At 43.5% G+C, this 478,795-nt stretch overlaps 6 protein-coding genes across 14 annotated transcripts; 3 read left to right on the top strand and 3 right to left on the bottom strand.

Annotated features, from left to right (window-relative positions):
* Positions 1–21,473: 21,473 nt before the first annotated feature.
* IKBKE (inhibitor of nuclear factor kappa B kinase subunit epsilon) lies at positions 21,474–50,842 on the bottom strand. Of its 2 annotated transcripts, XM_036753377.1 has the most exons (22): positions 50,786–50,842; positions 49,816–49,910; positions 47,970–48,086; positions 46,464–46,604; positions 45,082–45,211; positions 43,134–43,315; positions 42,318–42,478; positions 40,657–40,767; positions 39,308–39,487; positions 37,566–37,762; positions 36,618–36,682; positions 36,418–36,509; positions 35,915–36,001; positions 33,551–33,626; positions 33,302–33,414; positions 31,500–31,576; positions 29,235–29,274; positions 27,551–27,652; positions 25,334–25,430; positions 24,087–24,199; positions 23,497–23,568; positions 21,474–22,351 (listed from the first exon to the last, which is right to left on the bottom strand). In XM_036753377.1, exons 3-22 carry the CDS (start codon positions 48,054–48,056, stop codon positions 22,246–22,248), a joined length of 2,229 nt encoding a protein of 742 aa, XP_036609272.1. In that variant the 5' UTR covers positions 48,057–48,086; positions 49,816–49,910; positions 50,786–50,842; the 3' UTR covers positions 21,474–22,245. The 2 variants fall into 2 exon arrangements, with proteins under 2 accessions (XP_036609272.1, XP_036609274.1); XM_036753379.1 differs by lacking the exons at positions 21,474–22,351; positions 23,497–23,568; positions 24,087–24,199 and adding an exon at positions 24,933–25,006.
* Positions 50,843–60,356: 9,514 nt separating this feature from the next.
* Positions 60,357–316,062, bottom strand: SRGAP2 (SLIT-ROBO Rho GTPase activating protein 2). Of its 8 annotated transcripts, none has more exons than XR_005010236.1 (24): positions 315,016–315,121; positions 313,349–314,032; positions 218,993–219,185; positions 181,540–181,702; positions 151,666–151,728; positions 142,693–142,908; positions 141,677–141,805; positions 130,264–130,488; positions 127,871–127,972; positions 126,066–126,263; positions 115,690–115,774; positions 112,703–112,730; positions 110,544–110,571; positions 101,535–101,595; positions 87,809–87,886; positions 86,587–86,721; positions 84,444–84,549; positions 79,891–80,115; positions 75,504–75,583; positions 71,538–71,718; positions 69,846–69,992; positions 65,899–66,226; positions 64,285–64,456; positions 63,866–63,950 (listed from the first exon to the last, which is right to left on the bottom strand). XR_005010236.1 is itself a non-coding variant. In XM_036756771.1 (24 exons), the coding sequence occupies exons 2-23, from the start codon at positions 313,413–313,415 to the stop codon at positions 65,131–65,133; spliced, it is 2,928 nt and encodes a 975-aa protein (XP_036612666.1). In that variant the 5' UTR covers positions 313,416–314,032; positions 315,016–315,121; the 3' UTR covers positions 63,870–63,950; positions 65,126–65,130. The 8 variants fall into 8 exon arrangements, 7 of the variants coding, with proteins under 7 accessions (XP_036612664.1, XP_036612663.1, XP_036612665.1 ...); XM_036756771.1 differs by lacking the exon at positions 64,285–64,456 and adding an exon at positions 65,126–65,220 and having other exon boundaries at positions 63,870–63,950; XM_036756773.1 differs by lacking the exon at positions 63,866–63,950 and adding an exon at positions 65,126–65,220 and having other exon boundaries at positions 64,382–64,456.
* On the top strand, positions 314,634–315,074 carry LOC118846813 (basic salivary proline-rich protein 1-like). Its single transcript, XM_036755532.1, has one exon. The coding sequence runs from the start codon at positions 314,634–314,636 to the stop codon at positions 315,072–315,074; it is 441 nt and encodes a 146-aa protein (XP_036611427.1).
* On the top strand, positions 316,004–333,398 carry FAM72A (family with sequence similarity 72 member A). The gene is made up of 5 exons (XM_036756776.1): positions 316,004–316,295; positions 316,480–319,036; positions 320,488–320,565; positions 324,961–325,085; positions 331,887–333,398. The coding sequence occupies exons 2-5, from the start codon at positions 318,885–318,887 to the stop codon at positions 331,979–331,981; spliced, it is 450 nt and encodes a 149-aa protein (XP_036612671.1). The 5' UTR covers positions 316,004–316,295; positions 316,480–318,884; the 3' UTR covers positions 331,982–333,398.
* A 59,874-nt stretch (positions 333,399–393,272) lies between these two features.
* Positions 393,273–396,928, top strand: AVPR1B (arginine vasopressin receptor 1B). Its single transcript, XM_036758199.1, has 2 exons — positions 393,273–394,218; positions 396,612–396,928. The coding sequence occupies exons 1-2, from the start codon at positions 393,273–393,275 to the stop codon at positions 396,926–396,928; spliced, it is 1,263 nt and encodes a 420-aa protein (XP_036614094.1).
* A 10,852-nt stretch (positions 396,929–407,780) lies between these two features.
* On the bottom strand, positions 407,781–475,044 carry RHEX (regulator of hemoglobinization and erythroid cell expansion). Its single transcript, XM_036755530.1, has 6 exons — positions 475,014–475,044; positions 456,456–456,501; positions 418,404–418,516; positions 416,210–416,368; positions 408,840–408,919; positions 407,781–407,981 (listed from the first exon to the last, which is right to left on the bottom strand). The coding sequence occupies exons 1-6, from the start codon at positions 475,042–475,044 to the stop codon at positions 407,781–407,783; spliced, it is 630 nt and encodes a 209-aa protein (XP_036611425.1).
* Between the last annotated feature and the right edge of the window lie 3,751 nt (positions 475,045–478,795).

Below are 478,795 nucleotides of genomic sequence, written 5' to 3'. Positions count from 1 at the left end.
CCTTGGTCAAATCCCTTAACACCTCGAAACCAAAATGTCCTCAAACGAAGAGATTAGTCTAGAAATCAGAGGTGTCAAACATGGTGGCCCACAGTATTCCTGAACGAAGTTAAAATATAATCGGGAAATATTTAACAAAGTAAATAAAAATATAATAAAATTTTAAAAGTAAGTCAATAGGTGCCCCTCAGGGATCCTTAGTATGGATTAGTGGCCCCTGTTTCTGTTTGAGTTTTACACTATTGGTCTACACAGCCACTTCCAGCTTCAATAAATTTAATTCAATAAACATTTAAGTGCCTACAACGTGCCAAGCACTAGGAATACAATTAAGAAAAAGTTCCTGCCCTCAAGGAGCTTACAATCTAATGGGCTAAATTTCTAAATCTATTACCCTGCTATCTCTGAGCCTCACTATATGGCCTCAGGGTTTGTTTAGAACTCTAAAGTCTAGATTCCTTCGCTTGCCCAGCAGCAGCAAAAGTCAAAGTTCTACAAAAAAGAGGGCATCTGGTTGTGAAAAAAAAAAAAGTGTGTATGGGTTGGGTTGGGGCAGGATGGACACAAACCTTCAGTATGACCCTGGCTACTCTGAACTGTATTTTCCTTTTCTGTAAAGTAGAGGAAAACTCTTCCTGGCTGCTCATTTAGAACTGGTGGGGATAAAGTCAGAAACCAGTTGCAGGGATGTTTTCAGATCTATTGTGGGTGATTATTGAGGGTGGAGAGAAACTGCTGAGACAGTTTTCTTCCTATATTTTTACTACTAAATACATAAAGGGAAAACCTCAGTACGGGGATGGGTTTTGTCATGCTCTCTTTCCCATTTTTCTTGTAAGCATCGCACCTGCGGGGGCCTGCATAACTAATAAATATCTTTGCCCTCATTCAACCCCTGTTATCCATCCATCTCCATGGGCTTGACAAACAGTCATTAGCTGTCTTGATCCTCCCAGGCAGAGAGCATGGAAAGAGATTATTCCCCTCCAGAGAGGCAGGGAGCTCTGATGAGGAAGGAGGTAAGGCATTTATATATAGACAGAGTACCCAACCAGATTAGGACAGGTCCTGTGTCTGATTTACAGGAAAGATTATCCCAAATCCAGCCTGGAGAGACGAGTTGAAGGTTTATTAGAAACAGGAATTCCATCTCCCCATACAGATTGGGGCACCTGTCCTAAAATGTGCCATCCAATCCCGTACCACCTAGCATTATAGGATCAAAGTATGGTAAACAAATTGGATGAAGAACAAGAACAAAATCTGGGGAGGAATTTAATCTAGTGTCCCAGTCCCTGCAGAGGCTGCACCTTATTTTTTTCACATGGTAAATGCTTGAATAACCAAATTTAATTCTGAAATAATCTTTTAATTCAATTTAACAATAAGCATTTCTTCAGTGCTTACTCTTTACAAAGGACTATGCTAGTCACAAGGGTTATAAGTATTTAAAAATGACACAGCCCTTACCCTCAAGAAGCTTATATTCTTTTTTTTTTTCTTTTAAGACTTGGTCTCCTTATCTTGACCAGGATGGAAATACAGTGGCCACTTGTGGACAGATCCCACCACACTGCTGAGTACAGAAGCTTTGACCTGCTCTTTCTCTGACCTAGGCCAGTTAGATGCTCCTTAGGCAATCTGGTGCAATCCTCTCCACTCCCCAATATGTGGTCCCACCATACTGGCACCAGACGGTGCCAATGCCCTATTGGCTTTCACCCCATTGCAGCTCAGTACTCCAGAGCTCAAGCGATCCACCAGCCTCTCAGCCTCCTTAGTAGCAGGGATCACAGATGTGCACAACCACACTGGGCCAAAACACTGACATTCTACTAGGGAAAAGAGGAACAGATGTGGGATGGTAGTTCTAGAGTTAGAGGGCCTGGTTTCAAATCCTGCCACCGATGCTTTCTACCAGTGGCAAATAGGGGCAAACATAATCTCCCCAGGCTACAATTTTTTCTTAAACTGTAAAATGAGGGGGTTGGTTTAGATATGAATTCTGAGGTTCCTTTCAGACCTAAATCTCTGCTTTTATGACGCATGCAGATAAGAATAATGCCAGTCAACATGTGATGGGACTGGAGAAGAAACCCAGACAGAGTGCTGTAGGAAAATGTGAGGCAGGAAGAACATTTCCATCTCTGGGGGATAAGGAAAGGCTTCATGGAAATGGCCTCTGCACTTAAAAGAGAAGAATCCTGAAAGGCAGAGATTCCAAGCATGGGGATGGCTTATACAAGTGCAGGGAAGAAGGAAATGGAACCTCAGCCTCAGGAAAGAGTTTATATTTCACTTTGGCTGGAAGACTGAGTGCATAATGTGAAATAGGTCTGGAATAGTACGTGGGAGGGAGCCAGATTATGGTGGGGAAGGATGAGGAGAGGTTTTTTTTTTTCTCTCTCTACTTTTCTGTAGGTAATGGGAATGGTGGCAGCATGTAAACAGAAGTCAAACCTCAAGGCCAGGAAGAACTGGGTTCCTTGTCTGACACACACTGGCTGTATGTGTCTTTTAATGTATGGACAAGTCATTTAATGTCCCAATGTTCTTGGCAACTCTCTATTTAGAAGGTACTGATCTGTACTGGTAGAGGGAGTTTCCTCGTCTAGGAGTTCCCTATACCAGTGAAATCATGTACAGCCCCTATCCCTCATGGAAACTGAAGGTTTTCCATGGCGGGGATGACAGTCAGACCCTTGCTTCAAGAAGGCCACCTGGTATAAAAGCATGCAAGACTTGGAGGCAGACCTGGATTGAAATCCTGCCTGCCCTTATTAGATGTCTAACACTGAGTAATTCACTTGACCAGCCTCAGTTGTCTTCTCTGTTAAACAGGGATGATAACAGTACCTCCCTCACTGGGATTGTTTTAAGGATTACACGAGATAAAGGATACAAGGGGTTTTGCAAACTTTAAGTCATTGTGATGTGTAAATGTCAGCTAGTATTATTTTGGCTGCTTGGTGAAGGATGGATTAGAGAAGAAGGAGGCCCAGAAAAATCACAGCCACTGCCACAGTTGTTTTCTGTTTTTTCCTTTTCTGAAGCATGCATGTTTGTTTTGTCAATCCAGTGTGATGAACCCCTTGGGGGAAATTGAGGATTGCAGTGTTGTAGGAGCGACAGAGCAAAGTCTCCACCGACCTTGGGAACCAGAGAATCGTGCGACTAATTCAGGCCTTAAAAAGCCCTCCTCCAGTACTCCCCCCAAGCCCACCAGCTGTCTGAATAGATGTCCAAGTCAGGGGTGGCTATGTCGAGCATTTCTGAAGGAAGAGGCTGCTCCTTCTGGAAGGGACTCTTCCCCAAACTCTTCTCCTCCGGAATGGGAATGGAGATGAAAACTGGAGATAAAATAACTCAGTGCAGCAGACTTTAAACATTTATCAAGTTTACTAGCAGGTTATGTGATGTGAGTCAAGATAATGAGGTCTGTAGGATGGAATTGGGAACCATCTACATGACCCTCCTCCCCAGACAGGACCATGACAGGTTCCTCCATTGGGTAGGGCAAGGTAGAGCCCATGGATGCTTTATCCTCCCCCGTACATGAGCACATATTCATAATTAGAGCCAACCTCCAATTTCAGGCCTAAACAAGGGGCATTCTAGGGGTCAAATCCTAAATCCCAAATTCTTTATAGGACTAAGTATTGACCAGGGTAGGGTAGCTAGATGGTGCAGTGGATAGAGCAAGCAGTGCACCTGGGGTCAAGAAGACCCGAATTAAAATCCAGCCACAGACTCTTACTACTTGTGTGACCCTGGGCAAGTCACTTAACCCCATTTCTTCATAAGTAAAATGAGCTGGAGAAAGAAATAGCAAACCACTCCAGTATCCTTGCCAAGAAAACCCCAAAAGGGGTCCTGAAGAATCAGACATGACCGAAATAACTGAATAACAATTGGCTAGGGAAAGGGGGCAAAGTGCTCGTGTCTTTGCTTGGACACTTTGTTTTAGCTAAATTATCCTTTGGCTGTTCAGGCTGTAAGGCTGGGGTTGCTGGCAGCAGTACCCTCAGCTGGGAATTTTTCTCCAAATTGGCAAAACTTCTTGGCTCTAAATCGTAGACTTTTTCTGCCTGTGACTCACACAAAGCACGACCTGCTCATGGCATTATGGAGGTGGGAGGGTAAGGAGATTTTGTCTGTGTGTGTGTGTGTGTCTGTGTCTGTGTCTGTGTCTGTGTCTGTGTGTGTGTGTGTGTGTGTGTGTGTCTGTGTCTGTGTCTGTGTGTGTGTGTGTGTGTGTGTGTATGCTGGGAGGAAATGCATTAGGCTCCTTGAGGTGGGGTGTCATCAGAGAGGGTCAAGGACCCTACATGATAAAGCTGTTGGAGAGATTTTACCCCTCCCCCTCTACTTCCTTCATGATTGAAATGCCGAAGAAGATCATAAGGAAACTCGTTATTGTTGTTCAGCTCTTCACAACCTCCATGGACCATACTGTCCAAGGAGTTTTCTTGGCAAAGATACTGGAGTGGTTTGCCATTTCCTCCTTCTTTAGTGCATTAAAACAAACAGAAGTTAAATGATTTGCTCAGGGTCACATAGCTAGTAAGTTTCTGAGGCCACATTCGAACTCATATCTTCCTGATCCAGGACCAGCATTCTAGCCACTGAGCCACCTAGCTTCCTCCTATAGGGAAACATGGAGGATCATAGTTCTAGAGGTGGAAGGGACCTCCAAGGCCATCTACTCTAACCCCCTTTATTATATGGATGTGGAAACAAGCCCAGTAACTCAGCTCGGGTTATTCATTAAGTAAGAAGCAGAGTGGAAAGGAAGCGACAGATTGTTGCCTTTATTTTATTCTTTTGCGAGGCAATTGGGATTAAGTGACTTGCCTAGGGTCACCCAGCTAGTAAGTGTCAAGAGTCTCAGGTCGCATTTGAACTCAGGTCCTCCTGCTCTATCTACTTCGACACCTAGCTGCCCCAGATTATTGTCCTAAGAGGAGCCTATAGTAAAGAAGAAGTGAGTCATGTTCTGTTTTACTTTCAGGGATTTTTCTGCAGCCTGTGAATCCCCAAGGTCACTGGGGATGCCCCTGTGACTTTGACTCATACCGCTTTTTTTTCAGAAGATCTCTGAGGGTAGAAAGACTGAGGAGGAAGGTTCACCATCAGAACTCAGGGGGCAAACTTTTTAGGAAAACTCCCCTCGTTCTTGCTTAACTGTTAAGTCAACAGTTCTCTAGCAGAAAGCCTGAATCTTTTCCCCCTTCCCCATAGAGAGAAGATTCACTGTGAGTAGCTGAGCCTCAGAAACCCAAGTAACCGAACTCCACCAAGGCTTGCTATGATGCCTCATGTAGGTGTAAAGCTGATCCTGGGCTTTGAAAGGCTATGACTGTGGAGTACAAGCCCTGGCAGGTCTCACTTCACTGGGAAAGCTTTTCAGCCTAGGCCCAGGGACTGAGGGGCCAGCAACTGAGATAAAGGATCATGGAGGACCTTAGAGACCATCTAGCCCATCCCCCTCATTTTATGGCTGAGAAAACAGCCCAGAGAGGTTAAGGGATTTGCCCAGAGTCCCACAGGTTGTAAGGGACAGAGGGAAAATTTGAGCTCATGTCCCCAGCATTCACAGTGCTGTTTCTACTGTCTCTAGATTTAATTCCACAAGCCTTTATTAAGGCGCCTCCTATGGGTTAGGCGCCGGGAGAACAAAGGCAAAAATGAAGCAGCTCCTGACCCCAGTGAGCTACTATTCTACTGGATACAGGCTGGCTAACTTGGCTAGGGAATTGCTCTAGAAAGAGACTTATCACCGCTAACTGGCTGGCCCAATGGGTAATGAATTCTTCTAGCCACTGTAATTTACAAAGAGGGCAGCTAGGTAGCATAGTGGATAGAGTGCTGGGCCTGAGTCAGGAAGACCTGGGCTCAAATCCAACCTTAGGCACTTACTAGCTGTGTGACCCTGGGTGAATCAATTAACCCTGTTTGCCTCAGTTTCCTTATCTGTAAAATGAGCTGGAGAAGGAAATGGCAAACCACTCCAGTATCTTTGCCAAGAAAACCCCAAATGGGGTCATGAAGAGTTGGACACCACTGAAAACGACTGAACTGCATTTTCAAAGACCTATTAAGATTCTATTAAGGAATAGAGTATAAGCTTCTTAAAGACCGGACTATTTTGTTTTTGGATCTCTATTGCCTGATGCAGTGCCTAGACATATGAGAAGCACTTAATAAATGCTCATTTGAATTTAATAGAATTACCAACTTCAATGGTACAAGAAGGGCCACACATATGAAGCATCAAAAAGAACCCAAGTAACTAATCTTTACGAAGTAGCTGGAAAGTGCTGGATATAAAGGAAGGGAAGGTCTTGGATCTCACTCTGTAAATGTTCTCTTTTAAAGTAGCAGAATCTGGAGTAGGTAGGTACACCACCCCCTACCATCACTCAAAGGTTTGTCTTTGGAGCTCCTTCAACCCTGAGGCTCAGGGGATTAGGTGGTCTGGGACTTGAGGTGTACCTACAGAGAGAGGTCAGGGCTTGGTGGGGGCTACCCTAGCAGACAACCAGTCTAGTGGCTTTTGTGCTGCTCTTGGGGATAGTGGGTCTCAAATCACGACTGGCCCTGGAGGAAGTCTTCTATAGCAGAACTCACACTGCCGGTACCAGTTTGACCAAGTAGGCACCCATGACCTAGAGAAAAGAGACTTGCCTTGAGCCTCACTTCATCATTTTACAGAGAAGGTAATTGAGGCCGACAGTGGGGAAATGTCTTGCCCAATGTCACGCAGTGTATCAGTGGTCAGGATTCAAGCCCAGGTCTTCTGACTCCAACTCCAGTTCTCCTTCCACTATGTCATGGGAGGGGAGGGAAGGAAAGAGTTTATTTTTAGGAGTTCAGTGACGCCACCTCTATCCTGGCCTCCATTTTGGAATTGATAATTCTAAGCTACTTCAGCTGGGTTCATGATAAGGATTATTTTTCTTCTTTCTTCTTTCCAACTTGGAAAAAGTCAAATATTCCATCCAGATTTGCATCAGCTTTCCTCTCTTGGCTAGCTAGAGAGGGAGAGTGCCAGGCTGAGGCTCCCCGCATTCCAAATGATCTCCAACCCCACCACAGGAGCAGGAAGCCATGGAATGCAGCAGAGACATAAGAAGGACACCAATAGAAGGGAGCCCGTGAAGACACAGAGGTCTCCCCCGACTCTTTTTATCTTCCTCCCAGTCCTAGGCTGGAGAGGGTGAAGGCTTTGGGGAGAGGGGTAGGGCTGCTGCCTTTGATGAAGAGCCAGGAGCTGGGAGCTAGACCAGAGGCAGGCTGGACCAACTCCAGTCAGGCTGGGCTGCTCCTCCATAGCTTCCAGTTATGGGATGTTTGATCAAGGGCACTTAGGATGATGCAGAGAAAAGAGGTCATACATAAAATAATCTTTAACACTGCTTGGAGATACATGGATCCCCAGACTGACTGCCCTCTAACCACTTTTTCTTGGCTGTCTCTCCTAAACGGGCTATGTAAAATTGAGCAAATCTCTAAACCTCTCTGCTCCCAAGTACCCTCATTTAGAACATGAATTTGGTATCTGTGTCCTCCCCTGTTTCTGAGACACACCTCAAAAAAATGGAAGGGATAGTGATTCTGGGGAGGCAGCTAGGCGGTGCAGTGGTTAGAGAGCTGGTCCCAAAGTCAGGAAGGCCCAGGTTCAAATTCTACCTAAGACACTTACTAGCTGGGCAAGTCACTTAAAGCTGTCTGCCTCAGTTTCCTCATCTGTAAAATGAGCTGGAGAAAGAAAGGGCAAATCATGCCAGTGTCTTTGCCAAGAAAACCCCAAATAGGGTCACAAAGAGTCAGACATGACTGAAATGACTCAACAGCCAAAAAAGCGATTCTAGGTCTTTGAAGAAAAAGACTACTGAGACTCAGGGCATTACTGTTATCAACCTCTCTCCCTGAAGAAGTTCTGTTAGCCTTAGGCTCACTTAGAATATGATTAGTAGGACAGAGAACCTCTTACCCAGCTATAAGCTTTGCTGCTGAGATGTCAGAGGCTTGGCCATTTCACTTATAAAACATCTGTATTTGACTTTCAAAGTCATCCGAACTGTCACTGAGAGTCCTACCTGGTCTCATTGAGACCAAACATGGGATGTCTGGCAATAGTTACAGGTACCCAGGGAGGCCAGTTCAGGGAATTCCCTTCAGGGTCATTGGGGTGACAGCAGCTTCAGCCTGAGATTCAGCTGTGGCAAACCAGACAGCCAGAAGCCACCATATCGCAAAGAACTGGGAGACCAAACAACATGTGCCTCTCCCACTCTCCATGCCCTTACTAGATGTAGCTAGGTTGTGCAAAGGAGAGAACCCTGGAAATGTTGTTCAACTGTTTCAGTTGTTTCCAACTCTTCATGACCCCATTGGAAGTTTTCTTGGCAGAGATACTGGAGTGGTTTGCCATTTCCTTCTCCAGCTCATTTTACAGATGAGGAAACTGAGGCCAACAGTATTAAGTGACTTGCCCAAGGTCACCTAGCTAGCAAGTGTCTGAGGCCAGATCTGAACTTGGGAAGATGAGTCTTCCATGCTCCAGGCCCAGCACTCTATCCATTGTGCCACCTAGCTGCCCCAGGAGTCAGGGATAGTTAAATTCAAATCAGCTCTCAGACACTTAATAGCAGAATGATCCTAGGCAAGTCTTTTAACTTCTCAGCCTCAGTTCCCTCATCTGTAAATGAGGATCATAATAGCGCATACCATATAGGAGTTTTGTGAGGATTAAATGAGATAACCCATGCAAAGTTCTTTATAAACCTTAAAGCAATATCTAAATATGATTGGTGATGATGAGGATGGATGTGGAGGTATCAAGATGGGGTTAGATTCAAGCTGCTTATTCATGGAGTAGTCCAGGCCAGGGTACAAGCTTGGGGAAAACCATTCTCTGGGTATTTAGAAGTTGTATTTCTAATGGAAAAACAAGTAAGCCTCCCCAAAATGGCACACCTCATACCTCAGTCTTACATGGCAATGACCTTGGGTTCTTGAAGGCTTTGCTGGCAGACTCCAAGCTTTGGCATGTCCTACTAAGATGGACACGGGTCCCAGTAACAGACTGCTGATTGTTTGAGAATCAACTTCACCAACCACAGAGAGGCTCATGACCAGAAGTTTGGCCACTCACTAGACGATGAATTGTTTGGCCATGGCAGCTTATGCATCAGCTAAGGATGGGACTTATGATTTCATTGGTATAGGGAACTCCCAAATGAGGAAACTCCCTTGATTTACTTTGATTGGCACTTTCTTTGTATTTTTTAAAATTAAATTTTGTTTCTTTTCGATGAATAAGCATTTTTATTGCCCTCCCATTTAACCACCCCCATTGAGACAAAAAGAAAAAGAAAACCCTTGTAACAAATATGCATTATCAAGAAAAATGAATCCCCACATTGACCATGTACAAAAACGTATCTCATTCTGTGTCTTCCGGTCCCTTACTGTTCTTGCAGGAGGTGGGCAGTATGTTTCCACGATGGTTCTCTGGAATCCATTGGCTGGTTATTGCATTGATTAGAGTTCTATTTTGTTTGAAATTGATAGTCTTAGAGAGTGGCCTAGAACACTGAGGCTGAGTGATTCGCCCAGAGTCTCACAGCTAGTATGTGTCAGAGACTAGACCAGGGGTGGGGAACCTGTGGCCTTCCAGATCCTTAAGTGTGGCCTTTTGACTGAATCCACAGTTTAAAATTTGGACTAGAAGGCCACATGTAAACTTTGGATTCAGTCAAAAGGCCACACTTAAGGATCTGGAAGGCCACATGTGGCCTTAAGGACATAGGCTCCCCGCCCCTAGACTAGACAAACCCAGGTTTTCCATAGATTCTGGCCATTGGTCAACCCCGAGGCCAGATTGCTGTCCATCATCGCACACTACCTCTCATAAGTCAGATAAAAATGCAAAATGTTTCTGTTTTGGGCAGCCCCTTCTTCTTGTATGGTTTCAGTGATGGAGTAGTGGAGAGAGGGGCGAGGGAGCTAAAACTCACACACTTCATAGGCAAGTATTAATTTAATTGCTTGAATTCATAATGCATGATCTTTGTCCAATGATCAAGGAGTGACTGAACCGTGTTCATTTGGCATTCTGATGATAAATGAGACCAGAAGACATAAAGAAACTAGAAATACAAGGATAAAATCATTGCAGCTTATGTGCCATCATAATATTATCTAAGAACTTTCCAATTCTTAGAGACCTCAGGAGATATCTAATTCAATATATAATCAACATTGTGAATCAGCCTATCTGAAGCAGCAACATATCCAGTGGAAGAGACAGGAGGCAGCATGTGCTAACACCATGGCTGCCACCTCCTCTGAGGACTCAGAGCTCAAGAACCCTGGGAATTACTCCCTCCAAATATTGAGGGGAGCAACCTTGTGGATCCCTGAAACTATGAGAGGTGGGAAATCTTCAGTCCAAAGGCCACATGTGACCTTCTAGGTCCTTGGGTGCAGCCTTTTGACTGAGTCCAAGTTTTACAGAATAAATCCTTTTTTTGAAGGGAATTTTTTATGTGAATCTTGGATTCAAAGGGCTGCACTTGAGGACCTAGAGGACCACATGTGGCTTCAAGCCGGCAGGTTCTCCACCCCTGATATGCCAATCACCAACTGCCACAGACAGGCAGGGAAACCCAAGTCCCATGGATTGCTGTGCCCCCATAGCATTTATCCAACTCCCAACCTGGCCTCTACAACCATCATCCAGGGGGGCAAACCCTATTGAGAAGGGGGCCCTCATCTGCACAACCATTACCCCATCACCAATTGTTGAACAACTGCCACCTGTGGGGCAGATGAGCCAGTCCAGCTGAAGGACCAAGGCATCCTGAGGGAGAAACAGCAGATAGCATGGGGTCAACGAGTCAAACCACCATTGGCCAAGCCATCCCAAGACCCTGGTGGAGACAGCCTAGTCTGGCTATACACTGGCTATATTTTTCTCCTTTCCCCATTTTGACTCCTCAATGAACTAGATCAATTCTACACTTCCCTACACTCAAGTCCATTGCCCCCAGAATTGTAGTGTCCTCATGCCACAGGCCAGAATCTGCAGCTATTGCAAGGGGAGCCAACTGCCTTTGCTGATGTTACAGCCTCAGCCTCTTTAGCAGCTGTAGCTACTGAACTCTTCAAAAAGAAAGTTATTTGCATCAAGGACCTTGGAATTACCAAGTGGTTTAACATCAGAAATAGATATTCTTTTCTCACTAGAAATGACATTAAAGGCTCTCCCCTGATGTGAGTTGGGCTCTCTGGCATTCACAGGACACAACATCACCATCTGCCACAAGGTTAGACATTGGGGATAGTGGGGGGAGGGGGCTGAACATCTATCTCCTCCAACAGCCCTCTCTCTAGTCTCTGATCCTCTTCTTGCACTCATTCCTCAACCATTAGCATACTTCCCACTTGTCAAACTCTCCCCATCCAAAGCAATTTGGAACCCCTTGCTATCATCATACTTCATTCCCCATCCCCAAACTACTCATCTCCTTATTCCCATCCCCCTCAACTCTAAGCCCAAAATATCCCACTCCGGATCAACTTGCCCCTTCCACTGTGCTCCCTAGAATGCTTGATCTAGAGTTCACAAATTTGATTTCATCTTAAGGCTTTTCCTTTCCCTCTCCCTTCATATTCCTGCTCTCACTGAGATTTGGCTCCCTCCAGATGATCTGACATCCCTAGAGATCATTTATAGTACTGGTTTCAAATTCACTCATACCCCCAACAAAAGATGCGCTGGTAAATGTTTAACAACTGGCTCTCTGAAAAAAGAAATGTACTCAACAATATACTTTTAGGTTTAATCTGCACTAATACTTTCTCCATCACTTTCTTAAGTCTAGACAATCAGCGAAATAATAAGTCAAGCCCTGATGCCAGTTTTGAAGAGGTAAATGCTCGTACTGAAAATTTAACAATTGGCTCATGAGCAGAGCTGACTCCAGTAGACTCCTGACCCCAACTTAGGAAGGGGAATACTCCTTGCTCCCTATTGTCACTTTCAGACTCTCATGTTGCCACTATCACCGAGGAATTTCTCTTCCTTTGAGGTTTATTCATTACAAATTTATCACCAAATCAGAATTCCAGTGGCTGTAATCTACTCCCTCTGCCCCCGTTCTCCTTCCTTCCTCAATTAGGTTAGTGCCTGGCTCACATTCTTTCTCTCTATTCCAACTCTTGCCTTCTTGGCAACATACACATGAATACTCCCTCAAACTTCCTAACTTCCCAGTTCTAGGTTATTCATTTCCCATGCCTTAGCTACATACAGAAATGGTTGTGCCCTTGACTTCGCCATCACCCACGAATATTCCACTTCAATGTTCATGAACTCCAAAATTCCTTATCCCTTTTATCATTCTATCTTTTCTTCTATCTTCTGTCCCCTCCCCCTGTCACTGTGACCTCCAGTCCTTCCACCCCCGAGTTCTTTCCCAGATCATCACTCCTACTCTGTCTATAATTTTCTCTTTTCCCTATCTTGACCCCTTGATGAACTAGATCGATTCGACACCATTCTCTACACCCAAGTCCATTGTCCCCTTATCCTATTGCTATCATGACTCATCAAGCCTCAACCTTGAATTTCTTCGCTATCCACTGTCTTTGTACTTATTTACAAGCTCCTAAATGGAGCTGGAGAAAATTATGGAACCACTCTGAATAGATCAACTACACATTCATGTTACATAATCTCAACTGGGTTTTCACTGTGGCAAGGCAATCCTTTCACATCTCCCTGCTTAATTCACTATCCTACCATCCACAGCAGTTTTCCCAAACCTCTTCATGTCTTCTCATGTTTCCTATGGCGCCTCTTCCTCCACCCTCTCAGCTGGGGATTTTCCCTCCACATTTCGATGAGGAAATTGAGGCCATTTACCAAGATCTCCTTCTCCACCCCCTCCCCTTATATCACTTGGATGCCTTCTGAATCCCTTCCTATGTCTTCTGTCACATCTGTCCCTCATAAAAGAGGTGCTCCTTCTCCTTGCCAATGTGAATGCCCCTAAGTGCCCAACTGATCCCATTCCATCCCTTTTTCCATCAGATTGCCCTCTCTGTCATTCCTACTCTGCCACTTATTCTTCAATCTCTCCTTATCTACTGACTCTTTTCCTACTATCTAAAAATATTCCCATGTCTCCCCCATCCATAAAAAATACACACACACACACACACACACAATTTTTTTTTTAAAATTCCAACCTAATCCAACCATCTCTGATAGCTATCGTCCTATATCTCTCCTCCTCTTCATGGCCAAATTCCTTTAGAAAGTCATCTACAATTAAGGCTTCCACTCCCTCTCCCCTCACTGGCTTCTTAACTCTTTGCAGTCTGGCTTCAGACTGCATCATTCAACTGCTCTCTCCAAAGTTACCCAGGAACTCTTGATTGTCCAATCTAGTGGTCTTTTCTCTACCTTCTCCTTTGTGACCTCTCTGTAGTTTTTGACACAGTGAGCTACTTTTCCTAGACCTTCTTTCCTCTCTAGATTTTGTGACACTACTCTCTCTGGGGAAGCTAATCAGGAAGATTCATCTTCCTGAGTTCAAATCCAGCTGCAGACATTGGCTGTGTGACCCTGGGCAAGTCACTTAACCCTGTTTGCCTCAGTTTCCTCATCTGTAAAAATGAGCTGGAGAAAAAAATGACAAACTACTCCAGTATCTCTGCCAGGAAAACCCCAAATGGGATCATGAAGACTTGGACACAACTCAAAAATGATTAAAGAAACTCTCTCCTGGTTCTCCTCCTACGTGTCTGACAGTTCCTTCTCAGTCTCCTTTGTTGGTTCTTCATCCAGACCATGCCTACTCATTGTCAGTGTCCCCAAGGCTCTATCCTGAACCTTCTCCTCTTCTTCTTCCATACTAGGGTTCTTAACCTTTTTGTCTGTGTCATAGACCCCTTTGGCAGTATGGTAAACCTATGAACCACTTCTCAGAAAATTTTTTAAATGCATAAAATAAAATACATGGCATTACCAAGGAAATCAATTATATTAAAATACAGTTATGAAAATAATCATTCCTTCATTCACTCACTCATTCATTCCTTCATTCACTCACTGATTTGGTCATTCATTCACTCACTATATCAGTAAAACAAGTGTCACCATATCGATGGTGACCATGAATATGCCTGTATAGTTCTGTATTGCAGAATATAAGAGAGTTTCCATACAGAAGGCAAAAGAAGTAAAACATTTATTCAGACACCAGAGGATCAATCCCAAAACCAATAACTCCAATTCAACATAGCAGCAATTATATCCCCAAACCAGCAAGTCCACTTAATCATAACAGCAAAGAACTTAAAACACAGTATCATAGCAGGGAGCCAAGCCATCCCATAACCTTTTCCTCTGCTGGGGCCTTCCCGTAAACACTCAATCACAAATCCTAGCTGTCTTCTTGCTTGTGTCCTCTCTTCCCACAATTCTGAGAGGGAGCTTAATGACTATGTACATCATCTCTAAATCCATCTTTCTGAAACTTACTACTTATTGCTCCTAATTCTCTCCTCTGGGGCCAAGTAGAATAAATTGAATTCATCTTCTCCATGTGGTATAATGAAAGAAGGATTTGTTCTAAACTCAGAAGGCCTGGGTTCAAATCCTGCCTCTGATACATCTTTCCTGTGTGACCTGGAGGGAGGTATTTAACTTCCTTGGCCCTCAGTTTCTCTATCTGTATCATGAGGGGATTGGATTGGGTGGCTCTTGCAACTTATAGATCATGCTACTTAAAGATAATATTTTAATCCCCTCTCCTCCCCCCCCCCCCAGTCTTCTCTTTTCAGGACTAAAGAATTCCAGTTCCTAGTTCCTTTAATTGATCCTAATGTGGTGCATTCTTTGGTTGTGTCACTGTACCGGATACACCCAAACTTGTCTGTGTCTTTTCTAAAATGTCTAAAATGTGCCCAGAACAAGTCACTTAAAATCTCGCTATGTGCCCACAGTACTTCAGCTATGATCTGACCTAGGGCAGAAAAAATCACATCTTTGTTTTTTGACACTATTCCTCTCTTAATACAGTTGCCTAAGATCCCATTACCTTGATTTATTTGTTTTTTTATTTACTTTCACAGACAGTCACCCAGTTAACTCAGTGAGGCAGCAGTTCAGTAACCCCCCAAATCTTTCTCATAGAAGCAGTTCTCTAGCCACACTGCCCCTCCCCTCCTATATGTGTGATGTTGATTTTTTGAACCCATTTTACAGATTATGAAGTAGAAGAATTCTCTGACTACTCATAGCTCCTGTTTATATAGCATTTTAAGGATTACAGAAATCATAGCTGTTTGCATGTTGTCTATCCATTAGATTCTGAGCTCCTTGAGAGCAGGGGCTGCTTTTTTTACATTTCTTTGTATCCTCAGGGCTTAGCGCAGTGCCTGGCACATAGTAGGTGTTTACTAAATGCTTGCTGACTGACAATAACCCCCTAGAAAAAGTAATGCAAGCATCTTTGTCCCCGTTTCATAGATAAGGAAGCTGGTGCTTAGACACATTAGTTGACTCGTCCATTGACAAATAGCTAATAAGTCTTGGAGTCAGGATTTGAACCTAGGCTTTGTGTCCCAGTCTAATTCTTTCCCTACCATTTCAGCTTGTATCCTGTCGCCTTGTGTGCTGAATGAATGGCCCATTATTTTTCCTTCTCCTTTCCTTGAGATGATGATTATTAAGATTATGATAACAATTATGATTCTCAAACCAGTAAAAACCCACTGGAGGGCAAATGAACCTGGAGAATTTGGTGTGAGCCCAAACATAAAATCTAGAACTGGAAAGGACCTTCCACACTCTCTGGTTCAATGCTAATTTGAGAACTAATCAATCAATTGACAAGGCTTTATTAAGCGCTTATAATGTTCCAGGTACTGTGATAAGCCCTAAAGTCACATAGATGAAAGTGGGAAAGTCCCTGTCCTCAAAATGCTTAAATTCCTTCAGGGGAGACAACATGTACATGGAGAAATGTATATTAAATTTATACAAAATTAATACAAATTAATGTGCATGATACGGCACAGTGCATAGAGCACTGGGCTTGGAACCAGAAGAGTCATCTTCCTGAGTTTAAATCTGATCTCAGGCACTTACTAGCTGTGTGACCCTGGGCAAGTCACTTCACCCTGTTTCCTCAGTTTTCTTATCTGTAAAATGAGCTAGAGAAGGAAATGGCAAAACCACTGCAGTATCCTTGCCAAGCAAAACCCCAAATGAGGTCACGAAGAGTTGGAAATGACTAAACAGCTTACAACTTTACATTTATCCCCATTAAATATCACACTATTGGAACTGCTCCACTATTATAGCATGTTGAAACCTATCTGCCCTGCTTGGTAGCTGCTGTCCCCATTTGCAAATTTGAAAAGCACACTTATCTATAACTTTCATCCAAGTCATTGATTAAAATGTTGAACATCACAGGCCAGAGACAAATCATTTGGACACTCCTTTAGACACCTCCCTCCAGGGAAGATATTCACTCATTAATCACCACTTCTTTGGCCCCATCATCCATCAATTAGATGACATACTAATTGCATGGAGCCCTGGAACACAACAAAGTCTTATCAAAGAAATCCATAGTTGTCCTAAAGAGATAAATGTATAGTGCTCAGATTGAGACACACATATGGACAGGCAGCACACTAAATTAGTTGGTCAGTGTGTATGTGTTTGTAAATATATATAAATAAAATATACATTTACCTAAATATATATATACACACACATATATATGGATGTGTATATATGTATACGCATATATATGTGAATATATATACACATATATACATACATATATATTTATATTCACACACAATCACTGAAGATCAAGAATGAATTGGACTTAGAAATGAATGGGAGGAGCAGTTAGAGCTAGATAGCATTGGGAAAATCACAGATGACTCAAACAACAAATGGAAACTACCCTAGGAAGGAAGAAAACAAACATTTATTAAGTAACAAATTGGGTTAGGCTCTTTAGAAATGTGATCCAATTTGATCCTTTCAACAACCCTGGGAGGTAGGTACTATTATTAAGAAACTGAGGCAGGCAGCAGTTAAGTGACTTGCCCAGGGTCACACGGCTAGCAAGTGGTAGAGGCTAAATTTGAACTCAGGTCTTCCAGACTCCAGGTCCAGAGTTCTATCTACTATGTCACCTAGGAAACCTCTACCCTGTAGACCTCTTCTCCTCATTGCTAACTCTTTCCCTGGGGAACATCAGTTCGGGAAGGATCTCAGCCATACTTCTCACTCTCAGTTTGACTATCTCCAGACTCTACCTCCTCCACTGCATTGAAGGCACATGGAGGTACACTTCCTCCTCTCTCCACTTGCTTTTCTTTTTAAAAAATGTTTTATTTATTTTCAATTTATGGAATAAAACAAGCATTTCCATAACACAGTATAATAAAAAAGATGATTGTACATGAAACTGAACATTTATTATATGCAACTTGCTATTCCTTTTAAAATACAATAAAGCTATCTTGTAAATTTCTTTTAATTTCCTTTTTTTCTTCCCTCCCCTTCTCACCCTAGCAATGGTTAATATTAGAGACAAATATATATATAAATATATATATATATATATATATGTAAAACCATTCTATACATCCTTCTATTTTTCAGCTTTTTCTCTGGATGCAGACAGCATCTTCCTTCATATGCCCTTTGTATTTCATTTAGGTATTTATAATAGTCAAAATTACTTATTTATTCTTCCCCCATCAGAATGTATGCACCTTGAAGATAGGGACAGTCTTGTTTGCTTGTATTTGTATCCCTAGTGCTTAGCATGATGCCTGACATGTAGTATGAACTTAATAAATGGTCCATTATCCATTCATCCATCCATCTGTCCATCTGTCCGTCCATCTATCTATCTCCATTGATCCATCCATCTTTCTATCAGCTTAATTCTCTAAAGTATGGGAAGATACATGATCTGTAGGGGTAGGCTACAGTAGAGGTGTCAAACACAAGGCCTGTGGGCTGCATGAGGCCCAAAGCACCCCCAAGAGCTACCCAAACCAGATTAAAACATAATTAGGAAATACTTAGCAAAATAAATAAAAATACAATAAAACTTGGATGATATCACATTTTAAAACTAAGTCAATATGTGGTCCAGAGGAATCTTTATGTATGGGCTCATGGCCCCCACTCTATCTGAATCTGACACCACTTACCTACAGCATGATGACTTGCTCCAAGAAGCAACAGGTGAAAGATGTTGAACACACCAAGGAGCAGAAAAGGTGGTTGGTTAGTATATTGTAAGTAAGAGTGATGGAGAACAGACATCCTGAGTGTGGCCACCATGCCTCTCCCCCCTCAAATCTCAAAAGAACCAGACAAAGGCCTCTAGTATATTGAGTGGACTCTCTATTCAGAACTTACCTAAAGACCCGGATAAGAATTGCCCTGAGTAAGAAGCTTTGGGGGGCTGTGATTTGTATAGATGGAGAAGACCCCCTTATCCCCATCCCAGTAAGATCACAGAATCATCAATGTCTGGAAGTTAGTGTTTCCAAAGATAAAACAGATGATGAGCAGGTTTGGACATACAACTCAGGCCCCATTATTCCCCAGAGCTGGTTCTGATACTTCTGTTACTCTTTATAGAGAATAGCCAGACATGTCCATTTTGAAGAATGGTCTTGTGAGGTGTTTATTTTGTTTGTTTGTTTGTGGCTTTTATTTGGATGGCCTTGGAACCAGGAAGGCCTTGGATTCAAATGCCATCTTAGACACTTATTAGCCACGTGGTGCTGGGCAAACTCCTTTGAGCTTTGGTTTTCTCATCTATAAAATTGGGCAAATGGCACCCACCAAGAGGATTATTGGGAAGATCAAGTGAAATAATGTATATAAAGTATGTTGGAAACTCTAAAAACTCTCTGTAAATGACAGAGGCTATCATTATTATCAATACTCCTACTATCTGGATTCATATTTTTACCAAGGTACTTTCCTTTCTATTCTAAACATGGAGCATTTTCTCACTTAGGCCTCTAGCTCTCCCAATCAATATACCACTATCTCCCCCCTTCTCATCCCCAACCTTACTTTAGGGGACTCTGCCTAGCAGGGATAATTAGGGCCTGGGTTCTTTTAAGAAAAGGAAGAAATCAACTGGGAAAGAGTAGTTGTTAGCAGAAGACCTTGGCCTGAAGCCAATTTGGATTTCCCCATAAAATCTGGGAATTTCTGGATTTGCAAGAAGCTTATGTCACAAGTTTGAATTGGTTGGACTAGAGAGCCACTGAAATCTCTTCCAACTCCCAAATGTGATTTTATGGATCCCGAACACAAGGGAGCCTGAATACCCCCTTTTTTTTTGAGAGGCAATTGGAATTAACTGACTTGCCCAGGGTTACACAGCTAGTAAGCGTCTGAGGCTGGATTTGAACTCAGGTCTTCCTGACTCCAGGCTGGTGCTCTATCCACTGCACCACCTAGCTGCCCCTAAATACCTCTCTGATAAAATGAAGAAATCCAGACAACTGCTTAAAGTAAAGCATTATTCAACCCCAATATTTAAAATTTGACCTAAATTTAGAAAGACAACTTTTGATGTGATTTTGGTGGTCTGTAGAGGAACCATGTGGGTAGGAAAGAGCAAATCCTTTCTTCCCAAGGTTCCAAACCCCCACCCAGCTGAGAAGGGAAGTGATGCCCTGCTCCTTCTTTCATGGGTGGCAATATGGTGAAAGACAGGGAACTGGAGGAAAAACAGCACTGGACTTGGAGTTTGGACAGGCTCAAGTCCTGAATCTGATGAGCTTTAGCCATGTGACCAAGAGCGATTAAACTAACTCTCTGCGCTTCAAGTTTCTTCTCTTCAAGATAGTGAGAAAAAGTACTTTCACTACCTATCATATAGGTTTGTTATGAGGAAGGTACTTTGAAAACCCCAAGGCACTAGATGTGAGCAGTTATTTTTAGTAGAAATCAAAGTATTTCTGTGACCCTTAGGGGCAAAATTTGAGTCAGATTAAATCATTCTATTTTCTGGATCACAGGAAAAGTTTGGTGGACTCGTACGGTCTATATCCCACAATTCCTATGAAGGCTATCTCTTTCCTTCCCCCACCTGATCAACTTTGGATAGAAGGAGGGTTTTCTAGCCAGCCACATTATCATGAGTGAGCGTGAATTACCAAAAGCTGGCCAGCAATCGGCAGCTTCCTGATTGGCGGAGAGGAAACCTGAGATTGAACTCAGTCCAGGGGGCCCACACTTGTGAGTACTTTGAGATACTTTGGGATGGAAGACTCTCATGTATTTTGGGAGCCCTAGGGAGGCCACAGGCACCAGCAACCAGAAGCTGGACCTAAAGAGGACCATGGAGGTCCGACTAGATCCAGAGACAATTATTCAGCTAAAGTAGTTTAGAAATTCAACTCTCTGTTGGAATCTTTTATATGATCTTCTGTTTACTTTAGCCTGGTATATTTTTTCTACATTGAATAGCCTTTTAAAATTTACAAATAAAAATTTTATGTACAAGATGACCCAAGTAGGGTAAGGGAAAGGAAGGACAGGTACTAGACAGGAAGGGAGAAGGGAAGAGGCAGAAACTTAGGAAAGTTAGGGACACCAGTGGTCTGACTGAGGGAGACATTGTGATATGATGAAAAGGACCCTGTCTCTTGAGTCAAAGGACCTCATTTCAAATCTTGCTGGGTGATACTGGGAAAGGCTGAACCTCGTTAGGCAATTTCCTCATCTGTAAAAGATGAAGGGTGCCAGGGAAGATGAGGGAAGTGGGACTGGAAATTTTTTCCAATTCTCATCTATAGACAAAAAATGCCAAAGGGGTTGGTTCCGTGTCTCAAACCAGTGGTCTGAGATCAGTGAAAGTCTCTTAAATTAGTAAAGGAGAAAGCTCTGGTGCCAGGCACAAGATCCCCCGGATCGGTCCTCAGGGAAAGCCAGAATCCTTGGGAAGCTCATGGAGATCAATGAAGCCTCAGAATCGGAAAGCTCCAGGCTTGAATCTCTCACACACACAGCAGCTTATTGGTAGGATGAACAAAACTAAGCACCTGAGCGGAAGCCATTGACTGAAATAGGAGCTAGGCAGGTATGACAAGGCCTAAGGTTTAGAATGGAATCCTTCAGAGGCTCCCCCTTCAGAGGCTGACCAGTGGGCAGCCAGTCTCCTAAAAGTTTCCTTCTTTGAGGGAATACTCAAAGGAGGAATCATTCTCACTGGGGGTGAGGGATGATGTCAGGGAATGTCCCTTGATATGATTTGTAGGGGCCCCACCCTCATTTCTCATTGCTTCCAACATTGCACCCGTCTCCCCACCCCTACCCCCTCCTCTTTGGCTCATTAGAGACTAGATTCTCGGTCTCCAGAAAACAGAAACACAAGAAAACAGAAAGGTGAAGCCACATTTATTCAGTGGGATTGAAGTCCTTTTCTTGAGGTCTTTCAGGTTCACTTCTCCATCACCTTCATGCTTAGGGCATGTGGGTCCATGCTAGCTGGCAAGGCTATCTTGACAGTATGAATTGGCTAGCTGTGTTTTCCAGGGCAAAGCCTCCCAGAGAGAAGTGTGTGGGAAGCCCAGGGATTCAGTCCTCATTCTATAGGGATAGTTATGTTTTCCCCTACAGCCTGACTCTACTGATCTGGAATTAGGCCAGAAAAGCCAGGAGGCTTGGGTCTTTCTTTTCACCAGAACTCAATGGGCTCAAGAAGAGGACAGAGGAGAGTGACATATTGTGTATCATCAGATACTTTCAGGGTAAGGAATACAGCAGCTTAGCTCAGCATCCACAGAAAACCTTTTGAGGTTTCTTCCCTTCTTCCCTGGATGGCAAACCTCTGAACCTGAAGGGGTAGGGAGAGTCTGTCTCAACCTTCTCTCCCCAGCTTCCCAGTCCCTGGTGGGGGCTGAAGGGCACAAGTCAGAGCTACACAAGGACCAAACCTTGATAACACACAGAGGTCAGTCTTAAGCAGGACACTCTTGGTACATGGAAATCCAGCGTGTCTCACAGCTCCATGAAGAGATGGACCCCTGGGTGCTGTAGGTTCATAGGGTAACTGAAACCCACGGGCAAGACTAGAGAGAGGTAATGCTGGTGCCTGCTGGCCTGGGGGAAGTAGGATGAGGTAAAAGACAGGGCTGGACCTTGCCCTATGATCAGTTCCCTACAGTGTGGATGAGCCCAAGGCCCCTTGAGGTTCGAGATCCCACCGCATCACTCTCAGCTCTCAAAGACCCAGGGGCAGGTGCGGCTCCACTTAACCTGTAAACAAAAGGCATATTTTAGATTTTCTTGTGCAGAAGACAAGCAATTTAGGGACCGTTTCTACTCCCCCAAAGCTTAGGGGAATGGGGGCGGGGGGAGAGGGGCAAGATCATGACCAGCTAGTTGGACAACAATCATTTATTAAGCTCTACTGTATGCAGGGCACCATACCAAGTGCTAAGGATACAAAGAAAGGCAAAGGACAGTTCCTGATCTCAAGAAGCTCACAATCTAGGGGAGGAGACACCATGCAAAGAACTATGCACATACAATATAGACAGAATGTAAGTGGAAAGTAATCTCAAAGGGAAGACATTAAGGGGAAGGGAAGACTGGGAAAGGCCTCCTGCAGAAGGGGAAATTTGAGCTGAGTCCCGAAGGAAGCCAAGGAAGGCCAGGAAATAGAGAAGACAAGGGAGAATTCCAAGTTAAGTGACTTGCCCGTCAAAAGGGGAATTTGAACCCAGGACTTCCTGATCCTAAGCCCAGTACTCTACCACATTATGCGACTCCTAATACGGAGGATGTTATAAAGATGACGATCCCACATAACTGATCCATGGACCACCTGAGGGTCTGTCCCAAGAGCAAAGACAGACTTTGTCCACAGCTTACTGGGAGCTGAGTAGGTCATGACAGCCTGAAGGAAGACTGAGGATAACCTGGCACACGTTCTAAAAATTCAAGTAATTAAAGTAATAATAGCCAGCATCTACATAGCACCTACTATGTGCCAGGTACTGTGCTAAGCACATTTGTAAAACAAATGTCATCTCATTTAATCCTCACAACAGCCCTGGGAGGAAGGTATTCTTACTATTCTCATTTTATGGTTCAGGAAACTAGCAAAACAGGTTAAGTGATCTGCCCAAGGTCACACAGCCAGCAAGTGGCCGAGGCTGGTCTGGAAGTCAAGTGCCAATGAATCATGCCCACAGCTCTGACCTGACTCTGGGATGGTTTCCCAGATTTGAAAGCTCAAATAGAAGGGTCAACAATTCATCGGGGTTAGCGAGATAACCTGGAAACGGCCAAAACTGATATCTGGCAGCTGGGGAAATCGGAGACTGGCCGGCTTTCCCAACTGGGTAGGCGCGGCCCGTGGTTGTGAAAACAAATGCCGTTGGTCTTTATGACCTTACCTCTCAATGATTCGATTATTGTGCTGGAGATCAAAGGCCAGTAACTTCATTTCCTCTCGGAGCTCTTGAATGCTGTTTGAGGAACCAACAAGAAAGATTTAGCTCACAGGCCAGGATCGATACTAGCCAATCCCACAACCAGAAGGACCAGTCCTCCATGTTGTTGCCCTACCTGCCATGAAGGCTCCTTCCAGAGCTGGTCCCAAAGGATCATGGGATTTATATAGATCTAGAGCTGAATGGAACCTAAAAGATCATTAGCTCCAACCCCGTAATGAAAATGAAGCTCCAATGGGGCCCAGGGTCACATAGCTGGTGAATGTCTACTCTGAGTCCAATGTCCTGTCTGCTTTTGCCATGCCACGAGAGATCCCCTATACCCAGACTTAACCTCAGGTAGGACAATGGTATTCCCTTCCTTGCCCTGCCCTCCCAAACTTTTTTTTTTGGAGGCAACTGAGGTTAAGTGACTTGCCCAGGGTCACACAGCTAGTAAGTATCTGAGGCCGCATTTGAACACATATCTTCCCCACTCCAGGCCCAGTGCTCTATTCACTGAGCCACCTAGCTGTTTCCTCTCTCAAACTTACTGGAGAACCAGGTCCTTTGGCAGGGGTCTGGAATAAGCATCAAAAGGCGGGGGAGAACTCTGAGTTGCTTTCATTCTGCCCTGCCAAAGCCGGCGAGATAATCGGTCCAGGGCCTGAAAGGAAAAAAACATTTGCTCAGATCCCTAGCTTGCCAGGCGATCTCTATATCCTAGCTTCCTATCGTAGTAAGCCACTTCAAAAGGCCATCTTGTCCAGTCCTTTGCTTTCATCCTGGAAAGAGGAGCATCCACCCTATATTGGAAGCCTCTGGGGAGGGAGATTCTGTGAGTGGGCAGTGTTTAGTCATCGACCTCTGGGAAGTTCTTCCTTCTACCTAACCTAAATGCTTCTTGCTGCAAACATACACAATCTGCTAGGAAAGCAAGGCAGGGGTATTCGAGAACATATGGGTTGGGAAAATCTCCAGCCTCTCAAACAAGTAGAGTATGTGTGTGCATGTTTGTGGATATATATACTTGTGTCTGCTGGAATAAAGGAAACAAGCATTTATTAAGCACCTACTGTGGGCCAGGCACCGCACTAAATGCTTTATAAATATTATCTCATTTGATTCTCACAAATAGGTGCTTGAGGAAACTGAGGTAGACATATGTTAAGTGACTTGCCCAGGGTCACGCTGCTATTAAGTGCCTGCAGCCCGATTTAAACTGGGGTTTTGCTGACTCCAAGCCCAGCACTCTGGCTGCCTCTGCTGGAGGGTGAGGATGGGAAGGTTCTTGACTGAAGGAACATATCCTTGATCTAGACCTCCACTGGCTCATCAGGCTGTTGTCCTTATTTTGGTCTCATCACTGCGAGCACACGCAATACCAAGCAGCCAGGGAAGGGTGGAAGCCCTTGTAGCTCCTTCCCTGTACATAATGAAGGAATGGGGCTTACTCATCTGAAGTAGAATCCACCTGGATAAGGGAAGCCACAAGGAATCTGTTTGGAAGAGTGACGTGGCATCGGCCCCAGACGGGTCCCACCCTTCCCACCCAGGGATGTCACAGCCTTACAAAAGCAGTCCCAGGAAGCACGAGTCCTCCCCAGTCCCAGCTCAGGTACCACCCATGAGACCGTCTGGAACATCACTTCCCTGGCTTAGATCTGGAAAGTGGCCCCCTAAGCTAAACCCATCTGATCTGAGTGAAGGGCAATTTTGTCCGAGGCAGGAAAATGGATACAATGACTCCAGGAGCCACTGGCTGTCAAGAATCGATCAGCACTGCTGAAGGGCGCCTCACCTTACTGAGCTGCCCCTGGACTTCCTGGGCTTCCGTCTTACAAGCGGTTACTGAGCTGCTGACCAGCTGGAGATGTTTTCTTGTCTCATACACCATCCTAGGGAAGAGGGAATACAAGCCCACGATAAGCCTCAGGGACATGCTGGATGCCTTCTCCCCAGCTGGGTCTAATTCAGCCATCCTTCCCATTGTGTGCTGCTTTGTGGCCAAAAGGATGCCGGGGGAGAGGGGACCCATCATCCCACATCTGTCTCAATGACTCCATACTGGGCCCAGGGGGACTGGCTTCTCCATAATTAGCCATTTACATTCTCCAATGCCTTTGCCCCTCCAGATGTGCACTGTATTCACACAGACCCCAGTGTGATAATGATGATGAATTCTGACTGATATTAGACTCTGCTCCCATAATTATCATATGGTAGGAATTCCATTATGATGGGGATGTCGGGGGAGGGGGATCCTATTTCCCTCATGGGCTTCCTCTTTAGCAGTGACCATGAATTCAGAGGCTAGACTCTAACCTTCAGTTTAAACAAATCTAGGATGGGGATTTGGGTGTGCGTGTGTGTGCGTGTGTGTGTGTGTGTGTGTGAAATGCTTGAGAGCAGAAGACATTCACTATTCCAGCAGATTTTCTTCTTTCCAAAATATTCAAAGCCCATAGCTTTGACCTCACCTCCCACAGGGCAAGAAGACTTGGGCAGACTTGTAAGATCCTTTCCTGATGCCCATTGGTGGCCCCCATTACTATGTGTATGTATGTATGTATTTGTATATATGTGTGTGTATGAGTACGGGTATAAATACACTGTGTATATGTATTTGTGTGTGTACATAGATGTGTATGTGCATGTATATATGCTTATATATAGATATACTGTGTATATGTATATGTGTGTGTGCGTATGTGTGTGTATAGTCTTGCCCATAATAATACAAATTCCAGAGAGGAGGGGATTGTTTCATTTTTGCCTTTGGTTCTCATTTTGTGTCTCCCTCCTATTATTTTATATGTGTATATGTTGTCTCCCCCATAAGGATGTAAGTTCCTTCCAGCCCCAGTGACTAGTACGCTGCCTGGCACCTTGGTGCACATAAGGAGGGGTGTTGGGGGTGGAGGTGGTTGTGGTGGTAGGGACCAAAGTCTAGAAAGGTGAGCAGAGTGTAAGTATTTAAGGCAGAGACTATTTTGTCTTTGTGTTATTGTTGTTGTGTCCAACTCTTCATGACCTCATTGGGGGTTTTCTTGGCAAAGATACTGAAGTGATTTGCCATTTCCTTCTCCAGCTCATTTTATAGATGAGTAAGCTAAGGCAAACAGGGTGAAGTGACTTGCCCAGGGTCACTCAGCTACAAATGTCTGAGGCTGGATTTGAACTCATGAAGAGGAGTCTTCTGATCCCAAGCCTGGCGCTCTATCCAGTGCTTGTATAAAGGATTGATGAGTTGTTGAATTTTCTCGGGGTTGAACAACAAAGCAGAACTGAGGAGTTCTGTCTCCCAGCCCAGGGCTCTCTCTCCAAGCTCATGTTAACTTCTCATTCCACCTAACTACTTGTGTGACCTTGCATAAATCACTTTAGCCTCTCTGGACCTCTGTTTTCTCATCTGTAAAAGGAAAGAGTTTTGCTAGGCAGCCTCTGAGTGCTATATCCTTCCAGCTCTCTGTCCTATTGATTTGTGTTGACTCTTTAATGGGACTATCTCCCGCTATGCACAGTTGAGTCTGAAATCATTCTTGGTCAAAGAAAAAGAAGAGAAGGGGGGTCAGAGTCTAAAAGGCATTGGACAGATACCCAAAGCCCCTCTAGAGCAGAGGATGGCATGTTGTTGTTTGTACTTCGTTCTCAAAGAGCACCGTGACATCATGGAGGTGATACCATGAAGGCATGTTGGGGAGGGCCAGGAAGAACCATGCCTCATCCTCTGACTCCCTTGATACCACCTTTATCAGGAGGCCTTTAACCACCCTGGTCTTCTGACTTGGGGATTCTGAGCTTTGGCCTGAGTGGGAGATTGCCACTCAAGTCCTCTTGGACAAAGGCCCTCATAAGGGTTATGTGGCAGGGGTGGAGGGAGAGGGAAGGGAGTGAATCCCTTGAGAGCACAGGATGGTGTCTGGAGGCCTGGAATGATTTATTCCAGATGTTGGAGCATTGTGATAAGGAAGGGATGCTTTGCGGGAGAGGAAGGAACCCTGGGCTCGCCCATTACCTCATCCTCTTGCCGTGTGTGAGGAGAGCTGCCTGATACTTCTGTACACAGTCCTCCTGAAAAACCAGCAGGAGTCTTTTAGCTAAGTGTCCAAAGTTCACCCTAAAAAATAAAACATGGAAAGCAATGTATAAGTCATCACCAAAAAGAAAGCTGGTCCCTTTCCTAAGCCCCAGAATTTCTAGTCACCACCATCATCACAGCGATGGTGATAATAATAATATATAACAATGACATTAAAATAAATGGAATTGTCAAGGCACATTTATCTAAAACTTTGTCTCTAAATGGGTACCACATTCAAGAGGAAGAAAAGAAGTCTGAAAATCTAAACGGAGAGAAGATGAGTCAGGTTGATATATCTACCTCTACACAGTGACACCAAAAAACAACAAAAGAACATCTGAACAATTTCCTGGGGACAGCTAGTTGGCCCAGTGGATAGAATGAAGGGCCTGGAATCAGGAAGACTCATCTTCCCGGATTCAAAGCTGGCCTTAGATACTTACTAGCTGTGTGACCCTGGGCAAGTCACTTCACCCTGTTTTCCCTTCTGTAAAATGAGTTGGAGAAGGAAACGGCAAACCACTGCAGCATCTTTACCAAAAAAACCCAATGGCCTCACAAAGAATTGGACACAGCTGAACAACAATAAAAGCAATTCCTCCACAATGCTCATGAAAGGGGGGTAAGACAAGTATCACTACCCCCATTTTACAGATGAGGGGACCGAAGCTCACTCAAAGAGGTTAATAAAGCCAACCATCACACAACGAGTTAGCGTCAGAGCCGAGGCTCCTGACTATAGATTCCAACACTACTAAACCAGGTTTCCTAGAGGAAGAGAGTGGACTAGAGCAGGGTTTTATGGAAGGAAGGACAGCAAAGGTCTAGGAGGAGGAATGAACTGGAGATGGGACTTCCTAGCTCTGTGACTTTGAGCAAGCTGAGCCCCTGGACCTACCTCCTGACGGAGGCATCATACAACCACTGGCCCCGGGAGGGACCAAGGGCTTTGTGTGGGTGTGCCAGACTTAAAGCAATAACAACCGTCACCAGGACAAGAATTCCAGAGGAAAAACACTGGACTGGAAGTAAGGAGGCTTGGGTCCTGACTCTGCTCTGCCATTAACTGGGTGTGTGACCTTGAATAAATCACCTGCCTGCTTTGGACTTCAGTTCCCTCACCTGAAAAACAAAGGTATGGGACTAAGCGAGCTTATCCAGATGCTTCCAGCTCTAAAATTCTGAGTTGGTGAAAATATAAGTCACTTCATCTCTCAGCCTGTTTCCTCATCTGCAAAATGGTAGTAGTTCTACCTGGACTACTCACTTCAAAGGGTTATTGTGAGGATCAAATGAAATAATGTATATAAAGTGCTTACAATACTGCTAAGTGCCATACAAATGTCTGCCATTATAACCCCCATAAAAAAGTCCTGCGTTACACCAATGTTGCAAATAGAGTTTCCCAGACACTTTGCTTAACCCCAGACAATCTACCGTTGCACAGATCAGCCCCTTCAGGGTCAGAAAGAGTGACACTGAGGTCCCGTACCACCTCAAGGGGGCGCCAATGGCCAAGGAAGGAAGTAGGGAGGATGGCCCATGTGTGTACATCCCTAATGTTGGGCTCTCTGTTCCCCTCCCAGCCACTCAGCCCACACATAAGGGCATTACTCACTTATCCAGCTTGTGGATCTGCTCCTCATTGTAGCCCAACCCTAAATAAACAAGAGCAAAAGGGGGGATTAGAGTCAGTTCCCATCAAAGTAACTGTCCGGTAGCCCTGGGGCCGAGGCAAAGTGTGTTCATTCAACTAGGACACAGGTGTTCGCCATGATGATCACGTCAGTCCAAAACAGGGGAATAATTCATCTATCAACAAGCATTTAGTGAGCATCTACAAACATGAAATGGTCCATCTTCTCAAAGAGCTTGCCTTTATTTATTTGCTTATTATTCTTGACCCTCCCAGTGGTTTGGCCTGAATACCTCTGCAACCACCGGATCATCTTGGTCATTCCCCTAGGAAATGCTGCCCCCTGCTGGTCTTTTAGGAGAATAGGAGAGTTGATAGGTGACAAGCTTTGGGATTTGCCCACCATCTCCATCTCCCAACCTCCCACTTCCCTGTCCTGTGTCCCGTGCCCTCAGGACCTTGTTCTCTGATAGTTAATACAATCTCCAATATGCGCAAGACAAGCAGCTGGGAGCAAAGGAAAGAGGGCTGAATCTGGAGTCACGAGGATAAGATTTGGAGATAAAAGAGAAAGGAAAGGAAACCAGAATTTATGAAGCACCTACTATGTGCCAGACACTGTAACAGGTCATTGAGTCCAACCTCCAAATTTTACAGCTGACGAAACTGAGGCCCAGAGAATTTCAGTGACTTGCCCAGGGTCTCGCAGCTAGTGTTTATGGCAGGGTTTTAACCAAGGGTGGGGAACCTGCAGCCTTGAAGCACATGTGGCTCTCTTGGTCCTCAAGTGTGGCCTTTTGACTGAGTCCAAGTTTTACAGAACAAATCCTTTTATTAAGGGGACTTGTTCTGTGAAGTTTGGAGGGCCACATGTGACCTCGAGGTCACAGGTTCCCCACCCCTGGACTTTAAACTCAGTCTTTCTGACTCCAGGTCCAAATCTATGCATCAGCTAGCTTAGACTGGGTTCAAATCCCAACTCTGCCACTCATTACCTTTATGTTCTCAGGCTAATAACTTCTTCAGCCTCAGTTTTTTCAATTTTAAAATAAGGGAGATGGCACAGAAGATTTTGAAAAGTTCCTTCTATCTCTAAATCTTTAATCCTACATTGTAAAAACAAAACCCCAAAAACCTGGGCTTAGACTTCCTAACAATTAGAACTATTTCAAAATGGGACAGGTTCCTTATAAGGTGATAAGTTCCCTGTCTCTAGAGGTATTCAAGTCAAGACGGAATGATCATTTGCTGGAAATACTGTTAATGACCTTCTTGTTTTAGGTGGATATTAGACTAGTTAACCTCTAAGATCCTTTTCAGTTTTGAGGTTCAATAATTCTGATTCTGAGAATCGGACTTCTACAAATCAACACTTCACCAGTATCCAACTATCTCTGGGGAGAAGCCTGGCCCAAGTGTCCTAAAGGGTTTTAGGTTAGTGAGGAGGGATGAATTACTGGGAGAGACAGTTAGATTTTAATACATGTGGCACCCCACCCCATCACAATGCCAGAGCTGAAAGGGACCTTAGAGAGTTAGCCAATTTATGCATTTTACAGATGTGGAAATTGAGTCCCAGAATGGCAAAGTGAGCTAGCCAAGGTCATATACGTATTGAGTAGGGAAGCCTGGGCTAGAACGCAAATCTGATTTGAAAACAAATCCAAATCGAGTGCTCTCTCTACTACACCACACTGCCCTTCCCACTCCCACAATATAGTTATAGGGAATAAACTACCATTAAAACCTTATAGCTACATCCCAGGCTCATCTTACTTCCTCCCGGCTGGCCGGACTGACCTACTCATCATAATTGGCTCATATATAGCCCTGCAACACTGGCCTCTGAACATTCTCTGACCATCCCACCTCATTGGCCCTTCCCCAGGCTGCCACCTCTCCCCAAATGCCCTCCTTCCCTATCCACATTCTACTCATCCATCCATCTTTCAAGGCCACCAAGCTTTCACTGGTCTCCAGCCCTTGCTGATCCCCCTGCTCCCCTATACTCACAGCCCTTCATGGCCACATCACTCCTTTCATACTTACGCCTGAGCAACGAGGCCACAACAGGTTGTATGACCTCCCTCCTTGATCCCCTGCCAACTAGACTGTAAGCTCCATGAAGACAAGAGCTTGTAATGCTTCTCTGCAGCCTTTCACCATACTAGGCATGGAAGAGGCCTCAATAACTAGGTGAATGAAGGAAGCTGAAAAGGTCACTTGTCCTGGGCTTCAGCTGCTCACCTGGCCTCATCCTGGCTTTCTTGAATTGCTTGTAGATGATGTTCATCTTGTCTAGACAGCATTGAATCCGATGGGTGCTGGGGGTCAAGAGAAAGGCCCCAATAGGAAAGTCAGGTTGATTTTCCCAGTAGGAAAGGAGGCTGTCTGCCTTAGGGGCCAGAGGAAACCCTCCCCACCTCAGCTTTTCCAAGATACTCAGTCAAGGAGGAGGTGTCATGGAGGGGTGGCCAAGAGTTGTCCCCATACCAGCCTTTTCTGGTATCCTCTATCTGCTCCCACCCCCTTCCCCAGCTCTGGCAAAGGCACAACTATACCAGTCATCACACAGGGGAGACTGAGCAAAGGTTTCCTCTTCCCTGTCTCTCCCAAATGTCATATAGAGCATGAGGCCTTTAGGATTATCAAACTCAAGGGCACTGAGGCATATGAGATAAGAAGAGTGATGACAGAATTGAGGGAGGGAAGAGAGTAGCAAGGCTTTCTTAATTTGCCTCCTCATCTTTTTCCAGGTCCCTTTTGTGCATTGATTATCTTTTCCCATCAGAGTGTAAACTCCTTAATATGTTTTGTATGACTGTATATGCATATCAAATTTCTTGCCTTCTCCATGGCAGAGGGGGTGGGAAAAGGGAGGGAAGGAGGAGAGAATTTGGAACTCAAAAAAAATTTTTAAATGAAAGCTAAAATCTTTTTTACATGTAATTGGGGAAAAATAAAACATTAATTTTTTAAAAAGAATATAAGCTCCTTGAGGGCAGAGACTATCTTGGCCATTTTTATATCCCTGCTGCTCAGCACCATGCTTGGCATATAGTAATTAAATAAATAAATGCCCTTTCTATCTATAGACCCACTTATCTATCAGATCTTCACACAAAGGATAGATTGTATTGAGTATCTTAATGGTGTGTGGAGGCACCTCCTAGAGGCAGGATTACCAGTAGCATGTATCAAGGTTCCTTGACAAAAGCCCTGAGTATTTCGAGATTTTAACTGACCTACCTTCTCCCCATTTTAGACTATTTTTGGTTTTAAGACTCTCTAGGGGTCTCACTCCACCCTCTGAGCTAAGGCCCATTTCCTTCCCATTCCATCCTGCCTATAACTCCAAAGCTGGAACTATTGATGGGGTGGGTTTTGGTTCCACTAGGGTCTGGATTCTAATTCTTGGGGGATTCTGTGTACGCTGATGCCAAAGAGGGATTTGTTAGGGATAGGGAGAAAAGGCTGGTTCGATGGTTTTCTTTTGGGACATCTCTTGTTTGGGGAAAGAGGAATAGCAAGGTTGCTGTTAGAAAAGAATCTTATCTACAATGCAGCCTTAATTCTTGTGATAGACCCATGACCTCTCCTCCCCTCTTCCCTCTCACCTCTCTTCTCTCCCCTTCCCTACTAAGGCTGGACTTAATCTGGGCTCTTCTCATTGGGCTACTCATGATCCTTGGTTCCCCCATCCCAATGTATATCTCCCTAATCCCCTAACACATTACTCTGGCCAGTGGGACAAGACATCACACAGGAAAGGAAGAGAATGGGCTTCAAAAGGCTTTGGGGGCTTTTCAGATTTTTACAGTGTGTTGAACTTGGGGTCAGAGAACCTGGATTCAAAACCTGGCCTCACTACTTTTTTCCTGTGTGACTTTGGGCAAATCACCTAGTTTCTCTGGGCCTCAGTCTGCTCAAATGTAAAATGAGGGAGTTGGATTAGGTGATGTCTAAGGTCCCTTTCTATTGCAGATCTAGGATTCTTTGAATTATGATTCCTCCCAACCCACCCCTCAAAAAAGGAAAATCCCACAGACCTTCTGTCTTCATGTACCTGATCCCAGTTCTTCACCAGCTCAGAGGACAGGCTGCTTAGACTAGTTTGGGTCTCCACAATATTTTGGGAACATCTGGAAAGGATCTCATGAATCTAGGTAGCAGAAAGGAAAGGGTTTGTGCAGTTCTCTTGCTCATCAGAGATGCCCGCTTGGGGGTGGGGCGGGGCGTGGGTAAGTAGGCCTCCCCCAGGTCATTCCAAGTCAAGGATTTGCCCCAGTTGCACTCACAGTCTGTAGTTTGGACCTCAGTTCTGCAGCTTCCTTCAGCTCCGGCACCTCTGACTCCCCAGTCATGGAGGTGAACCTGGAGACAGGGAAGAATATATTCTCCAGATGTATTTTGAATTCTCCCTCCCTGGGCCACGTGGGTGTGGAAGTTGCATGCATCTACTGTTAGCTAGGAGGTTATGGGGCTGGCATTGTGGAGTAAGAAGCAGGGTTGAGACATTCCTGATCAAGGGACTCCTGATCACCTGAATTACCATTCACTTGATGAAATTATAGGCTGCGATGTGCAGTCAACAGAGCTGATGAGAGAGAATCGTTCATTTTTTTTACAAGCTGGGAGTGGGCCACTCCAAGTTTGAAAAGGGTCAGTCTTTACATCTCATTGCCTGTTACCTAGATCTTAGAACTTAAGGTTAAGGGAACTTAGTTGAACAGGAGTCTCCTAAAGGGTAGCCCCCCCCCCCACCATTGCACATATACACATTGTGCTCAGATATTAAGTCCGGAGTCTTGAATTTTAGACTGGAGGCAAGCTGATATAAGGAGAGTGTAGAGGAGTGAGGGGACATGGGGAGGATGATAAGCAGGGAACCTAGGTGAGGGCACAGAGCACAGGAAAGTTGCCTCCTTCTTTCCCTTTTTTTTTTTTTTTTTGGTATAGCAGTACGTGGCACATAGTAGGTACTTAATTAATACTTGCTGGCTGGACTTGAAACAGCTGGAGGGAAGGGGGTGGGGGGAGTTGGGGGAAACCACCAGACACAGAAGCCTTTGTGCATCATCACCTGTGTGCCGAGGGCTTTGGCTTTCCCCAAAAGTCAAAGCCAACTCATTAAAATATCTCAAATTTCACCACTGGAATTGCTGGTGGTTTCAGACTCAGGGAGTGAAGCACAAAGCACCGTGTATGTTCATAAGCAAATGAAATCATGAAATGCTTCGGAGGGGACTATGCAGACCCAGCAGTCAATGCTTTTATTATACAGGTGAGGAAACTGAAGTCCAGAGTGGTTAAGTAAGCTGTTCCAGGTCACAGAAAGCTAGCAGCATAATCCAGGTAGATAATTTACAGCCCTGACCCCATTTGCCTCACAACAAACTGACTTCCTGGTGGCTGGTTTAAATGTTCCTCAGAAAAGGGTGGCGCTGGAGCACAGGCCTCACAGCTGCAGTGACCTCATTTCTTCCAGGCCCTCCCTTTCTTCTCTCCCCCCCCCCCCCCGCCCCCCCACCATGTTAATGCTGATTCTGCCACAGTCCCAGAAGACAGGGAGGTCGGGCAGCAGTGAGTCAGCCCCCTGCAAAGGAAACTCCCGACTCCTCCCTGGGGGCAAGCCGGGCAAGAACGACGTTGCTAGACATGCCTGGCTCCTCTCTAAGTCTCCCGCTGATAGGAAAGGCTGGTCCACCAGGCTTCCCAGCCCCAGACAGAGGCTCAGGACCAAAGGTGAACCCTGACAAAATGTAATGCATTAGGGGAATGAGATGGAAGGGAAACATTGCAGCGGCCTCCTGTCTGAGATCTCCCAGGACTCACCTGCTTGGGTCATCTTACCTTACCCTCTCTTCGCCCCCCCCAGCTTCTCCCCTCCACTATCCTCTGAGCAGCCTGAGATGTAGGCAAGAGCTGTAGGGTTAGGAGACCATGGGCCGAATGTGATGTCAAGGAGGAAGGAGGGGAAGGGCCCCTGAGACTAGTCAGAAGACCTCAGAGGAAGAAGGAGATTACAGGATCATGTATCTGAACCTGGTCATCTAGTTCAACTCTTATTTTACAGATGAAGGGCCTGAAGCTTTGGCTGACTTGTCCAAGGTCACACAAGCTTCAGAGAGAAGGGACTCATATGCTCCAAGTTCAGAGCCAACGATCTTTCCACTCTTCCATGTTGTTGGCTGGTGTGTGTGTGTGTGTGTGTGTGTGTGTGTGTGTGTGTGTGTGTTGGGGAGAGTTGTTGCATGGTGACTCCCAGACCCTCCCTCTCTTAGGCTTACTGAAGCCTGAGCAACACCATCAAGTTCAATTTCAAACTTCCTTTAGACAGAAGACTTTCCTTGAGACACGACAGTGAGGTAGACAGAATTGGGAATCCAACCAGGAAGGGTCAGGGATACCACCTATCCCTTTACCAGAAGACTAACAGGGTTCAGTCATCAAAAGGGTGTTGGATTGAAGAGGAAGCCAGGCTTTCCAGCCATTGCCACCAGGGTTTACATCCTATTCCCACCGTAGCAAAGAAACAGCTAAACCCTAGGGGGCTGCTGGGAAGCCTAGGGCATGGATGCAGGAAGGAGTCAAGGAGAGTCGGGGGCATCATGATGGGTTTTCAAAGAGTTTTCCCCATTCATCTTAGTTCAGACACCTACCCTTCAGTGCCCAGACTGGGGCTCAGGAACAAGAGGGATGTCTGGGTGGTCTCCAGGATCCGTCCACATGTGGCCTTGAGCTCTTCCCTGTATAAGATCCAAGCCCCACCCCACCCCACCAGTGGAGGTTAGAGACTCCTCCATGAGCCAGCACCTGAGCTCAGGGCCTCAAGTCTCCAGGGGACTAGGAAGCCATCTGGTTCTGTGAAGCCCATCTAGAGGATAGTCTGGGTTAGGGTCAGGGGATCAGGTCAGGGCTAGAGATCAAAGAGAGTGGACAAGATGAGGTGACAGGGAGGGACGGCAGAGTCAGGGGAGTAAAAACTCTGTAGTAATTAGGTAAGAGCTTTTCACCTTGGGAGGGTCTAGGGTGAGGGCCCAGAGGAAGGGGAAGGGGCTGGTGGTCTAGCTTCTGCCACTCCTACCCAGCCAAGATGATGGTCCCCTGCCCCATCTGGTCCCTTCTCCCCTTCCCCAGCTCAGTCCCACCCCAAGGTACCTACACCACCCAATGCAGCCCCCGAAGCATCATTTCCTGACCGTCCAGCAGTGCCCGGGAGATCCTCAGCACTTGGTGCCCCACGCTCAGCACACCCTGTGACACAGACAGGTGGGCTCAGGGCCCACCCCTCCCTCCCACCTTTCAGGGAGGTTCCCCCCACCACCACCCCCACTCGGATCATGGAGGGCCCCTTGTCCTTACTTTGGCTGTGTTGTAATCAGCCTGCAGGTCCACCTTGGGCACAAACTTGGGAACATCCAGGGATGCTGGGGACAGATGGAGGGCCTGATTGCAACCACTGAGCAACCCCACCTTCTCACAGTCCCTTTTATTTTCAACTCTATCTGTCGATCACACACACACACACACACACACACACACACACACACACACACACACCATGACCTGTCCCTAGTCTACCCCCCTCCTCCAACCCTTCTGACCTGTCACTCATCCTAGCCTCCTGGGGTCTTCTCAACCTGTCCTTTTCCCCCTTCCGACCAGTCTTACCTTCCTTAAATTCAAATTAATTTTTGGTCTTACATTTGTATTCTAATAGTGACCTCTTATGGTCATTCTGGAGAATAACATGCCTGACTTTTAGATAGTAAGAAAAAAAAAGACAGTTGCCTTCTCTGGGCACTCTGCCACCCTTGCCCCCACTGCATCCAACTGCCACCTGGCACAGAACTTAAATACTCATATGGACTTAGGGGCATGGCCGGGAAAGGTCTCCTCCTAAGGTAGCTATCTATACTGGTATAATATATGTAAAGTGCTTTGCAAATCTTAAAACAGGATAGAAATATTAGCTATTCTTCTGCTTATCCTCCGAGGCTCTGGCCACTGATTCCATGGGAACAAGCAGGTAACACCCAGAAGCCAAGCTAAGCTGCTCCAACCATTCACAGTCTCCTGACACATCTAGATGACAGGTGAACAAGGGGTCAAGGCAGAGGTCACCCAGATACAGAGGCAGAGCCAGGATTATCTCCATGCCTCCTGTGTCTGGGAACCCCCCAGAGTGACTGAGGAAAAGAATTAGCCCACCCCCCAGCTTCTAGCATCTCTGCCTTCCCTAGGAAAAGAGTGAGCAGAGACAGCAGACACATCTCATGAGGCCTTACTCACAGCCAGAGCCCTACTCACGGTCTCTGAAGGCCAGCCCAGGGGGGTTGTCACTCTCTTCACTGAACAGGGTCAGAGGGCTGTCCTCAGTCGTATGGGCCAGGTGTTGGGCGGGGAGGCTGGGCTCCAGGATGCAAGAGTGGCCTTGAAAGAGGTATTCCTGGTGGCTGGGCTCCACGCTGGTCTGTTTATACACAGCCTCCAGGAAGATGCCTATTCTAGATGCAGGAGGGATAGACCACAATTTAGAGCTTCAAGGTTCTGGAGCACTCTCCTCATAAAGGCCTACAGAGGCAGCTAGGACAGGCTTGAAGATTCCCTTTACAAAGAGAAGGGATCAGAAGCTCAGAGAAGTTAAGTGATTTATGCACAGACACACAGCCAGGAAGTGGTAGAGCCCCAGAGTAAACGTCTTGAACCTAGACCTACTAACTCCAAGTCCAATATTCTTTGCCACTTCTCTAAAAGCATGATTGAAGAAAGAAGGCCTAGAAGGAAGAGGCGACAGCCTGAGTTGGGATGGGAGAAGAGGAGCCTAGGGTAGAAGACCCTCCAACCTTCTGCTTATCCAGAGCATTCAGTCCTGACATGTTCTACAGGAAACAAGAGCGATGGGTCTATTTTAGAGAGGGGTAGGCAAATTGAAGCCCAGAGGGATAAAGAGGGGCGCCTCTGGGCACATGAGATGCAGCTAAAAGAAGAACCCAAGCCGGGCATCAAGATGTGGTTTAAAAATAAAACCAAAATAAAACACTGGATTTGAAGTCACAGGGCCTGGGTTTTAGACTTATTACTTGCGTAATCATGGACAATTTATCTGGGTCTCAGTTTCCTTATCTGTAAAATGAGGAGGTTGAATGATACAATCTCTAAAGTCTTTTTCAGCTTTAAAACCTGAAAGCCAGTTCATGGGTCCAGCTATCGTTATCATGATCAACATGCATTTATTGAGCATCTACTATGTGCTAGGCACTGTGCTAAGCACTGGGGGTTAAAAAAAAGACCAAAAAAAATGGCCGAACAAAATATGGTGTATGAATATAATGGGAGACTATTGTGCCATAAGAAATGAGAACTTTAGATTGTGGACTCCTTGAGAGCAGAGAGTCCCATGTCTTTGCCCACGCCTTTCTTTGAATCCCCACTATTTAGCACAGGGCCTGGCACATAGTAGGGACTTCATTGATGCTAGATGAGGGACTGATGAAAGGGACAGGGTCAGAGAAACCTATGAAGATTTGCATGAACTGATGTGGAGTGAAACAAGCAGAACCAGAAGAATTTATACAATAACAATACCATAAAAACAAATAACTTTGAGAGACTTCAGAACTCTGACCACTGTTCCAGAGGACTGGAAACATGAAGCATGCTCTTTTCATCCTGACAAGGAGGTAATCAACTGAGTATTCAGACTGAGAAATCCATTTTTGGATATGACCGATGTGCAAATTGTCTTATTTGTGCATATTTGTTACAAGGGTTTTCTTTTTTACTTTCTCCTTTCTTAATGGTGAGAGGGGAAAAAAAGCTTAATTTAAAATAATTAATTAACCTTCCCTTCCCCCCCCCAAAAAAGAATACATTCCCTTTAAATCCCCAACTTCTATTAATCTTCCTCTGGCACTGAGTTATTTCCTTCCTCTTCTCTCATACCTTCTCTCCCTCCAGTGAGAGAACAGGGTCTCTCTCTTCTATCACTGGAAGAGAAGGGGAGCTCCCTCCCACCCTCCCTTGCATAGTTAAGGTGTGTTCTCACTTACGTGTTGTGGGCATGAATGTAGACATGGTGTAGGACAGCCCGAGACAGAGAAAACACATGGACCACAATCCGCTGAAGGATGTCGCTGGTCTCAGCAAAAAACTGGTCAAACCCCCAACACTTCTCTTGATCCACCTCCAGGATATTGGCCAGGATGGGCACCAGCTGGGCCTGCAGCCCCCTGTCCCAGTGGGGGATATGAACCTTCAGCGGCCAAGCTCCAAGCCTGTTACACCTTAGCCCTGCACTCTTTACCATCCATGCAGGAAATAACAAAAGCTCTCGTTGAGGGTATAGTAAGAGCTTTGGGCCTGCTGCCTTCCCCGGCTTCCTTTGTGACTCACTTCCCATCCTGCTGTAGCAGGATGCCTTCCCTGACCCCTTTTTATTCCTTCCACCATCACCATCGAAATCCTCTTCAATGCCTTCCCTCCTGAGAGTCACATATTTTGTACACACCCGATTATTGGTATATCCTCTCTCCCATTAGATTGCGAGCGCCTTGAGGGCAGGGACTGTTTTGTGCCTTTCTGCCTATATCTACCTCTTCCACTGTTTGGGTGTAAACTTCCTGAAAAGGGGCAGTTCGTTGGCGCAGTGGATGGGGCACCAGGCCTGGAGTCAGGAAAATTTGAGTTCAAATCCAGCCTCAGACGCTCACTCACTGTGTGACTCTGCACAGTCATTTAATATCAGTTTGCCTCAGTTTCCCCATCTGTACAACAGGGATGATAATAACATCTACCTCCCAGAGTCGTTGTGAGGATCAAACGGGACAATATTTGTAAAGTGCTTTAGCACAGTGCCTGGCACATCGTAAGTGCCGTATAAATGTTTATGTTTACTATTATTATAACAACAGAGGTCTCCCCTTTGTTTCTTCTCTGTCTCTTCTTAAACCCTTACAATCTTTCTATTCCCCTGTGCCTTTGTTAATGCCGTGCCCGGCACAGAGTAGGCACTTAATAAACGCTGACTGACTCACAAAGCCCGGGGAGGGGAGAAGGACAAGTATAATCATCTCCATTCTACGAGTGAGGAAGCTTTGAGCATTGCATGGTTAGAAGCGTGAAGCTAGGAGACGGAAAGGTCAGTCTAGGTTTCTTCTGAGTCCGAGGCAAGCACTATGTCTACTACACCATAGGGCTGACCTGGTGAGGGTGGATGGAGGGGTGGAAGGTAGGCCAGGAAGAGCTCTCAGCATTGAACTGACTGAGGAATGAATGGATAAAGCCTACCACGGATCCAGCCAGGACCAGGATGCAGAAGTCTGAGCTCCCAGCTGGAAGAAGGGAACATATAGGACAGAACCAGGCCTCAGCCTTCCTCAGCCCCAGGATCACTACTTACAGGGACAGCCTGCAGGTGATAGGCAGCTTGTAGCTCCACTCCAGGGGCCCATTTTCTCGTTTCTGGGTGCCTGCAATGGCTCCAGTTGGTTTCTCTGTGGTGATCCTGAACCTGGAAGGAAGGGGAACCCAGGGTCAGGAGAAACTCCCAGGCTAAACATGCCATTACAAATTGTAGAAAGTACACACATAGAGAATGTAAGCTTGAGAGACTGCTACTGCTATAATGAGAGAGAGACAGAGAGGCAGAAAGAGGAAAAAAGACAGAGAGAGAGAAAAAGAGAAAGAGAAAAGAGAGAAGAAGAAAAGAGAGACAGAGAGACACAGAGAACAAGAGAAAGAGAGAGAAAAAGAAAAGAGAGAGATCTCAAATGTCTCATTTTATCCTTATAACAGCCGTCGGAGTTGGGTGTTATTGTCATCCTCATCTTACAGATAAGGAAATGGAGGCAGACATAGGCTAAGCACCCAGCCCAGGGTCACACAGGTATTAAGTGTCTGAGGCCAGATTGCACTTGGGTCTTCCTGACTCCAGGGCCAGTACTCTAACCATTGTGCCACCTAGCTGGCACATAATAGGAATGGCAGCTCCAAGAGGGCAAGCACTGTCACCTTTTTTGTCTTTATATCTCCAGACTACTTAAACATCAAGTCTGAAACATAATAGGAGCTTAATACACGCTTATTAATCAAGTGATTGGGAAATTAATACATTTGCATAAAGTCCCCCAGCATCTCAGTGGTGAGGCTGGCAAAGAGGGCTCAGGAGTCCTGGCCCCAGGTGAGCACACTGTCCTGTCTCCATTTGGCCTTCCTATCGTATTCAGGTAAGTTTCCTCCCTCATCCCCAGTCTCTCTGGACCACCAACCACAGCCAGTTCTTCTCAGTCTTTACTGAATACTTCCCCCATCTACAATGTCCTTGCCCTTCCTCTCAGTCCCAAAGGCTGTTCTCTGATCATTCCAGCCCTGACAGTTGGACCGACATAATTTTAGTCCTGAATTCCATTTGGTTTCAGTTGCTCTAATGATTTCACATGTGGCCAAGCTAGGCTAAAAACTGGGTTGGGGAGGGAGGCAGGGTCCTTGTCTCCTCCTCTCCTTTGTGATTTACACAGTCTTCTGCTTGAGTCAGGGACTGGATCACCCACATCATCCTTTATATCCCCAGCACCCAAGATGGTGTCTGACACCTTCTGAACGCTTATTGAATTTAGTTACAGATACTCTACAGACACCTAGCGGACTAACTGCTAAGGGGAGGTCCAGGGCACCTACTTGGGAATTCCTCACCACAAAGGGAGGCAGGGGTGGGAGGGCTAGGAGAGGGAGGGCAGTGGTGAGTAAGGGGAGAGACTATTACTATTTTTTGTTGGATGACTTGTTATGGGGATGGGGGTGGAAGAACCACTGGGATAGAGGGGTTAAAAACCAGCTTCTGTGCTGGAAACAAAACAAAGCAAAACATCGGACTCTAATCAAAGGACCGAGGTTCAAAGCCCACCTCTGACACTTATTCCCTGTGTGACCTGGGAAGTTGGGCCTCAGTCTTCTAATCTGTAAAATGACAGAGTTGGGGTCTTTGGCTTTTGGGGTCCCTTCCCACCCCTACCGGGGCACACTGCTTCCAGTCTTTCTTTGCCTCCCCAGCCCCTGGCATACATGATCTCCTTGTTGCGTCGAGGCCCACCAAAGGGGACAAAGGGGAGGCTGCCCGTGGCTGCGTGGTACAGGGTCACCCCAATGCTCCACAGATCTACTGTCACCCCAAATGCCTTCTGCTGAGGCTTCCGGAGCACTGCCCGCTCATAGACATCTGGGTGCTGTGGAAGGAACAACCAGAGAAGGACCATTGTTGGCAGGCGGGGTGGGAAGGTGTCTATTCTTTGGGGGACACAGATGTTCTTTGCACCTATTGCCTCTATGCCCCCTTCCTCTTCCTCGGTCTAAGACACAACCAGTTTGTAATCCATCTAAGTCACCTCCTCATCTTGAGTGGGATCCGCCCAGCATCACAGCCTCTGACACAATGAGGCAACATGCCAGAGTAGATGACGCATTAGACTTAGAGTCAGAAAGACCTGAGTTCAAATCCTGCCTCAGCCATTTAACAAACTGTGCGGCCCAGGGCAAGTCTTCTCTATGCCTCAGCTCTCTCATTTGTATGATGGATTTGGACTTGATGGTTTCTAAGGTCTCTTCTAGTTCTAAATCTATGATACTATGTATGACACAAAATCGTGACACAGAAACGGTGTCCTTAGGCACCTTCTCTACAGCACAGACTCTCTGGGCCTCAATTTTCTCCTCTGTAAAGGGGCTGGATCTTTCAGCTCTAAATCCCACCATTCCATGAGATGGACGAATCTCACTCTGCCAAGGCCCTTGGCATAACGTCCCACTAAGCTCTGAGGAAGTTCCAAGACAGAGGTTGTAGAAAAGGTCCCCAGTCCAGAGCACTCGACACACACAACTTACCAGGTATTCTTCTGTCCCGTAGACAGAAACAAACTTTTCGTCATCTTCCAGCTCCCTGGCAGCCCCAAAATCTGTCAGCTTATAGATGCTTTGTCCGTCCTCTCCCAAAAGCCTCATGATGTTCCCAGGCTTGATGTCCCTGTGGACGATGCCATTCTCTCGGAGGTGGTTCATGCCAGCCACTGAAAGCGAGGGGAGATGCCTGTGTTTGTGGGGAGGACTCCTCAAGGGGCTGAGCTGGGCAGATTGCAGAGGGGACTGGTGGCATTTGTTGTTGTTGTTTTTCAGTTGTGTCTGACACTGCATGACCTCACTTGGGATGTTCTTGGTAAAGATACTAGAGTGGTTTGACATTTCCTTCTCCAGTTCATTTTACAGATGGGGAAATGGAGGCAAACAGGGTGAAGTGATTTGAATTATTACCCCCATTTTATAGCTGAGGAAACTGAGGCAAATAGCAGTTAAGTGACTTGCCCAGGGCCACACAGCCGGTAAGTATTTCAGAATATATTTGAACTCAGGAGTCCTCTCTGGTGGTCTAGTGGTTAGGATTCAGTGCTCTCACCCCCTCAGCCCAGATTCAATTCCTGGTCAGAGAAGAAACTTTTGGGGCAGGTAGGTGGTGCCATGGATAGAGCCTTAATCCTGGAGTCAGGAAAACCTGAGTTCGAATAGGGCCTTAGACTAGCTGTGTGACCCTGGACAAGTCACTTAAGCCTGTTTGTCTAAGAACAAACCCTGTTTGTTTCTGTTAGATCAATCAATCAACAAATGCCTACTATGTACCACACTAAGCACTGGGGATCCAAAGGAGAAAAACCAGTCCCTGCCCTCAAGGAGTTTACATTCTAATGGAGGACAGAACATATACATATGTGCGCACACACACACACAGATAAGTATGTATATACACACATACATACATACACACATAGATATATATATATATAAACATAGAAGATAAATACAGATTAGAGGGAAGACAACCTGAGAGGGGATGGGGAGGAAGTGGTGGCAAGAAAGCCTTGAATTCAGCCTTAAAGGATTCAGAGCTAAAAGGGACCTCATTGCATGGCTCCGCCTTTGTTCCCAGATGACAAGGTTCCTCAAATCTTAACCCTGGAGCTGGAAGGGGCCTTAGAGACCATCTAGTCTAAGCTTTTAATTTTACTGAGGCCCTGAGAGAATGAGCAATTCGTCCAAGGTCACCCAGGCGGACGGTGCGTTTAGAGTCAGAAAGACCGGAGTTCAAAGCCAGTCTCAGACACTCATTAGCGGTGTGACCCTAAGCAAGTCATTTACCCTCTATTTGTCTCAGGTTCCCCTTCTGTAACATGGGGACAATATTAGCACCTAACTCACGAGAGGAAGGCGCTCACATAGAGGTCAGAAGAAGCGTTACAAGGACACTCTCAAGGTCTCTCTGAAGAACTTTGGAATCGATTGCATGATGTGGGAGATGCTGGCAAAGAACTGTCCGGCATGGAGCGCCCTCATCAAAGAAGGCACTGAGCTCTATGAGCGAAGCAGAGTTGCAGTAGCTCAAAAGAAATGGGAGAGGCACAAATTGAGAGATCTCCACCCTAAATGTTCACATGGACTATTTGTGCCCAACCGCCTTATACTGGTCTGATGAGCCACAGTCGGACACTCTCTACCTTGACCCAACATAGTGACGTCATTTTGATCCTCTTTGAGAACAGAGGACAACAGCCAACTTCACAGGGTTGTTATGTGGCTCAAAGGAGATAACATGTATATGCAAAGTGCTTTGTAAATCTTAAAGAACTCTGTATAGCAGAGTCGAGATTTGAACCCAGGTCTTCTGCCTAGAAATCCATCACTGCCTGACAAGCTCCATTATTGAAGAGAAAGTGGAAGAAGGCTCAAACCCAGGGCTCCACCCAACCATCCACCCAACCCCTGATTATTTCTCCTGGGAACTCACCCACACAGCGCAGGACCACCAGAAACTCAGCCTCTGCTAGTCCGAAGGCATTCTCAGGGTTCTCCAGCACACTGAGCAGGCTACCACTGGAACAGTATTCCATCACCAGCACTTTGTCCTTATCGCTGCCCTGGGGAAAGGATGCCCAGAAAGGCCTCTCCTCAGACCCCTCCCAAAGGGAAGGTGCTCTTAGTGCCTGGCCCCTCCTTTACCCCATCCTACCTGAGGTCTCTAAGTGTGGGATTTGGATCCTCTCAGGGGACGCCACTCACTCTCTACTTCCCGAGCCCTTCTTTCCTGTTCCCATCAGGCTGACCAGTTTTCTATCTTCACCCTCTGCCCACAACTGGCACCCTCCTTGCCCCAAAGGGGACACTCCCCTCTACCTCATAGAACCCTTCTCCACTGGGCTGGAACTCTCCCTACCCAATTTCTAGTCCTATTCTTGCATCCAAACACGTCTCCTCTAGGAAGTCTTCCCTAACTAACACGACTGGTTCTAATTGCTCCTTTACCCCACGTACATAACAGATATATAGTCGTCTTGCTGGTTAGCTAGTTTGTATATCATTTTAAGTCTTTCCTTTTTTGTGTCCTAACTCCACCAGCTAGGGCACTACCTAAAGAGGTCTCCTTCCTTCTCTGCATTTCCCTCTGTCATGCCCCAATACATCAAAAAGCATCTATTAAGTACCTACTATGTCAGTCAATAAACATTTATTAAGTACCTACTATATGCCAGCAACTGTGCTAAGCACTACCAGAGCCCAGTGGAATGCTAGTCACTGGGACTTCAACAGACAGAAATGAAACAATCTCTGCCCTTAAGAATCTTACCTTTTATTGGGAGAATCATGCATATATGTAATTACGTACAAAATAAATACAAAGTAATTTGGGGGGGGGATGTGCTAGCAGCTGGAGTGGATGATCAGGAAAACCTTGACATAGAAAATGGCACCTGAGTGGATCTTTGAGGGAAATTGGAGGTTCTAGGGTGATGAGGGCATGCATTCCAGGTGTGAAGGATGTCCAGGGCAAAAGGGGCAGAGGCAGCCACAAATGAAGAGTAGTCAGAAGGCCAGTCTGGCTGAAATGCACAGCATCAGACTCAAGATGTAGGTTGCAAAGGGCTTAAAAGGCCGGTTTGGCTAAAATATAAAGCATCATGGGACTGGAGATCTAGACTGGTGCCAGGCCGCAAAGGGCTCAAAATGCCAAACACGGGACTTTGTATTTGGTCCAGGAGGCACTAGAGAGCCATTGATGTTTATTGAATAGGAGAGTGTCTTGGTCAGATTCGTACTTTGGGAAAATCACTTTGCAAACAACGTGGAGGCCAGACGTGAGAGGGAGAGCCTTGGCTAATTTACTGAACGTACCATCTCCTCCACAGCGAACAGCTTGACGATGTTTTGATGCTTCAGCTTCCGCAGGACCTCAAACTCCCTCACACGTACTTCTCGGGGGCGCAGGTAGCTGGCGTTGTTGAAGACTTTCACAGCAACGAGCTCCCCAGATTTCTGTGGCAGATGGGGAAGGGTGGCAGGGAAGGTCACACCGAGTCCCACCTTTGCCCTGGGGAGCAGCCATTCGCACCACCCTCTGTCCGCTCTGAGTTAGCACAAGAGCCTGGAAAGGCCCGGACAGGCTCTTTAGAGGATCCCCAAGCTCCCCTGGGAAAGGAGATGCTTCAGCCCTGGGGAATGAGGCACCGTGGACACTCCAAAAGGCCGAGCTGCTGCTGGCCAGGACTGATTGAGGACGATTAGACAAAAGAACTCATCCACTCCTAGAGTGGTCCTTTGGGATCACAGATGTATAGTTGGAAGGGGCCTTAAAAGCCAGGCCCTTCATTTTACAGATGAGGCACAGATTTAAGTGACTTGCCTATGGTCACACAACTTGTATGTGTCCGAGGAGTGGTTTGAATCCAGGTTTTCCTCACTCCACTGTCATCATTTTCTTCCAGGCCCTCAGCATCTCCCACTTACATCACTAAAACAGGGGCGGCTAGGTGGCACAGTGGATAGAGCACCAGCCTTAGAATCAGAAAGAACGGAGTTCAAATATAGCCTCAGACACCTGCTAAATGTATGACCTTGGGCAAGTCACTTAACCCGGATTGCCTTTCAAAAACAAACAACAAAAGAAAAGATTATTAAAATAGCGCCTTCTCTGAGCTTTTGATTTTCCCCCTGCATTGCTGACAGACTAGTTTTCCTCAAATATTTCTTCAATCTGTAATGGTTCTCCATGGCATAGTAACTACAAGTTAATAGGTCATTTTACTGGGTATTTTCAACATGATAAGTCTGTGAGGTAGGTGGTACTGGTATTATCATCATCTCCACTTTATAGATGAGAAAACTGAGGTTTTATAGGGATGAAGTTACTAGACAGCAGTCACATCGCAGAGAGCTGGGCCTTTAACTCAGATCTTCCGACAAAGGCCAGTGCTTCTCTAGCTAGTAGCCTAGCTTCCTCTAGAGAATAAAGCCCAAATCTCTGTGTCTTTCAATCAATCAATATGTATTAGTGCTTACTATGTGCCAGGCACTGTGCTAAATGTCATCCTTTGATGCCCATACCAGACAAAGCACTGGGCTGGACAGTCCAAAGGATCATAGATCTGGAGGTCATTTTGTCCAAGGACTTGATTTTGTAGTTGAGAACACCAGGACCCAGGGAGGTCAAGCAACATGCCCAAAGTCACACAGTTGAATTTGGGACTTAAGTACCAGTCCCTGATTGCAAATGCATCAGTCTTTCCACTGCTTCTCCTCTATGTAAACATTCTAATGCTTTTCACTGAGGTTGAATGAGATGCCTGCTAGGCCACACATGCCTCAGCACTCAGTCTACCAGCCCACCATCCATGCATCTACCTTGTTTCGAGCTCTGTACACGCTGGCAGTGGCCCCCTGGCCCAGGAGATCGTCCATGTGCCAAAGGTAATTGGCTGTACTTTGCATTTCCAACGTCCACAGCAGCCCGGCCCCTTTCTGCCCAAGAGAAGAGAAAGGCCAGGGGCCGTGGAAAGGCATTTAGCAAACCTGTGGGTGCCTCCTCACCAATCTGAGGGTCTCATTTCCCAAGATTATCCCTTATAGCCAACTGGGTTGGTAGTTCCCATTTTTCAGAGGGAGAGAGAAGAAATCTTGATGCACAGATAGGTTCTGACCTCCCGAGGGTCACACAGCCCAGCACCAAGAAAACAAGCATTTGAACCTATCTTCCTAAAATCTGAGCATCTCCTACCATGCACCTGTCTACTAAGAACTTTCTCACCAATGCAGAGAGAAACTTCTTGCCTCGGCGGTCTCTTCCAGGGCCGTAATCATTCTACATTACTGATGTCTGAACTTGGGATCATACCAGGAAGCAGAAACAACGTTGGGGGAAGGGCCCCAGGGTCAGGCAGCCTAGACCACAACACCAAAAATCTCCAAAATTTCAACACGAGCTTGGAGCCCCTCCCCATTGGCTCACCACGGGAACCCACCACTTCCTGCTTCAGCAAACCACCACCTCCCTGGCAGATGACTTGGGAGTTTGCCTAATCACATCCAGAGGAAAAAGGAAAGGCAGGAGACAGATACCCTTTGGCAGCCTCAAAACCAATCCCAGAATCCATTACTATCTTTCAGATAGTAATCCAAAGTCATTACTTTTGGAAAGTCCTTCTGGTAAGTCCAAGGAGAAATCAAGATCAAACCCGGGGCATGTAACACGACTTAAGAAGATTCTCCAAGTAGTGGTTTGACAGAGAGCCAGATAGGGGAATGATGAGGAGGCCTAATATGTCTTTCCCAAAATACTGTGTCTTGAATTTGCTTGATAGCAAATACCCCGGGACTTTAATTCAACATTCAACCATAGTCTGCTAGGTTTAAAGGTCTAGGAATCATTGCTCTTAGAGCTGGAAGGGGCTTCCCCACCTTAAGGAAATTTTTTTTCCCATTTTCTAGGGATGCATCTAGGGTCCGGAGAGGCTGCTGAATTGCTAGGTAATACATTAAGTCTCTAAAATCTAATGTGAATGAATTTACCAGATCTTTTCCACCGAGACTGAGTGGAAATCAGCAGAGAAGCATTGGTTGCCTTGGGGTGGGAAGTGAGGAATCCTCCAAAGATTGGAGGGGAGGTCTGAGGGAGGAAAGATGAAGTTAAACTCTGCCCACTGCCAGTGAAGTAGGTAGGGCCCAGGGACAGGGAAAGGTGACAAAGGGAGTCTGCTAAACAGCCGAAAATGCTCGAGGACCTCAGGCAAGGTGACAGAGGGCTCTGCCCTCTCCTGACCATATTGGACTAAGATTAGAAACTCCATGAGGGCAGAGGCTGTAACCTCCTCCTCTTTTTTCCCCTCAGTGAAGCATATGTCAGGCACTTAGTAAATATTTGCTGAATTCATAATTTAGTGCCTGTACTTTTTACTTCTCAGCTTTAAACTCAGGAATGAACAGATTTAAAAAGTGTTCAAGAAGCCCTATGTGTAAGGCCATGCCTTAGGGTTGGGGATACAAAAACCAACCAAAAAACTGTCCTTGCCCCAGAAAACTTACATTCTAAGGGTGGGGATGGGATGGAGGAATGCAGCATTTACCCAGATAAATAAACGAAAAACACCTCAGCACCTCCCACGTGCCAGGCTCACAGTAGCTGAGCATAGAGGGAGGGGGATTAAATCAGCCAAATGCAGCCCCAGCTGTGGGGGGTCTAGGCCACACTCACCAGACACACTCAGCACCACCTCGACACCTGTCTGTTCTCAACAAGCCAGCAGGATGGCCTTTCTGTCCTCAGGAAGCCCAGAAGCTGAAATGCACCTGAAAGAAGGAAGAGAAGCGTCTCAGTGCCACCTGGCTTGTTGCAGCAAGAGGCTGAACCCACCTCATCCTTCCTTAAAGGCTGCCTTGCCTGCCTCAGCCCTTTAACCCTTTCCTGTTTGTCACCCTCCCCACAGGCTGGGGCCCTCAGGGCCAGGCTGGGGGTTTCCACACCTATTACTCCCCAGAAACTCAAAGCTATTTCCTCCGCTTCGGATCCAGACCAGAGACACAGCATCCACCTGGGAGAGGCAAAGAGACCAGAAACCAGACCAGAGAACAGAAAGCAGAAGGGGCGGAAACCTAGTCTGCCGAGGAGTTTGGGGACAACGGAGGAGAAGAAATGGCAACGTGTAAGCTCCCTGGATTTATCTCTATTGTCTCCTCCTAGGCCCCCCACGACTGTCTTCCCAGGCCCCCCCGGAAGATAAGAGTATCAGGGCTGAAAGGGACCTTCAGGATCCCATTGTGAAAGGAGAAAACGAAGGGAGCTCTCCCAAACCCCTGGAGTACAAAGATCCCCCTTCATCCAAGAAGGGACTTAGATGTGGATGGGTACGGGAGAGATGCAGCTGCTCGGAGAGGAGGCATGGGTCTGAGCACCACCCTCCCCTAAACATGCGTCCTATGCCAAGAATGCTCGTGGTGTCCCAGAGCCAGCCAAGGACCACTGGCATGGGATGATGGTTCCTGTTCTCTCCCCTCCGTCCCTCTCATCTACCCCCCCATCTGGCCCCCTACACCCAAAGCATCGGTGCACAAAACCGCTTCCCCTCCCCCAGCCCTGGGGCTGCAGGGCAACAGCTGCCACAGCTGCATACCAGGGTCTTGCTGTCTAGAAGAAGTGGCGGCACCAGCAAGAGTCCCAGGCTCACCTGAGGCCCCTGCACCAGTGGCGAGGGCCAGGCCAGGCCAGGACAGGCCAAGCCGATTACACTGGAGGAGTCAGGAGCTGGAGACGTTCTTCTCCCGGCCCAGCTCAGCTCAGGACCTTGGTCTCCTTCTCCAGTACTTCCTGATTTTTTTCTCTGTTTCTTAAAGAGACAGGGGCCCTCACTCAGAGGCTGGTCCCCACCCTAAGCAGAAAGAGAAGCTTCTCTGTCCCTGTAGGGAGGAGATGGAGCCAAGTGTGAGCGTGCCAAGGAATCTAGGAAGGCCTGGTTGACCCCGGGTCCCGGATGGAGGAGGTCCTGTAGGCTCTGTGCTCCCTGGAATCAGGGCAGCCCAGGGCTCAGCCTCATTTCACCGAGCCAGACAACTGGCCAGAGTGCTCAGGCAGGTTTGGCAAGTTAACTTGGGCAACTGAAAACACAAGCTGCCTTCAGAAGGCAGATTTCCCAGACCATCTCTGCTCGCCTCACTTTGGCCAGCTTCCAAGGAGACCCCTGAACCCAGAGCATTCCTGAAGGCTGGCTCAGCGGCCTCCTCTCCCTCCTCTGATCGATTCTCCCTGAAGACCTTGGGAGAGAGCCTTGTTGGCATCATACTTTCCTTCTGGCTGATGGGAAATTGAAACCTAGGGCAGGGACTGGCTCACAGTTGTGCAATGACTCTGCTAGGAATCAAATCCAGGTGTCCCAACACCTCAGCCAGGAGCCGTTTCCCAAGTCCCAACTGCTGGCTCCCGCCAGCTCTCCAGGGTTAAAACCAGGAAATTCCATGTTTCTGTAGAGAGGAGCAAGGGACTTTCCCAGGGCCACACCTGATGGTTGCCTCCCTCAGCCCCACCCCTGACACCAAAGTCTGCCTTGTGCTCTGACATAGATCATACAGATCATGTCGGCATTAGGCAGGTCTGCCATTCGGATGCACAAGCGTTCTACCCAAGAGACAGCGATGATAGAGGCCAGTGTTGGTGTCACCCAGCCTGAAACAGGCCTTCCTGCCACTCTCTGGACACCTCCTGGACATGGCCCCATGTTCTTCTCATCCTAATCCTTGTTCCACTGCCACAAAACCTTGGACTCTGCCCTGGAACAAGGGCACTGATAGGTGACCTTTCACCTTTTCCTGATTGGAAAGTAGATCTCCAGGTCACTTCTCAGCTAGCTCCATACCCTGCTATCCTGCCCCCACCCCCACTAGAATGTAAGTTTCTTGAAGGCAGGGACCATTTTATTTGTTTTTATTTGTATCCCTAGAACTTAACACAGCACCTATGGTAACAGTTTAATAAATGTTCTGTCTTCTTTCCTTTGTTCCTTCCTTCCTTCCTTCCTTCCTTCCTTCCTTCCTTCCTTCCTTCCTTCCTTCCTTCATTCTCTCCCTCCTACCTTTTCTCTTTCCTTCCTTTTTTCTTTTCTTTCTTTCCTTATTACATCCTTCTCTCTTCTTCCCTTCCTTCCTTCTTTCTCTTTCTTCATTCCTTCCTTCATTCCTTCCTTCTCACCTTCTCTCCCTCCTACCTCTTTTTTCTTTTCTTTCTTTCCTTCCTTTTCTTTTTTTCTTATTATATCCTTTTTCTCTCTTCTTCCCTTCCTTCCCACTCCTTTCTCTTCTTTCCTTTCTTCCTTCTTTCCTTGCTCCCTTCCTTCCTTTCTTTCTTTTTCTCCTTTCCTTTCTCCCTTCCTTCTCTCCCTCCTACCTTTTCTCTTTCCTTCCTTTTTTTTCTTTTCTTTCTTTCCTTATTACATCCTTCCTCTCTCTTTTTTCTTCCTTCTTTCTCTTTCTTTCTTTCTTTCCTTCCTTCTTTCTTTCCTTCTTTCTTTCTTTCCTTCCTTCTTTCTTTCTTTCCTTCTTCCTTCCTTCCTTCCTTCCTTCTTATCTTCTCCCCTCCTACCTTTTTTCTCTTTTTTCTTTTCTTTCTTTCTTTCCTTTTCTTTTTTTCTTATGTCCTTCTCTCTTCTTCCCTTCCTTCCCTTTCTCCCTCCCTCCTTTCTCTTCCTTCCTTCATTCTTTCCTTCCTCCCTTTCTTTCTTTCTTCTTTCTTTCCTTCCTTCCTTTCCTTCCTTCCTTCCATTCTTTCTTTCTTTCTTTCTTTCTTTCTTTCTTTCTTTCTTTCTTTCTTTCTTTCTTTCTTTCTTTCTTTCTCCCCTTCTTCCTTCCTTTTGTCTCTCCATCTCAGAGATTCTTAACCTTTTCTTCTGTCATAGACAGCTTTGGCAATTAAGTGAAGCCCATGGGTCTCTTCTCAGAATTATTTTTGTTGCCAACATTTATAATCAAAGGAAATGCTCAATTTAAGTTAGAAGTCAATGAAAATAAGTATATAATTTTTTCTCCCCATCCAAGTTCACAGACCCCCTGAAATCTATCCATGGACTCCATGATCTAGAAGGATTGGTGTTGATTTGGGGTTGGAGATCTGAGTTTAAATCCTGACTCTGACACACTTACTTGCCATGTGACCAGAAACCAGTGACTTAACCTCATGGAATACTGGCTGATCTCATCCATAAAATCGGAATAATACCCTCTCTATCTTATAGGGTAGTGTTAGGAAAGTGCTTTGTAAACCTGAGAGCGCTATATAAAAGTGAACTGTGATCATAGTGCCCTCCTTCTGGCCCAGTTTCTCACTTTTAGTACAAAGAGAGAAGTTTCTTTGTTTTTGCCCCATTTAGTGAAAATTCTCCCTGCACCTTCAAATCCTTTTCTTCTTGCTTCCTGAGATCAGGTGGGTAGACCTAACCTGGAAAATCATTAGTCAGAATTCCAAGACCCTCACCTGATTCAAGTGAGTTGTTTGTTCAGTCATGTCTGAGCCCTGGGATTTCTTGGCAAAAATACTGGAGTGGTTTGCCATTTCCTTCTCCAGCTCATTTTACAGATGAAAGAACTGAGGCAAATAGGGTTAAATGGCTGGCCCTGGGTCACAGTTACTAATTGTCTGAGGCCAGATTTGAACTCAGGAAGATTAGTTTTCCTGACTCCAGCTACCACCCAGCTGCCTGGACATTCAGGTGAGAGTCATCTATAAACTCTGTCTGGCTTTTAAAGCTCTTCACAACCTGGTTCCTTCCTACCTTTCCAGTCTGCTTACATATGTTTGACTCTGCAATCCAGTCCAGCCATACTGGTGGTCATTAATTCCTCATATGCTCCATCTGTCATCTTTACATGCCTGGCATGCACTCCATCCTTATGGCTGACTTTTGGAATGCTTGGTTTCTTTGAAAACTGAGCTAAAATGCCAACTTCTGCGTGACACCTTTCTTCCCTCATCCCCTCCAGCTTGCCAGGGTCTGCCCTCAGAAAACAACTTTGTGTTAAGTTTGTCTACATTCTGTATATACTTATGTATCTACATATCTCCCCTCAAGGGCAGGGATTGCTGTCTTTATACAATGTATCCCCAGTGCTTGGGACAATTCTGGCGCATAGCAGGTATCTAATAAATGCTTGAACTGATCTCTCAATCAACAAGTATTTATGAAGCACCTACTATGTATAAGGCACTGTTCTAGGTGCCGGGGATACAAATACAAAGAAATGAAACCATTTCTACCTGAAATCAGCTTATGGTCTTTCTCATGGGGCTGGAAGGTGGGTAGGAAACATCCAGGACAGAGGCAACAAGTACTTATGAAAATATAAGCAGAATAAAGAGTAAAAGGTAATAAATGCAAAAACCATGCAAAGTACTTCAATCCGAGGCAGTTTGAGAGGGAGGGAGCTAGCAATTGCAGTGGTGGGGAACCAGAGAGATTTCATGAAGAAGATGATGTTTGAATTGCATCCTGTGCTGGACAGATTGAGGTGCTTCGGACAGAAACAGGGAAATCTGGAATAGCAGTGTGTTTAGGGGGAAAATGAGGCCACTTTTAGATATATTGAGTTTAAGATGCCAGTTTTAGATATATTGAGATGTCTCCTGGATATCCAGCTCGAAATATACAATAAGTAACTGACCTCCCTGGCTTTCTGTAAGTTCCAACTAAAATCCCACCTTCGACAGGAAGCCTTCCCCAACCCTTTTAATTCTAGTGCCTTTCCTCTGCTAATTCTTTTCTTTCATTTTTTTTTGGAGGGGGGAAGGCAGGGCAGTTGGGGTTAAGTGACTTGACCAAGGTCACATAGATAATAAGTGTGTCAAGTGTCTGAGGCCAGATTTGAACTCAGGTCCTCCTGACTTCAGGGCCGGTGCTCACTCACTGTGCAACCTAGCTGTCCCTCTGCTAATTATTTTCAATTTATCTTGTATATAACTTTTTTTGGTATATATTTGTTTGCAGGTTGTCTCCCCCCTTTAGACTGTAAGCTCCTTGAGGACAGAGACTGTCTTTTACCTCTTTTTGCATCCCCAGTTTTTAGCACAGCGCCTGGCACATAGTAGGCACTTAACAAATATTGATTGCAGGTCTGAAGCTCAGGGGGAGAGATTGGGGCTGTATACATAGATCTAGGAGTCATCTATATAGAAATGATAACTAAACCCATGGGAGCTGATGAGGTTACCAAGAGAGAATATAAAGGGAGAAAGAAGAGAGGGTTCTGGACAGGAAAAAACCTTGGGGAACACTCACAATTAAGGGGGCATGACACACATGATGCAAAGGAGACTGAGCAGGAGTGGTCAAGACAGGGAGGAGGAGAGCCAGAGGAGTGTAGTGTCCCAAAAACCCAGAGAGGAGAGAGTCTTCAAGAGAGCACGGACAACAGTGTCAAATGGAGCAAAGAGGAAATCACGAGGCCTGAGAAAAGGTCATCAGACTGGGCAGTTAAGAGAGCCCTGGCTGCTTTGGAAGGAACTGTCTCAGGTGAGGGAAAGGAAGCCAGACTGCCAAGGACTGAAGAGGCTGAGCAAGAAGAGGAAGGGGAGGCTGCAGAGATAGACACCTTCTTGCTCTTTCTTGAATCACGGATATTTGCGTACCTGTCTTTTATTCCATGAGATTGTGAATTCCTTGAAACTCAGTTGGACACTCAGTTGGTGCTTAAGAAGTGCTCACTGTACCCTTTGGACTGCGCCTTGCCGGATGTAACCTGCTTTATTGAGGCACCCAGTCCCCAATCTGCAGATTGGTGAAAGTCCCATTCGATAGGGTGGGGCAAAAAAAAAAAAAAAGGCATAGAGCCTGACTGTTGGAAGAATAGAAAGCGCGGGTTAAAACCCCAGCCTGAACCCTTACTTTCTGCTCTCTGGCTGAGGGCTGAGGAGCGTATTCAAGTCCCAGAGCCTTTCACTGACCTTTCACTAACCTTTCACTGACTTCCCACCCTTGCCAGTCCAAAGGAGACTCACAGACCCCAGGAGATTAGCTATGTCTTTGCCGGTGCCTTTTCGGCAGCAACAGAAAGCTGTCACATATTTAATGTTTAAAAGAAATTTGGAGGAAGATCAGGGAATGAGAGCAGGGGCTGGGGGGGGGGGGGCAGGAGAGGATGGCGAGGGAGCTTGTTGCAGAGGCAGATACACCGACAGTGGGGTGGGGCGTGGCTGAGTTATTTCTCCCCTTCGCTAAAAATTGACCTTTTTCTTCAGTCCTGCCCATGGGAATCCCTGTTGGCCGCTCCCTTGTGGAGCGAGCTTCTGGACCCCTCGACGTAGCGCAGCAAGGCGGTGGAGAGGGCCCCAGAGGAACAGCACCTAGCCCCCACACATCCAGTTCGCAGAGGAAAGGAAATGGGGGTAGAGTGGAAAGAACGAGTCAGAGGATGTGGGTGCCACCTCTTACCTGTGTGATCTTGGCCAAGTTACCTCATCCCTAAAAGCCTCGGTTCTGTCAGCAGTAAAATGAAGAGGCTGTGCTAAAAGATTTCTAGTCTCTTCCGGCTTGGGATATCAATGACTCTTCAAAGCTGGAGATGGGTGGCATGGGAGGATTCTTCTTTCTCTTGTAGTTGCTTTCCAGTCTTGTCTGATTCTTCATGATCTCGTTGGGGGTGTTCCTGGTAGAGATACAGGAGTGGTTTGCCATTTCCTTCTCCAGCTCATTTTACACATGAGGAAACCGAGACAAACAGGGGTAAATGACTTGCCCAGGGTCACACAGCTAGGAAGTGTCTGAGGCCAGATTTGAACTCTGGAAGATGAGTCTATTTGACTCAAGGCCTGGTGCTATCCATTGCACCATCTAGCTGCCCTTCCTTTCTCTATCTGATGATGACTAGCATTCATGTAGCACTTACTGTGTGCCAGGCACTATATTAAGCACTTTACAAATGTAATGTCATTTGAGCCTCCCAACAACTACTCAGAGGTAGGTGTGATTATCCCGTTTTACAGATGAGGAAACTGAGGCAGAAGTTAAGGGACTTGCCCAGGGTCACACAACTAGTAAGTGTCCGAGGCTGGATTTGAACTCAGGTCTTCCTGACTCCAGGCCCAGCACTCCATCCATTGCTAGTCCCATTATGTTAGGCTTTCATGAGATTCTGTGGGAATTGAGCCAACTTTGAGGGTGCCCATTGCCAACTACTGGTTTATATCAAGTTCTTTCCAGCGTAGTTAAGCTAAATGGAACTAAGGGCAACTCGTCCTATCTCTGTGCCCAGGGCTCTGATGTGCCCAGGTCTCTTCTGCATTCTTCAGCATAGTTTCTACTCCTACTCCCAGGAGGGGCTTGTTTGAGTTGTTCCAACCAAACTTTCCAACTTCCATGGGGAGTCAGAATCTACATGCATCACTCGGGGGCAGCAGGGCTTCAGGTATGAGACCCTTAGGGTCCAGGGCAGATAGAGGTGGGATGGTTCAGTGAAAAGAGCAGCAGCTCTGAAGTAGGAGGGCTTGGGTTCTACCTATGACGTGTGTGACCTTGGATGGGTCATCTGACTTCCTTGGACAAGTTTCTTCATCTGTACTAGATGGCCTCGCTGGTCCCTTTGAGCTTTATAACAATATTTGCTAGCATTTGTACAGAGCTATAAGCTCACAACAACCCTAGAGGTAAGCGCTATTATAGATGAGGCAGATAGAGGCGAGGCCTAGGGTCACACAACTCGTAAGTGTTAGAGGCAGTATGGTCATCTTGACTTTAACACTCTATCCACAGTGTCCCCTAGCTACCAATATCACGCAGCTCCTATGACCCCAAGTGTCCAAGGTTCTCTTAGAGCAAGGAGAAGGAAGAGCTGCTTTAAATAGATGAGGTTAAGCATAATTAAGGGAACGTAGAAAGAGTCAAAACTGATGGGGCTAATCCTGCCTCCCATTGAGAGGTAAGGGTTACTGGGGCCTATTTCTTGTCTTGATCAGGAAATAACTGAAGGACTCAACGAGTCACACCCAAGACGACTTATCTACCTGGAGTAGGGGGTGGGGTAGGCCTCAAACCTAGGCATTGGGAGTTGCATGACGGCATGCTTGCATGGGTTCTGGATAATGGACGATGCTCTCGTGCTTTCCTAGTCACCCGAGAGTGAAGCAGGGCTGTGTGATTGCTGCATGCTTTTTATCATGATGTTTTCAGCCATGCTGTTGGATACCTTCAACGAAGACAAAAATGACATAAAGTCAACTACCACACTGACAGTAAATTATTTAACTTGAAAAGGCTACAAGCCAAGAATAAAGTAGAAGGAGGGTTGTAGCATGATTTTTTGTTGGCAGATGATTGTGCACTCAGTGCATCCTCTGAGGCTGAGATGCAATGGAGCATGGATCAATTCTCTGACGCTGGTGCTAATTTTGGCCTGACAATACCAAGAAAACAGAGCTTCTCCACCAGCCAGACCACACCATCCATACATGGAACCATTGCTTACAGCAAATGGAGAGATTTGAATACCGTGGATAAGTTCACTTACGTAGGCAGTATACTTTCCAGGCATGTCCACATAGATGATGAGGTTGATGCAGGCATTGCCAGAGCTTTGCCAGTGTTTGAGAGGCTCCAAAGGAAAGTGTGGTAGAAAAGAGGTGTTAGACTGCCTACCAAACTGAAGATCTATAGAGCTATGGTGCTGACCTCATTGTTGTATGCCTGTGAAACCTGGACATTCTACCAGCGCCATGCCAGGAAACTGAATCACTTCCATTTGAATTGTCTTAGGAAGATTCTGAAAATCACCTGGCAGAATAAGGTGCCAGACACTGAGGTCCTTTGTTTTTTTTGTCTGTTTGTTTAGTTTAGTTTTGTTTTTTTGCAGAGGGGAAGGCAGGGCAATTGGGGTTAAGTGACTTGCCCAAGGTCACACAGCTAGTAAGTGTGTCAAGTGTCTGCGGCCGCATTTGAACTCAGGTCCTCCTGACTCCAGGGCCAGTGCTCTACTCACTGTACCACCTAGCTGCCCCGAATTGAGTTCCTTTGTCAAGGTCAACTGGCCAAGCATTAAAACTCTGCTTCAGAGTGCATCTCCGATGGGCTGGCCACATTGAATGCTTAAAGTACATTTGCCTAAAAGACTATCTTAGGAGAATTCACACAGGGCAAGTGTTCACATGGTGGTCAGAAGAAGTGATATAAGGACAATCTCAAGGTCTCTCTAAAGAACTTTGGAATTGATTGTGTGACATGGGAGACACTGGCACAGGACCACTCAGCATGGCGTGCCCATATCACAGAAGGTGCTCTTAGCAAAGCAGAATTGCAGTAGCTCAAATGAGATAGGAAGATTTAGTCATCTCCACTCTAAATGTTCGTAGAGTATTTGTGCCCCACCTATGGTAGAGCCTTGTATTGGTCTGATCAGCCACAGTAGGACACACTGTACCTTGACCCTGACATAGTGACGTCATTTTCCTCTTCAAGCACAAAGGACAAGAATTGAAGAATTCAACAAGCCACACGTGAATAGCCCTATCTTTCTGGAGTAGGGCTCAAACACAGGGCATCATACTGTTCTAGGGATCTAAAACGTCCCCTAGACCTCTTCCAAAGGTCCTAGGACGTATCCTGAGCCTCAAAACTTCTTTCTGATGAATTTTGTTCTGGCAAGGGCTCCCCTGGCCCAAGGATAGAATACTGTATTCAGAATAAAACACCTCCCATTCCAGGAGGAATTCCCTTGAACCATACATTGTGACATTACCATATGTGGGTAAAATTAGGTCTGCTGGGGGCAAAGAGGCTGCCAGGGGCCACTCTTAGGGCCCTCATTCAGGGAGAAATGAAAACATGTTAGAAAAGCTCCTGAAATGTTTCACCTGGTTCCCCCCCACCCCAATCTCTTCTCTCCCTGGCATCAAAATGGAGAAGGAAGTGAGGATTTTTTCTACCAATCATACCCAGAGATAAAATCAGTGAGGGAACAGTTGTCAAGGTAACCAGCTATCCAATGCTGAGCTGCCATCTCCTTCTATAGAGCATCTTTGATTCCATAGACAAGAGTAAATGGAGATGTTGACATTCTCCCCTATAGATGCAGCACTCCACGCAGTTGGCTTTGAGTTACAACATGCACCCTTCCCCCATTCTTAACCCATGCTCCCAGGATGTATGCCACCAGCCCAGCCCAGCCCAATCTAATTAACTCCTATCCAGAAAAGACTTCAGGGAACCATGGTTCCCAGGGAGTGGGGAGTGGTGGTGGTGGTGGAGGGGCGGGGCAGGAACTATAGCCTCATAACCTAAAAACGTATTTTATTTCGAAGTTGTGCTTTGGATTCTCCCCAATCCAGCCTTTGTTGAGTGACAGCCTTATGTTCATACAAAGCATTTCCAAGCATACATACATACATTATTCCAGTTATCAACACAATTGTTTTAAAGAATATACCATTTTACACAAACGTTACATACAAGTCATACGCCACAACATTGCATTTCCCTGGAAGATCTAATATCTCTTCTGAATAGGAAGTACATCTATACCAGCCCTTCCAAAGTGGTCTGTTCATCTCTCCGCTGGCATCATCTCATCTCCGCAGGAGGAGCCCTGGCTCCCTGGGGGACAGGGGCTGGGGCCAGCATGCTGTTGGGTGTAGATTCATTGTTCTCTCTTTTCTTTTGGATAGAGTGCAGGCCCTACTGTACAACAACCTCTCTCCCCCAAAGACCAACTCCTGTCCCTCCCCTCCAGAGTTCACAACTCACACCACAGAGGCAGGGTGGGGGTCTCTCAAGTGTGTACCGCTGGTTTGGGCCAGGGTACTCAGCAGAGGGCTATCTCTGCAGGGTCCCTTGGGCTGCTGGCTCCCAGTTTGGTGTAAAAATCACAGTGTGCCACCTCCATTACAGCTGATTGCACTGTGCCCTGCCAAGGTGGGTTCTCTCCCCATTGGCTCCGAGTCCCCTTGGCAGGACCAGATATCTCCACGGTGTCAGGAGCACCAGAGATGGGGAAGACAATTGCACCCCCCACCCTCTAGGGGAGTTGAGGGCTGACTAAGACTTTGAACTGTGGGTTCCCATTCACACACTGCTCAGCTCCTGAAGCTAATCGGCAGATGGATATTGGCTGGGTGGGATGGGGAATGGAGGGGATATAGAGGACCCAAAAAGAAAGAGGTAACAAAACAGATTCAAAGACTTTGTTTTGAGAAAACTTCTCCACCCTTTCCTGGAGCTGGGGAGGGCAGGAGGAAAATGGAAGGTGTAGGTTCCAACTCAGATCATTTGGGTGAAGAGGATCTCCAAGCTGGCACCTAAGGAATGTAGAGTGAAGGATGAGGCTCTCCTTGCCCTGAAGGAAAAGGATCCCCAGGGCTGACAGATCCATTGGAGGCTCAGGGCTTAGAACTGACTTCATCCCTTTTGGGAGCTACTAAACAGAGTGGCTGACTGCTCAACGCCAGTGGCTCTAAGTCACCTCTTCCAGGTTTGGTCGTGTCACTGAAGGAATCCACTGGGTCTCCCCCTCTAACTCTAGGGGCCTTTGCCCTCCATGTTCCAAAGCTTCTTTCTGCTAAGTGCCTCCTCACAAAGCTCATTTCTTTATGCAGGATAAAGGAATGCTACCTCTGATGGATCTGACCCCAAACCATTTTTTAAAAAAAGGTGATAAAGAATACACCCATTGAGCCAAAGATGGGAAAATTTAGGTTTCTCTCCCAAAAGCCAACTACCACGTATCTCTCTCAAATCACAGAAAAGTTATCAGGTAAAGAATATGACTTCAAACCAGAAAACACAGCTCCTGTGGTTTTAAGGTAAGACATGTGGGGTGCAGCCTTAACTCAGTCTCTTTATCTGAGACCTAGGAGTCTTAAGTGGCTTGGCATTTCACCCCAATATTCCTGGTATAGTGTGATATTAGGGGAGAGGTAAATAGTGGGTAGGACTTGGGAGGCTGGGTTAAAGCAGATGGGGAAATCACCTTGACCTTTTGTGTGGGCAGTGGGAGAAGGACCAGAGAGCATCAACAGGAAGGAAACTGTTAGCCCATCAGCCCCTCCCTCATTCACAGGTTCAGTTAACCTACTCAGTTGCTGATAGTGTCTTTAGATTTCAGTCTCAGGGAGACTTTTTGTTTGCGGAGTCAAAATACAACCAAGACAGGGTGTACCTAGATGGTTGTTGATGGATTTGGCAACAAGTGGCTCTCGACAATGGGACAACGTCTCACCAAGCCCTCCCGTCTCTTTCCAGTGAGAGGCACCAGGTGATATCCGAAGCCAGGAGACACAGTCTGAAGGACAGTGAGCCGCCGCTTACAAGCAGGATCTGAGTCACCGTGCTTCTGGGGGCTGATCCTACTTAAAAATTTCACTGGATTTCTTGGAGCTAAAAAGCTTGATTGCCGACTGATTTCAGGATAATAAGTCTGAGTCTTAAGTGCCCAAAAAAGAGTGAGAGAAGAGCAACATGCCACTAGCTAACTTTCCCAAACCTGCCCTGAAGACAACGAAACTCTTTTAAAACAATTGTCAAGGTTCTGGGTACGAAAACCATCTTCAGTGGGATTTCTTCTAGAGTAGAAAATGGAAGTAGGATGCCCTTTCTCCCACCTAATGTGAATGTGTCATCCAGGTAAATCTGACAAGGGACTATTACTTAATGAGGAGTTTGGCTGTAGTTACGGAGGATGAAGGGGGCAAATGTAAACACCAACCAACCAAACCACGTCAGTAAAAAGAGGCCTAAGAGAGAAATCCCCAAGCCCACGTGGAGCTTTGGGGCTGAGTGCCATCCTGATTAAGTTTCGTTTAATATGAGAGATTTCTATGGCTGAGTTCTCCTGTTCCAGACAAAATAGGGTTTGTAACGGAAACAAACAGACCCTGGTGGTCACTGTGTGAACTGCCACAATAACTTACAAAGAGACACACAGCCATGGGTCACGGAACCAGGAGTGTCTACACATGCCAGAGACTATGGTAACCTACAACTGTTGGCGTGTGTGTGTGTGTGTGTGTGTGTGTGTGTGCAATGAAGCAGAGACTATATAATTCATTTTAACCAGTACCCAAACATGGTGCTACTGAGAGGTGGGTGTATTAGCAGCCAACCACTTTGGCAAGGCATCCTCGGTGACTTGAGGAGGACAGAGATTTGAGCCACATCTTTACTGCCTGCCCTGCCAGATTTCACAGTGACCTGATAATGGAAAGATCTATTTCTGGCTACTGCCTAAGACTGGTATATACTGTAGCTGGCTGGATTATGACTGATCGAGGGAAGCTAAGGAAGGGGGACAAGGAATGGGGGCGGGGCAGGGAAAGAGACAGGGAGAGCTTCATTCTCAAGGGTTTGGGCTGCTGGGAAGTCTATTCCTGCAGGAATAACTTAGAATCTAATTTTCAGCTGAAGTTCCCAAGCTAGTTAAATAGGAAGATTTTAATAACAGTCTCTGGTTCCTCAAGTCCCCTTGTCTGGAACAATCAAATGGTGTCCATCAGACTGTACAAGACTTGTCAGTGGGCTGTGGGGATGCTGAAGAGTTGACGCCAGGACTGGTGGCATTGGTTTTGGGGAAGACCACCGGCTTGGGTCGTGTGGCTGGTGGCTTGACCGGGGCGGCCATCTTGACTGACTTGACTGGCCGGAAAGCACATGGGATGTCCCCAGCTGTACTGGCGCTCCGCTGGAAGGCGGGTTCAGGGTCCTTGAGGAGCTGGGTGTGCAGGGGGCTAGAGGGTTCTGAAGTAGGTGCTACCACTGGGGAGGTCTTTAGGGGCTCCAGGGTATCCAGGACCACATCGGGCGTGTGCTTCACATTGCTTTGCCGCTCGAGCTCTCGGAGTTCGTTCAGGGCAGAATTCATTGTTGCCTCAATATCCTGAAAAGCACAGAAGAGAAGATAAGTCTAGTGTTGTGATATGTCACTGAAGATCCCGTTTTACTGCTACAGGTCAAATCTTGCAAGAACCAATTTCAAGGGGGGAGAGTTGGGAGGACTGGGTGGGGAGGGGGTGTCCAGATTTCTGTGCTGAAATTCATGAGTCTATCCGATATTGCTTAGAGTAAGTGCACCATCTGCTGGGGCTCGGAGACATTTCTCTTTCATGTGATTGTAATCATTACAAAATTGGTGCTAATGAGATCTGACCTGCAGGCCCCTGGACCTGGAAGTTACCAAATTCTAACCCTGGTTAAAGAAGGACAGGTCTTACCCATCAGGGATTGAGGAAAGGTCCAATAGCTCTGCTCCCTGCCCACCACCTGGGGACTGGACAACTATGGCAGGAGAGTCCAGCGTTAATCATGCTGTTCTCTTCTATCCATCACTGTCAAGAGGGCACTGTCCAGGAGGGGGAGCCAAAGCCCACTTAGGTGAATTGCCTTCTGTAAGTTACAATGGAAACCAGCTCAGCAAACAAGCAGCATCGCTAGCTTGGGGACTCAAGAGAGAACCAAAGGACCTTTGTTTGCAAGCCAGCTGCCTCCCTAGGAGACCTCCCTGCTCCCCACCTCCCTCCCCTCCGGCAAGCTCGTGTCTGGCCCCCTGCACCATCACAGGAATCCCATCGGGGATTAGGTCTGCATGGACAGGCTGCCTGTTCTGGGCCAGGCCCCGCTAAAGCTTCTCTGTGCTGGAGAGGGAGAAGAGCTTTCTCTTGGCAGTGATTCAACACCACTCAGCCCTACGACGTTCCCAGACTTGAGAACAGACTCCAGAACTCTGGCTCTCCTCCTGGCCCATCTATCCCAGCTGTGACCATGCCCCTCCATTCCTATTAACACCTGTCCAAAGAAGGGAGCTGGGAGGAGTCCCATGGGGAAAGGCAGCTTACAACCGTGACCTTACACACAGAGACAGACAGCTAGAGGCCTAGCAAAGCGAGAGACATGTCAGGCACCCAGCTGGACTGGGTCTGACCAAGAAGACATTTCTGGAGAGCGCACCACAGCCCAGCCAACAGAGACTGCCTCTGTCTTCCTTGGGGGTAGCGGGGATCTTAGCTCTGCTAAAAGCAGGACAGTCAAGGGCAACAGGAAGCCCCTAGTACCCACCTGGACTAATGAAAATTATAGAGCTGAGGGAGACGTCTGAGGACACTGCTTGGAGTGGCCGCGGCAGTCGGATTTTTAAAGATGGGGTTAGCCCTCTAACATTTCATGGAAAACAAAAAGTCAAAAGGATGGACGAGAGATGGAAGGAGGTCCCTTGTTACGGGGAACCGGCCTCTTTTCCTCCTGGGAGACTTATCTGCACCCCAAGGCCTCATCCCCTCTAGGCCCCAGGACCAGATGATCATTGCTAGGTTTCTCTGGGTAGCGTCTGGACAGCAGGGTCAGGGAATGCCCTTGGTATGACAGGGAAAACAGGGAGGGGATGGAATGAAAGGAACACAATCAGCTACAAATCTGAAACCAGAGGTGTCACTGGCATTTAGCTAATCTCAGTGCCTAATTCCCTAGAGTTACAAAACCCCAAAGGGGGACAATATATTGGGCATTCAGTGTGTAGGCACTAGTCTAGAAAAGTGAAAGTTTTGCCGATAGGTAACAGTTGTGCAAATACTTAATCTGCATATATATACAGTTAAGGAGCCTACTTTATCCTGCTCCCATTGTGGCCCTTTGGAGAAGGTATGCTAGCAAATGGTGCTTGTTTGAAAGGTGTGCGGCACCTCCAGATGTGCACTGGTCAGCTGGTCAGAAACATTCCCTAAGTATTCATCGTGCTCCTTGTTCTAAGGTCAGGATGGACTCTGCTTGAAGCTACTGTGAGTGACAAGGGGAAACTCCCAATTCCCTGCTCTCCACCAAACTCCAGGTTTTACCTGTGCAATGACCTCGGGGTCCATGGGCCGATGGTTGTTGAAGCTCTTGGACCTCCCGGCTGTCACCGTCTTCCGGATCTGAGGACTGTCCAGCCGATTCTTCAGAGATGAGTGTCGGCTGATGGAATTGAGACCCCCGTGCCCGCTGGCGGAACACTTATCGGGCCCCTCCTTGGGGAGACTCTGGCTGATAACAGGCTGGGAGGAGGGACGGCAGCTGGCTCCCCCAGGCCCTGGGGAGGAGTCCAGCAGGGGGCTGCTCAGCCCATGGCCCTCGCTCTGCCGGAAGGCTTTCCTGATGTTCCCAGATTCTGGCCGCTTCCTTTGCCTTCAGGCACAAATACAAAGACAAGTGTGAGCAATGGCTGGCTCAGATCCCAGCACACCCATATCCAAGGAGAGGAGGGAAGAGGAAGAGGGATGAGTTCCTGTCATCCAGTATTTTTCCAGGGAGTAGGGAAAGGGCCACAGAGGGGGGTTCTTGCCAAGGCTCTACTGTCCCACGCTTCCTTAATGCCTCCATTACCCCCACCCTCCCTACCCCACCCCCCAAGCTTGGCAAAGGAGAAATGGATACTTACTGGTTGGTGGTGTGCTTTGAGCTCCTGAGATGCAAAATGCTATGCAAAGGGAAAGTCTGATTATGTGAAATCTGGTAATGGGGAGAGACACTAAGACTCCTAGAGATGCCCTTACTGTGGCCTTTCATTTATTTTTTTTATTAAGCTGAGACAAGGTTTGAATGAGGAGACCTTAATGTGTTATCAAGGGGATGTAGAAGGTAAGGTGGAAGAGAATGTTTTCCTCTCAATTTTTCGGGTCCTCCTCCCAAAAATCATCAACACAAGAAGGGTGGAATCATTACAAGTTCTGGCATTACACTTATAATGTGAAGCCAAAAGAAAGAGAATCTCTCAAGGGACTATCATACTGGAGGAGTTAAGGACAGATTTTATGAATTCTGATTTTTTTCTTTTTTACTTCTTGAATCACCAAGGATGAGATTAAACTTTGGCTCATGGTCAATTCATTGTATCAGGCCACTTAAGGCTCTGTGTAAATGCTACAATCAAATTAGATTGTCTGGCAATCTTGTGGTTACTGGGCACTGTTTTAGAACTAGCTAGCGTTCACTGGGACGTGGTTACAAAGGAATCAGATGAGGAAAACAGTTTTATATGGAGCTGTAAGAAAAATCGCTTTCTGGGTCAGAAGGGCAGTTACGCAGCTCTGTTCCCAATTCCACTACTGGACAAGGCAAGGGACAAAACTGAGGATGGACAAGGAGAAGAGGCCCTGCTTTGGGTCCACTGGAGGGGTGCCAGCACTATGGGCCACATCTGTTGGTGAGGAAAAGATCTCCCAAAGACAGCTTGGGGTAATGGGAACAGTTGGGAGAGCTGCATGAGCCTGGGCTTCGGGTCTCTTAGCTGCAAAAAAAGGGGGTGGGGCAGAAGAGGGGTGATGGTGGGGGGAATGGACCAGAAGATCCTTGAGGTCCATTTTATGATTCTCTGGGTTTTCTTTTCCTTTTGTTTTGTTTCGTTCTGACCTGTGATTTCATTGGCATAGGGAACTTCTGGAGAGGTAAATCCATTTTACGAGAACAGATTAGCAACTACTCTACAACTTGTGACCTTAGAGAGTTAGCATCTGGGATGACAAGAGGTCCAGTGACTGGCCCAGGGTCACACAGCCAGTACGTGTCCTGAGCCAAGACTTAGGCCTCGGTTTTTCAGGCTCTGAGTCCAAATGGCTTTCTTTCCACTAGATGAGGCTGCTGCTCCTGGGCTCTGATAGTGGCCCTCAAGTAGATCTGGGTTCTGACTTTGTTGTTTTTGTTCTAACTGCTGCCTTTTGTGCAGTCTGAACAGGATGGCCGGAGTTTGGGTCTAAACTGCCATAAGATTTCCTGCAAAGGCTCGTATGCCACACCCAGTGATTGTTGTGGTGTTTGGGGGTGGGGAGAAAGCCAGGGGCGCAAAGCCGTACAAAGAATGCTGGGCTGGAACTTGGAGACCCTGCACTGGAGGTTCTGCTCCTGGTGTGACCCTGGGCAATCATGTAACCTCTCGGGGCCTAGGTTTTCTAGACATTTGGTGATTGGTTCGGACTAGGTGGTTTAGAAGGTACCTTTCTAGATCTAAATCTATGATATTATGGTGAAGGGAGATAAAACTTGGGGGTCTTCTACCCCCCCAAAATATCTTGGGGCCAAGAAGCCAGTTCCTGAAGGAGGGAACTCAAGTAAACTGCCCAGAGGTTTGGTCTCTGATTTTTCCATTGGTGGCAAACTTGAACTACTGAATTTCTTCTTCCACAAATTCCTTCATATTAAAAGCAACAACAAAGCTGGTGGCTTATAAAATGACACACCTACACAGTCACCGTCCCCCGTTATTGGCTTAATTACAGGCTGGGATTACTGTGATTAGAACCTTATAATTAATACAACCTCATAAATAAAGAACAAAAATAGGATTAGCCCACCATGCTTTTTATTAGTCTGCCTTCTCACCAGGGTAGTGAGTTCAGGATTGCCCTTTGGGTTGGGGAATGAATGAAATCCTCGTTGTTTTTCACTTACTGGCTTAAATTACAAATAGCTCTAAATAAGGAGGTAAATGGATATTTCCAAGGTGGAATTAACATAACTGACTTCCCCAACTTGAAATTCAAGAGAAAACTATGGTAGGGGTGAGCAAGTCCCATGACCATGCCCCTTCTGATGACTAGCTGGAGGAAACAAGCAAAAAAAAGGCAGAAAGACCTAGGCAACCTGATACAGTTTAGAAACAACAAGCAGATTTATTCTCCTTCCAGTTTTAATGTCCAGAGGCTACAGTTAACAGGTTTTCCTTGTGCAAATCATTTCATTCTTCCAAAGCCATACGGGAATAAAAACTACGTGTCATTGCTAGTTCGTATTCACGGAGCATGCCCTAGGGGCCTGCTGCCATCTTACTGGCACCATCCCAAGCTTCAGGATCTAGTAGAAGAGGTGATGGACTGAGGAGTTCACGTCATGCCCCTTGAGGAGGCTGAGATGAGACTGTTGTCCAACACCTGGAATGTCCCCTGGAGAGGCCGAGGGGCATGGACATAAGAGTCAGAGTCAGGGAATCCTGGGTGGGCAAGTGGAAAACCCTAGCTTACTGCCAGTGTGACAATGGAAGTTGGGGATCACAGCCAAAAGCCTGTTTTTGGAAGGAACGAGGAGTCCGCAGTAAGCCTGAATAATGGAGCGGGGTAGATAAGACTAAGGCCGCATGAAAACTGGCACATCTTTTCTTCTGGTGTGAAGGGGCAGAATGATATGGGAGTAGGATATGGAGAGGGTGCCCAGGAAAGAGGCAATAGTGATCTTTTCCTCCATAGGAGTGAATACCAAGAGCAGGGAGCAAAACAGACAAACAATATTCAGTCGAACATGCCCAAAATTAACATCAGCCTAGTACAAAACTCACAAGGCTTTTAACCTTCGGAGAAGAAAGAATCTATTATTAGGTAAGAATTAGGAAAGAGACAGGACCAAAGAAGTCCCCCCTCAGCAGAACAGTTTTGGTCCGTGTTGTCTAGGACAAACTCAGTCACTTGGCCACTGGCCATTCTTGAGCTTTGGATAACAGCTTCAGACCTAGGATTCCCAGGTGGGTTCCTGGTGACAGACACTGTAGGGACACAGAGAAAGAGAGCGCCCCTTTGTAGCGTGACGGTGGCTAGCAGAAAGCCTCGACCTATCACTGAAGCTTGCAGAAGCTTCCTCGTCCCCATCCATCTAGCCAGCAGCAATGAACGCATGCAGATCGTTAGCCTGGGAAAGCTGAGTGTCTTTTAGCAACCTCCCTACGTGCAGCGCAGGAATGGAGGAGGGTTAGGGTTAGACCAGGGGGTGAAGCTTGGTGTTAAGTCGGTCAGGAGAGCAGAAAATGAAAAGCAGCGCTTACTTGTTGATGTTTGCAAGATAAATATCGGCTACATGACCCCCACTGGGACAGCTGGCCCCCGCTCTGGCTGTCACCTTTTCTTCAGGTGGCTCACAAATGACCTCAATCTCAGACTTGGGGCTCGACCTCTCCGCGACACCATCCTCGCTGGGGGAGAAGGGATAGGCAGGCAGGGAGGAGGGAAAACAACAAGAACACAAAAAGCAGTGTTAAATTAGCAAGATGGCCCCCCCAACACACACATACACACTCCCCAGCAGAGCTCCAAGATGGCGGCAGTACCCAGTGGCCCTGGGTGGGCTGGCCCTGTGCAGGGAAAGGAGGGGCAGGAAAGCAGGGAATTAGGAACCTAGGAGCTGATTGGAGTTATTTTAAATAAAATAAATAATCCAGCTGAGTTCTGTAGGCCCTTGGCTCCTCAGGAAAGCATGGCAGGATCCAGCTAGAGGAAATCTGGATCCAAGGCATCTGCCTTTTACCCCAAGGCTGGGCTGGGACAACCTCCCAGAGGAGGAAGAGACACATCCAGGTTGCTGCATATCTGCTCAGGCTTTGGAGATGCTGGCGGTGAAGCAGGAGACCCCACACTCCATCGGAGCCAATCTAGCCTCACTTAGAGCTTCCAAGTTGGTGTCAGGTCTCTCCACTGCTCTCCTGGACCCTCTGGCTAATGGTCATATAGGAAGATGACAAGAAAGCCCCTTCTTCCCCCACAGCTCATCTTCTGCTTGATCTTGTAATGAAGTCAAAGTGCTAAATTTAGGAGGGCTCTGGAGGCATAGATCATCACCAGATTTGCGATGTTATCAACAGAGGGAGGATATGCCCCTGCAGAATAAACTGGAGACAGGCTGGGAGGGTGAAGACTCATTCAGGATATCAACCTTTAAAAAATAATATTAAGGAAAGGACTATCAAGACTGACAGCATGACACCCAAAGGAAGGGCAATGGGAGCTGGGACCAGAGATCCTTCTCAGGCTGGGCTCCAGGTCAGGCAGGACTTGCAGCCAGGGGGCTGGGGTTGGAAGGTATAGGCCAGGGAATCTCTAAACAATGCCATTTCCCTCTAAGCCCATTTCCTTTGCAGCTGGAGCCCATCTGTAAAACTTCCTGGAGGCCAGTCTGATTTCCCCTTCCTTCTTTGCTGCTCCTTGCCCAATCAACCTCACCTGGGTCACTGAACTAAACTGGGTTATTTCAACAAGGTTACTTGTTGAATCCCGGTACTTCCTAGAAAGGCAGGAAGAACGTTTATCACTAATGCTCATGCCTCTGGCTTGGGTTTGTAAGTAGGGAAATACCATAAATAAGATCATCAGATAGGGTTAATGCATACTTGCTAAAAACCAAAACACCTTTCCCCCAGAAAGGGTAAAGACTGTTTAGACCAGAAAGAAAATGCTCTCCCAGTCTAGGAAGGGGCTCCAGGGCATTGTGTGGTGACACCTGCCTTCTTTAGCACTCATTAGGCATACACACGCCAAGTGGCTATTCCAAGGATTAGTTACTGGATTGTTTTGGGGGATGGTGAGTCTGGGGACTTCCAGAACATTGTCCCCAGACTGAGGAGACGGTGGACATCGCATGACTCTCAGTTTCTGGCAACGTTCACTGAGAGTCCATCTCCTAAAGGCCCATCTTGGAAGCAGCACCAGTAACCCCGGCCCTGTGGCCTGAGGGCCCAACCTACGTGTCTTGGACCACGATGTACTGATGAGGGATGAGTCCATCAATGCCATTGTGTCGGCCCTCCCACCAGTCATCAGAGGCCCTATGGTAGAGCAGCAAGGAGGCCCCCTTCTTGAAGGACAGTTCTCGGGCTGTTCGGCCGATGTAGTCAAACTTGGCAATCGCCTCGATGGGCTCACACTCTGAAAAGGAGAAGAAGGAAACAAATAGAATGAACAAAGTTTCAGGGAATCCCTTAATCTGTAGAGATTACTGGTACTTAGCTCCCGACTAGGAAATCCTCTGCAAGGAGTACACTACTAAATGGATCTTTCTTCCATTAGACCAGCATAAAGGGCTACGCATGACAAGAGGTAATCTTGCTCATCCCTCCCTAGCCCCTGAGGGAGAGAGCAGTTTGGAGGACGGGCCTTCAGGGCCCTTTGGCTCATGAATCCATGTGGAGTCACCAAAGAGTGGCCTTAGAGTGAGTGCTCTTACAGGATAGCTGCCCTTTGCTCTCCACTGGCCTTTCTAGAGGATGTCTCTATCTACCCCTCAACAACCCTTCCTCTTTGGTACTTCATGTGGCCTGTGCATACTACCTTCTTCCCATCCTGGCTTCTGTTCTGTACACATCCCGGGGTCTCAATGTTCCATGACCTTAAGCTCCTAGGTCATGGTTTTCCATTCCAGTGCATCCCCATCATCCTTGGTCTTGTGGGAAAAATTATTATACTGTTTCAATCCAATCTTACGTGATTAAAAGTTGTCCACACCCAGAACATTGATTGACTTCATTAACTCTCTAGGAATGCCAGAGATGGCTACAAGGTATTTCTGATTCCCCCAGATGGGAGCCACCCAAAGCATTTTTGTTTTGAGAGACCACACCCAGGAACTTCTGAGGGGTCCAAGCTTCTGTTTTGGGTCACAGTTACTCCCATCTGTCTCAATTTACCCTGCTTTCAGGCTGCCTTCTCAGCAAAATTGCTTAACTGAGTATGTGGGGTTCCTGTGTGGGAAACCTTTGTCAAAATCCTATATAAGGTCAACCTTCCAGAATCTGGGGAGAGTGACCACACCTCCTGTCCAGAGTTCTCTCCTCTACCAAATGACCTAATACATCTCTTTCTATAAGTATTTCAGATTTTTGGGTCTATTCTCACAAACAACACAGATCTTCTATATTCACAGTAACAACCACTCAAACACCCAAAATGCCCCCAATGTCCATGGCGTCCTCCTCTATTTCTTTCTAGCCCTGCCTTACCCTTCACCATCACATGGAATTATGTCACCTCTAGGACTTGGCATTTAGACATTCCCTGTCCAACCATGACCTGCTATGCCACCCCCAACCCATCTGCTTTCTGCTCTCGTTGTGACTTCCAGTCATGTGATTTACCCTCTTCTTTCGCTTTGTCTTTGCTTGTCTCCATACCCAGAATTGACACCCCCTGCCCTGAAAGGTTAATTTAGCATGACTGGCCATTGCTGTTGAGCCCTTTGCTCCTCTGACTTTCCACTGTTCGTGACCTGTTAATCCTGATCCCTAGACAAATCCCACCACCCGAAGGTTGCCACTTCTGGACTACTGGAGCATCGATGGGAAAAGTCTCATAATTGAGCTGACTGGCCTCACTACATGTTGAGGTGCAGAGCCTCAACAGGCCTTTCGTTTTACTTTTGTTGACTAATTTTCCAAAACAACTGTTTCAGATCTCCTCTTCTCTCCTTAAGCCCCTCACTGCCCCCTTGTACAGAGATGGCTTGGCCTCTGGCTTAGGAGATGAGACCATCCTATGGGTGCAACCTTGACTCCCCTCCTCAAAACTTCTTTGTAGCATGACTAAGTCTTCTCCTTCCCTTGTTCACAGAAAAAGAGGTGCTCCCAAACTTCCCTTGACTGTTAAAGGCATTACCTTCATCGTGGTCACCCAGGTTTGAACCTTGGTCTAATCCTCTAGGCCTCACTCATACTCACTCCACTGATCCAATCCTTCATCACATCTTGCTGCTCTTCTACCTTCACAACATGACTCACCCACTTCCCCTTCTCTTCATTCACAGGCCCCGGTTCAGGCCCTCATCACCCTTCCCTGGACTACTGCCTCCAGAGAAGTGTCCCTGCCTAAGTCTCTCCCTGCTCCAATCTCTTCTCCATTCAGCTGCTGATGTGAGCTTCCTAAAGCTCCTCCCCAAACAGAGCCCTACTCAGTATCCTTCAGTGGCTCTCTAGCTCCTCAAGAACAAAACTGAACACCACATTTGGCATTTCAAGCTCTTCTTTTCAGCCTTTCCAAGTTTCTAGCTTGATTTCCCATGCACTGCGGGGCAGCTCTTCTCTACACATGGTGCTCCACCTCCCACCTCCCCAGGGCCTCTACACTGGCCATCTCCTATGGAAGGGGGCGTATTCCCTCTTATTGCATCTGGCTTCCTGAAAGCCTCAGCTCAAACGCAACCCTGCTCTGGAGGCCTTCCCCAGTCCCCTTTCTGTGACCAGTGCCTTTCCTCTATAAATTTGTAAATAATTAAGTATACACCTTCCATCCATGCTGTGTATTTGTGGTATGTACTTAATTACTGACATTCTCTCGCCCCCCTTAGAATGTCAGCTCCTTGAGGGTGGCATTGTCTTTGTCTTACTGTGTAACCCCAGCGCTCTACATATACCCAACACCTAGGAAGCACTCAGTAAAGATGCTTGGTGACCGACTCAGACCAGGGGCCTGTGTTTATGACTCTTCTCTCTGGAGCTCTTTTCAGCCTATGATTACCCTGCTGACTCCCCCTCACCCTCTTTCCTCCCCAAGCTCCTGGGATGCCACATAATTCCTCCTCTATAGCCTTCACTGACACTTCATCTTCTTCCTGACCCTTAGGGTGGGTGTCCCCCAAGGCTCTGACTCAGTATTCTTCTCTGTCTCCCCAGAAAACCTTGCTCCCTTCCTTGGCATCCCTGGGCAGAGGCCTTCCAGGTCTCCATTTCCAGCCCTGACTTCTCTTAGCTCCAGATCCACACATCGAGTTGTCTACAGGACTCTTAAATTCTGGTATGCTGGGTGAAAAGGAAGATGACTACTTATACCTGAGATGGCTTTCTAGGTTCTATTCCTGGATGACAGATGTGTCACCAAACCAGAGGAACCAAAGATTTTATGAGTTCCTTTGCACCCTCCCCTCAACACCGCACTTTGAGCCATCTGCATGGGAGAGCAGAATTCCCAGCAAGGTGGGAGGCCTAGAGAACTCAGCAGAATGTCCTGTTTCCTCCTCACCCCTGGAAAATTTGGAGGCGCCTTCTTGGCTGCTGAGACTTCCAGAGCCTAAGTGAACCAGACAGGGTGTTGGGGGGGAGAGATGATCAACGGCGTGGGGGGCCCTTGTATGCCTGCAACTTTGGAAACGGTTGCTTGTTCCAGGCAGTGGGCTCGAGAGCATGGGCTGATTCATCTGGGCTCCTGCTCCTACTCTGTTTTACTTCTGTTTTGTTCTTGGCATTTAGTGTCTCCATTCCCTGGGATGGTTTTTTTTTGTTCTGTTTTGTTCTTCAGACAAGCTCTACATAGCTTTAGCATCTTGTTACTTGGTGTTGAGTCTGATCAGTGACTGGGAACTAGCTGGAAACCACCAGAAACTTAGGTCAAGGGTGGAGGGATTAGGCAGCTGGTTGGGAGTTGGGAATGGGACGGCCAAAGAATTACAGAGCGGGAAGGAATCGACATAGCTTAGAATTACAGAGCGGGAAGGAATCGACATAGCTTAGACTCTCCATCTGCTCATTTGGACACAAGATTAGAACTTAAACTGTCTTAGAAAAGCAACCTCCCTCCAGAAGATGGAAGTAAAGAAGCTGTTACTCAACACTCTGGCATGTCACAGGTAGCACCAGACCGTGGGAGGAGCTCAGGCCACACAACCAGGCTCCCCCTCCTCCCTAGGGTCCCCGCTGGCTGACCAGGAAGTAGGGCCACATACGTACCATCGTCGCTGGTGTGGTGGTCCACAGTTATATCCTGTGCGGAGTCTTCAGCTGAGGTAGTCTCTCCATGGGGGCTTTCACTGCAGCAGAACCAAATCAAAGTCACCAAAAGTATCACAGAGGAGAAAAATTGCCCAGACAATGGGAGGAATCAGCATTTGGGGAGGACTTGTTGGTTTTCAGGGAAGAGTGGGGACAGGGTCCTTCACACATTCTGTGTCCCATAAAAGCTCAGCACTGTGCTATGTACACAGCAGAAAGGGAACACATCCTCCTAATAAACATTTGACAAGTAGGTTCTAGGTCATCTGAGCCAGCCCATCCCCTCCAGGCAGAACTAGACAAACCAGCTGAGACAACCTGAGCTTCACACCTTTTAACAAAAGAGATCAGGACCGAGGAGGCAAGGGAAACTCTTTTGAGGCTGGTTGAGGAATTTCTTTATGGCAATACATAGGCAGCTCTCGATAAGCCACCACGTGCATTATTCAAGCTCTTCTCACTCTCTTCCTTCCCACCAGGCCTGATGCCCTTCAGTGGCTTTGGGGCACCTCCATGGGTGAGGAGGTGAGACATGGGGGTGGGAGGTAGAGGCAGGATGAAGAGGGAGAGGGGTGAAAGAAAAGAAAAGCTCTTGGCTAACATTGGGCTCTAGACTCTGGATTTTAATTAGCCAAGTCCCTTCTGAGCTTGCCTGGACAGTTACTGGAAACTCTAAGCCCTTTCATCTCAAATCTGATGAATGAGCCACTGAGGGACAGAGGTTCTCAGCACAACCATTGAGTTTCTACAAGATGAGAGCAAAGGAAATCTCGTCCATTTTTAGTGTCTCCTTCTTTATAACAAATCTGGTTTCTTCTGAAAGCAAAGAAAGGGAGGAGGACTTCTGGGTCACCACAAAGCAAAAGCACCACGAGACAAGGTCCTCTTCCTTCTACCTCTGGGTTCAGAAAGATTTTTCCTCCATCATCTCCCCTTAGGGTCCCATGACCCACTTAAATTAGAGAGTTTCTGAAATCTCCCTAGGTATGGAATCATCTGGGTCTGAGGAAGTCTGGAGAGAATCAGAAACCAGAAGGGAGAGACAAAGGGTGCCATAAACCTTCCTCTGGCCTCCTCTGCATCAGAAAGACCTTAGCATGCCAGGTAGTGGGCCCCTTCCAGGGAAGACTCACTTTGTTTTGCTAACAGTGAAGGGCCAGGTTTTTCAGACAGGCTGGGGAATTAAAAACAGAATGGGACTGAGCTCCCTGCTGCCACAGGAATGCAGAGAAGCCTTCGCTCTCTCTATCTCCTCTGGCTACTCTCCAGCATTCTCAGGACCCTAGCCACCCCTTTTGTACTCCCTGCAGTCTCCTCCTGGAAATAAGACACCTCTTGTTTTTAGCTGTGGTGGCTAGTCTCTTTTCTGGAGAAGGCCGAGGAAGGGGTGAGAGATGATGGTCTATGGCCTCTCCCCCTGCCTTTCCCACCTCAAGACAACTGATGCTTGATCCATCAGCCATCCAACAGCCCCACTTTTTGCCGGATGTTGTCAGGGCCCTTCCACCTGTTGCCTAGTTAATCCTATGGTTTCCTCCCAGAGACTGGCTAGTAAAATCTACAAATACAGGGAAATTAGGGAGAACGACCTGGAGAAAACTGAGACAATGTGCTTGCTGGCTCCTCCCTGTTATTGTCCCCTTTCAGAGATCTTGAGCAGAGAGCCACTGTGTACTGCTTTGGTGCTTGAGCCCAGAAGGGTAGAGACCCTTCCCAGCACAAGGGCAAAGAAAGGTTCAGAGTCTAGGGCCCAGGAGTTTATAAAACATGGTAAGGTACGGTATGCCAGGGCACTCTGAGGAGGCATTACTATTGGCCCTTCTCTTAAGGTAGGTGAAACTTCATCTGCCCTATAAACCTATGGGCTAGGGCTGGGGATCTTACCTTGGATTCTGTGAATTTGTTTTGTTAATATTTTAATAAATGTATTTCAATATAATTGCTTTCCTTTGTAATCATATGTATTTTATCTTATGCATTTAAAACCAATATTCTAAGAAGGGGTCCATAGGGTTCAATGGATTGCCAAAAGGGTTACTGACAAAAAAGAAAATTAAGATTCTCTGGTCTAGGACAATGTTCCAAAGTTTTCCAACAACTAGATCTCCCTTCTCCCACAGGGGTGGGGATGAGTGAAGATAATCAGGTCCCTAAGTCCAGAGACAAATATAGCATCTTGATGGCCCAATGGATGAACTGACCAATAATCTTGCCAAACCTCCCTCTCCAACTATTATAGACATTGGCAAAGCTTGTTCCATTTTTCCTTTTACCTGGATGCTTGAGAAAAGTTAACAGTTTATTATATTATATGGCAAGCATGGGAAAGAGCAAAGCCCAGATGAGGAATGTCACTGATACTACACTACAGACATGTGGTCCTTCGGGGTCTCCACCTGTGGGGGTCAGTGTGGTCCCTAGACAAAAAAATCCCCCTGGCCCCCCCCAACCTAGCGGATAACTGGTACTGAATTGGTTCCACATGGATCCCTGGGCTGGGCTAGTTTATGTTTTTAGTGAAGGCTCAAAGACTATTTGAGGAAGGAAGGGAAAGAGGTGAAGGATGGAGAAATGTGAACGTAGCAGAAAGACAGGCTGTCCCTGTCGTGCTTGGCATCAGACGGACGCTCCTGAGGAGTCTTGGGGGAGGCAGCAGTGTGCAAAAGAAAGGACACTGCACTGAGAGGCAGGAGACCAGAGCTCTAGGATAATGATGTCCGGTGAGGGACGGGTCCCAGAAGAACATAGGGACACACATCCAAGATGGGGAGAAGGATATACGAGGCCCATCCTCAAGGATCCAAATGTCTGTTATGTGGAAGGGAGATCAGACTTGTTTTCTGCAGCTCCAATGTGCAGAGTTGGAACCAAGAGCTCTATGTTCTAAGGTTTCTGATTGGGGCACAATATAAAGCTTGGAGCTGGCAGGTTGTAGGATGAACTGTCTGGAGAAGGAGTGAGTTCTCCATCACTCGGGTACTTTAAGCAGAGGCTAGAGAACATGCCAAGAGTGCTATTGAGGGGAAGCATGGGAGATAGAAGGGATCATCAGTGGAGTTCCTCTAACCCTCAAGGATTCTAATGGCTCCCTCTACCACTCAGGAGCTATGTGATCTCCTCCAAGTCATTGAAGCTTTTGAGGCCTCAGCTGTCTTTGCTTTAAAAGGGGGAAGTAATGCCAAAAAGCAGAAGGCTGGCCCATGTGGTCTCCGGAGATTCCCTTCCCATCTCAGATCTAGGATTCCATGTATCCAGTAACATCATATTGGAGTTAGATCCAATTTTAGAAAACAGAATCGAATCTCTAGCCACTCTGAATTCTCCAGAAGTCTGACCCACTGTGTCCAAAGAGGACTGCCTTTAACCAGTCCACCTGGATGGTGACACCCTTCTCTCTACAATCTTCGGAGAGGAGTGTCATGTAACCCTAGGGTGTCTCACAACAACTTCTCTTTGTATGATTCCTCTCCCCAGTGACCCTCCCTCATTAGAACGTAAAGTCTTTGGGAAAGGGCCTCAATGTACAAAACTATTTATGGCACTGAGAGGTGGCCCATCAATTAGGGAATGAATGGCTGAACAAGCTGCGGCATATGAATGGGATGGAACAGCGCTGTGCTAGAGGAAATGATGAAGGAGATGGTTTCAGAGAAGCCTGGGAAGCCTTGTGTGAAGCAGTGCGCAGTCAAGTGAATGGAGCCGGGAGAAGGAAATGATACAATTACAGTAATATTGCAGAGACAAAGAGCCTTGACTTAGGGATTCTGACCAACACAAGGATCACCCACAATTCCAGAGGACTTGTGATGAAACACGCTGCCCACCTCCTTAATAGAGAGGTGATGGACCAGAGGGTGCAGAGTGAGGCTTGCTCTGAGGACAAGGCCAGAGTGACAATTTGCTTTGCTTGACTATATTCCCCTTTGGTCTCTGCCTTCTCAGTGCCTAGCACTTAGCAGGTACTTCTTGCCTGATTGAATGACCTCTTTGATGCATGTCTTGCACTCCTCAGTATCTTCCACAACGTCTACCACTCCACTGGGTAAATGGGAATAATTTAGGAATCAATGTGATTTATCTCAATTACATAAAAAAAGCTTCTGGAGTTCCTATCCCTGGGATCCCTGGGTCTCTGTAAAATGGGGTGTGGCACAAAGCGGCAGCCATTCCTTGGTCCAGGTGAAGGAGGGACAAGCGGGGAGATGAACCAGGTGACCTCGAGACGCAGACAACTTAATCTGAACGCCGAGGGCTCTGTTCACCTCTGCGCCGGGCTTTGCCACGTGCCCTCTTGACAACAGTGTGGAAGACGGCTGCTCCTCGCCTCCCTTCCCTGCCCACCTACCAGTAATCCTCCACGCTTCCTCCTCTGCTGTACACGGGGCCCTCCAGCTCCCTGGGGCTGGGGAAGATATTCTCGTGCTGGATGATGATGGTTTTTATCAGCTCATTCACATGGGCCTGGCAGGAGACCTGGTCATGGCCTTCGGGCACCGACATCAGCGTGGGCCCAAAGCAGATGGCGAGGTTGTAGGGATCCATCATGTTCTCTTCACTGAACTGTGATAAACTGCAGGAGACAAGAGAGGGAGTCGGGATGAGTGGGGAGCAGGGGAGAGCTTGCATGAATGCACGGGGACGGCAATCACAGGAGGCATGGCCAAGAGCGAAAACAGAAGGTCTGCAAATTGCCACCTGCCCCCGTCTGGGCTCTGGGCTCCCCCCGAGCTTCTTCAGCCAAGACAATAAGGTGACACAGATGAGGTCACAATTCGGGAACCTCATCAAATGGCAGATGCCTTTCTTTCCCTATTCCTCAGAAACTGTTCTTCTGCCTCCTAAAGAAAGGAGTACAGCTGGCTCCTTATCCACCCCGAGTCCTTGCACTCTGCCCAGCTCCCCTTCCAAGTTGGCGCTTCCCACTCCCTTCCCAACTCTTAGGAGACCAGTGGTTGAAGGGCTAAGGGGTCTGACAGGCTCAGTGACTCCTCTTTGCAAAGCTCTTCTAAATGCACCCTGCAGAAGGCAGCCTGAGGCATGAGCCGGGATAGCTTCTACAGAGGGCATGCCTTGGGGCTGGTAAGAGTACCCAGGGGCCTCCCAAGGTGCCCTGGTAATTACAGGGACGGAAGACGTGGGTTATCATATAGCTTGCTTTGCATCAAAATGACCACATCATTGGGTTGACTTCTCTCCAAGCCCTGGGCTTATGAAAGGGAAAAGTAGCCAAGTGATTAGCATCCCTGTTGTACCGAGCCGGTGCACTGCTTTCTGGGACAGCTGATGCTACTGTTTTTCATTTTCATAACATCCCCCTCAATTAGTACAGCCAGGATTGACTCAGGAATAGGTCAGTGTGCCGTTCAGCTTTGAAGGAGGTTTCCTCTGGACGGAGCCTGACTTGGTTATTGGGGATGTATTTATCCTCGGAACTCCCTCCCCATCGCGTGTCCCCTTCACCCAACACCTGCTGAAGCCGCATCTCCAACCTGGTCATGGACCCGAATCCCTAAGTGAACCGTCACCGCCTAATGAGCCCTCCCTGCTCCCCGACAGACCGAGGCCAGTTCCAGACACCCCTTTCAGGTCCTGTCTTTAAACTCCCCTTCCTTGTGGGCTGCAGCACTGAGTCCCCAGGGCCTACTTGTGAGCAATACCTGGAAGGGATGAATGACCTTTCTGTACCATGAGGTCTGGAGCCCAGGAGGAGAGGCCTGGGAAGCTCTTCCCAGGGCAGTAGTGTGCCTTACAGGCCTCCCCTATGTCTTCCCTGAGCCACGGTCTGAGGTCTGTGCTGAGATTTTCCCAGAGTGTACCCAAATTCTGAATATTATTGCTTCTCTACTGCGCGCCTGCAATGTCAGTTCTTTCCATGAGTTAATTCTATGAACTGATTTGAATTGACCACTTCTGGGAGGAAGCCAGGTGGTGGAGTAGAAACAGCGCCAGCTCGGAGTCAGGAATACCTGCCTCCAGTCCCTACCATGTGATCCTAGGCACGTCACCTAATGGCCCTCAGCCTCAGTTCCCTGACCTGTGAAATGGGCAGATGGGACTCAATGGCTTCCGAGGCCCCTCCCAGATCTCCATCCAGGGAGCTCTGATCAGAGATAGCTCAGCTCTTGGCTGCTTGGTGTACATCAGACCAACAGACCAGCCTGACTGCGGGATCTGCCGCATTTTTAAAATGTATCATCCTCGAAGTAAAGTTGGGAACAGGAAGGCCGCACTGCTAGCGCTTGGGCGGTGATTTACCAGGTTCCACTAAATTTTTTGTTTCCCTAGGTATTGCGTGGCAAGAAAGATCTGAGTTCAAATCCTGCTTCTGATGCTCATCAGGTAGATGACAACAGCCTCAGTCACTTAACCTCTCTGAGAGAGAAAAATGTTTGTTAATTGAAAAAAAGCAAGGAAAAGAAAAGCTAAAAAAAAAAAAAAAAGGCATTCCAGGGCAGGAGATCTCATGACACGCTTTCATAAATCATGTAAATATCTGATACCTAAAGGGCTCTTCATGTCCCCTCCACTCTGGCCCTGGGACCCTGGCTCAGACCGATGAACTCTGACCAGAAGAGACCAGGCCTTCGTGTAGCCTCGGCCATTGCAAACCACAGCAGCGCTGTGCGTGTATCCTACCGTGCCTAGCTCCCTTCCCTCTCACTGGAGGATCAGGTGTGGGAGCGCTGCCCCACGACCCTGGAAGGGCCCGAGAGTGGAGGCCGGGACCTGAAGGTGCCACTTTCCTTGAGTTCTCGAGGCCCCAGAGCACGAGCTCTGCAGACAGCTGCGGGGCGGCCTATCGAGGCTGTGTCACGGGGATAGGAACGTGTGGGGCGGCAGCTCCCTGAGGGTCACCCGGTGGGTCCGCTCGGCCTCTTTGAGCGGTCTTGGCCAATCAGGTTCTTTTCCACTTCTTAAAAAATGAACAAGCAGTGCAGGCCCCTGAAAGCCAGTCTAAGGCAGTTGGGTGGCACAGCGGACAGAGCCCCGGGCCTGGGGTCAGACAGTGGTTGTTGTTCAGTCATTTCAATCACGTCTGACTCTGTGACTCCATTTTTGGGGTTTTTCTATTGAAGAAACTTGAGTGGCTTGCCATTTTCTTCTCTAGATCATTTTACAGATGAGGAAACTGAGGTCAGCAGGGTTAAGCAACTTGTCCAGGGTCATAATGCTAGTCAGTGTCAGAGGCTGCATTTGAACTTAGGTCTTTCTGACTCTAGGCCCAGGACTCTATCCACTGCACCACCTAGCTGACCAGGAGTCAGGAAGACCTGGGATCAAATCCAGCTTCAGACACTGACCAGCTGTGTGACCCTGGGTAAATCATTTCACCTGTTTGCCTCAGTGTCTTCACCTGTAAAATGGGGAGAATATTGTTGTGAGGATCAGATGACACAGCACATAGCAGGTGTTATATAAATGCTTATTCCCTCCCCCTCTTTTATTGGGATAGATCACACATTAAATTCTCCAGCGAAGGAGAAGAAGGGATCTCAACAGTGTGGCCTCAGGCCAAGTCTCTGCTAGGAGCTGCCGACCGTTGCTACATCTAAGTGGAATGCACACAAAATCCCCTGAGACTCCATGTTCACATGACAAAGGGCCTCTGGATCACCTGCTTTCCATCTGTTATTTTAGGAAACGCCATGGTTACTAACGTTGCTTTGGAATGACCTTCTGAAAAATAAGATACTGAACCTGTATGATCTTCATATCTTCTTGAATAATGGTCACTTATCTAGTACCAGCCAGAGACCTGAGGATCACAGCTGCAGACACGTCTCACAGCTCTGAATCTACACTGCTCACTTCCTCTACAAACCCTCAACACGCAGTCACTCACAGTCACTCACACACACAAACACATACATACATGTACACCCTCATATGCACATATACACACACACACACACAAACACACACACATGTACACTCTCTGTTTCTGTCTCTCTCTCATAAACAGACACACACTGCCCATTTTGAAATTATGGCCAAAGGAAACAGACCATTCTGGTCACGTGCAGCCTGGATCCCCAGAATCCCATCCCCACCCTAGCTCTAGCTGTGGCCCCGAGGGGCTGGAGACACAGGGCAGATCCCACCTCCTGCTTTGGGCTGTGATGTTTTTCTGGAGGAGGGGTGGGGCCAGGATTGGAACACTGATCGGCTGCTGACCAGACTGACTCACTTAAGAGTGATGGACAGAGGTTCCCAGCTCCTCCCTGCCTCCACACTGGGCCATTTGCAAATTTCTGCCACTAATCACCAAGCAAATCCTGGAGCCAGATCAGGGTCAGGACAGTTAAGACAGCAAGGATGGCCACAGTGGGGGCAGGCTTTAGATTGGAACAACTGTTGTGACTCTAAATGCCACTGGGTACCATCAGCAAGCCCACGATCTAGGCCATAAAGAAGAATAAGAAAGTGCCAATAGATGGGAAGAGGGAGAGGGAAAAAAGGAAAGAAAAAAGGAATATTAGCTAGCCTTTAGATAGCACTTCAAGGTTTGCAAAGCTCTATACATTGGGCTTCCCGACATTCCTGGGAGGTAGGTGCTATCATCCTCATTTTATAGGTGAGGAAATTAAGGCCGAGAGCAGTTAAGTGCCTTGCCCAGGCTCACACAGCTAGCAAGTATCTGAGCAGCACTTGAACTCAGGTTTGCAGACTCCAAGTCCTGTGCTCTATCCTGAGTGGCACCTGGAAGGGGACAGGCAGAGAGAGGTACAAAGAGAAAGAAATGAATGAGACAGTGCCAGAGGTGGTGCTGATCTAGCCTCCTTTGAAGGGCAAAGACAGCCAGAGTCTAAATCAGCGGCAGTGACGCGTGTCCTCTCACATCCCCAGGGCCTTCCTCCAAGATCCCCTGCAGGAGCACAGCTCCTGGAAGACACTTACTGACTGAGGAAGGCGAAGAGGTATCTCATGATGACCAGTGTCGTCTGGGGCAGGACAAGGAGGACTTTCCGGATGTGCAGAGCTCTTTCCTGAAGGTTGTCCATACCTGAAAGGAGAACATGATGAGTTCGCTTTCTCCCACAACAAAAAACCAAAAGGTGATCAGTCGGTTTCCCCTCTACCACTTGGAGGTGTAGGGAAGTCAGCAGACCAGGGATGGGCAAAGTCAACCCCAGGGATCTGGTGAAAGCCCCCTGGGGCCTGCTCTGCTTGATGAGGATGGGCAGCTGTGACATGCCCATGGAGACAGGCTGGGCACTCAGGTCCAGGAAGTGGCCTATACGATGCTACCTTGATGGAGGAGTCAGAGAACAGAAAATCTGGCCTGGAGGTCAGGAAGTCAAAGCAGTTTGTGTCTGGGTTTATCCCCCTCTGTGTTTCCCACTAGGTGGCTGTTCAAAGCCCTGGCCTGGGGAGTGAAGACATCCATCAGGATCATGCTATTTAGTTTGAGGTTTATAGAAAGGTGAGTCAGGAAAAAGCCAGAGGGATGACCTTCAGACTCCTCAGGGCAAAGGAAGAGCAGCCAGGTGAAGCAAAAGGTCTCAGGGCAAACAACCTCCTGACTCAAAGACCATCTGTCTTTGGAACGGGAAAAGGCAGCAGTAGCTACCAAGGGGCCGACCTTTGATGTGTGTGCTTGAATCAAACCTAGAAACTCAGAGTGTGAGGAGAAACCCCTCAGGTGCTTTGGGGAGGCATCACCATTTCTGCCCCCAAGAGCTGTCGGTCATTCAGTCAAAGTTCCCTGAAACCTTAGCAATAATGACCCTATCTATCTAACCCCAAACTCCTATGGAAAGCCAATGGGAACAGGTGCCAATGCCACCTGCTACAGATGCTGGCAATGACTATTTGAGCCCAACATTCCTGGGCTGGATAAAACAGTGAATAATGTGCAGCCTAAATAACTGCCCACACAGAGTGGGCATTTAACAGGGGCTCCATGGCATAGAGGGAAGAGCACTGAATCTGGAACCAGGGGACTTGGGTTCAAATCCTGGCTCTGCTTGTTCTGTGTGACCCTGAGAAAGTCACTTACTCTCTGGGCCTCAGATTCCCCACCTGGAGAGCAAGAGGGTCGGTGACCTTCTAAATCTCTTTCAGCTCCAAATCTAGGATCTTATTACACCATAATTCCCTTTTGTTGAACTAAGATTCAATTCAGAATTGGTGTCACTTCTGTGGTCTATACCAGAAGTGTCAAAATCACTACCAGCAAACTTGTCCTCAAAACACTAGAGAACCAGATTAAAATGTAATTGGGAAATATTTAATAAAATTAAATAAAAGTACAATAGAGCATAGGTAAAGTTAATGTTCTAAGTTTTCTAGGTTTGATTTCTAGGTTTTCTAGTCAATATGCAGCTCACAGGGTCCATTTCTATTTGTATCTTCAGTTATCTGTTGCCACTTCTACATACACAGAAGACCTGTGTCCCTAGGTACCATGTTTACATACCTAATAGATACTGTCATGCCATTTTTAGACAAACAGGCAGGAAAAAAGTGGCAAAGTCTGGGCTTTTTCTTTCTCTGTGTCATGGAAGGTACAGACACTATTTTTAAAGCCTCAACTGATAGAAGATGATTACCTTTTATGGAAATATACAAAAAACATTTGGCAAAAAAGACGGTGGAGGCGAGAGCAACAATAAAGTTCAAGATTCAAGCAGTGTCGAGGGAAAAAAGTCAGAATTCCTAAATTCCAGTTCTGGGCTCACAGTTTAAGAGCTAGAAGAGAATTTAGATGAGCAGAGTCAAGAACCAGAGAGTAAGACTTGCCCATGGTCACACAGGTGGGACCTTACTGAGAAAAAAAGGCCTTCGGCCTCTATATTCAGCATCCCCTCCCTTGTGTGTCCTCCCCTAGACTCTTCATGAACAAAAGAGACTGATTGCCCTCTCTTGCCCCTAGACATAGAGGTGGCAGTGAAGAGGGGAAACTTTAACAGAGAAAGGGAAAGCACAGCCTGAAGGAGAAAGGAGAACCCTGTAGGGGGTTTGCTACCTGTGGCAGAAGGCTCATGGAGAGATAACGCTAGCTCTGCCTGGGGGTCAATTTGACAAGTGCATTACTTACTGACGCAGGACATCAGGTCATGGAAGATGTCCTTGGGGAAGAGGGGATGTTCCAGCCCACGGAAATAAAGCTTCAGGACCCCTGCTATGGAATCCATGTCGTGGTCATTCTGGTCTCCAGCCAGCGGGTCCTCTCCTGGGGACAACAAATGTGAAGCAAAGACAGATGTGATATAAAAGCAGTAGGTGGGCTAGGAAGCTGCTCTAAGAAGGCTGTCTCTGAAAGGGGATAGGGTGGGATGTTTTAAAGTCCCCTTTCCTCCACATAGGGTATGCTAAGAGCAGGATTTCCAGAGTGAGTAAAGAAGGCAAGGGAGTTTCCCATAGTGATCCGTTCAAAGATACAAGATATGGGGGTCATCCATTTCTGCCCCTAGCCATACAACCATCTGCCTAGCATGAAGGTCACAGGTGGATACAAACTGGGCATCAGGTGAAAACAAGCCATTCTGCCTCAGAGGACCAGAGGCTAGAAAAGGAGAGTTCATCCATACCAGCTTTTATGGTGCCAATCTGGCACAGGGGCAAAACCCTGCAGGGCAGAGAATAAAGGTGATGGGGATGGAGAATAGGAGAGGCAGTGACACTGTCAACCCCTGCCACTCTTAGGAGCCACAGAGTCAGTCTGGGGATCAAGGCCCTAGGGGACCAAGGAGAAGACAGGGAGGGATCAACTACTCTGAATAGCTCACTCTCCTCACGCTTAGAACAAAGGACACCTACTTAGAGGAGAACAATCGCCCCAGAGTTCCCTATGGAAAATTTCACATCAGATGTAATTAGATTTAATGATAGGACCAACCTCGAATTGAAACTATATATATCCATTACAGTGACGGAAATTACCAAAGCTTGCCCATTACCTTAACAGCCCACAAGATAATAAATGGGCTACGATGAACAGGCGCATTATCTTTGATATTAACTGCCGCCAAGGGTTCCAAATGAAGCCATAAACTGCCCAGATATCCCACCTAACTTCTTGGGTTTCAGTAGATCATCCGCTGTGGAGGATCGACGTGAATGGGGCCGAGGAAGGAAGGTTGAACTGGGACAAGCTCTGGATTCTTGCCTGCCTACAATATAGGGCCAGGCCTTGAAAAATGCCAACTCTCCTGACTGAGGGGCAGTGTGGGTTCTCCTGGTATTTTACTACCCCTAGAGGGTCAACATCTCAATGGCAAGCAGATAGTGCTGTCTCAGCTACCAGATCTTCTCCTTACCTCTCTCAAAGGCATTTTTGATGTCATTCACCTCCACTTGGGATCCAGACACCCGGAATATGCCTTCATGCTGCAGCCCTGGAAAGACACAGGGAAGGGAATGGTCAGGAAAAGGAAGCCGGGTGATAGACACAACTCTTAGGTATAGCCTGGAGCTAGGAGGTGTCCTAGCCTGGAGGAGACTTAGTCTATGCTCTCTCAAGAATTTGAAACATGTCATCCAGTTAGCCAATCAAAAAACTGAAACAAGGAGCTTCACCTTCACGAGTGGAAGGTGAGGTGAATCAAGTGTATTGGATTAAGTCAGAGATCTGACTCAGTGTGCCTCTGAACCTCTGAGACACTGGCGAGTACCTCCTTAGAATCCCACTGAGAAGCGTTACGAGTCTATGGTGAGGCAGACCGGGATCAGCGATAGAGCCTGACTTGGAGTCAGGAGGAGCTGGCTTCAAATACAATCAGAGACATCACCTATGTGAGCTTATTATGCCAAGTCACTTCCCTTCTCCAGGCCACAGGTTGGACTTCATAACCTCTAAGGTTCTTTCTAGCTCTAAAGCCACTCTTGCCTTGGAGTATGCACCTGTAAAGTGGGAGAAGTGATTTCCGATTCTTATCACTGAGAGTTGGGTAGAAACTTGGCGAGGAATCAATAGCTATAACCTCGTGAGGAGTGGAGTATAAATATTATTATTCTCCTTGCATAGACAAAGAAACTGAAAATGATAGAGTTTGAGGATGGCCAAGGCTGATCTTCAGCTGCCTGCTTCTGTGTTTGGGCCACTAGAGGGCCCTGCACTGCACACACGTGTGGCATGAAAATGGGGGTGAAGATCCCCTCCTGCTGCCCCCAGGTTCTGGCACAAAGACAGCTCTAGGATGGCTGTGTCTGTCAGACTTTCTGCGGAGAAGATGGGAACAAATCTCTTATTCTGAATACAAATGGCACCACGTGCCTAGGTACTTGAACAAAAATCCAGGAAGTCCTCACTGAAGCAAGCCTGAGAACCAGCTGGTTTGGTCCTTTACCATAAGGGACTTCCCTTGGTCTCCCCGGCAGTCAGCTGCAAAGTGGTTGGAGTGCTCAACTGTAAAATAGAGGTCATAATAGAACCTATCTTAAAGGGTTGTTGTGGGGGTCAAACGAGGTGATATTTGTAAAATGTGCTTTTAGCACAGTGCCTGGAACATAGTAGGTCCCTCACCTCCTCCCTTCTCTCACTGATCATTTACCAAGCATACAGTATCACAGACTTGGCCTTCTTTCAAAGCCTGTGATCTTCACAAAATCCTGACAACCCAAAGAATGCTAAATTGTTTCATGATGAAAAGGCCATAGAATAACCACACCCTTCACCCCGACTCTGGGGGTTCAAGGCAGCAGGTGCTTTATCCACCCGGCTTCCAGCGGTGGGTAACACAGTCCCCGTGTGGAATTCTGAATCCAACTGAAACAGCAAGAGTGAGTAAGCAGGCAGAATCTAATTACCTGACTTCTAATACGACTTAAGTTGTCTACGCCTCTATGGGAATCTGCAAAATATTCCCCACAGAACACAAGGCAACATTAAAACACCATTAGTATTAATGGAATAGGGCTGTATTAGTTACCAATAGAAGGAAACAGCCAGATAATGTTGTTCAAACAAAGACTGTAAACAGCAGGTGTTCTGACAGAGACAGCCTGGTATCAGGTGACTTACATACATACATACATACACACACACACACACACACACACACACACACTCTAATATAAAGAAATATACTATACACACTATAACATATGTAATATATATATATTTTATATATGCTATATATGTGTGTCATAGTTTAGATATACTATACTATAAGTAATACGCATATCATATTTTATATATGCTATACTATATATGTGTATATTTTATATATGCTAGGCTATAAGCATATATTTTATATATACTATAATATATATGATATGCGTATTATATATATACATGCATATAAATATCATCCACTCTATAATATAAAGAAATGTCATTTCAGAGACCAGACACAACCCCTTGTGTTCTCCTGGTGGGTCCCGCAGTAATCTAAATCCCTGGACATCTCTATCTCTGGACTGTCAGCTGGAGTAGAGTAGCAGGGACAATTAGCCTTGGCTCATGTGTCTAGGGGCTAGTGTAACTCAGGAGAAGGATGAAAGGAAAACATGCAATAGATCCTTTGCAAGGCTGAGAATCCCTATGCATCTCCTGCATGTTTGCTATGGGCAAGGTCCTATGTGTTCTTGCTATGATGATGATGGTTGGGATGATGAAATCAGTAACAAGAATAAATAAATGGTTGTCCTCTGCAAAATTAAGGAAAACCAGACGGGGTTTCCATTATAATGAGGATAAATTCCCCCAAACTTCCTGTTTTTTCCCTCCTTAGTGCACACTTAATTTAAAAAACTGAAACCGATCAAACTTGCAGAAGCTACTCTGAGGAGCTCGCCAGGCAGTCTGGCAACTACATGCCGTCCTTTTTAGCTTGTACCAGCTGCAGCTCATTTTCTCTCTTCTTTTGGAAAAGAGAGCCATTTGCTTATTATGGTTATTGGAATTTTCTTCATCATCACCATAAGGATTGGGGCACAAGATCCTATCTGGAGCAAACATATCCAGAGCACCTCTTAAGACACAGATTTCTCATAGCAATCAAAATAGAGAGTTAACAACTGCTTTCATTAGGCCTGATCCTGGGTGCACCAGCCAGGGCAGAGTTTTTTCACTGTCTATATCCTAGATGTCAAGACCATTCTCAGATTCTTGCTCCTCCATGGAGTCTTTGAGATCATTCTATTCCCCATATTCTCTCTCATCTAAACTCCTGCTGCACTTAGTATCTCTACCATTTACCTGGTCATTAATCATATACTACCTTGTGAGGTTCAGTGCATAGTTGTGCTGAACTAATATATCTTATATTACTTCAGAACTTTTTCAAAAGACTGTAAAAGCCCTTTGAAGGCCTTATACATCTGTGCTCCTCAGAAAGCCCTGTCATGATGCCTTGCCACAGAACAAATACCTGATAAATACACCACTATATAGAGTAGAGGTAACAAATATATTAATGTTTTCTCTAAAAAAAAATCAATGCTATCTTACATCATGAAAATTCACAAAGATGATAAAAAAATGGAAATAGTTGTTATTCGTGAAGTCACGAAAAGACAAACTGTGAATTAGTCCAAGAATTCTGGATGTAAATTTGGAATTATTTAAGAAAAATAACTACCCTTTGACCTCGGAAGTCAAGGATAGAAACAAAGGTCCAATATGTAACAAAATTATTTCTGGCAGCACTTTTGTGGTAGCAAAGAACTGGAAACAAAGGGGGTGCCCATCAGTTGTGGGGTGGTGAAAAACCCCGGTACAGAAATATTATGGAATATTGTTGTGAAAAATAAGAACTTATGAATGTGAGGAATTCCAAGAAACATATGAACTGCTGCAGAGGAAATTCAGTGGAGCCAAAAGAAGAATCTACACAACAGTTAAAATGACAAAAATGAAAATATTACCAAAGAAGTTAAACTCTGAGTAGTTAAACTCCAATAAATCAATGACGGTCACTGGACTATTAAAACAGAGTGTTAAATACACTGTCAGATTTTGTCAATATATCTTGCGTTTTTAATGGATTGCCACTCTTTGTCATAAGGGAGGGTACAGTTGGGGTGGAGATGAGGTGCTGTTGTTCTCCCTTCTAACCCCTAGAACAACTGTGATGTAAGGACAAAATGTGAAAACAAAATGCACTTTTAAAAAAGAATCGAAAACAGGACATGTTAAAGGCATCTCGAGGTATCAATATTTCATAATGGACACATGGAAAAAAAACAGATTATGGAAGGGGGGAGTAGGTGTTTTTTTGATGTTAAGGCTACCCAAAATAGGAATTTTCCTTCAGGAGCAAGAATCAAGAGAGGACGAAAGCTTGTAGTCTATCTAGAAGTTTACCAACTATAAATAAAGAATAAGAAAGAAATGTGGAAGCAACGGATGTGGTAAGCAACAAATAATACCATGAAATGAAACTGATCATATTCTGATAGGAAATGATTAGCTGCTAACGAGACCATCCACTTGTTGGAGCAAAGATCCAAATCGATAGCAATTAGAAGAAAGAATAAAAACGAGAAGGTGTGGCCTGCATATGCGAAGCAGATCCAGCCTGCTTACTTAAACAGGTTGGAAAAATGGAAAATGGACCAGAGAAAAGGCATTAGTATTATTTCCTATGAAAGTTTAACCACTGGCTTTAATTAATCACCACCACAAAATTAATTAAATTAATCATTAAATCACTACCACACCAACAAGAAAAGAGAAGAAAAGTTTAGAAAAGTTTAATTACCAAAAGGATTTCCTTTATTACACAAAAGAAATAGCATAAAGGATCTAATTAGGGACAACAAAACACATTGCCCTCCTTTTTGGGGAGAGATGAGGGACGATGGATGTAGACTTAAATATGCTGTCAGATACAGTTACCGTGTTGGTCGGTTTTTCCTAACTTTTCTCTTTGTCGTGTGAGGAGATGCAGCAGTCAAGGGCAACAAGGCTTCAGAATATAAACCCACTTGTAAAATCTTACAGAGAATAATAGTGGAAAATTATGAAAAGTATCCCATAAAACGTTGAAAAGCAGTGGAGGGAATAACACTTACAGAAAGTTTAGTTGAACCAAATAACCCCACAGGCATTTAAGGACAGAAACAGAAGGATGATGCTCAAAAACTGGCAAATATCTGGGCATATTCCTGTAATAAGTTCTCCTCTCTATTTCTGACAGTGGAGTCCCCAGCACGCTCACTAGACTATACAGAAGAGGCCCATGTTAGAGGGGACAATTTTGAGGGTCCTGAGAGATCAGTTCTCAAGATACACTAAAGAAGGGAGGAAGCTAAATGCTTGGGGAAAAAATCAGACATTATTGTTAGTGAGAAAAGTGGACCAATAAAACATCAGTAACTACCAACCCATATGCCCACTTTCCTATGCGTGTAAATTCTCTCTAAGGATGATCTGCACTTGTAGTGAAGGCATCCTTGATGAAGAAAAGAGGAAACAGGGAGGCTTTTGTAAATAGTATCTCCTTGTAAATCATACTTTTGTGTCGTCACACCCATTTGTCATATATTTGCCTGAAAGGTGAAGAGAATAAGAGCCTACTGTGCTTACACCTAGTTGACTTATTATTATTCAAAACAAAACGCAACATTATATTTGCTAGAGCAACGTTTCATCTTAAAGGCTCCCCTCCAACAAGCATCTCTCTTACACATTTCAAAATCATACACGATTTTGAAAGATGTTACATAACAGAGATAATAATGACAATCCTCTAATTAGTAACATCGATTGAGGCACAAAATAAAGAGCTGTATTCTTGGTAAAGCTGTTTGCCATAGTCCTTGAGGATATGCACCACAGTCCAAACTGAAGAGGAATCACTTAAATATAAAGGGGTTCTCCCAACCCATTGCTTCTGCTTGCAGATGACATTGTGTTGATTGTACCAAGCCTTAGATTTTAAGAGCCTCCTAAATAAGATTCAAAATCATATTTAGTGGAAGATTATGAAAAGCATCACATTAAACAATGAAAGGCAGTGAAGGAAAAGTAGTTTGGCCTAACTATCCATACAGGTGAAAAAAACCAAAAAACAAAAATAGGGAAGATGCCTTCTGTCCAAACAATGATGTGTGGTTGGATGGACAGTCCACAAAACTGGCTCATCAGTACATACATCCTATACAGACACTACCTGGGGTTCACAGTCCCACAGATCTGTTGGTAGATTTCAGGGGGGCTGGGAAATTGTAAGGGAACATTTTTATCTTTACTCAAATATACTCATTTCCTTTATAATCCTATATATTTTATTTTACACATTTAAAAGCATGATTCTGAAAAGGGGTCCATAGGCTTTAATAGATTATGGCCAAAGGGGTCCAAGGCACAAAAAAGGTTAAGGAGTCTTGCTATATAGAACCAGAAGTGGAAAGGAACCCAAACGGCTGGATTTACTTTGGGTGACTTTATGGTGCTTTTAATAAGCCTAACCTGTTCCTGGAAGAAAAAGGTAATCTTATATGCATATATGTGTGTATATATATATATATACACACACATATGTATATATATATTCTTCTGGTGATCTAGATGACTGAATCACAGACTAACAATCTCTGAAAAAATTAAAACTGAGGGTCATCATAGAATTTGAGAGAGATACACAGTGGGAAGGAATAGACTACAATATAGTTCCAATCAAGAATTCCACAAGAGCAGTAATCTAAAGGGCATAATCAGAGATGATTAAACACACTGCCCTCCTCTTACTGAGGGCTGGGGGTGGTGGGGACTAGAGCTGTGGACTTATTATATATGCTGTTAGATGCAGCTGCTGCATTTGGTTTCATTTGGTTGTTTTTTTTTCTATGTTGCAAAGGGGGGTGGGGTGGGCATATTGGGAAATGACAGTGATGTTCGAAAAAAGGCATAAATAAAAACTAAAAAAAGGGAGAAATTTATCACTGTAAAAGGAGCTGTTTGCCTAGCCGTGTATCCAGGTGAGATGGGTAAGTGACAGAAAGCTCACATGCTCAACTGGTATCCACACCATGTGGCTAGATCTTAGAGACTGAGAAAGGTATTGCAGGACTGAATAAGAGCAAATATTGTCTAGTTAAAAAAAAAAAAAAGAATGGCATCTTCCAATGGGAGGTCAGTGAACTTGGCTCTGATTTTTGGCAAAAGCCCAGAACACATTAAGGAAACAGTAAATGAACACCTAAAAAAGAATGCCATGATCACAACCTGAAGCAAGAAGAGGCCATGTCAGGCTAACTTTATTTCCTTTTGAGGCAGGGTTAAATGACCATCCTCAGGGGAATGCTATATTCCTTGATAGGTATAGTCCATCTAGATTTTACTACAATCTCTCATGCTGTGGGCAAGACAGAGAGAGGCAGGTTACCATACAATTAGGTTGTTTTGAAACTGGTTGGAAGGCTGGAGTCTAAGAGTAATCATTATTGGTTCAATATCAGCTTGGAAGGAGGTCTCCAGGAAAGTTAGTGGTCTGTGCTTTGCCCTGTGCTATTTAACATTCTTTTTTTTTTTCAGCTATAGTTTCTTTTGCTCACCTCAATTTTAATTCACAATATCCTCATTTTCAATTACAAAGGAATCTCAGATGCCACTTATTTTCAGAGGTGTCAAACTCATTTTACTGCCCCATGTGGCTGGAAAAAATCCCTAATCTCCCCAAATACATTAAATTTAGTCTCACTAGGCCTCAGTTTTTTCATCTGTAAAATGCAAGAGTGGGCCTAGGAGGCCAGTTAGAGCTGGCTCCAGCACACTCCTGCTGAACTGGGAAGAGTATTTCAGGACTATTACCTCTAGCTCTAGGATCAGCCTCTCCTAAATTTCATTCTTGTATCACTACTTGCCTGACATCTCAAACTCAATGCATCCAAAACTGAGCTCATTGTCTTTCTTTCCTTTTTTTAAGCATATTTTTAAAAAATTTATTTAATATATTAAGTTTGCAGCACTGATTTTCACAAGAGTTTGAATTATGAATTTTCTCCCCATTTCTACCCTCCCGCCCACTCCAAGATGGCATATATTCTGGTTGCCCCGTTCCCCAGTCAGCCCTCCCTTCTGTCACCCCACTCTCCTCCCAACCCCTTTTCCCTTACTTTCTTGTAGGGCAAGACAAATTTCTATGCCCCATTGCCTGTGTATCTTATTTCCTAGTTGTGTGCAAAAACTTTTTTTTGAACATCTGTTTTTAAAACTTTGAGTTCCAAATTATCCCCCCTCTTCCCTCCCCACCCACCCTCCCTAAGAAGGCAAGCAATTCAACATAGGCCACATGTGTATCATTATGTATAACCCTTCCACAATACTCATGTTGTGAAAGACTCACTATATTTTGCTCCTTCCTAACCTATCCACTTTTATTGAATTTTCTCCCTTGACCTTGTCCCTTTTTGAAAGTGTTTGTTTTTGATTACCTCCTCCCCCATCTGCCCTTCCTTCTGTCGTCCCCCCTTTTTTATCTTCTTCCTCCTTCTTTCCTGTGGGGTAAGAAACCCAATTGAGTGTGTATGTTATTCCCTCCTCAGGTCAAATCTGATGAGAGCAAGATTCACTCATTCCTTCCCACCTGCCCCTTCTTCCCTTCCCACAGAACTGCTTTTTTCTTGCCACTTTTATGCTAGATAATTTACCCCACTCTATCTCTCCCTTTCTCATTCTCTCAATATATTCCTCTCTCATCCCTTAATTTGATTTTTTTAGATATCATTCCTTCATATTCAACTCACCCTGTACTCTCTGTCTATATATATATATATTATAGATACATATATATGCACACACACATACATATATATATTATACATATACATACACATATATGTATATTCCCTTTAGCTACCCTAATACTGAGGTCTCATGAATCAAACACATCATCTTTCCATGTAGGAATGTAAACAAAACAGTTCAACTTTAATAAGTCCCTTGTGATTTCTCTTTCTTGTTTACCTTCTCATGCTTCTCTTGATTCTTGTGTTTGAAAGTTAAATTTCCTATTCAGCTCCAGTCTTTTCACTGAGAAAGCTTGAAAGTCCTCTATTGTATTGAAAATCCATATTTTGCCTTGGAGCATGATACTCAGTTTTGCTGGGTAGGTGATTCTTGGTTTTAATCCTAGCTCCATTGACCTCTGGAATATTGTATTCCAAGCCCTTCGATCCCTTAACGTAGAAGCTGGTAGATCTTGGATTATTCTGATTATGTTTCCACAATACTCAAATTGTTTCCTTCTGGCTGCTTGCAGTATTTTCTCCTTGATCTGGGAGCTCTGGAATTTGGCGACAATATTTCTAGTTTTCTTTTTGGGATCTTTTTGAGGAGGTGATCAGTGGATTCTTTCAATTTCTATTTTACCCTCTGGCTCTAGAATATCAGGGCAGTTCTCCTTGATAATTTCCTGAAAGATGATATCTAGGTTCTTTTTTTTGATCATAGCTTTCAGGTAGTCCAATAATTTTAAAATTATCTCTCCTGGATCTATTTTCCAGGTCAGTGGTTTTTCCAATGAGATATTTCACATTGTCTTCCACTTTTTCATTCCTTTGGTTCTGTTTTATAATATCTTGATTTCTCACAAAGTCACTAGCTTCCACTTGCTCCAATCTCATTTTTAAGGTAGTTATTTTCTTCATTGGTCTTTTGGACCTCCTTTTCCATTTGGCTAATTCTGCCTTTCAAGGCATTCTTCTCCTCATTAGCTTTATGGAGCTCTTTTGCCATTTGAGTTAGTCTATTTTTTAAAGTGTTGTTTTCTTCAGTATTTTTTTGGGGCTCCTTTAGCAAGTCATTGACTTGTTTTTCATGGTTATCATGCATCACTCTCATTTTTCTTCCCAATTTTTCCTCTTCTTCTCTAACTTGCTTTTCCAAATTCTTTTTGAGCTCTTCCATGGCCTGAGACCAGTTCATGTTTTTTCTTGGAGGCTTTTGATGTAGGCTCTTTGACTTTGTTGACTTCTTCTGGCTGTATGTTTTGGTCTTCTTTGTCACCAAAGAAAGATTCAAAGTCTGAGTCTGAATCTGAGTCCGTTTTCGCTGCCTGGCCATGCTCCCAACCAACTACTTGACCCTTGAGTTTTTCATTGGGTTATGACTGCTTGTAGAGTAGAGAGTACTTTGTTCCAAGCTTGAGGGGATGCGCTGTTGTTTTCAGAGTTATTTCTATACAGCCAGCTCTGCCACACCAGCGCTCCTCCTCCCCCAAGAACTGCCAACCCGTACTGGACTCAGATCTTAAGCAGGCTCTGCACTCCTGCTCTGATCTGCCACTTAATTCCTCCCATCAGGTGGGCCTGGGGCTGGAAGCAACTGCAGCTGTAGTTCTGTAGCTGCACCTTCCCCGGGCCGAACTGCGAACTCCTTCACTCTGTCCCAGCAGCTTTTCCCACTAACCTTCTCTGTTGTCTTTGGTGTTTGTGGGTTGAGAAGTCTGGTAACTGCCACAGCTCACTGATTCAGGGAACTAGGGTCTGTTCCACCTGGCTTCCAGTCTGGTTGGTCCGGGCGCAGCCCACACTGGGCTCTGCTTCACTCCGCTCCCAGCTCCTTGCGCGATAGACCTTACCCAGTGACCATCTAGGCTGTCCTGGGCTGGAGCCCTGCTTCCCTCTGCCATTTCACGGATTCTGCAGTTCTTCTCTGTTGTCTTTGGTGTTGGTGGGTCGAGAAGTCTGGTGACTGCCACGGCTCACTGATTCAGGACACTAGGGCTTGTTCTGCCCGGCTCCCAGTCTGGTTGGTCCAGGTGCAGCTCACACTGGGCTCTGCTGCACTCCACTCCCAGCTCCTTGCACGACAGACCTTACCCAGTGACCATTCAAGCTGTCCTGGGCTGGAGCCCTGCTTCCCTCTGCTATTTTGTGGGTCCTGCAGTTCTAGAATTTGTTCAGAGCCATTTTTTATAGGTTTTTGGAGGGATGTGGGGGGAGCTCATGCAAGTCCCTGCTTTCCAGCCACTATCTTGGCTCTGCCCCCTATTTAACATTCTGATATGGATAAAGGCATAGATGGTATTGCTATCACAGGTGTGCTTGATGGATTAGATTTCTAAATTAGAAATGGCACAGAATTGGGAGGAGGAGCTAACCCAGTGGATGAGAGAATTGGGATCCAAAAAGCTTTTGACAGGCTAGAACATTGGGCTGGATCTAATAAGACAAAATTTAATAGGGATGAATATAAAGCTACACAATTGGGTTGAAGACAGACTTCACAAGTACAAGATGAAGGAATATAGCTAGACTTTACTTTGCCTGAAAAAGATCTGATGGTTTTAGTGAACCACAAGTTTGATATAAGTAAGTGGTACAAATTTGGCAGCCAATAAAGCTAACTTAATCTTGGGCTGCATAAAAAGAGGAATAAATTCTAGGAGAGTGGAGGCAATGGCACTGCTGTACTCAGCCCTCTTCGCTCCATGCTTCATTTTCAGCAGTACACAAGGCAAGTGTGGAAGGTATTGGAGTCAGAAGACTTGGATTCAAATCCCAACTCTGTGACTTACTACTTATGGGACCCTGAGCAAGTCAATTAACCTTTAGAGGCCTCAGTTTCTTTATCTGTAAAATGATGGAATTGGATTGTATCTTCCAGTTATAAATCAGAGATCCTAGGACAAGCTTGAGAAGGGCAGCCAGAATGGTGAAGGGCCTTGAGTTAATGCCAAACAAGGATGCCTGGAGGAAGCAGGGATCATTAGCCTGTCTTCCTAGATCCAAAGGGCTGTTAGTGTTTGAGACTACCCAGCTGCGTGAAAGCAGAGAAGGCTTCCAGCACACTGGGAGGACCCACAGATGACAGGTGCACAGGGTAGGCAGGTCTGGATGGGCTTTGATTTGCACCATTGGTAGGAATTCCTGAATCACTGAGATCATGGACCAGTTTGAGTATTTGAAAGTTGAGGGTAAAACAAAAACAGTAACTCCCTATCCATCCATGCAAGCCCCAAATGGAATGAAATGCCTTGGGGCATAGCAGGTTGCCCCTCTTTGGAGGTCTTCAAGCAAAGCCAAGAGAACTGCTTTTCAGGAGCACTGTAGGGAGGGTTGTTTTTTCAGGTATGGGTTGGCTTAGATGGCCTCTGAGGTCCCTTCCAACTCTGAAATTCTGTGAAAAAAATGACCCAGAAACAACAGGTTGACTGTGCCCCTGGGGAGGATTTAGAAGATGACAAAGACCAGAGTCACACAAGCTGTGAATGCCAGATAGGTTGTGATCCACATCTCTGAACTAAAAGTATCCACAACCATGCTATCCCAGATCCATAAAATCACCTAAGCAACTTTTCTCCCTCCCTCTGCCCCTCCTCCATCATGGGATCAGCCTGCACCTGAAACATTCAAGGTGTGTAAGGCCTGTCCTCAAGCCCATTGGCATGGGACTCCCTCCTCATTGGGACATGAAGGCCCTGCCCCTCATGAGGGGCTCTGCATGGAGCAGCTTCAGGGCCTCTGGTTTCCAATGTTGAGAGGGAAGATGGTTGCAACCACTTCAGGCTGCTGAAGGAAAAGACTCTGCGAAGCCATGAGAGGAGCCGGCAGTCTCCATCATGTCCCTATTCCAGCTTTCTGTTCCAGAGACTGTGGAGTCTTTAACTTCGCTCCCTTGGGAGAGCTCCTTCACTCAGTATAGACTGGCATATGCTCTCCTATGTAAGCCTTCTCTGCTCTCTGTTTTGCTGTGACTTAGATAAATGGGTTTCTTTGCTATTTTCTATGTGTGTTCATTGCGGAACTGGTATTAGGTGGGAAAGGAGTCAAGTCTTGGACATAGGCCTTGGGGTCTCCTTTCCTCTTAAAATGACAAAGATGATTAAAAGTTAGATTGAACCCTGTCATATTCCCTAGGCTAATAAGATTTAAGGGAGCAGATAGATATAATTCTCATCTGGTATCCCCCTCTCTCTGGGGAGAGCAGAGTGGCCTCTGGCTCCAACTTCCTGCTCCTCCTCCTGGCAGGAATGACAGTCTGTCTTGGAGGAGGTTTGTGGAAAAGAAGCTAGATCTCTATTCTGCCTCCCTTTGAGCCCCAGAAGGACAGCCCTCACCAAACATGGGGCTTTCCTTACACATGGGGTCCTATCCCTACAAGTGGATGTCTATCCTATTCTCAGAAATCCCAGGGATTTGGGGAATCTTTTTATTGTCTACTAACCCTTAGACATGTGAAGTTTTTCTTCCTTACTTAAGTCATCCTCCTACAATTTGCTGTCATTTGTTTCCCCCTGCATGCAATGATTGATTAGGGGTAGAATTTCAAAGAAGAGTTATGATGACTTGACTTAAACATGTGAGTGAACCAGAAGGCTCTCCCCGGCCCCAGGGCACAGAGAAAGCCTCTCTATCTTAGACTTTAGGACTGATTACTTCCGGAGTTCTTTGGGGAGTCATTCAATGAGACCGAGACAGCCAAAAGTTTTGTCCTTAGAGGGATCAACCTGAGGCTAACAGGGGAATTGTTTTTGGAATAGTCTGATGATGATTGTCAAATGAAGCTAAGAGTCACTCAGTGGGAAATGACTCCATGAAGAAAGATGATTATTATAATAATATGTAGGTGCCAGGTATTGTGCTAAGTGCATTACAAATATCATCTCATTTGATCCTCACAATAAGCTGGGGAGGTAGGTGCTTGGGGAAACTGAGGCAGACAGAAGTTAAGTGATTGGTCCAGAGTCACTAACCCAGTGAGTGTCTGAGTTCAAGTTGAACTGAGGTCTTCCTGACTCCAGGCCAGAGCTCTATCCACGGCGTCACCCAGCTGCCAATGAGGAATGACTAAAACCCACGCCAAATCAACCACATTTACTCACCTAACGAGTGCAATTGTCAAGCTTGGTGTTCCAGCTGGAAGAGGGAATGCCATTACTGAACTGCATCAGTGGGCCATTTTGAACTAAGACACTCAATACTTCTGACCCAAAGTTTGAGGGTTGCCATTCTGTATTAGTGACCATCATGCATGTAAGAAGTGGTTCTCTCCCTGCTCTGGGAGCACCACGATGAAAGCCAAGAATCCAGGGTGCTCCCGGGGGTTCCTCCCCCTCTGCAGGCAGAAGTGGATACGGCTGTCAGGGTACTTACCGTGTCTGCTGATGAAGCGGATGCAGCTCTCCACTACAAGAGGAATTGCTTGACTTGAGTCCTGAAGGAACAAAGGCAGATGCTGCGTTAGAATCCTCAGACAGAGATAGCCTGCGCAAACAAGTTAACAAGCATTTTTTAAAGCACCTACTCTGTGCCAGGAGCTGTGCTGAGCTCTGGGCATAAAAACTGCAAAAATACAACCCTACAGTCAAATGAGAAGAAAAGCTATAAACAGCTAGGGGGAAACAAGACATACACAGAGGAGAGGCCAAATGCTCTGAGAAGGGAAGGCATTAGCAGCTGCAGGGGGAGTAGGAGGGGGACTGGGAAGGTCCAGGAATGTTTTGGATTTGAGCTGAGACTTATAGGAAACCAAGGAAACTGAGGCAGAGGTGATGGGGGTGGAGCATTCCAGGCATGGGGGAGAGCTAATGCAAAGGATATGGGAGATGGGAATGTCCCATCTGAGAAACTACAAGTAGGCCAGTGCCGGTATGGCTAGAATGGAGGGTCTGTGGAAGAGGCTGGGAAGGTAGCAAGGGGCTCAGTTACAAAGAACTTCAAGTGCCAAAGGACTTTATATAACCACCCCCACCCCTACCACCCCCCCCCCCCACCACTAGGATTTATGTAGCATTTGAAGGTCTGCAAAGCACTTTACAAATGTTATCTCATATGATCCTCACAACACACCCGGGAGGTGATGATCTATAATATATCATACGTAATAATAGCTAACATTTCTATAGCACTTAATCTGTGCCAGGCACTCTGCTGCGTGCTTTATAGTTATCCTCTCGAGAGGTAGGTGAGATTACTGTCACCCTTGTTTTATAGATGAGGGAACGGGAAGACAGAGGTTAGGTGGCTTGCCCAGAACTAACCTATCTCCTAAGTGTCTGAGGCCAGATTTGAACCCAAATCTTCCTGACTCCAGGTCCAAGGCTCTCTCCCCTGCCTGGAGGCAATGGAAAGCCACTGAAGACTGGCAAGCAGTGGGGTGCCGTGGTCAGATCTATGCTTTGACACATGGCCTTGGCAGTTGAGAGGAGGATGGATCCAACCAGAAGGCTGCTGTAACAGTCTAGGTGTGAGGTGATGAGGGCCTGCACCAGGGGGCGGCAGGGTCAGAGGAGGGAAGGGAATCTGTATGTGAGAGATATAGTGAAGGTGAAAATGAGAAGATCTGGCCACCTTTGGGATATGTGGGGTGATGGAGAATGAGGAGGAAGGGACGGCTCTGAGCTGGTGGCCTGGGTGACTGGGAGAAAAGTGCTGCTCTCCACGGTAACAGGGAAGTTGGGAAGAATTTTGGAGGAAAGAGTTCTGCTTGGCCACACTGAGTTTGAGATACCTATGGCACATCTAGTTTGAGAGGCCCAAAGGCAGCTGGAGGTTCATAACTGGACCTCAGGGGACAGAGTGGACCAGCGAGAATAACTGAAGCCACAGCAGGGGATGAGATCACACAGTGTAGAGGGAACACCATAGTTAGTGAATGCGACATGGATGAAGATCCAGCAAAGGGGACTGAGAAGGCGACATCAGACCCGTCAGAGCACAAGCAGCATCACGAAACCCTGGTGAGGAGAGACCCTGCAAGAGAAGAAGGTGGCCAGCAGTATCAGCTGCTGCAGAGAGAGGTCAAAAGGGTCAGGATTAAGAAAAGCCTATTAGACTGCAAAATGAGGAAATCGTTGGCAGCCGTGGAGAGGCTACTTTCTGCTGAACGACAGGGCTGGAAGCCAGATCGCAGAGGACTTAGAAGAGACTGAGAGGAAGTAGAGGAACCTAATATTGATGTCTTTATCAAGGGCTTTAGCCAGGATGAGGAGGAGAGGTGGAGGACAGTAATGAGTGGGACATAGTGAGGGCTTCCTAAGGAGGAGGAGACATAGGAACTTTTGTAGGCAGGAGGGATGGAGCAAATAAACAGGGAGAGATCAAAGATAAAGGAGGGAGCAGAGGTGATGGTGATCTGGCTTTAGTAAGAAGGATCACCTCTTAACAGAGACTGGAGTGGGGCAGGAAATAGGAGGGGAATATATCTGAATGATGTGAGATGCAGAAGAGGGGAAAGGAGAGGAGAAGGAGCTTCGGTGCATGGCATCTGGTTTTTTGGTGAGGAATGAGGAAAGGTCCTTGGCTCACAGGCTAGAGGGAGGGGGTGCCATGAGAGACTTGAGGAAGCATTAGAAGGTCTGGAAAAAAAGGCAACAGTTCAATGTGTTCTCCACTTATCTCTGGAGAGTTCTGTTGATCACTTAGAGGCAGGGGACATGTCAACAGTAGCATACCAAAAGGGGACACTTGTCATTTTAAAAAAACCAGACTTGTGACTTCACTGGCATAGAGAGCTCTTGGTGAAGACCTTCCCCTACTAATGTAGACTGGCAACGGCTTAACAATTAGAGAGGTGGTTCCCGGGGCACTAAGAAGTTGGTGACCTGCTCAGTGTCAAGAGAGACTAAACCAGAACTCAGGCCCTCCTGACAAGGAGGTTGGCTCTCTATCTGCTATAGCACACTGCCTCTCTTAAGGTATAAGGAGAATCATAAACTTATCACAAGAGTTGGAAAAGAGCTATATAGATACAGATACACACACACAAACACACACACACACACACACACACACACACACACACACACACACACACGAGATTTCAGGAGACCCAGACTCCAGTCCTTAATCTGATAATCTGCCATATGACCTTGTTATTTTATTTCTCTGGGCCCCAATTCCCCTATCTACAAAATGTGGCATGTTGGCCAAGAGATTGTAAAGTGAATGTTGGCATGGGGATTTCGTAAGGATAGGAGAAGAGAAAATGCTTGGACAAAGCTATTTTAACACACAAACAAGCACGCATGCATACGTACACATGTATGTAAACACAAACATGTAGACAGATATACCTACATATAAACAGACCCCAAAGGAAATGGTATTACAAACTAGTATTTCTTTTTATGATGGCATCAAAAGCCCTTGCTGATTTGGCCCCCATCTACCTTATCAACCATATTACCCACTTTCTCTTTCACGTACTCCATCCTCCAGTCAAAGCTGGCTACTGGTCATTCCTCAAACCTGTCCTGTGCTTTCCCCTCTCTGGGCCTTTGTTCTCTGTGCTGCTACTTCTGCTTGGGATGGCGTCCACTTTTTCCTCTTCCTAGTTCCACCTAATTCCTATCCATATTTCAAAGTCCAATTGAGTATGTTCCCTTCTCCCCAAAGACTCCCCTGATTTCCTCAGCCAGAAGTGCTCTCTGACTCCTCTGAAATCAAGGAGATAGCACCATGTGCCTCTTTCTCTTGTATAATAACATCCCACTGGGTCTTCCTGCTACTTGGATAGGCCTTATCTACAGGAAGACAAGAAGCAAATCTTGTTCCTCTTTGCATCACTCCCAGAGCTTATCATACAACATATGCTCCATAGATACCTGTTGAATGAATAAGGAAATTAAATGCATACAAAGTCAAGCCTAAGAGAAGAAGGAGTTAGGCAGAAGACTCTCTAGCTAGGAAGAAAGGATAAGGTTCTGACTCAGGCCGAAGGGGCCTAGTGGACTCAGTCCATCTCAAGAGATTGCCTACTCTTCTCTCCTGGCTTTAGATACCCAGCTTTACCTGTGAATTTGGGAACCAGGAGGGGAGCAGGTGGGTCGTTCCGGGGAGTCAGGCAAACGGATGGACTGGCATGGCTCCCAGTTCCCAGGGTGCCAGAAGCCCTGCCAAAGGGTACAGTGCCTGTGCCAAGGTGGAGCAGGAGTCAAGAAGGTCCTAGCAAATGTTTATATTCATGACCCGAAAAGCCCATCTGTTCTCTATAGCTTTCTAGCTCCAGGGGCCAACCTGTCCTTCATGTCAGCATCACCAATGACTGCCGATTAGCCTGAAGTGCTTGTACATTCCTGGTTCTCCAGCACACAATCGAGGGAGAGTAAGATAAGGGTCCGGTGCCCAAGTCACAGAGGCTTTGGATGGCTCCCCCTTGCTACATCTATCTTCCTCTATCTGTTAAGCTCCTCAGCTCCAAAGGCGTGCGTTAATCCTGAGCACATAGCCAGTATATTTCTATCACATATGAGAGGCACTTGCTTCACTTTAACTGTGAATGCCTGTTGGCTACTCTCAGTTTGCTGTCTGAACCCACTTTGCTTGTATCACTGGTTCATGTCCCCTAGGAGCTTAGAGTCTCTGCCTGGTATAACTCTTGTCATGATACTTTGGGTGATGCCAAATGCCATGAGGTACTTAGTAAGACTTTGCTGCTGATGATATGGGGCTGAGTGGGAGGGAGAGATAAGGCATTCCTTCACATAGAAGTTGTGAAAGAAGTCAATATTGTTTTAAAACCAGGGCTATTGCCCAGAATGCTCAGCTAGAGGACCATATCACATGGTTTACAACTATCCAAATAGGCTAGAGTTTACTAGCCCAAAAATATTTCTCACTAGACCACTCTCCTTAAAGAACTCTATTAAATTCAATGCTCATCCTTTACAATCAACTGGTATCACTTGGCACTTTGCCTGGGTGAGCAGGGGACACTATTTTGCAGGCCTGTTACTAAGTAGGCCTCAGTCACCAGGGGGCTAATGGAACCATTTGTTGATGGCTGATATTTGGAGGTCTCTCTGGTTTCCATTAGTTATTTTGAGAGTTGACCAACAAGGGAATCTTTGACTCAAGCCAAGGATTAGGAACTCTGAATCTGGATGAGTTCATGGAAGAGTTTTTAAAACAGAAATGCTTCCATATGACTCAAAAGGATCTGGAGGGAGTTATTGAAAGTAACCCTCAACACTTACGAGATGGGAATTCTCATTCCTGACCTTCTGATGTACGCTGAGAAACCAACTCTTTGCCCAGGTGGAAAAATGATCCTCTCCAGAGGCGCATAAGGATTGCCAACTGTGTATTTATACATGTTTCAAGTAGTTTGTTGTTGAGAAATCAGGAGCAAATTGAATTTGAAGGCCGGGAGCACAGGATCAAAGGAAATGGGCTTAAAAGTACATTAGGAAGGATCCGAGTTAGACATGAGAATGGTATCTTAGGACCCCCAGGCAGGACTTCCTGAGTACAAAGCCTGAGAAACACTGTAAGGGTCTCCTCCAGAAATATTTAAGAAAGGGATAAGTAAAAATTGTCTCTGACAGTACGAATGCAGTTTAGTTAAAGGCAGGGGGATGGGCTAAATGACCCCTCTTCTCACTCCAGCTGCATTCCATGACATTAAATGTCTGTGAGGGTCCCTCAATATAACAAAACCATGAGCTTACTCCTATTTGTTACTTATCCTGCACAATCTGTTCTCAGTCTCTTCTTGTTTGCCTTTTTAACTAGATCAAACAAATCACTTTTTGAAAAATGCTTTACGAAACCAACACTGGGTTTGAGTTGTCATACAGGAAGTGGGTCAGAAGAACAAAAACAAGGCATTGACTTGTTTGGGATTTGGGGTATATCCTGGAATTCTTACGCAAACCTAGCCCTACACAAACACACTTCTTCTTTAAGTGCTAAGACCACAGCATGATGAAAACTCGATGGGTGACATTCCCACGATAGGGAGCCAGCAAACAAATGGCACATCCCAGCCCGATCTGAGTGGTTCCCAATATGAAGCCATGATGGCTTCCTCACCTTCAGTCACAACAGTGTTTAAAGGGCTCTGGCACACATGGAATGAAACTTCAAATTCCTCCCTGTTCTCACTGGACATAAAAGGACGGTTCTTCCTTCTTCCCAGATACCCCATCCAGCTCTCTGGTTATTAAATCACTGAGCTTTAAATGCAATCAATCACCCCTGAAGGAGGCACCCCAGGCTTTGCCATTTAACTGAAGTTGTAGGGGCCCGGGAAGGATAATTTATAATAATGACATCATGAAAAATTTTTAGCACTTCTCCCCAAAAGATCTTAGTTCTATCTGATGGTATTTTCACTAAATTGTGAGCCAAAGGAGAGAAAGAAAAAAAAAACAATCATAGCAGAGATGTGACAAATGAACGGGTCTTATCTTATCCCAAGGCTACACTTGGCTTGCCAAATCATTCTTGGAAAAAGAAAAAAAAAATAAGGTCAGATTAACTACACATGCCCCAACTTTAACCAGGGTAGGCTGAAATCACTAACATTAGAGGGTGCCAGACTTAAAGAACTACACAGTGTGTCCCAAAAGTCTTAATGCTGTTAAACTATAAAACTATATTACAGCTTACAACAGCATAATACTTTGGGGCAACTTTCAATTACCTGTGGGTGATAATTCATTTTGGATTTATTTATTAGCATTTAGAACTGATTTTTTTTTTCCTGTAATCCCAGGACAGTTTTTTTCCGCATTTCGTCTTTGTCCCTTTCTCACTGAAACTCCAAAGATCATAGGGTCATGGACACAGAGCTGGAAGGGACCACAGAGGCTATCTAGTCCAACCCTTTTGTTTTACAGATGGGGAAAGTGAGGCCGGGAAATATTAAATGACTTCCCCAAGGTCACAGGTAGTAAGTAGCAGTGCCACGATTTGAACCTAGGTTCTCTCAGTCTAGAGCCATAAAATAACAAATTCATTTCAAGGTTAGCCTTTAAAATTATTGTAGTGACACATCTGCTTCTTCCGGAATAATGATAATAATAATTACTATAACATAGCATATTCCAGAGACAAACAGAATTTTCAGAGCATCCGTATCACTGCTTCCTAATACGAAGACCAAGGGTTGGGAAGACCTGAGTTGAAATCTTGTTTCAGGATACTTCCTAGCATTTAACCTCCATTTCCTCATCTGTAAAGTGGAGACAGTAAGGGCACCTACCTCCCACAGGTGATACGAACATCAAATGAAACAGCGTGTGAAGCGCTCTGCCAAGCGCTCTACGAATGCCAGCTGTCACCGTCAGCAGGAGGGTTATTGGTTATTATTACTGCTATCACTATCATAACCGGGGGCTGGCTGCCCAGCAGCAAAGGCATCAGAGGGAACCAGCTGCAAGTTAAGTAGCTGTTTTCTTATAGTCTAGACCGAACATGCTTAAAAATACCCTTGACGCTCTGCTGTCAAAAGACAAGCCCCACAAACCCCAACCACATGCTTAGATGCTATATGGACACACACATACACTATCTCATGCTAGAAGGGAATCTTAGGGTTCATTCAGTTTAACTCCTTCATTTTGTAGATGAAAAGATCAAAGTCAAGTGGCAGCCCCAGAGCCCCATGGAAGGGCAGTGGCCCTTGTGATGGGTGTGGCATCCCGGAGGGGCGACCCTGTGTGTACTTTCTAGCTTGGTGAGCTGCTGGTGCTTAATCATTCAACCAGAGTCACGGTGCTTCCAGAGAAGGGTAAATGATCTAGATTAGGGTGGACAGGCCTGGACACAATTATCACTGCAGTTGAAGCTGTTAAAATAACAACCGTCCCACTATTTTATGGTGAATATATCCCATATCCCATCTATCTCATATATATGTGTGTGTGTGTGTGTGTGTGTGTGTGTTTGTATATGTATGTATATATACACCACATATACACACACATATATATCACACACATATACACACATGTATGTATATATGTGAATATATCCCATCTATCTCCTAAATATGCATATGTGAATATATCTCATATCCCATCTATCTCCTATATATGCATATGTGAATACATCTCATATCCCATCTATCTCCTATATATGTATATATGTGGATATATCTCATATCCCATCTATCTCCTATATATGTGAATATATCCCATCTCCTATATATGTATATGTGAATATATCCCATCTATCTCCTATCTATGTATATGTGAATATATCCCATCTATCTCCTATATATGTATATGTGAATATATACCATCTATCTCCTATCTATGTATATGTGAATATATCCCATCTATCTCCTATATATGTGTATGTGAATATATCTCATATCCCATCTATCTCCTATATACGTATATGTGAATCTATCCCATCTATCTCCTATATATGTATATGTGAATATATCTCATATCCCATCTATCTCCTATATACGTATATGTGAATATATCCCATCTATCTCCTATATATGTATATGTGAATATATCTCATATCCCATCTATCTCCTATATATGTATATGTGAATATATCTCCTATCCCATCTATCTCACACACACACACACATGCACACATAAACATACACATGCATATATGCGTGTATACATGTGACTATGTCACACAGCCCATAACTCTGACTTTCACCAACGTTCTCCTCTGATACCTCGTTGTGCTGTGGGGCTGGACATTGGCTCTTTAAAGACCGCTCAGGCAGAGCGCACCAAAGTCCTCCCAAATGGAACCATCTTTGAGCATGGCCCAGATGAAATGCCAATCTGTCCTCCCAGGACCGGCCTCTCTAGATTGGGAAAGGCTCAGCCTGGGCTATCACGTGGTGAATTTTTTCGAGTACAGTAATGGATAAAAAATGTGAGGCCCGGGCGGGCTGTGTGTTGCATGACGGCAATGCATCTACTAGCTGGCAACACAAATACAGTTGGCAGGGAGGTGCTCGACCGGGAGTTGGGAAGACCTCGGTTTCCATCCTGTGTGTGACCCTGGACAAATCACTAAAACTTTGTTTGCCTCAGTTTCCTCACCTGTAAAATGAGGGTAATAATAGCACCTATGTCATAGGGCTAGGGTGAGGACCAAATGAAATAACATACATAAGGTGTACTATGTTATGGAAACGTTGGTTTTATCCCATAAATTAAAAATAAAATAAAAAATTAAAAGAGAAAAAGAGAAAGTACCTAGCAAACCTTAAAGTGCCAAATAAATGCTGCCCGTCATCACCATCATCATGATGCCCACAATGCTGAAATCCCAGGTCATTTTGGTATTCAAATTGAGCAGGAGAGTCCCATGAACTGGGCAGAGGCAGAGATGGAGCCCGCTCATTGGTGCTCAGACACAGGCCGCCCCTAGCCCCCCACCCCTGCTGGAGGGCCTCACCTGTTTCCTGATGGTTGAGCTCCGTCGGCTGTGGTGCCCGGCCAGCCCATAGCGACCAATCCAGGAGTGGAAGAGAAAGGAGAAAGGGGACAGGTGAGCAGGGCGCGCTAGTCAAGTCTGGTGCACAACTTTATCCCATCACTAAAGAGGAAGCTGTTACCGACTTAGGGAAGAGCAGACGAGGAAGTCTGTGAGGTTCCTGCGGATGGCCCTGGCCCTCCCGCCAGCACAGGGCTCATTTCTCACCTGGCTGCCCTCACTACTCTGGGAATTCTGACTGACTTCTCTACCGGGAGGCCTCGTCAGCCTCGGCACTCTGCCTTCTCACCGCCCTCTGCCCCTCTGACTGGAGGGTGGGGCCATGAGCTCTAAACCTTCGCTGGAGGAGAAAGCTCCACTCAGACATCCCAAGTCCCACTTGGCTGTTCTCCTTTGGGACTTCTCTGACAGGTTTCTCTACCACGTTCCTCTTTTTGTATCTGTATTGCCCCACCGTGCCCAGCACTTGGCACAGTGCCTGGCGCATCTTGTCATTGTTCAGTCACTTTTTCAGTTGTGTCCGACTCTTCACGATCCCACTTGGGGTTTTCTTGGCTAAGATACTGGAGCGTTTTGCAATTTTCCTTCTCCAGATCATTTTATAGATGAGGAGACAGAGTCACACAGCTGTTAAGTGGCTGAAGCTGGATTTGAACTCAGGTCTTCCTGACTCCAGGGCCAGTGCTCTACCCACTGCACCACCTAGCTGCAGAGCTTAATAAATGTTCACTGACCTCAGACATGACTAGGCTCCTGTTTCCATGACCTGAAATGCTATCATTCTAAATTCAAGATGAGAAAACAGGCAAAGGTCTTCTTGCAGGAGCAGACTTCCCGTGTATAAGAACTGGGAGACCACGGGATTTGTCACCAAAGTAGGCTAGAGAATTCACTTCTCTGGAAATTTTAAAGAAGACAGACAGCTGTGTTTCTGACTGTCAGTGCTGGTGGAAGGCAGGGGAGTGAGCTAGAGCAGAGATCCCTGCTGACCACAAACTGACTTAGAAAACCACAAATTAACATTACCTCTGTTTTATTGTATTCTTATTTACTTTGTTAAACACTTCCAATTATATTCTAGTCTGGTTAGGGCAAAACTGGAGAGTTTGGGGGGCCACAGGTATCTCTGAGTTGGATCCTTCTGAACCAGATGACCCTCACAGGGTCCCTTCTAGTTAAGGCGCTCAGGAAGGATTGCTCTCTCACAACACATTTTAAGAAACTCCCTCATCCTGTTTCCTTTCAGTTAGAGAGATTAGTTTTATTAACAGAATCTTTACTATAATCTATACTGAAAAAAAGATGACAGCCAAATGAAGCGATTTCTAAATAATGGGTCCATAATTACAAATGGCCTTTGGATTATTGTTTGTGTTGGCAGATACTAGTAGCTAATATGATGGGCTGAAACAGAAGTCCCCAAGGGGGCCTGCCCATTAAAGCTTTTTCACTGTTTAAATCAGCATGCTTCCAGGCCTCTGAGGACTATCAGCAGCAGGAAAGGTAGGAGCCTATAGTGTGCTATGACTTGGGAAAGTAATATATCTTGGGGGATCTCTAGGGCTTCCTCAGGGCACTGGAGTCACTCAGAAGGCTTCAAAGGCTCTGGATTCTCAAGGGGGAGCCAGATTTCTACTCAAAGTTGCTGCTTTGCACTGAAGAATATTTCAGTACTGGCAAATAGCCACTAATTAAGATCTGTATTCTTTGTTAGCACATGGCAGTATCCTCAGAGACCAAACAATTCTTTCCAGATCTATGTTCTTGGTGACAGAAGTGGCCTCAGCCCATCGTTCTGGTTCTGCAAATCCTGAAGCTGATGCTAGGCCTCCCGGATGCTCTGGCATCTTGTCTTTCCTACACAGGCTATTTCTGGGGCTTCCTTTCTTTGCATCCTTCTCTATCTACGACTCTCTGAGAATCCCAGTTCCATTTCAGACCAGATGGGGTCAGCAGGACAGAGAGAAAGAAGGGTCCTCCTATGTAAAGTCATCACATGTTTTTACAACACAGCTCCTTGGCTCTTTCTCAGACTAAGAACAGTCCACTCCCTACCCAGCCAATGTTCCCAGCCTTCCCCTCCCCTCTAACCCTGCCCAGGGCTCCCCAGCCACACCTACCTGGCCAGAGAGCAGTCTGTCCGCTGACCTGTAGAAAAGACAAAAGATCTATGTTGGAGGGTGAGGCTCTGGGCAGGAAGGGTCAGAAGCCAGATTCTGGGTGAAGGAACTGAACCACATTTGAGTGGGAAGGTCAAGGGGTGGTGGTTGAAGGGAGAGGAAGACAGTAGCTCTGGAGAAGGAGAAGGAGAAGGAGAACTCCAAGCTTGGTCCCCAGAGTCCCTGCTATGAGGAGAGACAACCCTCCCCTCCCCAGGATGAGGGCAGGAAATGTGGAAAAACAGCCCAGGCTCCTCTGCCTGGGCAATGCCTGTTCCTGAGATGGGCTCCAGGGCATGAGCCCCTCTCTCCTTGGTCTGCCAATCTGCTTCTCAGAACTAATGAGAAGGGACTGGGGGATTGGGGAAGGGGTAAAGACAGACAGATTCCATGTGGCTGGAAGGAAAATCTGAAACTCGTCCTGGACTGGGGTGGGCAGTTGGGGGAGTGGGGTGTAGCTTTTACTACGATTTACTTCAATTCAACCTAACACCCTGATGAGATGTGTGGAAAAAGGCAGTGTCAGCATGGCCAGATAAGCTCTACTTAAACCATCCCCTAGACTGTTAGGGATAGAGAGGGAAGAACCTTTAAGTGCAGGACTGAGCTAGGACAGGAATGACTGGCCTCCCACACTCCTTCCCACTGGAAGAAAAGCTTCTGAAAGAGCAAGGGCGGCTGAGGGATTTGGGAGCATTTTTTCTCCTCTCTTAAAGGCTGCTAATTGGTATTAGAGTTAAACATGTCTTGCACAGCCCCTTCCCCCTCCTGACACCAACCTCTCATCTGAAAAAGTATTATTCTGAGCCATTATTTTCAACATCTGTCCCATTTCCACCCTGGAATATTCATACACATCAATTATCCCAACAAGAAGAGAGTTTGCATTTATGGTGACAAATACAAGTAGAAGCCAGAAACATAATGACTTGCAGATAGGAAAATCTTCTGCTATTTTTTTTAAATTGCTGGAACTTGTCATCTCTAGATTAAGGTAATTTGCAAAAATAATAAATGGTCACCTGTCCTTTTCCCATACTCGATATATATGGCATGTGTGTAGACATATGCCTTAGAGTCTTGGACTGGCTTTAGTCAATAAGACTATAGCTAGAGGCTGTTTAAGATTTGCTTGCCCCAAGGAAATCACAGTTCTAGCTTGCTGAAAATAGGACTAAGCCTTCTTTCTACCTGACATCCCAGGAGTAATCTGATATCCTAGGAGCAAAGCTTTCTGTAAATAGAGATTGGCTCCTGATATCCAAACCTGATCAGCTCCTTGGGTGGGTGGGTGGGTGTACCCAAAGTGAGACAGAGAGAGGGACCAGAGAGGGCTAAATGACTTTGGTCACAGGGCAGAAAATGTTTAAAAATCCTGATCAAAGGAGGTGGAAGTGCTTTAACTGTGTGGCGGTAGCTGAGGATATATGTGGTATATGTGTACCTGTATGTTCCTGTGTATATGCGACATGTACACACCGGTATATATTGTATGTGTGTTGTGTGTGGGTCTGTGTGTATATGTGTATTGTGTGCTGTGAGTGCCTATGTGTATGTGGTGTGCAAACACCAGTGTGTGTATGTGTATTGTATGTGTGTTGGGTGTGCCTGTGTGCATGTGGTGTGTAAACACTGGTGTGTATGTGTGCTGTGTGTAAACACCAGTGTGTGTATTCGTATTGTATGTGTGTTGGGTGTGCCAACTAGTGTATATATGTATTATATGTGTTACATGTGTGCCTGTGTGTGTGGCATATACACACCAGTGTGTATTTGTATTGTGCGTTGTGTGTTTGTATGTATGTGGTATGTGCACACTGATGTGTATATATTTGGTGTGTGTGTGTATGTGTGTGTGAATGGACTCACACTCTGTAGGTCAGTCTCAGGGAAGACTCAGAGGAAGACCTGTATGAATGAATGCAGCTTTGCTCTTGGTAGGAGTGAAGCATTCAAACCCCACATTCTGTGATCTGCTGTGATCTACCCTCTTTATTCTCGATCTATTCCTAACTTGAGAGAATAAAGAAGTAGAGAAAAAAATGGAACATGGCCTTCAGAGGCATCTCAAACCTGGGAATCCCTATTAGTCACAGGAAGCTGGGGGCCAGCATGAAGCAAGATCGAGGAGCTGGGCAGAGGGCCAACCCCCTCCTCCCCCTCCACCAGGGACACCCTTTCACCTTTCCCTTCTCTGCCTGTCAGTTGAATGGAGAAAATCCAGAGAGTCTGCCCAGAATCCCGCCTTGCTACTTTCTGGGGATCTGGCTCGGGCCATCCTATGACACAACCTAGGCTCACCGCTGCCTTTGCCCTGGGACCCAAAGCAGGGGCAGCAATGCTTGGCGAAGGGCAACTGCCAAGTGGTCTGTTCTTCTCATGCTAACACACAGGTTGTCCCAAAGCATGGATCACTTTGCCCTTGCCTTCTCCACCTCCCCCCCCACCCCTGCTTTCTGGAAAGCCTGATGCTTTCTGTAGAGCACCCACCCAAAGGATCATCTGGGACACAAACTTGTACCCAGCTCAGCATTGCATGGAAGATGCAACCTTTCTAATGAGGCACTGGGATGATAAATAATCAATCAGCCTCCTTACCCTAACTGTGGCAGAGGAGGCCAAGGGGGGAAGGGGGGTGGGAGGAGAGCAAGCATGCTCCATTTAAACAAATAGATGATGCCCATTAATGCTTCATTAAGCATTCCCCTTTTGCCATCACTCAAGCAGTCATTTGCAAGGGGGCTCGGAAGGGGGGGAGGGGGGAAGAGATGTTGCTCCTGTATCAAACAGACTGGAAAAAGAAATATATTCATAAAACACGAACATGCCTGTTTTGTCCAGCTTAGCTGGGATCGAGGCATAAAGCCTACTACTTAATCCAGTAAGGCCTAGGACCAACCCCTCCCCCATGGCCAAACCACCAGCGTGGTCCGCTTGCCTGTACTCACTTTCTCCCAATGTTTTCTGGAGAAGGTCATGCTTGGCCTGAAGCTTGGTGATGAGGTTCCTGCCCTCCAAATACTCCTTCATTTTCTGTGAGGGAGAAGAGGAGAGAAACAATCAAACCAGATCAGGAAGAAAAGAAAGAAATCAAATAAGCCCAGCTACATGAACCACTTTCAAAAGCCATCCTTTGTCCTCTGCTTTTAACTTCTTTGAGGCCAGTGCTCACATGGCACAAACAGGGTCCAGGTCTGTTTTTCTGGGCCCGTGGTTACTGTATTCCCTCCCTTTCTAAGGCCTCTTCGATTTCTCTCCTCCATCTCTTGCTTCGGCTTCCTCAGAGGAAAGAGCAGAAAGATCTAGTTGGATTCGGCCAATCTTCTCCATGTATGTGTGAGGACACACATCTGTCACTTGTTACAGCTGCTGCAATCCAGTACTCCACCCCAGCCCCAGCCCAAGTTCCAAAGCACACATTCCAATGCACCAGGAGGGACCCCAATCACAGGCCCAGCCTCTGCCCCAATTACAAGTTTGAGATGCAAAGCATCTTCCTCTGAGGTCATATCCCTGCTCGGCCCCCTCCTTCCCCTAGCCTACATTTAGACTCTTTGTGGAAGGCTTGGAATTTCTTAGCATTTGCAGGGAGAGGCTGAGGCCCTCCCCCCTCCCAGTTCTGGACGCATGATGAGGTTGTGGAAATGAATTCTGTTCTAACAAACACAAGATAACTACTGTACTGTGCTGTGCTCAGACTTACTGTCTCTCATCCTATACCACCCAATGACCGACTATACTTCCCTGAGCCCTGGAAGTTATAGTGAGGCTGGATGGTACAGGACAGGACAAAACTTCCTGGGACTCGCTCAGATGTGCTCTGCTCACCTTTTTCTAATTTGGGCCAGTGGCCTTCAATCTCCAGTTTTTTTTCCCCTTTTCTTTCCACTATAGGCACTGTTTCCAAATATAAAGTTATTAGCCTTGTTCTTGATGGCAGACCTTTTCTGACCTCCATTTTTATAAAGGATGCTCTCAGGTTAGACAGACAGCCTACACTTCTTTAGTCATCATTTAGTTGGGAACCTGTCCCTGAACTATTTTCAAGGTTAGCTGTTCCAGCTTCCAGAGCCCCAGAGAGGACCTGCCCTCTCTCCGAAGTCACCCACATCCCATTCTGCAGCTTCCTTCCCCCGAAGGCTCTAACACAAGGAGCTGGCAGGGAGAGGTATTAATGACAGACTTCCCTCTGAAGCATTTGGAAAATGGGCTGCTCATTACTTCTCAGATTCCCTCCTGACTTCCAAGAACAGAGTTGGGAAAAGGGAAGAAGGAAACAGGGCACAGGCCCGGTGGGACAGGCCTGTGATTCTTAGCCAGGCTGAAGGATTAGTTCTCTCTAAAATTCTGGCTGAGTATTTAGGTAGAGGCAGGGGGAAAAAAAGGTATTGGGTTTCTTTTGGTGCAATGTCCTTGTTACCCAGAGATAGAGACATTGGCCTATTTTGGTAGGCCATGCACTAAGAAATGGAGGCAGCTTTGGTATAGCAAAGCCCTGGATCTGGGGTCAGAAATCCTGTGGTGGAGTCCGGGGCGATGGTACCGTTTACTCGGCTGGCTTGGAATAAATGTCTGTGGAACTGAATTGTACTGAATTCACTTCACTGAGTCCTAACTTACTTATTAACCTTTCAGAGTTTCAGTTCATGGGATCATAGCTCTAGACTTGGTCGAGACCTTAGGGTTCTCCTCTTCCAACTTAAGTGACTTGACCAAGGTCACACATGCATTAAGTGATACAGCTGGGCTTCAAACTCAGACCTGGTGACTCTGAATCCTGCCCCCTTTCACTGCACAAGGCTGTTCTTCTTGAATTTGTTCCTTTTTTTTTTGGCGGGGGAAGGGTGCAGGGAGGCTAGGGCTGTAAGGTTTTGGACCTGTGATGTGTTGGGTATGAGGAATTCCCAGGGAGGAAATTCTTTCTGCCAATGCAGATTTCACTGGCATAGGGAGTTCTTGGAGGAATTTTCTCTACTACAATGAGCTAGCAACAGTTCTTAAGGGGCTGCCTGGAGACCCTGAGACTTAAGGGACTTGCCCCGAATGGCACCGTCAGCTCTGTGCCCGGGGGTGGGGCTGCAGAACTGAACTCAGATCCTCCTGACTCCAGGCAGGATGTGCACCCACAGCCCCAGACTGCCTGCCTCAATGCCTGCACTGCCCCCACTATCTATGACCGTCTTAGCTCTGTGCTGAAAAACCTTCCGTGGCTCTCCAGGGATCAGAGGATGAAATGTAGGCCTCGATCTGGCTCCCTCCAGCCTTGCCCCCCTCGCTTCATGCTTTCTGTTCCTTAGCCGCCCCTCCGGATCTCCCCCTCAGAATCCTCAGCTCAGATACAACCTCCTCCCCTCCCCCATCTTAGCATTCGTGCTTTTTCTCTCCTTCCTTTATTTAGCAGTAGCAGCAGCAACATCCCTTACATTCATAAAGCACCTGAAGAGTCTAAAAGGGCTTTACAAACATCACCCAGGGAGGTAGGTGCTATTATTATCCCCATTTGACAGGTGAGGAAACTGAGGCAGGCAGCGGTTAAGTGACTTGGCTAGGATCACACAGCTTCTAAGTAGCTGAGACCAACTAGCTACAAGCTGTACCCCCCTACCCACTCCTTGCCCCAGCAGAACATCAGCTCCCTTAGGACAGGGTGTGTGTGTGTGCACGCGCGCGCGCGCGTGCGTGTGCGTCCTCAGTCTTGCATGTAGTAGGGTGAACTGAACTGCTAGTATTTTATAAATTGTGTGTGCATTGTATTAAGTAACTTACAACCTCTCGTGCAGCGCTCCCTCCTTGTAGCTGGCAGGCTATGTGCCTCAGCTCAGGGGTCAGAGAGGCAGCAGGACTGGGTAGTCAGAAACCTACTAGCTGCGTGACCCTGGGCAAATCGCTTGACCTCTAACTTCTGTTTCTTCATCTGTAAGATGGGGACGAGAGCAACGAGATAAGTTACCTATCTCTTGCTTCAGCTTCCTCAGAGGAAAAAGTTACCTAAGTGTCACCTAGTCCAAGTCCAGCCAGTCTATAACTGGGTAGCAGGATCTTCTCTCTAGCACACTAACCAGCTCATGTGGAACTTGTGATCTTGACCTCATTATCACCATGTTCTAAACCAGGGCTTCTTCAACTTTTTCCACTCATGACGCCTTCAGCGTTTCTCAGACCGTGGGGCACAACCCCCTGTGGGATCTCGACCCGAGGTTTAAGAAGTGCTGTTGACAATTCTGTTATTTAATGCAGTGACTCCCAAAGGCGCCCAAGCCGAGGGGTTGAAGAAGACCTCCAGTCCCCTATAAAGTACTGATCAAGAGTAAGACAAACCAGGTGCTAGTCCCGGTATTTCGCTGTATGTGTGACGTTGGGGGAAGTTCACAACTTCCCCGGGCCTCAGTTTAATGAGAAGGGTCTCTATATTTAAGACACTAAGAAGCCTGAAATCCTCTTCAAGTATTCTCTGATGGTCTCCAATACATGTTTGTGAAGATAGATGAGATAACTCTGAACACCCACGTCTTGATGTCACACACTCTCGACTTCTTGCTGTCTCGTGATGTCAGCTGTTCTACTCGACTACGCTCCCCAGGACAGAATTCGCTTAGGTTCAGAGATGAGGGCTTGAGGAGTCCTCTAGTCCAAGCCCCTCATTTTACTGCTGAAGAAACTGAGGACTGGAGAGGACAAATGATTTGCACAAGCTTCCCAGGATGGGAACTCAAGTCCTTCCAAATCTAGACGCAACATTCTTCTGCTGCAGCACACCCTGACTCTCTCAGTAATTCCGAGCCAACCAATACTGCAATGCTCCAAGCCCTTCCCTTCCCTCAATTCATTTAGAGACTGCAGAGCCATCATAAGAGAGCAGCAAGGTGGTTCAGTGGACAGAGTCCTGGGCCTCGAATCAGGCAGACCTGAGTTCAGATTGGGCCTTAGACAATTACTAGTGTTTGATCCTGGGCAAGACCCTCAACTGCTCTTTGCCTTAATCACTAAAGGAAATGGCAAACTATGCCAAGAAAATTCCATGGACAGCATTGGCATGCTACAGCTCACAGGGTCACTTTTGGGGCAGTTAGGTAGTGCAGTGAACAGGGTGCCAGGACTTGAGTCAGAAAGACCTGAGTTCAAATCCAGCCTCTGACACTTACTAGCTGAGTGACCCTGGGCAAGTCAGTTTGCCTTATTTGCCTCAGTTTCCTCATCTGTAAAATAAGCTACAGAAGGAAATGATGAACCAATCCAGTATCTTTGCCAAGAAAACCCCCAAAGGGGTCCAGAATAGTTGGACACCACTGAAAACCACTCAACAACAACAAAAAGTGCTGTAGAGATCATTTTTGGCTTACACCCCCAGGCCCCTTTATGTTCTTGCCCAGGAACATCTGCATGAAAATAGGCTCCTTTGTTGGTTTCCGGGCTCCATCTGTTCACACCGCTAGCTCTTCTACCTGCTGTCAATCTTTTCTGGGTGATATCCTAATCATCAACTCGTGCCTAATGGTGAGGCTTGGAAGAGCAGCTTAGGGCCCAGAGGTGAGGAATCCAGAGCAAAGAGCCCTGTGCTGACCCTCCCCCCAAGCCCCTTCTCAGAGACATTCACCCAGGAGACCGGGAAAGTTCTATAATGAGGAAAAGCTCACCAAGAAGGCGAAACTCTACCCAGTCTGACTGCTTAGAAAACAGCCAGAATCCTGAAGGGGGCTGGGTGCAAATTCCCTGCTCTCACTCATGCTGATAGTTGTGATTCCGGAAACCTTTTGTTTCATTCATGTTCACAGTTTACTAGTTAGCTCCAGCTGTCAGTCAGTACCCCATTAAAATAAATAACTATCTGATAAGGAGGTATGATGGATTACGTTTTGAAATTCCATTTAAATCCTAAAGGATTTGGAGTGTCAAGGTATGACCCGCATCCTTAATACCAAAGGAGCAGGCTGGTAACGGTGGCCAGGCAGCTTTCTGTTAGGGTGAGCCAGTTATGAGAAGAGTGAAGTGGTTCTGATTCTACTCCATGAAGGGCTCTTTGCAGCCATTTTACTTAAAATTTCCACACTCTTGTCTATGTAACCAGCTCTCTACTATATGGGAAACAAGATGAATAATCATGTCTTTACCCTAAGGAGCTGAGTTGGGAGCTGTGCCACTGGATTTTTTTTTTTAAATGCAGAACAGATTGAATAAGCAGGGGCTGTCAAAGTCATAAAAGGAATAGATGGATTTTCAGATGATTTCTGAAAGAGGTCAGAGAACCAGGAACAGCATTGCTTCTCTAGCAGGTTCACATCTTCCAGAGAATGACAAAGACCAATCTCTAAGCCCCTACTGAGACTTTCATCATAAGCGACTTTTAAGCTCTCGGTATTTCTTTCTTCAAAGCTCTTTATTAACATTAACTAATTAATTTTCCCCAACTCCTGAGAAATATTACTGCTATCTGTCGTTTTCCTCTTCCTGAATGGAAGCACAAAGGATGAAAGGAGGAAACATTTTTTTCTAAGGTCACTCAGCCAAAAATAGAAGGAAGTTCAAGGAATCCACTGAGACCAATGACCCCATCTCCATCCAGTTGCCCCCAACACCCAACTCCTTGTGACTCATGGCATATATGCATACATTTGAAATAGCTAGCAGTTCTGGGGACTAGTCAGCATAGAAAAGGGTTTTTCCCCCCTCTATGATGCTAACTATGGAAACTGTGATCTTGGCATCATTTTGAGTATGTTCCAAACAATTTTTATAACCAGTGTGAATTAAAAACTGATCAGAGTTGATGGTTTGATCAAGGTCCTAGTACCTTTTAAGGTACTAGACTAGGAGTAGGAGTCCTGAAGTACTAGTCTTGACTTTGATGTATAATCCTGGGCAAGTTACTTAATTAAACAGGCCTCAAGTTAGTGACATGAGAGGCTTCTGTATATAAGATTTCTCTGCCTCGATGTTATCCCCATCAGACTTGGCTCCAAGGCAAGAGATTTTTTTTTTCTTTCCCTCAGTTGAGAAGCATCAATTAGACAAGGATTATAGTTAACTATTAGCAAGTGTGTCATCCAGAATGGAAGCTAGGTTGGTAATAAAATGAATGAAGAGAAATGCTCCCACCCAGCAGGCATGGCAACTAGCCTTAGGCAAGCAGATAAATGAGTATAGCTGCAGCTAGGTTAGATCCCATCCGCTAGGGCAGGCACCTCAATTCCTTTGAACGGAGGAGAAAAGCTGGGGTATTCAGGTATCTATAAATGTTCCATCTTTAAATACTCTCTAACACCTACTCTATCAAATTTCACACCCCCTTGGTGTCTCGGCTTCCTCCTGGCATACACACTGACTTGAGAAAATGGAATGGAAGCTGGTGGCCCTTTACTTAATGAAGCAGGGAGGCACTCACATGCTTTTCAAAAATTAATTTTTTTAAGACTCTCCCCACTTACAGAGGGGATATAAACCCCATAGGACTTAAGATACACAACTCTAAAGTCAGAAGTACCTAGAGAGGCAAAGAAAGAAACCAAGGCACCCAAGTTATTTTTCTCCAGGCCATGCTCAAAGACAAGGATATTATTATGGGGACTGTTTCCCCACCACAATCCAAGCACAAGAAAATCCCCCTTCTGCCTATCCTTTTTTTCCCCCTTCAGGCAGGAAACAGCTGTCAGATGGAATTCATACAACAGCAAACCTTCAACAGGAGCAGGTCTCCAGTTCAGCTGATGGGACAGAGGAATCTTCATTTCCTGATTGTCTCTGGACACCTTTTCCTTCTCTGCTCTGCTTTACCTAATCTGACTGTAGGACCCCAGGTAGCTACTCGAGGTCAATTCAAACAACCTTTCAGGGCCCAGAAGAGCAGAGCCCTACATAGTTATTCGAAGTGTGTTTCCCACCCCCATGTTCATACTTGGAGGAAACGTTGGATATACTTTTTTTTAAAATCATCAGCTACGATCATACTTAGGCCAGTGGGGTGTTCTGCTCCTGTCACTTTCTGGTAAAATGAATGTACTTTATTTTATACCTCTGGAAGTCACTTAATCCTATGGAATTGTGGATCTGTTAGTTATGTGCATAGGTGTCCTCACTTCAACAGGCTTTATTAAGCCCCAACCACGTGCCAGGCATTGTGACCATGAGCAGCATCATGGAGTCTTTACCTAAATGTTCTATCTCTTCGAGCTCCTAGCACACCATTCTGTACACTTAATAAATGTGTGAGTGAATGAGTGGAGTAAAGACACGTCTAAAGGCAAGTGAATTTCAGACTTTCCTTGCAGTGCTCAATCAAAGGGTGAAGAAATATCCTTCACCATTGCTGGATCATAGGACCATAAAATTGGAGCTGTGGGGGCCTCAGAAGCTGTCAAGACCAGCCTCATTATTTTACAGTTGAAGAAAGAGAGGTTAAGGGACTTGCCCAGGGTCACACAGCCAGGGACTGTCAAGGGGCAAGATTTTAACTTAGGTCTTCAAAAAAGTGAACACTGGAAATCTGTCTAGGTTAGAGGTGCAGGGTTCATTTTGTAGTCAGTCTCTCTTGAATCTAAAATGGCTCACATTGGAGAAAATGTGCAGAATGAGTCTGTTCTGGAAAAGAAACTAGCTGTTAGGCTTTCCTTCCCACCCTCCCTTTGTCTGTGTGCACCTGGTAGTTCAGGCCCTATCATATAACACTGAGCTAAGTCACATCATTTCTCTTCAGCCTTGGTTGTCTCATCTGTAAAATGAAGAAACTGGACTAAATGATCTCTAAGTTTCCCCTTCCAGCTCTACAACCCCACAATTCTCCTTGAAGGACTATTTCTACATCTCTACAAATAAATGACTTTTACGGACCATGTGTCTAATTCCCATGATGCTATCTGAGTAGATGAATCAGATGACATTCGCTGGTGGTTAAGGAGCCTTCCTAATGGCCTCATTTGTTTCCAGGTGAGCAACCAGAAAGTAGATGCCAAGACAAATGACCTCTGCCTAGCTTTTTGACAGATATGAGCCTCTACTAGGGCTCCACTGCTTTGACTTGAATGCATGTACATATGTTTGCACATGTGTTTGGGGGAATGAGGGACATAGAGAAATGCATGGATAACCTTGGAGGGACCAGAGGCAGAATCCACTTCCACAGAACTATTGGCTTTGGTGGTCTGGCAATCACAAGGAGACATGTTAATGCATCCCTAATCCAGAGAGTGACACTGCTTAGACACCCCTCACCCCCATTTGTCATCATTTTATGAATTATTTGGAGCATTCTGAGAGAGCCTGTCTGTGAAAATGATAAATTCCCTCTTAAACTTATTACAAGTCAAGACTTGTGAGACTCTTGTGACCAAGGTAATTTGTTCATGATGTAGTATTTTTAATAAGCAGCCACCTCTTTACAAGAGGGGTGGGAAGAAAGCTGGACAGCACTGTGTTCCAACAAAGGGTCAGAGAGTAGCCAGGGTCTAAGCGGTCACTCACCAGCCCTAGTGTGAGCTGAGTTGGATCCCTTTTACACAGAGCTGTTTCTAAAGGCAAAGGCAGCAGTATGAACTAAAACTGACCAACTGCTCTGACATAAACACAAGCTTCATCCCTAAATTGAGAAGCAACCTTTCCAAACATGATTGGAATGCTCCCTTCTCCTTGGCTATGGACCTCCCTGGCATTAGGTCCCAACTAAAATCCTACCTCCTACAAGAAGCCTTCCCCCACCTCTTAATCCTAGTGCCTCCTCCAGTTAATTATTTCCTATCTGTCCTGTATATAACTTGCTTCGTTGTTTGCATCTTGTGTTCCCTCCCCCATTAGATTGGAAGCTCCTTGAGGGCAGGGGCTGTCTTTTGCCTCTTTTTGTATCCCCAGCACTTAGCACAGTGTCTGGCACACAGCATGCACTTGATAAATGTTGACTGACTGACTGACTGATGCTCAGAAGGGGCTGATTTAATTTTTCTGACTTAAAAGAATATCTGAGATGAAAACTGTTTGAAACATCCCAAGATCATTAGGTCAGTTAAAGCAATGGTACATCTCAACGGTCCAGACAGAAATCTATCACTTGTAAAAAACCTCCAGAAAAGGTTCTACAACTTCTTTCTAAAATTGTCTGGGGTGTGAAAATCCTTCTGATACCCAGGGACTTCATTCTAACGTTTCATCCAAATCCCTCTTATGTCAATGTAGAACCAGCACAATTCCCCTGTACAAATTTTATTGTGATGTTTTTTCATACAACCGAACTATTAAGTAGATAACAGAATTCATTATTGTATTAATAGGTTAAGTTCCTACCCATTTGTCTTTTCAACTCTAGGCTAACATAAAATGGAAAAGGTTCTGGGTAACTAATTTAAAAAAAAAACAAATTCCTTAAATGGGTTTTTAAAAAAAAGCAAACCATTAGTTCTTAGTAGGGAATGGGCAGTATTTAATGGAGAATTAAACACAAATTATTCCAGTTGGAGGGGAAATTCAATTTACTGGGCATAGACTGTGTTTCTTGACTGCAAAACAAGTTAATTCTTTTCATTCAGACTCAGCATGTAGATTCACTGGTTATATTTCATCTCACATCTGCAAACTTAATTTCTCCTTTCTTGGTTGTCAGAAGATTAGGAAATAAATTTTAGTCCAGGCATCAAATTCTATTTGGCAAAACCAAAATAACTTAATTATTAAAAAGCAAAGCCAATGGCAAGCCAAACAGCTTTCAAAAGACTGTTAATACAATTTTTCAAGAGCCAGTTTGGCTGTGAGGAGACTGAAATACATAGATAAAAATATTTTGGATACTTTCTACAAAAAAAGAATGATATGTGTGGCGCGTTTAGACTGTAACATGAAAGATTTAGGGTAGACACAAAGAAAAATTTCCTGACCATGGTTGTAAAACACTGGCATTGACTCTCCTGAGGCTACAGACTTTAAAAACTGGATAGGGTTTCATCTGGCTGAGATGGGTTTGGATATAATCCTCCTTAGAGCCTAGGGAATGAATGGGATGACCTCCCAAAATCTATTCCACCCCTACGATCCTATGTGGATGAAGAGGAAATCTTTTAAATGGAAACCTGCTGGCTATTTAAAAGGCTTGTGAAAATGAGCGTCTTCCTATTTGAACTTTTGGAGGAACGCCTTCCTGTTCTGGAGTTAGCTCTTGGATTCTATTCTAGCTGGTAAGTATTCATGACTTTAAATGCAGAATATATCACCAAAGGGATGAGGCCACCCATCCAAAAGTCCTGGAAAAGGGAAAGGAACGAAAAGCAAAACACAGACTCCAGGTTTCCCTAGTGTCGAAGAGCAGAAGTTTGGATGCTGCCTCCACACCAGAGACCAGCTTCTGCCTTACCGTGAAGTAGAACTGCTCTGTCTCCTGCTGGTTGGCTCTCCTCTTGGCAATACTGGGCTTGCTCATGAAGGTTTCTGACACAGTCGATTTGACAGACTCCATGGAGTTGCTGTACTGGAAGCAGTCGGACACATCAAAGTCCTCAATGGTCACAATGTCTTGAATGGTCTGCAGGGTGGCTTCCATCGTCTTCTTCACCTGTTGTGCCCAGGAGAGGAAAGACAAGGCAAGGGTTGAAACAAGGCAAAAAACTGGGCAGGGGGCAGGGGGAGAATACTGAAGCAGAAGTATGGTGAAGGGACTTGACTGCCATCTGAGAGTGTCCCAAGGCTTGGGTTAGAGGTTGTAATGATGCTGAGTGTGCAGCTCAGTCAGAACAAAGGCCTGAAAACAGTTGTCCTTGGCCTTGCTAATCACTCAACATAGTTCCTGGGAAATGTCAAGGGAAGAGGAAGAAAGCAATCCAAGCAGAGGGAAGTATGACTTCAGAAGGAGATATGCAGTGGCAATTTATTTTCTTGCACTACATGTAAAGTTGGTTAAAAGGCGGGATTCCTTCCCCACTACATCCTGAGACATTTTATTTTTAGATCCCTGGCACCTGTGTCAGCCCAGAGGAGATGCTTCATAAATGCTTCTTGATGGTTTGAGGCAACTAAGTGGATAAGAGTGTTGCGCTTGGAGTTAGGAAGATCTGAATTCAAATGCTGCCTCGGACACGTAACGTCTGTGTGACCCTGGGTAAATCACGCCACCTCCCTCAGCCTCAGTTTCCTCATCTGTAAAATGGGGGTAATGATAGCAGGACCTCACTGAGCCTTTATGAAGCTCAAATGAGATGTGAAGTGCAATGCAAAAGGTAAAGTGCTATTCAGACGCTGGCCGCTGTTGTTACTCAGCCGATCTAGGACAGGATGAAGCAGACCAAGCCTGGAGATCTGGCTTCTAAGACCTGGTCCCAGACTAGGCTTCACTGCGTAAACATTTAACCTGTTTCTCCTTGCTTGTAAGATAAGGAGGTTCATCATCACCCCTTCCATATTTTCCTAGCAAAATTAGACAAAGTGAGGTGGAAAATGGGAAACTATTTGAACTGAGAAGCCAGGTAATTGGTTGAACCACTCCTTTAAATTTATTAGAAGATCTGAGTTCAAATCTGGCCTCAGAAACATACTAGCTATGTGACCCAAGGCAAGTCATTAAAAAAAAAAATCTCTTTGCCTCAGTTTCCTTGACTATAAAATGGGAGAATACTAATAGCATGTACCTCCCAAGGTTGTTGGGAAGATCGAAGGAGCTAATATTTCTAAAAAGTGCTTAGAATAGTGCCTGCCATATAGTAGGCAGCATATAAACGCTCATTCCCTTCCCTTCCCTCTTCCCCTTATGATTGAAAGCACAGAAGCAGCCCTCCTCCAGGCAGGGCAGAGACATCTGAATCGACAAAGCCAAAGGCCCATATTTGTTTGAAAATGCTAGAGAAAGCCAGGCACGAGGGGGTGGTTCCAGAGATACAATATTGTTCACACAGCTGCCAAGTGCCATTTCAATGAAACGTGTAGAGGAAAAAAAAAAGACATTTCTCAGAGGCTTAGAATAGAGCTCAGCCTTTAGCCATGCCAGAGTGACTTCCTGGAGTTCAAGGGCAGGATGTAGGACTAGAGGAAAGTACAAGCCTCTGTTTGCTAAGGAAACGCCTGCCAGGGCCCAAGACATCCTCCGCATGCTCCCTCCAACCATCCCTAGACAAAGCATCTGAAGTAGGTATGACGGGAAAGACGAGATGTCAGGGCCAGGAAACTCACCTCTTCGTTCTCGATCTTCAGGGTGGATAATCTCGACTGCAGCTGCTGGCACCTCTGGACCAGCTCACTCTGGACCGGCTGCTGGGCACAGAGCTGGGAGGCCTGCCAAGAGGAAGCGGCATAGGAGACAGGGTCAGGGAGAGGCCACACTTCTTCTTGAGGGTTCAGGAGTTGTGGCCCCAGTAATAAAACTAGTTAATTTAAGGGTGACCCATCGAGTTTCCATGTGGAAACTCCAAAGCCAACTCTCATAGAATTAAAAGTTTTTATGAGAGGAGGAGGAAGAGGAAACCACTTCAAGCCAGTGGAGTTACCCTTTTTCTTTCTTTTTATTAGACATGGAGATGCCTAGTGACCCACCTCTTAATCTTTCCTAGCAGGGATAAGAGCTCCTATACATAGGGAAGGCCTAGCCAGGATGGAGCGTATCTCAGCCCACCTCAATTTGTCAGGCAGTCCCAGAACCAGAGGAGCAATGTTTCAGCAAATCTAGACTTCCTTCTGGGGGTCCAAGTGGCCACCTTGCCCTTCCCCCCATAATTTCACCCAGAGAGACAGTAGAAAAGAACGTCAGGAGGCTAGCCCGCTTTGGGGAATGTCAATGGCTGCCAGCATATGTTTATACACTCGGACCATGAGCAGAATCTGATTCAACCATGAAGAACAGTTCATAGTTTAGGGCTGGATTGAGAGCTCTGTATCTGTAGTTTGGGATTTTCCAAAGGGACATCTTTTTACCCTGGTTTTTCATCAGTCTGGGTAACAGAGTTAGAAAGAAGCCTGGCCCCTCTTACCAGGATCAGGCAGATAAGTCTACCCAAGCACTTTGTCACCGCCTCCTCAAGAGCATCCAGTATTAATCCCACCTGCCATGGCCAGAGCTGGAGCCTGGGAAGCAGCCCCTAAAATAAGGCAGCTTCACTTGCTTCGCTGCTACATCTCCCATTGCCTGGCCATCTACACAGAAAGTCCTACGAATAGCAATGGGTCCCTTCTCCCCTCCCAAAGAGTGGGAGTGTTCAGACACCCACTGGACCATTCTCTTGCTTGGGGAAACAGACACACTTTTCAAGGAAAGGGGGCTGGGCAAGAACCTTTTCCTCCACTGGCTTTCAATCCCACCATCTGACCTGACCTCCTCCCCCAGCTGAGAGGCTGGCCTTAGCCAGCTCTCAGATCTGAAGGGCTGACTTCATTCTGGCTCCTGAAGGAATAGACACAATAGAGAAAGCTAGGCGGCCAGAACAGGCCATGGCCAAGGTTGAGAATCTCCAGCTGTCTGATGTCACCAGTCAGGCATCCAAAGGCCCAGGAGCCACTGGGGGCATGGAGAACAGAGCCAATCGCCTCCTAGTATTTCTGAATACATCTGGCATCTGATTTGGGGGCCTAGCTTCTCCAGGGTCATTGTGGGTTCTCTGCCAACTTCAACGCCTCCTGTTAAAATGCCACCAGCACTTTAGCCTCAGCTGCATCAGACTTTAGCCAGTTCTCGTCTATCCTTTGTCTCATTCTACAAGAGAAGATGTTGTTATCTACCCAGAGAGACCCCTTTTCCTCCCCCAGTTTGTACTCCTTTTCCACCAAGAGGAGAAGGAAAGCTAAGAGTAGGGCCCATCAGAAGCTACAGGACTCCTAGCAAGGTCCTTGATTATCAGGTCACATCAGAAGGGGATTCTCCTCTTCTTGGGAGAGGACAAAGAGCTGAAGCCACTGAATGATGTTAAAGTAGAAACCTTGAAGGAAAATTTGACACCAATGGAGCTTGGTCCTTTGAGAAGAAGCATGAGGGTGGCTGACGCATCTGTAATAGAGTCTAGCTGTGCTCTAGAAAGTGGAGAATGAAACTCCTGACGCAGCTAGAAGTGGGATGAAATACTTGGCATCTGGAACTTCCTCTCTGGAGAGAAGCTATTGGGCAGAAAAAAATCTCGGGCAACACCCAAATATGTACCGCTCCAGGCAGGTGGCTTCTGAGCTTGGTCCTTGGCCAGGAGCCTCCAGCAGAGGATGCATGAGAGCTGGGCAATGAAGGAAGCTGGGAGATGGGGCAAAGTAACTAGGGATTCCCTAGGGTACCTCTCCCCACTTCTAACTGTGCATGGGGTATCATCATCTCACCCCAAAATCAGTCCATCTGTTCTGAAGCCCCTATTTCCTAACCCACAGCAATGGAAACAAATTGTAAATAGTTTGATTTTATTTAAGCAGACAAGGGGGGAAAAAAGCACCCATTCAAACCCCAGAAAAGAAACTTGACAGGAGAGGGAAACTGGCCAGGAACATCTGTTAGGCAAGCCCCAAAACAACACAAAACCAGCGTTAGATATGCAGACAGGGGAGTTGGCCACCCTTTGGGTGGGACGACAGAGGAGCGCAGGGCCAGCACTTACCATGTCTCCCATGTGGGGCTGGAACTCAAACTTCATGGGTGGGCAGAAGACGTTGTTATACATTTCCATCAGTCGCTGCTTATCACTGGTGGCATCCAAGTTCTCAACGGCATTTTCGATGGCATCCAGGCCCTCATGTTTTGACTGTTCCAGGTTGAGCTCGGCTGATAGGAAAGTACGCAGGGCCCGGTTCAGGCTGGCGTGGTATCCTAGGTCACAACACTGCTGTGGAAAGACATGAAGACCCCGAGAGTGAGCAGATTCACAGAAGCTGTTTTTAAGGGGCTATTCTGACTGGTTTTGAAGTAGAAGAAGGACCAGTCCTCTTGGCACCCAAGGTCATAAGAATGATAGAGCTGAAATAGAAGGTATAATTTCTTGCTCCAAGTTCAACTCCTCATGCTTCTTTGAGTGCTCTGAAATTCTTGGGTAAAAAGGGGATGTTTAAGTGAACAACTGAATCATTTAATGAGTGAAGAGTTCAAATGGAGTTTGGGACAGGACCTTTCCAAATTGTACCACCAATCTTTCATTTTAGGACCCTGCTATCTTGCAGATAAACAAGTGACCAGCCACAAAATCTCTATCAGACTCGGCTAGCCCAATGATCCCCAGACTTCTTCTTGACTTGGACAAGAAATGCAGAATAGGGGTGCCTTTGGAGGCCTCTTAGGGGCAGGGCCTTTAAATTGACTTCTGTTCTGCCACTAAAACTCAACACTAAAGAGTGAGCTTCAGCTGCCTCCTCGAGTGTTTGTGCACTACAGTGCCAGGCACAGTGATAGTGTTTATAAGGCCAACCATACAACACAACCAGTATCTGTTAGACACCCACTATATACGATGAACTCTCTTACCTCCTGACTCCCAAGGCACCATTTACACTATCATGTCCTGATCACTGAGTGAGGTGATGAAGGAGTACATGGTTTAGAAAAACTTAGTTCCAAACCTCAAGGAGTTGACAATTGTAGTTCACATTAGTTCTGAAGACAAATATTCACAACCAAAATTAAAAGCATTGTGTATGGGGGAAGAAGGATGGTGTAGGGGTAGAAGGAGCATGGCTTTTGAGTCTTGAGCACCGGCTTTGCCACCACTGAGCTCTGTGAACTCAAGAAAACCATGACATTTTTTAGGTCTTGGCTTCTCCATCTGAAAAGTGGGGGTGGGGGCAGGGATTAGATGAGCTCCAAGATCCTTTCAACTCCAACATTTGACGACTCTAGAAACACTTATTTTTGCATCCATTTAAACACTTATTAAGAGGCCCCTATGTATATGGCCACCATACAGCCCAGATTTTCTGGGACAGTCAGTGTATTTTTCATGAGACTTTGCAAAAGGAACATCTTTATTAGAGCACATGTCCCAATTTTTGGTTCAGAAAATATAGTGAGTGTAATTGTAACTATGTGCAAATGTGTTATGCTAAGCATATTGGGGGAGGTTACAAAGATAAATGAGACATGGCCTCTGCCTTCAAGAAGCTTATATTCTACTAGAGGAAACAACAGGTATACAGATCATCTATACTAAGTGAATATAAAAAATACATCTGCAGAGGTTGAAGGGGACAGTTGAGAGAATCAGAAAGGGCCTCCTGGTGGTGGCAATTTATCTAAGCCTTGAACAAAGAGTATGGGATTCCAAGACTTTGAGATGAGGACGCATTCCAGACATGGGGGATATACAAAAGTAAAGGTGGGGGTGCCTAGTACTGGGGAGTAAAAAGGAGCCAGGTTTGGCTAGGAGGAAAAGCTCCTCCAACCCTGGGCCAGCAGACCAGATCAGCCCAAGGCAACTGCCCCAAAGTACAGGGCTGCACAGATTACAGGCTCTCTGTCCTCTACAATGCTTCACTTCTCTCCCCTCAGCTGCCATGGACACTTTCCATGCCCAGCTTCCCTTCATGTCCTTGGGGGCTGCCTCATTTCCTACATACTCATACCGATACTACATAGGGCTAGTGTAAGATTCACATAAAATAATGTATAGACAGTGCTCTGCAAATTAAAAAACCCCATATAAATGTAAACTATAAATGACACCAATGCCTTTATTTGTTACACAGTCAAAAGTGATGGGATGGGAAAAGGATGAACTCACTTCCAGCTTGGGGGTTGGAAAGGGGGTGGTGGTCAGAGACAGCTTCAGTGATCCTGTTTGGGCCCAGGATTCCTAGGTCCAAGAGCTTCAGTCATACACTGGGTCTCTTCTCTGTCTGTACTACCTCACTTGGTGACCTTACCAGCTCCCATAGATACAATAATTATCTCTACACTGATTCTCAGAGGTACCTATCCAGCCCTAACATTTCTGCTGACCACCAGTCTTGCATCTTAAACTAAACACATCCAAAATGGAATTCATTATTCCTCCCACCTCTGCCCAAACTCTCCCCTCTTTCAAATCTTTCATTTACTGTTGAGAGCAAAGCCAACCTCCCAGTCCTCCAGGGTCACAACCTGGCTGTCATCCTCAACTCCTCTTATCTCTCACCACCCCTCCCCATAGCCCATCTGTTGCCAAGGCCTATTGATTTCACCTTTGCAAAATCTCTGAATTCCCCACCCCCCTTCTTCCCTCTGATACTACCACCCCCTGGTGCAGGCCCCATTACCTCACACCTGGACTACTGCAACAGCCTGCTGGTGGGCCTGCCTTCCACAAGGCTCTTCTTACTCTGGTCTGCCCTCCATTCAGCCACTTCCTAAAGATAAGGTCTGACCATGTCCCTCCCCTACTCAATAAACTCCAGTGGCTCCCTATCCCCCTCGGGATCAAGTAGAGAATCCTGTGTTTGGTATTCAAAGGCTTTCATAACCTCCCTCCTCATCTCACCAACCTTGCTAGTCTTTTTTTACACTTTACATCTCCCCTGCCACTCACTCTTCGATCCAGTGACACCAGCCTCCTGGCTATCTCAGAAACAAGACACTCTGTCTCTTGGCTCTGGGCATTTCCTCTAGTTTGTCCCCACACCTGGAATGCTTTCTTTCCTCATCTCTACCTACTGGCTTCCCTGAAGTTCAAGTAAAATCCCAGCCATTGACAATTCCATCTTAACCATAGTGCCTTCCCTTTGGTAAATATTTCCAACTTATGGAGCTTGTTTATACGTCTTTGTATGCTTGTTGCGTCCCCCATAGGACTGTGAGCTCCGTGAAGGCAGGGGCTGGTCTTGATCCTTTCTTGTATCCCTAGTGCTTGAAATAGTACTTGGCACAGAGTAGGTGCTTTAAAGTGTTTACCGACTATTATTATGGGCTGACTGACAGGAACAACAGCCTGCTCAGCTCCTGGGACTAGCATCACAGACAGAAGCCCCTAGAAATGTATTTTCAAGGCTCCTGTGATTGTCAATCTATTGTATAAATCAAAACTTCATCAACTCTCCCCTTCCTCCACGTCACTCTGAGCTGCCTCCATTTGGGATGAAAGAGTACTTGGCACGGCTGCTCTTCTTCTAGGTGTTTGACACTTCTCCGATGGGGCAGTGTGGTGTGATGGAAAGAGCCAAAGGACCACTTCCTGGCTCTAGGACCCGAGGCAAATCTCATCCCTTGTAAGAGCCTCAGTTTCCCTGACCGTAAAATGGGGCTACATGCGCTGCCTACCTCACAAGGCTGCAGTGAGGCTTAGACGAGATAACGCGCACAAGACATGCCGCAATGCGGCAAGCAGAAGATAAATGTGAGCTATTAGTGGAGAGTGTGCTGGGCCCTGGGACGGTGCCAGTGGGCCCTGGCAGGTGCGAGGCTGCTGCATGGGAACAGCAGTTGAGAGCTTAACTAGAGGCCGAGAATTAAAGGACATGAAATTCAGTTGGGAGAGGAGAACCAGTGGAAGGCAGACAAAAGCAGGCTGACTGCTGAGCAGTGCACGCTGGCAGTCTCTCCTCCCAGAGCTGATAGCGCCACTGCTGCCAGAGCTTGAAGCCCCATCCTCCTCCAGGTGGGGAGGACCAGGCTTTACGAGTTCATCATGGAGCCAGGGGTCGGATGACTCACCAGCAACTGGGTCCCCCACAGGGTGGGGCAAGTGGGGTCTTTTCTGAGGGCAGTGGAAGAGGAAGAGGGGCACAGGAATGGAAGGGGTTTATTCATAAACATTTGCTATGCTTCTCATCCCTCTGGGCTCTAACAACCTCAGGGGCATCTTTGGTACCATCTCTCTCTCTTCTGACCTCTCCTCCCTCCATCCAATCAACTGCCAGGCACTAGCCTTTCTCCCTCTGCGACATTTCTGGCATCTTCCCCCTCCCCTCTACTACCACTGTCACCACCCTAGTTTACCCTACTGCCTTTGTCACTGCAATTTTCATAGCCACCCACATGGTTTCCAGGCTGAAGGACTCTCCCTCTTCAACCCATTCTTCACATTGTTGTCTTTATCTTCTGAAGGCACAAGCCTGATCATGTCACTCACCTGTTCAAGAACCTTCAATGGCTCCCCATTACTGGCTGAATAAAAGGCAAACTCTTTAGCTTGCTTTCAAGGCACCTTTCCAAACTTGTTGCATACAACTCCCCTCCGTTATGTCCACTAGTTGTCATCCAAATCATCCCTTCACCTTGGCATGCTTCTTCCCACCCCTGTGCCTTTCTTTGTACATGCTGCCCTGCAGACCTTGGTCTCCCTTGACATTTCCACATGTGCTAGGAAGGCATGGGAAGTGCATTAGTTTGCGGTCAGGAGATATAGAGCCATGTTCCTGTGTGGTGTTATTCATGCGTGGCCTGGGGAGGTCACTACAACTCACTGAACCGCAGCCCCTCATTTGTAAAATACAGGGAGAGACACTAACACTTCTTGCTGCACTACCTGTATCCACCTCCTAGGATTGAGAGAATACCTTTAAGTACTACAGGAATGTAAGTAGTTATTTGCTTTCCGTAAGGCCCTTTCTTTTAATTGTTTATAACATCCTTTTTGGGCTCTTCTATATGCTTACTATATTTCCTATATCTGTGTCACTTAATATGATTTAAGAGTTATTTGTATATTTGTCTTACCCTCTTCCTCTTACCTGACCACATGTTGAGAGATCACAGTCCTGCTATGTTTTGCCCCGCCCAGATATCAGTAATATATTTAGTTCTAGGTTCCACATTATATGAAGTATGTCAACATACTGCAAAATACTCCAAAAATATACTATTTTTATCTTTGTATTTTCAGCCCTCGCATGGGTGTTGTGGGTGTAACAGGAGCCTGATAAGTGTGCGTTGACTGTAATTGACAATTCACTGCCATCTAACTAGCTACAGCTCCTTCCATCCGTGCCATTAGTTTATTAATTGGTCTTTTTACCTTTAGTTCCCTGCTTCAATCTGCATTGTTACCACTTTAGGCTTTCTAAAAATCATGTTACTCTCTTATTCAAAAGTCTATAATAGCTTTCGAAAGCCTATAGGATAGAATCTAAATTCCTTAGCTTGGCATTCAAAGTCTCACAATAAGGCAGCTAGGGGGTGCAGTGGATAGCACACTAGACTTGGAGTCAGGGAGACCTGAGTTCAAATTCTGCATCCTGGACAAGTCACTCAACTCCTCAGCCTCAGTTTCCTCATTTGTAAAATGGGGATAATAATAGCACCTACCTCACAGGGATGTTGTGAGGAGCAAACGAGAAGATATTTGCACAGCACTTTGCAAACCTTAAAGCGTTGCATAAATGTCAGCTTATCATTACTCCGCAATCAATGGATCTCAGAGTAGGAAGGGACCCAGTGGGCCTCCTAACGCAGTCCATACCTGAGCAGGACTCAAGGCTTCAATGGATCCGATGAGATCAGACATGCAGATAGCTTCGCAAACCGTCAAGTGCTACATAAACGCCATTATTACTACCGTAAGCATTAGCATGACCACTGAGCCTCTCCTCTGCATCCTAATCAACGGGATGGCCAGCCTGTGCTTGCAGACTTCTAGTGAGAAGAAACCTATTGCCTCCCCAGAGGATGGATTCCACCACTGGCAAGTTGTAATTGTTAGGAATTTATTTTCCCCCACCCTGGACATCAAGCTTACATCAGCCTCTTAGCAAATTTTACCATTTGTCCTAGTGTTGACCTCGGAGACCAACAGCTAAGCATTTATTTACACAGTGCTCTAAGGAGGCAGGGCAAAACACTCTACTCATTTGATCCTCACTATAGCCCCGTAAGATATGAGATCATTGTCTAAGGCTGAATTTGAACTCAGGTCTTTCTGATTCTATCTATTCTCATTCTATCCACTAGACCACCCAGCTGTCTCAACCAAGCACTACATACTGAACTCCACTTCCAGGTCCTTCAGATGCTTGAATAGAGTCATACTTCCCGCTAAGCCTTCTTCAGGCTCAACATCTCCCTTTCCTTCAAGCCGTCTTCGCATGGCATGAACTTGAGGCCCTCCACCATCCTGTGGCCTTCTTCTGGAAGCTCCTTAGCTTATCAGTGTCCTCCCTCAAATGTGGTTCTCAAAACTGAACTCGATGTTCCAGATGCATTCTGACCGGGTCAGAGAACAATGGGGCCATGAGCTCTTCAGTCCTAGAAATGACTTTCTGGACTGCTGTATCTCCTACTGAGCTTGCCATCCACTGAAAGCCCTGGATCTCTTTCAGATGAACTGCTACTTCTACATACCTCTGCCATCTTGCACTTGCAACCTTGATTTTTTTTAACCCAAATATAAGCTTTACATTTATCCTTACTAAATTTCCTCTTTTTAAATTAAGTTTAATGTTCTTGCCTGAGCCCTGTGTCACCTGCCAATTTGATTGGGATACCATTCTTTATCTAAATTGTGAATAAAAATGTTAAAGCAGCACAGTGACAAGCATTCCTCCCTGGGCTAGTCTTATGGAGATCTTTCCAAGCTGACATTGAACTAATTAATGGCTACTCTTTGGGATTACTTAACTAGCTGTGAATCAACCTAACTGGACTTTCATCTAGCCCATTGTTTACCATCTTTTCTACAAGAACAGTATGAGAGACTTTGTCAGATGCTTTGCTAAAATCTCGGTAAATGATATCAATGATACTTATTATCTGAAACACTAATTTGTCAGAGCCTATACCACGAGGGTGAGCATGGCACACTGGAAAAAAAAGCTCCAGGACTGGGTCTGAATCCTGACTTTAATGCCTACCACTAGCTGAGCTACCATGGCCAAGTCACCTGGGCCTCAGCTTCCTCATAACATTTACAGTATCTGTTATATACAGGGTGATTGTAAGAAAAGCACTCCACTAATGTCCTAAGGCAATATAAATGTTGTAAGCCATCATCTTGAACCGTGAATTTGCAACTGAATGGATCTTCTCTGACCAATAAGAATCTAAGTTCCTCAGGGCCAGAGACCCATGGCCTTTGACCTGTTGTACACAGAAGGCAGTTAATGATGAGAATGAGAAAATTTAGAGCTGGAAAGGAATTCAGAGATAATCTAGTCTACTTCGAGTCCCCCAAGACCCTCATACCCAATTTACAGATGAACAAACTAAGGCCCAGGAAAGTTAAGCAATTTTCCCAAGGTCCCACAGGGAGAAGAAGTAGTGCAGGATGGGGACAGCTAGGTGAAGCAACCCTGGAGTCAGGAAGCCTTACGTTCAAATCTGGCCTCAGACACTTCGTAGCTGTGTGACCCTGGGCAAGTCACTTAACCCGGATTGCTTTCAAACCAAAAAAAAAAAAAAAGTAAATCTGGAATTCAAACTGTTCTTAGCCTCAGAACCCAGCACTTTCTATTGTATCATGACTAAAATTAGAATTAATTTGAGAAGCTCTGACTCCTCCCCTTAGGCAACCTTATAAATAGACATGGGCTGACTCAGTAACAGGATATAGGCTGTAACAATTTATGCAAGCTGGTATATGGAATATGTTTGTTTTTTTTTATAAAATGCAATTCATTTTACTCACTGTGGTTCTTGAAGAGTGAATTCACTGATTAAAAAACAAACAAACAAAACCCCCAGCAACAACAAATCTTGGGGATGTAATACGTTGTCTGTGCTTATCTGGAAGACTACCCTCACTAAAAAACCAGGCTTTCTCTATCGAAGAGGCATTCTTTTCCACATTTACAGCTATGGGAACAGGGTTCTTGGGCCCAGCCTGCCATATGCCTTCTCTTAGAGGTAAGGGCTGGAAACTGAACGTTGGAGATAAAAAGCCATTTCTGGCAAGGTTAGGTAAACAGTTTGAATATGTCACTCCCATTCCTAGGCGAGGTTGGGCAAGCAGAGGCAGCAAAATCTTTCCCTTACACCAGGGGCAAAGAGGGCTTCCAGTGGCTTCTGAGAATTTCACTGCCCAAATGATTCTGGTTATGACAGTGCTAGGCTCCCCTGGCCCTTTCTGGGTTATATAAATGTTTGATGGAAACACTCTCTAGGGAAATCAATTTTTTATATGAACTTAATGATAGCTCATCCACATGCGTGAGTTCACAGCTCATTAACCCTTTGTTAACTGGAAGATTTTCACAACCTCCAGGAGGGGTTGGGGAGGGAAGTGTTTGATTATACACACTTTTAATTTGGGGGAAAGAGAAGAAGAATTCCTCCAAAAGAACTTCTTACAGAGTTCTGTTCAACTGTCTTTTAAAATTAACTGAAGGCTGTGCACATAAGAATACATATTTGCAGCCTTAGGTTGGCCTCTGGCCCACAGAACTCTCAGACTCTCAAGCTCTACTTGGAACACTCAAGCTATTAATGTGGGGACAATGCCCTGTTCTTCAGTCATCCATCTGCTGAGTTTAGGAGAGCCACAGGAACATGGGGGAGAAGGAATGACATTCCAGTGAGGTGACAGCCTTCAGACACTGCTAAGTGAGCTCAGAATGTCTTTTTGGCCTGAAATCAAGGATTTCCTTGACTGTGTCAGATGCTTCACATGGATTCTGACAATCTGGGTTTCAATCTCTCACAGTATTATAAGAAGGGGAGGAAGGAGTCTCGTGGCAATGTACATAGCGCTGACAAAAATAGCTGCCTCACACTCCCTTCAAGCTCCAACACCCTGGAAAAGTGGGGAGGATAGTGTGCGTGTCACAGATGGCAATGGATAGAAACGTGACGTCCCGTGTCCCAAAGTCCATCCCCCCACAGTTGGGATTATGACAACAGCATTTCTGGCCTCCTCAGAACCACCTTCTCATGCCAGAACCATCAGTACCCACCCCATAAGTACAAAGCCAGGAGAAGTACATTCAAACACCTTTGTCCCAAACTAAGAGTTTATCGGCCCACTTAAGACCCATACCAGGCTGTTCTTACCCACTGGAGAAAACACAGGAAGTCAGAGCCTCCTTTATGCCTGGCTCACTATTGACCTGGGCACAACTGAAAGCATCACCCATACAACACGCTCAGTACCGTTAGAGCTGAGAACTTCAAGAGAGCACGTGTTAGGTTTATAAAATTCTCTCATACGTCACCTAGCACAACCCTCCTGTGCAATCAGGCACTTAATAAATGCTTTTTAAAAATGATTAGGAGGATCAGCTGCCAAATCGTTTGCTCTTGGAAAGGCCTCTGAAATCTATTCCATGTTGAGATGAGTTTTCCCACTGCAGTGAGAAGGCCTGTGGATGCCAAGGCCTTTGAGAGGCCCAGAGGGGGCTCCTCGCTGGTTGCTCAGTACCCAGCCCTGAGGAACCAACATGCCAGTTTTGTGAACTTGGCGGGGAAGCATGCCCAGAGCCTAGAGGCAAAAGGAGACAACACCCCACCGATAATCAATGGGAGAAGCCATCAGCGAGGCAAGCTTGACTTTGCATGGAGTAGGTAAGGGAATGTCAGAGCAGAGAGAAGGAGAATTGATTCTGACCCTCATGCAGAGAACACTCCTCCCTCCTAACACTGAGCACAAGCTTCCCCAGAGGGTAGAGAAAGAATCTTGGTTTTCGTTTTAACCCTGGTGAAAGAATGGCACTTAGATTGGTATCACCAGACAAAGAGGTGCCTGGGCGGCATGGAGGACTCCACACCTCCTGGAACAGGATAAAACCCAGTCCTCTAAAGGGCCTGGCTGAGGAGTGGGGGTGGGGAGGCGGGCTGGAGCTCCCCTGACTGCTACTCTCAGACACCTCCCCCCAAACTCCTTTGCTCTCAGCTTCTCTCCCTACAAATCATTTCCTTTGTTTTCACCCATACACCCATCACTGAGCCTCGTTTTTGTTTTCTCGCCTACTTTGCCTTTCACTCTCAAAATAAAGGCTCAAGTGGAAATTGATAATTTTTTTTTAAGTTGAGGCCCAAAGGAATAAGGTGACCAGGGAAAGGAACAAACATTTATTAGGTGCCTACTATGTGCCAGTTACCATGCTAAGTGCTTTATAGGTTTTACAAATAGTATCTCATTGATCCTCACAACAACCCTGGGAGGTAGGCACTATTCTTATTCGCATTTACAGTTGTGGAAAATAAGGCAAAGAGGCTAGATGACTTGCCCAGGGTCACACAGATAGTTAAGTGTCTGAGGTGGGATTTCTGAACTCAGGTCATCCTGACTCCAGCCCGAATCATCTCCACTCTGCCACTGACCTGGCCGGGTAAGGGGCTTTGCACCTACGAGGCCTGCATTCTGAGCTCAGCCTGTCTCTGTAATATGTGAGTTCCTCCTTCTCCAAAGTTCTACTTTCTGGATGTGCTCCATTTCTTTCCTGCTAGTTAAAAGGTAAGAGAACACCTAATAACACGAGGAACCAACACCATCAGGTCTGCCTTGCCCCTAGGACACATTTGCCCTGGCCAGCCCCTCGCCCGGTCACATGGTAATGCATCCTTTCCCCCTGGGCCTCGTCTTAACGGAGGGCACAGCATCAGCAGTCAGGACATTTGGCCTCTATCCCTCACTTGCTGTGTGAGCCCAAGCAAGCCAATGGACCTCACCGTGCACCAGTTTCCTCTTTCTGTAAAATAAACAGGTGCCCGGCTCTTTCACATAGATTTGTGAGGATCGAACAACACGAGGGGATCGGATGTGGCGACGTAGTGAAACTGTGCAGTGGGTACAATATCGGATTTGGGAGTCTGATTCCTGCCTAGACTCGACCCTGGCCAAGTCACTTAGCTTCTGTTTGCCTCAGTTTCCTCATCTGTAAAAGGGAGAGAATGATAGACCCTACCTCCTGGAGATGTGTGAGGGTCAAATGAAATAATCTATGTAGAATGCTTTGCACCCCTTAAAGGTGCCACCACACACACACACACACACACACACACACAGAGGCACGCATGTACACATACACGTACGCTATCCAAATACAAGGTACTATCATTATCTTTCTAGTGCTTGTTCATTAATCCCATGCTCTGCTGTCTTTTAGGAGGGACAGAAGGGGCCAGCGATGCCTCGCTCGATAGTAGTGAGGCACCCTCCGGGAGCCCCGGCTTTGGACACTTACATCAATGAGGTCAGAGAGGTCATGGATATAGTACTTGAAGACAGATGCGTTGGTCGCCTCCAGAGCCAGCAAGTACTCATTCCGGGCTTTAATGGCCTTCAGCTTGTTCTCTGTGTACTTGGCTTGGCGCTGAGAAAGGGAACAGAAGTTCAGGCTTTTAAAAAAATTTGATTTTCCAAAAGGAGAGTGTGTTCTCTGAGAGATGAAAGGAACAGTACATTCAGGAAGCAGGCACAATTAAGCTGCTACTCCCAATGCGCTGCTCCCTTAAATTGGGTTCTAATTCTACTTAATGAAAATTCAAGGGCACAGCGTAGATCACTCTGGAAGGTTAATGAGGCTCCTGTCTCAGACACGTGCACCCCTTTTGGGCTCTACCTGATAATATAATTCCCTCACCTTGCAAGAGTTAGCATTCTGCTGGTCCTTCTCCACCCGCTATGACCCTTACATTCCCAGGAGCCAAGCTCCGTGTGTTCTGACCTGTTCTGACCACCTTAATCTGATTGCTAGAAGATCTGGCTGTGTTTTCAGGAGTCAGAGGGGTGACAACTGAACCTGTTGCCTAGTGGCAGGCCAGGGAGGAGACATCAAGGCCCAGCAAAACGGTTATCTTCTGACTCTAGGAAAGGCTTCGCTAATCCTTGGACAGCTTAGCAAAGGGATACCAGTTTATGAGCCTCAAAATACTTTTAGTGAATGAAGAATAAGGCAAGCAAAAACCCCTTTCTTTAACATTGGCATTCACCCATCAAGGACCTTGCCTGGGCCAGTCAACATTTGCAAGACTGCTTCAACAGTTGAGGAAGGTGGTGGTGGTGGAGCTGGCTGGTGGGAAGATCAGGCAAGGCCAAGAAAAAGACCCCACAATTACTAGCTAAATAATGAACACTTCACCTGAGGGGCAGAGGAGGGGCACACAACAGCAAAGAGGCCAGTGGGAAAACACGCGGCTGATGGCCACCTTCTGGCCCCCGAACCCCTTGATCCCTTGCTGGGCCCCGCTGAGCACACACCTTCTCCTTCATCTTCTCGATTTTCTTCACTGAGCTCCTGCGGACGTGCTTCTCCTCGATGCGGACGTTGGAGGTAGAGTCTGGCGATCGAGGTGTTTGCCGGTCTTCCTGCTTCACCGATTTGCCAATCTGCTTCTCTTCCTGCTTTTCGGCCTCCTTCAGTTTGCTCTGGGCACTGATGCTGTCGGCATTGTACATGTGATACGTCTTCATTACCTGCAAGGCAACCACCAAAGGTCAAGCCCGGAAGGAGGTCAATTACAAACTGCGGCTCAGCTTGGGCCCCTTCCACCCCGAGCAACACCCCTGCCCACATCCTTAAGAGAAAAGCCCAGAGGGGCTGAGCTAAAGACCACTCTGGAGCATACGCAAGCAGCATTTGAACCTGGCCCATATATTTTATTATGGCAATGACTATTCATGGTCATCATTTATTATTTACCACTATTTATTATCACTTGTAGATGTTACTCTTTATCTTGGCAACGCACTTATCATCCATTTGTATCTTCACGATACCAGATAGAGTACAGATGAGTGCAACAAGGAAAAGCCTCCCGATGTGGGTGGGAAGTCCACAGAAGGCAGGCGACTCTCTACCACAAGGCTGCAGAGTGAGCTGTGCCAGGAACACTCTTCCAGACCATGGCGTAGGGAAGAAGGGAGAGGAAACGGCAGCACTCCGAGGGACTAGAAACTTCTTCTTGGATTTAAGTAGCATCAAGGGAATTTGCCTCGAGCTGATTTATTTATTCATTCGTTTTGTTTAGGGTGGTAACCTTTATACAATTTATCAAAATTATTTCCATTTTGATGTCTGGTTTCCTTTTGGCCTCTGATCCTGGGCAGCTGAGCAGCACAGTGGATACAGTGCTAGGCCTGGAGTCGATCAGTCGATCAACATGTATTAAGCACCTACTATGTGCCAGGCACTGTGCTAAGCACTGGGAGTTCAAATCTAGCCTCACTTACTAACTTGTTGCCTGGTGGGTGGCGAAGTGGGTATAGAGCTGGACCTGGAGTCAGGAAGACTTCTATTCCAATCCAGCCCCAGACAATTACCATCTGAGTGAACTTGGGCAAGTCACTTAACTTCTGCTTGCCTCGGTTTCCTCATCTGTAAAATGAGGATAACCATAAAGCTCCCTCCCAGGGTGTTGTGAGGGTTGAATGAGATAATAATTGTAGAGCGCTTAGCACAGGGCATGGCAGACAGTAAGCGCTGTATTATTAGTAGCACTACTACGACATAGAGCGTTGGCCTGGGAACATGACTGGGGGCAGAACTGGAAAACCCAATGTAAAAACAGTGTCAGTGAATGAAAGGAATGGTTCCAGTAGGAAGACTTGTATGGCCTGATTCAGAGTGAAGCCGGCAGAACCAGGAGAACAACACGGTAAAAACAAACAACTCGGGCAGACTTCAGAACTCTGATCAGTGCAGTGGGACTTGTGATGAAACATGCTGCCCACCGCCTGACGGAGAGGTGATAGGGTACACATTTGAGACATACATTTTTTGGACATGTACAATGTGGGAACTTGTATTGCTTGTTTATTACAAGCACGTTTATTACAAGGGTTTCTTTTTTGCTTTTGTTTTCAATAGTGGTAAAAAGGAAGGTAGAGAAAATGGATTTTTCTTCACTGAAAAAAACAAAGTTTAACTTAGCAGTATCATTGAATGAATGTGCACACAAGGTTAATAACTAACCTGAATGAATTGGAGTCCTTTAGTTAACTAAATTATTATTATCTATCTATGTAGGTATATAATATAATTATTATCACAATTATCTGCTGGGGAATCAAGTCACCTCCCACAGTAATGAGATCCCAGGTTTCACAACCATGAACAGCACAAACAGGCTTGACGGATTGCCTCATTCCCCTTCTACCTCTGGGTCAGGATCCTCTAGATCTGTTTTTACCACAACTTTGATCGGGGGACTGTTACCTGGCCCCAACCACTGCGGGCCTTCTTACTCAGGGAGAGGGACTGGGATTAGACATGCGATTCACGTGAGAAACGTTAAGAGGCAGAGGATCATAGGATTTGGCCCTACAGCTCGCCCAGTCAACACCTGGAGCTGGAGAGGTCAAGTGACCTTTCCATAGTCACACAGCCCATGGACAACAGAATTGGGACTCTCTGACACACACCTAAGCACCACGGCCCCTCTGGGATGCCTCGCCTGTCTTGGGGAAGTCACCTCCGCTAATCCTAACGCCCAGTCAACATACCAGACAATAAGAACCACGTTACAGACAACCAGGTTTGCTGCTTGGAGGAGGCGGGGAAAGGAGGAGGGAGACGACTTTGCATCATGGCAATTGTCCAGGACTTGGAAGGTCACACCCTTCTCCTTTACAAAGACACTAGGAAGCCTCGGAGCCTGGAAGCCAGGCTTAGTGCTGATTTCATATCCTCCCAAACATGTTGCTACCTAGAACCACACAGAGGCTCTTCCCTTCTGGGACTTCCTGTTTCCAGACAGTCACAATTCAGACTCATAGCTTGTTAAAGTTGGAAAGAACCTCAGGGACCACGTAGTCCAACCCCCTCATTTTACAGCTGAGGAAATGGAGAGGTTAAAGGTCACACCCTTGACCACTGGTGCATCTTGGGCAAGAACTAATTTTTTACAATCTTAAAAGCTGGAAGGGACCTTGGAGACCATTTTGCCGGACCTTATGATTTCTAGTCTGGTGCATTCAGGGCTGTGCTGGAGTCAGCTTGAACCAATAGGAGTTGATGGTTAAATTTTGGGTGTGAGTGTTACACCTCAGAAATCAACAACCTACAAGTTAGGGCTTGATTATTTTGTTGAATGTCTAGACTTAAGAAAGTGATGGAGAAAATGTTCATAATGATGATTAAACTTAAAATGCGTACTGTGTACAGTTCCTCCATTTCCCCCAAGCCGGTTGTTAAACATTTTCCATTTCCTCTGAGTATGGCTCTCTTCCCATTACACTACACGCCTCCATAGCTTCCTTCTTCTTGGAAGCCAGAACTGTTGGAGGAATGATATGCAGGATGGACTGGAGGAGGAATGATAAATCTGTAATCTGATGCTCAAAGACAATGGAATCTGATGAGGTCTGACTATGGCTGTGAATACAGAGGTAGAAAAGAAAGGAGGGGTTCTAAGAATATCAAACAGGGCAGCAGGAGGGAAATCGAGGTACATGTCATAGGAGAGCCAGGTGACCTCCTCAGCATCTGTGTCAAAGGTGAGGGCAGTACCTGCGGCAGACCTCACTGGGCATCTACGACCAGGAGGAGAGTGGAAGCCACTGCGTGTCAGGAACACAAAGACACACTGGCTAGGGAAACCCTGGGAGACCTGGGGCTCGAGTGAGCAGCATTTTGGTGCTTCCCATAGTCTAGAGAATGGAATACTCTAGTCAGGGGATGTCTGGGGCCTGTGAGGCTGCCGAGATGAGGCCTGAGAGCACCTCAAGGTTCAGGTTCCATCTCATTTCTGATACTTGAGGTTCTAATGTTGGCTTCACCTCATTCTGAACTTTTGCACCACGTTCCTTAAGTGCATGAGCTATTCTTTGCTCGTGGAGCAGTGGAGACAGCTCTGTTACAGAAGAAGCTATATTTAAATACCAGAAAGCACAGCAGCATTAAAAAGACTTTCTGAATAATTTATATAGCCCTCCAAGACTCACAGCAGACTAGAATGGGGAGACAGGCATTTATCAGCCTGGCTATATAGAAAGTCAAGGGTATCTAGGACTCGGAGGGTCATAAGGTCACAGAACCCAAGGTAGCAGAGACCTCAGAGGCCACAGGGTCCAAACCACCCTCCGCTCCCACCCGCAGCATCGGCCATTTTACAGATGAGGAACCTGAGAGAGTAATTCAAGGTCATGCAGTAGGATCTGAATCCTGTGTGACGGCACCTGATGCAGACCCTATGAGGGCTTTCCTGATATTCCTGCTGGTCTCTGCAGTCTGGCACAGACTGTCCTCAGCCTCTCCCATCTGCCTCTCAGAAAGCCCCTGCCCCCCCCCCACGAGCCTCCTCCTACCTTTTCCCACTGGCTAGTCTCCCTCACTCCAAGCTAGGGATGAGGAGAGGAATAAGACCTGGGATGCCAATGGTATGGGGAACTCCCAGGTGCAGAAACTCCTTCTGCCAGCGCAGGCCCACACCTTCTCTGCAACATCGAGCTGGCCAGAGCACAGAGGAGCGATGTGCCTAGGGTCACACCACCAGGATTTGTCAGAGGCAGGACTTGAACCCAGGTCTTCCTCGCTCTGAGGCTGGCTCTGTACTCTGTAACCTAATTCATTTGTATTTATTAGACACACATTTTGTGTTTACTTATCTGTGTACGTGTTATTTTCCATTAGTAGAATGTGAGATCCTTGCAGGTAATCATTCATGAATGTTTCATCATAGGGCTATATGGGTGGTGTAGTGGGCCTGGAGCCAAGAAGAGCTGAGTTCAAATCCAGCCTCAGTAGCTACTAACTCTGTAATCCTGGGTAAGTCACTCGACCCCTGTCTGTCTCAGCTTCCCCATCTGTGAAATGGGGATAACAGCACCACCTCCCAGGGTTGTTATGAAGATAAAACGAGATACTTGTTAAAGCACTTTGCAAACCTTAAGGCATAAAATAAATGTGATTGTAATTTTTACTGTCTGCATCTCCTGTGCCTACCGCAGTGGTTGGCACAGGTACAGATCCTTCAGAAATGCTTGTGAGCCTAAACTGAAGACTGGAAAAAAGGCCTAGAAAGGTGGGGTGGCCCTGCAGTAAATCAGTGAGACTGACACTTGGGGGGTCAGCGCCCTCACCCTCCCTGAACAAACTGTGCCCCCAAATCTGAGAGCTCAGTGACTTGGCTCCATCGGGAGGCAATGGCAGAGGCAGACCTAGATTCACAGCTCCCCCAGACCAAGCAAGCACTGTCTGAGACCACAGACATTTGTAACGACTGACTGAGGTCTCTGTGAAGACAAAAACCCAACAGTGTCTCCTGGCCTACAAAGAACTCTTACGTTGACTTAAAGGAAACACGTACGTAATTAACTACAAAACTGAAAGGAAGGAGGAGGGGGTGTGAGGGAAGGAAGCAGCATGGATTAGTGGTGAGAGACTGGGTCCCCAAACCAGAAAGACCTGCGTTTGAGTCCAGCCTCCGACACATCCTGGCTGTGAGACTGTGGGCAAGTCCATTAACCTCCCAATTCCCCGGTCGCAGAGAAGTTGCCAACCTGCCTTGGTAGCAAGACTTTCCTCTCCCGGGAGGATGGTGGGTCTGCTGCTAAATGATTCCTGCCTTGGGAGATAAAGGCCAAAGAACTGACACCAATAGCTCTACATACAGAGATACTATTTGAAGTCAGCTGGATCTAATTCAACATGGTTCAGAGAAACACAAACATCACCCCCCCACCTCACCTTAACCCCTAATGTAACAACAAGCCTGGCCAGCATGGCAGCCGTCTCTATGCCATCTATTTCTTTTTAAACTCCAAGGCCTCCTCTTCGAAAATCCTTAAACTCAACCAACAATTCTGGTATTCAATCTCTCAAGCTAAGGCCTTTAGGGGACTTGCCTGGCAGCTCGATTTTAAAGATCTGCCCTTCAGCATGGTGACTGAGGCAATGAATACCTTGGGGTCTCCCCAGAGAAACAAGGGGCTTTGACTTCAAAGGCATTCTTGGAAAATCACTCAGAAAATGAAAAACACTTATGCCAAAGCGTAAGAACTGGTCAGTTCATTTGGCGGAAAAGGCATGTAGAGAAAAATATTCTCCAGGGTGGCTTGAAACAATAGTGCTTGGAAGGTGGCCTCTGATACCAAATACTACATCCACAGAAAATGTTCCTTTGTCCATAAAGAGAGAAGACTCAGAGCAAAACCTGGACATACAAAGCCAGTGCCTCCAACCTCAATGTCTCTCTCCTTGGGAATTAAAAAGGGCCAGCGTCTTCTCCTCACATCATCGTGCACACAGATATTTTAATTCCCCGGCTATGGGTACCGCTGCCACACAAGGACCTCCTTCAAGGAGAAGCTGATTTATAAGCAGCAGCCATGGACGCTAAGGCATACTGGACTTCTTCAGTCAGAGTATCAGGGCTGTAAGAACCTAACAGGACCTCAGAAATATCTGGCTCTTACACAGTGGGAAATGGAGGCCCGGAGAGCGGACCTGACCAGCTCCAGATTGTGCCAGGGTTACAGCCCAGGTCTCAGGATGCCCAGGCCAGTAATTACTCTGTCCACTTTTTATTTTTCCACTGTCTATCCCTTTGGCTAAGACTGCCACTGAAATTTGAGACCTCAGTACCCGCCCCCCACTCTAAAAAAGAATGAAGAGGGGCCCTCCTCCCATGGATCCTTCAGCTCTGCTTTCCTTGCTTATCCTCTGAGGGGATGTGACTGCAGCATGGCTGGAATCCCAGCTTCTCAACTTTAGACAATTATTATCTCATATGGCTGGGATGGGCCAGTCCCAAGCCCACTTCTATCCTCAGGAGAAAACAAGCCTCCTTTCTTTAAAATTTCTAAAGAACGATGCCATTCGTCAGTTCAGATTCTTAAGAAAGGCTGAATGTTCCCCTCCTTGTCCTCCCGCAGCTGGAGAAAGTGATGCCTGGGGCCTTAGTGACTCTCCCAGGGCTACTCAACACAGCTAGAGTGTAAAGACGAGGCTAGAATTCACGTCTTCTAGCTCCTATCAGGTGCTCGATCCATCTCAACCTCTCAGGAAAGGTCATGAGCTCCTCAGCTAGCTCTTAGGGAAATTTCTGACTTTGGCCCAAGGCAGGCTAGAATAATCTGCATCTGGTTTAGGAGAGCACTACACCCAACCAGCTCTCATTTCGAGGATGAGTGGCCAGCCTCCATAATTTGCACAAAAACATCTGGTCTTCCCAGCAGCCAACAAAACAGCTGGCTAAGGCTGGAGAGAAAAGAGACAGAAGAGCAAGAGGCCAGAAAGTTTCTCTCTAAACCAAAGTGGCAAAACCTAGGCTTCTCCTCACTTCGGCTCAAGTTCCACTTACATCTTTTCCCTTGCCTCCTGCCAAAAGAAAATCCCAACTTAAACAAGTCTCTTCATCATCTCCCATTAGAAGCCATGGGCCCGGGGTGGGGCGGGGGGAAACGGGCAAGGTCAACAGAGTTTGGATGCACTTTCTCCTTGACTGCCTGTCCTACCAGCCCTGAGTTGGCATCCTGAAATGAAAACTGAAGGCTTTTTCTACTAGCCATCCAAGTGCTCCTGCCTAGAGCGAGTGGCAAGTCAGGAGATTCCCAGGGTTGCCAAACAAAGATATTTTAAATAATTTTTTAAAGGGTTCAGCAAATGTACTACTGAGCAAATGTACTGTTTTCTATCTTGGCAAGTACTCTGCTAGGAGGACAGAGTAATAGTTCTTCTTAGTGCCTAGAAGACACTCTAAAAATAAAGGCAGAAGTAAAGAGCTAAACAGACAAAGGTCCAGGAAATTCATCCAGTCTGAAAACGGATCGCACCGACATTCTTCTATTTAAAAACAGACAAAAGAAACAAGAAGCAAAAAGCCAAAACACCCCAATCTAGCCTTAATTTCAGTTGAGAGGAAAGGGGACTCAGCATCTAAACCTATAATCCAAGGAGACGGTCTCTGTCTGTTGGGCTTCCAAGCAGCATTAAGTGGGGAAAGAATCCAAAGCCCAAGGAACAGCAGTGGGGCTACATCTGCTGGCTACATCACTGTATTTCCTGGCTGAGCAGCCGCCATCCATCATGGGAGCCTAAGAGCCCACACCTATGTTCTTAGATGATGAAACGAATCCTGATTCAACATATTCAATTCAACAAACATTTATTAAATGCCCATGACCAAGCAAGGCATTCTGAACCCAAATGAAGCTACACATGTTCCCCTTGCATTTTCTATGGAGGATAAAGAAAGCATAACAAATAAACAAGTAAATCTGGAAAACCAATCCTCTCCCAAATCAGGATGGGGTAACCTCAAGGGCTGACTCAGAGCATGGGCACAGTCTGTCTGAAGAAGGGATCTCTGGAAAAGAGCCATGCTCAGGATCCAGGAACCTGCCCTGCAATTAAGATGTTGTCTGCACAACAACAGTGATTTCCTTGGTTTTGGGGGTACGTGTGTGCTTGTGTGTGTGTTAAAATAATTAAACAAGGATGTTAAAACAATAATTAATGAAACAGCGCTTGGGAGGAGGGAGAGACACACACACGCGCACGAGCTCGCGCACACACACGCATACACAGACATGACCTCCCTGGACATGCAGGAACATGTATCAGCAACAGGCATCACATAGCTGAAGTAGACGTCACTTCAGAACAGAATGTCTTCTCTTCTCCTGGCTGGCAGTAGGTCTCTTCACTGAGACTCCAGCCTTGAGCACGCAAAGCTCTCTCTCTGTAACCGGCCCCTACAACTGGGGGCTGCCCAGGGTCTTAGCCTCCCTCTACAGAAGTTCGCCTAGTCTGAAACTTGCAGTTCCATTTGGGATCTTGTAATGAAGTTCCCCAACTAGAATGTGATAATGGTGCAATGCAGATTGGGTTGCATCCCAGGGGGCTCCCAGGAGATCTAGTTTGCTATGAGCAGGGTGTCATGGGAATGTGTTTGTTATCTCCTGGGTCCTGGAAGTCCCAGTTTGACTCTAAAAGCCATCCTCCTCTCCTGTTCCAGAGTGGAGCCACTGCCAGGACTGACTGTGGGTAAGGGATGTTGTGACGAAGATGGGGAGGTGCGTTAGGAGGTGATCTTTTGCTCAATCAAGATTGGAAATGAGAACCAGGAAAGGGAGAAGGGTGGCCTTAGATGTGCCCAATGGGGAATATGTCCTCAACCCCAACCCCTGAGGCCACAATCAATTCTGATGCTGGGACACAACTGCAGCAGCAAGCTGCCAGAGGCTGCTTCCTTCTGCTTGACAAAGGGCCAAGAAACCCGCTTGATTTACCGAATACAGCTCGTTCAAGACCTTCATCAAATCATCCTGGAGCTGCTGGCCGACTTCTTTGCTCTGCAACGAAAGAAAAACTCAGGTTAATTGGGAAGTGGGGGGAGGGGGCTGGCAACAAAGGGAAGAGCAATGCAGGCTCTACAAATAACACAGACTCAATTAAGGCCCATTATTTAACCTAGCAAATCAGATAACCACCCCGATCAGACCCAATTATGGTCAGATTACTCAAGGAGTTTTAATAAAATGAAATGTGCCCTTATCCAGAACAGAGCAGAGGTGATAAGAATGGAGGGGAAATGGGTTGCAGCCTGTGATTTTTCAGGTGGGCCCTGGGGAGCCAGGCTGAGAGCTACATCCTACCCAGGAATGCTGTTAAGTGGGACTGGCTCTCCCTGCCCCACACTGGGAAGCAGCTGAGAGGCCTAGTAAGAGAAGCAAAACAGGGATGGACTCTAAGGAGCATAGAAACACATGAGGATTTCAAATGGACCCACCAACCGATCAATCCATTAACAACACCTACTAAGTGCCAGGGAATACACCAGACAGTATGCTCCAGAAACGAAACATTCCCTCTTCTCAAAGGGCTTCTAAGCACCTAAAATCAGCTAGGAAGAGTCCTTGGGAAATGGGGCCATGTCTGTCTGCTTGGTTTTAGCTCAGTTCTCAGTATGAGCCTCTGCCAACAGCGAGATCTCAGAAAGCGATGACTGGCACATGGCCTCCTGTTAGACTATATTGATCTGGGAGTTCCCACATACTGCTCATGACCTAGAGCAGATCTTAAGCCCCAGTTATTGCTACACCACGTCCCTGCACAGTTCTTTCCAATGTCTTGTCACTCAAGAGTAGTAGGTGCTGTTATCATCATCATTTTATAGACTGACTTGCTAGTGTCTGCAGTAGGATCTGAATTCAGGTCTTCCTGACTCCATATTTAATGGTCTATGTTCTGTGCCATTTAGCTGTCTGACTTGAAATGTTGTGCACCCTTCTTTCTGGCTCATGAGTAGCACCCCTTTCCCTACCCATTTGCTCTCAGGATACCGCTCCCCCCAACACACACACACACGCATTTCCCCAACATGTACTATATTTGATCCCAAGGGATAGTACAAATCATTCAGAGCTGGGAGGGACCTAGACCATGTAGTTGAAGCCTTTCATTGTTCAGAAGAGGGAAGTTGGAAGCCTGGGGAGCTTCAGCGCCTTGCTGAAGGTCATACAGGCATTACTCACTATAGAAATGGTGGGGATATATGGGTGATACAGATTAATGAAACTCTATTTTGTATTGATCAGAATTTTCCACCCTTATATTAATGACCATGCCAAACTCAAGCTTTCCTGAATTGCAGATCATATCCAACTATCTGCTGAATTTCTCCAGCCATTAGTGCTATCAGGCCATAGTGTCTTCTTAAAAAAAAAAAAAAAGGCCTTGAAAGCCATTAGTCATATATGTCACTTTGCACTGCTAGTGTTTTTCAGGAAAGAAGGACAGGAAGGGAGCTTAAGGCCTTGTGCCCCTTTCAGACAGAGAGAAGCCAACTAGGGATCCTAACATACCAAGTAACATTCTCTTTTCCTCAAGCTTTCAGATCCAGGATGGCAGCAGACCATGGAAATCAGGTCTAGAGTTCTAGTACCACATTACTATGAGATTTCCACTGACAAATCTCATCTCTTCTTTGTTTATTCTTTCCAACACACCAGGGAAGCACCTGATTATGTAGAAGGTAGCTTATGCACCAGAGCTTTTCTATATGGGCATTTATACAAGAACATGAAAGAAAGGGAAGGAGGAAGGGAGAGAGAAGGAGAGAAACAGGGAGAGAGAGAAGAAGAGGGAGAGGGGGAAAGGGAGGAAGAAGAGGAGGGGGAGGGAGGGAGAGAGGACTAGAGAAAGAGAGGGAGAAAAGGAAGTAAAAACCACACTTTCTGTCCTGAGTGTTTAATGCCAAAACCAGGGGAGTAGGAGATGAGACAGGTTGGCACTGTATTAATAGGTCCAGTGAAGAGAAAAGTCCTCAATTCATCTGTTCTGCCAGCTTCTTCTTGTTTTTCTTTAAACACACACACACACACACACACACCCCACCAGATCCTAACAGTGCCTTTCCTACCGATGGTTAAATATTGCCCAGCACACTCTCAACACAGCTTAGCTCCCAGACAGGGGATGCTCCTGGCAGAGGGAGCTGCCCCATGAGCCAGGAACATGGCAAGTCATGACCCTAACTTCCTTTATTCATTAGGTACAGTGTTCTTTTCAAATGGCTTTAGAAAGGAGGCATCACATGGTATAATAAAAAGAATACCAGACCAGCAGTCAGGAGGGGCCCCAGGTTTGCATCTCACCCGGGACACCTCCCAGCTATGGGACCCAGCTCTGCGGCTGACTGTGAATGTGCTTTGGCATAAGTCTCTTAACCACTCAGCTTTTCCATCTGTGAGGAGGCTGGACAAAGCCCTCTTCCAGCTCTAAAATTCAATGACTCTGTATGATCTGCTGCCAGGATTCACTAGTCAATGTTGCTTTATCAACTGATTTACTTCTCAACACTGCAGTGGGAGGCAACAAATAAGTTTCCTTTGCTTGTCAAGTAGGAAGGCCTCAGGAAGGTCTTTCCAGGCTTACATCTCTATTGTTTCTACCATTCTTCCAAGGGTCTCAATTGCTAGAATAAGCCATCTAACTAGATGTCTCATATCCATGAGAGGTCCTGGCATGGCAGATTCGAGCGCTGGAGGGGTTAGAAAGCCCTGGGTTTGAATCCCTCTTCAGACATTTTTATGCTTTGTAACCCTGATCCTCAGTTTACCCATCTCTCAGTAGAGATGAGAATAGCACCTGCCTCAGAGGGCTGTGGTGAGGACAAATGAGATAAGGCGTATAAAGCTTTCTGTACACTTTAAGCCCTATACAGACTAAGAATCTCAACGTATCCCACAAACATCATTATCTCCAGCCTGGGGAGGGGAAGCAAGACCAAGTGACTCATCCATCTGCAGCCACAGAGTCAGAGGCAGGGTCAGGATATGAGCCACAAGTATCACTTCCCACCCTATCACTCTCCTGGCCTTAGGGGCAGCTGCCCCTGCCAAGTTCCCGGCCACCTCTTGCCATCTCCTATTTTTACAGCAGGGGTTACAGGAAAAGGCTCCCATTCCTTCTATCCTGTTATGTGAGCCTGTGGCTCACATAATTAAGCCAGATAGTAGAGGGAAAGAAAGAAAGGTGAAAAAAAAGTAACCAATAAAATCACAGTGAAGCCTGGGTAGATGTTTCCTTTTGTGTCTTAGCTACTTGGGGGAAGAACCTTCCCAAAGACAATCCCTGTTCATGTAAACAGGCTGCCTGCCGAAGCAATCTTGTCTTGCTGCTCTCCTTCCTCAGTTCCCCATAGGGCTGGGCTGGAGGATGCTTGGGTAACTCTAGCCCAGGGGAGAAGCAAGCACGCAGTAGTGGGGGAGCAATTCTAACACAAGGAGGAAGCGGCCAAAGCCTCTTCCTTCTCAAATGATAAAGGGAGGGCCCTGCAGTTTGCTAGGACAAAAATCCTAGACTTGTGCATTTGGGGGGAACCGCCAGTGGCTTCCCTCCCCCAGTTCTGGAGTCAGGCTTTGTGTTGGTTGCAGCTGAGGGTCTGATAAAGAAGTTGCAAGGGGACCACACCCAAAGACAAGAGGGGTATTTATTGCCGATCCCCTCTCCCAACAAAACCTGCTGAAGCCTTGTATATAACACAATGGATGCTGCAAAACCCTTTTCCTTCCCCATTTAAAAAAAGCAAAGGGATTTTGGGTAGGGAAGAAAAGGAGGAGAATAAACAGAACTGTCTTTGTGTGCTATCACACAACATGCATCTCTTTTCTTTTTAAAACTTCTTGGAAGAGAATGAGTCATCTAAACATTGCAGGAAACCAAAAAGAAGGAGGGGAAAAATTACTTTGGGCAAAACTCTTTTTTGAATGTTTTTGTAGTAACCTTAGCCTGGAAAAAAAAAAGAGCCTAAATTTAGAGCTGAAGATGTGGAATATTTAACAATGCTCATTTTGAGGGATAGGAAGTGAACCGATGTGGACCAACCAGAGTCTTTTATTCTGAAACTCACAACTGTTGGGCCACTTCTGGCCAAGTGCAGGCCTTGGCCTTCGCCACTCTACTCACTGCTGAGGTGTGGCTGGCTGACTGGGAGGCTCCTGCTCTTCTGTGTGTGCTCTCATAGAAATGGGGAGGGGGCCTAACCCAGTTCGGGTCCTAGCTCCCAAATCCCACACTCTCTCCCAGGAATTCTGCCGCCTCCTACAAAGTCTATGTTTTGTCTTTCTTTGTATCCCCATAGGGTCTGGCACTTAGTAGGTGCTTAATAAATATTTACTGACTGATTCAGTATTGCCTTTTGTCTATTTTCAGTAAAACAGAAAATTTAACAATCGCTCTGGGAGACAAGTATGAGGTTTCCCCAAGGAAAAAGTAAAAACACATACATGGTCGGGAGAGGGAAGGAAAAACAAGTAGTAATAATAGTTATAGCTGAAATTCCCATAGAACCTGAAGGCTGATTAAGCGCTTTACAGCTGATCCTTACAGAAATAACTCTGTGAGGCTGCCCTGCCGTCACAGGGGCATAGACATGGAGCTAGAAAGGACCCTAGAGATTGTCTAGCCCACTTCCTAATTTTATGGGAGACAACCTGAGGCTCAGAGGCATTAAACGACTTTTTCATGGTGACAAGTCTAGTAAGGGTCAGAGGCCGGATTTGAATCCAGATCTTTCAGGACGTACCCTGTTCTTTCTCTTACAGAGAGAGACTTATTTTCTCATCATTCAGATATATTAGACAGTAGCTGAGCAACTGGGAACTACTGGGTGAGAAATTAAATACAGTTGAAAGCTCTCCATTAGATAATTCAATTCAGCTCAACCAACATTTATTAAGTATCTCCTACAGCATGGTGGTGCGCTAGACACTTGAATATGAGGACAAAATGAAGCACAGACCCTGCATATATTCTACTGGGGGAATTCAACCTGTACTTTCTGTTATTCCACTGCACCCCATTTGGAGTTTTTTTGGCAAAGATACTGGAATGGTTTGCCATTTCCTTCTCCATCTCATTTTACAGATGAGGAAACTGAGGCAAACAGGGTTGAGTGACTAGCCTAGGGTCACACAGCTAGTAAGTATCTCAGGCTGGATTTGAACTCAGGTCTTCCTGACTCCAGGCCCAGTGCTCAGCAGGGCCTTTTTCCTCGAGTGCATTTGTTTCCATCTATGAACCATTTCAAGAAGGGATTTCCCTGTGCTCTGGAATGTGTGCACTGTTAGACTTGGTAAAGCATGACATGAGCCGTTCCCCTGGGAGTGAGCTCCATTCTCTGGCCTGACAGTGTGCTCAGTGCACTTGCAGGCCTGCCTTCCCCAACTGTGACCCATTAGTCAGCCAGAAGCTCTTATCACTCAGCCCAGCCAAGACTGTTCACCGCCAGCACCAGTACCACAGTGGGTTTATGCTTTGTGGGGAAAGGAGACAGGAAGAGGCAGCAAAGGGGGCCGGTTCCTCCCTGCATATCCTTGGCTTATGGTGTCCTGCTTTTAGGTTCAGGCAATTTACATTTCTACCTCTTGGGGATGGACAGCTGTAGGCTACACTCTGCCCAGAGTAGCCATTCTGCCTGGGGAGTGTGCGTCATTGCTGGGAAAGGGCGAATAAAACCCTCCAACTGGACTGCCTTTTAAAGCCCACATTGTTTCCTTTCCCAGAAGGATGGGTCCATGGGTTGGGGGGGTCAGCTGCCACGAGTCCTGTGGTGCTCCACTATCCCTCCCTGGGGAAGGCGATCTTGGAGCCAGGAGTTGATGGTGTCTCCGGTGCCCAGAATTCTTCTTGGATGAATGTTTCTCACTCCTGGGGTCATTCCAGGGGCTCAGTTACCTTGGAGAGCATAGGAAGCTGGAAGAGTACTTAGAAATCAGGTGGTCCAAGCCCCTCCTTTTACAGAGGAGGTTACACAGGTGTAGAGCCTCACCAGGAGGAAGCCTGGATTCAGACCCAGATCCTCTGACTCAGTGTTCTTTTTACTACGTGGAGCCACCCACCATTTCCTAGTCCTAATGGCTAAAGGGCTAACCAGACTGAAAGGGAAATGAGATACTTGGGAGCATGGGGGTCCTTGGATGGGCACAAAAGCAGGCTGGGAGGAGGGACACAGGGACCAATGAGAAAGAAAGAAGTCAGAAAGGCGACCCAAGAGCACAACTCTCCCAGTGACTGGAGAAGATGAGGAATCCTTGTCTTGGCAGGGGAGGGAGGAGGCTGAGGAGGAACAGGAAGGCTCCCCCCCACCCCACCCCGAGAGCATGCTTCATCTTGCTGCAGCAGAGACTGAGGAGACTGCCTGTTCCCATAAGTTGGGGCTGGAGGAGGCTGAGGGCCAGGAGGTAACAGAGCTCATCTGAGAGCCAGGAGTGAGAATGCTGGAAAGAGGAAGATGGCCTGGTAGGAAGCAGAGCAGCAGGAGCGCCAGCCCAGGAAATGCCTGGGGCACCAGGAAAACTGCTGATTAAATACTTTAGAGAAGAGGAACCAGGAGCAGGGCAAAGTTGGAGGAGGGGCCTCAGATGTTATGATGCCCCTGGAGCTGCTAAAAGAGAATTCCTGCTGCAAGACCAGGCCAGAGGAGAGGGGAGGGAAGTAAGGGCTCCAGATGGGCTAAATGTGTGGTTTTTTAGACCCCTGCCCTCATCCCCAGGGGCCAAGAGGGAACCAGGGGAAGCAGAAAGCCACACAGAAGGACTGTTCAGAGCTCAGAGCTACTAACTGACTACACCCTATCCCCTTAGGGCTTGTATCTGGTAGAGTCTGGAGAAATGGGGTCAGGTTTCTTCAGCAAAGGGAGGGCAGCAACCAGAGCTGGGGGAGCTGGGGAATGGGGGTGGGGAGGGGAGGATGGCATATATCATCTGTCTCTCCTAACCTGTTGTCCAAGCTCCCTGACTATTGTGTTCCTTGAGGACATGGGCTGTGCAGGGGACCCCATGACGATTAAAAGAGTTGGGAGGAAAGAAGACTTAGGGTCTGAGAATCTGGGTCTGACTCCTTGCTCTGTTTTGTACTAGTTAGTTGGGTACCCAAAGGCCAGTCACCTCATCTACGGAAGCCTTGCTTACCTAAACTGAAAAATGGGTGATGACAATGCTTCTATAATTACAGGCTTTGGAGGTAAAAGGAACCTCCAGGGTCATCTCAGTGGAACTCTTCAACTACAGATGGGGAAACTGAGGGCCAGAGAGGTGAAAGGGCACGCCCACAGGCCCACACTGTCCCGAAGCTGGGTTCTTGCCCCACAGGGTTGTGGCAAGGAAAGTACTTTGTAAACATTAAAGAGCTATATAAATGTGAGTTATTCAGTTGCTCAATAAAAATCTATTGAATGAATAAACGAACAGGGACCAGAGTCATGCTACGTTGTTGTCTTTACTGCTTAGACCCTCTCAGCTCCCAGGATAGGGTGAGCTAGGATTTCTGTTCATACAAAGGCCCCTCAGAGGGAAAGACAAACCTGAGGCTGTAACCACAGCTCCTCATTACATTCCATGGGGCTTTTCTGAAACCACAAACCACCAAGGAGGTAATGGGCTAGGGGTGGGGGAGGCTGTATCCATGCACTAATTAATTACAAACATCTTTGAAATGTGCATTTATGACACAGCACCCCATGTCAAATCTCAGGGGGCCACTGGTTACCCAGAGGGTGACCAAATAGAGTTCTCCAAAATCTCTACAATGCTTCAGAATAGATGGGGACAAGTGTGTTGCAGCTCCCCCAAATCACTCAGATTCTCCTGTCGGTCAAAAAGCTCTTACTGTGTGCAAAGCACTGTGCTAAGTGCTGGGGGGAATAAACAGACAGAGAGACAGACACAGAGAGAGAGAGAGACAGAGACAAGAGACAAAGGAGCGGGGTGGTGCATGTACAAGGATATACAGTTAGGCAGGGCAATAATACCTAGCATTTATATAATCACCAGCATTTATCCAGTGCTTTAAAATTTGGAAAGCACTGTACAATTAATTATGACCTCATTTTATCCTTAGAACAACCCTGAGAGTAGGCGCTATTATCATCTCCATTTTACAGATGAGGAAACTGAGTCAGGCAGAGGTTAAGTGACTTGCCCAGGGTCACACAGCTAGCAAGTGTGTGAGATCAGATCTGAACTCAGGTCTTCCCGACTCCACTGAGCCATCTAACTGCCTTAGTGGTTGGAGGGATCAGGAAAGGTTTTGTGTAGAAGATGGCACCGGGGGTGAGTGCTGGAGGGAGTAAAGGATCATATGAGCCAGAGTTGAGGAGGGAGTTCATTCCAGGCATGGAGGATGACTAGTACAAAGTCATGGCATAAAAGAATGAATGAATGTGTGAATGAAAAGGTATTTAGTAAGTGTTTGCTCAGCCAGGAGGTGGATTACCATGAGGGAAGGCCAGTTTGACTGGACCATAGATTTAGTGCAGGACAGGAGAGGTTAATGAGGGGAAGAGCTTTTAAAAATCACAGATTTAGAGCCAGAGGGACCTCATTGGTCATCTAATCCAATCCCTCCTATCATTTCAGAGACGAAGAAAACCATGGCCCAGAGAGAGGAAGGAACTTGACTAAGGCCACAGAAACAGTACGTCACAGAGCCAGGTTCTGACTCTGAGCCTGGAGCTCCTTCCAATGTGTGACTCTGGGTTAGGGTGAGTGCCCTGATTCTTTAGAAAAGTCTAAAAATGCTGGTCTCCAATAGATCCCAAGTCCCCTAAGCCCTTAACTGTCAGTGCAGAAAGGAGAAATGGGGAGTAAAGGGTGAGGTTTGCAACAGAATGCAGAGATGGAAGAGGGCACAGGTGGTGCCTTGTGGGAGATGAATAGTCTCTTCAAAGAACAGCTGCATGGGGTGGGAGAGGGGCACTGCTGCCTGCACCAGCCATTGCAATAAACCGTTTAGAGCAGAGGTTCCTAGCCTCTTTTGTGTCATGGAGCCCTTTGGCAGTCTGGTGAAGCTTAGGCACTCCTTCTTAAATGTGTTTTAGAATAAATGAAGGGCATGCTTGATTTCATTTAGGGATTGGTAAAAATAACTTTATTTTTTTCCAATCTAAGTTTATGGACCCCATGGGTCTTAGATTAAGGATCCATCATTTTGAGGCTCCAGACAGAACTGAGCTAAGGTATCACTGAAACAAGACAGCTGGGTGGCATAGTGGATAGAGTGCTAGGTCTAGAGTCAGGAAGACTGGAGTTCAAATGTGACCTCAGACTATGTGACCCTGCTCAAGTCACTTAACCCTGTTTGCCTCAGTTTCCTCATCTGTAAAATGAGCTGAAGAAGGAAATGGCAAACCACTCCAGCATCTTTGCCAAGAAAACCCCAAAATGGGGTCACAAAGAGCCAGACACAACTAAAATGACTGAAAACAGAAATCATTGAGCAGACTAACCTACGCCTGGTGGTGAACAGAGTGTGCAGTGGGAGTCAGGGGCATGAATTCAAAGGGGAGAGACCAGTCGAGACTGTGAGGTACAGTACTGGGGTCTGGGTTTTTTTTCCCGTTGTGTTTTCATTGGGAAAGGTTAGTGATGCTGAAGCTATGTTTAGATCTGGCCTAGAATTGCCCCTTGGAATCATGCTAGCTGACCTAAGCCCCATTTTCCAGAGAAAAGGTGCCCAGCAGTAGGCAGAGGGCACTGGGACCCAGCCGCCACAATGGAAAGGAATGATACTGTGCTCCTTCTTCCTCATTTAGTCCTCCTGATCACTTTTTTCTGAGTATTTCTCAAATATTTCCATTCCTCCCTCCCACTCCTAAGTGGAATCTGCACTTCCTCAATCGGGATTGCCCCTAGAAGCTCCACCACCGGTCTCCTCGTCTCCCATCTCGTTCTCCTTCAGTCCACCCCAGACACCACAGCCAGACTGACATTCACAAAATGGCACTGTGTCAATCACACAAATTCCCTGCTCCTTTCATTTTTAGAACGTAAATAACTCTCTCTTGCCTTCCAAATACAATCCCAACTCTTTAGGTTAGTGTTCAAGGCGCTCTACGATCTGGACATAACTTACCTTTCTAATGCCTCCTTCCTTAATCTGCTCGATGATTAGCAGTAGTGGGGCACTTGTGGCCTCAAGCTACATGTGGCCCTCTAGGTCCTCAAGTGTGGCCCCTTGACTGAATCCAAACTTCACAGAACAAATCCCCTTAATAAAAAGATGTGTTCTTGGACTTGGTCTCGGTCAAAAGGCCACACCCAAGGACCTTTAGAAGGCCACATGTGGCCCTGAGGCCACAGGTTCCCACTCCTTCACACTCTTGAAACTTTGTTATCATTCCCCCTGGCCTGAAACAAACCTTGGTCCTTTCTATCTGTTGAAATTCTACTCACCCTTCAAGATTCCAGCACTTAGCACAGGGCCAAGCACACAGCTGGTGCTTAATAAATGCTTGTTGATTTCACCTAACTCAGCTCAAACCCTACATGCTCAGACGATAGTAACAGGGGTTCTCTGATCCCAAATCTGACTTTCTTTCCACAGAATAATACTGTTTTATATATTGCCTAATATTGTAGTAACTTTCACTCTACAGGCAGCTGCTGGTGGTGGGCAGGAATGGACAGAGCACTGAATTCTCTGAATTCAAATCCAGCCTCAAGATATTTACTAGCTATGTGACCCTGGGCAAGTCACTTAACCTGCTTGCTTTAGTTTCCTCAACCATAAAATGAGAGATGATAATAATAGTGCCTATCTCCCAGGGTTGTTGTGGGGATCAAATCTGATAATACTGGTAAAAAGCACTTGGCACAGTGCCAGGCCACATAGTAGGTGCTACATAAATATCTATCTCCTTATCCCACTTTTCCTCATTCCTTCATGCATCATCTCTTGTGAACCTGATTTTAAGGTGTTAGAAGGCAGTCATCTTCCCCCAAACAAAATTTTGTCTCTTTAACAAGTATTCTTCCAGGGATGTTATGTGGTTGAAAGTCACAGAATATTATAGTCTCTGAAAAACAAAAATTCAGGAGCAGTCAAAGGGTAGTGGGGAAGTTCTTGGGAGCACGAGCAGAACGAGGGACATTATGAACAACATTTCGAAGGAGCCATGGTTTTAAGGATATCTGTCATCACAGAAATGGTATGACCAGGAAAAATGGGGGACAGGTAACAAAGCCAAAGCAAGAGAATGCGAGGGATGCCCCTAGCGTCTTGGGGAATTAACAGACGAGAGGCACACAGGATGGGCAGGCCCAGACAGGTAATCGATTGGCCTCATCAGGGACAAAACCTTGCCTGTTTCTGCCAAAGGCACCATCATCTTTCCAGTGTCTCTGGTTTATAAGCTCAGCATTCCCCTGGCTTGCCCACTCTCTGTTCCCCTCACATACCCAATCAGTCACCCACTCTTGCCATTTCTACATTCGCAGTGTTTCTCTCATCTGACTCCTCTCCACACACACAGCTACCACTTTAGTTCAGGCTCCCATCACCTCTTGCCTCCTAAATGGTCTCCACTTCAGATTTCTTCTCACTCCAGTCCATCCAACACATGCTTCTGAAGGAACTTTTCTTAAGGGAAGATCTGACTGTATGAATTCCCTACCCAACCATCTCCAGTGACTTTCTATTGCCTCAAATAAAATCATAACTGCCTCCTTAGCTTTCAAAGTTCCATACAACCCAACCCCAAACTAGCCTGGCCCCAAACTATCTTTCCAATATCACTGGATACTAATCCCTTTCCCACACTTTCAGTCTGGCCAACTGGCCTTCTCTTTATTCTTCACTCACAACAATTCAGTTCCCGTCTGCCTTCCTCCTTATCTCTGTTTCTGAGGGTCCCCACCTCTTCCTTTAAGGTGCCACTCAGGCACAATCTTCTGCATGAAAGCTTTGCCAATTCTTCAACTGCTGGTGCCCTTCCTCCCAAACCACCCATACTCAGCTAATACATGTATGTATATTTATTAACTTTATGCTGTAAATAGTTTTATATGTGCTTGTTGTCTACCCCATTAGAATATAAACCCTTTGAAGAAGAGATTGTTTCACTCTTCACACTTATATCCCCAGCACTTAGCATAGTGCCTTACACATAGTAGGTGCTTAATAAATACTTGTTGATTGATTGATTAATTGAGATCAAAAGGCCCTACATAAAAAAGGGTCCCAGTAAAAATGTGTTAACTAGATTAGGATGAAAAGACCACAGACTTGAACATAAAAAACTGTGAGAGTATAGAAGAATCTATTTGATGTATGAGCATTTAAATTCTCAGTTACATCTTGCTGAAAAAGCTGTTTTTACTCTGTTTCAAAGAAAACCATATACATAAAACCAAAACTGGAAATGTAAAGTGCTTAATATTTAGTAAATATTTATTAAGCACCTACTATGTGCCAGGCACTGTGCTAAGCACTGTGTACACAAATACAAAAAAAGAAAGACTGTCCCTGCACTCAAGGAACTTACTATCTAATGCGGGAAGACAAAACACAAATGGAAGCTAGGAGAGAGGGAGGAAGAAGAGAAGGTACCTAAGTGGGGACCACAGCAAAGTCGGTCAGAGAAGTCCCAGAGTAGTGAGTGCAGCCAGGTGAGAAACAAGATGTCTAAGCTGAGCTCCCTCCTTAAACGATGATGAAGGAAGGACATCCATATAGTAAATCTCAACATTATCCAGAAAGCTGAGCAGTGCAAAGAGCCAAGTGGCTACAGTCTGTTCTAAGACACACTACCCAAAGCAGAGCCAGCACTGGCCTAGGCTATGGGGTTAATCAGTGACCTGCACTACTCTGCTTAGGTCTCCCCTAATCCATCTTGGCCTTGATTCAGCTTGAGGCCCTTGGGGGGCTCAGCCTGAATGACAATGGAGGGAGCTGTCTACGGAGCACCACTCTGACATCCTGCCCTCCAGAGCACAGTCAGCATTCTTCTTGGGGAGTCCTCCAGGGAAGGGGCAGAAAGAAGCTGAGGACAATGGGGGCTTTCAGGAGGGCTACTGGACCCAGGGGAGATGAGAAGGGCAGAGAAGCAAAGACTGGACACCCAGGAGGAGGAAAATCATCTTGCGTCCCATTTCTGGAAGAACAATGATGCTAAGGTTGCCTGCTGGAGTTATGGGAAATGACCAGAGCAGCAGTTTTCCTGCAATCGTGTTTTCAGGCTTTTATCAATACCTGGGCAGCCCAAGAGAGATACACTGAGTTCACCCCAGCTCCCTGCCCCCACTCCCCAGAAAGTACACAGCCAACTGTGGGGACAATCAAACTGTGTCTCTGACATGTGGAGTGCTACAGGTCATGGCCACACTTAACTAGAACATTCATTCTCTGAAGGCCCAGTCGGGCTCCTCAAAACTCCCTTTGTGTCCGGGTGCATTTCTGCCCCTTTGACGCTAATTTAATCAAGACATTCTCCAAGCTTTCAGATGGGGCTCCCATGGTGGTTCCGCATTCCTCGAGGCATTAGGGCTTCAGCAGCCAGCTTTGTCAGGGTGATGATCAGCAAGGCAAGTGAGAGGCTGGGGTCAGGGTGTCTAAGCTAGAGCGTGCCAAACTTTTGTTTGAGCCCTTGGCATCAAAGAGGGGACTGGGCTTGCCAGACATTTGACACCCATTTATTAACGCTATGCATCCCTTCAGACATTGATAAATATTCTCCTAGACAAGTACACTGATGCTGAACAAAAACTAGAAGAGGACCCTCCATATTCAGAATTCCACAACACGGTCCCTAGAAGACTGATGCTGGAGATGAGTGAGACCATTGCCCAGCAGTGGGTCTGCTCCCTTCTCTCCCAGCCCCCACTCTCTTTTTCCCTCGATGATTTTGCAAATTCCCAAAACTTTCATTGTCTCACTCAAGAATAGACTAGGCTCCAAAGCCAAATCCAAGCTTGTATCTCCCAGCTGCTTCTTGAAAATACAGCCTTTCCAGCACATAGCCAACAGCCAGGAAAGATGCCACTGAGAATTCAAAAGGTTTTAGAGCAACAACTAGCTCCAAACTGGAAACAGTGAAAACAAGAGAGGAAAGAAAGGAACCAGCTTTGGTCACAAGTACCTGAATGTCTTATTCCAAATGAATCGTAATGTACTTTGCACTTATACAGTGCTTTATCAAATGCCACCTTCTACATGAAGTCTTTCCTGATCTCCTCAGCTGCTTGCTCCATACCCCTCCCCCCATTACCATTCATTTCGTATGTAGTGACAAGGACAGAATCTCTGATTCCCCAAACGGAAATTCTACAAACGTAGGCCAGCACCCTCTCTGCAGCTTAGGGCCTTAGGAAGCTGCCTGGAACACTGGGATGTTAATTATCCAGGGTTCCACAGCCAGGAGGTGCTGGGATTCAGGACCTGAACTCAGGTCTCGCCGACTCCAATCCACTAAGTGACATTGCTTCTCATTTTGTATAGCCATATATATTAAAATATGTGTGCAAAGATGTACATATTATAAATATAAATATATGCACATATAAGTATATTTGTGTAATATATACACATACACACACATACAGCTCTATTTATTTGTAAATCTCCCCAGCCCTCGTCTCTTTTGAATTCCAGTCCTCAATCACCAACTGTCCATTGGACACTTTGAACTAGATGTCCCATAAGCATCTCAAACTCAGCATGTCCAAAATAGGCTGGGGAGTGGATAGAGTGTCAGTCACCCAGCAAAGGAGGGCACTTACTAAGTGGGTGATCTCGGGAAAGCCCCTTAACTTCAGTTTGTCTCAGTTTCCTCATCGGCAAAATGGGGAGTATAATAACCCCCACCTTAGTGTTCTTGTGAGGGTCAAATGAGATAATAATATATGTGAAGTGCTCTGCAAACTTTAAGGTATTATAGAAATTCTAGCTATATTGTCATCCCCTCAAAACTTCCCTTTCTTCTAAATGTCTTACTATTGAGCATTTTGGACATGAAGCCACTGTGCTACTTCTGCATTCAACACTGGGACTAGCGTTGACGTTTGGAAAACAGCTCTTGCATTGACTGGTCTCAAGGGAACCTTGTAATTCTCCACTTCATCGAGGTTCAAGCTGGATGAGTTATACCTCCTGAAGCTCCATCGCATGGAGAAATCCTGCTGCATCCTTCAGGAACAAAGCTTCGTAGCCTGACCCTCGAAGCCCTGAGTTAGAAGACCTGATTTTCACTCCAAAAGGACCAACAATTCACAGGGAGCTGCGGCCCTGCTCTTCACCCAGGCTAGAAGGAGGATGAAGCCAGGACTCCGTATAGCCCCAAGCTATGCAGTATCCAGCCAGAGGCCGCAGCTCTGATCACATCATTACATCTGACGGGGAGGAAGCCCATCAGGTGTGTCAGGAATCATCTGCTCTGATTAAAATGCTTTTTTAAATCTCCCAGACCCAGAAGGTGATATGCACTGATAACTTTGATAATGCCGGGAGGTACAATTAATTTCTATCCCTCTTTTCCACATAGTATTCTGTGAAGGGGACTAGAAGGGCAGAACAAAATTCCACTGAGGCTTCAGCCTATAGCTCCAGTGCAGAAAGACCACTTAGCATTCAGCATGCAAAACTTCCTCCCCACTTCTGCTGGAAAGGTGTATAGTTGGAAAGCATAGGGAGTAATCATTGTATGTCTTTAGGGGTGGGGGTGGGAATGGAGAAAAGAAGGCAATATTTGATATCCACCAAATGGAAAGTAGAATAAAATTACCATGAATAACTCTTCATTGTTTCCAAAAAGAATATCTTTCTTTTTATTTTTTAAACTGGGTATGAAGTTTTGTAAAATAAATGTATGGATGTGAAGTTGTTTATCTTATTTATCTGATCAGCAATCTTTGAGTATTCCTTGCTAAAGTGAAAATTTGTCTCTCTAAAGTTTTCTTAATTCATCATCTCATTTTAGTTTCACAATAGCCCTGGGGAGAAGGATGGTGAAAACTTGCACGTCCATAGACTTTGGAGACCTTACAGATATTTTAGTCCAACCCTTTCATAGATGAGGCAACTGGAGCCCAGAGAGGTTAAGTGACTAACTCAAGGTTACGCAGTTTGGAAATTACAAAATGAGAATTCAAATTTGGGTCTGGTGACTCAAATTTCAGGCATATTCCCACTGTATCACATTTCCCCTTTCCCCTCCTTCTGCCACCATCCTAGTAGTGCTGGCCTACATTATTTCTCACAAGGATTACTTGTAATATCTTCTCAACTAACCTCTCAGCCATCTGTTTATCTTCTAAAAGTTAGGGAATATTGTTCACCAGATTACCTTTCTGAAATGATGACTTTTCAAACATGGCACATTTTTGTAAAAAATAGTCAACTCTACCTACCACCCCAATTCCTCAGATAACCAGTGATTCAAGGTCTTCCACAATCTAGCCTCAGCTTAAATTTCCAACTCCATCCCCTATCACCATCGCCACAAAAAGCCTCTGCTATAAATAGCTACTCCAGTCTCCTCAGAGTTCAATCAATAGGCAGTCCCTAAGATACGATGGCATTATGGGCTGGGCTCTGAGGATACAATGATCAACCATAACATGGCCCCTACCTTCAAGGGAATTGCAGTCTAATGGGGAGATAAAAGACCACCGGAACCAGAAAGGCCCTTAGAGGCATCTGGGCCAATCCCTTTGTTTTATTGAGGAGGAAACTGAGACCCAGAGAGGTTAAAATGGCTTGCTAAGGTCACAGAAATGCCCAGTGGAGATGCGGAGGAGATTTACCCTAGGCCTAGAACATCACCTATTTAAATGCACAGAAGTCAGGGTGAATGAATGAGCACCTATATACTCAGTATGGGCTAGGCATTGTGTTAAGCGCTGGGGACAGAAATCCAAAAGTGCCACAGTCCCTACTCTCAAGGGAATTACACTTTAATAACAGACCACCCAAATACGGGAGTGGTGGCCAGGTAGGGGAGTGTCTGGGGAGTCAAGGGAATGGCAGACTGATCTGGGTAGTCAGTTGATACGCCCTTTCCAGAAACAATGGCTATATGGCAGGGTAGTGAGGACAGGAAGGACAAGATCTGCAAACAGAGAATGGCCCAGTGTGGCTGGAACACAGAGTGTGAAGTGGAGTAGGGTGAAATGAGGCTGCAGCCAGATTATCAAAGGTCTTGAATCCCAGGCTGAAGAAGTTAAATTTTACTCTGTAGTCGAATAGGAACTAATGAAGATTGGCATCAGGGAATTTTCTATTTCAAAAAGATTTTCATCTGTTAACATATCAGTGCAGCTAGGTGGCGCAGTGAGCAGAGCACAAGCCCTGGAGTCAAGAGGACCCGAGTTCAAATCCGGCCTCAGACATCTGACACACTTAACTATCTGTGTGACCTTAGGCATGTCACTTAACCCCAATTGCCTTCCTTTCTCCCCCCCCCAAAAAAAAAGATATCAGTGGACTTAAGGTAGCATTTTTGGCAACCCTGGTTACTATAGGACTAAGAGATAATGGCCTAATCCTACCTCTCCCATGAAGCCTTCCCTGAGCACCCCCCTTAGAACACTTCTGGTCTGTCCTACTCTTTTTGTTACTTATTCAACAACAAGGATTATTTACTATTCTTTCTCACTACCTTTTCTGATTTCCCCCTAAATGTCGATGCCCTCCTTCCAAATTACCTTGTATTTAACTACTTTGTATGTATGTATTCATATTTCTATATATTTGTATTTACTAACCTTAAATGTTTTTATATGTACTACTTATGTCCCCTATTAGAATCTAAATTTCCTGTGAGTAGGGATTGTTTCATTTTTTGTACTTACACCTAGTACAATGACTGGCACATAATAGGCACTTAATATTTAATGACTGATTACTAATGTAAGGTGATGCATTACTAACAATTTCATGAGAATATGTTCTCATCCTATGGTTAGACTGTAAGCAGACTGAGGGCAGGAACTGTGTTTTAAATTTATTTTGTACTCATCTCAGCCTAAAACAACACTGAAAAATACTAAATGTGTATTGTTTTGTTTTTTTTTAAATTGGTGTTGAATTAAATTGAGCCAGCAATCTGGCAATGCTGGTTTTAAAGCAATGCTCATTTTTCTCAGAGAGGCTTTGAAAGAGGGAAGGGAAGTGGGACATGTGTTTTCCTCTGGCCTCAGCATTCCAGGACCAAGCAGCAAGAAAGCAGAGCAGGATGAAAACTTGTTTGCTACTCTCCACCCCTAGCAGAGCATCAAAAGGAAAACAAGGTCATGAGAAGAGGCGACACAGGAAGGAAGTGAGGCCAATTTGCAGAGAAGGCTCAGATTCTCCTGGCTTCCGTGAAGAAGTGATTAAAGCCAGAGACTTGGGCTCCCAATTCCCAGGCCATATTCTCCCTCCACCCCAACTGATCAGATGCTGCTGACAAGACCTCACTGTAGGCGACAAGTACAACTCCATCCAAGAAGATAAAGCTACACCTCCAGAGGCAAGAGCATTAAACAGACACCATCCTGCCCCAGCAGAGCCATTAGCCCTGAGGAATTCAAAGCACTTTCCACACACAATATGGTTTACTTCCTCAACATCCACATCATTCTCAACATTTCTACAGCGAGAAAAACAGCTGCCCAGCACAGGGAAAGAAATCTCCTAAGGACATTCAAGGAGCCACTGCCAGAGCTGTGAAGAATCTGGCTTCCCAAAGATGCTAGAGGACTGTGCTGCAAAAAAGCCAAGGAGATGAAATGAGAGGAAAAGGGTGCCATTTTGCTAGCCATCATGCAGATCCAATGGGGAAACTCTAACAAGAATGTTGGAAAGTCCTCTTGTTGAACTTAAAAACCAGTCACTGCCCAACAGATCCTGATTAAAAAGGAGAAACTAAAAGAAAGGAAACAAAAGAGATCCCAGGAATCATGCCTCTCAGCCTTGTCCTTGGCAAAGGGCTCCCAGCTCCACACAGGGCATCCCAAGAAGATGTTCTCCTTTCCAAAGAAAAAGCCAAGACTGGAGGATTTGTTGGGTCCCTACAGTCTTATTAAGCCCCCTAATTAGTGTATGGCTGCCCTCCTCCCAGAACAAGAATGGAGGAGTAGGAATAGAGAATGGTACACTCGCTATTAGATGTGGTCCCAGGATCATTTGGTTTTACCTAACTGGGGTTTTTTTCATTGTTGTTGCAAGGTAATATTCTAGGGCAGTTTGGGGAATGACTATGGTATAAAAAACCCAAAGAACATCAATAAACTTTGAAAAATAAATAAAATAAAATGGCCAGAGAGAAAAGGCAGTTGAAGGGAATCAATCCATGCTGCTACTAAGTTCTGTGACATTAGAGACTATATAGCTTATTCAATATCTGACTCTCTTCCACGTTGCACAGTACTCTGTACACAGAAAGCATTTAATAAATGTTTTTGAATGGATGCATGAATATCAACTTAACAACAACTTAAATGTAACTTCTAATTTTACAAAGGCTAGTTTCAAGAAAAGTAGACTATTGACATTGTTAGTAATTCTAGTAGTAGTAAAACATTTGTGTAGTTCTTTCCTGCTATAAAGTGCTTTATATAAACTGTCTCATTTGATCCTTAAAACACCCTGCTAAGTAGGCAGTCCTGGCATTATCGTCTAGTTCTCGAGGGTACTGTGAGAAAAGCGCTTTGTAAATAGCAAGGTGCTCCATCAAACTTGATATAATTAGCCTAGAAAATGGAAGCTCCCTGAAGCTGAGAGATTTTCCTGAGACAGCACAACTAATGATGACGATGACGGTGATAACGACGACAGCACAAATGTATATATCATAAGGTTTTTACAAGAAGCTTTTTTTCCTAACAACTCTGTTAGGTAAGTTGTATTATTATCTCCATTTTATAGATGAAGAAACTGGCACAGAATTTAGAGGTGATAGGACCTTAAACATCATACTGTCGGGTGAATAAACTAAGCAGGTCTGTTACACTCAATGCTGATCAGAGACATTCTGCATTGCTGTGTAGGTGATACTCTACTGTTCTATCAAATGGATAACACTGCCCAGGATTGCCCCTAGACCACAATCCTTGATTGCCCAGGGCCTAAACCAAGAGACGACTTAGTCGTCGGGCCAGAAACACCCTAAGAAAGAAGCCACAAGCATGGCTAGAGCTATGCCAACAAGTGGGTAGAATGCAACCCTTCAAAGAGCCAACTGGGCATTATCAAGGCCTCCAGGAAACCTGGGAGACCACAGCTGCAGAATGAGCTCAGGACTATGGGCACTAGCCAGGAGGTGGTCTCATAGCAAGTAAAGAATAGAACAGAGACTTGAATCAAGGTCTTCTAACTCAAAATCTAGGACTTTTCCTGTTGCTCTAAGCTGCTTGGTTCCCAGGTGATTTTTCTTGCCTGAGATCACAAACAAGTCAATAGGCTGCCAGAGTCTCAGTTTTTGAAAGCCAGTGATCTTTCCAGTAGAATATGATGGCCTCCTCAGTAGTGCAGGAGGAACCTGAGAGCACTACTCACTGAAGAAAAAGGTGAGGACCAGGCAAAAGCATCTGAGAAACCAGCTTAAATACAAACATCACCAGGAGGGAGGGAAGAATAGGACGGGGGAAAAATGAAACGAAAAAAGACCAAGAAAAATATCTTTGTCATAAAGAGGAATTGTGCTCAACACGGCCAAGAAAAAAAAACCATCGAAGGAGCCCTCCTGACAAAGGCAAATGGAATCCAAAGGAGCCAACCCTACAAAAACAGACACAAGCTCCCCATTCTCCCTTGGCAGGGCAGCCAAGGTACAGAATGGAAATGCTGGCTGGAACTTAGAGACTTGGTCTTCCCTTAGGGTCTGACTGCACCACTAATAACAGACAATTACAAAGGCAGCCAGTCTTCCAGCTTACCAATACAGAACTACTACAGCCTTGCTGTTGATGCTATGATCAGCAGCTGGCTGTACTCCAGGGCTTCCACCTTGTTGGTACTGTTTCCACTCAGGGTAATAAGTATTTACACACGGACTTAGGACAGCAGGTGACGGATGATGAGTTTTATTAGTCACTTATTCTTCCCTGGCCAGGGAGGCAAGAAGCCACGTGTAATCTGTCCCACTGCCTCCTCCTGCCCCATGCCTTTGAGAGGTACAGAGTTAAGTCAAGTGCTCAAAACCAAACTCCGCAGAGTGTATGTAACTGAGCCTACAACTGACTTACGCTGCAGACAGTCACTGTTTCCCTACAATCCCACTAACAGCCTTGTGTGCAGTGGAAATTACTGAGTTTCAGAGAACTCTTCAGGCAGTTTGACCAAACAGAGAAGCCTCAATCAACAGGAGCAGAAATAGACACACCCAAGACACAGCATCTTTGGCTCGCTGTTTGTGCGTATGTTCGATCTCTCCAAAGAGATTAGAAGTTCTCTCTGAAGGCGAGAACTTTGTCTCCCCCTTCCCCGCATCCCTCTCTAGGACCTAGCCCAGGGCCTCTTGTGAAGCCGTTCAACTTAGTAATTGGCTGCTTTACTGGTCTGAGACAATGCTGGAATATCTGGTGGCTTGAAACTGTTTGTCCTTGGTCCACCCTTCTTTCTGCGGAATGCTTCTCCTTGTCCTCCCCTCTCCTCAGGGCCTCTCTTCCTCTTAGTCTGAAAGGTGTAACATAACTTAGGCCTGTGGATGTTCAATTCCTACCACACTGAGCTCTTAATGGAAAGGCACTGTAGAAATCTAATGGATAGAACATAAAAAAAAAACAATTTAGGCAAAATAATCAGCCATCTTTGATACAGTCACTCTTTTTGTGTTATATCGTCTCAAGTTCCAAGAAGGACTGGGACCACCCTGAGAGCAGCACCAAGGGACAGGACTTATTGGGAGTCATGGGCACAACGTCACAGCAGCTATAGCCCCTGATGCTCTTCGAGGCTTCCCCACTGTTAGCTTTGGCAGTGAACCTGACTCGCCTTATCAGTGGAGATACCTCTGAAGTATCTGGCAGCCTTCCATCCCAGCTCAAACAAACCCAGGCCTCACATCTTACTGTTTCTCTCCAAAGAGGATCTCTTCATCAGACAAAGGGAAAGCAAAGCTTAATTGGATGAATCCAGGCCTTGCTACTGCCCAGACAAGCCCAACAACTGCGGTGAAAGGGAACAGCTGGCTACGGAGCACCATGAAACCCTGTTAGGATCAGATGGAAATTCCAGCAATAGAGATTCAGGGACAGGGGAGGAAGACACAATCAGGCATATGACTGTTTCCTTCAAAGATGTCCCAGCCCTGCTCTGAAGCCTGCCTCAAGAGAACAGCGTGTGAAGACGCAGCTCAGAAGAGCACATATCCCTCCCCTGTGACCTCCACCCCCACCCGACCAATCATTCACTTAACAAATGCACCTTGGACACACATCACCCTGTGCCAGCCCTGTGGTGACTCCCGCTCTTTTTCTTGGTCATCCCCAATGTCACTGAGAATGCAGCTCTTCAGAGATCGCCCTGCTCCACTCCCACATACATCAAGTAGCTGGATGAAAAGAATGAGTGGGAAACCTTATCTTAGTCCCAAGAGGGAGACGGGATGGGTTGGGTTCCTGTCTTCTGGAATCTCTTATCTTCCTTCACTAGGGCTAGTGCCCTTCAAAATGTGCCAAAGGAAATCTGAATAGTCACGGCAATTGTTTCTTAATTGAGTTACCAATGTTCATCTGAGACGCGTGTCAGTGGGGGTGCCCTTAGTGACATCAATTGACAGCCTCAAACATTTTCTCCTCAGCATGTTCCTCTCGGCTCCTTCTCTTCCAGCAGGGCTGCTTCTTGGTCAGAGGCCCAAACATCACCAAAAGGGGAGCAGAGAGCCCTGGGCTAGTGGCCTAAGGAACTTGGACCAGGACCTATGGCATGTCCCTGGATCAGTCGCTACTATTCTAGGCTCAGCTGCCTAGTCTGTAAAATTTGAGGAGCAGAAAATCTTTGAGGTCCCTTAAATCCTAGGATTCCATGACTCTGCTTTATCAATACCTGCCCCCAGCCTCCTCGACCTCACCTAGGGGCAGACACAGCCCACACAGGCAGGATTTCTATCCAGACTGAAACAAGTGAGAGAATGCTTACCTAGAACCTGACCTAACTTTCCTGAAGAAGCTCTGGGACTACAGTGGAAAGAATTCTAGCTCAGAGGACAGATGCAAGGTCTGAATCCGGGCTCTGTCTCTTACCACCTTGGGTGACCTTGGGCAAGCACTTCACCTGTCTTGTTTCTTTATCGGTAAGAGGATGAGCCCTAACATTCCTTCCAGCCCCCAAACTACGATGCCCAAGCATCCAGAAAAGAACTGTCAGAACCAAAAGACAAGAGAACTGAGAGCCAAAAGGAATGGAGGGCCTGGAGGAGGGATGATTCAGAAAGTGTCTGGGGACTGCTGGGATAAACCCCTGGTCTTTGCTGAAGTCTGAGGAGCTATCAGAGGTTACAAAATGCTGTGCTCAAGGCAAGGGGACGACAGACAATTCTTAGGTCCTCAACTGAGGGATGGGAGAAAAGGCCCATCTTCCCAACTGGGAGAGCAGCCACAGCCCAAGTTTATTTTAGCCGGGAAGGGACGGGGGGTGTGGAAGGAGATTTATTTCTGTTCTCTAATGGGTTCTTCAGCACACACAACTCCTATAGAGACCAAATGGAACAGAAAGCCCAGGCCGCTGGCAGTTAGACTTTGCACTGCTTTGGTCACTGTTTTTGAAGGCTGAGCGCTAAACAAACGAAGGTGGCAGCAATAATATTTGCCCAAACCTTGGCTCCAAGGGGGTCAGACAGATTTAGCTTTCATTACATGGAAAGGAGGCACTGGGACGCCAAATGAGTAGCTTTCCCTTGAGCCCCTGCACAAAGCAGGTCTGTTTCTGGGCTGAGGCTGAGGGGCTGATTTTCCCAGATGTCCCATTTAGCTGGAGGAATCTCTGCTGCTGCCTCATGCAAAATGTAAAAGCTGCTTCAGCAGCAAGAACCGCAAACCAGGGGGGCAGCGGAGGGGATCCCTTGAGGGGCCCAGCAGCATAGACAAAACTCTTGTGCTGCTACCCTGATAGCCTGAAATCTGTCTGCATTAGCTGTGGCCCAGATTCTTGGCCGATTTCCACATTCAAGCAGCCCCTGACCTCCCTCTCGCTATGAATTCTCACTCTGGGGAGACAGAACATGCTGCCCCATTTCATTTATGACTTCCAGCTGCTCATCCAATCACCTGGTATGGATAACAATCAGAGGGGTGCCAAATGCTGGTGTCTTACACCCTAGATATGGTCCTCATTACTTTCTGCCTGGAATATTCCACTATGTCAAATACTTGCACTTCGATTCTTCTTACTCCCCACCCCCTTCTCCCTCCTCCCTTCCTCAAACAATCCTTTATATCGCTGCCAGATTAATCTTCCTAATACATAGCTCTAGTCACATCATTCCCTGGCTCAAATACCCTCAAGGGCTCCTCACTGCCTACCAAATCAAGTGCAAAGCAGGTTGGCATCAAAGCCTTTCCACAATTTTGCTGCCACTTACCTGTTCAGCCCTATCTCCCACTACTCCCTTTTCATAGCTGCTAGGTGGCTTGGAGTCAGAACACTCGAGTTCAAATCCTGCCATAATAGCTATGTGACCTTGGTCAAGTGACTTACCTTCCCTCAGACTCAGCTTCCTCATCTGTAAAATGGAAGGATTGGCCTAGAAGGCATCTAGGATCCCTCCTGGCTCTAAGCTGATGACTCTATGGATCCTTTCTTCCAGGAAAACCAGACTTCTTTGTCTTCCCCAAACACATGCTTTGCAGCTTCTGGGCTTCGTCTGCTTACCCCATTCTCGGTGCTTAGAAAGCCCTTCCCTGGCATCACTGCCAGCTGAAATCCCACCCATTCTTCTAGAGCCAATTTAAATGCCACCACCATCAAGGCTTTCCAGATTTCTCCTGCTGGAGGAAGAATCTAGAATTCATTTTCCTGTTCTTTGAAATATATTTATTTGTGCTAAGCCCATCTTATATGTGTTAGCTTCCGGAGAGTAGAGAGTATATCTTACTCATTTCTGTAACTCCCTCACTATCCAGTTGGTGCTCAATAAATGTTTACTGAATTGAATTATGTTTAGCTTTCCTTCAAAGGTCTGTGACAAAAAAATGCAGGGCAGGGTATTATTCTACAACTATGTGAAATACCTGGAATTACTGGCAAAGATATGAAAAAATCTTAGTGTGCTCTAGTTTATAAATTCCAGAAATATCATTCAAATAAAGATTTTCCTGTTGGAAAACAATTGGAAAAAGACTGATCTGGTTTAAGTAGATTTAGAAATGGATTTCCCAAATAATAGTCTTTTTAAGCTTATAAAACTAGCCAGTGGATTCAAGAACATTAGCGTGCAGAAGTCTCCATGGGCCCTTCCTACCAGAGGAAAGAAGAAGTCTGGACTGGCCCTTTTGTGGCTGGATCCAAATCCACTGGAAAAGCAAGGAGCCAGATTCTTCCACCCCCACATGTGGATCCAATTCCAGCTTCTGGGTTCTGAGACACCTTGTGAAATAAACACACCTGCCAGCCAAAATGGGCTTTGATACTACAAAAAGCCATGACCTCAGAAACAGCATTCTGTCCTGGGATCTCCCAGGTAGAGCTATCCAAAAGGAGCATGAGCTGTGCTCCCAGCTGCCCATCATGGAAGGTCTTCCAGCAGTGGCAGGATGTGCATTGTAGAGGATGCTGTAGAAGGGTTTGCTATATTCCAGGACCAGTTAGAACAGGACGTATCTGAGATCCTTTCAAACTGTGAGAGCCTGTGAAACCACATTTCCATCTAAAATGTCTGACAAAAGAACTATTTTCTCCCTTGGCCCAGCTCATTCTCTCCCCTCATTTGCTTTTATCTCTGCTATCACAATTGACCGTGCATTATAGGGTCTGGCAACAAAGAGACAGGAGCTTTGAATATAAGTTGCTCCTCTTCTCGTAGAATCATAGCATGTTGGACCTAGAAAGGCCCATAGAGATCATCGAATTCAAGGGTTCTTCACCTTCCTGTGTCACAAACCCCTCTGGTAGTTTGGTGAAGCTTCAGACCCATTCACAGAAAAAATACTTTTAAATGCATAAAATAAAATACAGAGGACTGGAAAGGAAACCAATTATATTAAAAAGAAAAACAAGTTCATGGACCCCAAGCTAAGAACTCATGATCAGATCTGACTCTGTCACTTGACAGATGAGGAAACGGAGGCCCAGAGATGAGTAATCACTGCTCACGCTCACACTACCGATTAGTGGCTAAGTGATCGAGTACTCAGGAGAGAGACTTTCTGGAAAAGGATGCTGACCTGGTAGAACCCAGCAGAAAGCCTGACAAATACCTGGTAGGGGCAAGCCAGCTGAGCCTGTAAGTCTGGTTCCAACCACAGGGGTTCTCATCCTTCTCAGGGTCTTGATACAGGTATGTGAGTGGCTTCTGTAACGGGCATGTGGCACTTCAGACTTGACCACATACCACACCTCACCATTAACAAAATGACCCAAAGATTCATTTACATTGGAGGGTACTGAGAAGGAATGGTTTCCTTGTTACTGAAAAGCAAAGTCATTCGCACCCAGCGCAGGTAGATTTGATCTGTTCCCAGGACTTCCCAGGTCAGCTTTTTCCCTGAGGTTCCCTGCCCGCACCAGACCCCCACTGGTGAGAGAAAAGAAATGACTACTCCTTCGAATGGATCAGGGAGAATGAAGCTTGGCTGCTGGTCAACAATCTCACGTAAATCTCTCATCAGCTACAATTTAATGGCTGAAAAAAGTTTGAAAAGGTCACAAAGAGGTCCTTTGAGGAACAGGGGCCTCTCCTTTATACCTCTAGGAATGGAAATGCATACTTAGCTCAGGGAAGTCAACCTAGAGTCCATGGCTAAGAATGTCAATGCTGGAGTGAATCGTGCTTTGAGAAAACCAGACCTCTGTGTCTGCAGCAGCTCCCATGCCAGTAGGCTGATGGCAATACTGTGAGGGAGCAAGCTAGTGGCTGGAGATACTTGTAGTATTTGCCCCCAGGGGTTACCTGCCTCAAAAAGATCCTAAAACACCACGTAGCAGCACTGAAGGCTGTACAGACCTCTTGGACAACTTCTCTGGTTAGGGGAAGATGATGAGCAACAGAGATAGGGAGGCTATCCTAAAGAGCTGTGCCCAGAATCACAGACAAGACAGAGGCTGGGGCTCCCTTCCCCAAGAGACCTCAAGCACATTTGAAGGTTCCACCGAAGCTCCATCAATCACTATCAAGATTTCACTTGACCAGACTTGAATGGGACTCACATTCTAGTCACCATGTAGAGAGGATTAATGAAAAGCAATGTCAACTGAACTGGGGCAGGTGTGGAAAAGGGTAAAGAGCATCCTCTGATGCAGGCTGCAATTGCTTCTCAGCACCATTAAGAACAGATCACAGGTTTCCCTGGCACACCTACTTCTGAAATGGACCACAACTGTCTACGCAATACAGTCAGGAGGCTGAAACAGATCAGAGTGGACCACATCCCGTTGTCAAAGCACCTCCCTTTTCTTGGCTGGATCATATCCCCCATGTCCTGCCTCTAAGAAGCCAAGAATCTATGGATTGTGTGACAGATACCACATTTCCATGGCTGAAGAAAATCCAGTGGGCTAATTAATTGTGCAACAGCACTTTTCCCAAATGACTATAATCTCCACGGGTCCCACTCATTTTCTCCATCCATTTGCTATCTCAAGGATCACAATTTACTAAGCTTTAGAGGAGTGGTGGTGTCAAACTTGAAGAGAAAGGGGCATCATATTGACACTACCTATGTTCTATTGTGTTAGTATTTGTTCTGTTAATTACATTTTAATCTGGTTCTACAGGCAGGTATGCTTTTCTAGAGGATCTGAAGGCACGGGAAAAGAAATATAGAGGAAAAAAAGATTCAAAATAATTTTTTCTCCAGAACGGTGAGAAGATGAAAAACCAGGACCTGAACCAAGACCAAGCCAGGAAGAGGGCCAAAAAGTTTTACCTTAAAAATATGGGAAACACCAAATGATTGAACCTCTGGCTATGTATCCACACTACAAGGATATTTAATAGAGTTGGATTTTTTTTTCCAAAATTTGACAGTTTTGTCAACTGGAAACCTATAAATTCACCCTCCTCTAGTGATTCCTAGGAAGACCACCCTTCTGAAAATCCTCCTAAGGATGACAGTATGGCATGTACAAGGGTGAAGGGCATTTGCCACTAAATTTTGCCACCAGCTTTCAACTTGGGAAAGCTGACCTGCTTTCTTTCAAAAAAAATGATTCCACATGGAACTCAAAGTACCAGAGTTTAGAGATCAGTGTCCTGGTCTATAGAAAGCATGGTGTAATGCTAAGACCACTAGACTTGGAGGTAGAAGTTACTGTTTCAAATCTCGGCTTTGCCCAGAACTCGGCAAGTCACTTTGGCCTGAACTTCTTCATTTGTACAATGAGGAGGTGGGAAAATGATTTCTAAGGCATTTCTAGTTTTCTGATATCATCTAGTCCCCAAAAGTCCATCTCTAATTTATAAGGTGATACTGGACAAAATCTCCAGTTAAACTGGTCCACATTTATCAGGGAATCATAAAGATCACCAAGTGAGGTCCATAAATCCATCATGCTAAGCCCAGGAGGAGAAAAAAATGTTGCGATATTAATAGATAATCAAGTTCCCAAGCCCATCATAGCCAAATGATTTCTGGATCAAGTCTCTGAAAGAGAGCTGAACCAAGAAATATGTGGGCTTGGAAAGTGAATTAGAATAAGAGAACACGAAATCATACTCAAGGTCCTCAAGTCTGAACAGTTCCCCAAATAAAGTAATGTTCTGCTGCAAATCACCAAAACAGAACTAGCAATCAATATATGGATGATGCAAATGATGACTTGTGCTGCAAGCCCACACACTAGCAAACTATGCTGGTGTGTCCTTTATGTGACAACCTTGCAGATGGCCACATGCCATGGCTGCTACTGATTCATCCCTGACAAAGAGAAAAGAATGGGGATTTCATGTATTTCATTATATTTGGACTTGCTAGAGGAAGAAATGGCTGTAAATATGCATAGGAGGCTACCAAGGGTTGGTTTGGCTTCGGTTTTGCATTTACTTACATGGTGTGTGTAAGAGCAAGCAAAGTGGGACTTTTTGTTGTCTTTTGTTTTGGAGTGCTTCTCAGCACTAAGGCAATCAAGTGCCTTTGATTGAGTCTTGCCTTTGTAAGAAGGCCCACACCCTTTTGCTAGTTAAGTCATGAGAGGTATGAAACCCTTAAGAGGTGTGAAGCCCTCTGACCCTGAAGAAGTGTATAAATACTCTGAGGTTAGCATTTTGTTTGGGGCTCACTCATTGGAAGTGTTGGAGTGGAGAATCTGGGTAGGCATTAAGGAGCCCCCAGCTTTGAAAAACCCAGATGTTGGAGCTTCTCTCTCTGGTAACTATGTATGTAATGTCTTGGACAGACTGCTAGAAGCCTATCTGCTGATTTGTGTTATTTTGCTCTGTTTATATAATTTCTGCTTGTAATTTCTGTTTGTGTTTTCTCTGAAGTTCAGGGTGCTGACTTTTTCCCCTGAACTAAGTGAATGATATATGTATGTTTAATTAAAGTGAGATTTTAAACCCCTTAAAGTTGCTTTCCTTCGAAAGGCAGATCAAAGAACTTGTGCTAGCAGCCCTCCAAGAAGAATCTGTGCTAGCAGCCCTCCTATGTGCTGGTGTTGTTGGTCTTACACCTCCACAGCAGCTGTTGGTAAGATTGTTGTTACAGTGTGTTAATACCCTTCCAGAATCCATACATAAGGACCTGTCTAATTACCTTTTTAAAGAGCCTTCCAGAATCTTCACTGACTTGGACAAAGCGAGGGATAATGTTATTCAGGTATATGTCGCTCAGGGTGGTGTGATCCCTGCTCTCTCGTTTCACTTGGTTCAAGAGGAGGTTCCAGCAGTTGACCGGTGAGAGAACATTCTGATCCTTCCTGTAGAGAGAGAGACAGAGAGAGAGAGAGAGAGAGAGAGAGAGAGAGAGAGAGACAGAGACAGAGAGACAGAGAGAAACAGAGAGAGCAAATGGTGAGAAAGACTGAGCCAGTCTCAAGGATGACAACCCAACCCATGTAGACACAAGGGTTAGAACCAGGGCTTGTGCTAGAAGCTGGCTGGTACCAGCTCCCACAGACTGTTAAATTTTTAGTGCTCAGAAATCAGCAAGTACTTCAAATCAGGGCTTGATTTATTATTTTTTATTTTATTATGTAACACAGATTAAATTTACAGGTGTATCTTGTGTATATCCTCCCCCTCCCCAGATGTTAAGCATTTACTGGGACATCACTAGCTAGAACCAGTTCAAAAGTGTAGTTGCTTTCCTAGGAGGAGGTATCTTGAGGTTTTTTTTTTCCCCCTTTTCTAAAAACTCTAAGGAAAAGAGCCAGATTTTCCTCCCTGGGGATAGACAAGTGTTAGGTACTGAGCCAATGCTATTTTATGCATTTTAGGTTATACAAAGAAACAACTATGATACATTACGAGCCAGGAATAAGACTTCTGATGTAGGGTATAGCTGAAAACCCTTCTCTTTTTAAAGGAGCATGCCTGAACTTAGGTGTGTTTGGTAGAATGAAGCTATCCATACTTGCGCTCTTGGGCAGTAATGACAGAAACTAGATCTGAGCGCACATACGCATATACTCACAAACTCTTAAAGGAGGATCCTAAGATTTCCAAAACTTCACTGGAGAGTCAAGAACAATCGAGGATCACTTCACTACGTGGATTAAGCCAAACAGTATCATTTAAAGGCAACAGTGAGCATCTACTCTTTCTCCAGTACTGGTTTGGGCAACAAAATACTCTAGGGAACATGAGTAACTTCTGTTCCCCTTGGAATCTGGATGTGTCTAACAAGAAACACAGAAAGCAAGGGATTGTGGGCTGCTCTTTGGACAGGAATTCTGAAATGGTTCACAAGCTGCTCTCTCCCCTTTGCCCTCTTCCCTCCCCTTCCTCTCCCCCCACTCTGACTCTGAAATGCAGAGAAAATAGCAATGAGAAGAGCTTACTCCTCTGAATCAAGGGAAACCTCCATTACAGAATCTAGTGTGCTGGGCATGCTGTGATTTCTACGGGACTTGGAAGCACAAATAACAATTAACAAAGAATCACTCCCCACCCAAATGGACTTCAGGACAAACCAGATCACCTAATCATTATCTCCCGAGAGCCCAGGATCTGGGTCATATGGAGAACAACAAAGCCCGAACTGAAACTCCCCTTTATCTGTCCCTCCTGCTGGGAGGGGCACTTAAGGTGCAACATCTGATCCATTCATATCACGGTCTGCTTGCAGAAGATAGAATTGCACTGGGAACCAAAATATACAAAGCTCCAATAATATTGTCCATGAAATACTACTTGAGAGTCAGAGATTCATATAATTAACTTACTTCTTGGGCCCCTCCTACACTGAATCACCACTTTCAAAGTGTTTATTATCTGAAAAGGCTGAATTTGAAAAAATCCTGAATTCCAACAGAGAAATAATTTAGGCCTAGATAACCAACAACATGTGAAGGGCCTCTTCACACAAACATTTATCATAGGCTCACAGACTCAGAACTGGAAAGGGCTATAAAGGTTGTCTAGCTCACATCTTTCACTTTACCAAGAAGGGAACTAAGGAGGCCCAGGGAGAACTGAGTGGTCCGAGTGATACATGCACCATACAGATAGTAAGAAGTGGAGTCAGGATTCTAACTCACATCCTCTGACTCCAAATTCAGTGCTCCTGCTACTAGGCTTCACTGCCTGTCCCAAACAAACCACATTGCAGATAACAGTTTGTAAACTACTTCATGTAGAAATCTGGGTTTGAAATGGATGTTGGTTTCTCCACTGGAAAAAAATTCATACATCATTCATTCATGATGTCTATGAGATTGGAAGCTCCATGGAGGTGGGTAGCACACCTTAAGGATCTTCATATCTCCTCCAGTCCCCAGCACAGTGCTCTTAATATGAGAAGATCCTAACAGAGGTCTACTGAATGAAAGAAGGAATGAAGACATGATGGGGGTTTCTATTCCCATTGGGGCCAGTTAGTGTCACACAGAGAAAAGTTTTTTCCACAGCCAGAGAGATCCTTATCCCTGTCTCAATGTCTCTAAAACAGATGCCATTAGTCAGAAAGGGTGACCCATAAACCTTTGCTGACGGCCCATAACATAGCTTCCCACTATGATAAGTATATTGCCCACTCATAGTGACTTAAATCTGTTGCATTGTGGATCTGGAATCAAAGTGCATGGGGTCTGGAATCACACTCAACTACTTTCTGTCTATCTGACCTTGGACAAATCTCCTCTGCATTCTGAGCCTCGGTTTCTTCCTCTGAAAAATAAGGGTGTTGTCTTAGATGATAGATCTAATTCCTTTGAATTTTTTCTAGGGGGCATCAGATACTTCTAAAAACATCTGCTGGTAAAGAAGAAGGTGATTTCTGTCCCTTGCCCTCTCCCCAGGTTACCTTCTCTTGGTCATTCTGGTGCCAGTGACAGAGATGGTAGGAGTCAGTTAATGCAAGACTCCATGACAAAGGATCCACATTCAAAATCCTGGCTTTGCCACTTACTCTCTGTGTGACCTCAGACTAGTAACTGAAACTCCCTTGACTTCAGGAAATAGAATGAGTGAGACTAAATGTTTCCTAAGGAACCCTTTTGGGATCCTTGGTGGAATCCTCAAAAAAGAAGGCAGAAAAATGTTTTGGATTAAAACAAAATTATTTTTTTTAATTTTACTTTTTTAATGAATAAAAATCTATTTTCTCTGTCTCCTACCTCCCCTCATTGGAACAAAAAAAGGAAAGGCAGGAAGGCAGGAAGGAAGGGAGAGAAGGAAGGATTCAAGAGATTATTTTTAACCCTTATTTACCATCACAGAATTATATCCAATGAGCCTTTTTAAAGGCAGAGTTACTCTAAGTAGATAATAGAGTATTGAGAATAATAATGCTTCATATTTATATATTTTAAATTCTCCATGCATATTCGCCTCTATAATCCCCATCCTCAAAGCCAGCATAATTAGATAATGATCTCTGATCACAATTTCCTGTGCTTCCACTCTCCTCTCTCTTACTTCTCCCATACCAGCTCTTCACGCTCATTCTGGCATCTGGCCCCATGACATCTCCCTACCTCATCAGTCTATCATTGTTCTCCAATCCATCAGTGTTGTTCTCCCTACCCAGACTTGATCTTAGAGCCAATCACTTCAATAACAACGTCTTTTCCAATCCTGACACCCTTGACCCCTTGACAATCTGCCATCTTCAGTCTGCTGCTCTCATTAACTTTCACTAAAACTGCAGAGGGAGAAAATCAGAAATTAGGATGATCAGATTGCTACAAACGCATGTATTTTAACTTCAACAAGATTCTCATTGCTACGCTGTAATTCTTGTATTCCTCCCTTATTGACTCTATTATGCTCTGTCCACAGCTATTCTTTACATTTCTATTTACTCATGATGACTTTGCTATCCTTTTCCCACCTCCATAGCTTTTGTATCTGTCCTTTCCTTTACCAATCCCTGTGCTGAAGGATCAGTCAGTCACTCCTAGGCTGGCACCCCTGCCACCACTCTCAGCATCTGTCATCAACTACCTCACCTCTGACTCAACCCTAGAAACCCCTTCCATCCAAGTTGTCTGCTACTACTTTTGCCTTTCTTTGTATCCCCAGAATTTAGCACAATGCCTGACAGACAGTAAACATTTAAATGCTGGTTGACTGACTGAGTACTTGAGCACTGTTAACTCTTAGCTGGACATAACCATGTCTCTGTCTGTCTGTCTGTCTCTCCATAGGGGATATTATAAACCAGTGGTGTCAAACTCAGACAGAAAGGGGGACACTAAACCATACAGAAAGATCCCAGAGGTTACCATAATGACTTAGAAAATGACATACTTGCATTATCTATGTTCTAATTTTTAAAAATTTATTTTGTTAAATATTTCTGAATGACATTTTAATTTTCTGGGCCACACTCGGGAATGTCGCTGACCTAGTGTTTGAAACCTCTGTTATAAATCATCTCGGCTCTCCTCAAGGCTCCTATGAAATGTTTTCCCCTCTCCTTAGTGGAGTACCTTACCTCCTACTTTACTGAGAAAACACAGGCTGTCTGGTGGATGAGCCCTCTTCTCTATCTCCTAATCACTAAACTCAATGGCTTTTGATCAGTCATCATTGTTTTTTTTCTTTTTTTTTTTTGAGGGAGGAAGGAAGGGCAATTGGGGTTAAGTGACTTGCCCAAGGTCACACAGCTAGTATGTGTGTCAAGTGTCTGAGGCTGGATTTGAACTCAGATCCTCCTGACCCCAGAACCGGTGCTTTACTCACTGCGCCACCTAGCTGCCCCATTAGTCATCATTCTTGACCCCTCTGCATGGCCAACCACCTCTGTCTCCTGGATACCCTCCTCTCTCCTTTTGTGGCACAGCTTGTCTCTTGGTTCTCACAGGCAGCCAGGTGGTGTAGTAGATAGAGAATGAGGCCCAGAGTCAGGCTTCAGACACTTACCAGCTGTGTGACCCTGGACCAGTCACTTAACCTCTGTTTGCCTCAGGTTCCTCAACTGTGGAACAGGGATAATAACAGCAGTTACCCTGAAGTATTTCTGGGAAGATCGAGTGAGAAAATAATAATTGTACAGAGCTTAGTACAGGAGCTGGCACACAGCAGGCATAATAAATCCTTATTCCCTTTCCTTCCCTTCATTCTACCACCTCATTACTCCCGAGGACGCTTTGTGGAATCGCTATCCCTGTCATGCCCATTTACAATGAGTACATCCCAAGGGCTCTGTCCTGGGCTCCGTTCTTTTCCCGTTCTACAGCTCCAGACCCCCTCTCTTGGTGATGTCATCAGTTCCCAACGCTTCAGTTACAGCCTCCAGCTCAGTAGATGACCCACAGACCCATCTACCTGGCCTTCATCCTTCTCTGGACATTGGTCCCACATCACTAGTGACATCTTGGACATTTTACCTGGGTTCCTCAGAGGCACCTCAAACTGTCCAAAACAGAATTCACTAACTCCCCTCTCTAAGTCCACCATTCTTCCTAGTTTATTTATGCTAAAAATACCACCATTTTTCGAGTCAAAGGTACAAGTCTGCAAGCTTGGCCTCGTTCTTGATCCTTTCTCCTCCCTTATTGCTCATAGCCAATCAGCTGCCAAGTTTTGCTGATTCTGCCTCTACAATTCATCCCTTTCTCTCTGCTCACACAAACTCAACCCTAGTTCTGGCTCTTGTCATTTCTTGCCCAGATGACTACAACAGGCTCCTAACTGGTCTCCCTGCTTTCAATATCCACCCTCTCCAGTCTTTCCTCCACCCAACTGGGATTCCCAAGTCGGAGATCTTACCATGTTACTCCCCAGCCAAATCATCTTCAATGGCTCCCTATAGCCTTTTGATGATACCAATTACCCTGTTTGGCATCTAAAGCCCTTCACAATCTGCCTTCAGTCTCCCTCCCTTTCCAGGCTTGCTGCCAACTGCTCTCCTTCAAACATTCTATGTTCCAGAGAAACTGATCTACTTGCCGCTGCCCATGGATGGCATTCCATATTCTAAACCTGGGCTGTTTCATGGGCTGACTCCTACTTCCAGAAAGTCCAAGGCTCCATAAGGCCTTCGCTGACCTTCAGTCACTAGTGCCTGCCCCCTTCTGAAATGATTTTATATTTACTTATTTGTATTAAACAATAAGTTTTCAGTAAACTGTAAGATCCTTGAGTTTAATTTTATTTTTGTCCCTGTACCCCCAATGCCTAGTACAGTATGCCGCACAGCTCCTGCTTTATAAGTACTTGCTGAGATTCATCTACTACTTTAGTGTCAGAATGGAGGCCATCTAACTGAATTCCCTTAATGTCCCCTTTTCACCCCTTTAAATCTCAGGTTTCAACTCCACAAACATTTATTTTTTACTACAGACTCTCCAGGACCTCATTTGGGGTTTTCTTGGCAAAGATACTGGAGTAGTTTGCCATTTCCTTCTCCAGCTCATTTGACAGATGAGGGAGCTGAGGCACACAAGGTTAAGTGACTTGCTCAGGGTCACACAGCTAACAAGCATCTGAGGCTGGGTTTAAACTCAGGTCCTCCTGATTTTAGGCCCAGCACTCTATCTACTGCACCGCCTAGCTGCCCAAGAATACAAAGATGAATAAGAGCTAGCCCCTGCCCTGAAGAAAATTATAGTTCAATAGAGGGGCTATTAAATGTTCTCAAATGAGGATAGCTGGCTTTTTTCTGGTTTGGACTTGTCACTTCATTAGTTTCGGGAACCCTCCACCAACCCAAACTGGCAACCTGCAGCTAACTCAGTCTTAGCTGCCAGAGCCACTAAGAAATTAAGAAAAGTGCACATGGACGTGCAGCTAGTATGCGTCAGAGGCAAGGCCTGTCTCCAAAGCCAATCCTCTATCCATTATGCTTGGTACCCCCTCACAAACTCCCAGCTGAAAGTAAGCTTTTCTTGCTTATTTGTTTCTTAAAGCACTTTATCTGGATCTCCTCTTTACCCTCATCACATTCTAAGTTGTATCATAGGAGATAATTAGATAATGGGTTCAGGTGACGTGAGTTGAATGTGAATCGAGAGCACTTCAATAGAAAGAAATGAGGGACTATATTAGCTGGTGTAGAGAGAGGGGTCCTAGTGGATGGGCACTGGGCCTGGAACCATGAAGACCTGAGTTCATGTCCTGACCCACACACTGACTAGCTGTGTGACTCTGGGCAAGTTGCTTAACAAACCGCCTCAGTCCCTGTCTCCACCCTGCCCCGCCCCCCCGTAAAAGGGAGACTGTAATAGCCCCTGCCTCCCAGGGCAGTTGTGAGGATCAAATGACATAAGAATGTTAGGCTCTTTACACGGTGCTTGGCATGTAGTAAGTGCTATATAAATGTCAGTTATCATCATCATTACTATTACTATTATTATATTTCAGGCATGGAGGACCAGGAACAACCAGGAATTCCATTTGGTCGATTTGGAGTGGGTGGTATCTTCCGGCCCTGCCAGCGCCCTCCTCCCACAGCTGAGTTCTTCTTGGCATCCCCATTTTAAGGGAGTGCCCAGTCCCTCACTCCTTTCCCAGACACCCTCCTGACTCTCTGGACTTTGCTGTCATGCTTCAGCTGCCTTCTCCCCCAGAAAGATCCCTCTTCCCCTGGAGGATTCCCCCTCTCCCTGAAGGCTCCCTCTCCCCCAGGGGATCCTTTTCCCTCTGCTGCCTTCTCATCTTGGAGAATCCCTCCATCTCTGCAGCCACCCCCCTTCCCATTTGGGGGTTCCTCCTAGAACTTCCATTTTGAGGAGATGTTCAGATGGCCAGTCATTACTCCTTTCTTTGGTCTCTTGACTTTACCACCATGCTCCAATAAGTACCTTCTTCCTACCAACCTGCCAGCCAAGCTTTTCAGTTCTTTTTCAATCTGTTGTCTTCCCCTCGTTAGAAAGTAAGCTCCTTGAGAGCAGGGGCTGTCTTTCTTTTTTGCTCATATTTGAACTCCCAGGGCTTAGCACAGTGCCTGGCAGTAAGTGCTTAACAAATGCTTGTTGACTTGTAGGGGAGAAGTGTGAAATATAGCTGGAAGTGTAGGTTGGAGTGGGGGGCTTGAAGTGCTAGGCTAACATATAAAGAGGGGTACCAAACACAAAATGGCCAAGGTGAAGTGGCAGGGGTGGGGACAGTCTGGGAACAGTCACCTAGACCTCAGAGTCATGTTTGACTCCTCCCTCCCCAACCTCACACATCCACTCAGCTGCTGAAGGCTGGAGGCAGAGTGATAGGATGGACAGAGCAACGGATTTGGACTCAGAGGACCTGGAACCAAATCCTGACTTTTCCACTTAAAACCTAAACAATTTTCCAGGATCATGCAGGTCTCTGTGTCTCAGTTCCTTCGTTTATAAAAGGAGGGACTTGCACTAGATGGACGACCTGAATCTTTCCAGCTCTAAGCTCCTATGATCTGGTCAATCCTGCCTCTCTGCTCCACCTCGAACCCATTCCTTTCTTTGCACGCAGCCGCCATAGCTGAGGCCCTCATCCTCTCCTCTTCACTAGCTTCCTCACTGGTCATTCTACCTGCTCCTTCTCCTCTCTGTCACCCCCTCCCCCCACAGTATGCTGCCACTCTTTCTTGCAAATCTGCCTTTTCCCTTCTTTTGGCAGAGGATTGGAAGAATGGGGAATGAGAAGAGATGGAGGGAAAGGCACATGTTCAGAGGGGAATGCCAAATGTATAGCATGCTGCCAGCTCTCCTTGCCAACTTGAGCAAAGGCAAGTTTCAAAATAAATTGCAAGTACGAAACACGCTTTGGGTTCAAAAACAAGCATATCGGTGAGTTGTAACTTCCTGGGGAGCCATCCCCACTCACGTGACGCTGCAGCCCTCTCTTCTAGGGGTATTCTTCCTGGGATATCGCTGTAACAATGCCCTTCTACACTAAGACTCTCGTCACCTGGGAGGTGGCAGAGAGTGCTGGGCTCGGAATCACTCCTGCCCATGTCACCTGCGTAACCCTGCCCGAGGTCCCCTCTTGCCCTTAACCTCCTCATCCATAAAGTGAAGGAGTTAGATTTAGTGACCACTAACATCCCCACTAGCTCTGATCCCTGTTTCTTGTCTCAGTTTCCTCATACGCTGATCCTCCTGGCTGTGCCATGAACAAGGCACTCCATCTCTGGGCTCCAAATGTTGCATTTTCTGCTCTAACTACTGACTTCTCAGGCTTCCTTTAAGTCCCTCCTAAAATCCCACCATCTACAGGAAGCCTTCCCTCAGCCTTCTTAATATAGTTTGCTTTATACAGATTTGTTTGCATGTTGTCTCCCTCATTGGATTACAAGCTCCTTGAGGGCAGGGACTGCCTTTTGCCTCTATTTGTATCCCTAGTGCTTAGTACAGTGCCTGGCACATAGTAGGCACTTAATAAATGTTGACTGATTGATACTGGCACACTCTGAAGGTAGCCGAAGGGGCAGTAAGGCGCATCTGAGCTTTTCTACCCCATTCATTCATCTGATGCAATGCTTGATACAGTCTCCAGTGGATGGGGTTGGGGTTAGATGAGGAGGGGGTGTCACTTTTCTGTTCTAGGAGAGTTTGTGATGGTCCCAACCTGCCTCTCCAGCTTCATTATACTTAATTCTTTTTTCCTACACTCTTTGATCTAGCCAAACTGTCTTGCCTCCTGTTCCTCACACATGGCATTCTATTTTCTAGCTCTGTTTCTCCGTGCCCAGAACATACACCCTCACCTCCCCTTAGAATCCTCAGCTCCCTTCAAAGCTCAGCTCCAGTGCCACAGCTCCTGCCTGGGCCGTGTCTGGACCCACCTGGTGGCTAGTGACTTCCCAATGAAACAACCCTGTATTCATTCTGCACATATGCAGAATACACTTACGGTGTCTCTCTTTATTCATGTACCATGTTACCTCCCTTGATAGAAGCTCCTGAAGGCATTTCCTTTATGTGCCCCCGTATCCCCCAGCAAAGAGCCTGGCACATTGATTGATAAAGGCATATGGATTAACTGCTTGACCTTTCCACGACACTCTGCTGTCTGCTCCCTGCAGCCTCTCACAAGCTGCTCTGGCCTTGTCTCCACTCAGCCAGGGAGCTTTTCATGATGCTTTAAGTTTTTCAAGGCTGCTCCTTTCTCAGACAGATCAGGCAAGGATTGGGGGAGTGGGAAATGCAAGAGATGGAGGGGCAAGGCACGCATGAGGAAGAAACTGAAAACACAGGAGATCTGCCTTCTAACTCAGGCAAAGGTAAGGCGCTAAGTCTCAGGCTAAGTCCCAGAGATGAAACACGCCAGGCTGGAAAACGAGCCTGTCGGTGAGACATGATTTCACAGGGAGCACTCGGAGGTTCTGCTCGAGTAATTTCTGACTCAATGGCTGGGCAGCCCTCTTGTATTTGGTGTGGATGGAGCTGAGAGATCTTAGTTTGCTTACAAGGTGGTTATTTGTCTTTCTATCTTTTCTTGCCAGCATGTATTTGTATAGCTTCTTTCCTCTCCCCACCCCCAGAGCTTTACACTGTGTAATGCTTGGGCATTTAAAGGGAAAAAGTCTGCATCCCTTAGGAATGTGTGGAACAGCTGCAAACCTCTTCAATCTCTAATCCCTAAAAAGCAGACAAAATAATCAGAGAAGTATTTTTCTTAGTAAAATAAAAAAAAAATTCAGCAGCCAGATCAGGAAAACATAATACTGTACTTGAAAGAATATGAAGCTAGAGACAAAAGGAAAGAGACCCAGAAAGTCACAAGCTGGTTCTGCATCTGTGGAAGAGATTATAAATGGCCTGGAAGGAATCACCTGATGGGCTTAGATGCTGCACAACTGAATCATAAGCTTGAAATGTATTATCTTGGAATACATTAGCTCATTTTTTTCTCCCTTCAATGATCCAGTGACTCAACCCAAGTTGGAGGCAAATGCCCAAACAGACTGCTCTAAGATATTTAGGGTACATGATTAGATCAAGGCACTGAATCTGTGAACGTCTAACCTATTTGTCTACAATCCATTTTCTCTGCCTTTACCCCAGGCCCCAGGCTTTGTCTATAAAAGGGAAAAGTTGCTCCTCAATGTCCATGTACCTCTTGGGGAGGCTGTAGGGAATGGGGAGTTAATGCCGGTAAAATCCTGGGCAGGAGATCTCCAAATGTGAGGTGCCCTCTAATTACTAATTGCTATTTCTTCAGCTTTGCAGATAGACTGTATGAGATAGGCTTTGTGTAGCTGGACTTGCTTTCTTAACAGGCTCTCCTCCTGAACTTTTGCACTGCTGTATTAAAGCGTTGATTGCACTTTCCAAACAAACCAGGGCTCAGCTTCCATCAATGTCCAACATGGGCCTTACCCAGTGCTGGGTCAGGGCCAAGAGCACAGCCTGCTACAGATGCACAGCCTCTCAGAAAATAATGGTTAGGATAAAACAGCAGCAACAGGCAATTAACAAAGCAGCTGTATGTCTAAGGGAAGACGTGAAAGAGATGCCAAAGGGAGGGCAGAGCTTGATCTGCCATTGCCCTTCTCCTCTGGGATGAGGGGACTAGCCTTGGCCCCTCCCTGGAAACCATGAGGAAGGGCTGGTAGAAATCCAAAAGGGACCCACAATGCTTTGGCCTGCCCAACACACCTGGCTGGTGCCCCTGTTTCCCAGAATGATGGCAGCATAAACTAATCTACCCAGAGGGAAAACAGAACACAAAGGAGAAGTATGCTGTTTCTCGCTTTGTAACACAGACACACAGTTTTGAAAAAGACCAAAGACCTTTCATTTGTTTCATTCACTCAACAAATATTTATAGAGCACCTACCATGTATGTGTAGAAGAGGCCCGGATTAAGCTCAGCATGAGAAATAGGGATTTTTAAAAAAAGACTGAGAGAGAGGAAAGAAGGGAAGGAAGGAGAGGAGAGAAGGGGAATGGAGGGAGGGAGAGGGAGGGAAGAAGAGAGAGAGAGAGATGAGAGAATAGAGAGATGAGAGAGAAGGAGAGAGAGAGAGAGACAGACTATTGGAAGATACTGTGAGGAAGGGTGAGTTGAGGAGAGTAGATTTTTTTTTAACTTTTAATTCCCTCTTGATACCTTGATTAAAATGAAACTAAAGGAGGAAGCCAAGGGGCTTATTTTATTCAGATGAGTGCTATTAGCCTCGCTGGCTTATTTCTTCTATTATGCATTTTGCTGACAGAAGCAGACAGGCCTGATAGAAATGCAAAGCTGGAGCTGATTTCTGGTTTGACAGTACAATACCTTACTGACCCAGATAACCCAGCCTGGTGATTGGCTCTGTAGCGGGATGTGTTGAAGAAGCAAGGAAAACCACAGAGATGAGAAGTGGTACCAAGAAGATTCTGCCTGTTTAGATTGTTCGATATGGCAGTGCTTGAGCCCAGGACAGGTTATCTCTCAGAGACAGGCAGCCAGCAGCCCTCTCTCTCCTTAGTATGGCTTAGCTGTAGCTTCTCCACCAAGATCTCCTCCCAAAAGAGCAACAAAGAAGGAAAAAGTGCCCATATCACTGCACCTTCATCCTTGCTGTTGGGCCTACAGACCTTCATGTCATTCTGTTAGCTTCCTCAATGACTACTGCATCTAGTTTAGTCTCCCTTCTCTCCTGCTTCACCCTCTTCATCATCTTCAGGGACTTCAGTAGGCTCATTGATGGATTCTTAAATACCTTGGTCACTCTTTTATTATCAACTCCCATGACCTCCATCTCCACTCTACCTCAGCCAGACATAGAGATGATCAGACCGCAGACCTTCCCATTCATTACCTACAACTGCTCCCCAAGATCCCACACTCCGAAATTCCCCTCTCTGACGGGAGCCTCCTTCCCCCACAGCTAATGCCTGAGCCTGCTCTACACCCCCATTGAGAACTGAGTAGGGTCTGGCCTAGGACCCTGCTTCTGGCTTTGGTTCGCTGCCCCCCCGCCCCAGCAGTACCGACTCCTTGGTGAGCCAGGTCAGTGGCGCACTGTCTTCCTGGAATGCCTTGCTTCTTTCTTCCATCCTCTTACTTTGCTGCCATTCCTGAACACTACTTCAGGAAGTCATGAAACCATGCTAGGTGGATCCCTACAGATTCATGCTGTCCTCAATAGGGCCCCTTGGATGGAAAGCAATTCTGTTCATTTTTTGCGGAGGCCTTATTACACTGCTCACAGCAGCTGTTCCCAAGCTCCTCCTCAAGCCCTCAATACCAACCCCACTTCTCTCTCAGCAGGTGACCTCACCTTCTACTCTGCCAAGAAGATGAAGGCCATTTGTCATGAGTGGCCTCCCTTTCCCTACAACTTAAAATCTCCTCATTCATCCTTTCCTCTTTGATTCTGGTCTCAGAGTAGGAGGGGCTCTCCTTCTTTTCGGGGATAACTTCCAGGGAACTCATCTCCTCTTGCTCTGGGACCTTACTCCATTTATTCTTCTCTCTTCCCTCTCAACCCCACCCCCTTTCCCTTTATTCTTCCCTTCCCCTCCTCTTTTCTCTCTCCTTCTCTTTCACATTCAGTCCCTCTGCTGGCTTTTTCAAGACCTTTTGCCTATAAATAGATTCAGGTCTCCCATTTCTTTTTTTTTTCTTTTTAGCCTCTATATGGCTTTTTATTTTTAAAATTTTATTTTATTTTTTCGATGAATGAAAATCCTTTTTTTTCAGCCTCTTACTTCCCTTTAAAATAAATATGCATAGTGTAGTGAAACAAATTCCTGTGTTGACTGTGTCCAAAACACATGTCTCATTCTGCACTTTGATTTCATCCTGTCAGGAGGTTCCTCTCGAATCCTGGTTGATCACTGCATTCATCAGAGTTCTCAAGCCTTTAAAAGTTGTTTGTTTTGACAGTGATATTGTTATGTGGAAACTGTTCTTCTGGTTCTAAGTAGTTCATCTGCAACGGTTCATACAAAGCTTTCCCAGGTCTCACTAATACGATTCTTTTCATCATTTTTATGGCATAAGAGTATTCCACTACATTCACAAACCACACTTTGTTCAGTCATTCTCCAATTATTGGGCACTCACTTCGTTTCCAGTTCTTTACAAGTACAAAGAGAGCTTCTATAAATATTTTTTATACATATGGGTCCTTTTCTTCTCCCTTTGATCTCTTTGGGGTATAGGCTTAATAATGGTATTGCTGAGTCAAAGGGTATGCATGGCTCAGTTACTTTTTGGATAAGGTTCCAAACTGCTTTCCAGAATGTCTGAACCATATTCACAGCTCCATCAACAGTGCATTAGTGTGCGTGTTTCCCATAGCCCTCTAACATTCATCGTTTCCCTTTTTAGTTCAACTACACCAATCTGATGGGTGTGTGGTAGAACCTCAAAATTGTTTTAATATGTACTTCTTGAATTAGTATTGATTTGCAGCATTTTTTCCTGTGGCTCTTCTTCCTTTGAAAACTCCTCTTTATATCTCTGCATGATTTATCAATTGGACGACAGCTTTTATTCTTATAAATTTCAATCATTTACTTATATATCTTGAAAAGGAGGTTTCCCTATTCATAAAAAAACCTTCCCTTGACCCTAACAAGCCCAGTTCCCATCAAGCTATCATCTTTTTATTGTGAAATTTCTAAGAAAATGTTCCCTGCCCCGACTTCCTTAGCGCTCATTCACTGCTCAACCCCTTTGAAACCCGGTCTTTCCTTGCCACAACACTGCAATCGCTCTTATTCTTGGTCACCAATGATATGACTGACAAATTTAAAGGCATTTTCTTAGTTGACCCCTTGACCTTTCTGTAGTATTTGCCACTGTTCACCATCCTACCTCTATCCGTCAATATTCTCTCCTCCCTAAGTTTCTGTGACAAACTCCTTCCTGGATCTCTTCTACTATCCGATTACTCTTTCCCTGATACATTTTCCTCTTCCTGACCCCTAGGAGAAGGTGGTCCTCAAGAGTCTATCCCTAGCCCTTTTACCTTCTATATATTCTCTTCCTTGTTAATATCATCCACTTCCATGCCCTCAATGAATCTCTATGCAGATGATCCTCAAATCTACATATCTATCCCCAATCTGTCCTGTGAACTCTAGCCCCACATCCCTACCTGCCATGTTTCTCCACCTGGAAGTCCCACCAGTACCTCTAACTCAGCATGTACAAAACTGACCTCACAATCTTCCCAAAATTCACTCTTCCTTATAACTTCCGTGTCCCTTTGAGGGAATCACCATCCTCCCAGTGACCCAGAGTCAAAACACTGAAGGCATCTCTGGCTTTTCCTTCCTTTTCTCTCACTCCCTTTAGTCAATCTGTTTGTGAGTCTTGTCGATGCTACTTCTACAATACAATCTTCCATCCAACCCTTCCTATAATCCAAGTGCCAGCACCCTAGATTAGGCTCTCATTGCCTCTTATCTGGGCTTCAGTAATAACCAGCCACTGCCATCGTTGAGATATCTATCCTTCACAATGCTGCCAAATCATCTTAAAGATGCACCTCTCAGGGCAGCCAGGTGGCGCAGTGAATTGAGAACCAGCCCTAGAGTCAGGAGGACCTGAGTTCAAATACGACTTCAGACACTTGACACTTACTAGCTGTGTGAACCTGGGCAAGTCACTTAACCTTGATTGCCCTGCCAAAGGAAAAAAAAAAGCACCTCTCTCTCTCTGGCTCAACGTGTATGTGTGCGTCTCTCTGTCTTCTCTCTGTCTCTGTCTCCCTGTCTGTCTCTCACAAACCCAAATCCTTAGCTTGACCTTTAGGATCCTCTGCATAATAACAATTACTGCAACAACAGCAATAACTGTCATTGATATAAAGCTCCTGGTCATCCAGCTATGAGGTCAGAAGCAGAATTCAAACCGAGGGCTTCCTGACTTCAAGTCCACTTACTGCTCTGTCCGTAATGCTACTCTCAGCTGGGCACTAATCTACCTTTCCATTTTTATTCCACCTTACTCCCCTTCATAGGCTCTACGTTTCAACCAAACTAAATATGACCTTTCTCTGATGTTGTCTTGCCTCTCCTATGTAGCATCCTGGCCTAGAATGAATGTCTTCCATACTTCTAACCTACTTAAAATCTTCTCTTCTCTTAAAACCCAGCCCAGGTGGCCCATGAAAGTGATGTGTTCCTCTTCATGTTTCCCATAGTTCTATCTAACCCTCTCCTTTTACCCTTCTCACAGTCTCCCTCATATCAGATTTCTTTATACACATCTACAAACATAGCACCATTAAACCATAGGCCCCTTAAAAGCAGAGAGTGTGGTTCGGATCCTCCCTAACAAATGCCCTATAAACAGTAGGCACTTAAAAAACATTTACTGGATTGAGGAAAAAGTAAAATAATAGAGGTTACATATGAAAATCACTTCTACTCTGATTTACAATTAGAGCCAATGCAGTTGGTGAAGAGAGATTTCATTTTTAGGAACAAGTTAATGCTAAGAATTGCCTTCAGTAGTCTGGGCAAATGATTAGAAAGGACCAAACCACTGGTGTACCCATGTCACCCAAAAATAGTTTAAACTAACCTCTATAATCAGGTTTGGGGGAAGAAGTGAATAGTAGTAAAATTCTTGTGGCTATGAATCAACCAGACTGACCCTTGGCCAAGGAAAATGGGATGTCTTAAAGCCACTGCAGGGGAATTCGCTTTGAGGAAAGAAGCTGGACTAAGGTCATAGTATCATGGGAGAGGATTATAGACTTGGAAGTCAAAGGACTTCAGAAGTCATTTAGTCCAACTGTCTCCTTTTACAGGGAAGAACAACGAAGCCTGCAATCCTGAAGTTAAGTCAATGATAGAACCAGCATACGAACCCGTGCTCTTGGGCTCTAAATCTCATCTAATTCAATCTCAGCTCTTTGATCAGACAGACATAGGTTGGGCTGTTCTAAAGACCTGGACAAAAATCCTCCAAAACTTTACATCAGTGTGGGAGAATCTGTCTTCCATTCACCCCCTGTAAGTGCTCCAAGGAGAATTCCACCCTGACTCCTACCCCCAGACTCCAGAGGGCATGCTGCTAGACCCTATGAATACCTAGACTGTGAGATTTTTAGAACACTTTGTGGCTAGGTTAGGAAAGCAAGAAAATAACATGACCTTTGCTTGCCTTTTCAAAACCGAAAGGATGGTTTTCAATGTCTAAATCAAAGGTATCATTTAAATTCATCAAAGCAGTACTCAGTGACAGAAGTTACCAATTTCATATATTCACATGGCTAGGATTGACAATCATACTACCAACAACAGGATAATCCTACTTTAGGGTAAAATATCCCCTACCTTACTTAAAGTACAACATCTTTCTTTGAAAATTTCTTTAACAATTATTGTTGTTTATTCTACATTGTCCTCTCACCAAATCCTTGTCAGGATTTTGACTTCTGCTGCCCCAATACCTTGCTGGGATTCCTAATCTTTGCTATCCAAGCTCTCTATTTATTCTTAGCCTGCCTTGCCCATGTTCAAAGACATCCTAGTTCCTGACCTGCCTGACTCACTCTTTGATACAACTGGTTCTGACCTATAGCTTTAGCTGATCTTCCCACTTATATGCACACTCCCCTCTCTCTCTCTCCAGAAGCAAATACTAACACCTAAAATCTATTCGCCTGGGGTCCATGGACCTCAGGTTAAAGATCCCTGACTGTGAAATGCTGACCTTTACCTAAAATCCAAATATCTGCCTTCTCTACTAGGCCTAGGCCTGGAGCGTTTTCAGTCCCACCTGGTAATTTGTCGCATGCCAGCTTGTCATCCACAGCCTTGATGTTGATACAGAAGTATGGTGGGAGAAAACCAGGAAGGCCAAGAAATTCACATGTATTCTAGGTATTTGACGCTGTCAATTCCTCTTGCCTCTCTAAGTTTTTATGGCATTGCTCTCTCCTGGTTTTCCTCCTACCTGTATGACTGTGCCTTCTCATTCCTCTTTGCTGGTTCCTCATCCATATCATGCCTGTCCTGTGTACCCATCCCCTCACTTTCTCCTTTCACTCTATTCTATCGCCCTTGATGATCTCCTCAGCTCCAATGGCTTTGATTATCACCTCTCTGTTAAGGGATTTTTAATCTGGGTCCCTTTAATGTAAAAAAAAAATTTTGATAACTACTTCAGTATAATTGGTTTCCTTTGAAATCTTTTGTATTTTATGCACTTAAGAACATTATTCTGAGAAGGGGTCCCTAGGCTTTACTAGACTGCCAAAGGTATCTATGACACAAAAAAAGGTCAAAAAACCTTGAACTGTCAATGATTCCCAGGTCTATGTATCTATCCTTAGTCTCTCTGCTGAGCTCGAACATCTCCAACCACTTCTTAGACATCTGGATGGTCTATAGGCATCTCAAGCTAAACATGTTCAAAAGAGAATTTCTTATCTCTAACCCCAAATCCCCTACTCTTCTGCATTTCCCTATCACTACTGAGAGTGCCAACACCCTTCTGAGTCCTCAGGTTCTTGCCTCTAGTGTCATGCCCGAGTACTCATTCTCACTCACCCTACATAGCCAACCTGTTGTCAGACTTGTGATTTCTATCTTCACAACAGCCCTTGTAGACACTGCTTCTTCTCCATTCACACAGCCACAACTCTAGTTCCTGCCTTTATTCCCTCTTGCCTGGATAACAGCAATAGCCATCTAACTGGGCCCCACCTACAATTTGTCCTCCATTCCCAATGCCATGATGATTTTTCTAAAGTGTAGAGCCGAGCAGGTTGGTGTCCCAAGAAGCTCCCATGGCTCCCTATTACCTCCCTTAACTTGGCCCATTTTGTTCAAATGCTACCTTCTATAGAGGTCTTTCTAGCCTCCTTGCCCCCCATGCCCAAGCTGCTGATACCTTCTCCTTCAGGATCACCTCCATCTATGTAGCATATTTCTTATATGTACCCAGTTATTTGCATGTTCTTTCCCCTATTAGAATATGAACTTCTTGAGAGCAGAAACTGATTTTGCCCTTTTTTTGTGTCCCCAGTGCTTAGCATAGTTGGCCTACACATAGTACATAAGCTCTTAATATATGCATAGATTTTAGGGTTAGGGCTTGTTTATCAATAAATAGAAAGGCAGGCAGACAGATAGATGGACAACTGGTTATTTTTTTAATAAGCCTATGTATTTTACTATATGAGTTTGAAAACATTATTCTGAGAAGTCCATAGGGTTCACCACACTGCCAAAGCTATCATCTGTGACATACACAAAAAATGTAGAATCTCTGCCCTAAATGCTAGAGAGGAGACACCAAACATTCTAAGCTAGTAAGACCAGCAGATTGAAGGGCGCAGAGAGACTCTAAGTTAAACATAAGAGAAATATTTTTCCTGAAAGCCCATGGAATATAATTGGTATGGCCTGGCCTAGACAATTAATTTAATCCAAACATCTCCATTCTGGGAAGAGCAGCAGACAAACCATAAGGATTAAATTCATATTTCACCTAAATGAAAATTTAAGCCCCATACACCAGACTGGCAGTTGGATCCACACATTCCATAAAATAACTTATTCTCTACAATTCTACAATTCTATCTTAAATTTCCTTTCTTTGGCTAATTAAGATGTCACTAGAAACCCTTAAAGTAATTACACCACATGACAAACATAAAGGAAAAAAAGCACAGTCATACTAGCAGATTTTTAAAATGAATTAAACCATGGAGAGGACTGAAGTCAACAACTTGGCTCATCCCCATTATGTTCAACTGGAAGAAACAGAAGTGACTCAGAAATTCACAAACCTATTTTCAAAACCAGCAGCCATCACCTTAGGAGCAGGTATCTCCTTAGTAGAAGATAACAGCAGCAGAGTTTGGTTTAGAGCTAGTGACTACTGCTGCAGGGTAAGCTGGGTCCAAACTTACCAAGTACCATCAAGCTACATAAGGGGGGGAAGGTATATTTCAGTAAGACCGCCCTTGCCCTCCCCCAGACCCCTAGAAGGGAGAAAAGCTTCAACATACTTCATGAGAATCAAGAGGAAGGAACAAAGAAGTAACCTGACTTCATTCCATCTAACAATGTAGTTTTATAGAATGAAGTCAAAACAGACATATGGGTCTATCACGCCATCCACCTATGTTATCTATCATGTTTTTTGAAATTTCTTGCAATCAAGGCCCCTATTTTGGTATGCATGATAGTATATCTATCATCATGTACGAGGTGGGTACTTAAAGTTACAGTTAATGAACAATAGATGCCACAGCAATTGGAGTCCTAGAAATGGTCAATATAATAGGCTATTGACTGGATTAGATCCAATTGGATTGGATACTTCATATCTACAGCTTTCACTGAAATTGACTGACTAGTTCTATCAGTGTCCTTGCTGTCTTACTCTTTCCTTGGGTGGGTTTTGAGTGAAAGACTATGTCCATAGTCCATAGACTTGGGTGTACTAAGCTAAAGTGTATTATTAATTGTCGAAAGTTCTCCAGTATGACTTGAATGGGCTTGATGAAGTAAGGGGTGACCTGGTTGGGGCAGCTAGGTGTCGTAGTGAGTAGAGCACTGGCCCTACAGTCAGGAAGACCCGAGTTCAAATGCGACCTCAGACACTTGTCACATGTACTAGCTGTGTGACCTTGGGCAAGTCACTTAACCCCAATTACCCTGCCAAAAACCAAAAAAAAAAAAGTGGTTGAGGGATGACCTGGTCAACTTTCAAGTTAGTAGGTTGGGCTGTGGAACTACAAAAAATGCTGCAGGTAAATTTGAATAGACAATGAAATTTCTAATTTATGGCTTACAAAGTGTCCCCACTCATACATTCTAAGGCCACCTCTAATCAGAGAAGCATGTAATGAGAGTCTTGAGCCACGTGAGAGCAACAGAGAAGGCACAGAAGTCAGAAAACACAAGATCTAGCCTGAGTTCAAGCACTGCCCTTTGGAAATAACTCTGGCCTGGGTCTCTTCCAACTCTACCTAGCACTTTTCGATTCTGTGATTACCCAACAGTGTAATGGCCACAACATTACAAACTTGTCACAGAATACATTCCTACTTTCTCAGTACACCAAACAGAAGCAATTTTGACAGTAATAGAGCTATTGATTGAACATGTATTTCCATTTCAACTCCCAGACCCAAGAGCATAACATCCTATCAGGCAACTTCTGTTATCCATGGATTGGATAGAGAGATGGAAGAGAGATGGATTTATTCAGAGATGAAAAAGAGAAGACTGCAGGGTGTAAAAGAATCAAGGAATCTTAGAATTTCTGAATTGGAAATCATCAGCTAAGCCTTTCATTCTACAAATGGCTGAAAACAAAGGCTTAAAGAGGTCCAATGATTTGCCCAAGAACACATAATTAGCTTGCTAGGACCAGAATCCAGATTTCCTGACTCTCAGCCCAGCATCATTTTCACTGAGGTAGCTACTTTTTTTTTTTTAAACCAAATGAGCCCTGATATTCTGATACTCTTGGTGCTGAAATAGTTAACGGACCCCGCTCAGCTGTCCAAGCTCCTGTATCACAAAGCTCAAGGCTATTCTAAGACAACACATAGCAGGAATACCAAGAGCCCATGAAACCAGAGTGAGCAAACTGCCTGTGCCTAACGGCGCCGGGAAGCATGTTGACACACTGCATGTGGTTACACATGAAAGGCAAGGGAGCAGGAAAAACACAGTTTTGAATCCCACCCTATTCTAATTTGGGACTGGCCCTGGCTACCTAAGGAAGGTCCAGGCCACACCCAGTCCATCGGTTTGTAAAAAGACCCTTGAGTTTCTCCAACTTTCAGTGGCTTGTGTTAACTCCTTTTGTGCCTTGTCAGGGTGTATTGTGGGCAGTTCCACACTGTGGGGAAAAGAGCCAATGCTTGAGCCTGTGAGTAATATGTAAACCAACCATTAGCAGAGGGGAGCAGAGTATTTTGCAGTGCAAAGGTTCACTCTAGGTCCTTCTTCTGATTAAAATGAAGATGGTGCACAATCACATTTCTATACTACCTTGAGGGTGTGTGTGTGTGTGAGAGAGAGAGAGAGAGACAGAGAGAGAGAGAGAAAGAGAGAGATATCTTATCTAAGCAGCTTAGCTCACACAACTTTCTAGAGAAGGAGGACTGAGTCTTTTCCATATTATATAATAGTCCCATAATCCCCAGTACAGGACGTCAAAGGTCATGAGCACTCATGAATTACTTGGTAGATGATGGTGAAACAGTGGGAAGATCCTATGATCAATCCTAAGCTGGAGCTCCAAGAACTGAAATCCTTTAACTTTAGCATTTTCAGTGATTCTAAATTGAGATGAAGGGAAATGAAGGGGACTACTTGGCAATTAATCCGCAAGCATTTATTAAAAGCCTACTATGTGCCAGGGACTATGCTGGCTGCTGGGACTACAAATACCAAAAAGATGAAACAAAACTTGTAGAATTCCTCTTCGAATTCTTAGTTTTCTTGAAGTCTCAACTCACTCACATATAGTTATGGTGGGAGATAAAAGATGAAAAACATGGTCCCTGCCCTCAAGGGAAGTGTGCTCCATTCTTCTTTCTGTCAATTTGTGATAGTAGCTAGCACATAGGACTCAAGATCCCCAGCTCTCATTTCTTTGCAATGCCAAACTTAAGTCTTTGAAGTAGCCTCAGAATGAGCCTAGATGATTTAAAAAAAGAAAAAAGAAAACCAACTAGTATTGATCTGATAATTTCCCATCTTGAAGAAGGTGGCCATCGATTCCACATGTAGAGAGGTGGAGAAAGTTTGGGACAATCAACCTTCGTCAGATTAAATATCCATGAAGACAGTCAGAAGGAAGAAGGAAAGCAAAGAAGGAGTGATGGAAAGGAAAAAGGGAAAAACAACAAAAAAAAAATGCGCTGGTTTCCTGATGCTTTTCAGTGATTTGTTTTCATGGGGTGGAAATTGGCAAGGTGTCTCTGACGCTTTTGGCCCATCTGTTCCTGAGCTTAGACCCATAGGCAAGCTTCAGAACAGCTGGGATCAGCAGCACAGTCTATGTTAAGATGTATCTGGGGAAGTAGAAATGAGAATGGGTGTGTGCGAGCTGGAGGAAGAGCGAACCACGAGGCCAGTCACACCATGAGAGGAACATGGAAGAAACCCCTTGCCAGAGAGAAGATCACCAGTTTGGGACTGAAGCAGGACAACTATTAAAGAGGCCACAGGGTCAGAGAGAAGAAAGCAGAGGAGGAGAGAGAATCAGCAGGAGGACTGGAACAGGGAGATAGCTAAGAGTTCAACAACAGCCTAATGCTCCGAGAATTCGAAAAGCAATGAGTGTTCCCCGGGAGTTTCACCTCTGGGAGCCCAGCTCAAGTTCATCCAAGGGTCCCACGTGAAGCAAGTTAGATCAGCCGCTGGTAAACAGTCACTGTAATCACAAACCACAATTGTGATGGAGACCAACCGGGCTGCTGGTTGCCTCAGCTCCACTCCCAGCCAGAGAACAGTAACAGGGAGCAGAGAACTGGAAAGGCTTCAAACTCATGTGATGGACTGTGCAGTGCCAGACCACACCCAGGGGGCGGGGGCACCTGGAAGGATGCCTCCTGGCCCCTCCTGGGGATTCAGTCTTCATCTAACCATCTTCCCCAGCATCTAGCATTCTTTCTGAAGTACTCTACACGAGGAGGCTCCCTATTCACTGCCTAAAAGAGCACAAGAGCCCAGGACAGTAAAATGTCTTCTCTTCTCTCATGTCAAGTACTTGTCATTGTCTCCAAGAAACAGGAGGGACTTTACTACTAAGAAATGCCTGACGAAACTTGATTCTGGGGTAGTGGTGGATGTTTAGAACTATTTATCCAACTTCCTCAATTAATGTGACACCATACATTATCACATATTATTATCCCTTTTATGTGTATTTCCCAACATCTCAATTATAAGTCCCCTTAGGAGTAAGGGCTGTATCCCAATTACTTAGCACTCAATAAATGTTTGTTGAGGATGGTAATGACCAACCTAGTAGAAGCTAACATAGTTTTACTTTATTCACATATATAATACATAGGTCCTGCCAAAAAGGCCCATTCAGCAGTTCTGGTACCTACATTGCCAACATAGACACTTATCTCTTAAAACAATCTTCACATATTAGGGTATGGGGTATGTAATAAGTGCTTAACATAAATGCTTACTGCCTGCCTGTCTGACTGTGGAATGAGACGGTCGATCTCCGCCTTTCTGCTCTTTACACCCCTAGGTCAACAATGGTCTTGTTGAACACTTCAACCCCACTTCCTCTATGTAACCAGGGAGCCCCAAACCAAGGCAAAAGAAGATACAATGCTTTCTGATTTGGGCTTAATGGGAAAATCTAGCTTAATTGACCACTGAGAATTCAGTGAGCATACTCTTAAATCTTCATTTCCAACACAGACCTCAGAAGTGGTAGGCTTTTTTTTTTCCTAAGCAGTTAAATTCTTGTTGCAGGCTCCTGTTATTTGTTATTGTTGGTGGGTTTGGTTTTTTGTTGGTTTTTTTTAAAGAACACACAGCAGCAAAGCCCTGGAATCAGTCCCCTCTCTCCTTCCCTCAAAACAAACACTGGAAAAGTACCATCAGGTTAGACCCCCACCTCAGCGCCCAACAACAGCCTAGGAGGAGACCGGGCTCTGTATGCAAATTAGGTGTATGTCTGTGTGTGGTTGGGGAGGACAGCCGCATTCCCACCCACAGCCAGCGAAGCTGAAATAAGGCAAGAGCTAAGAAATCATGGCCGAGCAAAGCTATTTGATACATAAAATCTGCCTCGAAGCTGAGGTGCTCCCTCTTCACTGGTTGGCCAGGTTGTCCTCTCTGTTCAGTGTGTACCCAATTCAATATCCTGTACTTTGTCTTCTGAAGAAATGGACTCCAGACTTCATTTCCACCTGTACAAGGCAGATTCAAATCAACATGGACTTCCCCTTTTCACTAGTTCTCCAAGATGCTGAGCATAAATTCAAAGAATGTGAAGCATCAGATATGCAGCTCTATCCTGCCCCCCCCAGCCCCCCAGAACTTAGTTATGAACATCTGTTGTTTACAAGGGCTCAGGCTAAGAGCTGCCAGACTTGTTCAGCAACCTCTACTTTAACATGGAGGCTGCCAGGGAAGAGTCATCTGAATTGGATGCTAGGATGCCCCAGCCAGCCTGCTTAAGCAGAAATCAGCATCCTACTACCAAGAATAATCCTGGTGGGTTCCAGGCATTTCCTAGTTCTGGTCCTTGATCCAGCTGTGCTCAGAAGACATTAAGGAAAAGGTCTCTCTGAATCGATCCTTCCTGAGTTTAAACCAGAAGTGTGATTTGGGGGGAAGGGGTAGAATGTTGAAGACTGGGTGATAGTTGTGACACAACCAATGAAAAAGATTTTATTCTGGATCTGCCTGAAAATTATTTTCTTCATTTTCCCAAAGCTTCTCAGATGGTCGCCAACTCCTTAGAATTGCACACGTTCCAAGTCCCCTACCCGTATCACCCTGCAGGATAATGTAAAATAAATTTTTTTTTGCTGTAATCTCTGACTAAACTCTGAAAACTTGGATGAACATTAAGCTTAAATCCTTATTTCTGTCTGATCTTGAGGATAATTTCTGACTGAAAAATATTTATCTCCTCTTTAAATTTTCCTTGACTGAAATGATCATGATTCCAAACCCCAATACATCCTCCTTTTTTGTGATTATCTATGCATACCATTCATATTTTTAAAAATTCCTGTCTCTGTTACATTAATAGGCTTAAATCCCCCTTTTAATTTTAACATCCTTAAAAAGAAAAGATCAAGTCCTTCCCCTACTTTCTAAACCCAATACAACTAAACACCAAGCTACTGGTAAAGACAATACAGCTCTTACTTTTAAAGAACAAGGTCAAAGTTAATTCATTTAACTGGTTGCAAATTATTGGGAATTGAAGATCCTATAGCCCACTTATATTCAATCCAGTTAGTTGCTCCCACACCCTATCTCTTCCTGAAGACCCAGGGAATGATTAGGTTAACAAGAACTGGGAAGACATATATTGAAAACCCTTCTGGCAAACCTCTCTGGCATTCTCCCCACCACAGCCTTGGCAAGCTGAAAGACTGAAGTGAAATCTACGAACACTGCAGGGCAAGAGGTTCCGCTAGATACCTAACCTCATACTCACTTTTCTTGAAAACAGACTGTGTTCTCCACTCACCCTCTATCATCCCACATGCCAAAAGAAAACATCTAAATAGCTTGGGGGAGTAGGGGAGGAGAAGAATAGTGATACTGGAAAACAAACAAAAAAAATGCATGCCTTGCATTTGCCTCTGGCTTTCTATAAAGGTTCCATGTGCTGAGGAAAGGTTGTATGGGACTGATATTCTTTCGCTCTCCTAGGTTGCATTTGGGACCTGTTAGCTTCCGCTTCGTGCTTTTATAGGAACATAATAACTTGGTAATTAGAAGTAACTACTGGCTACATGAGGACAAGGAAAGAAGAGGGTAATTATCTGGCAAATTTCCTACCTTTAAGTGTTGTGAATATAAAAATTCCAAAGTGACATGGGAACCTACATTGAGCAATATGGCACCTCATAGCATAACTATTCAGGGATGGGAGGAAGCCTAAAATTACTAGGTATTTCTAGGGCAGTGCCCATACAATTCCAGGAGGAGCCCCATGGCTCTCACCAGGTCCTGTGCAATGGAGCAATAGTACAAAGGCCAGAAGAGGGGGTTAAGGTCACCAAGTACAATCGCCTAAATCGGTCCTCATGATGAAACAAAGGCCAGCATTCTGGCTCAGAGCCAACTCCCTCTGAAGAAAATGATGTGATGTGGAGTGGCTCCTGTACGAGACTACATGACAATGAGTGACTACATTGCCAATGGCTCCTGAATGAATTCTTGGGTCTCACAGGGCCTGACGGGCCCTTCACGCTTCCAGTGTTGTGTCTACCCTGTTCTACCTCATTCACATTTGAGGAGCCTTCCCAATCCTCCAACAAGATCCCTGGAACTCAGAATTCACCTAAGAGATACACTGATTTCTTCAATCTGGGCCAAGCCAGTTAAGTCACCTTGCTATGGGACCTTTACTTTGTGCCAAGTGAAGGCATCTCGGAACAGGGGGAGGGGAAGCAAGCCCTAGCTCAATGCCAGATGCTACATCTGGGGGAACCTTCCCCAAGGAAACTAATCATTCCAAAAATGTATCTAAAACGGATGACTGACACACTTGTCCCAAGAAACCAAGGGTTCTCCCGGAAGCCACGTGTTGCTGCCTAGTTCCCTATGTGGTGTCACCCCATACTTGAGGGGAATTTTTTGGCCCTCCACCCCTTTCCTATTTTGCAATCACAGCTGTAGTGCACTCCCTCAGCCAATAGTTTTTTTTGCTTTTCAGTCATAAGCCTGCCCGGTGTGGTTGATGAATAGCTCCAAGACCGGCTTCAGAGGAGGAAGCACATCAGTAGTGGAACAAAGTGACAGTACAGAATGTGCCCATTCATTTGTACGAAACAAGACCAATAGCTCAGAATTTTCAAGAATCCCCCTTTTAATAATACATACATCCTCCCAACAAAGGCAGGGGAGTCAAATGGCACACTAGATTCTTGAGCTTCCGCATCTCTTCTCCTCCCTCCTAGCACTCCCAAATGAACTTACACTCCAGGAAAACCTTTCTAAACTACCACTAATTGGAATTTTAATGAAAATAGCACATTAACAACACTGTTCTGTTTTTTAAGCCTCTCTTCCTCCCAACAGGTCAAATGCCACAGATGACACAAAAGCATCTTGCCTCTTTCTGTGAGCTCTCTCAACCTCCCTCTCTCACACTCTTATTCTCTTTCCCCTCTCTCATGCTTCCTCTCTCCCCTCTCTCTCTCACATCTTCTTTCTTGTGTTCATTCTCTGTCTATCTCTCTCCCTCCCTGTGAATTCACAGCTATCTATTGGGGCATTTCCATTTAGACGTCCTGCTGCTGCCTCAAACTCAACATTTCTAAAATCCAATTCACCCCCCTCCCTCTACCCCCAAACCTGCTATTCCTGCTGAATTCTCTTTCATTAATGATACCAAATTCTTCTAATCACCCACACTTGAAAGTTTAGAATCCTTTTTCACCCTTTCCCTCATCTCCATACCAGTATTTTCCATTATGTCTTTCTATCTTTAGTGCCCATCACGGAGCTTTATACACAGTAGGTGCTTCAAAACCCTTGTTGTTAAATACAGTAAGTCATTAGGTTCTACAAATTCTTACTCTACAATATCTTCTTGTTTGTTCCCTCTTTTCCATTACCATTGTCACACTCCTAATCTAGGCTCTCTTCACCTCACACTTGGCTTTTTGAAACTGCCTCTTCAGTGATTGGTCTCCTCACCTCTAGGCTCTACACTCCTCTAAGCTATGCTGTCCCCCTCCCCATCAGATAAGTCTACCTAAAACACCCTTTAACTGCATCACTTCCTTGCTTAAAACACTTTCTATTACAACCCCAAAACACACACACACACACACACACACTCACATACTCACTCACACACACACACACACACACCCCTCTTATTAATTGGATAAAGTTAAAACTTCTACTGGGGATAATAATTTTTATACTACATACATCACAGGGAGATATTGCAGCAAAAGACAATATGAGATTAAATATATATTTGTTTATAAAATCTTACGGAGGAGAATGGTAGAAAATTGTGGGCAATAATACAGTGAGAAGCCGTGGGAGAAAAAACAAATGAAATAAATTTTTGTGAAAGACCCATTCAACATCCCAAAGGCATTTAAGATCAAAACTAGGAGGAGAGTGACAAGAAGATAAAAAATGGAAAAGATCTGTCAAACTTCTATAGTAAACTACTTTCTCCATGGATAACAGTGGAGGCACCACACTTGGATTCTAACATCACAGTCCTTAGGGTATCATGTGAGGGAACACAAATGACTAAAGAAAGACAGGATAAGTTGTTGTGTGAGACAAATAGACAAAGTACAGGAGACCCCGAGCTGGACACAAATTTGATGAAGTGGAAGAATTAATTCTCAAAGCTTGCAAAAGGAGTGTATATAAATGCTTAGGAAAAATTATGGACATTATTACTCCTGAAAAAAGTGATCAAAAATATCAATAATTACTAGCCTATATGCCTACTTTACCATCTCTACAAAATCTTTGTGAAAATAATCTAAACGCTTATCAAGAACAGGGTTGATGAGAAAGGAACAGACAGGCTTTCACAAATAATTTTATACAACAGACCACATCTGTGCAGTCACATAATTGACTGAAAGGTACAGAAGAAAAAAGACCTCACTCTGCTTATTTGTTGATCATAAAAAAGCTTTTGATTCAGTAAAGCAAAATGTTTCCTTATAGGCTCTCCTCGAAGAGTTTCACATGCATGTTCAAATCAAAAAAGATTCCTTAAAAGATGCCATGAGATAATCTTGATGGATGATATTCTGATTATTAATACCCTGTGAGGTATACGAAATGGAGGCATGCTCACCAAAAATGTTTACCACTGGCATGGAGAACACACAGTGCTAAGTCCTAACAGAATACCCTCTAGATGGTGAGGACCTTCAAATGTTCATGATTGGGGATATTGCACTGACTGTCCTTGAACAGTGCAAAGTTACCATGAGATCTGTAATCATTCAAAAGAGTTTGGAGGAAGCAGACAATCTCAGTGCTTTCCTTCTGAAACCACCCTCCAATTTATCATGCCGATTGCTTGTTTGTTCGTTCACAGTTGTTTGGATATTGTCTCCCCACATTAGTATGTGAGCTCCTTGAGATCAGAGACTGTTTTTAACCTTTCTTCATATCTCTAGCGCTTAGCCCAGTATCTGGTACACAGCAGGTACTTAATGAATGTTAGCTGACTGAAAAGCAAATGAATATAAAAACGCCTATCATCCAGACTATGATAAGCAGTTGGATAGATAGCCCATAAAGCTAGCTTATCAGTACACATCTTAGATAAACATCGCATATGGACAAGAAGTGGGTCCAGATTTGGACCACAGTTCATTGTGGGGTGGTGTACAGTGGGTAGGAAGCCAAAGAAGCAGAATTCCATTTGGGGGAAATGGTTTATTCTGCTTAGCCTCAGAGGAGAGAACTAAGAATAGCATGTAATGGGTGGAGGATCTAAAGTGGCAAATTTAAGGTTAATGTAAAGAAGAACTTTCTAGGGATGGTGGACTCCCCTTACACTCTTGAAGCAAAAACCAGATAACTGCTTCAGTACGTTGTGGGAGGAATTCATATTCAAATGGGAGTTGGACAGGATGAACTCATGGGTTCCTTCCACCTTAGAAATCCTCTAATTCTAGAGAGTACATACATCAGTGGGTCCACATATATAATGAAGTACCTACCTGACAGGACTGGGGTGAGGAAAGTCTTTCAAGAGCCTTAAAACATAATATAAATGTGAGTTATTAATATTATCTGCCCATGACTATGCTAAGGCTCAATTTGTTTATTAATGAACATGATTTATGTTTCTTCACTTTTCAAAGGATCACAAATGTCAAGCCACGTCATTTAGCCCAAGTCCCTCATTTTACAGATGAGATCCAGAGAAAAGTGCCCAGGCCAAAGCTTTAGAGGACACCCACAGTTAGAGGGCATGACAAGGATGAAGGTCATGCAAAAAAAGTCAGAGGAGAAATCGTTAAATAGGTAGGAGGCGAACCAAGAGTCACGAACGGGGAAAGGGGCCATCGGCATCAAAGGCAGCAGAGAGGTCAAGAAGAATGAGGATTGAGAGGAGGCCATTAGATCTGGCAACTAAGAGAGCACTGGTAGGGCTGGAGAGAGCAGGTCCAGTTGAGAGATAAGGGCATAAGCCAAACTGCAGAGGGTTTAGATAGGAGTCAGAGGCAAGAAAATCTAGGCACCAAGTGTACAAGATCTTCTCAAGGAGCTAAATTGAGGAGGGGCGAATTACAGAATGCTGGCTGGCCTCCAGGCATGCCTGGAATGTCCTTTCTCCCCCAGTCTCTCTCCCCACCTCCTGAAATCTTACCCATCTTCAAGGCCCAGCCCAAATCCAACCTCTTCCATCAAGTATTTTCTGGCCAGTCCAGCTGGAAGTTAATTGCTGTGTCCTCTGAAATCCTGCAGTATTCATCTTCTATTCTACAACTCATTATGTCCTGCCTTGTACTGTCGTTATTTTCATGTGCATACGTCTCACTTCTCAACTGGATTATAAATTTCTGAGGAGTTAGTGGCAGCATGACCTAGAGAGATGGGGTTTGAATAATGCCTCTGGAAAACTTACCAAGGGAAGCTAGGTGGTGCAATGGATAGAGAGCCAGGCCTGAAGTCAGGAAGACTCATCTTCCTGAATTCAAATCCAGCCTCAGACACTTACTAGCTGTGTGACCCCTGGCAAGTCACTTAACCCTGTTTGCATCAGTTTCTTCATCTGTAAATGAGCTAGAGAAGGAAGTGGCAAACCATTCCAGTATTTTTGCCAAGAAAACCCCAAATGGGGTCATGAAGAGTTGGGCACAACTGAAAAAACGACTAAATAACAAAGAACTTACTAATTCTATGGGCATGAACAAATCACTTAAATAATTTTCTTCGTCTATAAGAAGGAATTAATTTCTTATGGTACATTCTACAGGAGAATGTGAACATGAAATGAAACAATGAATGTAAAGCACTTCACAAACCCTAAGGCACTTTATAAATTTCTGCTATTTTTCTTATTTCTGTTTTCCTCAAGGATGGGAATGACGGCTCACACTTAGTATAAATGCCTTGCACCAGGGGTGCTAATGAACTGTTGATGATGATGACGGAGGTATGCTTAATGGGTTACAAAGTAGTAGTGAGAGATACAGAAGGGACAAGATAGCAGGTGTGTTCCTTTAAAAACTCAAGAAAAAGGAGGGTGACGAGCTATTAAAAGTAGGGAATCAAAATCAAGCAAGAGGCCACCGAAAGGTAATTTGCAGCAGAAAAAATACAGTGCAGCATCAATTAAAGCCCTGCTGGGCAATATTAACACAGCTCCTACTTTAAAGAGGCAATCAAAGCCTCAGAATGAAAGAGGTATGCAATCACATCTTCACGGTGAGGGTTTTCTGCCACCATTTAACAGGCCATCTCTTTTTTTAGAAATTAATCTGGGAGCATAGAAATCTAGTCATCTATCCAGTCAGGATGGAAAGACAACAAAAGACTGTCATGCCACAAGTTAAGGGGCCAGGGGAAGCCACCATCTATAGCTTTACCAAGGGCAAATAAGATCCATCGACAACAAAGCCAGCAACATCCTATAAATAACGGGTTTCAGAGAGGAATGAGAGGGAGGGGAGAAGAGAGGGTCAGGATGGTGCAATGGACATTGAACTATGGGGGTTTTAACGAGGATGTTGTAACCAAGTTCAGTTCGAAAGAGGACAAAAGGTGAAATGGATCAAAGCAGAGGAGGGAGGGAGCCCCAAGGTGACCGGGTAATAGCTTCCAGAGGAAGAAGTTTTCCAAGGAAAGAGGAAAAAGGCAGTTCAGCGGCAGATGCCCTCAAATGCAGCCACTTAGGCGTTTTAATGAAACATCCAGTCTAACCCAACGTGTGGCTGAAACCCAGCCAGGATGAGAAACAGTTTTCGCAGAGGGTGGGACAGATTCACACAGACTGACTTTGGCCCTGGCAGGCAGCTGCTCTATCCCAAAGGCGAAGAGCCTTCATCTCCTCTCGATGTGCCTGCCCAGGGCTGCTGTTGGCGGCTGCCATCCTGACAGCACAATGGGCACTCTCATGGCCTTGCTGGGCCAGCAGCTGCTGCAGCTCTGGAAGGAGATAGTAGGTACTCACAGGAAACTTCTGGGTGAACTTTGGGGAAGACATGGACCAGAGTTCCACAAGGTGGGCAGACACAGATGCAGTGCAGTCTGCTTAGGGAATGTCAACACTGACAAGGTCTTAGAGTTGCTTTAGAATAAGGGGGCTCCAGGGGGCATACTAGAAAGTGAGGGGCTGGAAAACTGCTTTGCTTCCCCACCGTGACATGATGCCATCTCTTCCCACTCCCCAGAGACTGATGCTTTCCTCCAGACCTCACAGATCTAGAACTGGATCTAACTGGAAGGGAACTCAAAGATTGTCAGACTTAAGTCTCTGTCCACAGACGCCAGCTTCTCTTTCTATGTATGCTCATCTGCATTGAAGGATTAAAGAACTCAAGGTGGGAAGGAACCAAAGGACATCATTGTCTCCTCCTCATCAGCTTCCCATGACTCCAAAGCACTCAGGCAGAAAGGAAGCACCACTGGCACACAGGCATTTACTCCTCCTTTTTCCATTACTTCACCCTGGAGATGGGGTTCCAGTCTTGCCAAGCTCCCCTTGAATTTGCACTTGGCACCTTCTCAGTCCTATCAATTCCAGGCCATCAATAAATCAACCAACAAGTATTTATTAAGTGCCTGTTGTGTGCCTGGCACAGTGCTGAGCTCCGGAAAACAAATATAAAGGAAGACTGTTCAGGACTCAAGGAGCATCCATTCTATTGGAGGCGTGCAGTATGTTCACAGATAAGGAAATGCCAAAGATAGACAAAATAATGAAAAGTCGTTTCCTAGACCCTTCTTTTTCAGTGTGCCCTCAGGAACTCCATTATTCTAAAACGGGCCTATCATCTTGTCAGTGTTACTATTTCCTCATATGATACAGATCGCAACCCATCCATGTCTGCCCACCTTGTGGAACTCTGCTCCATGAAGAGAACACCCAACGTGCTGGAGGCCTTCCTTGTTTCCTCTCCATACTGCAAGGATACCAGTGAAGCATGTGGGGTCTGGCCCATCTTCATTTTAGTTCACCTACATCTCTGACGGCATCCTTCACATCACTTCTAATTCCTAATTCTTTGCAATACGTTATATCCTGCTCGCTCCCTCCATGCACCTCTCTGCTGCCCTTTGGGTGATCTTCAATTTCAATTCTTTGGAGACAGTGGTGTTCCATGACTCAGAACCACACAAAAATGCCTGAAAAATGTTGGTCTCACAAGGATGAGGCTTTTGTTTCAGGGAGAAGCTTCAGGCCATTAAAAATTCTTTTACATTTCCCAAGAACAATCCAGTCCACTTTCTTCCTCGTAGTCAGTTCTGAGCCTACCTCATTACCCACTGGCAGTGTCAGTCCAGGGGACTTGCCCTGGGTCACACACCTACTAAGAGTCTAAGGCAAGATTCTGACCCTAGTCTTCCTATCTCCAATCCCTACATTGTGTTATACTGCTATGTGATTTACTCAACCTCTCAGGGCCTCAGTTTCCTAACCTGTTAAATGAGAATAAAATAACCCACTTGACAAGGTTGTTATAAAGATCAAATGAGTTAGTGAATCTAATGTGTTTTGCAAGGTTTAACACCCGATAGAAATGTCAGCTATTAACACCATCATCATCATCGTCTGAGGCATCCCTCCATCCTTCCCCATTCTCTGGCCCATTCATATCTCTTCTTTCACAGTCCTGATACAACCAGCTCAACGATACACTCCACTCCACTTTTGCCCCCCTCGCTCCCTCGCACTCCCACCACGTAGTACACAAACACCAGCCCTGGGTAACTAACCTCCTTCCACATGCCCCAGCCACTTTAGGAAAACAGATTTAGAGCTGAAAGGGTACTGAGATGTCACCTCATCTAAACCCCATCATTTTACAAGTGAGGAAACTGAGGACCAGAGAAGTTAAGCAACTCGCCCAAGGTCAAACAGCTAACGAGTGGCAGCACTGGCTTTTGAACCTGTATTGTCTGGGTCTGCTCTACTCACTTCCTCTTTGGTTGCTGCTTCTTGTCTCTTACTCATGTACTGCTGAAAGCTGCTTGAGAAAGTTACCCAACCACATTAACTGGTTTCTCTATAAATTTGTTACCTATCCATTGGACCCTCACTATCACAAAGCAAAACTTTAATTCTTCATTACACAACCTACTTTGGCTATTCCAAATCTTCTTTTCTTATGCTCCCGACATTAATATCATTACCATTATTGTTAATAAAATAACTAGCATTTACATACCACTTTTAGGTTGCAGAGCACTTTATAAATATTATCTCATTTTACCCTCACAACAGCCCTGAGTGGCTATTATTATTTTCATTTTACAGAAGAAGATGCTAGGGCAGACAGAGTAAGTGATTTGCCCAGGGTCACTAAGTGTCAAAGGCTGGATATGAACTCAGGTCTTCATGACTTCAGATCCAGCACTCTATCTACTATACCATCTAGTACCCCTTGTCTGTTTCCTCTCAGCAAAAGACATTATCTCCTACTTTACTGATAAAACAAAGGCCACCTGCTATTGGGTCTCTCCAATGCCCTGCTCCATACCTCAAAACCATGCTATGTTATCCCCTATTCCCTCATCTGGGGAAGGTGTTGTCTTTGTCCTTGCAGAAACCAGCTCCTCTACTTGGGCTCTTGATCCCACCCCCCTCAACATCTCCCAAAGCTTGTTCCTTTGATCATTTCCTCTCTTTGTCATCATCAACCTCTCCCTCTCCACCGGCTCTTTCCCCAATGGCCACAAACATGTTCATGCCTCCTCGCCTCCATGAGAACCTTCACATGCCCCTCTTAGCCCCTCAAAGGGCCATCTTCTATCTCATCTATTTCACAGTCACACCACAAGAAAAACTGTCTATACTTGTTGCTTCCATTTCCTCACCTCCCACTCAATTCTCAGCCCCTTATAATAGGGCTTTTGAGCCAACCGCTTGACTACAACTATGCTCTAAAGGCTCCCGATGATCTCTTAACAGTTAAATCTGATGGCTTCTTCTCAGTCCTTATCCTACTTGACCCCTCTCTTGCTTCTGACATTGTCACCCACCTCCATCTTCCTACAGGCCTTTTCTTCCCCCTTGACCTTTATGGCACTACTTTCTCCAGATTCTCCTCAGAACCACCTGACCTGAAAGGAGTAATCAATCTCCTTTACTAGACCATCATCCATCTTCTTCCCCTTAAAACTAGGTGTTTCCTCCCTCAAGACTTTGTCCTTATCCCTCTTTTCTCTCTACATTCTCTTGCCACGGTCACCATTCCCATGGGTAGATTATCATCCCATGGCATACCAAATGACTTTGAAATCCAGTCCTAATTTCCTTCCTGAATTCCTGCTTGGTTTTTCACCAAAATTTTAAGCTTCCAAAGCTTAAAGCTGCCCTAAGATTTTTTAAGCTATTAAAGCTTTAAACTGCACTAAAACTTTTGAGACAGACTGATTGGCTGATAAAAATGGAGTTTACTAGCATGCCTTATCACTGAGTAAATATCCACTCTCTCTCCTTGGAGAACACACCCTAATTGCTGAGGTTTCAGGCAGGGGAGTTCATTCAAGGTAACCCCTCAAAGATGGGCACAGAAGAGGAGAAGCAGCCATGGTACACTAACTATTAGGACCATAATGTTAACACTTTATATTTTTATGACACTTTACAGTTTACAAAGTGCTTTACAGATATCTCCTTTGATCCTCCAAACAATTTTTTGTTAGGCAGGCAGGTAAAGCAGTATGATCTTCCCTTTATAGAGGAATTAAGGAACACTTAGTAAATAATTCCTATGTGCCAAGCACAGTGCTAAGAGAAGGAAACCAGGTCAGAGAAGTCAAGTGACTCATCCCCAGCTATAGAGCAGCATCAGATTTCATAATGGACCCAAATCCTTCTGCTCCCAAGGCCAGGATACTCTACACTGATTATATAAGACTTCAACATAGGAAACCTGGGCTCTAACCTTAGCACTATCACTAACTATTTCTTGGGCAATCAGCATCATCCTTTGGGCTTGAGCTCTCCATCTTATAGAATGAGAACATTAGACTTCAAGACTCTCACAGTCTCTTTCAACTAGAAAATTCTGTGATTCTGTTTCTACATCTGTAAAGTAATATGGCTAAACTACAGGAACTCTCAGTGTTCTTCCAACTCTAAAACATTCTATGCCTCTATGAGAATCACTCAAATAAAGGAAAGGTATATACTGCAGATATTTAAAACTCAAATTTTTATTACATATCCAGTAATAAATCCCTGTAGTAAATGAATCCTATTTTAAATCCCTTTGTACAATGGATTAGAGAATCTTGGAGTTGGAAGGGAGGGGCAAAGGTCATTTAGTTCAATCTGTACAACCTGAGAACCACCACCATATTTACCAAAATTTGCCACAGATAATCACTCCTAAATTGGTCACTCATGAAAACAGCTAACTTTACCTATGTCAGATTTGCTAAAACCAAAAACAAATCCAAGGTAAATTATGGTGAAGAGATCTTGATGTGATAATATCTGGAGAAAACTCTCAGGTTAACTCTATCAGGGTTGTCATATTGGTTCATCCAACCTGGCTCCTGGTTTCAGAGGTGGTATTCAAGAGATAAAGGACTCTTTGTCTCCTCCATGTTGTTAATTTGGAAGAAACATTGAAGGTGAAAAACATGGCAGATAAGATATACCAAGCATAAACTGCTGGACAGTGCATCATTTTTATAGCTCATAATTTATTCTGATTTATTCAGGATGACAGGTTGAATACAAGACTGCCTGGCAAAAGCACCTGACCACTTTTCTGTGCTGAACTAATCATCTGAAATAGCCATGGGTCAACAAACTCAGCCTCCCCAGGAGACTCCAAAATGAAAAGTTATGAAACACTTTACTTGAACTGCTGGTCCTTGGTGCTCCGAGTCTTGGCCAGGAAGCGCTCTGCAAGCTTCTCCAAGTTTCGGGAGTAGTCCATCTCAATTTCAGCCTTCTTTCGGAAGAAGTCCTGAAGATCTTGCAAAAGCTGTACTCGTAGCTCACACTGTTGGTCTAAGCATTTCATCTGTTCCGTGAGTTGGGCACGGATCTCTGCAATGGAAACAGGTGAACAAGGTTGGATTAAGAACCTCAAATAACCTAACACGACCAAAACTGAACTCATCATTCTTACCCCTAATAAACCGGTCCTTCTTCCAAACTTGCCCATTTTCATTGACAGTACCACCACCTCTAGAGCACCCAGACTCAAAATCTTGATGTTACCTTTGATCTTTTCTTCCTTCTCATCATGCCCCACCCCCCATATCCAATCAGTCACCATAGCTTCTTAATTGTACCTTCATGTGTATTAGATCTATCCTCTTCTTTCCACTATCCTATCTCAAGCCCTTTCTTAGACTATTTATTATATCTTTCAAAATGGTCTCCCTCCTTCCAACCTCCCCCTTCCAAATTATTCTTTATATGACTGCCAAAAGCATCTTCCAAAGGTACAAAATGACTTTTCCAGCCCTGTTTCCTCTTACTCCTTTTTGCACACTCTAGGTTCTGGACAAAGTAGACAGCTAAAAAAAAGTAGCCATTCACTAAATTCAGTGTGTTTCCAAACACTTGCTTCCATGCAATCAAACAAGATGATCCCTCTGCCCTGATCCATGCCCAAAATACATAGCCTCCTCATTTCTGCCTTTTGGATTCCTTATATTCCTTTGAGGTTAAACTCAGACCCTACTTCTCCTCCATTTAGCCTTTCCTTTCCTCTGCTCCCCCAGGAGAACATAACATCTTTGAGAACAGGAATGCTATAATTTTTATCTTTTTATTCCCAAGGCCCAGGATATTATCTACACCCATGGAAGACCCTTAATAAATTTTTACTGAATTGGAAGAATTCCCATTTTCCATTTATTGGTCCCCCAGGGAGGCTAAAAGTAATTAAGGTAAGAAGCAAATTCTCTGTCATCCTATCTTAGCTTTCCAGAAGTTCTAAGATATGGAAAACCTCCAGAAACACCATTCCCTTGTTCAGGGCAGAATTTAATGCAGTAGACTAAGAGGCATGCTCAATAAAAGCCAGAAGGATCAACCTTGTAGGCATTGCCTTAATACCTTTCTCTTTACCCACTTGAGAGAGAGTTAAAGGGATTCACAGAATCATAGGAGACCATCTAAGCCAACCCCTTCATTAGGAGGAAATTGGGGTCCAGGGAAGCAAAAGTGATTAGTTAAACCACACAGCTGTTTGATTGAGACTCAGAAAGGAGACGATTTGCCCAAGATAATACAGAGATGCAACTAAGAATGAGTGAAATACAGAGGTAGGATGGTATAATAAAAAACAAAAACCATACTAGAACTAGAGTCAAAGCCATGGGTTCAAATACCACCTCAGACAACTACAACCTGTGTCACCTTGGGTGAGTCATTTAATTTCACTAAGCCCAGCTTCCTCAGCAATCAAAAAGGGGGCAGGGTGGGTCAATGGCTTCTAGGGTCCCTTCCAGCTCAAGATCTTGGATACTTTGAAAACTGTGATCCTAGAATCAAGAATGCTGGTCCACTGCTTTATCTGTGAACCAAACTCATACAGTATTTCCAGGGTCTTTGAAGAAACGTCAAGTCGCTAAGTCCAAAAGGTATATTATTTACGCAGCGGCAAAATCCTTACTGTCTCCTTCCCACTGATGCTTCCTTTCTTCCATCATGTCAGGCCTAGGCAAACTGCTAGGTGAGGGTGCAGCTGGCAAGACCTCTCTGACCATCTTTAGATAGAACTGGCAAACAATCCCTCCTGACCTGAAATACTGGTGGCTCCAGATGCCACCCAATCTGCCTACCATCCCAACCTGCTGCCTGAGCTGGGCTGCAAATCCCTCACTGTCAGAGCAGTCAATCACATCTACGTGTGGCAGGCAGATCTGGCACTTCCAGGAAGGCGGGCACTGCCAAAGCCAGACTGCTTGCTCTCCAGCTTACAGAAGGACTCTGAAGCTGTACAATGCAGCATCCAATCTCTCCCTCCCTTTCCCCCACTCCCGCCCCAGCTTCAGAGATGGCAGCCCTTATCTGCTCCACCTTTCCCTGTATAGCCTTCCCCATTAGCTTTACCAGTGATCCTTTGGGACCTATTAGGAGGTGGGAGGAGTTGCCCATTTCCAAGGAAAACAACCAATCAGGGCCCATCCTTTGCCTTTCCCTACACACTCTCCAAGTTTATTTCCAAGTATTTCTGCTGCTTCAACTCTGGAACTGTATTGCCTCTGCACCAATAAGTCATTTGAGGACAAGAACTGTGTATGCATGGAGAGGGGGCTGGTGGTGAATGGGAGGCAAATCCAGGATCAAAGCCATATGCTGACTGTGGTGCCTTCTATCGAGCAACAAGGTGAGGGCAGAAAGCACCCATTTGGCACCGTTCTGGGGCAAGGGCCTCAGATCTGACTCATTTTGGGTTTTCATAGCTACCTAACCATTTTCTTTCCTTCCTCTCTCCCCTTGGAGCTGCCAGTGCCAATTGGCCCCAAAATGACCCTGTCTGAACTGAAACTGAGCCCCAGGGCACTCCTTCTTGGTGTGCCTTCCCCACTCATTAAAAGGGCATATTCCCTCTGTTGTAGTCTTAGTCAAGCAATACTTAGTCCAGAGAGGATGTCCCTTGGATCCCTCAGATCAGTTTTTCCAGGGGTCTGAAGTAAAGGGGTGGCAAGAGGGGAGGAATGGAGACAGTAATCAGCAATGTTTCAGCTGCTATTTCCTTCAACCTGCCACGCCCAGCCCTTCCCATGGTACAGCAGGATAGATGACCAGCTCAGGTCAGTTTTCACCATCCTGCAGCTTCGAGGCTGGGGAGAATAGGATCCCTAGATATTTCTTTCCACCCCACCACCAGCCTGAGGTGAGCCGGACCGAGAGGCAGGCAGAATAGCCTCCTTTATTAAAGCTCTTCGGTCTGGATGAGTATGTGTGCAAGTGTGTTTACATATACACGTGTGTGCATGTATGCGTGTGTATGTGTATGTGTGTATGGGGGAAAGCTAGTCAAAGGTCATGTGACGGGTCCTAATGTGCCTGGGGATTCCTAAACCTCTTAAAGGCAACAGCCCTACCTAGTGAAAATATGTTCCAAGGGACACCTGTTCCTCTCCTGTATATTAATGAGAAGTTGGCAGTAACCCATCAGCTGAACTAGCTGTGTCCTGGGGGAAGAATTGGTCAGCAATAAGTGTTCACTGCTGTCACTTACAAGTGGCCAGCTAAAATAAGAAACTGAGACTCTTTAGGCTGAAACAGTTCCCTGGTCACTCAGTCAGCGGGCTAGAAGGTGAGATTAGCTAGCTGGGCAGTGGGATAAATAATGTGCAGGATTATTAGAACTCTGAATTCACTGGTGATGCTTAAGATTTTGCCCCCTGGAAGGAGCAGGTGAGAGGAACAGGCTAGGGGAGGGGGAGACTACACACCCAGCTAGGCTAATTCCCATAATGCCAGGCCACTAGACAGAGAATTTAGAGTTTCCAAAGGGCAGAAAGACATTGCTACTGCCTTGCGCACTCATTAGAAAGGTATATTCCCTCTGTTCTAGTCTTAGCCTAGGTATAAGCAGCCCAGAGAAGATGGCCCTGGGTGCACTAGGAAATCTTGTGGTGCTCTCAGACCAGCTTCTTCAGGGGTCTGAAGTGAAGGCACTGGGGTGGTGATGAGGGAAGGAAAACGGGGAGAGTAATCAGCAATATTCCAGCTGCTACTTCCTTTGACCTCCCCTCCTCAAACAACTAGACCAGCTCAGGCCAGCTTTTACCACTCTGCAGCTACAGCAGTAGGTCTGGAGAAGGCAGGACCCCTGGCTATTTCTCTAGCTTGAGGTGGGCTGGGCCAAGGTCTTGATTAGCTAAGGGACTGTTCCTAGGGGAAGACTTGGCTAGCGCTTAGAGACAGTGTATATCCAGTCTCACTGGGTTGGCAATAAATAGGCAACTAAAGGAAATTGGACACTGATACAGATGCCTTTCCTGGGGTAAACAACAATGATCGGGGAGTAATATCTCAAGAACTAAGGCGCTCACCACTAGAATCTGCCCCTTCCCAACTCCCCCAGTTTGGAGGCTAATTATGGTTAGGTTTCAGTTTCACTCTGGAAGTCTTCTGTCTGAGCCTGTTATCTGTGCCCACTTCCTACAGCCACTCCAAAGGGTGGGTTTAGAGGAAGCAAATTTTTTTAAAAAATTAAATCGCGTGAAAGACAGCCTTAGGTCATTCAGCACTGGGTTAAAGGCAGGCAAAGTAAGGGAACAAACGTCAAGAATTCCACCACCCCGCCAAGAAAAACTCAATAAACCAAAAGATTCAAGGACGACTTCCACCTGTCCCTGGGCGATGTCCTATCCCCCTCCTCCTGAAGGTCAGAGGTAGTAAGAACACAAACATGTTCACTTCATACAAATCAAAATCAAGACCTTCTGGTTCCACTTGGTTGTATCAGGGCAGAAAGTAGCCCAAGCTCTGCCCAAGGCAGAATGTGCTGCCTCAGGATTTCATCGCTGCTGCAAAGAAAAACAATAAGGGAGATTGTGGGGGGGGGGGAGGGTGCTGCATGGCAGACATGCCAACTCTCTGCCTCTGCACACAATGGGCCACTGAACGCCAGCACACCCGGGCCTCGTGCCCAAGCAGGAGGCAGCTCTACTCAGGGGAGGGGAGGGACCGCAGGGGTGGAGATGGGAGAGAAGAGAAGAAAAGAGGGGTTTGTCCAAGCTTAGAGGGATTCCCTTTAACTCCCCATCTCTCCTTTCCCTTGCCTCAAATCACACAGTGGTTCAACATATAAGATTTCTCCCAATCTACTTCACCTAACCCAATCTGGGTTAGGTGAATTCCGGGGATCCATGAAGTACTTTGGGTTTCTAGTCTGTACTCATATGTGGGGAAGTCAATCAGCTCACTAGAAAATCTAATTCCCAGACCATTCACTAAACCAAGCCCAAAGGTGCCAGAGGACTAGCTGGAATAATATATGGGTAAAAATAGCCAAGAGAAGAGTGATGACCCTGAAGGTGATGTGGGCACTTCTCCCTGCCCCAGGAGTCCTGTGCAACCCAGCCTGGAGCATTATACCTAAAACACCTCTTTAGAGGACAATGCTAATCTCTGTGGTCTGTGCTTCAATTATTCCTTAAGTCAGCAGAGTCAAGAGAACAGGCTCTAGCCCATGAAGCCATGAACCCCATGGACCCAGGAAGGCCCAAGGAAGGCATGGCAGGAGGAAAGGGAACCGTGATAGACCTAAAACAAATTTAGTGTCTTCTGCCTCTCCTTTCTATTTGGTTTTTTTTTTTTTCGGAGATTTTTCCTGGAAGATGGCTTTCTTTTACAGAAACCAGTCTGTGAAACAGAAAAAGGCATAACAGTTTTTGAGAGGAGGAGGAGGAAGATACTCGTGGATAAAAGCTAATCTGTGGTTAGTGTTTCATATAGATATTTAGGACAAGACTGAAACTAGATTTGTTCTTGTTAGTTAGGAAGGAAATACACCAAAGGTAAGAAAATGGAGGCCAAAAGGAAGGAATCTATGGTTTCCATTTCTCTCTTTGTATGAGTATACCTCAATTTCCAAATGCACTTGAGTATGCCTAAGACAAACTGTGGGAGCCAGACACCAGGCTTGGCTCTGACATTAAGCTCTACTGGCTAATTATCATTTCATCATTTCAGAGGGGCATACACGTCAAAACATGGCAAGCAATGCTCATTGGGCATCCTCTGTTCTAATCTGTGCTCACCAGATAGAGCCAGCACAGCATTCTGGAGAAATGTAATTCTAGGTTTGGCCAAGTCTGAGTTACTAACCACACCCTGCTACCACCATTCCTTTCGGGGAAGAGAGAGAAGAGGATAGAAAGGGAAACCAAATTTCTTCAGGACATTAACCGTTCAGCAGAAATAAAGCCAGAGGTTCTAAAGATAGCCACAGACATTGACGTACAGCAAACTGGACAAGGGGCAACGTAAACGTTTCCTTCTTTACTTTCTGAACAAGCCCAAGGAAGAAATCTTCAGGTGGGCTGCTACTCAACTGAGGTCAGCCTATTCCAGACAGCAGCTCCCTCCCTCTTCCTTCGTTTGAAATCTTCATGATTACACATGGACCCCCTTCCCCACCTTTCTGCACACATTTTGTCAAATCACATACCCAGTAAGCGAAAAAGGAAATAAACGACTTCCTATTTCTTCTTTGTTTCTCCTTTAAGTGTTAGCACTATCTGAGTTTAGACAAACCACTCTTTTCTCCTTCTGTCTTTGTCTCTGAGTCCCACCGTTTCACTCTCTCTCTCCCCACCCCCCACCCCCACGAGGCAGGGGCTGGGCTGTGTACCTCCTATGTTTTGTATATAGCACATCACCTTGTCTTTCAGCCCATGTTAATAAATGGTATAAATAAAAGATATCTATCTCTAATATCTCTACTAATAATAACAATCCAATGGATTTTTCTCACAAATCCAGCTTTGGCTGGTTTAAGTCTTTTAAAACACCTGCTGTCACTCAGTAAAATAAGTAAAATTAAATCCCATTACCTTTCTAGTATCTGTCAAATCAGAACACAATTGAGGCCTTTAGCAGGCTCTATTTGCATAACTTTTACTAAGAGCTCTTATCTGTACTTTAATCTTTCCTCTACAAAACAGTTCGTGGGGAAGGAGAAGGTCAGAAGGAGCTGCCAAGTCTGGCCTCACTCCATTATACTGCAGGTTTCCCTTTCACAAAACTTGGGGCCTCAGGCTTGCCATCATGTATCTAGCAGTAACCCACACAGAGATGGCTGGATCTGGAGTCAGGCCTGTCCTGGTATGCCTGCTCCGACAGTTATTACTTTCGTGACCTGGGGGCAAATCACTCTTGTACCTCAATTTCCTCATCTGGAAAGAGGGGGGTGGGGTAGTTCATCAGCACTGTCCCTCCTAGCTCTAAATCTTATGATCTACGTTCTTATTTATTAACAATTCTTTCCTACAAAAAAGACCCACATCAGACTGCTAACTGTATTCTGCCAAACACATAGGCTCCTTCCCTTTGTTTACAGGATAGTATCCTGACACTGGAAAGGACCAGCTCATCTAGTCAAAGCCCTTCATTTTAAAGAAAAAGAAATGGGAGCAGAGAAGGGAAATAACTCACCCAAGATTATAGAGCGGGTATCAGGTCAGGGATTTGAACCTAGGTCTTTAGCGCACCACTCCAATGATATTTCCAACCAATAGATCAATCAGTAAGTATTTGTAGTGCACCTGCCATGTTGTTCAGCTTTGTACAAGGAATGCCTTGGAGGATGCATAAAAGCAAGGACCCCCAACTCCTGTGGATAAGGGAGCCTATTGTCTATTCTGGGAGGGAAGAGTGACTCAAAAAATAATCTGAGAACATGACGGTAACAGCACCAGACACTGATCCTCAGATCAGGACTGTGATGTAGACTGGAAGTCAAAGCATGACTATCCCCGTTTTATAGATAAGGAAACTGAAGCTGGGAGGAAAACAAATGCCTTTAATCAATCAATCAACAATTATAGTGCCTGCACTTCGTGAGGGGCACCCAGCTAGATTTGGGGACACAAACCCAGAGGAGGAAAAATACCTGCTCTCTGGAACTTACAGCTATGTCTGATTAGTGAAAAGAATGCATTTCCCCCCAAAAATGATGACTTCAAATAGTACAAATTCAAATATATGAATGGACTTCCAGGGAGTCATCATTCATACTCATCAGGGCCTGCCTGTACATTCTAATATTGGCTTGCATAGCACTGACCATTTATTGTATCATGTGATCCTCACAATCCTGAGAGGGAAAAGCTATTGCTATCCCCATTTTATAGATAAAGAAACTGAGGCTGAGAGAGGGTAAGTGATTGGTCCAGAGTCACACTGCTGGTAGATAACAGATGTAGGACGCAGACTCGGGTCCCCCTGACTTCAAATCTTGAGCTTTATCAGGGAGACAAGTGCATGTATAGGGTGTCCCAGAAGCCTTAGTGGAGTTTTAACCTATTAAAGCTTAAGAACTTATTTAAGCCACTAAAGCTGAAAACTCCAGTCCAGACTTTTAGGACACTACAAAGGTAGTTAGAGAGGGAGGGCATGACACTTGGAGGGATGGAGAAAGCCTCTGTGTAGGACACGGGTGGGGAACCTGCCTCCTCCAGGCCACATGTGGCCCTCTAGGTCCTCTAGTATAGAATGACGGAATAGTCAAAGAGCCACACTTGAGGACCTAGAGGGCCACATGTGGCCTCGAGGCAGCAGGTTCCCCACCCCTGGAGGAAATACTGTGTTTCTTCGGCATAAGGAAGAGCAAGATTCTCCTGTCTCCATGCTTTACACTCATCATTGCTCATGCCTAATGCCCTCCCTTCTCACCTTTCACAGGAGATGGGGCATAGGCAGCAAAGAAAGAAGAAATGGATTCAGGATACAAGGAGACCTACAATTTGGGGCATGGCCAATGAGAGGATGGGTTTTGCTTGACCACGCAGATTTATCACCAGGGTTTTTGTTTTACTGAAGAGAGGAAGTAAAGAGTGTGAGATAAAAATGTTTCTAAATGAAAAAATGAAATAAATATATTATTTATATTTACATTGTATTATTTTATATTACATGTATAATAAATACACACACATATTAGTGTCAGGCCCAGGAGTTTAGATTTGCAGTGGGCATTGATAATTTTTGACAGTAGTGTGGAAGAGGAGAGAAAAAAGGTTTTTTAAGGAAGATTAGTCTTGCAGAATTTACGCAGAAGGATTCCAGGGTCTATTAAATTAAGAGACAAGAAACATTTTTTTCAAGTTCTTTTCAGGCAACAATGCAGAGGCCACAGTGAGCAAATGAATTCTATGAGTGGAAAATTCCTGTGCAGAATACCGCTGATCATTAGCAACAATGCTGTGCCTTTTCACTGGCAATCCCTTACTCAGGTGAGCAATTACAAATGTAGGCATTTCTTCCCTTCGTTCTTTCTTTCCTTCCTCCTTTCCTTCTTTCTTCTCTCCTGCCTTCCAGCCCCTAGTCGAATGATTGGAAAGCAGTGGAATCAAGTAACTGAAATCAAAGGGTAAGAACTGGGGGGATGTTAGGGTGAAGGGGAATTCTCAGTGAACTTTCATCACCTCTATTGCCCCAGGCTCTTTGAAGTGACTCAGTATGAAGTCAAAGACAAAAGGTTCCCAAATGAACTAGTTGTCACATCAAATGCTCAACTAGTCATTTTAACCCCTCTGCCTTGTCTGGGATATTTAAGGAAGAAATTCCCCAAACCAAAAAATCTAGCCTTAACCTGTGGAACAAACTAAATATCTATAGGATGAGGACAGGCTGTTCCTCTGGGATATGTCCCTCTAATCTAATTTGTTTGATCTACTACTAGAGGCTTGAATAAGCAGGATATCCCGGAAGACCAGAATGAAGTCAATGAATCAAGTAAGAAATATTTTTGAGTGCCTACTAATGGTAATATGCTTTCTTCCCAACCATACTCAAGTAGGTAATATATTAAGGGGACCTACTTTATTTTTTTTAAATTCAATTTTTTCCCCAAATAACAACAGTGTATTTTTTTTTCCTTCTGCCCAGCTTCCCCCATTGAAAAGGGACAAAAGAAAAAATAGAAGAAAAAAATTAAACATAAAATCTTGGGCCCACTTTCTAGATAGTAACAGAAGCTCACAGAGGCAAAGCGACTTACGTGCTCATGTTAAGAGCTAGAAAACAAACTCAAGCTGACTCCAAGTTCAAATCTCTTTCCATTACACCAAGCTGTTGAATGGTGCCCAAATAGGTAAAAGCAAATAGTGCCAAAACAAACCATATTTCTAGCTGTTTAATGCTATAGCAGAGTTGATTTGGGAGAAAATGAGATCATAAATTCCTGGCAGGTAGCTACTGCGTTTAACTCATTTTGTATAGCACTGAGCACAGAACCAGACTGAGGCATGGTGGGGTTTGTTTTTGGTTTTTTTTATGTTTCTTGTTAGGCTGGTAAGAATGAGAAATCTAACCCCCCCCACCCCACCCCCACTTCCCCCCCCAGTCCCACCCCCAATTCCCCCCCCCCAGTCCCACCCCCACAGTGATAAAAATACAAAAGAGCTGTATTCCAGGACCAAATTTTGCATTCCATGCATTTTGAATTCCAACTGTTATTCCCTTGAAAAGTTCCTGGCAGGAGATTAGTAATAAAGTTCGATTTCATTTAACTAACCTTTTCCTTAAGGCAAAATGACCTAGCAGAGAGAGAGAGCTAGCCTTGGAGACAAGAACTAGGTTTAGTTTCCACTTTTGACACATAGCTGTTTAATCCTGGGCAAGTCACCTAACTTCTTGGTAGCCCAGGCAACTCTTACAGGGAGTGAGTTCTGGAGTCCCAGAACTTTGAAAATATATATATTTTGATCACTGTATTTCAACATATTTGGCTTTCTTGCTAATCCTATGTATGTCTACCTACATGCTTCAAATTGCCAAAGAGATCCATGCAGTGACACACATGTGAAAAAGGTTTAAAACTCCAACTCTAAGACTATAAATTAGAGAGTAGGAGCTAATCTGTAGTGGTAGAGGGAGTTTCCCAAATGGGAATTCCCTACACTCCTGAAGTCCTAGGCTCTGTATAAAATCTCTTACCTACTTCCTAGAAGGATGAGCTAATCCTCCTCTCTCCCCCAATTGCCGAAGGTCAGCAAGTTTTATATATCCATTTGTAAGGCTGTGCCATGACTCTCCCTCTAGAGCAATGGAATCCTATTGTGGTAGGCTGGCCACATGAATTGGGAGAAAATAGTAAAGTCGCCCTCAGAAGGGTTTTAGAAGTTCTCTCAAGTAGCCAAGTGAATTACATTCAAATTCAACAGGACAAGAGCTTTAAAGATGAAATAGACACAATCTTTGCCCTCAAGGAGTTTACAATCTAGCAAGGGGACAGATATAGATACAAACAACACCAACCTATTTATTTACTGTTTCAACATTGGCAAAGCCCTTTATGCACATTACCTTCTTGATCCTCTGAGGTAGAGTAACAGTTGAAGCCACCCGCCCAAAAATACACAATCAAGTGTCTGAGGAAAGATTCAAATGCAGGTCTTCCTGACTCTAAGGACTGCAATCTATCTATTGCAACACTCTGCTTCTCATTTGTAAGAACAACTCACAATTACAGACAGCTTTAATGTTTCCTTCACGTACATTATCTCATTTGATCTTCTTCACAATCAAGACAAGTAAGAATGTGATAAAGACAAAATAAGAGGTCCAAAACATTAGGAGAAATGCAAGAAGGGAGGGGTATACTTCCAGCCCTAAGGGGGTACAGAAGCTCTCACAGAGCAGGTACAACTATACTTTGAAGGAAGGGAAAGGCTTTGAAAAGGCAGAGATGGCAATGAAGCGCCCCACTGAATTGCCCCAATTCCATTTTTTTTTTTTTTACTTTTTATAACTACTTCTGAAAGCAGATGCCAAATACAAGCTAAGATTCTGCCTTGAGAGATTGAGGTTAGAATTGGTTCTAGGGAAAAGTGGCTCTTTATTATACCTCCTAACTGTTCTTGGAGAAAAATCACTTTGTAATAGCCAGGATTCTTAATTCTGATGAAAGACAAATGGGTGAAAATGATTAGGAGACAGACTTTAGTTCAATATAAGGAAGAACTTCCTAACCACTCGAGCTATCCAGAATTGGAATGGCTGCCTTGGGAAATCATGGGGTCCTCCTCCCTGAAGTGTTCATGCAGGAGTCTGATGACAACTTCTTGATCAAGGATGTTACAGATGAAATTCATGCTTCAGATCTAGAGTTAAACAAGATGATTTGAAGTCTCCTCCAGGTCTAGGATTCCATGACTCTATGAATCCCATGACCAACAAAGACAGATTGGAGACCCAGAGCTCTCAAACCACTCTCTTCTACCTCTTTGTGATTATTATTGAATCTGACAATGCCTATGGTTCACTTCTTGTTGGAAAGAAAAAAAAAAAGCACATTCTGAGTCTTGGCCATGTCCCTCTGAGACTCATACAAATCTAGGGAAATCACAAGAAGCCCAGGAACCAGGGTTGCCCAACGAAAGGCACTGCACTGAGAAAGTCTTAGAGTTCATTTTCAAGTTTCGGTTTCCTGATTTCGCATGCTCTACCTCCTGTGGTCACCCACAGCCTCTTCACAGCCAAAGATAACTCAGATCATCAAGATCTGAGTTAACATCTAGAGCTCAATCACCTTGAAATCCAGCTGTAGCTCTGAAGGAGACACCTCTTCATGTTCACTTTGTCCCAGTGGGGAAATGCAGACTTTATTATTCTAGGCCTTTGGTCAAACTAGATGGTCCATCTCTCTCTTTTCTGAACTCCTACAAATATTTGTCATCTATGCCATCTATTTAGCATTTATCATACATACTTTCTTGTATTTCCAACTTTTCATGTATGTATCTGATTTCCCTAACTAGATGATAAGTTCCTTGAGGGTAAGGTGAATAATACCTCTTGGTGCCTAAAATAGCTTGCACATGGTAAGTGCTCAGTGAGTGTTTGTTGACTGAACTGACAATTCTAATTTTCTTCTACTGAAACAGAAGCTACAGCACAAAGTGTCTGGGGAAGAAGTCAGAAAGAATCCATTGGGCAGGAAGTTTCTTGGTACTTTACAAGTCTAATCAGGTCCATGTTCAGAATCACTAAAAGAAATAACATTGTTTTTAAATTCAAATGGGACAGGAAACATGGGCCATCCTACTGCTTTGATCACATATGGAAAAACCAGGGCTGGACTAACCTAATTACAAAGGGATTTCAAGAAGTGGTTCCAAAAAGGATTCAGCTCCAGAATGATCGAACGCAGATTTGGAGAAAGGATAAGGTAGGAGTAAAATATGAGTGCAAACCACATGGTCCCGCTGCTCTGATGGAACTGCTGAGAAAGGAGGACAGGGCTGCTGGAGTTCACACATCAAAGAGGGTCAACTATTTAAAGGCTGCTAGATTAAGCTAGAGTCAAGAGTCTTGTTTGCTAAATCTCACCTATAATAAATTACAGCTCCTGCCAATAAGGGGGAAGAGATGGAGAGGAGAGGGAGAATTATTGATTTAAAAAAACAATGACCCAGAGGTTACTTTCACTGAACCAACTAGCACTTGGGAGCAGTAAACTCACAATAGCCAACCTAAGTAAACCTGTGGAAAGAAAGGAAGGTCATTCAAGCAGGACTGTCAGTGCGGGGTGAGGATGGTAATGGAGGTTTCCAAAGCAGACAAAGAAAATTCCCACTTCTCCAGGAAAGCCCCTAACTGAATCGAGAGTGGAAGGAAAATTGGATTTTTTTTTCAAATGATGACAATGGAAAGCACTAAGCATCTCTTCTCAACACAAAACAGGAATGTCAGGAAAGAATCAAGAGACAAGGGAAGATCAGAAGAAACCATTATCAAGAATGGCACCGAGTGTTCAACTGCATTGATGTGCTAATTAACTATACAAGTTAGAAATCAGCACCATGAGAATACATGGGTTTCCATCTTAATAGACCAGATCTTTTTTAGATTTTTTTTCCTACATTTTATTTTTTAATTGATATGTTGTTTTGACACTTTCCCACCACTGTTTATACTGTCCTAGTCACTGTGTTCTGCTTACTTCACTTTGTACCAGTTCATATAAGTCTTTCTATGCTTCTCGTATTCATCATTTTACCATTTCTTGACATCACTTCTTGATTTTCATCATGATTGCCATTCCCTAGACAACGTGCACCTACAGTTTTCAGTTCCTTGCTACCACAAAAAGTGCTGCTATAAATATTTAGTTGAGTATGGGGTTGTTCCTTTTGTCAGTGATTTCCTTGGGGTACATGCCTAGCAGTAGAATCTCTGAGTCAAAGGATTTAGGCATTTTTGTCACTTTCTTTACCTAATTCTGGACTGCTTTTTAGAATAGCCATTCCAATTCCCAGCTCCACCAACAATGAACTAGTGTGCCCATCTTTCCAAGACTCCAACATTGAGTAGTCTCACCTTTTGTCACCTTTGCCGATTTGGCTGGATATGAGGTGAGCCGTCTGGGTTCTTTTAATTCACATTTTTCCTTGTAATGATTTGCAGTATTCTTTTTCATGTAGTTAATAGTCCAAATAATGGATTATTCTTTTCAAAACTATTTCTTCATATCTTTTGACCACTTCTCTTGGGGAACAGCCCTTGGAATTGTGTATTTCTGTTGTTTATTTATCCTGGATATCAGATCCTTATCACAAATATTTGATACCAAGATATTTTTCCCCTAGTTAACTGCTTCCTTTCTTAAGCTATTGTATTAATTTTGTTCATGTAAAAGCTTTTCAATTTCATGTTTAATTCAATTTCAGAACTATGTTATCTTTTGTAATTAATTGCCTCTATACTGTATCTGGTTAAGAATTCACCAACCCACCCATAACTGTGAAAGATATATGACCTAATTTTCTTCTAACTTTTTCAGAGTATGATCTTTAATATTCAGATCACATGTCCACTTTGAATTTATTGTTAAATATATTATGACATTAGTTTAACCCAACATCTGCCAAAGTGCCTTCCCATTTTCTGAGCAGTTGGTACCAAATAGGGTATTCTTTCTTAGGTAATTTATGTTTTGGGGTTTATTGAACTAGGCTAAAGAATTCCCTTATTTCTGATTCTTCTTTGTCTTGTTTGTTCCACTGATCTTTTCTTCAGTTTTTTTCATCAACACAAGCTTTTAATACATCGAATTTTCAAAGTGCTTGCCCATAGTTCAAAAACACTACCCTGCAAAATAGCTTTCTCTTGGCCAGGCTGCATCTGTAGACCTTTCATTCTCACTCTCCTCTGTCTGATGCCTCACCGTGGCTTGGTGCCCATGTGACCCTGGCCTCTAAGAAGGATGTGCCAATGAAACTCAAGTTCTAACAGCTGTGGGTCTGCAAAGGCTTTAAGGATGGGCCTAGTGATGAAAAGGATGTCTGTTAAATGAAAAACAATCTAATTTCAAAGACTCATTACCAGGTGGCTTATATGGTAATGAATTTGGTGGTCATGACAATAATAGTTAACATTTATATAGCTTTTAAGGTTTGGAAAGCAGTGTATATATATTATCTTATTTGAGCCTTACAACATCTCTGGGAGGTAGGTGTTTTTATTAGCTCCATTTTATTTTTTATAATAATATTTTATTTTTCTCCCCAATTACATGTTAAAAACAAATTTTATCATTTTTTTAAGTTTTGAGTTCCAAATTCTATCCCTCTCTTCCCCCTTTCCTGAGACAGTAAGCAAGCTGATATAGGTTATACACGTACAATCACGTAAAACATATTTCCATATTACTCATTTTGTGCAAGAAGATTCAAACCAAAGAGAAGTGTAAAATTATTATCTGCATTTTACAGATGAAGAAACCAAGGATGCACCAGGTGAAGAAGTGTCTTGCCCAAGATCAACGTCTGAGGTGAAATTCTAACTCAGGTCTCACTGAACCCAAGTCAAGCACTCCATCCACTATGATAAGCTGCCTCTCCTAACAACTCCCCTAAATCATTCAGTAGGTCAAAGAAGGTTTATTATTTGTGTTAGTAGACAGAGTACCCGCAATGATCAGATTATAACTCCTTTAAGTGTTGGTCCTCTCGCACCCATTAGTGATGTAAAAGATTAAAGGCAGAGGTGAAGTTGGGGGAAATCACAAATGGGGGGAAGTCTCCAGCTTAAAAAATAAGGCAGAATGTTCTCTAGGCAGCCAGCTTGCTTTATTTTGACAAGTGTTGTTTCTTTTCATTATTTATGACCATCTCAGAGAGTACACAATGTAATGTCCCCTGATGCAATTTGTAAAATTAATGAAACCTTAGTAGGAGGAAGCTTCCCTGGAGCAAAGGTTTTAATTGCCTAGAGCTGAGCAAAGGAATATGAGGACCAGGCTTCCAAAGTGAGAGTGAGTCGGCAACTTTACAAAATGAGGGTTAGTGAGGCCTCAATGAATTTCAGTTCCCACTTTTTTCTCGCGTAAGATCGAAAGCCAGATGCTAGGATTCAGTCACCGTTAGCAGTCCTGCAGGCATGGAAACCAAAAGGTGCTTATCACATCTATATTAATTCTATTTAAGACAGAGAGAAGTCGAGCTATCATCTTAAAATAAATTGCATGTTTCTAGGTATATATTATAGTGTAACTAGACTCAGCTATGGGTGTGGGCACTGGAATCACTAAGTACAGTAAGGACGTAATAAGGCTTGACTGTTGGGCCCAGTAACAACAAGGCACTTACAAGAGAAGTCGATTTCTATCAATGAACCCTGTATAAAGCAAGGGTCTCTGTAGATTGTAAATGATGCCATCTGTCTTCCACTACAGGATGTCATTTTACATAGACAAGCTGCCTATGAAGCAGGATGAGTAGAAGGTTTAGTCTTCATTTCACAGGTGGAGTAAAGGAGGCCCAGAGAGCATAAATGAGAAGCTTCTGACACCATGGGAAGAAGTGACATGGCTACGCTGGGACCAGGGTCTGATGGCCAGACCCTTCCAGTGGTCATCTGTCAGGCTAGGAAGCTACTACCACTTTCTGAACTCTTTATGGGAGAGATGGAGAAGTGATCAATCAATCACCCTTTCTTAAGCTCCTGCTACATGCCAAGAGTTGGCACTAGGCACTGGGGAAATAAAAGCAAACAAGAAACAGTCCCTGCCCTCGAGGGGTTTACATTCTATTGGGAAAGGCAACATATACATATATATGTGTGTTTAATGTATATTACAAACACAAACATATATATGCGCGTGTGCACACACACACACACGCGCACACACACACCCCAGGCAAACTCATACGGTAACTTGCAAAGCATTGCCAGTCTCCATTGATTTAGTTTAGAGTTCTTTATGGGGAATCCTGTAACAATTAAATCACTAGTCTGGATGAAAAAAAATGGTGGGGATGGAAGCAAATATAGCCCACCAGTCCTTGAAATGCTAATTAGTAGCTTGGCATTATGGGACTCTGAATGGCCTGCTGCATGGAAGTTTTCCAGTGTTGGCTGGGTTTAGAAACCTGGTCTTCCAAGTCTTCCTGTTAGTCCAAGATTCTTTCCACTAGGCTATACCATCTGCCTTAGAGCCAGCTTCAGCTGGCCATTTTCTAAGTATCACTCAAGAACAGTAAGGCTATTGGCAACTGTTCCAAGGAAGAGCAAAGCCAAAGAAAAGGGAGGATCCTGGGAAATAGGATGATTTTCTAATTTCAGGGCTACTCCCTGCCTATGACACCCAGCTAGTAGCTTCCCCAGCCTGTGTTCAAGGAGTCAAACCTCCTAAGCTGAAATTACTGAAATGTCAAATAAAACAGCACAAATCCCCAGCAAGCATAAATAGGCAAGGTGGCTCTGAATGTCATTTGGTGGATGAGTGGGTGTAGAGATCTAGACAGTGTACCAGATGCCCAATTTATACTGGGCATGTCTGAGGCTCCCAACACCAGGAGGGGCTGAGAGCACAACCAGCTGTTTTCACTCAGGTCAAAGGAACTAGAAGACGAAGAACAAATAAAATGTTCATAAACATGCAGTAAGTCTCCAGCTGCAAGCTTTGTCTGATTCTTTCACACCTCTGAGAAATCACTCTGCTGTTCCAAATTCAGAGATCGACACATTTGGAACCTGCTTGGAGCAAAATCAAAATCCAGAGCAAAGCTAGTGGCCAATGTCGGTCAGCCAACTGAAGCACACTTATTTCACAGTCTCAGCAAAAATCACCCCTCATGGTGCCTAGAAGAGTGCCTTTTACACAGAGCGGGTTCTCAATAAGTATTAGCTAAATTCATGGTCCCTGAACAATTGTAAGGGTCTAGAGGAAGGCAACATAGTCTAAGATAGAAGACAAACAGGCTGGGATTCAGGAAAATTGGATTCTAGATCCTCTGGCTTGCCTTTCTAGTACTGGTAGTCATAGTTATGTCTTCTACTGATTTTATGGCATGATGAAGAGGTTCAATGACCTGACAGACTCAAAGGTTCTAGGTTCAATCAGAGAAAAGGCCCTCACATTACTGTTGTCTATGTTTTTTGAAGGCTATCAAAGAACATTGTTCTACATCCCCATGAATCCTCTGAGCTGGGATTATGTTTAGGTGAACACTCTCTACAGTATCTAGCAAGCTGAATAAAATGTGTTAAATACAAGATAGAACCAACAAATTCGATAAGAATCAGAATATTCAACCAGGAAGGGCCTTTAGGGGCCACCTGATCTAACCCTCTCTTTTTACAGATGAGGAATGAGAGGCCCACAGGAGTTGAGGTGTATAAGGCCATATAGCTAGGAAGTGGCAAAGGCAGAATTCGAACCTAGGTCTTTGTATGCACTATACCACATGGCCTTTCACAAGTCTCTCTCCATTCTGATTCCCTGAGTCACACTTCAGTCTCCTTCCCAAAAGACTGGATTTTCCCCAACACAAAAGTCATTTTCATATCAACAAGGCATTGTCGCATTTCTGGAGAAGTTCCTCTAATTCCTAACGAATTCTTGAGCTGGGCGTTTTATCTAGCGTACTGAATCTCCATTAGTCCAGCCCCAAAGAGAGCCAACCATGTTTATCACTATGTCCATCAACACCAGGTCACTACCTAAAGAAAGATTTCTGCCCAGTGTGCTCTCTTCTCCATTACCCCACCCACTCAGCAGCCTCCAGAGGGGAGTTCCCATTAGAAATTGCACAATTCTCTGAGCATAGAGAAACAACAAGCTTGGTTCCTGTTGACCGGAACCCGCAAAATATTAGGGCAGAATGTCCTCTACCTCACAGAAAGATCGCAAATACTATTAATGGTATTTCTCTGACCAAAATCTGTCATTCAACATTTCACACTGAATTCCCACAAAGACCACAAAATAAAATGCTTCTGTGGCCCTCGTGTCTCTTTTATTCTTATCGATTGGACAATAAGCAAGTTAAGGCTACAGGACAGTCCAGGTAACTGTTCTCTGGTTAATGTTTTACAAAGTAATTTGTAGTTCGTTGTTGTTTTTTGAAATCACTAACACAACATCTGTATTCTTCTGGAAAAATCAAGCAGAAATGATGGAATGCTCATCTGGAACAAATGATCCCATATCTCCCCTGGGGGGAAAACACACCATCACTTTATTTCCCAGCACCAAGAAACCCAAGGAGTTGGGAAAAAGGTGAGCAGCTGTGCTGAATCCAGATGTGCCCATTATCCATCAGTGGTTTCCAAAGCTGGCTTGCCTTCTGTAGAAAGAGAAGGTACTACACACTGCTATGGTGTCTAAAGATATCTTACAAAGTACTCCAAAAGTGATGCTTTTGGGGTATTGGAGTTGGTAATAAAAATAACACAACACATTAAATGCTTCTACTAATGAAGATGTGTTCCAAGGATACTTTTGTCAGACACTTCATTTCCAGAGATAAAAATAATATATGAAGCCTTGGGATACATTCCAGGATGTCTGATTGGGGGGGGGGGGGGGAGGTAAAAGAGAGCTGCCTTATAAAGATATCACTATCCGATAACAAAAGTACCAGAAAACAATAAATCTGCATTCACTGAAAGTATTGTGGCTTTGGAGCCAGAGCACTTGAGTTCAAATCCCACATATAATTAACCATGATAATAGCAGCAGTAATAGTAATAATAATCACAATAATAATAATAGCTAACATTTACATAGTGGTTGAAGATTTGCAGAGTGTTTTACATATATGTTCTCTCATTTGATAACTACCTTATGATTCTGGGCAAATCTTTTACCTTCTCTAGGTCTGTTTCCTCATCTATTAACTAAGGATGTGGTACCAAATGATATCTAGGGTCTCTTCTAGCTCTAGATTTATGATTCTATGCCCCTATGAACTCTTTATGCTGAGAGAAGAGGCACACAGCCATAGTACATGCCTTTTGAATAGAACTGAAGAAGCTAATCTGTATTCCGACAGGGGTAGGTGGGGAGGGTAGAGAGAGGGGACCTACCAATGGACCTCTGCTGGAGTCATGGTCAGCTCCTAGTTCTAAACAAGGCTGTCTGCAAGAAAGGGGGGGGGGTGCAGAGGGAAATGAGTCTAGGGGCAAACTCTGCAGACTCCATAACTTTGCCAAGGAGCACCCTGTTTATCAACCAAATAAAAGCAAATAAATTCTGAGAGAAGTTGGAAATAAGCCCCTGCAACTCCATCTGGATGATTTATAAAGATTTTTGTTTGTTTGTTAACAAAGAATTCTTTATCAAGGAATATCCATAGTGGAAGAAGCCCCTTTTGTGTCTGCTGCCAAGACTTAGGATCATAGGATTTAGAGTTGGCAGAGGCCTTAAATCATCCCATCCAATCAGTCAATAAATATTTATTAAGTGCCCACCACATTCCAGGCACTCCACTAAGCTCCTGGAGTACAAACAGAAAATAAGACAAAAGAAAGCTAAAAAGGGGAGGAGGGTCGAAGGAGGTGCCTGAGCATGGGGGAGAAGTCAGAGAAGGCCCCAAGTAGTGTGGCCAGAGGAGAAAGATGTACTGAGCTGAGTGGGAGGTTCTGGAGTTCATGACTCCACTCTCCATCAAGGGGACTGAGAGTGAGGATGAAGTCCAGTCCCAAAGCTGATGGGATCTTCTAAGATGATGATGTTTTCCCAATAATGAGCTTCTTGGGACATGGTGGAAATGTCAGAGAAGCCCCAGGGTGGTGCAGCCAGGTGAGAAATTATAAAGATGAGGAAACCAAAGTCCAAAGAGGCTCACACAACTAGTAACGAGCAGAGTTAGCTTTAGAACCCTGGTCCCAGACTCTAAAGCTATTGCTCTTTCTATACCAGTTTAAGCTAAGATTTATTCTACTGTCAGATGTGAATACCTCTCAGACTTTTTTTTTTGTGTGTGTGCCAATTTACCCAGGAGGCGTTTAGAGAACTGGGAAGGAACATTTTTCTGAGCCCATCTGAGTCCCAAAGGCCAGCTACTTTGGGTTTCTAATTCAGATAGAACACGACAGCAAATATTCAACTTGGAAGTATTTCTACTGCTGTGTGACAAGGAGTTAAAATAAAATGTCAACTGTGCTCATCTGCTGAGATGAAGAGGTAAATCAGAATGAAAGGTGGAAAGGTGCCTCACCAGTCAACTCCATACCACAGCCGAGAAAATGGCAAGAAGTCTTCCAGAGAAACGGATCGACTTCTCACCAGTGAGCACAGACTATATGTAGCCCGAGGAAAACACCACACAGAATTTCTGGCCACGTGGGGACACTTTGGGGAGGATAATGGCCATAAAACAATTAAAGAGGGAATGGGTTAATCTGTAGCTGGTTATAATCCATATGTCAACAGCCATGGCAATCCCACTTCTCCAGACATCAGTCATTGGTTTTTTAACCCAAGCAATTTTCTTCCCTTTTTTAATTGAAGGGGAAGGCGGGGGAGGGAGGAGGCTAAGTAGGCATAAAGATCTGGCTCTGCCACATCTAAGGTCTTCTGGCAGCTTTAGAGAATTCAGCCTCTGGAGCTGAAGATGAATTTACTGAAGCTACCCTCCTGGGAGGGGGCATATTGTGACCAAGCTTCCTGCAGAACCTCCTGCCATCTGCAAAATTAAATTAAATAGTCCTCCGCTTTTGAAATTCTGCCATCGGTGTACCAAAGGGAACATCTGAGTATACCAGGCAGGGATGAAGTCTTTCCCTTTTACCAAATACACACAAATCATTAGGAGATTAAGTCTCTGAATAGCTAATGCACATTTCCATATAGAAAGGGAAATTAAACACTCAGTCTAACACCCACTTACAAGCTACAGTAAGAGACCCGGACTGCTTTTGTCACTGTCTCTGAAAGATGAATTTAGCTAGGGAGAGGAAAGAAATATGGCAAAAATGGCATTCTTACCCTCTCCTGCTTTATTCTAGCTTCACCTACATGGAGGTCAAGGGGAAAGGGGAACTGGATGCCCAAGGACAAAGAAGCCCAAGAGAGGTGGTGGCTTCCATACACCTGTAAGAAAGCCTGCCCTGGGGTGGAAGACCATCTCACTGAGGTCATTAAACTGTTTGGTTAAATGTTTGGCCTGTCTCATCATTAAACACAAATATCCTAGTGACTAGACTGGAATCTGCTACTCAAATAGTTGAAGGATGTTACCCAGAGCATAAGACCATAGCCCTTCTTCTTATTTTGGGCCCCTCAGGCTATAACAAACTGTTGTCCACCCTGGGACCCACGCTGTGTTTCACCACACCCCTGCCCTCCCTTCCCATGACTATTTCTCAATGCCATCTGGGCAAGTATTCACGGAGTGCCTACTATGTGTGCCTCTCTGCCCCATGACTCTGCTGATCAGAATCTGGGCCAACATAGGTGAATGGAACAAAGGAACAAAGAAAAAGTCAGGAACTGAAAATCTTCAGCACAGTAATATACCAAGTTGAAAAAAAAAAACTAGCTGAAAATAAGCTGAGAGTGGACATAAAAATTATGTGTGAACCACATGCAAATATACAGAAACTTTGAAGGACATGCTTGGTTTCATGTAATATGTGCATATACTCTGAGAAAAAACATTCATAAGCCCTACCCTAGACTCACGTGCTTTCTTAAAATGGATAGAAAGGTTAGCATAGGGAGATCCAGAAATGAGACGGCTGCAAGTTGATGTCAGTAATAAAGGCTCCTTCAGCCAAATATCCAGCTGGAAGAACAGTGGAGAGGATTCAGCAGTATATTTAGCACCTTATACCTAGCAGGAAAGGAAACTTCTTTTGGATGAAACCTATGATTTCACTGGTACAGGGTCTGTACCTGCTAATGAGGAAGCTCACTTCGCCAATGTAGATCCACCTCTCTATAACTTAGTCTTAGAGTAACACCTACAGTGGCAAAACTAACAGCGGATTTGGAGTGAGAAGACCTAGATCTGGGTCCCGGCTCTGCTACTGACTAGTCAGAGGTCCTTGGACAAGGACTTAGCCTCAGTTTCCTCATCTATGAAATGAAGGGAACAGGATTGAACTATGTGTGCTTCTACCATGAAATAATTTGAGTCGAAGTCACCTCACCCCTCAGAGCATCACTTTCTCATCTGGGAGCAATTATTCTTACATAAGCTCCTCCTCAGGGTTGAGGAGGATCCATTTTGCAATGAAAAAGGACTATGCTCTTCATTAAGGCAAACACTACCATGATGGTGGAGGCCCTATCTCCTTTCCCAATATTAACAGCTGAAGTAAACGGATAACACTGGAGGTGGGGGAAGCATTTCAGAGAAACATCCAGATACAACAGAGTTCCAAAAGAAGCTGTCTACACTCATTTATTGCCTACCCTTCCTCACCTTCCATTTACTTCTCAGCCCTCTGCAATGTGACTTCATTCAAACAGCTCTCTCCAAGATCGCTTAGGACTGAGTTGCTAAATCCAATTTCTCTTCCACATTCTCAACCTCCTGGGACCCTACACAGCCTCCACCACTGCCGAGTACCTCTTCTTTTTGGATATTCTCTATCCCAGGGTTGCTGTGCCACCACTCTTTCCTGACTTTCTCCCTACCTGTCTTACCAATCCTTCTCTTTCTTCTTTATAGGATCAACAACCTCTCCACATGGTTTTGCCTGGGCCTTCTCTTCTCTCTCTGCACCCTCACACTTGGTGATCTCATCAGTTCCCATGGGTTCAATGATCACCTCTATGCAAAGGATTTCAAGATTGACTGGAACATCTGGCCCTCAGTTCTCTCCAGAGCTCATCTCACATTACCAATATGTCCAAATGTCCTCTAGGTATCTCAGAATCAACAACAAAATTGATTGCTTCCTCCTCCTGAACCTCCTCTGCTACCAATTCTCTATCTCTAGTCACCCTAAGTGTGTAACTTGGGAGTTATCCTTGAATTTTCCTTCTTCTTCACCTCTCATTAATCAGTTGCCGAGATCTGTTGACTCCATTCTACATTTCCCACTTCTATGCCTTGCTCCCCACTCATAGAACCACTCCTTTCTGACTACCTCCCTGCTCAGTGGCTCTTCCCTCTCCAATCCATCACACCCCTGTTGCCAGAGGGATATCACTAAAGCTTGACCATGGAACTGGCCAACTCAAAAAGTTCAATGACGTTCTTTCTTCTGGGATAAAATGCAAACTCCTCTGCTTGGCATTTAAAGTTCTTCATAATCTGGGTCCAGTCTAAACTTCCACATCATTGCATATTACTTTCTCTTTATATATTCTGTTTTCCACTCAAACTATCCTACTTGCTCCTCCCCAGACAGGACATTTCATCTCCCACCTCTGTACCTATACGCAGGTTGTCCCCTGTTCCTGGAATGCTCTCCCTCCCCACCTCCATCTCTGGAAATTTCTAGTTCTCTTCGAGTTTGTAATAACAACCACCCTGGCAGACCCAGGACAGCTGCTAGTGCAGATTCTTTTATCTGCTTTACTAAGGAAAGATAGCTGTTTCAGGGGTCAACAATCTTTTTTTTTAATTACAAAAATATGAACAAAGGAAATACAGAAAAGAGAAATAAAGACCAACAGACAGGGCTCTACTGCCTTTATCAAAGCTTTACATGCACCACTGAATCGAGGAGACAGGGAGCTCTAAAACATACGACCACTCAGTCTTCACCAGGGAATCACATCTTTCTCCTAAATGAGCGCCCAAAGAAAAACTCACCTCTCAGAATATATATTCTTTCAGCTAATAGGCTCAGAGCCAGAACCCTCCTGACTCTGCCTAATTAGAAATTAACAAAAGGTGTGTAAGCCTTCCTGCAGGCAAGCAAGCTTCCCTTAATGGGCTCCACATGAGGCCTGTTGATGGGCGGGGAAGATCTTATTCCTCATTAACCTTACAAAGTTTCAGCTTCAGCACCACCTCCTACAAGAGGCCTACTCTGATGTCCCCAGTTATTGGTGCCTCCCCCCAATATTTACTCCTGTGCACTTTTCTTGCCTGAGTAGATGGTAAGCTCCTTGAGGGCAAGAATTTTTTTATTCTTGTATTCCTTCCCAGCACCTAGTATAGTGCCTGCAGGTGCTTATTAATGCAATGTACTCCACAAGTATGTAAGGAAATATATGTGTGTGTATGTGTGTGTATGTGTATGTATGTATGTTAGTATGTATACGGCGATCTGTACATGGCAATCTCCAGTCACAGAGCAATGCCCAAGAAACCAAAACCCCACCTGCAGAGGCAATGAAGAACCAGGTCAAAGTCTGTAAAAAGGAAACAGAGGGGAAAGCTGATAGGGAAAAACCAGAGCAAGTATTCTCCAGAAAAATTCCTGGGCCAGTATTGTTATTCCCGGAGTGAAACAGAAGAATACAAGGAGGAGAGCCCACCTAGAATTTTTTTTAAAGGAAAGTACCCAGACCAGTTACATCTGGTCATTCTTCACTGAGTTTCATTCCTGACTTTCCCAACTTTCTCCACCTTCTTTCCCTCCCCTCTTTTCAGTTTCTTTGTATGAGATACCTTCCCCCATTAGAATGTAAGCTCCTTGAAGGAAGGGACTGTCTTTCTTTCTGCTTGTATTTATATTCTTGGCATATAGTAAGCACTTAATGAATGCGAGAGGGGGAGAGAGAGAGAGAGAAGGAGAAGGAGGGGGGGAGGGAGAGGGAGGGAGGGAGGGAGGGGGGGAGGGAGAGGGAGGGAGGGAGGGAGGGAGAGAGAGAGAGAGAGGGAGAGAGAGAGAGAGAGAGAGAGAAAGAGAGAGAGAGAGAAAGTTCACAAGCAGCACACAGGCTATTGGAGGAGTTGCTATATGCAGTTTATGTCCCAAGACATGTAGGTAGGCACAGTACCTTCTACTCAACAAAGGGAGTCCTTGAAGACTTTTTTTTTGATTGATCAATAACAGGGAAATATTAATGTGGACATACTGAGAAGACTGACTAGAGCTTTCTGATAAGTGCAGAAAGGCAATAGAGCTCATTGGGAATTCTTACCCATGGTATATCAGATGGACATGAAGTACTGCTCTCTGGGAACTCACTTGACTTAAGAATGACTGGGAACCAGAGAAAGAGGTCATTCAATTTCGGGTCAGTAAGTCAAGACAAGGCACTGCATGCAGATGATCTGTTTTCAAGACACCTACAAGTCTATAAGTCCTTCTGGGTTTTGTTGGAATAGTGGGCCCGCCCCGCCCCCCCCCCCGCCCCCCTCCCCCCCCCCCACCCAAGCCAACTGGTCCTGACAGGAGGATGTTAATACTGTCCTATTGGGGTTGAGGCTTTAAGGAAACACCAAGGACCCAGTGCAGGGAAGAGGCAGGTATGCTTTTCCAAGAGAAACATTTGTTATTTTCAGCTCAGGAAATCCGACAGCAGAGAACAGTGTGGTAGGATTTGTTTTCTTCTTTAGGAGAAATTTAAAAGCATAGTACAGAAGGAGGGACAGATCTCTTTAGGAAGTAACTAACTTTCTTTTCTTCCTGGGGGAGTTGAAAAGGGAAGAGCAGCCATAGATGCTTCCTGGAACTTTACCCAGATACTAAAGCCTTCTGAATACCCCACAGCTCCTCTGAACAAGGGTTCAACTCCCTCCTCACAGTTATATCTCCCCAAAAGGATCCATTGAAAGTCCATGGTGGCAGTTCTTATTGCCAACTGGCCACTTTCCCCAGTCAATTCCCTAAAACCCGGAAAAACTGCAGTCACTAGGAAAGAAAGTGGATGAGGTCCACTTGTCAAGTGAACCTCTGCTGCCAAAGTCCTACCAGGAGTGGGGAGCCTGTGGTCTCTAGGTCTTCAGGTGCAGCCCCTTGACTGAATCCAAACTTCACAGAACGAATCCCCTTCATAAAAGGATTTGTTCTGTAAAACTTGGACTCAGTCAAAAGGCTGCACCCGAGGACCTAGAAGGCCACATGTGGCCTCAAGGCAGCAGGTTCCCCAACCCTGTAGGGGCAGAGCAGAAGAGAGTAGGAAACAGAAAAAGTCTCGATGAAGTCCATGGCTTGCCTGTCCAGGAGGAGTCTTTCTCAGCAAGGGAAAAGTGATAATACAATTAAGGGAGCAGCAAGGAGAAGAGGCAGCACAATCCAACTGAGCAAGCATTTCTCCAGTCACTTTTATGTGCAAAGTCCTCTGCTTGGTTCTGGGGACACAAAGACAAAAAAAAAACCTGACCCACATCTTTAAAAGAGTGGAGGCTACAGCATTTAAATGGCTAAGTATGTGGGTGATTGTCTGAGGCAAGAGAGAGAACTGATAATTAGGGGCATCAGGAAAGGCCACCCATATGATCTAAGCCTTGCATCCAGGGATTCTAGCAGATGCAGAAGAGGTGAGAGTGCATTTCAGACATAACCAATGATATGTGAACCTTAAGGTTACAGGGAACCACTAGACTTTAGAGTGTGTGTGTGTGTGTGTGTGTGTGTGTGTGTGTGTGTGTGTGAGTGAGTGAGAGAGAGATTTCACTTTAGGAAAAAGGTTTCAACAGGCTACCTTTACCTCATGGCCTTCCTTAGCACATTTAAAGCATCAAATGAATAAAATCTAGCTTTACATGTAACTTTTCACGAACACATCTACTGCATAAAGCAAGATGTGCATCTATAATGCTAGCATGCTTTTTCTCCAGGGAACTACCTCCTGAAACAGGGTGTAACATTTCTTGCCTTCAAGGAGATCACAAAAACTATTTGTTCTCATTTGGTATCTCCCTAAGCTCAGTTTTTGATGATTTGGAAAGAGTTTTTGAGCCAATTCTCAAGTCAGATTGAAGTCTCCACACCCACCAATTTTTAAAGCAATGTCTTAAGAGTTCCAGTTTAGTACACTATACATTCATTCTGCCAGAGAAGTAGAATGCTGACAGATTCCATATATCAAAGACATATGAAAAGATTCTTTATTTTTTTCTCCTCCCCTTCCCCTCTCCCAAAAGGAAGGGATATAACTCGCAAGCATTATGCCAAATATTTCAGCTTTTATTTTCAAGGTGGAAAAAGCATTAAGCCAGACTGAATTATTCATGAGACCTTAGGTAACACGATCATTATTTTTGGCCTTCAGCTTTGAGACTTTTCATCTCGCAACTCATTTTGGGGCTTCTGAATTGGGGACTTTGCTGTACACATTATTAAATTACTGGCATGCATCTCTGCATGGAAATCTACAATATATCAACACACCACTATATTTTAAAAAGATGTTCAAGTTTTCTGTGCTAAGTTATTTCTTCTATCCATGTTTCTTACTTCCCTTGAGCTCTCTCCAGATAAAATGTTCAAAGCGTGCCTCAAAATTCTTTGGCCAAATCCAAGGCAGAAAAGGTTTGACTCTAGCAAAGAGATTCTCAGTCCATCTCCAGAGATGTGCAGGAGACTGATTCTTTAAAAAGTTACCAGGCATGTACTCATTTGCAAGTGTCCCCACAACTCATTTTCATTTGCAAAACACTGTAGAAAACTGTATAATTCAGTAGTCCGTATACTTTGGTTGCATTTCGTCACATTTATGTGAAACTGTAGGATTTATAAAGTCCCTTCCCTGAAACAATCCTGTGAGGTGGGTAGTGCAGCAATTTACAAATGAAGAAGCTAAAGTCTAGCCAAGTGCAGTGATTTGCACAGGATACAGAGACAATAAATGTCAGGCCCAGGACCCAGACCCAAACCCAACCCCCGTGACTCAAGGTCTAAAGTTCTTGGCGCCATACCCTGGCCTCACAAAGAATCGTGGCTGTCTAGTGTCCCTCTTCTTTAGATTTTTTCCTTTTTTCTTTTCCCATCCTCTGTCTTTACACAGAAAACTGGCCAGATTGCTTTAGGAAACTGCAAGCCTCTTGGGATGACAAACAAAAGCCCGCCATTTTAACCACAATAATGATAGCCAGTATTTATGTCGCCCCTGCTGTACACCAAGCACTGTGATGAATGCTTTGCAAATATTATCTCATTTGATCCTCACAACTCCCTGGGAGGTGGGTACTGTTACTATTCCTATTTTGCAGTTGAGGAAACTGAGGCAAACAGAGGTGGAAGTGACTTGGCCAGTGTCACACAGCTAGTAAGTGTCTGAGGCTGGATTTGAACTTAGGTCTTGCTGACTCCAGGCTCAGCACTTACACTCAGCGAAACACCTGGAGGGGTGTTTTAATACCAGTACCCAGTGTTGTTGTATGATTGCTGCACGGCACAGGACAAGGCAGCTGCCAAAAACTAAAAATGAGCATCCCACAGCGACAGCAGCACCTGGGGCAGGCGGAAGGGCGTGAGCAGCCTGCAACAGCAGATCAGCAACAAAGAAAGATGAAGGAGGACAGGAGTGAGAGATGTGCCCAGGCCTCTCGGTGAGGGAATGACAGGTACACAGTCCAAATGCTACTGCTGTGCTCTTGATGTCAAGAGATACTGAGGTGATGGAAAATGCTATCCACATCCAGAGGAAGAGCTATGGAGTCTGAATGCAGACTGAAGCAGACCATTTTCTCTCTCTTTTTTCTTTCTCCTGGTTTTTCCCTTTTCTTCTGATTCTTCTTTCATAGCATGACTAATGTGGCAATATATTTAATATATGACTATACATGTATAGCCCAAATCAGAGTGCATGCCGTTTGAGGAAGGGGGAACACAAGGAAGGGGGGGAAATTTGGAATTCAAAATCTTATAAAAGTGAATGCTGAAACCTAAAAATAAATAAATTGTTTTTTGTTTTTTTTAAGAAGGGAAACTGAGGAAAACTTAATTGATTGAGTAGAGCCCCTTCTTCTAGCATTTTGGACAGACTCCCTCTGGAGAAAGTAGGGGGGGGAAGGAGATGAATCACTCAGGACAGGCATGGATGGGTTGTGACTCGGAACACTGGAGGGAACATCCAGACTGAGGTGAGAGCTGAGTATCTGAGTGTCCTATACACCATCCGGCTAGCTTCACAGGAAATCAAGGAACGGAAAATAGAAACCACTGCCTACTTTTCCTTCCCTTGTACTACTTCCAAGCACCAGTTTTGTTTACCCCCAGAAGGAAGCATTTGGGCCATGCAGAGCTGTGGACAGGGTCCTTCAGGGACACAGAGTCATCAACCAAAGTCCCTGCACTTCTAAGCCTATACTCTACCCTTCATTTTATTTTATTTTTTTTACAGAAAACTCCAACTGGTCTCTCAAACCTTTTATTATGGACATAGATGAAAGTAGGAAAAAAGTGTCAAGTAATCTTGTTTCAACTAAAATCACATTACACAAGAAGTATATATTTGTCATTCATTTCTGCTCCATATCTCATACATGTGGGCCTTGCCAACATAGCCCACCAATCTTGGACCACCTTGGAGGCCACTAAACAAGAACTCAGAACAGATTTGACTACAGGAGATATAAAGTGCGAATACATCAATGAATGGGATGAACAGAGAGAAGCATGGGAAGACTTAAGAACAGAAACAGTGAAGTAGAAGCAGGACAAAAATATAAACACTGACTACAACACAAATGGAAGGTACAACAAAACAACAGAAACTGAATGTTGTGAAAGTATGACTGAGCTCAACCCCAAAGAAGAGATATGAGATAGACCTCTCCTGGGCCCCGCTTCTTTGCAGATGGGGTAGAGATGATGTGTAAGGAACACTCTACATAATGTCAGACTTTTCTGATATATTGGCTAGTTTTGGTGAACTAGTTTTTGCCCATCTTTTTTAGTTCTTTTTTATAAGAGATGGCCCTCTGAGACAATGAGAGTGAGGGACATATTTGGTGATGTAAACTCAAAAAGATATTTTTTAAAATAATTTTTAAGGAGCTAATGAATGCCCTTCCAAAGGGATAGGATCCAGCAAAACAAAACAAAACCTTCTCTCTATGGGATACAGTAGGATATTAATTAGTTTGCAAAAATGTAAAGCATATCAGTCATTCTAGGCTGCCATTTCTTTGAAATATTCCCGGTGTCAGATTTTGCCAGGGAACAAGCAAGCTCAAATTCAGTACAACAATGCATTTCATCTCTGAGCTCAGAGTCTCCTCTCTAGTTGGATTCTACTGTCAGAATCCTGGATTCTGTAAATACATTAGGACTATCCATGACTTTCTAGGGAAGTGTTCATTTGCTTTTTGGGACCAGTGAGTAATCTTCCTTTTCCATGTGTAATTTCTCTACTACCATTTAATTTAAGAACAGCTCTTCCCAGAGACAGACTCAATGAGAACCTTTCCAATTCAGTTGCATGACTCTGACTCCCTATTTAACTGTACTCAGGGAAAAGGAACAAGGATACTAGCAATAGGAACCACACCCTGACAGAGCACTGAACAGCTTTTTTTAAACTATCATAAAGAGACAGTACTAACACAACCAGTGGCAGAAAATATGTCTTAATTGCCTAATCAAGAGGAAATCCCTAGGTTAATTATGCAATTTACATTAAGGTACAAACAGAATGATTAATGTATATTTATGATCTTGCTTTAACCAAGGAGTACTCAGTGCCTGATATTACCATATTCCATAAATGATGAAGAAAACCTCAGCAGGAAATTTTCTAACAGTTTATTATGCTCCATGTCTTGTTTCTGGATGACAAAAGAACAACTCAATGCAGCCACTTCCAGATACTCAAATATTCACCCGGTAAAATATGTGACCAAAGAATCTAAAACAAATTGGAGACAACATTTGGTCCCAATAAAGAGAAATCTACCCATGCAGAACAGCCTGGGGATGGATTCACCTAGATATTTCCTAAGAATATACTAGAGCAAATTCAATTCCTGCCAGACAGGTCTCTTTATCTGACAGTCAGCTACCTGGACACAGTGAGATAACCTCCAGCCACAAAGCTGGCTCCAAATGAGTTCTGAAGTTGCCATGGTAACTAACACCTTCTTCCAATACAGCCAATATGTTTCCCTTCTTTAAGCCCAGCTCTGTGGATTTGCTAGAACTGTTAAGTACAAGTACTGGTCACACTATTCAGGAATCTCCTCCTTCCCTTCAATTGGATGGATTAGCTCCAGTAGGTCATACCAGGTACAACCGGAGAGTCACTTTCAAATTCATCCTTATATGTCACAGGTTTGGGATTTGGGTTTTTTTTTTTATCTTTCAGCTGCCCGGCCATAAGGAGTAACCCTTGGGTTGCCTTCTTCAAGCTCTTTTCTCCAGCTTACACTTTTCTGATGTTACCGCTGGGGGCTTCTAGGCATCCTAATTCACCCTAGTATTAACACGGAGCTCTCAATACACTGGCAATTAAGGTGTTTTAATGCTAATTAAACTTCAAGAAGGAGAAAAATCATTCAAGTGCTTGCTCCCTACTATGTTCCAGGGGCTTCAGTAGGAATGAACAAGATAATGGTGTTAAATGCTTTGAGCTCTGCAAAATGAGGGAACCAGATCATGTTAAGCCTTTCAAAATGTAAGAGGGCACGAAAGACTTTCAAAAGTTTGGGTAGAGGTGTAACCGATTCCCCTAAATCTGGTTCTTTTGGATGCCTCAAAGACCTCCCCAAGTGTCACCCAGGGCCCAATTACTCTTCCCTAACTACAGGGTGGAAGACAGTACAAAGCAAGGTTCACATTCCTACACTGAGGAACTCTACTCTCTTTGCAGAGACACTCGTGCTAGCCTTGTAAATATTTACTAACTCTTACCAGACCAATTATTTCATCAATCTGTCTTTTTCACTGCTGACTTGACAAAAATGTCTCTCTCTCTCTTTTTTTTTTTTACAAGGTTAGTAGTGGCCTAGGAGATCAGGGGAATTCTAGACATTATTCACCTGCATTTCTACAAAGCATATGACAGTGTTTCTAATGACCTCTCACATTTGAGAAATGTGAGCTAGATAATACCACAGTTAGGTGAATTCAAACATGGTTGAATATGTCCTGACCATACTGCTCAACATTCTGATCAGTGACTTGGATGAAAATATACATGGTATGCCTATCAAATCTGGAAATGATGAAGCTGGTAGAAATTCTTAACCCACTGGATGATAAAATGACAAATGAAAAAGACTAGGCTAGAAAGACTGGTTAATTTGAAAGAACAACATAATAACAACAAACGCAAAGTCCTACAGTTGGATTCAAAAAATCAATTACACAGGAAGAGAATAGGGAAGGCAGACCCAGAGATCAGAGCAAATGAAAAATCTCTTGGGGGTTTTAGTGCACCACAAGCTCAATGGAAGTCAACAGTGTGATTCAACATCCATAAAAGAGAATGCGAGCTTAGGTCACATTAATAGAAAGCATACAAAATGAGGGAGGGAATAGTCCCATCATACAATCTGCTATGGTTAGCCTACATCTGGAGTATTGTGTTCATTTCTGAGCATGACAATTTAGAAAGGATGTTGACAAACTGCAGGAAGGCAACCACGATGATGACAGGACAAGAAACAATGGCACATGAATGAGTCAACCAAATAAGTATTTAATAAATACATACTATGTAACAGGTGCTATGAGGGGACAGATAAAAAAAAAATCAAATCACCCCTGCTCTCAAAGGGCTTATAGTATGTAGAGAACACATACATCCACATATAAATAGATACAGAATAAATACAAGGTACTGAGTAAGGGAAGGTACTAGCAGTTGTGGGGATCAACTGCTGCTCACTGAACTGCATTCTTGAAGGAAAGGATTCAGAGGCAGAGGTGTGGAAAGAAATCATTCCAGGCATGAAGCTTCTGCAAAGGCAAGAGGTGGTAGAAGGCTGTGAGGCCAGTCTGGCTAGACCACAGAATGCAGGAAGGAAAATAATATATCACAAAGCTGGAAAGATAGTTAGGAACCAGTATGTGAAGTGTTTTAAAAGCCAAAAAGGGTAGTTTGTATTTTATCCTTGAGGCAATAGGGCAGGCATTCAGTAAACTCCTGTTACTAAAGAGGGGAATAACATGACCAGATATGTGCTTAAGGAAATGACTTTGGTAGCTCTGTGGAGGAAGGACTGGAATGGGGAGGAAATGGAGGCAAGGAAATTAATTAGGGTGTCACTGAGAGAGTCCAGGTGAGGAGTGATGAGGGCCCTGACCTCAGATGGTGGCTGCATGAATGGAGAGAAGTTGGATGTGAGAGATGTAGGAGAGATAGAGACAAGGAGATATGCCAGTTAACTGATTACATACAATTTCCTCCAGGTGAGGAGGTATAATGCCAAGGTTATAAACCTGGGAGACTGCAAAAACGGCCACACCACTGCCATCTGCAGAGGGTAAGGGTTTGGAGACAAAATAAAGAGTTTTGTTTTGGACATTTTGAGCTGGAGAGATCTCTGGGATATCCAGTTTGAAATGTCCAATAAACAATTATGGATGCATGACTGGTGCTCAGAAGAGGGACTCAGGTTGGATGTGAGGACAGGAGAATGAACTGGGGACCAAAGGAACGATGGTTTTAATCTGGAAAGAGACTTCAGAGATCACTTACAGACACTTAGCTTGGAAAAACACTGGTGGGGGGGCATGGAGAGACACAACTATCTTCAAGAGATTCAATGGCCTTTCTAGGAGAGGGATATGGGAGAGGGTCTAGATGCATGCCAGAGACAAGGGGGTCTAGTCAGCTGAATTACTTTAGACAACAAAATCTACTGGAAAGAGTCAGGAGCCATGGGCTTGGATCTCAGTGGTGCCACTGGCTACTTGTGAGACCTCACACAAGCCCCTTGACCTGTGCAAGCCTCTGTTTTCTCATCTCTAAAATGAGGAAGTGATACTAAATCCTACAACTGTTTGAAGGATTGTCATATGGATGGAGAATCAGATTTGTTCTACTTGGCCCCGCAGGACTGATTCAGGAGTGAAGGTTGGAAGCTGTGAATTCTCTATCACTGGAGTTATTCAAACAGAGACTGGATGCCTCCTTGTCAGGGATGCTAGCTACTGAGTGGACACCTGTTCAGGTATAGGTTGGTCTACATCAGGCTTGTTTTTCAAAAAAATATTTTGCTACCTACATTCCAATTTAATTGGTTTCCTTTGTAATCCTCTGTATTTTACGTATGTAAATCAAGGATTCTGAGAAGGGGTCACTAGGCTTCACCAGACTTCCAAAGAAGTCCAGGACACACACAAGAGGAAGAAGCCTTGCTCTCAAGGATGTGTGTATATATAGTTTTATGAAATTTTCCCCCATGGGCTAGTAGTAACTCATATAAAGTTATTTTGTCACTTTTGTGTTTCCATAGAAAACTCAACCAACATTTATTAAGTCACCAGCAAGGTTCTGTGTGTGAAATCCAAAGACAAATACTAAACAATTCCTGCCCTCAAGAAGTTTATAGTCTGGTTGGTCGGGTGTTGTCCTTCGTTCTCAAAGAAGACAAAAATGACATCACTATGCTACAGTCAAGTTTCAATGCATCCAACTGGCTGATCAGACCAATATGAGCTCAGAATGCTCTACCACAGGATGGGCACAAATAGTCCATGTGACTATTTGGGGTGGATACTCTAAATTTGCACATCCGGCATTTCCTTTGAGCTGTTTCAATTCTTTGCTCATAAAACACAGCACCTTCTCTAATGTGGGCATGCCAAGCTGAGCAGTCCTGTGCTAGTGTCTCCCATGTCATTCAATCAACGGCAAGCACACAGGTAAGTAAATACAAAGTTTTCAGGAGTGAGAGAACACCAATGACTGGGGCAGAGGAGGGAAGGGCAGAAAGGAAAGGCTCATGTAGCAGCACCCAGGCTGGGCTTTTTAGCAAGGCAGGCATTGATTCCACAAATGAAGAACGAGCACATTCCAGACATGACAGTCAGACCACCTGTGCAAAAGCACAAAGGCAGATGTGTAGGCCATGTCCAGGCAACAAGCTAGCACACCCGTATAACTGGAATGGAGAAATCAATAGGTATAGTGGGAGGAGGACATATTCTAAATAAGCCAATTAGAAATACACCTATAACTTACACCCACTCAGGGAAGGCAGACAAACATAAGAATTAACCCAATTTAGTGTCTATAATAAACAGGATAGTCTACCCAACACAAGGCTAGAGAGGCTGGTACCAGATGATTCACTCCATTTGTAATGGCTCCATTGGCCTACTGCCTTGTTTTACAAAGCTGGGTGCTGAAATTCCAAAGATGTTCCCTCCTCCCCCTTCCCTTAGCAGCTTCTAAGCACCAAGTCATTAAGAACCTAAAGTGTAATTTATCTTATACACTATTATCCTGTTAAATTGCTGTACAGCTGCCATGGCAGTAATTGCAGTGATCAGTAATTCAGGCTTCCTGAGCAAAGGGCCATAAGTAGGTTTCATAATTTAAAATTTCCCGAGGATTTATTTTTAAAGAAACCTGACAGAAGGAGTAGTTCACCTTCATACTAATGCTTGTGAAGGGAGGTCAGTACTTTCCCATTTGCACAGTTTTCATTACTCACAAATACCAACACCTTGGAATCTATCAGTCAAGGGGTCCAAAAAAGAAACAATCTCATTATAATTAACACATCACACAATACCACACTTAAAAAAACAATATTTGCTATGACTATAGATCCAAAAGGTTAAGCTGGTTTTGCAAATACTCATTTACCTGCAGGTTAACAGTTCAACCAGAGGGATAGCTAAAAATGCTTGACACCCTCTGCCTTCTCTTGAGGGAAGAATAGGTCAGAGAAAACCAAGGGCTGTTTAAGTTCGTCAATGATTTATAAAGCTGAGTTAGCGGTTACTCTGAAAGTCTGCGAAAGGAAAAGTCAGGGCGCCATGGTAAAGAAAGTAGGGAAGTCCACAAGAGCCTTCCCTCCTGGCTCCCATTACAATTTTGGTTTTGTTCCTCTGTTTTCATAATGGACTTCTGTCAAGGGGGGGAAAGATTTTGCCGAAGTCTAGGATTACAACTGTCTCAAGGCCACTTTTGAAATGAATGCCTTTTATGAATCATTTCCGTGGTTCCCCTTCCCCGGACAAGAAGAATGAACAGAGAGGAAGAGGTTGGCCATTGTTCAGGGCATGTCAAGGGTTTAATCTAGCTTTGTGTGCTAAGAGGATTGGCACTAAAATGAAGAAAATTAAGCCCCTCACTTACCCCTAATCTCAGAGGACTCCATAGCAAATAAAACCCCAAATGTAACAAGCCACTCCTGCCTAACAACATCCTTCCCTAGATCAGTTCTGATGAAGACTAACTGCCAAGCTCAAAGACCAGGAATGTTACTGCATCCCCAGGTAGGGAGTTATCTACCCAGAGCTGACTGGTGCATTAGGCCCACAAAGGTGCACCAGCAATCCGATAGAGAGAAAGGATGGTGATCACAGAGAGAGAAGAAACACACCAAGCCCACAACCACGTAAGGCATCCTCTCTGCACCAAGACCTTTCTCTGAGGTACACTGTAGTGCAGGGGTCACCTAGACTGTCCGGTGTTACCAACATCCATATGAGTCAACACATGTCAAGTGCTTTACAGACCTTAAAGCACTCTAGAAATGCTACTGGTTGTTTTCCCCACTGTTGTGGTTATTGTTATCCTGGAAGCAGACATTCTTTGCAACTTCCAGTTTAAAGGAAAATTCAGATCTCACCAGCTGAATTCCGCCACTTTACACTCTCCTTGGTACAACAGGATAAGGGTAATTCCAACCCATCCAGGCTGTTTCCTGTGAGTGATTCAGGTAAAAGTTTTGGTGAATACACTGCACTTCCATATCCTACTTCCCAAGGAATACTGAATTCAAAAGCTGTTACTGGCTAAAGGGGGCTGAAAATTATTTCCTATCTCTCTGTCTATGGACAGCTCTCTCTCGATCAATCTATTTGTCTATATTAAGGCAGCATGACCTTAGTGGGGTAGTGGAGGGAGACTTGGCCTCCATCAGTGGCTCTTCTGACATATGCTGGCTGTGTAACCCTGGGTTGAATCAGGGAACTTCTCAGTCCCCAGGCAATCTTCTAAGACCATAAAGTGCAGAGGTAGAGCAAATTTATCTCCTGGAGCTTCTCATACTGATAATATCATAGGAGGAGTCTAAAAAGATAGGGCTATCAATTTAGATCTGAAAGAAACTTTAAGAGCTATGTAGGACGACTCCCTGACATTACAGATGGGGACAGTGAGGCCCAGAGAGATCGAATGATCTGTCCAAGGTAGCAAAGAAATTAAGTGGCAGATCCAGGATCCAAACCCTAGTCCTCTGGCTCCAAATCCAGCCATTTCAGCCGTTTAATTCTGGCAGTATGTTACTAGTACTGACCAGGGTACTGATCAGAATTTTGCTGCCTCCCTATTTCACCTTTATTTACACTGTTGGAGTCTTTATGTATGTTGTTCTTCTGGCTCTGCCTTCCTGACTCTGCATCACTTTATACAGGTCTTCTGATGTTTCCCTGGATTCTCCAGAGTATGTATTCCTTATTGCACAATAACATATGTTCTAATTTGCTCACGCAACTGAGCAATTACTTTGTTTCTAATCTTTTATTGTTACAAATAATGCTCCATGGTAACACTCTATATACACGGGTCCTTTCTTGTTGTAAATCACCTTTAGGATATAGTCAGTTGATCGGCATTTATTAAGCACCTCCTATGTACCAGCACTGTGCTATTAAGTTATAGGTATACAAAAAACGGCAAAAACAAAACAAAAACAAAATACCAGTCCCTGCTCTCAAGGAGCTCATGGTCTCATGGGGCAAGATAGTCCCTATAGTGAGATCCCTGGGACAAAAGGCATTATGATTTAGTAACTTTTCCAATTAGAAGGTAAGCTCCTTGAGGGCAGAGGGGAGGGCAATTCACACACCCCCTCCTTTTATCTTTGTATTCCCAGAATCTACAAACAATCCTCAACTTTCATGGGGGTAACAATTCCTAGAAAACAGAGCCAAGGTAAAAAATGCAAATGTTGATACAATGAGTCTATGGGAAATAACACAAAAGTGAAAATGAGGTTCCTAATAAAATCGGGCGAATGCTTGAAGTTGTGAAAATTAAATGCATGAATATTGAGGGTTGGCCCTGTATGTGTGCCCATCAGTGCATAATCCTGGGCAGGCTCTGCAAATGAACAATGAGCTGGGCCCAGAATTAAGCAGGAGGAAGAATAAGCCCGATTAACTTTGAAAAAATGAATGAGCTCAAACTTCTCCCTGAAATACCAAGATTCTTCCACTGATGGAATCATGACATATTATTGTCTGAAAAACTGAAGTTGAAGATCACCCTCAGGACCACCTCATAGCTCGCAGAGTATGATAGGAGTGAGCAGGTTGCAACATATTATTAACAAGAAATTACACAGAAAAAATTACATATAGAATATCAGAAATATATGATCTGAAAGAAAAAAGAAAGGATGGGCTTGTCATGAAGCAAAAGTTACAAGATGAAAGATAACAGATGGACAGATGTACGTTCCATTGGTATCCAGATGTCAAAAGAATATTTCCAGCACATGGGTGAATTTACAGGAAGCCATGAACAGGAACCACACAGGATTCATTAGCAGTCATGGAGTGGCTGTGATCTGTGTCACAGGAGGGAATATCTACATCTGATGGGGCACAGAAGCATCCTCAGTGTTTAAAAAAAATTTAAAACAATGCCTTGTATACAGCTGGTGCTGAATGAATTGTTGAATGATTCCAAATTGTTTTCCAGAGTGGTTGAACCAATTACCAACTCTACCAGTTGTGAATTAGCAAATCTGTCTTCCCATGGACCCTCTAAGAGTGACTTTTCCCATCTTTCAGTAACTTTGTTACTTAGATGGGCATGTGGTATTACTTCAGAGTTGTTTTAGTTCAATTTCTTTATTAATCATTTTGAATATTTTCAGGTGGTCACTGACAGTTTTTATTCTTTTGAGAACTATTTATTCATGCCCTTTGACTATCTATCTACTGAAGAATGACTCAATTTTATATTTTGACAATTCCTTACAGATTTAAGACATTGGACTTCTATCAGAGGTATTTAATGCATATTTTTCCTCCAGTATATATCTCTACCTACATTGGTTTATTAGTGTGAAAGCTTTTAAGTTTTACAAAATCAAGATTATTTGCTCTGTTATTTTGATCTTTTTCTTGTCTGGTTAATGATTTCCCCCACCCTTAACTTTGAAAGTTATAACCTATTTTCTAGTTTTTTATGGTATTACTTTTTATATTTAGATTTACCCATTTTAGACTGCCCTCACTAATTTTGACATGGCACTGTGTGTGGCTATACAAGTTGACACCACACAATGTGGGATTTTTTTTCAGACCTGTCCTATCAACACAAATGAAAAAGCTGTCACTCTCGTAACCATTTCCATTTGCCTTTTGAAATCCTTCAACATCCATTAAGGGTGAAAAGCTTTCCTCTAATTCAGACAGATGTGAAAGATTCAAGCTTTTCTAGGTTGAATACATAATCCCAAATCATTACACCAGGAAGGGGGAGGAAAAAGAGAGACAGAGGGAAAGGAGAGAGATAGAGGGAAAGGAGAGAGACAGAGGGAAAGGGGAGAGGGAGAGGGAGAGGGAAAGGGAGAGGAAGAGAGAGAGGGGGAGAGGGGGAGAGAGAGAGAAAGAGGGGGGGGAGAGAGAGAGGGGGGAGAGAGAGAGAGAGAGAGAGAGAGAGAGAGAGAGAGAGAGAGAAGAGAGAGCTTACCAAGTGCTAAGCATTTAGCTAAAGAGTGGACAGTTCTTGTAATCAAAGAGGAAATGAAAGGAGACTCGACTTCAGCATCCTTTTTTCCCAGGTCGGGGCTAGATTCCAAAGTCATTTTTTTCACTTTGCATGGTCTCATTAGCTCAGATTGTGCTGGTGGGTTATTTTGCTTCTAGTTGTGACTGCTCTGTCTAGATTTCTCTTTAATGTAATAGAATCTGCTTTAGCAGACCTTGTGCTGAGCTATCTCGAACATCATGATTTGATAGGCTACAAATTACCACGTCTCTCAAATGAATGAAATGCAACTTAGCATCATCCGGAATGACTACACACTCAACTGAGGGACTGGGCAAGAATTGAGCAAATAGTCCACAAACCGTCTCATCCATGCCTCCCATGTCTCCAGCTTGAACCCTCAGACACCCCTGAGCACCCTCAGTTATGGTTCCTAAAATAGAAAAATTACAGTTCGTCTACCTCTCAACCTCTGGAAATGGTCATGGCATAGTGAACGGAAAAAATGCTAAATTAGTCAAAGTTTCTATGTAACATCTACAGGATCTTGGGGAACAGAAACAACAAGAACAAACTCCTGGCAATCCTGTGAAATCTTCAAATAAACATAAGGCAAGATCAGGAGGTCACACCACCTTCTTTAATTCTGCTCCTCTGCCCTAATCTTCATCCAAAGCACTTCAAAACAGTAGCTAGCTAGGATACCAGAAGGACAAAAATATTCTCCTCAAAAGGCTCCCAGTAATCCAACTAAGACCCTGGGCTTGGTGAATATTCTACAGCACTGTTATCTCACCACCACTCAAATGACCAGCTGGGAAAAGATTCAGAAAAACTTCATCCTGACCCCACTACTGCCAAACAAGCTTTACAGTAAAGAAAGCACAACCTATCTAAGCTTCATTCCAGATTGCCAGGAAAAGCTTTGTAGAGATACTAAATAAAGGAAAGTGTCATCCCTCCAAGTGCTCAGACCCCAGCTCTTTTGGGGCTGAGCATTTACAAATGGAGAATCCATATATATGTGTCTGAGGCCTTGTATGGAAATCCACAGGACAGGTTGTCTCCTTCCATCTCCTGGAAGATAAATGATTAGTCAGGCCTACCAGAAACCCACCCAGGTATGATTCATTAAGGAATCCTTAAAGGGTCAAAGAGGAATGAGTCTGAGGTCCCTGGGTATCCTCCCCGAAGATTCCAGGACCCAATGTCACAAAGCCACTCTAGATGTGTTACCACTTCACAGTCACTTGTATCCATGGGGTTTGACGTCACTCATTGAAGCACAGATCCCAAGTTGCCCCAACTCGCTGGACAACTTACAAAAGCCTTGGACAGCACCATTCACCTACTCTCCTAGGACAACTCATAACAATTGTCTGATGATCAGAAGAGTCAGAATTTCCTTCTTTTCCCTACCAAGGTATGAGGAGAAGGGAGGTGAGGAAGAAGGCAGGCTAGGAATACTGTGAGTGTGGACTGGTAATGTGCTTGTCTTTATTTCCAAGGCTGGATTAAATTCCCTGTCATTGTGTCTAAATCAACAGCCAATTTTAAATTGCTACTAGGAGAAGAAAAGAAGAAAAACCTGGCCAAAACCGCATGGCCTGTGTTTCAGGATGGGAGACAAAGAACCACAAAGAACTCTGTATCTTGGCCTTTTACCTCAACAGACTCAATAGCTGCCTCTTTAGATCCACGTGGGCTGCCTTTTTGGCTACAGGGACAAAAGTCTGGAATTCAGCACCACTCAGCCAGACAAGCCCCAACTTCCTTAAACAGTAGGGTAAGTGCTCCTGACCTTGGGACTGCTCCTCTAGCTCTTAGAGAAAGAAAACATACAAGGCAGAGTGGGAAAGCCCCTCTGACCATTCTTGTGGGGTGAACACAGCTGCTGATATTCTGTCTCATCTTGACCAAGTGCTACGAAGGGTTGCTGACTCTGTGGCCAGGATATGAAAAGCACTCAGGCTCTGAGTAGCTGCTCAAAGGCAATGTGACAGTGTCCTAGGATCTGGAAGGGGGAAATTTATCCAATACTGGGAAATTCCACTATCACAGCCTGAGGGGCAGAGAAAATGCTGGGTCCCAATGCCAGGAACCCCACTAACTAAGCATTTATTTTACTTAAGGCAGAGCATTTAATCTCTCTGAGCTGTATCTGTTGTGCTTGATATGGAGCACATGAGCCTACTGAGATAAGAAAAGTTGTCTGGGAGTTTAAATAGTCCAACCAGTACACTGCCACACTGCCCAGTACCTTACAACTCAAAGGCAATATTTGGAAACCAGCGTCCAGAGAAAATATTTCAAATCTAAAGCAGAAATACATCTGCATGAATTAAGGGGACATAGTGTTCACTTGGATAAAACCAGATGAAACTAAGAATCTACATTTTGTAAAGCTGGTATGGCCCAAGAGACAATGTTGTATGTCCCCAGGAGGAGGCAGCACATTTAAATGTGACACATTCTTCTTATATGATCAAAGGACCATTTAAACTTAAATCAGCACACTTTATATCATAGACCAGATGGCTTGAAACTAAATATATTTTAAAACCATGTTTTATGCCATGCCAATTACATCACAGTCAGTTGGCTCACACAACATGTTCTGACAGATGCACAAGGACTTTCTATACGATTTGAATGAGCTCTCACTTCATCCTGGTTTGACAAAATGCTCCCCCGTAATTGAAAAGAGGCTAGGGGCCAGCTTCAGGACGTACATGCAACATAGCCAGGACTGACTGTCTTGAAGAACCACCCCTACACCCTTCCGACAGCTCCACAATAGACAGACCACATACAGACTCCTGAAATAAGGAAGTTGGTCAAGAAAAACGAACAGTTGGCGGGCGGGATCAGGGCTTCCGGCCTAGAGGGCTTACAGCTGGTCTGGCTATTCATCAAGAAAGCTGAATTTAAATGGGAGACACGTACAAAGTGTAACATGTAATAAACCAACTGGAGCAGCAAAGGGTCTTAATTTTGGTTTCCTCTCCATCCAGCACATCTCTGGTCAGCAGCAGAGTAAGCGTGCCTGGTGAGTTATGTGCCCTCAACATTATCACATCTGGGATAGTCCAAATTCAATTCTGTCACCCAAGGCAAAAGATTTTCCACATGCCACCCGGAGGCCACCATCTGCTATAACTTCCTCCCCCCCACCCAGTCTAGTTCAAGATTTCTGTTCAGTATGGAGGAGACTTCATTAAAGTATCAGGGTCACATGGCCCATATGATTAGCAACTGGTACTAATGAGGCTAAGATTATGGGTTTGACTCCCCACCCCCCTCAATTAAATTCAAGAAGCATTATTAAATGCCTACTGTATGCAAGGCACTGGGGGATACCAGAGGAAAAATGAAAATTAGCTCTACCCTCCCAGAGCTGACTTTCTCAGTATCAGGATCCTGGGCCACACCTGTGATTTCACCGGTCCTCTAGCAGTCAGGAAGCTCCCTCTAACAGTGCAGGCTTGTAGCAGCTGGGTAATTTAAGAGTCTTATGGAGTAACCTGGGGCATTGAGAGGTTAAGGGATCTTTCTGAGGGTCCCACAGCCAGCACGTATCCGAAGTAGGACTTGAACCCAGGTCTTTTTGTTCCCCATGCCACACTGCCTCACTAAATGGATGGTACAGAAAACAAATAAATGCCTACATTCTTCTACAGACAAGAAACAGAACCATCTTAACCCTTGTCTGATATCTCAGGAGTGTGTCACTGGTCTGGAAGGAGTACAGATGACCAGTGTGGACAGCACAGTAAAAAATCCATCAGTGTAGATATTGTTTCCACCACTCAAGATCAGAATTCATCTCTGCCTTGTCATCCCGTGCACTTGCACCAGGTCTGGAAAAGGCAGCCACTGATGACCTATAGATTTGTTGGACCTTTATCTCTAGCTTTTTTCTCTTCCTCTTCCTCCAGAAACCAATACTTTCCGAAAAAAAAATACTCTTATCTGTATTATGGTGTGTCTACCCTCTCTCTTGGTATAAGTGTTCATCATCTCTTGCCTCTTCTAAAGGGGAAACTCTTTAGAATGTCTCCTGAATTTAATGACAAAGTGAAATTCCAAAGTAAATTTCCTAACTACAGGAAATGGGGAGCTGGTTACATTGTAAAGCCAAGAAATCTGAAGTTTGACAGATGTCTTTAGGCCTAGAGGCAAACAGGGTAATAAGCTAATGGGGAGATTTTGGTTATGATGCCATCATGGTTAAGTCTAACTACTTCATTACAAAGAACCACTCTGTAACTCATTACAATTAAATGAATACTGATAGGAAAAACCAGCTAATGAGGCGCTTCTGTGAAGATCAGCACTATCATTGACCTCAGTGCCTTATCACCAGATCTCACCATTTAAATCTGTGATGTGGGTGTGATGAACTCAAGCAAGAACGTCTGTATTATGCAATGATTTTGGGGGTGGGGGTGAGGAGTGACTTACAGAGTGTTATTATAAGTAAATTTTATTACTACTCAGAGAATGCAGAGCCTAAAATGGTATAATATACACACAGGAAAATCAATGGGATATCCTTGAATATGCTGTTCTTTGCATGAAATGTTTGACCTAAAATCAGTAGAGCATGTACCCCGAGTTCCTTTTTTCTAGCAGTGCTGCATTTATTATGGTGAAATTCTCAACATTAAAGTCACCTGGGTACCAGTAGAGCCAAAAATCTCTGCTAGTTCTTCCTTGGCATTCTACCTGGAGAGGTGGCAGTATGCAACCAGGGGAAGGACAGTATCACAAAAGGATACCAAGCTTTCTAAAAAGATAGTAAGCACTCTGTCCTCTGAAATCATTTATTCTAGGCCCAGCTCTTGTACCACCTGTGAAGTCTCCCTTGATAAGTAGTTTCTCCTTCCTCCAATCTCACAGAACCCATTGTAACTCTATGTAAACATATTTTACTTTGTATTTTTGTATTGCACACAGATCTCATCTTTCTAATTAGACTGTATGCTCCTGGAGTGCAAGGAATGTGTTTTAGACATCTTTAACCAACAATTAACACAACTGTAATTCTTGCACATAGTAGGTGCTTAATGCTTGTTGAATAATTGTTTCCTACCAGGCAGACTGCCTTCTCCATTCCACTTTTTCAAACCCTACCCACACATTCTTTTTTTTAAAAATACGTCGTATTTTTTCATTTGTTGGGCATTTCCCCCTCCCATCTCCCCTTCCCACTAAAACAAAAACGAAACACCTGTAACACATAAACAGTCAAACAAAACAAATTCCTCTATTGACCATGTCCAAAAATTCCGTCTCATCCTGCATATGAGTCCATTAAATGTCTGCCAGGAGGTGGGTTCTTCTTTACCATCAGTCCTTTGGAAGTCAAGGTTGATCATCGAGTCTTTCAAAAATGGTTCCTGTCTTCTAGTATTGATGTTACAGTATAAGTTACCTGTTCACTTCATTTTTATCATTTTATGAGTCTTCCCAAGCTTCTCTGTAATCTTCTCTTCATTCCTTACAGCACAATAGTACTCCATTATTTTCATATACCATAATTTGTAGGCTCCCTTGTAGTTCCCAGCTCTTTGCTACCACAAAAAGAGCTGCTATAGTCATTTTTCATACATGTCAGACTTCTCTCTCTTTCTCTGACCTCCTCAGGGTATAAGCCTAGTTGTGGTATTGCTGAGTCAAAGGGCATATACAATTTAGTTAACTTTTTGGGAACCATTCCAAATTACTTTCCACAATGGCTACACCAATTCACAGTTCCACTAATAGTACATCAACATGCCTGTTTTCCCCTAAGTTTCCCCTAAGTCCCTCCAACATTTGTCATTTTCCATTTTTTTTAATCAACTTTCCCAATCTGATAGGTGTGAGGTGGAACCTCACAGAAGCTCTAATTTGCATTTCTCTAATTAGTAGTATTTTCATATGGCTACAGACCGCTTAGATTTCTTCCCTCCGTCCATTCTTCATATGTGTCTTGCCAGTAATGTTGTAAGCAACTTGATGGCTTGCAATCTCCTCTACCAGGAGGCAGTAAGCTTTTACTAGAAAGACTCCTGGACTTAAGATATTAGACAAGGCCTCTTCACCTCTCCAACCTTCCGTTCTCATATTTGTAAAATAAGGATAACATAAAACCTGCCTCATAGGGTTTCTATGAGGATCAAATGAGATGATGTTAAGGACCTTTTTGGTCTATGCCTGTGATTTCACAAATAATTATTAAAATATTTATATCCATTTGCTTGTCAAGTACTTTACGTATACTGTAAACTGCATGTGGCTTACAGACTTGGTTAAATCATTTATAATCTTGTAGGAATAAACTAAAAATACAACATCAGTGATGGAGCATTGTGAAAGCTATTCCATTAGCCGCTGCTCCCCGTGAAAATAAAATGAAAGATAAACTAATTAAAAGTAATAAAAGTGAAGAGGTATTAGTACCAAACTACTACCGTTGGGTTGGCTACCAAGGGGCAGAGCAAAGAGAACACTGAGTTTAGAGTCTGGGGAGATTTCAAATCCTGACTCTGCTTCTTAATATTTGTATGACCCTGGGAAAGTCACTTTCCTTCTGTCGCCTTCTGTTCCCTCGGACGTAAATTGAAGGGAGCGCAGTGGATGATGACTGAAATTCCTCTGGCTCTAAATTCTACAATTCTGCAATGTTGTGTCACTACCATATTGGTGTGTGACCCTGGACTTACTACTTTATCTCTGCCCTCAATTTGCTCATCTTAAAATGAGGAAGAATGATGTCACCTGTTGCTGCCTAACTCACCTGCCCATCTCATATCAGGAACAAAGTTTCAAGTGGAGATGATGTCACCAAGGTTCTTTAAAAAAAAAAACAACAACACCGACAACAGAACAAAATGTGGCTCTTATTAAAGGACTCAGGACTCTTACAAACATCTCCTTGTTATAGAGGGCTTTCAAAATAAAGAAATTAATGTGCAATATGCAATTTGAGCTCTGGGTTAGCACAAGCCTTCCCCAGGCCTAAGTGAGTGAGTACATACCATATCTACAGCAAGGGCATGTGCGTATTTAATGACTGTTAGACAATGAGAATTTTAAATGAAGGCTCTCCTCTATGAGAACATTGCTCTAAGGGAATTTACACGAAGTTTCCACGGGTAAGAGAGACTAAGACCAGAACTCTAGGAAAGAAATTCAGCTTCATAAACATGAAATGTTGTTGCTACTGCTGCAGTTGGGCTATCCCAAGAGCAGGAAAAAGAAGGAAAATGACTTTTCAGGGAGAGGTCACTATTAAGGACAAAAAATAAACATCTTAATTACCCTTTAAGCCAACCACTCTTTCTTCCTCCAACTTTGGCATTGCAAGAACATTAGAGATTCTTCTGCCTGGACCAAAGCTCTAGGCCTAGAATGGTTCTTAGCATAGGGGTGTGCTGTAAATATTTAACCACTACTCTCCAAGCGAAAAAAAAAGTATACCAGACACACTTTTAAGTCTGATCTGCACTATTAATCTTCTCCATCACTTTCTTAAGTCTAGACAACCAACAAAACAATAAATCAAGCTCCTTTTTGTAGAGTTTGCCAATACCGATTTTGGTTTGCCCAAGGTCACATAGGGAGCAAGTCTCAGCAGCGGAGCTGGGAGTCTGACTCAGACCCTCCAACTCCAAGCTCAGCATTGTCTGAGCTGCTCCAGGGTGTTCCCTCAATGAAGTTAGCACCTAGTTAAGGCTACTCCAGGCAAGCCATATAATCAAAGGAAGACTAGTTTCAGTGGACCATGGTATGCCTGGCCCAGTCTGTTATACAGTAGGCCCAGTCCTTTGTCCAGATTTCTCAAATGAAACACATCATCCAGACACACATGGCTCAAATGGGATGCAAGGTCAAAGGCTTTTTGTTCCTGTTATTGTGATCTAATAATAGAACTGCCAAATATACAGAGTCAAAAGGGCTCCTGTGACTATGTTTGTTCACTGGCCATATTACCATCTCAGGTTATATAGAGTACAAAGCAAGCAAGGATCTCTGAAAATGTGACTTCCAATAAGAGGGACAAAACAGAAAATGCTTAAAAATTACTCAAAAACCCTAACTTCCACAATTTGTCTCTAAAATCTCAAAATCCATTTCCACTGATAGTAGTTAAAAATTATTGATTTACTTTTACACCATCTTCATTTCCCCATATAACCTTCTTCCCTTCCCCATCTTCTGCAGAGAGCATCCTCTGCAACAAAAAATAAAAGAGAAAGAAGGAAAAAAGTAATTTATCAAAACTAAACCAGTAAGTCCAATGGTATCACGCTGCTCCACACATCCACCTCTTCAAAGAAGCGGGGTACAGGGGCAGCTAGGTGGTGCAGTGAGTAGAGCACCAGCCCTGGAGTCAGGAGGACCTGAGTTCAAATCCGGCCTCAGACACACTTGACACACTTACTAGCTGTGTGACCTTGGGCAAGTCACTTAACCCCAATTGCCCTGCCAAAAACAAAAAAAAGAAGGGGGGAACACATTTTCATATCTCTTCTTAGAGGTTACAACTGGTTGTTACACTTACTTAGAAATGTTTCAATTTTTTTTAGAAGTTGCTGTTTTGGGTCTCCCTATGTATATTGTTGAGTCATTGTATACATAATGTTCTTGGTTCTGATGACTTCACCTTGCATCAGTTCATATAATTCTTCATTTTCATGGTATAGTAATATTCCAATTTGTTTAGTCATCTTATCAATAGGCATCTATTTTTTTCCAGTTGTATCAGATAACAGGCACCCATTCATTTTATTCAACATTCGTTTTCGTCAACACGAGCTCATTTATCCATCTTGTACTCCTGTGCAACATAGAGCAAGGAAAATCAGGCTCATTTTAACAACAGGAAAATGGGAGTAGCAGGGTTACCGCACCATTAAGCTAGGTCCTTTTGCTTGGAGGAGAGCACAGGAATTCTAAAATTCAGTCTACCACTCCAAATACTAGCCACCGACTCCTCTCTACCTGTGCTGTTAATTTTGTGGGCTTGGAAAATGGAGTGGCTCCAAACCACAAGTCATTAACAGGGGAGTCCATAAAGCTCAGGTGCCCAGAAGCTGAAACCAATCAATCAACAAGTAATTTATGAAACACCTACTGTGAGAGATACTAAGGATACAAGTACAACGAATGAAACAATCCCAATTTATAAGGAGCTCCCACAGCAAGTACACACACAAACACATACAGCATAAACACAAACACACATACAAGGTAGTTTGGCAGGAAGGGCACTAACAACTGAGCATGTTATTTTGGGACATCATTAATAGAGGTCCTCTATCATGTAAAAAAAAAAACCCTCACCTGTCTGGATTCCTGCCATACAGCTCTTGGCAAATTTCAAATTCCTAAGAACTTTAAATTCCATCAAATTTAACAGAGAAAATTGCCAAGTCTGTGTACGTGTGAGATCAGCTTTTCCCCCTCCTTCTTCTTACTGAAACACATGTTCATTGGAACCTCTGACCTCATTCAAAGAACTGACTTTGGGAGAGGAAAAAAAGTCATCATCATCAAAAATACAGTAGCAATGATAACACCTAGACAAGGGGAATGATACTACAGCCAAATTAACATGGATGTGTTCTCACAATCCCTTTGGGCTAGAAATGATAGCAATTAGAAGGTTTTATAACTCATTTAGGTTGGCAGCATGGAGCCGGGCTCCACAAGAGATTCACAGCAGGCTATCTCTGAGCCAGCGTAAGTTAGGTCTCTAAGGCTATATAGGAACATAGCTACAGCTTTGCACAAGGGCTGACAACATGAGGTCCTGGTGTTGTGTGGTTTGGCTTTTTCCCCTACTTTCTTCCTACCTTCAGTTAAATGTACTTATTTGGAGTTTCCAGCAGCTAAGTGGGGCTAACTAGCAAGAGCATGGTCTATCAGACTAATGGCTGTCAAGTCAACAGCCAACACTTTCCCAAGGCTGATTCATACCTCTTAAATCAGAAGAGAAGATGGCATGCTTAAGAAGGATTCCCAAGCATCATCTTTCAAGGTATTCATCTTCCTTCTAAATTGGAGGCTCTGGACATCACACACCTTAGATGTTTTATGGCTGAATAAAAGCACGCCCAAATAAGAGGAAGAATGAGAAAAGGAATGGTTTGTACAACCCTTTGCTTGAAAAAATAGAGAATGATGGATTTGGAGTAAGAATACCTGGGTTCAAATCCTGGATCTGTGACCTTCAGCAAGTCACCTAACCTCTCTAGCCTTAATTTCCTCATCTGTAAAATGAGGGGGTTGGATTAGATGACCTCCCAAGTGCACTCTAGTTTGCAACCTATGATCCTCTGTGCCACTGATCTAGCCTTTCAATTAAATCTCCTACGAGGGCCTCCTACAAACATTCCTTCTCCTTCCATGCCACATCAAGTACTGATTGTCTATGTACCAATTTTATCAGTCACTCTGAATGTATGGATGGTGTTCAGTTTAGCTTATAATTACCTACAGGGCAAAGACTAGGTTTATATGTAATTTGCTTTGCATAGCTCAGCTAAGTAATGAACACTACCACCAGCACTGTGCCTCCTTGTAAGAAAAGCAAGACAAGGTACGTTCTGTTCATCACTGAAGATGCAAAGGCCATACAGTAGTTTCTACATTTGCAGGTACTGACAGTCAAGGCTTACTGGGTATCCACCAAGTTCATCACTACTGTGGCCAGTACTGTATTATTGTACAGGGTATTTATCATTATCCCAAACAATAAACTGACAGAAGCAAATCTAATCTAGCAGGAAGTTCGAGGTCCAAGATGCAAATTAAAAAGCACTTTGAGTTGAAGATGAATGAAAGAAGAAGCATGATTGGTGCGTTAAAAGGTAAAAGGATGCTGCTATTGGATTCAGAAGATCTGAATTCAAATCCTAGTTCTATTCCTTAATATCTGTGCTCCTTTAGGTGAGTCAGTTTACCTCCACAGATCTAAGTTTCCCTCACCTCTCAAAGTAGAGGGCCATACTACAGTGTACCTATGACTTCCAAGGCCCATTCTGGCATTTAAATCTATGAACCGAGATCCTTTGGACACTTCTGCAGACAAAGTTCCAACAAGACTGAGCCTGAGGAAGCTGCTCTATAATTCTGTACAACACTGAACTAGCTCCCTCTCTCTCTGTCCTTCCTCTCTCTTTCTCTCTCCCTCCCTCTCTCCTCCCCAACCATCCCTTCCCCTTTTTAAAAAGGGATAATCACTTTCAATTAAGCTTTAAGGGACCTAAAACAGATCTGACCAAAAGAGGAACATCTAGCAAAGACTAACAACTGAGTTTCTCTAGACCTCTTACCCCTTTCCTAGGGGCAAGAATAGTTCCAAGACCGTAACATTCTCATTTCCCATTCTTCCAAAGCAGAGCCCTAAGAACGGCCGTGTCTCCGCCCCCCACCCCACCCCATTCATGGTGTTGTGTATACATCCTTTTCATTTGCTGCCTCCTCCTAGGTACGTATGAAACCTTATTCTCGTACATTCTCCAAGGTAAATGGAAATATTTTTAAACAGGCACAGAGCAGCAGTCTTAATTCCATGCCCTGTGTGCAAAGAGGCAACACCTGGATAAATTCCATTCCAGGGCAGAACACGGCAAGTGCAGTTGGTTCATAAGATCCCTTCTTTAAGCCTAAAGTGGAGAGTTATACTCAGAGGTACAAGGTGGGAGGATGTGCCAAGCTGTCTAAGTCTCCCTCCTGAGCACTGGACTAGCCATAAACTCAATGGAGGAATTTCAATCCATGTCATCTTTCCCTTTCAGACCACAAACTAAATCATTCAGTTCTGATTAGAGAAGAAAAAACATGACGAGGGCCAGGTTGCTACACCTTCCAATGTAGCTCCCCAGTACCCTTTAACTTGTCAATGGGGGGACTCATAAAGATCTTGGAACACTAGGGAGGCCACTTGGAACTCAGTAAGAGCCTAGAGTTGGAATCCTGTCTCCATCACTGGCTTATAGTACACTCCTGGACAAATCACTTGAGATGCAGCCTGTTAGGTCAAGAGTACTGGGTCTAGGGGCAACTAGGTGGCGCAGTGAGTAGAGCACTACACACTTACTAGCTGTGTGACCTTGGGCAAGTCACCCCAGTTGCTCTGACTTCCCCACTCCAAAAGAAGGAATGGAAAAAGAAGAGTACTAGGTCTGAAGAACTGGGCTCAAATACCAGCCATGTGCTACTTTACTGACCATATGAACTTTATCCCAGCTAAACTACCTGGACACCCTAGGCCTCGGTTTCTCCATTTATAAGCTAATAGGGTTATCCTAGACCATCTTGAAGGTCTTGTCCAATTCTAAATTAACCTATGATCTCTGGGTCTAATTTTCTCCATTTATAAGATAATAGAGTTGGCCTAGATGACCTTGAAGTTCCCATCCACTTCTAATCATCTGGGCCTCAGTTATCCTCCTATAAAATGGAGTTGGTAAACAATGAGTTTCTCTGATATGCTTTGGAGCCACAACAGTCATCAGTATGGACTCGAGTACTGTTTACAGTATTAGAGAAGCCAAAAATGGAGTCAACATTTTATAATCAAAATCACTCCACAGTTCCAGACTAAACTCCTACTCTCTCAGGGAGCCCGGCAGCATCTTTTTTCCATCTCAATTTAACATTTGCTTAGTTTCTACTGATTGTCCTTACTTGGTGTGTATACATGGCCCTCTGAGACCAAAAGCAGCTAAAGGTGCTCTATAAACCAAAACAAAGGGGGCGTGCTGAAGTCCCCACAACAGGGAAGTGACTGAGCAAGAAGAGGAAACTCTTTCCATTTGTCTTCTGGAAGGCAGGTATTGATCTATCCTAGGGACGGCTATCCCCTCTGAGGCCTGGCAAAAAACCTTATATGGCCAAAGAAAAGACAGAAGAAATAATTCAAATGGGCATCGAAACAGGGGATTAAATGTTGAATTAAAGGATCAGAAGGAGAGGAAGGGATCTGGGCTCACTGCCAAGGGTTGGGGCAGTAGAATAAAGAAGGAAGAAAATACACATATCCACACCCCTCCTCCCTACCTCAAGCACCTATTGGGATTTAGAAATTTGAGAGTTCTCTTAACTATGGAACAGTTAATTCTAAAGGAAAACTAACCCTGAAAGAATCCTCTCTACTCTCAAGCACTAGGAGTTCAAAAGAAGTACCTGAGAGCCATCCTGCCTCCAACAACATTAAGAGATATGGAGGAAGGAGAGATACATCTCATCCCAATAAAGCAAGTTTGCATCTGCCCGTATCTTCCCAGTGGGAAGAGATTTAAGCCATGTAACAAGAACCCTAGCTTTGGCCTGGACAAGGAGACTTTAGTCTAATTAATAGCTTCCAGTTATTTACAGCACATTTTATCCCAAAGCATTTTGAGGTCTGATGGCCACTGGGAGGCCCAGAGTGCAGCTGTCCCTAGGGTGACATTCAATTAGGCCACCAACAACAGGAACACACTGTTGGGGGAGATTCTCATTTTATTTTTTAACTCCCATGACACTGTTTTTCCCTTGTCTCCTGCTGATGTATTTAGATGGATGCTGAGGACAAGGACAAGCCAAGATGACAGGATATCCCCTCACCCCCACCACACACACACTGAACAGAGGACACTAGGCAGGGTTTATAGGCATGGCTCCACACGCTCAATGAAGATGATGGGAATTATTCCTATGGATGACAGAGGAAGAGCAGGATGAAGGATGAACTCTAATTCATATTCCAATCTGTATTCAACCCAAATTAATTATATGTTTATCTCTCAAACAAAAACAGAATCCAAAGGCAGGACAACCACTCCCTACTTTATGACTTGGCCTCATTTGTTGTTTTGGGAGCTTTCTTACACCCAAAAGTAAGAGAAGCACCCAAAGGGAGCACGCTAACATTTAAAACTATGCTTGATGTTCTCAGAGAACTGTGCGATCTCCTACTCATTCATTCAACCAGCCAACGTGTAGTAAGCGCCTTCTACTGCAGGAACCAGGAACCAGGTATGAAACTAAGAAGCGCCATTTCAGAAACTGAAGTCTGGGAGATAAACAGAGGCCATTTGCTTCCCTGGCTAGGTTGCTGTCACTTCCTTGCCAATGGTGCCCCATACAGAGGAACCACGAGATAAGACAGGAGGGGCCTTCCGACGAAGGATGGGACGAGCAAGTAGCACCTTCTAAGAATAGATGTGCTTGACACTGTTGTGAAACTCTCACCCAGTGTCTAAATACCAAAGGTGCCTCTTGTATCATACAGCTTAGAATAAAATCCAGAGATTTCAGGGACAAAGTTAACTACTGCCTCTTTCCAAGGAACAGGGAGCATCCCAAGAAACACCCAGAGAGCTTGCTCAGATGAGAATTCAGGCTTACAAATGAGCACTAAAATCATAACATACACATACACACACACAAACACACATGTGATACACACATACGTGCATTTCCTGAGGGAGCCAAAGTCTAAGGTCTAAATTTATGACATCAAGTATGGTTAAAATATCCATTCTTTTCAACACACCTGTCACAAATTGTAATTCCACTCCAAGCAAACAAAGAAGTGGCCACTTATGTGGTCTCTTTGTTAAGAAACATTGCTGAGATGCTCGAATTTAATATCCGTGCTGGTTTTTGTAGATAAGATTTGCCAAACAACAAAAAATTAGCTAGTGATGTTACTTAAATTGGACTAAGGTATTTGGGCGTATACCTAATGGACAAGCCAAATTACCCCACCTAAAAAAGCCAAAGCCAGTAGGGATACCGGATAGCTATCAGCATTCCTGGTGCACCCTTCTTCCCAACCCCACATTAATTCTCCTGAATGAAAGGCTCTTGGCTTGGGGAGAATATCATTAACCACAGTGTAGAGGCAATTACTCCTGTGTTCCTACCCTCCTTCAGACTGCCTAGAAAGGAAGGAGCCTGCCATTCAGACAATTAACTCAGTCTTGGAAGGCAGCGTTATTTACCAGCCTCTACACTTTAAAAAAAAAACCAACCACTCTTTGGTCAGGAAGCACAAAGGAAGAAAGACACACAAACTAGCATGAAACTAACATGCCTTTAAAAACCTGGCATCAGTCACTGGAATCTGGGCTCTAGTATTAACTATCTGTGTGACCTTGGGCAAGTCACCTGCCCTCTCAGGGTCTTGGTTTCTTCATCTGAATGAAAGGATTAGACTATATAGACTATAAGACTATTAGATTATATAGAAGATCTATATAGAGGTTCTTTACCTGAGGTCCATGAAATTGTGTATTTAGGGTTTTTTGACAACTATGTTTCAATATAATTGGTTGACTTTGTCATCCTAATAAAATATTTTCTTGAATGCATTTAAAAACATTATTCTGGGAAGGTGTCCATAGGGCCATGCATACCAGAGTATCACCAAAAGGATCTATGACACAAAAAAGGTTTAGAATCCATGATCTATATATAGGGTTCCTTTCACCCCTAAATCCTCTGGAGCCATAGATTTAATCCTAGCATCTACTGAGTTGTAGAGGAAGAACTAAGAGGAGTAAGAAAAGGGGTATAGAAGGGTAGAGAGAGACTATATAACCTTCTTGAATTTCAGCTTTCAACCAATGCAATGAAACCAATGACAGCCAGAAAAACCATTTCCTTCCACCTTACCCAGAAACCAAGCCCCTCTGCTCTCTGGCCAACCCTTTGATGCTTTACAAGGCCCTCAGAGATGCCCCCTTCTGCTGTTTGTTCTGACATAAACATGTGACTCGTGCATACACAGAGTATCACATGGAGAAGAGTTTAACAAGGGTGCTCCAGCACATTAGAGCACTAGGGGTAGAAATAATGGGCATTGCCTAATGTCCCAAAGTGCCATGTTCTCACTGTCATTTCAGCTGTCATGTCTCACCCACCAGAAACTATTCTTGAGTCAAGTGGATGTCCACATGGACCCACAGAAGCAAGAAAGCATTTGTCTGCTTTCCTCAGGAAATGCTTCTCACACCTCCTTTCATATAGTTCCAAAGATCAAATCTACTTGTTGTCAAAGTAGGAAAAAAAAATAAAAACTTATAATAACAAAGGTATGGTACACCTCTGTGTTGACAAAATCACTCTAAAAAAAATCGGTTGCTGAAGTTTTCATGATATTCAACCCTGCATCCTTAACAAACAAGACCTAACCCATCCTTCCAAAAGGAATAAAAATTCACTTTTGCTGTCATCTCCTGTAATGGCAACCACACTGGCATACCCAGGATGGCTGCTAGTGCAGGTTCTTATCTGCTTTACTAAGTAAAGCAACTTAAAAGGGGTCAACAGTCTTCTTTAATTACATAAAATACAAACATAGAAAATACAGAGTAGAAAAATACAGACCGACAGACAGGGCTCTACTACCTGGATCAAACTTTACATCTACCACTGAATTGAGAGAACCTTTACCTCTGAGGAGTCGGGGAGCTCTGAACATACAGCCACTCAGAGTCTCAACCAGGAAATCACATCTTTCTCGTAAGCAAGCTCCCAAAGCAAAAGCTCACCTCTCAGAATATATACTCTTTAGGCTCAGTGCCTAATTAGAAATTAACAAAAGGTGTGTAAGCCTTCCTACAAGCAAGCAAGCTTCCCTTAATGGGGAGGCCTATCGATGGGCAGGGAAGATCTTATTCCCCATTAACCTTACATCTACCAGGGGAAAAAAGTCATGGAAAAACTTCAGGACATCAAGAGTCAACACTTGAAAGAATAACAAATCAATATTACTCTTAAAGGTACCTTTCCAATAGATATATCACTCTATGAAAACCTAAATATCTTGATTCCAGTGTGATTCAACAGGTACTGATGAAGCATCTGATGCCTGTTCCAGGCAGGCCCTGTGCTAAGCTTTGGGAATATAAAGACAGGAAATGAAACAGTCCCTCCTTTCAAGGAGCAGAACCTTCTACCTGCGGACCATGCTTCAGTGATCTGTGCTAACAATAGAGGCTACAAAAAGTTTTTCTATTTTGGTTTTTTAATGTACCAGATGTGCACAATATGTATATTCAGCTCAAACTGCTACTGAGTACCTATTAAGTGCGAGGCATTATGTTATACATACACATTTTATCCAGTTTAGTACAAGTCTATATTGTTTTGGAGTTCCTCATTATATTCTTGCCTAGTTTGCATTCCCTGAGCACACACCCAAGGAGGTGACCTCATCACTGATAACACATGACACACAATCCACAGATGGATAGAATGGTAATCAGACTTTCTGTGGTTGAGATCCCAGTGTTTGCGCACAAGGGCTGAACACTAAGGACTGATGCTCTGGAAGGGGTAGTATGAGGACACTCCAAATCCCTTTGCCACCATGATGGCAAACATAGGGAACCCACCTCAATACAGTTAGGGGAACATCTGTGTTAGTAAGCCTGACATAGGATGCTATGTTTTCAAGGAGGACATTATTTTGTTAAATCTCCTGCTTTCATTGAAGAATATTAAATAAGATAATAAAATCTTCTTCACTGAAGAGCTTTAAAAATAAGGAAAGAGATGATTGCTGAGATGTAGTCCTGAATAGAACCAGAAGGATAAACCAAAACCTTCTATCCAGATAATACACAAAGACAGAGAGTTTTAGAATTGGAAAGGCCTTCGGCACTCATCTTGCTCAACCCATTATCTGAAAAGAAATTCCCTTTCCAGTATATCTGACAAGAGGTCATCCAACCTCAAAAGAACTGCGATGAGTGGGAACCCACTTCCTCCCACAGCAGCCAATTCCAATGGACTATTTCCAATGGAGAGTTCTAATTATTAGAAAGTTTTTTCTTTACATAGATTACCAAGATATTTTTCACGTGGAAAAACTGTGAGCTAGCATTATATAAGCATCATCAGAAGTTGTTCTTTCCTAGGTCATCGACAACCTACAAACTGCTAAATGCTCTGGCTTCTTCTCAGTCCTCATTCTCCTTTCAGTAGGATTTGACACTGCCAAGCACCCCTTCTTCTGGCACTCTCTCTTCTCTCTAGGATTGTGACGCTGCTCCCTCTTGGACTTTCCTTCCATCTGTCTGATCGCTCTTTCTTAGTCTTCTTTCCTGGATCATCTCCTGTCCTCTAACAACGGATTGGGTTTTGTCCAGTCCCTTACCTCCACTTGGTAAATGCATTCATTTCCTTTGGTTAAACCACTAATTCTAGACTACAAGATCTGTATATTCAACATTCATCTTTCTTCTGAGTCCCAGGCCTACATCATCAATCGGACATCTCCCCAGATCTCCCAGGAGCACCTCAAACTCAACATGCCCAAAAGAGAACTCAAAACTTTCCAAACTTCTCGACTTCTGTTGGGGGTACTTCCATTCTTCGAGTCAAGCAGATTGACAACTTCAGTGTCATTTTTTTTTTTTGCCTCACCCTTATCCCCAAATCCAGTTACAATTCTTAACTAACTCTATCTTTACCACATCTATCTCCCTCTCCCATTCACAAGGCCACCAACCTAGTTCAAGGCCCTTACTACCTCTTACCTGTTGGCACAGTGGGTAGAGACCTGGACCTGGAGTCAGAAAGACTTCTTTTCAAATCCAGCCTCTGACAATTACTAGTTGTGTGATCCTGGGCAAGTCGCTAAATCTCTGTCTCAGCTCCCTTATCTGTAAAATGGGGATGATAATAGCCCTGTCTCCCAGGGTTGTTGTGAGATGGTATTTACAAAGCACTTTGCAAACCTTAAAGTGCTACATAAATGCTGGATGTTATTATTTTTTATTGCAACCACTTCCTAATTGATCCCTATTTTCAATCTCTCCCTTCCCACTCCCACCAATCCTCCACACAGCTACCAGGATAATCTTCCTAAGGAATAGGTCTAACCATGTCACTACCCTATTCAAAAATGCTCCATGTTGCCACTAGGATAAACTAGAGTCCTTAGTGTGATACTGAGAGTCTTCCACAATCTGGTTCTAAACCTTCCCTTCCAGACTTACATCACTGCATGTTACGCACTCAATGTTCCAATCTAGCTGCACTGCCTACTGTTCCTAAACTCAATCCTCTGTCAGCCTCGCTGCCTTAACGGACTTTTTCCATACCTAGAATCATCATTGCTAGCATTTATATAGTACTTAAAGGTCCAAAAGCACTTTATTTATATTAAATGATTCTCACAACAAACTCTATGAAGTAGATGTTATTATTATCCCCATTTTACAGATATGGAAACTGCCCAGTTTGCTGTAGGATAATTTCAGTCAATGAACAAAACTGCACGAAAAGAATAATTTTTTATAAAAAACATTACTGAAAGAGGGAAGAAAAAGCCATTGTTTTTAAAAGGAGAGGGGCTAGAAGAAGGGAAAAGGGCTAGGGAAATCTTTAAGTTTATTTTTACTGTCTCTGACAATAGGAGGCAAAGCAATCGTGTAAGCATCATTCACTTTCTCACTAGAAACCAGATAGAGGAGGCCAGTTCAACGCTTCCACATGACGACTGAAGGGCTGGCTGATTCTCCCTCAAGTCCAGTCTAGTGCTCCTCCTGCATCCCCACCCCAGGGCACGCCCACAATTCTGACTCTAGAAACAAGTCTCACCCTACCTACCAAATGGCCTCCAACACCAAGCATGCCCTTTCAAAAGCGGAATCCCAAAGTTGCGGGCATTCAAACTTGCAAGCATGAGGATGGCTGGGTGCTGTAGAAATGCAGAAAGAAAGAGCACTCCCTGCGTGAGGAGTCAGAAACCCTGGGTTCCAGTACGAGCTCCGCCACTGCGAGACCCTGACTAAGCTGTTTCACCTCTCTGAGCTTCCTCATCGGTCAGAATCAAGGGGCAGCCTACAGTCTAGGTCAGGGGTGGGGGACCGGTGGCCTTAAGGCCACATGGGAAGTTTGGATTCAGTCAAAGGGCTGCACTGGAGGACCTAGAGGGCCACATGTGGCCTCGAGGCCACGGGTTCCCACCCCTGGTAGGTGATCTCTAAGACCACCCTTCTGGCCAACAAATTCTAAGGCAATAGGATAGCCCATGAATGGGAGACAACGTGCTGCAACCTTTTAAGTCTTTTAAGTCAGACAGAAGGAAGAACCCCCCAAGATTCCAAATGGCTGAAAATGAAACAGGTTTTGAAGGAGGTTTTGGAATTTCTTCCTGCAGATGATCAAAGCTAGGACAGGGGGCAAGGGAATAGAGGGAAGGGTCTTCTACCCAGATCAGCCTCTGAATAGAGAGTACCCCGGAGTCTAGGCAAACCAATCAGAAAAACAAAAGGGAACAAAAAGAGCAGCCTATGTGGGCCCAGGTAATGCTACTTGGGAAGGCAGCTGAGACTTCCTGTGGAAAAGAAAAATGTGTGGTGGAGAACAGGAAAATGCTAATAATGGAGAAGGGCAGGAAATAACCTCACAGCTCTGAGTTAGTTCTTTGGGGGCAGCTGAGACAATCTGCTTCCCAGCTGGGGCTCCTGTGTTTGGGCCTGACAGTGGCACAAATACTTCCACAAAGCCTTGGGGAGATACCTAATCCCACGGGGTGGTTTGAATGGGGTTGGATACACAGTCCTGGGTGAAAATTCAGGCTTATCAAACAAGGTCATTATCTCCTTAGGTGTCTAGCTGTACTGAGGGAGCGTCAGAGAAATGAAGGAAAAACACACGGGTCCTTCCCATTCCTTCCCCCACCACACACCTCCTACTCTCTGGCCATCTGTAACCCATCCTATTGCTGTAGTTCTTCGCTTCTCCTTCGGAGCTAAGGAAAGAGCTCTAGGGATATGCAAAGGTATGAAACCCAAGCATACAAGGCCTTTAGAAACCGAACTCCAGTGGGAAATGGGGGCGAGAGAGCATGTTTATTCAGTGCCAGTGAAGTTTCCATCTAAACATCACGGCTGCATCCTGTGACCTCTGTAGTCCTCTAATTGTTTCTCCCTCCATAGGACTCGGCAGCTTTCCCCTGCCCGCACCTCCCAATGACTACTCCAGATGTTCACATGGGGGGCTCTTAACTAAGTCTTTTGTTCCTACACTCCCCTCTTCCTGTAGCAAGCAAACTGGAATCAGCCATGTGAAGCTGTCACATGGGTCGTGGGGCAAGCAGCTTTGCTGGCAGACAAAATACAGGAAGCCCACTGTTTTCTGAGCTAGCGGTAGTGCAGGGTGGGGGGCTGCAGAGAGAGGGGAAGGTCAAAGAGTCAGCAATGGGGACCAATAACGCAGACCTGGGCAGAAAATCAGGGAGGGATGGCCACCAGTTGTGCGGGCCCAGGCAGGGGGTACAATCATGGGCTCAAGTCTTAAAAAAGAACTCCTGATCAAAGTAGTCAGCAAGGAAAAAAGGAAAAAACCTGGAGCTCATGCCCTGCGGCCCATACCTATTACCATCCACGATGCCACGGAAATCTGCAAAGACAATTGGAGGAAAATCAATACTCTCCCAGGTCACAGATTCAAGGTGAGCCCTAGGCAGGGGGATTCAGGAAAAAAATCTGTGCCTGAGGCCAGCCATACAACTGGAAATCACCCCAAGTCAAGATTCAGGGAGGAGAAAGTTTCTAAGGAGGCATATACAAAGAGCCTATGAATGGGATGTTAAGGTAGATACCAGCAGTGATCCTAACAGCAATACAGGGCTATCTAAAAAATAAAAACCAGAATGGGGCTGAAGGGAGGGTATAAAAAAATTAAAGAAAACAAACATGACCTGCAAATGTCAGGAACACATCATTTTGTGTCACCCACTGCTTTAGCAGACTTGTCTTAATTCTATCTAACCCATCACAACAGCTCATATCCCAGCTTGCTGGCAACAGAACCTTCAGGCCCTACGAAGGGCTGCCATTCTGACAGCCATTTTGACACATCGTGGAGCACCTGTGGCCCAGCACCCTGCCAAGTTCCCTGGTGCCACATCAGAAACTGGGGTCAAAAGCCTGGATTGCAAGGCAGCAAGGCTGAAATGGCTCATTAACCTAACTGGAGAGCAGAGGGGAGCCAGGGTCCGGATCCTAGTTTGAGTGCTGGTGAGACAGCAATTTTCATTTTCATTTTCTATGCTGGGCCTTTCACTTTTTCAGAATCCATTCACCAGAAATGGGATTGGGATTGCTTAAGTCTGTTGGGAAATGTTACTAGGCAGCGGAAATCTGGTTTCCAAGGAGGAGACTTAGCAGGCTATGCATGCTTATAGACTCCTCTGGAGGTCATTGTGCCCCCCTCCTAAAGACCAACAGGCCTACAGGACCAAGAACATGAGATCCTGTTCTTTAAGCTCTTCTGGGAAGGAGATGCCATATCATTCTATAGCTATATATATATATACTGCCAGAGGGCTCTGAGGAAAAACTCAGAAACGTGTCTTTGAAATTGAAGCAGCGTGTTTTCCAAAAGATCAAAGGGGAAACCATGCTTAATTACAGCACTACACTTAGTCCTGCTCAGCAGAGGGGACTAGATTTAAACTACATTTCTACCTCTAAATTACCTTCCTCCTTCTGACATCACTGCTTCTGTCAGAGGTCTCACTGTGCTTTCATTCTCCTGGCCTCCCATGTTCCATCTCCTGGGGTCCTTTTGGACACTCCTTGCCTTCCCCTCTCATATCCAAGCTAGTATCACTCATTCCTGCAGATTCCACCTTTGGAATACTTCTTGTACCCATCCCCTTCTTTCCCAATACGACCTTCACCTTCAGAACTAGAAGGAAGCAAAGAGGTAATTTTGGCTGACCCAATTCCTCCACAGCCCAAGAGAGGTTAATAACTTTTCTGAGGTCACTTACTACATTGCTGGGGTTCAAACCCTAGTTCTCTGGCCAAATTCAGGGCTCCACACTGCCTTTTAGAAACTGTATGGTTTTGTATTGTGTAAGTTGTTGTTACTAAAACTGGATCTGAAACTTATTTCCACTAAGGAATTAAAGGCTGATGATGATTCCCTGTCTTCTCACTCAGGAGGATTTCGATTTCAACAATGCTCAGAGCCAAAGTTCTAATTTCAGCCATTAGCAAGCAGATAAGCGAGGTTCAGTGGGTGGGAGGTAGAAAGGGGCCACCTTTTTCAACATCCCTGAAATCACAATGTGTAATACCAGAAAATTATTGTAATAAAGTCGTAAACTTTGCTAGATAATTTCAGGTAGGCCTGAAAAAGTTGTGATCCTTGCAAGGCTGCCTAAACACTCCATGGTGTCTGTTCTACAAACACTTCAGTAAGGACACCCAAGATGTGTTACCCAGTTCTATACTTTAGCTCTAGTCTCTTGCCATAAATGAGGCCCAGACTCTTCTTCCACCTTACCTTAATTTCATTTACTCCTTTTCAGAGATACCTCTAAAACCTTCATTTTAGGGTTCTCACTAGTGTCTGGGATAACAAGGGAGGCAATCTGTACCTTGCCCTGTCAGGCCACATCTAGAGTCAAGTTCAGGGTTCGGGGTACCACGTTTTAGGAGGGACACTGACAAGCTAGAAGACATCCAAACTATCTGACAGGATGGCTCAATTGAAGGACCTGGGGAAGTTTAGCCTGCAGAGGAAAATGGGTGTCTTCAAATGTCTAAAAGGCAGTCTGCCATGTGGAAGAGGGATTAGACTTGTTTTGTCTGGTCCCAGGGGACAGAACTAGAAGCAATAGGTGGAAATGCAGTGAAGCAGATTTAGATTACATTTAGGAAAAAACTTCCTAACAGTTAAAGCTGTCCAAAATGAGAACTAGCTGCAAACAGATGGGCCTTGGGAAGTGAGGAGTGGAAAGAAAACCAGACTTGAAGTTAGAGGACCTTGGAAGCCTAGCTCAACTACTTACTGCCTGTGGACTCCAGCAAAATCAGCTGCCTTCTCTGAGACTTAATTTCCTCATGTGTAGAAAGAGAAAGTTAGCCTCACTGGCCTCCAAAGTCCTTTCCAGCTCTGAATCTAAGATCGTATGTTCCGTCACTCAAAGGACTGACATGGAAGTTGGATGAGCACCTGTCAGGACACTGTCAAGCTGATAAGAACACGCATATGAGGCATGATAAATGTCAAAGATCAGAGATGGAGATCAGGAAGGGACCTGAGAGATCATCTAGGCCAAGAGCTTCATTTTACAAATGAGACAGCTGAGGGCTAGAGAAGTGACGTGACTTCATCAAGGTCACCCCAGCAATAAGTGATCAGGAAAATTCTTACAAGATCCCTGATCAAGTCTGGGTTGGACAAGATGAACTCTGAGGATCTTTGCAGTGCTGAGTCTGTGCTTAGGATGCTCTCTTCTCTCACTGCAACCCCCAAATCCCTGGCTTTTTTCCAAGACAGCTCACTTTCACCTCTTTCAAGAGGCTTCTCCTGGTCCCCTCTGCTACCAGAGCTTTCACGTGTAAGGCTGACTTCCATTTACTCACCATGAATCTTGTAGGTATCTATCTATACACATGTTTTTCCCTACATCAGAATGTAAACTTCCTGAAGGCAGGGACTCTTCTTTCTTTCTTTCTTTCCTTCCTTCCTTCCTTCCTTCTGTGCTCTCTCTCTTTTTAAATCTTTGTATCCCCAATGCTTATCTAGCACAGCGCTTGGCACATAGAAAGCACTTAATAACTGATTGAGAGCTTTGGACATAATCTGTGTAGTTTAGAGAACTATATAGCTCACCCTTTGTCCTGGAACTTTTGCCTATGTCACTGAGGTCAGACACCCCCAGAGGCTGTCTGGAATACACCTATATCCCCCAAAGAAATTAAAACTTTCCCTTTACATATCACAAAGAGAGAAATCTGCATGGCACATAAGTCGGCTCAAAAGGCTTCTCATCAGGCACCCTGTAATTAATAACCAGCATTCATTTTCTGCAATGCCTATAATACCAATGCTAGCACTGATCTACAAGAAAGTGATTCGTTTAGACTGACGGAAAAATGCTGTCATTTTCATTTCCATTACAAAACATGTCAATGCAGCGGAACATTTTGATTGATTGAACATTCTGCCCTCCATCCAAATAGCAGCTGATCAGCTCACACAGGGACAAATAGTTTAGCAATTCAAGTAGGCAGCTTTTTTTTTGGAGGCAGGAAGAGTATGCTATAAGAAAGAAATTTTAAGTGCACAAAAATTACCAGCATTTGAAACGTCCTTTCAGGAAAAGTAAAGTGCCTCTGAGCATTCTGTTTACACGCGGCTTACACATCGATCATGTATGTGGCAATCTGTATTCTAGTTACATGTGTAGGTTTCTCAACTCAAGGCCTCCTCAGAGAACCCTTGGTGGCAATGATTGAGTACAGGTTTGAGGGCAGCCTCCAAAGAGGAGCAGCCTCCCAAAAATAGGCAAAGGCTCATTTGGGGCTGCAGAAACTCATAGGGACTATCTCCTAAGTAAGTACATAGCAGTCACAACCTCCATTGATGGAGAAAGCACATGATGAAATTACGGATGCCTGAAAGAAGCGGATATATGTATCAAGTGGCCACAGCAGACTGATTATAAATTCCTTGAGTTATTAACGCTCCAACTAGTATGGTGGCGGTAGGAGCAGAGCCTACGCCTCCTCTAAGGTTCTCATCCCCTTACGTCTAGCATAGTCCTTTGCCACAAACACTGTTAAAAAATGAAACAGGATGACAATCACAGGGGATGCCTTGAGTCAGGCAGCTAGATGGTACTGTGGACAGAGCACTGGACCTGGACTCAGGAAGGCCTGAACTCAAATCTGAGATGTGTGAGCCTGGGCAAGTCACTTAACCTGTCTGCCTCAGGTTTCTCAACTGTACAATGGCATAATAATAGGACCCACCTCCCAGACTTGTAGAGAGAATCAAATGAGATAACAGGCGAACCTTAAAGTGCTATTTAAATGCTAGCTATTATTAGGAATGCTTACTAGCTGTGTGACCTAGAAGAGGTTGCTTGACTTCTCTGGGCTTTATAAAGTTTGCTCATCTTGTAAAATGATGGGAGGCTGGCCTAGATGGCCTCTAAGTTCCCAGTTTTGCTCGTGTGCCATCCTAAGTTAATTGTCATAAGCTCAATTTGGACTCAAAAACCAGACTTGAATCCCACATCTACCTAACTGCTAAGAATTTGGACAATTCCCACCAGGGCTAGGTGTTAGCCTAAATCAAGGGTGGGTAACCTGCAGCCTTGAGGCCACACATGGCCACAGGTTCCCCATCCCTGGTCTAAACGTTCTTACAATTTCTAACGCATCTCCCAGCTTCTCTGGGCCTCGGTTGATCCACCGAAATATCATATGCACAATGACTCCTGTCCTTGAAAGGATGCTGTGAAGATATGTTAAAAAAAAAAAAGCACTGAAGAGCTCCGACAAGAGAAGAACTCATTCAAATCCAGACCCTAAAAGAAAAAGAAATGCTTCAGAAAAGAACATGAGTCAAGATGTCAATTGTTGAAGAGTCCTTCAGCTTGAAAAGATAGTCCTTGAAAAGACTCCTGTATCCCACAGTCACAGCCAGGTCCCCCATTCCAATTAGTCTGTTTATTCCAGCTTCTTTGGAGCTGTGCAGGTGTGGCCAAGGCCAGCAAGTCCCAGCAAGTTTCCACTCCACCCAGGTTCCTCGGTATTCAGCTTTGTCAAAGATGAGTATGGGCAAAGGAGTTTTAATGAGTTGTTAATGGTTTAAGTATCCAGGATGATATGAGTACAAGATAAGACCTTAAGGCATTTTAATTAATAAAAATAAGAATGAAACTAGCTGAAGGACCTATCCTACCCAGATGAAAAAGATCACACACTGAAAACAGAAGAATATCAACTTCGGATATGGAATCTAAGACTGGAATATTATTTCTCCCTTTCTCCAACCAGGACCCCACTCACACATTTCTAAAAATTCAACAAATGTTTACTAAGGGCCTAAGCTATATACAATGTTCTTTTTGATAGACTAGAGTACACAAAGTTAGAAAATGACAAGACCCCCTGCCATCAAGCAGCATACCATTGCTGGTGGTAGTGGCAGGATAGAAAGTAGAATGTTGGTTTTTTTTAGACAAAGAAGAAATCCAAACAAAATGCTCTGAGAAAATTAAAGGAAGAAGTTGTTTTAACAGGGGGATTAAAGAAAGCTTCAGGGAAGCAGTCTCATCTGAGCTGGGCCTGGAAGGAAAAGAATGAAGCCAACAGGTGGCAATGGGGAGGGGGGAAAGCCTGCATGAATGAACAGATGTGCCCAGCTTGGCTTTGGAAGTTGAATGAGGGGGAATAATGTATAATAAGGCTGGAAAGGTAGGCTACTCAGACAAGATGGCCGATTGAGGAGTATTATTTTTTCCTATAATACTGGCTCACATCAAGATGTGAGGTTTACAAAGCACTTTCTTCACAACTCTGCAAGACAGGTAGTGTAAATATTGTTACCCCCATTTTCCAAATGAGGAAACTGAAATTCTGAGGGGTTAAGAGATTTGCCCACGATCATACAGTTAATACGTTTCAGAGCCAGAACTTGAACCCAAATGACTAATCTCCCAGTCCAAGACTTTTTCTCCTATAATACAATTGGAAGCGAGAATCCCTTAGGGTTTCTGAGCAGGAGGATAATATAGTCAGGCTTGGGCACTTGAATATTATTTTGGTGACTATATTAAAGGATAGACTGGACAGACCAGTAGCAGGGAGGAGAGCTTAAGAGAATAGCACACTAGTCCAGATGAAGGGTAATTAAGGCTTAAACTGGTATGATGTCAGCGGGAGTACTAAAGAAAGGATGGATTCCTGAAGAGTTCTCGGTTTCACAGGCTGCTGGTGAAAATGATCTTTTTCCCATAGAAGATGGTCTCCGACATCCTTCTTTGGAATCTCCCAGAGCAGGAAAGAGGATGGGCACATGATTCTGTGGACCTATATTTGATAGGATGTGACAGCTGATCAGATAGGGGAGGCTGGGGAGTAAAGAACAACGCTGCATTTTCCTTTCAAAATCTCTAGGGTAGGACACTCAGAGGCACCCTTGGTAACAAGACCTATCTGATAGCTATCTCATCACTGTTCTTCCAAATGCCAACCCTAAATCCTGCTTGCTGCAAAGCTTAGATCAGCTTTAATCAGCAATTGGTCAAAGATGACCATATTAAAGAGGTGCCATTTGTCTGCAACTAGTTTTAAGTAGGATTTTCACTGAGTATAGAGAGGGCTCTTGGAAAGAAAGCTCTAAGGTCCATATTAATTAAGTAAAGGAGAGTTAAGAGTGGAATGCCTCTCTTAGATGGCATAAAGTGTTTTTGATCTTTCTTAATAGAATGAGCCCTGCATGTGATAGGTTGGGCAGTTCCAACACATGCTTCTCTTTTGTTCAAGATTACCAAAAGCAGGCCGGGTTTCCTCTGCCTGGGCTGAAACAATAATTTCATATTAGAGTACAGTATCCCCGAGACAGACCTACAAACGGATTTTAGCTTCCTCTCTCCTACTCTGCTACGATGCTTAGGTAGCTACTAAGTTAAAAAAAAATAAATGATTCTGGGGTACTCAGTGAAATGGGTTTTGAAGAAATTAAAAGGGGTTTTATTAAAAATTTTTAAATCATATTTTATTTTTCCCCCAATTACATGTTGACAATTTTTAGCATTCATTTTTACAAGATTTTCAATTCCAAATTTCCGCCCCCTTCTGAAAATGGTAGGCAATTTGATATAGGTTATACATGTGCTATCATGTAAAACATATTTCCATATTAGTCACATTTGTGAAAAAAGAAACTAATCAAAAGAAAAAAACCATGAAAAAGAATGAAGTAAAAAAAATATTCAGAGTCCATCAGTTCTTTATCTGGATATGGATAGCATTTTCCTTCATGAGTCTTTTATACTTCTCTTGGATCATCATGTTCCGGGGAAGAGCTGAGTTATTCATAGCTGACTATCATACAATATTGCTGATACTGAATACAATGTTTTCTGGTTCTGCTCATTTCACTTTGCATCAGTTCATACAAGTCTTTCCAGGTTTTTCTAGGCTCTGCCTGTTCATCATTTCTTATTGTACAATAGTATTCCTTTATGTTGATATACCATAGCTTGTTCAGTCATTCCCCAATTGATGGGCATCCCCTCGATTTCCAATACTCTGCCACCACAAAAAGGGTTGCTATAAATATTTTTCCACATGTAGGTACTTTCCTCTTTCTTATGATCTCTTTGATCTTAGACCTAGTAGTGGTATTGCTGGATCAGAAGGTATGCACAGTTTGGTTGCCCTTTATTGAGCATAGTTCTAAATTGCTCTTCAGAATGGTTGGATCAGTTCACAACTCCACCAACAGTGCATCAGTGTCCCAATTTTCCCACATCCTCTCCAATATTTGCCATTTTCCCTTTCTGTCATATTAGCCAATCTAATAGGTGTGATAGGTACCTCACAGTTGTTTTAATCTGCATTTCTCTAATCAATAGTGATTTAGAGCATTTTTATATGACTATAGGTAGCTTTGATTTCTTCATCTGAAAATTGCCTACTCATATGCTTTGACCATTTATCAATTGGGGAAAACCTTGTATTCTTATAAATTTGACTCAGTTCTCTATATATTTGAGAAATGAGACCTTTTTCAGAGACATTTGCTCTAAAGATTGTTTCCCAGCTTTCTTTCTAATCTTGATTTCATTGATTTTGTTTGTACAAAAGCTTTTTATTTTAGTATAATCTAAATTATCTATTTTATATTTTGTAATGTTCTCTAGCTCTTGTTTGGTCATGGATTCTTCCCTTGCCCAGAAAGACTATTCCTTGCTCTTCTAATTTGCTTATGGTGTCACCCCTTGTGTCTAAATAATGTACCCATTTTGACCTTATCTTGGTATATAGTGTGAGATGTTGATCTATACCTAGTTTATGTCCTTTGTTTTCCAGTTTTTTCAGCAATTTTTTTTTTTATCAAATAGTGAGTTCTTATCTGAAAGGCTGGGGTCTTTGGGTTTATCAAACACTAGGTGACTATAGTCATTGACTACTGTGTTTTATGTATCTAATGCATTCACTGATCCACCACTCTATTTCTTAGCCAGTACCAGATAATTTTGATGATTACTGCTTTATAATATAGTTTGAGATCTGGTATTGCTAGGCCACCTTCCTTTGTATTTTTTTCTTCATTAATGTCCTTGATATTCTTGACCTTTTGTTCTTCCAGATAAACTCTGTTGCTATTTTTTCAAGATCTATCAAATAATTTTTTGGTAGTTTGATTGATATGGCACTGAATAAGTAAATTAGTTTAGGCAGAATTATCATTTGTATTATATTGACTCAGTCTCTCCATGAGCAATATTTTTCCAACTATTTAGATCTGACTTTGAGTGAAAAGTGTTTTGTAATTGTGTTCATATACTTCCCGGGCTTGTTTTGGCAGGTAGACTCCCAAGTAGTTTATATTATTTACAGTTATTTTAAATGGAATTTTTCTTTCTATCTCTTGCTGCTGGGGTGTGTTGGTCATATAAAGGAAAGCTGATGATTTATGTAGATTTATCTTACTATATCCTGCAACTTTGCTAACGTTGTTAGTTATTTCAAGTAGTTTTTTAGTTGATTCTCTAGGGTTTTCTAAGATTCCATCATATCATCTGCAAAGAGTAATAGGGTTTTTTTTTTTCCTCATTGCCTATTATAATTCCTTCAATTTCTTTTTCTTCTCTTATTGCTATAGCCAACATTTCTGGCACTATACTGAATAATAGTAGAGATAATGGGCATACTTGCCTCACCCTTGATCTTACTGGGAAGGCTTCTAGCTTATCCCCATTACGGATAATGCTTGTTGATGATTTTAGATAGATATTGCCTATCATTTAAAGGCACACTTCCTTTATTCCTATGCTCTCTAGTGTATTTAATAGGAATGGGTGCTGTATTTTGTTAAAAGCTTTTTCAGCATCTATTGAGATAATCCTATGATTTCTGTTGGTTTTGTTTTCGATATGGCCAATTATATTGATAGTTTTTCTAATACTGAACCAACCCTACTTTCCTAGTATAAATCCTACCTGGCCATAGTGTATAATCCTTGTGATATATTGCTGTATTCGCTTTGCTAATATTTAGTTCAAAATTTTTGCGTCGATATTCATTAGGGAAATTGGTCTATGATTTTCTTTCTTTATCTCTTCCTGGTGTAGGTATCAGCACCATACTTGTGTCATAAAAGGAATGTGGTAGGACTCCTTCTTCAACTATTTTTCCAAATAGTTTATATAGTGTTAGAATTAATTGTTCTTTAAATGCTTGGTAGAATCACTTGTGAACCCATCTGGCCCTGGGAATTTTTTTCTTAGAGAGTTCACTAATGGCTTGTTCAATTTCTTTTTCTAAGATGGGGTTATTTAAGCATTCTATTTCCTGATCTGTTAATCTGGGTGATTTATATTTTGTAAATATTCAAAGTTTTCACTTAGATTGTCTTGCATGTACTGGCATATAATTGAGCAAAATATGTCCTAATAATTGTTTTAATTTCTTCTTCACTGGTGTGATTTCACCCTTTTCATTTTTGATACTGGATGTTTGGTTTTCTTCTTTCTTCTTTTAAAAATCAAATTAACCAGTGGTTTATCTATCTTATTGGTTTTTTCATAAAACCAGTTCCTAGATTTATTTATTAGTTCAATAGTTTTTTGTTTTTTTACTTTCAATCTTATTAATCTTACCTTTGATTTTCAGGATTTCCAATATGGTGCTCAAATTGGGATTTTTAATTTGTTCTCTTTCTAGTTTTTTTTTTTTTTAGTTGCATGCCCAATTCATTGATCTGCTCTTTTTCTGTTTTGTTGATGTAAGAATTTAGGGAAATTTTCCTGTAAGTACTGCTTTGGCTGCATTCCACAAATTTTTGTTTGTTGTCTCGTTGTTGTCATTCTCCTTAGTGAAATTAATGATTGTTTCTATGATTTGTTCTTTGACCCACTTATTTTTATTGCATTATGATCTGAAAAGAATACATTTAATATTTCTGCCTTTTTACATTTGATTTTGAGGTTTTTATGCCCTAATCCATGGTCAGTTTTTGTGTAGGTGCCATGTGCTGTTGAGAAAAACGTATAATCCTTTCTGTTCCCATTCAATTTTCTCCAAAGGTCTGTCATATCAAACTTTTCTAATATTCTATTTACCTCCTTTCTTTTTTATTTTTTGGTTGGAGGGGGAGGTTGAAGTCTCCCACTAGTATAGTTTTGCTGTCTATTTCTTCCTGTAATTCACTTAACTTCTCTTTTAAGAATTTGGATTCTATACCACTTGGTACATATGTGTTTAGTATTGATATTGCTTCATTTTCTATGGCACCTTTTAGCAGGATGTTGCTTCCTTCTTTATCTCTTTTAATTAGGTCTATTTTTGCTTTTTTTCTGAGATCAGGATGGCTACCCCTGCTTTTTTTTACTTCAGCTGAAGCATAATAGATTCTGCTCCAGCCCCTTACCTTTACTCTGTGTGTGTCTCTCTGCTTCAAGTGTATTTCTTGTAAACAACATATTGTAGGATTCTAGTTTTTGATCCACTCTGCTATCCGATTCCATTTTATGAGAAGATTCATCCCATTCACACTAACATTTATGATTACAAACTGTATATTCCCTCCATCCTATTTTTCCTCCTGTTTATCTTCTCTCTCCTTTCATCCTTTCTCTCCTCACCAGTGTTTTGCTTCTATTGCCTCCCTCAATCTGTTCTCTCTTCTATCAGTCCTCCCCACCCACTTCCCTGTCAGGTAAGATAAATTGCTATATTCAACTGATTATGTATATTATTCCCTCTTTGAACTAATACTGATGAGAGTAAGATTCAAGCAATGCTCATCACCCACCCTTACATCTTCCCTTCCACTATCTCGCCTTTTCATGTGAAAAAATTTAACCCATTTTACTTCTCCCTTCCTTCTGCTCCCAGTGTACTCCTCTTTCTCATCCCTTAATTATTTTGTATGTCATTCCCCCAAATTCACCTTAAACCCATACCCTCTACCTATGTACATTCCTTCTAGTTGTAATATCAATTTTTTGGTTTAATTCTGGTCTTTTCATTACAAAAGCTTGAAATCCTCCTATTTCATTGAATGATCATTTTCCCCTTCGATATATTATGGTTCATTTTGCTGGATAAGTGATATTGGTTGTAAACCTAGCCTCTTTGCCTCCTGGAATATCATGTTCCATGACCTCTGTTCTTTTCATGTTGCAGCTGCTAAGTCCTGTGTAATCCTGATTGCGGCTCCCTGATATTTAAATTATTTCTTTCTGGCCACTTGTAGTATTTTTTCCTTGACCTAATGGTTCTGAAATTTGGCTATAATATCCCTTGGAGTTTTCATTTCTGGATCTCTTTCCTGAGGTGATTGGTGGATTCTTTCAAAGCCTATTTTGCCCTCTGGTTCTAGGATGTTGGGGCAGTTTTCCTTGATAATATCTTGAAAAAAGCTGTCCAGATCCTCTTGTTGATCATGACTTTCAGGTAGTCCAATGATTCTGATATTGTCAATCCTGGATCTATTTTCCAGGTCATTTATTCTTCCCATTAGGTATTTTACATTTTCTTCTATTTTTTCATTCTTTTGAATCTGTTTCATTCTTTATGTCTCATAGAGTCATTGGCATCCACTTGCCCAATTCTAACTTTTAAGGAGTTGTTTTCCTCAATTAGCTTTTGTACTTTCTTTCCTATTTGGCCAATTGTACTTTTTAAGGAGTTGTCTTCTTCAGTGGATTTTTGCATCTCCTTTTCTATTTGGCCAATTCTACTTTTTAAGCAGTTGTTTCTTTTTCCAAGCTGTTAATTCTATTTTCATAATTTTCTTGCATCACTCTCATTTCTTTTCCCAATTTTCTTTCTACCTCCCTTAAAGGATTTTTAAGCTCCTTTTTGAGCTCTTCTATGAGTTCTTTCTGGGCTTGAGACCACTTCCCGTTTTCCTTTGGGGCTTTACCCATAGGTGTTTTGAGATTGTTGTCTTCTTCTGAGGTTGTGTCTTGATCTTCCCTGTCACCATAATAACTTTCTATAGTAGACTCTGTTTTTGTTCAATTTTTTTGGCCTTTTTTCTTTCTTTTAAATTTGAGCTCTGCACCTGAGGTGGAAGGAACACAGTCTCAGGCTTCTTGTGCCAGGGGCTGCAGGACCTGGCTGTTTACCTGGTGCTGCACTGATGTTGCCCTGAGGCCCATGGGGGACACTTGTGTCTGGGCTGGGCTGAAGGGGTGGGGTAGGGGTTGGCTGGTGCTGCTGTAGGCTGTAGAGGTCTGGCAACTTACCTGGTGCTGAGCCGGGGTCTTTGTGTGGTGTCTGGTATGTGCTGAGGCTGGTGAGGTGTTTCTACATTTCCCCAGGATACAATGAAGCATGCAGCAATCTGGCTACTAGCAGCTGCCTGTTTGCCCAGAGTTACACTGAAGCATATAATGGTTCACAGAGCTGGGGTCTGCCTGTTCCCCTGGCTATGCTGAGGCAACCAGGAGGGGGACAGGGCGGGTCTGGCGTCGGTGTTTGTCTGCTCCACCACAGCAGGGCCCAGGATCTACTGCTGGTTTGTTAAGGTGGGGCTTGCTGCTGGCTTGCTGGGATGCTTCCTGTCCTCGACTATGCTCCCTTTTAACCCAAGTGAGATAGACCTTTCCTGCTGATCTTCCAAGTTTCTTGGGCTCAAAGATTGTTTCACCTCGTCTTTTTGCTGGTTCTGCTGTCCCAGGATTTGGTTTGGGGGTGCTATTTTATGGTTGTTTGGAGGTGAATATGGGAGAGTTACAGTGATTTATGCTTACTCCACCATCTTGGCTCCCAGAAGTTCCTGTTATTAAATTTGTAAGCAGAACTTGTCAAAATTGTGCGGCAACAATTTGATCTTGGAGTAGGACAAATAAGAGAAAAACATCTGGTTCACTCTGAAGTGGCATGTCATTTCAGGTACAACTCGGAACAAATTCCAAAAGACTGTCCTGAGAATAACAGAACCAGAGCTAAAAGGGACCTTAACCAATCCACCTTGTTAATTATATCCAATACTGCCTGAAACAGAGGGGCCATTAGAGAGCTGGGAAATCTCTTTGTTTAGTTGGGAGATTTTTATTGTAAATATGCTCATTAAGATTGGAACGGCCTCCCTTTTTTCATTTTCTTATTTCTATCAGTGACCCACCACCCAGGCTTAGGATCCCAGGGTTATGTTGACCTCTTCCCCTTCACTGGTACAAAAGACTTGAAACTGAGGAAGTAAAGAGGGCAGAGGAGAGAACTCTGGGGAAGGCTTCAGGAAGAGGAAACACATCTAGTCACGAATACAGAGAAGAGGACGAAGGATGAGGTGTCTTGAAAGTTAACACAATGTGGTATAGTGGAAGAACAGCTAGGCTGGGGAGGCGGACGGCCCTGGGCATGAGTCTGACTCTAATACTTTCTAGACCTCTTTGGGTGTCACTGACTTCATCTGTAAAATGGACATATAACTGCTGGTACTCCCCACATCACAAGGCTATTATGGGAAAAGCTATAATAATAACAGAATAATGATAAACAATTCACATTTATGCAGGACTTTGAGGTCTGCAAGTGCTTTTACATACATTATCTCATTAGATCCTATGGGGACTGAGAAAAGGCCCCCTCCCTGGCCTCCCACATCTAAATACCAAGTCCTTACTAGCTTTCCAAGCCTTATCTCCAAATACCTTCCACCATGTGTACTACATTCTGGGCAAACAGGAGGACTGACTGTCCCTCACATGGGTCAATGCCCTCCCTCCTCTTTTCCTAAGCCACTCCCTATGCCTGGAATGCTCTCTCCCTCCATCTGTACCTGTCCTTTAAACACCGCCTGGAACCTCCCCTAATGTTTCCAATCAGAAATATCTTTTTCTTCCAGGGCCCTGCAGCTCCGTCACACTCCTGTTACATTCTATTTGCATTTCAGTTATTGAATAGTTTGCGTGTCAGACTCATCCGCGTCGTAAGCGCCTTCCCTTAGTGCCCAGCAGAGTGATTTGCACAAAGAAAACACTTCATGAATGGTCACTGAATGAATGAATGAGGGTGGTGTCGATGGGGTGGATTAAAACAGCCTTTTCAAGCATTCCCATTACACAGGAGAAGCCTCCACAGAGTTCAGATGTGTTTCCTGTGGCTGAGACTCTGTGGCAAGGGGGGATCTATGCTATTTAGAAGTCTGCCTCACTCCAATATCACGCATGATAAATAAGCACAAGAAACCAGTTGTAATGGAAAGACCCCATTGGTTACGGGGTCAAAAGACCTGGATTCAAATCCTATTTCCTCTACTCACTACCTGTGGGACTTTGGGACAAGTCCCTTCAACTCTCTGGGCCTCAGTCTGCTCATCTCTAAAAGGAAAGGCAGGCCAGCTAGGCAACCAGGCCTGGAGTCAGGAAGACTCATCTTCCTGAGTTCAAATCCTCGGCCACTTCCTAGCTGTGTGACCCTGGGCAAGTCACTTCCCCCTGTTTGCCTCAGTTTCCTCCTCTGTAAAATGAGCTGGAGAAGGGAATGGCAAAATACTGGTCTATCTTTGCCCAGAAAACCCCAAATGCAGTCAGGAAGGAACCAAGAATTAGACACAACTGGAAAAAACTGAACAGCCACAAAAAGGAGAGGCCTGGATGAAACGAAGGATAAGGGAGTTGCCCTCATCTCTAAAGCTCTGACCCAGATTCCACGAACCAAGGTGACAGAGGAAGTTCAATGACCCTGTTGGAAGGACTGAATTAATCAGACTTGCTCAATACCATTAGTGAAAATCTATTTTCCCCCAAGTGTAACTTAGAAAGTCACTCTAGACTCTGACACCGACATCCTCAGCAAACCACACAGCACCATGAAAATGTGTGCACCCATTACATTACAGGCCAACTGCAATCTCCTCAAAACCAACCAAAAGTTATTCAAATGATGATGATTAGCCACTCCCTGGCCCCACACCCCGAAGCAGCAACACCCAGTTACATTCAATTGAACCCAGCCTTTCCCACTGCTCCCTGATTCTTAAATCTTCTGTTAACTCTTTGTCCTACTAAGCTTTCTTTAATTCTTCTATTAAAACGTTCTTCCAAGTTTCCAGGTGTCTATTTAGGAGAGGAAGACAAAGGGTTGTTTGTTTTGCTGAGTTTCAGTCATCCAATGCCCTTCTTCCCCTGGAGAAAGCAGCCTCCCACATCTTTCCACAGAACTTCAGAGACCAGGGAAGGAAGGAAGTTTATCAATGGAAATTGTTGGTTCAAAATTCACATTTTTCTATTGCCTGCTTAAACAACACTATTAGGAGGAGAGAAAGTTCCATTCTTCCTCAGATCATGAAATCCCCTTCAAAGGAACACATTTCTGGAACTGAAATGTAGAGAGGCAGCAAGGGAGGCCAGTTATTTACCATTCACATTAGGCCGTCCTCTATGTTATACTTATTCACTCTTCAGCATTCACTAGCTTTTGTGGGAGGGAAACAGACAGCCTGGATGAAGGAGATTTGGGGGGTCAATGACATCTGTAAGTACTTACTAACATCTACTACATTTTTAAAGCCAGCCTCACATCATCTTCTCCAAATTGGCAGCCTTCTGCCAATGACACTATCATTAATAAGTCATTCAAACTTCAAATTCATCTCAACTCTTCCCTTTCCTTAAACCACCACATTCAATCTCACAGTCAAGAATTTAACAAATATTTATTAAGTACCTAGTACTTGACAGGCAACCATGCTGGACGATGGGATGCGGTGATGAACAAGAAAAGGACCCTACCATTTAGAAATAAAAGCACATGGGACAGGCACAACGTGTTCAGAGACATCTGCACACAGAGAGATTTCTGACAGGGAGTTGATGGCCCTGATGCGGAGGATGGTCCAGGCAGAGCGTATGTCGGGAATAAAAGCACACGCAAGGGAAAAAGTGAAACACGGTTAGTAGTCTTCTTTGGCCAGAACATAAAGGATGCGAGGGGGGATACTTCGGTGTCAGATTCTGGGTGGCTTTGGGTGACAAGGCTCAGAGCTTAGACATTATTCCATGGGCAACAGGAAGCCTCAAATGGTTCTTTTTCAAGGTCATCAGACTCATATCCACAGAATACTAACTACTCTAGCAGAATGCAGTGGAACACTGGGGTGAGAAGTAGGACTACTAAAGGATATAAAAGATGAAGGCAGTTAGGAGTCTGCTGGAACAGTCTAAGTAGAGACAAAGGTGGCCAGGACAGAGTTATTCCTATTCATGTTGTGAATAATGTTGTGAACACTTTAAAACGCCACTTTATACAGGATGTCCCTAAAGTCTTGGTGCAATTTTAGCTTTAATGGCCTTAATAGCTTAAAATTACACCAAGACTTTTGGGATGCCCTGTATTGTTTGTTTTTTCCAGAAAAATCTTCTCAGATGGGTAGGTACAGATATTATTATTCCTCTCCTAAATGCATTAAAGCTCAGAAAGGTTAAATCACTTGGCAACTAAATGCACAAACTGAGACTTGGAAACTAATTGAACTTGAGAGGCACAACAGAATCAAAGATGACTGAGGTTTTAGTCAAGGGACTGGGCTAATACTGATGCCATTGACTGAAAATTAACAGTTTGAAAGCAAAAGAGGGAAATAGGGAAGCTAGGAAGAGAGGAAATTTGGGGAGAGAAAAGCAGGAACAGCAAATGTGGATAGAAATCTGTCCAGTTTACCAAGTGTTTTCCTCAGTAACTGATATATTGTCGCTTTGATTGTTATTTAAATTTTATAGGTAAAAACAATCTGTAGTATTTATTACATAGGTTTTCTTGAAATAGAAATTTATTGTTTTATATTGAATTCTCTCTTATGTTCTGCTGTTTTTTTTTCTTTTCTTGTTTTGTATTTAAGTTTAAAATGAATAATTTTTTAAAAAATTTTACAGGTAAGGAAAGGTGTGGTCAGAGAAGCTTTGTCATCAGCCCAAGGTCACACATCTAGTGAGTTGGTTACATAGCAAGGTCTTGTGGGAAACCTCCCAGTAACCCACAGCACCTCCCCATGAATTTCATTTTGGATATGCTGAGTTTGATATCAGTTTTGTGCCATGTCCAGGTGGCAGCTGGAAATGTGGGTCCAGAATTCAGGGGAGAACTAGAAGTTGCTACTAACATTATACCTTCTTTTCCATTCCCATTCCCTAGTTCTGCCCTCTGAGGACAAGGGGATGAGGTCTCATCACTCCTTGTGGCAGCCAGCTCTTCAATTACTTGAAAACAAAAATAGAATATGCTCCAAAAAATTTGAAAATGGCAGAACAAATTATGGCATGTGAACACAACATAGTCTTGCTGTGCCAAAGGAATGCCAGAAGACATTCTGAAGTAGTAGATTGGCAGCTGACCTCTAGAGACAGGAAGACCAGGGTTCAAGTCCTACTCCTCATACATAATGGCTGTGTGAACCAGGCAAGATATTAACCTCTCAAATGCCCCAGGAAATTCTCTAAAACTATATAAATTTCAGCACAGTTGCCAATCTGCATTGGATTCCTTCAGGGAACATTTTCTTCACCAAGAAAATCACAGGGCTATACTGAATGAATGAATGAAAAGCAATGAATATGAAGAATTCATAAAAACATGAAACTACTTCTATAAAAGGATAAAGAATGAAAAAGCAGAGGCCAAATGAACATGTCAAGTTAACAAGGAGAACAGGTAGAATTCTGATCAAATATGAGGCAACATCAGTACTTCATCCCCAAGGCCAAAGAACATATTTCTCTGTTCATAATCAATAAACTAATTGTTTTGCTGGAGGTGGGGGAAGTGGGGAAGGTCTAATGCTTTGTTAAGGGCTTTTGGGGGTGTTTGTATTAAAGTAGTATATGAGAACAAAATGTATCAATGCAGATTTTTTAGAGTTTTAAAAAAAAATAACCAAAAATATCTGTCAGATTCTCCCTAAGTCTTTACATTCCCAGATCCTATCATATGACAAACTTAAAGATCTTCTAGCCAATCGTCATCTTTTTGATGATGTCATCCAATGTGTCAGCTATCTTACTTACCTTGGTCATCTATGTCTTCATCCAAGTCATTGATAAAAAGTATTAAACAGCATAGGCTGAAGGTCAGATCCCTGCAGCAACACAGTCATGTCTTAACTCCAAGTTGCCTCTGACCCATCAGTGACTATTCTTTGAGTCTAGTCATTCAACCAGTCACCAAACCCACATCTCTTTATCTTGCCCATATATAAAATGGGCATGTATAAAACCTAAGTGAAAATTTCCTTTTGACATCGGTCCCCTTTGGTGAGATGATGAAGCCTATGGGACCCTTCTCAGAATAATGCTTCTAAATACATATAATAAAATACATAGGACTACAAAGGAAACCAACTGTACTGAAGTATAGTTATCAGAATATTTTTTAAAAACAGGTCCACAGACCCCAGGTTAAGAAGCCCTGACCCCCTCTAAAATTTCTATAGCATACCAGTCAAAATGGGAAATTAGGTTAGTCTGGCATGATCTTTTCTGGATGCGGCAACCCTGGCTTTCCGGGATCACCACTTCCTTTTCTAGATGGTCACTCTCCATCCCTTTGCTGATACATTCTAGAATTTTGTTATGAACAGAAGTCAAGCTCACTGACCTAGAGTTTGCAGACTCTACTCTCTTATTTTGAAAACTGAGACAGCATTTCCTTGTAACTCCTCTCCCATTCTCCACGTCTTTCAGAGCTCACTGACAGTAGTTTTGCGACCACATCAGCCAGAGCCTTCAATGGCCAAGGATGGAGTTCATCTGCCCTGGGCTGTCCTGAACCCATCAGCAGAATGCAGTGTCCTCCCGAGATCCTTTTGTCTCTGTTAACTCTGCACCTGGCAAAGAACCTCCTTGTACACAGCATGCACTTAAGAGATGTCTGCCGAATTGAATGGAATAGAGGGCAGCTGATTCAAAACCCTTATTTTATAGATGAAGTTAAGACCCTCCAGAAGTGAAGAGACTTGCCCAAGGTCACCTTGGGCACCAGATGGTCACCTCAGCTCCACAGATTTCAAGAGTAGTGATCTCTGCCACTGAATGACTTTGGACAAGTCCCTTGGACTGCATGACTTCAGCTCCAGATCTCTGATCTCATCCTCTGTGATAATTCTCTTGCAGCACTGAGCTCACAGTAGGCGCTCAATAAATACTTCTCGATCGGTGGCTACATCATGTGGAACACTGACAATCCATGTGGTTTGCGAAGGTGAACTAGTACTGGGCAGGGCCCTGAACACCTCTTGGCTTGTCTCTAGATCCAGTATGCTGGACACAAGGGAAGATGCCATATTAACCCTGACAATCCTCATGATATAATGTAGGATGATGGAGAACGGTCTAGTCTGAGATTTGAAGAGCACTCTGAGTAGGCACCATCCTCAGATGGCATTTCTACAGTTAGCTGTCCTGCTTAACAGTGAGATAGAGCAGCACTTGAAGGGGCAAGGAGAGGAGATGGGGAAGGGCACCATGGTGGCCAGGAGCCAACCCCTTGGGGCTGGGTGGGAGAAAAAAAAATGTCATCAGCAACTACCCGCCTCCATCTGTCCCCTCCCAAACTTTGTCCACTGGACTGGAAATATAAGTGCAGGGGGTGTGGTAGCAGCAGCTGTGGAAAAATGAGTGAGCTGAAGTCATCACCCTTCCTTTTTTATCCTACCTCAAGCCTGGGGTGTAGGTTAAAAGACAGTAAAAATCTTCAGAACTTTTAAGACTGTAGGTCACTGGAGAAAGAGGCATAGACAAGTGATGGCAACCTCTCCTCTCAAGAATTTTAGGAAAAGCATTGACAGTCCCATTTCTGGAATGATTGTTTTGCTAATGACATGCCTGTATGATGGCAGAATATATTGTTGCTTTTCGAAAGCATTAGATCTGAGTCAGAAGACTTGAATCTGAATCCTGTTTCTGCTAATTTTTTATGACTGTGACTGCGGGGCGGCACCCTTAATCTCCCTGGGACTCAGTTTCCTGATCTGTAAAATAATGGGGCTAAAAGATAGCCTCCAAGCTCCCTTTGAGCTCTAACGCCTATAAGCCCAGTTTGGGAACTGTGACTGCACAGACATTTGACGTGGGTATGTGGAAGGGGTTCCCATGCCCTGCAGACAATGCCAACTCCTCTGCTCCCACTCCAAATAGTTTTCGAGCCCAAGACAGCACAAACAGTGATTCGCGGCTCCTCGTGTTATCAAGTAATTTTTCAAATTCTTCCTCAATTACACATTACAGTCTTATCTACATCTCTGCAGGCCACATAGCCCTGCTTTCACGTCATGCCCACTGTGCCTGTAGGACACAAGTATCATTCCCAAATAACTCCAGCTCTCATAAACATGAGATCGTTTTACATTAAAGTTTGCAGGAATGTGGCTTTTTTCTCCCTCTTGGAGGAGTAGTAAAGGGAGGATGGTTTGGAACATGAGGGTTAAAAATGAAGTTTCTGTTTCTGCTCCATCAATGATTAACTCTTTTGCTGCTGAATGCAGAATAGCTAAGATTTCTGGACTAGCAGTACTGCACCCCCAGGGCCAAAAGGACAGAAGAAAACAAACACAAAGCAAGCACACTTTTGCACGCAGAAGGTTCCATACTTACGAGAGCTGGAATTATGTGGGAGAGAGATTTGCATTCTGGAGGCAAATGTGAAGGCAGGATGTGAATGAAGGGCTATGTGATCTATGGAAAGACACGGATGCCAGCAAGATCTGGCCTTCTGAGGTGTGACGAGAGTTTTCTACTGTAGTTTTCATATAGGAACAAGGTGTTTCGAGTTAATGCTATGAATGCACTAAAAACATCTATTTCATGAATTTCCTTAATCAAACTAACAGATAAAATCTATACAAAATGCTTCAATACTTGGAGTAAAATGCTGACAGGGCAAAGCTGAGATAACTTACATCACCACAAATCACAGAATAAATGCAGAGATCAAGAGATAAGGCACAACTGACTGCAACAATCTCTGAAAAAACAAAGCCTATTAGCTTCTAGATGAAGCCTTAAAACCCAAAGCAGGAGAAATAACTAGGTGGAGCACAAGGTACCTCAGCATTGGCATCTGCCCTTCTCCCAGGGTAATTTTATATATAAAGGCATTTCTACATAAAGAAAACTATATTAGATGTATATCTATGAAGACATATATGTGTGTACATACACACATGTATAAAACATATATAAAAACCTATGTGCGTGTAATATTATATCTAATGGAATTTCTATACTAAGACATACTAGACATATTTGAAGGCACGTGTGTATATAGACACACGTATAGACATAATTTTATATATAAAGGAAGCCATATTACACATGTATATGAAGACATATTGTATATACATATAAACACATCTACATACACATGTAATTTTATATATAAAGACATTTCTATATTAAAATATGTGTATATGCATATAAACATATAAATCCCAATATTTATATAGTGTAATTTTTATATAAAAGCATGTGTATATAAAGACAGACATATATGAAGACATATATGTATATATAAACAAATATATAAATGTACTTCTATTTATATAGATATATAGATATAGATCTAGCTCTCTATACAGCTATATGTAGGTATATTTCTATCTCCATATCTGTATAAGCTGGACTTGTGATGGGCATAGGGAACTCCTAATGAGGAAACAGTTTACCAGTGTTGATCAGCAAATAACTGCTCTGCAATTTTGGGTCTTAGAAAATCACCTAGGGCACTAAAGAACTTTGGCGACTTGTCCAAGACACACAGTGAACATGTGTCAGAGACGGAACTAAAACCTAAGCCATCCTGACTGGCAAAACAGGTGTAGACTTAGAGCATACAGATAGAGATAGATAAATAAAGACACACACACCAATATATACCCACGGTGTATAAATACAGCTGGATAGATAGATGGACCTGGAAGTAGGAAGACCCAAGTTCAAATCCAGCCTCGTACATTTCCCCCCCTAGGGTTGGGGCAGGGGAAACAGAGGCTATCAGGGTTAAATGACTTGCCCAGGATCACACGGCTATTAAGTGTCTGAGGCAGGATTTGAACCCAGATCTCTATCTACTGCACCACCTAGCTGCCCCTAGCTGTGTGACCCTGGACATGTCACAATCTCCTTCAGCTTCAGTGGCTTCCTCTGTAAGATGGGAATAACAACAGCACCTACCTCTAAGAGCTGCCATGAAAATAGAGAAATAACGTTTGTAAAGTGATTTGTTAGCGTTCATCATTACTGCTGCTGCTGTTACCATTATTACTAGACCTATGATTTCAAGGTACTTGAAACAAAGGAATATTATCTTCTTCATTCCTTGAAAATAAAAGCAAACGCTTAGTAGGTTATGGGTATTAGAATAGTTCCTCACAATTCACATAGGAGCTACGTAGGACAGGTAAATGATAGGATCATAGGGGTGGAAGGTCATCTGATCCAATCCTGACATTTGCAGATAAAGAAACTGAGGCTTAGAAGTTCCATGATTTGCCCAAGGTTTCACAAGCACTAAGTGGTAGAGCCAGCATTCAGATTCAAGTCTTCTGACTCCAAATCCAAAGCTCTTTCTACTGCACTCTGCCTTCACAATTTTCTGCAACAGTCCCAATTTTGAGAAAATAACGCATACTTTTAACAAGGCTTAGAAAAGGAATATCCTTTTTATGTCTGAATTTTGACTCAACATAAAGCTCCCAGTTACACAGGGCTTTACAGTTTATAACACATGGTCTATATAACAATCCTATATGGTAGACAGGCAGAAAAATTAATTATCATCTCCATTTTATAGATGAGGAAACTCATACACAGGGAGGATAAGTGATATACCTAGGATCACATAACTAGTAAGTGATGGAGCTTGTTCAAGTGTTGTTGTTCATCCTTCATTCTCCAAAAAGGACCAATGAAATCCTAAGAGCAGTGTCTTGACTTGCTCCTGGATTGGATTTAAGCGAGGCAGAGCTGTGGCAAAGTCATAAGCCTCACTCTCTCCTCTGGAACTCAAATCTTCTAATTCTGTTATCAGTGCTCTTTGCATTACTATGCCAGTTAATAAACCTAACTGGTATTTGAAGAGGAACAAATGATCCAAGATGCTATCATGCTACCTTTAAGGAGGATCCCAAACCATTTCCACCACCCAACATGAAATCTTACCTAATCTCCCTAAGTCAATTCCTCATTCCCACTCCAGTGGCCCTTTCCGTGGGTAAAGTATCTCCAATTTATTCTGTCTTTATCTTGCTTATACATAGTAGTTTGCATATAGTGTTCCCATTTGACAGTGTGCTCCCTGATGGCGGGGATTGCTTTTTGCCTTTCTTTCAATCTCCAGTGCTTTTAGCACAGTGCCTGGGACACTTAATAGAAGTTTACTGAGTGTCTAAGGGGATTTAGGCTAAAATCTGTGCCAACTCCATAGCCCCTACTATTCTGCTCACCACTAAGAATAGCTAAAAAAAAAAATCCCATTTCTCTACTTCTCAAAAAAAATGTATAATCACATTTCCTTTTTTCTTTTAATTCAAACCCTGAACAAAACAGTTGCAATATCATAAGCTGTACTAACTCTTCCTTCTGAGCCACCCAAAAGAACAAGGCCCAGCCAACAATTAGTAGGAGATTATTTTCACTCAAAGGGCAATGGAAAGGCTCATAATGGATGGGTATGAGTGGGCTGCAACACATAAAGGAACAATGAAGAACCCAGAACACGCTCAAGAAAGAGGATGGATTATACAGAGAACAAGCAAAGGTGTTTAAGAGAGGGAAAAGGCCTCAAGCATATTGAGGGGACCCTCTGTGGTTAACTTAAGACAACAGTTACATAAAATGCAGAGGCGTCAAAGGGTTGCAATCTGCATTATTGCATGGAACAGCGACATTAATGAAATCACTGAGTCCTTTGAGTATTGAAAAATTGTTTGACCATATAACTCACTGGAGTAACTAGAAGGCTAAGGTTTAACATAATTATTCTGATCACAGTGATGACAGAAGTCATCATGCCAGCACCCTAGGGATTCAATTATAACTCCACCTCTGGGCCAGTCAACTAACTAACCCCTGTTTCAATGCTGGCAGTTCACTATGTCGGCGGGTCAGGGTTCCAAGAGATCAACCTATCGGTACATTACCAACCTGGTAGGTTTCCAAGCTACCTGCCATACACCTCTTTCCAGGGAGGGCCAAAATTCTCAGGGAAGCCCCACCTCCACTCTGATCAGATCATGCTTCCACAGCAATTTAGGGTTTAAGGAAATTGCAAGTAGCTCCATATGCCAAAAACACTGGGAATCCCTATCATGAACTATTAGTTGCCGGACTCAGTGACCATAAAGAAAGGCTTGTGAATTGAGAGGAATTGTAATTAGTGAAAAGATCACAGGCCTATGAAACAAGAGACTCAGGTGCAGCCCAAGCTTTGCCATTTGCTTCAGTCACTTCAACTCTCTAGCTATCAGTTTCCAAAGGCAATCCATTTGCACTAGATTATCTCCAAGGTCCCTTTCAGCTCTCAGAGAGAGGATGCTCTGAATGTGAGGTAAGCTCAATATTGTCATCATCATGGAAACACAAGACTAGACCTTGCCAAATGAGTCAGTTATGGGTGACTTAGACATTTGGAAAAATGCATTAAATGTTTTGATTATTAGAGTACCACATAGATTTTGTGCACTGGAATTAACATTTATTGAAAAGATAAAAAGCCTAGTAGCCTGATAGAGTACCTTCAGCTATCTCTAAGAAAGTATGGCTTATTCATCTTGCAAAAGATGGTTCCAGGACCGGCCCTCCCCAGCCCAGGATTTCACTGTTAGAAGGAGGGGTTGCCAACCATTCAGAAACAGGATGTATTTTTTTAAGGCTCACGGGTCATGTCACGGTATGTCTTATCCAAACCACCATGTGCTCTTTGTTTTCTGGATTTTGTTTTCTTCTACAACCCAGACCATGCCAACCAACCACAGATGAAGGGGTCATCTTCTTCCCAGTGAGAGCAGGCCGCACCCATCGCGCCGTGATTTTAAACCAAAGATGTGAGATCTGCAGTGCATCAACATGAACTATGTTCCAGGGCTTTTTGAACATTTAGTACATTTTTAGGCAAAGAGGAAAAAAAAAGATGGCCTTTTCCCTGGCAGATGGCATCCTAAAATAACCACAAAGATTGAGGAGCCTCATTGCCCAGCTGTTTCTCCTTCCTTAAGGATATGCACATTTCAAGTCCAGAGCCTTCAATTCCTGATGAATAAATTAAGAACAAGGCCACTTAACAGCAAATGACTAGAAGAACCAAAGGGGAGGATTCTCAGCTTTGTCAATTTCCCCTTCTGGCACCTCATGGAAGTTGGAATTGCCCCTAACCAGGCACCAGTTATTCTGGACTGGGAGAAGGATAATTAACAATTCTTTTTCTGGTCACCCCTATTTTAATTCCCACCCAAAATAGGCCTAAACAGATTCACTTCACACTTTGAAAATCTGAAAAGGGCAAACAAAAATGAAGGCTTTGCTCTTTGCCTGGTCTACAGAAAGTTTCTGACAAATTTTAAATGCTACTGGGAATACTACAATTCATATTTTCTCTTGCTTTCAAAGCTGAGTGATTCAGGTACTTTGAGCAATTCTAAAGTTTAACTCTAGCTTGCCTCGGAGCCTGCAAATCAACATTCCCAACTTCTGATAAAGGTAAGGAGAGACTTTTATGTCCACCCTCCACCCGGGCCTTCTCCTGGGTTTCATCCCCTCTCACAGCAATGCACATCCAACCACAGTACAGATTCATTCATCCAACAAACACTTCTCAAGCCCAGTACTTCCCTAAGGTGCTATGAAGATACAAAGCTGGACCAGTCTTGGTCCTTGTCCTCATTTACAATTTAATTAAAAGGGAATTAAGATGTGGTAAATCTCTTTAACATAAGAGGATGCTGGAAAGGCAGCTGTGAATAGTCAAAGAGACAGGAGTTCAAGCCTAGACTTTGAAACATATTAGAGATGGAACCCAGGGCAGTGCCCCCAGGCAATTCTTGACAAACTGAAGAGAAGGTGCTGGTTTGCTTTGGTACCAGGAGTTTCCTTAAATGGAGTTCCCTATACCAGTGAAGCCTCAGATCCAGTCCAAAAAGAAAAGTCTGTGGTCAGTGCCACAGGACTGGCATCATGGGGGTGTGACCTGGAGGTTATCACTTGTGGCTGAGGTGATCAAGCAAGACACTGTAGAGGAGCCAAGATCTGGACTTTAGTAAAATGGCACCTGGCAAAGACTATGTTGGCAGGCACTACGGGCAGGAAGACGGAAAGAGCAAAGGAAGAAAGATGTGTGTTCCGGGAAAGGTTCAAAGTGTTTGGAGCAACTGCAATAACTGCAAACACTTTAAGGATGTGAAGTGCTCTCCCCTCAACAGACCTGTGGGTTAGACGACAGTGCTGGTACTATTGACTATAACCATTTTTAAAGATGAGGAAACTGACATTCAGAGGGGTTAAATGACTTGACCACGGTCATACAGCTAGGGCAGTTACTGAAGACTGCTGCCTCTTGACTCCAGCTTCAATACTCCCTTTCCCTGACTCCATAAGATCTCTACAAGAGTTTATAATGGGAAGAAATCCAAGATGAAGCTGGAAAGATAGACTGAGGCCACAGGGTGGACGGCCTTTACCAGGCTAAGGAGGTGTGGCAGAAGGAAGCTAGTTAAAAGCAATGGCAAATTTAGATTTATAACTCCCACCCTCTCAAACAAGCAAACAAACCAAAAACTCTGGTCACTGTTCAGACACTACAGAAGAGATTCAAGGGTCTGAGGGTTAATACAATGAATACTCACAGGAAAACAGATATTTTTCTAATGCTTCTAGATAGTCCTCCAATGATAAACAGCATGGTATACTGGAAAGACTGATGGATTAGGAGTACAACGAGATGGGTTCGAATCCTGATTCTGCTACTTATTTCCTTGGTAGTTTTATTTCCCCTCTGGGCCTCAGTTATCTCGTCTGTAAAATAGGGTGTTGGACTAGATGACCTCTCAGGGCCCTGCTAGCTCCAAACCCGTGAACAGCTTTCCCTTCCCCTATAAATAAACAGCCATGGCTAAGCCACAATCATTAACCCAACATCTCTGAGAGACTGGTAGCCTTTTTTCATTAAGGGAATCAAGTTGTCCAGGAACCAGCCTGGACAATGAGCTATTATTGATTTTTTTAAATCAAGCAACTTCCAAAGGAAATTTACTCTATTCTACAAAAAATAACCCTGGATCTACTACTAATTAATACTAGCTGACTTAAATTTTATTAGTAGTAGATATCTACATATTGATTGCTGTTTCCCTCAAGAATAGCATAATACTAATATTTCCCTAATAAAGCTCCCAGAGACTCAGGTATGAGGTAAGCAGTGAACTTACCTTAAAACCTGGATAAATTGAATGGAACTGAATTTTCCAGGAAGTTTAGGGGAGTGAGAGGAGGAAACAGAGCCAGTGGCCAGTCAGCATCACTTATATGTAAGCCAGGGAAGGGCACCTAGTACTTGCAAAACTGGGGTAAATACTATAAAATATAGTATTTGAAATTGGATAGATCCTTAAAGATTATTTATTGTACTCCCCTCATTTTACAGATGAAAAAGACTGAGGCCTTGAGAAGTAATCATTTGTTCAAAGTCACAAAGGTTGTAAAGGAGCAGGGTCGGGATTTGAACCCAAGACCCCCTGACTCCAAACCTAGTAGTCTTTGTCCCTATACCACTGCCAGGTCATACCCAGCTTACAATGAAAGCAGACAAAAGCTGGAAAGAAATCACACTCTCTGGAGGAACAAAGGTGAATGATCTGACCCGAGTGTCAGCCCAACCAATTTTAAACCAGGAAGCTCACAATGAAGTGGGGTAAGCATGAGGAGACTAGCTGCTGAATGGGCTTCCCCAAAACAAGTTTCTGTTCCCATTCCCTGGAAGAATGCTCTAACTTAGAAAGGTTAAGGGCCTTAGACCATTTCCAGTCACAGCCTCCCCTTCCCCCATCAAGCATACATGTTTCTACTGAAAGGTACCCAGCATTTGAAATTTGCCAACTATTTAATTTTCATCCAAGAAAAGTCTGCCTGACTACAACAAGGCTCTCTCTTCCCTAGTCAAGAGATGACCAATCCTTCAGTCACTGTGGGGAAAAAATACAGCCCCAACAACATCCACTGGGCTATTTCAGGCAAGATGTTTTACTGCTGCTTTATTACACAAACTGATTATGTTTAAAGCTCCCCGAGGAGAGGGGACTGGGAAAAAAAAAAAGATCTTCAGCAAAGACCTCTGTTGGCATGGGCAGGAGGCAGTGAAGTCTCCTTGGGGAATTAACTTACTCAAATACCATCGATCAACATTTGAAAACCCACAGAGATCATGACTGAGCCCTAGGCTTCATTCCTTGCCTGTAAAAAAAAAGGGTCTTGAAAGAGTTAAATTGTTCCAGGCAAAAGGGCTGAGCTTATTCTATCAAAATGCTCCAGATGGAAATCGCAGAATTTCACTCCTCGGCTCTGTGGAGCACACACACTGTTCTCCTATGGCGAAAAAAAAAAAAAAAGACCCACAATGTTCTCAAGAAAGAGAATTTTTACTTCCAGGCACACAGTATAACTCTGTTTCAGACTATTCCTCCAGGAATATTTGCATTAATTGTCAATCACAAGTTTTCTAAAAACTTAAGAATATGAAAAAGTGAGGGGGGGAGGGGGCAGGACAGGGCAGAGAGGACTCTGCAAAGAAATGACAATAGCCTAGACTATATGAAGTTATATTAACTCACCCAAATACTACCCTTCCATCCTTGGTGACACTACCTACACTTCAGCATTGTATCAGCTCAAATCTCAGCAAAGGTACTAATTTATACCCTAGAAACCAAGGGGCCCCAGAGGCACGGCTGTGGAATCTGACCAGACACCAAAAGACTGAATTTTACTAAAGTAATCTGAGTCCCCACAAGTCAAGAAACAGTGCTCTTGTCTTTAGGAAGGAGACAAGTTAGGCTCTCTCAGAGGGCAGCCCCCAGCAAAACCACAAAGGAATTGATGAGGTCGGGCCTTACAGCCTCAAAAGTGCTATACCTCTCCACAAGGCTACAAAGACAAGGAAGGGAAGGGGGGAAAAAAACCACAAAGAACGCAGAAAGGGTCTCAAAAAGTACATTTATATCCTAAAATGTAAAACTCATTCAGATGATTCTGAAGCAAGACCCAAGTAGAATAAAGGCTAACTGTATTCAATAACTATTGTAAACTCTTTGAGGGTAGAGATGATCTTTTTTTTAATTATTCCTAGTACCTGGTAGAACAAATATAGTGTTTGATAGTGAAAAGAGAACTGGACAGAGTCCAAAGACCTGGGTTCTAATCCCAATTCTGCCCTTACTTGGCTGTGTGACCTTGGGTAAATCCTTTAATCTTTGGGCCTGTTTCCTCATCCTCAAAACGAGAGGGTTGGACTGGATTATTTCTATGGTTCCTTCTAGCTCTCGGATTCTATGATTCTATGAAATGTCAATGGGAAAAGACTGGAGGGAAAGAAAACTCTTCTGTCTATGGCAAGGTTAAAGAGAAACCTCAAAGATCCAAATGCATTACATCATCTCAGAGAGCAGTGTTTGTAAATATACGAGTGTTTAATTCTCTGAGACATACAGGAGAATTTCCAGAATTCCTTTACCAACTGGATCAGTAGCTAAGATGATTCTATTAACACCTTTCGGTCCTGAAGTTTCCTAAAAATATATGTGTAAAATCATTTTGTACCCTTAGTCAAATGGGGTGCTTCTGAAGAGAACCTGGAAAAGTGAAGATATTAACTCTATGGAAACAGTTCTGAACAGGATGTGAAGAAGAGGCACAGATCTAGTTATAATGAGAGGGGGGATTCCAACCAGCAGAATGCAGCCAATCTGGACAGGACACAAAAGGCCAGTGGCCTATTGTTTGCAAAAAGAGTCAGGGCTTATCAACCAGGACAAGAGGCCAAGACCTCACTCAATTCTAACTCGAAGCCACACCCCTCCCAGCCCAGCACAACTGGATCTAGGATTGAGTTAGCTCCCTACCCCTGCTGTAAACCTACTGGAGCTTTCAGTCAATTGATGAGAGACCCTTCAGAGCACACTCTAGAGGCAAGCTAACTGAGGAGATAAAGAGATCCCAGCATGGTGGGAACTGCAGATTAAGCCTCTCCAGCAGAAGTGATCAACTGGCTTCCCATTTTAAAGCCTCCCAAGCATTGGTTGGAGGAAGGAAGGGTTACAAAGCTCTCCCTAAATCCTCACTGTTGTAAAAAGGTTTCCTAACATAGATACAGGGAGAGGAGGAGGGGACACTTCCCTCTACCCTGAAACAAAGGAAAACCTAGATTTCCAGCCATGTGTTATAACATTCAAGGCCTATTTCCCATCCCCCAGCTGATGTCTCACTAGACTGAGGCACACGGCTATCTCCAGTGACTGATTAGCTGGCCAGGTTGGGTAGCCACACAAATGTAGGTTGTGTGTTCCTCATTAACAGGCAGGAATCCAGGAAATGAAGGGCAGTAAGGAATCTGGGAATGAGCTACAGGAATGGGGATTTACTAGTCAGGTCTATCAGCGGACCTAGGAGAACTGAGAACTGGTCACTTGCCTCTTGACAAGTTTACATTTTCGTTTCTGCATTTCAAGGCTTCAAAATAAAAAAGGAAAAGAACAAAGGATTAAACATAGATCTTTCTTTCCCTTTTCCGGAACCACAACCCTGGGGGATGCACAATTCAATTCAAAACCCATGTCACCGTATACAAATTCAGGGTGGAGGGCCAAAGGATGGAGGTGGGTGCCTTGATTTCTACTCTCAATATAACTGGCTGATCCTAGACTTAGCTGGGCTACCAGGGACCAGGCAGGTATGCCTAGCTGCGGAATTTCCTGGACTGTTTTCTAATACCATAGCGAGTCTTACGTTTTAAAATAGCTGCAGTAGGGAAAAAAAAAAAACCCACTCAGAAAAAACCACCCTTATAAACCCAACCTCTGCAGGAGCTTTTCAAATACAACACCTTCTCTAGGTTGCCTTTCCCAGCCCGGATTAGTCTTCAGCCTGTGAAATGCATTTCCAAACACCTGTCAGATTTCAATCATTCTAAAGACCCAAACCCAAAAGCAGATTGCCCCTTTTATCCTTCCAAAGACCACGTGCCCCTCCCCCCCCCATTCAGTCTAGTCAAGGTAAAGGGGCACTTACATTGATGGCCCGACCCCTGGGGCAGACCTTAAAGCTCCGGAAAATCTATATTAGTGCCCGCGGCCCCTAGCCCTGCCATCCTTGGGTGGTACACACCCTCTTCGGCCCCTCACCCCGACAGTCTTCTTCTCTGAATAAAAACTCCCCCACCTGCTCTATCCAGGGAAATGAAACCTTCCCAAAGAGCCACAATAGACTATATTTAAACATGTGAATAGACATGTGTCTATATATATACATATATATATATATATATATATATATATACACACAAATACATATGAATAGGCTTGTATATAAGTAGAGTTATTTTCAAAAATCACCCACCTTTGACCTGAGTATCGTATTCTGCTATGATCTCCTTATCCTTTTTAAATTTTGCTGGAGACGTCATGTTTCTTTCCTAATTCAGCTCCCGAATGGATAGATCCACCCGAAAAAAAATCGGACCACTCAAATTAAAATCCCCAAGATTTCCTCTTCCGAGGGTAGAATCCAGCGCTCCGGGGAGCCTCAGTCCGTAGGAAGGCTGCGGGCTGGGGCGGCAGCAAGCGGCCAGCGCGGCGGGAACATGCAGATGTTGGGGGTGGTGGGGGCCGGGGCGGAGCAGCGGCTTCTGTTTCCTAGGGTCGAGCTCGGAGCCGCAGCATCAGCATCAGCCAGCGGAGCCGCAGCGCCGGGAGGCTGTCCTGGGGACTGACATCAACCACACAGGCAGGGAGTGGAAGTCCTTCCGCACAACAACATGGTGTGGGTGTGTGGGGATCTGCGTGCGCCTGACTGTGTCAGTGTCGGTGCGAGGGTGTGGGTGTGTGTCTGGGCGTGTGTGTGTATGTATGTATGTATGTATGTATGTGTGTATGTATGTGTGTATGTACGGGGGGATGAGTGGATGGCCGCTTCTTTTTTTGTTTGGTTTTGTTTTACGGGCTCCCGAGATGATGCAAATCAAATCCCAAATGGGAGCAGCAGCAATGCAGGATCGGAAGTCGTTTTCTTCGGTTCACTTGCCTGTAAATGCAGGAAAAAGGGGGGGGGGGATGGAAAAGGGGGTATCAGCCGGAGTGCAGATACAAATACGCAGGCTGGGGGTGGGGAAGGCGACGTCTTCCCAAACTAGGGACAGCTGAGGCCAAGCCCGATTCACCTCTACCCTAGGAGGGTGGTGGAGGGAGGTGCAGCAAGGTCAAGAGAGAGGGGAAGCTCCCTCTGAATTTAAAGAGACAAAATCACTTCAAAGCATCTGCTCGCTCGGAGCCAGGGGAGGGCTGCAGAGAGACTCAGCCTAAGCCCACTAAACTGCCGCAGCCACCCACCCCACCCGCCCCAAATCTTGCCAAACCTGAGCAGTGCCCAGCCCCAGCCAAAGTCTTCCTGGTCTGAACCTCGAAGGCCCCTCACAGATGTGGCGGCCATCGGACCCCGCCCCAACCCCAGTATCTCCCCTAGACATCAAAGAGCGATCAAAGGCGAGGGCAGGGGGAGGGGGGTGCGGATGCAGTTCCCAGCAGGGACAAGCTACTAGCTCTCAACTTTTCCTCCCCTTCCTCCTCCTCGTTGTTTTGTTTTTGGTTACTAGCTTCCCTTGGCAGCAAATATAAAAGGCGAGGGGATGCCAGGGCGAGGGCGAGGTCTGCAGGCGAAGGGGGGGAACCCTACTCTGCACGGGCTACATCCAGAAGAAAAATGTGGCCGGCAGAGGCAGGAAACGGGGCCGCAGAGTCTGGCCAGGACACAGCCAGCAAAGCGCGGGAGGGCAGCCCTGCCTTCAGCCTTCGCCTCTCTCCCCTTCTTCCCCCCATTCCCCAGGAGCCTGCTTTTCTGCCTTCCCCCAGCCCCCCAGCCCAGCCCATCCAGGCCTGCGGGGATCTGCACCTCGCGAGCCGGGGAGCCCCCTCCTCCCCCAGCACTCTCCGCCACATCCCCGCAGCCAAATTCCAGATCCCGGAGCCCTCTTCCCCCTGGGGGCGCATTTTCCAGGCCCGGCTTCTCACCCCCTAAAGGTGCCCGACAGAAGGAAAGCTCGGAGAGACGCGAGCCGGCTCCAGCGTGAGCCGGGGAGCATAGCGGGCTGCGGGCAGACAGACCCTCGGACGCCCCTCTCCTTCCTTCCCTCCCTCCCGCCTGCCCTCTCCGCGGCGCTGCGCGAGAGGAGCCCGCCTGTGTCTCCCCCTTCCCGCGATCTAAGGAAAGGACAGCGGGAGGAAGGGAGGAGGGAAGCAAGGGAGGAGGGACGGCGTGGCTCCCGGAGGCAGGAAGAGGGGGGTGGTGGGATAGATGGAGGGGAACGAGGTGGGCTCCTCCACTCGGCTGGGGGGAGGCGGTTGCGGGGGAGGGGGGGATAAGGCGAGCAATCGCTCGGCCGATCTCCCAAGAGAGGCGCGATCTTGGGGCAAGGACTGCCGGATCCCGGAAGGCTGGGCCAGGCTGGGGGCTGAGTGCTGCAAGTTAGAGGACTGGACAGAGGGAGGGAAGCGGTTCTGCAGCCTGGGCGCAATTCCCGGGAGCGCGCCGGGGAGACCTAGGCACGAGGCGCCCAGCCCCGTGCGTGCACCGAGCGCAGCGGACGGACGGACGGACGGTGCCGCCTGCCGGGCTCGGGAGGCAGTGAGTAATTAGTCAGCGCTGCCTCCCGGGAAGAGGAAGGGGCTACTCTGCGGGTTGCGGGGGGCGTTGTCAGGTGCCGCAGGACGTCGGAAGGGGCATTGGGAGCCGCGCCGGGGACACCGGCCAGGAGAGGGCGAGGGGCTGTGCACAAGGGATTTGGGAAGTCTCCCGGAGCCTGGACCTCCGGCTGCCGGGCAACGGGAGGGTGGAGAAGCCAAGCGGGCGGCGGATGCCGCTCTCTCCTTCCCGCCCCAGCCACCGGTTCCCTCCTGGAAACCAGAAGGAAGAAAAAGGAGAAGGAAGGAGCCTTTACCTGGCTCCGGCGCGGCTGGGTCCCCCGGCCCCGGGAACGCTTTCCCTTCTCAGTTCCCGCCCATCCACCCGCTACTTTGCTGCTCGCTTCCCTCCCCCACCCCCTCGGCGAGCCTCCGCTTGCTTTACAGATGGATCCAGGAGAGCAAACCCACCGGCTTGCCAATCATCGCCCGCCGCCTCTCGACTGACGGACTCTGGAGCCATTGAAAAAGGCTGGTCTCGCCCCTCCACACCTATCCAGAAGGAAGGTTGGGCTGGAGCAATCAAAGGGTGTGGCCCGTCGCGCATGGGCGGAGTCCTGGAATGAGCCCCACCCCTCGAGACATTCAACTAAAGTTAAAAAAAAAACTAGGTAGGTGGGAACAAGACGCTCAGCAACCACACGCGAACTCAAAAGAGTAGACAGAACCAATTGGGTCGTGTCAAGGGGGAGAGGCGTTGCGGGGAATTTTCGCCAATAGAGAATAAGAATGTGAGGGGAATGTCTAACGTCTTCCAATTGGAAGCTCGAAGGGCGTACTCTTTCCTTTTCACAGGGGCGAAAGCGAGGACTTGCCTAACCCTTGAAGTTCACCAATCAAAGTCGGAGGCGTAGCCAAATTCTTCCAACTGGCAAGCAGAATCGAACAGACACCGTTGCCGGGGAGGGCTGGACAAGGTTCTCCTCCACTCAGATTTTTCACCGGGAGGCGTGTCCAGACTCTTCCAATGGGGGAAGAAGGCGTGTCCCGGCTTCCCTCCAATAGGAGCGCGAGGTTGGTAATTCAAACTGACAGCCGGTAGGAAAAGGCAAAGGAGGAGAGTGAAAACGGCGTGTCCGGTGACAGGAGCCCCGCGAGGACTGAGCCGAACCGACCTGCCCTGCCCCGCCCCGCCCCGCTCCCTCCAGGGCGCGCGCCGGCGCCTGCGCGCCTGACCGGTCCAGTTCGAGGGGGAGAGAGCGAGCTGAGGGAAGGGGCCGTCGAGGAAGACAGGGCAGAGCTGAGGAGAGGGAACCTCAAGGGAGAGAGAGCTGGGGGGGCAGCTATCCAGGGAGAGAGAGAGAGTGCTGAGGGGGATCATCCAGGAAGATAGAGCAAGGTCAGAGCAAAGGCGTCGAAGCCGAGAGAGGGCCGTCAGAGGCTGCATCCAGGAGGAGAGGGCGAGATTAGAGGAGAGGCGTTACAGGAGGGAGAGGGAGCTCAGGGGTGCCATCCAGGAGCGAGAGAGAGCCCAGCAGCGGTGCTCCAGAAGAGACAGGGAACTACGGGTGGACGCCCCGGTGGTGAGGGAGAGGCTCGAGACCAGGTACCCAACGCGACAGAGGATCGTACCGGTGGACGCCCCGATAGTGAGGGAGAGGGCAGAGCCGAGACACCCGCAGAGAGACAGGTTGCTGAGCAGCTTAGTGCAGGAGGATTGGGTGAGAAGCGAAGACAGGGTCCCAGACAGGCCGAAAGAGGTCAGGTTCGTTCAGGGAGAGAGGGAGCCCCCCGGCAGAGAGAGGAACCTCAGGGGCTTCCTCCACGAAGACCGCGAGCGAGACGACAATAGGCTCGCCAGGGCCAGGGAGAGTGTGCTGAGAAGTGCCGCCCAGGACGACAGGGACCTCTGGGGCCTCCTCTACGAAGAACGGGAGAGGGCCGAGGACAGGCTCGCCAGGGCCAGGGAGAGTGTGCTGAGAAGCGCCGTCCAGGAAGGCAGGAAGCGAGATGACGCCCAGCCATTAAGGAGGGCGTGGGTCTGGGACTCTAGGGGGAGTGCCCAGAGGGAGAGAGAGCAGATCGAAAGCCGGCAGTCCAGAGAGGTCGACCTGAGGGACGTCGTCCAGGAAGAGAGGGAGAGGTCTGAGAGGAGGCTGACCCAGAGAGAGAGAGATCTGAGGGTGGTCATCCAGAGGCAACCCCCCCCAGTGCAGGGGAGTTGTGTAGGGAGGGAGCGAGAGCTGAGGGGGTCCATCCAGAGGGACTCGGAGAGAGCCGAGAGGAGGAGTATAAGGAGCGAGAGAGAGCTGAGGGAGAGCATTCAGGGAGAAAGGAGGGAAGAGGCCAGAGAGAGAAAAAGATCAAGTCAGGGTCTCCTGCTGAGGGCGAGAGAGAACGCCGAGAGGCGCCTCCATCTAGCGAGTCACCCCGCCAGGGGAGCAACTCTGCCCGAGGGAGAAAGTTTCAGTGCCCTCCAGGGAAGGAGACAGAGGCCTGCAGAGAGAAAGAAAGAGTATTGAAAGGTATCTCCTGGAAGGGAGAGGAAGTTCTCAGTAGGACCGTCAGGGAGAGAGTGAGCTCTCTGAGACAGCACTTGAGAAAAATTGTGTTGAAGAATTCCTCTAGAGAGAGGCAGACAGTTCTAGACAGGGGAAGAACTAGATTTGGGGGCAGAGGAGAGAATACCCAGAGAAAACTGGGACGGAACGGTCACCCTTCAGGGAAAGAGAACTGAGAGTAAATAGTGCTGAAAAGAGGAGTCCACAAGAAATTTAGGGGAGAATATCCCTGGGAGAAAGTGATCAGAAAGCCCTGGGCAAAACTGGGGGAAGCAAAGGCTTTAAGAAAACAGGATATGAGGAAGCCTGAGAGGAGAAAGTTTTAGAGATAAAAGTGTAGAAGAGAAATCTGAGAAAAAGATAATTATTGAGGCAAAAGTTAAAAAGGAAAGTTTCCATTAAGATAGGAGGGGGGGGAACAGCTAAGAAAAAAAAGTACTGACAATTCAGCAGCTCATCTCCCCCCCACACTCAACTCCCCCAGCAGTTAAGGGGAAAAGAAAGTTTACCCCCTCCCTGCCTCCTACCACAGAGAAAAGAACTACCTGTATCTTTCCTCAGTCTGGGCAAAAGGTCTAATTTCTTGCTTAGTCCTAAGGCTTTACTTCCAGTCTTCCAGTTTGGGGTTCCTGGACTGGACAGGGCAGAGGCTCTGCTTCCTTTTTCAAAACGCTCTTTCCTAATCCTCTCTGAGTCATTATGTCTACCAGCAATTATAGCTTCAAGAACCGGTGTGTATCTATCCTGTGCTGCAAATTCTGTAAGCAAGTGATCAGCTCTAGGGGGATGAAGGCTGTCTTGCTGGCAGACACTGAGATAGACCTTTATTCTACAGACATTCCTCCAACCAAGTAAGTCAAGCTGACTAGGGGTAAGAAGATTTCAGTTCAACGGTAGCCCTTTAACTAGAAGGGGAGAGTTGAGACTGGCCCTCTGGGAGACAACAGTGAGGTTATCGTTTTGGAGTGCCAGCCACTCCCAAGCTTAGATTTAGTATCTGATGATCCCATTGGAACAAAACGGAGTGGGCTGAATGTCTGGACATGGTCTGTGGTTTAGCCATAGTGGTCAGCTGTGATTCGAGACTCCAATTCAATTACAGCTGTGTGACCACATAGCCTTGAAGTCTAAACTCTGGCACTCTGCCCTACTATTTCGTTGCATCTAGTGTTCAGTGATTTAGTGGATGAGTCCTATATGATGCACTGGATTATTTTCTAAACTTTGATCTTTATTGAATATGAAAATGAAGAAATGCTTTTGAGAGTATAATTGACCTGAGGGATGGCAAGCAGCTATTCTTTGTTCCCATTTAGGACAGAACCAAAGAAAATGGATTAAAATGGAAAGAACCACTAAGATTTACTGTAAATAATAATTTCATGATAATATAAAAGGTAACCAAATGAGATTGTGGAATCTTTTAATCTGTGCTTCAAAAATAGGACAGATTCTGATCTGTCTGTTGGTTTAAGTCTGGTCCTGCTTGCAGGCAAGGATTGGGTTGGATTACTCCTCACTGGCCTTTGAAACCATAAATTCTTATTATAAATTATAAATTTTTATTATTTAATGCTTTTCTTTTCAGAAGTACACACACAAAAATATTTGCAATATCAATCCATGTATCTATACAGTAACCATGGTAATAAGTACATTATTATAATGTTAAGTATATGGGAATGATGCTCAGATTTATGTAGCACTTTATAGTAGACAGAATATTTTTTCTTATAACACTGCTGTGAGATAGGTGGTATCAGGATTATTTTCCCCATTCTGCAGAAAAAGAACCTGAGACTCAGTGAAGTTACTCAGCTTCTCTAACGTCACAGGCTAGTCCATGGCAGAGCTAGACTTCAGACTCCTGGGGCCAGTGCTCTGTCCACTTTACCACATTGTCTCTTGGTTTGTATTAGTCAGGGAGGTAAAGGTTCAAAAAGCAAATGGCTTGCTGGTGATGTTACAAGTTAGTGCCAGAGGGTCCAGAACAGAATCAGGGACTTTTCATGTTGATTGCTGTTCTTCTTAGTTCGTGAGAGATGGGAATGTAATAATGTGTTGAAATATATGTGGATCGATGAATACTAGAAAGAGAAAAAATGAAAGATTTATTAGAAGTTCATGACAAGTTGGCAGATGTTAAATGGCCCTTATAAAATACAATGTAGTTCTGCCTGTAGGCAGGGAGGTAGACTAGCTGGCTCTTTAGGGTCTCTTCCAGGCCTTTGAATCCACCCTTTCAGTGCTGCTTCACCGATCAAAAGAAGAACTAACTATCCTGACGTGTTTTCCCTTCTAGTGCTGTGGACTTCATTGGAACCTGTTATTTTACTGAAATCTGCCAATGCAAACTGAAGGACATTGCCTGTTTAAAATGGTAATTTATCACAGTTTTACTTTACCTGTGGATTTGGAAGACAAGTGTTGAAGCTGAATGAGTGAAATTCAATGGGTTGCACTTAGCACTGGTTGCCATCTGTGGGTCGAACCATGGATTCCTGTTCCCTGTGAAGGGCACATTGAAAAGCCATTTGGAGAAAAAAAACAGATCAAAATGTATTAAATTACAATTTAAACTATCAGTTCAGGATGAAATATGGTGGAAAGACGTGAAAAGAAAGACAGCATAGTGAAGTTCATAGGGCACTAGACTTGGAGTCAGGGACACCTGTCTTCAGATCCCGTCTCAGACATTTATTGACTATGTAACCCTGAACAGTTCACTTAACCTCTGTCTGTCTTTGTTTGTCACCAGTAAAATAAGGAGGTTTGTCTCAATGGCTTCTAAAGTCCCTTCCAGCTCTAACTATATAAAATCCTGTGAGAAGTAGTAACTGAAATAATTCCACCTGTTGGCTGAGTTTAGCATATGACCAGATAATAGAATGATTTGTGAAAAATTCAAATCTATCATCAGCTGGCTAACACTGAGAAGGGTGAAAATTCTTGCAAATTTCACCATTCATTGTAGGTTTGCCTTACTTCTGAACATTTTAAAAAATAGCAAAGTCTAAAATTAGAGTCGCTAGCTTGTATTTGGTTTGCAGGGACACATGTTATCCTCCTACTTCTCCATCTGGTGGATCAGTTCTTGGGTGGCAACAGAGAACTGTAACATACAAGAACCCTAAATCACACTAGAGCCTCAAGGTAGCAGAAACCTTGGACCTACAGGGCTAATGTTTGTTCAGTATATAGTAGTGGTATCCAGAGTATCTTGGTGTCTTATAGAACGAACCGAAATCACTGCTCTGCCTTCTGAAAACTAACCGCTGAAGTGAGAGGCACAGCTGGTATATGATATTAATTTGCTTTTGCATAGCCCTTGATATACATCAATTCAGTTGGTCCTCTCAGCAGACCTGTGAACTACACAGTACGGGTAGGATTATCCTTGTTTTGTAAGTGAAGAAATGGAGCCTTAGACAGTCTGTGTAGTATAGTTACTTACCAAAAGTCTCCCGGCTGATTCAAAGCAGAGTCAGTACTTGAACCTGGACCTTATGACACTGGCTCTGCTGTTCTTTCTACTATACCTTACTGCCTCCTTACTGCTGGGTATCTAAAAAGGTTATGTTCAGAGAACTCTAAAAAAAGACACCCTGAATTTTGTTGTCATGACTCAAGTCTGCCTGGTTGGGATACTTTTGAAGGAGGTAGAATCCTAAGTGAGTTTTCAGGACTTCCAAGAACCTGTCATTTCATTGGTGAACAAAGCTCCAAACCATCATAACAGACAGCTTCCATGAATGGGCTTGGCAAATAATAATAAGAATAATAATAATTAATCTTAATCATAATCATTTTGTGAGCAACCTTCTGATGATGAGCTTCTATGCACTTATGCTACTCCTTGGAAGACAATCTTTGGTTCCAACCTCAAAGCCTTTCCAACCTGGTGGGACCTTCCAGAGTTTGCATTCTACTTGGGATAACATTTAGGAACCCAGAGTCCCTACAACCCAGATGCCTCATGCTGAAGCATCGAGTGGAATTTTTGTGGAGTGTATAAAATAAAAATGGAACTGGGTTAGTTGTTATAGCAAAGAAATATTCAGGTTTAAATAATAAATTAGACAAAATCAGCCTGCTTTCTTAACCGATATTAAGGATGAATAAAATATTACCCAAGAAGTTTGGGAATGTAATCATATAAAATAGTTGGTGCTATTTTACTTAGAATCTTAGAATTTAGAGAGAAGCAGAGGTTACCTAATCTAGGAATTTCAGCTGCAACATCCCATCACTCTTCTACTTAAAAAACAGTAGTGATGCCCAAACTCCCAAAATTCCTTGGTCCCACCCCTCACCCCCAGCTGTCCATTGCATTTGGGGGAAGTTCTAATTCATAGGAAGTTTTTACTTATATCAATTCAAAATCTCTTTCCAGGTAACTTTTTGCCCTCTAAAGTAGTCAAATGTCTTCCAAGTGACGACACTTAGTATATTTGAAGACTGCTATCTGTTCCTGCTGAGCTCTCTTCTCTGGGCTAATTACTTTTTGCCCTTAGCCCACAAAGGGAACCAGAAGCTCCTGGGGCAGCTCATATAGCTCTGATTGTTAGAAAGTTTTTGCTTAAATTGAACAAAAATGACCTCTGCAATTTCCTTGTGCGGCATGGTTTTGAGTTCTTCTACCATCCTGGTCACCCTCTTTGAGTCCAATTTGTCAATGTCCTTCCTAAAATGTTATACCCAGCACCATACACAGTACTCCAGGTCTGCATTTCACTTGCGTTTATATAAATTGTACCGTGTACATCTGTTGATGTAGCTCAAGATCATATTTTCTTTTTTTGGCTGCCACATCACACTGATGATTCATACTGATCTTGTAATTTCCCTTCCTTCACTCCCCCAGTCTCCTATGAATGTTAGCTCCTTGAGGGTAGGGACTTTTTGTTTCTGTCTTTCTTTCTACATCACCTAGCACCATTCTCTCCATCTATCATTTAGCATTATATGTCGTACACAGTATGTACTCAATGTTTATTGAATTAAATTGTTGAACTGAATTAATCTGATCTAGCAAAACCCCTATATCTTTTTCGCACAAAATGCTTTCTAACTATGCTCTCCCATTTCCCCTACCAAACCACCCCCTCACCCCCATCCTCCACCACAACCTTCTCCAACTATTCATATAATACATCTTTTTTAACGAAAGGGTACAACTTTATCACTATTAAATTTTATCTTGTCTTTAGCCTACCATTCCAGCCAGTCATATTAGGAATAATAACTTGCATTTGCAAATATGCAAAACACTTTACTATTTTATCTCATTTGTACCTCAAAACAATGCTATGAAGTTAGTACTACAGGTATTTTTATCTCTATTTTCAATTTGAGGAAACTGAGGCTCAGAGGGCATAAGGGACTTGCCCATCATCATATAGTCAATAAAGATTAGATGCACAATTTGAACTTTGTCTTCTTGACTCCAATAACAGCATTCTGCCTATTGTGTCATATTGCTTTTCCTGGTTTCGTTATCAAAAGTATTTAGCTGTCACTGCCGATTTTATGTCATCTGCAAATTTGTTACATATGGTACCTGTCATTATGATTATGTAAAGTTATAACACTCGTTAGAACAATATGACTTAATGGAAAGAATACTGATTTATCTAGCTTAATTTTTTATAGGTATTTTCTGTGTTTCTCAAATTATAGTTCAACTACACTATATTAAAACTTCTCTTTGGGTTAAATACTGTCTCAGAATGTATTCTATTTTCTTGTCTCTGTCCCTGTTTATATCTGGCATCAAGGCACATTGACAAATCGATAAACTATTTTCTCCATAGTATGTATTAAGTAAAATTATTAAAAGATATATATGATTGAAGAGCATTGTGTGATTGGATGTATTAGAGAAAGCTTTCATTTTATTGCATTATTTGGGGAGCCACGTATTTAAAATAAGGATATTATTAAATTATTGCTTAATATTTAGTAATCATAAAAAAAAATCTAGAAACTGTTTAGAGAAGAAAAGAAAGAATATTTGACTACGAACCATAGGGATTCTATTCAAATCCTGACTCTGCTGTTTCCTACCTTGTGTGACCTCGGGCACTTCAAAGTGCTGGGCCTAGCTTTCTTCTACATAAAAAGGTGTGGGTTAAATGACCTCTAACAACCTTTCCACCTCTAAATCTTTGGTTGTCCGAACTTGAACCCCAAAACCTGTGTTGTTGAGGGATAAGAGGCAAGAAGGGGCAAGAAATTAAGGCCTAAATTATACAGATAATCTGTTTACGTTGATTGAATTCATTCCTTAGCTTTACTAGCGGAGATATAGCCATAATATAGCCCCTCTAGTGTCACATCTCTACCAGACACCCCCCTCCCACCTTCTTTGTATCCCTTGGAGTTGTAGAAGGATAGCTGAGCTTGGGTCCTAGATCTCCAATGTCTTCAGTTACCTCATTTGTAAAATAAGAGGATTGGATTAAACTCTTGAGGGCCCTTTCAGGCCTAATACGCTATCATCACAGAATCTCAAAATTTCAGAGTAGAAATGGAACTTAGAAACCATCTAGTGCAGTCAGTCACCTAATTAAGACTCCCCCTACAATATTCCCTACAAGGAGCTTTGATTGAAGGTCCAATGGAACGTAAACTCCTTGAGGCCAAGGACTATTTCATTGTTGTCTTTTTATTTACTGCACTTAGCAGAGTTTCAGGCTCTTTGTAAGCACTTAATAAATACTTATTGAATGAATGAATATTACTCAAAGGTGATCATTCTTGTTTTCTGTTTTAGTGGGAACATTGTAGGTTACCATGTGATCGTTCCATGCAAACCCTGCCTTCTTTCCTGCAACAACGGGCATTTCTGGATGTTTCATAGTCAGGCCGTTTTTGGTATCAACCGGTTAGACTCCACTGGTAAGAAACATTATCCACAGATTTCTATATCTTATCTATAAAATACAAACATAATTCAAATTGCCATTGTCAGCTACAGGATTCGGGGTGTCTTAGCAGGGTTAGAATAAAGGTAGATAAAAATATTTAAAATCACTAGCTAACATTTGTTCCTGGGTTACTATAAAGTAAAAAAATTATGGCAGATTAAGTAAACCATACATATAAAAATTAATCTATTTTTAACAATGACCTCTTCTCAGGAAGCTCCCCCTAACCTAGATTACTGGACTTTAGGATATCAGTCTTCCTGCTTATGTTAAATAAAACCCTGAGATCTCTACTGAAATTTAAATCCTTTTTTCTCAAATATTCACTTACAGAGAGTATTGGCAAAAGTCCATTATCATGTTTGTGCTTTGTTATCTAAGGGTCCAAAGTTGCCTAAATTCTTTTTTTTTTTAATTGATTAATATTTTAATTGTTCTGGCCTGTTCTTCAACATACGTTGTTACTCCAGAGAGTTTTTCAAAGAGCGTTAGGTTCAATAACCATTTGATTTCCTGTGGGTATTTCGTTGTTGTTGTTTTTAATATATTATCTCAGATTTAAAAACAGTCTCAATGAGATTTACCCATACTAGAAGGACTACAGTCATTTCTTCTGATACTTTCTTTAGTGAAGAGAATGTAAATATTTGACTCTAAAAAAATTGTTACCTTTACTAATTACTTTGTTAAGCAATTATACTGCCAATGCTTTATGGATATTTACATGATACATTTTACATTGCTTGCAGCCATTCAGTCTGTCATGTACGTACATGTTCTAATTGTCTAACGCTATTTTGGCTTTGAAGAAAGCTTGATGGTCTGAGTCAATACTAACACCAAAATTTTTACTGTTGCTCAGATTTTTCAAATATATATTTTGGACTTAGGAAGTTTGGTGGGTGTTTTTTAGGAGAAAGAAAACCTTAGGCTTAAAAAAATGGTAAAAATTATTTCAGTGTCCAAAACGTGTTGTCTCTGAGTCCTCCTCACACACCTTTTCTATAGACTAACATTCAGTCATCATCTGGGACCTAAGCTTGGTTCTTAAGCTATCATTCAAGGTCTTAATTTGAGAATCTAGTAGTTACAATGGGCTGTTTGCACTTAAGTGCCAATCTGAATTCCCTCATGCGAGATTTAAGCTCCTAATTTAAGCCCCCAGATGTATATTTGTGCTAATCATGGGGCACATGGGGCGCATTAAGGGAAGTTTTTGCTTTGATACCATTTTTCCTGTATTCAAAACACAGGGACTTTTTTTATTATTTACTTTAATATTGGTTAATTTTTCAAAGATAAAAGCACTGCATTCTTCCATTCACATCGAATCTAATCCATGAGAAACAGATGTATCGCAGGATTTCCTTCCTCCCTTCTTAACAGAGAAAGGAAGGTGCTGCTTCTGTCAGATCCAATCTCTCAGTTTATTTTTCCTCCTTTGAAACAATTGTGCTAAACTACTTCATGTCCCTGAGTATTGACTCCAAGAATCCTTCGTAGCACTGATATTGTAACTGAAGCGATTTTTTTTTCTAGAAACTTGCTTCTCATGGCATGGAAACTATCTTTGCAAGTCTCCTGGGTAGCAGGATCAAAGGACTATCCATGAAACCTTGGAAAATCCCAGACTTCAGAATGATGTCTCTCTAAACACAAACCCCACTTCAGGCAATATTATACTAAAAACCACCCCAGAAAGATTGTTGTTTCCATTATTATGGAGGGTTCCCAGAGAAGCTTCCAAAGCCTTCCTAGATAACCTGTCCTAATATTTCACAACTGCTGAAGTTGGGAAGTTTTTCATAACTTAGTGGGGCCTCTACAAATTTATGCTCCTTAAGCCTAACTCAGTCCTCACTGTTGCTCTGCAGTCCTTCCTTAGTCATCTCATGATCACACTCCCTATTGTGAATGCTTTCACTCTTTCTAAACAACCAAATTTAGTCCCACCTACTACTCTCAGTTGAGTGCTGCCTTCTACTCACTGGGAAAATTGAGCCAATCAGAAATGGACTTCCTCAACCCCTCCATGTGTGCCCCAACCTTTCAATATCTTCACCTTGTATGTCTTCCTGCCCTCTTGTCTTCGAAGAGATTTTGGCTTTCCTTAGAAAGGCCAAACCTTCCACCTACTGCTTCATTCATATCCTCCCAGCTCATCCTCAAACTTGTTCTATTTCTCATTCTTTCTTCCAGTCCCCTTCTCACCACCCCGGCATCTTCAGTCTTTTCCTCTCCATTGACTACTTCAAACATGATCAACTCTTCCTTGACTAAAAAAAAATATTAGGCCCAAGACCTTGCTAATCCTTTGCGCTACTGTATCATCTCTCCTTCCTTTCAGTCAATGTCGTGAAAGAAGGGTATAGAAAGTATCCATTTACTTCTTCACTCTGAAGCCCCTGGCAAGCTTCTGTAATAGTTTCATAGATTTAGAGCTGGGAAGGAACATTTACACGTCATCTAGGCCAACTCTCTTATTTTAAAGTTGAGGAAACCGAGTGAAGCCCATGGAAGTTCACACAGGCAGTAAGACTCAAGTTAAGAACCTCTACCTCTAAACCTAGTGTTCCTTCCATTGTACCATACTGTCCTCTACATCCCAGTGAAACTACTCTCAAAGATCAGAATGATCTTATGATTGACAATGCAACAGCACCTTCTCAGTCCTTTTGAAGCTACCCAATAGCATTTGACCCTGTTGATGACTCCCTCCTTTAATATTCTCTTCCTTGGGTTTCTATGAAACTGAGCCCTTGCAGTCCTTCTTATACTGCTGATGACTGCTACTCTTACATCTTCTTCACCCTGATGTCTAAGTGTAGAAGATTCCCCAAACTCTACTCTCAGTGCTTTTCTATCTATATACTCTGTGTGATTACTATGGGCTCATCTATTTCTTCTATGTGGATGCCTCCCTAATTGAGATCTCCACTCTCACCCACCCCCTCCTCCCACCTGAGCAGCAGACCCAAATTTCTGACTCACAGCTAAGTATATTCAGTTGGGTGTCCAGCACTCCAAGCTCAATATGTCCAAAATTGAATTAATCATATCGTGGTGTCTCAGAGTTTGAAGAGACCCCAAAGGTCATCTAGTCTAACCCATTCCTGACAAGTGCTCATCTGCTCTCCACTCAGAAAACTCTAGGATGGCTATTGCCACCCAAGATAGCACATTGCACTTTCGGGAACTCTAATTATTAGGAATCCATCTGCCTACAATTTCCACTCCTCGCTCTGCTCTGTGAAGCCATATCCCATCCTCTTCCATATCCCTTTTAATATTCCAAGATAGCTCTTCCCCCAAAGTCTTCTTTCTTTCGATCCTTGAATGGTATGGTTTCTAGTCCTTTCAAAAGCTTGATTACCTTCCACCAGATGAACTCCACTTTGTCAATATCCTTCTTGAAATTGTGCCCAGAAATGAACACAATACTCCTGTGGTCTGACTAGGATAGGGGGACTATCATTTTCCTTGTTCTGGACTAAGCCATGCTGCACTTGATATCAGGAGTTAGCATTCCTGAGTTCAAATCCTGCTTCTGACACTTCCTAGTTCTGAGACCCCAGGCAAGCTACTTAACCTCTCTCAGCCTTAGTTTCCTCATCTGTAAAATGGGAATAATAATACCACCAAGGTTGTTGTCAGGAATAAATGGAATAACACATGCAGAACACTTTGCAAACTTAAAATCACTATATAAATATTATCATGTCTCTAGTAATACAGCCTAAGGTCACTAACCTTTTTGGCTACTATAGCACCTTGTTGATTCAAATTGAGCTTGCTATCACTAAAAACTGGTCTTTTTCACCAAGCTGCTGTTTTAGCTACACGTTCCTCCGTTCTCTAGTTGTATGGTTGATTTTCTTAACTCAAGTATAGCATTTCACATACCTATTAAATTTCCCCTTATTAGATTCAGGCCATTTTTGGTCCTGATTCTAGCATCCGTTGTTTTAGCTCTCCCTCTTAGCTTCATGTCATCTACAGACTTTGATGAGCTTGCCTTCACTCCATTCAGCCAAGATACTGATAAACACGTAAAAGTTCCACAGAGAGATCACAAGGGCACTCCACTAGAAGCCTCCCTCTAGGCTGACACTGATACATTTATCACTACGCTTTAGTTCATTCAACCATTTCCAGATCTGCCCAACTACTATATACTCTCATCTAGCCCATACTTCTCCATCTTCTAAGGATCTCAGAGAACTTTGTGAAACACAAGCATACTTCATTGGTGGCATTTCTAAACTCTAAATCATATTCAACTAACCTTCCTTTTTTGTACAGGGTTATTAAACTGGTGACTCAGGGAAATGTTGTAGGTACAGTTTACTTAAATTTTATCAAAGCATTTTATTGCCTCATGTTATTCGTGTAGAAAACATAGAGATGTAGACGAGACAAAAATTCTATTTGAATGACTAGAAATAAAGAGTAGTCGTTAATAGGTCATGTCTGTTTAAACCTTTTACTAATGATTTGGGTAAAGGCATAGATGTCATGCTTATTGAATTGCAGATGATGTAAAGCCAGGCAGGATAACTAACAAACTGAACGACAGAACCAGGATTCAAAAAAATCTGACAGACCAGAACATTTGGCCCAGTGTAATAAGATGAAATTTAATAGGGATAAGTATCAAATCTTACATTTGGGTTAAAACAATCAACTTCAAACAAGACGAAGTGTGGCTAGACAGCAGCTGGTCTGAAAAAGATCTGAGGGTTTTAAATGATCACAAGCTCAGTAGTAAGAGCCAACATTGTGATTGACGTAGCAGAAAAGAAAATTAAAGCAACCAAGAGAGACCAAATATCCAGGAATGGGTGATTATGTTACTGTAATCTGGTCAGACCACACCTATAGTATTAAAAATTGCTAGCCACGAAAACCCACAGGTCTTCCCCAGAGCAATTGTTTAATAATACCTCCCCATCCTCTAGTTGTATTTTTTTTTAACCCAAATGTAGAATTTTACATTAATTCTTGCTAAATTTTATCTTATTAGATTGATCTAATGTGGGCACCAAATTTAAAGAAGTACAGGAATAAGCTAAAGAGAGTTCAAAGAAAGGCAACCAGGGTCAGAGGGTTTAGAGGTCCCCCAGATCACCCCACCCATGAGTCCACAGTATCATTCAGATTAGGGAACTGAGGCCCATAAAGGTTGAGTGACTTGTCCAAGGTCATTCAGAGAGTGAAAGGCAGAGCTATGATTTCAGCCCAGGTCCTCTGACTCCAAATCTAGCATTGCTTCCACAGCTAGTGAAGGGCCTTGAGTTCATACCATATGAGGATCAGTTGAAGAACCTGGGAATGTTTATCCTGAAGAAGAGGAGACTTAGCAGGGGACATGATAGCTATCTTCATGTATATGAAGGGCTGTCAGATTGAAAAGGAATTAGATCAGCTCTGCTTGGCCATAGGTCTTAAGAACTGGGTAGAAACTGCAAAGGAAGAAAATTTTGGTTCGTCATAAGGAAAACCTTCCAGATAGTTAGAACTATCCAAAAGTAGCCTGGGTCACCTCAGTGGATAAGGGTTTCCTCCTCTCCTTGGGGGAGAGCAGATCCTTTTTCAAGGGGTCCTTGAACTAGATGTCCTCGGAGCCCTTCCATCTCTGAAGTTCTGTGAACTGCCCAGTGGTCGTGGTGCTTAGCAGTCATTCTGACCACTGTTGTAGTTTTTGTTGATTTCCTTTAGCTTCTCTAGAGGTCAAAATCGAGTACACTTTTTTTTTTTCCAATTTAGTGCTTTCAAGTTATGTATGACTTCTAAAGTGCCCATTGTGTCCAGAATAACTCTTTTTCTTTACTAATCGTGCTATTTTTTTTAATGTGTGTGTGTGTGTGTGTGTGTGTATTTCTGTGATATCTGAATCTTAAAAGGGTTTTAAAGGTGGCCTCTCTTTTTTCTGCCTTACTATTGCTATGATCCGATCCTATGACAATTGCTAAAACCTGTACCCACTTTGGCTTAGAATATAACCACCACCTTCTGAGAGTGTATCATATTGTAACTGACACCAGAGCCTTCCATGCCTATGAGAAAAAAGTTTCCAGATATTTCCATTTTATTTGAACACACACATTCCAGTCCTGTACCATACACTCAACCAACCAACCAGCCAATGAAAGTAATGCACCAGTCCTTGCCTTCAAGGAGCTGATACTTAATTACTCAGCAAAATAATGTACTTAACCAAAAAAGAAGAAAATGGATCCTATGAGACCTTCAGCCTTGAAAATCAAAGAAGATAATTTAGAAAATGGTCAGACTATTAAACTTGGAGGCTAGTATTAAGCCAAATGGACTCCTTAATATCCCTTCCAGGACAGGGATTTTAGAATGTAATTCCTAATTTAAATATAACTCCTAAAGTTTAAATAGTTATTCTATGTTTTAGTATAAAATTTACTTTGGAAAAATTAAATCTGGAATAACTATATTGACTAACAACTACAATTTTGAATTATGTTTTTTTAAAAACCATACTAATTAGTGTCAGGACCAAAGAATCTGTGTGGCATAATGGAAAGAGTCCTGGAATTGGAGGCAGAAAACCTGGGTTCAGTTCCTGGCTCTACTCATTTCTGTTGACCTAACTTCAGGCAGATTATTTTACTTCTGTGGGCTTCAGGTTTCTAATCTATAAAATGAGGTGGGGTTGAACTAGATGGCCAGTAAGGTCTGTTCTAGCTCTGAAACCTATGAAAAGTAGTCTGACTTAAGTAATTTGATAACATTATGTTTTCAGGTGTAAATCTCCTACTTTGGGGCAACTTGCCAGAGGCAGAAGAAAGTACAGATGAAGATGCATTAGACATTTCTGAGGAGGAATGTATTAGATGAATGGAAACAAGAATGTGTATATTGTATTAGAACTCTCTTTTTTCTATTTAAGAAAACGCAAAACCAAATATATTAATGAATGAACTTTAAAAACTGTAAAGAAACAGACCAGAGGATTTGTTGACAGGTTTTTCAGGAAGAAAAGATTATATACTCATTGATTTACTCAACAACCACCTTAGTTTGATTTGTTTCTGTATAACTACCAGTAGTTCATTTGGATTTTTTCATACTGGTACATTCTTAAATTCAGGTAGGAGATGGATCTCAATCTCCTTCAAATGTCATTTTGCTCTCTCATCTCCTAATCTAAGGAAATTTTGCTTCTCTCTTGATGCCAAATAATTTTAATTTTAAATTGCGAGGACAAGTGCAATGGTACTGACAGATAATCCAAGTCTTACTGAGTCTTAACAGATGATAATAAAGCAAGCTGTCAGGGTTTCATAGGTATTAACTATCACATTTTCTTTTAGTGAAAAATGTCTCTGCTCTAGTGCAAGAATCCTTATGAATTGGCAAGTAAAGTAAATGAAAATTTGCCCCATGTGGTAACATTCTCAGGAAGAATAATCCTGATTCCTTGCCAAGAAAGTCCATTAAATGGGTTTGTTTAAGGGATTTCAATACCTACTGTTTTCAAATGTTGCATATCCTGCTTCATCAGAAGCCATTACAAATATTGGTTTATGACTGCTTCTGTCCATTTCTTTCCCTTTCCCGTGCCTTCTTCTATAAATGATCAATTTCAATTTCAGTTTCTAGGTGAATAGTTTTACCCCTCAAGTCACACAAAAAAGGTAAAACTAAGGAGTGATTTGCCTATCCCTTAATAAGTTGCACAAGTTTATTCCATGCAAAGAAGCAATTTTTAGAGCCATTTAAGCCTAAAAAGTCAGGAAACTTTTGGATTCTTATCATATGTAAAGTTAATGTTTGTCATAGTTTTGTAAATATCTCTCTGGGAAGCTTTAAAATGTTTTATTGATGCCTTTTGTTATTTTATCACAATCATTTTCAGGTATCTACCCTACCATGATGCAGTGAGCCCCTCATTATAATAAAGAAAAACAGTTAAGCAATATAACTTAAACACTGTGTCTGACAGTATATGCCATATTCCACACCCCTAGTCCCTCTCCCTTCCTCTCTACTGAAAGAAAGGCATTGCCCTTCTTCTTCTCTTCTTTGGAGCCAACATTTGTCATTACAATTACTCAGGATTCACCTTGATTTTAATGTTCTTTTTCCCTTTATTGTTTATATTATCATACCTGCTGTGTATATTGTTTTCCTGGTTCTACTTACTTCAGTCTGCATCAGTTCATGCAAGTTTTCCATGGGAGGCATTTTGGCAATTGTAATTCCAAGACAGACTGAATTACGGATTTACAAATAAATACAGTTCTATTGTTGTATACTAAGATCCTTTTTTAAAAAAGGAACGAAAACCTGTCCTTCCTCCAGGAGTTGCACAAATAATAGAATTCAAGATCAGTATTCTCAATTCTCTACCCAGCGCACATTGGAACTTACCCTGGATGAGGACATGTGACCTCAATCCTCAATTTCAAGGTTGAGCAAATTGGTAAATATAATATTTCTTTTTTAAAAGTCTGTAATTTCATTAGTTTTTGCTACACAGATCACAACCCCTCTGCACCTTAATAGGTAGTTGTCATGAGCCGTCATGGTTAAAAAATCCTTACCTGGTAGACAGCTCTCTAGGGTTGTATCAACAGGCTTAGTTCTTCAAAGATAAACGTACAGTCACCAGGACATTATTCTCAAGTCTTTTTCATATTGCTGTACCTTCCAGGTTCCTCTCTGCTGACACAGCCTTTCTTGAGAACTCAGATTTACCTCCATACTACAATGAGGGTATGGACCCACAATGAGGGTATAAAGATTGTAGGACTCTAACTGATGAGCAATTTTTAAAAAAATAGTGTTCAATAATAACAGCTCATAATGTTTTAGAGTGAACAACAAGCCTGTGAGATCAGTGGTGCAGGGATTATCCTCATTTTACAGAAGAAAGGTTCAAATAGAAAAAACATTTTACAAAGAGGGAAACCAAGGCTTGGGTGAAGTGACTTGCCCAAGGTCACACAAGTAGCAGTACAGGGACACAAAGCCAGGTTCCAACTCCAAATCCAGCACGTTTTGTGTTACTCCAGCCTTTTTCTCCAGGTCACATAGCCATCAGAGCCAAGGCTTGAACATAAGTTATATACCTTTTCCATCATGCCACTGGTATGTGATTTTTGAAATAATAGTACAAGTGGCAGAATAATGTTGGGGTTTTATTCTAAAATATATTATCTAATAGTGTCAATGTCTCTTCTCCAAAAGACTAAGGAAGTTCAGCCTAGAAAACAAGACTGGCAGGTAGGAGGGAATGAAAGCTTTTATGCTGAACTACAGCACTTGACAAAGTGTCAGCAGGAAGATAAGAGGGATGAAGGAATGTCTATGTAGTTGCTTCTTTACACAATCCTTCTTGCTGATTCAATTAGAAGAGATAAAAAGTTCAGTGTAGAAGTAGTGTGGTAAGAGCCTAATTCAATGAAAAGACCTTCTGCTTTCTGTCCTGAAATGGTTGGCTGACTCTCCTAAGAGAAAAAGCAAGGCCATGGCAGTTGTGATTAAACCAAGACCCAAAGGTCATTCCACTTCGACTGGGATCAGCATTCCTGCTTCTCATTTGGCCTTTGGTTAAACACATTCAGTGAGGAATATTTGTGGAAAAGAAAATAATCATTTGGTAGCCACCAAAGTGGAACTAGTAGAGAGACTATAGCTTGACAAGATTTTAGGACAAATCACTTTTAGGAAGGCATTATCTTGTAAGATGTGAGCCTTTTTCTCTTTCACAAAGAGGTCCAGTGCCCAACTCCCTTTTTAAGGAAGCCAGAGCTAAGCTCTCTGAAGTTTAGCAGACCCTATCTGGTCTACCTTCATTGCTAATATTGAGTCAGAAGACCTGCATTCAAATTTTCCCTACCCCTTACTAGCTATGGACAAATCACTGAGTTTTTCTAGACCTCAGTTTATTTTTATATCAAATAGGAACAATAATACTCTACCTTAAAATTTTTTTACAAATGTGAGTTCTTGTATGTGTCTGGATTTATGGACTCATCAATATGATCACTTTGTCTACTAATATAGATGCAACCTATCCATGGAATCTCGTCTGGTGTGGCTCTTATCTGTGCCTTTCCGCCTTAGAAGTTCTAGCCAACACACTGGATAAGCTCCTCCAGGTCTTTTCGTATTTCATGGGTAACAGTGCAACATTCAGGCTAACCATCATGGTGAATAGTAGCCTCCACATCAGGCTAGAAAGAACTGAATTTTAATCCTGCCTCAGATATTTACTAATTGCCTGACCTTGGATGAGTTACTTTTTTCTTATCTTTTTTTTTAATTTATTTTTAGTTTTCAACATTCATTTCCACAAGATTTTGAGTTCCAAATTTTCTCCCCATCTCTACCCTCCCCGCCACACCAAGATGGCATGTATTCTGATTGCCCCTTTCCTCAGTCTGCCCTCCCTTCTATCACCCCACTCTCCCCCCATCCCCTTTCCTCTTACTTTCTTGTAGGGCGAGATAGATTTCTATACCACATTGCTTGTATATCTTATTTCCCAATTGCATGTAAAAACAATTTTTTAACATTTGTTTTTAGAACTTTGAGTTCCGGATTCTCTCCCTTCTTCCCTCCCCACCCACCCTCCTTGAGAAGGCAAGCAATTCTGTGTAGGTTATACATGTATCATTATGCAAAACACTTCCACATAGTCATGTTGTGAAAGACTATATTTCCCTCCCTCCTATCCCATCCCCCTTTATTCAGTTTTCTCCTTTGACCTTGTTCCTTTTCAAAAGTGTTTGCTTTTGACTACCTCCTCCCCCAATCTGCCCTCCCTTTTATCATCCCCACCCCTTATCCCCTTCCCCCCTACTTTCCTGTAGGGTAAGATACCCAATTGAATGTGTATGTTATTCCCTCCTTAAACCAAATTCGATGAAAGCAAGGTTGACTCATTACCTTTCACCTCCCTCTTCTTCCCATCCATTGCAACAGCTTTTTCTCGTCTTTTTTTATGTGACATAATTTACTCTATTCTATCTCTCCCTTTCTCCTTCTCCCAATGTATTCCTCTCTCACTCCTTAATTTTATTTTTTTTTGATATCATCCCTTCACATTTAACTCACCCTGTGCCCTCTGTCTATACATATATATATATATATACACATACATATATACATATGTACACATATATATACATATATATGTATATGTATAGACAGAGGGCACAGGGTGAGTGATTGAAAGGAATATACATACATACGTACATACTTATATATGTGTGTGTGTGTGTGTGTGTGTGTGTATGTATGTATGTATGTATATTCCTTCCAATTACCCTAATACTGAGAAAGGTCTCATGAGTTACAAATATCATCTTTCCATGTAGGAATGTAAACAGTTCAACTTTAGTAAGTCCCTTATGATTTCTCTTTCCTGTTTACCTTTTCATGCTTCTCTTGATTCTTGTATTTGAAAGTCAAATTTTCTATTCAGCTCTGGTCTTTTCATCAAGAATGCTTGAAAGTCCTCTATTTCATTGAAAATCCATATTTTGCCCTGAAGTATTATACTCAGTTTTGCTGCGTAGGTGATTCTTGGTTTTAATCGTAGCTCCTTTGACCTCTGGAATATCATATTCCAATCTGTTAGTGTAGAAGCCGCTAAATCTTGTGTTATCTTGATTGTGTTTCCACCATACTCAAATTGTTTCTTTCTGGCTGCTTGCAATATTTTCTCCTAGACATCAGAACTCTGCAATTTGGCTACAATATTCCTAGGAGTTCTCTTTTGGGGATCTTTTTCAAGAGGCAATTGGTGGATTCTTTCACTTTCTATTTTACCCTCTGGTTCTAGAATATCAGGGTAATTTTCCTTGATAATTTCTTGAAAGATGATATTTAGGCTCTTTTTTTGATAATTGCTTTCAGGTAGTCCAAAAATTTTTAAATTATCTCTCCTGGACCTATTCTCCAGGAGAATGGTTTTTCCAATGAGATATTTCACATTGTCTTTCATTTTTTTTCATTCTTTGGTTCTGTTTTATAATTTCTTGATTTCTCATAAAGTCACTAGCTTCCACTTGCTCCATTCTAATTTTTAAGGCATTATTTTCTTCAGTGATCTTTTGGACCTCCTTTTCCATTTGGCTAATTCTGCCTTTTAAGGCATTCTTCTCCTCATTGGCTTTTTGGAGCTCTTTTGCCATTTGAGTTAGTCTATTTTTTAAGCTGTTATTTTCTTCAGTATTTTTTTTGGGTCTCCTTTTAGCAAGCTGTTGACTCATTTTTCATTATTTTCTTGTATCACTCTCATTTCTCTTCCCAATATTTCCTCTACTTCTCTTTTTTGATTTTCCAAATCCTTTTTGAGCTCTTCCATGGCCTGAGACCAATTCATATTTTTCTTGGAGGCTTTTGATGTAGGATTTTTGACTTTGTTGACTTTTTCTGGCTATATGTTTTGATATTCTTTATCAGCAAGTAAGATTCTATAGTCTGAGTCTTTTTACCCTGCCTGCTTATTTTCCCAGCCAATTACTTGACTTTTGAGCTCTTTGTCAGGGTATGACTGCTTTCAGAGTGGAGTGTGCTCTGTCCCAACATTCAGGGGTTTTGCGCTGCTGTTTTCAGAGCTACTTCTATTCTGAGGTGGTATGATGCTCCTCTCCTGGCCTGTGCTCTGATCTGTGAGTGCAAGCACTCCTTTCTGCCATGTAACTACCAGGAGGACTCCCTCTCCACAGCCACCACAAGCTCTGCCACACCAGCACACCTCCTTTCCCAAGGACTGCTAACCAGGACTGCGACCCAGATCCAAGCAAGGCAAAGCAAGAGAAGGCTGCCTCAGCGCCAGCAAAGATATCCCTGCACTCCGCCCTGATCAGCTGCCTGATTCCCCCAACCATCTGTGGACCTGGAGCTCTGGAAGCAGCTGCCATTGCTGCTGCTGCTACTGCTACTGCCACTGCAACCACCTCTGCCACCCCAGAGCCTGGGGCTGGACCACGCCCCTCTCTCACCCAGGTCCAACAGTTTTCCCCCTTACCTGCCATGTTGTCTTTAGTGTCTGTGGGTTGACAAGTCTGGAAACCATGACAGCTGCCAGTGATTCAGTGCCCTAGGGCCTGCTCCACCTGCTTGGTCTGTCCTGGCATAGCCCATGCTGGGCTGCTCTCCGCTCCCAGCACAGTGTGATAGACCCTTCCCAGCAACTATCCAGGCTGTCTTGGGCTGGAGACTTGTTTTACTCTGTCATTTCGTGGGTTCTGTAGTTCTAGAATTTGTTTAGTTATTTTTTACAGGTGTTTGGAGGGATTTGGGGGAGAGCCTAAGCGAGTCCCTGTTTTCATGCCGGCATCTTGGCTCCACCCCTGTCTTGTGTTCCTGAATGAGTTACATAATTTAGCTTCCCTCAACCTCAGTTTCTTCATCTGTAAAAAATGGGAATAATATCCATAGTACTTACCTCATACAATTATTGTAAGTATCAAACAAAATAATGTATGTAAAAAGCTTTGTAAACTTTGAAGCACTATATAAATGTCAGTTATTATTATCCCTGACTCAATATCTATGAGCAAGCCATCTATTTATAAGGTCATATAAATCTTTGATGATGGCTTTTCACCTACAACCACTGAAGTCTTTCCATTGCCCTTTAGGTCATCTTCAAATTGGGTTCTTCTGAGATCATAATCTTTCATGGATTCACAACCATATGATATCACTCAAAGGATAACTCCAGTGTCTAGCACAGTGTCAGGCACACAGCATACCTTAATCAATGTTTGTTGGCTGACTCGTGGGTATCAATAATTTGGTACATTATTATTATCCCCAAAACATCTAGCTCTCTTCTGACCCTATTCTAAAATGATATTTTCTCATTTTCTAATTGATAGGGATTTTTCTGTGATATGTTGAACTACTGTGGAAATTGTATTTCCTTTGCCCTGGTGGAAAACTCAAACTACCTCTACTCCTTTTCCCTTCTCTCTTCTGCCTTTTGCCTTAGATGTAATAGCTGGTCAGCAGTGGGGCTCTGCCCTTTATACCCTATTCCAGCTTGACATTCCTGAGGATGGAGAGATAGTGAATCACCCAACTTAGCCATGTGCTTTTATATCTCCCTATTTTTTTCCTCAATTGCCCAACCTCCAGTCTTGGCTCTGCTGCTGCTTAATTTCAAAGGTCCAATATTATGAATAATACTTTGTCATGCTCGACAGGCCTTAAGAATTACTAATTTCATATAGAGAGAGCAGTTCTTAAGGTCAGTAATTCACATAACAAAGAACCTGTGTTGCCCTTTTTCAGTGACTAGGAAATGATAGAAATTTTTAAAACTTTTCTAGATTTTGTAGATTTCCAGATTTAGTAGATTTGCAGGGAGCATAAATGACATAGTGCAACATTTTCATATCAATGCTGAATTCACTGAAGTAGGTGTTGGTAGCTTAACCTTCATGTGAATGAAAGAAAACCATCCCCTATTTTCTTGCCTCCAATGGAGATCTAACTCATATTCACTTTCTTTCATAGAATTGTTTGTCAAATTTGTAAGAGGAAAACTCCATCCCTGTGGTACAACTAAGAATATTGAACATTTTGGAGATTTAAATAGTTAAAAATTACTACTTCCTTATGCCTTTAATTGTGCTTTTAAAATTATATTTTCTGGGTAAATAGAAATATCCTTGGTTGTTGATGAAGAAGAAACCAAGGGACAAAAAGAGTGATGTACCCCTCAAATTCAAAGCCAGGAAAAATCCATGCTCCAGATATTACCTCCAGAACTCTGTTGACAAATCTCCGTGGGTGTCAGTACATATGTTAACACGCAATCACTTCTGCTAAGTAGCCTCTCGCTTTGGGGAGGCAGCATTGTAGTGCAGTGAAACGGTTCAGGATTTGGAGTCCAAAGACTTGGCTTCCAATCTTTCCTCATATTCACTGCTTGTATAATGTTGAACGAATGATTCTATCACTCTGGACCTATTAACCTCTTCTATAAAACAAAAGGGTTCCACTCAATGATTTCTGAGGTCCTTTCCAACTCCGAATTTAGGCTCCTACAATCCTAAACTTTTTTTTCTTTTACAAATTAATGCAAATATACAGAGCAGAGAATCAAACTGAGACCTATTTTCACCAACCTGACAGTTTATGAAAACTCCGTGATTTTCAAAACTGCGAAAACTATGTCACAAAGATTTATAGGAGCTATAATTAATTACCTCAATGATTATGCTTCTCTTCCATAGTTGCCTACCACCCCCACATTTTGGTTGCCCTGGCTTCCTTAATATAGTACATCTTTGTGACTACTTATTTTTCTGTTTAACTTACTATTAAATTGGGAAGAACAGAAGATAATAGAAACCTGAGTTGAACAGGACCTCCAACCCATCTATCTATACATGAGAAAGAATTTCCTCTATGATATCTCTAACAAGTGGTCATTCAGTCTCCATTTAAAGATTTCCAGGATACCTACAAAGGTAGTCCACTAAGAAGTCTTTCCTTATATTGGACAGCTAGGTGGCACAGTGGACTGAGTGTTGAACTTGGAGTCAGGAAGACCTGAGTTCAAATCTTGCCCCAGACATGAGCTATATGACTTTGAGCAAGCCACTTAACCTCCACCTCAGTTTCCTCATCTGTAAAATGGAGAGGATAATAATAGCCCCTTACCTCAGTTGTCAAGATCAAATGAGATAATATATATAAAGCACTTTGTAAACTTTAAAAAGCTATATACATCAGCAAGCATTATATGTAATGGGGATAAGCTAGATGCATTCCTAATAAGATCCAGGGTGAAACAAGGATGTCCATCATCACCCCTATTATTCAATTTGGTACTAGAAATGTTAGCTTTAGCATTAAGAGAAGAAAAAGAAATTGAAGGAATTAGAATAGGCAAAGAAGAAACTAAATTATCACTTTTTGCAGATGACATGATGATTTACTTAGAGAATCCTAGAGATTCAAGTAAAAAACTATTTGAAATAATAAACAACTTTAGCAAAGTGACAGGATATAAAATAAACCCACATAAATCCTTGGCATTCCTATGTGTTACTAACAAAGCCCAACAGTAAGAGATAGAAAGAGAAATTCCATTTAAAGTTACTGTAGACACTGAAATATTAGGGTATCTACCTGCCAAGACAAACCCAGGGCCTTTATGAACACAATTTCAAAACGCTTCTCACACAAATAAAGTCAGATCTAAATAAATGGAATAACAGTTGCTCGTGGTTAGGCCAAGCTAATATAATAAAAATGACCATTTTACCTAAATTAATTTACTTATATAGCGCCATACCAATTAAACTACCAAAAAATTATTTTATAGAGCTGGATAAAATAATAACAAAATTCATCTGGAAGAACAAGAGGTCCAGAATATCTAGGGAATTAATGAAAAGAAATGCTAGGGAAGGTGGCCTAGCCATACCAGATATCAAACTGTACTATAAAGCAGCAGTCATCAAAACTGCCTGGTACTGGCTAAGAAACAGAGGTGTGGATCAGTGGAATAGGATCAGAATACAAGATATAGAAGTCAACAACTATAGCAATCTACTCTTTGATAAACCCAAAGAATCCAGCTTCTGGGCTAAGAATTCACTATTCTACAAAAACTGCTGGGAAAATTGGAAAATGGTAGGGCAGAAACTGGGCAGAGACCAATATCTTACACTGTATGCCAAAATAAAGTCAAAATGGGTTCATGATTTAGGAATGAAGGCTGATATTATAAGCAATTTGGGAGAGCAGGGAATAGTTTACCTATCAGATCTGTGGGAAAGGGAAGAATTCATGACCCAACAAGAGATAGAGAGCATTACAAAATGCAAAATGGATAATTTTGATTATGTTAAACTGAAAAGTTTTTGTATAAGCAAAGCCAATGCAACAAAGATTAGGAGAGAAGCAGAAAATTGGGAGAAATCTTTACAACCAACGTCTCTGATAAAGGCCTCGTATCTAAAATGTACAGGGAACTGAGCCAAATTTATGGGAATAAAAGCCATTCCCCAATTGAGACATGGACAAAGGATATGAACAGGCAGTTTTCAGAGGAAGAAATTAAAGATATCTATAGACATATGAAAAAATGCTCTAAATCACTATTGATCAGAGAAATGCAAATCAAAACAACTCTTAGGTATCACATTTCTCCTGTCAGATTGGCTAACATAACAAAATAGGAAAATGATAAATGCTGAAGAGGATGTGGGAAACTTGGAACATTAATACATTGTTGGGGGAGTTGTGAACAGATCCAGCCATTTTGAGGAGCAATTTTGAACTATGCCCAAAGGGCTATAAAAATGTGCATACCCTTTGACCCAGCAATATCACTCCTAGGGCTATATCCCAAAGAGATCACACAAGTAGGAAAAGGACATGTATGTACAAAAATATTTATAGCAGCTTTTTTTTGTGGTGGCAAAGAATTGGAAATCAAAGGGATGCCCATCAATTGGGGAATGGCTGAACAAGTTGTGGTACATGAATGTAATGGGATACTATTGTGCTATAAGAAATGGGGAAGATACAGATTTCATAATAACCTGGAAAGACCTACATGATATGATGCTGAGTGAGAGAAGCAGAACCAGGAGAACTTTACACACAACCACAGACATATTGATTCTGTGACAACTAACTTTGATAGACTTGGCTCTCCTCAGCAATACAAGGCTCAAAGACATCTCCAAAGGATCATGACAGAGAGAGCTAGCTACATCCAGAGAAAGAACTGTGGAGTCTGAACACACACTGAGGCTCTCTTTTTTTCTCTTCTTTTTTGGTTTTGTTTCTTCTCTCTCGTGATTCATTCTATTGGTCATAATTCTTTGCAACTTGACTATTGTGTAAATAGGTTTAATGCGAAGGTTTATGTAGAGTCTATATCAGACTGTATGCCATTTTGGGGGGAGTGGGGAGGGGAGGGAAGGGAAGAAAATTTGAAACTCAAGGACATGTAGAACTAAGGGTTGTAAACTAAAAATAAAAATCTAATTAAAAAAAATAAAAACCGGCCGATGAGATCCCAATAAAAAATAATAAAAAATAAAAAGCTATGTAAATGTAAGCTGTTAAAATATGGGGCAGTAGATAGGATGCTGGGCCTGGAGTTAGGAAGACTTATCGAATCTGGCCTCAGACACTTCCTAGCTGTGTGACCCTGGGCTAGTCACTTAACCCTGTTTGCCTCAGTCTTCTCATCTATAAAATGAGCTGGAAAAGGAAATGGCAAACCACTCCAGTATCTCTGCCAAGAAAACTCCACAAGGGGTCACAAAGAGTCAGAGACAACTAAAACAACTGAACAATAACAAAAAAATTAAATCTACCTCTCTATAACAATACCCTACCTTAATGTTAGCTATTTTATCCACTGGTAACAGGTTTGCCCTTTCAGCCAGGCAAACTGTTTTCCTCATGACAGCTCTTTAAATATTTGAAAAGAGAATTACAGTCACACCCTCCCTTCATCCCTGTTTCTTCAGCTGATGCTCATATGTGTAATTTTTAGTTCCCTCACCTTCAAGGTCACCTTCTTCTGGATTCCTCCAGCTTGTCAGTACATTTCCTAAAATAGGAATTTCTCTGTCACTTTACATAAGGGATACGTTAGTGTTCATCAGGACTAGAACACCAGTCACATGCTAGGGAAGGGAGATAGCCCTGTAAATTGCGCTAGTCCATAATTTTACTAATCCAAAGTAAATTTACTAATCCATTCTAGAAACAAAATACTTTTGGTTAATCTGGGGTAACTTTTTTTTAACTTGACTTAAGCAGAAAATGTTTGATCTTAAGTGTCCAGCTTTTGCTAAGGGCTCTATAGAATGTAGGAAGGTGTACATTTTCTTGGAGCTTATTCTCTCATCCTACTACACACAGGAGCTGAAAGGCAGCCTTGCCTTACAAGGAGTGACTCCCTCATTGTGATGGGCCTATGCATATTGTGAGGGAGGGAAAAGAACTACCAAAGTAATTTTTTTATGTCTCAAAAATATTGAGACGTGTAGAAGAGGAGATGAGCAAGTATTTAAAGACTATTTGGTTCTGCCAGATATGGCTGCAGTTGAAGTTGGCCCTCCCCAAATGCCTACCTGTCCCCAGTCTGGGCCTAAAGTAGCAGGCACGTGAGCATGACTCATTTTTGGAAATGTCCTCAAAATATCTAAGAGCAGCCTGCTCTCTCTATCCCCCTGGACATAATTTTGCTGCACGGATGGACCACCTGCTATTATAACTTTGACACCCGAAAAGCTTCCTGTATGTTGCAAGGAGATTACACATGCGTGGGTGAATCTGCAGGCTGTTTGGAAGTATTTTAAAACATGCTCTTTAGAGGAAATGATCTTTTCCTGTTTCAGAGACTGGAGTGTTGCCCCATCTTATCAAAACTGCTCTGTAGGCCTGCTCACAAATACCTAAAAACACCATGCTACAGATGGAAGGCAGTGGGAGACATACTGAGCTAATTTCCCTCGCGTGATGCTACCCGGAGGACTCAAGCTGTCAGTATCCTGAAGAAAAACAACTCCCTCAAAGAGACATGGCAGCCAGAGGAAAAGGAAGCATGAAAGCTTTGAAGGGCTCAGCCGTTAGCACCTCCTCCCCACCCCAATTCAAAACTCAAACTGTCTAATGGGAAATTATTACAAACCACAAGCCAAGCATGTTCAGCCTGGCTTAGCTGTGCAGTCAGAGGAAAAATTGGCAAATACTAGGCTTATCAGCTCTGTTCTTAGTCTATGTCTATCCCAGGAAATGTTCTGGAAGGGTAGTTCTGGTTGTCTTAACAAAATCTTTTGAATGATTAAACAGTTTTGTTTTAAGTACTAGCAAAACCAGCCTCTAGACCGGGTAGTATATATATGTTTCAATACATGACTACCTTGTTAAGGAGCAAGCATTGGTGAAAAGATCTGATGCCTTAATTCTCCACATTTCCTAAGTACTGCTAATCATAGCTTTCCACCTTAGACAATTTATTTTCATTTAGTAGGAAATGTTTCTCTTTCTTTTTTTTCCCCCAACTGTTATGCTTAAGGGCCCTTCATATAATGTTCTGGGACTCAAGGGGAGGCTGAGCCTTTTTAAAAAAAAATTCATAAGAGACAAAGCAGAAAGCTCTAAATTCTGCCCAAAGGGCAAAGCTAGGAGTATTGTGTGAAAGTGGCAGAAAGGCTGATTTAGGTTCGATTTAAGTAAAAATCTCCTAATAACAAGAACTGTCCAAAAGTGGAATGAATGAACAGCTTCCTGAAAGTGGTGGATTTCCCCTCACTAGAAGCCTTCAAACTAACAATGACTACTTCTTGGGAATGTTTTAGAGGCAATTCTTGTCCAGGATGAATAGATGGCCACTGGGGTCCCTTCCAACTCTGAGGTTCTGTGATTCAGTGTTTTCTTGATAAAAGTCTGGCAATTACCTGCCCTCTAGCAGAATCTTTTTCTCCTTTAAACGCTGAGATGGGTGTTCTGCTATAGGACATTTGTGGACAGAAAATCAAGAGTCAAGATTGGAGTTTTGGCCCCCTAAAAAGATTAATGGCAGTCAATAAACATTTATTAAGCTCCTACTATATGACAGGCACTGTGCTAAGTGCTGGAAATACAAAAAGAAACAAAAGACTGTCCCTGCCCTCGAGAAGTTCAAATGGGGGAGATAGGAAATAAACAGATATGTACAAACAAGCTACATATGGGCTAAACAGGAAATAATTAAGAAAGGGAAGGCACTAAAACTAAAAGGGGTTGGAAAAGGCTTCTTGTAGAAGATGAAACTTTAAGGAAGCTGGGGAAACCAATAAGCAGAGATGATGCATGGAGGACAGCCAGAGAAATTGCCCAGAGCTGAGAGATGGAGTGTCATGTTCATGGAAGAGGCCAGTGCCACTGTATCGAAGAGTAAATGGAAGAGAATAATGTGTAAGCAGACTGAAAAGATTAGAAGGGCTTTGAATGCCAAACAGAGGATTTCCTATTTGATCCTGGAAACAATTGGGAGCCATTGGATTTCACTGAGTAGGGGAGTGGCATGGTTGAACCAACACTTTAGGAAAATGACTATGGTAGCTGAATGGAAATTACACTGGAATGGGGAGATACTTGAGGCAAGCAGGCCCACCAGCAGACTATTACAGTAGTCTAGATATGAGGTGATGAGCACCTGAACCAGGGTCAGAGCAGTGTCGAGGAGAGAAGGGCGTGCATTTGAGAGATACTGCAAAAGTGAAATAGACAACAGGTTGGATATAGGGGATGAGAGATTGTAAGGGGTTAAGGATGATGCCTAGGTTATGAGCCTGAGGGCCTGAGAGGACTATCTTGCCCTCTATAGTAATAGGAAAGGTAAAAGGTGGGGAGGTTTTAGAGAGGAAGATAGCGAGTTAGAGGCTGGACATACTGAGTTTAAAATGTCTACTGGACATCCAGTTCCAGATGTCTGACAGGTGATTGGAGATGTAAGATTGGAGGTCAGCAGAGAAGTTAGGGCAGGATAAATAGATTTGAGAGTGATCAGCACAATGGACAAAATTAAGGTACACTATTATTGTAGGTTAAAAGTTGTATATGGTAAAACACATTTTGTTTTTACTGTATGCTTTTACTGAATGATCTATTCCCCATCCCAAAGCAAGCATGAATAAAATTAGGTTAAATGGAGAGAGAGAAAGAGAGAGAGAGAGAGAGAGAGAGAGAGAGAGAGAGAGAGAGAGAGAGAGAGGGAGAGAGAGAGAGAGAGAGAGAGAGGGAGAGAGAGAGAGAGAGAGAGAGAGAGAGAGAGAGAGAGAGAGAGAGAATGATCAGCACAGAGATGGTAATTAAATCTATGGGAGCCGATGAGCTCACCAAGGAAAAGGGTATAGAAGGAGAAGAGGAAAGGGCCCAGGACAGAACCCTGTGGAATACCTACAGTTAAAGGGTATGCCTTGAGTTACATTTTTTAAAAATTTGTTTTCTTTTCTTTTTTCTTTTTTAAAGACTAGGTCTCCTTCATAGGCTAGAAGCACAGGGTCTCCACAGCCTCAATACCATTACTGATCAACATGCTTTGACAGAGGAGCTGTTTCATTTCCAATTTGGACCAATTCGATCCCCATCTTAGGCAATTTGGTGGTCTCCTCTGTCCCCCAGGGGCTCACCGCATTGATAACAGGCCAAGCATGGGCACCCAATCAGCATAGTTTACTCCAGTTCAGAACTTCCAAGCTCAAGATGGCTGTAAGCCTCAGCCTCACTGGTATCTTTGATTACAGGCATGTACCACCATGCCCAGCTCAAATGCATAAATTTGAAGATTTCTTTTAACTCCAACCCAACCTAGGACCAATGCTGAGGCAGTAATATTAGGAGTATAGTTTTCCTGTTGGCCAAGTCAAGTTCTCACTTTGTGGAGCTGAGCTGTTGAAAAGTATCATGTCCTGTAGCTATAGGAACTAGGTGTTATAATGGTGATTGCATTGATTAAATGCTGGTTACCTCTGGAAACTTCTCAAAGGCCTCTGCTGCATGGCTGAAATTGGGCCCTCTGCCTGGTATTAGATCAAAGCTAGATAATCCAGGTCTGATGGTTGGTCTGGGAGCTCTAGCAATTACATGTCTCATGTACCTTAATCAGCAATGCATTTACCACTATTGCAACCAAAAAAAAATCTCGCCTCATAATCATTACTTAGGCTCTGTTTTATTTTGCTGCTCACATGAATCTGAGCATCTGATCCACCAGTCATTAAGTCAATCCAATGAAGTCATCCCCAGGGGGGATAGCTGCAGCCCTACCTCCAGATCTCTTACAACAAACCAAGAGCCTGTCTAGAAAGACCATGAATCCTATCTGCCCATACCCAGGTCAGGTTACCTATCTTGCTATTCAACTGGGTATCTGCACACTGCTCCATTAGCAACCCAACAACAAGCTCAGTTGTCTGTGATTCTTTCCAATGTGATTTTAAGCTCATCACTCTCATGGGCAGGCCCTCCTCACCACGTTGGAAAATCCTCTTGGTTTATTGCCTACCATCCTTGATTCAGTGGAAAGAGTAGTGGATGTGGGTTTAGGAGAGCTCTAGGTTCAAATCCTGGCTCTAACACTTATTAGATGTGTGCCCTTGAATGGGTCTCTTTAATTCTCTGAGCCTCCTCTATAAAATGGGGTTAATAGTATTCAAAATCCCTGCCTCACAGGGATATTGGGAGGAAAGGACTTTGTAAGTCTTAAAGTGCTATAGAAATGATTATTGCACCTGCTGGAGATGGAAGAGGTTGGTAACTCAAAATAGTTTTCTTAGACTTACTTACAAGATTGCCTTAGTCCTATACTAATGCATGCTTTTATCCCTCATATATGGAATCTGTGTTTAAAAAAAAGGCCTTTGCTAAATTCCTTTAGTTCCGGAGTTACCCCTGCTGTTTTTCACTTTGTTATTGGATCAGCTCAAATTGGCTTGAAACTTCCAACATGAAACACAACCCAGCTCCCTAGGGAGCAGTCGCATGACTCCATCCAACCAATTATTGTGCAGAGGAACCCCCAAAGTATTGAACAGTAGGCAGGCCATTAGGGTAGAGTTATTTTTAGTCAAATGACCTGGTCTTGATTTGATTGGATTTGGCGATCAAAAAATATAATTATGCTTGGAATATGTCTCCCTCTGGCCAATATTGGTCTCTTGCTCATATAATATAATTTTTTATATTAGCCTGAGAGAGGTAGGAATGCAGCAGAGATTGCTCATAGCTACACTTTTGGGTCTAATTGAAATAAATGAGGGAGCCCACCCAGTGAGAAGAGAGGAACAGGTGGGAATTCTAGTAACTCCAATAAGGAAGTATAAGGGTATAAGGGTCAGAAGTCCAGATTTGGTTTAAACACACACACACACACACACACACACACACACACACACACACACACACACGACCTCCTACCCACCTTCTCCTATTCCCAGATCCACTAGGTGGAGCAAGGGACCAGCTATTAGAGAGAAAGACTTGGTGCCCGGATGCAAATGTGAGCAACATCTGGAACCCCTATTTTTCCTCTATAGCCCTCCAAGGAGCTTAGAACACACATAGGGAAATGGAGCTTCTGTAATTGGTTTGAAGGCACACATTCCATTCCATGCTCATTAACATGCAACAGAAGCCCAACATATCAACCAGTGGAGATTTGCTGAACTTGCCAAGATTTCTAAACCCCCAGAGCACACCTCCCTCCGCACTATGTCCCTTCAATCTAGCATTTTTATAACAGACAGGGCTGGAAGGGGCCTCAGAGGCCATGTAGTCCAAACATCTCGCTATACAGATGAGGAAACTGAGATCCAGAGAGGATAAATGGCCAGGGCCATACAAGGAGTCAGCTTCAGAGGCAGGGTTTGTCTGTGACCAGTGTTCTCTCTCCACTGTAGCTCATTTCCTCTCTGCTCTCATGGGTAGAGAGTAGAATTTGTGGCAGGACTTTTATAGCCAAAGGACCCTAGGTTTGGATCACGTAATATTCCCTTCCATGAGGTCATACCCACACAGAGGCTCTGGCATCAACCAACCTAATTACTATTTAAAACAAGACTCCTTCAGGGCCCCAAGATGCTGATACTTCTTTCCACTGTCGTAGGTCTTTTTTGCTCTTAAAGCTTCACTAAAGCAGGTGCCAGGAACCCAATCGAGGCTTTATTTTAAGGCACAAAAGATTGTACCCTACCAAGCTGACCTCATCTCCTTCCCAGGCTTTTGGCCTCATTGTTAGATTACTGGATGCTTTGTCTTCCTGTGCATTCAGACATGATGCTGCTCAGTATTATGCCCCAGACAAGCTTCCTATCAATGGAAGGACTCACTGATTGGTGATTGTTTGCTGTAGACTAGCCAAAGTCCAGAGGCTGTCAGAGGAAAAGAAGGTGGTATTGAGTTTCAATTTCTGGGTGAGAGCAGCATGTATCCCACTCTACCACCAATGGTTCTAATTATTAATAATATGATTTGGGACTAAGTTTGCACCTTTCCTCTAAAGACATTAAAGTCCAATCGTGAGAGATAGGGGAAAGAAGCAAGAAAGGAGGGTGGATTTATTCTTACTAATTCCCAATACTAAAATGTGGGAGGGACATGGTAACCTGGATGTAGGCAAGTACAACAGATGGATGTACAGCCGATAGGCTGTATGAAGGTCACCATCTCTTCCTCGCCCCTTGTAATATTTCTATGTGCCTCAGTGAAGCTTGTTGAAACTTCAGGGTAATTTGCAGGGTTTCAGCATTAGTGACTAGGACTATAATGGTAGTTGGGGGAAAAAAAGCATTTGCCCTAACTTGAAGAGAGAGACAGAGAAAAGACAGAGACACACATACGTAAAGAGACAGAGACACACATACAGAGAAAGAGAGAGAGAGAAACAAAGAACTAGACTCTAAGGAGGTGCTCATCAACTGGAGAATGGCTGAACAAATTGTTGAAGAAAGTAAGGGAATAAGTGTTTATTTAGCACCTACTATGTGCCAGGCACTGTGCTAATCACTTTACATTTATTATTTCATTTGATCCTTACAATAACCCTGGGAGGTAGATGCTATTATCCACTTATTTGAGGAAACTGAAACAGACTGAAGCTAAGTGACTTCCCTGGGGTCATACAGTTAGTAAGTGTCTAAGGCTGGATTTGAACTCAGGTTTTCCTGACTCTAGAGCCAGTGCTCTAACCACTGCATCACCTAGCTGTAGTATCTGAATGGAGTGGAATATTATTATGCCAGACGTTACATTCAAAATTGGTATTAGTGACTCCATTTTGTTTTTTATCCACCATTTTGTGAAGTTAAGTTTCAAACTCCATGTCAGTCACCTGATTTTGGAGATTGTACAAGTTTACCCGCCCTCCCCATAGTCACCTGGCCACAAGAATACAGCTACCCCTCACTTGTGTGTCTCCCAATATCTTGCACAAATAAGAAACCACATGTCTTAATCCTTATATCCTCCAAATCCTATATTAACAGTTAGAAACCGAGCTTCTGGGTCTGTGGCTGCTAAGAGCCCAACTATATAGATTGCAAATCGTTTGTCTACCCTAGATGAAACTTGGGTTTTTTTGGTTTGTTTGTTTGTTCTTTCCTGCCATAACACATATGAAATTGTGAAGAACACAATCCCAGAGAATCCTAGTTGCGTGAATTGATGCAGAATGGAGTGAGCAGAATCGGGGGAAGAGTTGGTACAAAGACAGCACTGTAAAGAAAAATGACTCTGGAAGATGATGTGATACTGGCCAGTGTGGTCCTCATTGTCTGGAAGGCCTGGGAGGTCTACCTGGGGGGTGGAGCCCCCAGGGCTCTCTGTTATCCTGAAGGAGATTTGGGGGTATCTCTGAAAATGGTGCTAGCCACCACTGATGGTGTCCCCTCCAAGTGCACAGGTGGGTCCTCTACACCCCAGTTTCATTTAATCACCATCAGATTAGCTTTTACAAAGGAATGTTTATTTCAGGAAGTATATTACAATTATACAAAATCAATCCCCGACATATGGCTAAGCATAATCCCCTTCTTCCCTTGTACCACCTTAATCTCTGGGTAGGGGAAGGGGGTTAGGTTTAGTTTAACTCAGTTCCAAAAGAGCACACAGCCCCAAATTCCATGTTCAAAACCCTCTTCTGGCTCAAGTCCCAGGCACCCTTGCTTCTTGGGACTTCCTTGCAAGGCTGGCCGGCTGTACCATACCTCCTGGAATCCTGACTCCAAGGTCACCATGACTTGAACTCCGGTGTCCACCAGCACCCAGAACTGAAAAGGACAAACGCTTAACAACCCAGTATAAAAAACAAATACCCCCAGATCCATTTCTCTGAGCCTAGTTAAAAGAAAGGGAGAGCAGAAGAAGGAAAGTCCTTTCCCTCTCACTGGTTCAGTTCATGGTGCCTGTACCTTGGATGAACTGTGATCTCCACCCTCCTGCCATAGCAGAAAAAAAGTGGAAGCCAGACAGTGTCAGAAAAAAAAATAAGCAATCTTCTCAATCTCACCAGTTTTAAAGGGGAGCCTGTTCAGATATCAAAGCCAATTAAAGGAGGTTATACCCACCCATGGGATAGGGGGCAAAGAGTGCCTCTGGGCACATCCAGACAAGCCCAGGTTATATTAAGAACTGATCAGCTATGGCCCCCAAGCGCCCTGTGATGAAACATGCTACCCACCTTCTGACACAGAGGTGATGGACTCAAGGTGCAGAAAGAGAAATACATTTTTGGGCATGGCCGCTACGTGGATTTATTTTCCTTGACTATGATTATTTATTACAAGGATTTTTTTTCTTTGTCTTTTTTTTGGGGAGGGATGTAGAAATACTGATGTCAAAAATACAAAGAAGAGAATAGGAAGTTCTGAAGGGAGTGCATACAAGCAGGACAGTTGTGAAAGTTATGTATAGAATTTGTTATACATATATTAAAAAAGGCACTTGAAATGGAGATTAACAATTTCATATGTAATCCTCTTTTTGTGTTCTATTATGTATATGAAGATGTGCTTTTTTGATGTTTAAAAGTTTTAAAGAAAATTTAAGAAAATTAAGGCAGTAGAGGTATCAAGTTTGGAGGCAGAGAGGAATGACAGCCGTTGATGAGACTTGGAGCACACCTGGGGGAGCTGCTGCTTGCTGGGAGATGGAGCCATAAGAAGTGAATGTTCCATGAAAGGTTTTCCAGCTGGGATTCAACCCGTGATGCTGAGTTGTCCCAGAACCATTCCATCTCCCTGCAGTGGTGTGGGAATCTGTAGGAGATTGTACTCCTATGGGCTTTTCCCTTGTCCTTTATTTTGCTGTGCTGTGCTATTCTAATGAAACGCTTTGCCGAAATTTATCGTCCCCAGACTATAGAGGATGCACTGGATGGGGCTTGAGGCATATTTGTGTAACTATGATTCTTATCGTAGGATCATGCACAGCACACCAGGAACCGAGAACAGAGGCGGACGGTGGGAGACTAACCAGGGGTCCAGACCTGTGCTGTAAATGACCAGATCAGCAAGGTCCTACCAGATGTTTGAAGATACATCCTGTCTCATGTCCAAGAATAGGGTTTTGCAATCAAGAGCTGGCTAGCAGTTTCATTGTGCGATACACTCTGATTTCTATGAGTTTGTCCCTCAACTCCACTGATCTGGAGAGTTCACAACAGTGAAAAGCATATTTGTTTTAGTGTAAGTCAGAGTGAGAGATTTGTTATTGTTATTCAGCTGTGTCTAAGGCTTTGTGATCTCATTTGGGTTTTTTTTCTTGGCAAATGGAATAGTTTGCCATTTTCTTCCCAGCTTATTTTATAGATGAGAAAACTGAGGCAAACTGGGTTAAGTGACTTGCCCAGGGTCACACAGCTAGTAAGTGTTTAAGGCCCAATTTGAACTCAGGAGGATGAATCTTCCTGACTCCAGGCCCAGCACTCTGTGCACTATGGCACCACCTAGTGGCCTCTAGTACAAGACAGCAAGGGGTCAAAGTTGGGAGAGAGGGGTTATAATAGCCAACATTTGTGCCATACATGTTATTTCATTTGACCCTTATGATAACCCTGTGAAGTAGGTGCTATTATTACTATCCCCTTTTACAGAGGAAGAAACTGAGGTGGAGAGGGGTCAAGTGATTTGGTCACACAGCTAGTAAATGTCTGAAGTGAGACTTGAACTCGGGTCTTCCTGACTCCAAGTCCAGAGTTCTTACTCTCTGTGCCACCCACCTAAATATTGTCTTGGGCACACCCTTAAAGGGGCTGCTGCTTTGATTCTGTGATCCCAAGAGATGATGGTTTTTAAAAGAAATGCTCCAGAACCATTCCTTGTTTCTCAGACAGAATTGTGAATGCTTTGAGGATCAGGAGAAAGGGAGAAACTCTAGCAGTCGTGTGCCTTTTAAATTATTCATTTGAGCTATTAAGTTAAGCGCAGTTTCTTTGAGACAGTTAACAAATGAAGTCATCTAAATCTGTCAGATGTTAGCTATTTATCAGAAGAACTTCTGGCAAATCACACACTCGCTCTGGTTTGTAGGTGGTGTTCCTGGGGGAAGGAGAGAAGCTGGTGGAACCTATAATAGTCAGATCTAACACTGATGAACCTAGGAAGAAAACAAACCAAGGACAAAAAGATTAGGAGAAGGCGGTCCATTGGGAAATGCTATTATTCCTTCTTCCAGAAGGAGTCATCACTCTCTGGGAAGCCAAATCTTCCCCAGGATATTAATTCTGGGCTTTGGCATTCAGCTACATCCATTCAAGAAGGAGCTTGGCACCTGTTCTAAGGGCATCCTACCCTGATGCCCTGAACAGCAGCCTGTTTATATCCAGTACCCAGAAGGGAAATTGGAATGAATGAGACCTTAGAGATCTTTAATCCAAACCCTTCATTTTTGAGATGAAGCCCAGGTATAGGAGGCATTTTGCCTAAGATCATACACAACTAGTAAATAGGAGAACCCAGATAATACTAAAGGCTCACATTTACGTAGCACTTTACAGTTTTCAAAGCACTTCTGTCACAACAGCCTGGTGATGTAGGGAACACAAGTGCTTTTAGCCACATTTTTCAGATGAAAAATGATGACCAGAAAGGTTAGCTAACTTGCCAAGGGTCACCCAGCTGGTATCAAAACCAGGAATCAAACTTAAACTTCTTGACTGTAAATATAGCAGTATCTCCACAATGCCATACTTCCTCAGATCCGCAGATTCCAAAATCAATTCTCTTTCTACCATGATTCCTGTAAAATAAGTGGAGAGAGAGAGAAGGAGGAGGAGGAGGAGGAAGAGGAAGAAAAGTAAGAGAAGAAGAATTAGAATTAAAAGGAGGAGGAGGTGAAGGAAGAGAAGAAGAATTAGAAGAATTAGAAGGAGAAGAAGGAGAAGGAGAAGAAGAAGAAGAAGAAGGAGGAGGAGGAGGAGGAGGAGGAGGAAGAGGAGAAGGAGGAGGAGGAGGAGGAAGAGGAGGAAGAGGAGAAGGAGGAGGAGGAGGAGGAAGAGGAGGAGGAGGAGGAGGAGGAGGAGGAGGAGGAGGAGGAGGAGAAGAAGAAGAAGAAGAAGAAGAAGAAGAAGAAGAAGAAGAAGAAGAAGAAGAAGAAGAAGAAGAAGAAGAAGAAGAAGAAGAAGAAGAAGAAGAAGAAGAAGAAGAAGAAGAAGAAGAAGAAGAAGAAACAGGAAAAGAGAGGGAAGGGGGGAAGAGAGAGAATACCATATGGCAGAGATATATTTAGACATATCAATCATTATATTATTATATAAGTTGTTCTGCTGGTTCTGCTTACTTCACTTTACATAAGTTCAAACAAGTCTTCTTAGATTTCTTTGAAACTATCACCTTCAGCATTTCTTAGAGCACAATAATATTACATCCACATACCATAACTTGTTCAATCATTCCCTAATTGATGGACATCCCCTCAATTTCCAATTTTTTGCCACCACAAAAAGATCTGCCATAAATATTTTTGTATATATGGATACTTTTCCTCTTTTTTTGATCTCTTTGGGGTATAAACCTTGTAATGGTATTGCTGAGTCAAGGGGTATACACAGTTTAATACTTTTTTTCTTTTAGGAATAGTTTCATTGTTTTCCGGAATGACTGGAACACTTCACAGCTCCACCAACAGTGTATTAATATGCTTGTCTTCCCACAGCTCCTCCAGCATTAATTATTTTTTTTGCCTATTTTGCCACTCTGATAGGTGTGAGATGGTATCTCTGAGTTGTTTTAATTTGCATTTATCTAATTATTAATGATTTAGAGTATTTTTAAAATTATAACTGTTGATAGCTTGGATTTCTTCCTCTGAAAACTGCTAATCATATAGCCTTTGACACTTTTTCAATTAGGGAATGGTTCTTATTATAAATCTGAATCAGTTCCCTAGATATATTTTTTAAATTAGACCTTTATTAGAGAAACGTGCTGCAAAGACCCCCCCCCCCATTTCCTGTTTCTCTTCTAATATTAGCTGCAATGGTTTTGTCTGTATAAAAAGTTTTCATTTTATGTAAACAAAATTGTCCATTTTACTTCCTGTGAACCTGTCACTTAATTTGGTCATGAACACTTCTCCTAGCTAGGTCCAACAGTGGATAGGGTACTGGGCTAGGAGTCAGGAAGATCTGAGTTAAAATTCAACTTCAGACACTTAACTAGGTATGTGACCCGGAGTAAGTCATTTGACTGCTGTCTGCTTAAGTTTTATCATCTGTAATTGGAGTTCATAATAGCACCTCTCTCCTGACGTTGTTAGGATCGAATAAAATATTTGTAAAGTGCTTAGTACAGTGCCTGACACATAGTAGGTACTTAATAAATTATCTTCCCTTCCTTCCCACCTTCCTATCCATACATCGGACAGGTAATTTCTTTCATGCTACCACAATTTATTTATGATGTCACCCTTTATGGCTAAATCATGTGGCCATTTGGAGCTTGTCTTGGTATATAATGGGAGATATTGTTCTATTCCTGTATCTGCCAGACTTTTCCAATTTTCTCAGTGATTTTTGTCAAACAGTGAGTTTCTGTCACAAAAACTGGGATCTTTGGGTTTCTCAAGCACTAAGTTATTGTGCTCACTGGTGCAATATTGTATGTTGAGGACCTCATCTGTTCCCCTGCTCAACCTCTCTATTTCTTACCTGTACAAGGTGAGATGATACTGGATTCATTGTATGCTTTAAGATGTGGCACTGGTAGTCTACCTCCCCACTTTATTTTTTCATTCATTCCCTTTATATCTTCAGCCCTTTGTTCCCAGTTATTGAATCAGAGGACCAAAGTCTGAAGATGGCCTCTGCCTGTATGACCTCCAGACAGGTCACTTTACCTCTTGGTATTTCTTTTTTTTTTTTGATCAGGGCAAAAGAGGTTAAGTGACTTGCCCAAGGTCACACAGCTAGTAAGTGTGTCAAGTGTCTGAGGCCAGATTTGAACTCAGGTCCTCCTTACTCCAGGGCCAGTGCTCTACTCACTGTGCCACCTAGCTGCCCCTTACCTCCTGGTATTTCAGTCATCTCATCTGGAAAATGATCTTTGAGGTCTGAATTTATGATCTGGTGATAGCGGAATCAGGAAAACAATTTACACAATGACTTGAATTATGTAAATGGAAACTATAATAACAACAAGGCAACTAGAACTAATTGGCACGAGATGATAATGACCAAGCTTGCCCCTAAAGAAGAGACATGAGAGAATACACCTCCCTGCCTTCTTGGCTGAGGTGAGGAACCATGGGTGTGGGATGCTGCATGTGTTGGAATTTTTCAGTGTTTTACTTTTGCATGTTCTTTAGTCTCTTTTTATTCTTTGTTATAAGGAAAATCTAGATGATGTAAAAAGGTATCCACAAAAATTAATTTTTAAAATGGGAGGTTGAAAAAAAGATCTATTAGAAGTCCCTTCTTTGCAGAGGTAGATGACTATGAGTATGATACAGTGCATATATTGTCAGGTTTCTTTCAATGGGTTGATTCATTTTACTGAACTATCTCCCCTTTCTTTTTTGTTCTTTCCTTTGAGGAATGGCTCTCTGGGAGGGATATATTGAGAAATGTAGGCGATGTAAAAACAAAAGATCTCAGTAAATTTTTTTTAATTTTATTATTTATTTTGGTCTTGAATGGACTCAGTAGGAATAGAACGATGTCTACCATTATATACCAAGACAAACTCCAAATGGTTACACGACTTAGCCATAAAGGGTGACATCATAAATAAATTGCAGTAGCGTGGAAGAAATGACCTGTCCAACCTATGGATGGGGGGTGGGAAGGAAGGGAATATAATTAAATAATAATATTGGGTCTTGATTCTGATGACCACCTCTAAATCAATGACCCTATATCCTTAGAGATTATCTAGGCTACAGTTTCATAGGATCATAGATCTATAGCTAGAAGGGAAGGGACCTCTGTGGCCATTGAGACCAGCTCCTCTCACTTTGTTGCTCAGTTGCTTCTCAGTTATGTCTGACTCTTTGTGACCCATTTAGGGTTTTCTTGGCAGAGATACTGGAGTGGTTTACCATTTCCTTCTCCAGCTAATTTTACAGATGGGGAAAATGAGGCAAACAGTTAAGTGACTCTCCCAGGGTCATGGCTAATAAGTGTCTGAAGCTAGATTTGAACTCAGTAAGATGAGTCTGACTTCAGATCTGGCACTCTATCCATTGGGCCACACTAGGTTCCCTTTACAGATGAGGAAACTGAGGTTAAGAGGTGTGTAACAACAATGTTACTTGCAGCTACTGTGGCGCACAAGAGGGCTGCTAGCACAGATTCTTTGATCTGCTTTTCTAAGGAAAACAACTTTAAAGGGTTAACAATCTCACTTTAATTAAACATGCATATATCATTCACTTAGTTCGGAGGGAAAAGTCAGCACCCTGAGCTTCAGAGAAAATACAAACAGAAATTACAGAGAAAATATAAACAGATCACCAGACCGGTTTCTGACTGACCAAAGCAATACATACATAGTTACCAGAGAGAGAAGCACCAACATCTGGGTTTTCAAAGCTGGGGGGTTCTTTAACAGCTACCCAGAGTCTTCACACCAACACTCCACCAATGAGTGTGCCCCAAGCAAAATGCTAACTTCCGAGTATATATACGCTTCTTCAGGGTCAGAGGGCATCACAACCGTGCTACTCAAACCCATGTCACCTAAGCCTTCTCATGACTTAAGCAGGTCATCAAAGACTCTCGATTCAATCAAAGACTTTTGATTAAAACAAAAGCAAGGCTCAAAGGCACTTGATTGCCTTAGTGCTGAGAAGCACTCCAAAACAAAAGTCAACAAAAAGTCCCACCCTGCTTGCCACCACAAGGTGAAGATGGAGGGATTAAACATTTATTAAGCACCTACTATGTGCCATGCATTGTGCTAAGTGATTTATAAATATTATCTCATTTGAGCCTCACAACAATTCTGTAAGATAGGTGCTACGATTATCCTTAACAGTTGAGGAAACTAAGGCAAATAGAAATTTAGTGATTTACCCAAGGCCACACAGCAAGAAGCACAGGAGGGTGAATTTGAACACAGGCGTTCTTGCCTCTGGCCCAGCACTACCTAGCTGCTCCAGGCTTGCCCAAGGTCACATAGGCAGTCGGGGGCAGAGTCAGGATTTGAGCCTGTGTCCTCTGATTCCAACTCCAGCCTTCTTCCCACTGTCCCAGGTTACATTTTACAGAGGAGGACACTGACAAAGCTGGGATATGACGGCTGGGAATCGACTCCAGGCCTCTGACTTAGCGCCACCCTGGTAAATTACCAATTGGCTCCCTGTCCTTTTCAGCTTAATCTTGCACGACTAACATTTCACTTTCTTGAGTCTAGGCAATCAACAAACAGGAAACCAAGACCCGATTTATAGCATTTAATGATTTCCGAGGTGTCAATGCTCACACTCCTGAGTACATCCCTGCCCAGCTCCAGATCCCACGTTCTAGACACCCTGCTACTCTTACTATTGTGGGGACCCAATAAGAAAGAAGTCTGACACACCACTGGTGATCCGACTCCTCCAAAGCAATGCGAGTGAGCTCACTGCTTGCCAGACCACTGTGTAGGGACTCCCACACTTGGGCTTCCTTCTCTTTCTGTGTAAAAAATGAAAAAAAAAAACCCATGTTTTCTACTGATCACTTCTGTGGTTGCCCTGCGAGAGAGGCCCTCAGCCTCTCCCTGCTCAGTCTCAGACTTCACTAATTTCTCTACAAATGAACTGATCTCATCTCTTCCACTTGCCCACTAGCCAAGGAGTAACGTCCCATTAGAATTTTGATTTAGGTTTCTTTTAGGCCAGTAGAGGGCAGCATTGTTTACAGACTTGACAGTTACCTATCCTGGCCTAAATGGAGACTCAAACTATCAGCCCACCCTAAGGAGAGTTTGATAGAAACCTTGATAGAACAGTTTGATAGAAACTGGACATGGGGACTCCTTCCAAATTAATGTCTCCCTTTAGGCTCTAGGATATAAATTGAAAATCCTCAGCCTGGCATTTAATCCCTTTATAGTCTGGTTCCCACCTACCTTTCCAATCTCATTTCATGTTACTCCCCCTCACTCTCAGTTCTAGTCAAATAGGCCTGTAATCTGTTCCTTACATGTACATGATATTCCAATACCTACATCCACGTCTTTGTGAAAGTGCCTCTGTATCCAGAAGGCAAGACTCCCTCTTCATAGGCATCTCACATAATCTCCTTCCCATCCTTTTATTTATTTTTTACTAGATTCTCCAGTTTTTAGCATCCTTTCCCTCTTAAAATGACCGTGCATAACTGTTTATTTGCTTACTTGTTCAGAAATAGTTGACCATAATACAGAGAATGCTGGACTTCTCATCAGGAAGACCTTATCAAGAACTGCCTGAGACACTTGTATACACATACATGCATACATACGTACATACATACATACAGCTATATGAATCTAGACAAATCACTTAACCTCTCAGCTATCCTTATCTGTGAAATGGAGATCGTAACACCTACCTATAAGGGTTATTAAAAGGACCAAATGAGGTAGCGTATGAAAAAATCGTTCTGCAAATCTTAAAGCTCTATGTATGTGTCAGCTAGGTTGTATCACCCCACCCCCTATCCCCCAGCAGGATGTAAGTTCCTTGAGAACCAGAATTGGCACATAGTAGAGGTAAGAGGGGTGCCCTACCCCCAACACTAATGAATGTAGCCAACAAGATACCCTGCACCCTAATACCTTTATCATGTGAGAGTCCCTCTTGGATGGAGTTGCAGAATTTATCTATCAAAGGTGTACACTATGTGCAAACACAATAAATATGTTCAGGTTGGTTGAAAGAATTAAACACAATCTGGGCCTGTGTACACAATAGAAGGCCCATAAGCAAGAAAGGCTTTGGCAGTCAAGTGAGAAGTGAGGAGAGAACTTAGCTGCTCTCCTTAGATTCAAGTCACCAAACTCTAATGAACTACATACTAGGGTACTGGAAGAACTGGGAAACATGCTCCTTAAAAGGTCATAACTAATAGAAAGCCTCTCACTTTACTGCTTTCCACACAGTCCATAATCCAGCTACACTGGCCTACTGTTCCTTGAACATGAAACTCCATTTCCAGTCTTGATGCCTTTGAAGTGACTTTTCCCCATCCCTGGAATGCTATTCTTCATCTTAGCTTCCCTGACTTCCTTCAAAACGTAGCTCAAAGTCCACCTTCATCAGCTGGTCTCTCCCAGGCTACCTCACCCACCCACCCAGTTGTTACTGCCTTCTCCTCAGAGGCTGTCTTCCATCTACTCTCTCTCTCTCTCTCTCTCTCTCTCTGTCTCTCTGTCTCTCTCTCTCTGTCTGTCTGTCTCTCTCTCTCTATATATATATATACACATATACATATGTATATATGTATGTATGTATGTGTGTGTGTATATCTATCTATCTATATCTCTATCTATATATAATATATATATATATATCTTGTACATTTCTATTTACATGTCATCTCCCTCATGAGTCTGTGAGTGCCTGGAGGGCAAGGGCCCTCAGCAAGTATATCCCCCAACACTCAACACAGTGCCTAGCACATTGTAAGTCTTTAATAAATGAATGTTGACTTGAAACAGAATGTAAAGGCAAATGTTCCTGACATTCACAAAAGAGAAATGGACAGAATGTTCAAATTTCAGTCAGTGAGCTTAATTTCAACTCTCAGCAAAATTAATAATATATTGTTAACGGGGTGTTTTGTGCATATTAAAAATGGAAGCCATAATCATTAAGAGCCTGCATAGCTCCATCAAGAATAGGGCATGACAAAACTAAGCCCATTTCCTTTTTTTTCAAAAGCAGGTTAACTACCCTGGTGGATCAGGCCCTTTGTATAGATGTAGATTACCTAGATTCTGGCAAAGTTTTTGACAAGATTTAGGCCAAGTCTGGCCTGACATCTGTTTTTTTTTGTATGGCCAATGAGCCAAGGATGGCTTTTGTATTTGTAAATGTAATAAAACTTTATTTAAAATTGTAAAACAATTCTTAGCTAGAGGGCTGTACAAAAACAGCAGGCAGGATTTGGCCAGGGGGGCATAGTTTTCTGATCCCTGGTTAATTCAAAAGTCCTTTTCAGGTCTTATCTTATGATTCTGAGATTTATACAGTGTCATAGAACTAATCAGTATTAGAGCTGGGATTCAAACTCAAATCTCCTGATTTCAGGTTTAGAGTTCTTTGCATTCCATCATTTCTTCCAAGATCTTATATAGGAGAAATCTTACATACATGGAAAGCCATATATGCACAAGCCATGTATATATGTATATATATATATGTGTATATGAAAAAAGTAATCATGAATAAGTTACTTCCTCTCTGTGGAACTCAGTTTCTTCATCTGTTAACACTGAGTCTGTAAGGATATGATAAACAGCCCCAAATAAATGGCACAAGCAGTGTACTCCAGGTGCTCAGAGAGCCGCTCTAGACTGGTAAAATTGAAAAAGGCATCGTGGAGCAGGCTGTACTTAAAGCTAGGCCTTGAAAGATGAGGAGGATCTGGAGAGACTTAGGGAAGGACATTCTAAGATTGCCATGATCTTATGATGGGAAATAATCAGAGATAAAGCTATCACTTAGTGGCTGGGTAGAGCAGTAGCCAAAAGGTGGCACAGTAGATACAGTGCTGAGCCTGGAGTCAGGAAGACCTGAGTTCAGGCACTTACTGGACAAGTCACTTAGCCTCTGTCTGACTCAGTTTCCTCACCTGTAAAATGGAGATAGTAATAGCACCTACTCCTCAGGGTTGTTGATGCGATCAAATGAAATAATATTTGTAAAGTGCTTAGCACGGGTGTCTTGCACACAGGAGGTGCCATATAAACGTTAGCTATTATTCTCTTATGTGATAATTTAGGCTTTATACTAGAATCTTCAAACCATAGATTCCTAAGGCCTTAGATTTAGAAGGGATCTTAGAAGAAGAGGCAACACTGTACAGTGGAAAGAGAACTGACTCGGGAGTTCAAATCCTGCCTTGGAAGAGTGCTGCCAGTGTGGCCTTGGCCAAGTCACTTCATTTGTCAGTCTCTTCACTTGTAAAGTGAGAGGGTTGTCTCGAGGGCCTTTCTAGCTCTAGATCTAAGTTCAGTCTAATTTAAGTTTAGTCTAATTTTCACCCCATGCAGGATTCCCTGCCAGAGGTCCTCTCTGCTGTCCCTTCTAACTAGAAACCATGATCCCTGGCAGGTGGTCACTCAGCTTGTGACCAAACGCTGGATTTGATGGAGAATGAGCTATGTTCAGGTCAGCCCATGCTGTTATCACACAGCTCTGATTCTTAAGGAGTTCTTCCTAGTATTAAATCACTATCTGCCTCTATATAACTTTCATCTCAGGATGCCTTTGACCTCTGGAACCACCCGGAACAAATCTTCCTCTTCCACATCACCACCCTTTACATATTTAATGACTCCTCTTAGAGCATTCCTTAGGTTTGTTATTCCTGGTCTTCCCTCTCCCTATCCTCATGCTGTGAGAAGCCTAATCAGCCTGAAGCACACCAGACCCCCTGAAGTGCCAGCAGAGAGAAAGCTTGGATCTTTCCCCGCCTACAGCTTTCTCCAGCACTTTAGCTGTTATGGAGGAAATGATAGTGCTCAAGAGCACCCATGTACACATACAGACACTGGCGCTGTCTAGATGAAGGTTTCAATCCAACACATGTGCACATGCACACACATACACACACATATGTGCACATGCACACACACACACACACACTCGAAAAAATATATAACCAACCTGACTTTGAACATCAGCCTCTGAGATACCAGAGGTACCTTGAGCTGCATTTCTGGTCACAGGGGCTGTCACTTTTGTCCTCTCTGTCAGGGATCTTGTCACTTTTCTAGGGTGGGGGAAGGAGGCTGGGGGTGACGCAGGTTCACCAGAGTGACTATAGTATGAAGTGAATGAGCCGAGGCTGTCATCTGGCCCTGTTGTCTGACACAAAGGAGCAATGGTAAAACCATCATTGACATGAAACAAGGCTTTGGGAGTGGCTGCCCTCATTCAGATGATACGAACAGATGGTTCCCAAAGGAAGAAAGCCAAGTTATCAGGAGCTCCAGGGGGGAAAATGCTCCAAATTCCATCTCATACCCATCAGATAGGCCAAGATGACAAAAAGGAGAAATGGCAGTTTCAAGAGGTGCCACGAGAGGACAGGTACGCTAATGCATGATTGGTGGAGGTATGAATTGGTCCAACCAACCATTCTGGAAAGCGGTTTGGAACTATGCCCAAAGACACTTAACGATGCCTACCATTTGACCTAGGAAACCACTACTAGTGTTTACCCCAAAGAGATGAAAGACAGATGGGAAAGGACCTATGTGTGCAGAAAATATTTATAGCAGCACCCTTTGCTGTGGCAAAGAACTGGGAATAAAGGGATTCCTGATAATCGGGAAATGGTTGAATGAATTGTGGAGTAATGGAGTATTACTGCTCCATGAGAAATGACCGAAGGGAATGATTAAGAGAGATCTGAGAAGTATGAACTGATGCAGAGTGAAGAACGTAGAACCAGGAGGACTATTTTTGTAATGACCACAATACCATAAAGGAAAACAATTTTGAAAGATTTAGAACTTTGATCCACACAATGATCAATTATCACTCCAAAAGACTTGTGATGAAAGCAGGCCTCTTACCTCCTAATGGAGAGGTGATAGTCTGTAGATGCAGAATAAAATATATATGACCGATAAAACCAATTTGTTTTTCTTGACTATATTTATTTGATATGAGATATGGATTTTATTTTGAGGGGTATGGAGCACTGGTGGGGGAGAGAAGGGACTGTGATAGTATTTTAAAAAAAGGGGGAAAACAAAATAAGGAGCCTTAATGAAACATTTTAAAGAAATACACAGGAAGGAACAAAAAAGGAGAGAGCAAGCAGGACAATGTGGCTTTACCACATTAAATTTAATACATATATTTTTAAAAATAGATTCACAGATTCATATACAATCCTTTTTCTAACCTTCTTTCTGAGTAGAAATGTTTATGTTTATTGACAATTTTCTAGTTCATAATATATATATTTAAAAACAGGGTTGATCTCTGTCCTTCATTTTTGAGATGGTAACAATTATCACCATCATCATAACATATTTGTACCACTTTACAATTTACAAGTGCTTTCCTCATGACAAGCTGGTAATATAGATAGCACAATTGTTATTATCCCCTTTTATAGACAAGGAAACTGAGGCTCATAGAGGTTAAAGCAAATTGCCCTTTGTCCCAGAGAGGCAGCGTGATACGGAGGAAAGTGTGTCAGGTTTGGAATTAGAGCAGCTGGTGCAAACCCTGGCTTTGTTACTTACTAACTGTGTGACCTTGGGCAAGTCACTTAATTTCTCTCTTGCCTTTTGTTCTTCAGTTGTCAGATGAATAGGTTGGACTCAATAACCTTTGAGGTACCTGTCAGCTCTTGAGCTATGACCCTATGAACCCAGCTAGTAAATGGAAGACATGGGACTCAGAATATATCTTCTCATTTCAAGATGAGTTATTACAACTTGCTGCTGAGCCCCCCTTTCTCTGCCACTGCCCTTCACCATGGTAAAAGTCTCCACCACCAGATACCTGACAGGTTCTTTTGAGCCAGAGACTGTGGATTGTAGGATTTAGAGCTGAACATTCTCTTGGAGACCCAGGGGTGGGGAACCTGCAGCCTCAAGGCCACACGTGGCCCTCTAGTGTGGCCCTTTGATTCCAAACTTCACAGAACAAATCCCCTTAATAAAAGGATTTGTTCTGTAAAACTTGGACTCAGTCAAAAGGCCGCACCCAAGGACCTAGAGGGCCATAGGTAGCCTCGAGACTGCAGATTCCCCACCCCTGACTGTCCAACCCGCTCATTTCATAGATGAATCCAAAGCCTAGAAAGAGTTAATGACTTACCTAAAATTGCACAGGTAGCAAGTAGGAGTGTTGGGATCCCTTGACTCCAAACCCAGGTCCTCTGATTCCAAAGCCTGTGTTTTTCCACTATGATCAGGGGTGTACTGGTAAATATTTAATAACCAGATCTCCCTACCTACAATAACATTTTCTCCATCCATTCTTAGATCTACACAATCAACAAAACAATAAGTCAAGCCCAGATTTGTAGTGTTTGCCAGTTTCTGAGGAATAAATGCTTACGCTGAAAATTTAACAACCAGCTCTCATGAGCCCTTAAGGGCTGGATCCAGCACATCCCTGACTATGATACACTGCATTTTTTTTTTTGGTACAGAAGGTACTAGCCAGATCACCTGGCCAGGTAAATCAAATTCTCACGTTAGTCTGGGAGTACAAGAGAAGAAGACAGTCTAGTCAAGTAGCTAGAGCAAATGATGACAGATGGACAGCTAGAAAGCTCCATGGTATCCCCAGGCAAGCAAAATGTTTGTCCAAGCTGAGGAAGGCCTCTAGCACATCTGTTATATCCCCATGACAAACTTATAGAGGATGTGGACAAGAATCCTCTAGGATGGGCTCGAAGGGATTGCGCTGGGATCCATATTGTTGGAGAAAATTCCTGAGATGACAGATCCATTTGAAGATAGAGTTATCTCCCTCCCCTCGGAGTAATAAAGAAGGATTAGGAGAGGAAATGAGTAACATCTCAGTTTAACATCCCTTCTTGCCCTCCCTTCCCACTCTCCCTGCCTTCCCTCCACCCCAGTCATTTTTCCTAATACTCTGGAGTCCTACTTAAAGACAAAGAAAGGGCCCATCATATCCTAGGAAACCCCGGCATCCTGTTTTCCCTGCCCTACCCCCTCCCTCCACCCTCTACACCAGAGGACTCCTGTTAATATAAGAAAAGATAAATGAGATATGCACGAAGGGAGAGTGTGAAACATGAACAGGAGAGGAGAGCGGAAACAAAAACTTCAGGCTGATTTAGTGCCAAAGATACAGGAGAGACCAGATGGGAAAACCCTGGACCATGAAGATGGCTCTACCATTGACAAGCCTTTTCTTCGTTCTGGGCTTCACCTTCTCCATTTTGTAAAATCAAGAAACAGATGCCACCCTCTTCACAAGGAAGTGGTTAAAGCACAGAGAAAGGTCTTAGAGCAAAGCCACTATTTATTCACTGTTTGGGAGGACTTGGTTTCTACTCAAATATATTCTGTAGCCACTGTTCATGGTGACATGGAGATCACTTATGAAATGGGAGACACCTTCCTTTCCCTGCCCTGCGAGAATCAGCACCCGCATGCCCAGAACAGACCTTATCCGTAAGTCCTGTCTCTACTGGGCTCTTTTATTCCCCAGATCTCTAGTTACCTGCCAAGTACAATCAGGCCGAGCCTGGGACTGACAAATAGGTGAAAAACCCCCACGAAACATAATGAAATTTTCAAACAGCACCTGGTGATGGCCACGTGCCTTAATCTCCCAGGACCCTGAAACCTGAGGACAGGTTTTAGACATCCATGCTTATTAACCCGCACCCCTGGCTGGCAGAATAAACACTTCCCTTCTACCTGACACACAGCTGTAAAGCTGGGCCCTTCTTAGAACAGCCTCCAGCTCTGAGTTCCCACATGAGGTGTGCCCCAGAAGCTAAGCTGCTGCATGTAAACCAATATCTTGTGAATTAGCTCAGGCAGAGTGAGTCCTCTCTTTTATGTGGCCTCTTGTCCTCCTTCTGCCCCTGAAATGTGGGGTCCCTTGAGGTTCTGTCCATGACTCTCTTCGGTTCTCACTCCAGAATCTCCCTTCCCTTTTATCTCATTGACTTTCACAGCTTCATGCATTCTGCAAAGCTTGGCACCCAGATCAATATGGCCACCCCTGTAATCTCTTCCTAAAGCTACCATTCCATATATCAGACTTAGAAAGGGCTTCCTCTGCCATCTCATCAAACCTGTGCCTGAATAAGAATCTACAACATAGGGGCAGCTAAATGGAGCAGTAAGTAGGGGTGTCAGGAGGACCTGAGTTCAAATCCAGACTCAGACACTTTACACATTTACTAGCTGTGTGACCTTAGGCAAGTCACTTAACCCCAATTGCCTTGCCTTCCCCCCTCCAAAAAACAAAACAAAACAAAACAAGAATCTATAACGTATACAACAAGCATCCATATGACATTTCTTGAAGGCCTCTAGGAAGGGGGAACCCACTACCTCCCTAGGCAAATGTGACTAACTGTGAGGAAGTTTGTCCTTGCATTGAGTTTTAATCTGCTTTTCTGGATCTTTCTTCTACTCCTAATTCTGCTTTCTGCAACCAAAGGGAACAAGCCTAATCCCTCTTCCACATACTAGCCCTTCAACCACCTGAAAATAACCCTCATTTTGCTTCTAAGTCTTCCCTTCTTCAGGCTAAATATTCCTGATGCGTTTGACTGATCTTCATATGCCACGACCTTCAGATCTTTCCCCATCCTGCTGGTCCTACTCTGCTTGTGGCTAAGCTGTGTTTCTCTGAATTTTTGCTTATGGATGTTTCAGAGTTTTTCTCCTCTTCTGGGTTCATGTAACATGTATCCCTGGCATCATCATCATGGTAGCTAACATTTATACAGTGCTTACTATGTGCACTGTGCCTTAGCATATATATAATTATTATCTCATTTAATCCTTACGACAAGCCTGGGAGGTAGGCATCAGAATAGCTTTCTGTTTGTTTGTTCATTTATCCAGCCTTACTTCTCTGATTGGAACTTTGGGTTAGGGCTAGATGGTACAGTCGACATCCTATCTGGATCCCTACAGCTCCTTCCCCCAGCTTAGAGGGCCAGCCCAACAACAACTGGAGATCTGTTCTTTGCCTCCTAAGATTCCATCTCCAAGGTTAGAGCTACGGACCTGGAGCTTGTGTGCCCAGAGGCTGAATGTGAAATCCCAATCCCCTCATTCTGCTCCCAAGATCCTGGACCACCCCTGTTTCACAATGCCTGCCCTGATCACCTCCCGTGGATTGAATCTGTGAGCCTGTGCTGTAAAATGATGCTCTGTGGTTTCCACTTGGATCTCTGATCACTACTTGGTCTGGCCCTTGTCTGAGATCTTTGTTCATGTAGTTGGGGGGTGGGAGTGGGAGTAGGGAGATGCACTGGGAAAGGAGAGGGAAGAGGAAGGGAAGGAGTACTTACATATGACCTACTATGTGCCCGGCCCTGTGCTGAAGGCTTTACAAATATTACCTCATTTGATCCTGACAACAATCCCGTAAGGTAGGTGCTGTTTTTATTTCCATTTTACAGATGAGGAAACTGAGGCAAACAGAGGTGCTTGACTTTGAACCTCTTGACAGAGGTTCTTCTCAGATTTTCTTGACTCTAGGACCGGCGCTCTAACCACTGCTCCACCTAATTACTTCTGAGGAAACATAGCCATTTCTTTCTACTTTATCATTTTAGATGGTCTCTATACACAATCTTTCAATAGATAGCTAGATCTATGGATTTTATTACTTATATGTATATTCCATGTTTACATATACATGCATATTTATACATACATGCATGCACTTACAAATTTACACATATATGTATAGACTTGTATGTTAATGCACATATATTATGTAACATATGTACACACATATGTAACATAACACTAACATAGTACAGAAGAAATAACTAGCTGGCACAGTAGATAGAATGTTGGTCTTGGAGTCAAGAAGATATGAATTCAAAATCCTGCCTCAGATCCTTTGTTGTTATATTGTTCAGTGATTTCAGTCGTGTCTAACTCTCTGTGATTCCATTTGGGGTTTTCTTGGCAAAGAAATTGGAGTGGGTTGCCATTTCCTTCTCCAGCTCATTTTATAGTTGAGGAACTGGGGCCAACAGGGCTAAGGGACTTGCCCAGGGTCACATGGCTAGTAAATATTTGAGGCCAGATTTGAACTCAGAAAAATGAGTCCTCCTGACTCTAGGCCTGGCACTTAGCTGTGTAGTCCTGGGCGAGACTAGGAAAATATTTTTTTTAAAATAAGTTGAATAGAATTTGACTAGATTTGAATAGAATTTGAATAACATTTTTTCATATGATAGGAGGATGCCAACAAATTTGATCCTAAAAGTATCTATTCAGGAAGAATAGGTCAAGGGTCAAAGTCAATGGGTCAAGTGCAATAAAAGCCCCCTTTTAGACACAATCTTTAGCAAAGCTTACATCATATATGCAAAAGAAGCACAAATATCGGTTGATATGAATAGCAGTAACTGACATCATTTTTATGGTTTGGAAGATATATAAAAACTTGAATTTCATAAGACATCAGGGAAAAATGTTGGATGCCATAAGACCTGTGAAAATGTCTTCCCTCTTTGACCTATTGCTCATTATGCTGTCTGAATTTTAATCTTGTCTGGTTTTACCCTCTTTGGTTTGAGATGCTTAATGCTGTGTATGGTGACATCTGTTAAACTGTTCTCATCTTTGGTTTCAAAAGAATTTCTGAACAAAGTTTTTGTGAATCAGAACCGTTCAATTCAACTAACAAAGAAATAATCATTGCTGGGTCTTTTCCAGACAGTCATCTATATTTTCAATTTCAAATAGGCCAAGCAGCATAGTTGCTGTTTCTTTTCTTAATTGTTTATTTGCCTGTTCAATCTATGGTTGGAAATAATTTATTCTTTGGGGTGGGGGCTTAATTTTAAAATATTTTTTCACTTTACATGCAAATTTTTTTAATATTGTTTTTTCTAAAATTATGAGTTTCAAATTTTCTTCCTTTTCTTTTCCCTTCCCCACATTGAGAAGACAAGCAATTTTATATAGGTTACACAACGTGCAATCATGCAAATATGTTCCATATTATTCATATTGTAGAAGAAAACACAGACCAAAGAAAGAAAAGAAAAAGAGACATATTTAAAAAGTATGCTTTGATCTGCACAGAAACTCCATCAGTTCTTTCTTGGGAGATGGATAGTATTTTTCATCATAAGTCCTTCAGAATTATCTTGGATCTGGGGTGGGAACCTGCAGCCTTAAGGCCACATATGGCCCTCTGGGTCCTCAAGTGTGGCCATTTGACTGAATCCAAACTTCACATAACAAATCCTCTCAATAAAATGATTTGTTCTGTAAAACTTGGACTCAGTCTAAAGGCCTCGTCCAAGGTGTGAGAGGGCCACATGTGGCCTCAGAGCTGCAGGTTCCTCACTCCTGTCTTGGATCATTGTATTGCTGAGAATAGTTAAGTCATTCACAGTTGGTCATCACACAGTGTTGCTGTTACTGTGTACAATGTTCTCCTGGTTCTGCTCATTTCACTTTGTTCTGTTCATGTAAGTCTAGGTTTTTCTGAAAATATCCTTCTCATCATTTCTTGTAGCATGATAGTATTCTGTCACAATCATACAATAGAACTTGTTCAGCCATTCCCCAATTGATGGGAATCCCCTCAATATCCAATTCTTTACCACTACAAAAAGAGCTACTATAAATGTTTTTGTACATATAAGTCCTTTTCCTTCTTTTTTTAATCTCTTTGGGATAAGTAAGTGTATTGCTGGGTGAAAAGGTATGCACAATTTTATAGCCCTTTGGGTATAGTTCCAAATTGCTCTCTAGAATGGTTGGATCAATTCACAACTCCACCAACAATGCATTAGTGTCCCAATTTTCCCACATCCTCTCCAATATTTTTCATTTTCCTTTTCTGTCATATTAGCCAATCTAATAGGTGTGATAGGTACCTCAGAGTTGTTTTAATCTGCATTTCTCTAATCAATAGTGATTTAGAGCATTTTTATATGACTATAGGTAGCCTTGATTTCTTTTTCTTCAAACTGCCTATTCATATCCTTTGACCATTTATCAACTGAGGAATGACTTGTATCCTTATAAATTTGACTCAATTCTGCTTGAGAAATGAGGCCTTTATCAGAGAAACTTGCTATAAATTTTTCTCCCAGTTCTCTGTTTTCCTTCTAATCTTGGCTGCATTGGTTTTGTTTGTGCAAAAATTTGAAATGACTTATTCTTTACAAAAATGTTTCTCCTCTCCTCCTTACCCTTCAAACTGTAGCTTTTGCCTGAGATTCCTTGTGAATCAATAAGCCACATGTCCTGAGTGCTGTTAAGATGCCACATTCATGGTAGGTCATTGAACATGCTCATTCTTGTACTGTGCTATCCAAGTACCATAGGTGGCACAGTGAATAGAATGCCGGGTCTGGAGTCGGAAGACCTGAGTTCAAATCCTGCTTCAGACACTTACTAGCTGTGTGACTTGCCAAGTCATTTAATCGCTGTCTGCCTCAGTTTCCTCAACTGTAAATGGGGCTCATAACAGCTCCTACTTCCCAGGATTGTTGTGGGGGTCAAATGAAATAATATCTGTAGAGTACTTAGCACAGTTCCTGGCGCATAATAGGAAATTTTTCCCTTCCTCCTCTTCCCAGACTTGGGGACACATAGTCTTCTGAGCTCTCGTTTGAATCCCTGTGCCTATACATACTTCAGAAATCAGTGAGGGAGACTAAGCCCAGAAGACTCATAACTCTTTCTTCTAGTGCATGACAGTGGTAGCAAAGTAGTGGAGGGCTAACAGGAGAAAGACAAGTGAAAGATCCCCATGATAGGGAGCAGGAGCAGAGGAGGAGCCAGCCAAAGGGCAAGGAGGCAAATAGCCCCAGTTAAAAAGGGAAAACCACACATCCTCAACATTTTCTGAGACTGGCACCACCCTGCTTTAAGTCATGGAGATTATATATAGGCTTCTGAGGGAAGGGAAGGACCCACCAGAAAGGAAGATCTCTTGATTTTCTTGCCTTTGATCCTCTATTGACTCAAATCCAAATCCCTTTCCTTTGCTGAGGCCAAATCCAGGATAATATTGTGAGTTCTGAGAACTGCATAGATCCCTGAGAAGACAACAGAAAGCACAGGAGACTTTTGATCCTTTATGGTCTTGGGTATTAGTATTTTCTGCATCTTTCATTATGTAAATAAAACCTGTTCTATATTTGATGACTTGTGAGTTTGAGTGCTTATAAGGGGAACCAGTTTTTAGCATGGAGAGAGCTCCAGATTTAAGGACCCTAGATTTAGAGCAAGAGTTAGAGCTAATGTACCCCAACCCATTCACTTATTGGGAAGGAAAGTGAGTCACAAAAAGGCTGGGTCCTTTGCCCAAAGTTGTGCAAGTCATAAGAGGCAGAGGAAGGATTTATATCCAGGTCTTCTCACGCCAAATATATCACTTTTTCCTCTAACTATACTCAAGCCCTTCATGTCAGTAGGGAGCCTCAGGCACTAGACTTACACATTAATAGTTGTTGTTCAGTCATTTTGGGTTGTATCCAACTCTTCATGACCCTATTCAGGGTTTTCTTGGCAAAAAATACTGGAGTGGTTTGCCACTTCCTTCTCCAGTCCATTTTACACATGAGGTACTGAGGAGAATAGGGTAAAGTGACTTGCCATGGGTCGCACAGCTAGTGTCTGAGGTTGGATTTGAACTCGTGAAGATGGATATTCCTGATTCCAAGGCCAGTGCTGTATCCACTGCTCCATCTAGCTGTCCCATTATCAATGGTCACACAACCAGTAAGTGAAAGTGACAAGACTAGAATTCAAGTATCCTGGCTCTCAGATCAGTGCATTTTCCATTCCATTCTCTGTGTTTTCTTTGGAAAGGAGGGAAGAATGAGGAGGAGAAACATAATAGAGGCTTAATAATTGTTATTAAAAAGAAGTGCTAAGATTTGAATCTTTGATTAGCTCCACTGATTCCAAATTCAAGTTTTTGTCCACCATACCACACTGTCCTCCCTTCTACCTATACTCTTGAGTTTTTAAATTGAATTTTATTTTTTCAATAAAAAAACTTCCTTCTTTCCTTCCCACCTCCCTTCCATTGAAAAAAAGAAAAACAAAACACTTGTAACAAATGTAGCCATACCCTTTAGATTGCATATTACCTAGTTTTTATTTACTTTCTATATAACCACAGAATGGTAGAGCCAGAAGGATCTCTAGAGACCATTGAGTCTCTGGACTACATGGGTAAGTCACTGGCCTCCATTTCCTCACCTGTATAGTGAGGTATTTGGAACAGGTGAACTCAGAATTCCATTTGAGCTCCAAGTCTATGTTCCCATGATCCACTTGAAGCTCAGTTGAAGGAATTAGGGAAAAGAACTGGGAGAAGAGAAGACTTAGCTGGGAAACGAGTGTCTGAAGGGGGCTGTTCAGTTGAAGAAGGATTAAGCTTGCTCTTCTTGGCCCCGAGGGCAGAGCTAGGAGTGGTGGATTGAGGTCTGAGGGAGGCAGCCAGATATCAGAAAGACAGAAGGAGAACTTGCTAATGATCAGAATTACTCAGCAGTGAAATGGGACGCCTTAAGAGAGAGCAGATTTCCCTGTCATTGGCCATCTCCAAACCAGGGCTGAAGGGATGTCATTAAGGATGCAGTAGAGGAAATGGTGGTTCAAATACAGGTTGGATGAGATCACCTCTGACATCCCTGGCAGCTCTGATGAGTCTGCATGTTTCTTATTACTGCTATCTGTGATTTCTTCTGTTATCAGTGATTTCCTTGACATACACAGGCGCTCGAAAGAGGCCAGGGAGTCCAGGAAGTGGAGTTGAGCAGCAGGGCCGAGAGAGGTCACACAACTACTTAATGGCAGAAGCTGAAGTAGAACCTAATTCTCCTGATGCCTATTTCCATGCCCTAGTCCGCATTTATCCTGGTATCACTTATCATAGGATCATAGAATTGGAGTTAGAAGGACATTTGACAGCAGGGTACATAGCCAGTAAGTGTCTTAGGTGGGATTCAAACCCAAGTCTTCCCCATTGCAGCTCCAGGTCCCTCCATCTGAAGGTGAGTAGGTTGTCCAGATGAGCTTTCTTCAGTGACAGGTAGCTGAGAGCCTGACACTTAATCAGTGAGTTTTAATGGGAAGGAGAAAAGGATCATTTAGGATCCTGGGGCATTGCCCAGGGTAGGGGAAGCTCAGTGGGACATGGGCACTGGGTTGCCCAGGGAGGGTGGGTTCTGCCATGGCTCAGAGCTGGTTGTAGCCATAGAGAAAAATGAGGGCAGCTCTGGTGGCAGCTTGCCAGCTGAAGTGAATTCAGCAGAAGGTAGGGGGCAAGAGCTCGAGGAATCCAGCAAAGCAGAAAACATTCATGTGCCCACAGGATGATTGAGGGTATGGGACAAATTGAAAAAACTCTTGGATTAGCTTGGCTGGCACCCTGTTGCCTACCTCAGTACCAACCTCCTGCAGCCCAGCTCTTGACCACGAATCTTGAGACCCCCGCCCCTGTCTCCCTTGGACTTGTTTGTTCGGTTTTGCCCTTGTTTTTGCTTCAGATGTTAATTATTGCTTTGATCCTCTGATTGCTATTCCCAGTTACTGATCCAGTTCTCAGTATGATTCTTTCCTCTACCTGTATGGAAACCTTTCAACCGAACTTCCTTCAGCTCCCTAATATCCCAAGAGGGAAAGCCGTACTCATGGCACCTACCTAGCTACAGCCCTGACAGGCAGCTGGGTAGCATAGAGGGTAGATGGAGCACTGGACCTGGAATCAGGCAGACCTTTAATAATCAGGCAGAGTTTAATAGCTGGGTGACCCTCTGTGGGCAGTCACTTAACTTCCTTCAACTTCAGGGTCCTCATCTGTAAAATAGGGATAATAAAAGGACCTACTTCACAGCGTTGTTACGAGGCATAAATGATGTAATACTGTGTAAAAAAAAATTTACCAAATACTTTGTAAAACATAAAGCTCTTTGTAAATCATGGGTCTAGAGCCAAAGGAAGCTCGGGCATCATCTAGTCCAATGCTCTCATTTTACAGACGAGGAAACTGAGGTTCAAAGTGGCCAGCATAGAGTAGGAACTTAATATATGTTTATTAATTGATTGTCCAAGACAAAACAGTTTACTGACAAGGAGGATTTGAATCTAGGACCTCTGACTTCTCAGCCCATGCTGCTTCTGCTGTTCTAGGCTGTATCTGGGAGCTATTATTGCTCTTGATCCTGGTGACAATATCTACCATTTATATAGTGCTTTACAGTTTGCAAAATGCTTTAGAAGTAGTAATTAATTGCACTTTATCATCAGAACTGAGTCTGAGAGGTGGGTGCCATCATTACCTCCATTCTACAGATGAGAAAACTGAGGCTTCATAGAGGGTTAGATGGACACAAGATCGCAAACCTAGTAAATGTTTGAGGCTGTATCTGCACTAGGGTCTACCCTGACTCCAGATCCAGTGCTCTGTTGACGGCACCATCTCACTGCCATAACTTGGATGTGATCCCAACATGTAGGAGGGTGCCAACCGCAAACGTATTTTACAATTTTGCCTGGGGTTGCCCCAGTCTCTATGGTTGAAAACATTCTGCTCAGTTTTTTCATTGATTTACCATATTGGTCAGAACATAGGCCATCACCCTCCTTCCCAAAATGAGTTTTCTTTGAAGGGAAAAAAGGGGATAAGTAGATAATGAAATCTACTAACACCAATTACAGGCCATACTCAAGTTTTATTAAATTTATTTTGGACAGAAGGTGGGGAAAGTGAGGCTTATATTGTGAAATATAGGTCTGGACACAGTGACCTGTCTTTGGTGGTAGGTTTGCTGAGAGCATCTTGATTTCTCCCTCCTCCCCACAAGAATCCAGATATTCTAGGAGACTTGTTACTAGGAAAGCCATAGGGCCAGACAGATATGGTCTTTTCACTTCTGAGAATCTCCAAGGTGGAAGAGACCTCAAAGGTCATGTAGTTAACCCCCTCTGCCCCCCACCCAATGAAAGAATACCTCTGACAGGTTCCTACCCAACTTATTCATTTGGTTCCAAAACAGAGTTAAAGTGTCCCACTACCCCCTACCCTTCCAGGTGACTGGGCCTTTGTCTCTGCCAATCTACATTCATCACCTCCAAACTCTTTACCTCCTAGAAGGCATCCTTAATATCAATAAAGTGCTTCAAATTTTGTAAATCACTTTCCCCACTATGATCTGGCCAGGTAGTGAAAGTAAGTATTATTCCCCGTGTTAGAGAATCCTTCCTTTCATACTAAATAGCTGGGTGACCCTGGGCAAATCATTTTACCTCCTCTAGGTTTCAAGTTCCTGGTCTGTGAAGTGAGGGGGTTGGATTAGATCCCTTCTCAGGTCACTTCAAGTTCTAAATCTAGGATTCAATGAGGATCAGGGAAATGAAATGATGTGTTCATAATCGCATACCTGATAATGTAGCAACCAGGACTGAAGCTCAGGCCTTCTGACTCCCAGTCCACACTCTTTCTGCTTTACCATGCTGACTATTGGTAACTCATCCTGTTCTATTCTCACCTCCCTTCAGCACTTTGGAATGCAGTTTAATGACTCTGCATTTGTTGAGGCTTCACTTAGAGATATCCTAAGTCAAACACAGGTCCCCCCAAAAAGGTACTCTACGTATAAGGTTCTTTTTGATCCATGTTCACTCAGAATCATGGCTTACAAGCCCCCACTGATGTATTTACTTTCACTAGTTAGCCCGAAGACACACTAACTTAAAGAAGGGGATTTCATATAATAGGCTAGTAAGAAAAGTAACCATAAAACATCTCCATAAACCAATAGCATACTCTCCCATAAACACACACACACACACACACACACCATCAATGGGAAGAATGAACACATTTAGGAAATGTGTGGAGGAGCAAATATAGGTGTCAAATGCCAAGGAATATGAATGGAAGGTATAAATATTGGGAGAATATTTGACCAAGACATACATATGGAAGAGAAACACATGCCTCTAAAACTTCAGGACCACCAATATCTTCTGGTGATGTTATTCTGAAGCTCTCAATGGTTCCATTTTCCACTATATTTCTCTCTCTGTCTCTGTTTCTCTCTGTTTCTATCCTCTGTCTGTCTCTGTCTTTGTCTTTTTCTCTTTCTGTGCCTCTCTCTGCCTCTCTCTGTCTCTCTCTGTCTCTCTCTCTCTCTCTCTCTCTGTCTTTCTCTGTCTGTCTCTCTCTCTCTCTCCCTCTCTCTCTCTCTTGAATCATGCTTATACATCACTGATAGATCAGTCTTCTTAAAATAGCACTATGATGTCCCTCTCCTTCAAAATCTGTAAGGAATCCCCACTGTCCACAGAATAAAGTCCAAAATCCTTAGCTTAGCATTCAAGCTACTCAATTCAAATTCAAGTCAAATCATTTCAACAAGTACTTATTAAATGCTGTTCTATAAAAATGGAGGAGATACAACATCTAGCTAAGATGTGATCCTTGCTCTTATGGAGCTCGTAGTCCAATAGCAGGATATGATACATTGACACACAAACATAACAAAGTAAGAAAAGATGGAGAGTGGAGAGAGGACCATAAAGCATAAGGAAAGAAGAAATATGAGATATGGCTGGGAAGTGGAGGGCTGCCAAGGAAATGGAGGCCCAATTCCCGTGTGAGGAATTTGGCCTTTACTCAGTAGGCAATAGGGAGCCTCAGAAGGGTTTTAACAGAGAATTCCCAGTAGGAAGCTATGGAATATGGAAATGGGAGGTTATTGCAATGAGAACCTGTGTGCTAGGGTATCAATAATGGGATTAGAGAGTCAATGCAAGATTTATGGCAAGGATAAAAGTTGTAGAGATAGAATTGACTGAACCTTGTATGGAGAGGGAACAATGAATGAATGAATGAATGAATGAAGCACTTTTTAAGCTCCTACTAAATACAGGTACTGAGCAGGGTGCTAGGAATGCAAATATAGAAGTGAGACAATCTTTGCCCTCAAGGAACTTACATTCTATAGGAACACATAACACATATAAGGAAGTGGTAACTAGAGAAGGGTTTTTGGGTCTGAGGAGTTACAGAAATGGTGACTAGAATCTTGTAATGCCCTTTGCCAGAAGCAATGGTAGTATTTAATTTGCTTACTGCTCCCAGAGTAGTGAGGTGCATAGATGAAAAATCGGCATGTAAAGGGTTTGAGCATGATTACAAGGCAAAGTGTCTGGAGTCGATGGGTGGAAAGCATCATCTGGTTTGGGGCCAGCTAAATATAGTTAGTTAGGTGAGTCTGCACTCCTACCTTCACCAACTAGAGCAGGGAAGGCAGAGTAGAAGATAACACCCAACTTTCAAATATGGGATATTGTGTTCATGGTACTGCTACCCACAGAAATTGTAGTCAAAAACAGGGAGTGGGCTTAGGAAGACAGGTAAGAAGCTTTGTTTTAGTCATATTGGGTTTGAGATGCTGACAGCTCAAGATGTCTTGTGGGCAGTTAAAGATAGGGAGAAAGAGAGAGAGAGAGAGAGAGAGAGAGAGAGAGAGCAGGACTAGAGACACATGGCATCAGCTAAGCAGAGATGAATGTATGAGCAAATGAGATTGTCATTTGAGAGTGAGTAGAGAGAAACAGGAAGAGGGCCAAGGACAGAATCTTGGGAAAATACCTACCTTTAAAAATCAGGGAAAGGATGAAGAACCAATGAAGGAGAAGAAGAAGGAGCCATTAGAAAACAAAGGAGTCAAAATGAATAGAATAACCACTCCAAAATGATACATGTGAAATTACAAAGGTCAAGTTAGCGCAAAAGAAGATATGAAAAGATGCTTCCCCACAAGGCTTTGCAGAGATGGAGAGTCCACAGGCCTAGAACATTGTATATGACATCAGATGTTTTGGGTGTATTGATTATTTTTACTAAATTTTTTTCTCTTTTTCTTTTAAAAAAATCTTGATTATAAAGGATGGCTTTCTAGAAGGGTGAGGGAGAGAGATACAGAGGGAACTGCAGGAAATGTAAGAAAAAAAGACATATTCAATATACACATGTATATATGTGTACAAAAGTAAGGAAATCAGAAGGTTGTGGTGTCTCAGGGGCCAAGGGAAGTAAAAGCATGTGATAGAAGGTGGTCAACAGCAACAAGTGCTTCAGAGAGCAGGTCCACCATCTTAGATTCCTACAAACCTACTCTCCAACCCCAAACCTCTACTTCAGGGATCACTCTACCCCCAAATATATTCTGTGCTTTGCTTGTAAATCAGAAGACAAGACTCCCAGTCTTAGTTTATATTTACTAAAAAGTGCCAAGTTACTAAGCCAGCTCTATCTCCAATTCCAAATCCTAATATATTTACACTTGAAACCACTGATTTCAAAACCATTAAACAGTATTAAGTTCTGCCTGCTACATTCGTTGAAATTAACGTAGTTTGTGTGGCCTTTGGCTTCTGCCTTCAGCAGAAATTTGCTATTTCTGGGAAGAAAAATAAAGTTTAAAAGCTCCCTCCTAAATGCCCAATAATTTGGAGTACTGAACTAGATACCCTAAAGAAACTTCAGACAGAAGTAATGCATTATTTAGAGAGATTCTCCCTCCTCCCCAATTCTGCTAGAACCTAGACATATGTGTAAAACATGGAAGTTTGTCATTGTTTGAGCAGTTCTGTTTAACCAATCTAGAGTTCAGCAGAAAATGTCTTCCTGCTCTTTTCCCTCCACTAGCTGAAAAGTGTTCAGTGCACCAGTATTCAGAAATGTCTTCAATTTTTACTATTTTCTCCTCTTTAGTGAAAGGCTAGACTGAGTCTTTTTTTTTCATTACCACCTAGTATGGTTTAGTGGAAAGATGACTGACCCTGAAATCAGAGGACTAGGATTCAAATCCTGCTTTTGATCCTCGCTACTTGGTGCAGTGGATAGAGCACTGGGCTTGCAATCAGGAAGACCCACCTTCCCAAGTTTGAATCCAGCATCAAACACTCACTGGCTGCGTGACCTTGGGCAAGTCACTTAACCCTGTTTGTCTCCATTTCCTAATATGTAAAATGAGAAGGAAGTGGCAAACCACTCCAGTATCTTTGCCTAGAAAACCCCAAATGGGGTCACAAAGAGTCTGACACTACTGAAAAATGGCTGAACATTAACAACTTGTATGACCTTGGGAAAGTCATTTATCCCCTCTAGGCAACAGTCTTCTCACCTATAAAATGAAACATTTGGGAGAGATAGCTTTTGAAGTCCTTTCCATTTCTAAATCTATGATTGATCTTCTTTATACTCTGGGGGTCCCCCTAAGACTCTGCCTCCAACCTCAAAAGCAGGTTATTTTTTTCCCTATGTCACCTATAGCATTCTTGTTCATGGCGCTCTACAGAACACGTATAGAACAGGAGCTGACTGATTAATTCTGGACTGGCTTGAGAAGTGTTGGGAGAGGTGAACAGCTTGTAAATAACTTTCAGGCCAGATGGGAAAGCTGTGAGAGTGATGCCTTGGAGACAAATAACCCTACTTAGGTAGCCAAGGACAAGGAAAGTGTTCACTACTCCAAATTTTGGCTTTTTTCAGACATCACCAGAGCCTTGCTTACAAAAGCTATGAGGCTCTCCCACAGTCCTAGGACCCTGTTGCCCAAGAGGCGCTAATGCCAGAGGAGGCAGTAACATAGCCTACTAACTACCATAGATACATTTGCTTTAAGCATAAGGGGGTGATGTTGATTTTTTAAAATGAATTTATAATAGAGAAATTTCAGCTGTCAGCCATTAGAGAAGATTTTTTGGACAGGGGAAACTAATATCCCACCTGAGTCCTATTCCATTTGTCTATATCCTAATTAGAGTCAAGAATCTTATTTTTTTGGTGGTCACCTGGAGAAGGAAAACAAATACACACAAAAAGAGCATCAGATACTCAAGGTCAACTCCTAGGCATTTTAATCAAGAATTTCCAAGGGGTTATAACATCATAGACTGAGGACTGGAAAGGTTCTTAGTGTGTTTAGGGGTTCAGAAAAGGCCTCATGTTCTTACGTTTGAACTGAGTTTGAAGCAGAGGTGAGGAAAGGAGTACACACTGCCCAAGCAAAATCTTGTAAGAACTGTGTTAGACGTACTCAAGTCAAGATTGAGCTGAGACAATTTGCAGTAGCAAAGAACTGGAAACATGCAGTGAGATGTAGCTAAAAAAAACATGAGATGTCACGGAATGGGATATTATTGTGCTGTAAGAAATGACACATGATGAATGCAGAAAATCATGGAAAGACTTATATGAACTGAGGCAAAGTGAAGCAAGTAGAACCAAGAAAACAATATACACAATGATTACGATAATATAAATTGAAAGAACAACCACTACAAAGCAATATGGTGAAATTACAAAGTACAAGTTTGGCCTCAAAAAAGGGATATGAGATGATGTATCTTGCCATCATTCCTTTGCAAAGGTTGGAGAAGTATCTATAGGTATGGAAAATGGTATATACTTTCAACTTATTTATTAATTTTGCTGATTTTTGTCTTTCTCTTAAAAACAATCTTCCCCCCCTCTAACCCCCCCCCAATCTTTGTTATATGGAATGGTTCTCTGGGAGGGGGAATGGGGAAGAATACAAGGGGAAAGGTTTAAATAGGAAAGGTTTAAAAAAAGGCATAGACAAAAAATTTTAAATTAAAAATGGTTTTTGACTAACTTAAAATGTGAGAATACCCAAAAGGGATGTTTAAAGCTATTTGGAAGGCAAGAAGATCAAAGAAGGGAAGGGATAGATAGGATGATGTTAACAGACAATGATAAGAACTCTTATTAAGAACTATTCAACTTATTTTGCTTCTGATTTTCCCCCTTTTCCAAGGAGAACAGTTTGTGGATTGGGAAGAATGCAGCAATATGGTTTAAAAGGAAGTAAAAATCCAAAAAAATGACAAAGTATCAGATCATCTGGCTCTCCTTTGTGAGATCATGTATACAGGCCCAGATAAACTCTATTACGGAGAAGTATAAGAACCCTTGCAAATGTGATTGCTGAGGTCCTTTCAGTGACCTCTGAATAGTGAAGAGAGAAAGGAAAGGTGCTACAGGCCCAGAGAATGGCAAATTCATTAAAAAGAAGAGGGTAGAGTCTATAGGCTATCGATTTTTCTTCTTCCCCCACCAAATTTCTAGACTATATTATTAAAAGGGTGGTTTGTGAACATTTAGAAAGAGAAGCACTCACCAGTAAGTCATCATGACTTTATTAAGAATGAGTTATACAGGACTTACCTCATTTCCTTTGTTGACAGGGTAATCAGGCCTCAGAAAGTCATGTTCACATTTTAAGGAGGTCAATGATAAAAAATAATAGTACCACATATACCACTACTTAGAGCAGCACTATTTTTTGTAGCAGCAAAGAACTAGAAACAAAACAGATGCCCATCCATTGGGGAATCACTAAACAAGTTGCAGTACATGGATGCAATGTATTCTAAGAAGAGATGAATACAGATGAGTATGGGAGGATTTATATGAACTGATACAGAGTGAGGTCAGCAGAACCAGGGCAACAATATACACGAATGCAACAATGTAAATGGAAAAAAAACCACGACAAAACAATTGAAACAGAATGCTACAAAATTATAATGGCAAACTTGACTCCAAAGAAGGGCTATGAGAATATACCCCAACCCCATTTATTTGCAGAAATAGGAAATTATGGGTAATGAATGTATCATATAATGTCAGACTTGGTTGATAGGCTAGTTAGTTTTGCTGAACTGTTTTTTTTCTCTTTTTGTTCATTTTTTCATTCATAGGAATGGTACTCTGAGGGGAATGTACTGGAAAGTGTAAGCCATGTAAAAACAAAAGATATCAACAATTTTTTTTTTAAAAATCAGCTTCACATAAATATAGGATGAGGGAGATGTCACTAAACAACAATTCACATTAAAAAAATCTGGGGGTCTCAGTGGACTCTATAATACAAATAAATAATAACAGATAAAATGACAGCTAAAATCACTGAAGCTCAAAGAGTTTAAGTGATTTATCCAAGTCTACTTGTCCAGCAGGTGATCAGAAAACATAGAAAGACACAAAAGCAGTCCTCGGTTCTATGCAGGTTTTTTGTATGGCAGTCACACTCTAGTAAGAAAGAGGGCAGAGAGTTCATAGGTTTTAGATGATCTATGAATATAAATTTATCTGTTGGTCCTCTAAATAGGAGATCTTTGTCCAGTGATGACACTTGTCCAGTGGACACATTATTGGAGGAACTGAAATATATCAAAGTTGATATTCTTATGATAAATGACTGAAAGTAGAACACAAAAGGTAGTTGTATTTAAATGAAAGGATGGGTCCAAGGTTCTACGTGGAGAGGAAAATAAAAAAGTTGGTGGGGTTACTTTTATTGTGCATCCAAGGGCAATAAGAAATATCATTTCATGGGTCATTTGGTCATTTTAAATTGCAGTGCTCAGGATAAGCATTTGCAAGAAGACCACTATGAAAAAAAATACTGCAGATTATGTTTCAACTTCTGTTGCAGAAAATGAGAAGGTCGAGATATTTTGTGAAGAGCTTAGTAAGATGCTCCAAATTAAATTAATATACACTTTTATACTTGGTGACTTCAATGCAAAGGTGGAAATAGGGAAGGAAAGTGGAAAACATGTTGGGGAATATGGTTCAGAAGTAAGAAATGTGGGTGGTCAAAAGCTTTTAGATTATATAGAAGGCTCACATCTATGCAAATTCAGCACTTAGTACAATGCCTGAAATGTAGTAGGCACTTAATGTTCTTATTGACAGAGTTATTATTTATTATGCACACTTCAAAACTAGAGTCAGGAGGCTTTGGACATAGAAAGTATCAAATGTCATCATTAAAATGAAATTGGTTTTAATAGTCAGAAAATGATTGATTGTTGATGTGAGAGTTATTCCTAAATCAATTGTCTATGGACAATCAGACTTCCAACTTCTTAAGAGTAATGATCAAAATCATTATCTAAGTCTAAGAATAAAAATAAGGCAAACATACCATGTGCAATTGAGGTAATGTCAACCTGACCTATTTAAACAACATTTTGACACAGAAAATGTGAACTAGATAAAAGATTAGACAGCAACATAGACTGTTATCATGTCCAGAGGAGGTTTAACTGATATAAATAAATTGTCACAAAGAATCCAAAAGAAGCCAGAAAATATCCTAGGCATCAAATGCTTAATTTTCTTGCCAGTAGATACACCAGTTAAGGGCAATGCCAGTTTAAAAAATAGACACATTTGGAAGATCTTAAAGAAGAGGATGGTGGTCAGGCTATAAGAAACATTGCCTGACAGAAACATTGAGTAAGGGAAAGACAAGTTCAAAGAGAACTTGGTGAAGTGCACATGAGTTACTCGGGTCTTCCTGACTCCAGACCCAGTGCTCTATCCACTGTTAACGCCAAGCTGCCTCATAAAACAAGTGTGTGTGTGTGTGGGGGGGAATCCATACATTATTTCTCCAAGTTTTCAATTTCATTTAATCAGTATCAACTTCTTTCTCTAATTTTTAAGTTCTATATGTTAGTTTTATTCAATTTACAATCAATGCAATTTTTGTATCTTAATGCTAATAGCTCATATTTGAGATGCAATATGTCTTAATGAATAGAAGCTTACCTTGCAGTTGCAAGAACCTGAGTTCCAGTCCTTCATCTGACATATATTGGCTGCATGACCCCTAGACAACTCAGTGCCTTAAACAACCCTCTAAGACTATTAGATGCAGAGTTACCAATCTACATTGCTACAGGGGGTTTCTTCATCATGATTTCCCTGCAACAGTGAAATCATTGGGCTTGGTGAAAAAAACAAAGGCAAAAACCTCACGCTTATTTAAAGCTTCAAGTTTTATACTATTTTCCTCATCACAAGGCTGTGGGGTCTGTAGTCTAGCATGTTGTAATGGAGAACATTCTAGATTAAGAATCAGAAGGCCTGGATTTAAATTTCAGCTATGCTGCTTATGAGCTGTATGATCTTGGGCTTTACTTTTTTTAAAGCACTTTGCTTCTCTGTGACTCAGTTTTCTCATCTGTAAAATGAGGAAGTTGTACTAGATGAGCTCTAATATGCTACAATTCTATCTCTGTTATCCAAATAAGGAAGAAGAATCTCAGAGAGAAAGGGACTTGCCCAGGATCACACAGCTTGTAAGTCATATAATAATATAATATATAATAATAGGGGTCAGCACTCAAACCCTGGCCTTCTGATACCATGTCTATTGCTAATTTTACCATATTGTGATTTTCTGGATCTTGTTTCTTTTTTTTGTCCTTTTAAAAGTCTTGGCTACATTATGTGTTTGAAAAATTAAAATAGGGTGGTATAAAACAATCATTTAACTTCTGGGCCTCAGTTTCCTCAGCTGAACAATGAGGGGGTATACTCTCTAAGGTCACTTGTAGCTCGAAAGGCAATCAATCAGTCAACAAGCTTTTATTAGGTGCTCACTCTGTGCCAGTGCTGGGAATTTTTTAAAAAAGGGGTCGAGGGAAGGGTGGACAAAAATAGCCCTCGAGGAGCTCAGATTCTAATGGTGGAAAATGTAAAGAACTAATGTAAAGATTGTAGAGAGTGTAATGAACCTAACTAAAAGAACTACATACATAAAAGATAAGGAGAAGAGATGGGGAGTAAACCCAGAGGTGAAAGACATCAGCAGTGAAAGACACTATTGGATATTTGGGGGCAGGAATTGAGGGGCCTCTTTGGCATCCCCCTATTTATTTTCAGCTGCCTCCTTAAAAAAACCATTCCTGTCTCTCTCTTCCTCCTACCCCTTTTACCCTATTCCCTGGAGACAGACTTCCTTTCCTCTTAGTGTTAAGTCAGTGAATGCAAAGATACTGGCGACAGCAACGTATGCTCCCAGGCAGTAAAATGTGCATTAGTCCCTATAATGTACCCAATGCCAACAACTCTACTTCCTCCTCCTGGATTTTTATAGGGATGTGAATCAGAGATGACCATTCCTGGGCAGACAGACAGAGGAACTGCAGACTGGATAAATAAACCATACATTCATTTGGAAGTTATCCCAAAGTTTGTCATAAATGCTGACTCTGATGACCAAGGATCTAATCAGAACAATGCAATCCAATAACCCAATAAACATTTATTAAGCATCTACTGTGTGCCAGGTGGCAGTAGGTGATGCAGTGGATAGACCACTGGGCTTGGAATCAGGAAGACTCATCTTCATGAATTCAAATCCAGCCCCAGACACTTACTAGCTGTGTAACTCTGGACAAGTCACTCAACCCTGCTTGCCTCAGTTCAATCCATAAAATGATCTGCAGAAACAAATGGCAAATCACTCCAGTATCTCTGCCCAGAAAACTCCAAATGGGATCGTGAAGAGTTGAACATGACTAATAAGAGATGCCAGGCACTATGCTAGGCACCAAGCCTACAATTAATAAAAATAAAGACAGACCTTGCCCTCAAGGAGCTTACAATCTGATTGGAGGAGGCAGCACATACACTATTCAGAGTTCTAAGGCAAGGACAGGCTTAATGCTGGTAGAAACCTAGAGAGAGAAACACATTCTCAATTTATGGCTCCCAGGAAAGACTGCAAGAGGGAAATGTCGCCAACTTTCTTTCTTGGAGAACACGATCTTTGTGGGAATTGATCATCCAGTTTCTTCACTGGAACTCAGCCTGGGCCAGTTGTCATATAGGAAAGAATGTTGAGGTCATCCATTTCCCTCCAAATGATGAGAGGCTGGAAAAAGAGAAAAGCAACAAATTAGAGTGGAAAATGCCTTGGGTTTGGGAGCCAGGAGACCTGAGTTTGGATTATAGTTCTGACACTTACTTAGTCATCTGACCGTGGGCCAGGCACTCAACCTCTGAGGCTCATTTTTCTCATCTGTAAAATGGAGATAGTAATATCTGTGTACTAGCTCACTGGGAGCAAAGTGTGATATGAATGTGAGCTTTTTCTTTAGGGAGGGAGTGGAAGAAGGCTATATTTGTGATATCATCCTTGTGAGCCTGGGAAAGTAACTCCCATTTGACTCAGATTAACACCTGTTTTGCAGTTTATAGTCCTAGAGGATTGTCTGGGGCAGGGGCACTAAGAGGTTAAATAACTTGTTTTGGGTCACATAGCCAGGGTATGTCAGAGAATTTACTTGAACCCAGATCTTCCCGGCCCCAAGGCCAGCTCTCTCTTCACTACTACTCAGCAAGAGTATGAGCTGTTATACTAAAAGCAGGTGGGCGGGCTGGTGTGTGTTCTATACCAGTAGACCTTGATTTATGAGGTAGATCTATTCCTGAACTAGTGGCATGCTAATTGAATTTGTGTAAATGAAATCTTCCCTTCCCTTTCATTTGTTATTTCCCCAATTACATTTGTTCTCCAATTTGAAGTGACACCTATGGATTTAGCTCTCAATTTCCCAGCCTTCGCCTCCCAAGGCTCTTTGTCAAAGAGCTGCTTTTCTATGGGGAACAACTACCCACCTCCTCAGTGAAGCCTCCCTCGACTCCTTCAATGCTTTGAAGGTCAATGTCTCCCATTGTATCTGGTGCTGTCTCCAGTCATCCTGACCTGTATCTTTTTTTTCACTTATTTCAAATAAATTTTATTGCAGCCAAAACAGTTTATAATATGTACATAATCAAGTATGATATATATGTATATATGCATATATATATATATATATATATATATATACACAATTTAAGTTGTAGGAAATAAGTTTACTTTTTTTGGAAGATATTGTTAAACAAAATTCAAGTTGCATACATTAGTAACTTAAACTCAACATCCTTAATTTGGTATAAAGGTGACATGTTTCCTTGCTTCCTTCTGTTTTGCTAATCACTGTACCTAAACTGCCTTATAAAGATAATATCTTTTAATCCAATTTACTGTTTTCTCTTACACTCTGATTCTAAGGAGGAGAAAGTGAGGCTGGTGACTTTACACAGCCCTGCCTCACTTAGATCCAATTCACTTGCAAGTCAAGGCATCACCCTCTTGATGTTATTGGTCCTCTTCGAGAACAAAGGATGAACAATAATTTCCTTTTTCTGTATTTTGAGAATTTAGAGTCTGTAGCATTTATTTACTTAACATCTCATATTGTTCACCATTGTTTTTATGGGCATATCTTTTGTCCTCAAACAGGCTAGGTGATCTCCAAAGTCTTTTTTTCGGCTCTAGAATTCTGTGATCTATGTGCTATGAGATGCTTCAGGGGCAGAGAGTGGAGGCTTCTTTGGCAATCTTCAAATTATAGCTGTAAGCCAATTAAGGGTTGGATTTATGTCTTATACTTTTTCTGAACTTCGCATCCTACTTAGCACAGTACTAGACATACAGTAGGTGCTCAAAAAAAAAACCCAGCAATAACCCAGTTATTGATTGATTGGTGGAATTTCTCTGTTTCTGAAGGGCAGATCAATATAATCAAAAGACTTGAATTTCTATCTATTTACTAGCTATATGCCATCAGACCACTCATTTAAGCTATATGAACCTCAGTTTGTCATTCCTGTGTAGGGTAAAAATTAATTGATATAATGTGTGTAAAAGACTGTAACTATAAGGCACTATGTGTCAGGCATTTTTTTCCTCATTATTTTGGAAATTTGGGTTTTAGTTGTGGATTTTATTCAAACAGGCACATCTCTACTTATTGACAAGACAGTCTGCCTGGCTGCAATCATGCCCTAGGCAGATTCTTAATAATCTCTTGTGCAATCTGAGCTTCTGTTGAAAATAACATAATGACCCTATCCAGTGTCAATGTCAAGAAAGGTGAGATTTGACCATTTGTAGAGTGTCTGTCTGTCACTCCCCTCCTGGTGGTGAGTTTACACAAATACTCATACACACACACACACACACACACATACACACACACACATATGCACACACACTCAGCTTTCCCTATATCCTCCACTAATTGGCCACCTAGGTAATACAGTGGATAGAGAGCTGGGTCTGGAGTCAGGAAGACCTGAGTTCAAATCCGGCCTCAAACACTTACTAGCTGTGTGACCATGGGCAAATCACTTAACCTTGTTTGCCTAAATTTCTTCAACTGTAAAATGGGGATCATGATAGCAACTACTTCAGGGCTTGACACAGTGTAGATACTTAATAAATGCTTGTTCGATTATCCTTCCCTTTCTTTTTTGGTGTGCCCAGGGTCACATAGCTAGAAAGTGTCAAGTGTCTGAGGCTAGATTTGAACACAGGTCCTCCTGACTCCAAGGCCAGTGCTTTAGCCACTTGCACCATATAGTTGCCCCTCTCCTTCCTTCTCTTAAAGGCTGTCGAAGGTTCTACCAATTTTTGAGTACTAGTCAATGACAGACTGTGTGTCTTCTGCCTAAGAACCAGGTTATCTAAAAGCGAAGAGTCTCATCATGAGAAGATTGGCCTCTAGGGAATACATTTTGTTTTTTGGTCTTGATAACCCCTAAAGGAGACAAAAAAGATTCCAATATATGATCTGATTAGCATGAGGTCAAAGGAAACTTTTTCCCACTGTGAGAGAGACACAGTTTCTGTGATTGTGCAACATTTTAGGAAGGACATTGATAAAGAAGAGCACATCTAGAGCAGGGGTCCCTAACTATTTTGATCTCACGGATCCCTCTGGCAGCCTGATGAAGCCTATAGACCTTTTCTAGGAACAATATGTTCTATTTTGGTTTTTTGGAGGAAACTAGGACTAAGTGACTTGCCCAGTAGAGTCTGCAGCCAGGTCTGAACTCAGGTCCTCCTGATTTCAGGGCCAGTGAGAATAATGTTTTGGGTTTTTTAAAATTCATAATTGAAAGAAATACTAAATTTCAGTTAGGGGCTAGTAAAAACAAATAAAATTTCATTCTCCCCCAGGTTAAGGCAGGCAATAAGCATTTATATAAAATAATACTCTTTATTAACATAAGAGCCCCTGATCTAGAAACAAGAACAACTAGGATGATGGAAGGCCTTAAGATCATGCATGCAAAAGATTGCTCAAAGAAACTGAGATCCTTCGGCATGGACAAGAGAAGAATTGGGGCTGGATGGCAGTCTAAAAATGTGAAAGTCTGCCAGAGGAGGGCTTAGTCTTGCTCTGCTTAGTCCCAGAAGACAGACCTCTGAGTACAGGAAAAAGCTTCAGGGAAGTAGATTTAGGCTATTCCAAAGCTGGGTGGGCTGTTCAGGAAGCAATGGGCTCTCCCTCTCGAGAGAGGCATTAGCCTGGACAAAGACCTGTCAGAAGTGTTCCAGAGGGGATTCTTATTCAGGTACTGATCAGACTCAATGACCTCAGAGATTCCTTCCAACTGTGAGAGTCTGTGATTGCGTAAAGGACAAGAATGCAGAAAGACCCATCATCTGAACATTGGCCCCAACAACCCCTAACAATCCACCAACTAAAGGCACTCACAGGATGCATCCCAAGTCCTTGAAGTATTAATATTAGCTCCTACTTCACTAGCCCTTTTGGCTTTCAAAGCACCTTCCTCAAGGCAAGCCTAGGAGAGAAACTGCAAGTAATATTTTCCCCATTTACATATGAGGAAACTGAGTTGCAAAGAACTTTAGCCAAAGTCATACAACTAGAAACTATAAGAACCAGACTCAAATATATTGAAGTTTCCATGTTTCCAGACTTACTCCCCACCACATTCTCTGCGCCTCAACCAGCCCCTGCCGCCCTCCAATATTCACAATTCTTCCCAGTCCTTACCCTGTTCAGGTCACTGTACCTCAGTATTTTTCTAGTCCACCTCCATGTGCTTCTAGCCTTTTTTGTCCTTCCAGTCTTCTCCCAAGTCTTATTTCCCACACCACCACCCCTTGCCCAGTCTTTGCTCCTTTACCTCCACATCTCATTCTTCACACCCCCAGTCTCTGTAGGGTCCTAACAGAATAGCAACTCCCCTTCCCCAACCCCCTTTACCCACATCGGCCACTTGGGGAGATAGCTAGGATGGATGGATAGATAGATAGATAGATAGATAGATAGATAGATAGATAGATAGATAGATAGACAGACAGACAGACAGACAGACAGACAGACAGACAGATAGATAGATAGATAGATAGATAGATAGATAGATAGATAGATAGGAAGGTTATCCATTTCTCAAAAGGGCAGATGAAACTTTATTGAACTGAGCTGTCCAACCAGCTTCCAAATTTATTGGCGATTTCCTGGGTCCTGCGCCTCTGTCTGCCAGAAGCCTAGTATTCCTGCCTGCTGGAGAATATGTCGTTCCTGTGTGCATAGGTGACATACGACAACTTCATTTGTTTGGTTTTCAAAACGCGTTCGCTTGTCTAGCGGGCTACCTAGCGTTGCGCTTAAGGAGATGGCTGATGTGTCTCTGCTGCCCCCTCCCACTCACTCCCCAATCCGTGTGTCCCCATTCACTGACACCCCAACCGCTTCCCTTTCCGATCCTTCTCACTTCAAAAGAGATGTTTGTCTCACCCCCGCCTCTTGCTGCAGGAGCCAACCAGAGGAAGGAGGGACTGCTCAGGGGCTGTTCCAAGCCCGCATATAAACCAGCCCTGGCCAGCCCAGGGCAGCCCCGCCACGAAGAAACCCCGCACATCCTGAGCAGGAGGCTTTGCCAGCCAGCAGCAGAGAGTGGACTGCAGCAGTGGGTACCTGGGGATGGGCTCAGCCTGAGACCCACTGGGTGGAGAGAGGTGTGGAGATACCCCCTTCGGGAGACAGGGAGTTGGAGCTGGGCACTGGTGGAAGAACTTCCCAAGGAAAGTTGGGGGAAAGTGGAATTTAGGGGTGGGGGTGGATTTCTCTGCCTCCAGCTTGCTTAGGAAGCACCTGGTCCATCCATTGATTGTTATCTTCCTTCTTTGTCTTTTCTTGAATCTCCAAGCTCAAACCCAGTTTTCCCTTCCCTTTTTGAACCTCCATATAAACACCCTGCCTCTATTTCCACCCCCCATCTAATTTCCTTTTGTAGCCTTTCCTCTGCTTCCACAAACTCTTCTTCCTCTCCCTAATTTCTTTTCTTCCTCTTCCCTGCTTTACCAGTCTTTTTTGTGTTTTGTTTTGTTTTGGGTTTTTTTGGGAGGGGGGAAGGCAGGGCACTTGGGGTTAAGTGACTTGCCCAAGGTCACACAGCTTACCAGTCTTTTATTTCAAGCCACCTCTGTCCCATCTATCCTCCCATCCTCCTCTCTTTCCATCCCCTACCACCTCTTCACACACCCCCACTCCCCCAACATCTTTACCTTCCTTACCTCCATCTCTCTCCTCTCTGTCCTTTCATTCATCCTCCTATACACCATCCCATGGATAACTCTCCTCTCTGGATGGTCAACACCACCCCATGGAGCTCCCCCTTACCCACAAATACCACTACACCCTGGCTGGGTCGGGATGAGGAGCTGGCCAAAGTGGAGATTGCCGTGCTTGCTACCATCCTGGTGCTGGCCACTGGGGGCAATTCAGTGGTGCTCCTGGCCCTGGGCTGGCCAGGCCGCAAGCGTTCCCGGATGCACCTATTTGTGATGCACTTAGCCGTGACTGATCTGGGTGTGGCACTCTTCCAAGTGTTGCCCCAACTGCTGTGGGACATCACCTACCGTTTCCAAGGGTCTGACCTCCTCTGCCGGGTGGTCAAGTACCTACAGGCCCTGAGCATGTTTGCCTCCACCTACATGCTGCTGGTCATGACCTTGGACAGATACCTAGCTGTCTGCCACCCACTTCGGACCCTCCACCAGCCCAGCAAATCTGCCTACCCTCTCATTATTGCCACCTGGCTACTTGCCGCTGGCCTCAGCCTCCCCCAGGTTTTCATCTTCTCACTAAGAGAGGTGAGCCAAGGTACTGGGGTGCTAGACTGCTGGGCTGATTTCCACTTCTCCTGGGGACTTCAGGCCTATATCACATGGACCACGCTAGCCATCTTTGTCCTTCCTGTGGTTGTACTCATAGCCTGTTACAGCCTCATCTGCTATGAGATCTGCAAAAACCTGAAGGGCAAGATTCAAGCTTGGGGACTGGGAGGAAGAAGCCGAGGGGCCGTACAGGGAGGGGGTACTTCATTCCAGGCTCTAACCGGGGCCAACCGGGGCTTGCCATCTCGAGTCAGCAGCATCAGCACCATCTCTCGAGCAAAGATCCGAACTGTGAAGATGACCTTTGTCATTGTGTTGGCTTACATTGCCTGCTGGGCGCCTTTCTTCAGTGTCCAGATGTGGTCAGTGTGGGATGAGAATGCTCCTGATGAAGGCAAGTGGGTATATGTGTTGTTGGGGGGAAGGTTAGAGGCTTGGAAACCATGCCCCTCCCCTTGCCTCTCCTCAAAGGAAAAGTTTTCTTCCAAGGCAAAACCAATGGCGGGCCTCTCCAGGAGGCAACCAAGGCTTTACTGCATGGTTTGTGAGAGAGCGTACATTATTTCTGCCATGCGAGAGTCAGGGTCAGGGAGGGAGTAGCTGTGGTCTGAGCCCTAAGACACTCTTTCTTATGTGACCCAGGAACCCTGAGAACACAGCTCTGTCCTAAGTTTCGTGGTCTGGGGGAGGTCAGGAATGGGAAAAGAGAAGTTACAGCTACATGTACAATATTCAAAAGCATTTCTGCTGCTCTGGAGAGAAGTGGGGTACATCATTCTGGGGGGCTGAGAACTCTGTGCATGTTGGTGATTCCTGGTCAGATTTGGGTTGGATGAACAATGATGATAATATCCAACATTTATATACCATGGTTGAGGTCTGCAAAGCTCCTTTCTTATATCTCACTGTCCACTCACCAACTGTGAGAGAGGTACCTTTTTAATTCCCATTTTCAGATGAAGAAAAAGATTCTGAGAAGCTAAATGACTTGGACACATTCATATAGCTAGTGAGCATCTGAGGAGGGAGTGGAACCCAGGCTTTTTTGACTCTGGGTTCAGTGTCCTATCTGCCACACCTGAACTTTCGACCAATTTTGTGTCAGTACGGTACAATGTACATCCCTCTAAGTACACTTGTGAGTACAGTATTCAGCAGTTCTCAAAAGGCCCCAGGAAAGGGACCTCCTGAGAGCTTTTCAAGGCCCCTTATAAACCAGGCTGGCAAAAACAGTGGAGCTGGCATTGACAGAGCAATTTAGCATTCACAAAGCATTTTCTGTTCATTATCTCATTTTATCTTTTCTCATGACAGTCTTGTGAGGTAGGTCCTGTAGGCATTATCCCCATTTTTAAAGGTGAAGAAACTGGAGATTGGAGAGCTAGACCAAAGGATCATGTGATCACAGATCTAGACCTAGGAAGGACTTCAGAGGCCATCTAATCCTGCTCCATGGATAAAGACACTGAGATGGAGGGAGGTTTAGTGATTTTTTTTTTAAAGTAGTCAGGTAGGAATGGGGAGAGAGGACAGGAGAGCAGGCCTGCTTTAAAGCTTCCTATCAGGCACAGGGCTACCCAATTCCCATCAGCTTTTAGGGAATGGATCCATCTCTCCCTTCTCATATGTCTCCCCTTAATATAATGAGAAATTCTACTTGTCAAGTGAGCGTGTTTATATCTGGCAAATGGTGAGTTTGGCACTGCCCTGCAAAATTAGCATTGGTATCCCAGTGGGAAGAGTACTGGGCTTGGAATCAAGAAGACTCATCTTCACCACCATATAAAAAGGATACATATTTGTATACATAAATATATATTATATACGAACATAGATGTGTATATATATATATATATATATACACACATATTAGTAGTAACTCCACTACCCTGTTGTTATTATTAAATTATTTTATTTGACTTCACTTTATATTTCACTGTAGTGGAAAGAGTGTTGGACCTGGAGTCGCAGGCCAGGGCTTCAAACCCTAGCCTGGCTACTTGGTTCCTATATGACAACTGACAAGACGGCGTCCTGACTGGCAAAATGAAGGGTTTGGATTGGGCCATCTCGTGGCCTCTTCCTGTTCTAACTCCATTCTCCTATGATCCTAGGCCAGGTTGTGAATCCAGACTTCAGCCCTTATTAGCTGGGGTAACCTCAGTTTCCTCATCTTTAAAATGGGGCTAATAATACTTGCTCTTCACACACCATAGAGATGTTGCCGGGAAAGTGCTTTGTAAGCCGTAAAGCCCCATGCAGGGTGTTCCCCAAGTCTGAAGCTTACAGCTGCACTGAGAGTCTGGGAGCACCCTGTATGAATGTGAATTGGTCATCTTTTTTATTGTAGCCATTACTACTGTGTACACTGACCCCTAACAGCTTTGGCTCCTCCTCCTCCTCCCGTGGTGAAGATGATGATGATGATGATGATGATGATGATGATGATAAGCACGTCCTCCTTTGTGTCCCCAGCACACAGTATGCACTTAATGAATGCACTTAATGCCTGCCTGACTTCAAGGTTTGCAAAGCACTTTCCATATGTTATCCTATTTCATTCTCACAACTACCCTATAGGGAGGTGACATTATTGTTCCCACTTACAGAGGAGGGAACTGAGGCTGAGAGGGCTCGAGAGGCTTGCTCAGCTTGTAAACTGTAAGACAGCTGGTAAGCATCTAAGGTAGGATTTGACCTCAGGCCTCCCTGACTCCGCGTGCAGCACTCTGTGCACTGTGACCCTGCTCTGCCTCTGGCTGACTTACCGTGTTTCTCCTTTGGCAGACTCCACCAATGTGGCTTTCACCATCACCATGCTGCTGGGCAACCTCAGCAGCTGCTGCAACCCCTGGATCTACATGTGTTTTAGCAGCTACCTGCTGCCAGCCCCAATGCGTGACCTCTCCTGCTGCGGGCGGTCCCGGAAGAGCCTGAAGAGACAGCTCTCCAACGGCAGCCTCTCCAGCCGTCGGACCACCCTCCTCACCCGGGTCAGCCACCCTCCCCACCTCAGCCTCAGTGGGAGCCCCCGGCCAGAGGAAAACCTGAAGGATTCCTTTGCACCCAACGAGGATGCCATCACTGAGACCAGAGCCCTCTAGGAGAATCCCTGGAGATACAGATGGTTTTGGGGGAGGGGAGAGCCTTCTGTCCATCTTACTTAGTAGAAGTTTAAACAGGGACAGGGAGGAGTTTAGAGTGACCCCTCTTGAAGGTGGAAACGCTGGCTGGGTCATCCTGGTCTTTAATGTAGGGACATCCAGGGAGCTTACGCCCTCCTAGGGTGCTTCAAACACGTATGCATTTCAGATGACCACATGTCACTGTGTCTCTTTGGCCTAAGATGCACAGCTCCTGCTGGCTCCCATGACCCATCCTGGAAGCTCAAGATTCAGTCCTGTAGAGCAGAGCCCACCATCTCCTTCACTGGTATTTCAAAACTTCAAGAATTTCTGGTTTGACTGATACAGCCCCTTCCTCAACAGATCACAAGCCCACTTTAGCTTGGTTGACAGTCTCTGAGAAGTGCTCTGGCTAAAAAAAAATGCATTGTCCTGTGGTCAATCTGAGGGTGTACTTCTCCAGACTTCATCCAGATCATAGACATATGAACTTTCACTAGGCTTGTATTAAAAATGGTGTATAGGGTGTTCAGGGAGGACTAGTACTTCTCCTGTGAGGTTCTGCCGAGCCCTTTTCAGGGCTGCTCGTCCACCTTTGGTGTATGCTTGGCATTCAACTCTCACCTGTGGCTCCAACAAGCTGTAGCATGCTCAGCAGCCACACCCCAGTAAACCTTCTCAGCAGACAAGCTAAGTCAGGTTGAGGGTAACCGATAAGCCTCAAACCCATTTGGGGGGGGTGTCTACCCCAAGCATGTGAAGTCTTCCCCAACACAATAATGGGGATAAGAACAATTTGTTCCAATGGCTATGAAGGCAGCTGAAGCAGGCATTATGGAGTGCCTGGAGCTTGGTTAGGCATTGAAGATGCCAAGGTCATCCAGTGCATACGAGGCCATCGCCAGTCATCTTAACTTTTGTCCTACCACTGGACTTTGATGACTCTAGAAGAGTGAGGCTGAGGACTCTGAAATTCTGCCTCCCTTAAATCTAATTCATGCAGGAGTCAAGAATCAACCCATCATTGGTCCAGAGCTTGGGTAGATTTCACCCCCAAACCATTTGGAGGTGCCACTTGAGGATGATATTAGTGTGTCTTTGATCAATTCCAAGTTTCAATGATGATGGGAAACCCCATTGTCTCAGATCCATAGTTGGCACGACCAGAGATCAGCCCAAGTCTAACATTTCCAGAGGAATGTCAAACTTAACAGTGACCAAGGGACCAGAAACTCAGTGGTATTGGCTCTTGGCTGTCACTGTGAGGATTATACTTAAAAAGCTAGAAAGGTTATAGGGTATTTTAGATCTAGAAGGGAACTTAGATGCCATCAAGTCCAAGGCCCCTCCTTTTACAATATGAAGAAACTGAGTCACAGAGAGGCTGGATGACTTGTTCAGAGTCACAGACCTCGTAAGTATCTAAGGTAGGATTTGCTAATTCCAAGCCAGCATTCCTAGCCACTATTCTATACTCTTGGGAGTAGGTAAAGTGAATCAGTTCACTATGAAGCACCAAGGGGCTTGCTTAAACCTTTTAACAAGAGGATTTAGAACTGAAAGGGGCATTAAAGACCACAATCTAATGCTCTTATTTTGCAGTAGAACAAAATGAGACCCAGAGATCTTTAGGTTTGCCCAAGGTCACATGGCCCATGTGTAATTTGAACCCTACTGTCTTGTATCCAAACCCAGTCTTCTTTTTACTGAATGGCACTGAGGAATCTGGTATGAGTCCCTCCTTAGAAGTGGGGCAAGGACAGGAGCCACTCAGGGAAAGAAGATCATGGGGTCTGAGGCCCTGATGAAGAAGGGGAAATGAAGGGGTCAAGAGGGTCATATGGCTTTGCAGCCAGGACACCTGGATTCAAACCCCAATTCTGCTATGTAGAACTGTATCCATGTGACCGTGGAGAACTCATTCACTTCTCTGAGACTCATTTGTAAAATGATGTATTTGGAGTAAATGACCTCAAAGGTCCCTTCCACTGAACTCCAAGTAGGAATTCAGAGACCAAAGGGAAAGAAATGATAATTTTTTAGCTTTGGGAGTTATGTCCCTGTGGGGGGGGGCGGACCTCCATAAACATAAGAGAGAACAAGAGGGGTTTCTTCAGCTTGGGTCAAGACAGCCTTGAGCTGAACTTTGTCTACCTGTCTTATGCTTGTACCTGATTAGGCCTGGGTCACTGAATCTTTTGGGTCTGCTCTGAGTTATCTCCTTAACCCTAAAGCAGGGGAGTCTAGATCTTAGCCCCAGAACCCTGGGCAATCGTGGAACATCATGGTTCTTGAAGCAATCGTGAAAGGAAAAAAAAAATAAGACACTGTGAACTGTATTGACGTGATTAGAGATAGGTGTGACTTTTGAAAGGTCAATAATAGGTGCTCCAACTAGCCTGCAATAGAGAAAAATGTTTTCATAGTAAGAACTCTTTATTGTTTGGGGAGTGGAATAATGATCTTGGCCCCATCAGTAGCGCTGATAAATTCTGGCCTCTAAGGTGGTCAGATTGGCCACCCTTGCCCTAGAGCAGGGGTTCTTAATCTGGACCCTTCTGGCAGTCTAGTGAAGCCTTTGAACCTCTTCTTAGAATGCCATTTTTAAATGTATAAAGTTAAATACATAGGATTACAAAAGAAACCATTTATATTGAACTATAGTTATCAGAATATATTTTTGAAGAAACCAAGTTCATGGAGAACTGATATCCCTACACAGGCTACTGTGGAGGATGGGTCTCTGATCTTTCACTGCTGATGGCTGCTGTGAATTTTATTAAAGGAGAATCAGCCGTTCTGCCTTTAAATACAATTAAAACCTCCTTTCTCTTTGGACAGAATCCTCTCCCCCAAGCACCCTCTCATTCGTTTCCAATAAGATTTTGTTTACAGATGGTATTGCTTTGTAAATAAAATTAGTGAGTTTTACTGGCAGTACCACCTCAGGCTTTATTTTTTAAAAAAGGCTGAATCCATTTTATGGGATAGTGGAAAGATCCATACACTTAGAGACAGAAGACCTGGGTAGAAAGACTCAGAGATTGGTCAAATCACTCTGTTTCATTTTTCCTCATCTGTAAAATGAAGACTTGTACTGGATGACCTCTAAAGTCTCTCCCAACTCAGTCATTGTGTGACCTTATGTCTGCGAGCTCTCCCAGCAACTTCATCCGAAGATCTGTGATCACTGACAGCCAGTTTGTACCCAGGGACCTGCATTTGTCCTGTGGCTTCTGTGATCTTGTTTTGTGACAGTTTTCGCAGTTGCTCACTAATATGTGATCCCCTTCTCCTTCCAGTCATGTTGAGTCTCATCTCTTGTCTCTGCCCATATTTAATTGAGCCTTTGAGCCCACTCCTTCTTTTTCTTCTTATTGGTCAAGAAGCCCTAAATTGAATGACTGCAGATAGGTGGGTCTTGTTCCCAAGAGGTATATTTTAATTGCTCTAGAAGAAGAATAACTAAGCTTGGCATAATATAATTCAGCTAGCTGAAAATAAGATGCCGAGGACCAAGGATTAGGAAATCACAGACCCTCCTGTCCACTGTAGTGTCCGTGGGCCGCTATAGGGAACACATTTGGTATGTGTCAAGCAAGATTTTAGAACCAAGAAAATACAGTAGAGGTCATATAATGCAGAAATGTCATATTTGCCCCTGGCAGCTGCATGCAGCCCACGAAACTCCCTAGAGGGCCCTAACCTGAATAATTATGTACTTAGAAAATGTTTAATAAGATAAATAAAAATACAGTATAACACATTCATTTGTTTTAGTCATGTCTGACTCTTCGTGACCCCATTTAGGATTTTCTTGGCAAAGACACTGTAGTGGTTTGCCATTTCCTTCTCCATCTCACTTTATAGGTGAGGAAATTGAGGTAAACAGGGTTAAATGACTTGCCCAGGGTTACATAGCTAATAAGTGTCTAAGGCCAGATTTGAACTCAGGGAGATGAGTCTTTCTGATTCCAAACCCAGTGCTCTATCCACTGTGCCACCTAGCTGCCCTATACAACATAGACAATGTTAATTGTTTCTTTCTAAGCCAATATGCAGCCTCCAGGGATTTGTTTCTATTTGAGTTTTAAACCACTGATCTAGCTTGACTTCCCTTGCTTTTATTTTACTTATAGCTTGTATTAGCTCTTGCCCCAATTTCCACTCTCAGAGAGGAGTCTCGGGTCTCAGAACAAGGTGACATCTCACTCTTAGGACTCTGGGGTAGGTATCCCTGAGGGATAGAAGGTGAGTCTCTAAAGCCACTGGCCCAAGCCCGCACTGGTGTGTGTCATGCTAAGATTATTAGTTAGTGATCATTTAGTCAGCCAGCTCTGAGAAGCTTTTAGAATGGGGTACCTTTTCATTAAAAAAGGTATAAAACTTCCACCCCAAAAGTCTGTGACATACTCTCCCATGAATATATACAGAATCCAGGGGAAAGTGGGTTCAAGCTTAGGGAGCACATATGACAAAAGGATAATTCACAACTCCTGCTTGCAGGAAGAAGTTCCCCATAGATGTGTTTTATTTTCTTTGCCAGGCTCCTTTGTGGAGCTCTAAATCTATGTCCTGCTGGCCCACCCCTGCCACCCATTTTATGACCGCAGTGTGTGTGCTGTGAAGGAAATCAAGGCTGGAATTAAAACTCTTTTCCCTGAAAGAAATTCCTTCTGAGGAGTTTAGCTGAATGCCTTTCACTTGAAAGGGTAAAAGAAACCCTTTCCAGCAGAAGACCCAACCTCCACCTAAATGTTAGAAATTTTTCTAACTGGGAGCCCAGAGAAATTGCAACTGAGCTGAAAAACTTTTTTTCCTATAAAGTTCCATAGGAGAGGAACCATGTGGACCTTAGGGGCCATTATATTGCTCCTAGGCTTAAATGAACTAATTAGCATCACAGGGGTTTGCGTTCATATGAGGAAACAGGTGTAGAAAAGTGAAGTGACTGGCCCAGTTACACAGATAGGTAGCAAGTAGCAGTCAGAAGCTTTCCCCAAGAGAAGCTGAGAAAATGGACCTTCCTCCCTTCTCTGCATTATATATGTGGAATATTGAATATTCTGTTAGACATTGTTGGTATTTTCCTGAACTGGTTTTTCTCTCTCATTCTTTGCTGCAACAATATATAGTTGGATGAGTAGGGAAGGGTGGAGGGATGGCTTAAGAGATGAAGGTGATGTGAAAACAAAAAGTATCAATAACATTTTTAAAGATGTAATAAAAAGACAAAAGTAAGGGTCAAAAATCCAACCCAGATCCTTTGATTCCAAACCCAGCACTCTTCCTATGATACCAGGATTGTTGAAGAGGATTCCCCAGTCAGGATCTGGTGGGCACCTAACTTGAGTGCAGAGTTCTATGTTGGGTAAAGAGGAATGGGGGAGTCCTAGAATTAGCACAACTCCTCAGCAGAGTATGAAGGGGTAGTGCTGTGTTATCAAAAGAACACTGGATTTGGAATCAGAGGATATGGCTTCACACAGCATTGTGCTATACCTGTATGATGGTAGACAGGCAGAATGTCTTTCCCTCTCTGGGCCTCAGTTCCATCATCTGTCAAATGAGGGGCTTGCTAGACAAGATGTTGAAGATGTTTATTTAGCCTTAGCAGGGTGAGGGTTAAGAAAGGGGAGAGGGGTTAAGAAAAAGAAATGATTTTTTTAAAAGAGAAAACCAAGTTATCAAAAGAAAAAAGAAAAAAGGAGAATTCGCGATAGATGAGCAAAAAATTGTTAGAAGCCATTTCACCCAATTATATGCCAACAAAACTGTTACATTAAGTGGATGACTACTTAAAGAAATGGGAAATATCCTGATCGACAAAATAAGAAATAGAAAATTGGAATTGGATCTGAAGGCAGTGGTTAGCTAGGGGCAGTGCCTATATTGAGTCTGGGGGCAGCTTTATTAAGATTCCGTCAAACATGATTTCAAAAAAAGAAACCAATAAGCCATAAATTAACTCCCAAAGGGTGTGTGTGTGTGTGTGTGTGTGTGTGTGTGTGTGTGTGTGAGAGAGAGAGAGAGAGAGAGAGAGTCAGAGACAGAGAGAGATACAGAGAGAGACACAGAGAGAGAAACCCAGGACTGAATGGATTTACAAGTGAATTCTACTTACAGTAAAGAGGTCTGAAGTTTCATGTATAGTTCTAGCTTTCTGTTTTACTATTATATATGAAAATGTCCATTTTCCAAAAAATAAAGTGAATTCTATCAAACACTCAAAAACCAATTTACTCTTATGTTACCTAACCTGATTGCCTTCCCTTTCTAAGGTACCTTCCATTTTTCTCTGTATATGTGTTGTATGTACCTACTTACCTGCATGTTTCCTTGATTATTAGAATCTAAGCACCTTGAGGGCAGGGACTGTTTTTGCCTCTCTTTGTATCCTCTGTTCATAGCACAGTGCTTGGCACATAGAAATTAATTAAGACTTGCTGATTTGATTACTTGATGGATTTGCAAAAGTAGAGGCAGAAGGCTTCATCTTTCTTTGAGACCACAAGGTCCTGATGGCCAAGCAAGGAGAGAGAAAAAGAAGCAGTGCTGCCTTTAAATGTTTAAAGGGTTGGAGCCCAGGAGAGATAGAGTGCCTAGATTTGATTTGCTTGACCCTAGAGGTCAGGATTAGCAACAATGGGTACAAGATGTGGAGAGACAACTTTAGTCTTTTTTTAAAAAATAAATTTATTTTTTATTTTTAGTTTACTACACTAAGTTCCACAAGTTTTGGGGTTCCAAATTTTTGACAACTTTAGTCTTGATGTAAAGAGCAACTCCCAAATAATTCGAGCTTCTCCAAGTGGAATAGGATGCCTGTGGGGTAAGTAAGTCCTTCACCAGAAGTCTTCCACAGTGACTTCCACATGAGTGCTCCTTGGGGATAGAATAGGGCGGGTTCCTGATGGTGGGTAGGTTGGACCAGATGACTTCTGCGGTCCCTTCTAACTTTGAGATTTACAGATGCTGTCATTAGGTGATCTTCCATTTCTATAACTTATACTAGGCTATTTTGTGGTCCCCATCGCCCCCTTTCTCTACTGTTTTACCTCTCATCTATGGGTGGCCTTCCTCTTTCTCTCCATCCTCTCTCAAAGCTTACTCTACAAAGGCCCACCTCTAAGTGATGCACTCCACAGTGTGAATTTAAATGAATGCATTACAGCTCCCAAGAATATTTGCATTTTAAACCTAAACTCTCTGCACAGAGAAGACTGTGTCCCTGATTAATCCAGCTTAATCTGTTTAGAGGAATTTTAGGCATCACCTTGCAGTTATGGGAGATTTTTGCTGGGGAGAGGATGGGCAGGCAGAGAAGGTTTCATCTTCCCTGCCACCCAACCTCCCACCCCACCCCCAAATCACACTCTAATAACCACGTGTGAGACTAGCCTGACATTAAAAAATACAGAAAGAGCATGAACTGGTAACATGGGATAGAGGTTCTGAGATATTAGAGCACATTTACTTTAGATGTCTCGTTGATCCTCCTCCCCCTCCTTTTAACCCACTCCAAGGTCCTGATCTATATCTGTCCACTGCACCCAGATGGCTCCAGAGGAGAGAGTGAGGCTGGTGACCTTGCACAGCCCTGCCTCACTTAAATCCAACTCACTTGCATGTCATGGCATCACCTTCCTGATGTCATTCATGGTCCTCTGAGAATGAAGGACAAACAAGGGAAAGGTAACTTTGGAGCTGGGAGCCTGCAGTCACCAGATGGCGACATAGTTCTGAAAGTGCCTTAGCACTTACAAACTGGCCAATGTTTGTTCCTTTGGGATTCTCCTGTTCCCCATCATTCTGCCACCTCCACAGCCAATAATAACCAGAAGTCATAATAGGTGCTAGCTATTTCAGAGGGTTATTTTGAAGAAAGCTCTATGTTAGTCCCTTAGAACAGAGTGTATCTGTCACACCACATACCCAATTTGCTCATTTTACAGAGAAAACTGAGGCTGAGGTGAAGTGACTTACCAAGGTTACACAGGAAATGTCTAAGGCAGAATTTGAATTTAGATCTTTCTGATTCTATCCACTGCACTATCTGCCTATCCATTAACTAATTTGACATTTAGGGTCCTAGCCCTGTTTTATTAATTAATCAGTAAACAATGTTTATTCATTATTAACATTCATTAATGTCTAATTAATAAACTATTAGCTATTTACTAGTTAATGAATAATTAATGTTAATTGATTTATAAAATTTTGAATTTTATTAACTAGACTTGTTAATAAAACAATGTTTATTCATTTAATAAATTATTAGTATTTATTAATAAAGTGCTATGATTTATTCATTGTTAATATTTTAGTTAATAAATGATGAATTAATAGCTCTATTTATTAATGCTGGATCCTCAAGAAAGTCATTTCAATCCTTCCTATTATAATACTCATTATAGACATTTTGAGAAAACTGAGTTCTCAGAGAGGAATTTAATCATGGTTAATGATAGCTCATGATAATGGGCTTTAGGGTTTACAGAGCACTTTATATACATCTTGTCCCCATTTTAAAGAAAAGAAACTGAGGCTCAGTGAGGTTGGGACTTGCCCCTGATCAGACATATGGCTAAGAAAGGACAAATGCAGGATTCAAACCAGAATCTCTCCTGACTCCAATTCCAAGGTTTTCCCACGGCAGCCCACTGAGTCACTTAGATCACCTTTCCAGCCACTTTGCCAATTGTTTCAAGTCCTTTGCTAATCCATTCCAGAGTCTCAGCCCATTCTCCCTAGAAGACTCACCCTTCATTCATCTACCTTGTACTCATCAGGGACACTTGGTAAATCACTTTATGTCAGATATTCTCAAGTCTCTATGACATACATGGGGACCATGCATTTTGCAAGTTATCCCCAGAACTCTAACTTTCAGTTGACTTCTTTTTAAAGTCATTAATGAATATTAAAGATAAAATTACAAACTTGCAAAATCCTCACAAAAAGATTACAGCAACTTCCCCCACCCCCACCCCCACCCCCAAAAAAGCTCATGCACTACGATCTAGTTGGAACCATCTCAAGGATGGAAAAATGGTTGAACAATTAAAACAGAGAAGCAATTAACATAGTCATGTGTAGTAGCAATTAGATTTCAAGATCTTTCCCACCCATTAATGGGCCATGTGACTTGCTTACATCACAGGAAGCCTGAGTTACATTGGTGGGAGGAGCTTCCTGACAGGAAAAGGAAGTTATGTCACAGAAAATGCTGAGAGAGAGGTGTAACAGCTGCTAATGGCCGCCTTCTTGATTGTTAGAACTGGACAGGCTGACCTAGCTGTACTGTGAGTTTGTTTTGGGGAAGACCCCAGCAGGGGGTCAGAGAGGTTTTGGGATGGTGAGTTTTCAGGTGTGACATGGTGTTTTAAGTTCCTTGCCGTTATGATGAAGTGGGCTGACTGGCTGTGGGAGCTGAACATTTGGTTATGGGATATGATTCTCTGGTGTCTGAATAAATGTTATGCTTCTTTTACCTTCTTTATGGAGAGTCTCTCATACCTTGCGATACGGAACCACATAGGCATATTCACAATTATCACTGATGTTGTGTTTATTGCCTTACTGTTTTATCATGTTAAAACCAAAAATATCCAAAGCCATGTGACTATATCAATCAATGTAGGGAAAAAGCCTCTGACAAAGCACAACACCTGCCTATGCCAAAAATCCTATAGTGCATAAGCAATAGTAAGAATAATAATAGCAGCTACCATTCAGACATCCCCTACTATGTAGCAGGCACTGTATTGAGCACTTTACAGATATTATTTCATTTGATCCTTGTAGAAGCCCTGGGATGTAGGTTTATTATTACCCCCATTTTACAGATGGGAAAACTGAGGGAGACAGAGGCTGAGTGCCTTGCCTGGGATCACACAGCCAGTAAGTATATGAGGCCATTTTTGAACTTAGTTCTTCCTGACTCCAGGACCAACACTCTATATACGCTGTTCTACCTAGTACTGTACGGACAGACTTTTAAAAATATATTATAAAAGCATTTATGTAGCATCAAAAGCATTATATATTTATTTATTTTTCTTTTGAACTTAGCAAACAAAAATAAAACAAGTACTTTCATTATATATGTATGTGTGTATGTGTGTATATATATATATATATATATATATATATACATATACATATACCCATATGTGTATATTAGAATAGGAAAAGAAGATTCGACACAGAACTATGAATCTCTACTCTACAGAGCTCATTTCCTTTTTTCAACATACAGTACTGCAGCTTTCAAAACTGTCCTGCTTGTCTGAGCTCCTTTCTGGCCTTCCTTCTACTCTCTTTTTTTATTTAAGGAAAAAAAGCCTCAATGGCCTCCCTTATTTTGTTTCCTCTCTCTCTCTCTCTGTCTCTCTCTCTCTCTCTCCCCCCTTTTTTTTCTCAGTTTGACTTGACAAGCACGATTACTGTCTAGAATAGCTATCTCTGCATGCACTATACCCCACTAGTAGAACTTAGGCTTGCTAAGGACCATGAAATCCCAGTACCCAGTGAGGTTTTCTGTACATAGTAGGCACTTAATAAATGCTCCTTGAAGTAAATAGAATGGATTCTAATACCTTTAATAAAATGTTCTGTGTTGGCACTTAATAAATGATCCTTGAATTGAACAGAATGGATTCTAACACCTTTAATAAATGTTCTGTGTCGCATCTTGACAATTCTACCTGGTCTTCAACCTGAATCCTTCTTGCTATAAGTTGTTTCCTTGTGTCTGTTAGTGAAAGAAACCACTTGCAACTCAAATCCAAGAATTTGTAGAGAAGGGAGCCCCAACGGTTGGCAGAATTCACATAGCTACTTCTGTGTACTCCACTGGCTCAGAGGAGAAGGAGCAATTGAAATTCCAGGCATTATTGGTACAATTCTTGGGGTTTACATTGACATAATCCCCAGCTGCCTTTATATTCTCATAGTCTGCAGGAGACAAAAGCTTTTGGGAAACAGTGGGTGGAAAGACCAGGGTGCTGTAATTCATATCCTTGGGTGCCTGGGAATATGAGAAAAGAGAGAGAAAATCAGGAGCCAAAATCTATCTTCCACTGTGGATGGGGTGGATGGGTAGACTTTAGCACAAAATGTTTATCTCTTCATATATTCAGGGTAGGGGCAATGGGATAATTATTCAGAGAAAAAGATGCTGAAACCCACATCACAGGGGTTAGGAGATCAGTGCCCTGGTGAACTGGAAAATCTGCATGAATTTTTTTATGCCTCCCTTTGTACCAGAGAAGTATGAACTTTTTCTTTTCCTTTTATTGGATGTTTACAGCACCTTACTGTAAAATTTGGGTTAAGTATTTGGTCATAGGCTTTGTGTTTTCTCCTGGTCTTTGTGGCTTCCGCAAAACTCCCCCCAAAATTCCCATTTAATTTCTTATGCTGACCCATGATATACAGAACCTCGACAGGAAAAGTTGCAGTGTGGAAGGGATAACTGTACTTCATTTAAGTGGTGTGTGGGCACGGGTAGATAGTGATGGTGGTTCACGGAGTGGGTAGGGAGAAGCCCAGGGACTCATCTCCCTATGGTACCAGGACTACAGGCCTGACTACACCCAAGAGAGTAGGACTGGCACCTCTTCATTAGCATATTCATTTTGGTAATCAGCTCAGACCTCACTCTCTTTCTGTTCAAACCTCCAGGTGGAAATCAGACCACCCACATCCAACAGGAAGTTGGATGATTTACTGTCTTTTCTTTCCTGGCCCCTGCTCCTACTTCCTTGGCCACTTCATCCTGAGATGTCTGTTTCCCATGCCAGCTCCCTGCAGCCTGGATGACTCTGCCCCCCCTACAGGGACTCACTTCTCTGGCAGTGCTTTGGCCCCTGCAAGCCTCTCTTACCTCACTGATGGAAGCTGGAGGATAGCTTTCTGAACTGTCAGAGCTATCTGAGGAGGAATCGCTGTCACTGTCACTGTCATCTAAGGCAGAGAAGAAAGTAGGAGGATTAGAGCACATCAGAATTGGATAGGGGCTCAGAGGTTATCTGAGCCAACCCCATCAGTTTACAGAGGACACCATCAACCATTCTTCTTCCAGGGGAAACAGTCAATCATCACCTATTGATTAAACACTTCCTGTGTCCCAGTGCTGGTGATACAATGAAAGGCAAAAACATGATCAAAATGGGGGAGAATGGAGAGTGATGACTTGGAAACAATGACAGTGGAGGACAGAGGGTGAATTAGATAAAGAGATAGAGAGACAGAGTCATGGAGACAGAGAGAGCGAGAGGGAGAATGACAACAGAGAAGAAACAAGAAGAGAGGGAGAAAGCAGGGTGAGAGAACAATAGATCAAGTTGGATGCTAGATTCAAAACTGTGATCCTATCTGGAATCCTCCATTAAGAGAGGGGGAAACTGAGGCACAGAGGGGGAGTGATAGGCCCGAGGTCACATAAAATGTAGTAGAACTAGGATTCAAACTCAGGTTCTCAGGGTCTGGTCAAAGATATCCCCTTCTGTCTTAAGAAAGCCAAAAGTTCCAACTATATATCACTTGGGCCATGGGTCAAATGGCTGATTGAATCCTATAGGCATAAAAATAATCATAATAGCTCACATTATAGGGCCTGTGTTTTGTTTTGTTTTGTTTTTTGGTGGAGGCAATAGGGGTTAAGTGACTTGCCCAAGGTCGCACAGCTAGTAAATGTCTGAGGTCAAATTTGAACTCGAGTCTTCCTGACTCCGGGCCTAGTGCTCTATGCACTATGGCACCACCTGGCTGCCCCTCTCTAAGGTTTACAAACAGGGGAATGCTGGTAAATATTTAACAACTGACTCTGGAGGGGAAAATGTACCCATTACACATTTTAAGATCAATCTGCATATTAACATTTTCTCCATCACTTTCTTAAATCTAGACAATGGACAAAATGATAAATAAGTCCTGATTTCCAAGTGTGATTTCTGAGGTTTTAAGGTTCATACTGAAAATTTAGCCATTATCTCAAGCATGCTCCAGCACACCCCTGATACAGAGGACTTTATTTGCAAAACCGAAAAGTTGGCAGGGTGACTATGATTAACCCCATTTCACAGATAGAAAAACCAAGGCTTAGAAAAGTGAAAGGTTTGCCCAGGGTCACAATATATGTTATGGGATTGGGAATGGAACCCAACCGAGTCTCCCGACTTAGAGTTTGCTGCTCTCTTCGCTGTGAAATGTTGCTTCTTTTCCAAGAGTATCAATGTGGCAGGAGAAGAGGATTGGGCAGAGGGTTCAGGAATGCCAGGCAGAGAGCACTGCACCAGGAGGAAGACTGCAAGGAGACAACCTCCTTAGGAGGCAGCTGGGCATGTAGAAAGAGCATCGGATTAAGAGACACGAGGCCTAGGTCTGAGTCTGGTTGGCTGCTGACTCACTCTGTGACCTTGGATAAGTCCCTTCCCATCTCCAGCCTCCAGATCTTACCTCAGTCCCCCGTGTCTCCACTTCACAAGAGTATGTAAGGAAATTGTTTTTTTAAGTCTTTAAGAGGTATCAAAACATGATCAGTTCTATTTTGTCCTGTTCCTGGAGATCACTGACAAATATTTAGATATCCCTTGGCTTTGGAAAGGTGGAGGGGAGAACACGTGAACAGCTCTAGCTCTAGAGTCCAACAAGTGTCAACAAGCATTTATTAAATGCCGACTGTGTGCTAAGCTCTGGGGATTCAAAGAAAGGCAAAAACAGGTCCAACTCTCAAGGAGCTAACAGTCCAAGCGGGGAGACAACAGGCAAACAGCAATGTGTGAACAAGATATCTATATGGGGTAAGTTGAGTGAAATAGAGAGAGAGAGAGAGAGGAGAGAGAGAGGAGAGAGAGTGAGACAGAGAGAAGTGGGGAGGGAAAGAGAGAGACAAGGGGGGGAGGGAAGAAGGGAGTTCCCATTTCCTATGATTACTATCCTGGATGACATCGGGCAAGTCACTAAGCTTCCCCTAGACCTCAGTTTCTTCATCTGTGAAATGAGGCCACTGGACTCCATGGCCTCTGAGTTCCCTATACCTCTGGTCCTATAATCCCCCTGGCTAACATGTCTCTCACTCTGAGAGACATGTTAGCCAGGGGGATTATCTTATCTGCCCCAAGACCATTCTTTCCCTCTCCTACCCAAAGCAAAGCCTCAAGAACCAGCAAGTAGATTTAAGAGTCAACTCAGTGCTAGATGATTTTGATAACCAGATTTTTGTTATAGGGAAGCTGAAAAGCTCCCATCCTAGGTGCCCAGCATACTCAACAGCACCTGGAGAGCTGACCATGGAGTGAGTGCTTGGTGAGAGACCACAGAGTGGGTCATCCTTTCCTAGAGGCAATAGCTCCTTTGGATATGCAGATGGTTCCTGAATTTCCCTGTCCAGTCACCAGATATACCAGCCCTAGAGCAATCAAAGTAGATGGCCTAATGAAAATGACTAGGGAGTCAAGAGACTGAACCAAAGAGTGACAGAATTTTAGAGTGAATTTCATCACATTCAATTCTGCCCTGTGTTCTAATTTATCAAGATCTTTTTTAGATCCTCATATCTTGTCCTGTATTCTTTTATTTTTTTTACTCATTCAACATCAATTTATTATTAGGGAAAGCAATGTTGGAGCTACTTAAAAGAAAAGGACAACATATAAAAATACACTCATATTTAGTATTTCAATGTCTAAAATGAACAGTTAAAATAACTTATTCCTTTAGAACTTCACAAAGGCAATAATATTTTTGCACACACACACATATATACACACACATAATGTTTTATTTTTCCCAATTACATGTTAATTTTTTTAAACATTTTTTCAAGTATTAAGTTCCAAATGCTATCGCTCTCCTCCTCGCACTGCTCTTTGGGATGGTAAGTAATCTTTTTTTAAAAATATTCTGTTTTTTATTTAATATTTTAGTTTTCAACATTGATTTCCACAAGATTTTGAGTTGCAAATTATCTCCCCATTTCTACCCTCCCCCCCATTCCAAGAAGGCATATATTCTGATTGCTTCATTCCCCAGTCAGCCCTCCCTTCTTTCACCCCACTCCCTCCCCCATTCCCCTTTCCCCTTACTTTCTTGTAAGGCAGGATAGATTTCTATGCCCCATTCCCTATATATCTTGTTTCCCAGCTGCACGCAAAAAAACAACTTTTTAAACATTTTTAAAGCATCTGCTTTTAAAACTTTGAGTTCCAAATTCTTTCCCCTCTTCCCTTTCCACCCACCCTCCCTGGGAAGGCAAGCAATTCAACATAGATCACACATGTATCATTATGTAAAACACTTCCACAATGCTCATATTGTGAAAGGCTAACTATATTTCCTTCCATCTTATCCTATCCCCCTTTATTCAATTTTCTCCCTTGACCCTGTCCCTTTTCAAAGGTGTTTGCTTTAGATTACCTCCTCCCCCTATCTGCCCTCCCTTCTATCATACCCCATTTTTTATCCCTTTCCCCTTACTTTTCTGTGGAGTAAGATACCCAGTTGAGTGTGTATGTTATTCCCTCCTCAATTCAAATCTGATGAGAGTAAGATTCACTCATTCCCCCTCACCTGTCCCCTCTTCCCTTCCAACAGAATTGCTTTTTCTTGCCACTTTTATGTGAGATAATTTACCCCTATCTCTCCCTTTTTCCCTCTCTCAATATATTCCTCTCTCACCCCTTAAATTTATTTCATTTTTTTAGATATCATCCCTTCATATTCAACTCATCCTGTGCCCTCTGTCTATATTACCTTCAACTCCCCTATAAGAGAGAAAGGTCTCATGAATTACACATATCATCTTTCCATGTAGGAATATAAATATAACAGTTCAACTTTAGAAAGTCCCTTATGGATTCTCTTTCTCATTCACCTTTTCATGCTTTTCTTGATTCTTGTATTTGAAAGTCAAATTTTCTATTCAGCTCTGGTCTTTTCATTGAGAAAACTTGAAAGTCCTCTATTTTATTGAAAATCCATATTTTGCCTTGGTGCATTATACTCAGTTTTGCTGAATAGGTGATTCTTGGTTTTAATCCTAGCTCCTTTGACCTCCAGAATATCATATTCCAAGCCCTTCAATCCCTTAATGTAGAAGCTGCTAGACCTTGTGTTATCCTGATTGTGTTTCCACAATATTCAAATTGTTTCTTTCTGGCTGCTTGCAATATTTTCTCATTGACCTGGCAACTCTGGAATTTGGCAACAATATTCCTAGGAGTTTTCTTTTTGGGATCTTTTTCAAGAGGTGATTGGTGGATTCTTTCAATTTCTATCTTACCCTCTGGTTCTAGAATATCAGGGCAGTTTTCCTTGATAATTTCTTGAAAGATGATGTCTAGGCTCTTCTTTTGATCATGGCTTTCAGGTAGTCCAATAAATTTTAAATTATCTCTCCTGGATCTAATCTCCAGGTCAGTGGTTTTTCCAATGAGATAGTTCACATTGTCTTCTATTTTTTCATTCCTTTGGTTCTATTTTATAATATCTTGATTTCTCATAAAGTCACTAGCTTCTACTTGCTCCAATCTAATTTTTAAGGTGGTATTTTCTTCAGTGGTCTTTTGGACCTCCTTTTCCCTTTGGCTAATTCTGCCTTTCAAGGCATTCTTCTCCTCATTGACTTTTTGGAGCTCTTTTGACATTTGGGTTAGTCTATTCTTTAAGATGCTACTTTCTTCAGTATTTTTTTGGGTTTCCTTTACCAAGTTGTTGACTTGTTTTTCATAGTTTTCTTGCATCACCCTCATTTCTCTTCCCAATTTTTCCTCTACTTCTCTTAGTTGCTTTTCCAAATGCTTTTTGAGCTCTTCCATGGCCTCAGACCAATTCGTATTTTTCTTGGAGGCTTTTGATGTAGGCTCTTTGACTTTGTTGACTTCTTCTGGCTGTATGTTTTGGTCTTCTTTGTCACCAAAGTTTGAGTTTGAGTCTCAGTTTGACTCAGTTCTTTTTCACTGCCTATTCATGTTCCCAGCCAACTACTTGACCCTTGAGCTTGTCAGGATATGATTGCTTGTAGAGTAGAGAGTACTTTGTTCCAAGCTTTAGGGTCCAAGCACTGCTGTTTTCAGAGCTACTTCTACTACACCATCACTGCAGGCTCTGTCACAGCAGCACTCCTCCTCCCCCAAGAACCAACTAGGACCACAATACAGATCTGAGCAGGGTACAGCAAGAGAATCTGCCTTTGTGCCCACAAAGCGCTCCTTGTACTCTCGCTCTGTTCTGCTGCTAGATTCCTCCCACCATGTCAGCCAGGGACTTGGGAAGCTGCTGAAGCTGGTGCTCTGGAAGTAGCCTCAGGAGCTTCCGGCTGCTGCTATGGCTGCCGCTGTACCACTTCCTCCACCCACAGAGTTGGCAGCCAGACCACTCTGAACTCAATCCCATAGTTTCCCCCTAACCTGCTCTTTGGCTTTTGTGGGTTGAGAAGTCTGGCAACTGCCACAGCTCAATGTTTCATGGCCTCAAGGCCTGTTCAGGCTGGCTGACTCAGGGTCTGATCTGTTCCGGCACAACCCATGTGGGGCAGCCCTCCACTCTCAGCATCATGCAATAGATCCTTCCCATTGACCATCCAGGCTCTCCTGGGCTGGAGACCTGTTTCCCTCTGCTATTTCGTGGGTTCCGCAGCTCTAGAATTTGTTCAGAGCCATTTTTTACAGGTGTTTGGAGGAATTTGGGGGGCAGCTTAAGCATGTCCGGGCTTTCCAGCTGCCATCTTGGTTCCGCCCCTCCCCCTTGTCCTATATTCTTGAATATTTCTTGAATATAGGACAAGATCTTGTCACCCAGGGTGAGAGTTATCCTTCTCAGTTTGGTGTCTGGGTTCTTTATCAAGAATGTAAAAGACCAAAAGGCCAAGCAGTTCCCTGGAACACTGCATTGGAGAGACCTCTTGCCAAGCTGGCACAGAACTAAGCAGAGACTCTTCTTTGAATCCAGCTACTCAGCCAGTTCTGAAACCATCTAATTGCTTTATCTTCCAGCCCACATCTCTCCATCTTTTCCAACTATGAATGACTTAGCTATCCTCAACAGCACAATTCTGAAAGGCTTATGATGAAAAATGCTATCCATCCCCAGAGAAAGAACTGATGCGAGTCTGAATGCGGATTGAGGCATATTTTTTTTACTTTATTTTTCTTGGTCTGTTGTTTTGGTTTTCTTGGTTTGTGTTTTTTCTGTCTCACAACATGACTAATGTGGAAATATGTTTTTCGTGACTGCACATGTATAACCTCTACCAAGCTGCTTGCCTCCTCAATAAGAAGGGAAGGAAGAGAACAAGAGAGAGAATTCGGAACTCAAATTTTTTAAAATGAACTTCAAATTCCTTTTACATGTAATTGGAAAAAATAATTTTTTTTAAAGCATATAGGTGACAGACCTTTTATAGGCAGCAAGGAAGGAAGTAGTAGATAGAAACAAAATGAAGATTAGAATAGGGAGGACAATAGTGGGAGGCCGTCTGTTGGAGAAGATAGAAGGATAGTATTTTAGGATAGTACCCTTAAGTGTAGAGATGGGAAGAGAGTTGTTTTGATTGTCTGTGAGCTTGGATTGGAGTCCTTTGTGTCATATGCTTTCTTCGCAGTGAAATAAAGTACATGAGAGAAAGAAATAAGGGAGGGAGAGAGGGAGGAAGGGAGGAAGAAAGGAAAAGAAAGAAAGGGAGGGAGGGGAGGAAGAAAGAGAATGGAAGGGAATGAAAGAAAAGAAAGAAGGTAGGAATAGAGGAAAAGAAAGAGAGCTAGATAGATAGAAAGGAAAGCAGGAAGGAAGAGAGGGAGGAAGGAAAGGAGGAAGGAAGAAAGAAAGAAGGGAAGAAGGTAGGAATGAAAGAAAAGAAGAAAGAAAGAAAGAAAGGGAGGGAGGGAAGGGAAGAAGAAAGAAAAAGAAAGGAAATGAAAGAAATGAAGGATGGTAAGAATGAAGGGAAAGAAAGAGAGAAAGGAAGAAAAGAAGAAAAAAAAGAAAAGAAGGAAGGAAGGAAGGAAGAAAAGAAGGAAGGAAGGAGGGAAGGAAGGAAGACAGACAGTGGCACACTACTGTAACACACAAAGCAAGATGACATAAATGAAATCAACGTAGGGCTTAGCTTTGGAGAAAACATAAAGAATCAATGAGAACTCTTCTGCAGTGGAGAAGGGATGATTCAGGGAGGATAAACAAGGGGCTACCCCTTCCAAGATCTCCCAGGGAACAGTAGCACCTCTAATGATCTCAAAGCAAGGTAAGATTACTCACCCCTACAGGCCAGGGCAGGACCTGGAACATTCCTCTTAGACTTTCTCTTTTCCAAGGCAGGTGGATCACAATTGCCTTCTGGCTTCTTTGGTGCCTGGGCCTGGGCCTGGGCCTGGGCCTGGGCGCTTGCAACTTTCACCATTTGGCCATAGTAGTTGGCTAAAGAGGGAATGTTTGGTGATTAAGATCTAACCTTAGACTTTTCCTTTTTCGATCCAATGTCTGTCCAAATGCTTTCATTAGAGTACTAGAAAATTATAGTTATCTAGAGCTGGGAGAGATTCTCAAGAGGCCATGTCACCTCACCCCCTACCCTCAAGCAAATAGATACCTAAATCAGTTGAGCAGATTTATTCTATTGGTGTTTCTACAAGCTCCTGTAGGAGCCCATTAGATGCCTGTGTTCTTTCTGGCTAACACATGCACTCTCTTGTTCAATTCCAGTCCATTTCTGAGCTAACATTTAGTCCAGTCAGGAGATGAGAAAAATAGATCAGCAGCAGGCTAAACAGTGGCACCTCCTTCATCCTTTCCTCATAGGTACTATTTTTTTTGGGAATTCATTGGGCTTTAAAATTTTCTTTTTCTGAGATCGGATTTTTTTGAGTCTCTATACCATATATATGTATATACACATATATATGTTCATATACATATTTTATACTTTTGCAAGTATTAATTTATTTCTTTTAAGTTTTGAATTGCATTAGCATATAACTAGGAAAAATAATTTCTAATGGTCTTCATTTCGTCTCTTATCATTTCTTCTTTTTTCTTTCATTTTTATTTACATATTTTTTCCTTTCTTTTTTTGTTGTTGTTCAGTCACTCTTTGCGAGTCCAGGAATGTAGTGGGGTTTTCTTGGCAAAGATACTGGAGTGGTTTACCATTTCTTCCTCCAACATGTCCCCATGTTACTGATGAGGAACTGAGGCAAATAGGGGTGAAGTGACTTGACTAGGGTCACACAGCTACTAAGTGTCTGCACTCTGGCTTGAACTCCAATCCTCCTGACCCCAGGCCTAGTCCTCTATTCACTGTACCATCTAGCTGCCCTTCCTTTTTTTTAGATCAAAGTTTCTTTTATTGATCTTATTTTAAAACTCCTGCTATCATTTGTAATTGCAATAGATTTAAATCAGTTTTTTATTTTGTTCATCTTTTCAAGATTTTCAGAATTGTGAGTATGTGTGTTTATCTGGGATATTTTGCTTTGTTGCTTTTCTAATTTGTTTTTGTTTTTGTTTTTGTTTTTAGTTGCAGGCCCAATTCATTGATCTCTTGCTTCTCTCTTTTATCGATGGAAAGTGCTCAGAGATGTGTTTTTCCCTAAGGACTGCTAAGACTTTGCCTCACAAGTTTTGATGTGTCTTGTAGTTACCTTTTTCCTTGATAAAACTACCTGTTAGTTCAGTGGTTAGCTGTTTGACCCACACATTCTTTAGACTTATATTATTTAGTTGGCATTTAAATATGAATCCCTTTTTTTCATATTCCCCTTACTGATTATAATTCGTTTTGTGTTGTGGTCAGTAAAGGAATGCGTTTAACATTTCTGCTTCTCATAGGTACTATTTTGATCCCTTTTGATTATTTGACCCCAGGAAGAGAGTCTGAATGGTAGAAAGACATGGAGTGGCAATATTTTGGATAGAGAATGTAGCCAAGGTAAGGAAATAAAGGATTTACAGAGAGCTTCCTAATTTTAAGAGAGAGCTGGAAGTAGTTAGTGCAGAGCAAACAGGGCTTTGTCCCAGCTCATCTCCTCCCCAGGAGGGCGTCCTTCCATGATCCCCTCTTACTATAACCATCCCTGAACCTCACCTTAATGTCTGGAATCTTCCAGAGATGTGAGGTACAACTGCCTCCATGGCACCCTTGGGAATATAAGTTATGAACTCTATCACTGTTGGGACTGGTCTCTGTGCTGACCCTACCCCTCCAGTTGAATTTATTTCTAATGCATGGGAACAGGGGAAGTTTTGTCAGGGCCCTGCAATGGTGCAAAGTCTTTCTTCTGAGGGGCCCTTTGAAGAGTCTGGTTGATGTATACGGTGCCTAGATCTTGGCACCCTAGGGGACTCTGTTCTTGACTTAGCAAGCACTCAAATCAAGGTCGGGATTGCTGCATACCAAGTATTTAAGTTCGGTCCTGGGTACAGGGATACCCAGGTTGTTTTTATTGAAAATTACCTATTTGCCTTCGGAGTAAAATGTATAGGATTAAGAGGAGAACGGCTTGAAGGAGGAAGGCAATCACTTCAGTCAGTATGATGTGCCAGAGTGAGAGTTCAGCTTGCTGGAAGCTGAAAAAAAAAGACAGGGAGGGAAGAAGAGGACCAGAATTAGAGTCTTTAAGGATGCTGTGGCTGTTACATCAGCTCTCCTAGACCCTGACTGATTGCCAATATGCTGAGCAACTTAATGAGATACACAAATTTAAGGATTTATTCACTTTTGTGACTCTGAAAAGTCATCTAACATCTATGAAGCTGTTTCCCCTTCATATATGACAAAGGCTAGCAGGAAGGGGGGATAATCGTAGGGAGACTGAAAAACTGGTTACTGTTTGGCCCAGAACCCCATCACAAGCAAGCCAGGGCCAGAAATCAGACTCAGGTGTGTGGGGGAGTGTGGAGAGGTGTTCGTAGGGCTTGTGATACCCAGTACTAGCCTTAAGTTCTTTGTTGATCTGGATGATTGAGTAGCCATCCTCATTGAAGCTCAGGCTTCTCTGGGGAAAGAATAAGCAGGTAAGAAGACTTCCAGCTGCTGCCAGGACCTTCTCTCTGGGAGATCTGTAGGAAGCAAAGCATCAGTGTTAGGACTCTTGGTTTGAAATATGACTAACGCAGAAATATGTTTTATATGATGTCTTATGTATGATGAACATTTTATTTCTTGCCTTCTCAATGGATAGGGAAGGGAGTGGAGAGGAAAAGAGCATTTGGTACTGAAAATAAAAAATTTTTAAAAATGTAATGGAAATTGCAAAGAATAAGGAGAGAGAGAGAGAGAGAGAGAGAGAGAAGAAGGCCACCCCAACCCCACCCCTTTATAGAGGTGGGAGATCTACAAGTGCATATTATACACATTTTCAAACTTTTTTGATGTATTAATCAATTATGATCAATTTTTCTTCTTTTCCCCTTGTTTTTGTCTTTAGAAGTACTATTTGTTTATAGAATTTGTTTATAGAATTACTGTCTTGGAGGGGAAGAAGGAAAGGTACTGAGGAAAATTATGGTGAAATAGAAAACAAAAGACATCAATAAAAATGTATTAAAATTATTTTAAAGAAGATAAAAATAAATAGTATTGGGTGGAGCCAAGATGGTGGCTGGAAAGCAGGGACTTGCTTAAGCTCTTCCCCAAATCCCTCCAAACACCTGTAAAAAATGGCTCTGAACAAATTCTAGAGCTGCAGAACCCACAAAGTAGCAGAAGGAAGCAGGTCTCCAGCCCAGGACAGCCTGAATGGTCACTGGGAGCAGAGCGCAGCCCAGCGTGGGCCATGCCAGGACAGACCAGACCAGGAGTCAACCGGAACAGGCCTTAGGGCCATGAATCATTGAGCTGTGGCAGTTACCGGACTTATCAACCCACAAACAGCAAAGACCATGGAGCAAGTTAGTGGGTAAACTGCTAGATCAAGTTAGAGAGTGGTCATGCCACCAGCCCAGGGGGTGGCAGAGATGGTGCAGTGGTGGAGCTCCAGTGTCGGCTGCTTCTGGAGTCCTTGGCTCACATGGTGGGAGGAATCAAGTGACATACCAGAGTGGGAGTGCAGGGATTGCTTTGCCCTGCTTGGATCTAGGTCACGATCCTGGTTGGTGGTTCTTGGGGGAGGAAGAGTGATGCTGTGGCAGAGCTTGCAGTGACAGTGGAGTAGAAGTAGCTCTGAAAACAGCAGCACAGCCCCTAAAGCTTGGGACAAAACACTCTCTACTCTACAAGCAGTCATACCCTGACAAAAAGCTGAGAGGCTGGGAACATGGCCAGGCAGCAAAAAAGAATACAGACTCAGACTCTAAAATCTTTTTTTTATGACAAAGAAGATCAAAACATACAGCCAGAAGAAGTCAACAAAGTCAAAGAGCCTACATCAAAAGCCTCCAAGAAAAATATGAATTGGGCTCAGGCCATGGAAGAGCTCAAAAAGCATTTGGAAAAGCAAGTAAGAGAAGTAGAGGAAAATTGCAAAGAGAAATGAGAGTGATGCAAGAAAATCATGAAAAAGAAGTCAAGGAGACCCAAAAATACTGAAGAAAATAACACCTTAAAAAATAGACTAACCCAAATGGAAAAGAGCTCCAAAAAGCCAATGAGGAGAAGAATACCTTGAAAGGCAGAATTAGCCAAAGGGAAAAGGAGGTCCAAAAGACCACTGAAGAAAATACCACCTTAAAAATTAGATTGGAGCAAGTAGAAGCTAGTGACTTTATGAAAAATCAAGATATTATAAAATAGAACCAAAGGAATGAAAAAATGGAAGACAATGTGAACTATCTCATTGGAAAAACCACTGACCTGGAGAATAGATCCAGGAGAGAGAATTTAAAATTTATTGGACTACCTGAAAGTCATGATCAAAAGAAGAGCCTAGACATCATCTTTCAAGAAATTATCAAGGAAAATTGCCTTGATATTCTAGAACCAGAGTGTAAAATAGAAATTGAAAGAATCCACCAATCACCTCTTGAAAAAGACCCCAAAAAGAAAACTCCTAGGAATATTGTTGCCAAATTCCAGAGTTGCCAGGTCAATGAGAAAATATTGCAAGCAGCCAGAAAGAAACAATTTGAATATTGTGGAAACACAATCAGGATAACACAAGGTCTAGCAGCTTCCACATTAAGGGATCAAAGGGCTTGGAATATGACATTCTGGAGGTCAAAGGAGCTAGGATTAAAACCAAGAATCACCTACCCAGCAAAACTGAGTATAATGCTCCAAGGCAGAATATGGATTTTCAATAAAATAGAGGACTTTCAAGCTTTCTCAGTGAAAAGACCAGAGCTGAACAGAAAATTTGACTTTCAAATACAAGAAACAAGAGAAGCATGAAAGGTAAACAAGAAAGAGAAATCATAAAGGACTTACTAAAGTTGAACTGTTATATTTATATTCCTACATGGAAAGATGATGTGTATTATTCATGACACCTTTCTCAGTATTAGGGTAGTTGAAGGGAATATACACATATATAGACAGAGGGCACAGGGTGAGTTGAATATGAAGGGGCAATATCTAAAAAAATAAAACTAAGGGATGAGAGAGGAATATATTGATAGAGGAAGAAAGGGAGAGATAGAATGGGGTAAATTATCTCACATAAAAGTGGAAAGAAAAGGCAGTTCTGTTGGAAGGGAAGAGGGGACAGGTGAGGGGGAATGAGTGAATCTTACTCTCATCAGATTTGACTTGAGGAGGGAATAACATACACACTCAATTGGGTATCTTACCCCACAGGAAAGTAAGGGGAAGAGGGATAAAAAAGGGGTTATGATAGAAGGGAGGGCAGACAGGAGGAGGAGGTAATCAAAAGCAGACACTTTTGAAAAGGGACAGGGTTAAGGGAGAAAATTGAATAAAGGGGGATAGGATGAGATAGAGGGAAATATAGTTAGTCTTTCACAACATGAGTATTGTGGAAGTGTTTTACATAATAATACATGTGTGGCCTATGTTGAATTGCTTGCCTTCCTAGGGAAGATGTGTGGGAAGGGAAGAGGGGAGAGGATTTGGAACTGAAAGTTTTAAAAGCAGATGCTCAAAAAAAAGTTGTTTTTGCATGCAACTGAGAAATATGATATATAAGGCATGGGACATAGAAATCTATCCTGCCTTACAAGAAAGTAAGGGGATGGGGGTGGTGAGTGGGGTGACAGAAGGGAGGGCTGACTGGGGAATGGGGCAATCAGAATATATGCCATCTTGGAGTTGGAGGAGGGTAGAAATGGGGAGAAAATTTGTAACTCAAAATCTTGTGGAAATCAATGTTGAAAACTAAAATACTAAATAATAAAATAATTGTTAAGAGAAAAAAAAGAATTCATTCCCACATAATTCCTTTCAAATATATAAAAATAAGTACTTTTTAATGTTTCTCTAAAATAAATAAATAAATAGTGCTAGGTGCTGGACTTAAGTTTCTGACACCAAATGTTAATGTGTTAATATGTGTATAAAAATGACAACGCTGTCATCAATTAATTTACATATCTAATTTAATACTAATGAAAACACCGATGCAAGGATTCTTTCATGAAATTGGACCAAACCATACTGAAATTTATGTGTGAAAATAAGTTGGCAAGAATATCCTGAAAAAAAAAAGCTGGAGTGGAATTGAGATACCAGATATATAAGAAAGGTATTTGATAAGGGTACAGTAAATTAAAATTGATAAAAGAATTCATTATTTAATAAAGGTACTTGGAAAGTCATTTGGCAATATGATGGGAAACTGTTTTAGACATACTGCTGTCACACCTCAGTCAGGAGGCCAATTTAACAAACAAGCTTTTACTAAACTCTTATTTAGGGCAGGCACCAGGCTAAGTCCTGAAAAAGAAAGAAAGGCAAAAATGAAACTCAGTCAATTTCTGCCAGAGGATAGACTCGAATATAAAAAATGTACTACAAAGATGGAAGAAAATGGAATGAGGAATTTACCTCAGTTATGGAGAGGAGAGGACTTTTTCCTATTAAATAAAAAGAAGAAATCATTAAAGATAATATATTCTTAGCTACATCAAAATAAATTCTGTCCTCCAAAAAAGCAATGTAATCAAGAGAAAAACAGATTGAGAAAATAAGTATGACAAATGCAATGGATAAAAAGATAAATGCAAAATTCAATGGTCTAAAACCACTAATAATTCAAAAAGGTAACTTTCAGTCCACAGTGAATAAAAGGTCAGAAGATATCAAGAACAGAAGGGAGGGCTAGCTGGGGAACAGGGCAATCAGAGTATATGCCATCTTGGAGTGAGGGGGAGGGTAAAAATGGGGAGAAAATTTGTAATTTCAAACTCTTGTGAAAATCAATGCTGAAAACTAAATATAATAAATAAGTTTTTAAAAAGAAGATATTAAGAGATCATTTTTAAAAGAGGAAAATCAAATCATTAGCCATTACTTGAAAGAGTCTCAGCCTTACTAATAAACAAGAGAAAAAAGTAAAACAACTTTAAGATAATACCTCTTTATCTATCAAAATGGCAAAAAATAATTAAAAGCAACAGCATTCAAGGTTGGCAGGGTTGTGGAAAAATAATGTTCATTCACTGCTAGTAGAATTGCAAATTCGCAGATTTTTTTTGGAAAGCAGTATGAAGTAAAAGTTACAAACACAATCATGGTTTCTGACCTAATAATTCTACTTTGGGGATTATACCCTGAGAATGTAATTTTTAAAAAGAGCTGTTAAAATATTTTATTTGTGTATTTATTCTTTTAAACATTTAAAAATACTTATTTGTAATTTTAAAAACTGGAGGCAAATTAAATGTCCAATAATTATGGAATGATTAAATAAATTATGGTGCATTAGTGTTATGGATATAATGGGAGTAATGGCTGAAAGTGTGACATAGTGGATTGATCTAGGCTTAGCTTTAGGAAGATGGGGGTCAAATCCTTTGGACATATACTGGCTGTGTAACCTCAGGCAAGTCACTTAATCTCTCAGGCAATTTCCTAGGAGTTACTCACTTCTAAGCAGGTTGACCCTGGGTTGATAGAGGGAGTTGGTAGAGGAATTGCCTGCACTCAGGAAGCCACAGCTCCTTGGCAAATAATGTAATAGGACAAAATAATTATATCCTGCTAAAAGAATAAAAAAGAGATTTATCCACCTTCATTTATATTTATTCTGTGTACTGTCTTACACAGGTGTTTATACCCACCTGATTTTATTCTGAACCATTAATTTTCTCATGAGATGTCCATCCCGCTGGCTGATTTTTAGTTTGGATAACTGCTGCCTGTTATGGTAATTAGGGTGGGACTTTTTTTTTTTTTACTGTTTTCTCTTTTAGAATGCTAAAATAATCAAGAGCATTTGATTAAGTCTTGCTAGGTGCAAAGCCCCAGGCCCACACCCTTTTGCTAACTGGATGTGAAGCCCCAGGCCCACACCCTTTTGCTGATTAGGTGTGAAGCTTTTGCCCAGAAGAAGGGTATATATACTCGGAGGTTAGCATTTTGCTTTGGGGCTCTCACTCACTGAAAGAGTGTGATATGATTTGAGCAGATATGGGTAGCTGTTGGAGCCCCCCAGCTTTGAAAACCCAGATGTTGGTGCTTCTCTCTCTGGTAACTATGTAATTCTTTGGTCAGACAGATAGAAGCCTGTATGTTAACTGTGTGTGTTTACTCTGTTTATATTGTCTCTGTTGGTAATTTCTGTTTGTATTTGCTCTAAAGTTCAGGGTGCTGGCTTTTCCCCTTGAACTAAGTGAATGACATATGTGTGTTCGATTAAAATGAGATTATTAACCCCTTAAAGTTGCTTTCCTTATAAAAGCAGATCAAAGGACCTGTGCTGGCAGCCTTCCTGTGTGCTGGTGTTATTGGTCTTACACAGCCATAGTAGCAGCAAGCAGCACTGTTGTTACACTACCCAAATCTCAACCTCCCAGAGGCCCCACAGTCATTGAGTTATTGTATACTCTATAGCTTTCCTGATCCAGATGCTGCCACAGTATCTGATGTTTTGCAATTTTGCCAGGTCCCCCTGATTCAAGAGCTGAGTATTTCAAAAGTCACAGTGATGGCAGTGACAGACTCAGTGATGGTCCATTTCCAGAATGACCAGGTCTGGTCAATTTGCTTCCCTTTGCCTCAGAACAATCAGATTCATAGGATCCTTAGTGGTCTCTTGCACTTATCCCCAATATGTGTAGGATGGCACCGTGCTTTTGGGTGACAGTCCCACTCAAATGATGGTTATAGTGACCAAGGATATGGAAGAACATTTCATTCATTGATCCCCATTGATGGCAGTGTTTATACCCAGAACCAAATCTCCTGGTCCCATTCTAAGGGATGTCATTTAATCTGGATCTGTGGATTAAAGGCCAGTCTGCAAAATGGGTAAAGGATCTCCACTAGTGAAAAAAAATTAGGCCAAGGCCATAGACCTGACAGAATGTACCTTACCCTTATCTGGTTTGTTGACAAGTGGTTGATTACAAAATTGATCAATACTTCCATAAATTAGGATCGACAAGCATGAAGACTGTCAAGAGATCTGAAAATAATGTAAAATGAAAAAAAGCAAAACCAGGAGAGGACACACTAGCTAAATAGGCAGGTAAAAGGGAATGAATTAACAAACAAAGCAATTTCATGAAGAATAAGAGGGAGCAGTTAAAAAAAAGTTCATTTATTTAGCTATAAATAGTCACAAACTACAAATATTTGTAAAAAATAGTTGAGCCTCAGAAGGCCTTCAAGCCCAAGGAGGCTCATTCGTGAGGAGTAGGAGGAACAGGATTTTTTATCTTCCCATTAGTGTTTTCTTTACTCAGAGTCCTGGAACTCTAGTGTTAAACCTAGGCCTGTAGTTTCACTGCCTAGGCTTATTCTCAGACAAAGGTAGAATTGCCCTTTTGAAATGGTGTCTACTGAGCACCAACATGGAAGAGCTCACAGCATTTAGAGCTAGACAGGACCCTGGAGAGATCTTCTCCCAATTCCTCATTTTATAAGTGACAAAACTAGTAATTAGTAGAACCAGGATGAACTGTACATGCCCTGACTCCAGATCTCAGGTTTTTGACACTTGACCCTGCTGATTCTTCAAGCACCCATCATCCCACAACAAAGCTGTTACTTCTAAAAATCATTGACTGATAATAAAATTTCTATTCCTTGGAATTAGTATGTTTCCAGATGTTCATAGGATCCTTGATCTAGAATTAGAAGGAACATTAGAGGCCATACAGTCCCACCATGTCAGCTTACCTAGGTACAAAGAGGATAAGGTCAGCTCTGCCTGCTAGCAGAGATCAGTTTTGAACACTGTTGCCCTCACTTCAAGTTCAGTGCTCTTTCCACATCATAAGGATGCCCACCCAAAGGAGTGAGAGAGAGAGAGAGAGAGAGAGAGAGAGAGAGAGAGAGAGAGAGAGCATGTGATACTTAAATTCCTTGAGATAAAACTTTGAAAATAAGGGACAAGTTGAGCCAACTTCCCCAGAAAAGGAACTGGAAATGATGTTGGAGTTAAATGGAAAGGCTAGACCCAGTGCCCCCCTCAACCCCCTTCCTCTACTGTGGAATAAGAACAGAGAAAAATAGGTAGGAGTCTATCTCAGAGGGGAAGTATTGGGAGGAGGTTGGGTGTGAAACAATTTGGAAAGGTCTCTGTGTTAAAATTGTGTCTTTCTCTGGTCCCTGTACTCCCCTTCCCTTTTAGTCAGCATAGTAAGTTTTAGTGACAAATAACAACAAGAACAAGATTGTAAAGGGGAACCTGGAAGTTATGTATAGACTGTCTCAAAGATCAAAGGAGAATAATTTACAGATTGCATCATATATTAAGTAAAATTCACATCCTACTAATATGTGCTGAATCAGGGGAAACCATCTAGATACCGATCCCGGATAAATTCCAGACAATATCTAGACCTCCCCATCTCTAGACCAACAGAACATCAAAAAGATGATGATAACTTTGGGATGATGACTTTGTAGTTTTACCCATAACTTTGAGATGATTTGGACATGTTAATAAACTAACCCTAAGGTGGCACAGATAGGAGTTGGTCTATTTCCCCAATAAACCATATTAAAAATGAGACCACAAGTTCTTGCCCCTGAGCCCTCCATCACCCTTGGGTTCATGCTGCCTAGTGCTCCCACCTCTAATCTATGGGTTCATAAGTGATACTTTCTGCCTCTCCACCTCCCCACCCTTTTCCCCATGTTTCTTGCCTTCCTTCACCATCCCATCCCCTGTCCCCACACTGTCTGCCTTTGTATCTCTCCCAACTTTTCACTGCTTGTCTCTGTGCCTTATTAAAGTTTGATTGCCACCCCATTTCCCATAGCCCATCAAGCTCCCAAAGAACTAGGAGCTCCTGCCCCCATTTCATAATTTCATAAATTAATATCCAATTCACTTCATAATTTCATAAATTAATGATCAGTCCAGTCTCCTCCAGAGGGCAGGATTTGAGCTGAGTCTTGAAAGAAGGTAATCTAAGATGCAGAGGTCAGAGGACCTGGGTTCGAATTCTGGCTCTGCCACAAACTAGCTATGGTATTTTGAGTAATTCATTTCACTTTTCTGAGCCTCAGATGCTTCATCTGTAAGATGGGCATGATCATACTACCTCACAGGGTTGTTGGGTAGATAGTGCTTTGGAAATTATGAATCCTGAGAAATGCCTGAGCTATTACCAGAACCAGGTCAGGGCAGCCAAGCCATTTCTGTGGGTGAGTGGTTCTTAACCTTCTTCATTTCATGGACCCCTCTGACAATCCGATGAAGCCTATGATCCCCTTCTCAGAATGATGTTTTTAAATAAATAAAATATATAAGATTAGAAAGGAAACCAATTATATTGAAACAGAAAAATATTTTGAAATATAATTATAGCTCCACTGAAATCTAAGAACTCCAGATTAAGAACCCTTGTTCTAGGTCAGGGGTGGGGAACTTGTGGCCTTAAGGTCACATGTGGCCCTCTAGGTCCTCAAGTGTGGCCCTTTGAATCCAAACTTCACAGAACAAATCCCCTTAATAAAAGAATTCGTTGTGTAAAACTTGAACTTAGTCAAAAGGCTGCTCCCGAGGACTTTAGAAGGCTACATGTGGCCTTGAGGCCGCAGGTTCCCCACCCCTGTTCTAGGTGCTAACAATGCAAGGAGAGAGGCTGTTCTTCCTCTCCCCTGGAGACCCACCCTGGCTCTCTTCTCTTCTTTTCTCCACTCCTTACTTCTTTCCTGCCCTGTGCTATCCTCTCTTCTCCTCTCCTCTCCTCTCCTTTCCTCTTCTCTTTTCCCCTTTCTTCCTGTCTAGAACTCTGATGGGCTCAGTCTCCATCTTGATGCATCCCTTTTCCCTTTCAACTATATCACAAGTCCAATCGTCTTCCTATTGAAGCAGGAGCTGAGGGTTCAGAGAAGGTTCAGAGGGACCAAGACTAGGCAGGAGTGACTGGGTGAAACTGTGCATCTCCTTCCTACTAAAGAGCTATCAAGCTTGTTGACAAATGGCAAAACAAAAAACAAACAAAAAACACCCCCAATCTCTTGAGCAGTAGCAGAATGACAGAACCCGGAGAGACTGCTGCATCTGCAATCACATGTGCCCTGAATAAAAATAGAAGAGATTCACTGTACTTGAAACAAAATATAGAAGAGCTTAGGATTGAGGATGGAGAGAGGGGGGCATGGTTGGTCTTTTGCCTCTTTTTGTATCTCCAGAGCTTAGCACAGTTCCCGGCACGTAGTAGGTATTTAATAAATGTTGATCGATTGATTGACTGTTGTCCCTCATACCTGGAATGCTCTCCTTTCTTACTACTACCTTTGAGAAGCTCTGGCTTCCTCTTGGACTCTTCTCAAGCACCAGCATATGCAGGGCTCTTTCTTGGGCCCTCCCACATGCTAGGCTTCCATTCTGAGCTTGCCTTCTAACAGCCCTTACTCACTTAAATCCAATTCACTTGCAAGTCATGACATCCCAGGGTCATGGTCCTCTTCAAGAATAAAGGACAAACAACCACCTGTGAGTAGTAGTAGCTGCCCCACTGGGGACCCAACTGGCCAGTTCTAGTTGGGCAACTCAGCTCCTTCCTTCCTTCCTTCCTTCCTTCCTTCCTTCCTTCCTTCCTTCCTTCCTTCTTCCTTTCTCTCCCTCGCTCTTCTCCCTCTGTCCACATAGGGAATCATACCCTTACCTGAGGGTACTCTGCCCAAAGGAATATAAATTTTGATTACTGAAACCTTGCAAGATATTTTGGGGTTTATAGGCTAGATTTCTTTTTTAAGGACCATGCCTTAAATTTAAGTCACTCTGACTCAAAACTGATTGGCCAACAATAAGGTCCAACCCAACCCTACCTTGGTCACTGTTTGGTTTCTGATAGCTCAGAATAAATGTAAATAGTAATTATTTCTGTTTTGGCCAGAAACTGTCTGCGTCTTCCCCTCCCAGATTGATTTTTTTTTGACTAGGTAAAAGAGGCCATTCTCTGCCTCATTTCTTACCTAGACTTAATCATTGAATGGGCATTGCTTCACTCAAAATGAGACCTGGAAAAGACCTTAGTTTAAAAAGGCCAAGATCTAACACTACATCCAGGCCATCTCCAGTCCTCCTGATCTTGTCTTGTCACTGGACCTAGATGACTCCAGAGGAGAAAGTGAGTCTGGTGACTTTGCACAGAGCCTCCTTCACTTCAATTTATTTGCATGTCATGATATCATCTCCCTCCCTGATGTAATGCTCCTCTTCTAAAATGAAGGCCAAACAACAATTCAGATGAAAAAATAGTTATCTCAAGATAAGTGGTGTTTTCATTAAGGACTGGCTATAGGCTTCCAAGACAGACATTGACAAGGAAGTGAAGTTCTTCCTTCCTGCTCCTCCACCCCCTTGCCCAATATTATACAGATCAAACAAGACTCCAATGAAGAAATATGAGAAGAAATTTCCAACTTCTCCCTTTCTGGAGGTGGGAGGAAGATCCACAGGTTTCATACATTGCACATGTTTTCAGCCTTTAAATTTTTTTAACATTTTATTTTCCCCCCAGTTACATGTAAATACAATTTTAACATTCGTTTTTTAAATAGTTTTGAGTTCCAAATTCCCTCCCTCCCTCCCCTTTTCCCCTCATTAAGAAGGCAAGCAAGTTGATATTGGTTATGCATGTGCAGTTATGCAAAACATATTTCCATGTTAAATTCATGTTGTGAAAGAAAAGACAAAAACCCAAAGAAGATTAAAGAAATTTAAGAAAAAGTAAGCTTTGATCTGCATTCAGATTCCATCAGTTCTTTCTCTGGAGATGGATAGAATTTTTCATCATAAGTCTTTCAAAATTATTTTGGATCACAGTGTTACTAAGAATGGCTAAGTCGTTCACAGTTGATCATCGTACAATGTTGCTGTTACTGTGTATAACGTTTTCCTGGTTCTGCTCATTTCACTTTACAGAAGTTCATATAAATTTCCAGGTTTTTCTGAGAGCATCCCTCTTGTCATTGTTTCTAAGCACAATAGTACTCCGTTGCAATTGTATACTATAACTTGTTTAGCCATTCCCAAAAGACAAATATTCCCTCAATTTCCAATTTTTTGCCACCACTAAAAGAGCTGATATAAATATTTTTGTACTTGTAGGTCCTTTTCCTTTTTGTTTTTTTATCTCTTGGGATACAGACCTAGGACTGATATTGCTTAGTCAAAGAGTATGGATAGTTTTACACCCCTTTGGGCATAGTTCTAAATTGTTAGGCCCAAATTTATGATGCTATAACCCTGTGATTTGTCCAGAGGAGCCCAGCTAGTCATGATAACCACGGCTCTCTCTCCCTCTTGGGTCATCTGAGTAACTTCAGGACTTTAGCCATCAAAGTACCTAGCCTCAGTACAAATACTAATTTATCTAACTTTTCCATCCATTAACTAGTCTTTCCTCCAATAACAGGGAGGGGCAGCAGCAAAAGAGTGGGGTTGAGCTGATGCAAAAGCATGGAGTCAGGAAATTAAGTTTCTTGAACACCGAACAGCAAGAGGAATAGATCTGGATCATGGAGTACATGGAGCAGAGCAAAGTGTAAGAAAAGGACCTATATGTACAAAAATATTTATAGCAGCTCTTTTAGTGGTGGCAAAGAAAAGCAAGAAGGGGCCAGACTGTACAGAGGCTTAAATGCAAAATGGAGGACTCTATGTTTGATCCTAGGAGTAGCAAGGAGTCAGTGTAATTTATTGAATAGGTGAGTGATATTATCAGACTTAGACATTAAAAAAATCACTTTGGCAGTTGAGGAAGATAAATTAGAACTGGCAAAGACTTCCAGCAGCGAGACCAATTAGAAAGCTATTGCAGTAATCTGAGCAAGAGGTGATGAGGCTTGAACTAGGGCGGTGGTTGTGTGAGTAGAGGCAAGATGATGGATGTGAGAGACTTCATGAAGTTAGAAATGACAAGGCTTTGAGACAAATTAGATATGTGGGGCGAGTGAGAGAGGAATTGAAGATGATACATAGACTGTGAGCCTGGGTAGCTGGGAAGATGATGGTGTTCTCATCAGGGAAGGGAAGTCCAAAAGAGGGTAGGATTTGAGGGTAAAGATAATGAAATGTTGACAGAAACATTGGTAAGTGAATAGAATTTGGGGGGGGCAGGAGGTCAAGGTTATATATCTATTTTGTATAAATGTAGGAGATAAGACACAGCACAGGATGCGGTATAAAAATTGCAACAGATACCATTATTTCAACACTTAATAGTTTCCAACTGCTCATTAAGGTCATATGCAATTGCAGAAACATTTGATAATATACAAAACCCACCCACCAAGCAAAATTAACATTTGAGGGGGCAGTGAAGCTGTTATAGAAGCCGATGGAATATGTGTGTGTGTGTGTTTAATTTGGGGACCCCTACTCCATTATAAAGAAAGGAAGTTTAGGGCTCTCTTCTAGGATGCTTGAGTTATATCAACTGGGCTGATAGTAATGCAGTAGCCTTACCTGATGGGGACCTTCAAACTACTTGTTATTTGGAAGCCTTAAGGTTAAGAGCTTTCTTTGGAACCAGAACCAGTTCATATAAATCCATTCCAAAATTTCGGCCTTTATTCAAAACTTCCATAAACACTCTTTCCTTGATTCAAGAGACAAATTGGAGTCTTACTTGCGATCTGTGCCAAAATGATCTAAATGGGCCCTCTATTTATCCCACACTGTGTTTCACTTTTAGTTAGCTTGCTTCTGCAAAGAGTGGTTTAAAATTGAGCTTAGAATAGAACATTGAAAGGGGCTAGGATGGGGCAGGGGGGAGAGAGAAGTCTAATGAGAGTTGAAGACTTGAAAAGAAAAACAAATTATTTAAGTTTCATAGCCCCTGGCAATTATCATCACCTCTTTTGATCTTTGCATCAACCTTGTGCAGGAGGATCAGAAGAAAAGAGTTAGCCCTGTTTTGCAGATGTAGAAACTGATACTCTAAAAGGTAAAGTGACTCAAGGTCACAGATGTAGGAAATTGTTGAGTTAGGGCTGGAACCCAGGTCTTCTCACTAGGATTCCAGCAGACTTTCTGCTATACACTATGATTCTTCCTTTCTCTGAATTCACACAGCTACTCTGGCATACTAGATTATGAGCTCTCTCAGGTCAGGGATTATGTCACTCATTTTTCTGTCTTCCTCAGAGCAAAGAAAGGAAGGAAACATTTATTAAGCACCTACTATGTGCCAGACAGTGCAGCAGATCTAATGCTGGGCCTGGAGTCAGGAAAATGAGTCTTCCTGAATTCAAATTCAGCCTCAGACACTTACTAGCTGTGTGATCCTGGGCAAGTCACTTAACCTTGTTTGCCTCAGTTTCCTTGTCTAGAAAATGAGCTGGAGACAGAAATGGCAAACCACTCCAGCATCTTTGCCAAGAAAACCCCAAATAGGGTCATGAAGACTCTGACATGACCAAAAAGGACTCAATAGAAACAACAACAAATAAGCCAGAAACTGTGCTAAGCACTTTATAAACATTATCTCATTTGATCTTCATAACAACACTGGGAGGTAGGTGCTAATATTATCCCCATTTGAGGAAACTAAGACAGACAGAGGTTAAGTGACTTGTCCACTGTCAATGTCCGAGATCATATTTGAACTCAGGTCTTCCTAACTCCAAGCCCAGTGCTATGGCCATGACTGGTGACTGCCTGTGTGACCTTGGATAAGTCACTTCCCTTCTTTGCGGGTCTCAGTTTCTTCATCTATAAAATTAAGGGCTGACATAGGTGACCTCTCAGGTCTTTTTCATCCTCTAATCCTAAATGTTAATTGAAGTATTCAGGAGGGTTCCTAACATTTAGACACAGTTATTAAAGAATTAGGGGAAAGGAACGTATGGTATATAGTGTAGTGACAAGATCACCAACTTGGAGTCGAAAGATGTGAGCTCTGCTACTTACTATTTATGGGGTCTTAGGTAAGTCACTGCTGATGTCTGGGCCTCAGTTTCCTCAACCAGAAAAACAAAGTATATTGGAATAGATGATCTCTAAGGCAAGCTCTCATTTCTATGATCCCCGCCTCCTATTGGGGATAATGTTATGATAGAGGTGGAAACTGAGCAGGCTGAGGAAGGAGTCATAGTGGGATTTGGGTGAGAGGACATTCAATGGGGGCCTAATTCAGGCAACAGTCATCCTGACCCAAGAGGAAGTCTCATCAGTGATAAGAGTGAGAGATTAGATGTTTCCATCTACTTTCCACTCTGTGACTTCAGATCAAGTCAGAGTTTTTAACTATCAAATCTACTTAAAAAGCTCTGTATCAGTGGTGTCAAGTTCAAATAGAAATGGGGACCATTAATCCCTACATAAGGATTCCCGTGGCTACACATCAGCTTGGTCTTAAAATGTAATATCTATGGTGTATTATATTTTTATTTATTTTGTTAAATATTTCCCAATTATATTCTAATCTAGTTTGTGCAGTACCAGGGAGTAGTTAGGGATAAATACAGGTTGACATGGGCAGCATGTCCAACACTTCTGCTCAAAGTAAAACATAAAGACAATGATAACTCTAGAGCAGAGGTTCTTAACTTTTTGGTCACTGACTCCATCGGCAATCTTGTGAAACCTATAGAACCCTTCTCAAAATAATATTTCTAGATATATAAAATAAAATATATAGGACTACAAAGAAAATTAATTATAGTGGAATCATTAAATACTGATTTAAAATTTTTTTATAGTTTAATAAAAATATTTAAAGTAAGTTCACAGACCCCTGGTTAAAAATACCTGCTGTAGAGATCTGATTTTGAAATCCAGAAGACTCGGGTTCCAGTCTTATTTTGGACTAGTAACTGTAACCATCGGCAGGTCACTTTAAATTTCAGTACCGCAAGCAGTTCTCTAGGGCTATAAGCTACAGACATCTGCATCAGTGGAGGGAATTTCTAAACTGGGAGCTTCTCAAACTGATAAAATCACAAGTCTGGACCAAAAATAATAGCTCACATTTCTGGAGCGGTTTATGTTCTATAAAAGGCTTTTAGTGAAAATATCATTATCCCTCTTTTATAAACAAAGAAACTAATATTTAAAGAAGTGACATGACTTGTCTATATCACATATAAGGATATGTTTTTAGTATTATTGGACTCATTTGGTTTGGGGGCACAGAAGAAAATGCCCTATATACCCTTTCCAAAATGAATCCAATCAGTGATACTTCAATGGGCATGAAGCCATATGAGGCCAAGAACACTAAAAACATACTCTTCCCTGAAGTGAGAGGGGTGGGCCCGGATGATGGTGAAATATAATTATAATATAATATAATATAACAACATAACATAACATAACATAACATAACATAACATAACATAACATAACATAACATAATATAATATAATATAACATAATATAATATAATGTAATATAATGTAATGTAATATATAAAAATATAATAACTGCCATTCATAGAGTATATTAAGGTTTGTAAAGCCCCTTACCTACAACATTGTTTTATTCTTAAAACAACCGAAGGAAAATAACATGTGTGCATAGCACCTATTATGTGCCAGGCACTGTATGCACCAAGTTCATTATAAATATCTTATATGTATAATATAATATATAATAATTAACATAGTATAAATAATATATAATTAATATACTGCTGATTATTATTATGCAACATATGAAATAATAATCCAAATGTGGTATTAATATAATGTAATATATGCTATATCAAAATATAATAACTGCCACTTATAGAGTATCTTAAGGTTTGTAAAGCCCCTTACCTGCAACATTGTTTTATTCTTAAAACAACGGAAGGAAAATAAGAACAACATGTGTATATAGCACCTACTATGTGCCAGGCACTGTATGTACCAAGCTCCTTACCCATATCTTATTTGATCCCCACAACAGCCCTGGGAGGTAAGTGCTGTTATTTTCCCCTTTTACAGAAGAACTATAGCAATCACTATATACGTTTTACAGATGAAGATTCTCTTTGTTGTTTCTAACTCCGCATTTTTGGTATCTGTCCCCTTCTCTTCACTCACAGGGCTACCAACCCTAGATCAGACTCTCATCACCTCTCTCATGGATTATTCCAGTGGACTCCTGGTCCAACTCCTTGCTTCCAATTTCTCCCAGTTCCTTGGTACTTCTTAACACAGCGCCTGGCACATAGTAAGCACTTTAAATAAACACTTGCTGCTAAAACAATGCTCCCTGTAACCAGATTTCTCCTTTCTCCAAAAACTTTTCAGGGCTACCCTTTGCACACAGAATAAAAAGGACCCTCCCAAGCTAGAATTTAAGGCCTCTGGCTCTGACCTACCTTTCAAGCCTGATTTTATATTTCTCCTCTTGATAGACTCAAAGTCACAGCCGACCTGGATGGCTAGATATTACCGGAACTTGACTCTTCACTCCCCACCTCCTTATATTCATTCGCTCATCTATTCTCTCTGCCTAGAATGCACTTCCTCCTCCTGAGCATCTCTCAGAATCCTCATCTTCCTTCATGATTCAGTTTGGATGCCACCTCCTTTGTGAAGCTGCCCCTGATCTCCCAGTTGCTCTCCTCCCTCCTCAGCTTTCCTCAGACTATACTGATCTGTGCACATGTTGTGTGGGTCCCATGGCCCCCCTACCCTTTTTTCCTCCTTCTCCCCCCTTCTCTAGAACATGAGATCCTCTAGGGCAGGGATGGTTTGTCGAGGTATCCCCAAAGTCTACCTCAATGGCTTACACATAACAAATAATAAATATTTGCTAAACTGAGGAATCTGAGGTTCAGAGCAGTTAAGGTGACCTCGATTTTCTTAGCGCTGACCAGAGGCAGGAATAAACCTCAGTCTTCCCAGTTTCAAGCTCAATGCCCTTTCCGTTACACTTCATGCACCCATCAGCCCCCAGTAGCCCCAAGTGATCCCACCCCATGCTTGAATCTACCCCTAAGCCCCACATCAGTAGATACACAGAAATAGGTAGGTGTCCAGCCAAATGAAGGGAGGTTTACAGGAAGAGTGGCAAAGGCCCTGAAAATAAAACCCACAGGCTTTGCCTCTGATGCATGGTGATAATACAGTATAATTGAAAGAGCACCAGACTTGAAATCAGAAAGCAGGGGTTCTAATCCTAGCTCTGCTATTTACTGACTGAATGACCCTGGACAAGTCACAACTTCTCTGGGCCTCAATTTCCTCATTCTTAAAAGTTGGCCCCTTCTAGCTCTACATTCTATGATCCCATGTATCTCTATAGCCTACGATCCTTTGTCAATCATAACAGAGACCAAACAACAGGTGCATGGTAGCAAAACCCCACAAATTAGGGATCTACCTGTCCATATAGATGATAGGGATGCTGTCACCCAAACTAGCTTCCATTCTGAATACCACTGGTGGATACTCCACCCTGTCTGTAAGGTCTAACAAAAATGGAAAGTATTCTTCTGAAAACTCAATTTAATTCTATTCAACGCACCTACCATGTGTTAAGCGCTATGCTGGGCTCTATAAAAACAAAGACAAAAATAAGACAATCTGAGTCCTCAAGAAGCTATATTCTACAAGGGGACTACAAGACAGAGAAACAGAACATATGTCCATTAATTGCAAGTATGTTACTGCTACATAAGTAATGGCAAATACTGAAGAATTCAGTGAAACATAGACACAGGAACACATCACACTTCACATGAACAAATAAATGTAAAATAAATAAAGTAAAATGTGAAATAAATACAAAGTAATTTCAGGGGCTCTAACAACTGAGGGAATCACCAAAGTCATCTTGTAGGAGGCACACAAATGTTAAGATTCAAAAGAATTAGATACAGTAACTTCAGTTCAATTTAATAATTCATTGTAAATAACTATGGTTGGGCTTGGGGCGGACACAGACATAGACAAGAGTCAGTCAGTCAGTTAATCAGTATCCTCACAAAACCAATCTGTAATGAGGTTCTATTTCTGGGACCTTTTGCTGTAAACAGTGGTGTGAAATTCAGATAGAAATGGAATTCACTAATCTATACATAAGAATTTTTGCTGCTGCATATTGACTTAATTTTAAAATGGAATATTATCTATCTTGCATTGTATTTTTATTTATTTTGTAAATATTTTGCAATTAACATTTTAATCTGGTTCAGCTGGGAACCCTGTGTCTGATACTTTTGTCTGTAGAGGATCATAAAGGAATTGGACATCAACCTTATTAGGTGTTTGGTATGTGTAAGGTCAGTTCTCTGATTTTAGTAGTATCATAAATGGATTGATTTACAAAGAAATAAATTTGGTCTTAATGTAAGAAAAATTTTTTTTAACAAGGAACTATTCAAAAATAGAATGGCCTGTTTTGGGGGCCAGTGAATTGGCCCACATTGTACATTTTCAAACCTACATGGGGTGGGGTGCCCATGTTTGGGTATGGTAGAAGTTGGAATAGATTGCTGCTGTAATACCTCCCAACTCCCCAAAAACTATGAAGGGTGCTTAGAGATCATTTAGTTCAAACTCACTTCTTTAATAGATGAGGAAACCGAGGTGAGAAAGGAACAACTGATTTGCCCAACAGCATACATCATCTTTGTTTTTAATGCAATCTTTTATTTGTGGATGTATTTTATTTGGACATGACGGACACTTTCCAACAAACATCCAAACAAAGGTCATTACCAAGTACATCCCCTGCTGCCCATATCTTATCTCTTATTGACAGAAAAGAGATTTGTGCCTTTCACTTTGAGAGTGAAGCCCTAAAACAGCTCTTTTATTTGATCAGTTACATTGCTTCTCCATGTTGATTTCATTTATAGATTATAGCCATTCTGATATTATTCTTTGACCTTTGTTTTTTGTTTTTGCATTACTTCATAGAAGTCGAATTCTTCATACTTGCCATTCATTATGGAGTAGTAATATCCCACTACATTCATATACCATAATTTGTTCAGCCATTCCCCTATTGTTGGACCTATGTTTTGTTTCCTAATTTTGGTATCACAAATAATGCTGCTATGAAATGTTTGTGAATAAAGGTTTTTTCCTGCTATCAGTAACTTTCTTAAACTATAATTCTAGCAGGGGAACTTCTGGAGCAAAAAAAAACACCCCAATACAAGTAACCTTTTATGCAAAATTGTTTTTCAGAACAGTTGAATAAATTCACAGCTTCATCTGTAGTGAATTATTGTGCTGATCTTCCCACAGCACTTCTAATGATGAGTTTTCCAATCTTGTAGCACCATTACTAGCTTGAGCTTTATTTATATTTTAGAAAGAATTTAATTCAGATGCTACCTCCATGAAGCCTACTTGACCTTCCTTCAGCAGAAAGTGAATCTTCTTCCTCAAATTTATCTGAACGCTTTTCCTGGACCTTTACTTTTGCATTTTATTTCACATTTATCTCATTCTCTTTTTGTACCTTGGTCATTCATATATTTATCCTCCCTTCTCCCTCCTTCTTTATTAAATTGATCATAAGCTCCTTGAGGGTCATGATTTGCATCATTTCTATCTTTGTATTCCTCGTGCCAGCCATAATACCTTGCACAGAGTAGATGTGTTAACAAATAGTGTTGAATCAATTTGTTTTGATAGAAAAGAAAAAAAATACATAGTGTTTCTACTTTGTGACTTTTGGAAAGGTATTTTTGAAAAAGAGTAGGGGAAAACATCAGGAAAAACTGAAAGAAGCTTATTCCTTTGTGCCTTTTGTCTGATTAATTTCATCAGTCAGTCCTTGCAATGCTGGTAGGAAGTGGCATTTTATAGAAGGGAAAGCTAAGTCTCAGAAAGATTAAATAATTTACTCCAAGTCAGCCACGTCCATGGTGGAGATAGGACAAGAACCAATCAGGAAATAGTTATTGAATACCTATTCTGAGTCTAATATTCCTGATTCCCACCCAGGCTAAGGTTCTTCATTCAGAGCCAATGCAGGACAGCCTGTGGGAGATTTTTGGAAGACTCGCCGGATTGCCTTACACTAATAGCTGTTATTCATATGGCATTTTTCAGTTTGCCGCATACCTTCATATACATTCATTAGCTCACTTGTTCCTCATAGCAACCCTTGAGGTAAGTGGTACAAGTATTATTCGTCTCATTTTACAGATCAAGACACTAGTCCAAGAGAAGTTATGTCACTTACCTGAGTTCACACAGCAAGTGAATGTCAGAGCTTGACTTTGAACCCAGGTCCAATGCTTTGTCCACTACACCATACTGTCTTCCCCAGATGGGGAAAAGGAGGCTCAGAGAATGAATAGTAGTTTCAAAGCCAAGTCTTTTTGCCCCAAACTCAGTATCCTGACTGCAAATTTGAGGCTCAGATATAGAGAATCTCCTCCCTTGCACTTAAGCAGCAAGAGACATTTGGGATCCCCCTGAGCCTCACTTAGACACCTGCCTAGCCTCTCCTATGTCAAAGAAGCATTCCCAGAAACCGGAATCACTCCACCCTAACTTGCTCCATTTCTGCATTTTGACACCTGCCTCCTGGGCATGCCTCCCTCCCCCTCCTTGGAAGCTTACCTGGAATAAGCTTCTCCCTCCGTGGAGTGCTTTGTAGTTTCCTAGAGGCAAAGGTGCTGCTGCAGTTTGAGAAGATAGTAATCTGAAAGGTTAAGTCTAGTGGAGCAAGAAAAGATGACAGCTTAAAGCTCCTGTCTGTCTAACTCTTCATATGTGACTGGGCTCCCTTACGCACAATTTGGGTAGATAGTAGAGATTAGCAAGCTGCCTTTATCTCCGTAACTTTGTGACTACAAAAGATATTTGGGCACCACGTGGTGAAAACAGTGTTGCACTCTGTCTACCTCAGGATTTAGAATGCTTGGGTTCCATTCTCTTTGATTGTTAACTTGATGTATGACCTTGGACAGATCCATCCTCTTCCCTGGATCTCAGGTCCTCCTCTGTGCAAAGAGACTACAGGATTTAATAACTTAGGGTTCTGTATATGGTATGGTCATGAAGTAATACAGCCAATTCCCACCCCCCCACCCCCACCGCCATGGCTTCTGGGAAGCAGTCTCATTACTTTATAAGTATACAGCATATGTATCTCAGAGATAACACATGTGTTTTCATGATTATGTTGTTAATTCATACCCTCAACTTCGATGCAAAACTACCCTTCACTGGATAGATTTCCTTGCAGCCAGATGCTCTTTCCCTGTCATAACATGGTCCATAGGTTTCAGTAAGGAATAGAGTTGAGATTACCAGAAAAAACTTTAATGTTTTTTTTTCCTGGGCAGCATTCTCAGAAAATTCTATTTTATTCAAGTTATATTGCAAAATGAATATATATTAGTCATTTCATTTATATGTTAGGTAGATAGATAGATGAATAGATAGATAGATAGATAGATAGATGGATGGGTGGATGGATGGATAGATAGATGGATGGATGGATGGATGGATGGATAGATAGATAGATAGGTAGATAGGCAGATAGATGGATAGATAGATAAGATAGATGGATGGATAGATGGATAGTTAGATAGATAGATATGTTATTTCACTGCATCTAAGTAAGTAGCAGTGTGGTATAATGGAAAATTTTCTCGACCTGAAGTCAGAAAGACCTGAGTTTTAATCTCATCTATAATACTTCCTTGGTTATACATCAATTGGTATCTCTTTTCTCACCTGTGGAATGGGAATTACTTATCTTCACTGGGTTGTAATCAGGTTCACATGAGATAATATGTATGAAGATACATATATAAATGTCACCTGCCTCTTAAAAGGACACCTCCTCTCATAAGGGACTCTGGTGCTTGATGTACATGTGAATTGATGTACATGTGTACTGTGATGTACCAGGCTAAGTTCTGAGAGAGCCTGTCTTTTATTTTACAATCTCTGGCTTATGTCCCCACCCCAGAGCCCCATAGAAAAATCTCTTCATTAAAGCTTGTGGATGGCTCATGTTTAGGCTAACCCCCCCAAAGGGATTAAGAGGGTTATAAAATACAAATGGGAAGGGGAATGGAATAAACATATGTAATCACCTACTATGTGCCAAGCACTCTACAAATATTATCTCATTTGATCCTCTTAACAACCTGAAAGGTAGGTGCTATTATTATCCTTATTTTACTGTTGAAGAAACTGAGGCAAACACAAGTTAAGCAGCTTGCTCAGGGTCACACAGTATCTGAGTGATATGTGAACTCAAGTATTCCTGACTCCAGACCTGGTGCTCTATCCACTGCACCACCAGCTGTTTCATAAGCAAAAACAAAAGACTCATAAACGTACCTTTATGCATACTTAAACGTTAGCCATCACCTGTCACTTCTGTTATTCCTTCCTAGCAGGTAGAGAAACTTCCCAAGAGACTTGTGGGTCTGCTGAGCAGGTTTTACTTTCAGTCCATCTTGTCTAGGCAGCAACTCAAGAGCTAGAACTTTTTTTTTGTTTGTTTGGGGGTTTTTTTTTGGAGGGGGGAAGGCAGAGCAGTTGGGGTTAAGTGACTTGCCCAAGGTCACACAGCTAGTAAGTGTGTCAAGTGTCTGAGGCTGGATTTGAACTCAGGTCCTCCTGACTCCAGGGCCAGTGCTCTACTCACTGCACCACCTAGCTGCCCCAAGAGCTAGAACTTTTGGCCAGATGTGGCCAGCTGTGTCATCTTCCTGACAGTAATCAATTTCTCTCCTGGGACAGTGTTGTTACCAGAAGCATCTACTGCTGCCAGTCAACACCAAGTAACTCCTGACTACTTGGGTTCATTAGCCTATTGCCAGGGTTAGAAATATTCCTCTTTCAGTGTTACTATTGGATCACCTGTGCTCAAGAAAAGAACTACAAAATGTGTTTAATATAATTATATATGTATGGTCTATATCAGATTGCATGCTGTCTCAGGGGGAGGGGAATTTAGAACTCAAAACCTTGTAAAAAGTGAATGTTGAAAACTAAAAATAAATTAATTAATTAATAAAAAAGAAAAGGAATTTGAACTCAAAATTTTTTAAAATAAATGTTAAAAATTTTGGCATGCAATTAGAAAAAATAAAATATATATAAAAAGGAAAGAACCACAAAGTAGAAGAGGGAGTAGAGGGTTTGAATTCTAGTCCCAGGCTTGCCAAGTCAGTCCCAAGCTCTCAATAACATGTACATATAGCTGCCATGACTGCCAGTGTGGGAAAGGGAGAGAAATCCCCTTCCCAACTTACTGGAAGTCTAAGGGAGAGCTGGTGTTGGCCATGTTCCAAAAAAGAGCTTGCCTCAAAAGAGGCCATCTCTTCTCACATTCTAGGGCCCACAGAGCAGGTGGCTCTTCTTGGCTCAGGTCAACAATTGTCTTTTGCACAGCCTTGCCTTTTCCTTCCCTTCCCCCTAATAAGGGGACCAAGTGATGAACCAAGAGCCTCTGGTCATACGTGATCATTAGCAAAGGTCTAGAGCATGTGTCATTGGAAGTGGCCCTAGCACCTGCCCAGATAACCTGGGAAATGTTCTAATCCAATCCCCAACTACATAAACTTTATTACTGTGGCGGTAGTTGTTGTTACTCAAGACCCTATTCAGCTCTAACATTTCTCTTTGACAGAGAGGCCATCTAAAAGATGTTTCCCTTTGTCCCTCTATATGTTAAAGGACTCCTTCTGTGTAGATAGATACCAACATTCTCAAGTGTAGGGTGACAAGTAAACACCACCTGTGGCTCATATTCATTGCCTGCCCCCAACTTCCTCCTTTCTACCCACTTCCTAGGATTGAAGAACAGGAACATTCAACCCTGCAGGACTCTCTCCAGTTCGGCCCCTCATTTTACAGGGGAAGGCCCAGGGCATGAAAATCATTGGCCCCAAGTCACCATTGGTCCCAGGGAGCCCTGATTTGGGAAGTCAAATGGAAAGCTTTGAGGTTTTCCTTCCGATGCTAAAAATATACTTATACCAGATTGGGAGATAATTTCTGAAAACCTGCTGACAAGTTTCTCAACTGTTGCACATTACTTTTAGCTAATAGGCAAGGTCAGTCATAACCTGAGAAAGGTTCATAGAGGAAGACAAGGGTCACATATTACATTCTGATAAAAAATTCCTACTGTCTTACACCACTGTTGCTTTTCAGATTATGATTCTTAACAATTCACATTTATATTTTGGACAGGGATTCTCAGGGCTGGAAGGTATTTTAGCTTAATACCCCATCCCCATTTTATGGACTAGGACACTGAGGCCTAAAGAATTTATCTAGGGTGATTGAAAAGCTATACTATTTCACAGTTTTATGTAGCATTTTACAATTAGAAAGTGTTTTCTCTACAATATCCATTCATTCATTTAACATTTATTTATGAATGAATACTTTCGAATACAAAAGCACATGGTGAAGTGCTTTAGGGTTCTGGGTTCCAAGGAGACCTGAGTTCAAACCCACTTCAAACACTAGCCGTTTGTCCTTAGTCAAGTCACTTAATCTCTATGCAGGTCAAATAACGCTTTAGGATATAACACTAAATCATATACAGTATGCAATCTGCAGCAGTGGAGAAAGTTCCTGTCCTAAGGGTTTTCCATACCTGGAGTTGCCCTCAACAACAAAATGATAGATCTATGAGTATTCTCTTTCATATGTATTACCTTTTTTTGAGCCTCTCAACAGCCTGGTAAAGCAGATGTTCTTATATTAACTTTGCAGATGAGTAAAAAGAGGTTTAAAAGGTTAAGTGGTTTAATTGTAATCACACAGCTAATAAATGGTAGACCTAGGGCATAGACTTTTTATCCAAGGAATAGACTCCCTCATAGTTGATAATTTTTCTGTAGGCTGACTAATAACGAAGTCAGGTTTTATCACACTGTATTTACACTCCACATAATGATTCCCAACTTGGTATGTTCACAAGTTATTTCAAAGATCTCATCATGGCTATCTATGTATCCAAAGCATCGTGTCCCTCAGATTACTTTATGCTTCTGGGTAGAGAGGCCCCAGACAATAGTTCCCATAGAAGTACAGAATGTTAGAATTGGAAGGGACTCTGGAATTCATTTTGTCCAATCACTTCATTTTACATGTGAAGAATCTACAGCCCAGAGAGGAAATTCTCCGAACATGACCACCATGCCTCAGCAGCCTTTTCTCTTCACTCCCCATATCCCCCTGTTCCCACGGGGTGGTAGCAGGCAGAGCCCCTGATCATGCTCTGAGGACATAAAATGGGAAAGTTGAACTATGATCTCCAAGGGCTCTTCTAACTGTGACATTTTGTGATTTATTGTCTTCTATGTGGAAGAGACAACAAGGTGGGTATGAGTAGAAAGCCTTCCAGGGAGATATAAGTTCAAGTCTCACTTCTGATACACATTGGCCATATGACCAAGACATTTAACCTTTTGGTGCTGTCCTTGTTGTTGTTCAGTCTTATCTGATTCTCTATGACCTCATTTGGGGTTTTCTTGGCAAAGACACTGGAGTAGTTTGCCATTTCCTTTTCTGGCTCATTTTACAGATAAGGAAATTGAGGCAAATAGGGTTATGTGACTTGTCCAGGGTCACACCACTCCTATGTATGTATATCTGAGGCTGGATTTAAACTCAGGAAGATGAGTCTTTCTGACTTCAGGCCAAGCACTCTATCTGCTACACCACCTAGCTGCCCTTCTTAGACAGCTAAGTAAATCTCTAAGATTATAAATTGTAGAGAAAGAGTCAATCTGTATCAAAAGAGGGAGTTTTCTCATCAGGAGGGCCTTATACTAATGCAATTATGGTGGGGGATGGGGTGAGGTGAGGAAGTCATTTTTCTGTTCTATGGAAGCTAACTGGATATACCATCAGATTTGGCTAATTGGCCACTTGATTTTGCTGAGTTGTTTACTTTCTTTATTATTGTTATGAAGTAAGACTCATTGAGTAGGAGAGAGGAGGGAAGCATATTTGGAACTGAATGTGATATAATAACAAAAGGCATTAAAGAGATGGGTGGAAAGTGACGGGGAACTAAACCTGTGATTTCATTAGCATAGGAAACTCAATGAGGTAACTCGTAAGAGAGTTGCCTGAGGTCCTGAGTGCTTAAAGAGCTTCTCCAAGGTCACACAACCAGACTGTGTCTGAGGCAGTACTGCAGCCTGGCTTTTCCTGACACACAAGCCAGATCAAAAGAACTATATAATGAGTGAATGAATGCAAATTCAGTGTTATTTTGCTTGGCAAGTCATGGATAATTTCCAGGTGAGTATCTGAGGTCTCTAACACACAAATATCCATGTATCACACAAACTTTTTAGCTACCTCTGACTCAGGCGTATGGGTATGGGTCCTAAATGTCTTCACTCACAGAGACTCTCACTAAGAGCAAGTAAGTAGTTATATAAATCATGACTCCATTCTTCCTATTATTGACAGTATATTTCCCACTTACCCGCATTTGACTTTTTTGACTTCTCCATCAAGCCTCCAAGAACCGTCATTGGGAAGTCTCATCATCTTCATCAGCCTTGGTAGTCACACCCCATCAGTACCCTCTTCCCCCTGATTGGATGGCAGAGACATTAACTTCTCAATCTCCTTTTAAGGAAGGGGCACAGCATAGACATCTCATTCCCTACCTAGTTGCACTCGTTTGGGACTTCTTCAATTTTTCCACCATGCCACCACATCCATCTGTTCCCCTGCCCTTCCCCCGCCACACACCTTTTTCTGCTTTCTTTTGTGTATTGTCTTCTCCCATTAGATTACAAGCTCCTTGAGGGCAGGAATTTTTCATTTTTATGCTGTGTCTGGATCATAGTGGCTGCTTAATAAATATTTATTGATTGATGATTACATATCTGGGCTTACACTGTGCTGTCTCTAGATGTGTTGGTTTGAATGATATGTCATCTCCACCCCCAAAACTATGTTTTAAAGAAAGAATTATCTAGTTCAGCTAACACAGACCCCCTTGCGGTAAGATAAGGAATCAGTATGGGGGAGATCTAGGAGGAGATAAAAATGGGTGTAGCATCCACAGGAAGTATTGACTGATAGCTCATCACCTAATTGGGGGAGGGGGCCATTCATTTTCTCTTTTAAAATCTTGAGGCCACGCTTTCTTGCCTCTTCTTTACATTCACTGTGCCCCTTCACATTCAGTGACGATAACAATAATTCGTATTTCCAAAAGGCTTTAAGGTTTACAAAGCACTCTCTTCATAACAACTCTAAGAGTTCAGTAGTATATTATTACATCCATTTTACAGATGAGATAATTGAGGTTCGGATAATTAGAACTTGAATCCAGTCCTTCTGACTCAAACTCCAGTGCTCGTTCCTTTATCAGGTTCTTTTCCACTTCAGCTAGGCGGTTCGGTAGATAAGAGCACTGGTTCTAGAGTCAGGAAGACCTAATCAAAATCTAGGCAAATCTAACCCCAGACACTTACAGCTGTATGACCTTGGGCAAGACATTTAACCTCTGTCTGCCTCAGTTTCCTTAAGTGTAAAATGGGGATCTTGATAGCACCTGCCTCTGAGGGTAGTTGTAAGGATCAAATGAGATAATACTTGTAAGGTGCTTACACAGGGCCTGGCACATAGTAGGGGCTTAATAAATGCTTCTTTCCTTCTCTTCTCCCTTCACAGTTAAACACACAAACTGGCCAAATACTCTTCCCTTACTCTCAACAGAGACATGCCATCAGACCTACTATGAGTCGATCTGTTTTCATATTTCTCCATCTTTTCAACCTTCTTAGTTTCTGTCTCAGCAAGGAATATAAATATTCAAGATTCTCAGTTGTGTAGAGAAGCCTAATTGTGAACTATTATTAGAGACTCAAGGTTTTAATAAATGGTGACAAATGGAGTAGAAGGCTAGGTCCTCAAAGTGCTAATAACAAAGCTCCTGTGGTACCTGGAAGGGGATGGATTAGGGTTTAGAGGACATGGGCTTGATTCTCAACTCTCCTACTTGCTATTTGTGTGACTTTTTTGTCTCAGTAGTTGTCATGTAAGTTGCTTTTCTGTAATAAGAGAAAGACTTGAGTGTTATAGTTTGGCAATGATGTACGTATCCCACAAACCTGGTAAAGAACTGATAAACACTTGCTAATGATATTAGCTTTGACTGGCAGCTCCTTTCGTCATAAACTTAGGTAGTGAATCACCAATCAAAACTCAGAGGTAACTAGCTAATTCCCATATCTAGAACTATAAGCAACCCATGGAGATCACCAGTCTTCAGAATGACCTTGGGTTGCCACTGAGGCTGGCTCTTGTAATTCCTGCATTTGCTACTCAAGCACTCCCCATGTTCAATTGAGAGAAGTATTAATTGACTGATGGAGATTTGCAGGCTTGCTAGGTAAAGCAAGGAGACACATGGCCTCTGGCCAGGCAGAGAGGGACCCTTGTCACTGAGCACCAGAATGAGATATACTCAGTGGGAAGCCCTAAGAAATCAGACTAGTGGCTTGTTCCTAAGGCGGTTAATGTTTGTATTGTCTGATGTTTATATGCATTTGATAAACAAAGTTTGATTGCTACCACTGAGGAGAGTAGGTCTAATTAATGTTTCTGCTGTAAGTGATTGGTTTCGTGTGTGCACCATATGCAATAGGCATATGACCCCAAAGCCTGACTCAAGTACCACCTTGTACACACATCCTTTCCTAATACCTCCAGCTTTGTGTGTCTTCCTTCTCAAATTGCCTTGTGCTAATTTTGTACATATTTTTACATGTATTTGTACATGTAGATGTTTTCTTCCCTAATAGAAAATAAGCTGAAGTTTAAAGTCTGTTTCCCTTCTTGAATCCCCCAGAACTTGACACAGTGACTGGCACATAGTCGTAACTTAATAAATGCTTGTTGGTTAATTGAAAGAAGAATGAAGACAGAAAGAAAATATTTATAGAAGCTGTCCTCGTGATAGCCAAGAACTGGAAACAAAGTAGATGCCCATCAACTGGGGAATGGCTAAACAAATTGTGGTACACGAATGCAATGGAATATTGTTGCTTCACCCTGCCTTACCCTCCCTCTCACCCTGGAACTTCCCTAAGTGCCTGGGGCTGTCTCAGCTTGGAATATCCCTCTACCTCTCTGGCCCCCTGTTCTCCCATTAGGAAGTTCCTCCCAGAACCTCCGTTTTGGGGACAGGCCTAGGCTGGCCATGTTTTCATTCCCCTCCTGACTCTGCTGTTGACTCTCAGGACTCTACCATCATCCCTCCCTCCCCTCCCCCTTCTTCTTTCCATTACCCTTTTGTGTATTATCTTCACCCTTTAGGATGTCAGCTCCTTGAGGGTAGAGAATTACTTTCTTTCTGCTTGTATTTTGTCTCCAGCATTCAGCAAAGTACCTGGCATAGATAAATGCTTCCCCTTGCTATAAGAAATAATTAGATACAAAGTAGAGAATCATGAGAAGTCATATAAATCAATATATTGTGAAGTAAGCAGAACCAGGAATACGATACCCGTGGAAAGAGCCAAAACCCAAACCAAATGCTAGATAATTGAAGGATCAAAGTTGCCCTTGGAGAAGAGATGAGAAAATGCACCATTTCTTCTCTCCCTTTGTTCCAGAGGTGAGGCACTACAGGTGTCCGTGTGTGTGCGCGCACATACGTGTGCACATCTGTGTGCATAGATATGTATGTATATATAATATACACACATGTACACATATACATTTATGGGCATGTGTATATGTGTATATACATATATGTGTATGTATGTATATGTATATACTGTTGATACGTTAGTTGATTTTGCTGAACTGTTTTTTCTCTTAAAAATTATTACAAGAGATGGCTTACTGGTAATAAGGAGGAGCAGCATGCTCAAAAATGAAAGTGATATAAAAATAAAATATATCAGTAAATTTTTAAAAAGAAAAATCCAGTTATTTCTTTCTTCTCTGTTGAATTAAGGGGATTAAGGCCTTTGCCCCCACCAAGGCCAGGAGAGTATACAGCAACTGGGCTTAGAATCAGGAAGCTCTGACCTCGGGCAAGTCACTTAACTTCTGCCTGCCTCAATTTCTCCAACTGTAAAATAGGCTAGTAATAGTACTTCCCTCCCAGGGTTGTTGGGAGGATCAAACTGTAAGGCATTTAGCACAGCACTTGGCACAGAGTAAGTGCTTAATGAATGCTGGTTTCCTTCTCCCTAAAGGCTAAGTAAGGACTAGTAGCAGCAATAGAGGAAAGGGTGCCATCAACCCAACAAACCTGGGGTTTGGCTTATAAAAGAAGTAGAGACACTCTCAAGTAGAGTAGTTTGGGTGATTCGATGACTTTCTCATTTCCTGTTTGGGGTTTGCTGTTGTTTGGTTTCATCAGGCAATAGCAGGAAACAGGGAATAGGGCAAGGAGGGAGAAGCAGGGTTGTGGGGAACATAGACTCTCTATTCTAGAACTAGAGGGGCCCTTGGAAGTCCTCTAGTCCAGTGATATCAACCTCAGATAGAAATGGGAACCACTAATCAATCTATCCGTAAACATGTATTGTGTCTAGCATTTACCAGACACTGCACATAAGGATCCCAGCAGGCAGCATGTGGGCTTAGTTTTAAAATGTAATGTTAGCTACATTTTATTTTATTTTCATTTATTTTGTTAAATATTTCCCAATGACATTTTAATCTGGTTCAGGATACCTCTGATCTAGTCTAAGGACTCTTAACCTGAGGTCTGCAGATAGATTTCAGGGGATCTGTGAAATTGGATGGCAAAAAACAAACAAACCAAAAAACTTTATTTCGATGTTGTTAGTTTCCTTTGTAATCTCAAGTATTTTATTTTATATATCTAAAATATTTTATGTATTTAAAACCATTATTCTGAGGTTGGGTCCATTAGCTTCCATTGGCTTCACCAGACTGCCCAAAGCGATCTGAGACATATACACAAAGATTAAGAACCCCAGATTTAGTCCAATGTCTTCATTCTACAGATGAGCAAACTGAGACCCAGAGAAGTGAAGTGACTGAAGTCACAGGAGTGTCTGAGGATTTGAAGACTGATTCTAAATCCAACATTCTTCACACTGCACTCTGCTGCTTCCCACAGCCCTAGTTCCTCATTTCCTGCCCTGGGACAGCAACCACATCAGCTATTTGGTCTCTGATTTTTTACTTCCAGCTTGGATACAGAATGACAATTTGCTTTGGCATTATGGGGCTGAATGAGTGGCAGTGGACCCATACTACCACTCCTCTCATACGCCACTGATAACTCTGTTAGACTTGAGCTTGAGCTGTCTGTCCTATTTAAAAGATGTACCTTGTATTTCCAAGACACTTTTAAAAAATTCATGCTCTCGTCTCTGTTACTATAAGCATGAGGACTGGTGGTCAGTTAAAAAAAATACATAAATCTAATCATGATAAGCTTGGCAACCCTCTTCCACCACTTTCTTCGTATTCCCTCATCTCTGCATCCCCTTATTCCAGGATAGTTTTCTGGTCCCCCATCAGAGGAATACACTGGAAGCATGTTCCATTTGGTCAGGAGCACAGGTGACAACAGGTGAGGTTCTCCTGGGGCACTGGAAGTGTGGTACGTTGGCATAAATGGCAAAATCATCTTCCTTCGGGGCAACCATGTTGATCACATTGGAATATATTGCATCGGGTTGGTAATCTACAGCCTTCCAAGAGAGAACATCTGGTTAGATAGACCATTGGAAACTTCTGGTTTCCCAAAGACACACCGATTTATCTGTTTGATAAATGAAATGCTGAGTTCCCACTGAGATCATGAGAGATGAGGCTAACTCTGGGGATGAGGGGAAAGAGCAAGGGAAAGACTGGTGAATTTGACTGGTCAGAGGGAATTAATCATTTTCCTTCTGTTTACAGGATACCCAGTTGTACTTAATAATATCCAGGTAGCTCCTGAATGAATATCATCAAACTTATCCGTGTCACTTCATGACCAAATCATTACTACGTCATAATCAAACCGTGCTGTAGTGGATGAAGGGTGAGCTTTGGAGTGAAAAGACCTGGGTTCAAATTCTGACTCTGATACATAGGATAAAAGATTTAAAGCTAGAAATGGCTCCCAGAGGCCATATAATCCACACTCTCTACCTCATTTTATCAAGAAAGTGAGGCCCAGGGAGGTTACATTAAGTGATTCACCAATGGTCACACATATAGCAAGTAATAAAGGTAGGATTTGAACTCAAGTTCTCTGACTCCAAATCCAATGCTGTTTCTACTATATCATTGTGTTTCTGTGCTATCTGTGTGACCATTGACAAGTCAGCTGACTTTTCATTATCCTAAGCAACTAAGACTATAAGTTATAGATGAGTGGCCAGCTTGATCAGTGGAGGGAGTTTCCATACCAGGAGTTTCAATGCTGCCATCTCTAGACCAAAATTAACATTAACATCCACTCTACCACAATATTCCCAAACTTGGGGTACCACTGTTTAGTCACTAGAATGTTTTTGTGAAATAGTTTCTATAGAATTACTTGCCAGTGCAACATCATTTCTAAAGAACAAGGTAAGGTCTTAGAAAAGGTTAGCCAATGTTCGTCCACTGTCCATGTCTGAGTCAAACTAAAAAATAGCAGCATTGCTTGACTTGGATGTTCAGGGGTGCTTCCTGGTGTTACTCTTTGGATCTCTTACCTTGGACTTGAAGAGAAAGTTGTCCCATCTCTTCTGTTTCTTAAATATCCCTAGAAAATAAAACCCAGAGTCAGACAAAAAAGGGCACGCTCATCCCTTAAATGTGTTGGTCTGCTCCATTGGTGTTACCAAGTTGGAACTTCCCATCCTAATTCCTGATTGTGAGAAGCAAAGGCAGCTCTCTGGAGAGAATCGACTGAGTTTGGGGTTGAATTCTAACGTGACTCGTGGCATTATAGATGGAGAGCCCGAGAGCCATTGGATCCGATCCCTTCATTATGAATAAAAATTATTAAATGAAAGGGTTGGATTCATCATCGTCATTATTTTACTGTTATTACTACTATTACTGCTACAGCCATTGAGGTTTAGTCACTGCCCACCCAGGACCAAAAACTGTTGCAGGTTCACGATGTGTTGTGGTGGAACCATCTCAAAGAATTCAGTCAGACCACACCTCTCATGGAGCTGGCTAAGTTCCAAGAGGGGCCAGCAGGAGGAGTTGGTGAGGGATTAGGTAATAGAGGAGGGGTCCTGGCCTCTGTGGAACTGTGCAGGTGCTGTTGTAGGGTGGGCCCCTTCTACGGTTTGGTGGTCAAGCATTCTGGTCATGCTGCCCTCCAGTCGGCTAGCTATTGTGCTTCTGTCTGGTCAAGATGGATGTGTGATTGTAGTTTGAGTACAAGAACACACCTGTTCAAATATGTGGAATGGATCTGGGGGGGCAGTAGCTAGATAGAGGCCATGGCTGGGTTCCCATCACATGGACACGCCCGCTGTTTCTATAGGAACTAAGAGTTCAGGGACACACCTGTTCTAGTGAGCAGTGAGGCATAAGTTAGGACAATGGAGGGGCGGGGTGGGGTAGGTACAGCAGGCCTGCTAACTATAATGAAGTTGGAATACGGGAAGGGGGGGGCAGGTCTATTAGGACTCCGTCACTACTGCTACTACTACTACTACTACTAGCATTTAAATAGTACTTGCTATGTGCCAGGAACTGTGCTGGATGCTCTACAGAGCTCATCTCATTTGGTCCTCACAACAACCCTAGTAGGTACCCCCTTTTTACAGTTGAGGAAACTGAGGCAAACAGAGTTTAAATGACTTGTTAAGAGTCTGAGGTTGGATTTGAATTCAGCTCTTGTTGAGTTCCTAGGTGGTTCAGCGGATAAAGCACTGAGCCCGGAGTCAAGAAGACCTGAGTTCAAATCCGGCCTCAAACACTTACTAGCTGTGTGATGCTGGGCAAGTCACATAACTCTGTTTGCCTCAGTTTCCTCATCCATAACATGAGCTGGAGAAGAAAACAGCAAACCACTCCAGCGTCTCTGCCAAGAAAAACCAAATGAGGTCACAAGATTTGGACGTGACTGAAAAATGACTAAACTACAACTTCCTGATTCCAGTCCCTGTGCTCTATGCATGGCACCACTTTACAGATAAGGAAACTGAGGCACAGAGGTTAAGTGACTTGCCTAGTGTCACTCCACCAGTAAATTTCCGGGGACCTAGTGACTCCAAATCAAGCACCCTTCCCACAGTGCCATCCCTCTGCCTTTCTCTCTGACATGTAGACATTGTAACTGTTGTGCTGGCTACTTCGGCATTCATTCACATACCTAGCTCAGCTCCCAGGGTGCCATGGGGAGACTAAGCAGGACAGCGTCTATAGGCTTCATACATAGTAAGTGCTTAATAAATTGGCTTTTCATTTGGTGTCGTGTTTAAAAATGCCCAGGATAGACTGGATCCTGCACTATCATCCGTGAAACACTGGGGAGAAACCAAACGACGAACCAACAAAAGAAAGGCCTCTGGGCTCCTGTGGATGTTTTATAGAAAGACATGAGAAATAATTATACGAGATGACGTGGGAGGGGTGGTTTCCATCTGTACTGTACTGGTGTATGCATGGGGGTAATAATAATATTATTATGATATATATAATAAGGTAACAATAGCGTAATCATGGATCCATGGATTTAGCAAAACCTTCTAAGTAAGTTACTAAGAGCTGGGTTCAACATTACCATCATCACTGATGTATGCAGCATACATCCTCCACCAAAGTCCTTTTCTAAGGGCTCGTTATGTCTGCCTACCACATTGTAGGAAGACAATTGGTGAGTAGAGAGTATCCAGGAATGGACAGCCAAGACAGGGAAGGTTCTCAAGATCATGACATCCATTTGGTAGAAGGAGCTTGGGATGCTTAACCTGGACAAGAGAAGACTTAGGGCTGTGATAGTTGTCTTCAGGCATTTGGAGGGCTCTTATATGGATGAGAGGATGCTTGTTCTGCTCGGCCCCAGGGAGGCAGAACTAGGAGCAATGGGCAGAAGTTGTAAATCAGTGCAATACAATCAGCATTTATTAAGTGTCTGTTATATACAGAGAGAAAGCTTGGTGTAGTGGTTAGAGAGCCAGCCTTGGGATTGGAAAGATGGTTTCGAATCTGGTCTCTGACAGACACTGTCTGTGTAACCCAGGGCAAGTCATGGAGATGCTGAGCTAGGAACATTCATCCGCAGAGATGTCTAGCCACCAGGCAACAACATTTTTGACCGTAGAATCTCATTGAACCGTCTGAACTGATTGCCTCCAATTCAGCCTGCACATAGCCATGTGGTGCAGCGGATAGAGCGCTGGGCTTGGAGTCAGGCTGATTCATCTTCCTGAGTTCAAATCCAGCTTCAGACGCTTACCTGCTGTGTGACCCTGGGCAGGTCACTTAACCCTGTTTGCCTCAGTTTCCTCATCTGTAAAATGAGCTGGAGAAGGAAATGCCAAAACCATTCCAGTATCTTTACCAAGAAAACCCCAGATGGGGTCATGGAGAGTTGGTCACAACTGAAAGGACTCAAGAACAAAAGCTTGTTTGCATGTCGTGGTTGGCACGTTGTTTCCGCATTAGACTATAAGCTCCTTGACAGCCAGAATTGTTTTCTGCCTTTCTTCGCTTCCCCAGCACTTATCCCAGTGCCCGACTCATCATTGCTGCTGTTGTTCAGCTGTTTAGTTGTGTCTGACTCTTCCTGACCCCATTAATCACACTGTCCATGGGGTGTTCTTGGTGAAGATAGTGGAGTGGCTTGTCATTCGTTACCTTCTCCAGTGGATTAAGGTAAACAGAGGTTAAGTGACTTGTTCAGGGTCACACAGCTAGTAAGTATCTGAGGCTGCATTTGAACTCGTCTTCCTGACTCCAGGCCCAGCACTCTATCCACTAAGCCAATAAACTACCCCAAGCCAGACTCATAAGAGGTGGTACTTAATAAATATTTACTGACTGACTACTTGAGGTCTTGGTAGTTACAAAGCCTTCATAAAATCAGAGGGCCTCAATGTATTCAGGTAAATAGCTATACATAGATGTGGTTTTCAACACAAAATTGGCCCTGATAATATGGAAATATGTTTTGGATGGCTTCACGTGTAATGGGTACCACCTTGCTTAGCTTCTCAAGAGGTGGGGGAGGGTTGGGAGAAGGAGGGAGAATTCAGAACCTAAAATTTTAGACAAATAATGTTTTTTTTAAAAATGTACATGTAATTGGGAAAATTTAAAAACAGAAATAAAAATGTATTTTTTTTTAAAGAAAGAACTATGTCATCCAGCCAGGGGTGTGTTGCTAAAATTTTAACAGCCAGATCTCTGAAAAATAAAACACATTTCTAAATTTAACCTGCATTATTTTCTTCATCATTTTCTAAAGTCTAGATAATCAATAAAATAATAATTCAAGCCCTAAAAATATTGACTCCATACTGTAAATCTGTTTAGTGTTTGCACTAAACCAATTTGCACAACCAGTTTGCACTGTGCCCAAGAACCCTGCAGAAAGGGTGTCAGGTATTCATGTCCAGGACTCAGCTCACATGTCTAGCATCCCCTACAGAAGCATACCACTCCAATTAATCAGGTCTTCCCTCCCTTCTTCCCAGGTAGGCCAATCCAATTCACCACCCTTGTCCATAGTGGACATTTAATAAAAAGCTAATGAATGCCGAAGAAACTCACTCTTATTCCTCCACTTCTTCAGCATCATAGACATGATACCAACGCAGAGCAGGATAAGAATGAGCATACTGACAGAAGAGGTAAGGACGGTGATAACTAGATAAAGCTGGAGAGAGACAAAGAGGAGAGATGAGCAAAGACTCCAGTAAGACCCAGTAACCACTCCACGCAGTGACCACGCCCAGTCTTTACACCTGACCTGCTTCAACTTCTTCACCCTCCCTCTGCTCCAATCCCCAAGGTCCATCTGCCCTCAGTCCATGGACACCAGATGGCCCCTCTTCCATGGTTAGTCCCTTAGGATTTGCCGTCCCCTTCCATGGCTAGTCCCTTAGGATCCCCAGTCTTACATACTGGTTTCTTACCTACCTGATGTCTCCATTAGCCACTGGACTTATGGTGGTATTGTTGTCTCCTAGAAGGAAAAAGAAAAGAAGGTGACAGCCCAGTTGTCTCCCAAATAAGCACAGACAATCTCTAGATCTTTCGCAGGCCTAAAATCCTAGTATTCTAATCATATTAAGGGAAACATACATTTAAAATAGTTAATAGCTTCCTTGCCCGCCACCTAGGAAGCCTTCACCTAGATTGTCTGCTGAAGTTTCTAGTACAAGTGTCTTTACCCCCATTTTCAGATGTTAAAACTGAGACTCAGAGATATAAAGTAACTTATAAAGTAACAGAAATATAAAGTAAAGTTTACACAATTAGTAAGAGCAAGAGCCAGGATCAGATCTCAAGATTTCTGGCTCCAAGTTGAGTATCCTTTTCATTAGGGACAGAGGTACTGAGAGGGAGTCAGTGCCATCAATGACAAAGAGGTTCTAAGATGGTACAATTAGAAGGATAGAAGGTACAATTAGAAAGATGGATACCATTAAATGGATGGTGCAATTGGAAGGTATAGAAGGATGCTTTGCATACAGTAAGTACTCAATAAATGATTTTTAGTTGAATTGAAATAAATTTGTGCATGCAACATGCCCTTCTACTAGGTCATAGGTCATAAGCTCTAAGAGAGAGAGTACCATATTTTAGCTAATTTCTAAATTTCCCTCAGCACTCAGCATAGTGCACTACACACAATAGGTGCTTACTAAATGCTTGTTGCATTGATTGGAAGATTTGGAAGCACATAAATATTTGGAGTTGGCAAGAGTAGGAAGGAAGGTATGTGGGAGGCAGAGGTGTAACTAGCAATTTTGGTGCCAAGTGAAGTAGCAGGAAACATCTGTGGGGCAAGCCACCTGGAGAAGTGCCTTCAGATCAACTTTGTATTGCAAGATATCACAATAATACAGGATGTAATTATTATAAATTTAGCTGTGCAGGAGGAAGAATTGGTTACTATAGTGATTTCTTCAGTGCTGAATGAATTTTTTGCTCTCTAAATTTTGATGCCCTGAGGAAAAGCCCTGATTACTCCACCTTAGTTACAGCTCTGGTGGGAGATGATGCCTGCTCCTGATCATTATTGTGTAGGGAGGTCAGAAGATGGAGAGTCTGAGGTGTGAGTCTGATCTCCCACCAGTTCAGTACCAAGGTCATAACTCACTGTGACAGGCTGTTAATGCTGCAATAGAATTTACCCTAAAACCTCTGGGCACAGATGCAACAAAAAAGCTTCCCTTAACAGCAATCTAATTTCCTTTCCCCCACCCTTATAAAGTAGAAGTGAATGAAGAAGCTGTTGCAGCTGGGAGCTCCTTTCCAGTAAGATGGAAAGGCAAGATTTCTGGTCCTTGGAACTGGCTCCTCAGAGACACAAGTTAGCTCAGAGGCCTCTGCCATTGTGAAGTGTAGTAGAGAAGTTGTTGGGAAGGGAGGAAGCCACCTAAGATCAGTCAGGAAATAGTGACATAAGGAGATAAACACCACCGTCTCAGGGCCTCAAGTGAGCCTGGGCCTTTTGTCTCCTTAACAACTTCGAAATCGTGTCACTCACACTTCCTCCTGGCCCTTTTCCTGCCTCCCTGCTGAGATAACTGGCCAGTTACTCTCACATTTCTGTGAACAGAGAGCAGAGGAGAAGCCAGGCCAATATAATAAACATGATAATCCTACCTAAACTAATTTACTGAATCAGTGGCATACCAATCAAGTTACCAAAGGAATACTTTATAGAGCTACGAAGGAGGTTCCCAACGGCCTTTTCTCGGCCTGAATTCCTCCCTCCCACCCCCACCAGAGAGCCATTCCTGATAATAAATATTTTTTTAGAAAAAAAGAAAAAGAGAAAAAGAATCAACAGACTGATTAATCATTTCAAAAATGATGTCATATTGCAATAGTCTTTTAGTTGGTCTCCCTGCTTTCAATCTGTTTCCCTCTCTAATCCATCTTCCCCATAGCAGCCAAAGTGACACTCCTAAGGCCATACTAAAATAATAAAATATGTCACTGCCCTGGTCAAGAAGCTTTAGCCACTGCCTATTGCCTCCAGAGTCAAATATAAACTCCTGTGTACGGCATTCAGAGACCTTCACATTCTGGCTCCAGCCGATCTTTTCAGACTTTTTTTTTCAAATTACTTCCTTGAATCAGTGTTTTAGTCTTGGTCTTCTCAGTGGCTTGTACAGTTGTTGTTTAGTCATTTTTCAGTCGTGTCCTGCTCTCCGTGACCCCATTTGGGGTTTTCTTAGCAAAGATACTGGAGAGATTTGCCATTTCCTTCTCCAGCTCCTTTTACAGAAAAGGAAACTGAGACCAACAGGGTGAAGTGACTTGCCCAGAGTCACACAGCTAGTAAGTCTAATTCCAAGCCTTGTGCTCTATCCACTGAGCCACCTAGCTGCCATGCCTTGCACAGAATAGGAGCTTAATTAATGCTTGTTTAACAGAATTGAATGGCTGGGTGGAAGGGGATCATCCTAGCCCGAAGCTAGCAGGGCAGCACCTGTGTCCTGGTCACAAGATTGTCAGCCCCTTAAAAGCAAGGACTGTGGTTTGAACTTAGTTTGTGCTTAGCAAGTGTTTGTTAGATTAATTTGGATTCAATTCACTTCTAGAAGTATCTCCAATGTGAAGAGACCAAGAGCCCCTGTGCTTAAAGGGCTTACATTCTCTTGAAAGATGGAATATTTATGCAGATAAATGTATGATCATTCTAAGAGGCAAAGATCACTGACAACTGAGGAGTCAAGAAAAGTGGTACCTTCAGTGCCAATGCAGGTAGCACCTGAGTCATGAGAGAGACTGAGGGATTCTGGGAGGTGGAGGTGAGGAGAAGATGCCTTCCAGGCATTGGGCTCAGCCTATGCAAAAACATGGAGGTAGGAACTAGAAAGCTAAATTTAGGGAACAGCTCCTAGACTACTTTGACCTATAACACGTGAAGTCAGTATAAGTCAAAGATGATTATGTAGTCTAGGTGACTGAAAGGATGGTGGCTCCTTCAACAAAAAGAGGGAGGTTTAGAGGGGGAAAATAATGAGTCCTGTCTTGGACAGGCTAGGTTTGAGATGCCTGTGGGACATCCAAGCAGAAATGTCTAGCAAGTGGACTAAAGATAAAGAACAATATTAAGAAGAAAGAAATAGGTTTAGGAGTCATCTGCAGAGAGAGGATAAGTGTTATCATGGGATCTTAAAGGCCATTGAGTTCAACCTCTCATTTTATACAAGAGGAAATTGAGGATTATGACCTTTACTTGGGTAGTAATCATCAGAGGTTCCTGACTCCACAGTTAGTGTGTTTTCTATTATACTATATCACCATTAGAAGTTTATAAGTTTGGGGCAGCTAGGTAGACACAATACCAGGCTAGGTCTGGAGTCAAGAGGACCTGAGTTCAAATTCCACCTCAGACGCTTACTAGCTATGTGACCCTACATAAATCACTTAACTCTAATTGAAGAAGATGAAGAAGTTGTTGTTGTTGTTGTTTATAAGATCACCAAGAGAGAAGATTGAATGATGAGCCAGGGAGTTATATTTATTCTGAGATTTAAAGGTTAGAGAGAACTTTGAGATAGTCTAATCCAGGATTGGGGAACCTGCAGCCTTGAGGCCACACGTGGCCCTCTAGATCCTCAAATGTGGCCTTTTGACTGAGTCCAAGTTTTACAGAACAAATCTTTTTATTAAGGGTATTTGTTCTGTGAAGTTTGGATTTAGTCAAAGGGCCCCACCTGAGAACCTATAGGGCCATGTGTGGTCTCAAGGCCACAGTTTCCCCACCCCGGTCTAATACAACTCCCTTGATATATAGATGGGGAAACTGAGACAAAGAGAGGAGGTAATTAGTCTTAGTAGGCTCAGGACTCAAACCTAGGTTCTCCAACTCCTTATCTGTTGCTTTGTCTACACTGCTAAACTGCCAAGGCTGGTCTTATGTATCTTACCCCCACAGGCTGGGATGTCATTCTTCAGTGAAGCATTGATGGTTTGGAAGTCCTGAGCCTTAGCACTGTGCGTACAATTCTTCCCCCTGCCAGCTGTGGTCTTTTCCCAGTTGTCAAGGCTCCCTAGACAGTCAGTCTCTCTTAGCCTGCAGGGTAGGAGCTCTGAGGTGTTGAGTAGTTGGTAGCAGACACACCACACTGGGGAATCTTTCATTCCCTTCTCTTCCATGCCTCCCAACGCTCCAGGGGGAACTGCTGGAATAAAGAGAAGTGTAGACCCTCAGAGCTTAGTCCAACTGCCCACCCCAAGCCAGAATTAATCAAGGAATCAGCCAGAAATTGTTAAGCACCAATTATGGATAGATCTGGTCATGCCACTCAGAGATATTACTAGGAAGTCCTGTGCCTGAGGCAAATTCAGGGAAGGGAGAGAGAGAGCAGAGGCTGGACAGCAGGGTGCGGGACAGTCTGGCCTCAGGTATAATTTTGCTAATACATTGGTACCAACAGAACTCTGACTGTTATAATACATTATATGTCTGTGACTAATATGAATATATTTTGAATGATTGCAGATGGGAAAATTGAGGTAGAGAGAAAGTCAGTGACTTGCCCAGGGTCACCCAACTAATAAAGAGATGGATGAAGGATTCTTCCTAACTCCTAAGCCTGACTCTATCTGAGCCACCTGGCCTCTAAGGTTATTTCTAGCTCTAAATCTGTACTATACGATACTATTATACTACCAGCTCTAATTTATACTATTAATTTCTTAAAGCAAAGACTTTATCCTCCCTTCTCCAAAAGCACACACCTCCAGGCCACTCCCCGTGGCAGTGGCTAAGTTATTTAGCATAAAGGGCTTCTATTAACAGTTGGGTTCCTATTCATGGTTTAACCCATTTACCCATGCAGTCTGTTGCCCATCATCATTCTGCCTTACGAACCTAAACTCGTAGGAAGATCTCTCCCTATTTCTAAAATTATGATCAGGCACACTTTAGCCCAGTTGAAGCACATTAACTCCCGGGACTCTACATAGCAGCTTTCTGCCTTCTAAACCAGAGCCTTCTGGGTCTAGATCACCATCAGATCACTGCCCAACAGTGCCTGGGAACTAGAAAACAGGATCGTTACTGACGTGTGTCTGAGTTGAGGTCTTTTCCATATGAAGAAGGAACCTCGGTGCTGGCATCCAAAGAGTTTTGATCTTGGAACCTTAACTAGAGCACTACTGCCCCATCTTTGGCATTATGGCCCTCCACTAGCCTTCGAGGGAGCTGTCACCTTTCTCCACCCTCCCATGCACATACCCCAGCTTATCAGAGACTACAGTGGAGAGACCGCCTTGAGACCTGACCAAGTCCAAAGCACTTCAGTACCATTTCTAACACTTTGCTCATGTCCAGTGCCTGCAGATACCTTTGTTGGCTGGCTATAAAGAATATCTTTCTTTTCTTTTTATTCTTTAATCTGAATTTAACAAGCACTAAATAAAATTAATATAAATAAATAAATATAAAATAAATAAACTTAGTGTTTCCATGTGCCTTGTAGAAAAAGAGGGGGCTGTCTATGAAACTGTAAATCTCTTTTATGGAACACTCATTTTAACATGTATCTTTCAATACAGCTAATTCGATTGTATCATTTCTCAGGATGTGGCCTGTCTTTCCTCCCTGGGCGTGGTGTTTAATTTATCACAAAATCATTTGTTTGGAGGGAGTTGCTATTAAATGGAAAATGTAATATGCACGGGAGAATCTGAGTGATTCCTCTTTTCCTATGATCACCAAATGGAGCCCTAATTTATCTGGTGAACAGTAAATCAGGCAGAAAAGAGAAGAGTCTGTCACCCAGAGAGTCAGGTTCAAGACCCTTCAGGGGTTTGTTGAGAAGGCAAACACAGGGAGGAATGTACTATGAGGACATCTCTGGCTGGTAGTACTAGGTAGCGATATGGGCCAGCAGAAAATCATGAGGCAAAGCACAGAGTTGGGGATTACATGGGCAGAAAGTATGTTCTGGATGTTGATGCCCAAATCACCTCCTCCTAGTTATAGCTCTGATGTCATTCACCCCTCTGCTCAGAAATCTGCAGATATTCCCCATTGCCTACCAAGTTCAACTCTTCTGCTTGACATTCAAGGCCTTCCAAAATCAGACACCATCCTTTTTTTCCAATGTCATTTTCTATTTCTTCCCTCCACATTCTCCCCTTTTTACCCCATGCTCCCAACAAATTGGTTTATTCCCCCCAAACACACCTTGTACTGTTCCCTCTCCAGGTCACTGCTCACTGTTTTATGCCTAGAATGTTCTCTGCCTCCCTTTCTACTCCCAAATTCCTACCTGTCCTTTAAATGAACAGTTCAAATGCTACCTCCTCTGTGATGCCTACCCTGATTGTCACTCCTACCCTGAACTCCACATAGCATTTTTTATCTCTTTAATATTAGCATACCACATATTACTGAATATTATATTTATATATTATGATAAATATATATAATATATATGGGTGGATACATGGTGCAGTGGATAAAGTGTTCAGCCTGGAGTCAAGAAGACCTGAGTTCAAATCTGATCTCAGATATTTATTAGCTCTGTGACCCTGGGCAAGTCACATAACCTTGTTTGCCTCAGTTTCTTCATCTGTAAAAATGAGCTGGAGAAAGAAATGGTAAACCACTCCAGTATCTTTGCCAGGAAAACTCTAAATAGGGACATGACTGAAACGACTAAACAACAACTATATACATATATATGTAATTATAATACACTAATATTAGTATATTATAATTATACATTATAGTTTAGCATATATTATTGTGCATTATTATAGTTATCTATGTTTACATCCTATTATTCTTGAAACTCCTTCAGGTCCAGACCCTGTAATGTTCATTGAAATTTTCCCAGTGAATGAGTTTACCCAGACCTCTCCAGAGTGTTAGAAGGGGAGAAGAAAGCATGGAACAATGTCATGGGTGCCTGAAGAAGAATCAACTAGTCAGTGGGTATTCTAGAAGTCTTAATGCAGATGTAAGCTTTAGCAGTGGATAGAGCGTCCGGCCTGGAGTCAGAAAGACTCATCTTCTAGAATTCAAACCAAGGATGATACTTACTAGCTGTGTGACCCTGGGCAAGTCACTTAATTTTTAAATGGCACTAAGGAACACCCACTATTTAATAAGACCTACTATAGGCAGGTAGGTGGTGCCACAGTGCATAGAGCATCCAACCTGGAGTAAGAAGACTTCCTAGGTTTAAATCTGGCCTCAGACACTTACTAGCTGTGTGACTCTGGGCAAGTCACTTCACCCTGTTTGCCTCAATTTCCTCATCTGTAAAATGAGCTGGAGAAGGAAATGGCAAACCATGCCAGTATCTTTGCAAAAAAAAAACCCTAAATGTGGTCATAAAGAGGCAGACGTAACTGAAACTACTAAACAACAACTACGTGCAGTTGTTTTGCTAGGCTCTAGTGATACAAAGATAAGCTAGAACACAGGTAATTTGGGGGAGGAGGGAAGAAAGTCTTTAGCATCTGAGGAGGCCAAGAAAGATTTCATGGAAGTGACAAGAATAAGATTCTAAGAAGTTGAGGTAAAGAGGAAGAGTATTCAGGGCATAGGGTACATGGCACATGGACAAAGACACCGAGATGGGAGATGGGTTGTCGTGGTGCACCAGAGAGGCGAGCTGGGCTGGATCAAAGAGTAGGGGAGAGGGCATAATCTCCAGGGAAGCTGGAAAGCTAAGATAGGGTTAGATGAGCTAAATAGATGAGTTTGTATTTTACTGTAGAGGAAATAAGGACCCACTAGAGTTTACTGAGTAGTTCAGTGGAGACAAACAGCAAGATTGGGCACCTGATTAGATAAGTGGGAAGAGTGAAAGTGAGGCATCAGGCATGACTGAGGTCATGAACTTGGGTGATGGGAAGAAAGGTGGTGCCCTGGACGGGAATAAAGAAGTTCAAAAATTAGGGGAGTTTTAGGGGGAAAAGATGAGTTCTGTTTTTGGCATGTTGAGCTAAGGTACTTGTGAACGTTCAGAGGTCATGGGTGGGGGGAGAGAGGAGGGATAGAGACAGATAGAAGAAGAAGAAGAAGAAGAAGATAAGAAGAATATAAGAAGAAGGAGGAGGAGTAGTAGAAGTAGAAGAAGAGAAGAAGAAGAAAAGAAGATGAAAAGAATAAGAAGAAGTAGAACGACAAGGATGATGAGGAGGCCTAGGAAGAAAGAAGGAAGGAAGGCAGGCAGGAAGGAAGGAAAGAATGAAGGAAGGAAGGAAGGAAGGAAGGAAGGAAGGAAGGAAGGAAGGAAGGAAGGATGAAGGAGAGGGAAGAAGGGAAGAAAAGAGAGATTAGAAAGAGAAGACCCAGGCCAGACCCTTGGTGTACACCCACAGTTAAGGGGTAAGATTGAGAAAAAGACTTTTGGATTTGTCAACAAAGAAATCAAAGGTAACTTTGGAGTACGCCCTTTCAGTTGAGTGATGAGATTGGAAGCCAGATTGCGAAGTGGTGGAAAATGAGTGAAGGAAGAGGAAACAGAAGCACCAAAAAAGGACAGCTTTTTCTGGGAAGTTGACTGTGAAAGGCAGAAAAGTATAGGTCAATAGCTTGATGGGATGGTAGGGTCAAGCAAGGGTTGTTTAAGGGTAGGGGAGACCTAGGTAACTCAGGAACCAGTAGATAAGGAGAGATCGAAGGTGAGAGAGAGGGGAGATGCTTGTGGGAGCAATCATATGGAGGACACGGGAGGGGACAGGATCAAGGGTATGTGAAGAGAGGTTTTCCTTAGCAAGGAAAAGGGTCACTTCATCAAAGAATGGAGTGAAGGAAGAGATGGTGGGGAATGATATCAGGGGTATTGAGGCAGCTAGGTAGAACAGGGCTGGACTTAGAGTCAGGATGACCTGAATTCAAATACAGCCTTAGATACTTACTAGCGGTGTGACGCTGGGGAAGTCTCTTAACCTCTCTCTGCTTCAGTTTCCTCATCTGTAAAATGGGAACGGTAAAGCACTTACCTCCCAGAGTTGTTGCGAGGATCAGACGAGATCACATCTGTAGCCTTTTGCAAACCTCAAAGTGCTGTATAAACACCAGCTATCATCATTATTATCCATATCACACTCGGGCCACTAGGTCTTTGTTACATAGTCCATGTAAATGTTATACCAAGATGAAGATACTGAGGCTGAGAGAGTATAAGTGACTTGCCCAAGGTAACATCAATGACTGTCAGGATTTGAACCCGGGTTCTCTGACTCTGAATCTTGTGTGAGGGGACCACCAAGAAGGGGAGAGGGGGATCCAGGAGGGAAGAAGTGATACGTAAAAGGGGGAGCAGCTAGTGAGAGAGGAATGAGACAAATTTAAAAGATTTCATGATTTTACCAAGAGCAGCCCAGAGCTGTGGACATCTGGATCACTGGTTATGCCCCAGCACTTGCTCAGCCAGATGTGATTTCCTTAGTGGGGATGTGAGGGTTGGGGAGAGGTTTAGACAAGCCAGCTTCTGAACTTCCTTTAGAGTACACACACTCAGCACTTCTACAACTTAAAAAGAACGACTTTTGCCTGATTAGGACCTCCTTCCCCTGCAATTTTTTTTCTCCCTTAAAATGGTAAGCCTGTGTGCTAGTGAGGTTGGTTACGAAGGCATTATTTGTCTAGAATATTTCTTAACTTATTTCCCCAGTCCCCAGGCAATCGCTTTGGCATTTGTCTTCTAGCAGAAAGCAAAATGCCATTATTCCAAGAGGCCTGCGGAAGGTCACCTTTCCGCAGATGGATGATTTAACTGGAAATAACTCTGACTTGAGAAGTATTGCTGTCCTTTGGCTAGCTGCGCATAACTTGGACAGGAGACACAAAGCAAACATACGTGAAAGGAAGCACATTTCCAATGGGATAATGTCAAAGAATCTCTATGGTAAACTCCCCAAATTCATAGTCTCCAAAGAGCAGAGCTATAGGAAACCTTGGAAGTCAGGTAGTCCAAACCTCTCATTTTACAGAAAAGGAAACTGAGACCCAGACAGATGAAGTGACTTGCCCAAGGTCACACAAGTGGCATGTAAGTAGCAGAACAAAGATTTGAACCTAAGAATTGGTTTGGTTTTGAATTCCAACTCTGACTTTCAGTAGCTTAAGACTATTGAAGATTTCAAAAGCACTAAGACTAGGCTGTGTACATGTTGTCTTCCCTAGCTGGATTATAAGCTCCTGGAGGGCAGGGACTATTTTCACTGTTGTTTCTGAATCCCCAGTACCTAACATAGGACCTGGCACATAGTGAGTACTTAATAAGTCCTTCTTGATTGACTAATTCCTCTGTGGGGCCTCGCCCACTGTTAGCACTCAATAATTATGGTTCCTGTTCTTAATGGCTACTGGAGGTGAAAATGAAAGGCCTCTTAAGATTTCATGATCATCTAGAAAAGACCCCAAGAGGAGAGTGGGGACTCCTGATCCTAGCTGTTGTTGTTCTCTCTGTGACCCCATTTGGTATTTTCTTGGCAAAGGTACTAGAGTGGTTCATCATTTCCTTCTCCAGCTCATTTTACAGATGAGGAAACTGAGGCAAACTGGGTTAAGTGACTTGCCCAGATTTCCACAGCTAGTAAGTGTCTGAGGCTGGATTTGGTCTCAGGAAGAGGAGTCTTCCTGACTCCAGGCCAAGTGCTCTATCTGTTGTGCCCCCTAGCTGCCCATCACACATAGTAGTTGCTTAATAAATGTTTGCTGACTAAATCTTCTCCAGGCTAAAGATCCTCAGTTTCTTCACCCTCTATACATCTTCTGTTTCCTCATCAAGCTGATGGACTTCTTCTAATGAACTCTAGTGCATCAACATCCTTCCTAAGATACAGTTTCCAGAACTAAATAAATGTTGGCAGAGTAGAAGAAGACCAGTCTTTCTGTCCCTCACTCTGAATCTGAGAACTCTATTGATGTAACCTAAAGTAATGTTGGACTTTTTCTGGCTGCCATGTCACACTGGGGACTCATCTTGATCTTGCAAACAAGAACTTAATACAGCAATCCAGATGTGGTCCAATAGAGCAGAGTAGGGTGGAACTAACCCCCTCACCCATCATTTTAGACACCATGCTTCTTTATCAATGTCAGCTCTGGTGGCAGCCATGATGTACCATCAATTTATTTTGAGCTTGAAATCCACTAAAACCAAAATCATTTTCACACCAAGCAATGCCACACCTCTATGCTCCATATTTGTACAGATATACCCAAGTCTATGACTTTATTTTTAACTCTATTAAACTTCTTAATTTCAATCCTGGCTCCAAAACTTACTAGCTATGTGACCCAGGGTGTAAAGACCCTCTGGGTGGTTTCAGCACCGAGAAGTGCCAGGGATTTTGCCATGATTTAACATTTAAAACACCAAGGGGCTATCATGAGTCATTAACAGCTGGATTAGTTCAAACCTATACCCTAGATAGGACAGCTAGGTGGATAGAGTACAGGGCCTGGAGTAAGGAAGACTCATCTTCCTGAGTTCAAATCTGACCTCAGACCCTTACTAGCTGTGTGACCCTGGCAAGTCACTTAATCTTGTTTGCCTTGGTTTCCTCTTCTGTCAAATGAGCTAGAAAAGGAAACGGTAAACCACTCCAGTATCTTTGCCAAGAAAACCCCAAATGGGGTCATGAAGAGTCAGACATGAAAAAAGATGATTGAACAACAAGTGTAGTTAGGCTAAGTGACAACCCAGATAAGTGTCCTTATAAATGTGAATTCTGAACTCCCCTGAGCAGCTCAGCTCCATCCCCACACCCCACAAAAAAGTCAGCTAAGGTTTTGAAGAACTCACAAATGCTGCTCAAGTTAAAGATGCACCTCCACTCCCCTCTACTTCCCCTTTTCCATGCATTAAGTTTGCTTGTTTCCATTACCTTGGGCTAAATCCATTACCTTGGGCTAATATATCTCTGTATTCTTTGGGTATTATTTCAAAACTCAGGGCAAACCACTTCACATTTTGTTCATATATATTTTTGTATATTTACACATACATACATCTACATACACACATACATGTGTGTCTATATATATTTACAAACATTGTCTCACCTGAAAGAATGTAAGGTCTTTGAGGGCAGGAATAGTTTAATTTTTGTCTTTATATCCCAGCACCTAACACAGTAGACATTAAATAAATGCTTGTGGTTGACTGAATAATTTGTGCCTTAGCTACCTCATCTATAAAATGGGATGGATGATCCTGACATTGCTGGTCTCCCAGTACTGTAGTGAAGAAAGTGAAAGCCACCATCCAATATAACTAGACTGTAATCCCCCAGAGGATGGGTACTTATTCATCTGCAAAATGATGAGCTCTGAGATACCTTCTAACTCTAAATCCTACAACCCTGTGATTGTTGCATATACTCCATCACCTGGCACGGTGCTCCGGTGCTCCGCACATAGGTTATTGACTGATAAGATTAGATTGGTTGGAAAGAAAGGGAGGAAAGGCATAGATAGGTGGTGCAGCGGATGGAGTATCAGCCCTGGAGTCAGGAGGACTTGAGATCAAATCCAGCCTCAGATATTTACTGTCTGTGTGACCCTGAACAAGTCACTTAACTCTGCCTACACACACAAAGAAGAAGGGAGGACCGCTTTAAGAAAAATGGACTGGGGTGGGGGAAGTGGAAGGGAAAAAGATTTGGGAAAGAGGTGGTTTGTGCCTCACTTTTTTTTAAGTGTTCATTCTGGTCAAATATCAAATCTACCCTGTTATCTACCCTGTAATCTACCCTGTTAACTAGAGAGCCCTGTTCTCTGCATTACATTAACAATCCATCCTAACACATTCCATGTCCCCCTTTGTAGTACACAGCTCAGCTCCAGTCTCTGAGGGCCTGTGGGCTTTTAGAAAGGAGTGAGTCATTTGTTTTGGAGATGGGAAATGTTATCATTTGGTTTCCTGTGATCATTTATCGTCAAAACTACTCACTGATACTTTCAACTATTCCCCAGTTATCTTTATTTGTAAATTTCCACAGAGAGAATGGATTCTAAGGCTAATAAATGCCTGAGCTTTTTCCATTTGTCCTCCCATTGAAAGTCCTATAAATTCAGAGGAGGGGAGAAGGGAGGGGAGTTACCCTTGGATACCCTTGGATCAGCTGGATTCTTGTAAATAAAGAAGGCTTTCCACCTCTGATTATAGCAGCACAGCACTGACCACCCTAATTCATTGCTCCATCTTTAGAAGGGAAGCCTGCTTGTACCTAGCACTGACTTCTCTGTGGCTAGTGGAGAAAAAAATCTTTTATTTCTTGCACTCACTGGCCCCCACCCCCACAGATAGAAGAAGGAGAAGGAGGAGGAGGAGGAGGAGGAGGAGGAGAAGAAGAAGAAGAAGAAGAAGAAGAAGAAGAAGAAGAAGAAGAAGAAGAAGAAGAAGAAGAAGAAGAAGAAGAAGAAGAAGAAGAAGAAGAAGAAGAAGAAGAAGAAGAAGAAAGAGGGAGAAGAGGAGAAGGAGGAGGAGAAGGAGGGGGAAGAGGAGGGGGAGGAGGAAGAGAAAAGTCTCCTAGGTTAAGAGCTATTTGTTGACCCCTGTTTAATTTGGGGCCTTCAAAGACAGTCTGCTAATTCATGTACGTCCCTGAAGGATGATAAAGAAGAAAAACAGACACTATTCATCCTGAAATCCCATTCAAAAGAATTCATTTACCACAGGACACTTAGATTTACTCTCCAGAGATCTTGGGAGCAACTCATTTGGAAAATTAATCTTCATAGGCTTACTCTATGATACAGAGAAAGCGAACAGCAATCAGCAGACAGGAAGTAAATGGTTTTGAGCAGAGCCTGAGGAGGGATGAGGAGAGGGGAAAAGTACGGAGAAGGAAAGGGGGGTGATTCAGTTTAGGCTAATCAGAGACTAGCTACTGTGAAATGTCTAATGGATCTCAACAGCCCTCGAGGCTGAATGGAGTTCTATTTATTCTGGAGCTTGAGCTCAAAGAAAGATAAAGGCTGTTAGTTAAAGGCCTAAGAAGCGATCTTATGAAGGTGTCTCATTTTGTAAGGCTTTTAGGAAACTGTTGCTCCCCAGAGAGTGCTCCAAAGCCTCAAGAAAAAGCATCTAGGCTTTAGTGTCATTAGCGCAAATCCCTCAAAGATCGTAGAATATGGATTTGGAAGAGGCCTGAGAGATCATTTACTAATAACAACTGACATTTACATAATGCTTCAAGGTCAGCCAATTGCTCTACATACATTATCTCATTTGGTCCTGGACAATAACCCCACCATTGGTAAGTCTGTTGGGTGTTATTATTATTATTCCAACTTTACAGATGTGCAAACAGTCTGAGAAAGGCTAAGTAACTTAACACAGCTAGTTATGGTCCAAGGCAGGGTCGAACCCTGGCTCTAATTTTAGCACTCTGCTCCTCCATGGTACACATGAGGATCTGAAACATTAAACGTCTTGTCCACGGTCACACGGATGGTACAAGGCAGAGATGGGATTTCAACCCAGGTCCGCCCTATGCATAGCACTCCATCCGTGGCTGTCCTCCATGTCTGGAATGCTCTCCCTCCTTACCTATCTGTCTTGTCCTGATCTGTTGACCTTCAATCTCACATTTCCAACTGCCTTTCAGCCATCTCAAAGTAGATACCCAGTAGACATCTTAAACTCACTACGTCCAAGACAGAACTCATTATCTTTCTCCCTAAACCCTCTCCCCCTCCTCCCTTCCCTATTACTGTAGAAGGCAACGTGATCCTCCCAGTGCTCAGGCTCACAGCCTAGGACTTGTCCTGGATTCTTCACTTTCACCTCCCACATTCCAACCATTACCAAGATCTGTTGATTTCACCTCTGCAATATCTCTCCAACATGCCCCCTTCTCTCCTCTGATACTGCTACCCCTCTGGTACAGGCTCCTATCACCTCCCATCTGGACCATTTCAATATCCTGCTAAAAGGTCTGCATGCTTCGAATCTCTCCCTACTTCAGTCCGTCCTCCATTCAGCCACCAAAGAGAGTTTAACTAAAGCAAAGGTCAGACCATGTCACCAGCCTCCTACTCAGCAAACTCTTTTGGCTCCCAATCATATCCAGGATCAAATACAAACTCTTCTGTTTGCTATTCAAAGCCCTTCATAAAGTACCCCACTCCCCTCCAGTTTTCTAGTCTTCTTACACCTTATTTCCCACCAAGTACTCTTCCACTCAGCGACATTGGCCTCCTGGCTGGCCCACAAACAAGACACCCATCTCTCAGCTCCAGGCATTTTCTATCTGTCCTCCAGGTCTGGAATGCTCTCGCTCTTCATCTCTGCCTCCTGACTTCCATGGCTTCCTTCAAGCCCCAACTGAAATCCCATCTTGTATAGGAAGTCTTTCCCAACCCCCTCTAAATTCTAGTGCCTTCCCTCCTTTAATGACTTCATATGCATCCTGTATAGAGCATCTGTCCGTATTTTTTTGCTTGTCTCTCCCATTGGAATGTGAAGACCTTGAGGGCAAGGACTATCCTTTGCTTCTTTTTGTATCCCCAGTGGCAAATCACTCCAGTAGCTTCACCAAAAATACCCTATGGACAGAGGTCCACAGGGTCACAAAGAGTCGGACTCACCCGAAATTATTGGACAACTAAAACCACACACATACGTACACACAAACAGAGGTATATATGTGTGTGTACATATATACACACATAAATATATACATATACATACACATATACACAGAGGCATGTGTGTATATATACATACATATATATATACACACACACACACACACACACAATACAAATATAACTACACACACGTATATATATATATATAAATGAAATGAAACAGGCCTTCCCACCAGGAGTTTACTATTTGTATGTGTATGTGTGTGTATATATGTATATGTGTGTGTGTGTGTGTGTGTGTGTGTGTGTTATATAATATATTATATAATAAACTCCTGGTGGGAAGGCCTGTTTCATTTCATTTTTGCCTTTGCAATGAGGGCCAGCCTTGAAGGTAGGAACACTAGAGTCCAAGTCTCGCTTCTGACCCCTATGAATTGTGTGAACCTAGACATGCTGGTGCTCTAGGCAACTCTACAAAGTAAATGATTGTTGATCTGTTTTGGTAGAGGGAGTTTTCTCACTGAAAGTTCCCTATAGCAATGAAATCACTGGTCCCTTCCTATCCCCAGCACCCAGCATGGTACCTGGTACATTGTAGGTTCTTAATACATGCTTGTTAATTGATTGATTCATTCATTGGCTCTTAGTTCATCCCCCTGGGGCAAGCTGAAGTTGCCAAACCAGGCTTCACTGTAAAACTGCTCCACAGGCGTACCCCTGGGGTGTGGAGGAAGAGAACCAAACACTCCAGCAGTCTTGGCATCCAGGCATCTCAGAGCTGGAAAAGGTCATAGGAGTCATTTAATTCAACTCCTTTTACAGAAGACAAAACTGAGGTTCAGAGAAGCTGGGTAATTTGGCCAAAGTCACCAAGCAGGGCCAGAACCAGAACCCAAGCCTCCTGAGTCCTCAGGTGGTCATCTTTCTCACTATATAGTCGACTGGTTGCCAGTATCACTAAGTAAAAAGACCAAACACATAAGAAAAACCCCAGCACATTTCTCTGACTGTTTGCATCTGGAATGCTGGTCACTACCAACACTGTGTGAAATCAAGCTGGACAATTAGTAAAAGTTAATAAACTGTCTGAAGGATCTAATTTGTAATCATTCTGAACAATTATTGAATTATTTAGTTGCCAATAATTATTTCATTATTATCAATAATTACGAAGGATAAGAATGCCTTAAAGACAAATGACATCGAGTACATTTCTTATTTCCTCAAAGTGCAAGATAATCCAGCCGCCAGGTCCTGGATTGGAGTCACAGTTCTGCTCTCTTTCTGGTTCTCAGTTTCTCTATCCATAAAACAAGAGGGTCAGTGTAGGTTTTCTTTAAGATCCTTGACTTTCTGATTCTATCAGGATACAGTGAAACTCCTTAACTGCCAATAAGCACCTGAGTGGCCCTAAGAAGTCAATTCTTCTTTCTGGGTCTCAGTTTCTCCATCTGTATAATGAGAGAAAGGGTTGGTCTATTTGCTTTCAACTCTGACTTTCTATGATTCTATGAGAACACACAGCAACTTTCTAAATGCCAGTGTTGTTTTTGTTCAGTTGTGTATTAGGAGGGCAGAGTTTATAATTTCAAAGAGGATCATATATATGTCTGAAAGGTTCGGAACCGCCGGATATAAGAAACTCTCAAAGTAGGAGGCAGAAGAATCAAAGCATATATTGAGGCTCCACAGTAACCAACCCATGAACTTCCTGGGTCCCGGCAGCCTCCTGGGTGCTGGCAGCCCCCTGGGTGCCGGCTGTTGGGGGGGATCTTACGCCTGAAGCTGCTAGCTGGGTTGTTAATACAAGTTGTTTCAGTCATATCTGACTCTTTGTGACCCCATTTAGGATTTTCTTGCCAGATTTACTGGAGTGGTTTGTTATTTCCTTCTCTAGCTTATTTGGCAGATAAGGAAACTGAGGCAAACAGGGTTAAATGACTTCCCCAGAGTCACATAACTAGTAAGTGTCTGAAGTCAAACTGGAACTCAGGAAGATGAGTTTTTCTGACTCCAGGCCAGGCTCTCTATTCACTTCAACACCTAGTTGACCCCCAAATGTCAATAACTACTACTAATCAAAGGTCTTGGTGGGACTGCACTAATAAATGGAGGCTCATATGAAATTTAATTTAACCTGCGAGAGCCTTTTAAAACAGCTTGCTCTCTTCTCAAAGGCTTAAACTTTCACTTCATCCAGATTGTTTTTGCTTTTTACTTTAGATGGTTAATCAGCCAGCATGTAAGGAGTGGAGTACCTACTGAGATTCCTTCCCACTCAGAGATTCCACCCTCTTTTAGTCTAAGGATTTCCTTTTTCTTTTCTTTCGGGGTGGGGGAGTGGTAAAGGAGAAAAGGTATATTTTCATAATAAAAAATAATTTTTAAATTAATTTTTCCTTTTAAATTTATTTATTTAGTTAACAACATTCAGTTCCACAATTTTTTGAGTTTCAAATTTTTTATCCCTCTCTTTCCTCCCCACCCCCACCCAAGACAGCATGTAATCTGATATAGGTTCTACATATACCTTTGCATTAAACCTATTTCACAATAGTCAAAGTAAATTAATTTTTTAAAAAAGACTATGTTAGCTAGGCTAAATAGGTATTAAAGGAAGAGAAAGGCAGTGAAAGAAGGGCCCTGCCCTTACAGACCTTACAATGAGGGGGAAAAGACAGGGCACAGAAGCTAAAAAGATAAGCAATAATGTAAGGAAGCATCACCATGACCACCCATCTCCTAAGAAAGCTCCAACCTTGAAACTCAGTTCTTTCTCCTGTAAGGGCCCTTAGAGTTCAGTAGAGGGAGAGACCCTTCATGGCCCAGCCTAGTCTAGGCTGAATGATCCCAAATCCCAAATCAGTGGGACCCTAAATAAAAGAAACTTAATTGGGTGAGGAGGGGGAAGGGGGGAGGGGGGAGTGTGTTACCTGCCACCAGCATCAGGAGCAGCAGGGCCATCGGCTTCAGGAGGCCAAGACTGTTCCAGAGAAGGAGTTTCACCTCAATTGGTGCTGTGATGGATTCTCTCCCCATCCCCCATCCCTTGTGTCTTTCTCATGCCCCTCCCTCTCTATGCAGGAACATCTTCATTTCCTTTGCCACTGAAGCCAGCCTCTCACCCAGAGTGAGACATGCAGATGCAAGTGAAAATCTACTGCTTAATGGGACCTGTGGGAGAGCTGTCTCCAGGCTGCTCAAACGGCAGGGCCATAGGACTTACAGCTCCCAGAGCCTTGGTTTCTTCCTCTGTGAAATGAAGACACTAGACTGGATGTTTTTTTACTTCTCTTCTCACTCTCATCCTGAAAACAAATCTAGTCAAGGAAGGCAGCGTCAGGGAGTGAGAAATAATCTATATCATATCTCTCCATATGCTTCTTCTTCCTATTAATCTGTAGGACATTTCAGTGGTTTTTGGTGATTGACAAGAGCCCAGGACAAAATAAGTGTCGGGAGCAGAAGAAAATTCACTTTAAACAATTCCTCAAAAGCGTATCTCATTCCTTTCTCCTTTTGTATACGAGCCACAATCCTGGATGGATGACACTTGGAAAAAGGCCTGGGTTAGGAGATTGAGTCAGAGGGCCCAGCGGGTCATTTTATTTTAAGTAAAGCATTAGAGTTAATAGACATCACAGAGCTAAAATGACAGTAATCTTGGAAAGAAAATCAAGTAGAGATTAAAAATAGAACATATGAATTTGTACATGTACCAACTCCCTATACAACCAATCCTTCTGCCCTCTCAAACTCGTTGGTTTGACCCCAGGGTGTAACTGGGAGTGTTTCAAGTCATAAAGTGGGCCAGAATTATAGATATTAAAGGGACCTTGGAAATTATACAGTCCAACCCTCCCCATTTTATAAATGTGCAAACTGAGGCCCAGAGAAGGGATGTAGTTTGCTTGAGGGCAGAGCTTGGACCACAGATTCAGTTTGATTCAACAAACACCAATTAAGCAATTACTTTGTGCAAGGCATAGGTGCCAAAGACAGGAAGACAAAGGACAAGCTATTCTGACCCTAGAGTCTAGGCCCAGGGGTGTGCTAGAACCAGCTCTTACTGGCTGGAGAGAGATGATGGTTGAATTTTCAGCATGAGCATAAACTTAAACCTCAGTAATGAGCAAACTCAACAGATCAGGGCTAGATACACTGTTCTGTTGATCGTCTAAACCAGGGCTGTCCAATCTTAGGTTATCTTAGGGCCGCATTAAAATAAAATAATTATTCAAGGGCCTCACCCAGAATAAAAAATACAGTACACTAATAGGAAGTGGGGGAATGTGTGTCATCAATACGACAGGTGAAGGCACAAAGCGTGAAAGCAAACACAAAACAACAAAGCAACAACACAACAGCATGAAGGTAGGTGCGTACTGACTAGTCTGCATAGTACAGATGGAATGCATCCCACAGATCAATTGAAAATTCTGTGCGATATGCTCCGTCCATAATATTGCTTAAAAACGCCAAAGAAAATTAACATCAACGAGATTATTTATTAGTGGTGGAATTAAAAAATTTAATAGTCATTCCATGCAAATTATTTTATTGTTTTGCTCATGAAAATTAAAACCCACAGGTGGGCCACATAAAACAGCACTGTGGGCCGCATTTTGGACAGCCCTAAGAAAAGGATAGAGCCACACACAGATAAATAAAAGCAAAGCATACATGCTAAGGGTATGCAAAATGATCTAAAGAGGGAAGGAGGATTAGGAAAGGCCTCATTAAGGAGGTCATCCATGATCTGTACTTGAAAAGAAGCTGGGATTCTAACTGGGGCAATGGTAAGAATAGTAAGGACAAAGGGACCATACCTGAGGGACCACCTGTGGAAAGGCGTGGAGGAGAAAAGGAATGCCACGCGCAGGGAACTAGTGGGCCAATGGCATCAGAACAGAAAGTTTTTGAGGGGGAGTGGTGTGAAATAAGACTAGGAAGGTCTTAGAAGTTATTTATCCTGACTTTCAATCTAGCGCTCTTAACATACATGTATTATATATGTATATGTGTGCATATATACATATAATTTTGTGTGTACACGTGTGTGCATGTGAGCACACATGTACACATACATGTGTGTACACACATAAAGTTAATTTATGTGTGTTGTATATATGCACATACATACATGCATATAAAATTAATAAAAGTTTGTAAGGCACTCAAATTTGAGGATCAGGGAAGGATTCATATAGAAGATAGGGCTTGAGTTGAACCTTGAAGGAAGCCAGGGATTCTAAGAAGCAGAGGTGAGGAGAGGATGCCTTCTAGGAATAAAGTAAAGCCAGTACAAAGATGTACTGAGATGGAGTGTCTGGAACAAAATTTAGGCTAGTAGACCTGTTACAGTAGTGTAGTGTGTGTGTGTGTGTGTGTGTGTGTGTGTGTGTGTGTGTGTGTTCAGTCATTTCAGTCATGTCCAACACTTCATGACCCCATTTGGGGTTTTCTTGGCAAAGATACTAGAATGGTTTGCCATTTCCTTCTCCAGCTAATTTGACAGATGAGGAAACTGAGGCAAACAGGGGTAGGTGACTTGCCCAGGGTCACACAGCTAGTAGTGTCTGAGGCCAAATTTGAATTCAGGAAGATGAGTCATCTTAACTTCAGGTCTGCCACTGTGCCACCTAGCTACCCACAGTAGTGTGTGTGTGCAAGAAGACTATCGGAAGCAAAATTTACAATTGGTCCTAAAGGCCATAGGGAGTTTATCAATGAGGGGGGTGACATGATCAGACCTGCTTTTAGAAAAATCTCTTTTGTGGCTATGTGAAAGATGGATTGGAGTGGGGCGGGGGTGGAGAGGTTTGAGGTGGGGAAAGCAATTAGGAGGCTATCACAATAGTCTCATCAGAGAGTGAGGAGGGTGGTCATGTGAATGGAGAGATGGAGAAATATAGGACAGAGTGGAAATAGAAGTGACAAGATTTGGTAACTGATTGGCTATATGGGGTGAGAGAATGAAAAATGAAGGATGAGAGTGACGTTGTGAGCCTATAGGATCAGAAATATGGTGGTACCCTTGATAATAAATGGGAAGTTTGGAAGGGCTGTGGTTTCAGAGATAGGTAATGAGTTCTTTTTCAGACACATTGCATCTGAGATGCTTATAGCCACATCCAGATGTTGGGATATCCAATAGGCATGAGATTCAAAATGAGTTCAAGGGAGAAATGAGAAGTATCTACAAAGATCTAATGGCCATCTGCATAGAGTTAAAAACTGGACCTACTCCTCCAGAGGAGGAAAGCCCCTCCGCCAATGCAGATAGGCTAGATTGTTGTCTGGGTTGCTGAGAAGTCATGACTCAGAGCCTGGACTCACAAAGCCAGGATACATCAGAGGCCGGACACAAGAGATTAGTCACATGCAAAAAATGCACATAATTATAGATTATCTAACACACATGCATAGGTTCTGTGGCGTGTTGTTTGCGGATTGATAATAACTCCTGATGGGGTTTTTTAAAAAATCGGTTAAGATAATAATAACGTTGTTGTTGTTGTTGTTTATGTTGAGTTGTTTCAGTCCTGTCGGACTTTTCATGACCCCATTTGGGGTTTTCTTGGCACAGATACTGGAGTGGTTTGCCATTTCCTTCTCCAGATCCTTAGATGAGGAAACCGAGGCAAAGACAGTTATGTGACTCGTTCAAGGTCACACAGCTAGTAAGTGTTTGAGGCTGAATTTGAACTTAGGT

This window comes from Trichosurus vulpecula, chromosome 4 (assembly GCF_011100635.1).
Source record: "Trichosurus vulpecula isolate mTriVul1 chromosome 4, mTriVul1.pri, whole genome shotgun sequence".
NCBI classification, from domain to species: Eukaryota; Metazoa; Chordata; class Mammalia; order Diprotodontia; family Phalangeridae; genus Trichosurus; species Trichosurus vulpecula.
The sequence above is the reverse complement of the archived record's forward strand: the minus strand, read 5'-3'. Positions and strand labels throughout refer to the sequence as shown.

What these genes read in the sequence shown, in the direction of transcription:
- AVPR1B (XM_036758199.1), top strand. Translation starts at nt 393,273, where the DNA reads ATGGATAACTCTCCTCTCTGGATGGTCAACACCACCCCATGGAGCTCC. An exon ending in TGAGAATGCTCCTGATGAAG is followed by an intron (nt 394,219 to 396,611) that starts GCAAGTGGGTAT and finishes CTCCTTTGGCAG; the next exon opens with ACTCCACCAATGTGGCTTTC.
- LOC118846813 (XM_036755532.1), top strand. Translation starts at nt 314,634, where the DNA reads ATGCCAGGGCGAGGGCGAGGTCTGCAGGCGAAGGGGGGGAACCCTACT.
- IKBKE (XM_036753377.1), bottom strand. Translation starts at nt 48,056, where the DNA reads ATGCAAAGTACAGCCAATTACCTTTGGCACATGGACGATCTCCTGGGC. An exon ending in TCCAGGGGCAGCTCAGTAAG is followed by an intron (nt 24,200 to 25,333) that starts GTGAGGCGCCCT and finishes TTTTCCTTTCAG; the next exon opens with GCCCTGGACCGATTATCTCG. An exon ending in CCAAAGGACCTGGTTCTCCA is followed by an intron (nt 23,569 to 24,086) that starts GTAAGTTTGAGA and finishes TTCCTCAAACAG; the next exon opens with CATTCAAGAGCTCCGAGAGG.
- FAM72A (XM_036756776.1), top strand. Translation starts at nt 318,885, where the DNA reads ATGTCTACCAGCAATTATAGCTTCAAGAACCGGTGTGTATCTATCCTG. An exon ending in ACAGACATTCCTCCAACCAA is followed by an intron (nt 319,037 to 320,487) that starts GTAAGTCAAGCT and finishes TTTCCCTTCTAG; the next exon opens with TGCTGTGGACTTCATTGGAA. An exon ending in CAACCGGTTAGACTCCACTG is followed by an intron (nt 325,086 to 331,886) that starts GTAAGAAACATT and finishes TTATGTTTTCAG; the next exon opens with GTGTAAATCTCCTACTTTGG.
- SRGAP2 (XM_036756769.1), bottom strand. Translation starts at nt 313,415, where the DNA reads ATGACGTCTCCAGCAAAATTTAAAAAGGATAAGGAGATCATAGCAGAA. An exon ending in CTGGAAGGCTCTTTAAAAAG is followed by an intron (nt 151,729 to 181,539) that starts GTAATTAGACAG and finishes CTTTCGTTGCAG; the next exon opens with AGCAAAGAAGTCGGCCAGCA. An exon ending in TGACCTGATGTCCTGCGTCA is followed by an intron (nt 84,550 to 86,586) that starts GTAAGTAATGCA and finishes TTCTCCTTTCAG; the next exon opens with GTATGGACAACCTTCAGGAA.
- RHEX (XM_036755530.1), bottom strand. Translation starts at nt 475,044, where the DNA reads ATGGCCCTGCTGCTCCTGATGCTGGTGGCAG. An exon ending in GTGGCTAATGGAGACATCAG is followed by an intron (nt 418,517 to 456,455) that starts GTAGGTAAGAAA and finishes TTTTTTTTTCAG; the next exon opens with CTTCCAGCAAGCTGAACTCT. An exon ending in CTCCAGCTTCCATCAGTGAG is followed by an intron (nt 407,982 to 408,839) that starts GTAAGAGAGGCT and finishes TCATATTCCCAG; the next exon opens with GCACCCAAGGATATGAATTA.